The following is a 576716-nucleotide window of genomic DNA, read 5'->3' as shown; positions in this document are numbered from 1 at the left end:
TGTTAGGTTTCCTTTTGGTTTTCATTTCATTTGGGGCGCTTGGAAAATGCCCCACCTTTTTCTATATAGTTGTTCATTAGGTAGGGTTTTTGTAGGTTTCCTTTCAATGGTTGGGCTCATGGACCCTGGATTTGTACTTTGTATATAGTTCTACACTGGATTTCACTTCATTTAAGTTTCTTTTTTACCATGGATCAATGGATGTGTCTTATTTTTACACTTTGGATTTGGTTGGACGGACAGACTCTTTGGACCCATTTGCTTTTGGATTGATTTGGATTCTGCTTTCACACATTTTTTTGAATATTTTGGACATGCAGCTTTTTCTTCATTATTTCCATTATTGTGTGTTTTTTTAAATTCATTTGGTTACTTATTGAATACACATTTATTATATACTTTACTGATGGGTCTTATCTCTTTTGTTTTGTGCATGTCACAATGTTGATCTTTTCACAGTCATGTGTCACCATTGCATGGGTCTGAGGGACATTGATTCATGGCCATGCTGGTTATGTATTTTCTATTATGACTTTGGGAATTCAATGTGGGGTGTTTGGACTGGGGTGGGATTTGGGTGGCCATGAGGGGCATGGGTCTGGAGTGTGATGACCTGTCGGGGAGAACATGAGTGGGGGCCTGCTGGCAGGTGCCCCTGACTGCTGGGGGGTGGGGGTGCAGGAGGACATGTGTGGGGGCCTGCTGGCAGCTGCCCCTGACTGCTGGGGGGTGGGGGTACAGGGGGACATGTGTGGGACATGAGTGGGGGCCTGCTGGCAGGTGCCCCTGACTGCTGGGGGGTGGGGGTGCTGGGGGACATGAGTGGGGGCCTGTTGGCAGGTGCCCCTCACTGCTGGGGGGTGAGGAGGAGGTGGACATGTGTGGGACATGAGTGGGGGCCTGCTGGCAGGTGCCCCTGACTGCTGGGGGGTGGGGGTGCTGGGTGACATGTGTGGGGGCCTGCTGGCAGGTGCCCCTGACTGCTGGGGGTGGGGGTGCTGGGGGACATGAGTGGGGGCCTGCTGGCAGGTGCCTGTCAATGATGGGGGGTGGGGATGCTGGGGGACATGTGTGGGGGCCTACTGGCAGGTGCACCTGACTGCTGGGGGGTGGGGGTGCTGGGGGACATGAGTGGAGGCCTGCTGGCAGGTGCCCCTGACTGCTGGGGGGTGGGGGTGCAGGGGGACATGTGTGGGACATGAGTGGGGGCCTGCTGGCAGGTGCCCCTGACTGCTGGGGGGTGGGGGTGCTGGGGGACATGTGTGGGGGCCTGCTGGCAGGTGCCCCTGACTGCTGGGGGTGGGGGTGCAGGGAGACATGTATGGGACATGTGTGGGGGCCTGCTGGCAGGTGCCCCTGACTGCTGGGTGGTGGGTGTGCAGGTAGACATGTGTGGGACATGAGTGGGGGCCTGCTGGCAGGTGCCCCTGACTGCTGGGGGGTGGGGGTGCAGGGGGACATGTGTGGGACATGAGTGGGGGCCTGCTGTCAGGTGCCCCTCACTGCTGGAGGGTGGGGGTGCTGGGAGACATGAGCTGGTGATCATATTGCAACGTGACATGTGGCTTGGCTGGGGGGCATGCCCATGGTGGATGGGCTGCCTGCGGGATATGACCAGGGGTGCAGGGTAGTCCCCTCTGGTGTGGGCTGCCTGCAGGGGCCGTGGAGGGGGTAGAGGGGACACCTGGGAGGACCCACACTGCCAATTCACGTGTAGGACTCCCTGCGCACCCCCGAAATACGCGTTCCCCGCTCTGACAGCAAAATCGCGTGTGAAACATCATGCGCAGCCCAGTAATACACGTACCCTACTCCAATCGCGTGTGAAACTTCCTGTGCACCCCTGAAATACACGTACCCAGCCCAATCGCGTGTGAAACTTCCCGCGCACCCCTGAAATACACGTACCCAGGCCAATCACGTGTGAAACTTCCCGCGCACCCCCGAAATACATGTACCCAGGCCAATCGCGTGTGAAACTTCCCGCGCACCCCTGAAATACACGTACCCAGGCCAATCGCATGTGAAAGTTCCCGCGAACCCCGTAATACACGTACCCTGCTGAAATCGCATGTGAAACTTCCCGCGAACCCCAGCAATACACGTACCCCACTCACACAGGCCCTTCCGCGTGTGAAACTTCACACGCACCCCAGTAATTCCCCGCCTGGCGTTTGCTGTTTGGCAGCCCTGTAAACTGGTCCAGGGTTAGCGCAGCCCTTTGCGCTGAATTGGGAATTTTGATGGCTTTTCCTTGCGCGAGGGCGTTCTTGGGGGCGTAACTGGCACTGCTGCAGGGTCGCTGCGCCACTCTGCGCCACGGCTGGTTTTGGAGGCTGAAATCCATGAATACGCTGTGCGCGGAAATCGATTTTAGCGCATGCGGCTGGCGCAGACATTCGCACGTGCACACTGTGCGCCAGCCACGTGCACCACTTTTGTGCGAAATTCTATGAATTACCCTGATATTATGTACATTTAAATGACCTGCACATAGCCAATGCAGTCACAACCCCACACTTATCGAGGAGAGCAGATTAGAATGGATGTTTGTTTTTCCATGTTAGTTGTTCAAGTATAATTTCTCGGATAGCATATTTTTTTTTGATACTGGAAAAAATCAAGTGCTTTTGAATTTAATTCCTATCAGTCAGTACATTCATGGCCAAAAATCAGCAATGTTATCAGTGAACACAATTGTATAGCCTAGCTAGAAGCAATAGAAATGTTTAGAATGCCTACTAGAATTTAGAATATATATTCATTTACATGGTGTTATTAGGCCCTGTGGCATTTCTGACAATGGACTTTGCACTAGCATCAAAAATGCTAATTCTACCTTATTACAAATTGAAATACCCCCAGATTACCATCAGAAATCGGTGGTAATTCCACCAAAAGCACAGTGCAGTTACCACCACCTGAAAGTTGAAGGTAAATGCAAAAAGGTGATTGAAATGAAGACACAGGTTCGCCCAATGAACTCTGAAAGGACATGTAAGGGCCAAAATTTCAACAAACACTTCCAACACCATGCTGACACTAACTGTTGCAAACCTGGAGATCCAAAACATTCTGCTCTACCGATGGTTTTTGCATGCTCCTGTGCACTCATAATGTGGCAGTAATTCTGAGGGACACTACAGCAGCAATGGTAATTCCGTCCGCTGTACTTACTGCCAAACTCTTAGAAGAGCAAAATGGAAATGTTATGTAAACATCTTAATCACACAAAATCAGAGATTGAACGCCTGAAGAAAGAGTTAACTAACTGACAGAAGTCATGAGTCAGTAGAAGAAACAAACATTTATCGAAAGAAAAATACTCATTACAGAAGGAATTACAAAATATGAATGAAGCACTGGCTTTCGAAATGAGGGCATTTAACACTAGCCTGGCTAGTCTGAATGAGTCTTGGGAAGAGCTAGTACAGTGTAAAGAGCACATCATATTTGAAATAGATAATAATACTAGATTGAGAAATGAAATTGAAGATGTTCAAGCAAATTCAGAATCACAGTCTAAAACTAGTAGACCAATACATTTCACGGAAGTAGGGAGATTATCCCCAATCATTGCGGTTGCCAAATTTCTCCCAGTGTCGTGCTGGTGGTTTTCTTCTTCCCAAACTCACCCAGATACAAAGGAAGATTTGATTTCCCTGTCTTATACAGAGGAATACAAGGAAACCAAGGTGAGAGGGCAGTGGCACACTTAGCATGACGGGTTGACAGGAAAGGGAGTGAGAGGACACCCAAACAGAGGATGAGTGAGTCAGGACTGAAAATGCAACCTAGAAAGATCATTTAAAAAAACACCTATCTAAGCCAGGGACTATGGTTATGCTCCTGATCCCCTTGGTACATAGTGAAACACTGAGTTTGAGCGACCATATGATGACATGCCATATATCCAGCCCCTCAGAAAAGGTTTGAAGCCTATTTCCCAGATGACCAATGGGAAAGGAATATGAAGAAGGGCCCCAAGTACCATGCACACTGGAAACCTCCTCCTTACAGTCGTAGTGACAAGGGGGGAGGGTATGCAAGGAGGGAAGGGGATTTGAGTAGTGTCTCTGATTCTAACAAAGAAAGCTGGATTCAAGGAAAGAGACATATAAAAAGAAAACTACAAATACAATGGGCCTCATTACGGCCCAGGCGCTAATGGGTTAAAAGCGCCGTAAAAGGCTGCAGCGCCGTTAACCTATTAGCGCCTAATTACGAGGTCCCTTTGCGGGACCCGACCTTAACGGCTGATTTTACCAGCCGTTAAAGTAGGGACCCGCAAAGGGACCTTGGTGCTAAGTACGGTGCTGCAATTTGCGGCACCGTACTTAGCGCCTTCCCCAATCCCATTGAGCCCTATGGGGCAAAAATGGGAATGGGGAAGGGCCATGCAGGAAGGAGGAATTACCTCCCCACCAACCTTGTAATGGGGTGGTCATTCCCCCTTTCTCCATGGCGGAGTCAGTAACTTACCGGCATGGACCATGGTGCTAATAGCACCATGGTCTTCCGCCAGGGTCGTAATGAGGCCCAATGTGTGAAAGACCCAATCAAACAGATAAAGGCCATAAAAATGTTTTGACCTCTTACCATAAAAATGCTAAATATCCTGTTTGGAAACATATTGAATGGTAGGAACAGATGATGGCATCATTTTTATTGAAGAATTATCAAAAAAACAGATTTTGTAAAAATGTACGTTCTCTCCAGAGTTTTCTAGTTTTTGTGCTGGGGGTGGAAGAACAAAACCACTACAAATGGTTCTCTTACAAGGTAATAATTTTGAAATATTTTTCCAGTTACATAAATCCCCAAGCATCACGCAATGCAGCCTACAACTTAATGAGTTTCCACAACAACTCAAGCGCTCATTTGCCCAGATTTCTCAGCGTGTCGATTCCGAATGTAGAGACTTCAAAACCACTTTCTTCCATGCCCTTACAAAATTCGTAGTGTCACTTAGTGTGATTTTTAGGACTCGAGAACTTCTGAATGGATAATCATGTATGCTACGAGGATCTATGAAGTACAGATGCCTACAATTCACAAACACAAAGAGATGAACCACAAACAAAGGCCTGCTTCAGCCACCATTAAGGTAGCTCATGTGAAGAGTACTCCTCATGTGGACTTAAGAGACAAGGGGGCCAAAGAGCTATTCCTCTGTTAAGGAACCTAACAGACCGAGAATACTCTCTGTTCAAAGTCAGCCAAAAGGTTCAAAATAATTATCCAAAAAAAACAGAGACTTACATAATTCCTCGGTATTTAGGATCAAAGCCAATCCTAGGCTACAAATATGTTCATCCGATAGAGATAAATACTCAGAACCCAGGAGTAGGTTCCTAGAGAAATTCAAATCAGGGAGAGAAGCCACTCATTACCTCCTAAGACAAATTACCAAGAACATTTCCTGCCTCCTCCTGGGTTCCAGGATAACAGACCCCAGTAGCAGGGTGAGTGGAGATGCAACAATACATATAACAATAGCTCTCAGAACTAATCCCCTAGAATAGACAGTTACCCTTCTAGAGGAGAACAGAGATATGGCCAAAGAAGACCATGCAGTCCAGAAAATGAAGAGAGATTCTCACAACTGCAGTGACCAGTCAAGCAATTGGCATAGAGCTTTGGTCAATTCATGAGCTGCCAACAGGGAAATCCTAATTCTAATGTTTATAGAAACCTCAGCCAGAATGAATCAACAGGTCAGTGTGGAAAATGGCAACAGTAAATTCTTCCAATCAAAAACAAACAAGGAGAAGAGGAAAAGGGGAAGGTGACAAAAGATATCCCAGAGCTAATAGGAAGCTTATTTTACTGCACATGAAAATACCACTAAGTTTGCTGAAAAACTGTCAAATGCCAATAGCGAACCCCTTTTATTCCTTGAAATAATTCCAGAGAAAAATAAAAAGTGAAGTTTAGTGAGGAGAAAAATGCAACCATTACATTTAATAAAGAAGAGAACTCTGTGGAGGAGAACCCCAGCATTGCTTCTTTCCCAAATGTAATGCCCCCATTCCAAAGAACAGAGAATCAAAGCTAAAAGAAGTCCAACAAAGAATTTGAATGAAAAGACAGCGAGTAAAGAAGAAACCCCTAGACGTGTTACCCAAGATGAACAAAATCCAATCATTTCTACAGAAACCCCAAAACAAAAGGTTACTCTTCCGTCTTTGGGTTTTTCTAGGCCTCACAATCCAAGCTGTAGCAGTAATCTGGAACCCACAGAAAAAAGGGACATTCCCATCCCATATAAAATACTGAAGTGTGTTTTCATTCCTGCAGCGTCATTGGCCAACCCACATGAACTTGAGCCTGAGGAGAATGCCCCATAGGGGACTGCCCAAAGTCAACCATATGAAGTTCAAAACATCAACCAAATGCGGTCTGAATTATCCACTAACTCACACTTTCTCTGTTGGAGATGAGAGATGAAAGTTTTTTCACACCTGTTCAAGTTCAGAGACAGCGTGGCTTAACAGATCTTATATATACAGGGCTCCAAGCAAGGAAGGGCAAAAGTCATTGGATTTCCCTCAAACCGCTCAGTGGAGAAGCTGCACAACTTGGACAGGAAGCAAATCCCAGTAGATGGGGTTATTGAAATCAAAATCATAACTGGGTGACATGGACTCACCCGTCCGGTAATTAACATGGCTCCTTAGGCAACATCTGTTTTACTGGAAAATTATTTACGTTGGAGGTGTTTGCCCTGGATAGATTGTATGAACCGTGTCCTCTCGCTGCATGATCAAACTAACAAGAAGTGCCAACTATGTCATTCTGAATGGCACTGATCATTTCATGAATGTCATACTGACTGAGTAGAGATTCACTTCCAAAACACTCAAGTCCCACACATGACTGTCATGTCAGTGAAAGAACAAGAATAAATAAAGAGACATCCACAGAAACTTTGAGAATAAATCTTCCTTCAAACATTGAGTGGTTCTCACTTTATAGAGAAACATACTGAAAGTGTACCCACAGCAGACCTCCAGTGAGGACTAAGGTCAACCGGAGGATAACTTGGGAAATAGAATCGGCAGTTCAACCTCACTTCAAAGAAAAGGAGACCTCATATTATTCCCTATTTTACTCAATGAAGGTGAGGAAATAGTTCTCTCCAAAGTTTGCTTAACTCAATAAAGAAGTTTCATTAGCAAAAGATTCCTCTGGAAATTACAAAAGGATTAGAAGATTGCCACGTTTAATCTGAATGATAAATGGGAATCTGGACTTGATGCAATGGATTCAAAACATATGGTGACCAGCAGGTGCATGCTGGAGATCCAAATTGGAAATAACAAGGTCATCCATAATTGTTGGGTTGTGAGAGATGTCATTTCTGATATTTATATTGGCAATGGCATGCATAATTGATTTACAACTAATGTAGATCTTATTAATACCAAAGTGTGGTCCAGAATTGGAGCAAACTTGATGGACTTCAATGATCTAGAAAAGGCATTTCAGTCAGCCCAATTGCTGCCTTATGCTGTGGAAGTTTAAATCAAAGAAGAAGTCCTTATTCCAGGAAATACACGACAATACATATTGCCACTTAAAATGAGAAAAAGACAGGCCTTGTTTAATGGAGAGGCATTTATTAGCTTAAATGATATTCTTCAGCACCAAGGCTTGTCGCAAATACTGGTTGATAATCATGATCCTGAAAGCATCATTTTATCGCTGGATACTTTAATTTGAATGCATGTTGATTATAAACACTTTTCTATGGATTTAGCCAACCTTATCATTGATCCTTCTATGACAATTCTGATGGTCACTGACATGAAACTCATTATACTCAACAAGGGGGGAATTTGATGGTTACCTGTGAAACCCTGGAAGATGAGATAGTATTCAAAGTCACAAGTAACTACCTTGATACTGTAAGGAAGGCATGGTATCAAACAGTGAAGACAGACACAAGTGATCACAGTTCAAAGGTGTTTATTGAACTTCAATGGGTTGGCAGAACGCCTATCTAAAGCTAAATCTAAAGATGGGAGCAAGCTACTAGGTGTTCAAGATATGATATGTCTGCATAGTTGAGCAGTTGATTTCCATTCCCCACATTTTCTGCAAGGGGCAACGCGGCATGTGCGGGCTTTGCGCACACTCTGGCTTCTTGGCCACAAGGTAACAGTTCATTACCTAGGCATCAGGGCCTTCTGCCAAAGTCTCTCTCGCTATGACAATCTCTTATTGCAGAGGGTCTGATATAACAAACAAAACACCGAAGTTCCTTTCCTTTGTCAAGGTTTTCACTTTCATAAGTTCAAGACTGGTCGCCCTCGTCCGGGCTCAGACCACTTATCTACATTGTTCACAATTTGGTCTCCCTCGTTGGGGCTCAGACCCCTTTTGATTCCAGAATTTAAGACTTTCGAATGTGCAATGGGTTTTGCTTAAACCGTCGCAGGACCACTTCGATTCACTTTACACAATTTACACTTCACATTAATCTTCTATTTTAATTTCTTTTGTCAGGATACCATACAGAGACCTTCGACTGAGCAGTGCCAGACCACTCTGTCAACAGTATTGTATCTTTCCTTTTAATGTTCGAATATTCACCAGAAATTTAGCTTCACTCACGTTTTTCATCACAGGCGTTTAACAATGTTTGTTCCAACGTTCATTTTACAATGTTGCTGCTTGCCACCTTGACTTCAACACAGACGGGTCTGGCATTGGTCTCCCCAACTCACCAGCTGTGTTGTTCTCTGTCGCTTCTTTGTTCTTGGAGCTAAGGACGATGCCACAGCATCTGCTGCTGCTCCCCACTTTGGTCAGTTGCGCAGGAGGACCCTTGGTACACAGCTCAGGTGTGAGTCTGTTTCTCCCAGTGCAGGCTGTCTGTGTAAAACTGCTTGTGCAGGAAAGGGAGGGGGGAGTTTCTAAATATCCCATTGATTAGGATGGGATAAAGGTGTTACAGGGAATAGAGGGATACTGTGTCTCACCATCTGGTGTCCCACTCCCACTCCCCGAGGACCCCTCACCCAAGTGATCCTCCTGCACTGGTCCACCACAAGGAACTGGATCCAAAAGCGATGGCCATGTCCTGGCCACCTGAATGACAGAGACCCGGGGACTAGTGGGCGAGACACCTTCTGGTTTGTCACAATACTAAGGAGTCAACCGCCCAGGTAGATAACATAAGCAAAGACCTCTCTAGCCAACCAGAAGATACCTTAGAAATAGACATCCCAGAAATATTTTCAGGCTTCCGTCAAATATTAGAAGAACAGATCAGCATGGCTGATGCCTGTGAGACAGAAGAGCAGAAACAAAAATAATACAAATATTTATGGATTTCTGTAGGTTCATACCTTTCTTCACTATACAACTATACCTACTGACCCTAATATGGTGCCAGTATGTGTAATACCGGTTACCTTTAGCATCCATGGAATCACACAGAGATTATCAGGAACGTGGAGTCACGTGCGATTATTCAACCAATCCACAGTACTTTTAATAACCCAGTACTAAGAATATTGAAAACCCAGTAGACAACAGAGACTCTGTGCAGGCCTCTGGGCATTGAATAAGAGGGTACACATGCCACAGTGGCCTCTTCCTTACATTGATCAGGGCCTTGTACAGATCCATTGTTCGAAAGTATATACTGCCCTCGACTTGACTTATGGATACTGGACTGTCTCAGTACTCTGTGAACACCAATTTAAATGTGCCTTTACCTTTGGGAGACAACATTAAGCATGGACAAGAACTCCCTTTGGGTATATTAACAGTAGAAATGAGTCCACTATATTCCTCCAAAAGACTATGCCGCTATTAGCGGCATGGCTACCCCCATACCGGGTTCGGGTTCCTGGAATGTCAAAGTACCGGGCCATTCGGACCTTGGAGGGCCCGGTAATTCCCCTTCCCGGGAACCCGGACCCGGTACATCCCCATTCCTATTCGAGCCCACATAGGGCTCAATGGGAATGGGGAGGATGCAAACAACGGGCCCGTTAATGACGGGCCCGTTGTTTGCATCCTGGTCTGCTCGTAAAACCAGGCATCCTTAGCGGGTCCCATGAGGAGACCTCATAATGGGGCAGTAGAGGGATAACGGTGCCGGCATCTCTACCGGCCCTGTTATCCCTCTACCGCATACCTCGTAATGAGGCCATATGTCTCACCTTGTAGAAAGATGGAATTGGGCTGATGTGAATTACCTATTAATCAAAAGTAAAACTATTGAAAAAAACTTTTAAGGCCATGAATTCACAGCTGAGGGTCTAAACCCTAAAAAGAAGATGGCTGAGGCTCTACTGAAATTGAACAATGCCACAAATCTGTGTGAATTGCATAGCCTTTTAGGATTGACTAGCTACAGAAATTGAAAGAGGATTATGCAAATATCACTTAACCCCAGCCCATCTTTTGAAGGCAGGGGATCAAGTAGGAGTGGGGGCAATCCCAAACAGACAGTGTAAAACAACTGAAAAGCATGTATCCCAAGCTGAATGCTTGACGTATCACATCCAAAATATGGAATGCTTCAGGGAAACAGGATTTTCCAATACCTGTTTAACCACTGTCTTGTATCAGAAGCATGACCATGTAAATAAAGTGATTTATTATCCAAGCAAATATTTATCACCAGTGGAGATCAGATCTAATGAATGCGAGAAGTCACTCTAGCAATGGCAGGGACATTGAAAAACTACTCTCTATCGATCCATGGAGAACATATAATAGTTGCAACAACCCCCAACCTCTACAATGCTTACAGAGTGACCAGATTTGAACTGGGAATGTCTGTAACTCAAGGAGTACTACCTGGATTCTTCCAATGCAGTTATCCTGTAGAAATTAGATATGCTAAAAATAACAACAAAAAAGAGTGTAATGCCACAAGGATTATCTGATCTACATGATTGTGTCCAAAACAACTGTGTAGAAGATTAGGAGTTAAAGATTACAAAAAAATTGAGGCATATCTAACTTATCCTCATAAGGTACATGACGAGAAAACCTGCCGGAGAATACGGATATGGGTGGGTGTTCCTACCATATTAAAGAAAGTGATAAGGAAAGAATTACTAGCTGGCCTGAACCTGAACTGCGGCCCGAACCCGCAGCCAGTTATACAATTGGTCACCAGAGTAATCAGGTCGCAGAACTAATGGCAATATTTAAAGCAGTCTTTACTGCCGTAAATTAACACCTCAAGGAACTAGTAATCATAACTGGTTCAGACTATTTCTGAAATGGATTTGTTGAGCATTAAAAAACTGGAAAGCCAGATATATGCTTTGTACATACAAACTCCTGAAAGATGGGAAGCTAGTCCAAACGATAGATTATTTAGTGACATCAAGCAACATGACCCTATTTTGGAAGGAAATTAAGGGTGACTAAAAGTTGAAGGTCCTGATAAAACAAGAAACAATTTGGCTGATCCACTCACCAAAACTGGAGCAGTCCAAGGTGAGTACATTGACATGGAACATCTTCTTGCAGAAATAGAAGCAACAGCAGTGACTTGGTCACAAACTCAAGCTGAAAGTAAGCTTTCTATTCTGCAAAGGAGTAGAGATGCTCCAGACAAATATGTACGTACCGCACAGAAAGAAGATCCAATCATAGGGTGATTCTATTGATATCAGAAGACCCAGAAAACATTACTTTATGTGAAGCAGATTAGCATGAAAAAGGAAGATTTTGAGTTTTAATGAGATTCCAGAAGATGTTCAAAATTCAATACAGATTTTTAGTTAGTAAATCCCAATCTGGTTATCATCAGTGGGTGGTACCTACCTCATTCTGAAGTATAACATTAAATAATGCCCATGATGCAGTAACAGTTGGTTATCAAGGTATTCAAAAGACAATGAAGATCCTACATGACGTCACTTGTGAATGCTCAGTTCCAACCGAGTACTCCTACTCACCGACTCCTCTACAAAAGACAGCAATGCCCTTACTGTGGTCTGATCTTCAGAGCGACTTCATTAGTCCATTGACTTGTTCTGCACATGGCTGCAAATACATGTTGACCATTACATGTCTTTTTACCAAGTGGGTCAAATGTCTTCCCACTCCAAATTGCAAGGCGGAGACAGCATCTTTGTTATTAATGAAACAGACATTTCTGCATTTCAGACTTCCTCAAAAGATTGAGTCCAACTGAGGGAGTCATTTCACAAGTGAAGTAAAAACTAAAAAGTGGGAAATTCTCAGGGTGGAGATAAAACTGCATATCGCCTATCACCCGCCATTCAGCAGGGGTGTAGGGGTTGAGCGATATAACAAGACCATAGTAGCAATCCTAAAGAAGTTTGTCATAGATTCTGGACCCAGTTGAGACTTACGATTACCACTAATCTTGATGGCTCTGATGTCTACACCCACTTTTGCAACAAAAAGGTTCCCTTTTGAATTCATGGCTGGTAGGAAACATGGCTGGTTGCCTCAACATGTTATATCGAACAGAGGAACAGACGTTGATCAACGCCTACACCACTCATGAATATGTGAAGATCTATAAAAGCACCTCGAACATGCTTATGCATATGCACAAAGGAATCTTGAAAAAGCTGTTAAGTAACAAAAAACCTACCATGACCTCCACACATCCAAGGTATGAGGTAGGTGATAGAGTTTCTCTTTAGAATTTCCAAAGGGATCAGTTAAGGAACACAATGAGATCACTGATAAGCTCTCTCCTGTTGCATACAAAATATGCTTTCCCAAAGGGAACCAGCTGAAAGCCTGCCAACCTCGAAATGCTCTTCATCATATTGAGGAACCAGTTCCTCGCCCTGATCAAATTAATTCTGACCAGTCAGAGGAATCTGAGTAAAGAGGCCAGTTTGTTTTGGTTGTAAGGTCTGTAAACAGAATGTTAAAGATTGAACATAATGGATTCATTATATGTGAACCTTTGATGTAAATAATTTATTTTGTAGTAATATAGAATAGGGTAGTATAGGGACATATAAAATATGTAAAAATAAAATGTTGTTATGCTATTATACTAAACTAGCCTTTCTGTGCATCTCTTCTAGTAACTACTGGTCTTTCTTCCAACCTCCCGAACCAAAGGAGGCAAATGGGGAACACGCCGTGGAAAGGGTGTTGAGCGTCTGCCCCAATGAAGGAGAAACAGGGCAAGGTAGGAGGAGCCATATCCGAAGAACAAAAGATGTATCCTAAGTCTCGATGTTGATGCAACAACGCCACAAGTCAAATTCCATTTTAGTGAGGCCTACCTGAACCCTATGTTGTTAATAAATAAGCATTATTTTCAAGAATCCAGGGTCCCTGAACATTTTGGTCGCTCTCTTGGAAACATTGGTAGCTCAAATATATTGCTGGATGTAGCTTGGGGGGACTTGAAACTGTCTGAGTGCTTATCTCACTCGCCCCACATTAGGAATTCAGCCATGAGACTTCAGATCACAATCTAAGCCCTATTATTGTGTTTATGGAAGATTTGTCTATTTACATCCTGATTCAACCAGTGACCAGCTATTGAAACTCACAATACAAAACCATGTTACACTGCATTCATAATTACAGTATTTCAACTTTTAATATAAGTAAAATGGAAAAGAGCCCATTTCCCATGTACCAACAGTACAATCTATTGCCCAAAGTCAGCAACGTTACACTTGTAACATCTATGCATATATAAAATGCTTAGATATGTTTCCATACTCAGATGATGCAATTTGTCAGTGTTAGGTTACCCTCTGCTGTCCAAATGGCAAAGTGCACCCACTTCAACAACAGCTATCATTTCAACAAACAGAATAAGCATGGTTCTACACAGTCACCTTCATCTTCCACTATCCCAAACATTCGGAATTATTTCAAGTTACTTCTTTCCACCTGCACTTCTCCACACAAAGGGCACAGTGGTTCCAATGACAATGAAGAGTTAATTACCGGCTCAACTTTTCAGTCTCTAAAGAGCAAAACGCAGTAGGAAGAGTGCCTCCTCACGAGCTAAGACTGAAAGTAGGTACTGTAATTACGCTACTATGCAAACTTATGGCATCACAAGGACTCTGCAATGGAACAAGATTGACTATTACGCATTTACAAAGACACATCATAGAGGCCCATGTGATCGATAGAACTTAAGATACTGTTCTTAAACTAGGCATACCTCTCATTCCATCTGATACATTTCACCTTTTCAATTACCATTTTATAAGTCACAGGAACCTATGCCCCCTTCCTGAAAGCGACAAGTGGTAATTCTGATATTTAAGGGACAGAAGTGACCCTATGAATTACTGACCGATATTGACCTTTAACATATTGTCATGATTCCTGCCCTCATGTCCCCAGCCCTCCAAGATGTCAGGCTGGAGCCAGGCCACAATCACCTGCATGGCCCTCAAGGGTCTCTCAATCCCTCCAAAGACCCACTTGGATTCAGACTTGGCGCTTGTGACACCAGACTCACTCACTCCCATAGGATAACTTTGGGGATTGGACTTGTAGTGCATTGATAGGGACAAGATGGATGCCCCCACATATTTCGGTTCCCAGAACTGCATGTGCAGTCTAGTCTTTTGGGTGTGGTTCAGCCCAGAGACACCTGGGATACCTAGAGACTATTTAAGCCACGCCAAGGCTGAGAAACATGCTTTGTGTTTTCTGCACCTGCAGTGTCAGGAATCTGAGGAAAGCTTCAGGTCGGCACTTCTTGCTTTGCAAGAGGCGATAAACTACATTTCCCATGAGACGTGGGAGAGGTGTAGTTCTTCTATCGCGCGCTACAACAGCTGCTCATTAGCAGCAACGGTTAAAACTTGCCGCCGCCCGTGCCTCGGTGCAGGTAATTAATGATTTTCAGCACGGGCGACGGCAGCTTAGGAGCAGGCATGCAGAAATTCTCAGACGCCGAAGGACTCTTGGAGTTTCCCCGGGCCGCGACGGTGACGAACAGCTGAATAACCACGGGCCGCGGCGGTGAAGTGGGCTCCCATAAGCTTCGGGCATCGCTCTTCAGGGTCCGGATGTCCTTGTGAGGCATCCGGACCATCAGTTAAGTGTTTTCATATTCTGGAGTTGCTATATGCTTACTTGTTTATTAATTGACTACTTCAACGCTGTAGTGGGTGTGTGAGGAAACACGCCCTAAGATACATGCCATGCATTAGACACGCCATGTGTAGAAACATGCTATTAAACTCTGAACGGATAAAACTGGGCACTGGAAGGATATAAAGACTATGTAAAGAACACGCATGGGTCCACACCGTACAAGGGCATGTTTGTGTGTGTCTTTTTTCCTAAATCGTTGTTTATGGCTTCATTGTGCCCGACGGGCCATGTGTCTCGTGTCTTCATAAAAAGGGACACCCTTTTGTTTGTGCCATTTAGCTTGTAAGCAAATCTATGTGTGTTCAAGAAATGACTGTCCAAGTCCTACGTTATGTTCAATCCATATGTTATGTTCAAAGTCTATGTTCTAGGTTATCCGCTTGTATTCTATGAGGTGCAAAGTGAAGTTTAAGAGCTCTTATGATTCATATGTAACAAGTTCATTACAGGTATAGGAGGTCAGGTTAGGCGTTCAGGAAATAGAGGTTCAGGTTCAGGAATATCGCTGTATTGTATGTATTTGCTTGCGTATGTTCCCCTCCTTTCCTTTGTCACTCCATCCCCTTTTCCCTAACTCCATCTTCCCCCCATTGGCTGCCACGTGGCTTCCTGTGATATCAGTCTTCAGGCGCCTGTGCCAACCACGGTGGGAGGGGTCAATCTATTTGGCTTCTGTGGTTTGGAAGAGGGGATTGAGACCCCTATTCCCTTATAAGCTTGACATGCAGCGTGACACTCACCGTGTTCGGATCGGTCTCCAGTAGGCCTGCATCTTTCTTCTGCACTCAGCTCCTGCAAGAACAAGAACACCGTTAGGAACAGCCTTACCTTGCGGCGCTTCTGCCCATCATTCATCGCTTCTTCTGTTCTGCGGGCATCTTCGACGGTGTCATTCCCATCCTGGCACGCCGCTTCCTAAGGAAAAGGGAAAAGAACAGAAAAAAGGCATTAGTAAGCATTCAGCAAATCTTCGCTTATTTTTAAAGACTGTACGAGCTTCAAACGCTTACCTTCTTGCCAGTGAAGTAACTAGGCAGCAACAAGCCTGCATCAATCAACGTGCCCCTGCGCTGAAAGCAGGACGGAGAGCACACTTTCCAAGAAAACAAGGTGAGCTGTGGATCAAAGGGAAGGGTTGGAACCTGGGGAGGAAGGGGTTCAAGCACACAGAGACAATAGGGAGTTAAACTCTACTAATCCTGTGTTTCAGGCCCAGTCTCCAGTCGAGTAGACTCCAGGGAAGGGTTCGAGGTCGTAAGAGGTCAGAACAGGCTGAGTGATGTCCCCGTGGATACCAGGTGAGCGTTACACATATGCTAGAACAGCGTACGTTAATAGATAGTAACATGTGTGCAATTTTAAATCACAAATTTAACTATGAAAACAAAACCCACGGACCCTTGCCTAAAAGACAAACTTTGGTGCACGAACATCCAAAATGCCCTCACAAATAAAATTGCTAGTCTACAGACCAAAATAGCGGACAAACGTAGACCCCCACTGAAGCACAAAACCACTCACCATCTACCTCACAGCCTCCCGGCTTTAAATTCTCAAATGTATTAGCCCCTGAAATACAGAAAAATCATAGCCTCCCTGAAACCATCTAATTGCCAGGGCGACAGTTGCCCAGCTCAGATTATTAAAGATGCGTCCAGAGATCTGGCTCCATTCATAACCAAACTTATCAACACATCATTCTCCAGTGGCAAAGTACCTAGCAATCTGAAGGAATCTTGGGTGCTTCCACTACTTAAAAAACAAACTTTAGACACCCCCATCCCCACGAACTATAGACCGATCACCACCGTCCCATTTCTGTTAAAGATCCTGGACAGGGTTGCATATTTGCAAATCCAGGACTATCTTGAAGCCAACACCTCTTGGGATCTCGGCAATCTGGCTTTAGATCGCAGCATGGGACAGAAACTGCCCTGTTGATCTTAAAAGCCAGATTGACGAGCTCAAAGACAAAGGCATGCTTGCCATCTTGCTCCTTCTAGATCTGTCAGCAGCGTTTGACTTGGTTGATCATAAGGTACTATGCAATCACCTGGAGACAGCTACCCATTTCTCCAAGTCAGCCATCACATGGATACAATCTAGACAATAGGACCATGCGAGTCTTCTCGCCTACCGCAGCAGCTGACCCCATACCCATCACCTGCGGTGTGCCTCAAGGCTCCTGCATCTCGCCCACTTTGTACAACTTCTTTACAAAGCCCCTATTCAATGTACTGGACCGCCTCAGTGTTACCTACACCAACTATGCAGATGACACCCAGATACTCCTACCCCTTACAGGCATCTACGATACAGATGCACAACGTGTGAATGATATTTACACCATCATTCAGGCATGGGTGGCCGTCCATGGCCTATGCCTGAATGATGATAAAACAGAACTGTTACTAGTAGGCTCCACAGCCAACTTAAACAAATTAAGCCCCAACTACAACACATTCAACATTGATGGAAAAAACATCATTATTGCCAAAGCAGTAAAAACACTTGGCTACTACTTCGATGCCAACTCCAACCTTAGCAAACAAGTAATATGACCGCCTCAGCCACTGCCTACACATGCAAACTAATAAAAGCCGGCAGACCCATGCTGTCTTCAGAAAGCTGCCTCACACTAACCAGAGCTCTTATAGGCTCTAAATTGGACCATTGTAATGGGCTTAACATAGGTGCTAACAAAACAATAATAAACAACTTCAGACTCTCCAGAACAATGCACTCAGAGCTGCCTTAAACATTCCCAGAAATGAGCATATCTCAGCAACAAGGAAACAGCAAAAATGGCTCTCTATAAATGAAAAGATCGAACTCAAAACCCTATGTCTCACTTTCAAAGCACTGAACCATACAGCACCCCACCCCCCACCTCACTGCAAAATTCACACGGAGATCCTCCACACAAATTACCAGATCCACTGATACCTCTTGCCTGACGGTCCCAAGGTACAATCTAAAAAAATTTGGCAGATCCAGTTTTCCGGTACTGGCCTCCCAATTATGGAACTCCCTCACATCTGACATCAGAGTCATACAAGTATTTTCAATTTCAGGAGTAGTGTTATCAAAACCTAACTAACTGCTGCGTAGCTCACAACCTCCAACTGCTCTACCCACTCACTAGACTGGAACTCATTCCCCTTACTGCAACCTCTTCACAAAGCTTCTATTGCAACTGCTATCTACCGTATTTAGTTCAATTCCTTGTTGTACCCCACCTGTTTGCATTCAGCCTTTTTCTTTTCCTTCAAGGATGTAAGTACTATATCGTCTGCCTAACTGCACTCTGTATTATTCCTTCTCTTTTTCTCAAGGATGTATGTACCACATCTTCTGCCTAAATGTAACCATTTTTCAAAATGCCCAGATACCTCTGGGTCAGGCGTGCTATATAAATAAAATAAACAAACAAGTCCGTGATCCAAGATCCTATCAATGTGGGACCAGCTGCACAAGACAGATAGAAAATAAGCCTTTTAAATAATCTAAAATCTGCCTGGGTTGTAATTGAAAAATGTAGCGATAATTGAAAAAATAGAATCTTTTTACTGATATGCAACGCACTGAGATAGGAGGTGCACGTAATTATGTGCACTGATCACAGTAATATAATCTCACACATTCACATCAGAAGTTAAGGTATACAAACAATTAGTACAATATGAGTAAGCTTGGCCCCTCTCTTTCCAGATCATGGGGTTGAGAAAGACACACTTCTGTCACAAACTCAATGGAGAAGTCAAAAGATTCATGGCATTCACACAGAGTGGGATGATTATTATCATTAATTAATATGGGGAGATTAACATTGAGAATTATCTGGACACAACTTGAAATCGCAGGTGAAAGCTAAAAACCTTTGAAAACTAGCTTGCATGAAAGTAGGCCAGAGTTAAAAGCCCTTACAGAGAGAGAGATGTGCAGACTGGGGTTCCAAGCTGTCAGCAGAGTGATGACCTTGCTGAGGCCAACAGTTCCAGGGAAAGGTCTATGTTGATTTTTCACAAATAAGAAGCTACATTTAAAAAAGGTAAATAAAACCCAAATGTAAATCCAAATTAACCAGATTGTTTTCAATGGGAAAATCCCAGGAATAGAGAATGGGAGGAAAAAGGAATCCTAAAGTGACACAGATACAGGTGCAGTATTAAACATGGGGCATTGATCTATCATGTATGTTGAGTACCAGTAAGAAATAGTTTCCCTAAAGCTGAAAGCATTTTGTATATAGAGGTTAGATTTAAAATTGAATGCACGGTTGGTGCCACTTAAATGCATATAGCTTCTGTAAACTTAAGCATGACTAATTTGAATCCTTCACTCATGCCGACAGAGATTTACACAGCTCATAGTGTATTCACCACACACTATCACCTAATGTGATATCATGCACACCTTTGAATGTCAGGGTGAGTCTAGTTTTAAATGATATGTTTGCCAAAACTGAAATTAGCCCAGAAATTTCCTCCTATTGTTAGAGAATTGTGAAAAATATCCCTGCACGCTCTCATCTTTGAATGCACCGGCAGACTAATGTGTAATGTGAAAGGGCAAAGTGGGGTGGAGCGTTTAACCAGGTACCGGTTACTGGGGAATAGTATATCTCCCGTCCAAAACACATGTAGACTGACAGCTACACACACAGGCACATTGACAGCTGTGCAAGCATATATACATTGACAGTTGCACACATATGTAGACAGAAAACAATACACATGTTTAGGGAAAAGCTGTACACACAAGTGTATTTAAAGCTGCACACACATATAGTGAAACATTCCTGAGACCATTATTTCCTGAATTCAAACCTGTGCAATAATGGCTGGCCATTATATACTTTTAAATACATGCACATAGCCAATACATTCACAACCCTACACTTATGCAGGGGAGCTGAATAAAATAGATGTTTGTTTCTAAATGTTGATTGTTTAATTAATTTACCCAATACCATACTTTTTTTGATACTGGAGAAAATCAAGTGCTTTTGAATTTAATTCAAATCAGTCAATACATGCGCAAGTCGAAAAGGGGCAATGCTATCTGCAAAGTCAATTGTATATCCTAGATAGAAGCAATAGAAATATTTTGAATGTCTAGTATATTTTAGAATATATATGTACGCATTGCTTAGTGAGGTTCATACAGGCAGGGAAAACTTACTTGATTGACTAATTGTATTTGAGCCTTTAAAACTATTGTAATTTTTCTGGCATACAGCTGGAGACCATTTTATTTTAAATACATTTTGAGTTTTATGAATCACACTGTCTGTTTCCTTGCCAAAAATTATGGGGGTCGGGTGGGCAGATGTATATCAGGGGGCATGAGATTAGACATGTCGCACTAGGCAAACCTATAATTAAACCTATGCATTGAAACTTCTACACTATAGTGATAGTGCATTTTCAAAGTGTGGGGGGGCTTGATGATTGTCCCCAACAGAGCTAGCAAGACCAAACTCACACAAGGGGGGCGGAAGAGGCAAATTATATAGCCCCCCAGAATGTCATATCCCAGGTCCCACTTCCCACTACAAGGATGATAAGTAGTGTGGCAGCCTTGAATGAGGAGTCTGACCAAACGGTGGCATAGTGGTTGTTATAGACTTTATTTATTGAATAAACAAACCCATCTATCCCTAACTAGAGGTGGTTTCCTTACCTCCAACAAACTAAAATGCAGGCAGTCGATGTCTGTGTAGTCCAAATAAAAAAATCACTGTCCTAGTCCAAACTTCTTTATTATCCCTACCACTTAAACACATATCCTAATCTAAGAAAAAGAGTGTTTCTAAAACCCAGGAGAATCACTCCCTTCTCCTGATACGAGACTCTCAAGGTACAGCATATTCAAGCTCAGGAAATATTCCAAGGAGAGCTTCCCAAGTTCACAACAAAAAGAAACAAAGTTCCACGATTTCCAGGTGGAGCTAGAAGAATGACTGTTCTCCTAGTGTGCTCCCCAGTTCCTTGTAAGCCTCTTCCAGGCTATCTTATCTTCAACTTATTTAACAAATCTTGTAGTTCCCTCCAAGGGCTTCTTCTGCTCTCTACTTTCTCTACTTTCTTTAACTTTCCCCCACTGGGATAATGAAGTGGCTCCCGAGACCTTCTTGACTCTCCAGTACCACACTCTTGTGGAACTGGCCAGGGAATTTCCTCACAATGTGCTTTACTACTTTCTCTTCTTCTGCTTCTCGACTCACAGTCTCACACTTTCCCTGCCCCCTCCCGGACTTACTCTTATTCAGGTTACCTTCTCTTGGGGAATGCTTCACCAGTTTTTCTAGGAGACGCAGGTTTCTTCTTCCGCCTTTACTTCTACTTCTCTTAGTGGAGCCTGCTCATCTTCACGACCAGGTACTGCTGGCGGTCTCCGCACCAGACGGTCCACCCTTTCCAGGTCAAGCCACCACCACAGTTTCTCGTGCTCCTCATACATTCACCTACGTGGCTCTACGCTAGGCCAGAGTAGGCAATTCTGGCCTGGTCCACCCACAACAGGTCATGCCACCACCTCCCAGTTTCCCTACTTCAAGTGCGCCGGCTCCCAGCCGACTCACAAGATGCAGTCTGGGCATCCCGCTGCTCACCTCTGCTACACTGGAGAGCTGCCTAGCTGCAGTCCCCCAAAGCCTAGTTTCAACCTTGCAGGCTTCTCAATGGCATAGCGCTGCCCGGGAGCTGGCCTTCTTGCCTCGTATACCGCTGAGTGGAGGAGGGGCAGACATGCGGCTGAGCATTGAAGGAGAGCCAAGCTCGGCTACACACAGCGCCATCGATCAGTTTGACTGCAGGGCCAGCCACGGGTTGTCTCACCTTGCTTCTTCATTTTAGCTTCAGCAGCAGAAATGCCCACTGCACAACTTATGGGGTGCCGCATGACTTCTCATTCTGATCCCAGCCAGAATCTACCGAAGGTGCTGGCAAGTGCTCCTGCCATAACAAGGGACTACTTTGCACCCTACAGACACTGAATGTGCCTCCCTCTGCCTAATGAAGTCATAGCGCTATACACTCTTGGCAGGCTGTGGGCTCCCACCCTACTCTGTTTTATCACCCCTTGCTTGGGGTGGTCTTTATTAGGTGATCAACCAAGTTCTGACTGTTTATTTTGCACAGATCCACCTTGCCTGGGAGCTTGCAGCATAGGCTGCAGCAGCTGCTTTCTTGGGGCGATGGCTGCTGACTACACTGTTAATAATGTATGTGGTGACGACTGTGGCCTGCACTGGCAGGTGTGGGTCCCTTCTCCCCACTCCAGGATTTCAGTATGGCATCCGCCAAGTCGAGGAAAGCCAAATCTCCGATATTAATGAGTTCTTGACTGCGACTGGCAAGTCTTTGCAGGGAACTACTCCTGTTGTCTCCTAGGACATGTTTTACGAGGAGGAAACACTTGCACTAGCTACGAAGGAGGACATTGCTCTTCTTCTTCCTAAAGACTAAGATGTTGACAGAGCTCAAGCAGGACATCTCAGCGTGTAAAGCATACTCCACCTGGGCCATGTCCATGATCGAAGAACGTGGAATGAATGGGAGAAAGGCTGAGGGACATGAAAGCTGTGTTATGGAAATATCTAATAATCGTCAGATATGGAGCAGCATCTGACTTCCCTTGAAGAACAGCAGGTGCTCATGCTAACGAGAATTGAAGATGGGGAGGACAGATCGAGGCGAAACACCCGGGTCTCGCCTTGCATTCAATGCACAATGAAATATTTATTGTGTCTATAGGTTCAATATTCTGAGTGATATACCACTCATATCACACCCTTCTCAAAATACCCCCCCCCCCCCAGGTCACAGTGAACCAGGAATCAGGCTGGCTGGTAAAGGTGTAATTTATTTATTTATTTAAATTCAAATCAAATACACATTTATATATATGGGGCAGCAATCGCCAAGTGGTGACAAAACAATTCAGAAAGTAAGGCAATTGGATTCACTTATGGCAATATAGAAGATAAAACACAGGGAAAAGAATAGTTTTGGTTTGTTGAAAAATAGCGCTTAGGTTAAGATTTCCCCCTGCAAAGTTCTTAATTCACAAATTAGCAATTCTACACAGATGTAAGTAAGCAGCAGGTATTCAGCAATGTAGAACCGAGTACAGTGTTTGAATATAATCTTCCCTCCCCAAACAAGAGAGAAAACAGTTTTTGGGAAATTTACACTTTTTTAAAATGACAGTTGAAAATGGCTTTGTGAAACAATGAAAATTGTGCAAGAATCCTTAAATTGATATAAATTCCTATGGGAGCAATACTGAACAGGCTCCAATAAACATAAACTACAATATGAGCAACAGAACGCACTTTAACTCTGAACGGGAGTTTGGAAATACTTTCAATGGGGAAAACACACATGTAAAACTTTTGCAAAATTGCGAATTTCCGACTAAATTTCACTATGCGATTGTTAATAAAAACCGGCACAAATACATGATGCGGGTTTTGGTTGTGGATGTAGCTACAGGTCTTAGGTTTAACTCAGAGTTGAAATTATGGGGGTAATTCATGCATTATTTGCGCCGGAAAAAACAGGATTTGTGCGCCATTCTGCACGCAAATCCCCGTTTAACAAATGGGGATTTGCGGGCAGAAAGGCGCACAAATCCCGTTTTTTTCAGTGCAAATAATCCATGAATTACCCCCTAAGTATCTAGCTATAAAATTGGAGACGTTATGTATGTTTGAATGAGAGGCGTTTTTGAAAATAAAGGCACGAAAATGAAAAGAGAAATCAGTTTTTACAATGACAATTATGCTCTAAACTAGGGTATTCATGTTGGTTACCAGTTTGAAACACAGTAAGCTCCAGAGTGGTCCACAGAAACCAACCCCAGCACGTCTGTGTCTGCCTTGGAGGACTCAGTCGGACTACCCGTGGGATGATTTTAAGGGTTTGGGATTTCACAAGACAAAAGGATTTTAAAGAAATGATCACTAGCACAAGAAATCAAAGCAAGGTTTCAAGACTGGAGTGACACTATTACAGGTTCTTAATTTAAAGAGAGGATGGGTTGAGATTGGGATAGGACAAGGCATATATATTATGGGTTACTATGATTCCTGTTTATACTTACAGTCCACTGTAATTAAGATTGGCCGTCAGGTTCTGGTCATCACGGATCAGGTCTACAGGCAGCAGGGCACTTCTGGTTGGATGGTCAGCTGGACGGTTCTGGTCAATTGTACTGCACCTCAGATCAGGACATGATGAAGAATTCTGGAAGAGGGTGTCACACGGAAATCAGGATGTAGTCTGGAATCAGTATGTGCATGTGGTGAAGTTCCCTTATTTATCCTGCCAAGTGAATCACTCAGTTTATGGTAGGGGCAGAATTACAATCCACTCCCACATGGCTGTGATTGGTCAAAGGCACCTTCCTTGTTCTGGTTGCAAGCCAGAAAGAGATGTCATATTTTATGATGTGACTTGAGAACTCCCACAGTTATTTAGACCAAAATTGAACTTTCCCACAAATACACATTTCTATAATTATGCCCTCTAATAAAATCGGACACATACATTACATATTTTGTGGGTTACCTTTACATCCAATTCCCACGTCAGTGAGAGCTGGCTTTGTCTTTCTCTGGAATTTTGTTAATTGTAATCCTAAAGATTTGGCCTAACAATTCCTAATTCGGTACATACCTGTGCCATCACCCCTAGAACATGGGTATACAATATTAGATTTGCAACATCAATAGTCTTGGTGCAATTAGTGTTTCAGTATAACTTTTGTTCCTTATGTAGTACAGAGTTCAAACACGTCTTGAAAGAAAGAGCATAACATTAGATTTACACCTACCAACTTTTAGATTTGTCCTCCTTCATGTGGCATAGTTACAGATTTTTAAAACTTAATCACAAATAGGCATTTAACCACCAAAAATCCTTAGCAATTTTTTTTTACTTTTCTTTCAATTGGCAACAGCTGTCAAATTCCTTTGATCAGGGTGGGTGTCCTCCTCCTTGAGTTGGAAGTTTCCTGCCCCTCACCTATAGGGATGAGTGTTCAAGCCTGCCATTGGGCCTCATTACGACTCAGGCGGTAAGGGTTTTACGGCGGCGTAAACAGCGCCGACCCTTACCGCCTGAGTACGAGGTCCCTTAGCGCCATGGAGGTTTTAACACCTGCTTTTAGCAGGTGTTAAAATCCATGGCGCTAAGGGACCATGGAGTTAATTACGCCACCGTAATTTACGGTGGCGTAATTAACGCCTTCCCCACTCCCATTATGCCCTATGGGGCAAAAATGGGAATGGGGAAGGGTAAATGGGGATTGGGGACTTACCGCTACGCCAACCTCGGAATGGGGCGGTAAGTCCGCCAACCACCATGGCGTAAACGTAGTTTACGCCATGGTGGTAAAGTCACGGCCCAGGCGGTAACTTACCGCCTGGGTCGTAATGAGGCCCATTGTCTTTAGCTGAGTCCCAGTCAAAAGTCTGATGGGTTCTTTGTCATGAGTATGCGAAAACCTTGCAGCGGCCATTAGTCCTTTCCTGCCAGGAGTGAGGTGTCAATTATTCCTAGGCTGAGGCTGTCAGCTCAGAATTAAATATTGAATTAACTCAAGACTGGGTTTTGACTTTAAGTTACCTACATCTTTCATTAACACATATAAATGAACACAGTTTATAGGTGGAGTTTGACATTTAAAGAATTAGGCCTTTCACAAAAACATGCTTTTAAACAGGCGATTTTGCACTTCCTTCCTGAAAAAGCACATAAAACTGAGTCCTTTACATCAGATTTTCCTCTGCAGCACATACATTTTATTCAACACCAGTCCTTCCCTTGAGTGCTGGGATTTGTTTGAAGTCTGGATGTATGTATCCAGCCTTTGCTTGGAGTTCTCTCTGCACAGCTGAAATTGTTACATGTTGCCATTTTTAGCCTCATTTTTCCTGTGCAACTGAAAACAAATTTTGTTGGGCTGGTTTTTCATGAGATACATTTCTTAGCTGCTGTCAGTCAATGAGGCCCGGCTCCTCTGAGCCACCTGGATGATCTGTAATTTCAGTACCCTTTTAATTTCAATGGTTCACTGGAAAGTGAATGGATCTAGCACCAAAACAGGATTCTAAGTGATCCGACAGCGGCTGATTTTGCCGCGGCCGGAATGTTCACATGAGAAAGGTGCAAACTACCAAAAGTTTGCACCTTTCTCATGCGAACACACTTACATACTACGGGGGAGGCAGGGGTGTCCCCCGCAATATCCCGCTCACTATGCCACACAGTATAGTGAGCAGGGAGTTGCGGGAGACACCCCCGCAGCCCCCACAGTCTTTTTTTTTTACTTACCTGCAATGCTACCACCAAAGGTTCTAACTTTTGGTGTTTGAACCTTTGGTGGGAGCATTTTTTGGTTGTTTTGTACGGTCAGACCTTTTTTTTCAGTCCGATCGTACAAAACACCAAACCAGCACTCTGAAGGTTGCAAAGCTGTATTTTAAAAGGCATTTTCGGTGTTTAGCTCAATTCTGCTGCCTTTCTTCATGTTAAATGTAACAGCACCCACTGTCATGCTCCTGCAGGGAGAATTCTGCTTTCACCCCCACTTTGACTGTGTGTGGCAGGGGTGTGCAGCCTTTTGTGATTGTGACCCCCAAATGGTTTTGAAGATTTATTTTTGCACGCACAGGAGTTAGCGCATGCATTTTTGGCTGTTTCTTTCCCCGTTTCTAAAGTGGTGCAGTGGGGCATATCAGAATGGGTCAAAATATCCCACAGAAGCCCCCCCCCGACTTTGGCTTGACTTCCAGTTGCGAGGAAGCCGGGCACGTGGGATTTTTCTTTCTGTCCACGTGAAGAACACAGGTTTCTTCAGGTGTAGGTTCTTCTCCCGTCAGCTCTGGTTGGAATAGGAACGATACCCCCGTCTTCTCTCATGCTTTCTTTTCCAGTGTGGAGTGACTCTCCGGTACTCTTTGGTTTTTCCTCCCAGGTCCCCGAGGAGGTCCTCCTTGGTGATTAGGTACGCTTAGTGCCAATACTAGAAAACAGAACATAACCCAGTTATGGACATTTTCCCACTACTGCTCCAATGGGGATTTCAGAAGTGCGATAGACGCATGCATTCAGTGACAATTTACAATATTCCCTGCATATATTTAATGACAATTTAAAATATTCCTTGCATGTAATTCAATGACAATTTAACAATTTCCTAGATTTCCGGATTCTCTCCCTCTGGGTTTTCTGCAGGCTCTTCTATTTGCCGCAAAGTATGCCTGGGATGGCAACTCTTTAGCTGCTTTATGTGGAGCCACTTGTCTTCCCCTTATGTCACATTTCCCTTGGGGATGCAGATTCTGTAGGCGTCTGGTGAGATTTTGTCCACAATTTCAAAAGGTCCCCACTAGCTGGGCAAAAATGTGTGCTCCTTGGCTTGGTTCCTCTGGAAATTGTACAAGTATATGCTGTCTCCTACTTGATATTCCGTTTTGGTTGTCTTAAGGTCATAGTGGGTCTTCATACTGTCTGCAGATCTTTCTAGATTTCGCTGAGCATACGCAAAAGCATGTTGAAGGTGTTTTCTCAGATTCCCAACATACACATGAGTTGTGGAGGTCTTTATCAATGTCTGCTCTTGGGTTCTATAGAGCAGATGCTGGGGTAACACCATCCTTCGTCCAGTCATCAGCTCAAATGGAGACATTTTAGTTGCAGAAGAAGGGGTAGATCTGATGGCCATCAGGACAAGGGGTAATCGAATATCCCAACTTGGCCCAGAGTCTACCACACACTTTTTTAATATGCTCACAATGGTTTTATTGTACCTCTCAACTCCACTACTAGAGGACAGTCGTATGCAATGTGTAGTTTCCTTTTTAGGCCAAGTATCTCCCACATCTTTGTCATCACTTCGCTGGTGAAGTGACTACCTTGGTCTGACTCAATCCTTTAGGGTTGTCCAAAACGTGAGAAGATGTGATTGATCATCAGGGCAGCTGCTGTTTCTGCCTTGCAGTTTGGGGCCGGGAGACATTCCACCCACTTAGTAAACAAGCATGTTACGGTTAACATGTACTTGTACCCCCTACAAGAGCGAATCACGAGCCCAATGAAATCTACTTGTAAATCTGACCAAGGCAGTGTCATTCCCCTCTTTTGGAGGGGAGCACGGTGTGTGAGTGATGTTGGCTGAAATTGTGCACACACAAGACACCCCTTCAAGTCTTGGTTGAGGTCCTGCCCAATGTGTGGCCAGTATGCAACCTCTCGCAAGATTTCTAATGTAGTATGTGGCTGCATCATGGGTGTGACTTAGTATCAGCCTACGGAATGAGGTAGGGACCACCCACTGGTCACAGCCAGATATGGATCTCCTCACCAATAAACTGTCTTGGATTCGGAACATTTGTGGACATTTCATCAACACTTTGAAGTCCTCTTCAACAATGCAATCTGTATCCGTCAGGGGAAAGTTCTCAGAGTCCTCAATGTGTTGATAAAACTTACCAATGATTGGATCCCCTTTTTGAGCCATGATTAAATCAGCATCTGGGGTCTCTTTACTCCACTGGGCAGTTGAAAGTTCATTGTGAGCATTCGTCTGGGACCTAGTGATAGCAGTAACCTGGATTTCCCCCAAAAGGGACTCAATATCAAGGAGATCCCCTTGGATGGCTCCATTTTTGGCCAACTGATCAGCTAAGTATTTTCCAGTTTTGTCTGGTCCCTCTACTTTGGAATGACCCTTGATCTTTTTCCAGTAGATGGTCATCCCGCTCAAGGTGACCAGATCATCAATATTTTGTATTAGTTTTCCATGTTTTAGTGGTTTGTTGTTAGCACATAGCATACCTCTGGTTTTCCAATTAACCATGTGCTCCACAAACCAGTTCCGGACATAATCTGAATCAGTGATTATGACCAGTTTGTGGAGTTGGTGTTGGACGGCATTGAGGATGGTTTGGTGCACTGCCATCGGCTCTGCCACCTGACTACTATGGGGACCAATTTTGTACCCAGCGGAGGGTTCTGGGGCATCATTCACCCAGGCATTCCCCATGCCGGCCACTAGTACCTTTTCCCCATTGTTGTCAACATGGTGGGAGCACCCATCCACGTAAACAATGGGCATTGCCTCACACTTGTCTTCTTCATAAACTTTGTGTGGGGAATTGAGGTACGCCTCCATGTTGTCCTTGATTTTAAGACTTTCGTCCTCGAGACAGTTTTCTCTTGCACAATCATGCAAGTCAGCCAGACCTTGTTTTGGCCATATCTGACCTCCACAGGAAAGCCTTGCATTGCCAGAATCCAGGAAGTAATTCGGGAACTACTCACCTTTCCGGCCCAGATTCTGTCACTTTGAAGATATTGCAGAGGCTGGTGTGGAGTTTCCACTATGATGTGTTATCCCTGGATGACCGGGTGGTAATTCTTCAATGCCCACACCGTTGCCAGGAGTGCCTTCTCACAATCGTTGAATTTTTCCTCCACAGAGGATAAAGTCTTACTTGCATAGGAGATGACTTTATTGACCTTGTCATGCTTTTGGTATAATACTGCGGTCAAGCATATATTTGACAATCCGGTCTCCAAGAAGAACATCTTGTTTTTGACAGGGTAAGCTAGACAAGGCGCTTGTGAGAGGCTTCTTTTGAGTTGCTTTACTGCCTCGACTTGTTCTGGACCCCACTCCCACTTGACCCCCCCCTTCAACAGATGGATCAGGGGTCTTGTGATCTCTGCGTAATCCTCAATGAACTTTCTGCTGCAATTAGTCAGTCCAAAGAGGCTCCTTAGCTCACGCAGAGTCGTGGGGTCTTTTAGTTTCAGGAGTGCTTCCACTTTCTTTTTCTGGGGACAGAGACCCTAGTTATCTCATGCCCCAATAAATTGACATGGGTCATGCACCACTGTACCTTTTGGAACGATAGTTTTGCTCCAGCAGCCCTCAACTGTTTCAGAACATAACGGATCTCCAAAATGTGTTCCTCCACAGTTGAGCTTTTGATCAGAACATAATCTACATAGGCCAGGTTACCCCTTTCACCCAAGTCGGGCATGGCCTTGTGTGTGAAGATATTAAATTAATTTCCGGAGTTGATATATCCGAAGGGAGTCCGGGTCCATGTGTACTGCTGCCCCAAACGTAAAGGCCAGCTTGTATTGGTCCTCCCTACTGACAGGTACGGTCCAGTACCCATTGGTCAGGTTATTGGCAGTGTATACTTTTGACCCCTGGATCCGGGCCAGCCCTTGTTCAATGTAGGGAAGAGGCCTTCGGGACATGTGGACTCGTTTGTTTAGCTCCCTTAGGTCAGCACAGAGTTTCCACTGGCCGTTCGATTTTAAAATCCCCAGCACCAGATTATTAAAGGTGCTGTGGACTGGTCAAGGTTTTTAATTATTTCTGTGAGGGACTCCATGGATGCGAGAGGCAAGCGGTATTGCTTCACAAACACTGGAGTCATACCAGGGTCTGTGGGAATTGTTGTTGTATGGATTTCGGTGCAACCACAGTCATATGAGTCATTTGAGTCCACTGCAAAGAAATCCTGAAAATCTAAGAAAACTTGTTTCAACTTTTGCTCCTGCTCCAGAGTCTCACAGGCATCAGCTAGGTTGACTCACTCTTCAACCATCTGCCTGAAGCCCAGAAAGACTTGTGGTGTGGCTATCTCAGGTGCCTCCTCCAGCTGGGTGGAGAAGTCCCTGGTTAAAGTATTGACCTGGACTGAGGGTTAAAGGCAGGGAGGGCAGTCCTTGTGGACTTGGAAGATCACCTCATCCCTCCTGAAGTCACAGGTCACCTCTTCCTTACCATAAGGGCAGGAAGAGTACACCAGGAAATTCCCCCCTTGCCAGGCGAAGATCCTGTCTGGTGTTGTGTCATTGTCGCTATCACTGTCAAAACAGCCATTGGGGATCGGTCCTATCAGTTCATTACCTAAATCTATGGAAAAATGTTGGTCATCAACTGCCATTCCAATAATGGTGCCTGCGCCCAGAGTGATACTCCTAAGGTCGCTGTTATCCACCAGTATTGGAATGGTGTTGTGTTCTGTATTGACTAGTGGTGTTGGGTTTAACGCAATCCTTCCTGTTGGAGATGGGCGTTGAGGTGAACATATGCGTCAGGATTTCGCAGTTTCTGTCCTCTTTTAATTTTTACTTTAAGTGGGAATAGTCGGGTCTGTTCTGGGATGGTGACTTCCTCTCCAATTTGAACTTCAACTGCATACGGCAGCAATTGAGCTGACCGAAATGCTTTTTCTGTATCATCAAAGTCCATTGGATGACCCCCTAATCGGGACCAGGCTTTGAAGTTTATCAGGTCCAAACTAATGGCAAAGCGATTGAGAATGTCACTGCCTAAATAGAATGCAGCAGGGAAATCTCGCACAACTCAGCAATTATGCACTATGCTTTTGTTACCTATGGACATTTTGAGCATACACCTTGGAATTGGCAGTTTCCAGGTCCATTTCCCATTTGTCGATCAATTTAAATGTGGGAATGGCTGGATCTTTTGGGAGTTTTCGGAACATGGCTTCGCTGATGAAGCTCTTACCATTGTTCACACACACTCGGGCAAGAACAGATTCCTTCCCCTCATTTAACTGAATAGGGATGTATAACTGTTCTCTAATCTTCTGAATGTCAGCTAAGCTTTGAGCTGGTTTCTCATCATTATGGACTATGGAAGTGGGATTTTCTGATTGTGAATTGGTATAGAATTTCAGAGTATTTCCTTCCAGTGTGGAATGCCACTTGAAACTGGAAGGAAGGTTGATTTTCAAAAATAGAGAGGAATTCCCATCACCAGTTTGTTGTCCTACTGCAATTACTGTCACATCACAGATTTAGTTGTTTTGAAAATGGAACTCAATGTGATCCTGTTTTTGTTCAACCATGTGGCATGTGCCATTTAAACTAACAAGGTTGACAATATGTTTTAATTTTATTGGTCGGTTAGTCTGGGTCCAGAGGACCTTGATTATACAGTCTATTAGGGGAGACAACCTACGGAGGATGTAATTCCCCAGTAAACATGGTGTGCCCTCCGGAGCCATGACTATGACCGGGTGTTTCACCTCGTGTCGCCCAATTTTAATTTCTAAACCCGCAGTCCCCTCGACAGGAATTTCCTTCCCATCTAAGTTCTGAAGTTGTCCAGGAAGAGGGGTGAGAGGGATCTGGTATCTCTCCCCCCTTCCTGAATTCAGCTGATCAAAGGTTCTCTTTGACAGGAGAGTGGCTTGGGATCCAGTGTCCACCAGTACCAAAAATGTACATTGCCCTTGTACTTGGACCGGGGCATAAAATCCTCCCTCCTTCTCCTCAAAGGGGCAAAGATAATGTGCATTTTGGGCCAATTGGTGGGTTAGTTTCCTGATACCTGATTCCGACACAGGGGTAGTTTGGGCAGGATTCTGTGTGGGAGCTTGTGGATCTGTAAGAAAAATTTGGCAGTTGGATATTGGGGGAGTTTTGGGCTCCCCTGGTTCTGATTCTGCCCCCCCCCTTTTTGGAGGCAGTCACCAGAATAGGTTTAGAAAATGTGAATTTTTGGATTATCATTCTGGGGTTCAATGATGGCCGATCCTAACTCAGTCCCCACATTCACCTAGTCTTGATCAGGATCTATCGGGACCCATTTTTCTTTGGGAGGAGTTCCCCCTTCCCTGAAGGAGAAGATCTTTTTCCCAGAGTCCTCTGAGGACCCCTCTCCTTCAAATTGAAGGACACTAACCTCCTCCACAGATGGGTCTTTTTAGGTCCTTTATTCCTCCTACCCACCCTCTGTTCTTTTTGGATCCGGTTCCTGGGTTCCCAGGGGCTTTTCACAAGTGGGGAAGGAAGCTTCCACTAAGGTTTTACACCCACTTCCCCCCCCCCCGTGCCTCCTCCTTTGGAACCGGTGAGTTGTCGGGCTTCTCTGCCCGTCATTGTTCTGGAGTACCAGACCCTTGGTTTGCAGAGTTCTGAGCCGCCATGTTCATCTGAGGGCTCTGCTGAGCCCTCAACATGCGACCCAGATCCTAGGACAAGTTCTGGACCTGGCGCTCCAGTTGGGACACTCGCTCTGGCTGGTACGGGGGTCTCTGGTCCATCCTAGGTGGATCACGGGAAGGGTAACTGTCCCTTCTCCCATAATACCTTGGGTTTGGATAGTTTGAGTAACCCTCTACCCTTGGCCTGCCCTCTCCCGGATTGGGCTGTCTGGGCTCAGGAAAGTGGGGAAAGAAAGGAGGGTTGTTTTGTGGGTTAAAATTTTGCAGGTACCAGGGAAAGAAGCTCAACCCGGCATTTGGGGGATTACTGCCCTGGGGAAAGTTAGGAGGGAAGTTTCCTGGGTTGATACCTACCTGGTTGGACCACCCCCTTGGGCTGGAGGAGTCCACACATTCCCCAGGATGGGTTTGTTGCCCTTGTAACGGGGGCAAATGTAATCAGGGAAGTTAGGGGTCCCATTTGTGGGATTACCTCCCTGGCTACCTGTCTGGGATTGGCCCGAGGTATATTATTAGGCTCCCCCATCTCCAGATCTAAAATGGGGGCAACCGTCACCTCCGCCACCTTAGCAGCTGCAGGGGTGTTAGCTGGTTTGGGGTTTTTATTGGTGTTTTCGTTCTCTACAGGTTTCGGTACTTCATAAATACGGGTCGCCTGTTCAATGACCCAGTCCAGTGATCTCTTCTCGTGAAAGTCCCTCACCAGCTGAGTCATGATGTATTTGGGGAGTGCATGGAAAAGGTGTTAATGAACTCCCTACTGTCGGTGGGCACCCACCTGGTGGTCTGCGCAAAGGAATGTTTAAGTTATTGCACAAATTCTTATGGTGCCTGATCTTCCCCACACTGCAGATTGTAGGCCGCCTTGCGGGCCTCTTGGGGATTTCTGTGGACAGAGAAGTGTTTTAAGATGACCACCCTATAGGTGGACCATCTTGAGTGGTTCTGATCCTCCAGCCCCGCAAAGAAGCTGGAGTACTCAGGAGAGAATGTCCATTTTACATATTGGATGGAACTGTAACTATCTATCAGATGAAAAGTATCCATCATCTGTTCGTATAATTCAAGGTTTTCCCCGACTGAATACTTGGCATTTTTGTGATAGGGAGTTATAACACTCCTAATGGCTTTGATCTGCTTCAGGGGATCTTTTTGTATAGCTTTTTTGATTTTGTTGGGCTTTTTGGTCTTAGTCACCCGAGTCCACTCATCCTCTGACTCAGAAGCACTACTACTGGAGGTTGCTATCTGATCCTCTAGGCTCTCCCTGATTCTGCTAGCTTGCGAATGGCTTGCAGAATGTGGGGACCTAGTTTCTTTTTTTTTTTAAATAACATATTTTATTGGTTATTTTAAAACATACCAACATTTTCCCCCCCACCCTCCATCCCCTAGTCACCGGGTTGGTTCATCAATCTGCTTGTGTCCTGCCTGTAAAGTGTTACTTGCCGAGTTCCGTGTTGCGCTCCTGCGCTTTCTCCTCCCCCCCACTTTTCTTCTTCCTCCCCCAATGCTGGCAGTCCTCAGGTCACACGTGCTTCCCATTTTCCCCAAATTTTTGTGGCCTTTGCTGGGCACCCCCGTGCTGTGTATATTCTGTGTTCTTTCGTCGCCTAGATGTCCATTTTGTTTGACCATTGAGCCACTGTTGGGCATTCCGGGGCTCCCCATTTCTGCGCTATGTCACGCTTTATCAGGCCCATTGCTATGGAGAGAAAAATACCCTCCCATTTGTTTGCAGTGTTCTCATCTGGCGCCCCCAGTAACATTATTGCAGGCTGCAATGCTATCGTGCGACCCAGCATCCTTCCTAATATTTGAGAGCATTGTGTCCAGAAGGTCTTGATTTTAGGGCATTCCCAGAGGAGATGGATGAATGTGCCTTCCTCCCCCCGCAATCGCAAGCAGTTGGGATCCGTTGCCTTCCCCAACCGAAAAGGGCCACTCGGGGGTAGCATACCCTATGGAGTATCTTGAGCTGAATCAGTCTTATTCTGGAGTCTATTGCAATTTCGCGTGGGTGCATGAGAACCTGGATCCAGTCCTCAGGTTCAATGGCCCCAACATCCCGTTCCCATCTGGCTTTGAGGCTGACCAGTTCCGGGGTAGCAAATGCATTAATGGCCTCATATAGGATAGTTGTTACCTTGGTGGGGATGTGTTGTGTGAGTAGGTTGTGTTCCAGGGGTGTGCAATCTGGTGCATCGGTAAGTGCTTGCCTATAACCATTGAGGGTGTGCGTTAGTTGTGTATAATGGTAGTGTTCTGCTGCTGGGATTCCAAACTTCTGCTGGAATGTTTCAAAGGGGCGGATGGAGCCATCGGTAACGATATCTCCTATCGTGGTTATCCCCGGCCTCACCCACCGGGTACATGCGTTCAGTTTTCGTACCTCCGACAACATGTGGTTGTTCCACAGCGGTTGTGCGGTAGTGATCTTGTTCCCCCAATCTATGTGCATGTGGGCCTGCCCCCAAATGATCGCGATGTGGGTCGACATCGTTTGTGCTGGAGGCCTGGATAGACTCTGATATAATGTTTTGAGTGGTGGGGTGTACTGAATAATCGGTAGTTCCACTCTAATATGTGGAAGTTTGGGATCCCCGTGGAGGAGGTCATTGACTACATTTAATTGGCTGGCCCAGTAGTAGGACCTAAGGTGTGGGACTCCTATACCCCCTCCCAGATAGATCGTTGCAACGTGGTCAGCGCAATTCGGGGCTGCCCTCCCTTCCATATCAGCTTCCTAAGGAGACGCTCCACTCGGAAGAATTCCGAATTTGGTATAGCTAGTGGTGCGTTTTGCAGTATGTAAAGGAAACGTGGAAGTGCCATCATCTTAAAGAGGGCCGCTCTGCTCATAAGCGTAAGGGGTAGGAGCATCCAGTGTTGTACATCCCTGGCAAAGTGGTCAATTATTGGGTGCAGGTTGTGAAGCACATAGTCCGATAGAGCCCCCGAGACCCATATGCCCAGGTAGCAGAAGCCCTCCCTTTCTACTCGGTACGGGGTGTCCCGAGGAATTGCTAGGTCGCCACCTCTTACTAGGAAGAGGATCGACTTTCCCCAGTTTACTCTGAGGCCACTGAAGTCCCCATAGGCCTTTAGCATTTGGGTTATGATTGGACATGCGTGGACTGGGTTGCTTAGATAGAGTAATAGGTCATCTGCGTAAAGGGAGAGCTTGTCCTCTCGCCCTTCTGGCCAGTGGAATCCGGACCATGTGGTGACCTGTCGGAGCCATCGGGCCAGTGGTTCTATTGCTAGGGTGAAAAGAAGGGGGGGCAGAGGACAGCCCTGTCGGGTGCCTCTGCCCAGCGGGAAGGTCCCGGAGGTCCAGCCGTTCACTCTGACTGCAGCTAATGGGACCTTGTATAAAAGTTGGATCCAGCTAAGGAAGGCTTCACCGATGCCCATGCGCCTCATTATTGCCCAGAGACTTGCCCATACCACCAAATGGAACGCTTTCTCGAAATCGATTGCGTGTAGCGCAAGCAGTGTATTGAGAGTTGGGGCTCTTTCCAATAGCAGATGTAATCGGCGTAAGTTCATTCTAGTCGATCTTTGCGCATGAAGCCATATTGATCTTGATGAACCAGTGAGGATATGACCGGTTGGAGCCTATTGGCAAGTACTTTAGCCAGGATTTTGGCTTCGCTATTAATAAGCGATATCGGCCTATATGATGTGCACTGGTCGGGGGGTTTGCCTTGTTTGGGAATGACCACAATGTTGGACGTTTGTAGATCTAATGGAAGGGTGCTCTGCTCCCTGGCTGCAAGGAACAGGACGCGGAGGGGGGCGGCCATCTTGTTGCTACCCAGGTCTCGCACGGAAAATCATTTGGGCCCGGTGTTTTCCCGGACTGTAGCTGGGTCATAGCCTCCGCTATTTCAGCTTTGTCCAGTTTCTCTACACTTCCGACAAGTGCAGGAGCACAATCTCATCTAGGAGGGATGAGTCTATAGGGGCTGTTGTGGTGGCAAAGAGCGTGGCATAAAAGTTGGCAAATGCCTCCGCTATCTCTGGGTCTGTTTGGGCAAGCTCATTTTGGCTGTCAGTAACCTGTCTGATGTGTCTGTGCCCTTCCTCACGTCGTTCCAGCCACGCCAATAGTTTGCCCGCTTTGTCGCCCTGCTCATAGATTCTGGTCTTTGACTCCCTATGCGCCTGTCTTGCGTTGTCTAACTCCGTGTTATGGAGGGCTGCTCTCGCTTTCAAGAGGGAGCGATGTGCTTCAGGGGTAGCGTCGGAGATGTATCTGATTTCCCATTTCTCAACCTCATCCTCAGCCTCCATCACTTTCCTATTGTGTTCTCTCCTTTTATTGCACGTCCAGGCCGTCATTTACTGCCTTATGTGCCTCCCATATTGTCACTGGGTCCTCTACCGAGCCCGTGTTTAATTCGAAGAATTCATTAGATTTTTCCGTGATGTGTTCCATGAATGACTACCTGGGAGGCCAAGGTAGTCATTATTTAGCCGCCATGTTTTAGGCGGTAGGGGACGTTCCATACGGAGCGTCACCTCCAAGGGAGAGTGATCTGATATGCCACTGGGAAGGAGTTCAGCCGTTCTTACCCTATATACTTCGTGGGTTGGGAGGAAGAAGTAATCTAGTCTGGATAAGGATGCGTGGGCCCCAGAGTGAAAGGAGAATCCTCGGTCTGTAGGGTGTAGTTCTCTCCACACATCACTCAAACCAAGCGCTGATGCAAAGGTCGCCAGCCTCGTGGGCCGGTTTGGGTTCCGGTTGCGAAAGTGGGACCGGTCTAATGTGTTGCACATAACATCGTTAAAATCCCCTCCCAAGATCCATACATCCGATTGTTGTTGCGCCATCAAGGCCGTCGCCTCCCTCAGGAGACCCTCCCCCAACCTGGGTGGGGAATATATCGCTAAAATGGCCACTGTCTCCCCCCAGAGTATGCCCCAGAGCATCACGAAATGGCCACAAGGGTCCTGCGCCACAGCGGATAGTTCAAAAGGGAGTCGCTTATGTAAGAGGATCAGGACGCCCCGGGAACCCATTGTGTACCCCGCGTGGTAAGCTAGTCGATAGTTAGTTCTGCAGAAGAATTGGCATGTGGAGCCTGCTAAGTGGGTCTCGGTTAGGAGGGCTATGTCAGGAGAGCGTCTATTAAGGAATTGCATGATCAGCCATCGTTTTATACGTGTGCCCATGCCATTAAGTTCCAGGTAAGGATTTTAAGGGACCTGTTGCGTTCGTTGGGTATCATTGGGGCTTGTGTATTCCCTTTAATGGAATCTACATGGTGCTGTGAGGCCATTGCTGTTTTAAGAATCTGGGATGTTGTGCCTGGTAGGTGCGTGGTACATTTGGCCGTGGGGACACAGCGTTCGCACTTAGTGTGGGCATGGGCGGCGAGCACGGTATGTCTGGTGGCGTCTTGATAGACATTGACATGGTGTGGCCTCCTGGAAAATAACTAACATGAAACACTTCCCCCTCCATCCCCAGACTCCTCCCCAACATGAAGTATCTGTCGCCCAAACTCTACTGGCGTTTAAAACTATATTGTCAGATTATCTAATATGAACTGTTTCCCCCTTTCCCACTGACTTACTACTCCTTTGTGGGTTTGGTGTCTCTTGGGATGTGGCATCCGCCGATGGCATGGTGTGTTAATGGCAACTGCATATGGCTCATATGATCCCTTATACAGGGGTGACGGCAACTCACTGCTACTGTCGCTTCAGGAGGAGTGTTGCATTACAGGTGGTTGCCAGGAGAAGGGTTCGTTCTTGAGCCATTAGTGGTCAGTTTGCTCCCTTATCTGGCTGTTATTTCCAGTTTAGGCCCTGCTAGGGATTGGGGTCTCCGTCTGGCTCAATTGGGATCTCAGGTATAGGTTGCTGGGCTGGTCTTTCTCTCAGTGGTCGGGGTATTGATCTACCACTGCGGTGTTGGTCCTGTCAGGTCCAGTCGCCGCCGATGTGGGTCTCCGCCCATTTCCAGGCTTCCTGTGGGTCAGTGAAGTGTACAGTTCTGCCTTCATGTTGGATTTTTAACTGGGCTGGGAACAGCAGCCCATATCTCACGTTCATAGAGTGAAGCTTCCTTTTTAGGTGCTCAAAGGATTGTCTGGCTTTCTGGACCTCGCGAGTATAATCTGGAAAGAAAGAAATTCTGGCTCCATTAAATGTCATTGACCCTTTTGTTTGGGCCATTTGTAGGATGGCGTCTCTGTCACGATAATTAAGAAGCCTCGCAATGATTGTTCTCGGGGGTTCATCCAGGGCCGGGTGACCCGCAGGGATGCGGTGTGCACGTTACACTGAGAAAAAGTACGAGAAGGTCTTTGGCACAAAGAGGTCCGCCAGCCCTTCTTCCAGAAAGAGTTCCACACTGGGTCCCTCCGTGCATTCCGGCAGTCTCAGAATGCAAATATTATTGCAGCGGGACCTGCCTTCTCCCTCGTCAACTCGGGCTTCCAGGGTTTTCAGTCGGGTTAATGCTTGTGTAAGCTGTTAGTGCACCCCCCCGAGGTCATCCTCCACACCAGAAATTCGTTGTTCCACCTCCCTGGTCCGAGACTAGAGTTTCTGGAGGTCATGGCGGACGAAGGAGACCTCCGTGGAGATAGTGTCCATTTTCCGGTCGTCGGGAGTGGAGATATGGCACCCACAGGAGGAGTCCGCTCTCTGTCCTAGTCCAGAGCTGCTCCCTTATTTGCAGGCGACATCGCGCTCCTGCCGGTGGAGATCTGGCGGTCAAGGGTCGCTATCCATCTCCGCTCGTCCCTGCCGCAGTTCAGCGCGCCTCGATGGCGGCCATCTTGTTTGGCCCGGGCTAAGTTTCCGCCAGTTTTTCAACACAGATAATTTGTGTTCCCCTTCACGGATTCGGCTCCTTTCACCGCGAGGCGTTGCCCCGAGGTTCCGCCATCCAGGGATGTCGTTTTTAAGCGTTTTCGTTTCCCATACCACAGGATACTGCAGGATATTTCAGGCGGCCGCGGGAGCGCCGAAGAATCATGTCTCCATTGCACGCTCGCTGGCAATGCCCCCCTGGGGGGGGCCTAGTTTCTTGATGCCTGTGGTGCTCATAAGAGTCTTCTGACTCTCCTCTGCTCCCAGGATTGGCAGAGTACCCCTCCACCCCCCACTGCCCTAGCTGGGAAGAGGTCTTTAGGATACTCTTTTTGGCTTCATTTCCTGGAGTTCCCCACCAAGTTTTACAAACTGATCCTTTGGTAGGCAGTGTTTTTGAGGATCCAATTCCCTGACTCTTCCCCTCACAGGAGTCTTCCTGATCAGAGAGGTTAGCCCTAACATTTGGGGATCTGTACAGAGACGCCCGTCCATCAATTTATGGGAGGCACTGATCTGTCAGTCCCATTTTATCAATTCTGCTGAAGTCTACCATCCCCATGGCCCTTGGTTCAGATGAGCCAGGGGACATGAAGCTGGCAGAGTCCATGGTACTGAAGGTGTTAGAGTCCCTGATTATAGGGATCCTAACGTTGTGCTCCGGGGTTTCTCTGTCCCTCCCTACCTCTTCTCTTTCAGCCCCTATTCCCTGGTGATATGCCAAAATCTAAGTCTTTTGCTCCTCTATCAGGGCCTTACTGGTCTCAATAATTCGCTCTTGCATCGCTATCTGTTTGTGGAGCACATCATTCTTTTCACAGAGAGCCTCATTGTCTCTCTGTTCTTCCTGCCTGGTTTGGAAATACTGGGCCACTTTCTGCTGCAGGAGACTCACCTCCTGAGCTTTATCATTATTGGTCTCGGTGTTCTTTTCCAGAGCATCCTCCACCCGCCTGGTCTACTCTAGTAGCTTCTCATATTCTGTTTTTGCTTCATGGAGCTCCTGGAGGGCCAGCTTGCTTTCCTCTAGCTTGGTTTTTAATTGGCTCACTTCCTGGCCTAAGGTATCCCTCTCCTGATTTAGGGTGCCCCTCTGTTCAGCCAAGTCATCCCTTTGTTTTTTAAATGCACTGGATTTCTGGCGCTCCTCATCAAATTCCTCTTGAGAGTGGATGTCTTTAATGATTTATTTATTATTTTCCTCTTTCAAGGATTCTATGTGGTTTTGTAGGGTGACTACCTGCTCTGCGCAGGCTATATTAAAATGTAATTGTTGCGCCAGCTTCTGTCTCTGATTCGTGGCTCTTCAGTAGCCTTTGATCTGCAGAGTCTAGATCAGTTTGGATTTTCTTGTTTGCCAGAACTATGTTTTCTGCATGCTTTTCCTGCATTACTCCTATATGGAGGTACAGGTAGGCCGCTATTTTGGCAATTTTACTCTGCTCCTCTTTAGCTTTTGGGGCCATGTACCGTTCACTAAGAGCTTGGTGTAATGGGCCCTTGTTCTGCCATGTATCCAGATCCATGGCAGTGACCTGTTCTTTGATTTCCTGCAGTCAGATCTGCTCATTCTGTTCTGGCCACTCACCCCTGACAAACAGTTTGTGCATGAGGTGTTCCCTAGCCATATTGATTTCTACTGGGATCGCCATTTTGGAAAGATCAATTTCCTTTATGACTTATTTTAGGGTTAATTTACTTTTACTTTTACAAACAGGCCTGATTTTGGAGTATTTATTTTGAGAGGTGCTTGTACAGTGTAGCACAGTACACCAACCGAGCAAGGTGTCTGTACCCTGCAGGCTAGTCTGCTGTGTTAGACTGTCACAGGTGGTAACTCAAACTCAAAATCCCGGACGAGCCCCCAAATCTGTTAAGGATTTCAATCAGGCAATACACCCGGGTCTCGCTTAGCATGCAATGCACAAATTAAATACTTATTTCTTGTGTCTATAGGTTCAATATTCTGAGTGATATACCACTCATATCACACCCTTCTCAAAATACTCCCCAGGTCACAGTGGCTTTGGAGTTTGGGGTTCCTGGTCACATAGTGGCACTTATAGCCCTACTACAATCCAATACATCCTATATCATAAGGATTAAACAGGATGGTACCACCACAGAGCCTATAGAAACACAGATAGAGGTCAAGCAGGGATGCCAGCTGGCAGCTATCTTGTTTAATCTTTACATATGTGATATAGATAAGTGGTGGGACAAATTAGTGGTTTTTCCTGTGAAATTGGGTGATTCTCGCATTAATTGGTAGGCCTTTGCGGAGGATATCATTCTTTGTGATTGAACTCCATATGAGCTACAGACCAATCTAAATGCGTTTCAAACTTATACAAAAAGTAATAATCTTGCAATCAATGCAAATAGATCAAATATAGTGGTATTTGCCAACAGGAAGAATGTATGTAGATATACTTGGAGATTGAATAACATGGTTATTGAGCGTGTGACAAAAACTAGGTACCCAGGCTATAACTTGTGTGACTCGAATTCCTTGTCGATGTGGAATAATACTTTGAACCAGAAAGCTACTCCACTTATAGCACAAATGAAAATCATATTATAAATATGCAAGGTTTTCTCTCAAACCTATGTTTGAATTTTACACCTTAAAAGTGGAAGCTATCTTATTGTATGGTCTGGACTTATGTATCTTGGATCTAACTACGATTCTTAATAGACTACAAGGAAAAATATGGAAAGCCATGTTGGGTTTACGAAATCAGTTCCAAATTCAATTAAATTGCATGAACTTGGTTTGAATTCGTTGGCTTCCAAATTTTGGTGGCGAAAGTTAACAAATTATTGTAAAATGTTTTATCCTCCTCCTTATTCATTATACCAAGACTTTTGCAGCATGGTCAGTAAACAATATCCCTCATTGATTCAATGCTATGTCACGAATATGGAATCAATACTGCAATCCATAGCCATGGATCATAAGGAGCTAAATCAAAGACCAAATGTGGTAAAAAGGAAATTCTTTCAGATGGACTGGACTAACATTATCAAACTCAGTGCTAAATATAAATCATAAAAAGACCAATTTAGTTTCTTTCACAAACAATCACCAAGATTGCAATATCTACAGATTTTTCCATGTTCAAAAGCAAGAAATGTGTATTTGAGATTTATATTAAATCTTATACAGACAACAGTAAGAACCAAGCATTGGGCCAAACCAGGTATGCCCAAAGATGATGTATGCTGTAGATTATGTAGGATGAACACACCTGAGTCGTTAAAACATCTGGTGGTATACTGCAGTCAGCTTGAAAACATCCGGAAACACCATATGGGCAAATTCTATAGCACTGACATGGTATTCTCCAGAGAGTTGCTATGGTCTCAATGCATGTGGGGTAAATCCCAGATGCTGATATTAGCATTAACTCGTTTTATTGCTGTCTTGAGAAAAGTCTCATCGAGTTCGAAACACAGCTAAATAATGTCTCTATGAATGAGGCAACGATATAAAATGTTAACCTTGTGATGGTTTTAAGTTCGAAGAGATTTTGAGTTCATGTAAAGTCAAATAATAATACATGATTATGAAGTATATGTTTTATGAATACTTTTATTGTTGTTTTATGTATGAATATAAATATTTGTAAAGGTGCATTGTACCAAAACCAAATAATTTAAAAAAAAAAATCCCCAAGTCACAGTGGACCAGGATCAGGCTGGTTGGTAAATGTATTATTTATTTATTTCAATCCAAATCAAACACACATTAATATATATGGGGCAGCAATCACCAATGTGGTGACAAAACAATTCAGAAAGTAAGTAAGGCAATTGGATTCACTTATAGCAATACAGAAGATAAAACACAGGGAAAAGAACAGGTTTGGTTTGTTGAAAAATAGTGCTTAGGTTAGGATTTCCCCCTGCAAAGTTCTTAATTCACAAATGAGCAATTCTACATAGATGTAAGTAAGCAGCAGGTGTTCAGAAATGTAGAACCAAGTACACTGTTTGAATGTAATCTTCCCTCCCCAAACAAGAGAGAAAAAAGTTTTTGGGAAATTTACGCTTTTTAAAATGACAGTTGAAAATGGCTTTGTGAAACAATGAAAAGTATGCAAGAATCCTTAAATTGATATATATTCCTATGGGAGCAATACTGAACAGGTTCTAACAAACATAAACTAAAATATGAGCAACAGAACACACTAACTCAGAATGGGAGTTTGGAAATACCTTGAATGGGAAAACACACATGTAAAACTTTTGCAAAATTCCAAATTCCCGCCTAAATTTCACTATGCGATTTTAATAAAAACAGCTCAAATACATGATGCGGTTTTTGGTTGAGGATGTAGCTACAGGTCTTAGGTTTAACTCAGAGTTGAAATTAAGTCTCTAGCTATAAAATTGAAGACGTTATGTATGTTTGCATGAGAGGCGTTTTTGAAAATAAAGGTGCAAAAATTAACACAGAAATCAGTTTTTACAATGACAATTATGCTCTACTCTAGGGTATTCAGGCTGGTTACCAGTTTGAAACACAGTAAGCTCCAGAGTTGTCCACGGAAACCAACCCCAGCACCTCTGTGTCTGCCTTGGAGGATGCAGTCAGATTACCCGAGGGATGATTTTAAGGGTTTGGGATTTCACAAGACAAAAGGTTTTGAAAGAAATTATCACTAGCACAAGAAATCAAAGCAAGGTTTCAAGACTGGAGTAACACTATTACAGGTTCTTAATTTAAGGAGAGGATGGGTTGAGATTGAGATAGGACAAGGCAAATATACTATGGGTTAGTATGATTCCTGTTTATACTTACAGTCCACTGTAATTAAGATTGGACCGTCAGGTTCTGGTCATCACAGATCAGGTCTACAGGCAGCAGGGCACTTCTGGCAGGATGGTCAGCTGGGCGGTTCTGGTCAATTGGACTGCACCTCAGATTGGATTGTATTGGCCCTTCCGATCACTGGACACTGTAGATTAGCGAGATGGCGAGTTTCAGCAGGCATGCATGAATGGTAGTAAGTCAGACTGCATCAGAATTATTTCCCTGACGTTTTTTGGGATGGTTTCAGGATTTGGGCATAGCTGAAAAAAATTCAGCAAATGCTGATGGCCTTGGTTTTGCAAATTAGTCTGGATCAGGACAAGATGAAGAATTCTGGAACAGGGTGTCACGCGGAAATTTTTTTGTAGTCAGGAATCAGTGTGTGTGTGTGTGTGTGGTGAAGTTGCCTTATTTATCCTGCCAAGTGACATCACTCAGTTTATGGTAGGTGCAGAATTACAAACCATACCCACACGTCTGTGATTGGTCAAAGGCACTGGCCTTTTTCTGGTTGGAAGCCAGAAAGAGCTGTCATATTTTATGATGTTACTTGGGAACTCCCACAGTTATTTAGACCAAAATTGAACTTTCCCACAAATATACATTTCTATAATTATGCCCTCTAATAAAATCAGACAAATATATTAAATATTTTTTGGGTTACCTTTACATCCATTTTCCACGTCAGTGAGAGCTGGCTTTGTCTTCCAGTGGAATTTTGTTAATTTTAATCTTAAAGATTTGGCCTAACAATTCCTAATTTGCTACATATCTGTGCAATCACCCCTAGAACACGGGTACACAATATTAGATTTGCAATATCAATAGTCTTGGAGCAATTAGTGTTTCGGTATAACATTTGTTCCTTATGTAGTACAGGGTTCAATCACATCTTCAAAGAAAGAGCATAACATTAAGAGGGAAGTTTCCTTCCCTTCCCCTGTAGGGATGAGTAGGGATGAGTGTTCAAGCCTGCCATTATCTTTAGATGAGTCCCAGACAAAAGTCTGATGGGTTCTTGAGTATGAGTATGAGTATGATTTGTCATGAGCGGCCATTAGTCCTTTCCTGCCAGGTGTGAGGTGTCAACCATTCCCAGGCTGAGGCTGTCAGTCCAGAATTAAATATTTAACAAACTCAAGACTGGGTTTTGACTTTAAGTTACCTACATCTTTCATTAACACATATAAATGAACACAGTTTATAGGTGGATTTTTACATTTAAAGAAGTAGGCCTTTCACAAAAACATGCTTTTAAACATGCGATTTTGCACTTCCTTCCTGAAAAAGCACATAAAACTGAATCCTTTACATCAGATTTTCCTCTGCAGCACATACATTTTGTTCAGCACCAGTCCTTCCCTTGAGTGCTGGGATTTGTTTAGAGTCTGGATGTATGTATCCAGCCTTTGCTTGGAGTTCTCTCTGCACAGCTGAAATTGTTACATGTTGCCATTTTTAGCCACATTTTTCCCGTGGAACTGAAAACAAATGTTGTTGGGCTGGTTTTTCATGAGATACATTTCTTAGCTGCTGTCACTTAATGAGGCCCAGATCCTCGGAGCCACCTGGAAGATCTGTAATTTCAGTACCCTTTTAATTTCAATGGTTCACAGGAAACTGAATGGATATAGTGCCAAAACAGCACTTTGAAAGTTGCAAAGCTGCATTTTAAAAGGCATTTTCAGTTTTTAGCCCAATTCTGCGGACTTGCTTCATGTTAAATGTAACACCACCCACTGTCATGCTCCTGCAGTGAGAATTCTGTTTTCACCCCCACCTTGACTGTGTGTGGCAGGGGTGTGCAGCCTTTTGTGATTGTGACCCCTATGCAGTTTTGCAGATTAACACATCAATTTTTGGCTGTTTCTTTCTCCATTTGTAAAGTGATGCAGTGCGGCATATCGGAATGGGTCAAAATATCCCACAGAAGGTACAGCTTCAGGGCATTCCCCAGTCTGTTCCTGATGCTCAACTTAAGTCTTATGTGCAGGACCTCTTCCGGGAGATCCTTGGCCTCTCAGATAGTGCTGACATGATCCTCGACCGGACACATTTGGTGTTCTCATCGTACCAGAAAAGCAAAGGGTTCTTACCAGACACTCCTACTAGGGTCTATTTGTTCTGCATATAGGATATCATGAATAAATAAATGAATCATGAAGAGGGCAAGAGGGTTCCAGGATTACACCTTTCGTGGCGCAAAAATCTCCATCTTCCAAGACCTTGCATATCTTACTCTACAGAAGCGGCGAGTGCTGTGTCCTGTTACCACTTGCTCTGCGATCAATCATTTGCGTCCAGGTGGGGTTTTCCTTTTAAGCTTCTATTTGACTATCAGGATGCTCCATGCCAGGTGTCTTATTTAGAGGATGCATCCGTTTTGCTTGGAACCACTTTCTCTGCTGACGGCAGTCCGGGCTGCTCCGGGGGTGCGATGGACTGCACACAGTGGACACGCAAACCAAAGAGCCTGGACAGGTGGAGGCAGAAGTAAAGGAGATGCCTTAAAAGGCACCAGGAGGAGGACCCATCGCTTATGCTTGTTTGATCGGGATTCTCATCATGGCTTTGCTTGGTCACGCTCATTAGCTCTAGGGTTCTGGAGATACCGGACATTCTGTCAATCCATGAACCCTCCCCCCACCTCACATTGATTTTCTATTGCCACCAGGTCTTTTTCCCCTTAGTCCAGGAGCGACATCCCCCCTCTATAGGTTGTATCCTTTATATTGGCTAAGGTCACCTATGTTTTCCAGGTCCCTTTCTGTGGCCATTTTGGCCATGATGTCTTTTTTTCATGCATTTGTCATGGTTTTTTGTTTTGCATGTTATAAGGTTGCATTTTCTGTTCGATTGGAAGAGATGTGCACGTGTGGCATTGTGGTTAAACATTATTTTCTGTGGAATGTTGTCTGAGTCCGAGATTGGGGTCCCACTCTATTATTCCCTAGACTGGTGCTCCAATTTTCATGTTTCCTTTTTCAAAATATGCTGTGAAAAGGTTACCGGTTTACATATTCCACTGGGGCTGTATGGACTCACATAGTAACTTGTGTCTGTTGTGATGCACACTATCCCATTACACAAGTCATTGTAAATTAAAATCATTTCCTTGAATGTGCAAGGGGTTAACGCCCCATTTACGAGGAAATCGCTGCTTCATCGACTAGCTTACTGTGACCCAGATGTGGTTCTCCTTCAGGAAACTCACTTGAAGCAGTCTGATGAATGGCGTTTGGTTTCCCGGAAATTCCTTTTGCCACTGGAGATACTAAGAAAAGGGGTATTGCGATATTGCTCAACGCAAAAACACCCTTCATTAAAAAACAGGTGCTTACTGATAAAGAGGGATGGCATATAGGATTGGTGGGTATTTTAGGTGAGACTCCTGTTACTTTTTTCTCCATATATGGCCCTAATGACCACCAATCTTCCTTTGACCGTCTCTTTCCGTCCATGTCTCAGTTCGCAGAAGGAGAGCTGTTTTTAGGGGGCAATTTTAATGCCTTAATGGATCCGGTAAAGGATCGCTCCTCTGTGGCCTCTTCGGCATGTGTTCGTTCTTTGGCTTCACTTTCTCTGTGGGTTCGGGATCTGGGCCTGGGGGATACATGGCGACACCTTTATTCAGCTGATAGAGATTTTACTTTCTACGTCCACAGCTATTACTCCAAGATCAATATGTGTTTTTCTCCTCTTACTACATTAGACACTGAGGCCACTTTTGGGAATAAAATCCATTCAGACCATGCCTTGCTTATGCTTACTGTTTCTTTGGGGCAGGGTCAACAACCTAGATACCCCTTTTGGCGTATCAATAATGTCTTACTGCGGGACCCTCTTATAGGGGACAAAATTAAAGATCACATCGTGAGTACTTTCAACTTAATGACACTGGAGATGTACTGTAGATTCTCTATGGGAAGTAGGTAAAGCAGTGATTAGGGGTGAGTTTATTAGCCTAACAGCTGCGCATCGTAGATTACTGCAGACACAATCTCTACCCTTGAGGCTCATGTTCAGGCTTTAGAGCAGGAATAGAAATGGACGGGTTTGCAGAGAACCTATCGTCAATTAAGAACTGCTAGAGGGAAGCTGGAAACTCAGCGACTAAATCTCTCTTATTCACTAACCAATTTTATTAGTCTAATAAAGTGAACAGGATATTGGCTTGGAAGTTGCATTGCCTCCGGACTAGGAACCATATTAGTTGTTTTAGGGCCCCCAATGGTGAACTTCGTTCTGATAAACCAACGAAATTGAACTTTCTCACAGACTATTACACTTCTTTATTTCAGGCTGTAGATTTAGATATTGAACAACAGTGATGCTGTATCCAGCTTTTACCCATTCCAGTTCTCTCGGCAGAGGACAGGTTGCACCTTGAGCACCCTATTGATGAGCATATTTTACAGGCCATTAATTCACTTCCCTCAGGCAAATCACCAGGCCCGGATGGGTTTTCTATAGCCTTTGATATATAATTTGCTGCCCAAATGGTGCCGCCACTTACGAAGATGTTTAACAATTTTCTGGTGACTGGCATTGTGACTTCCCCTATGGGAAAGCCTGGGAAGGACACACAGGACTGCTCGGCGTACAGACCCATAGCTGTCCTGAATTATGATGCACGCATTTACTTTAAGGTCATGACCAAACAGATTGGTCCGTATCAGTCAGGGTTCCATGTCATTTCATCGCAGGATGTTTTTTCGCTGGGTTTTTTGCCGTGAATTATTTTTCAAAAAAACCCATCGAATGTTTTCAGGGGGGTTAGTAAATTATATATACGGGGTGTGGGTATTTGGGAATAAATACACATGAAAGAAAATGAGGGGTTGGTGGGGGAACTCCCCCAAAAATAATGTAAAAATAATTTGATGGGTTTTTTCGTAAAAGAAATTGCAGTAAAAACCCTGCGAAAAAACATCCCGCGATGAAAGGATGTCGTACCTCAGTCAGGCGTTATCCTTAATCGCAGAACGCATGATAATATCTGCGTAGTGATTAAAGCAGTAAACTGGTGTAATAAAAATAAGCTCCCAATGGCTCTTTTGTTACTCGACACAATGAAAGCCTTTGATAGCATAAGCTGGTCATACTTGGCAGAAGTTTTAACAGCTTTCGGCTTTGGGCCCAATTTTGTGGAATTTGGTTATCGCAAACTTTACCTGCCTACATGCATCAATTAAAATGAATCACAGGCTCTCTAACCTGATTACCATTCACCGGGGTCCACGCTATGGTTGCCCCTGTCCCCTCTTGTATTCGCTCTAGCCCTTGAACCCATGGCCATAAGAGTACAAGGTAACCCCTTGCTCACAGAGATTGACACAGGTGGGTCTACACATAAATTGGCCCTCTATGCCGATAATATTATTTTGATGATGACCAGTCCTGTGCCTACCCTTCCAGCAATTACTATGGAACTGGATTTGTTTCTGCGAATATCAGGATATGGTTTTAATCACGTTGATCGGCAGCCCTTATTGTCTCTATGCCCCCGGGCGGATCTACAATATCTACAATGAATTCATCCATTTAGGTGGGAGGAGGACAAGCTTAAGTATTTAGGGATTTACCACACCCACCCCCATGATACTCTGTATCGCCATGACTACCCGACTCTTCTCTGCAAACTTTATCAGGACCTCGATCTGTGAAAACACACAGATATCTTGGTTCGGCAGATGCACCGCCATTAAGTTGAACCCCTTGCTCACTGTGCCTTAGAGAGGCTCCCCTTCACCTCACTGAGGAGGCCCAACAAGGCTGAAACATGTTTCTGGGGTTGCTGATGGTACTCTTGTTCAGAGGAGAATTGCCTAGCATTGTGGTGCTGGCAGGTGCAAATGGATATTTCTCCTCTGTGAAGGGGGCAGTGAGCTAAAACATGGTTGTAGACCCTCCTGAGTGGAAGAAATTACATAGTTTAGTTTAGTTTGTTTATTTATAAAGCGCATCCGAACCCTCAGGTAACTGGGCGCATAATCATGTGTACAGCAGAGTTACATATCGTTACACGAGCATCATAGTACAACAGACAGTACGTACATTAGTCCAGGCTCTGAATGTTACATACAAGAGTAGAATATACCAAGAAAAGTATGTACAGAGAATATGCAAAAAGGAAAAAAAGTTACAGTGGCTAAAGTGGACCGGGTTACAGGTTGGTCCTGAGTAGGCTGTAGGTGGAGTGAACATTACTACAGGTAGAGAGCGGCGGCTAGCTAGTCATGTCGGTGAGAGTCTGGCTGTTTAGGCTAGTAGCCATGATTTTACCATGGCTCTGAATGGCCAGAGTGCGGCTTCAGATCTAATTGTAGTGGGGAGGGTGTTCCAACATTGTGCTACAAGCACTGGAAAACTGGAGCCCCCTGCTGTTTTTAGGTTATAATTAGGGATCTTTAGTTGGTGTAGGTAAGGTGTTCTGGTGGGTCTAGTGGGGCAGTGTCTAGCGAATTTGTCAGAAAGGTATCGTGGGGCAGTATGTGATAGGCACTTGTGGGTGATGACCAGTGTTCTTAGCTTAATTCTGTCACGGATCGGGAGCCAGTGGACTTCTTTTCTAACCGTGGATATGTGCGACTTGCGCGGGAGGTTGAGGGCACATCTTAGTGCATTATTTTGCAGGATCTGGAGTCTGTTCAAATTTTTAGTGGTAGTGCCTAAGTAGAGTGTGTTGCAATAGTCTAATTTAGACAATATCAGCGCTCTAGATAGGGTGAGGCAGCTAGAGGTGGAGAGAAAAGGCCTACAGGCATTGATCAATTTATTGGTGTATGAGGTAGCTGAGATGGTAGAGTTTATTTGTTTCTTTAATGATAGGGTAGAATCGAGGTATACACCTAATGTTTTAACCTCTTTGGAGACTTTTATGATGTTGCCATCAATGGTAAAGGATTGGTACCTTTGGTCCAGTTTGTTGAGGAGAGCCTGGGAGCCTACGATAAGCAATTCTGTCTTATCGTCGTTAAGGCAAAGACTGTGTGTGGCCATCCAAACTTGGATTTCTAAATAGATATCATTAAGCTTTGCAGCATCTTCTTCATAGCTGCCAGTGAGTGTGATGAGGACCTGGGTGTCATCTGCATAATTAGTGTAGCTGACACCCAGATCGTCAAGACGGTCAAATAGGAGCTTCGTGAAGATGTTGTAAAGTGTGGGAGAAATGCAGGAGCCTTGCGGCACTCCACATGTGATTGGGATAGGGTCCGCAGCCGCCGTGGGGGGGCGAAGACTCTAGTCGTCCTGTCAGACAGGAATGACTGGATCCACTTAGTGGCATTCTGAGAGAATGCAGCAGCCGAGGAGAGGTGTTGAGTGAGGATCTGGTGGTCAACCAGATCAAAGGCAGCAGAGAGATCCAACAAGAGCAAGATGACCAGTTTGCCCTTGTATTTGGCGTCATCCATTTGGATTTTTAGATCCAAGAGGGCAGTTTCAGTCCCGTGCCTTGGTCTGAAGCCGGATTGTCGCAAGCCTAGGAGGTTATTTTCTTCCAAATGTTGTTGTATTTGGAGATAGGCTACCCTGTCCAAGATTTTGAGAAGAAATGGGACTGTGGTGATGGGCCTGTAATTTGTGGGGATGTTGGGATCTAGGTTAGGTTTTTTTAGCAGGGGTAGGACCCACGCTTCTTTAAGGTTGTTGGGGACCACTGAGTTTTTGAAGGAGGAGTTGATCAGAGAGGTGATGAGAGGGGCTAACTCATTAACACCATCTTTGATGACGGATGCTGGGCAAATGTCACTTTTGCAGTTGGATGGTTTGAGGCTGGCGATTATCTTGATTACTTCCTCTTCTGTGACTGGTGAAAAGTGGAAAGATGGGCAGATAGGGGTAGTGTAGTTAGTTTTGCTGCTGGGGTTCTGCTTGAAGGCAATGCTAGCTTTTTTTGCTTCTATCTTGGTTTGTAGGAGGGCAATTTTGTTAGCAAGGGCGAGCTGGATATTGTTACACCAGGCCTTGTCTTTGATGCAGTCCTCTGTAGGGGGCAGTGGTGATTCAAGTTCTCTTAGTATAGCGAAGAGTTCTTTGGTGCCAGATTTGGCATTTTGTATTCTCAAGTTGTAGGTCTCTTTCTTAGCATTTAAGATGGCGGATTTGTAGGTGGAGGCAGCTGAAGCAAATTTGTCTTTAGTGGAGAGAGAAGGGGCTTTTCTCCAGCTAGTTTCTGCAGTTCTTTTAATATTACGGAGAGCTTTTAATTCTGCTGAGAACCATTTGTTGGAGTGGGCAATAGGTTTGGCTTTTCGTTGTTTGAGAGGAGCTATCTGGTTGAGGGCTAGTTCTAAAGTATTGTTATATAGGTCTACTATGGCTGCTGGGTTGTTTTTTTGCGTGGGTACATTAGCTTTACTGATAGGCTCGAGAAAAGGTTTGAAGTTCTCTATAGTGATGTTGCGGTTGTTTCTGGAAATTATTTGAGGTAACTTTGTAGGTCGTGTGGTAGATGGTAAGGATCTAGGTAAAGAGAAGGTAATAAGATGATGGTCAGTCCAAGCACAGGGAGTGATGTCAGTCAGTGAGAGGTTGCAATTGGCATCTGCAAGCCAATCCAAGGATCTTCCTTTTGTATGTGTAGGTTGATTAATGTGTTGGGTGAAGCCTAGATGAGTAATCGTGTCATTAAGGGAACTGGCTTGGTTGTCATTGGGGTCATTGAGTCCCAAGTTGAAATCTCCCAGAATGATGATTTGGGATTTCGGTTTCAAATTGGTGGTGAGTAGGAGAGAGATATCCTCTTCAAAGGTGGAGGGGGGTCCTGGGGGTCTGTATATAATATGGAGCAGTATGGTTTGTGTGTCAGATAATGGGAGTTTGACGGATAGAAGTTCGGCAGAAGGTAGGGTTGTGCTGGTTACTTCTCTGATGTTTAGGGTGGATTTTGCAATAATTGCTATACCTCCGCCTATTCCATTTTTCCTGTCAGCGCGGATGATGTTGTAGTTGTCTGGAGTGGCTAGAGCTATTGTGGGACCGCAGCTGGATGGAGCCACGTCTCCGTGATGGCGATGGAGCCACGTCTCCGTGATGGCGATAAAGTCTAGGTGGTTAGTGGAAATAATGTCGGCAATATCAGTAGCGTGGGCAACCAATGAGCGAGCGTTGATGAGGGCTCCCTTGATAGAGGTCTGTAGAGGGTTAGTTTTCATGTGAGGTGGCGAGTGCGGTATAGTAGTGTTGTGGCTAGGTGAGAGTTCAGAAAGTGAGATAGGCTGCTTGGGGTTCGTAGTCTGATTGGTGAGTATTCTAGTGAGCTTTGTGACAAGATTAGTACGATAGCTGAGTCTATTGTTTCTAGTCATGGTGAGTGGGGCTGCGTTCAGGCATGTGGTAGTGGGTACCACAAGGCGGGAACCTAGTCTTGTATTCCTAAGGGGTGTGGGACAGGGTATGCATGGTGAAGATGGGCGGGCAAATCTGTTTATTCATTCTATTGGAGATAGTAAGTCTGGGTAAAGTGGTGTGGTTGTGTGGGCGCGGAGCAACGGGAGGAGGGTAGCCATAGTTAGAGTGGCGCCTCTAAATGTGGCCATTGTAGGTGGCTTGGCTCTGATGATGGGGGCAGTGAGGTTCATAGGTTGTTAGCAAGGGTGCAGTAGTAACTACAGGTAAGGCACAACACAAATCAACTGAGGTCTATTTGCGACCAAGGTGCACAATGCAAATCAAGTGAAGTCTATTTGTGACCAAATGGCACGACACAAATCAAAAGGGTCTATTAGCGGCCATAAGGCACAACACAAATCAGGTGAGGTCTATTCGCGACCAAAGGGCCCAACACAAATCAAAAGAGGTCTATTCGCGACCATAAGGCACAACACAAATCAAGTGCAACGCATGATGCAGTGTGGCAGCATCTAGGTCCAGAATAGTACATCGGCTGCATTGGGTGACGCCTAGGTTTGGGCCAAGTAAGGTCATGGATGCAGGTGGGGCAAAAATGCAGGACATACATCAAAATATCAGGCATGTGGAAGGCCTTCAGCAATGACAAAGCAACGAGGGGCAGGGTAGTACCATGACCAGGGTTTCGGAATTAGGGGATGACTGCCTGATGGTGCGGGGTGCAGTTTCAGGGAGCTGATGCCTGTGCAGAATGCAGATTGAGAAAGACAAGGGTTTGTTTGAGCTACTTATAGAAGAGCATACATACAGTAGTACGGGTTTTAAGCTCATGTATTCACAGTTATGCAGAGTCTTACTGGTGACGGGCTCATATGCAGGAAGGCAGAGGCGTCAGTATCAGGCGAGGGGGGACTCCTAATCTGCTCCTTGACGCTCCATGTCGCGGACAGGGTGCAAACAGGGGCCTTTGTATGGGCCTTCGTGTGGCCGGCGCTTCCGCCTGCCGGCGGATGCGTGGAGAAGAAGTTGGTGCTAGTATCCTAGCAACGAGGCCTCAGCCTCGCTTTCATGCCGCACGGCGCCCGGCATAGTAAGGTCAGGCAGGAGGGTCAGGCAGTGCAGGATCGAGGGAGTTCTGCCCGTTGGCACAAAATTTCGGTGTTGCAGGTGGAGGGAGGGTGAGGTTGGGGGGTTTAGGCCTTACCCCAAACAGAGCAGGCCTTCCGTGGCTGTCGATGCGCGGAGCCGTAGATGAGGAGGCCAAAGCACGTGGTGTGCTGGAGCTGCTTCCTGGATGCGGATGCTGCTGCGCATGAGGAGGGGCTCCTGCCCTCTCCTCCACTGAGCTCCTGGCGAGGTGACTGGGCTCCAGGGATAAACAGGGGCCTTTGTATGGGCCTTCGTGTGGCCGGCGCTTCCACCTGCCGGCGGATGCGTGGCGAAGAAGTTGGTGCTAGTATCCTAGCAACGAGGCCTCAGCCTCGCTTTCATGCCGCACGGCGCCCGGCATAGTAAGGTCAGGCAGGAGGGTCAGGCAGTGCAGGATCGAGGGAGTTCTGCCGGTTGGAAGCAAAATTTCGGTGTTGCAGGTGGAGGGAGGGTGAGGTTGGGGGGTTTAGGCCTTACCCCAAACAGAGCAGGCCTTCCGTGGCTGTCGATGCGTGGAGCCGTAGATGAGGAGGCCAAAGCACGTGGTGTGCTGGAGCTGCTTCCTGGATGCGGATGCTGCTGCGCATGAGGAGGGGCTCCTGCCCTCTCCTCGAGTGAGCTCCTGGCGAGGGTATTTGATCCATGTTCGTTCTCAGTACAGGGGCTCCCACACTGCTTTTCAAGTGTACTTCTGCAGTTGCTCTACGCCTTCCAGGCCCTTCCAGTGCTGCTCCCACCCCCCATTCTTAAAACTCTGTGAACTAAAATCTGAGACTTCATTTGGCAAGGGAAATCTCCCCGAATATCTAGGAAGATTTTGGTCAGCCCGAAACGGCAGAGAGGCATGGCAATGCCTTATATGCACCAATCTGCTTGCAGCTCAGGTGTTCATACTTAATTTTTCAGACATACAGCTTAATAATTGCTGGACGGAATTTGAGCAGGCATCTCTGGGAGTTCCTTTGGCTTATCTGCCTTGGCTGCCGTGACCCTGCTGTCCTCCCAGGCATACCCTTTTGTCCGCCATTCTGACTAGTTTAACCTATTGGGATCGGGCGAATCGCAGATATTGTCTTACCACTCACCCCTCTCCGATGACACCAGTTTTTCACAACCCGACTTTCCACTGGATTGACTAGTGGGGACTTTGGTAAATGGGGGGAGAGTGGGCTGCGCGATTTAGGTCAACTGTATGACAAGGGGACCCCTCTCACCTTTGAGCAATGTAAGACAACATTCACATTGCCAGAATCAAGAGATATTTCACTACATACTACTCAGACATTGGGTGTCCCATCCTGAGACCAGAAGGGGTGGGGAAAGGGACCTGATCCCTTATAAGAAGCTGGTATCGTTTAACCTCTCTTGTCACAAGGTTTCTAACGTGTCCAAACCTTTAGGGCATGCACCGGGAGGAGATAGAGGCTTATATGAGGAGCTGGGAGAAGGCTTGGATTGCATAATTTCAATTACATCATGGGAAACTATGTGGAGGGGCACTTCGAGAGTATCGATATGTACCACAATATTAGAGAACTCTTACACAATTCTTCAGTGTTGGTATCTTACATCACCTTGTTTCTCCTCATTGTTGGAGGGAGTGTGCGAAGGTTGGATCCATGACTCCCATTATGGAGGCACTGCCCAGTAATTAAACACTGTTGGGCAGCTGTTGCCACTTTAATTCAAGAAATTGTGGGTATTTGACTTCCCTTAGATCCTTTGATGTTCCTGCTGGGAGATATAGACCAAGATGTTTTTACCATTGGGGCCCCTCACTCAGTTTTATCCAACTATATGCTCACTGTAGCTACACTTACCATTGCTCAGGATTGGAAAAAGGTGGATGTTCCTTCGTTTCATATGTGGTGGGCCAAAATTTGGTATCTTTGCGCAATGGAGAAAATCACTGCTACCCTCTCTGACTCTGACCAAATATAGGTATATATGGGATCCCTTTATCAATTGTGTTACTTCTAATGACTAAAGCCATCTGATTCCACAACAATGGAAATCATTTTTGCTATTGTAAATAAGAGACACGGTGGTACATTGACGCTATGCTGGGGGTTTGCCCTGTAACCTTTATTTATGTATTGCAGGTCCTTGTGCTGAATTCTTCTCAACAGCCACAGATGATCCCAGTGCTCCCGCTTTTTGTTTGTGTTGTCTTATCCCTTTAATTGCACGTATACTGAAAAGCGATTATGTATGCAATGTGTGCCTCCCAACATATCTCTTTCTTGTTGTTTGATTTAATTTGTTGATCTTGCTTTTCTTTTCTCTTTTCTAATGTATTTGAAAATCCAATAAACATACTTTTTAAAAAAAAAATGCAGGATTTCAAAAAGAGTGAATTCAATGTAGTACAAAACACAAGGGTATTAAAAACAAGGTGCAAAAAACAAAATGGGAAATACACGTCAGGATATTAATGGAAGAAATCAATAGATGTAGGAAATCACAGTCCAGGGACCTATTGTTGAATGCTCCCAGACCTTTTTTATACTATCAGTTGAGGGCCGCATTTGATGTTGGTCTAAAAGTTGAGAAAGTTCCCAAATGTGTTGTAAAATGGATATAATAGTTACTTGGGAGTAGTATATGTTCTTTACAGTTTGTTTTATTAATCCTCTTGAGTTGACTGTGGTAATAGTAATCTTGTATCGCTTCAAGCAAACACGTTTTTCCTATCTATGCTCTTCCTCAGGGCTTAAACTAGTCATGCTGTCTCGTCTGCTGGTTTTCCATTTACTTACTCCTGAAAAATGCTTCTTTATTCAAAATAAAAGTGTATCAGCATCAACATCTCATATGATTATGGGTGTCTCTTCCACCAATTGCCTTTCTTGTTTGCATTAGGCGAATCTGTCGCTGGTTCCCCCTCATTATTCAAGGTATCACAGTGATGTTTTGGTGATGCTGCAAACCGCGCCTGACCCTTTATGTTATAAAATGGCTTATCATTGGTTTCATAATATCTGGCTGATTCGGGTTTCCAGTTGTCCAAAAACTACAGCAGTTCGTTTTTGCAGCCCTTTAAGTCTTTAGCATTCCATTTCTAACTGTTGGAGGTTTTAGCTCCCTTAGTAACTTTCACATTTTCTAAAATAAATAGATTTGGATTCCAGACTGCAACCTTTTGGTAGTTCGTAAAGCAGACTGTGGCACTGCCAGAACCTGAATGTTAAATATTTCTTTAAATGCTGAATTTATTTATATACAGGAGGAACAATGCTCTTTTGATCAGACAAGAATGTACAATAGATGAGAAATCAGATTTGACGGGAAGCAGTGAGCGTCTTACAATGAGATGAATGTGAGGGACATTCTGACCTGGTTGTGAAGGGGAGTAAATGGAATAGTCACTTGGGACAATACAAAAGTGGATATACACAGATTAAAGACAACCAACATTGAACATTTTTAAGTGCAGGTAAGCGGTACAGCCAGCTGAGCTCGGGATGTGACCATGATGAGTGAGGTGCTAGAATAGAGGCAGAGGCAGGTTAGAGGCAAGGGAAAATGTTAGCTATGAGGCAGATTTGAGGTATGTTAGGAGGGTAAGTCAGAGGCGAGGAGGTGGGCTTTTAGTTTGGTTTTGGATACATCAGTGGGGACTGTTTCTCGGACGTCCAGGGGAAGAGAATTCCATGCAAGTGGAGCAAGAAGAGAGAGAGTGGAAGCGAGAGGAAACACATGGATGGTGAGGAGCCACAGGGGTAGTCGAGGAGGCAGAGCAGAGATTACGATAAGGCTTATAGAGTTGGATAGAGGAGGATAGATACAGTGGTGCCTTACTGTGGTTAGAATTGTGAAACAGGAGATGACATTCTAATCTGGGCATGTTTTGCATCATCAGCCATCCAGCCTGGAAACGTACGAGCAAGTAGGTGTGAAGTGAGGGACTTTGAGGAGAGAGGCAGTGGTAGCGAAGTTAATGATCTTGTTAAGAGGACAGAAAGCATAGTTAGGGAGATCAAAGAGGATGCTGGCACAAATGTTAAGTTTAGAGAAGACAAGAGTGGTTAAGAGATGCTCGGCAGTTTTAAAAGGAAAGAGGTGCCTGATTTTCCTAATATTTAGGAGGTTGAGGCGAGCTGCTGTTCCAGTTTTGGAGATGAAAGTAGAGAAAGTGTGAGAAGGGTCATAGATGATGCTGAGAGCTGAAGAAGAGTAGGGGCGAGTGACAGGTGGGAACTGGATAGGCAGAGGAAGAGATGAGCGAGAGCTTTTGGCAGAGAAGAAGAGTACCTCTGTTATGTTAGATTTTAACATCAGAGAGTGCAAAGCCATCCAATATTTAATTCTGATAGAGCGTTCATGAAAAAAGAAGAAGATTTGGGTGTTGTTCGCGAAGAGTTGGTACGAGAACCCAAAGGAGGAGATTAGGGTCCCAATAGTAGTTGCAACTTAGTGGGAGGGTCATGTGATTGTCAGGATCTTTTTTGTAACATATGTGTGCATTTGGTTAAGATGTTTCTACATCTTATTCAATGCCAACACCATCAGAATAGGATAAACATCAGGAGTTGTTTTTCCATCTCATTTAAGCATCTATTCCTGTGCATATGAGGCTGTGCATGACATTAGCTCCCAGCATCAGTGATGTTGTTGCTTTTTTAGGCCTTGACTACTCAGTTACAATATATTTGCACACATTATGGCAGATCCTGATATACACAGGAATTGTAGGAAAATGGCAGCAGAGAAAAAGAAGGCAGTGGCACTTTTGTCACTGATTTGGAGAGAGTGGACAAGCAACTGAAACATCTGGGAATTGAAGCCTCTGGACTAATATTGTGAAATCAAAACGGTACTGATAGGCCTTAGAATGTAACATTCCCCATCACACAGCGATGCAAAAGTCAATCTGTACAATCAGTGGCAGGAATACAGAAATTATCTGAACATTAATTATATTGATTATGATGAATATAAAAGCGGCGAGATACCATTCCGAGACATTTTGGTAAACTACAAGCCTTATTTGATGGCAAGAAGAATAGTGAAGAAGTAGTAACCTGGAATAGTCTTCATAGAGTCCATTGGGACACTGAATCTTTCTCAGGTTTCAAGGCAAAGCTCAAACTTCTACTCTTCCAGTAGGCTGAGCAAGACCCAATTCCAAGAGAACGCTACATAAATGTATCCTACAATACAATACAAAACAGATTAGGCTAAATCATTGTGACTTTCAAGGTGAGATCTTTGCTAGAAAGGCCAGGATATTTTCTAAGGATCAGAAAGATTATTCTGAATTACTTAGTTAAATGTTTGCTAAACAATGAGATTACATGTACCATGATTTAAGCAAATAAATCGGCAGTCAGAAAATTGCAGCTACTCCCGTTCCTTCGAAGAGAGTCAGGTGAGAAAGACACAGACCTGATATAAAAAAGAAAATTAAGATTTTGGGAGACTCCAATTTAATAGGATTTGGGGCTTGATTAGAGAAAACTCTCCAAAGAGGCAGCAGACAAGGAGGAAGAGCAGGAAGAAGAAATATTACAAACACTGTCCCGCATGATATCAGGGTTCTAAAAGAAGCAACAGAAGCACGCTCAGATAATACACCCATAATCAGCCTGGCATCAAGAGCTTTAAATTTTGAATGTAGGTCTGTAATCTGAAAGGGACCCACATTTCTGCCTGCACACACCTTTTAGATACTACAATTTGCCTGTTAAAATTGTACATATATTTTATACATCTCATAAAAGGTTTTCTGCTAGAAATCAATTCTTTAACATGCATACTTGTTTGCTGTCAAACATTAAAGAAGATTCTTTGTTTAATTAAACTGAATAGGTATAAGCAGCCTGCAACTCTGCAGCTGTTTTGACCTACTACTCCCCTTGCCCTTCCCAGTATACTGAAATGTGATGCTAAAGAAACATCTTCAGTGCCACAGGGGTTCCCACTCATCGGATAGCGTAACATGATCTGCCAAAAGAGTACTGAAGTATGGAATTAATCTTAGTTTGTTTGAATCCAGTGGTCAAAAAACAACGTCTTGTTTCATACCCTCAATATTAGAGGATAGGTCTATCTTTCTTTTTAAGGAAGCAATTAGATGACCTCTTAACGTAACTGTTTTCTCTGCAGTAACTTCAAATATGAAAAATACTCTTAAAGAGCAAAATTGTCTTTGGAACAATTGAAAAATGAATAGCCTATTGTAATAAAGCCATCAGTCGACAGGGGGGAGAGCGGGAAGGGGGAGGGTCTGTAATTTACGGTACTCACGAGTGAACACAACACCCCATGGAGCCTTATTGTTTCTGTTAAAAGTTCTATTCCTGCTCTGCTTTCTTGAGGTGCCGATTGGTTTTCTTTTTCCCACTTCATCAGAAACCTGAAATCCTACCCGAAGGGTTCACTAGCTTTCTTACTGGTTTGGATTAAAGAATATTATCAAGATGAGTTTGCCCAAATGCCTGATTTGCAAGCTGCGACGCAAACGGCAAGGCCTCAACCCACATGGCAGAAGCCTTGCGAGTGGGGGCTCAGCTCACAAATCATACATTTGTACTAGTTTAACCTTTATAATATGGCCAGACAATGCATTTCAGTCTTGTAGAATTTAGAATGGAAAACTTAATGGATATTTGCGTCCTTAGTTGTTCAAGCTTTATACACATTGTGACAGGGCCAGTGCTATGGTTCTGTTAGGGAAGGGAGCCCACCCCAACCTGACAAGGGGACCTGAATGCCGGCAGGCACCCTGCTGACGCTGCCTTGCCTGCAGTGATGGCGGGCTCCAGGCTGCAGAGGAAGCAACACCACAGAGCAGCCAGATGCCAGAGACCGTGCAATGGCAGTCAGCATCCCTGCAAGGAGGGTCATGTAGCGCAGCAAAACCAGACGCGGCAATGCAGTGTGTGGCACCAAGAGATGGAGTGTCAAAGACAACACCGGCAGGCTCCACCCAGGTAGAGATGCTAAAAGTAAGACAGGTGGTTAGAGAATGTGAATGCTGTTACTCATCAATTTTAAATTAGGTGATGTTACGTGAAACTGTAGAGGTTAGTCAGATTGGTCAAGAATTGTCTTTACGGAGAGCAAAACAAACTTGTTTTAGATGTGGACATGTGGGTCATATTCTCAGGAGAAGTCTGCCCATCAGCAAAATCTGTGCGTCACTGATGTAATAAGAGAATTAATTCCACTAGGGTGTGTAAAGTGGTGAATAAACCAGATGTAGAAAGAAACATCAGGGAGCACAGAACAAATGACAAGGGCGTTCAAGTGATCCTTTACGTTGAGGGTGTCTATGGCTGAGATTTATATATGTGATGTACATCCCAAGTAGCTGACAGAAGTATGGCCACTATTTGCTCTTGTCGTGTTGGACGTTGAAGATGAGTAATCCATGGCAGGTAAAAGTGGGATCTCAAGAGCAAGACATGGGTACCAGCACATATAGGATTCCCATGGGTTATTGGTTGCATAGTGAAATAGCAGGAAACCAATGCATGTCAGAATGTGGTAAATGTTTACTGGGGTAAAGACATCCAGCAGAATTAAGGATCGAATTGAAACCTGGGTCCTGAGAACAAATAAGCATGAAACAGGGTATCAATATTCAGAACATTGTTAATAAATATTCCAGAGTGTTCACAATAGGACCTGGAAAGTTAAATGGCCTTCAACATAGTTTTGTCAATTAATTGACAAACCGATTGCATAAGGTCTGGACATGAAGAAAGGCTGTGTTCAGACAAGGTATTAAACTCCTAAAGCTAGCGAATGGTTAGCCCCAGTAGTAGTTACTTTAAAAATTAATCATTTTTTTTTTATTGTGTATGGTTTACATAAGAAACCTTTACAATTAAATTCAATAGGAAAGGAAAAGTAAGTATATATATATATATATATATATATGCATATATATATATATATATATATATATATATACATACATTACAATAAATTGAAAATACAATACAACCCTAAGTTCCTTTTTTAAAAGTAGGAAACATAAAACAAGCCAATAAAATCAGTGCATAGTTAAGACCAAATACAAATTCCAAGTCATACTTCCCTCCGCATGGCAAAAGATCAAAACATTTAAAATATATATATGTATACATTACATTCCTAAAGCAAATAGTTGATATAAAAAGATTAAAAAATTCATCATACACGTAATTCATCAGGAATGTGCATATAGATCTAATGATTTAATGAAGCCTGCAACCGCAAGTCCGTCTGTAGTTTTGTAAATAGAGAGACAGTTGGACCAAATAAAGTTTTCTACCCCCAGAAGTCCCAGAGTATTGAATCTGCCTAAATAGAGTGCCCTACAACCTTTCAATGCTACAGTCTAGAAGAAAATGATGGGCCTATTCAATCACCCCAGGATTGTGACAGAAACGACATGAAAGATCCAAGTCACTAATCTCCTTCCTTCTATATAAAACCTCCTTGGTAGGCAGAATATTCCATCTAAGTTTCAGGAGTAGCGAACGGTAATAGCGGTTAGGGAATTGTGTCAGGATAAAAGACAAGCAGCCTTTCTTCTTGTGATCAAATTGTAAGTCGCAAAGAGATGGGTAAGACTGAAATTTCTCCAAGGTATCATTCTAGTCACAACAGAAGAGGAGCTCTTTCACTTTGTTCGTTTTGGTCAACAAAGTATCCCTATCAGTAGACAGATCTAATAGGGTGTTGTCACAGAGGTCCCTAAATTTTAGAAGAAATAAATTTTGATCTAGGGATCCCTGTGAGAAGAGAGTCTTACCCACATCATCATAGAGTGTGTCAAATTTAGGACAGAACAGAGAAGGGTGCAAGTGCCCTCCAAAGGATTCTGGCTCGCAAAGAAACTAAACTCAGTTCAAACCTTATAGCCGCTATCGGGACACAATTGGGAAGTTTCATGACCTTTCTCCAAAAGATACCCTCAAGGATATCCCAAAAGGTCATGAGAACCAAATAGTGGAGTTCCATTCCATATAGTAGTTTCGGAATCACCTTTCCCTTAAAGAAATCTACCACTGGCTTAAAAGAGAACCTGCCATATTTGTTATCTAACTTGATAGACTGTGAGATAAGCGGGAGTGCTTTATGTCTGAGTGAGCGTCTTAATTCAGCGGCCGATGGTTGGGCCAAAATAAGGAATCCCAGATAGACAATTTTATGTGCTCTCATAATGTTTTCACTGCCAATTTTCCACACTTGTTTATTCCCTTTTTTCCCCTTAGAAAAGACCATTGTGCGGGTTTTACTCTGGTTGATTTTTAGCCCATTCAGTGTATTTTATTCTTCAAACTTGCATGTAAGTCTTTGCAAGCCCACTTTGGTCTGATCAAAGAGAAGGAAATCATCAGCATATGCCAACCAAGAGAGCCTGAGATCCCCCAATTTTGCGTTCACCAAACCTGCATCTCCGAGAAACTCCCCTACATCTGCCAAATAGAGAATAAAAAGGCATGGAGCTAAAGAGCAGCCCTGTCTAACCCCAATACGTGTCATTATTCTTCTAGAGAGGGTTCCCTCTAAATCAATCCTAATATGGACCCCTGAGTTCTCATACATTGCCATAATTAGGTTGAGAAGACCTGCCCGGATCCCTCACCTTGATAATTTTGCCCAAAGTCGAGACCTGATAACCAAATCGAATGCATTTGACAAATCGATTGAGGCGACATAGAGAGTACCACCAAATTTTCCCCATGTTGAGCTTTGTAAGGCAGTTAGAATAAAGCCGTTAAGGTTAGTTGAATGGCCAACCCTAAAGCCTGTTTGTTGTTTCGGAAGGATATGGTTCTCCTTGATCCAAACATTGAGATGAGAAAGAAGCATGGAAGCAAAAAGCTTACAGTCTGCATCAATAAGAAAGATTGGTCTGTAATTCTTGACCAGAGTCTGTTGACCTCTCTTAAATATGGGAACAATGTGGGCAGTCTGCCAGCTAGTTGGAACATTGCCAGTATTTACTATATCTTGGAATAGCAAGAAACAAAAACAGAAGTTTTGCCCAGATTTCTGGTTCTGCTTTCAGTGTATTGTTCGTAAGGATTTCTTAGCTATGGCGATTAACTCTACTATTGTCTCGTGATCAATGGCGGGCTCCCACCCAACATGAGCTGTGTCCTCCCCAGTTGCACAGAGTTCTAGCCCCTCTTCCCCTCTACCAAAGATACACTTTGTATTTCCTTAAACAGTTTTTATTAAATAACTTCTTTATAACCTTCTTATCAGATAAAACCAGAAGTATTCATTAGCATTGAGGAAAATCTTCTGAACTCGGACTGTCTCTGGGCCCTTTTCTATTTGCTTGCATAAAAACAAAACCAGTTCATTAGGCCAGTCCTTCTGTACATAGAGACTCTCTTCCTTACTTAGGTGCTCCTCAAGCACTCCGAATGTAGATGTGACTTCAATGTCTCTTGACTGTTTCACTCATGAATCTCATCTCTAGTGTTGTAATGTTGGGGCCATCGTTGGGAAGGAAGTCTAAACGTTCATTTCCGTGCACTGGCCCCTTCCGGTAGTTCTATCTCTAAGGATTCTGGTTTTTGGGCCCTTTTCTCCACAAACTGCTGTTCTGCGGTTAAATTATATTCAGGCGGTCAAATCCCCTCCAGTACTATGAGTTCGCTTCTTCTCACCTTTACTATTAGACCGCAAGAACAACACTGCTGCTCCTCTTTTTGTTGGGGGCCGTCTGGCTCTTTCGTAGCACTTCGTTACAGCGGGTCCTGCAGACCTTTCTGACGGCTCTCGGGCTCTGCAGGGCTCTCTGTTGCTCGTCTGCTCACTCGGTAGCCCCGCCCCCGCAACGGTGGGGGCTATAGTCGCTCGCAGCTTCCAGCTGATCGAGGAGCCGTGGCTGCAGCTCACTTGTCAAATCTCCTTCCAGCACGTCAGTTTCAACTTCGCCTTAACTTGCCTCCCCTCTCAGCTGTTCGTTCGACTCGATGGGCGTATCACTGCTCGACGGTATCGGGGCCCGCTCAGCTTCTGGTCTCAGCGCCCCTAAGGCAGTCACTCTTCCTCCGCCCAATAGGTCAGCTGTTCCGATCGGCTGGAATAGGTAGCTTCTATTATAATACGCTTCACGCTTTCTCACTCCATAACGGTAATTTTCTATGGCAAACTTCATGAGGTGCTCAACGGGAGCAGACCTCGTCTTAACTATGAACTGCAGAACTTTTCAATAGGCTCACTCATAAACTATTTCTCCGTCTGTAGAGCCGCTTTCCTCTTCCCCTTTTTCGGTCTCCTGCTCAAAAACTAAAACAAAACACCATCAACCACCAGAAGTCCAGTATTAAAGCAAAGCACCTCACGCCTTGACCCATTGGAGCATTTGCTTGTCTGTCACACGGGATGGTCCTCCCTCCGAGCCCTTTATGACATCAGCCATGCAGTCCACTCTCTGAGGAAGGACAAGGATTTAATAGCTTTTCACTGTTCAATTGGCCCTGATGTGCCTTAGTTCCCTCTGACTCATCACATATCCTCCCCCTTAAGCCCTTACATTCGGGAAGGGCATGTATTCTAGACAGAAAGTCCACTTGTGCCATTTTCTTGCCTGGTTGGTGCACAGCCTGGAACGAGTATGGCTGTAATGACAGGAACCACCTTAACACTCTGGATTTGTTTCTTTATTACGTGATAACCACACCAACGGAGCTTGATCGGTAACTAGTGTAAACCTCCTTCCCAAGAGGTAATATCTCAGGGAGTCTATCACCCACTTCACTGCCAAACATTCCTTTTCTATAGTCGCATAGGCCATTTCATGAGGCAGTAGCTTCCTACTAATAAATAGAATGGGTCTCTCCTCGTTTCCCTTACTTTGGAAAAGAATAGCCCCCAGTCCACATCCTGAAGCATCTGTGTGCAGAAAGAAGGGCATCGAAAATTCAGGACAATGAAGGATAGCTTGCTCTGACAGTGCAGCCTTGAGGGCCGAAAACGCTCCCTCAGTTTGTGAATTTCTCCACTCAGATTTCGGAGGAGCATTTGACTTCAACAGATTCGTCAGTGGAGTTGCAATAGTCGAAAAATGGGGTATGAAACAGCAGTAATAGCCCACAAAACCGAGGAAAGCCCTAATTTGTCTTGTTGTTGTTGGGAACTGTACTTGACGAATGGCCTCTAGTTTTTCTTGCTGTGGTCTGATAGTTCCCTGGCCAACATAATATCCTAGATACCTTGAATACGAGTTTGCCACATTTGTCGTCTTAGGGTTTACGTGCAACCCAGCCTTTTCTAAGGTCTGAAGAATCGCTCTTAAATGCTTCAAGTGGTCGGACCAGCTTTGGCTAAACACCACAATGTCATCCAGGTAGGCTCCTACGTAACCTTCATGGCCTTGTATTATATAATTAACCAGTCTCTGAAAAGTGGCAGGAGCACCATGCAGACCAAAGGGTAGAACCGTGAACTGGTACAATCCACCTGGTGACAAAAAAGCAGTTTTCTCCTTATATTGCAGAAACAAATGTACCTGAAATTCCCCTTTAGTTAAATCAATTGTTGTTAGAAACTTAGCCTTACCCAATCTTTCCAAAAGATCATCGATCCTAGGCATTGGGTACGCATCAAACTTCGACACCTCATTAAACTTTCTGAAATCCATGCAGAAGCGAATGCTCCCGTCCGGTTTAGGTACCATCACCAGAGGCGAACACCAGTCACTATGTGACAGTTCAATGACGCCCAGACGAAGCATCTCTTGAATCTCTTTCTCTGCCGCTTGCAGCCTGGATTCTGGGATTCTGAACGGTCGAACCCTCACTTTCACTCCTGGGTCGGTCTGTATGTGATGCCATGTTAGAGAAGTCTTCCCTAGTAATGAAGAGAATACGCTCGCGTACTGTTCTAGTAATCTGGATAGTTCTACCTTCTGTACCGGACTTAACTCTGGATTAACATTCAGGGCTTCTTTCCCAACTGGAGTTTCTGCTTTCGGGAGATATTCAGCCGATCCCTCATCTAAATTAATCATAGCCATGGTCACTTCAGGTTCTATCCATTTTTTTTTAACAAATTCACATGATATGTCTGAAGTGGAACTTTATTTCCTGGTTGGCAAACTCTATATGTTACTGGCCCTAATACTTCTTCAATTGTATAAGGCCCTTTCCATGACGCCAACATTTTATTTTCCGTCGTGGGCAGGAGTACGAGTACCCGATCTCCCACTTGAAACTTCCTCAGATGTGATCCTTGGTTATAGTACTTTTCTTGTTTACCGACAGCTTGCTGAAGGTGTGTCTGCGCAATTGACTGCAGTTTCTCAACTCTCGACTTGAGCTGAGAAGCATATTCCGTTAATGTGATTTCAGGATTCGCCTCCTCCTCCCAGCTCTCTTTTAAAATGTCCAAAAGCGTTCTCACTGGTCTTCCGAATAATAATTCGAATGGGGCAAACCCCGTAGACGATTGTGGAGTATTTCTCAAGGTCATAAGGATCCATGGCAACACTCTGTTCCAATTTCGCTCTCCTGGCTGGATGCTTTTCCTTATCATCTGTTTAATAGTTTGGTTGTACCTCTCAACCAGCCCATCTGTCTGGGGATGATAAACTGCAGTTCTGAGCTGGAAGATGTGTAAGGCCTCGCATACTTGTTTTAAGACAGCTGACATGAAATTGGTTCCTCTGTCGGTGACTAGCTCCTTAGGAATACCCACTCTTACAATGAAAGGGACTAAAGCATCACAAATTTGCTGAGCATTCGTTGATCGTAAGGGAAAGGCTTTGGGGTACCTGGTTGCGTAGTCTACAATCACTAGCATAGTACTTGTGTCCCCTACTTGATGGATCCAATGGACCTATGATGTCCATTCCTATTCTTTGGAAAGGTTCCAATATCAAGGGCATCGACTGGAGAGGAGCTTTGGTGATCATTGACCTATTCTTTTTTTGGCACTCGGCACACCGCTGACAAAAATGATCACTTGCCCATATACACCTGGCCAATAGAATCTTGCAAGGATCTTTTGTGTGGTCTTTTCAACGCCAAGGTGCCCCTCTCCTACTTGCATATGGGCCACCTCAAGGACCGGACGACAATACTTGCCAGGTACCAACAGTTGTCGCACGGCCTCCTTATCTGGCCCAACACTCAATCGATAATACAGCCCTTTATCCTTAATGAAGTAGGGAGTTTTCTCCTTTGGGTCATCAGTCACGGTTTCTCTTGCATATTTCAACAAGGGGTCAATTTCCTGGGCCATACAGAAGCTATCTCCTCCTTCATCTATTCTCCAGTCCACAGCCACAGGGCACATATTCTGCTCAAGCCATGTCTTTTTCTCCAACCTCCTTACACTCTTTGTCTTCCTCTCCTTACTGATCAGAGAAGGTAGTTCTTGTTCCGAGTAGGGAGCTTCTTTCAGCCATTGGTCCTCCACCTTCTGAATAAGTTGTAGAAGACTAGGGACATCAGAGCCAATCAACAGTGGTTCAGGCAAGGTCGGCATTACTGCCGCTCTTACGTTCAATTGCTCTCCCGCTACTTTTATTTCGATCTTTATGATGGGGTATTCTTTCACATCACAATGCACACATCGGATGGGTATTCTTTCACTCACTTCCTTCATATCACCTACCAGTTCTGGATTCACCGCTGTCTGTAAGCTCCCGGTATCCAGCATTGCTCTGGTCGTACGTCCTTCCACCTCGGCTTCACAGATATAGGGATATGTATTTCTAGCGGTTGAGTAGGTACCCGTCTGGTGGACTTCTTTTGCTGCTCCTTCACTATTAGGGTAAAATCTTGCTCATTCCCACTCTGGTCTCCTTATCATTGAGTTAGGCCACCGTGGAGGTAGACCCACTCGACTCCCGGTAGTAGCAGAGCTTCCGCCTGTTTTGGGGAAAGGCAGATATGAGGTTAACTTCGCCTGACCTGCCTTTTGATACGCCGAGGCGATATCTACCGCTTCAATCAAGGTGGGTTTATGGTGTTGTCTGACCCACCTTTGCATGGGTACTGGCAAAGCCTCCACAAACTGTTCCAATATTACTTTCTCAGCCATCTCGTAGGTAGTCGCTGAGGCAGTTTGTAGCCCTTTTTCCCCTAGCTCTTTTATTCGGTAGAAGAGTTGTCTGGGTGTTTCTTCTGTCATTAATTTAGTCTCTCTAAATTGAATCCTATAGGCTTCTTCGTCGTTTCCCAATCGTTCCAGCACAACCCGCTTCATGTCCTGATAGCTGGTGTCTACCCGCTGGGTTGGCTGCCTGATAGGCACTTTGCATCTCGCCGGTCATGAGTGGTGCAATGTAGTGGCACCACCTCTCGGCTGGCCATTGGGCATTCCTGGCTACCCTTTCAAAATTAACGAAGAAATGTGCAGGGTTCTCTCCGGTGGTAAACTTCTGAAGGACTGAGGCTGGAACTGAGTTGTGGTTTCTCAGGTTTGTGGCTTCTAACAGCTGCGCCTGCTGATGTTGTAGGGCCTGCTAGAAAGCTTGCCTGTCTGCTTGGGCCTGCTGGCTTTGAAGCTGTAAAGCTTGTTGGAGTTACTGTTGTCCCTAACTTAGGGTCTTTATCAATTCCTCCATCGTGTTCCGCTCTATCCCACCGCTGCCACCAAATGTGATAGAGCAGATAGATAAGAGACGGATACACTTGTATTTCCTTAAACTGTTTTTATTAAATAACTCCTTTATAACCTTCTTATCAGATAAAAACAGAAGTATTCATTTGCATTGAGGAAAATCTTCTGAACTCGGACTGTCTCTGGACCCTTTTCTATTTGCTTCCGTAAAAGCAAAACCAGTTCATTAGGCCAGTCCTTCTGTACATAGAGACTCTCTTCCTTACTTAGGTGCTTCTCAACACTCCGAATGTAAATGTGACTTCAATGTCTCTTGACTGTTTCACTCATGAATCTCATCTCTAGTGTTGTAATGTTGGGGCCATCGTTGGGAAGGAAGTCTAAACGTTCATTTCCTTGCACTGGCCCCTTCCGGTAGTTCTATCTCTAAGGATTCTGGCTTTCGGGCCCTTTTCCCCACAAACTGCTATTCTGCGGTTAAATTATATTCAGGCGGTCAAATCCCCTCAGGTACTACGAGTTTGCTTCTTCTCACCTTTACTATTAGACCGCAAGAACACCATCGCTGCTCCTCTTTCTGCTGGGGCCGTCTGGCTCTTTCGTAGCACCTCGTTACAGCGGGTCCTGCAGACCTTTCTGACAGCTCTCGGGCTCTGCAGGGCTCTCTGTTGCTCGTCTGCTCACTCGGTAGCCTCGCCCCCGCAATGGTGGGGGCTAGAGTCGCTTGCAGCTTCCAGCTGATCGAGGAGCCGCGGCTGCGGCTCACTTGTCAAATCTCCTTCCAGCACGTCAGTTTCAACTTCGCCTTAACTTGCCTCCCCTCTCAGCTGTTCATTCGACTCGATGGGCGTATCACCGTTCGACGGTATCGGGGCCCGCTCAGCTTCTGGTCTCAGCGCCCCTAAGGCTGTCACTCTTCCTCCGCCCCAGAGGTCAGCTGTTCCAATCGGCTGGAATAGGTAGCTTCTATTATAATACGCTTCACGCTTTCTCACTCCATAACGGTCATTTTCTATGGCGAACTTCACGTGGTGCTCAACGGGAGCAGACCTTGTCTTAACTATGAACTGCAGAACTTTTCAATAGGCCCACTCAAACTATTTCTCCGTCTGTAGGGTCGCTTTCCTCTTCCCCTTTTTCGGTCTCCTGCTCAAAAACCAAAACAAAACACCATCAACCACCAGAAGTCCAGTATTAAAGCAAAGCACCTCACGCCTTCACCCATTGGAGCATTTGCTTGTCTGTCACACAGGATGGTCCTCCCTCCGAGCCCTTTATGACATCAGCCATGCAGTCCACTCTCTGAGGAAGGACAAGGATTTAATAGCTTTTCACTGTTCAATTGGCCCTGATGTGCCTTAGTTCCCTCTGACTCATCACACCAACCCTAAAGCCTGTTTGTTGTTTCGGAAGGATATGGTTCTCCTTGATCCAAACATTGAGATGAGAAAGAAGCATGGAAGCAAAAAGCTTACAGTCTGCATGAATAAGAGAGATTGGTCTGTATTTCTTGACCAGAGTCTGTTGACCTCTCTTAAAGATGGGAACAATGTGGGCAGTCTGCCAGCTAGTTGGAACATTGCCAGCATTTACTATATCTTGGAATAGCAAGCACAGAAGTTTTGCCCAGATTTCTGGTTCCGCTTTCAGTGTATTGTTCGTAAGGATTTCTTAGCTTTGGCGATTAACCCTACTATTGTCTCGTGATCAATGGCGGGCTCCCACCCAACATGAGGTGCGTCCTCCCCAGTTGCACAGAGTTCTAGCCCCTCTTCCCCTCTACCAAACAGTTTGGTGTAGTGATCTACCCATTGGACCTCCGGGATGGCATTCAGTTGGTCAATAACCGCATCATAGTCTTGAGCTGAGAAAATAGCCCAAAACGCCCTAAGATCCCTTTTAATCAGGACTCTTAACATAAGCTCTGCATCTCTTTGCAGAAAACTAGATTTTCTTGGTTTTCAAAAGTTTTTATAATTTTGACGAATGGATTTAATTTGTGCTTTTTTGTTAACCCAATCAGTGTCAAGCAATTGGACTTCTCTAATAGGTTTGCGAGTGTCAAATGGATCATTAGATTTGTATGCAACTGATTTCATGGACGTGAATACATTTATATGGATTAACTTATATCCTATACCAAATATAAATGAATTACTCGTGATGATGGAGAGAATTAAGGGGTTCTCAACTGTGACGAGTTCCTGCCAATAACTAGATCTTAACTCAATTAATATAATAAATTACATTTATTTTATGGGTTACAACACAGTGTGCTTTTTATATCACTTCCTTCTTGATACAAGAGGTCCCTTTGGCCTCCCTCTGTCTTCCATCATTGTTTCATTATGAGGGCTCCACGTTTGTTAAGGATCTCTCTGTCTTAGCTTTACATTCTTATTTCATTGGGCAAACTCTTAATTCCTCTTGTACTGCATATAGGTTATTAGTGCTTGCTTCCAATGGGCTTTGGTTTTGACATTGATTTGTGTCCTTTGGTAAGACTTTCATTTTCCAATGTATGATACACTGGTTGATCACAATTCGTTCTGCTCTTTGGAATGACTGTTTACAACAAACAACAATGACTTTTTGTTCTTAACAAGACTTCTTCTCACAACTTGCATTATATTAGATTTGAGTATCACTAGGCTCTTAGTCTTTCATCAAATGACATTTCGAGTAACAAGTTCTCCTAGTCTTAAGGAAAACTCTTTCCAACAATGATTATCTGCCTTTAATAAGACTTTGATTCCCCATAATTCACAATTGTTTTTTCACAATTGCCTCTTGGTCTTTGGTAAAACTTAGTTCTATCAACAATAATGTGTACTCTTTGGAAAAAAGGTGTTACCCAACGTGCATTAGCTTTGATTATCACACTTGACTCTTGGGCTTTGTAAATACTTAGTTCAAACAATGTGATTTTTGTTAAGATAAGTTCCAACAATGATTCTTCATCTTTGACAATATTTATTTTGTCAAAATACAGTAATTCTACCCTTGTATCTTTACCAGACTCTACTTGGGGAATATGACTGTACCAGCTTGTAATAGCTGTTCAAGTATTTCAGTATGCTTTTTTTCACTGTGGCACTGGATGTTAGGCTACGTGACCCATTTTTTTTATTGCTTACCCTTCCACCTTCTTCTCAATCGCCATCAGTATTCTTTTTTTCATTTATTGTGATGTGATTTTCAAATAGAACCTTACACAAACGACATTATACATATCTAATATGATTAAAAAAACATAAAAAATACATATAATAAAACACATCAATGATTACATGTATCTAAATATATAAAAGTGAAAATGTGTGGGTTTGTGGCTCCGTGTAGGTTCCCTATACAATTCCAAACCATTTCACCAATCTGCACCAAATTGTGCACAGTTAGTTACCTGTTAGGACCCTCCAGACATTACTGGCTACATGACATTCAGACACCTCACCCCTTTCCATGGATTTCAGCAAAAGTGGAAATGTGTGTGTGGGTTTGTGGCTTTGGGTATGTTCCTGACACAATTCCACACAGTTTGACCGATCTGCATCAAATATTTCACAGTCACCTGTTAGGACCCTCCAGACATTACTGGCTACATGACCTTTGGACACCACACCTCTTTCCCCAGATTTCAGCAAAAGTCAAAATTTGTTTGTGGGCTTGTGACTTGACAAAGCGTTGTTTCTTATAGAATTCCACACCGTTTCACCAATATGCAGCAAATTCTGCATATTTACCTGTTAGGGCCCTCTGGACATTACTGGCTACATGACATTTGGACACCCCACCCATTCCCCGGATTTCAGCACAAGTCAAAATGTGTGCGTTTGTGGCTTGGCGAAGCATTGTTCCTTATACAATTCCACACTGTTTCACCAATCTGCACAAAACCTTACATAGTTATCTATTAGGACCCTCCAGACATTACTAGTTACATGGCATTTAGACACCCCAACCATTTCCTTGGAGTTTAGCACCTTCACACATGAGACGGTTGACTGAAATTGCTGAAACATCAATTTGGTCGTAGAAGGACCAGTCCTGACATGAGGAAGAAAACTTGAGGTCCAGGCCATAGGATCAGATTCAGGATATGCTTCCGCGCACAGTTACTGAGTACAACTCAATCGATACGGTGGTGGATGCAGATGGAGCCGTAAACTATCCAATAAAATTCCTCAACTCACTCGACCGCCCAAGAATGCCACCACATCACCTTTGACTGAAAGATGGGTCATTCATCATGCTGCTTTGCAATATTGACCCACCCAGGCTGTGTAATGGCCCAAGGCTATGCGTAATCGAATTGCTGCCCAACGTTATTGAAGCGACAGTGTTCACCGGGAAGGGAAACAAAACCTTTTGTTTATAAACAAGCCTTACAATGAACATGTACTTTAGTAATATTGATCTTTAGGTCCATAGTTGTTGGCACCGTCGGCATCATGTAATCTATCATGCTGCTCAGAAATCTCCATGTTGTTCTCACGTTCACCTATATGTTTCAGAATGAGTTTTTAAGAAGAACAATAAATTGTGCTGTGTAGTCTTTATGAGAAAACATTTTTAAAATGAAAAATAATCAAACAATGTAGTGAATTTTTCTTTTCACCTTTCTTATGGAACCTTTCTGAAAAGTTTAAAGCTAATTAAGGTATTTCTAACAAATAGTACCTGTGAGAAAATAAAATCCCGGGCAACGGCGGGTATATCACCTAGAACATATTAAATTGTTACCTATTCTCAAGAGTTTAGTTGTTTTTACCTTCATACAAAAAGAATTATTAAAAACGTATGACGTGCTATTAACCAAGGAAATGTTCTCTCCCAGCATCAACCTAGCCCACAGTCTGTCACCTGCATGAATAAAAGTGGATTGTAAAAATCTTTCAAGACATTGTTCCCTCGAGAGACTGGTTTGTGGACAATAAATTAATAAATGCTTTAATGTCTCAGATTCCTTTTCTACACCACACAACCTAGACGCTCCTTCTTCTCTATTGAGACCAATCATAGGCCCGAGACATTCAAGCGGCGGTACCTGATTCAACTGGAATCTAATGTAGCAAGACCTTATTTTGTTGCATGGGAAAAGATAAATGTACTTCGATAGGGAAGTCAATTTCCCTAATACATTTTGAGTATTCATAATAATAGGAGTAAAGCGTTAAGTGCCAATCTCTATCGCACAGTCTCTTTTTAGTTTTAATGTGAGTATTGACCAATTCTTCCACATCAGCGCCCATCTACTTCAATAAGTTATCAAGAGGACTTCTAAATTTGAGTAGTGACAAAACAGAATTATCATTGAGATTTTTATGAAAATCTAAAAATAAGTGGTTTGGGGAATGTTACAAATTGAGGGAATTTATCCATTCTCAACAAGGGGGAACACCCCTCTGTGAGGCTAGTGAGGTGATCCTGCTCAGCAACACCTTCCCTTGGATTTGAGGCAAATGGGATCTCAGCTGGGGAGACTCACCCTTTGGGGACAAGGACTCTTGTTCCTGTGAGGTACCCCCTAAACCATTGAACATGATGGCATAAATGGGACTATCTAATGTATCAAATGGTTTCAAGTCCCAAGACTTGACTGAAGAAAAAACTAACTTATACTATTATAAAGAAGAAAAAAGAACAAAAAAAAAAAGAAATTGCCCCTTTAAATAAAGACCTCCAATTAACTGGGACGAGTACATTGAAGAAGGAGTGCACGCTGAACAAAGAAGAGAGTGTTACTCACCGAACCGGAAGGAGTACTTGATTCCAACCTGGATCGAGATGTGAGGCGAGCCGTGGAAGTCTTCAGAAAACCCAGGTACCCTGATTTCAAAAGAATCAGGCTTCCTCTTAGAGAGGGGATCTTTTTCACGACGTACCACTCTGCTATTATGTAAAACAAGACACAGTAGTCTATAATGCAAAAGAGCGGAATTGAGTGCACCACCAAGCAATGCTGCAAAAAATACAAAAACTGTTTTGAGTATAACGCCAACCTGGTGTGAAGGGTATACAATTATTGAACACAATAGAATCACTGGTACCTGAGGTAGTGGAAATGAAGGCCTTGAGAGGAAGTCCCGTATCAGTTCAGATGACTGTTCAGAGTTCCAAATGAGGGATGACAACGAAAGGATAAAATAACAAATGGTATGGTTAGTATAGGTAGGATAACCCGAACGGCACGAGGGACGCACTAGGACCGGGTTGGTGCAAAACTGGAAAGCGTTCGTACTGCACTTAAGTGGAAAATACACAGCATCTTCACAGGATGTAACACAGTCAAATAAGTAGGTGAGGTAGAAGTAAATCCTCAATTTAGTAAGCAGGGCTGGAAATAGGACTAAACTGATAGAAGACTGAATTCCGCTGGAAGCAAGGCTCTTGCTGTAAGAAGAAAACTGAAGACTGGAAATCCGTTCTCAGCGGGGAATGATGTGCTGAAAACCTGGCAGAAGAACAGGCTGAGCGGGGAGCTCAACAGGAGCTCGGCAGTGTAAGGAGACTGCGAGCGGATTCAAAACCAAGGCAATATATACCGAAGGACAAATCCAGGAATCAAAACAGGAGACAGAAGCCAAGGTCTGGTAACGGTAGATCAAATACAAAGCAGGATACTCAGAGAGTGATCCGAATGGAACAAGCCGTAGGAAGGCTACGAAAAGGAACGCCGTAACGATCAATTAGCAGCAACGAAGCTCCCGCGGCTGACTGCTTTTAAGGAACAAGGAGGCGTGGCTTCCGTGAAAGCGAGGCACGTCTGGTCAGCTGACTAGGAGATCTACGTGACCAAAACAGTTTCCAAGGCAACTTGTAACGCTGCCAGAGCGAATTCCCTGATTGCGAGATACTCCGTGGGAATGATCTTTTTGGTAATGTTCGTAGCGTAACAGAGAGAGAGGCCCCTTAGACGCGCAGCACCTGACAGAGGCGGAGCGAAAAAGCGCTGTGGAGCCTGCGACGAGCAGGCTGGCACAGAATGGCAGAAGGAGGTGCTTGAAGCTCAGGGTGTGCGAGAAGGGAGAAACAGGGGCAACGGAAGCCCAAAGCCTGGTGGTGGCGCGACCACAAGGAGGTCAGGGTGGGTAGTTTACTCATTCAACTACAACACCACCACCATGCGAAAACAGCAGCTAGCGGTCCAGTTACCTGTGGAGGTATCGAGACGCTGTGAAGGAGGACGATAACCACAAGAAGAGGATATCAGCGAGAACAAACCGACCCTGCAGACGAACGAAAGAAAAGGTCCCAAGTCAGTTTTGGCCCCGCAGATGTTCTCCTGGAGCAGTGAAAGTGGGAAGACCGGGAGGCCAAAAGGGAATTGTAATGTAATCAGAGATACTCGTCCCAATATAAGAGACAACAACATGAAGCAAAAGGCAATGAACTCAAACTGTATTAATGTACAAGAGGAATACCCAGAGGACCCTGAGAGGGAAACTAATAGTGCTTGGGAATCACTACCCTGGGAACATGGGAAACTATTCCCTCATACAGCAAGGAAAGAAGGCAATATAACAGACAAAGATACAGAACACCCTGAGAGGGAATCCAATAGTGCTTTGGTACTATTACCCTGGGAAGAGGGGGAAACGATCTCATTGTTCAAAAGAAGAGTGAAATATAAGAGAGAGAACAATATGAACTAAAAGTCAAAGAAATCCCTAAGATAAATAATATACAAAAGAGACTGCTGGAAAGTGCTGAACTATAATTGTACAGAAATAAAGGCCCACAGAGAAAAATATACTTTCTATGGTTACTTAAAACCGACTAACCCGGAACCAAAGTTTCAAGAAAGGTTAAAGAAGAACAATTCTAAAGAGGATGAAAAGCCAACAATATCTTGAGAGAACTACCTGAATTGGTAAAGAAAGAAAATAAAGCTCACACAGGAAAATATACTTTTCACGGTTGCTTAAAGCCCATTAATCCAGATCCAAAGACTCAAAAAATGCTAAAGAAAGACAATTCTAAAGTGGAGAGAAAAGCCAACAATATCTTGGTTGTTTGTGTCGCTAACCCTTTTTTTTTTTTTAAACTTGACTTTTGGCATTGGATGTGAACATACAGGTGGATACATATTATGCTTTAGGAGTTATTTCACGAAATTGTTCCAGTCCACCATAACAATATTTAACAACATTAACGTTCATTGTTCCAATAAGAAGAAAATAAGAGCCCCGCCCCCTCCCCCCACCATCCCTCCCGGTTCTCAAGTCTCATTCTTCCGAGGCATTGCTACTTTGATTCGTGGTATGCTACGTGTCCTTCATCTTCAATCATCTCTATGTCATCGATCTCCAGTATAGTCTGTCACAGGCATGGGTTGTTGGCCATGGGTCATTCAGCGTTCCGGCATTGTTGGCCTGGGTTGGGTACTAGTTTCTTTGCTGTGTTGGGTCATCCGTGGTTGAGCGTGAAATATATTGTGCAGTGAAGTCGCACCAGGCTTCCTCTTGTCGTGCGGCTTTGTCATGTAGTATTGCCGTTATCTTTTCCATTGTGTAAATGTTTGTGGCAATCTGTATCCAGTCTGTTTTTATCAGGTAGGTGTGAGCATTTCCATTTTATCACTAGGGCTGCTCTCGCCGCGAGTAACAGGGGGGATATTAGACCTTTTACCCTGAGTTTGTCATCTTCTTCCTCGAGGCCAAAAAGAATCAGGAGGGGTGACAGTTCCCGCTCTATGCCGTCCAGCTGCTTGATCCATCCCAGGACTTCTTGCCAGTAGATGCGGACCTTGGGGCAGGTTCACCACATGTGCCAGTAGTCGGCATTCATACCACATTGTCGCCAGCATCCTGGGCTGGAGGTCTAGAACATTTTGGACAGCCTGTATGGATCGTACTGCCATCTGTGGAGCAATTTCATTGCATGTAATTTATACTGGGCTGCGATTGATATTTTGGATGGCGTTTCACACATTTTGTCCCAGGCCTTTTGGTCAAACTCTCTGCCGAAGTCTCTTTCCCATCTTGCCTTGAGACAGCTGTTTGGCGCGTCGTCTTTAGTAATTAGAGCCTTGTACATTTGTGCTATGAGGCCTTTGGAGGCGGCAGTCATGTCTAGGATCGTCTCACAGGGCATTAGTTCTCTCTGTGTGGTAGCCTTCCATTCCCTTCTGGATAAAACGTTTTTCAATCGCAGATACAGGAAGACTGGTATTGGGTGAATTTGGAGGGCTTCCTCTAGTTCCGTTATTGAGATGAATTTCCCTTTTCTCCACAGCTGACCGACTCTCTCGAGGCCGGCATCGAACCACGATTGGTATCTAGCGTGTTCCGGGATTTCTTCTCTGATCCCGGGGGACCAGAGATGGCTTAGGGGCGAAGGCCACGTGGTGACTCCCAACATCACTTTCCCCTTCTTCTATATGTTCCACATTGTGCCCAGTATCGGGTGATTGCGCAGTCTTCTCGTAGGTTTTCGGTCTGGGGGCCCAGAGCCATTCTGCCAGAGTTACGTTGGCTAAAATGTTGTTGTTCAGTTGTAGGTCCTTCCTATCTCGCAGGTGTGGGATTAAAATTCTGAGCTGTGTGGCTTGATAATAGCGTTCTATGTCTGGTAAGCCCACCCCTCCAAGGTTCTTTAGTAATATTAAATCATCGTAGGGGATTCTTGATTTCTTCCCATTCCACAGAAATTCTAGTATGGCCTTTCTGACTTGTCTAAAGAAATGCTCTGGGATTGTGATGGGCAAGACATGAAAGGGATAAAGGAACCGTGGGAGGGTCACCATTTTGATTGCGTTTAGGCGCCCCATCCAGGAGATTGTCAGCGGTTTCCATTTCTTAAGATCAGCCTTGAGAGCTTCGAGAAGTGGGGGGAAATTGGCTTCGTAAAGGTTGTCGAGGTGTCGCGTTAAGTTAATACTGAAGTATCTCATTGATGGGCCTCTGATGATCAACCCAGGTTGCTCGAGAGCGATTTGGTGTTCCGGAGATGGATCATGCAGTGGAAAAAGAATGGATTTGGATTTGTTGATCTTGAATCCTGAGAGTGTGCCGTATTCCTCTATCAGATGGATCGCTCGTGGAATGGAAGATGTTGGGTTTGACACATGGAGCAGAATGTCTTCCGCATACAAGGCCAGCTTATATTCTTTGCCATTCACCCGAATCCCCTCCACTGCAGGATCTGCTCGCAGTATTACGGCAAGGGGCTCCAGGGACAGCGCGAAAAGTATTGCCGAGAGGGAGCAACCCTGTCTCGTACCCCTACTGAGGGGGAACCAACGGGAGAATTGGGCGTTCACCGCGACCGATGCTCTTGGGGATGTATAGATAGCTTTGATCCCTCGACGGAGCGTGGGGCCTAGGCCTATCTTCTTTAGCGTGGCCTCCAGGAAATGCCATTCGACTCTGTCGAACGCCTTCTCTGCATCAATTGAGAGTAGTGCTGGCTTGCTCAATGATGTTTGGGCCTCGTGGATTAAGTGCAGGGTTTTCCGGGTGGAGTCTGCGCCTTGTCTGCCTAGGAGGAAACCCACCTGGTCATTGTGGATTATTGATGACATGTGTGACTCCAGCCTTGCAGTAAGGATTCTCGTATAAATTTTGGCATCGATATTTAGATGGGATATTGGACGCTAGGAGGCACACAGCTTTGGGTCCTTACCCTCCTTGGGGATGACTGTTATCAGTGCTTCAGAGAAGGATTTGGGTGCCACACCGGATTGAAGGATGTTGTTAAATAGGTCAACCATGAATAAGAGGAGAGCATCTTTAAAAGTCTTATAGAACCCCGCCGTGTACCCATAGTTTCCGGGGGCTTTCCCTCTTGTAAGTCTTTTGATTGCTTCTTCAATTTCTTCCCCCGTGATGGGGCCTTCCAAGGTATGTGCTGTATCGGACGGGAGGGTAGGCAAGGGTATTTTGTCCATATACTCAATTATCGCTTCTGGATGCGAAGCAGCGCGTGACGTGTATAGCTCCTCATAGAAGTCGGCAAAGGCTTCTGGGACATTGGGGGGAAATGGTTCGCAGGAATTCCCTTCTGTTTGGATCGTGGGCACCCACCTCTCTTGGTGTTGACCGCGAAGTCTTGCGGCTAGTAAGGCGCCTGCTTTGTCCCCATGTTCGTAGTGTTTCTGCTTCAGGCGTTGAAGATTGCGCGCAATGCTGCCCGCCTCCAGTTTTCGTAGTTCCTCTCTCTTGTCATTGGCCTCCTTAATCTTTTGTAGTCTATCTTGGTCGGCTGACTGTGCCATGAGCCCAAGCTGAGTAATTTTGTTTCAGAGCCTATTTTCTATCAGTTGTCTTTCTCTTTTTTTCGCTGCTCCCTCTTTAATAAGTAGCCCTCTCCAAGTCGCCTTGCCAGCTTCCCAAATTGTGTTCATGGAAGTTTCGCCTGTGTTGTTAATCTCAAAGTATTGGGTGATATCCTGCTCTAGTTGTTCCCGGAAAAATGGGTCGTTAAAGAGAGTCTCGTTGCACCGCCATTTGGAGCATCTTCGAGGAAGGGCCATTTGATCAAGGGTAACCATGACCATATCGTGGTCTGACCATGAGACCGGGATTATAATGGCATCAGTCATTGCCGTGATGAGGTCCGCAGTTAGGCATATATAGTCTATTCTGGAAAAGGTCATATGCGGTGCTGAGAAGAAAGTAAAGTCAGTACGGTTGGGATTGGTATGTCTCCACGCATCGGTGAGACTGTAGGCATCCATCATATCTGCGACCGGTGGGCGTCCGTCGCCCACTTGAGGGGGCGTAGAGGTGCGACCTGATTGTCTATCCTGTTCCGGATCCATCCATGTGTTCAGATCACCCCTGAGTATTACCTCGCCTTCTGCTTCGCTCATGACTTTCGGGATTATCCTCTGCAGGAATCTGGTTTGTCCTGTATTGGGGGCGTATACACGAAGGCCATACTAAGGCCTGTTGGGTGCCCCAGAGACCCCACTCCGACGCACTCGCCAAGGGAAGAGGGCAGGAGCCCTCTCCCCCTCCCAGAAGCGGCATCCATATCCACAGCCGCAGCATACAGGGGCCTGCCTGACCCTGTCTCACTACCCTGCCTGACCCTGATATGCCGGGCGCAACGCGGTATGAAAACGAGGCTCAGCCTCGATAAGCAGCATTAAGGCGAATTCTGCATCCGCCGGCAGGCGGACGCCGGCGGCCACACGAAGGCCATACTAAGGCCTGTTGGGTGCCCCAGAGACCCCACTCCGACGCACTCGCCAAGGGAAGAGGGCAGGAGCCCTCTCCCCCTCCCAGAAGCGGCATCCATATCCACAGCCGCAGCATACAGGGGCCTGCCTGACCCTGTCTCACTACCCTGCCTGACCCTGATATGCCGGGCGCAATGCGGCATGAAAACGAGGCTCAGCCTCGATAATCAGCATTAAGGCGAATTCTGCATCCGCCGGCAGGCGGACGCCGGCGGCCACACGAAGGCCATACTAAGGCCTGTTGGGTGCCCCAGAGACCCCACTCTGACGCACTCGCCAAGGGAAGAGGGCAGGAGCCCTCTCCCCCTCCCAGAAGCGGCATCCATATCCACAGCCGCAGCATACAGGGGCCTGCCTGACCCTGTCTCACTACCCTGCCTGACCCTGATATGCCGGGCGCAACGCGGCATGAAAACGAGGCTCAGCCTCGATAAGCAGCATTAAGGCGAATTCTGCATCCGCCGGCAGGCGGACGCCGGCGGCCACACGAAGGCCATACTAAGGCCTGTTGGGTGCCCCAGAGACCCCACTCCGACGCACTCGCCAAGGGAAGAGGGCAGGAGCCCTCTCCCCCTCCCAGAAGCGGCATCCATATCCACAGCCGCAGCATACAGGGGCCTGCCTGACCCTGTCTCACTACCCTGCCTGACCCTGATATGCCGGGCGCAACGCGGCATGAAAACGAGGCTCAGCCTCGATAAGCAGCATTAAGGCGAATTCTGCATCCGCCGGCAGGCGGACGCCGGCGGCCACACGAAGGCCATACTAAGGCCTGTTGGGAGCCGTAGGAGCCAGGAACTCTGCCCTTTCCACTCCAGGTTCTTCACAATTAGAAGGTAATGCCAATTCAAATTAGTTTTTATGGACTGCAGATATATACGAACTTTGGGATTAGATTATGAAGTTGTCCCCTGAAGCTGCCTCTTACATTGCTTGCTTACATTACACAAATAGACCTCAACTGATTGTGTTTGCCCTGATTTATGTTGCGCCTTTAGTCTCTGTGCCTTATGGTCGCAAATAGACCACAACTGATTGTGTTTGCCCTGATTTATGTTGCGCCTTTAGTCTCTGTGCCTTATGGTCGCAAATAGACCACAACTGATTGTGTTTGCCCTGATTTATGTTGCGCCTTTAGTCTCTGTGCCTTATGGTCGCAAATAGACCACAACTGATTGTGTTTGCCCTGATTTATGTTGCGCCTTTAGTCTCTGTGCCTTATGGTCGCAAATAGACCACAACTGATTGTGTTCTGCCCTGATTTATGTTGCGCCTTTAGTCTCTGTGCCTTATGGTCGCAAATAGACCACAACTGATTGTGTTTGCCCTGATTTATGTTGCGCCTTTAGTCTCTGTGCCTTATGGTCGCAAATAGACCACAACTGATTGTGTTCTGCCCTGATTTATGTTGCGCCTTTAGTCTCTGTGCCTTATGGTCGCAAATAGACCACAACTGATTGTGTTCGCCCTGATTTATGTTGCGCCTTTAGTCTCTGTGCATTATGGTCGCAAATAGACCACAACTGATTGTGTTCGCCCTGATTTATGTTGCGCCTTTAGTCTTTGGCCCTTGCCTCTCACTGCCAATCTGATCTTAGGTGGCCCCTGTCTATGTACATGGTTGTTGTGCCACCCAGCTCTTATCTTTCACCTTGGTAACCAGGACGTTCATCATGCACATCAGTGTACTCCTCCCATTACTGTACACACTATCCCTTCGACTTGCCCAAGCTCTCCAGCTACCTACAGTAACAACCTCCACACTCTGGATTAAAATGGACCAGCCTTCCACCAGCACGTCATCCCCACGACCTCTCGCATCACCTAGAATAAGCCCAGCAGCACCCACTGTAGGCCAAACCAACCAATACCTCAACAACCCTGCTTTATGGCTGGATCACTTTGCTAGGAAACCTACACCTAACCAACCCTGCCCCCTTTCTCTTAGAAATAAGAGACTAGGCACCAGATTCCGCCTACGCCTACGCCACACCCGCCACACCACCAGGAAACAAACCCCCCTCTCTCCTGGATCTCTGTCAATTGCCACCACATGCAAACCCACCACCACCGAGGTTAAACTGCCCATGTTCAAAGGCGCCCTCATTAATGCCAGATCCCTCACTGCACACGCACTTGACATAGCTGACCTCATCACCACGTCCGACCTTGACTTCTTAGCTATCTCCGAAACATGGCTTCATGCCGCATCTGGCCCCTTACTAGCGTTAGCCCTACCGCCAAACTACGGCATCACACGATGTGACCGCTCCACCGCCTCTTCCAAAGGCGGCGGTGTGGCCTTCATCCATAAAAATTCTCTTGACCTAAGAGTGTTACCTGATTCCAAACTCACATCAGCCGAATTGCTGTCTGTTAAACTAGCACTCACACCTAACCAAACAGCCACCATGCACCTAATCTATAGACCCCCAGGACCCGCACCAACCTTTGTCAGTGAAATCTCCACTCTCCTCCTCAACAATACAAAGATCAACTCGCAAACAATCATCCTAGGCGACCTTAACTTAGGTCTTGGTGACTCAAAAGATCCTGTGGCCTCTGACCTGGAGATTGCACTATCTGACCTCGGCCTTACCTTATACATCCAAGAGCCTACCCATATTAAAGGTAGAACACTTGACTGGGTAGCTGGCTCCAATTGCAATATCAAGGTCCTTAACAATACCCCCTGTCTATGGTCTGACCATCACATTATAACTTTCAACATTGAAGCCACACCACGAATCCCCTCACCATTAGCCCCAGCTCTCCCAACTCGAAGCAAAAAAGATATAACCAAGGAGAAACTCCTCCCATTGTTACTCCCGTCCCTTAACACAGCCACCAACTCTTACTCTGATCCAACCTCACTAGCACACACCTACAACCAAACAATGCGAACTGCCATTGACTGTATAGCACCTCTCAAACTTAGAAAGGCTAAACCTCAAGCTTATCTTAACTCATGGTTCACACCACAGTTAAGATTGCTCCGCAAAGCCAAACGCTGTGCCGAAAATCGATGGAAAAGCCACCCCTCAGACGAGCATAAAGACAGTTTCCTTCTAGCCTCACTCTCCTACAAAGATGCCATCATCACGGCTAAAAAGGAATCTTTCAACAACCGCATTATTCAAGCCGACTCGAACACCAAGGAACTCTTTAAAATCCTAAGAGAGCTTGAAACTCCAGTCGCCCCCCCTGTCACATGCGTGAAAGATAGTAAATGGTGTGCCAACATCCAAGCAGCCTTACTAAATAAAATCTCCACACTACAAGACAAAATCAAAGATAAACAGGACAGCCTGAAGCGCGACAACCACGTTCATTCCCTCACTAAGGCCCCCTTGCCAGACTCTACCAATATCACACCATTCGCATTCTCTCCACTTACCGTGGCAGAGGTAGAAAATATAATTCTTAGAATTAAGCCAACTAACTGCCAAGGTGACCCGTGCCCAGCCCCTACTATCAAGGACTCAGCGCATGAGTTGGCCCCATTCATCACGGCCTTCATCAACTCCTCCTTTCAAACAGGTATTGTCCCAGACAATCTGAAGGACGCTTGGGTTATCCCACTGCTTAAAAAACCTTCCCTAGACCCTAACATTCCCACTAACTTCCGACCTATCAACACTGTACCATTTCTGCTCAAGATCCTAGACCGTGCCGCATACTTTCAGATCCAAAATTACTTGGAAACTAATAACTTGCTAGGTCTACGACAATCTGGTTTCCGCCCCAGACACGGGACAGAGACCGCATTATTAGACCTTAAAACTCAAATCGAGGTTCTAAAGGATCAAGGCAAACTAGCATTGCTACTACTTCTCGACCTTTCAGCCGCATTCGATCTGGTCAACCATCAGATCCTGTGCGAGCACCTCCATTCAGCTGCCAACTTCTCTTCCTCAGCTGTGGCTTGGATCAAATCTTTCCTGAGCAACAGATCCATGAGAGTCTTTGCCCCATCCGCAGCCGCGGACCCTTCCCCGATTCACTGCGGCGTTCCTCAGGGATCTTGTGTGTCACCTACACTTTATAACATATTCACGAAACCACTCTTTGATGTGCTTGACTATCTGGGTGTCTCCTATACCAACTATGCGGACGACACCCAGATACTCATCCCCATCACTGGTGATTATCTAGGTGACACCAAGGCCCTTAACGACGTCTACTTGGTCATCCAAGCCTGGATGGCCCAACATCAGTTGTGCTTGAATGATGACAAGACGGAGCTCCTGATCTTGGGCACTGCACAACGCCTGAGCAGACTAGAGCCGTCCTATCAGTCATTCAACATAGATGGTAATATCATTTGTGTCTCAAAAGATACCAAAACGCTAGGTTTCTACCTTGATGCCACACTCTCATTAACCCGACAAACTAATGCTGTCAGATCTGCGTCTGCATACACATGCAAACTTATCGCAGCTTGCAGACCATTCCTCACTACGTCTAACAGCGTTACGCTAGCGAGAACCCTCATTATGGCTAAAATTGATTATTGCAGTGCTCTTTATCTTGGCACCAGCCAAGAGAACCTGAACAGACTTCAAACGACACAAAACAACGCCATTCGTGCTGCTTTAAACATTCCCCGACACCACCACATCACAGAAACCAGAAGTAAGTTAAATTGGCTACCTGTCAAACAGAGAATCTCACTCAAAACACTCGCCCTTACGCACAAATGCCTAGCCAACAAAGCCCCGATCTACCTTGGTAGTCGACTATCGCGCCACTCTACCTCACGACCTCTAAGAACAGCCCAATCCCACTGTCTAGCGATCCCCAGATTTAAATTGCAAAAAGCAGGGGGCTGAAGTTTCCCCGTCTTAGCTTCCAAGTTATGGAACTCCCTCCCTGTTTCAATTAGAGCGGAAGACTCTTTCAATACCTTCAAAGCCAATACTAGATCTTGGCTTTTCAACCAGCTTTAAGGCCGGCTTCGCGCCTCTTCCCGACCTACCCTGACTTGCCGACCGCTACTATCACCTATCGGCACTGAAACTACTGTACATATGTATATAATATCCTCTTGCAAATGTATATAATGATTCTTTGTTAGACTTGCATATCGGAACCCATGTGTAATGATTCTCTGTTATACCTGCATATCTGTAACCTTGTACAAATTGCGCCCTGATGCCTCCAGGCCTGTTGGTTCGCGCGTTATAAATAAATAAAATACAAATACAAATATTGACACCAGGGTAATGACGGTGCCTTGTATCCTGCCGACTAGGTCTAGTGCTCTGCCACTGACGTCCCTCCATGACTTCAAGAGTTCAGATTGGATCATTTTGTTGACTAATATGCCGACTCCCGCTTTCTTAAGCAGGCCAGAGCCCCAATATTCAGCGCCTAACTTAGCATATAAGACCTTCCTCTCTTCTCCCTTGCTGTGTCGGGTTTCTTGTAGAAAGAGTATATCTAGTTTGGCCCTCTTGAACTCTCTCGTTACCAGTGATCTCTTGGTGGGGGAGTTAAGTCCCTTAACATTCAGCGTGCCAATTTTAAGTGTGCCCTGCCTGTCACTTGATTCGTTATGTCTGTGGGACATCAATATGTTTGTGGAGATCGGTCGCAACGTCACACTGCCCATTGCAGGAAATTGCTATGCTGGAGATAATGTAGTAGCTGCCTCTATATATGACAGAGACTTTACCTGAGGGTGTGCCATTCCCTGTCTCACTCCCCCCACCTGCCCCTGTAGGGTATTGAACATCATACCCTTTGCCCTCTGTTCTCTCACGTTGCTCTTTGGTTCTTCGATGAGGGTCTGTGTCTGTTTGTGATGGCGTCCGAGTTGGACTGGATGTGAACAACCGGTCTACTCTCGGACCACCAGCAAGGGTCGTAACTGCACGGCCCCATCAACTAATAACATCAACATATCATTTTTGAGCCCCCGCCCCCCTCTTTTATAAAATTCTGTAACAAACGAGAATATTACAAACAACAGCAACTTTAACTGTGTGCTAGTATATAATATGATACATGCACTTTCCGGAGTCTTCATTCCTCGGCAGTTCGCGTTTGCAGTTCAAGCAGTTCACCTGGCATCTGATGGAATCAGTGATACAGGAGTGCTGTGATCTGGGATGTGGTTAGGTTCACTGCAGGGACCTCGGAAGCAAAGATTGCTGGGATATAGAGCTTGGGCACGCGTTGTCATTTGTTATTGTCTGGTGTGTCTTTGGGTCGCCTGTACTTTCTGGATCCCTTTACTCGTTTCCTTCTCGGGCCCCGAAGTTCCCATCCTGGTCTGTCTTTTGTAGGGGTGTCCTGAGTTCCCTCCCTCGAGGTTGATCCGAGGAGGTCGGCGATGCGTTCTCGGATTTATTCTTCAGAACGAAGTAAAAACTTCCTGCTCCCATGTTCAAACGCGAGGGAGAAGGGGTATCCCCATCTGTATCTCGTGCCTTGATCTTTTAGCCATCTTGTGAGGGGACCACAGAGGCGGCTTAGGGCCAGTGTCAGCGATGAAAGATCCTGGAAAATGGTAATCTGGGCCTCTCCAAGGGTAAGGGTGCCTCCGGACCTGGCTTTATCAAGTATCCTTGTTCTGTCCTGATATCTGTGGAATCTGGCAAGGACCGATCTCGGGCCACCTGGGGGGACGCCGGCTCTATGAATTATTTCGGTCTTGAGTTCATCAATGTCCTCGTCCGCCGTCAGGATTTTGACAATATCGTGTATTGTTTGTTTTAGGTCTTCCTCTGTCTCCCCTTCTCTCTCAGGAATTCCGAAAAACCGCAGGTTATTCCTTCTCTCTCTGTTTTCCAAATCTATCTTGAGGCGAATCTCGTCCTCCTTCTTCTCTATATTTCGTATTCTAAGCTCCAATTGGGCATCTAGGGTGTCGATCGAGGCCTGGTTGTTCTCGACTCCCTCCAGTCTCTCCTCGATGTTGTCTACTCTCTGTGTCATATTATCCATTATACCGCTGAGGTTGGCACCCATGTTTTCGAATTTCACTTAGGAGGTCGGCGATGTCTCCTTTGGTAGCAGCAGCACCCGTTTCAGAGGCTTCTAGTGACATTATTGGCCTTGGGTCGGGAACCTGCGGCAGCGGGGTGTAGGCGTATTTGGCAAGCTTACTTGGAATGTTCATGGGGCACTTGCATGCGAGGAGGCACACGCCCCGGATTCGGGGGCCTTACCCTCGGTCCTGGTGTGTTGAGAGGCACGTAGGCAGTGTTGGGGGGCACTGAGGCGATGACCCTCTGGGCGGGGATTCTTTGGTGGGAGGAGGCACACGCCCTGTCCCCAGGGGCTCTACCCTCTGTTCCGGTCAATTCCCTTCAGTGGGTCCAATGTCGTGTCAGGGGGGTCTCAGTATCGATGCCGGCCCGTAATAGGGCTACGGGGAGAGTCTGTGAGGGGAGGCCCCAAGGAGAGGGATTTGAATGCAGACGAAGTGGGGGGGTGAACACCTCTAGGTATTCCGCTGCTGTCGATTACTGGGCCACTTGTCCGTGTCCTGATCAGGCAGTGGGCTGAGGCCTTGCCAGAGGAGGGCACACGCCCCACGAATGGGGGCCCAACCCTCTGCTTAGCCTCACTGCACTGTCGAGTTTGTTGCCGTATGATGAGAGGCCTCGGGTGGCGGAGTCCGGAGGGATTGCGTGGGTAGTTCCGTCTAGAAGCAGTGGAGGCTGGGGCGTAAGTGGCGCTTTGGTTACTTTATGGCCCAATGGGGTTAGTGCTGTGAATCGCGGGGGCCTGCGTCGCAGGCGGTGTATGGCACCCCCTGCTTGGCTGTTCAAGTCCGGGCCCCAGGCGGGGCACGTTCCGGGGAGGAGAAGAGGAGAAGTGGGCCCCAGTCGAGGCGAGGTGCCACGGAGCACCCCAGGGGGGATGGGCACTCACCTCCACAGATTGGTTCTGCTCGTCGCGGTGCCGGTGTCTGGGGATGCGGAGGCAGCTGCGGTCGATCGGCCCCCGACGTACGTCGGGCTGTTGGGTGTCCGCGGCTTTCCCAGGAGTTACTGCGCAGATCCTCTGCCGGGAGAGCTGAGGGATGAGTCGGGTGCTGCGGTCCGCGTGGCCACGCGGCCTCCTTTCCAAGTGGTGTCCTCGTGGGTGAGGGGGAGGCAGGTTCCGACGAACTTTTCTCTGCGACTGAAGGTCCGATTTTTGTCGAGATTTCGCTCGATAGGTGGGGGGGCGCTTCGGATGGCTCAAACTGCTGCTGTTGCGCACGGGGGGCAAAAGCGGGGGCTCAGGTCACTTTTGGGGCCCGTGGGTCGAGAGCTCACACGGAGGCGGTCATCGTCCGTGCACCCCCTGGTGGCCAGTATCGTCACTAACTCTTTTAAATCAACAAAGGAGGTAATTACATTTTGGGAAGGGACTCTTTATCAGACCTATTTGAAAGAAAAAAGCTTATTTGATTTGCATGGTTGAAGTTTAAAACATCAAAACCCATCACCCTGAAATCATCTGCTTGTTCCTGGACCGAACGAAACGAGCCACAATTTTAGAGACTAAATGTACCACTAGTCTGTCTCCTCCCATCTCAGTATTTTCACCCAATCAATGCCATATGTGTGGATGAGTCAAAGGGCAGGAATCAAGGAGAATATATGAATCAGTCTTGACCGGTTAGGTTGAATATTATCGTTACTTTGCCCTATATTCTCAAAACCTGTTCTTTTGTCTCTTGCTGTTTGGCCATTGGGCAGAGTAAAAAGACATTTCTGTCTCACCAGTTCGACATTACCTGCCGGACTAATGATGTTTGAGTTGTCCTGATGTTAAACACTAACCAGATTAACCTCGTCTGTACTGAGGGTGGATATCATATGTGGAACCTTGTCCGATTCCTGTAGCTCAACTTCAGTGCCTGTACTCCCAGATAACGGCCTCTGGTCTCTTGGTAAAAGGAACATAATGATTTTATCTTGGGAACTTGTATTGATTGTTTCCCCTTGTTCTTCTTTTTTGAGTTTTTTTGTTTTGACATGCAGAATCATTGACTATCAAAGAGGATGGAATGAAATCGCCATTGCTCTTAAAAGTTTCAGAATGAGAATGTAAGTCAATAACCTGGCCCTTCAGGAGTATAGCCCTGAGAAAGTTCCTTGATGACCTTTTTTACTGAGATTGATGTTAGGAAGATTCTTATTTTTGTAAATGTTTTGTTTAGTAGATTTTGCTTTCTTAGTTGTTGGTAAAAGTAGTAAAGAAGAGTCATGAATTTCAATTGAGCCCTCAACACTGCTCGAAGGGGCCTCAGAATTTCGATTCATTGGCTATGGAAAAAGTTCAGGAGAAACACTCCACCTCGCTTGCAGATATACTTGCCACTGGCAATCGGATTATGCAAGCTCCTGGGAGCCTTGCTAACATCAGACACCTCCAAGTTAAATTCATTTATAGCTGGATCGGACTCATGTCTCCTGTGGATGTAGGTGTTTTCATTATTTAACTTTCTCGTAATCAATGATAATTGGAAGGAATCAAATGGAACCATGTCCTTTATATTGTCATACAACCGGACGATTGATTGTAAAGCTAAGTGCAATGCCAGGATAGAAGACGGTTCAAGTGTATCTAAAGGATAGGCTTCAGTGGAGCTTTGCCCTTGATTGATGTTACGTGGGGTTTTGAACGGGTCCTCTTGATTTTACTTCACACCAGCAGGATTAAAGGTTACACATGAATGAAAAGCAGGTAGGTTAGTCAGTCAAGTGGCCGTCTTTCTGTGAAATTGCAGAGGAGTCATCATAGAGGTCTTGACACATTCTTAAAGACGTATGCAGGACTATAGATGCAGGTGTATTAGCTCCCACTGATTCTGATTTTTCGTTTTGTATAGGATGATAACATTTGGTGATCTTGACCTAAGGAGTGGTCCCCAATTTTACAGGTCTTTAATCGAGTGTTGAGGAGGCTATAGGTTCCCTCATTTCAGTATAGACCGGAGTACAATTAGATGCATTGGGCTGTCCCTCTGATAAATCTGTGGGTAATATATCTATGGGCTCGAGCATGCTTGTATTATTTAAAGTGTTAGTGTTGCTCCTCAGATTGTATTTGGGAGCTGTGGATGTACAATAACCAGCACTTAAGCCACGGCTACCGTCCAGTCCTGAGAATTAATGCAGTACTCGACCCTCTTCCTCACAACCTCTCCTCATTCTGCTGTGATATGCACATGGACTTGGACATGTGAGGACCCAAATGAAAAACAGATGTCTTCTCAGAGATGGCTGCCTTGGCATTCTACCCTTGAGCTTTCCTCAACCTACCATCTAATAGATATTCATTTTAACCACTGATTAACTTCATTCCTAACGCTATTGGAAGTGTACAGATTAATTGTCATACACCTAGATGAAGTCTCTTAACATTCACGTGAATGAAGTCAACACATGTTTAAGGCCATCTACCCCTGGTCAAGACTTCTAAAATTGAACACAATACAAAATAGAACAAAATAAAATTAATAGTTTCATAGCTTCTCCCAAACAAAATTAAACTATAACAACTTTGCTTAATTATTATTATGTAGTGTATCAAAGAATAGGTACAACCTTAATTCACTCCAAACACAGCAAACAATATTCATGATACAGAAAAAGAGATTAATAATCAAACTCATGCTGGATTTCTTTCAGATTTAGAAAGTTTGCAGAGGTCTTGACAAGGGACAGATGTCAATGAATCTTTGAAAATACAAAGTAATTTCGATGAAATTCGCAAATGATTGGAAAAAATTTGACAGATATTGAGGACTTTCATGTTTTATTGGGCATATCAACAAAACTATTCAATCTCATTAAACATTTGGGATTATCATGCAGATTTAATATGATGAATTTTGCAAACATTAAAGGGCTCCTTATTGGAAGTTGGAAGTTGGAAGGGGCACTCAAGAGCCTGACCAAGATGGCGCTTCCCGTGTGAGCTCCGACATCAGCCCGTGAAATTCTTCATATATCGTCTCCATATCCTTTGTGACCCAAGTATCTGGACGATTATAGTCACTGGTGACAAGGAATATTTGTGGAATTCCCGATGTTGCAAAGCGTAATGTTTTTGCAACCTCTTAATGGAGGATGAAGCACCTTTGCTAGAGCGAGGGGTGCAGGTCGACCAGGGGCAAGTCTGAGAAGTGAGCTGCAGAGAAATCCGGATGAAGCTCCATCTTCAGAGTCTCGTTGCCATGCTGTATAGGGGAGAATGGGCCCCCTGCAAAGGACGCCGGCGACCAACAGGAGTTGGGGTTAGTGACACCAGCAGTGGAAGGGATTTCTGGGCAGAGCGGAGTGAACCAAGTGCAAGTCCCAATTGAGTTGGACAACTCCTGCCTTACGGTGGAACCAGAGGGCGGCAGTGATGCTCGCTCCAGCCCATGAGTTTTATGGCAGGAGTGCCATTCAGATGGCTCGGGAGGCTGTCAGCTCCAGGGACAGTGCAGTGACCGCCTGGATCGGCTGGGCAAGGAGAGGCCTGAATGAAAGTGAGGTGCAAGGGGCTGCGCAACGATCCTGGAGGATCCAACATATGACAATTGAACACACTGCTCATCCCCTAATCATCTCTGGTTGCACCTTCTGCCGGGAGGGCTCACAGGATGGGTCATTGCTATGACAAATGGCAGTGAAACCAAGGGGAAACCTGAGAAATAGCAGAGCAAGCTCTCCTTAGATAAGAATCACACCAGAAAGATATCAAATGGCACAGAACATAGTATGGATCCTTCCTGTGTCCGTACTGAACAGTATGACACCAACCAGACAGAGATCAAAGAAATGTTTCTTCAGCTAAAGGCGGGCATTGGCCGCTTGAATGCTAAACTTGACACTTTGACTTGTAAGGTCCACCACTTAAAAGATTGAGCTGATATACATGGAAACACGCTCGACACTGCAGAAGAAAGGATTTCCCCTGTAGAAAGCCCACGATTTTTATGAGTGGATGCAGGGTCTGAGGGAGATCTAAATACTGTGCTGCTCGATTCCATGCTCGATAGGCTGTCAACGCCTCCCCGAGCTCACTCTAAATCGGCCAATGCAATTCTCCAGCTATGTGAGTTAAATGGTCTTTCAGATGTTTCAAAAGGTTTGCCTTCACAGAAAAGGTAATTTACATTATACTCCCCCAGCCACAACTCCTCTTTGCAAATTGATTAGTTACGTATTCCCAACACTCGAATGGGGTGGGTTGAAGACTGTCATTCCTTCCTGAGCTCTGGCCGATCACGCCCCTGTCAAGATGGCTATTGTGTCTTCCATCAATTGCGCCCGGGGTAGGTGGTGGCGATTCAAGCCGGAATCTCTGTCTGACAGTATTCAGGTCAGAATTGTGGTACGAGATAAAGAAATTCTTTGATGTCAATGATCCCTCTGTTAAATCTCAAATATTATGGGAGACTTTTAAGTGTTATATTCGAGGAATCTGTATTTCTTAAGAGTCAGGAGTACTTCGCACCATTAGAGGAACTGAATCACCTCAAAAGGAAGCTTAAGGAGTTGGAAGCTAAACTCTCTGGCAGAAAGAATGGTGATATTGTAGCCCAGACCCACTTGAATGACCAACAATTTCATAAAACTGCAGATAGGGAGGAACCGTTTGTGGGACGGCAGCATTAGGCGAGGCGATATGGCAAGGGAGATAAGCCCAGCAGGCTCCTACCCAGGCTCCCCAGCATCACAGCCATAGCTGATGAACAATGGAATACCCATAGTAGGAACGGGGACATTCTCAATGTTTTTGTCAGGATGTACACTAACTTATGCATTTCCTCTATCAATAGGACTGAGGATCAAATGCTGCATTATCTAGATGCGATAGATCTAAGCAGGATTGATGGGGTGAAATAGCAACCACTAATGGTCTGAAAACCCTAGGAGGGTCGCAGGGCTATAAAGGACCTTCCTGGGGGGAAAGCGCCTGGGAGACGGATTGAATATCATCAAATTTTACAAGTCCTTTGAGGAAACAGTATGCCCATCTCTCCTTAAAGTTTATCATGAAGGTATCATGAGCGTGAATTGCTAAGGTCAATAAATTAATCTGCTACTACTCTCCTCCTAAAGCCAGGGAAAGACCCAGATGACTCATCCTCTTACCGGCCTATTACTCTTATCAACACTGACAAAAGAATCTTGTCCAAAATAACATCCAATAGAATACAGCCCTTTATATCGAGTTGGGTAAAACCTGATCAGTCTGGGTTTAAACCAGGGAGTTCAACCTTATTTGTGCTGAGAAGATGGTTTGGTATTTTGTACTTAATAAAACTAGAGGTACCAGCTGTAGCTGTGCTTCTGGATAACGAGAAGGCATCCGATTCCCTAGAGTGGACATTTCTTTTTGCAGTGCTCCAGAAAATCGGAATGGGGGCCCATCTGCTTTCGATAATATCCCTGCTGTAGAAGTGTCCTACTGCTAAACTATGCATCAATAATTGTTTATCCCTTGAAATCCTGCTGAAAATGGTCGAGGGAGGACTGCCGGCCAATCTCCCCCTTGCTTTTCGCCTTAGCGGTGGAGCCTTTGGCCACCCTCCTGAGGGACATGCATTTACACAAAGGCATTCAGCTCCATTATATTTCCGTTAACGACAGGCACAAAATAATATAAAGATGCCTTAGGCTCTGCTTGAGAAACTAGTACCATGCGTTACCTCTAGACCCTACAGATGTTAAAACCCTGTATATGGAGACTTTTGTAAGAGCAATGGATACATTTAAATTAGTTAACAAGGTGGAGATGATTCCCCGTCACTGATAAGCAGATTCATTTGCCCCAAATTCACATTCCTGTATATCTTTCTTGATGCGCCCCTGACCCTAACAAAAACTTTTTTTGCACATCTGAGTATTGGGATACTTGACTATTTGGGCTGGGAAACCTGCAAGAGTTAGTTGGGACATACTTATCACACCCTTGGATCGTGGTGCGGCTGCTCTCCTTACCTTTGAAAAGTACTATTTGGTTGTGCAAGCACACTACCTATTGTTTTGGTGTAGAACTGTCCCAGACCGTCAACATGTCCCGATAGAGCGTGGTAGCAGCACCTGCCCTCTTTAGAACCGTGGTTCTGTGTGGAGTCTGCCCATGTAGAGTTGAAGTAATCACTGTGTCCTGGGCCTGAGTTGCCTGGAAACTGACAGCATCTAAACTTGGCCTACAATGCTCATTTTCCCTTATGATACCTGCAATTTATGCGCCTGGGATACCAATCACCTCAGAGAATATTATTTGTTAATACTGTGTGGAAGCTTGTGATGGAAACCCTAGCCAACTTGTTTCAAGATGATCAGTTTATATCATTAGAGGGCTGGAAATTAGCAGGAGGGACTTCCCTTTTGCAAATATGTTCTACATATAAAAAAGGCTAATTCTAAGGAGCTCTTCACCATCCTCTGTGAAATGGAAAACCCTATTACACCAGCAGACAATGTCCCAAAAGATAAACAATAGTGTACAAGTATCCAAAATGCCCTAGCTAACAAAATAGCAACTCTGCAGACTACAATAGCCAACAAAAAAGCATCCCTGTGCCCCACAGATACGCCTACTACCCCACGGGTCAATACACCTTGCATCGACAAACCCTGTAACTTCACCAATATTTCCATACTGGAAACAGAAAAGGTTATCCTTTCTCTGAAACCTTCCAACTGCCAGGGTGACAGTTGCCCCACACAAATTATCAAGGACGCTGCCAGAGATGTATCACCTTTTATCTCAAAGCTAATTAATGTCTCCTTTAATATGAGCACTGTCCCCATGAATCTTAAAGAATCCTGGGTGTTACCACTCCTTAAAAAACAAACCCTATATCCAGCCATACTTACCGATTATAGACCTATTACTACAGTCCCCTTTCTCCTCAAAATCCTCGACAGAGTAGCCTACCTCCAAATCCAAAAGTACTAGGAGGCGAACCAACTTCTAGGATCTCGCCAATCCGGTTTCAGAACACAACACAGTACTGAAACAGCCCTAATCGACCTCAAAACACAAATCGACGAGCTGAAGGATAAAGGGAAAGCAGCTTTGCTACTCCTCCTTGACCTATCTGCAGCCTTTGATCTGGTGGACCATGCAGTATTATGCAAACACCTAGTGTCAGCTGCCCATTTCTCGAGTGAAGCCATAGCCTGGATTCAATCCTTCCTAGAAAACCGTATGAGTGTTCTCCCCATCAGCATCAGCATACCCAATGCATATTACCTGTGGTGTTCCACAAGGTTCCTGTGTCTCTCCAACAATGTATAACATCTTTACTAAGCCACTCTTCAACAAACTTGACAGGCTAGGTGTCACATATACGAACTACGCTGATGACACCCAGATCCTTATACCCCTTTTGGGCAACTTTGTCGAAGACACAGACCTAGTAAATAAGATATACTCCCTCATTTAGGCATGGATGGCCTCACATGGCCTCTGCCTAAATGACGACAAAACGTAGATCTTGATCCTGGGCTCTGACTCCACCCTTAAAAAGCTTACACTAGCTATGCTGCCTTTAACATTGACGGTAATGTTATCAAAGTAGTCACCGAGGTCAAAACACTGGGTTTCTACCTTGACTCAACATAATCTCTCAAAAAGCAAGTCAGCTCCATGGCCTCCTCCACAGTTTATACTTGTAAATTGATTCGGGCCTGCAGACCCTGTCTCTCCAAAACTAATTGCATCACGCTCGCCAATGCACTTATAATGTCCAAGCTTGATTACTGCAATTCCCTCTATGCGGGCACGAACAAAAACACTGCAAATAAAATGCAAATACTGCAAAATAATGCCCTAAGAGCAGCTCTCATTATACCTCGCAGAGAGCATATCTCTAACATCAGGAAAGATAACCACTGGCTAAAAATTTGAGACAGGATATTTCTTAAAACAGTATTCCTTACATTCAAAGGCCTTAATAATGCTGCGCCCCCCTTATATCTCCGCTAGATTTTCCAAAAGAATTTCCACTTACCACACGAGAGAATCCAATGACCTTTGCCTAGAAGTTCCTAGGTTTAAACTGTCCAAAGCTGGAGGAGCCAGCTTCCCGGTCAAAGCTGCTATTGCCTGGAATACACTACCTACTGCCTTTAGAGATGGCCAGCCCTACTCTAGATTCAGACGTAAAATTCAAAACTGTCCCCGCACGAAGGACAGTTCACAAACCTAGACCTCTCACTGAATGACACCCATCGCTGACATCTTGTTTATATGACTCTGTTTATACATGTGCCCTGTATTATACCCTCTTTGTTTCCTTGTACCTATATCTTGTTAAAGTATGTATTGTAATAACCATCTGTTGTAACTAAGCTCTAAATATTCTTGTAACTGTTGCGCCCTGTTACCTGAGGGTTTGGTGTGCATTATCAAATAAATAAATAAACAAACATATAACAGAATAAAGCATGCATTGAGGATAGTGATTCCTTCATTTCCCGTCCAGCCAGAGACGGCAGATTTGTTAGGACACTATGGGCATCATTATGATACGGGCGGTAGCCGTGCCGGTAGAACTGACACGGCTGCCCCGGTATCATTTTGTTTTCCGGCGCCCGCGAATGGGCAAATACTGGGTCATTACGACCTTTGACGGACCCGGTATTTGTCCATTTGCGGGCACTGAAAAATATTCTTCCCAATTTACATTTGAGCCCCATAGGGCTCAATGGGAATGGGGAGGTCGGATGCACCGGCACCATTCAGGAATGGTGCCGATGCATCCGACGAGTTGTGCTCGCGGGTGCCGCTCTGCTCGCCAGGTCAGACCTAGCGGACAGAAAGGCACCTGCGAGCACAACTCATAGTTTGCCAGTCTGGTAGTAATGGCGCCGGTAGCTAACCGGCACCGTTACTACTAGACCGGCAAACTTATAATGAGGCAAGGCCCTATAGCTACATATGAAGGTTGGTTTCCTATCTGTACACTAAATTATCTGCAAAATGTGTTAATGATATGGCACAAGCTAAACGTAAATAGGAACGGCAATATTTTGGATGATGTTTGTTCCTATATGTGCCATCAAGCTAGTACCCGGCGAGGGACAATGAGATTGTAACATGTGATCTCATTGGCCCTCGCTGGGTAGTTACCAGCCCGGCAAAGCCTTACCTGCCCTTCTTCCGCTACCCTTGATGTTCGCGTCTCGCCGCCATGCAAAGGGAGAAGAAACTACATGTAGTCCCTTCTCCCTGGTGGGCATTTTCAGTGTTTACTTTTTTTTAATTACTTTTTAATGGCCACCATGGAAAGAGAGGAGTTCCTTCTCCCAGTTCCATGGCAGCCATCTTTTTCTTTTCAGTTGTGAAAATATTCTATTAGTACCCTAGTCCAACGGCTGGGGGCATTAGTGTTTCAGGTAATGCCCCGAGGCCTGCGTTAACCATGGGCTGTTAGTAATTCTCCTTCTGCTAGGGACGGCCACACACTAGCCTCAGGTCTGCCACACCTGAGAACTGCCTTTAAGTTTGTGATCCTGGCATGTCAAGTTTTTTGTTTGTTTAATTTTTCATGGAAGGGGATGTGTTGTGACTAGGTATGTATGCATTTGTGCTGAGTCTGTGAATAGAAAGGCATATTGGAATGTGATGATGTAGGTGGAACCTGGAAGGAAACGTATAGCCTGTGCTCCTGTTTCACACTTTTAACTGAAACTAAGAATAAAGTAGCTTTCTTTTTCCATACGCACCTGGGTCAGTCTGGTTCCTGCTTCATGGTACATCATTTTGGCGAGGTTGTTTTAAAATGAACCAGGAGGAGATGGGGATCCTGAAGAGGTTGCAGCAAAGCAAAATCCGAGATGAAAGCCTGTCAGTAGATGCAGTCCTGAGACGTGCAGTGGTGCCAGCATTGGGACCCAAAGATGAAGCAAAGCATCCTGTTAGGAAGAGGGAGTCCAGCAGCAAGTTGGTCCCCGCTGCCGTGGAGACTGGGAGCATAAAGGCCCCCTCTAGTCAGTGCTGCTGGAAGAGGTCGCAGCACATTGACAGTGATGGGGGATGTCCCTGCTGCATGATATAGGACAAATGGATGGATGTGGTTTGATGCCCTGCTACAAGAATCAGGACAAGATCATGAGGTCCTTGGCCAGCAGTTTCAGGGGCTGAGAGCCTCTGTTCAGGAGGAACAGTGTCACGCTCAGGAAGATGAGTCTCTTGATGTCCCACTTGAAACAGCTGTGCACGCCTATGAGGCCGTCAGCAAAAAACGAAAGTTGGAGATAATACAACTCAGAGGTTTTTTGAGGGTAAGCGCAGCCCATTTGCAGCGCGCGCCTGGCCGTTGCCCCTGTGTTCCAGCTTTGCCGTTGCTGGAAAGCACAGGGGCCGACGCCATTGTTGTTTCTCGATCATTCGAGGAAAGGGGATATGGGTGCGCTGCGCGTGGTAAAGTGCACGGAAGTTCGGTACTCCGCGATCAAGCTTGACTGAGCAGCCCATGGTCAATTAAGGAGAAGCCACATGTTTGCAGCAATTAACGTGCATGGAAGAAACGTCGGTGACTAAAGATGGATGCACTTAAATGTGCTGCAGATGAGGGGTTTGTGACATTTGGCAGCATCGTCAGTAAGACATCTTTCCAGACATGGGGTACTGGGGAGAGTGTGAGCAGTTTCAAGACACTGTTTTACTTAGAGCGGCTGCATTAGGCAGAAGAGGTGCGCAGTCAAGCAGAATTCATTTTGATGTAATGCTGTCCGTTTGGGAGAGGGTATTAGCGCCCCTGAGACAAGTTAGCCGAGACACGTTTGACTTCTTCTTTGTGAGATGAAATATTGGGTATGCGCTGCAGAGACATGTTTATTTGTCAAATGTAAATTAATTTGTCAGAGCTTTAGTAAACTGTCTCTGGCATGTGTATATTAAGGTTGCAACTGGGATGTTAGGTTAATGTCGAATATGAAATGAAGATGAACATTTTAAGCCAGAGTTCGGAGGTTAAAGGTATATGTATGCTGGAAGTCTTTAGCGTCGTAAGTTGTATTGGGAGACAGTTATTTAAGGTGGTGGTGAATTTGAAAGATGCCTTTAGGATGATAAATTACTCATGGCGATGTCATGGGAAATGAGTGCTTCACAAGTGTGAGCTCTGAATGGATGATTAATGTGGTATATTGTTAGTTCAGAACAAGTGTATTAATGATGTTAGAGTTTTGTGACAGGAATTCTATTAATGATGGTTAAAGTAGTGAAATGCATTATGGTGGTGCACACAAGAAATGGAGGAGGATGATGAGAGAATAATGATGAGATGTATAAAAAGTAATGTTATGTTAAAGGGGCACACTCTGGCCAAGAGTGCTGCCTAGCGATAATGAGAACTTGATTTTTTTAAATGATTAGATGTTCGATATAGAATGGGAGCATGAGACACAATTTGTGGTGAGTGTCCATAAGTGTTAAATAATTAATAGGTTTTTATGAGACTCATATTGTGGGAGTCCATAATGGATAGTGTATGGTGAAATGTGTTGTGAGCACAATTTTGTGAGGAGTGTCTATAAAAGGCATTGTATTGGTAAAGTGTGACGTGAGACACGTATTGCGGTGAGTGCCCACTATAGGAGTAGAACTATAGGAGTAGCACTATAGGAGTACTACTATAGGAGTAGCACTATAGGAGTAGTATTGAGGTACACATTGGGGTGAGTGTCCAAAAGAGATATAATGTTGACCTGGTAATGTGGATTCTGAAGCAAGATGGAGGTAGTGTTCATGAAAGTTGGGTAGAATGAGGTGTAGTGAGACACATGGTGAATATGTAGTGTCCACATAAAGTGACAGAGAGAATTGTGAGACACAAGGAGGAAGTGTCCACACTAAGGTTTGCCTCATGTTAGGTTTGCCTGACAGTTTGGAAGTCATAAGGTGATGTACGTGTTGACACACCAGTAGGAATTAGCCAGTGTTTTGGTGTATGTGTTCAGTGATGTCAACAAGAGTTTTGTGAAGTTGCTGTGAGGTTTTATAGTTGACACGCTGCAAGATCCTGCTTTATAGTTGACAAAGGAGTTTTGGAGTGACTCTGGATGTTTGGGGTCACATGTTTGACACTGGCAATATCCATACTTAAATGTTTCTTTACTCACATTGGCCCTCATTACGATACTGGCGCTAAACCATGGCGCTATTAGCACCATGGTTGGTGCCGGTATCGTAACGAGTCCGCCAATGTTCAATGGGGAATTACCACCCCATTCCAAGGGTGGCGGGGCGGTAATTCCCCATTGAATATTGGCCCTTCCCCATTCTCATTTTTGCCCCATAGGGCTCAATGGGACTGGGGAAGGCGCTAAGTACGGTACCGCAAATCTAGACCAGCCATTCAGGTCGGGTCCCGCAAAGGGACCTCGTAGTAATGCGCTAAGTGTTTAACGGCGCCGCAGCCTTTTACAGCGCTGTTAAACACTTAGCACCAGGGTCTTAATGAGGGCCATTGTTCAACATTTACTCATCAGCATGTGGGTTCAGACCTGCTGTGCTTGTGTATTGCTTTTCGCGCTAAGCCGTTTGTAGTTGCGCGTTGCTGTATGTGCTCTTTGTGTTGTAGGTCTCTTTTCTATTAACCTCTATTCTTTTATGTGTTTTCTTTTAGGAGAAGGGATGGCCATTCGTTTGACACATTGGTCTTTAAGGCCTGAAGTTTTTGTTTTCTAGTGTTTTGAGATGTGCCATAGGATTATGTTTTGGCCAGTGAGAATGCTCCTAATTGTGGAGCGAGGAATTCTCGTGTGTGGAAGACCTGAGGCTAGGGAGTGGAAAAAGGCGTATTAGTTCTCTATGTTCTGTGGTGGCTGTGAGAGTTGGGTTGTTCTTTTGCTCAGCTTTGTGCAAGCTTGTACTCTGGAGTGGCAGTCCTGAGACCCTGGAGTGGGAGTCCCGGGTAGGAGATTCAGTTTATTTTAGTGCTCTGTATCCTGGCATGCTTAGGTTTGGAGTATTGGTCAGACTTTTGTTTGTTTATTTAAGGGAAGATGTGTTGTAGCTTAGGTGTCTATGTAAGATGAGTGCATGAGATCGCAGGCTGTGTGGAATGTGATGATGTATATGGAAACTGGGATGCTCCAGGTGTGTGGCAGTTGGGGACTGGGAGCTAGAGAAGGAACCTGGAAGGACGTGTATACCCTGTGCTCTGTTTCATACCTGTAACTGAAATTAAGAAAAAAGAAGCTGTCCTTTTCCAGAAGAACACGGGTCGTCTGGTTCCTGCTTCAAGTTCATTCTTACCTGCCCCAGGTACATCAGTATTCATGTAATGTTGCATATATAGAGGCCATGCACTCTAATGGCACACGGAATCCTTCTGTACTTGTAATATGAGAGCAGTCTGCTGCATACGATATACAAGTAGGTGGGAAATTGCAAAGGCAGAGCACCTTGTTGAGAAATCAGGCACATTCACTGACAAGTCATTGCGTCTCCATGGCTGAAAGGGTCGGGGCAGAGTCTGTCCCAGGGTTGCCTTTCTGGGCCTCCAGATAAAGGCTCATTAGGAACTTCCAAATGTCTCTATATGCAGAGAACTTCCATAAAGGGACACTTTCAACACAAATAGGCTTTAGTGAACCTGGTTTTGCAGCCTGGCCCAGCCCCTCACGTGCACCTTTCAATGGTTGTTTTTGGATCTTCCACCACGGCGTGTGCCACTGAGCTGGTGCACAGGGCCTTTCCGCAGAGCAGTGCCTGCCAGTGATAAACAACTATCTATAAATTAGCTGCTGGCCATGAAGTGGCACAGGTGCGGTACTCTGTAAACTGCAGACAGGAAAAGCTAAATAAATTATATCTGGTTGCATGAAGAACACACCATTGCTAACAAATCATATACTTTATTACATTGATTTAACTGACCAAACTAAACAACTGCCATGGGATTTTTATGAACATTTCTGACTTTTGCTTAAGTCCATTTTTCGCAAAAAGAAAAGTAGACAGAACGCCCACCGAGGTTCGTTTCCTGAGCGGGTTGTGTGTTTAGTATGCACATTCAAGCAAGGAAAGACTCATGTTATAGTATGGTAAGCGGAGAATGAAACGTGCCGGTCACGTGTTCTCTGCAGACCCGTGGCCTTCTTCCGCACGCCTCACGACACGTCGTCACTCCATCTCTTCGGAGTCGTATTTGAAGTCCTGAAGCGCTTCGCTGATTGCCGCAATGGTTTTAATTATCCTAGAAGAAAGGATGGAAACTATAAATAAGATACACATGGGCCGGATCGGCTGGAATGTATAACTTTAGGTATTGTTTATAAAACACCCCATGAGAGGGCTGCATTACACCACACATCTCTTCAGCACCGCAGATTTGGCATCTGTAAACAAACGGCATTACAGGGCGCCTGGGGGCTGTGGCTTTTTTTTGGTCTACATTACTGAAAGGGCAGACAGGCGGGGCATTTTATTTCCCACTGTTTTTGTAATGAAGTCACCATGCACACTGTAAAACGTGGAAGCACATGTATCAATATGGCGGGGTGGGACCCCTGTCCAAATCTTCACCTGCAGAATACCAACTTACTTGCGCTGTTTGCTGTTTCAAATAGGAGGATCCCCAATATCGGCGGTGTACTCCACGCCCCCAGACCCACTACAAGCAAGAGTGTCATACACCCTTCCTTCCGACCCGTCCCCAGGATGATCAGGACAACTAACCTAAAAGTAGGACTAACTCTTCAAAGTGGCTCTCTACAGTTCAGTAGCTGCTGGAAGAGAAGAAGGTGCAAGTGTTACTAATTCATTACAAACTACCATCTTAATACGTAAAATGCAGCATTTCCTCTGGGTGAGATTGTGCATTCCTGCCTGCAAGCTATGAAGACCTACCAAAAACCAGGCCCACTGCATTTTCCAATGGAAAAATTATCTTGAGAAAGGGGGACAGAGCACCCAATTACGGGGCAGTCCCAGCAACACTGGGACGTCTGGTCTCCCTAGCCGTATCCCCTGTCATTAAGGGCAAGGTAGAGATGTTTCCCAAATGTGAATTAAGGAGATGCTGTCAGAATACTGCACATTTTCCTAAGCTGGGGAAACTGCAGAATCCTTGCCTGGTGTAACGCCATATTTCACACGGATTTACCAGCTTCCAATTCAAGATGATGAGGCTAGGGAAACACTACTGGGGCAAAGTAGTGCAACCAGCCTGCGTTATGAATATTCATGCAATGAACGTTGTGCTTTCCACAGGGGTCTGCAGAAGCATCCTTGTGTGTACAGCCGCCTGCATGCACAAGGCGGCCTCCAGGCTAGGAGAGTGAAGTGCTCTGACCACAAACGCTCCGATTCTTATTGGTAATCTTTATTACATGAAATCCTACTCTTCCTCATCACAAGAAGATGTCATGCCTACAAAACAGGCAACAGTCAAGCACCTTAAATTTGACAAAGCTAGATGTTCAACACCTCCCACCACACCCAGTGCTGTCATGGGTATGCAATACATGACGAATCCTCCATAATCCTGTTAGTTTACTCATGCAATTGTAGAAAACATAGGTCACGCAGATTTGTGCTAGGGAGAAAATCAAGGATTGTGGCAAGGAAGAGTAGGAGTCTGAGCCATGAAGATTTCCAGTAAGCAATCAGAGCACTACCACTGTATTCCCCTTCCTAATCATATTCCTTATTACACTAATGTAATGTAAAGTGGTCTTGTATAGGGCACTTCTACCATTTTGGCGCCCTCAATGCTCATGGCCCTGCAAAAAAGGAAGGGGCGGGGGAGGGAGGGGTTGATAATAGAAGAAGAGGCAGATTCAAATTGTGTGGTGTCGATTCTTACAAGCCTGGAGTACCCGAGTCGTGAGTGCCAGTGTGGTTCTAGGTGGGTACTGGCAGAGAGAGCATTGAGTGAGGGCGTTTTATCCAGAAGGGGGAGCCCAAGGTTGATCACCTTGGATCAGTGCTGTAGGACCTTGAAATCCGCCACTGCAAAAAGGAAAGGACCAGAAAACAAGCCTTCTCTGCCTACACCCCAACACTATGGAATCTCTTCCCCATCGGCATCAGACTTGCTCCCACGCTCGCCACCACGCTCCTACAATTCTGAAGAGAACTCAAGACCCACCTCTTCAAGGAATCTCGCCTCAACAACTAGGCCATCACATCGCCGCTCGTGCCACCACCCCTCTCCTCCCCACCACCCGGTACAGCTGTACCCCTCCTCTGTGCCCCTCTCTATCCTACCCCACACGGTATATCTGTTCTGTTACTGCTGAAAAGAACCCTGTTATGCATCTGTATTGTTGGACACCGCTGTAAAGCACTCCGTTGGTTCTCAAAGCTAGGGCCGCTCTCGATAAATACCATAACAATAATAATAACCGAGTTAGCTGCAGGTGTGTGGGGTTGTGAAAGTGCTGGAAAAGTAAGAAGTTGTGATACTCAGTACGCCGTATTTGTAGAGAATCGCTGCCATGTGAGATGGTTGATTGTATGAGTAGTGTAAGGTGGATATAGATGAAGATGACATTTCCTTAGGGTCTGGCAATAGCTAATCAAGATGAATCTTATTGGATCAGTACTGGTGTTCTGGCCCATATGGAATGTTTGGTTCTTGCTGTTCCAGTTTGGTTTAAAGGGCGAGGGGAGATGGACCTGGCAGAGTGAGTGTCATCGCCTGTACTTCTCTCCTGGCCTCTTGTGTGCTGGACCATTGCATGAGAACATAACAAGCAGAGCCCAGCCTGCAACATCCCCACTGGGTAGCTGAGCAAGGCTCATGCAACAAGCCTGGTCCACAGAGTACAGCACTTCGAAAGACAACAGGAAGAAAAATAAACTGACATAACTACCAGCAATCAATCAAGGGTTAAAGAACAATTGCTCACTTGAACTGTAACGGTATAAACATGGCACTGTTGCCCTTAATGGGACATGTGTAAACTAAGGTAAGGCCTCCCAGCCAGGAAATACCCAAACGAATCCTGGTGGGTGTGTAATGACACACAGGGCCCTACAAGCTATATAGGCTGCCACCACACCCCTCTGGCAGCGGGTAGAGATGGGATGAGTTTAGCAAAGTAGTGAGATTTGGCAGAGGTGACACCCAACATAAATACTTTGTAGGAAATAGGAAGATCAGAAGAGTTAAACTGCCATCAGTGGATGTGAAGACATGGTGTTCTTCGGGTTCCCAGTGAGGCTTCAACGGGTAAGGCAGCGAGGAGAAGATTGAGTGCAGTAAAGAAAGTTGCTTGTCCCTTGTAGGGTGAGACATCATAAGGGGTTATCAGCTTGGGCAGTGCTGTGCTCCGAGGAAGGGAACAATCAGAAGGTGGCAGAGGGAGTGTAGGTCCACAGGGCTGCCCCCCTTCACCTTTTTGCAGATTCGAGGAAGTGTGCAAAGGTAGCATAGTCCGTAAGGAGAGCATCAAGCGTGGCAGAGTGATCCAGGTTTTGGTGATTGTTATGAGTACAAGGCTAGGGCAATAACTGTTGAATTACTCTTTGATGAATGAGGGCTAATTTCAGAGACTGTGCTTTCTAGTGCCCAGCAGTGAGGTTAGAGGTGGGCTTGGGGCTGAGATGCTCGAAGAGGGAGCTGGGGGACAGATGACACTTGGTGTTGGCACCAATGAAGTATCTGTGGTGCTTTTTTGTACAATATAAATGACAGGAATATGGTGGGCGAGGGGAGCTCAGGTGGGATAATGACAGGGTAGGCATGAAAAGGCCGGGAGAGGGTGAGGGAGAGGCTGGTGAATATAAAGATTAGGTTGGCAAGTGGAGTTACCGCCTGAAGGGGGAGCCGAGGTGGTTGAGTTGATGTAATAATGGTATTTAACCAGCAGAGACCAGCACATAGCACCAGAGATCACCATAGTGCTTAAGTATGCATCCACTTGCTTTTAGCCTCAACTATCATACACAGCAGCACTCTTTATTGTTGAAATTTGCGAGCAATCAACAAAATCCTATATTTCTCTCTCACTTCCATTCAGGAGATTACTCAGGGGTATACATCATAGACCTATCATAGACCTACGACAACACACAATCTTAAAAAACTAAAAAAATACAAAATAACCAATGCATATTAAAAGCGAACATGTTCCACTGTATTTTTCCACACTCAATTCCAGTTGTTGCAAGACTGCCAGACACATTGATCCGTTAGCAAGTGTTATTTATGGTACCCCTATCTTAGCAAACGTGTCTACTACAGGAATGTCTACTTCCTCGGTACCATGCTTGCTGCAGAAATGCTTCCTCAAATTCTGGAAGCAGAGCCTTCATGCACTACACATTAATCAGTCACTTGTCAAGATAATACCACTAGAGGACCTACTTTTATAAAGCATAGTAGGCGTATCTGTTTTGATTTCTAATTTTCTTCTGCTAGCACAATCAGTCACTGTTACATGTTTATTCTATACTGGAAGTTTAGGATAGCTAGGAATTGAATACATAGTTAAAGCATTGCCCGCTTCCATATGTAGAATCGAAGGGCATATGCTTTTCTGAATTACTACGAGATTAGGAGAGCATCAGTGAATACCACAAAATGAAACGTATATTAAAAAGGTTCTTAAGAATATAATACATAGGGCGCTCGAGAGCTGACAAGATAGCAACTTAAATTCGAAGCTCTCCTGAGAAGAGGAGATCCGCAGTGGAAAAAGCAGCTTTTAATTAATGCTCACACACTTGACTTCATCTTGGGTAAAAGGTGGTGGAGGGGTCGTCATCCAGCAGCTGCGAGAATACTGCCCTTCTGAGCCTAGTGAGACCCATAGCGGGGACGGTGGCCGCAATCCACTTGTGCACGCGTTGCCCCCTAAGAATGGGTAAGGCTGGAAAACCTGTGCCGTCGGTAAGGACCACTGTGGGCGTCCTGGCGGACCCGGTAACTGCACCCCATCGGCCATGCGGGGGAGAGTCACAGGACTCACAGAACAGCACCCTTTGAAAGTGGAGAGGCCGCTCACTCCGGTGATACGCCCTCCCTCGCTGGGGGGCTGAACAACTCTGGGCGTCCTCCTGAGAAGGCAACTCTACCATTAGAGACTGCAGTGCATGCGATCCTCAGAGGAATGAGAGCGTAGTCCTTCTGACACAGGGGCACCCCCCACTGTCATCCCATAAGAACTGAATTGCACCCTGTTCCTGGTTTGAAGCGACCGCTGACTTGTGAAGGGTCTTTAAAGGCCATGGACATGGTGCCTGAAATGTAGTGCTTCTTCTATACGTCTCAACTTTTGCCTGATTTGATCCCAAGATTCCTAATTAAGTACCTTTTCTTAGGGCAGATACTTTGTCGGGTTGTTCTCCACAAGTTGAAACTGCCTTTTTTCGTCTGCACCCTCTTGCTAAATGGTTCAAGTGCATTCTATCCCAGTTTCTATTGCTTTGAGACTGTGTTGATACCTTGCCCACATGCCCAAAGACAATAAGAAGTGGGGTCAATTGAAATTCACTAGCACCCCTCTCCCCTTCCAGATGCAAATCTAAATCTTCCTCCACCAACATGGCTACATCCACGAGTGCACAAACAAAGTGGATCCAATACCTCGACCCTTGTTGACACCAGATTGTAGCCCACCTGAGAAATCTTCTTTGCAACTTGTCATCAAATTATCACACATGAAGTCTGGCTTTGAATCCGTTAATTGCAAACTTGACAATCTGGTCTTCAATGTTGACAGGGTACAAGCCAAAACGAAGACTTGGAGGCGAAATTCAGAAGGAAGAATGTTAGGGGGCAAGGATGTCCAGAATGTTGGAGATAGAAAGATGCAGGCTAGAGAGGGCTGTGTCAGACTGCGAGTTAGCCGAGTAGGAGGAGCAGAGAAAGCAGATGAAAAGTCATCCACTGACACTCGCTCCATTTGCCGAATGACAGAGAAGGAGGGTGGCAGTGCTGGGGTAGGCTTTGCTTGAGGGGCATGAAGTTTTAGATGAGAGGAGAGCAGAAAGTGGTCAGTCCAAGTCAGAGGAGTGGTGAGAGGGTTTAGAGAGGGGGATGTTTGAGGCGATTAGAACATTCAAGATGTGCCTGGGAGAGTATGTCGGACAAGAGGGTAGAATGGAAAGGGATTGAGAGTCGCAAAGGTTGTGGAGGACCCCAGAGGAGGGCTTATAGGTTGAGGCAAGGAGAGAAGAATAGAGGTCAGCCTAGTCTGAGTGGAAGAGGGTGACCTGGCCAGATGGCATGCAGATGGTGGCCACAGTCAGAGAGAGATCAGGAGAGATAAGGAGCCTACAGACTAAGCATTCAAAGGAGGAGTAGGCCTGCGTAGGAATTACAGAAGCAGAGAGCCACTCTGGAAAGATGAGGGCCACTCCACCTCCGGGCAGGTTGGTTCTGGGCTTAGAGAGTATCCTGTAGCCCTCAGGGAGGAGTGTGTCAACACTTGTGACAGAGCTAGCCGTGAAACATGTCTCAGTGAGAGCGTGGACATCAAGGTTAAGGTCTTTGAGGAGGTGGCAGATGACAGAGGAGTGTTTGACAGCAGAGCGAGAGTTGAGAGTAGCTACGTGGAGCAAGTTGCTACATTTGAAATACTTCCGGGGTGGGGTACAGGAGTGAGGTACACCAAGCGGATGCAGTAAAAATGAAGAGAGGGGGCAGAGGCAGTAGACTGAGTTGGCATAGGGGCCAGAGCGGAGGAGGAGGTGGGTGCCACAGAGGCGGCAGAGGAGGAAGGAGGTGGCAGAGGAGCCAGAGAGGTGTGAGAAGGAGTGGCAGGAGAAGGGAGGAAGTTGATAAGACGCGAGCGACACCTATCAAGAAGATAGACATTGATGATGGTCTTGGAGGACTGGAAGGGGACCAAGAGGACCTCCCACCAGGCGCCACTATTAATGGAGAGGAGGAGAAAGGAGAGGGAGCAGAGACCATACGAGGGATCTATAGGTCTGGAGAGGGAACAACAAAGAGGATGTCTGTGAGAGTATGTCTGGAGGAAGTGCCTATGTAGGTATCAGCGATAGGGAGGCCTGGGTTGGAGGCCAGGATATCCCTCTTGAACATTTTCCTTCGAGACTTAGTGAGAGGGATAGGATAGGAGATAGAGGAGCAGTTTGAGAAGATGGGAGAGATTGAGAGCACAAAAGAGGGTGCAAGGAGGAAAGAGTGGAGAGTGCGGGTGGAAAAGAAGCACAGCCCAGAGCCGCGCACCACAGGAAACACCGGAGGGGGAGGGTTCACACAGAATGAGGCACACAGGAGGCACACCAGGTAACACACCGGAGCCGGTATGAGGGTCGAAATACACTCATCCCTCGAGGCAGGCCACGGAATGAATGTGCACCGAGTTCACTGCGCACACCAAGCACCGGAGCCCAAGAGAAGGGCACAGAAACCAATCATGGGTCAGGGGAAGGCTGAAAGGGGGGCAGGGGAGGAGTGAAGGGAATAAGGGCTCACAGAGGCACCAGGCTGTGAAACGCCGCACACAATGGAACGTTGACAATATTTCAAACCCTAATACAGATGAAAAGGCTTGGGGGAGCCGGAATGAGTGTTGGAACACACTCACCCCCTCGAGGCAGTCCACGGAATGAATTTTGTAGCCATGGTTTGTTTAATGTTGGTCAACATACACATATGAAATTTAGGATTGTGATATATGTATGTGTTTTATCTGCACAATGTATTTGCGTAAATATGAAATTTGAGGAACATGTCGTCTGTAGGAGTGGAGGAGGTGTAAGGTTGCAAGATTTTAGTAGTGAGGAGTTAGTTATGGGATGGTGGGGGTCAGGATGTCGTCACTTCTTGGCTCTTGGGTGTATATTTCACTGAACTTAAAGGTGAAGACCAGTGCCACAGAGGAGAGGTTTCCTGGGTCACATTGGTTTCCCGCAGAGGGTAGTGCCAAGAGTTTCGAAAAATGTTTGTCGTAAATTAGCCCACGTTTCTGGTGCACAGTTTTTAGTCAGTTGCTATTATTTTTCTTTTCTATCAAAGTGATTGGTTAAAAAGACAAGTCTTGAGCGGTTTCATCAAAGTAAGGTGGTTCTCTTCCAAACAGAGAGGTTTCGGGAGAGTGTTCAGAATCCTCCTTGCTGTTTCTTGTTGAAGTTGGGGCCAGTACTAGTGCAGCATTGCTGGACCGAAGTATTCTGGAAGAAGTGTAGTGTTGAAACTTATTTCTGAAGGAGGAAGGGCCCTCATCGTATGAAGGATGGGCGGTGCACAAGGTTTTGAAATGAACCCTTATTTTTGATGGGTAGCTAGCAGGGAGTACGTAATGCTGGCGTGATATGTTCAAATCGATTCATTCTGAGAAATAGTCTTGCCATTGCGTTTTGAACTCTTTGAAATTTCCTCATTAGGTAGTCTGGGAGTCAGAGATAGAAGCTATTTGCATAGTTTAGTTTGAATAGTATTAGAGGAATTATGGCCATGGCCCTGTTAGTGAATGTTAAGTAAAGTAAAATGCGGTGTAGCAATGGAAGCTGGGAGAAACAGCGTCTGACCATGGCTTTGACCTGTGTAGCAAGAGTGAGGGTTTTGTCCATTATTGTTACAAGATTTCCAACTTTGGTTGACAGGGTTTGGGCAAGGTCCCATCTCGACAGGGCACGGAATTCTGGTGGAGTTAGAACCTGTAGTATTACAGAGCACCAACACTGTTTTACTAGGTTTGAGCTTTAGTATGTTTGCTGTCATCCATGCGTCCACCAGTGCAAAGCAGTTTTTAATGTCTTGGACTTTTGATGATGGGAGGTTCACAAATGTGTAGATTATTTGTGTGTCATTCACGTATTTGTAGCAGGAGATACCAGATTTAGTGATGATGTCATGTAGATTTTGAAAATTAGAGGCGAGAGCGTGGATCCGTGGGACACTCCATAGGTAAGTGAGCAAGGCCGGGAATTGTAGGGGCACAAAATTGTGGATTCTGATCTACCAATGAGGAAGGGGGTGATCTAATGTATAACTGATTTTTTAATACCAATATATTTGAGTCTCTCATGACTAATGGTGTCAAAGGTTGCTGAGATGTCTAGCGGGATGAGTCCCTCTTGATGGACAACACCCTAACCTTAGAACCGCAAATAAACGCAACAGTCAAGAAATGCTTCTTCCTCCTCCACACGGCAAGAAAAATACTACCTTTCCTCTCCTTCACACACAAAACACTCACCATCGTCGGCCTCATCATGTCAAGTATCGACTATGCAAACAGCCTCTACCTCGGTATACCGGAATACCTACTGAAGAAGCTACAACGGATCCAAAACACTGCAGCTAGACTACTCCTCAAACTATCCAGAAGAGACCACATCACCCCGGCCCTAAAAACACTACACTGGCTCCCAGTAAAACAGCGTATCATCTTCAAAACAATGTGCATAACGCACAGGGCAATCAGCGGACAAGGAGCAGAATTCCTACAAAAAAAATAACAATCTACAAGCCAACGAGACCGCTCAGGTCAACCAACAAAATCCGACTGGAACAAAAACCTTACATCAAGAAGAAACTCGGAGGCACCGCTTTCTACCACTTAGCCGCGAAAACCTGGAACAACATCCCAAAAGTAATAAGGAACACCAAAGACCACCTTAAATTCAGAAAATTACTAAAAACCTGCCTCTTCAACACCGGAGACTAAAACCGAAACAACAATAAGACAAACGACTCATCAAAAAAGGACATTGACAAACCCCTAGAACCGACAGACGTACCCTGGGCACCAGTAGGGCTGACGCTGGACACAGGGGTCCACCCTCGAGACCCAGAGAAACGGATACAACTACTCCAGCCAACCCTTACCATCCCCCACCGTCCGTACAGCCACAACTAGGTTCCACGAGGCTGTGGAACGGACAAGATACCACCAATCAGCACACAACCGGGTGTATGGACATTAGCAGCGGCGCTAGTCATGTGGAGGGGGTGAGGAGCATGCATGGTTATTAAGGGAGCGGGCGGAGGGGACAGCTAGATCCTCAAACGGCCTCAAATGGAAAACGGGCACGTACCTCCTGAGGCTCAGGGTGTACAAGCATCCCGATGGGTAAGATTACACGAGCCCAACCGGTTCAGTCCAGGATAGAGATGACTAACGAATACCATTAACAATTTCCTTCTCTGCATACACCTCTCAAACTCCAAACCAAACACAACCACAAACCTCTAGTGCAGAAAACCGCACAAACTTCACTACACTGCAACAACAAAACAAAAAAACACAGACTCGCACATCAGCACACGACGACTACCGGCCGCATACACCCCAGGCCCAGCCGACGGAACCACCGGGCTGAGGCTGCCAACAGCACATCACTGCAATCTTGCACTTTTCCAGCCTCCACCCACTAACCCACCCTCCCCCCCTCTTTCAGAGCCGCCAGAGCGCCAGGGGACCACTCCGGTGGTGATAGTGCGCGGTACAAATGCCCTTTAACATTAACATTAACATTAACTCTCTGAGTTTTTATTTGCATTATTAGTTTGGGCTATTAGGTGGTACTTGCACCACCTATAAACCAGAACTATTGCACTAGAGTACGGTTAGTGAGAAATGGCATATTAGGAGGGACACACAGCTTGTAGATGTGGTTTGGTTATTTGCCCACCCATTGACTGCCCCTGGTCACGCTAATCCCTATGGCCATTCCCATTCAGTGCCTGCCTCTCCCTGTGGAAAACACCTCCGCATGGGAAATCTTTGAGCTCACTCTGATGAAGCCTTACCATCAAATTTTGCACTCAAAGTACCTGTCAGTGTTGTATTAGGGACTATCAAAAAGTGTGCGTACTCCGCACGGATTCTGTAGACAGACATGTCAATGCTCATCAATTGTAGAAAATCAATGATCCTGTAGGTCGCTGTTCCGGGTCGCTTATCGCTCGATGTGCTTTGCAATCTGAAGTAAACTGGCCTTCTTTGCGCTCTCCCAACCGGTCGCCTCGCCCTGGCGCGTGCAGTGTATTGCAGTGAAAATATCTCGGAAACGGTGCGACCTTGGGCCTTGAAATGTGGTTTTCAAGGAGTTTTGTTCCTTGCATTGAGACGCTTAAAATGAGTTTCGTCTGGTCCTTCTACGACCACATTGATCGTTTCACCAATTTCAGGCAACCATCTCATGTGTGAAGGGGCTGAAACCCGGCAAAACGGGTGGGGTGTCCAAATGCCATGCAGTCAGTAATGTCTGGAGGCTCCTAACAGGTAACTATGCAAAACGTGGTGCAGACTGGTGTAACAGTGTGGAATTGTATAAGGAACAAACTAACAGATTTTCTGCTTTATATAAATAGATAGATTTGCCAGGCACTGCTATTAGATGCCAGATACTCGCACCATTTTACACCTGCTACTATCAATGGCCCATTAACAACACTACAGCAGTGCCTGCCAAGGTCTAAAACCATGTTGTCCCTCAGTTTGTTTGTTTATTTTATGTGTAAGGCGCACCAACCCCAAAGGTAACTGGGCGCAACAAATACAAGATTACTTTAGGCTTATGTTACAGTTAGTTTGTTTACAAAAAAAGTCCTGGAGGTGACGATATATTAATTTTTCCAGATGTTTCCTGATGAAAGGCGTGATTAAGATTGAGCGATAGCTGGCTGGTCCTATGGGTCTGCTCTAGGCTTTTTGAGCAAAGGTCTGATGTATGCAGATTTCAACTGAGCTGGGACTCTTCCGGTGCTGATAAGAGTCGTTGAGGAGGAATAGGAAGTGTATGGGAGGACTGGTCCAGGAGACCCCCCTCCCATGCCTCTTCTCCCCCGGTGAGGTTCATGGCTCATCAGTTGTCCTTCCTGCCACCAGGGCCCAGGTGGTGGGTGGGGCACTGGCTGAAGACATTGACCAAACCTGCTCAATTTAGCTAGGCCCTGGAAACCATTTTGTCTAATAAAAATGACTTGAGCCCTGTGCACCGCAGCGCGGCCCCCACCCTTGGAGAGTGTCACTTATCCCTGTGGCCACAGCTCCCTGGCAGATCCGCTAAGAGCCCGTTCCCACGAACAGACGGACATGAGCTAGTGTTAGATACCAACACTGTAACATTTCACCTTCCGCAGTGTATCGCTGTTTCCAGCATGACCCGGCCGGCAGGGACTGGGTGGAAAAGAACTGTACAAAGGTCCCCTGACAAAAGCAGAGTCCCCAAATACTAATGAGCAAACCACCTGTGATGAAAGCGTTCTCTCCACAACCTCTCTGACTAAAAAACCTGTAAATACATGAAAATGGCAGAATGGGTGCTCATATGACATTAGGGATGAAGCACCCACATCCATGTAGCTAGGCGCAAAAGGTACAAGCGTCCCGGGAGGTTTTTCATGTTATGTGTGTTATCGAGAAGACTGCACCCCACGGTCCCGCGCCAAAACTGAACGAATGCTGCTAGAGTGCAAAGGAAGACAAATGCGACCATATTGAGGGCTCATGTAAGGGCTGCACGAAAATGCACCATATGTGTGTCCAAGCCCACTATGTGCCACTGCCGTCAGTTTCATTGGTGGGTTGTTCCTGCGTGCTCCACCAACCTTACTACTACCTCACTTACCGCGCATGTATAAGCATATAACAAAATGTTGTAGTTGTTAAAAACGTAGTGTACAAGTAATGTGCTCAAATTGGCCATATGGATGGCACTAGCAATGTCAAAAACGTGAGCTTTGGAAAGACTCAATGAGTATTGTATATTATATGAATGTTTATGTCTCTTCCACCTAAAGTCTGCAACACACGAGGAAAATACCTTTGTGAGCACACGCAAGGCCATTCCCCCTTCCTCCCAGTGAAGCCGGCCAGACGAAAAAGCAGAGGCCTGTGCTGCCCTGCTCACCTCCCCCAACTCGGCTGGAGCCGCTTCAAGCATTCGCATTCCCCCGCAGCACCCAAGGCCACGGCCTGCCACCTGAATTATTTACAACCCAGCAGTAAACCCCGGCCTTAAAACACAGATCCAAAGGCGCCCTTTCTTAGACTCCACGACCCGCAGGCTCACCTTAGGGTAATGGCCCCTGTAAAATTAGGACACCCAATATTATGACAACATTACAAGAACACATCCATAATGACTACTAACAAGACATGATAACACGGACCGCCTGTCCCATGCCCCGAGACCCAACCCCACGACCTCTGATACCCGGTCAACAGGACGATGGTAACCATGTATTGATGAATCGCCAACAGACCCCACTCTAGGTGCATTCCTCCTGTGTTGCATTAAACTGTAGAATAACCTATTAGAAGATTTACCAGGGAAGATAATATTGCAAGGTTGAATGATTGCGGTGTGCGTGGCCCTAGGGCAGAAAGTCAGGAAAGACATTCATCTCTGACACAGATCACGGTTGGCACAACAACACCGCCCGGATGAGCCCAGCTGACCTGCCAGGCCCAGCCCAACCCACGAGGGTAACCAGTGACGTCCTCCAGCAGCGGCAAACCACATCGCAGCAGCACCTATAGCTAGTCGTCACCACCCAATCCCCACAAACTTGTGCCCCCTATAGCATGTAGGTTCTTATGATGTTTTTTGTAAATATATACGCCTGTCTTTGCTATTGTCAGACAGTGCGCTCTCAGAGTTTTCAGAGTTCTTTGCATGCCCTATTTTGATTGATAAACTCCCATTTAAGCTCACCCGCACTTTGTCCTGGGCTTATTCCCATCCTGGGAGAGTCCATTATTGTCTCTCACTGTGGGGAGGATCGTGCTACCTGGGGACGCTTGCCGTCAGTGGTGACCCCGAAAGCGTGATTTTAATCTCTCTCCTAATATATATATATATATATATATATATATATATATATATATATATATATATATATATATATATATATATATATATATATATATATATATCCCTACTGTCCCCTTTGGCACGAAAATCTCTGGTCGAAAAGGGATACGCACGGTGCGCCGGCTCCGGGAGGCTGCCTGCCAACGGCGACCGGTACGCTCAGAAGTGCGCACTCACCAGAGAGAGGGTACGGGATCCCGGTTGAAAAATCCCCTTTGAGTACCGCTCACCGAAGCCGGGGCTGACCGTTGAGCAAACAGCAACACTGCCTGGACGGACCCAGTTTCGGAGACTCTCGGTTCAAGACGGGCACGTGAGTATTGAGTGCGAGCGACCATAAAGGGAGTAGGGGAGGAAATATAGGACAGGGAACGAGGCTGGTTGAAAGGGGGGCACTTTGGGTCTACTAAGGACCATCCTAAACTTTCTTTGCTTTTTCTTTGCATATGGCCATTAGGATTAAGAGGTGAACAGAGATAAAGAGACGGGAACCTAGCTCCGCAAGGGGGTGGAAGGCGGCGCTGCATAGTGCTATCTTGACTAGTACTGGGAATATATGAAGAAGTGGAATATGAGATAAAGGTGTCTGGTAAAGGAAGACACGTAAAATACATTAGTGACTGCTACTATTTCTATTTCTCTCTCTGGGTTTACGGGAAAATAAAAGCGGGTTAGTACAAACAAAGATACAATGTGAGTAGAAAAATAATTTTGCATCAAAATTAGGAGAAGAATATATATATATATCAGATTAAAATGGATAGGGACAGTTGGCAAGGGAGGAAAGGGAGGACAAACTGGGCTGTGAATAGAGTGCTGCTTATGAGTGTGTGTGCATCGTATATGTCAGAACATATTTTATATAATAAGTGTGTAAAGGTGGTCAGAAATACGTAATTGTGGTATGGTTACGGTAAGTGTGACCAGGAGCAATATCAGAAAGAAGAGTGTAATGTGGTAAAGTGAGTGTTCATTTCATTGATCTGCTGGGTTCAATTGTCACAGTTATTGATGGTTTGCTCTTGTACGTGCCCCCTAAAGAGTATAGAATAGAGGCTGTGTGCAGCCATTTTCATACTGTACAGGTGGCGGGAAAACACACCCAGGCTCAATAAGACATAAAGTACATGAATTCTTATGGTGATACGTCCATATTAAGAGACGGACATACATAGAGAGGTACACTAGTATCCAGTAGGTACGAAGTATGGGGGCAGAAACACCCTTATCACATATTTGTAAGAGCCTACCTGGGTACGCAGAACGGATTAAGAAATATCATGACCAGTGGATCACAGAGTTGAAGGGAGAAGGATTACCTCAGATATGGCCCGAAGGGGGATCATTTGACAAGGGCGTCTTAGATATGGTAGCCACATGCATTTGTTTGAAATATAAGGGGAAGCAACTACACAATAGGAGATAAATATTAGACCTATGGAGACTGTTTGAAGAAATACCCCCACCTAAAAAAAGGGAATTAGATACTGACCTACCATCTAGTACTGACAACCCATTGCTGATACCAAAAGATGACAAGGTATTTCCAGAAGAGAAGCCACCGATAGAGGTACCTAGGCTGTACCCAATACTAAATAAGCCAGTGCCCGCAGAGGGATATAGTGACCCAACTTATGTACCCCCAACGACGACCACTACCACTCAAGGGCCAACTGCACCCCCACCATATGAGAGTCATAGGGAACGAGAGCAGGTAAGTACACCAAGGGTGGATATAGAGAAATTAACAGGAGATCTAGAATCCAGACTATCTATAGCTAAAGACGAGGTCTTGAGAATAAAAAGTATATGTGAGCGGACTGCAATCAGTGCCGCTAGATCAGAGCCTACATCAGGAGCGCAGAGTGAGAATAGGACATTTGGAGAAGGATGGAAAAAAGGAGAGATACTGTTTAGGATAGAAGAAGAACCAACACAGATAATTGAACTAGAGGGAAGAGAGGGGTGTACTGGTGATGAGGTAAGGACCACAGGAGGCAGAGAGGAGCTATTGTGTGATATAGGGGATGACTTAGAAGAAGGTGAAAGGCCAATTTTGGCAATGGGAAGGGGAAGTGAGGAGTTGGATGGCGCATGCTCAATGAGAACGATGGATGAGGAGTGGACAGGACGACTAAGGGACAGGTAGGGAAAAATGGCACCATTAGGAAAATCAGGAGTAAAGGTGAGTGCAGATACAACGACAAAGGGGAAGTTACAACTCCCATTAATACATAGAGGAGGAGGGAGGCCGAATTACATACCCTGGGCTCAGATGGATAAGGCCAATTTGTTAAAATTATTGCCCCCGTTATCAGGAGGGGCAAGCAAGTGGATATATGCCTTTGAGAAACACACAGCTGGGGTACCTCTAGCAAAAGGCGACGTGAAGAGTTTGCTAGTATCAGCAGTTGGGGATCAAGCTGACAGAGTATGGGTAAAAGCTTGCTTCCCGGGAGTAACGTTAGACTGCGATCGCCATGATGGTGCCTCTTTCAATACAGTACGTGCCAGGGTGTGGGATGCCTTGCGGGAAACGTTTCCAGATACCCCAGATTTGCAGTCAGTAATGCAATGTACAATGAATGACGGGGAAGATGCTATGGATTACATTTTTCGAGTCCAAGAGATGTGGAGAGCCGAAACTGGCACGCCCTGGTATCAATCAACATCATTATTCTACTTTATAATAAAGAGGGGGCTCCCAAAAGAGGTGCAAAAAGCACTTGACAAAATAGCAGGTATTGAAGCAAAAGGTTGGCCCGAAATTCAGAGCATAATAGTTCACCACTGCAAACGAATAAAAGAAGGGAAAAGGAGGTGGCGCAGAGAAGATTGGCAGACGAAGCGAAACTAGTACAAACAAAGCTGGTGAAGGTCGCCGCAGCAGTAGCCGCGCTCCCACACAGTAGGGAGGGAGATGAAGAGGAGGAGGGGCTGGTAGCAATACAGGGGAGGATGGCAACAAATTGGGCAGGAGTAGGGCCACAGCAGTGGAACGAACAGGAGCACAGTGGAGGTCTGCAGTGGCAAGATTGGGCCCGAGGGGGACGAGGTGGGTACAGGGGCCGAAGAGGGGCCGGACAAGGGTATGAGGGAATGGGAGGAAACGGATGGCAGGGTCCCAGAGGTGCGCAAGGAAGTTGTTGGAACTGCGGGAGGTGGGGACACGTTTCCAGAGAGTGCAGGAGTAGACCAAACAACGGGTTTCCAGAGGTAGAACACTATGGCCATCCTCATCCGGGGAGCCCATATGGTCTCCCAATGGGACAACAACAAAGGGACCCAGGGCAGGGGTACCCTGAACAACGGCAGGGACACCAATACAGAACACAGAATCACCCGCAGAACAATGACACTATGCACTACACCCCAGGCAACCCTTTCGCAACAACAGCAAATGGAGCCCCAGCACCAGCCCCCTATAGTGGTGTATCAGTAGTTTCAGGGAGTGTGTTCAACCAGGGGGGGGGCTATGAGACACCCTGCATAGGACAGCCCACAGAGAACACTTGCGTGTCCTGTCTTATCTACAACCTACGATGCAGCAGAGGAACCATTGGTAGGGGTGCAGATAGGAGACAAGCAGTTCATATTCATGGTGGATTCGGGAGCGGAGAAATCATGTATTAGGGAGGGCCGGTTTCCGTTATCTAACCGGAAGTTAGAGACGCAGGGGTTCTCTGGGGCTGTAATTGAAGTTCCTTACACAGAAGCTTTGGATGTGACAGTGGGGGGTAAAACTGTAAAAACACCCTTACTGTATTACGAACAATCGCCAATAAACTTGTTAGGGAGGGACCTTCTTAGCAAGCTTAACATGACAATATCATTCACAGAAAGGGGAATAGTGTGTTCAACACCAGGAATATGCCCATTACGTGTAATGTTGGTAGTACAGGCTCAAACAACTGCTCCGGAAATACGTGGCCTGCCAGTGGACGAAAGAATGTTTATTGAAGGTTTGAAAACACTGGCCCAAGTAGTTCCTGAGCTAAAAAAGCTGGATTGGAGAATACCCGGGGAATTCATCTTCCGCCCAATAGTGCGCCCAGACATAGCACTAGGGTCAGTGGTATCATTAGACTTGCATGCTGTGCAGGTATCAGCAAAAAGGATTGCAGTAATTGGGATGGACATAGATGGATGTGAATGGCGCAGTGTACTGGCCCCCATGATGTGGGGTTGTTGCATGGAGTGACGCCAGTAGTCATAAAACTCAAACAAGGGGCATTCCTGCCCCGAGTAAAGCAATATCCATTGTCCCGTGAAGCGGAGGAAGGGATAAAAGAGACAATAAATGCATTATTAGCTCAGGGAATAATAGTGCCTTCAAACTCACCATGCAACACCTGTATCTACCCGATTAAAAAAGCAAAGGGAGGGGCTTGGAGGATGATCCAGGATTTACGCCCCTTAAATGACGTCATACAGAAAGAGTTCCCTTTGGTCCCGAACCCTGCTTCAATATTATGCAGTATCCCAAAAACGGCATCACATTTCACAGTGGTCGATTTGAAAAACGCATTCTTTTCCATCCCCTTGGCAGAAGAAAGCAGATACCTGACAGCATTCATATTAGGGGGAAAGAGATACGAACATTGCAGACTACCACAGGGATACTGTGAGAGCCCAAGCATCTTCAACCGCATTCTAAACGAAGACCTGGGTAATTTAGCAGTTGAAAGCACCATCATTCAGTATGTAGACGATCTGCTCGTCTGTGCACAGAATGAAGAAAAATGCAGAAAAGACTCAGTAACACTCCTGTCACTGCTGGCAAACAAGGGGTACAAAGTGGACCAGGAAAAGCTACAATACTGTCAGGAAGAGGTCTTATACTTAGGGCAGCTGATATCAAAAGACGGAAAGAGAATAATCCCTGACAGGGTAGAAGCAATAAGATCAGTAAGAGAACCCACAACAGTGAAGGAGATGCAGAAATTCTTGGGAATGTGCAATTATTGCAGAGCATGGATATTAGATTATGCAGCCTACACAAGACCATTACTGCAAGCACTCAAGGAGGCACAACAAGAGAACAGGAAAATAGAATGGTCAGAAGAGATGAGTGACTCATTCAAGTCACTAAAAGAATTGATTTTGAGTGCTCCAGTACTCGCCAACCCTGATTATGAACGCAAGTTTTTCCTATTTTCACATTGTAAGGGAACACTCATGACAGCTGTACAGACACAAAAGACTTCTCTAGGACACAAACCGCTGGCTTACTATAGTGGCACCTTGGATGCGGTGATGCAAGGACACTTCGCGTGTGAGCAATCTCTCGCCGCCGCCGAGTTCGCCATTGAGAAAAGTGCCACAATAGTAATGGGATGCCCTGTCACATTGTTTGTGGAACACTCATTATTTGCAATACTTGAGAGATCAAAAAGTACACTGACCACACAGCGAGCAACTGCCTATGAGATAATATTGTCGAGCGCCAATATCAATGTGGTACGATGCAGGACAGTGAATCCGGCAACATTCATTACAGAAGCATGCACACTGGAGGACATGCAGGAACACGATTGTGCGACTTACACAGGGGAAAGAGGAGAGGACACAGTGGTGTGCGAGAATGCCCTGAGCGAGGGGGAGGTGTAGTTTGTGGATGGGTCGGCATCAATTGACATGGACACGGGAGAGAAACATATGGGGCTGGCAGTGGTGAGGTTAGAGAAAGGTGAGTATGAGACACTAGTGCAGTATCGCCTTCCATCCCATTTCTCAGCACAGGCAGCGGGACTCATTGCATTAATAGAAGCACTACATGCAGCTAAAGGTTGTGCAGTAATACACAGATTCAGCTTACATGACGACAACAGTACATGGAGGTCTGGCAAGATGGGGGCGGAGGGGGTTTCGAAGAGCAGATGGGACTCCAGTGCAACATGCAGAATTGCTGAAGGAGTTAATTGAGGCCCTACGAGATCCAACAGTGGTAGCAATAGTAAAGTGCCAAGCACATACGTCCAACACAGACGTGTCTTTGGGGAACGCGGCAGCGGACCCTGCTGCCAAGGAAGCCTCATACTTTGAAAAACATGAAACAGGTGAGTACATGCTGCAGCACAGGACAAACGAATGCGATGCCCATATCACAAATACTAGAGCTACAGGAAGGAGCAAGTGGCGATGAAAAGATGATGTGGGTAAAACGAGGGTGCAGCCAATCAGCAACAGACTTACTATGGCGACAAACTAATTCAGGGAAAGTGGTAATGCCAGTCAAGCTATTAGAAATAGCGTTTCAGCAATTACACTTTCCAGCACACAACACCAAACAACACATTGCCGCAGAAATACAAGAAGACTGGTTGGTGCCATGTCTCCAGGAACACGTATCAAGATTGACAATGGAGTGCACAACGTGCCAGATATACAATTCTGAAATGACGTTACGTAGACTCAGGGGAACAATTCCAAAACCAGAAGGACCCTTCAGGGAGTTGCATATTGACTACACAGATATGGGAGAAAGGTGTAATGGGGCACGCTACATGATTGTGGTTGTATGCCCATTCTCGAGGTGGGTGGAAGCAGGCCCATGTGCACAACCTGATGCTAAAATCGCTGCAAAGTTTCTAGTAAGGGAAGTATTCCGCGCTGGGGAATTTGCGACGTAATTCGCTCAGACAACGGCACTTACTTCGTGAACGAACTCTTCAAAGAAGTGACGACATTATTGGGAATAAAACATAAATTTTGCTCGATTTATCATCCTCAAAGTAATGGCGTGGTAGAAAAGATGAACAGACTGTTAAAAGGGAGATTGTCCAAAAAGGGAGATTGTCCAAATTGTGCTTCTCATTAAAGAAAAGTTGGATTTACTGTTTGCCCCTTGCGCTGTTTGAGCTAAGGAATCAGCCAAGCAAGGACCACCATTTGTCCCCGCACGAAATCGTGACAGGGAGACGAATGCACACAGCACACTCCCAACTGCGCCAACACTCAGACGCGCACAGAAGCGCTGCGATATTGGGAGATGAGTTCACAGAATACCTGAAAAAGCTAACTAGGGCAGCGCGCGCAATATCAAAGCAGCTCTCACCACCATTCACAAGGGAAGACGGGAACACAACGGAGTCCCTTACGGAACCTGAAACACTGGTACAACTGATGCCGTGAGAGTTCATTTATGTTCGGAGCTTTGTGCGCCGGTAGAATGGACCACGGTTCCACGGACCATATGAAGTGGTATTTTGCACCCCTACGGCGGTAAAAGTTAAGGGCCTAAAGTACTGGATACATTTGACGGATGTACGAAAAGCGTATAATAGTGTGTAGGAAGAGGTGGATGAGGAGGCACAGACAACAGCAAACAATGCTAATGAAAATGATGAGTGAATACAAAAATGTGTGTGGATGAAGTATACATGCCAGAGAAAATTGTTAACGAAAAACATTATATTATAGGTTATCTATAATGATGAAGGATTGCAAAAAAAAAAAAAAAAGAATATTAATAATGGGTTTATGTGTAAAATAATAATGTGAAGATTACGTATGTTGTATGCTCCCTTCTCTGTACATCCCAACCCCCCTCCCCTACCCAATCCTATTCCCCTTCCATGATATCTTGGCACTGGTAGTGTCAACAAAATGTTTACATGCATGCACTTAATGCACTTTTATATCTCAAACAGGAACTACCATGGCAACTAACGGGCAGCCTGCAACGGATAGATTTATTAGATATAGAGAATTTTTAGCTGAGAGATGTAGATATTCATATGAGTGTGGACTGTCCATATGCATTACATTATTTTTTACAATTATGTTTGGCCTAGTTACGTATTGGTTCATAGTGTTCATCTCTATCGAGATGAACGAGGGGGGGGGGGGATTAACGGGACTAATGTGACAAATGAAACAGGAATTGTAAATACTAAAGAAGGTGATTTTTTGGTATGGGATGGAACTAAACTGGTATGGGGATATTACACGACACCATCTAATGTTGCTATCAAGCAAAATGAAGATTTGAAGGAAAAAAGGCAAAACAGCACAACTCCCCTGCCAAAAGTGTCCAATTACAATGCCCGCAGTCTGAATGATCGTAACCCCTCTGCTATATCCTGGTTATATAACACACCCACTAGCCGGCCAGCTCCCGTAACCAAAAACACACTGCTAGATAGCATAAAGAAAGAGAATGAAAAAAATAACAGCGAGATATGAAATATTATATGATAATTGGGCAAAGGGGGGCGAGAGGGAGAAAGGGGGGCCCACACTGCCCATCGCCCATGAAGCTGGGAAATACCTTAGGAAAAGAAATAACAGACGGAAAAGGGAGGCGGGGAGGAGAAAGTATGATGAGTATTATGGGTTAGGATTAGACAAAATGGAAGACCCACGACACCCCCACCAGACAAATAAATGGTATGCGGACATGAGTGCAACGGCTAAGCAAACAACGAACGAGAGCTGTTATGTCTGCTCCCTCATTCCCCATGCTTCAGGTAAACCCAAAGTATTGTTACCCAAAGAGTTGCCTATTGTCGATGCCCAGTGTCTCCTTCATCTCACGTTGTGCAGAATTAAGAACACCTTCCAGGCACATGAGGTAACTTTTAGGATGCTGCAGAACGAGAAGACCTGTTACCCAAAGGCAGTAGGAGTGGTATGTTTGGAGGAGCCATTTCTTATAATACAAGGGACACTTTTTTCGGACAACAAGTGGAAGGACGAAGAAATAATGTGCAAGGCTGAAGCACTGCGGGGTGTGGCACCAGAGAAACTGCAATGGATAGAAGAGACATGCACACCCATATGGAAGGACCACATCTCAAAATTGACTTGGGTAACGGCCATCGAAAAACCCTTCAAGCTGCAGAAAGAAATAAACTATGAACTGTGTTTCAAGGGAGACGGGAGAACCACCATGGGGGCAAACAAGAACTGTAACAAGACCCTCACCATCCCAGACATGAGAAAAGGGACAGCGGCCCTAATGGATACCTATTGGGTATGTGGCAACCAGGCATACCTACACCTCCCACAATCCTGGGGTGGCAGCTGTTCATTGGCCACCCTGCACTCCGCACTAATGGTAATCCCGGAAAGCCACATTGATGGGGGCAAGGAGACACGAGAAAAATCTCAACAGAGTGGAGCCCAACCAACTGCAGAATCACAAGTATATGTCCTGTCCTCCGGAAACAAGGAAGGGGCGCTGTCCCGAAACAGACGATCATCGAACTACATATCAAAAGCATCATCAGAACTGCTGGCACAGATCCCGGATAAATATTGATTATTCAGCTCTGCAGAAACGTTCTTCGCCTCACTCGTCCCAAGCATCCTGGTGCGAGCAAATGCAAAGTGGCTCCAAATCACACGTTGGGAACTGATCCAACTGGCAAATGATACTGAAGGAGGGTTTAACATAATAAAAGTTGAACTGCGAGCACTACGGCTAATGACCATGCAGAACAGGTATGTCTTGGACCTGTTGACAGCAATGGACGGAGGTGTTTGCCGAAAAATTGGAAGTGCCTGCTGCACATTCGTACCTTCTGAAGACGCAGATAACGGCTCCCGGTCCCATGTGATCGAAGCAATACATAACCTAGGAGAAAGAATGAGAATGGAAGGTGGAGCAGAAGAAAGTACATGGTTCGACAATATCTTCTCCTGGGTCCCATCATGGCTGGGAATGACTGTCAAGTTTTTGATGCCGGCTGTAGTGTTCCTCCTTTTCATTTTTTGTCTATGCCAGGTGGGTCTTCGATGTTGTGCCAACGCAGTGCCGAATGGTGCAATGATGATGGTGACAATGGGCAACGCCCGCGGTACAATACAAACTATGCAGGAAGCACAGGTACAAACGGGAACAAATTACGTCAAGATTCCAGATGGTGCCCATATACCACGACAAGGATATAGTAGATAAGTTATGGTACACTACAATTAAAGAGCCCCGGGTACTTGAATGGTATGAGGAAGTGTGGGTGGACCTAGAAGGGGAGAGCGGTTGTATATACCTGACCTTAACCCAGATGAATATGCTAGGAGAGGTGAAAGCCTGCGAGGGGTGTGCAGGGCATGGATGCCCATAAAAGGTACCCCTGCATGGGATGACGCTATAGCTGACGAGGAAGAGTGCAGGAGGTTGGAGGATTTAAAGTATTCATTACTTAAGTAACGAAAGGGGGGAAATGTATGGGAGGACTGGTCCAGGAGACCCCCCCACCCATGCCTCTTCTCCCCTGGTGAGGTTCATGGCTCATCAGTTGTCCTTCCTGCCACCAGGGCCCAGGTGGTGGGTGGGGCACTGGCTGAAGACATTGACCAAACCTGCTCAATTTAGCTAGGCCCTGGAAACCATTTTGTCTAATAAAAATGACTTGAGCTAATGCCTGAACTAATGCTGCTAGAGTGCAAAGGAAGACAAATGCAACCATATTGAGGGCTCATGTAAGGGCTGCACGAAAATGCACCATATGTGTGTCCAAGCCCACTATGTGCCACTGCCGTCAGTTTCATTGGCGGGTTGTTCCTGCGTGCTCCACCAACCTTACTACTACCTCACTTACCGCGCATGTATAAGCATATAACAAAATGTTGTAGTTGTTAAAAATGTAGTGTACAAGTAATGTGCTCAAATTGGCCAAATGGATGGCACTAGCAATGTCAAAAACGTGAGCTTTGGAAAGACTCAATGAGTATTGTATATTATATGAATGTTTATGTCTCTTCCACCTAAAGTCTGCAACACACGAGGAAAATACCTTTGTGAGCACACGCAAGGCCATTCCCCCTTCCTCCCAGTGAAGCCGGCCAGACGAAAAAGCAGAGGCCTGTGCTGCGCTGCTCCACCTCCCCCAACTCAGCTGGAGCCGCTTCAAGCATTCACATTCCCCCGCAGCACCCAAGGCCACGGCCTGCCACCTGAATTATTTACAACCAAGCAGTAAACCCCGGCCTTAAAACACAGATCCAAAGGCGCCCTTTCTTCGACTCCACGACCCGCCGGCTCACCTTAGGTTAATGGCCCCTGTAAAATTAGGACACCCAATATTATGACAACATTACAAGAACACATCCATAATGACTACTAACAAGACATGATAACACGGACCGCCTGTCCCATGCCCCGAGACCCAACCCCACGACCTCTGATACCCGGTCAACAGGACGATGGTAACCATGTATTGATGAATCGCCAACAGACCCCACTCTAGGTGCATTCCTCCTGTGTTGCATTAACCTGGAGAGTAACCTATTAGAAGATTTACCAGGGAAGATAATATTGCAAGGTTGAATGATTGCGGTGTGCGTGGCCCTAGGGCAGAAAGTCAGGAAAGACATTCATCTCTGACACAGATCACGGTTGGCACAACAACACCGCCCGGATGAGCCCAGCTGACCTGCCAGGCCCAGCCCAACCCACGAGGGTAACCAGTGACGTCCTCCAGCAGCGGCAAACCACATCGCAGCAGCACCTATAGCTAGTCGTCGCCACCCAATCCCCACAAACTTGTGCCCCCTATAGTATGTAGGTTCTTATGACGTTTTTTGTAAATATATACGCCTGTCTTTGCTATTGTCAGACAGAGCGCTCTCGGAGTTTGCAGAGTCCTTTGCATGCCCTATTTTGATTGATAAACTCCCATTTAAGCTCACCCGCACTTTGTCCTGGCCTTATTCCCATCCTGGGAGAGTCCATTATTGTCTCTCACTGTGGGGAGGATCGTGCTACCTGGGGACGCTTGCCTTCAGAAGGTGGGTGATAAGCGTGGAGATTTCATTATTGATTTATAAAGATTGGGGGGACTCAGGAGATTCAGATGGATTATATGAGTAAATGGTAGCGTATAGATCCTCTGCAGACAGAAGGCTGAAAGCCCTGTAACAGTGTAATTGTAGGTGGCAGGCGAATCTGCTAGTGTGTAGATTGTTTTTCCTCCAGATTTTCTCCAGTTTCCTATTTTCCATTCTTAAGTTATTTAGTCTTGGGATGAAACTTTTGGCTTCTTTATTATTATTTTTTTAAAGTTTTTCTTTTAGTTATTTTTTTTAGGGCAGTGCAGTCCAATGCAAAAATAATCTAGTTGTGAATGTGGTGGAGTTTTGCATCCAATGTGGTTGTTGTTCCAACTGCATGTGCATTAGATCTGGTTGCTTCAGGTTTTTCCAGTATGGGGTTAGTGTGTATTTCTTTACATGGTCTGGTCATGGCCGATGATTATGTTCCAGCGAGCCATGGTGTCTCTGTGAATATTGTGAACGCGATAGATAAGTGATCTCCCAGGGGAGGTGTACTGGGGAGCAGACAGTGATTATGTTTCTATTCCAAAAAAGACCATACAGAGTGTGTACAGCTATCAGAGCAAGACCCTTACCTGCTTTTTTGAGGTGTAATGCAGCAAGGTTCGCTCCAAGTGACTTTGTATTAGCATTGGCTTCTTTCGCGTGCCAGATGTTTAAATCTTCAAGTATAGTTAGCAGTTGGCGATCTACGAACAGGATGGCATCATCGAGATTGTCAGCAAAGTGCGGGCTGCAGGATGGAGGTCTAGAGCGTGCAGCTGTGGCAGAGAATAAGCAGGTCAGAGCACACGATTCACAGTCCAGGATGATGTCAATAGAGGGTTTTGATATTACGAAGGAGTCTCTTTGTACCAGAGCTAGCCACCTCCTTTCCTATTGTTGCGATTAGCACCGATGATCTTAAAAACTGATGAGATACCATCGTGGATAACCAGGGATTGATCATCTAAGAGCTATGTTTCTGTGTGAAGAGCAAGTCTATCTGGTCTTTGGAGAGAAGGTCAAACATTTCTGAGAATTGCTTGGAGTCGGAACGTGCATTGATCAGGAGACATCTTGTGCCTGTCATTTCTGGGTTGATTCGGCTGTTTGGGCCTGTGATGTTGGGTTGCTTTCGATTTGTTCTCCAGGGCTGAATTACAAGACTTTTAGATTCAAAGACACTAAGCAGGTTCTTTTTGGTGTCCTTCACATCTTTTAGGGCCTACTGTGTGGTTGTGGTGGATGATGCAGGGTATCTAGTAATGAATGGCTAACAAGTAGAGTCCCGTCTTATGGTTGGTTGAATGGCGGTTGGGGGAAATGCAGGCAAGGATGTTAGGTCATTGTTGAGTCCCATTTCTCGGATCACTGCTAGGTCATAGTAATGTGGTTTAGCTGGATGCTTCAGGAAGTATCTGGATATAAAAGCAGTCAATGCTCCCTTGAGGTGAGGTACTGGGAAGCCTGTATGAGTCTAGACATCTTTCTGCCCTGTAGTTGTTGACGATGGGCAAGTCAGGGAAATAAGGTAGGGAGAGATGGGAGATGGAAGGGGTGATATTTACCTTTTGATTTTGGGCCTGCGTTTCTGTTTGGTTGTTTTAATGATTTCCTTATCGCTCTGAGACTAGGTTTCATTGGGGAATTATGGATCGGCTCCGAGCATGTTGTAGCTCAGTTGCCTTGTAGAATATACAGGTGGGATTAAGGGTCAGGTTATGAAAAGGGTTCCGTCAGAGTAGCAGTGTATGCATTTATGGTTATAATGATTCCAGAATTTATGCGGAATTGTTTGTGTTGGATACTCTGTGTGAGGGCCTAGTTTCAGTGAGATAGAACTGAATTGTTAATATGGGTGTGTTGACTTAACTTAATGCTGGTTGCTCAAACAGATATGGTAGGTCCAACCAGTTATGCATTGGGGGTGTAGTTGAAATACCACAAGCTGCACAGTTATTATGGGGATAGTATCTTGAGTTAAGGTTTATAGGTGCTTTTGCGATTAGACTCGTTGTGCAATGATTTTTACTAAAAGCAGATCATCATGTATAAAATGCGTTGGATTTAATTCCATTTGAAGAATGAAATTTGATTAATCTCATGTGTTAAATTCTAGGTTTTCTTTGTGTTCACACCTGCCACGGTAAAGGCAAGATTATATCGTACAGTTATGTGGGTCTAGGTTTGCAGTCATTCAATACCTAAAATAAAACTCAAATACCAAGAAGGACAAGATGGAAGAAACAGGATGTGACAATAAAAGGTGTGAATCTAGGGTGCGGAGAGTCTCACCACACCCTTCTGAATCTGCTCACACCACTAAAAGGTACAGATAATTTGCTCAGCTCCTTCTACCCTCAACTAGCCCTGCTCTCACTCTTAGAGGACCCAACGGACCAAGAGAGCATGCAAATAGAACAGAAGATGTGCTATGTAATACCCAAACCCGTAATATGCCATAGCAGCTGGGCCTTTCGTTGCCCATCCTATATATAAATCAGAATCATCATGGCCAAGATTTTCAATATGTATGTGTAGTGCTTAAAGGGAACCTGGTCCAACCTGGCGTGCTCTGTGAAATTGTGAACCCATTACACGTGATCAACAGTAGTTTTAATATGTGCACCAAAAAGCAGAACTCATGGTTTCTTTAATTCCAGTTACATAGGTCTACCTACTTGTGTTTCAGTTCCTGCACCTCTTCTTGGTACGTATCATTCCCTGGGTGGTCCAACACGTTCTGTTTTGCAATCTGTAGGCTGGCAGTCTGAAAGAAAAAGAACATCTCAGCTTCCGAATGAGTGCGAACCAGACCCCACCCAGAGGCAGCGCCATAATATACCAGTACACCACCAACAGCAACATTATGGATGGAGAGAGAGAGCGAGAGATCATGCCACCAGTGGCTTGTCATTCACAATTATTATTTATGATACGTGTTTCGGTCCCTTATAGGACCTTCTTCAAATCAGGGCTACTTATTTTCACCTACTGCCCCTTAATGGGTTAAACCATATAGTGGTCGCTCATCAAGTCTCGGGTTAGATCCTTGAACACAGTATTCTCGCGTCTAATCGCGTACCGCCGATTGTCCCCCTCTGGATTGAAAAATGTGAAGGTAAAGGTGCACTGAAAATAAACATCACAGAGCTGACACAACATTGTTAGCAATTGCCTACAGTACCGTTCCAAGATTGTGCCCATGAAAATACAGTACTGCTTTAGTCAAGATTCAAATGGCCAATGCAGGTACTCTCAGGTGAACAGTAAAATATCAAAAAACGCTACAACATGGAAGTGGCATTATCTTGGAGAAAATCCCTTCTGTGAACGAAAATATCCCTACTTATACAATGCTGCGATTCATTAGCTACAAGACATTGGGCTTCTTTTTTATAGGTCGGTGGCCCGGGAAGTCAGACGCCGTCAAAAATTGTAAGTCTATAGGACTCTATGGGAGTGGGGACACGGAAGCACCGGTGCTCCGTGAACAGTCTGCCTAGCATAGCCGCAGCGACTGGCAGGGTCAGACCTGTCGGGCACAACGGCCATGGCAGGCAGACTCAGAGTTTGCTGATCCAGAAACAAGGGTGCCGGTGAGCTTACCGGCACCCTTGTTTCCGGACCGGCAAAATCGTAATGAAGCCCACTTTATTATATGTCACAACTCAAGGTTGTCACACAAGAAAAATGCACAGTGAATATAGACATGTTCTCGTAGCTGACACACACAGGTGAACTGTAAAATTGTCATGCAAGTCTTACCATTCTAAAATGGCGCCCAGAAAACTGGCACCTTAGAAAAATAAAACAGCGGAATGTTATGGACTGGGAGCCTTGCTTCTGTGGTTTTTAGCCACACTGTAATACAGCACTAAATTGGTACCATGCCATTCTATATATTGTTGGAAAAGCTCAGCCTCTCTCATGCCAGACCAAAGAAAGGGCTCACTAGTAGGTTGGGGAAGTGTGGAGGGGCCTCTAGGAAGGATGGAGTTTTGTTGCAGCTACAAACTGACTAACATGCAATAGTCTGATGTGCCCTTTTCATTGTAGTCAAACGGTCCCCTTCTGAGTACCAGGCACACATGCCCTGAATCTACAAAATGTATGATCAAAATGACTCAGCGAGTTTTAAACAAAAAAGAAAGTAATACAAGTTGCTATGTGTGGAGGAGAGATTTTTTTTCCGACAGCTTGGTCAATGGTGTTCGGCTTCATTATTCTTTTTTTTAACAAACACATTATTTTCCTCAAAATACTGACTAAAATCAGTATTGATTTCAGCTCTAGAAAATCATTCCCACATAAGTATTCATTATTTAACACATTTTCAGCACTTAGGCGTATGAATGCTACCAATTATAGGATTATAAACTGCAGGTTTTGTACACACATGTGGATCGTCTGCCACGTGAAATTGATCCACGAGTGGTGGCATGTGCCATCAATGCTTATCACTTCATCTTTTCCCTGTCGAGTTTAATGCGTCTGTACTTGAATGTTATTGGTTGATATATTTCAAAAGAGCATACCGCTAGGATTATGAGGTTTGATCCATTCCAGTTATTTAGAGCAAAGGGATTCCTAAAGTGTGGTCCAGCAGTTTTGTTCATTGCTTTGCTAGTCTTTCCTTCTGCATTAGCCAGCCTTTGAAGACTAGGTGCATCGTGATTAACATGTAAACTTAGTGCACAGCTCTTGTTGTCATATCTAAGTGTTGGCGCATGGCTAAGCATCTTCTGGAAAAGTCGAGGGCAATGTCTGGCCCAATAAAAATAGAATGGCTGACGTTTTCTAGTGTACCGCATACTGTGTAATAAAGGGATTAGTAATCGGGCTATTTATCAAAATACCCTGCGTTTAAAAGTGCCAGTAGTGGCATAATGCAAGAGATTCTTACAGTTCAGTTCTATAGGATGTGTGGACCAGAATTTAGGGATGGCACGCTTTCATGGTGGTATGTTTGCTAGTGTAAGATTGTGATTTGACGCAAAGTTAAGCATTGGAGAGTGCACATGTTCAATAAAAAACGACACCACCCATACATACACAGCACAAATATAACACAAGCAGTGACCAGGTCATAGCCAGTGTTGGAAATGTGCCGGAACAAGATGGAGCGGAGCAGCGGCAAGACAAACAGCATTTGTCTTGCAGGAGCGCTGCTGGAGCTCTGCTCTGACCAGAGGCCCAGGGAATAGCCCATGAAACTTGCAGATCTGTTCAGCTCGCAGGCACAAGCAGCCCCGTGGTTCTGAAGACTCGGTGCGCAATCCTTAATGCAGAAACATTCAAAGCCTCACATTCTCTTCAGAAGCTGTCCAAATTGGTATGTATGTCTTGTAATTTATTGAGTTTTTTTGGTTAGGGTGAACATTGAGACCAATAAAAAATAGCAGTGTTCAACATTTATTACATACTTAAAAGTAAGGGTGAACCGGATAGCTTTAAGTATCCGGCCCAATACCGAATAGTTGGACAAGTATTCGGCCAGAGCTGAATACGGAGCCGAATAGTAGACTTTTTTCTAAAAGAAAGTTATTTGGACAAAACAAACACTATGTAAATTAAAAACATATTTTAAAATATGTATATCCATTCTTTATTGCATTTCTTTTCCTTGTCAACGGAAGATGTTTGTGCAAACCATGAAGCGATTAAATTATCAGAAACGAAAGTGTTCAATAACAGCACAGTTTGTATTTATGTCTATTCATAGGTGTTGCTTGTTGGGCAATGCCCAAGTAACTAAGACTATCTCAAAAGTATAGTATGCACGTATTCAATGACTGTGAGGGAAGGCTGGGATGTGTCTACTTGTACTTTTAAATATTCTTTTTGGGCTTGCCTACTTTTAGCCTTTTAGCTTCAGCTAAGCACTGAAACACAATAAGAGTGACTACATCAATTAGCACCCTCCAGAAGTGCTACTGAATCCATGCCTTGGTGATGCTAAAGCCATGCTGTCTACCTGTGGTACTGAGTGGGATTGAGTCATTTGAAAGAAATTCTTTCCATTAATAGATCGTTTTTGTCTTTCTTAATCGGGTGGAGAAAGTTGTTGGTGTTTTGGGGCATAGTAAAAGACACCAGACAAAAATATATAGGGAATGCCGAGTCCTCCATAGTTCCTGGCTGAGACTATATGGTGATTTTGAGATCTTTAATTGGCATGTGCCTTTTAATTTTACTTATTTTTTTCATTTGTACATCCATTTGGACCAATGTTTCTAAATTGTACATTTGTATCTTCTTGTCTTTATAACATAAATATCCCTCTTTTTTAACTCTCAAATGTTGCGAGGAATTACCCATAGACTGGGGCATTTTGTTTAAAAAATGTAGCCACGTTCTTTAGTAATATCTTTCACTTTCACACAATTGAAAGGGACTCATTTCGGCAATATGAGAAAGTTGGAGGGCAGGAATTGTGTATGTATGTTTCAATATTACAAGCACATCTCTGCCACAGGCACACTTCCCACCGAGCCATCTTACTTTCTTTATAACCTTGGCATGCAGGCTGAATACAGTTCTTTGCTGCAGGCACACTACCACCTGAGCTCTTTTACTCAGATTTTGGAATTTACTGGGATCTCTGCAACAGCTACATTAATCTACTAAATTATATTATTTGGATTGGAAATTGGTGGGATTGGAACCTGCAACTACGAGTTCTCACACAGGTCATCCGAAAATCAATAAGCGCCTAAAGAAAAAAACATTTCCAAATAGCGACTACACAAACTATTGTTCCAGCTCCATTGTTTCAACTGAAAAATACAAGGGAGACCAGATATACATCCAAAATATTGAGAGTTTGGCTTCAACTCACCCCTCCCCAGCAAACCACCAGATGAAAGTCTGTCCAGCATATGAAGAGCAGGGGCTTTTTTGCACTTTCTAACCTCTGCTCTGCATGAACTCAATCAGAAAAGTAATAGCGGCATGTGTTTAATTATCCTTTTAAAGGATAAACATGACACGGCTGACTGATTCCAGGCACCAGTCAAAGCAGTGTTTAATGTATTTTGTAGGGGTAACTATTCGGCTTCGAGTAATAATTATTTGCCCGAAGCCGAAGATCTCATTTTCTGGATGAATTCGGCCGAATATGTATTCTAAGACAAATTTCGATACACCGCTACTTAAAACGGATTCTTGCTGAATTACTATCACAAATATGGTTCAAATATATACATATTTATAATTGTTGCCATTCTTATGTTCCCAGAATACTCTTTGCTTTTATGCAATTTGCTAGGCTTGGGTTCCACGAAGAGATACTGTGGTGCATGAGTGAACTAGCCTGGGCACGTCCCTCGCACCCGCCTTTTCCGCACCCCAGCACCGCCACAGAAGGAGGACAAGGTTACCGCAGTCATATTTTCCCATTTCCAGCACTGGCTATAGCTCTGAATCCAATATAAATGCAAACGATTGCACTTATCCGAGACAGAGACTCAGCTGTGCCACCTACAGCACCTAACAGCCATCCTTAAGCTACAGTGACACGCACACTAGTGACCATTGCTCCTAGGACAGGTAACCAGGTTAAGTTGGATTGTGTCCATAGCTTCCAATTGTTTTTCTATCGCAATGGCTATCCTTGCCCGGTCAGAATTACCTCCAGGATGTGATCTTTTGTAACAATTTCTTCCGGAACAACGAACACGAACCCTTACTTTCAGTTCAGGACATACATTATACAATGGATGAAGGACCATGACAAATAATACTCCCTGGTGGCTCCTCATGCCATTATCAGTGCCATCACTAATTGTATTATTGTTTAGTGTACCCCCGCTACCTCCTGCTACTATATAAACTGCACTAGATAAAATGTCTTTGATATCTGTTTACCCATGTTACCACTGTATCCCTATTGTAACTCCACGGGACGTTATTTAATTTGCTGTATGTAACTAAGCTATACAACCCTCTTACTATGCTCGCGCCTTGTTATCCTTGTGGTTATGTGCGCATTATAAATAATAAAACAAACAAACATACACTCCCGCTATTATTTGTGATTTTATTGCTTTATTGTTTGGCTAGAGATGGAAACTGCAGTGTTTTACCTCATCCTGATGGGTGGTATGGAAATGTTGTTATTCATAGTCAACATTAGTCTGGGTGCAAAGTAATCATTGAATTTTTATTTGAGGTCCTGAAATGTTCTTATTTCTTCATTGGTTAGTTCATATATTATGTCTTGAACTTGTGGGCTTGCTAACAATGTTAAAAACGTTTTAATCCTCTATCTTCCAGTGGTTCTATGGCCTCCTCATAAACTTTAAAATCTCTCATCCATCTGGACCCCAGATTACACTGACATCAGTGGCCCAGATCAAATTATTTGAGCCTGACTGGCGCATGTCGGAGCTGGAATCGACGCTCGGTTTCGCTCATGTTGGTCAGGCACGGGCTGGATGCTGCAGTTTGCTGGCTAGGGTCTTCTGCCTCGCTGCTGGTGCCGAGCTCGGGCTGTAGTTAGTATTTCACCTGTGCAGATGATCAAGGGGCTTCTACCCACAGGGACCCCTTTTTAAATAATGCAAGTTTCCGGTGACAGATCCTTACCTTTTGTCGACAGTTAAGAAGGCCCCTTAGTGGTGCTTAATGGTCAGAGGGGTGTGAGAAACCTTAAGGGGTCTCAATCCGCTAGTCCCCAGAGATCTGTCATCCAGGTGGCCAGGACACAGCCATCGCTATTGGATCCTGTTCCTGGGGGTGGGGGTGGACCAGTGGGGCAGAATCACCTCGATGGGGGTTGTTGGGCAGAATTACATGCAGTAACCTTTGGGAACACTACACACAATTAAGACTACAGGTGTAAGCACAATCTTACCTTTGGTAGCAGCCAGACTTATCTCAAGAGGGATGTGAGCAGTACAAGATGTTACACAAAGGACTTGCAATCACAGTAGTTCAAACAAACACTATTCAAGGTTTCTTGGCAAAAGAATATACATTTATTTACACATTTGGTTAGAAAGCATTCCACTAGTAAGAAGCAGGTCAATATCACACTATAATACACTACAGTACACAACCAATAAGTTTCTGAACAAGTTAGGCTCCACTGACGTGGGAGCAAAATGGCACTTCAGTAACTTTCAAAAGGGGTAGAAAGACAAAGTTTAAAAGAATTAAAGCACAGTTACTTTCATAGGCAGGGCAAATAGTTTCAGTTCACTACAAGAGGCAATTCAATTCAATAGGCTTGGGCCAAAGTCAATGATTCAGTGGCTTGGACAGGATAGCATAGTTCTAGTAGTAAATGGTTAAGTCTTTGCCAATGTTCTTAGAAGTAGTTTGCCAGAAAAAGAGTTATATGTCGGATTAGGAGCGAAAAAGACTCCAAAGTTGGGAAAGTTTCACAAACTTTCACCACGGCAGAAAGGATTTCCACACAGCGTTTGCACAATACCTTAAGTATGAAGAAAAGCTGTAGCTGAGGCAGTTGTTCCTGGCAGTTCCTGCAGATCTCGCTGTTTCTGAGCTTCAGTCGTGGGGACAAGGAGGACGTCGGGAGGTTCCTGCACTTCCCAGGGAAGAGTCCACAAGCTTGGCAAAACGTCGGTTTTAAGGTGTGAGTGCCTTAAAGTCCACAAACTGGTATCCTTCTCACTGGCTATCTGGTTTTCAACAGCACTCTGATGAAAATTCGACCAGTATGCAGATGGTGTCCAGGTGGCTTACGAGTTGGTTGTTCCCACCAGCTCAAGGGAAGAAGTCGTCCTTGAAGGAGCCTCTCTGTCGATGGAGTTTCAGGCAATTCGGACCTGCAGCAGGGCTTCACCGGGCAAACCAACGGTCCAGGAGTTGCAGCAGTCGACTTCCTTCAGCTCAGTTCTTTCGTTCCAGTGGTCGACTCTGCCTTCCAAGTCCAAGAGACCTGCTTTTAAACAGTTTTCTCCCATTCATTCCAGCCTATCTGTCACTCACCCAGAAGGGTGGCTGTCCTTGCCAGACATTCAGCCAGCCAATCACACCAGAGTACATTCAGGTCTCCTAGGAGACTAAGAACAAGGAGTTTCAGGCACCTCCCTCACATCCTGTCCAACAAAGACACTCAGGCGCCAGTGCAGGGCTTCAGCAATGAAGCCCGCCAAAGGGCATCGAACAAAGGGACCAAACCTGGTTTGGTGCGCAGAGTTAAACACAAGAAGGACCTTTCCTAAACGAAACGGCGAAAAAAGATGACCGGAGTTTGTTCTTACAGAGGGGTCTTGAGCGGTATATTGAAAAACATGGCTGACCCGATTTTTAGCTACCGGTGTTTGCTGTCGGGAAAAATCATGGTCGTTTGTTCTAATACCACTGCCACCAGCAATTTCAAGAGGAATGGGTAACATTTGACTGTTACATGAGTGTTTAGACAGAGGGGATGCTAGGCAACCCCTCCAGCACTCTATAGGAAGATAGTGTGTGCTGGGTCTATGAATTTAAAAAGACTAGCAAAGTCAATTTAACTTTACATGCTCTGGGAGACAGTAGTCAGTACCAGAGAAGGTATTTAAACCTTGGGAAGTCTGAAAGATACCCCTGTGGCACTGCACTGAAGGTGCTGTGTGACACACAAGAAAAAGATGATGCCTATGGAGTTGTTTTAAAACTCCATATCCAAAGAACACAAAAGTAAAACACACATCAAAATACATGAAAGAGTGGGAAACAAAGGCTCACACTCTTTCCAGGTAAAAATTAAAATCCTAGAAAACCAGCAAAGTTGCTGGGGGTCTCAAAATGTAAGGGAAATTGGCACATTCTTGAGAATTCTCTATTTAGAATCTACCACCCCCCTCTTTCCAACCCAAACACTTTCTTACATAGTGAAAGACAACGGACTAACACCACAGCCGTTCACCTGACATGTCCCAACACAAGGGTCAGACAGAGTCAGGCAATTGACAATAACTTCTCACTGCCAGGGTGATCCCTGTCCGGCCCCAATCATTAAGGATTCGGCACATGATTTGGCCCCATTCATCACATCCTTCATTAACGCCTCTTTTAAAACAGGAACTGTCCCTGACAACCTCAAGGACGCATGGGTGATCCCCCTGCTCAAAAAACCCTCCCTGGACCCGAGAATACCCACCAACTATCGACCCATTACCACTGTCCCGTTCTTGCTAAAAATCCTTGACCGCGCAGCATACCTGCAAATCCAAGAGTACTTGGAAGCCAATAATCTCCTAGGTCTCAGACAATCTGGCTTCTGCCCCAGACACGGAACTGAGACAGCTCTACTAGACTTAAAAACTCAAATTGAAGTTCTAAAGGACATCGGCAAACTGGCCCTGCTACTCCTACTCGACCTCTCTGCGGCATTCGATCTGGTCAATCACCAAATCTTATGCAAGCATCTGCACTCTGCCGCCCATTTCTCCCCGTCAGCTACAGCTTGGATCAAATCTTTTCTGAGCAATAGATCTGTGCGGGTCTTCTCTCAATCTGCAGCTGCTGATCCCTCTCCTATTCACTGTGGCGTCCCCCAAGGCTCCTGCGTGTCGCCAACTCTCTATAACGTCTTTACAAAACCGCTCTTTGATGTACTTGACTATCTGGGTGTCTCCTATACGAATTACGCGGACGATACCCAGATACTCATTCCCATCACCGGAGACTACTTGGCTGACACCAAGGCCCTGAATGATGTCTATTCAGTCATCCAAGCTTGGATGGCACAACACCAACTATGCCTCAACGATGACAAGACTGAGCTCCTCATCCTGGGCACTACGCAACGACTTAGTAAACTTGAACCGTCTTACCAATCGTTCATCATTGATGGCAACACTATCCAAGTCTCAAAAGACACAAAAACCTTAGGCGTTTACCTTGACGCCACCTTATCCCTATCCTGACAAACAAATGCAGTTAGATCGGCCTCAGCATACACCTGCAAAATCATTGCAGCCTGCAGGCCATTTCTAACCACACCAAACGCATTCACACTGGCCAGAACCCTCATCATGGCTAAAATAGACTATGGTAGCGCCCTCTACCTAGGTTGTATACGAATTGATCGTTTTACAACTGCTCGAATGACAATTGACCTTTTCACAATTGACCAAATTGTGAAGGTCAATTGTACCATATATGTGGGGGGAAACCCCCCCACCCAACGCCAAACCCCCCAAAACCCTATATATATATATATATATATATATATATATATATATATATATATATATATGGGATACATTACTCACCGTAATCGTATTTCTGATGCTTGTATCTGCTTAGATTCACATGCTGTGCATAGGCCGACATCTAGTGGAAGCTGCGGAGTATTACAGTTTGTTTTTCGAAACTCGAAAATGGGCGTCGACACAGGCGTGCCAGTAATACTATCCCTAGTGTGACGTCCACTGTACCCAAGATCCCTCACGCGTCTAGGATCCTCAGATTGTATTTTTTCTGACATGAGGAAGCATGAGGAGTAGCTTGAGTACTGATAATCCAAGCAGATAGACAGAAAGGTAAGACTACCAGCAATCATGCGCCTTCTCTCGGAGGGGAGGAAGGGTGGGTCGCATGTGAATCTAAGCAGATACAAGCATCAGAAATACGATTACGGTGAGTAATGTATCCCTTCTGAGGCTTGTGGAATCTGCTTAGATCACATGCTGTGCATAGATTAGCGAGCAATACCAGAAGAAGGAGGTGGGATGTGAGAAGAGTCATGAGCAAACAGGTGTCTCAGAACCGCTTGTCCCACTTGTGTATCTGTCTTGGAATGAGTGTCAATGCAGTAATGCTGAGTAAAAGTGTGAATAGAGCTCCAAGTAGCTGCTTTGCAAATGGTGTCGAGGGGAACATTTGCAATGAAAGCCAGAGTGGCCCCAATGCCTCTAGTAGAGTGGGCTCTTGGCGTAAAAGGCAGAGTTTTTTCAGAAAGAGAGTAACACAGCTGTATACAGTTGATAATCCACTTCGAGATAGCGCCCTTAGAGACGCGATCTCCCTCTCTGCCTGTAGCTACGGAGACAAACAGTTGATCTGTTTTCCTTAGCGGTCTGGTTTTGTTTACATAGTAGAGGACCACCCTACGCACATCTAGGGTGTGTAGTTTCACCTCAGCCGAGCTTTGCGGGTTCTGGAAGAAAGCCGGAAGCTCGATGGACTGGTTTACATGGAATTTAGATATAAATTTAGGTGAGAACCTAGGGTGTGTGCGTAAAACCAGTTTGTCTTTGTGGATAGTAAAGAAAGGATCCTGCACTGACAGAGCCTGAATTTCACTGACCCTTCTTATAGAGGTAATGGCTACTAAGAAGGCCGTTTTATAAGTCAGGTGTTTGAGACTACTTTTATGCATGGGTTCGAAAGGGGGGCCCATGAGCTTAGCTAGCACCACATTGAGGTCCCATCCTGGCGGTGGGTTCGAAATAGGAGGGTGAAGTCTCTTTACTCCTTCCATGAAGGCTTTAACTACTGGTACTTTCCACCACGATACCTTGTTATGGGATGTGGTGTAAGCCGAGAGGGCTGCCAGGTGTACTTTCAGAGAGTTAAAAACCAAACCTGCGTCCAGCAGGTGGAGCATGTATGTTACAACGTTGGAAGGAGTGCAATCAACTGGGTTGATTTTTTTATTCTGGCACCAAATAACGAATCTCTTCCACTTGTCAAAGTAACAGTGCCTTGTGTTTGGTTTCCTGGATTCTTTTAGGATGTCCATACACCTCTGTGGTAAATTGAGATGGCCAAACTCTATGACTTCAGGAGCCATGCTGCCAGGTTCATTGAGTTGGGTTCCTGGTGCACTATTTGACCTTGTTGCTGGGACAGTAGGTTGTACCAGGCTGGGAGTTTGATGGGCTCGCACACCGCCATCCTGCGTAGGTGTGGAAACCATGGTTGTCTCGCCCACATGGGAGCAACTAGGATGAGCGTCATCGATTCCTTGTTCATCTTGTACACCACCTTCCTGATGAGAGGAGTTGGTGGAAAAGCGTACGCAAACATCCCTGACCAGTTCATCCACAGGGCGTTCCCTTGGGAGTCTGGCTGGGGGAACCTGGATGCAAATCCTGGGCATTGTTTGTTTTCGCTTGTGGCGAATAGGTCTATAGTGGGGAAACCCCACTGAGAGAAGAGATCCTCTACGATATCTCTGTGAAGGACCCATTTGTGTTCTTCTGGGAGGGAGTCTCTGCTTAGGGCATCCGCTAGGGAATTGAGCTCCCCTGGAACATGTTGTGATGACAGGAAGATGTTCCGTCTGAGTGCCCATATCCAGATTTTCTGGGCAAGCTTGGACAGATTTGGCGAACGAGTCCCTCCTTGTTTGTTCAGATAGAACATGGCTGTCGTGCTGTCCGTCCGGATCTGCACCGACAAGTTTAGCAGATGGGGCTCGAACGCCCGAAGCGCTCGGAATACTGCCAGAAGTTCCAGCAGGTTGATGTGGTTCTTGGCTACTGAGTGAGACCAGAGACCCTGAGCTGTATGGTGGAGATGGTGAGCTCCCCACCCAGTCAGGCATGCATCTGTAGTCACCACTGCTTGTACTTCGGGATCGTAAAAGGGTTTTCCCCTTGCGAGATTCTCTCTTGTCCACCAGTGCAAGCTCTGTACGAGTGTTGGCGAAACGACCACTAGATCGTCCCACTGACCACTTGCCTGAGACCACTGTTTCGCCAACCATTCCTGCATGGGACGCATGCGCAGACGCGCGTGGGGGACCAGGTAAATGCATGACGCCATCATGCCCAGTAACCGCATTGCTTTGCGTACCGTTATTTGTTGACCTGACTGATAATGTGGAATCTGCAGTAGTATATTCCGAATTCTCTCTTCCGAAGGGAAGGTCAACCCTTTCTGAGTATCTAGGATTGCTCCTAGGAACTGTTTTGAGGTGCTTGGCACCAGACTTGACTTCTTCTCGTTGATAGAGAAGCCTAATTCGTGGAGGAGGTCGATAGTCCTCTGAATGTTTGACCTGCAAATTCCTGGGGTTTCCCCCGTTATGAGCCAGTCGTCCAGATAAGGGTACACTGGGATTGCCTCCCTGCGTAGGTCTGCAGCTGCCACCGCCAGTACCTTGGTGAATACCCTTGGTGCTGAAGCTATCCCGAAGGGCAGTACCTTGAATTGGTAGTGGCGACTGTCTACCTTGAAGCGCAAGTATTTTCTGTGGGCTGGGAGCATGGAAATATGAAAATAAGCATCTTTTATATCCAAGGTTGCCATGTACTCCCCCTTTTTTAGGAGGGGGATTACCTCTTGTAGCGTGGTCATACGGAATTTTTGGGGCTTGACATACTTGTTGGCAGGCCGTAAGTCCAATACTGGGCGCATTGTCAAATCTTTCTTTGGCACAAGGAAGTAAGTTGAATAGATACCCTTGTTTACCTGGTGTCCTGGGACGAGTTCTATCGCGTCCTTTTCTAGCAGAATGGCGATCTCCTCGAGAAGGATCTTCTGATGTTCTAAGGAGTGTATTCTTTGTCGTGGAGGGTGGTTCCGGGGACGCTGCAGTAATTCTATACAATATCCTGTGGACACTGTTGACAGCACCCATCTGTCTGAGGTGATCCCTTCCCAAGCCTGGGTGAAGTTGGAAATGCGTCCCCCTACTGGGGTTGCGTGAGAAGGGACCCTGAACTGAGCGTCACTGCTTTGGTGGAGGCGTGCCCCCTCCCTTGTTGGGGCTGCCTCTGCCTCTTCCACGACCTCTCTTGTTACCCCTGCCGTAACTTTGGGTAGACTGCTGGTTGTTGTTCCATTGTGTACCCTGTCCTTGGGCATAGTTGCCTCTTTGTGAATTTTGGCCGCGTGGGCGACGAAAATTACTATTCCCCCTCTGGTTAGGGGGTTTGTTGGTAAGCTGGCCAAGGGATTTGAGAGTCTCGTACTCGTCCTTGGCATTCTTAAGTGCGTCTTCGACCGCTTTCCCAAACAATAGATCGGGTTCCACCGGCTTGTCTATTAATGAAGCCTGGGTTTCTGTTTTGAACCCTGACTGCCGTAACCACGCATGTCTCTTGATAACAGTACCTTCTGCTATCAATCTTCCTGCGTTGTCCGCGGCGTCGAAAGTTGCTTTTAATATGCAACCAGACACGGCTCTCCCTTCTGCCGAGATCCGAGCCAACTGGCCCTTTAACGGTTCAGGAGCAGAGGCTATGAGCGTCGCGACCTCTTCCCATTGATGACAGTTGTAACTTGCCAACAGGGTGGTGGAGTTTGCGATCCTTGCTTGGTAGGCGGACGTTGAGGCTACCTTCCTGCCAAACCCATACAGTCTTTTGCTCTCCTTGTCGGGAGGAGCTTCTGACGACGATAAGGGTGTCCCAGCCCTCTTCCGAGTGTTGGTAACCACTAGGGAGTCTGGTTTAAGATGTCCTCTTAATAAAGAGGGTCAGACTGGGCTGCCCGAAAGAGTTTTTCGACTCTGGGGTTGACGGCTCTGGTGAGGTTAGGATTCACCAGGGATGGATCTATTCTACGTTGGATGGATTTAAGGATAGGGATGGTCTGAGCGACCGGCCTCCTCTCTCCCACCAACTCTTCTGCGAAGTCCCTTTCCTCCTGTACACCGTGGGTGTCGATGTGAAAATGTTCTGCTGCGCGAGCGAGAACTTCATTAAGGAGGGGCTGGTTATCAACTGGCGAGTCGGTAACTGGGGCTTCACTCTCTACCGGGGAATCTACTCTGTAAATTTCCTGCTCATCTTCTACCTCCTCCAGGTCCTCATCATCCGCATAGTATTCAGTCCCGGTTTGGTCCTCCATAATTGTAAACTCCTGGTCCCCTTCAGGGAAAGGCTGTCCTTGGTATCTGGGGTGTGGAGTAGAGTATGGAGTAGAGTAAGGCTGCACCTCGAAGGGTTCAGGTCTTTCCAACCGGGCCTTTTTACTTAGGGGGATAGGATCAGAGGAGCCTGAGGGTGTGGCCCCTTGAGGGTCATACGAAAGGAAATGTTCTGGGTTTTTGTCATAAAAATCAGCTAAGGAAGACATCCTTGACATGACCCTGTCTATGTCTTCACTGGACCATTCTTTGGAACAGGGTATGACTTTAGTAGGCAACTTAGAGGATTTATCAAGGGTACCCTTGCTGGATGTTGATGTCCCAGTAGATTTATGTGTGTCTGTCTGCTTAGGGTGGAAGGATGGTCTTACAGGAGTGGAAGGCTGTGCTTTCCGCTATTTCCCCCCCTCCCCGTGCGTGGAAAAATGTTTTCCCTGCCCCTTGGAGGCCCCAGAGACTTTCGACGCCTGGCGTCGAGGGTCGGGAGAGGTAACTTGTTTCGAGCGTGGGGCCTCGCTGGTGTTAACTGCGGCCTCGGTCTCCTGGAGCGCGGCCTGGGGGTGGAAGTCGTCTTCGTCTTCCGACGATCGAACTTCCGTTAATCTAGGGAGCGAGGCACTCTTGGCAAGAGTGGATGATTGCCTTGCGTCATGAGGCGATCTCGATCGAGAGCGCCCAGAGGACACCGAGTCGGACCGTTCTATCTGTGCCTCTTTCCGAGAAATCGACGTCGTCGAGGTTCGGTTGGGCTTAGTGTGTTTAGTGTGTGTAGGGTGTGTAGCGCTTGCGTCGCCAGGGGTCTTCCCCATAGCCGCCCTGCCGGACAACCTTCCGAGGTCGGGGACCTGCGCTCAGCAGTCTTTCGACGCCGTAATGCCCTCGCCGTCCGAAAGTACGGCGTCGCTGCCATCGCTGAAGGCGCCCTCCGCTGCCATGGCCGCCTGCCTGGCGTGGTGGGCCCAACGCTTTGTCGAACGGTCCTTAAGTGTCTTAGGCTTAAACCTACTACACGCTCTGCAGTTCGCTTCGGGGTGGTCCCTTGGCAAGCAGAGATTGCACGTGGCGTGCCTGTCGACCCAAGGGTATTTGCGGTTGCACTTGGGGCAGAATTGGAAAGGGGTACCCTCCATACGCACCTTGAGGCAGCGGGCTGGTAAGTGTAGGAAATATATAAGGTGTACCTATATACCAAGAGTGAAGAGTATGTACCACCCCCCACTCTCCCTACTTGCAGGGCCGAGGCCAGCGGCCTACTAGGCCCGGGCCGAGGCCAGAGGCCTTCAGAGGCCCAGATCCGTCGTGCAGCAGCCGACGGTCGATGTCTTCTCCAGCCGTCGTCGAGTGTCGAGGGTCGACGTTGGGGTGGGGAAGGATGTCAATAAATAATTTTAAACTTCAATAATTAGCAAAAGTATGGCTAAGGTCAGGAGACTCCGCAAGATGCTTCCGACCAGTATGGCGGAAAAAAACAATCTGAGGATCCTAGACGCGTGAGGGATCTTGGGTACAGTGGACGTCACACTAGGGATAGTATTACTGGCACGCCTGTGTCGACGCCCATTTTCGAGTTTCGAAAAACAAACTGTAATACTCCGCAGCTTCCACTAGATGTCGGCCTATGCACAGCATGTGATCTAAGCAGATTCCACAAGAATCAGAAATATATATATATATATATAATATTCGGTCAATTGTGAAAAGGTCAATTGTGACCCTTTAAATTCGGTCAATTGTTCATTTGAACAATTGTAAACGACCAATTTGGGTAATACCTCTACCTAGGAACTAGCCAAGAGAATCTGTACAAATTGCAAATCTCTCAGAACAACGCCATTAGAGCAGCTTTAAATATCCCAAGAAACCACCACATCTCGGAATCCAGATCCAATCTACACTGGCTACCTGTCAAACAGAATCTCACTGAAAGCTTTAGGCCTTACCCACAAAAGCGGGCGGATCAAGTTTCCCCGTCCTAGCTTCCAAGCTTTGGAATGCTCTCCCCCTCACCATCAGGTCGGAAGAATGCTTCAGTGCCTTCAAGGCCAAAACAAAAGCTTGGCTCTTCAATCAGCCCTGAAACCTTGACTGTTTAAGTGTCTGTAATGTGCCTGCACTAATCCTTAATCTGTAATTTATGTATATAGCCGTATGTTCTGAATACTTTGCATTGTACCTATAGTTTGAATATATGCATGTTTGCTATGTAACCTGCCCAAGTTGCGCCCTGATGCCTCCGGACCTGAGGGAGCGCGTTACAAATAAAACGAATACAAATACAAATACACCCAACGGCCCTTTTCCTTCGCCACAGGGATAAAAGGCGGAGCACGAGAGCACACTTTGAGCAAGGCAAAACGCACGAAGACACAGCTATTCCAGGACGGCAGTTCAAAAAGAGGAGAAAGGCGGCGAGACCTGAGAGGACGGCAAGGAGGGCAGTGCCCTTGCCCTTTTCGACACAGACCAGCGAAGCCTCGATGAAAGAATCTAAGTCTGGGAACTACAGCTGGTGTGAGGTGTAACAGATGGCAACGGTGAACGGGGCCCTCCAGCACTGATAACCAAGGCAGGGAGACGCGCCTGCTACAGTGGCACCGTCCTTGACACCAGAGACAAGAACGGCCAAGGAGTTCAGCACAGCCAGTGAGTCGGAGGGAGAAACGATAGTAAACCGTACTGTGTTGAGCGAATGTTGCAAACGGCAACACAATATGAATTGAAAGAACTCTGGCTGGTCCCCTTTCGTTGAAACTACAGATATCAGGAGGTCCTAGTAGAGCCCGATGTAAAAGGTCAAAGTGGTCATACAAGGGTCGAGTAAAACTCCTTGTACGATCGAAGGTTTTTGACCAGTAGCAAAGAGGAAAGCTAAGGGAAGTGAATCCTGCATTTGTGATAAAGAAAAGTGAATCGTGTATCGGGGCAATGTGAGCCCAGCTGGCTGAGGGATACCTGCTAGGCGGGGTGAAGCATAATAACCCTGTGAACATTGTGTTGACAAGAGTGAACCTGGCTGAGGGATGTCCACAGTGACAGATTATTTAAAAAGACATTGAGACGCGTGCTGAGTGAAAGGCTGTAGTAAACCCGACAGAGGGAGACTAACATTCAAGAAGAATCGGAGCCCGGTTGAGAGGGGTCCAGGGGTGAAGAGTCATCACCCAACGTAAAAGATTACAGAAAGGAACTTTCGTTTTGTTATCGTTGACGCATCAGGCCCTGGAAGGCTAGAGACTTAATATCAAAGAGACTTGGGCACAGAAGGTCCTGATATTGTTGAAAAGATCTGTAACCTCGTGGTGGAGAAGCCCGTTGTGTGTTGTGGTCAGGAGTCCCACCTTGTCCAGTGCTAAATACGTTGGGAAGGGAGACCCCAGCTATACCATTCCGACTTATCATTTTGTGAACACTTATTTATTTTCTGGTGAATGAACATTATCCCACACTATTATGTAACTTAGCAGTAAGGATTGGCAATAGATTTGTTTTAGTATATGCCTTTTTTAGTTGACAAGACGCCACTAAGACTGCCTTATTATTATTTGATGGTTGTAGCTTGCTCCCATCTTAGATTTAGGTTTAGATAAGCTGTTTTTCTCACCCAGTTATACAGTTTAATAAACCCCCTTGAACTGTGATCACTTGTGTCCGTCTTGACTGTTGCCACCATGAGTTCTTAAATGGATGGCAAATTTGCACAAGGACCGTGACCCCAATTTCCATGTCTGGCTCATAGGCATCACACAAAACACGCGAGCTAACCCACTGAATAGTTTAAATAATAGAGACCACAAAGTGGGGTCAAGTCAGGCAACATAAAAACAACTGGTCTATGCAGATTTGAAAAACAAATCCCAAAAATACTTACAGAATCTTTTCTAAACAGCACATTTATTACAAATTAATATTTAAAAAAACTAATGCTAAGTAAAACTGTCACTCTATCCGTGAGTTAAGAACTATAGATATGACTTCCTAAAACAAACTAGACATATGCACATAAGATAGTAGAATCCAAAGGGAAAGAATTATTAGACCTAAATAATTCTAAAAGAATGTAAAAGACAAAACAGAAAACCAAAGTGCTACCAGCACCAAGAAATATCAGTGGGATGAAATAACACAATGAAGATAACTTGAATACAGCAAATATTGTATAATAACTTGAAACCAATTGTGATCATACATAAAGGGCTGCACTTGTATGTCAGCCCTGCTATACATCAATCTACTATGAGCTGGAACATCTCTACACAGGGTAGGCTTTGCAACTGAATGTGCCCCTATCCCTGTACCAATGCTGCTCTAGGTGTATGATCACAATAACTCTAGGTGGTAGTAGCACTTTTGTTTTCTTGACATTGAGGTGGTGGGTATATCTTTTACATTCTACTATCTTATGGGCATATGCCCAGTTTGTTTTAGGAAGTCCTATCTAGAATTCTTAACTCACAGATAGAGTGTCAGTTTTACCCTGCATGTTTTACATAGCATAAGATCTTCAATATTAATTTGTAATAAATGTGTGGTTTAGAAACCATTCTGTAAGTATTTTTGGATTCGTTTTTCAAATCTGCAGAGACCAGTACTTTGTATGTTTCCTGGCTCACGGGAATGTCCGTTAGTGTCCATTCGGTCGTTGGAGCGTTGTCAATGCTGCTTGATCAAGTGGCCAGGGACACAGGAAGCATGCGTGGGAATCATTGGGTATACATTGCATTTGTTGAGAAGAGCAGCTGGACTGAACCTATTGATGAATGGAATGTTGCGCGATGGTCACATGGGCCTCATCACGAGTTGGGCGGTATCCCGGCTGTAATACCGCCTGACTGTAAAAGCCTTAGCACTCACCGGTCCAGCGGCATTACCACCGGAACACGGGTTGGCGTTAACGGTAAATCCCCATTGGGTCCACTGGATCAAATGTGGCATTTTCGGCGCTAATACTGCGGGCTAATATAGCTGGCTGTAATACTGCCAAAAATAGGGCGCTAAATGGGATTTTCATCTCCAGAAAAAAGCTGAAGGTAAAACAGCCCATTTGGCGCTCAACTTGTGATAGGGTCAGCCCTTAAATGCAGTGGTAATACCGTTAATTACCTCAGCATTTGAGGGCTACAGCCCAACTGGTGATGAGGCTCATAGACATTTGAATACTTCATATTCAATTTCTAGCTAGCTAACAGTTCCGATACGGACTAACTTTTTCAAAGTGCGCACAAAGCGCCCAGCCTTGCCACATGTCTGTGTCCAGAAAGGAGTGATTTTGAAGTGGTGAATGTCTAGGCATAGGAGGTATTCTCCAAACTTACAACCCCAAAAAGTGATCCACTGTTGCCCTTCCATTTGTCTGGGATACCCTATGTTGCCAGGATTTTCTATAACTTTGGAATTATAGCACTGGGGGCTACCAAGTGAGCAACCTCTACCTCAGGTTGCCACAAGTAATCGCCCACGAGGACAAGCAGGTACATGCCATTAGAGAGTGAGCAGAAGGCAGCACTCACTTTGTTCCAGGTTTGAGTGCCTTGTTCCTGCGCTGTAATTGGAAGGGGGGATTATTTCTTCCTGAGTCTTGACAAATGACACATTAATATCAGAGCATTGACTCTTGTCATTCCTGGGAAACCACACTCATTCCCGTAACCTCGCTTTGGTTTTGACAATCTATTGGTAGTCATGAGCCAGCTGCACGGCTCAGTCTGCGAGGGGACCACCACTCTTATACCCTCACAAGTGGAATCCTTCAGATGACTGACCATTTTTGGTGGATCATCATTATGCTAACAGGCACGATTTGAATGTGGGAGTCCGATGGGCATGATCCAGAAGGAGGGTCCACCAGGTCCTGGATTCGGTAACCTGGTATGCTGCATGGAGGCATTAATTCATCTTTTCTGTTGCTAACTAGGAGTTTATCGATGCAGTGGCCTCATGGGATTGGTGGGACAGATAGTCAGCTGGGTTGGTGATGCTGGGCCTGAACTATTGGGTAAAGTTATAGCTCTGTGGCAGTAATAAACATTTCTTGATCCTTTGTAGTGTTCTTGGAGTGGGCCCTTGCAGAATGGGCACAAGTGGCTTTCAGTCTGTGAGTACCTTGAAAGGGGTGTATGAATGAATGGAGGTGGAAGTGTCGGATGCCCCTGATGATGGCAATGGCCTCCTTCTTGATACGAGAGTATCCCTGCTGCATTGGTGTGAGGATGCAGTTAGCATAGGCTATCGTCATCGAACTCCCTGATCCATTGAGCAGTGTCAGCACGGCTTTGAGGTCACATGGATTGGTGACCTCTAGAAGTTCTGGTTCCTCTAGATGTCATAATAGCACGCAGTGGTTTTGTATTAGAGGGCAATATTTCCTTGAGGAAGTGGTAGTGGTAGCGTGACTTGGAGGTGAGTATTAAAAAGAAACAGGCACTGTTCAGCTCCGTTCGAACATCTACTGTTGGTGTGATTTGTAGTTCTTGGCTGATTGCTTTGTTAGGCAGGCATATGTCGGTTCATATTTGGACTTGTCCAAGCTGCTTCAACATGTGGATGATGACGATTAGTGACACATATTGCGTATACCCGGAGACTTTCTCTATGACAACCTTCACTAGTTTGTCCAATTCCTCTTCTACTTTTGGGGACAAAGTGGAAGGGGATGCACCGGTGCCACAGAAAGATGGGCTCCACATCAGGTCCATGTGCACCTTAAATGTCTGCCCTCAGAGGCACCCATTGCCTGTGAAGAGGAACTTTAATTTTGTCAGAAGGTCTTCTAGGTCAGATACGTAAAGCTTGAACATGAAGTGGACTTGGCCTAGTGGCTCTGCGGCCTTACAGCTAAGGAGCATGTCGGTGCTGACTTATGCAACAAAGACAGGTTCATTATTGTGTTACAGGCCTGGGAGATGATGGGTGTGAAGACTCCTTTTAGCGATATCAGAGTCCTATTGCCATAAGCAAAAATTCTTATCTGTTGTAAGCATGGTTGCAGTTTAATAATTTGACGACTGGCAGAAAGTTCGATAGGGCGCGGTAGGGGTCTCTCGCTGCCGAAACTCGTAAACTGAAAATGTGCAGCTTGCCTAGTGAAGCTTTCGTTCTCGGATCTTTCGATCCCGGTTTTATCTTGTACACGAAGAAAACTTTGTCTTTGCTAGATTATTGCCTCCTGCCTTTAGCTTTGTCTTCAATGGTGAATGGTTATATCCTACTTTCAATGGGCTTCCTGGCATTCAGCCTCTGCATGGCAGGCCGATATTTGTATACTTTGGAGAAGTGGTTTCACTTGTTTCGACGAGGATGTCACCTATTGAGCATGCTAGAAAACCTTGGGGATTGGCACCACAGTGGGTGCATGTGCTGCAAGAGTTGGTGAAGTCCAACTTGTGGCCCTGATGGGATTGATGGGGAGTATGAGGGCCGCAAAGCATACTTGGGTGCAGTGATTTGTTGCACAAAATGGCTTGGGCATGGGCCTCATTGTGAACCTGTTCTTTGGGAAGTATGTTAATCGACTTATCCATGGCAGTGACTAATGGGTCTGGTAGCTCATGGTTTCTTGCCATCGCGAGAATCTTCTGCAGAGAGAGTCATGGTTCTCGGAGTACGTTGTGACAATTTTTTACTGGCGCACAGCTTTGGATTACCTGCGCACAAATCTCATTGTTTGCTTCTACCAATTTGCAGGACTTTGTGAGGTGCTGTACCCTTGAATGGAACGCAAGAGAGTTTCAAGACTTTTGTGGTGATTGACATTGTACAAATTGATCATAATCAGGGTTTGTAGTTGAAAATGGTCAAAGAGCTCAGAAATGAAGGCTGTGTAGCAGTCATCCTCATCAGTGTTGGGAAGTGAGGTGAAAGGTTCATGAACATCTTCTCCCATGAAGTGAGGGAGCATGGATATCACAATGCTGACAGGGGTCGGTTTCTATTACAACCTTAAAATAATTGTTGAGGCAATCCAAACTTCTGGTCCACCTAGGCCCTTGGGATGATTCATCCTGGGCCATGTCGAAATGTTGCTAATGTTATGCGTGCCATGGTGTACCCGGGGGTGCCTAAATAACAGGGACACAAACACCAGTCGTTCCGATAACAACTGACGCGCCCATGCCTAGTCTGTCCTTTTTCCCCCATCTATGACGTGGCATGCACCAAGTAGGTGTCGGGCTTGCATCACCACATCCCTTCCCTTCTTAACCATAATACAAAAAAAACACATAAACAACTTTAGTGTTAAGAGCTATTAGTGTAATTACATTCATTCCACTACATAGTCGTGCAATCTTGCCGGTGGCCTCCTTGCAATCCGTACAGGGTACCGTCACCATCTGAAAGGACTCTCTCTTGCTTCGGTGTTGGGGCTCTGCCTGCCTGACCATGTCAGGACCTCTTCTTCTAACTCTGCTCCCACGTCCTAAATGTCGGGCACGCTAATTTTCTGGAACCAGCTGCAGTTTCTCGTTACGCTCTCTGTGCATCTGCTGTAACCATCAAATCTTTTCTTTGTGTCACTGTCCATGGGGAGACCTTGGAAGACTAGACACAACTTGTGTGTGGCATAATGGTTCTTGACAAGCGCTGTCTCTCCCACTTGGATATCTGACACCACCTTCTCATGGCCCAACTTTTGTGCATCCTGGATCTTGTCAGTGTCAACCACAGTGTCTACCACAGGCATAGCTGTGGAGATGTGTTCCGGCATCGTTGAGCGCACCTTGGTTCCCATGAGTGCTTCAGCCAACGACACCCCTGTCGCCAAGTGAGGGGGTTGTACAATATACAATGAGGAATGTCACCAGAGACGCCTTGATCTCCGTGCCCTCTTGCGGTGCAATGCAAAACACCTTGTTAAGGGTACTCATGAAACGTTAAACATGTCCATTCGCTCTCGGCCTGCATGGCACAATCCAGATGTGTTGTATCCCATGAGCTTCAGAAAAATCCCAGAACTACTGACTTGAAACAGCGCTCCATTTTCCGACCAGAGCAATTGCGGGAGGCCGTGTCTTGCGAAGATGTCCTCTAATATCGATATCACACATTTGGCCGCTGTGGACCGTATGAACCGTACATCTGGAAACAAAGAGAACTCAACCAAACCAAGAAGTGTTTGTCCTGCTGGATTGTGCCAAAGTCCACACTCACTGCCTTCCACAGTGTCATTGCCTTCACGGGGGATTTGATGGGCGGTGCCTTTGTGGGCGGGTTAGCCGCTTGGCAGCACGTGCACCTCACCAGCAAATCCTCCATGTGCTTTTCCAACTCTGGGATCTAGACCTTTTCCCTCAGCCAGGTGTTGGTCTTCGTGGCCCCTGGTGGTGTGTATACACTATCTCCAGCACCCTTGGTATCAATGCGGGTGGTATTACAATTCTCAACCCTCACAGAAGCACATGTTCTGCCACTACTGACAAATACACCTTCACTGTCCACAAGCCTGCCATGAATTATTTAGTCTTAGCCATGTGTCAGACCTGGTCACCTGGCAGCAATTTCCACTGTCTGCCATTGGGTTGGTCGATAACATATTGCATATCTCCGAGGACTTCATGGGATCAAAGAACGCCATCTTCATTTCGACAGTCAATGCCGCCTTGGATTGTTCAAATATGTACAGAGCTTCGGTCGACCATGCCCACTCTGCCTCATTTTTTATGGCAGTTTGACTCGAGATGAACCTGCCACAAAAATGTACGGTGCCCAGATAGCTTCTCAGTCCGATGGGTTTGTTGGCGGTTGGAAGCATTGTATTGCTGCTACTTTGCAGGTCTTGAGATATCCCCTCCCCTTGGAACACAAACCCAAAGAACTGGACTCTGGGCTGGATTAAGTTGCATTTTTCTCTGTGCAGCATGAGGCCCTTGTCCCTCCGATGCTGAAATACGTCCGCCAGAAGCTGTGTGTGCTCCATTTTCGGTCTGTGAGTAAATCAGCATGTCATTACATACATTGATCACTCCTCTCTGTCCGGCCAGGATTTCCCTGATGGTATGCTGGAAGACTCCAGCTGCGGAGGAGACCCCAAAGCTTTTCTACAAGAACAGTAGTCAGATATGAGAGGACAACGTTGCAGTGGATTGCAACTCCTCATGTAGTGGGACCTGGTGGTAATCTGCTCTCAGGTCTATAGTCTAGAATGCTGCTGCCCCTTGCAGGTCAGCCAATATATCGTTACGAGTGGGTGCCGTTGCCTCCTGATCGATTTGTTGGGGAAGCGCATGTCCACACAAATCCTCACCGGCCCCGGTTGTTTGGGCATGACCACTATCAGTGCCACCCAGCGAGTGGGTCCTTTCACTCTCTCAATGATGTCCGACTGTTCCATGAGCCCCAGCTCCTCTTCCACCTTCGTCCTTAGATGGAAAGGGAGGCGCTGTGCCGTAGCGCCACTTGCTGGATTGTTTCATCCACATGTAACCACACGTCCAAACCTTAATGCACATTATGCTGTGGAAAAAGCTCCTCATAATCTCCACACAGTCATTCGACGTCTCTAAGGTATACCTGGAATGCAAAGGCTACTCGGCCCAAGATCTCAGCTGTCGTACAACTTAGGAGTGCAGCCGTCGTACAACTTTGGAGTGTGTCCTTCGCTTACCTGGTGATGAAGAATGTCACTGGTATTTGTAGGTCACTGGGAGCCACTGTCGTCTGGAAGGTCCCTTCGACACCCTCCTCTATGTGAATATTCTTATCCTTGGTGGTGCCAGTCGAGGTGCTGGGCGTAGCCAAGTGTACTGGGCAATGGGCATAATGTTCACTGATGCCCCAGTGTCGATTAGTACTGGCACTTGCGTGGATAGGATTGCCACCTCGCAGGGCAGCTGGATTCTCCTCTGTTGGGCGCACGGAGCCAACGCTGAGATGAAGATGGTCTCCTCTATATCACTTTCCTCAATTACATCGATTTCTGCATCTGGGTAGTAGTTTCGCCACTGACGCGGTGTCTGGTTCTTCAGACAGGGCAGCTAGTTTTGCCAACCTGCCCCTCGAGGGTGGTTGAGATTTCAGGGCTGCCCCTATGGCCAAGGGGCTGTACAGATGTTGACAAGTATCCGAACTTAACACACTGGCCGCACTGGCAACCCTTGTTAAGCAGTAGTGTTCCTCCACAGAACTCGCAGGCACGTCTGCGGTCTTCTTTTTTCTGTAGGAGGTAGGGCTGGCCATGGTTTTGTCGTCTTCTATTGGGATTGTTTATGGGGTGACGATCTGACTGCTTGTGCTTCCTCGATCTTGAGGCCATTCGTTGCATCTTCCATTTGATTAGCCCTAGACGTGGCAAGCTCTTGTGCTCTACCCAGGTCCAATATTCCCATCAGCGTAAGCCCAGGTTCTTTGAGAATCTGCTTTTGTAGCTGGTTGAAGCTGTATTTTTTGATGTTATGGCCGCTCAATTCCCCCTTATCTGGTAATGCGCACGTAGCCACCATCTGTCGGAGATAGACTCCATCAAGTGACTAATTTTTCCCCTACGCTACCTGTCATAATCTACATTCACCATCTGGGTGAAGTAGTTGTTCAGGGCCCTTCCTGCATCACGGTATAAACCATCCCCTTGTGGGAGCATCTTAAACAGCTTGGCCATCTTACTCCCTGCATTGAATAAGAGCATCAACCTTTTCCTTGCATCTTCCATCACCCCCAACTCGTCGAAATACATTTCAAGGTGTTCCACCAAGAGCGTCCATTTGGGCCCCAGCGATGCATGCGTACCCTGCATGTGAAATTCAGGAACTGTGGTACTATCGAATTGTGGGCTATGTGGCACTCCTTCTTGGGGTCGTCTATGACGACCCAATATCCTCCTCATCTCCATTCAGGTCGAACTGTCGATTCCGGTACATGGTGGTGCGCCTCTGGTACGTGCAGGGGCAGGGTGTGGCACTCTTCTGCAGTCTCTAGCACACAAGTCTGGTTTGATTTTCCTTGCGCGCCAAAACACGGTGCTGTTGCTGGGTCTGAAGCTGGTGGCCACTAGGTGGGGCTGTGAGATGCTAATCAATATGGCCAGTACCGCGTAATGAGGCACACTTGGAGCTACAGGGCACGGGAGAATAAGGGTGGGGGGGGGGCAACAGAGGGAATATAATAGTGCCTTAAGCAGCACGTATTCTCAGCACTCCCTGCCGTATTCGCCTGCCATCACACAATGTCACCACCACCAGACCGGAAGGGAGACCCACCAGGGTGGTAATGGCATCTGAGTGACAAAGATCTAAGAGCAGGATGAGGCTGGGAGGAAGGGACAACGGCAACAAAAGAAGAAAGGCCTATCACACCAATGTGCGAAGGCCCGTCGGCGCCAGCAGGCCAGGGGTGCATTCAAGCACCCAGACAAATGGCATAGCTTCAGGCTATGTATTGCAAATAAATGGAGAGGCACCTGGAGGGAAACTCCAGTCCTCCTTGGTACTCCGAATGGAGCACCAAAAGTCATCCCACGAATGCGGGAAACTGAATTTCTTTTTCCAGAGCCTACCCACCCAGAAAAAAGAAGAACGAGAAGGGACGAAGCAGAGAAGGAAAGGACAAGTTCGCAAAGTCGTGGGAAGATGTTGGCGGCACGCGCCAGGAGGGCACCCTCTGGCCCATGTGCCCAAAAGTACAACTAGAGATGAGACTTTTTATTATGGGTTTAATTTATAAATACATTACAAATATGTTTTTATAATTTATGTATGTGCAATAAAATCCACTGCCTTTTTATTGCCAACACTAAACCCAATATCTCAGTCATCTGTGGGGCAAACCCAGAGGGTTTCGGTTTGCAGGGAAGAACAAATGACTGCCATCCCTGCTCCCCAGCTTATTGCAAGGCCCGTCCGCAGGAGCACTCTCCAGGGAGAGCCGCAACCAGGATCCTCACCTTGTGGTGTGTGGAGCAGAGAGCTGCCCTCTCTGTGTGCAGGCGTGGAGAACGAGGTTTAGCGGCGGTTCTACCCACAGGCCTCCTCTCTTCCTCCCTGTGCATGGAGGCGGTATGTCGCTGCGTCGCACGTCCAGCACTGGCGACCAGCGGGCGATGCGGGTGCCGTGCCGGTCATCCACTGTGTCGCCCACCTCCTCATCTCTAATGTTAAGCGTGCTACCGGAGGCATAAATAACAGGGTCACGAACACCAGTCACTTCGATACCAACGTCCCCTTTGTTGCTTCTCTATGGTGCAGCACGCACCACGCAGGTGTCATGATTGCGTCACCATAGTAGAGGTGCGAGGTTGACAGGGATTTTTGACACCAGCTGCAGGGGCCGCAGCAGTGAATGCATGGGGCAGATATGATTGGGTGAGACCCGATGCTGGCTCGTTATGCAAAGGATTATACTTCATGGATGGCAGCTTGGTGTGCATGTGCAGAATGACGTGGCCTTTTTTGTGGCATCCTTAGGTCAATCACCACTGTCCGGTGTGGCTGGCAGATGTGCGTATCGCAGCTGTAGACCTTCTTGTCGCCGTTTTTTATGAGTTTACGCCCTGAAACCGAACGGGCAGGCCCAGCCCAAGGACTCACATGATGGCCCATTTCAAGATCAGCCGCCATGCCATTCCCTCTCGCCCATGGTGGTGGAGCGAATATGAACAAGCGTTGATGTCAGACATCATTCGCTCTAGAATTTGAACGTATGTGGGGGGGAGGAGGGGGGTGTTCCAGTGGCAGAATTTAGCACACGCTGTGCTGCAGGTAATACCACCCAGTCTAGCAGGTTTGAAGCGATGCACTTGCATAGTTTAAGAAAAACATCACTGTAAAGTGAATTCTAGAAATTTCCAGTTTACCCTATCAAAGGCTTTTTCAGCATCAAAAAAACCTATGACTTCATTTGTGTCCTTCCCAAATCGGTCATCAACCACATTTAACACGGTTCGAATATTGTCATAACCATATCTCCCTGGAATAAAACCCACCTGTGACCCATCAACCAGATCTCTCATACAAAAACCCAATCTGTTAGCCCAAATTTTTGTGAAAATTTTAAAGTCCACGTTTAGCATTGAGATAGGCCTATAATTCCCACATCTAGTGTGATCTTTATTAGGTTTTGGGATCACCACAATCATTGCCTCTTTCATGGAATCACACATCATACCCGATACTAAAAAATCATTATAAAGGTCACACAACACAGGTGCCAACTGAACATCAAATTTTTTATAAAATTCTGAGACAATACCATCTGGACCCGGCGATTTTCCATCATTCATTTGCGATATAGCCAAACTAACCTCAGCAACCTCGATTGCAGCATCAAGAGAGGTACGTTGTTCCTGAGTCAGGCTTGAGAGTAAAATTTTCTCAAAAAATGTGTCCAGTCTATCAGAAGTCGGGTCACAATCTTCTCCATAAAATGCCTCATAATAACCCTTGAAGTAACTACATATATCGCCATTTCTATTTAAAGTAACCCCCCCATCAGTTTGGATAGAAGAGACACATGAATCAGACACCATCTCCCTAAGCTTATACGCCAATAGTTTGCCATTACGATCACCCGATTCCCAGGACTTCTGTTTCGAATAAAATAAACTCTTACTTGCCAAGTTTTGAATGTGGGTCTCCAATTCCGCCTCCAACTTACGCAATTTCAGTTTGGATTGTCCTGAACCGTTAGTAGCACAGACTCTCTGCAAATTTTTAATCTCTTCCTCCAAATCACCAATCAAATGTTTTTTTTTCTTCACATGGGCAGCTCTACTAATCAATTCACCCCTCAAAACCGCCTTAAAACAGTCCCAAACAGACTTAATACTGGCCGAGTCTAAATTTTCGTTAAAGTAATGACCAATGAAAGCCTCCAAGCCCTCTACAACCAAATTATCTTTCAGCATTTCAGCTTGCATCTTCCACCTCCTCGTCTTAGTACTCTTACTATCCAAAATCAACTGGAGGTCCAACAGGAGCATGATCTGAGATACCTCTCTCTAGTATGTTTGTTGAGATTGTTTGATCACTCAAAGCCATACTAATAAAGAAGTAATCAATTCTGGAGAAAGAATCATGAACAGCCGAATGAAAGGAAAACTCTTCTTCACCACGATGAAGTTCCCTCCATATATCAATAAGATTGTATTTGAACACAAATGTCCCGAGTTCCTCACTAATCCTCTCATTATAATACCTACATTCTGATCTACGATCTATTTTACTATCCATCACTAGATTAAAGTCACCACCCAACACTAATGAATCACCCTCCATACCATCCAACAAAAGGCTCAATTGATCAAGAAAAGATACAGCTGGCGAGCATGGCGCATACACAGATCCAAATGTCATTTTTTTCCCATCAAGGAGCACATCAAGTAACAGGATTCTACCTTCCCCATCCATAACTGTCTTTTCAATCTTAAACAACAAGCCTTTCCTAAACAAGATACTTACCCCTCTAGATTTAGAATCATAACAATTCGAGACCGCTCTAGAATATTTCGAGTTGGCCAAGTATTTTTCAGTTTGTTCGTCCAGATGAGTCTCTTGAAGAAAGACTACATCAGCACCACTCCTCCACAATCTTGCTAGAACCTTGCGTCTTTTCACAACATTCCCAATCCCCTTAACATTCCAAGAAACAAAAGTTAACGCAACCATAACTCCCAAATTAGAACAGTATCATAGGAGCAGTAACCATCAAGATCAGAGGCAGAGTTCCATAAAAATAAAAACAAAGTGCATAGACACAACAACAACAAAACATTTAAATGAACAAACAGATAGAAAGTACAAGCTTTGCACAAAAAACCAGTCCGATAAGCAGCGGCCCTAACACATGTCATATTATATACATCGAGTAAACCATTCTGAACCATACCCACCAGAGACAAATCTCCAACCCAAACCTTATATAAAGTAATTCACAACAATATTCCACCCCCCGAAATCAATCCAGCTCATGTGAATTCCCTTTTTACCACCCACCCCCCCACATCCTAATCAGGTAAAAACACGTTCTCAGAATATTCCCAGAATTAAATACTGCAAGCCCGTCATGACCCCACAACCCAACACACTAATCCCCATCAACTAATCATCACAAACACCTAAGAGATTTAATCCGAACACCGCCTCCCCAAAAAAAAAAAAAACCTCAGTACACCATATATATACAATTCCCCAACCCCAAAATTCAGAGCCCATACAAAGGCAACTACTAATACCCACTAAACCATTCCCCATTGAAACCCCACAGTCAACATGAGTCAAGTGGTCAATGAGATCAATATGTCAGCCTGCAAAACTCTCAGTACCATACCCCCATCCCCCTAGAGACCGGATATGAGGGTGTGAAATGCCAAGTAGACCCATAGAACACATAGAGCATTCAACCCATATTTAATTTGACTCAAGAATCCCTCATAACAGTTTCCGGGCCCCAAAAAAATCAGACTAACCCCCCCCCTATTAACGGAACTAAATATAGAAAGAGAGGGAAGAGGGAATGAGTGTAAGCAGCAGGAAGTAATAGGAACACCTCCATAAAACCATAAAAAGAACCATAGAGCGCTGAAGATGTATGCCTCCAAGAACCTCTTGTATTCAAATGAAGGTTAAGTGCTACCCCTTTCCTGAAAATATCTGCAACCATATAACTCATCCCTCAGGGGTACTGCAGTAGCAATAAAGTCTATAAGGGATGACATTTCAACATTCCCCCCACCCCCTTCAAAAGATCAACATGTACCCCATATACAGCAGCATCCCAGAGATAAAACAGCAGGGAATATCACAACTGTGAATTTTTCATGAAATGTATAACCACTTAAAGAAATGACTCAGGGCCCTTGAACATTCTTGTTCACATTTTTTTCATATATGCCAACCAGAAAAAACAGAAAAACAACCAGATGCTATCATCAGTCCCATATCCAGTCTCCCAGCCGCAGCTCCAGTGCACAGCTCCAAAGTCCCATAACCCAGAACATTCCTCAAATCCAACACGTTCGTATTGGGTGGTGCATTACAGCTCTGCCTGAATGCTAGTTAAATTCCTCCATACCACCTTAAGTCTTGTGAGAGTCTCCCTCCTTCCGATGTGACCCCGGTCCCTGCAATGATGATCAGCAGAAGTCAGGCGTGTGCAATCCTTTCCAGTGAAAGGTGATCCAATGAATCTCCCCTGAGCATCAGATTCTTGTTCCATTATACCCCAGCTCAGCCAAAATAAGACCACATAATAAAGCACTTCCATGAAGCGAGGGCAACGAGGTAATTGATGACAGCATATGCGTACATGCACGCCATGAAGGGGGCTCTCAGGGAATTGCGGTGTATCCATTGTCGTTATAGGCAAGTTACACAGCACGATTAAATGAAGCATTTGAGGGACACGCACGCTCTCAAGTTATGCTATGAGCATGAAGCACAAGTTCGTTCATTGGGAGACAGCCACTGGATGTATGAGCCGACGCAACCCCCCGTAACAATGTTATGGAAATGTCACAGGCTTACCAAGTTGCGGAGAGGTAAACGGGGGCTCCATATAACGTGAGCCGGAAAGAGGTTGCGCAAACTGAAGCATACTAGGCCCGATTTTTATGAGGATGGTAGATTGTATTCATAATGATGTTAAGGCCCAGGTGTTGGTTAATGGGGTGGTTTCAGATCCATTTCAATTGTTAAGGGGCACGAGGCAAGGCTGTCCGTTGTCACCTTTTTTGTTTGATTTGGCGTTGGAACCTCTTGTTACTTATCTCAGACAATGTGAGATTATTAAGGGTATTAATGTTGGGAAGGTTGAAGTGAAAGTTCTATCGTATGCTGATGATATGCTCCTTATGTTATCGAATCCGGAAGTGTGTGGAGATGTAATAAAATCAATGTTTCAAGAAGTGGGTGAATTGTCAGGACACAAGGTGAATTGGGACAAGACTGAGGTTTTTCCTTTGTCTGGTCGGCGTGTGAATACGGTTTTGAACACATGGAATTGTAAATGGTCTCCAGAGGGGGTTAAATATCTAGGAATTCATATTATTGGGGACTTGAAGAAATTACAGCAATATAATCTGAATTTGGTGCATGCGCAAATGTCATTGTTGATTAGGAGATGGGAGAAATTGACTCTGAACCTGTGGGCAAAGATCAATGCAATTAAGATGGTTCTTTTGCCAAAAATCTTGTATGTTATTCAATCCATCCCGTTGTTGTTGTATAAGAAGCAGTTACTTAAGATTGAGAAACTATTTTCTTCTTTCTTGTGGGGTTCTGGTAAGAGGCCTCGGATTCCGAAATACATGCTAGTGCAAAAAGTTGAAGATGGAGGTTTTGGATTCCCTGATTTGATGAAATACTATAAAGCGTTTGTACTTAAAAAAAGCTCATATTACTTTAGGGATAGAGCGGTGAGTGAACCAATTTGGTTGCGTATGGAAAGGGGTGTTTGTGCTCCCTTTGACTTGAGATCCATATATAGTATGGATAAATTGCCGATTAAGAGATTGAAGTTGCGCCCGGTTGTGGCTACTAGACAAGTAATTGGGGAGTGGTTTCGGGATAATGATATGAGTTATGGATTCAGTATAGATGCTTCTATATGGTACAATGCTGCTTTGCAGATTGATAATAAATGTTTGAGTTGGCCTAGTTGGATTAATAAGGGTATCCTGAAATTGGCAGATGTATTGGATGGGGATAGGTTATTGAGTTTTGAGGCATTAGTGAACAGGTATGGTTTGAGGCGAAGTGAATTGAATAGGTACTTGGCTTTTGAAAATTTGATAACTTGCAGATTGGTTTTGGCTGATGGGTCTATTGGAAATAAACCGGAGATTGCTACCTTATTGGAAGGTCCGGAATATGGAGTGCGTACTTATATGCAATTTATGCCTATTAATGAGAAACTTCGGGAGGCATGGTCTAGATTGAGAAATACTTGGTCTGATGATGTTCTGGATGAGATTTCTGAGTTGGATTGGAAATACATTCTAAAGGTTAATTTGCATTTGGGTCCTGATATGGGCTTACGGTTAATTCGACAAAAAATTATTGGGAAGGTGTATTGGACACCTGTTAGGATGTTTAGATTGGGGCTCCGACCGGATGATTTGTGTTGGAGTTGTAACAGGGATAGAGGTACTTTAGTGCATTTACTGTGGGATTGCCCGAGAGTGCTGGACTTTTGGACGGCAGTGATTGATAGAATTGATTTGATTTTTGATGTGATTTTGCGGAGGTCGGCTGTGAATGTCATCTTACTTTCCCGTAAAGATAGGAGTGGTCGAATTGCGAGACATTCTTGCTGGATTGATAGGGCCATTATGGTGGCTATTAAGTTGATTCTCAGGGTTTGGAAATCAAGGAAGAAACCTAATGTTGATGAGTGGCTGACAGAATTACATGTGTTGGCGCAGTATGACAAGGTTTCATTCCATAATAAAGATAAGGATGAAGATTATTTGAGATTGTGGGGTCCTTTTTTGGCCTTGTATGGCTGATGGGGAGATGGCATTGTTTGGCGGTAATAGTATTCGAGGTGTAGAGAGTGGGGTTCCTCCTTTTTTTTTTTTGTCTTGTCTTGTCTGGTGTGGTTGTGATTCTTTTTGATGGTTGTTTCACTATGGTTGGTTTTCAGCTTGAAATGAACTGTTTAAGATACTTTTGTCAGTTTCTATATTTCATGCTTATACTGTCTGTGAAACATTGTTTCTCTTACTATTGTTGTTTATGAGAAAACTAATAAAGTGTTGGGAGAAAAAAAAAAAAAAAAAAAGAAAAACATCACTGGACCACTTTGCACAGGTTCACTGTGGCGGCGATCACTGTGTAATTTAGGGAGTGTTTCCAGAAATAGATCTCTTTGCAACGACGGAATTGTGATGGTGCCCTCATGCACTTGTAAAATAACGTTTTCAGTGCAATCCATTTTTCACTATGAAACGTACACAGTAATCTCCTCCATCGTGCGTCGGTGATCACAATGGGAAGGAAAAGCGGAAACAAACACTTTGCTATGACAGGCAAATGTTTGGTAATCGTTAGTTGGCTTGATTCAAACAGGTGGAATTCATTTGGCCAATATGGGCGAGTTCCCTGCAATCAGAAAATGCATGTTTCTTCCTGCCTTGTTGCATGTTTCACGCCCCAGCTACAGCATTGTTTTGACTACAGTGGGATGACAAGATAAGCCGCTGCCAAGGCCTTGCCGCATCTGCTGTAGCCCTCCCCTGACTGCTGTGTCTTTCATGACCGCGTATGCCCAGCCAACGCTGGAGGGGACATTTCCTTCCGACATGCCAAAACACACGTCAACAAAGCAGTGATTGTGGAGCGCCGCATACCGCCAAGGAGTACATTCCCTTAATTGTGCAAGTGGAAACATGCAAGAGACAATAGAAACAGCACAGTTGGCGAGCCAATCAAATTGCAAGGCGCAGTAGCCAATAGCATCTCCCCTTCTCTGTGTTCTTCATACCGGTTTCGGAATAGAAGAAAAGAAGAGCATCAACCTGAGGCCCCATTATTAATCGGAATAAGTATTTAGAAGTGTGGCCGTTCACTGCAGACGCATGAAAAGACATGCATTCAATAAACTGAATAGGAAGAGACTCCACAACTATTATACCAGAGAATATGAGTACATGTTGCTCCCTTTTCACTACCCGAATCGGCCATCTCGACAACACTCTTGCCACTATTTTCACCGTAATATATCTCATGTTTCCACTAGGGGCCGGATTCAGATGTCGGTGTAAAAATATAAAGGTGTTGTTCCAAGCAGGAACAACACATTTCTTAAACCCACCATATTCTGACAAAGAATGTGCTGCAGCGACATGAAAGCCTAAGCTTTTGAATGTGCCTGATTTATGCCCTGACAACGGACCTGGTAACCATCAGGAATGCAATACAGTAACTGCAGGGGGATTCTCCTGGCAGAGCGCTGCTTTTGCATACGTAAAAAAGGAGATAAATATGGCACCCCGGGTGCCGTTAACATAGACTGCACACATTTCCAGGCATTTCCCAGACTGCAGCACCACTTTTCTAATGTACTAAAGCTTACAGACACTTTCGTAAACTAGAAAAGTGTCAGTCTTTTAATAAATGCGTGCAGTGATACTACTGCACACACTGTCTCCACAAGGGATCTCACTAGCTTTCTCAGAAGGAAAGCACAACATCTCCCCGCCAGTCTTTCCACCCACCTCAGAATGGTGATGCTATAAACTTGAGGGGAGAATGTCAGCTACCCTACTGTTAATCCGAGCTCAGAATCGGACCCTAGGTGTCGCCTTATTCTCCTAATCATTCTGCAGCATTCGGAGCTCAGAATCGAACCCTAGGTGTCGCCTTATTCTCCTAATCATTCTGCAGCATTCGGAGCTCAGAATCGGGCCCTAGGTGTCGCCTTATTCTCCTCATCATTCTGCAGCATTCGGAGCTCAGAATCGGGCCCTAGACATCTCCTTATTCTCCTCATCATTCTGCAGAATAGCTAGGAGTCTGCAGCATTCAGAGTTCATAATCGAGCCCTAGGTGTCTCCTTATTCTCCTCGCCGCCCTAGGTGTACCCTTATTCTCCTCAATATTCTGGAGCATTCAGAGCTCAGAATAGGGTCTTAGGTGTCTCCTTATTCTTCTCATCACTCGCTCATAATCAAGCCCTAGGTGTCTCCTTATTCTCATCACCGCCCTAGATGTACCCTTATTCTGCTCAATATTCTGCAGCATTGGGCGCTCAGAATGGGGCCCTAGATGTCTCCTTATTCTCATCACCGCCCTAGGTGTACCCTTATTCTCTTCATTATTCTGGAGCATTCGGAGCTCAGAATAGGATTTTAGGTGTCTCTTATCATCACTCTGCAGCATTCAGAGCTCATAATCAAGCCCTAGGTGTCTCCTTATTCTCATCACCGCCCTAGATGTACCCTTATTCTCCTCAATATTCTGCAGCATACGGAGCTCAGAATGGGCCCTAGATGTCTCCTTATTCTCCTCGCCGCCCTAGGTGTACCCTTATTCTCCTCACTATTCGGCAGCATTCGAAGCTCAGAATCGGGCCCTAGGTGTCTCTTTATTCTCCTCATCATTCTGCAGAATGGTGAGGCGTCTGCAGAATTGGGAGCTCAGAATCTGGCACTATTGGTGTCTTTTTATTCTTCTCATCATTATGCAGCATTGGACCTATCCGCGGCTTTCAGTACGGTGGATCATCAGATCATGCTCCAACAAATTGAAAAAAATTGGGATGGCTTCGAAAGCAGTGGTGGAATGGTTTGGTTCCTTCCTGAAGGATAGGACCCAACGGGAGACATTGGGAGGTTTCCTTTCAGAGTTATTATGGCTAAAGTGCAGAGTCCCACAGGGCTGGGCACTTTCACCATTGACATTCGCCTGGTACTTAACATACTGAGGAGGCATGGGTTAAGATTTCATTCCCATGCCGACGATACTCAGATTTACATCGAGATGGAGAATTTTGTTGATGCATTTGAGAAGATCAATCAATGCATGGGAGAGATTAAGAAGGGGTTGGCATATAGTCAGTTACAGGTAGATGCAGCGAAAACCGAGGTGATACGATTCGGGCCAGAAGGTAAAATGATGGGTGAAAGACAAAGGGCGCCCCCCAGATTTTGGGTGAGGAACTACAGTTTTCTGGGAAAGTTAAAAATCTTGGGTATATCTGGCAGGAATAAAAGTGAAGGCAGTGTACTATTCACTGCGCATGCTCAGGAACATGCTCCCTTCGGTTGCAACGGAAGACCATGCAGTGGTGGTAGGCGGCCATGACCAACTCACACCTCAACTATTGTAATAGTCTAATGGCACGGATCCCAGCAAATCAGATGGTTATACTGCAGAGGTCCGAGAATGCGGCGATTAGGCTGATTGGCCACCTTGGGAAGATCGACCATGTTTCGGCCCTCCACAGATCTCTACACTGGCTAATGGTGGAAAACCGAGTTAAATTTAAGGTGGCCTGTCTGATGTACAGATGCTTCAATGGTCTTGCACCACAATATATGAGTGCCAGGGTATGTCGCTATCAGCCAACAAGAGATCTCCGTTCCGGAGATAAATTGTTGATGTGCATACCTCGGGCCAAACAGGTTTTTAAGGGCGAAAGGAGGTTTTCTGTGTCCGGTCCCAAACTGTCGAACCAGTTACAAGTTGAAATTCGGGCATGTCAGTCTTTGAAGGTATGCAAAAAGATGTTAAAACCTTCCTATTCAAATGAGCTAATCAGTTATAGCTCATATGTAGTACTTACACACTCTAACCCTGATGTATAGTTATCACCTGTGCCTGAATGCAGTTAAGTCTGTCTGGTGCGTGTAAGAAATGTCCAAAATCAAAATCCGCATTCAGAGCTCAGGTGCCCCCTTATTCTCCTCATCATTCTGCAGCATCTGATTCCAAGCACCTGCGTTCCATGTCCACGACATATATGCGTACCATTCTCATGCACGTAAAAGTTCAGGCTCTCGTTTGACCCATCCTATTGAAAAACCAGAGGTTACAACGCCTGGGAACCAGGAGCTTTCATTTGGATCCACCCCGTTAATGTCGCCCCGCCTCACCAATTAGAGACAATACTGAACATGTTTTGTATGCCAAGTTTCTTTTGACGGGTCAATGAACCGCTTCTGCCCGGATAAAATCATGTCAAGTACTATATTAACAGGGTCGGTAGAGTTTCGTTTATTATTCAAAATGATTTTTCCCACAGATTTGCTATAAGATGCACTGAGTTCCAGAAACTGTGGCAGATATAAACACGGGCCACTGTGAATGCATTTAAGGTAGGCGTTCGAAGACAAGGCGCGGATGCTTTCTATTATGCAATCCCCTTCGCTTTATTTCTACTGACACCAGTAAGAAGTACTTACAAAATAAATACAAATCTTCACAGTTCACAGGGTTGCATTTACCAATCTGGTTTCAGATCTAATCCTAAAATGAAAAAACAATAATCCAGCACAACCTTTTTTCATAAATTATGTCACGCTCTCTTTTGAAGAGGTTTCATGTTTTACCTTTTGTATACACCCTGCTAGCTCCGACGTGTTCAGTGCCTAAGGACGTTGCAGTGTTCTGAGGTAAGCACCTTGCGGGGCGTGTGGAACACGCTGCTAGATGTTCACTAGGTTCAGCAGTGCTGCTCGGGAGGGGAGTTGTTCTTTTCTCTCCCTTCTGAGATTTCCACGAGATTTCCACGAGACTTCCACGAGTTATGGCAATCTATGGTCTGGTCATATGCAGGCGTGTTGTATGCGGAAAGCGTCTGACAAATGATTTGTGGACAATTTAACAGCATTGTTTACAACTTTCTCTGGATAAAGCTGTGCCCATACTTAAATCAGGCAACACAGAGTATAGTACCCCAGTACTGCTGGAGGGGCACAAACCAGCGATGTGGGGTCTTCTCCACTCTTAGCCTTTAAGGCCCCACTCTAAGAAGAATCACACAGGTCAGGATGGGAGCATTACCTCGGGCCACCAAGTCTAGGACTTCAACAGATCCAGGGCCATCTTTCAGTGAGCTTTTGTTGGCTTTTTCCAGACCTTCTGGCCAGGCGTATGATATGGACCTGGCTTAAAGGGGCAGAGCGACTCTAGGTCTATCGCCAGGGGGCACCAGGAAAGGTTCCCCACCCTTCTTTTCTGATATGGACAGTATTTGAGAAGGTTCTGACCTTGGTTTGCTGGGAAGGCTAGGTGGAAATCCCGAATGCTGAACTAGATGCAGAGGAGGATGTCCCACGCTTGCAGGATTCACTTGGTGAGCCCATTTTAAATCCTAGGGATACATCTCATTCAGATTCATTCATGGGAATGATATCCAGTCACTCCAGTAATGGCTTTCCCGGGCCAATTTCTCTGTTCCATCCTTGACACTTCTACCTGTACCACAATGTAGGCGAAGTGCCATTGCTCTACCATTCCTTCAAATCGCTGTGTTACCCCAGTGGTTTATCTTAAAATGAATGGTATTTTTTCATAGTATGGCATGGATTTATCCAAAGGAGTGAGTGAGGCCAAGACAGAATCCTAAATACAGTAGGCCCTTAGCTCCGATTCCTTATTTGACAAAGATGGCTAAAGAGGTAGGGCGGTCCTTGGATTCCATTGTGATTAGTAGTTCGGCCCAGAAGGCCCTTTGCTGTTTGAGGGATGCATGTGACTATCTCTCATGGGAGGCATAAAAGTATTCTCCTCCAGCCTAACCCAAAATTAGAGAGTCTTGGCAATTCCTCAGAGTTGGTTATGGCAGGTTCTCACCTCTCTGGGAATAACTTTGTAAAGAGCTAGGAGAAATATGTCAATACCATCACTGCCATTGACAAAGCATGATCGATGCAATAGGTAGGAAAATAGAAATTAACCTTCAAGGAAGTGTAACTGTAATAAATGTAGTGAAATAACTAAATATCATCAAAAGTGCTGACGGGTTAATTAACTAAGGGCACTAGAATGTTTGCATGACTGAACCCGGTACTATATGAAATGTTTAGGCAAAATATATTTAGTGGTAGATTACCATTGAGCATTATGGCGATTGCATATATGTATAGGATTCGTTTATCCATTTTACGCAAAGAAGCCTATCCCCTGCCGTGGGAAGCTGCATACCCTACCGTACCAGTTCCAATTTCTCTTTTTCATGCTCTTGCATTCTCTCGATGTGCTGGGCCAGATCTGAGCGGCCATGCACTTCTCGGAAGCGGTCCTTAATCTGGATCATCTCTTTGGAAATGCCTCCGAAAGCCAGCGTAATTTCATGGACCAGCTGCCTGTACTGGACAAAACCATAGTGTGGACTAGTTCTCAGGTATGCCTGATGTCCCCTGGAAGAAAGAGGTTTTACAGTCAGAAGCAATTACACATTCATCTACAGATGCTGCTATAATCATTTAAGGCATAACATGTCAGTTCTGATCACTTGAGTAAGGCATTAACGGCTTCCATTAATGTTCAGCTCCATTTTCAATCATTTTAATGACGGCGAGGAGGGGCTGAGTGCCTTTACGTTACCTTCCTTACTCTGTGCCATACAATGCCACTGGCATGGATTTTCAGGCCGGTGTAAATGCTGGAAATGCCCATGAAGCCCGCCAGCTTTAAGCACCAGCATAAAGCAGGAGCACCCCATAGGGATCCATTGTACACGCTGCATGGCAAACAGCGTTTCCAATAAAATGTCGGGTCGCGTTTCATCTTAGTTGTGAATGCTGCTCACCATGCGTGCATGGCAAGCAGCGTTCACAATTACAAGAAAACACTGAATGGCATGCCAGCATGACAAGCAACGTTTACTCACTTTCCACAGTGGAATGCAAAAGTGCAGGACATGCTTGTGTACTCCTGAGTGCAAATGATGAACATTATGCAGCGGGAACCTTGATATGTCCGAGTACAAAACATACCAGGTCCCCGCCATCAAATTACAAAGAGGAGCAACATGAGCTTCCATGTCCTCAAAAAATACAAATAAATCATGCTTTGTCACTACAAGGGTGATGTGGCATCTTCTAGACAGTATTCACTTTGGAGCTATGTGATGGGCAACACAAAATTATACAAATAATGAGATCAATACACACTTTTCTGCGTTAGAGCAGTTAAATAATGAATAAAGTCTCTACCTAGCTCCTTTATAGATGTGTAAATAATTAATCTTTTTTCAAAACAGCATGACAGCAAACAATCACTTTAAAGCCATGTGAACGGCAATATGAATATTCTGCTGAAGAACCTCCACGTGACAGAATAGATGTACTTTATCTCCTGAGAACTTTAGGGCTACATATCATGCAATACCCTCCATCACACCGCACTGCAATACCAAAATAAATATCTTCCGTTTCTGACCACTTTGCGTCAATGTGTGGGCGGATGGGGGACATGTAGCAATGATCCTTCTTTTGATTGGAACATACTCATGGGAATGCCCTGCTTAAAAAGATTGTTTAGCATTGAGTCGACCGACTTTGATCGAATCGGCCAAATGGGGATTGGGAGTGAGGTACGGAGGGGTGCATGTGGGATCCAGCATAACAGGAAAATAATACAGGGGGGTTGGTTGACCAAGGTCGATCAAAATGAGTCAACCATATGTAAAACGACCACATTTCGTTCAGGCTCTAATCTATTCACGGTCATCAATGGGTTACCTAAAAACTGTTCTCAGAATGGGATTCTGTGATATATTTGAAGGTTATCCAACATTTTAGAATTAGATATGACTTGTGCTACATACAGAGGGTCCAGTCAGAAACTAGCACAGACATCATGAGAAACAGTTTATGTGCCTTTGGCTCAAATCTCAACCCAAGAATTAAGTGCTCTTCTGGTTGATGGCACTCCGTGCAAACACATTAAATCCTAGGAGCTGCATGAACTCGACTGTTCAATGACAAGCATCCGGACATTTCAAGGGGCCTATAGTTTAGACAGCCCCCGCACCCCCCCTTACTGCTGCAGTTTGAATTATCTGCTCTCACTACAGCAATAAAAACTGCAGTAAATCTGCAGGACACACCTGTTTTAGAATGAGATGGGAGCCTCTCTAGGCACCGTCACTGTCGAACATCAATTCCTAAGAAAGCATCACCTAAAAGGCATTTTCTTGCTTTTTTTCAATTTGTTTTTTAATGTGTGGTCATAAAAGAATGAGAGATGGTCAGAGTTATTAGTGATAAAAGGCACTGTCCTGGAGCACAGCCCTGGAGTCTATCCTCCTCTCCAACTGATTCCTAATGTCTGCCCCCATTTTCTAGTAATGTTCTCTTGGGGCTGGAATCCCATTCTATTAGATACCCACGGTTCTGTGATGGCAACACCCTTTCGCTACACCACCTCTTTGCACATCTTGGGTTAGTCCATAGTGATCAGGAGGTGGGGGAGGGGGGCTCAGTTTGTCCCATAACGGGAATCTCCAAAGGCAACAACGTATTTTCTCTCTCCGACCACCCACTTAATCTTTCGGGCTCTACAAACTGTTTTCTTTCCCTTTCATTATTCCTATTCACCATCACCACACAAGCATCTTCCTTTTGGCTCTAATACCACTTCCATGCCTTATACCCTTACATTTTGGAACCCTGTACACATTCTTCACGTTATTAGTTTCTAATCACACAGCATTTGCGATAAACATGCATCCCTTTCATTGGTTTGGGATACTTGATCTTTTCCTTCGACACCCTACCCACTTGACTTTTACCTTTTCACCCACGGACAATTTATCATGCTCCTGTATCCCCATCAGTTTAGCATAATACTCTACACTCGTATCTTGCGCTGTAGCAATACGCTCCTTAATTGATGGGTGCACATGAGCCAATCTAGACATGTCTTACTCTGGCATGACATTGTTAAATGGGCATCTATGATAAAGCAAACATGATAAGTGTTATTATATGGCTAGACTGGCATTTTGGTGCAGCTGGTCTAGCTATACTACCGTACAGTGGCATGGCATTTTTTACTGGTTATCTACAATAAAGCAAACTTGATAAGTGTCATTACATGTCTAGACTGTCCTACATTGGTGCAGCCAGTTATTGTGGAATGGCATTTGTAATGGCAATGTTCTTATATTGGAATACTGAGATATATTGGTGCAGTCAGCATGGAAATGTATGGGTATAATTAGCTTGAACATACTTTTTATACTGGCATATGTTGTGCGGAATGTCATCATGAAAATGTGCTCATAAAGGCTCCTATGCAGTGTAGATTAATTGCATCTATTGAGTTGCTTTTCATGAGTTACCCTACAAAACCAATAGCAAACTGCGTGGCTGTTTACCCAATTTTTCAATTTTTTGGGGGGAGATTGGTTCAGCCTTTCCTAGCTACAAATGGACACTCTTGCATATTTGAGGAAAATATGTTTTTTATCCCCCTCCAATTACAAAATTCACCAGACCCCATTGGTTTTCGAATTAATATTTTCTGATTCTAATTTCTGTTTAACACATGCAAGGTTAAGGAAAGTTTTGGTTTCCCTACCACCCATCAATTTGCAAAAGGAATTTAAGGTACACACACCGTGTACAGTTATACTGTTAGCAACAGCTTGCTCGATCATTCCCGCGACCCAGATTAAGTCTCTTTAACATCCGATTACTCTCTTGATGGCAAACTGCTGTATGCTTTCATTTCATGCCTCTGTTTCTGACATATTTCCACATAACTGCACTCTTTAATTGATGCTCATTATCACTTACAATTTCCCCACAAACCCTTCCCGCCTAAAAACTCCTTACAGAAAATCTGTTATGTCTTCACTCGTTACTTTGTATACCATTATAGTGGACAATCATTAATATCGCAAATCTCCATCTCTGTCCAATGACTGAATGTGGAACCAAGATGTCAATACATAGCCCAGGCCCGTCCGCTATGTAATCGGCTACAAAGGTTGTTTGCAAACTTGCAATGATTTATATGCATTCAAGAATTCCCCCAACATTCCCGTACCACTCGCTCTGCCATGGTGTAAATGCCTGGTCACCAATATATGTCCCTAAGTGTTCACTTGGTAGCTGTAATATCTGGCCGAGGTCATGGGTGGCTTCAATAATTTCCAGTATTCGAAACACGGCCAGAGGATTTATCTTTTCCAGATGTTAGAAATCCCTGTTTTTACTCTGGTAAGGATGCAGGCAGGGTATACTAATAGCCTTCTCTCTCTCTCAACCTTCAGTGGGCTACCTCGGCCATAATCAAGGAGACCCTAGTGATCGGTAAAACCTGCTGTGCGTGAGCCTAAAGGCACAAAGGCTTATTTGTCTGGCAACCTCTGGGGATTTTCTCTGGGTGCCCCAACCTAGCATTCCATAGGTTTCTCAATAGGAAATTAGGTTTTTATTTTGAATGTAACAGACACCCATTCCTTCTGCACACTCTTTACTCTCACTCACCTCTCCCTCCTTCTCTCACACCCTTCGGTCTTCTTCTCCCCTCTACCCCCTTCTGTATCCCCGATGTATGCACTCTCTCTTCTCCTCAACCCTTCTCCTCTCTTCTCACTTTTCTCCACAGCCCTGTTCTCACCTCTCTCCTCACCACGCCTCACTTCTTACCCATTCTCACCTCAACTCTCTGCATCACACAATCCTGAATGTATGCTTTTCTCCCCTCAACTTACCACACTCTCTCTGCCCATTTCGTTCAACTACCGCCCAGCTTCTGTTTCGCTCTGTGCATACCACTACGCCCACTACTGCCTTGCACTTTCTCCACACCCTTCTTCAATAGAATTTACCACTCACTCTCTCACTAATTACCACTACACTTCTCCCTCTCCATCTTTCCCAGTCACTTTGTAGACCTCCCTCTCACCACCATGCACTCAACTGGTACCACTCTCTCTCACAACCAAAATCACCTGAACTCTACACTTCAGCACTACGCTCCACTGTCGATCCTCAGCCTGGTCTCTTGCTCCACCCCAACACCTCATGACCTCACCCTTACAACGTACACTCTGTCTCTACTCACTCACCTTTTATACTGTTCTTTTCCTGCGTCTCCCCGTTCCATTGATTCCAGTACTCACCTGACTCTGTGGGTCAATTTGTGGCTATGATTTCCCAGAAATTAAGGTAAACTCCATTTGCAAATCTCCATTTGCAGGGTAGCAACCATATGCGCAGGCTGCTCATTTTGGCTATCTTCGTGTGCTGGCAGGTTTTGCTTCCAATTCGGTTTGAGGATCATTTCTGTGTCTCGCCTGCTCCTCTGAAGCCCCTGCTCACTCTGTTTGTTTTCGGTTGCCTCACCCTCCATTTGCCTGGGGTCTGTCTGGGATTGGAAGGTTAGGTGTCTCATCTGTTTGGCAAGACAAACCTAGTCCATCCCATATTTGTTCTCGATTCCACTCCCCTGTTTCTGGTCTGGAAGCTGTTGTCCGTCTATCCGTTGCAACAAGGGATAGACGGACTAGTGGAGTGCTGGTTTTCCCGGTGTGCTGCAGGCTGCTTTCATGTGTCGTTCGGTAGGTTGTGTGGTGCCCAGCATTTTTCTCTCTCGTGGATCGTTTGGCTCGCTTGCAGCTGCAAAGGATACCGGGCTGGGTAGTCCAGTAGGAGGAAAGAAAGAACTGACCAGATTAGGATGCAGCAGGCATTGGGTGACAGACAGTGGTACCTTGTTAACAAGCATGACCTGTGAGGGGGGTTAAGGACTGAGGCCTGCCCCCCAAAAATCTCTCTCCTCGTTAATGGGATAGGGCTAGCTCTGGTTTACGCCAGGGTAGCTCCTCTGTCCCGGGTCTGGAATGGTCCAGGGTCCCCCTGACAGGGTCATGCCTTTGACCCTGTCACAGTGGCCATCAAGAGCCATACAAATGTTTTTGTTTCTGATGTCTTCTGATGGTATAAATTGAAGTCCCAGTGGCTACAGCCCACCTTTACATGACAACTCGTTTTTCACTTTCCAATAGGCCCAAAGTTTCTCATCAATGTCTTTCATTCCCAGCTACCAGTCTTGTAACTGATAACTGTCCAAGCGCCGAATCTTCGGGAATGCATAATTTGCCACTTTCCCGTGCTTTACACGCAGGCAACTTATGGCAGCACTTTATTTTTATGGGCTCCACTTCAGTTCTAGTGGCTCAGTGTTGGCTGGTGCAGAGGGGCACCAGTAGGACTCTTGAATGGGCAGGACTACCACTTGTTGACAACAATGTGTTGCAAGAGCGAAGAAGCACTCAGGCGACAGGAGATTGGTGCAAGTCGTTTTTTTTAAATTAAAAAGAAAAATCCCTTCCTATCCCTATTGCTAAAAAGGGGGCTCCCCTTCCTACCCAAACTAAACTAAGGTGCTCCTCTAGAGTCCAAAACAAAAATAGTCCTCGGTCCAAACCTATCCACTAAATTGGCCCTACCACCTATCAAAAATGTAACACAAATATGTCTTGCATTCCATCTGTTCTTCATGGAGCCTTCTTAGTGTTTCCAGGACTCCCTCCTGGATCTTGATCCCATAATGTATTCAACCAAAAGTACCTTGCGAGGCAAAAACAGTTCTGGTACTTAAAGATTCCCAAAGAATGTCAAGTTCCTGAAATTACAACAAAAACGATCTTTATGTGGAGGGAAATCTTCTGATTCCCTTCCACCAACTTGTCGGTTTTGTCCACACTTCAACCAGTTTCTGGGATTCCTGCGGCCCCCATGTTATCTGCTCACTCTGTGGCACTTTCCCTGTAAGCTGAATGGGGTCTTATGACCCACTATTCTATTGGGCTCAACAGTGTTTTTGTGATCCTTCTCGGTTTCAGACTCTCTGGTTCTCGAATGTCCCTGTGACCCATCTGGGTAGGGAGCCATTCTGGCTTCTCAGGCTCCCACCACTCCTGGTCTGCTTGGGCTCTCTCTCGCTCTTCAGTTCTCTGCGCACTTCGACCAGTTTCCGGGATTTCTGTTTACCCTGTGTTATTTCCTGCTCACTCTGTGGGTACTTCCGCTGTAAGTCGATTGGGGTCTCATGACCCACTATTCTATTGGGCTCAACAGTGTGTTAGTGACCCTTCTCGGTTTCAGACTCTCTGATTCTCTCGGGTCGCTGTGACCCTTCTGGATGGTGAGTCTCTCAGGCTCCCCAGGCTCCCATCACCCCTTGTCTGCTTGGTCTCTCTCTCACTCTTTGTTTATCTGGAACCCTCTGTTCAGTTTAGGGTCTTATTCCCCTCATTCGCTATGTCTCTACCTTTACACTCCCTCATTCAGCTGAGCAACCTGTGTACATGTGGAGTGATGTTCCTTGCTCCAGGAAGGATCAGCCCCGGTAGCGGGGGTGGCATCTTTCTTTGCTCGCTGCTCCTTGCTCTTGGAAGTAGGCGGTCTTCCCCTTCTGCAGGCCTCACCTTTCTCATGATCCTCTCTGGCTCTCGGCTTGAGAGTGGAGCATTTTATGTTCCTGTTGACTCGGGACTATGTGTCTTTTGACGAGCACCGGGCCCACCACGTCTAATGCGTGGTTGCGTCCCTCAGTCTCCTCGCTTCCTCTGGCCGTGTGCACTGCTTCCAGGGACATATCGCAACCCCTTCTGGTGTTCCTTCGCTTCTGCACTGCCGCAGGCTCTGTAGCTCTGTGCGGCTCTTCCCCTGGCCCATGCTCTCATGTCATGTAGTCATCTTGATTCTGGGATTCTCCTCCTCCATTCCATGATCCTTGGCTGTTTATTCGTCTTCCACTCCTCTGAAATGACATGTCATTCACAACATGTGATCCAACAGGTAGGGAATTCAGCATTACCTTGCGCCAAAGACAGAGGTTTTTCTGCTCTATTAACTCCCATATAGGCAGAAAGGGTTGCCAGACATTTCGTCGAAAAAAATTGGTCGACCAGACAAATGGTCGAACCAATTTGGTCGAAAACCAAATGGTCGAAATTTTTTTTTTTTTATTTTAACCCTTTTTTTTTTTTATTTTGGGGGGGTCCCCCCCCAACCCCCTTTTTTTCTCTAAAAACCCCTTTTTTAACTAAACGAAAACCCGAAAAAATAAATATATAAATAAAAAAAAATATTCGACCATTTGGTTTTCGACCAAATTGCGTCGACCAAATTGCAGTCGACCAGTTTTTTTTCGACGAGTTGACTGGACACCGGCAGAAAGTACATGTTGTATAGAGTTCCCCAAGGGAATGGGCGTCCTTGTCCCCTATAGGGGAGTTTGCTGAGCAGGTTCACCTCCCTAGCCCAAAGTGGTGGCTCCCTTTAGGGAAGTAGGGATGAATTACCCGGATTCATCACAGATGTTTGGATGCAGAAGATTGCAAGTATGCACACATATACTTAAGACAGATTTATTCTGCTCTCCTCTTCTCCAAATGATGCTTAACACTTGCCCTCACATTTTCGAAGGGTTTCCCTGTGATGGATTCCCTCACACTCTATACCTAAAGGTCTATGATAAAACAAATGGAGAAAGGAGGGCCTAAACCCTAATCATTAAACTCAAGAAGCCAGGCTACGCATGCAATAAAATATCGTTCTCACTCCCTCATGCCATCCCTGTGTGGCAGTCACATTCTGCCATCATATTGCCATGTTATCACCTTTAAAATGTTTTCAGTAGAGCAGGGAGGTGATGCCATTCGTTACGACTGCGGCTGTGGGGGCCGTGTATAGCAGTCTGATCAGTTGGATTAAGTAGGGGGGAAACCATATTGCGGTAGGACTTTGAAGATGAAGTCCCATTGTACTTTATCAAAGGCCTTTTCTGTGTCTATTGTCAGTATTAGATCATCCGGACCCCTATCTCCCGCTACCACGTGTAGGAGCCTTCTGATATAATTGCTGGAGTGCCTGTTGCGGATGAACCCCGTTTGGTCTTTGTGAATGATATTCGGGAGGTTGTTTTGTCTGCGCCTGGCTCTGCATTTGGCTAGGATATTGGCATCTGCGTTTATAAGGGATATGGGTCTGTATGATCCGCATAACTCTGGGTCGCGTCCTGCTTTATGGAAGACAACTATGTTGGCGGAAAGCATTGACTGGGGGAGGCTACCGAGGTTGGTAGCTTCGTTGAAAGCCTCTTCCAGCTGGAGTGAAATGTCTCGGTCTAATTTTTTATACAATTCGACTGGTAACTCGTCTGGCCCTGCCGCTTTTCCGGCTGTGAGTGAGGTAATACCGCATGCTATTTCTGCTGCTGTGATACGTGCTTCTAGGGCAGATAAGTGATCTGCAGAGAATTTGGGGATCTGTATGGAATCCAGAAAGGGGTCAATATTCGCATTAGAGAAGTCTTCGGGGGCTGTGTAGAGTTCTTTAATTGGGGCATCTCCCACAAGTGGTTTCCCTGTTTTATCTCGTACTGTGGCTATGGTTTGGGCGGCTTGGCGCTGCTTTAGAGCCATGGCCATGCTGCTCAGGGGTTTATCACTCTCGGCATAATATGCTTGGGACCAGCTAGTGTAGGACTTCTGGACTTTGTCGGTAGTGACATGTTTAATTTTAGAGCAGAGTTTATTCAGTTGGGGTTTTAGTAGCTTGTCTCTGGTTCTCTTGTGGTCCCTCTTGGTTTTGCTCAGTTCGGATGTTAGGCTGGCGATTTCCTCTGCCCACATCTTGTGTTTGTACGCCCATCTCGAGATGCATTGCCCCCTTATGTGGGCTTTGAATGCGTCCCAGCACTTATGGGTCGTGTAGCCCTGTACAAGGTTGGCTTCCCAGAACCGCTCGAAGTCGGCTTTGAGAAGTTCAAGGAGTTCTGGGTAGTGTAGCATGCGGAGGTTCAGTCTCCAGGAGGGAGGCTTGTGTGGTGTGTCTGGGAGGGCTAATCGTAAGAGGACCGCAGCATGGTCTGATATGATTGTCGGGAGGATATTGCAGTCCTCGGCTAAGTGGAGCGTGTTTGCCGGGGTAAGCCAGTAGTCCAGGCTGGAGTATGTGTCGTGCGGGTGGGAGTAGAATGTGTAGTCTTTGCTTTGTTTGTGTTTCTCCCTCCATATGTCCACTAGGTCGAGGTCTTGCATTAGGTTCTTCTCCATATGTCCACTAGGTCGAGGTCTTGCATTAGGGTCTTGTCCGTTTTTACTGAATAACGGGGCCTCCGGAGGTTGTGCCCTGACGGTCCAGTTCGGGGTCTAGGATGATGTTGAGGTCTCCCCCTATGAGCGTGATATTACCTATGTACTGTGCACATGTTGTGAACATCTGGGTGAAGAAGGAAGGGCTGTCTAAGGTGGGAGCATACACATTTAGGAGTGTGATGAGGTGCTGGTGTAAGATTCCCTGGACTAGTGTATATCTACCTTCCTTGTCAGCCATTGTATGTTGGATTTGGAGAGGGACCCGCTTATGGATAAGGATGGATACCCCTCTTTTCCCCTACTGCGAGGAACGATACGTGGTCCCTACCCATCCCTGTTGTAGTTTCCCCGATTCCGTGGTGCCTAGGTGGGTTTCTTGGAGGAAGATTACATCTACCTGTAGATCCCTCATGCTGTTCAGTAGGCGTCTGCGCTTGATGGGGTGGCCCAGGCCTTGCATGTTGACAGTTACCAGGGTGATTGATGGTGTGTGTATGTTCTGCTGTGTACGCAAAGAAGTGAGTGTCCCGGGTTAAGGGCTTGAACGCCATGTCTGCTCGGGCGGCAAGTCTCTGACAGCTTGAGATTCTGGGTATGCAACTCGGTGTGGCTCCAACCTGAGCCATTAACCTTTCTTAACGTAACAACTTGGATAACAAAGTATGAACGTTGGGTAGGACCAACAATTTGTCCTCTTCCAACACATGGCGAGATCGCCAAGACACTGGGTTCAGGGGGGTACAGGGAGCCCTGCACCCCTCGTGCCCAAGTGTTGCACTCCGCTTCCACTGCTTTATTCCTTTCGTTGCCTCTGCCAGGGCTACGGCATGCCCCTCTTCTTCGGGGCAGTGGTGGCTAGGTGTATGAATGGTTCGCGGAAACTGTTTTTTGAGGGGTGCGTTGCTGGTGTCAGATTCAAGATCCAGGGTCCTGTGGTGAGTGTCCAGTGAGGTTCGACTTAGTGTTGCAATACCTTCCTTTCTTTTCTCCTATTTCGGTTTTATGGTTCTTTTTTTCCTTTTCCTTTTTTGTTTAGCGCTTTGGTCCCCAGCCCCAGGGCTTGCGGCTGGCTTTCTGTCATTTGCCGTTAGTGTGTGGTCTGGTTGGGGGGGGTGTTGATGGGGTCATTGGTTCTCCGATGGTGGCCGTTCTAAGGGCCTCATCACGAGTTGGGCGGTAACGCTGGCGCTACTAGTGCCATCGCTAATAGCCCTACCGCCACACCCCCCGGCGCTAGTAGCGCTGGATCACAGGTTTGGCAGAAGGGTTATTGCCCATTCCCAATTGGGCCCATTCGGGAATTCCTCATTCCCCATTGGGCCCAATGGGGAAAATCCACGCTATTACCACCGGCGGATTTCCCGCCGGCGGTAATCGTGCCGAAAATCGGCAATTTTGCAGCGGATTTCCCCCCAGCTAAGAGCTAAGAGCTGGGGGAAATCCGCCAAAGCCATGATCTGGCAGGCCCTTAAATGTAGCAGTAATAGAGCTACCGCCGCATTTAAGGGTTAGCGCCAGACTCATGATGAGGCCCCAAGTCTGTGGAAATTATGTCACGCTGCTGGAGAAATCGCCATGCGGTTTCAGCGTCCTCGAACGTATGCCATTGTTTGTCGATTTGAACGCACCATGTAGCAGGGGATTTCAGGTAGTGGTGGAGGTCTGAGGTCTTCAATGCCTCAAATTGCCTCAGCCTCAAAGGCTGAATTCCTTGAGTCTTCTGGAGACCTCCATTGAGTAGTCATTGAAGAATCTGATATTTTCTGCTCCGACTCTGATTGGGCCCGCTTCTCTGTATGCTTTGAGGATCACCATCTTATGCTGGAAATTGAGCAGGCGCATGGTTATGGTCCTGGGGCACTGCTTGGGTGTTGGTTTAGGGAACGGTGCCCTTTGTATCCTCTCGATCGTGAGTGCCCGCTATCTCCACTCCTATACGCGCTGTCCATAGAACCTATTGCGATCAAACTACGGGTGGACTAACAATGAAAGTGCATAACACAGAGTACGGAAGAACATCAGGTGTGTCTATACGCAGATGACATGCTACTGTATGTCAGCAAAGACCGCACCTCCCTCACATACATCAGGTCGCTCCTGCAAGACATAGGCCCAATGGCAGGCTACAATATCAACTGGAGCAAATCCGAGATCTTGCCACTAAGTCCAGACATCCCTTGGGACCCAGGGGGAATAGCCCCCTTCACCTTGCAAATGGGCCACATAAAGTACCTCAGGATCAATATTATCGCCTCACTGGAGAATATCAGTGACCTGAACTACCCCAGTAAAATAACACGCATCTGCCAAGATCTGAAGAGATGGGACACACTGGCCCTCTCCCTGAACGGGCGGATAAACGCCACTAAAATTAACTCATTCCCAAAACTCACATACATCGCAATGATAATCCCAGTTGGCCCATCCTCTGGCTCCCAAGTTCATATGGAGAGGGAAGAAGGCAAGACTCCGCCTGCCAACCCTTCAAGCTGCCAAACCAAACGGTGGTCTTGCAGCTCCCTCCCTGAAGTCCTATAACAAGGCGGCCTAGGTTTGTTGGGCAAAGCGCTGGCTAGACCACACAGACGACTCCAGTTGGAAGGCAATGGAGGTCGAATCGATGAAACCACTCACTCAATCCAATCGAAATTATGGCCACCCGTCCCAACTTGCTCCCCCCAGCTACAAAGAAGCACCCAATAATCGGCCCCACCTTTAAACAATGGCACAGACTCAGAGCAACACAAGGGATCCAAGCCCGCCTAGCACCACCTTAGTCTAGCATTAGGGTGATTCTCACAGCTAAAAAAAAAAATCCACCATAAACAAGACACGGATTGGGCCAAACTAAGAATAATAGACATAAGCGACGAGGGACGACGTTTCAAGACGCACACCTCAAACTGGGGCTAAACGCTGGCGAATGGCTCACTTACCACACACTCAGCAGCGTCATACGCCAATACAGCACACAGCTACCACAAACACCAACCCCGGCCCCCTGCGAGGCGGAAATGGAGCACCACTTTAATGTTTTCCCCCACCTGCGCACTTTCTACCAAATGGTGATACCAAACAATCTGGGACACAACCAATCCCTAGCGCATGCCTGGACCGAAGACCTGGGCTCCCCGATCGAGATCTCAGATATCCTAGAATGCTACGCTGCCATACCCCTGATATCCGTTAACCTTAAGAACAGAGAGAGCCAATCCAAAATTATACAATGGTTATACTATACCCCCACAACACTATACCAAATGGGAATCATACACACAAACAAATGCTGGAGGGACTGCAGATATCTAGGCACGACAGGTCACATCCTATGGCACTGCCCTAAACTCATCCAGTACTGGAAGGGAGTCCACCATCAGACAGAGAGAATAGAAAGAGCCACAGTCGCATTCACGCCCCAGGAAATGCTACTGGGAGTAGGGGTAGATGATTGGCACGAAGACCCACTAACCCGCAGACTCGTCAGTATAATCCTATTTCCAGCAAGAAAATCACTAATCATCCACTGGAAAGCCAAGACCCCTCCCTCACAATCCGACCGCACAGAACTACTAGCGAAAACATGCAGACTCGAACTGGCGGCCATGGCCAAAAGGCAAACCTCTAACCCCCCCAGAGTCTCTAAATTCAGCGACCTCATAGAGCAGTATGTCTAAGGGGATCACAGATGCCTACACGAACTGGGTCAGTCTAGGACCATACGACCACTAACCCACAACATCAGAACATATTACCCACAAGATGCTAGGTCAACCAGGCAGAGGCACCACAAGCCTATGCCATGAAGCAGGCCCGAAAGAGACTTTCAACACGAAACACTTTGGATGCAACTCACAGTTGCGGGGAGGGGGGATAGGGATAGCATGTTGGGGGTTAAAAAGTTAAAGGCTAAGGGAAAGAAAACATTTCTCCACGAGAGGCAACGGCACCACGGCAAGAGGGGGCAGAAGACTTTACTTCAGCTTCCCTGCTTATAAAGCCGCACAAATCCTACCACAGGGCGGCGCATGAAAATGCAAGCTACAGGGAAGCCCACAACCCCAAGAACCCTATTATTGTTATGTTTTGGTATACAACATTATATCTATCTAAATGCTTCGCTCAACTACTTGCTGCTTACTGCCTACTGTAACAAGTACAATGAAATGGCAATAAAATGTGTTTACAAAAAAATCTTTTCAGTACAGTTTGTCTATTCTATGTGTTATTAATTCATAGCATCATATCCTTAATAGAGTTTACGCTATATACCCCTTCATAAGCTCTGAACCTAAAGAGGCTGGGAAAAGAGGGGTGCTGGTGGCAAGGTAGAAAATAATAAAATGACTAATCTGTCTATTGCTCATAAAAAACATAAAACTCAAAGAGTGTCCCTCATCCCAGAACTGGCCATTAGCAGTCTGCTCCAAAGTAAACAGACTTCCAACAAGCAAACATGTCATGATTATTTACCGAAACTGAGGAACGTACTCCTTCCTATTCTCCCATGGGAAGCTGTTCCATAGTTTAGGTCCAAACACAGAGAATCTGCGGTCGCCTCTATATACACAGGAAGATGACGGAATAGCCAGAAGGAGTTTATCCTGTGATCAAAGTGCCCGTGTTGGCTGATAGCATTTCAATTTTTCTGTCAGATATGCAGGTGCCAGATCGTTATGGTTCTTGTATATCAAACAAAGGATCTTAAATTTTATCCTTTCTTCCACTGCCAGCCAATGGAGAGAGCGACGAAACCCAGGAATAGGTGTGGACTTCCTTACTCCAAACACCAATCTAAACCTGGCGTTCAGAGCCTTTTTGAGCCGCTGAACTTGTTTAGCCAGAATGGCAGTTAAAAGGCTGTTACAATAGTCCAGCTCTGAGTTTACCGATGCTCCAGCCACAGCCGCGTGGTCATCTACAGGGACGAAAGGAAGAGCATGTCTCAGCAGGCGCAAAAAATAGTAGAACACGACCTGCACTTTGGCACAGATTTGGCCTTCACAGCCAAGATCATTCTGCCATATGCAGTCAAGAGACTTTAACCTGGATGCATACTGTAATTCAGTACCCAGCAAGACTGGGGGTGGAGGGCATTTATCCCCTTTAAGGAGATGCTGTGGTCCACATAGGGCGACCTCCGTCTTGTTTGAATTAAGTTGGAGAGAACTGGCAGACATCCGGCGGCTAATTTTGTCCAAACACCTCATGAATGACTCCTCCACATTATCCAAACTAATGAACGCCTGAGTATAGTCTGCATATGACTGGAAACCATCCATAGCGGATCCGATAGCACAGCGAGTAGAGCACTCGCTTTGACATCTGTGCAGAGCCTACTGACGCAGGTTCAAATCCCGGCAGGACCAAACTCAGCATTTCATCCTTCCGAGGTCGATAAATGAGCACCACACACCGTGGGTAGTAATAAGCAGCGCTCAGATATCTGAGGGTTCGTAGCACCATATAAATGCTAAATTATCATTATTATTATAATGGGGACTCTGCAATCCTGCAATAGAGATTCTGAAATATAACCTCTCAACGTCACCTGTTGCTGGCGCTCTTATAAAAAGGAGGTGAACCACCTAATGCTCTAGCTGAGACCGGGACCTACTTCTCTCAGTCGTTTGAGAAGGATGCCATGGTCCACCGAATCAAATGCTGCTGACTGGTCTAGCATGACTAATACAGAAAGATGCTTCTGGTCTGCAACCCATACAAGTTCATCCCAGAATGCTACCAGCGCAGTGTCCGTCACAAATTTAGGTTGCAAACCAGATTGGAGTGGGTCCAAAAGAGACTCTCTTTCTACAAACTCCTGTAGCTGGCTTGTGACAATTTTCTCCGCCATATATCCGGGCCAAAGCGGGCCTGCAACTGAGCAATAATTCTGCAGATTGTCAGTGTCCAAATTAGATTTTTTCAGAAGGGAGGATATGTGAGAAACCTGAAGGTGTCTCACTTACTAGTCCCAGAGGATCTGTCATCCAGGTGGCCAGGACACGGCCATCGCTATTGGATCCAGATCCTGGGGGTGAACTAGTGAGGGAGGATCACCTGGATGAGGGGTCATCGGGGAGTGGAAGTGGGACAACAAAGGGTGAGATGTGGTATCCCCTTTCTTAGGAAACCTTTTCCCCATTCTGCACAGCAGAAACCTTAGAAACTCTACCCCCCCCTTTTCAATACGAACACTTACTCACAGCGTGAACAACAACAGACTAATACACAAGCTGTTTAACTGACATGTCCCAACACAAGGGTCAGGCAGAGTCAGGCAATCACTGACAACTACACAAACCTTACTACCCTTTCCTTTCCCCATTGGGATAAAAGGACGAGCACAAGCACACACTCCGAGCAAGGCAGAACGCACGAGGAACCAGCCATTCCAGGACGGCAGTTCAAACGGAGGAGAAAGAAGGCAAGATCCACAAGGACGTCAAGGAGGGAGTTGCTCTTGCCCTTTTCAACCCCAAACCGCAAAGCCTCCGCTGAAACATACTGGGGGATGCATGCAAACGCATAGTGATGATAGAACTGTGTGAAGCCTGACTGGGTGCTAAGAGAAAGCCTGACTCGGGGCTAAGAGAAAGCCTGACTGGGGGCTTAAGAGAAAGCCTGACTGGGGACTGGAAAACATAGGGAAGTGAATCCCGTATAGTGTTAAAGAAACCCATCAACATTATGACGCCAAATGTGAACCTGACTGAGGGACATCCATAGTGAGTAGTTAGTCTGAGCCCGACTGAGGGAGACTGGCGATTGAGAAAGGATCGGGCCCGACTGAGCGGGATCCAAGGGTGACAGGTATTCACCCCATGTAAAGATTAACAGAAGGAACTTTTGTTTTGTTGTTTTGACCTACCAGGCCCTCTGAAGCAAGAGACTTTGCATGTGAAGAAACTTGAGCACAGAAGGTCCCGATACTTGGAAAAGGAACTGTAACCTTGTGCTGGAGAAGCCCAGGGATGTGCTGTGCTCGAGAGTCCCGCCTTGTCCCGTGCTAAAAACATGGAGAAGGGAGACCTCAGATATAACATCCTGATTTATCATTTTTTTAACACTTCTTTCTTTTCTTGTGAACAATATCCCACTCTTTTTGTAGCATAGCGGTAAGGATTGACGATAGCTGTTTTAGTATAGGCACTTTTTATTTGAATAGACTTCACTAGTACTGTATTATTATTATTATTTGATGGCCTTAGCTTTCTCCCATCTTAGAGTTAGGTTTAGCTTAGGCGTTTATCTCACCTGTTTTACAGTTTAATAAATACCCTTGAACTGTGATCACTTGTGTCTGTCTTACTTTTATGCCTTGCCTTCCTTACATATGGTGTCAGAGGTGGGATATGATTCAACTAATAAAAATTGAAACCCATGCTGATAATTGTATTACCACCAGAAGGAGAAAACGGAATCGTTGAAATCCTTGAATTTGACCGTGTATCCACACTAAAAGAGGTAATGTTCTCCCAACTTTGGATCCCGACTGGCCAACAGGATTTGTTCTTTAAGACTCAGCTATTATTGCACCGCCTTCCTCTCTCCCATGATAATATACAAGGGGATTGAATAGTACTAAAAGTTTGAACCATATTTACTTTCATTAGACCTAGTGCTTTGAACCCTCCACCTCCCTCAAACCTTTTTTTTCGGCACTCAATTGTCATCTGTCGCGGGGTCATCAGGGTTAGAGATTAACCAACCCAACTACCTTCCTTTGGCAGACTCAGAATCGGAAGTATCAGAAGACTTCAAGACCTTATCCGACAGAGTCGAGAGTTGTTTCTATTCTATTTCTGTTTCTATTCTGATTCTGAACCATCCACTGAAGGAACCCTTATGCCCCCGGAAGAAATGGCCGACCAAGCAAATGTCATTGCCCAGTTAGCGGCCCATCAGATACAGACCGAAGCTAGACTCCAAGAAAATGTGACTAAACTGATTGAATTGCAGGCAAGACCCCTATTGCCACAAGGGGTACTTCAACCCTATCTTGAAGACGAAGATTTAGGGATTTTTTTCTTGAACTTTGAACACCTAACTGACCAACTAGGATGGGAAGAGAAACTCAAAAGATGCTACTTGGGCCCTTTGTTGAAAGGAGAACTACAAAACTCCCATCAACTATTTAATCTTGCACAGGCTGCCACATTTCTATCCATCAAAAGTGGGGCAAACTTGCAATTTTTATATGCAGAAACTGAGGGCCATTAGATTAAACCCAGGGGAAACCCCGTGGAAATGGGTGAACATGTCAAAAACACAATGGTCGTGTGGATTAATAACAAATCCCTAGAAGAATTGACAGAGATGTTAACCCTAGAACAATTCACTAATTCCTTACCCCCTTTTTGCAGAAAGCCGTTCTACAGTTAAAGCAACCTACCTTAGCCACAGCCATTGAGACTGCACAAAACCACTCCGATGCAGCTAAACAATTCCACTCAGGCCATCAGTAGGAGGAACGAGGGATCATAAACTTATCCACCGACCTCACCCACAAGGAATGGATAAACAACGGGGGGTTGTATAGAATTAAAGAAGGGATGACCCAAGACAAAATAGAAATTAAAAGAAGGGATCCCAAAACTAAGGATAAAAGCTGAAGGGATGAAATAAAATACAGTAGACCATCTCCTCCCGTCTGTTTTTATTTTAGAGAAACCGGAAATGTTGCTTGGAACTGTCCAAAGAATATCAGGGACTTACCTATAGTTGTTTGACGACCCCAAAGAGGAGCTGTAGAGCTTTAGTATCTGTTTATGTGAAGCCTCCAAAGATTATTCATGTGAAAAAGCCTGGGTAAATGGAAGGCAAGTAAGGGCCTTAATTGATTCTAATACTAAGTGTAGTAGGTGGGGCCCCCTTTCCTCTTCAAGTACATTTTGACAGGTGGGAACGCCCCCTTTGTGTCTTTAGTACCGCCCCATTTCGATAGGCTTTTGATATGAATTTTAATATCAATAATGTTTGATATCAAAAAGATATCAAGATGCTATCAAATGTGTATTTTTATAGGAAGTGTGCTTTGATATGTTTAGTTATCAAAAGGGTATCATTTATATCAGTTTGATATAAAGTTTATATTAAAATGATTTTAATATAAAGTTTATATCAAAATGTTTTAAATATGGGAGAGCGCTTGTGCGCTGTTGCTTGGTCGAGGGCATAGTGAGTTGTTTTAAGATCAAAATAAAAAAAAATGATATCCAAAACGTTTTTTATAGCAAAATTACCATTTTTCTACAAAAATTTTACAAACATGTTTATATCAAAATTTGAAAAAAGATTGGTATCAAAATTATATTGATTTTTTTATATCAAAATAAAAAAATGGTGTCAAAATTATTTTGATAAGCCTTTGAATAATGTTATATAAACTTCATTTTTTTATATAAAGCCCTGAATACATTTTATATAAACTTTATATCATTTTAATATCAAATTTGATTGAAAGGGCCAGCTTAAGGCTAGGGTGACACGGGGTGGGCTTTAGAACCCGGATATATAGCTTTTTGCGATGGGTGGAAGACAACACTTTCTGAGCTAACCAAGGACAATTCAGAAAATGGTGACTATGATCAGCTATAGCTACGACGCAGGGAGAACAACCCTAGGAGCCCCTGTGAATTTTATGGTGTATGAGGGGATGGAAGATGCTCAGGATTTAATGGCCGGTTATGAACCCAAAGAGTTTTGGGACAATGACAATGCGGTTATGGAGCAGCCATTTGCGAGCTCTGAAGACAGACTGTGAACCTATGACGCTGCAGGCGGAGGCGGCAATGACGCCAGAGACGGGTGCCTCCCCCCGTAACCATGATGAAAAACAAGGGCGTGTGTGTGCTGATCCAGGCGGCGGCTGCCACTATTAACACTTATTGTATTGGTTGTTCAAACCAACATGAAAACATAGGTTATTCTGAAAATAGCTTGTGTAAGACCTGTCTGCTGCTGGTGGAGATGGATAGCTTTAAAGACAGCTCTATTGCGCTTTCTGCTCAAAACTACTTGAAAGCCCTTGGGTAACAGTATGTGTAAGGACTGTCTTATGCTAATGAAGACTGACATGGACACAGTGGCCCAGCTTTGCTCTGATATTCGAGCTGTTCAGGGGGTCACGGCCATAGTGGCTGAGGCGTGCTTAAAACAACACTTTTACAGCCAGTGCCACGGACATAAAATGAATGATCTCCAGCAGCATGCTCACGAATGTCTGGAACTATCTTACGCGGATAATTTGCTATGTAAAATATGTTTTGGGTTGAGCCCTAAACACATTGTAGATTTGCTGCGCTTGACGTAGCCATTGACATAGATATGGACCGGTGCTGGGACTGAACGGTGCCTATCTAAAACATTACGGGGTATAGAATCTGCGAATAACCCTCTCATGAAAATTAAGCAGTTTAGAAGCATATGTTCGATGGGGGTTAGAAACATCATCGAAAAAAACAGTTCCCAATTATGCAGGGATAAAATATATATAAATGAGTGCCTACTGGAGTGTAACATGATCGCATGACGAAGCGGCGGCATGCAATGTGTTTGTGCGGTATTCGCATGTATTATGGATTCTATAACTGGGACGATTATTTTAGTATTTTAATATGAATATATTCTGTATAAAAATTGCTGTTTTAAATGCAAATAAAAATCTGCTGTTTCTAAAAATGGACTGTGCCTTTATGTTGAGCTGTTACGGGGTCCTCAAATAGATAGGGCAATCCCAAAAATTTCACTATGGAGATATTGATATCCCTACCCAACTTTCTATAGCAATATAATTCCTAGGTGGATAGATTAGCAACAGTCCGACCAATAGTATGGATGTATGAAAGAAAAAATGTCAATTTTATTCAAACATTATTAAAAACAAAACTGTATTATAAAGTACATACGTAAAAACGTTATAACAATTGTAATAATCTCCTGACAGATTATCCTTATCAATAGGACTCTAAAATACCTTATTTCACCAGTCAGTCTAGAAACAGCATTGGAGTACTAATGTCCATTCCAATGGTAACAGTATTAATATGATTATGATGGCATTCTAATACAACAAATACTAGAAGATAGAACTCAACATATTTTTGGTCTCTGGATTGTTATGGAACATTCTTCAGGAAGGTAGAACAATTGGTCACTATGACTATTATTGACGTGGAACTTTATCGTCTTGTAGTGAAAGCTATTTCAACTCGAATTTGGAGGGGCTGTTGTTAAAATGTACCTTATCCAGTCTGTGGATGCATTATTTGGAACATTTTATGAAAGATTAAATCATTCGTCCAATCTGAACTTCAAATCTGTAAAAATACAAAAATGTATTGTAGGAACTGCATGTTCAATATAGAACCTCTACTCCGAGAACTCTCTCCAGTATCATTAGGTCAAATAAAGATTACCTGGATACCTGTCAGGTTTCTTATGGTTATGATGACAAATCGCTCTACATGCAGTTTGAATCAACATTGGCATGTAGAGTTAGCGTCTGGGCTAGCTGTTAGAAATCTATGGTTTGCCTTGAGGTACCTATCTGCAAAGAAGGTATATTTCACATATTCGTCTGGCAATATAGGTCTCCCGTGATTAAAAAACACGGGAAAACTGTAATGTCGTCGCTATATTAGTATTAAGTTTCTTTAGACATAATCCAATAAATTAGATAAGAATGAAACTCTGGGCGCCAAATTACCTGCTGTGTGTCAGGTGTGCAGGTGCTGAGTAGTAGCCATCTCAAATGGGTAGTAGATTGCGAGTATAAATAAGACAGCGGATTCATCCAGAGCCGCATTTGTAAAGGACATTCAATAGATGTCTTAGTCCGTTGAAACAAAGACTAATCTACAAAGTAAATAAAAGCAGGATTACTGGTGGATTAGCAAAGGGAGGCCATACGTTGGTAGTTAATTAATGTACTACGCGGCGTTCGTAGTTAGTGGCCGCTTGTATTTCTAATCCGTATAGACATCAACTACGTTGTGACTATGGAGGTAAATAGTCAGGTAGTTATTCGCATAGATGAAAGCTTACCTGCTATAAGGTCATTAGTGGCGTCCACAGTGCGCATCCAACGGCGTCTGACTGTGTTTCGAGAGAAACCGGCGATATTCAGTCTGCCATTTATTTTTACTAGATCTAGCTAGATACAGCCATGAAAAGGTTTTTCCGTACACACAGGATGGGTATAAAAACCCAACGCTTCAACAAAATGGCCAAAACAATCGGAACAGACTGATACGTTTCATAACAACCTTGTATAGTATGAGTAATGACAGTAGCGATCTAGACGATCCAGGAGAAGGTTCCTCTCAACCACAACCTTGAATAGAGGGAAAGGTAATCCTAACAATAAACGGGGAATAGGTAATTGCAAAATAAGTCATCCAAGTCTTTTTTATACAAAGGACCCAACAGAGGGAACTGGAACGGCGACCAGAGACAAACCAGCAGCGGGACTTGTTGTTCAATGCTGTTGTAAGGTCGACAAACATTAAATAGAGTGGGTGTTTCCCAACTACAGAGAAACATTTTACTGGTAACAATCCATTTTAGCAGAACACAAACTGGATTATAACTTGGAAGATGATCCAGATGCTGGATCTTGAAGTCCTCTACACTGTTTAACATAACTCACTAAAAAAGTTCAAACTTCACTTTATGACTAAGTGCCCAGAAAAGATTCAAACTTTGTCGTAACTTGTAGCACCTGTAGCCTCATGGTCCAGTTCTAGACACAGGGAGCCTGATAAGGTGCCCTACAAGCTAGGCGGAGCCCTTCATCGGTAAGTAATATTGTTTGGAAGGGGGTTTGAGGCCTAGAGCAGTCAAGGATTCTTCCGGAAAAGAAAAACCTGAGAATTTCTCTCTTCTTCTAAAGAAACGCTGACAATAACAAATTCCATCAGGCTCCAAGAAAGAGAGAGATCTGTGGTGCTGCAGAAAGCAGCCTTTCATCCAACACTCCTTTGTGGAGTTGTATGTGAACAAATCGCAACCAGCAATCGAATCAATTACCTTGAGATATCTTTTCAATCCCCTTTTATATCGTAAAGACATCACAGATGAGTGTCTGGACCTTGTCCTGGTTTCCCAAGAAGCCAGCATTATCCATCCAGCACTAGAAATTTAACAAGCAACTGTAAACAAAAAGCAGTCATCTTGTAGTTGCACCTTTAACAAACATACATTATTATATAATAAAGAAGCACCTTTTCCCCATCAATCAGTCATGTTGATTAAGATGGCTCCTCCACTGGATGCATGTCAGTGATCTCGCCCATATACCTTGGAGTACTGACCAATGTTACATTTCCAATATTCTTTACAATGTAACCTGTCACTAAGCTTTCACAAAACCGATTTGGGCAAAAGCCTGGTTCTTGTATGTTGTCATGTCATGTCATGTGCTGCAGGTTGCACCCATTTCAAAGTCTGGAGCATTTCTCAGCAAGATGGAGCAAGATGCTATGAGAATCTGCAAAGTCTGCAATGGAATGACAACCTCTGACAGGAAAGAACTTTAAATCTTTTCTTCCATGAATCCTATTCCTAGCATCATAGGCTTTCCACCAAGGAGCAGTTCAGCACCCACGAGCCAGTAACAGCGCCATATCAAATATATTTAACAGAACTAGACTACCAACAGATCAGGACGGCGCTTGGTCTATCTTTATAGGCTCTATGGCGCACATGGCATCCCTGTGCCAATCAGGCTAATTTTAAATGTAATATTGGATGACATACACACGTGGAAACGTGAAAGCATTTAAAAAACGAAAGGAGGCGGGTATTCGTGCGGACTCTTGGACCCAGTCCAAACCGATTCTGGCATGTTCCCATCCCCCCGGACTCCTGGAGAGGTTTCATCCATTTTAAAGCATAAGGAGACATGTCAAATTTGTCAGAGATTGATATAATGTAAAGGACATTTGCAGGGGGATATAGGTGTTCGACCAGAAAAACATTTTTGAAAACGAAATAGCAAATAGGGCATTTCAAAGTGACATTGGGAAATTGTATGGGTGACAACTTTCTAATGCATCCATTGATATTTTTGGAATTTTAGTGGCAAACGGGATATCATGTGTCAGAGATAGACTAATGTACAGTCTTATGTGGACCTTGGGGATTTTCCCCAAATAGGTTTTGTGAAAACTTAGTGACACATGTTAAATGTAAAGCATATTGGAGATAGTTAACATATTAGGCCCAGATTCCATGAGCCAGTTAGCACTCCGTTGGTTTCCGCATCATGCCTGGTTGGTACACAAGTGCCAGTTCAAATTATGTCTAGGAAACACATTGTGGCCAGATTCCGTTATGTCCAGTTAGCATAGCATAATTAGAATTCACTAACCCAAGTTATGACAACTTCGCCAGAAAGGTATTTCCAGTAAGCACAAAATGGTCAGGTACCATTATGCCCAGTTAGGATAGCACTGCCAAAGTTCAACATACCAAATCATTATTTAAGGGCCAAATTACAATATGGTCAAATAGCACAACATAGTCTGTTTCCATTAAAGTACATTTGGTAGAACAAGGATGCATTCTATTCTATCCAGTAAGCAAAGATTAGTAAGATTACAGTTGCCACAGGTAGCAAATAATGTCCATGTATGCCTGGTTTCACTCAGCAGCTGTTACCATCTAGTGTAACGCGGGGGAGTTTCTTTCCAGGAGATGGGTGTTTAGCTGATGCAAAGATTAAAATTAGCACAAGTAACAAATAATGTCCATGTATCCCTGGCTTCACTCAGCAGCTGTTACCATCTACTGTAAGGTGGGGGAGTTTCTTTCCAGGAGATGGGTGTTTAGAAGATGCAAAGATTACAATTAGCACAAATTACAAATAATGTCGATGTATCCCTGGCTTCACTCAGCAGCTGTTACCATCTACTGTAACGTGGGGGAGTTTTCTTTCCAGGAGATGGGTGTTTAGCTGATGCAAAGATTAAAATTAGCACAAGTAGCAAATAATGTCCATTATTTGACAGACAGAGCTTGACAGAGCACCTCAGATAAGTTGCGGGCGCCATATGACAACCCCTACCCAGCCCTCCCGCACCCTAGGATTGAGGGTGGGGATGGAAAAATCCAGGTAAACAGGTGAAACAGTCCAACTGTAGTGAACTGCTAATAAGGTGACAGGTCGAAAAAGAGCATAACTTTGATCTCCTAAAATAGATTAATGCAAGCCTAAAGCTGGTTACTTTAGCTTGTGATGCATTTGTTGAAAGAGTCTCTGCCGCTCACTGGCATCATTAAAGGGCAAGAAAAAGAGTGTTACTTGCGAGGCAGACTTCGGCGATCAAAACACTTTTTTGCCTGAAAAACAGTCCCAAATAGTTATGGAATGTTTTTTGAAGTGTAGGCGGATAGCATGACTTCGTCCTTCGTTTGTTTCTAAAACAAAGTCATTTTTTTTTCTTCGAATGTCTATTTTTGTTTGTTTTTGGTTCGAAATGGGGGGGGTTCCCCCAACCCCCTTTTTTGTAATTTTTTATTCGTTTTACCCCTTTTTTGTTACTTGCGGAACCCAAAAAAAACATGTAAATAAAAAAATAAAACATTCAGAAAAAAAATTGTTTTCGACGTTTTCACTGCACACCTTTCATTTGTTACATTAAATATCATGTGTCGCCGCTAAGGGTGGTGGCACAACCCTGCACATTACACATGACACTTTACACAGACAGGGGTGCCTTAATTAACAAGAAGACCGATTGCTTTGCTCAGAGAAGCCAACGTCGCGGGTGCTCATTTTATTACTGTGCATCATTGCATAATATAGGGCATCTCAGCTTCACTATCTGTGTCCTTTATTCCAATAAATACTGCAGATTGAAATGCATATTTTACTGCCATCCATTGTACCCAGTGGTTTGTACATCGCATTGTTAAACTACAAGCCCACTAGTTTCTAACACAGTATCTAGCAGATTTAATACAAACTTTTAAAAAAGGAGTGTATGCATATGAATAATTACGAAGACTCCAGTGATTTTCTAGTGGCACAGCAAACCCTCCCAAAACATAACCAACCAGTGTTATCTTTTTCTATAACGTGGGTTGAATATCTGCAATTCTAACCATGTTGGAAACCCCGGAGTAGGATACTAAGGAACTACCTTAAGTGTAAAATTCAGATGAACCCTTCTCAAATGTATTATTGTATAGAAAATGATTGTAACTTAAATCTATCGATGAAGAAGAGCATTTGACATTGTAATATGTTTTGATGGCCTCATATGAGAAAGAAGGAGAGCGTGACCAATGAAACATCTTCAAACGATAGGTGGACCGATGATGTTAACAGGACACATTCCATGCGACTAGTTACAAATGTAGGTTCTGTAGGCAAAAGTCTGATCGCAGTTCACTATTTGGTGGGTCAACAAGTCCAGCCCTACCACAGACTAGAGAACTACATCTTCCATACCCGGGTTAAATATGGCATAGAAGTGAGACGGTTGATGCTGTGACGAAAATTATTACATTTGGATCACAGCTATGTCGGGCTCTCAAGACTCAAATTGGTGCTTTTATTTTTTAAATTGAGTATTTTACACTTTTGCGCATGATGCAACGCAGCTACAAAACCCATGATAAACCTATATTGGTCAATAGCAAAAGTACCCATTCTCTGAACGGGTTCTGTAGACCGACATGATAACACTCTCTCATTAATTGTTGAAAAGGAATGATCCTGTAGGTCGCTGTGCCGCCTTAACCTAGCGTGGCGCAGTTTGTTGCATTGCAAATATCTTGGAAATCGTGCATCCAAGGGCCTTGAAATGTGGTCTCTTTCCCCTTGTCGGGACAGGTTAAGAAACAAAATGTTTACTTTCCCTTCCCGGTGGACATGGTTTAAGGTTTCGTCGGCAGGCACCATCTCAGAAAAATCCTCTGGGAAAATAATTTCACCTGATGCAACCATTTGGAAACTTCTGGAATGGTACCTGCCTTCAACTTTGTCTCTCAGGTCCATTCGCCTCTCATACATTTATTGTTTCCCTTCCCAGTAAACATGGTTTCCGGTTTCATCAGCAGGCTACAAAGCCACAAACATATTTTTACTTTTGTTAAAATCCGTGCAAAGGGGGGCGTGGCTAACCGCGGGATGTGGTAGACGTGCGTCTGCTCGGCTCCCACGGCCGCATTCAATATCCTGATTAAAAAGCCAGTTTTTTTGACGAAATTAGGGCTGGAAATATCCCTGTGTGACGGCGAACAGCCTTGGGCACACACAGAGTGAAGAACGAAGGAAATCGCGGTCGGATTCACCGGAGACGACCGTGTGAAGTTTGGTGGCGAACAGCATCCAGCCTGCCTTCAAAATGGCTGCGGGCGCACACAACTAAACGGCCTGTGCCTATGCAGCGAGGTCGTGCTGAGGCGGAGCCCAGCCCGCGACAGACCCGTTGATTGCGCCGGAAGAAAGGTGCGGACCTGGTTGGGCTCTGGAGAGGCCACGACTGGCGGGCGCGCTTCCGCAGGCCAACACAGACGAGAGAGTGGCAAGAGATTCTGCCGAAGAGTGGAGTCCGGGCCCCCCCGTGCCGACACCCGTTCCCTGGAAAGCCCAGCGGGAGCATCGGATCAGAACGTCGCCGGCTGGGAAGCCGAGAGGGCCGGCGAGGGGAGTGTACACTGTGTCCCTGTGTGAGCCTGCCCCCGACAACAGCGGCGAGCGGGGCGGCCCCGGAGAAAGGCAGGGAGCCGTGGGAGAGCCGCTGGAATCAGCGCGGCCCTTCTGCCTTCCTGGCCCCACGGGCACTGCTGATCCAGCGACTTACGCGTGGGCCCGTGGGCCGCTGCAGGGACCTGTGTGCCCGCGGCGGAGGCAACACCTTGCCCTGGAGCCGTGCGGCGGCTTGGCAGCAGGCGGCTGCGATGACGAGGAGCACGAACGGAGGCTCCCTGGAGGTGCGGAGCTGCGAGGCCCCAGGAGTAAAGCAAAGCAAGACCATACCTCCGCGGTACGGCAGCAACAAAGGGACTGGCTACCCAACGAGGTACAAGTGACAAGAGGCACGTTGGGTGGCAGTTGGAGCATGGTGGACGGTGGCACCCTCGGTCGCCTGGCCATGCCGAAGTGGGGTATAGTCGAGGGTGAGCTCGGTGAGACAGGACAATTGGCTTACCAGCAGACCCCCCGACAGCAGACATATTGGCTTGCCTTCAGTTGGCCCCGTTGTAGGCGGACTGGACCTGGAGCGCTCCATATTGAGGTACATAACTGCAGCCCCTACGCCCACAGCGTGTGCTGGGGGGGTTGCTCATAAACACATAGTGAAGCACCCCTTACAGAGGGGTCAACACACGGAAATGCAAACACCCAGCGTGATTGGCGTCATGGGGAAGGATAACCCGAGGAGGCATCCCACACAGAGCAGAATGGATCAGTACACCATTCCTCCTCTCCAGCCCACTGACTGCCACCTGCAATCCTCGGATGAGATGGAGACAGTCCAGGAGATTTTGCTGAAAGACATCATGGCTGCCATAGCCGACTCCCGCACGTCCATGGTGCAGAAAATGGACGGTATAAGCATGGATGTCTCCCTCTTCAGGCACGATCTCCAAAAGCTAACGGCACGCACCGGGGAGGCCGAGCAGCGCATATCCAACACGGAGGACAGGATGAACAGCATACAACAGCAGCTCCATAACGCGACATCCAAATTGAAGGTGCTGGAAGATAGAAGAGGGAGAAGGTAGGTCCAGACGCAATTATGTGCGCATCCTTCGTATACCCGAAAAGGCGGAGGGCGCCTGCATGGAACTTTTTCTAGAACAATGGCTCTCTGATCTGTACGAGCCTGACGCCTTCTCCAAGTTTTTCTCCATAGAGAGGGCACACAGAGTACCCACGAGCAGGCCACCACCTGGCGCCCCCCCACGAACTGTGATAGCAAGATTTCTAAATTACAGAGACCGTGACGCCCTACTGCAACATGCGCGTGCCAAAGGAACTGTCACGTTCAATGGCTCCAAAATCGCCTTTTTCCCGGATTACACAAGGGAAGTGCAAAGGGCGAGGCAGAAGTACGGCCTGCTCTTCCCAGCACAACTCAAGATTTACCATAAAAGGCACAACAGTCCATTTTAGTGATCCTAAGGAGGCTTGGCGCTGGGCCGAGCAACACATAGATGGAGATTGGTCGACCCTCCGCGAAAATAGGGGGAGAAATCGGAGACCTCCGCTAGACCAACAGCGAGAACCCCGCCAACCACCAGTGCAGGACCCGCCGGAAGACCCCCGCCATCCACCCCACAGTGCCTGTCAATATCCCGTGGCCATGCAAGACACCCAAGTCGGACTATAGATCTTTCTACAGTACACACACACACACGCAATGATAGGCAGCATACACCCATCTGTAGCGGCCGCGGTATGCCCCGAGCCCTACAGTAAAAGGAGAACCCCCCCGGGAGTGCAACAAATTCCACGTGTATCATACGTGTAGACTCCCACGGGGGCCACCTTTAGAGGAGTACTACCTTCCCCCCTGGGTCCCATTTGAGGGAAGGTCACTTTTACCTGAAATTAAGTTCAGTGCATGTTAGGTGTCCAGTTGATACCATAGAGTCTTTTGTTCGGGCGACCGATGCTTCTAGTTGGGAGGAGTATGGGGTGGGAGGTTAGGGGTTTGTTAAGTACAGCTTCATTGGGGACCAGCCGGACTCATAAGGGAATGGGGCCAGAAAGGATGTTAATACCCCACAGGCATGGCTCCAATGGGCGCATAAGACCGCCGGTGGCAATTAGGGCCACTACCAGCACATGCTTACATGGCAGAGTATTGTAGTAATGTTGACGCTCTCAGAACACTGAGGCTCATGTCTTGGAATGTTAATGGTCTGGGCAATGCAATCAAGCGCCGTCTGGTGCGCCAATTTCTGAACAGACTGGGGCTGATATAGTGTTCCTATCTGAGACACATCTTGCGGGCACAGAATGTACCCTATTCAGACGTACAAACTATAAACTGACATTCCACTCGGGCTTCACGATGGGCTCAAGAGGCGTCACGATCCTGGTACACAAAAACCTCCCCCTCCGCCTCTATACAGTGACCCATGACACAGACGGCAGATACTTATATGTGACAGGAGAGTTGTGGGGGCAATCCATCGCACTAATAGCTATTTATGCACCACCAACACTTCTAGAGCCACTACTCACTGACATCACCCCGCTAATCACTAATGACACTTCCAACCGCATGATACTAGGGGGTGACTTTAGTGAAGTCATGAATGTGACACTGAATAGATCACATATACGTAACAGGAACCCCAACATCCCCACCAGACTTGCCACGTTCGCCAACGCACTCGGACTGTGCGATGTATGGAGGGAACTCCACCCAGACATTAGAGCGTACTCTTTCCATTCGGGGGCTCATGCCTCGCTCTCCAGACTAGATTACTTCTTCACTCCCGCAACTGAGCTGTACAGGGCACAGGAAATACACATGCTGCCTAGAGGCATCTCTGACCACTCTCCGCTAGAAATGTTAATCATAACATCCCGGAAGATCCCACCACCGTGCTGGCGCCTGCATAGTTATTATCTGGTAGACCCTGAGCTGGTGGACAGATTACAGGAGACCACCAGCACATATTTTGAGCTCAACACTCAGACGGCAACGAACCCTGAAATACTGTGGGAAGCCTATAAAACGGTGCTAAGAGGCAAACTAATATCATGGACAGCGGCCAAAAAGAGGCAGCACTTGAGCAAGATTCTTGAAGCAGAGCTTCATGTCAAACAGGCAGAGGAGGGGCACATAAACGAAAACACGCCAGCCTCTAATCGGACGCTGATACTAGCATAAAAAAGACTGCAAAGCATAGCGATGGACAATGCTAAACAAGCGCACATTGCAATGAGAGCAAGGATCTACGAAACAGGCGACAAGGCTGGCAAGATGCTGGCATGGCTGGAAAGGAAGGAGCAGGGTCGCAGTCATGTCCGGAGACTCGAAGCAAAAGGATCAAACGCAGGGGTGATGGATCAGGAGATAACTCAAGGCTTCGCGGAATACTACGCTGAGCTATACAGTGAACCCACAACCCCGATGGACGCTACGATGATGGACCACATTGAAATCCCCACCTTAAATGAGGCACAGCGGCAACAGCTGGAGCGGGAGATCACAGAAGATGAGATCCTAAGCGCCATCTCTGGTCTCCAGACCGGCAAGACCCCTGGTTCGAATGGCTTCCCGATAGAGCTATGGCGAAGGGTGGGCACCAATGTGATAGCCCCCCAATTACTTCAAATGTAACTCCATGCACGAGAAAAGGGCATTATCCCTCCAGACCTCCTAGAAGCAACGATAGTAGTGATACCCAAGCCGGACAAGCCCCCGGAAAGATGCAGCTCGTACAGGCCCATTTCACTTATCAACTCTGAGACTAAAATACTGGCAAAACTGCTAGAGGACCGCCTACAACAGGTAATTTCCTCCCTGATATATCCGGACCAGTGCGGCTTCATGCCACAGAGATCAACCCGCATGAACCTTCGCAGGCTATATTCAGCTCTGGAAAGGGCCAACAGCATACAGGGGCCACTAGCCCTGTTAGAAATTGACTTTGAAAAGGCCTTTGATTAGGTGAGATGGGAGGCTGTCTGGATCATAATGCGCCGCATGGGTTTGGGTGAGAACTTTATGAGCTGGATGCGGCTGCTGTATGAATCCCCGGTTGCTAGGACCAGGGTCAACGGCTGGCGATCAGAACTGTTTAGGCTGGGAAGGGGTACACGGCAGGGCTGCCCATTGTCAGCCATGATCTTCGCCATCGCTATCGAACCCCTGGCAATCCTGCTAAGGAACGCTCCAACCTGGGAGGGCTTCCGGTGGTCCGAGACCTGGGAGGACAGAATATCCCTCTATGCGGACAACCTACTCATCTACCTGAAGGACCCGAACACTTCTTGTCCCAGAATTATGCAACTGCTGGGGCAATATGAGGCATTCTGCGAGTTACATGTGAACTGGTCCAAAACCACTCTCTTCCCTATAGGGGACACCTCGTTGGCGGAGCTGGTGACTGGCCCCTACCGGATCAAGAGGGAGCAGTTCAAATACCTGGGAATATACATCACGACGCATCTCACTGAATACACAACCTTGAACCTCCCCCCCCGGTAGCAAGATTTGCAGATGACACTCGCCACTGGATCTCCTTGCCACTGACGCTGATGGGTAGGGCAGCATTGTTCAAAATGATTGCCCTTCCTAAATTCCTATACGTCCTGCAAAACGCGCCATTGTACATTCATCATCGGGATTTCCACAAAATCGAATGCATCCTCCGGAAACTACTATGGAAAGGAGGACGTCCAAGTATTGCTCTTGCTACTCTTCAGAGGTCCATTTGGGAAGGGGGGATCGGGCTGCCCAAGCTGCAATCCTAATACTGGGCCAGTCAGATGGAGGTGGTGAATGATATGCTTCACGGCGACGGGAGCCTCCCACACATCAAGGGTCTCAACTGTAGCACCACGGCTAAATCAACAGAGCTCCTCTATAGAGACCTGGGTCGCCCCCCCGAATCCTGACATGGCATCACACATAATGAGAGTTTGGAAAGAAGAGCTTCGATATATAGGGTGGGGAGGGAAAATAACACTGGCCCAACCGTTGTGGAACAACTGCAACCTTCCCGAAATACAAAAGCTGCCAAGATGGCCCGAATGGACCCAGCGTGGAATTTCCAACATTGGGGATGTGGTACATGAGGATAACCTGACAACATTCGAGACAATGCAAGAGAGGTTCTCCCTGCCGGACACAGAGAGGTTCCACCACATGCAGTTGAATCATGCCTGGATGGCCCATCGACAGATCACACAAGACCTGCCAGAAAGCTCCCCGCTAGAACGTAACATAGTCCTGGAGCGTGTGGAACAGAAGGTCACCTCTACAATGTACAATGTAATAACTTCCTTCGCGACGCCGGAACTATCCAGTCTGAAATCAAAGTGGGAATGCGACATAGGTCCACTTCTACCAGAGGACTGGGTGGAGGCCCTGATGTACCTGCGAGAAACAACCATCTCCTAAAGGCTCCGACTGGTCCAGTTGAAGATCCTGCATCGCTCCTACTACCCGAGAGTGGCCCTTTTCCGCTGGGGCAGGGCCTCGGACGCAAAATGCCTACGCTGCAAGTGAGAGGAAGGTACCTTTTTTCATATTCTGTGGGAATGTAGTCCTATTCAACTGCTCTGGCAGAAATGCTGTGACAAACTGTCTAGCGTTCTGGTAAACCGATACAGAGGTGCCCGAAACAATTGCTTCTGGGGATCTCCGGTGAATCTGACTTATCCCGCTATGAGAAACTGCTGTGGTCAACTGCGTTGGCGGTTCTCAGGCGGAACACTGCACAGCTGTGGGGCTCAGAGCGTACACCCAGCTACGACCAGTGGGTCACGGACGTGGACATTTGTGCTGTAATGGAGCACCGGGTGTACAAAGCAAGAGGTTGCCTGCACAAAGCCGGGAAAATATGGAGAGGGTGGGAGGAGGATGTCTGAGGGCCAAGGGCGACCCTGTAGCTGCTGAGACTGTGTGAGGCCCGCCGAAAGGGGAATATTGACTCTGTTCAGAACACCCTGTGCCACGAGAGGTCATCCTATGTCAAATCCGTCGGTCTGTTAGACCATGGTCCCTGAAGCTGAGTTTGTTAATGTTATTGTTTCTTAGCTGTTTCGCACTCTCCCCACCATTACCTTCCCCCTAAATTTTTGCCTGCCCTGTTCCCCGCCTCTCCCTCCCTGTCCCCCTCTTCCGCTCCCCCCCATCTTACATCCGCCCCCCCCCCCCCCCCGGAGCATAGAAAGATGAATGTAATGTTGTTTTAACCTTGAAAATCAATAAAATCTTTGATAAAAAAATAAAAATCTGTGCAAAGGGGCGTGGTGTCCAAATGTCACGTAGCCAGTAATGTTACTGGAGGGTCCTGACAGGTAAGTATGCAAAATGTGGTGAAGATTGATGAAACGGTGTGGAATTGTATAAGGAACAATGCTTCGCAAAGCCACAAACCGACAAACAAATTTAGACTTTTGCTGAAATCCAGGAGAAGGGGTGGGGTGTCCAGATGTCATGTAGCCCGTAAATTCCGGAGGGTCCTAACAGGTTAGTATGCACAATTTGGTGCAGATTGGTGAAACAGTGTGGAGTTGTATAAGGAACCATGCTTCGCCAAACAACAAACCCACAAAAAATGTAGACTTTTGCTGAAATCTGGGGAAAGGGGTGTGGTGTCCAGAGGTCATGTAGCCAGTAAAGTCCGGAGGGTCCTAACAGTTAAGTATGCAAAATTTGGTGCAGACTGGTGCAACAGTGTGGACCTGTATAAGGAACAACGCTTCACTAAGCCACAAAATGTTTTTGACTTTTGGTGAAATCCGAGGAAAAGGGTTGGGTGTCCAAATGTCATGTAGCCAGTAATGTCTGGTGGATCCTAACAGGTAACTATGCAAAATTTGGTGAAATGGTGTGTAATTGTATAAGGAACAATGCTTCGTGCCACACACCCACACACAATTTTTGACTTATAGAAACATATATATATATAGAATCTCGATCACCAAACTTGTCCATCACCAGTATCATAATGAGAGTGATTAAATAGATACATAGATAACAGAGTTTTGCCAGAGACTTGAGGAGCATGTGCTAGGTTAGTCACAAGCATCACTGAGCGTGCCCTTAACATCAGGGATGTGGGTTAAATCTCAAATCAAACACCAAAAAGCCTTTGCCTCAGGATCACCACATATCATGACCCTGGTACATAAAACACCATTTGGAAAAGCTCACGGATATATGACTGATCTGATTCAATGGCGTTCCCCATTGATAAACTTGAATGCCAAAAATACGTTTTTGGGCCATTTTTTAAACACTAAATAAACCTGGGCTGTTCGTTTCAAGTTTTAGCTGCTTTGGAATACTTCTCCCCTTGAACTGCGAGGCCTGAACTTCTTGCTAGCATTCGGGAAAAAAATCTTTCTTTTTCAGCAACCTTTTCCTTCTCTCCTTCTTGGTTAAACACCTCTACCACTTAGACACCCCATGGGCTGTGAGCGCAGATTCACACGTCCTACAATTAATCAAACATATACTCCGCTGTTTTCATTTCTGAACAACGTTTCTTTTTGTTGTGTCATCCACTCGCTAGAAGGACTCACATAAATAGTATGGGCATGTGCCTGCAAGATTCTTTGGAAGGAATTGGCACGCGTGGGGAGCAGCCACGCCACCTGGGCTCACACGCCCAGACTGACAGGGTACAAGCCGTGAGAGAAAAGACTCCCGTTTGTAAACAGTTGTTGTCAACAATTAGCGTTGGAATGCGCGCCAACCGCGAACATCTGAAGTATAAATTGATCACGTTTATCCTCCATGGTTCGAGAAGTTGACTGGGTACGAAAAGCTTTGTATCGATGCCATCATACGGACATGTTTAGCGTGTTTCTGTAAAAAAAAGGCAGAAAACAAACTCCAGACCATCCACGGGGACCGGGGCCAAGAGGCTTCGGCATTCAGACTGCTCGCAGGGATACGCAAGCTGCAAACCCCTTCACAAAACGCTGATTAACATTTTTGAAGTGTTTGCAATGTGTGTGGCAGTGTAATCCTTTCTAAGCAAAAATAGGGATTAGTGCGCTTTGAAAAATGAAGCAAATTGCTTTGCTAATCAAGGTAGTGTATATAAAAGCAGGAAGTGCCCCGCCATCGCCGAAGCTCAATATCCTGGTCATGTGGTTGCGATTAGGGCCTTCTTCCTCCAGGCAAATGAGCGTATGAAAAGAAAGACATTGTCGGTCTCGGCAATTCATCCGTTATACGAAAACATATCCCAGGTGGTGATGTGGCTGTACCTTTATTTAGCATATGCCAGGTAAGCATGGCGATGCAGGGGCCCTCATTACGAGTGATATCACTTCGCCCCTGCCCCAGCTTTGCGATTGGCTCAGTCTTGCTTAGTTGTGATCCATCGCGTTTTCTACTCCTGCCAACAAAGTCAGTCCACGAGGCTTGTTCAACTTGCGGCTATTGATGGCCAATCTTGGAGTCCTAGGATTGGCTCATCGTCCCCATGGTAACACTACATAATATCACCAACAAAAATATTGCTGTAGATATGGCCGTTTGGTTCACCATAGGTGATATTTTGGGGGGGGGATATTATGTGGGAGCGGAGGTTGCAGGAGTGTCCCCTGCACATTAAAAAATGATGCCGGGGTTGCGGTGGTATCCCCCGCAGGGTCCATGTGTGAATTTCGACGCAAAAATATGGTGATAATTTAGCATCCCAATATTTTTGCAGTGGAATTAACCCATGGAACCGTCCCCATTCTCCCTGCTAAGCCGGCCTGCTTCTCTGCAAGTATATGCAGGTGAGAAGAAACCTACCTATTTTTTCATTACCTACACGGAAAACCAGGTTCAGGAATAGGTCTCAGTGCTGATCGGTGGTTCTGAGGCACTGGTCGAGACGTCTTGGGTTTCTTTCTGCAACTGCGGCTTGACGGAAGTAACTTGAGGTTTGACAGCGGTCAGTGTTGCAGTCGATTGCGGATAGAGGAACTTGACTGGCTCGAAGAATGCCCTTTAAGGCAGACGGCGCTAGATGCTGGTCGTTGTACTTCTCCCAGCTTCTTCAATGGGCTTGCGTCGTCCTTTAAGACTCCCAGAGCTCGGGAGTGCGTTGCAGGCAGCTGCCTTGTCCTTTGTTTCGGGTTCAGAGACCTTCTGGCACTCCCTTTCCATGAAGCTTGGGCACGCTGATTGCTGACTAGGTACCGGTTCTTAAGCGGCTGGCAGGTCCTCAGAGTTCCTTTCTCCCTCAGTTCCCTCGGAGAAGTTAAGGGGAGGGATCTTGCTTCCCTCTTTGGATGTTCTGGCCTTCCTTCACTGGCAGAATCTGTAAGGCAGACGGTACCTTCAGCCAGAGTCCAAGGATGAGTTCTTCTTTCTTACTTGTTATGAAGTCTTCAGAACCGTCCCCATTCTCCCTGTTAAGCCGGCCTGCTTCTCTGCAAGTATATGCAGGTGAGAAGAAACCTACCTATTTTTTTCATTTTGACAGGAGTATGCGATTTTGCTAGGATTCACCAACCTAAAAGTGGTGTACCCCTGATAAAATGTTCATGTCTGCAATGTGCCTCGATAAAGGGCAGTAGGGATGGCTCGCTAATGGCAGTAGGGTTGGCTCGCTAATGGCAATAGGGATGGGTCGCTAATGGGAAGCTCAATTTTTGACAGCTCTTGCACTTATCTTTCTTTAAAATGTCACCTGGTTGATTTTATTTTGTACCAGAAAGTAGAATTAATGGAAATGGAGCCTTATTTTTCTTTGCACAGAAAATATGTTCTTTTCATGTGCTGGCAAGAAGGGGTCACATCACTTAGAAGGTGATGTAATTGTGATTGAAAAATACCACAAATTTGTGAAAGGGCAGTTATGCCTAGGCAAAATTGAAAACAGAGCTAGATTTCTGCCCCTTTTCCCTCCCATCGTTTGCCTGTTTTCTACTTTGTAAAGCAGAATTATTTTTATAAGGAAGCAAAAGAAATGCGCTTCTCAGAAAATGTTTTCTGGAACCAAAATGTAACTTTTTGCCACTTCTAAGCATGAGACATTTCTATACTTACACTTCCGCTGTGTTAAGTTAAAGAATAAAGCCTACAGTCAAAAATACATCAAAATGAAATATATCCATTTTGCATATAGCACAGTGAGCAATAGATGGTCTCCTTTGTCTTCCAAAATCTATACTTCTGTATTCCCCTTTACAGAGCTTCATGACATCCTTGTGTTTCATTGCACATGACCACCATTTGCTTCCTCTTGCCCCACCAAGACTTTCAAAAGTGGAATTGAACAAACTGATATGGATAGGCTTTAAGATGCATACTAGCAGTGTGATGACAAGCACTTAAAGAAGCAATCTGTGACGAATCAAATTCCGTGGTACCAGACGTCCCGTCGTGACACCAGAATGGATCTGAACAGAAAGGATTAAACAAGCATATAATTACAATTATAAACCTCGTTGTCCAAATTTGGTAACGTGAATGAACGGCAGGCTCATCTTCTCTAAAGGTCGTGGATCGTTGGTTAGTTGCAATAGTGAAAATACAATTATTACCCAATGATGAAAGAGTGTCCAGTCAAGGTTGTATACACATACCTACTTTACTATTATCACAACAATCTAATACTACTACTACTACTACTACTACTACTACTACTACTACTACTACTACCCACCCGGTAAAGGAATGCAGAGAACAGACAGTTTCTACGAAGGAAAGAGGGATGCACTCTGGATATTGACAGGAGTGAGGTTGATGTGGTCAATAACCACAGCAGTTTGTTAAGGCTTCTGGCTTCAGCAGAAAGGACAAGGGGTCTTAAAATGACGCTAGGGGCCTTCTGGGAAGGACCAGGGGGACGGAACCACAATGTACCTTTTGCTGTAGTGCTCAACAGGGTCGAGTCGGCTTCAGGGAGTTTTGAATGCTTCTCTGATAGAGTTCAAGACGAGAGTCACCTGCGGGTATCATGTGGCAAGATGGTGTGAGGAGCAAAGCTTGGCGAACGGCTGCAGGCTGGCCTACACGGAAAACCAGGTTCAGGAATCGGTCTCAATGCTGATCGGTGGTTCTGAGGCACTGGTCGAGACATCTTGGGTTTCCTTCTGCAACTGCGGCTTGACGGAAGTAACTCGAGGCTTGACAGCGATCAGTGTTGCAGTCGATTGCGGATAGAGGAACTTGACTGGCTCGAAGAATGTCCTTTAAGGCAGACGGCGCTAGATGCTGGTCGTTGTACTTCTCCCAGCTTCTTCAATGGGCTTGCGTCATCCTTTAAGACTCCCAGAGCTCGGGAGTGTGTTGCAGGCAGCTGCTTTGTCCCTTGTTTCAGGTTCAGAGACCTTCTGGCACTCCCTATCCAGGAAGCTTGGGCACGCTGATTGCTGACTGGGTACCGGTTCTTAAGCGGCTGGTAGGTCCTCATAGTTCCTTTCTCCCTCAGTTCCCTGGGAGAAGTTAAGGGGAGGGATCTTGCTTCCCTCTTTGGATGTTCTGGCCTTCCTTCACTGGCAGAATCTGTAAGGCAGACGGTACCTTCAGCCAGAGTCCAAGGATGAGTTGCTCTTTCTTACTTGTTATGAAGTCTTCAGATGATCTGCTTAAAGAGGAGGCACAATCCTCTTTTTAAAGCCAAGTGGACCACAGTGATGGGTGTAGGCTAAGCCTACCTTAGTGAACCAATCCTGAGGTCCCTAACAACAGTTTTCTATATGTGTGAGGGCATAACCAGAGTGCTTTACAACAGGTAAAGGTGTGAAACAGGGATATGGGTTGTCCCAGGATCAATATGGCGGAAACCTACTCTAAACAGAAACAGCTATGGGCTCACTCTCTTGTGTTACTAAGTCGCACCCATCTTCCCGTCTGTTGTGATCAAAGAGTCTCTCTGGCTAATGTTCCTCCCTGTGTGGTTTCTGTTAAAGCAGCAGGTCTCCCTTGAAGCTACAGAGAGGCAAAACTTTCTGGCTTCTGCAAACCACATTCTCGTACCTCATGAATGGGGTGCCCCTAGTGGGGTGGCCTACTGCAACAATAAACCTAGACATGTCAGTTCACTGTTTGTTTGTTTATGTTTATTTATTTAGTATAGCGCGCAAAACCCAGAGGTAACAGGGCGCAACAGAGGTCAGGAAGATAGGATTACTTAAAAACTTGGTTACAGAATAAGATAGGCATGAGAAAAAGTGCATTGCATTTACAGTTACATTGTGTGGGATGTGCATATATACATATAATTGAGCGAAGGTTTACAAATTTACATATTAATACTGTGCGTAGGAGCAGTTCGGTTGCATTTACATATTTACAAATTTAAGGCTGTGCATGGTAGTCAGGTTATAGCATTGGCATGATCAGATTAGATGGCAGGGTTAGTCGTGAGGATCATTGGCCCGCAGCCAAGTGAGGGTGTTTCGCCTGAAGCTATAGTAGGATTGGTCTGTCCTAATGTGGAGTGGGAGGGCGTTCCAGTGTTGGGCTGCCAGGACAGGGAAGCTGCTGCCGCCGGTTTTCTTTTGTCTGAAATTGGGTACCTGCAGGCAGTAGGAATTGATCGATCTGGTGGGGCGGGTGGACGTTTTTTTCTTTATTCTGGATGCGAGATAGGGGGGGGCTGCGTTGTTTAAGCATTTGTGGGTGAGTGATGCCGTTTTGAGGGAGATGCGGTCATGGATTTTAAGCCATTTGTGTTCTCTTCTTTTGTTGGAGATGTGTTCCTACTGTCATGGATACTGAGAGGCAAGAAGTGGCTTCAGGTTGACATAGGTACATATGAAAGGTTGTTGGGATTCCGGTCTCATTTGTTATCCTCTGAAGTACCCTCTACTGGTGTGATAATATGCCATCCTCGGGTGTCAAATTCCAACTAAATATGACAGGGGCAGACTGCGCCTATAGGCGGTGTCCAGCCCGGAGTACACAGATCTATGCTTTTGTTGTGAGGTGAGCATATGAAAATGCGTTTGGATTAGCCCCACACATTTTCCTGAGGTCGGCCTACCATCATTCCATTTATTTATACATTTTAAAAGCCCAGGTGAGCGCACCCTCACCATGAAAATGGTCGAAATTCTCACACAATCGATTGAAAATAGACAATTCCAGCCCGCTCTTCCAAATCTGGGACATAAACAACTTCCATCAAGAAGGCTGCAGAATATCCTTTTTGTTGATAATGTCTGGCTGGTTACTTTGACATCACTTGCTAGATGGCTCTTTTACGCAATATTTAGGGTACGCAAATGTTTATGATGGAGCCTTACTCACACTTCATGGAGAAGAAAGCAAATGACCCCTGGAAGGTGTAGGAGAGATTTCATTGCAGAATAATCAAAGACCGAACCCACCCTCACCCCTTCATCCACAGAGAGAGCAAGTCTACTTTTCTGTGTGATGCAGTAAGCTGAATCCACAGTGGTCCAACTAATTTTACTTAGATACGTATTACGTTATTATAGAACACATTTTATTACATTGTCAATAATTGAGCACTCTTAAATCGTAGCCAATCCGCAGATCATCCTCTGAAAAGAATGGCAGCGGATATATATTCAACAACAAGGCAAAAGTACACAATATGTGGTTAGGACAAAAACAGTCTATTGTATGGTAGAAGTAGTATCCCTTCCATACAATTTACAGAAACTATGAAAGAGGTACCACCGTTTAGTTTTGGCAGAAAGGGTGAAGCGAACTTGGAGAAAATATTCCAATGAATCGTGTGATTTCTGATTCATGAAAAGATAGTGTTTTTCAGGTTTTCCATTTCCTTCCTTCATAGCATTTTGCCTGACCCTATGTTGATTGGATGAATTCTCTCGTCACACCATTCAAATCCTAACTCTAGTACATCATGGCCTTGTCAACCCTGTACTTGGAAAGAAAGAGCACATCTACACCAAGAATTCAGAGTTGCCGTAATGGGCCTTTGCACTCTGCACATTTGGGCTATGAATCAAATATTGTGGGCTATTTTACTCTTGCTAGGGAGGTGGTGAAAGGGAAAAGGCAGGCAGTGCAGGTGTATGGTGGGGGAGGTCGCGATGAAAAGGGTGCGATAGCCTGATTGGTCGACAAACAGGACAGGCTGTCCTGTAGCATCACCATTTCCAGGGTTATCTCCTGTTGGTAGCCATTTGAGCAATGTGTTGAAAACTTTCTTTTCTAGGGCAGTGCTCTCATTGGGGAGCCATTCACACTGCTGTGTGTGGAAGGGAATTCATGTCTTTGTTTATAAATGAATATACTGATGAAGTTGGAATGTGCTCTTTTTTTAACAAAGTGGGACTACTGTGTTCCATATATGCAACCACTCCCAAGCCTTAGAAGATGCTTTCTTTCAGAGTATCGGGCATGTGCAAAGTTCTAAAATTGTTCCAGGTCGGATGGATTGGTACATTCAGTCCTGGTTTTCACTTCACTGTCTGGGACATGTAGTGCTTTATTTAGAATTGCCCCAGAATGCACAAAGGGAAGGAGGAATTTAGGGGATACCCGCACCTGATGTGGAGCACCTTTGAGCTCTGCACATGTCATTCCTATGTGATCACTTTAGGAATAAAATGTAGCTACTTGTTTTGAAAAATATGCATGCTGCATTTTACTTTAGCTTCAGAAGTAAGATACTTCATGACCGTGCCATAAATATGGGACAACCGAAAAATAAACACGGACTACAGCAACCAATCGACTCTCATACTACTGGGCACATCAGCCATCTTTGACACAACCAAACACACAAAGCTCACAAAGAATTTGGTGGAATGCAGCATTAAAACCACTGCACTAGGGGAGGCCACCAGGGGGCACACAGGTAATGGCTGCCTGAACGCCGTGCTCCCGCCGAAGCTGGGCCACTAAAGGGGATTGAGCCCCCTGGACTTCCCAGTCGAATTCTCGGGCCGGATCGACTTGGTGACCCCCCCGGGCTTCCCCCGCCCGAAAGAGCGAATCTCGGGGTCCCCGCAGAGAGACGGAGCACGGGCCCTGCGGCCCGCGAAGGCAGAGTGGCGGGAAGATCCATCGACCGCGGCGTCAGTGGAGGAGGCGTTGCCCATCGGGAAAGGAGAGCCTCACCGTCACCGCCGACCCGCTCCCTTCCCCCGCGGGTGGAGTACACAAACGCGGGACGCGGGCTCAAGCCGTCTCCCCCCCCCGAATCAGAGTGAGTTTTACAGCGGAATCAGGCAGACGGACAGAGATCACACGCAGCACCCGGACTCGGCAGCTGGAACTTGGAGGCGCAGGTACTGGGGCCCAACACCCCCCGGGGCCTGCGGGAGCATTTGGGCTGCGGTGGGGCGGGCCTGGAGGCGGAGGCCCCCCACAATACACCCCGCAACAGATCCAGGGTGGCCGCGCCCTCGCGACCATGCTCCCCCCTGAGCGGGCCCAACAGAAAACCTTGCAGGCCTGCCGAGGGCCTCCACAACGCAGCCGGGCCCGCGGCAGGACAGCCCCCACGGAGGGAGTGCGGCCCCTCTCCCCCGAGGGGCCTCAGGGCTACTGCGGCCCACAACTACAGGGAAGACAGGTGAAGGGACAAAAATCAGAGGCGCGAGACTATAGCAGGTGGTGGCCCCTGGGGTCTTTCCCAGGGCGTGTGCCCGCCTGACATCACCCGAGAAGGGGTAAGGAAGCAACAGGCGGGGGCGGTGGAACAGCGCCGGCGGCCCCCCGGCCCAGGGTGAGTGACCCCAGAGGCTTGCCACACGAGCCCCAAAAGAAATGTCCTCCTTCCCCTGTCGCTAAACAGGATTGCACCGCCAACCTCGGGGAGAGATCCAGGTGCGAGACCCCCACCCAGAACCGGTAGGGCGTGTGCCCGCCTGGAAGCTGCCTCACCACAGAGGGGCGCCCTCCCTCAACGAGCTCCCTCGAGATGCCCCAACCTGGACACAGCTGGGAGGGCCCGGGAGGAGACCCCCAACACCACCAGACCGCGGGAGTCTCTGCAGTGGGTACACCGGATCACTGAATGAACTGGCAGGAGGCCCTGCAGGCTTATTGCTATAAGGAGACAGGGAGCAATACCAATGCCCCCACCCACACTGGGGACATGACCCACCCGGAAGCCTCGATGCAGTCCACAACAGAGATGGAAAGGGGCTTTGCCTCTATCCTACAGGAAATCAGGGACATGCGCTCAGACATCGCTCAGAAATCTGAAAAAATGGACCATAGGGTGGACAAGGTCGAGGACAGGCTTCTCCAGGTGGAGACCAACCAGTCGACCCCAGCAACCCAGGAGATGCAAATGGGTATGCAGTTAGCAGCCCTGGAGAAGAGGGACGAAGAAAGGGCCAGGCAGATGGATGACTATGAAAACAGGGAGAGGAGGAACAACCTCAGATTTTTCGGGGTCCCTGAAGCAGAGGGGGAAACAGAGAGAGAGATTTAATCCGAGTGGTGAGAGACATTATCACCCTCCTGTTCGCAGAAGAGATGACTACAGACCTTACATTTGACCGGGTGCACAGGGCGGGGGGCAAGGCTGGGAGACCTTGGTCGGTCCTGGCCCAGTTTCACTACTATACGGAAAAGGCAAAGGTGCTGGAAGAAGCGAGGAAGGCGGGTGTGATCACCTATAACAATGCCCAGGTCATAATTTTTCAGGACCTCTCCGCCTTTACTCTGGCCAAACGCAGAATGTGCCGCTCCCTAACGCAACTCCTAAAGGAGAAGGGTGTGCACTACAGGTGGGGATACCCCTTCTCCCTGGCTTTCGAATTATGGGCCAACGGACAATGCTGGTCACGGAAGAGGACATAAGGGGGGCTATCCAGGACTATGTGACGGAGCCGGCCCCTCGGAGGGGCCCAGTTGGCCCGGCGGCGATCAGTGAGGGCGTTTCTGGCCTGTCGGGTGCCAGGAGAAGGAAAACCAGCTTGAGGAAATACAAAGAAACTGAACACCCCGCCGTCCGCAAGGGAAGGAGAGCGTAACGACTCGGAGGGCTGACGATCGGGTGACCCGACCAACTGCGGATCGGGAATGCCAGTTCTAGGGATTACACCGAGAGCAGAGTCCCCTTGAACAGCAAGTAAAGTAGGGGCAATCGAGGGGTCTTAGCAGTGGGGAGGGGGGGCTCATAGAAATCAGCATTTCACTGAATGCCTGGCCGAGGAGGGCAGGCTGGTGGTCCGGCCAAATGCCAGCAATGGCGGAACTAACTGGCTGGACGCCGGGTAGAGGGAAGGGGGTCACAAAATAGTTGGGGTTGTTCTGTTAGGGATTGGGGGGCAGTTGGGGGAAAGTTTAAGGCCCATTGGAGGGGGGTAAGGGGAAAGGAATGACCAAGAAGTGAGACAGAGGGAGCCGGAAGGGAGCAACGATTTTACGCAGTTGACCAAAAGAGAGGGAAACCTAGATTATGGCTGATAGCCTGCCGGCCCTGGGTGTGGGTACCCTGAATGTGCAGGGCCTGAATACCCCCACCAAAAGGTCTCTGGTTTGTAGAGAATTCAGGAGGGTGAAACTGGACCTGCTTTTCTTGCAGGAGACACACTGGGCGTGGGGGAGTGAACACAAAATGCAGGGGGGAGTGTAAAGACTGGTAGGGGGTGTCTGTACTTCCGCTCTCTATATGGTAGAGGAGAGGCACAGCGGACCCCAGCCAAGATTCTCTATAAGGTAGCAATGGACGAGCAATCAAGGCCTAGCTTCTCAGGAGGTGATGCAGGCTGGTTCTTAAGTACAGTGTAGTCCCCGAACCCCCACAAAGGAATGTCCACACACTGTATTACTGAAAACACAGTCTTTATATAATTAATATTCAAAGGTATGTACACGATCACAATAACGCACTTTGTACTCGGAAGTCAATAATGATAAATATATACAATTCTAAAGTGGTACCATTAATGTTATCGAATCTCATTAAAGTGCATCAACCGTACGGTTAAAATGTCACACAGATTAATAACGAGGAAACCAGCAATAGAGATAGGCAGGAACGTAAGATGGTTGAAACAATAGGCAGAATGCTGACCCCTACCCCTAGGCACAGTTCTGTGTGGAGATCCCCCCACCTGGGCAACCTGTAAAATAAGGATATTTCGCACAAGCCCAGTCCATATGTTCAATAGTCTCACTTCTTCCTATTAAGGTTTTACCCCCCCAATGTACCTGGTGGAGTCGACCGATCCTTCTTGATCCTTCTTGTTCCTTCTTGAGTGCCTCCCTTTCAGGCGGGAGCCACGGATCGTCGAGAGGTGTCGGGGAACTTGGCGTTCGGTGTCGGGGAATCGACGGCCGACGGTGAACAGGGTGAACTACGGCAGGGAAGTGGCAGCTTCGTTCCTAGCGGTGCTCGTCGACGACAGAGCGTTGGCGTCCTGCAAGGAAGAGGCCTGTGGGGCACCTCGGTGACAATAGTTCTGACCCGCAAATAGATGATGAAGAACTGTGGCCCAGCAAGTGCGTCGAATCATCGGCGTCTCTGTGGTCTTTAGGTGGCGGGAAACCCACCGGTGGATACTCCTCGGCGTGTCGACAGTCAGGCCTTCTCCAGCGGGAGACAAGCGGGTGACGATGCAGACGAGAGCGTCCGATGATCAATTGAAGTTCTTAGGCAAATGGGAGCACGGCGGCTCCGGTCGGCGATGGCGGTCGTCGACAGTGGCGGACAACAGTCCGAGTGCTTCTCCTTGGAGTTTCTGCAGCAGTCCCTGTATCGGGTCGGCAGCCTGTCGAAGGTCTGTCTACCAGGGAGCATTGGCAAAGATCAGCTGTGCACGATGGTCCCTCGTAGCTCGGGAAGAGGGCGCCTAACCAGGTCCTCTCTGGGTCAGTCCTTGGAGGCACAGCAGCTTTCAGATTGTGAAGGAGAGCAACAGCAATTCTTCTCGTCCAGCAGGGCTTCAAGGTCAAGCGTCAGTTACTCCAGTTACTTGTCGTAGTGGACTTCAGCTTCTGAACACGATTCCTAGCAGTGCGAGGTCCCCAGATATACTGTTGATCTCCCATTCTTTCCGCTGGGTCACACTGAAGCATCCAATCACGACTACGGCATTCATGCAGGCAGGCAGCCAATCAGGCACACAAGGTATTCAGGCCATTCACTTCTCTCCAGACACTCACAACAAGTTATGTGTATTGGGACAAGTACCGAGCCATTCAACACTCCAAGCTGCATTCATACCTGTTTCGGGCAGGGCTGTCTCAGTCATTGTGTTAACCACCAAATACTAGACATCCACAACACAGAATGCATATTCGTCACACACTCTATTCACCCAGGTCCCACCCACAGGAGGTACCCACAACATATATCACCGGGAAGGCTCCAGCCAGTCTGGCCGGGCCTTCACAACAACACCATATATGGCACTTCCACCCAACAGTCAGTCAGGGGGAAGGGACAGAGTCAGGGCTTCCCAGGACTTTGGGAAAACAAAGTAATGGGGAATAGAAAGCAAGAGGCCACAGGGGCCATCTTGTTTTCCATCAGGAATCAACAGATCCCAATGGCAGGGCCGGGATATCCCAAAATGGAGGATACTTTGCGCACCTGTCAATTTCAGCATGGAGCTGCCACCAGCCCATACCCTGCTCTGCGGGCCACCCACAGGTGCCCAAAAACATACACTAGGGGCACAGGGGTGTACCCCCACCCATGGGTGCCATAAGGGTATCCCACGGGTCCGTTCACCAAACCAAAAGAGAGAGAGCTGCACTGCCAGGAGTCCCACATGAACTCCTGTGCGGAAAACACGACAGAACACACAATAAAAAGCAGTAAAGGACAAGGATACGGAGGCCCTGTCCCTCCAATGTATTTCCAGCATCACAGGGAGGAATTGGAGAGGTTCTCTACGCATCCCATAAAACAAAGAAAAGGGGGGTGGCCATTTTATTAGCAAGAAACGTAGGCTTAAATACAGAGGCCACACTGAAGGACCTCGAGGACCGCTACCTGTTGGTAAGGGGCTCCCTGCACGGCACCCCCCTACCCCTTGCAGTATTATATGGCCCGAAAGAAGGCCAAGCCCAATTGTGGGAAAAAGTGAGAGATAGGCTCAAGCTATTTGTACAAGGCACAGTGGTGGTGGGCGGGGACTTTAACATGGTTCTGGACCCATCCATAGATAGAAAGCGGGTAGGTCCCCAAAGCATTAGACCCACGGACGAAGCCATGGCACGAAACTTCCAGAGGGTGAATACAGAGCTGGGCCTGGTGGATACAATCCCGACCCCCAGGTCCGACAACCCCTCATTTACGTACTATTCTGCCATCCACACATCATACTCTAGGATAGATTACATTCTGGTTGACGAGACCCTCCACCCATATGTCACGGGCCACAGGGTTGACCCTGTCCCCTGGTGGGACCATGACATGGTCCGAGTCATCATAGCGGAGGGATGGCGTAAAGACCGCAGAGGACTCTGGAAATGTAACGATGCCCTATTAAAGGTTGAGGTCCACGCTCAGGAAGTGTTAGATGCCATAACAGAATTTTTTGAGTTAAAGAATAACGGGGAGGTGGGCACACACACATTGTGGGACACCTTCAAGGCAACCCTACGTGGAGTTCTCATCAAGATAGGAGCCCAGAAAAAAAGAGAGAGGGAGGCCAGGAGAAGACCTTGAGGGAGAAAATAGCCTGTCTCCAGCCGGGGGGGCCCCGCGGACCAGCCCCTTGAGCGTGACCGGGTGGCCACCCTGGAGGACTACAGGCTCCAGCTAAAGGATCTACTCCTTCCCAAAACAGAGAGGAGTCTCCAGATGGTTAAGCAGAAATACTACGACAAAGGGGACAAAGCGGATAAGATCCTAGCGTGGAAGCTGAGCGAGGTCTAGAGAAGTAAAATCGTGAAGGTGGTCAGGAATTCCCAGGGGTCCATAGGTTATGATACTCCCCACGTAGGAGAGGCCTTCCACCAATATTATGAAAATTATATTCCTCAGAATATGACGGGGCGATGCCCAGATAGAAGACTTCCTGAGCTCCATCCAAGTCCCGTCCCTGTCAAGGGAGATGGCGGAGGGGTTGGAGGGCCTGGTGACCGAGGATGAGGTAGATAAGGTGATTAGTGGGATGAAGGTGGGAACTTCCCCCGGGGAGGACGGCTTTACAGTGTACTTTTACAAACGGTTCCGCTCTACCCTGGCACCGCACCTGGTGAGGGTTTTCAATTCTGTGCTGGAGGGGGGCATTCTCCCAGAATCCATGATGGGGGCCATAATAGCAGTGCTTCCCCAAGGAGGGTAAGGATTCCGCAGAATGTTCTTCCTACCCGCCCTATATCGTTGTTAAACATAGATGTAAAGATCCTGGCCAAGGTGGTGGGGAGACGGATGGAGGGGATAATGCAGAAGCTGGTCCACGGAGACCAGGTGGGTTTCATTAGGTGAAGGCAGGGGTCAGACAACATTTGCAAAACAATAGATCTGTTCCATTTTTCTCAAAAATCAGAGTCCTCTCCTTAGACTCAGAGAAAGCATTCGACAGGGTCGAATGGAGATACATGGAACTCCTCCTCCAGAAAATGGGCTTTGGGGCACACATTAGGAATTGGGTATCCGCACTCTATAGAGCCCCCACAGCAAGGGTCCAAGTGAACAGGAAGCTGTCAGAGTCATTCCCCCTCTGCTGAGGGACAAGGCAAGGTTGCCCACCCCCCCCCGATATACGTCCTTACGATGGAACCACTAGCCATAGCAGTCAGAGCACACCCGGACATCAGGGGGATCAGTAGAGGTGAGGGTGAATTTAAGCTTTTCCTGTTTGCGGATGACATTTTAGCCTACCTGGTAGAACCTGGCTCCTCGCTCCCCCCTTCCTGTCCCTGGTGGCCGCGTTTGGGCGCTTCTCGGGTCTGAAAATTAAGACGAAATCAGTATTGCTCCCAATGAGATCACGAGACCCGGAGCTAGACCCCCTAGATAGGTTCCATGGAATCGCAGTGGGGAAGGACTCCATCCGATACCTGGGCGTCCTCCTTACTAGGGACATGTCGAAACTTGCCACCACCAATTATGACTCCATAATGGTAGTGTTCACATCAGACTTGAGGAGATGGGGTAAGATGATCTTGTCCTGGTATGGACGGATGACAGCGGTAAAGATGAACATACTGCCACGGCTTCTGTACCTCTTCATGGCGCTCCCAACCAGTGTCCCTGAACAAACTTTCAGGGACCTACAGAACGCAGTACGAGACTTTATATGGCAAGGGAAAACCCAGAGGACCGGGAGGGCCATCCTGACTCTACCACGGGAGGAGGGAGGGTTTGGGTTACCGGATTTTCACCTTTATTTCCGTGCCGCGCAGCTGCACGTCCTGGGGACATACTGGTCATATTTAGAAGACATGGATGCCCACCCCCTAAAGGTTCGCGACCTCCTGTGGGCCCCGCGCAAGACAATCCCGAGGAACCTGAAAACCCACCCGACCTTGGGAGTTCTCTGGGAAATCTGGAGAGAGGGCCCCCAAACTGCTTACCTCACTTCATGGCCGTCCCCGATGACCTCTCTCTGAGGCCACCCCCTCAGACTGTGTAGTAGGGGGTTACAGAACTCTCAGACATGGGAATGGAATGGGCGGGGCAGATGTTCAGAGAGGGCGAATTCTTAACATACGAGGAACTGAGGGATGCTCTCGGACATGGGTCTTTCGCCATCTTTGAATACCTCCGCCTCAAAGGCATCCTCTGCGATCAGTCATGGGGTCAAAATCTGAGGAGACAATTGACCCCCTTTGAGAAGCTCCTGGACACAGCGACTTCAAGGAAGGGGGCGGTGTCTAGAATGTACAAAATTTTGAACACCAACAACCTTCAGGGAAGGAGGAGTTTCTGCTCATTCTGGAATGACCTGGCAGGAGAGGATATTTCAGAGGATGCTTGGTCAAGAATATTCTAAATTGCATTCCATGGGAACTTATTCACCTCGGACACGGAGCATAACTTTAAAATTCTGCAGGGGTGGCACAGAGACCCAGTGAAACTATCAAAGATGTTCCCAGGGGTGTCACCAAGATGCCTAAGTGGATGTGGCCAGGCAGGCACCGGGAGCCACATGTGGTGGCACTGCCCGAAAGTCCAATTCTTCTGGGGGAAAGTGAGGGGCTGGATTGCGGAAGTATCAGACGAACTTCTCCCACTAAATCCTCTAACGATGCTGCTGGGGCTCCCCCCGGAGGAAATGGAGATACATCGGTACCCAAGGATGTGGTAAACAATGTTGAGAGCGGGTAGGGTGGCCCTGGCGCAGAAATGGAAGAGTCCGGAAACCCCCTCCAAGGGAGTCTGGCTGAAAAAGGTGAAGAACATGTTCCTGATGGACAAATTGACTACTATGGTGAATAACGATTCTGGGTAATTCCTTGCAAACTGGCATGGGGTGCAGCAGTCCTGGGGATGGGACGTGCACTGACCCCAAGGCGAGGCCCTGGTGTAAGAGGGGTGGGATGGGACCGGAGATATGTTGCAAATTAACTTGGCGCCCACAACCCGGGGAACGGCGGCCTCAATTCAGCCAGCGACATGGTCATCAGTCACAGCATCTCCTAAGTAAAAGACATAAAGAGAATATTCTAAGTCTCCCTAGACGAAAGCTCCTGTTTGGACACGGGGATGCGGGGAGGGTCGATGTTGGGCGGGGAGATGGGGTATGGGGTTACTGGACTGGTTGATTGTATTAATTTCAGTTCGCATTGATCCTGTTCTGTAACAATAAGAAAATGCGAATAAAACCAAAGTTTTAAAAAAGAAATAACTGCACTAAAATATTTCCTCAACAACCGAACAGAAAGAACACACCTACCACTATTTACACCTAACACTTAAAATAGCACGCGAGGATCAAGCCTTTCCCCTTCTCTTCAACCTCTATATGGACACCCCAAATGAAATTAATTCAAACCAATGGACTGAAAGTCTACCAAAACGCATATGACACCTAACTCACCTTCAAGATAACTTTCGACCGAGAACCCTGACAACACCCTCAACAAATGCCTCACCGATGTAAACACCTTGATGGCAAACAACAACAGCAAGCTAAATCCAACCAAAACAGAAAAGATGATCTCCCCACCGGGAGACAGTACAACACAGGCATACCTAACCTGGCCACCGAGCATGGGAACACAACCGGAGACATCAAGAGTGAAACAAAATCTGGGAATTGTCATGAACAACAGCGCACCACAAGTCAACACACCAGCCGCAAAAAAAAATCTACTTCCTGTGATTAATAAGAGGGATCCTCCCTTACTTAAATTTCCCACACAGAACCCTTGCGATCATCTCCTTGGTATTATCAAGAATAGACTATGCAAATAGTCTCCATCTTGGAATGCCAAAACAACCACAAAAAAACGACAATGCCCAAAAGTATGCAGCAAGACTACTCCTGAGACTAAATAAAAGAGACCACGTCATTACGGCCCTGAGCATTCTACACTGGCTGTCAGTAAAGAAACACATTAACTTCAAAGCCCTCTGCATTGCCCATAAATAATCACACAAAGCCAAATTCCCCCAAGCTAAAATCACCCGTTACCAACCAGCAAGAGACTTAAAATCGAGCAACGACTTCCAAATAGAAACAAGACACTTCAAGAAAAAGAAATTCGCAAGAACCACTTTCTCTTATGTGATCGCGAAACTATGGATACCTAAGGAAATAAGAACAACGTAAGACCACCTAATTTTCAGGAAAAGCTAAAAACCTGCCTATTTATCTTCAAACCATACTCTTGAAACAAAGCAAACATGGGACAATATAGAATGAAAAACCTACAATAAAACTAATCAACATCCAGAGATTACCAGAAGCCAACTAAGCAATCCCACTTCTCTTTTCCACACCCAAAGGGTTAGTGACACAACACATCAAAATACACAAACCACACGCCCTTCTCTGATCATGCTACAAACCCAATATCTGTCAACAGCAAACCACTCAGAAACTGCACACCACCCTTCCGGACACAACAAGCCCAGTGCACATAACAAAGCACACAGAGAAAGCTCACATACACAGACTCCAGTTTCTCCTGGTTCTGGCTACATCAACAGATGACCAAACTTCTATCCTATCCCTCTCTTCCTCACTAACCAACCAAGCACACTTTTCTTACAGAGCCAGATGAGCACCTGGAGATCATGCAAATGGCAGCGATGCACGTTATAAATCAACATAACATACATTAAATGTCATATTTAAATGCGTGCCGTTGTACTACATGTGCTCTATTCATGGGAATAAATGTTACACCTGTAAGGTTGATGCTAATTGATTGACAACCCTGTTCGTAATTGTGCTGTGTAGTTGGGCTGTGTAGTTAAGGAAGCAATGCTGGTAAACAATTTCAAGATCTGTGTTAGATTTGTTCCAGTACACAAACAGGGAATTGTTAAACCCCAATTCTCTTTACTTCTTATTGAGTGTAATCTCCCATGCCCAGCATTTTCCTCACACCTATCCAGTGCCAGTTTAATCAGGTCCTCTTATCTAACTTTGCCCTCACACACATTACATGTGGGTATAGTGGAGGAGCTAGGAGGGGCATACAAGCCAAGATGCCCCATTCCAGTCGTGAGATACTAGTCCTGTTTATAACTTTGCATTCCTGGACTTGTAGTCCTGGGTTTAAGATAGGGAAATTCGAGGCTGTAAGTCCCAGAGTGCAAAGCTAAAACCAGGATCTGATTATCACCTCCGGAGTGGAATGTGGGATTCTGGCATAAATAGGGGGGCTGCCCCCACATACGACCGACTTCACATTCCAGTACGTCCCCCAAACACTGCCCCCAAGCATGGTTTACAAATTATAAATATACAGTTAAAATGGTGCTGGAGCTCTCTCAAGGTGCTGAGTGGCGCCACACAGGCTTCACCCACTGTAGGTAACTGGTTGCTAGTCAGCCAAGATCCGATCGCAGCCTGCACATTTTTACTTGCATCACCAAGCCGCATGTGCCAAGCTTCCTAAATCCGGGTACATTTAAAAAATAAAGTGCTAGTATGCGTGTTTTTAATTGTATGTGTGTAGGTGTGTACCGAGAGAGAGACAGAGAGAGAGCATTTTGTCAGGATTCCAGGTGATGACATGTCTACCTCAAGTCAAGACCACTTATGTCCTTCAGGTGCACCTGCATTGCATACAGGATTTTCTCCCCACTACAAGGCTTTCCACAATAATTCCACTTTGCTTCCTTTCATGAACACACGGTAACAACCTTATTCTGCTTACTTGGAACTCTTTGCCTAATGTTGTGTACTTTGAACCCGACGAACGCCGACTTGGAACGATTCCTGGATTGCCTCTCTTTGTGCGTTTGTCTTCATACCTTGCCTGCTTGTTGCCAACCCACTCTTTGCATGGTTTTCCATTCTGTGGTACATAAACTACCAGCACTTACAACCCACATCCTGCACACGAACTCTAGGACCTCTTGGTGCGCTATTGCAGTGTCAAAAGGCATCCTCGTGCGTTAGGTGGCTCTCCTTGGACTAGAGACTGATTGCCACTCCGTTATTAGGCGTCCTTGGGACAGTCTGTCTGTGGATTGTTATTTTGCATCACATGCTGCACAGAACTCTGGATCATCCTTTCCTTGCTCTCATCTGTGTGTGCATCATACTTCCTTGCCCCTAGGACTCCATACATGGTAAGCCTTGCTAATATTCCTATTCATTCATAGGTCCCCACTCCTCTGATCAGTGTCCCACTCCTCTGATTAGTGTATGAAGTCAATTCTAACTGTGTATTGCAGATACGCCAGGTGTATTCACAAAAAGTACCTTAGAAGGATTTCAAGGCCTCCTAGACTACTAGAACAAGGTTCATCACAGGTTAGAATACACTGTGTGGTTGAGTCTTGTTTACCACTCTGTTACTCATGTTAAACTCTTCCTTTGCAGCCTATAGTGTTTCGTGTTGTGTCCTTTCTTCCCAGTAATAGATCCCTCTGTATGTATTATAAAACATTCAGATGGGTACATTGGTAGGAAGAACTCGTCGCCTACACTACGAGTTCAACTGCCTTGGGAATATCTCTCGGTTAAGGCAAGTTCTGAAACATGTGTGTGTATACATTGGGAAAGCTGGCATCTATTGTGGGCACAGACATCATGAAAATGTTGCAATCTGCTCCTGAATTATGGCTCCTGTGTACTGTTTGTGAACTTACATAAACTGGGTTTTTTCATATTTTACCCTACTGAATCAATTATAAATTACAATATTTCTCATCTAATTTTTCTTAGAAATAGTGCGAAATAGTGCAACAAAATGGCTCATTCAAAACCATTAGCTACGTACATTCTGATGCAGAAACCAACCCTCAAACTCCTTCATTACACAGGGTTTCCTCCCAGCGGTCAGTTATACATGTTAATTCAGGATATATTAATGAACCTCCACGAAAATATGTTTGCTTGCCATCGGTGACCTTGAATATTTAGAATGCTGTTGAGGGGTGCGCTGTGACACGGAGAATTAAATAGACACTCCACACATCGCTCGGCCCCGAAACCACTGGGAAACCCTCCATACTAGCAGATTAGCAAAGCTCTGGCGAGTGATTTTGCTGTGGGAGAAGACGAAAGTACTGCAGCACGATTCCGTGCAGAGTGAGACTCTCGGGGTGACCCAGAACGGGAGATTGGTGCAGTTACCCAAATTCCCGGGCCGCACAGGCAGTCGGAAGATGGCAGCTGCGTGGAGAAGGTGGAAGAGGAGCACCGAGGCGGAGTGTCCTGGGCCCGCCGAGAGAGCAACGGCAGTGGCGAGGTATAAGGCGACCTCTCGCAGAACGGACAGGAGAGCTGGCGGAACCCCGATGATTCCCGCGGGGGCAATGAGACCCAGCAGAGGGAAGTGGCTGAGCCGAGAGCGGGGTCCCGGCCCTTTGGGAGCAATGGTGACAGCGAGCGGTGCTGGGAGCTGCCGTGGCCGACAGATGCTTGGGACGAGCGGGATCATTGAGTCCGGGTGAAAGGATCCGAGGGGCCAGAGCAGGGAGGAATTTATTGGCACCCTCTGAGAGGAAGTAGGACCCGGCAGGCTCTGAATAGATACAGTTGGCATTGACGTGGCGTTACTAAGACAAGACCTCCGAAAGATGTCCACTAGAGTCCAGGAAGCTGAGACTTCATATGGGCAGAGAAGGATGACTTAAAACTGCTGCAAAGGATACGCAACCGCTCCTAAGGCAAACATCACTGCTGGAAAACAGAAAGGAGGACGCAGAGGGGCGATCTCGCCGAAACAATGTACACTTACGTGGGCTGCTTGAGAAGGTGGAGGGTCCCTTGATGGACTTGTTCCTGGAGCAGCTATTCCAGGGCAGGATGGGACCGCAAGGGCTCTTGCGTTTCTTCTCCATCGAGAGTGCACATAGAATCCCGGGAAGAGACCCACCGCCGAGAGCCCCTCCTAGACAGGTAATCGCCAGGCTGTTGAATTACTGAGCTCGAGATGCCTTCAAATGGCAAGGAAGAAGGGGCCCCCCTCATACACAAGCAGTTTACCCTGACTTCACCAAGGCGGTGCAGAAGGCTAGGCAATCATTTGATGCAGTAAAGAGGAAGTTACAGAACAAAGGGATCAAATATGCTATGATATTCCCTGCCACACTGCAGGTTTGTGGTCCAAAGGGGGTGAGCTTCTTTAAAGCACCTGCAGAGGCCTGGTACTGGGCAGAAAAGATTGCAGGGGACAGAGCACAGCGTACTGCTCCGAGCAGGGTCCGATTCTGCCTTACGGGGTTTCAGCACAATGCGGGAAGACCTTGAGTGGAATTGATTTAGGAGCCAGAGGACCCATCAAGAATATGCAAAGTTTAAGGGATGGTGGGGGCACGTAGAAACTGAGATGACTGACGTGGAACGTCAATGGTTTAATGCACAAGATCAAAAGGGGCCTAGTAATGAGATACATTGAATCTCCGGAAGCTGAAATAATCCTGCTCCAGGAAACCCATCTTGTGGGCATGATATGCAAGTATTTTGGGAGGGGGAGGTATGGTGTGGTGGAACACGCGGGGTAAATTGCCTAGGGATAATGGTGGACGGTATGTCGGGATAAAAGGGACCCGGTGGGAGGAATCAGTGCTCATTGTTAGTGTTTACGCCCCTCTGCCGCTACAACCAGATCTCCGGTGGACTTGCAGGGAATATTGGCGACACATGGGGCAGATTTCACACTGGCGAGGGGAGACTTTAACGATGTAGCGGACAGGGGTAAAGATGGGTGGTCCAGGGATGCAATGTGTCAGGGAGGGGAGGTTTGCACCAAACTCGCTTCATTTATGCCGACAGCAGGGTTACAGGATGTATGGCAGGACATAAATCCGGAACAGATCCACTTTTCCTATTACTCTGGGGCCCATGAATCCCGGTCGATATTGGATGACATGTTAGTACCTTGCACAGAGACAGGCACGGTAGTACAGGCCTAGTATCTGCCAAGGGGGCTATCCGACCACGCCCCACTACTCATACACTGTCACGGAAGAGAGAAGATGGGGGAGTGGGAATGGCACTTGAATGCCTACCACCTGGGGGAGGAGGGGAATCAAAGAAGCATTACGGGAAGGAACAGGGAGTACTTTAACCTGAATGCGGGAGGGTGGAAGGTAGCGGCACGCTATGGGAAGCGTAGAAGGCAGTGATAAGGGGATCGGTGCAGTGCGCGATCGGAGCAAAGGAGAGGAAGAGGCGGGCCAAGTTATGGGAAAAAGAGGCAGGCATGGGGGAAGACAGAGGTGCGACTTGCCCTGAGTCCATCAGAGGCAACCATATGGGCTCTCGCCAGGGCGGAACGGAAGTATAAGGCGGTGACAATGGACAAGGCTAGGCAGGCCGATTTGTTTAAAGGTGCCAGGGTATATGAACTGGGGGACTAAAGGCACCGCATGCTTGCGTGTTTGGAGCATAGGGAGGAGTGGACGAGATGGGTTTGGGCCATAACAGATGAGAAAGGGAGGGATCAGGTAGAAGGTGGTGCTATAGCCCAGGTGTTTGCAGCCTACTACCAAAGACTATATGCCGAAATCACGGTCCAATTGACTCCAGAAACAGAGGGGTACTTGGCGGCCATAGAATTAGTCCTTGGAGACTTTAACCTAGGATTTAATGATAGCCTACGCCCCAAAGCAGAAGCCCTACACTCCTCGCTCAAGGACATGAGTTTTACACAACTAGTGAATGCCCCCAGCCACATTAAAGGAAGAACACTAGATTGGATCCTCTCACTCAATACGGCCATAACCATCGATTCCATCAGGGGTGCGTGGCTAACCGCCATGTAAGCAGGACACTTTCCACGCAGCTCTGCATGATGTGCCCTTGATTTTGCTGCGAAATAGCGGTTTTGCCCCACTATTCCTGTGGAAACTTGCCACACTCGTAGCTAAGCGCCCAGAGCACCTGCACAGAAAATCTGGGGCCGCTGCGACCTCCCGGTGCGGAGATATTTGGTGAGTGCCGAAATTCGCTGGCACCAGAAAATGGCGCCTGCCTAGCAGAGGACGTCGTACGCTGGAGCGCGGCCCACGCTACAGACGGCCCTGGGGACCAGCGTGGCGTGCGGCGCCGAGGAGGTGATCTGAGCACCGAGCGGGAGGAGCGGAGACGAGACCACCCTACGCTGCGACACCAAGTGCTCTGGTGCCCCCCCCTGAGCCCAGGGGGAGCCCCTGGCGCCGAGCAGCCAGCGCCGTACCGCTGGACCCCTGAAGACATCGAGCCCACCCACGAAGGAGTCGGCGGAGCGCCGGGGCTGCCGGCGTGAGCGGAGGAGCCTTGGAGGCGACCCGGCCCGAGACACGCCCCGGCGAGAAGGTGGAGAGCGAGCAGCCCCGTCGGGTCTGCTCGCGACCGGGGAACTCGGCGCTTGGGCTGCGGCACATCCAGTAAGCGGAGGTCGGCGAGGAGAGGCCCGCCAGCCCGCCCAACGAACACGGGGTAAGGAGGAGGTGGGAGGGGGGTCCTAGCCGCCAACACCAGCTACACCCAGTAGATAAGCGGCCCCCCCCGCGCTCCCCCTCAATAGCACCCCAGCTTGTGGCACTGCACGCACACAGGGACTGAACCCGGCCCGGTGGGACGCGGGTCCCGGGCTGGCGCCGGCATCCAACCGCGCCCCGTAGTAGCAGCTGAGGACTCGGTCTAGGGGTGCCCACGCCAGAGAGAGGCGCCCATTTTGCACAGTGGCCAGATCTCGGACCAGCTGGCTCGTGGCCAGGAGGGTTCGCAGCCAACACATTCTATTGGCCTAAACCACCATGGAAACATTTACGGCCTGTGGCCCAGCCAGCCTTGACACCAGCACCTCCAATACAGTAGCACAGCAGGAAAAGACCCCAGAACCAGCAAACTCACAGCTTCTGGAGGTCATTAAGGCCCTACAGAAGACCATGGAGGCTAAAATCGACGCTGTAGCAATTGACCTGAACCTGTTGAGACAGGATGTCCGCGCTATTGCTAATCGAACGGAAGCACTGGAGTCCCAGGTCCGCGAGAACACGGAGGCAAAAACCCAGTTACTCAAAGATGTGGATGCTTTGGCGCAAAAGGTTAAAAACCTAGAGGACAGAGCTGATGAAGCTGAAGGGAGGGCGCGCCGAAACAACGTTAGACTCCTTGGACTTCCTGAGGGTATTGAAGGGAACCACCCCACAAATTACGTAGAGAACCTCCTGCTACAGGAAATTGGGGCCGGTAAGCTGTCGCAAGGCTTTACCATTGAGCGTGCACACCGTTCCCTCATCAAGTGGCCGCCCCCGGGGGCCCCACCCAGGCCCATAATAGCCAAAGTGCTCAATTATAGAGACAGGGAGGCGATCCTCGCATTCTCCAGATCGGGTGGCACCATACAACGCGACTCAGCCAAAGTGGCCATATACCCGGACTATACATTCCAAGTCCAGATGGCGAGGGCCCAATTCATCTCCACCAAGGCACGACTAAAAAACGCAGGCCTACGCTACATGCTTCTCTACCCAGCCAGGCTGAAAGTGATACACAATAGTAAAGCGCTACTGTTCGATACACCAGCGGAAGCCAGTGAGTGGTTGGACAGGGAGCAGATCCCTGATATTGAACCCAGAGAACGCAGGCCGCGAAAGCAGCACCCCAAGTGACACAAGTCGCCCAGCTATGGAGCTGGGCCAGTAGGGAATTTGAGAAGCACCGCAGCAGCATTGATCCCCACAGGAGTTGCTCGGGAGTCCGATAACTCCTCACAAGTCAACAACAGAAGAGTTCCTGCTTCAGGACCCCCGAACAAGTTTGGGTGCATTTCACCCACCCGTAGCGCACCTGGAGACCTTAGGTCAAATGGAGCGGAAACGGGAAAGTCAGAACGAGGGGAACCTCGCTGGACGTGTTATGTTAGAGGGAAGTTCAAGTTTTTTGGGAAGGGGAACCCAGACCAGGGGACCCCAGTTGGGAATTAGCGAGTATTCAGACCCAGGTCCACCTAGAGCGCCCAAAGTCGTCGGAACCCTTTATAGACTTACCCTAGGCGCCACCCCGGATCACCAGACCACCAACTACACATGGCAGATAAAATTAGAATCATGACTTGGAATGTCAGAGGGATGAACAGCTACGTCAAACAGCGTAGATTTCACTCATTCTTGAAACAAAGCAAAGTCGGAATCGCCTTCCTGCAGGAAACACACCTGGAAGCTCCTAAATTGGCGGCGCTGGCCCGGATCTGGAAAGGAACGATGATAGGCACCACATTTTCTACATATGCTAGGGGTGTCCTCATATGGATAGCCCCCTCCATCCCTATTCATCTAATTCACACGAAAACAGATGACGAGGGTAGAATGGCCTTTATACATGGCACCATAGAAGGGAGGAAAGTCTGCCTGATCAACTCCTATGCCCCCAACCATGACGCCACAGTCTTTTTCCGTTCTCTATACACTAGGTTGGGCCCGTACAGAGACTGTATCTTGATATGGGGGGGGAAGACCACAATTGCACCCTAGATCCCCGCATGGACAGATCTGACAGCAAGCACTCCCGCCCCTCCCCGCCGGCCAAAATCCTGAAAGATCTGACACAACAGTTTGCACTGGTAGACCTCTGGCGGGAACATCACCCTGAAGCAAGAAGATACTCTTTTTACTCGCCCCCGCATGCAGTGTATACTAGAATAGACTACTTACTAGTGAGCGAAGAACATCAGGCCTCATTTGAAGACACACAATCTCAGGCTAGAGTGCTATCTGATCATTCCCCACTCACAGCCGCTTGGACAGTGCTAGCGCCTCGACCTCCTGCACCCACGTGGAGGCTCAGGAGTGAGGCTCTACTTGATGGAGCCTTCAGTGAACAGATCCGCGGCCGCACGTTGGACTACTGGCAAACTAACGTGAACAGTGTCCAACACGTCCGCACGGCATGGGAGGCGTACAAGGTAGTGATGAGGGGGGAGATGATAGCTGCTAGCGTGGCTCTATAAACGCGAAACCCCTAGGAGGCCCATTTGCCTCATACACAGACCTAATGGAACATCAACGCACACGCAGACCGAGATAAACTCAGTATTCACGAAATACTACCAGGCACTTTACGCCAAGCCCCCATCGGCTGCCGACACCGATATTGAGGACGTACTAGATATTATCAGATTGCCCACACTAGAACAGCAGCATACCGAGGCTCTAGATGACCCCATTACCCCCGAAGAGGTGGTAGCAGCCATCAGATCATTCCCCTCCGGTAAGACACCGGGCTCTGATGGCCTCCCGGGGGAGTTTTACAAAATGTATGAGGACACATTAGCCCCCTTATTAGCCCAAGTTTATCAGGAAGCTTATGACGCAGCTACCCTACCGGACACCATGCGCGAAGCTGTGATTATACCGCTTTTGAAACCGGGCAAAGTGGGGGACGATTGCAGCACATACAGGCCCCTGTCCATGCTAAATGTAGACAACAAGATCTTGACGACACTGCTGGCCAGGAGGTTGAGAAGAGCGATCCCACTGCTGATCCATCAGGACCAGACGGGATATGTACCTGGGCGCTCCATCACAGAGAATATACGCAGACTACACCACGTCATCCATAGCACCGAAGGCAGGTCAAGCGAATGCGCAGTGGCATCCCTAGACGCCACTAAGGCGTTCGATTCCGTTAGGTGGGATTGGCTTCAAGCCACTATGGCCAAAATGGGAATAGGACCAGCCTTCCAAAGATGGGTTAAGCTAATCTATACAGACCCCACAGCCAGAGTGCGCACCAATAGCACCTACTCTGAGAAATGGCATCTTCACAGAGGCACGAGGCAAGGCTGTCCCCTCTCCCCCATGCTATACAATATAGCAGCTGAGCCCATTGCTACATACCTAAGACAAGAATACAGGGATGGGGGTATTGAGATTAACGGGGTAGCCCACTTAGTCTCTCTATGTACGCTGACGATATGCTCCTTTACCTAAATAACCCCGAACACTTACTCCCGTACATTCTCGAAACCTTAGCGGGGTTCCACAAAATCACTGGGATCCAAATCAACCATGACAAATCCTGCCTCTTCCCCCTGGCGGCCTTGAGCGGGGTCGAGGAGGCGAGCCTCCCTAGGCTGGCATTCAAGTGGGAGACATCCTCCTTCAGATATCTAGGTGTATCTATCCACCGAGATCCCAAGACTGAACATGCTCTGAACACAGTAAAAGCCAGAGAGAGCCTAGAAAAAGCAATGATCCTCTGGGGCAGGCTACCGCTCTCAGTGGCCGGTAGAGCGGGACTACTCAAAATGGTAGCACTCCCCCGTCTCCTACATTACTTCACAAATGTCCCATACTACATCCCGCAGCAATTCTTCAGAGAACTGAATAAGCTTTGCAGGAGTTTCCTTTGGCAGGGGGGAAGGCACAGGGTGGCACTGGAGGTAATGCAGAGGCCCTATGACAAGGGGGGCTTGAAAATCCCAAATTTTGAACTATACTATCTGGCAGGCCAATTAAAGCATGTGATCCAATGGATGGCAGACGAAACGACAACAGACACCCGACTCCTGCAGCCAGCGGTCTCCCCGGGGCTCCTTAGAGACCTCCTCTGGACCACACCCAAAACAAAGCAGAACCACCCATACCTAATCAACCTCGGGATCCAGATTTGGAAGCGAGCCTGCAGAGCTGTGAATGCTAAAGACCCCTACTCTCCTCAGATCCCGCTGGCAGCCACAATGACCGCTAGACCTGATGGCCAGATGATAATCAGGAACATATGGGAGCCCTATGGGATTGCCACCCTGGGCGACCTGGCAAGCGATCAAGGCATTCTACCATTTGAGGAGCTGCACGAAACCACGGGACTACCCGCAGGTCAGTTCCTGTTGCACAGAGCCGTAATAAGCACTCTCAAAACCCGATGGCCTGAGGTCGATGACTTTGAAGCTGAGACAGAGGTAGTGGAAAACATGCTGAATGCGGCTGAAGGGGGACATGAAACCTCAAGGATTTACGAGTCGCTGCTCGACGGCACAACCAGACAAGACCTTAAATGTAAAGAAAAATGGGAGCAGGAATTAGGCCTTCAGTTTGGGGACAAAGAATGGCAAGTCATGATAAACTACCACCAGAAACGCCCGACTACAGCTGGTACAATTCTACATCATTAACAGAGCCTACCTTACCCCAGAGGTCATCTCTAAATTTAAAGGTGCAGGAGTCACAGAATGCCCTAAATGCAGAGAACCTCGTGCTGGCATGACCCACATGTTTTGGGGCTGTCCGGCACTTCAAACCTACTGGAAGCAAATAGAGACAAAAGTAATGGAAGCAGGCATAACCTTGGACATACAGTCTCCAAAGGCGTGCATACTGGGCAAATACACAAAAAACAAGAAGAACAGACCACTCAACAAGATGAAAGATCTGATGTACATACTGGCCAAAAGGCGCATCGCAATGGAGTGGAAGAGCCCTAGGATTCCAAGCATAACACAGTGGTGGGAGGACCTCCGCAAATGGTCGACAGCGGAAACAGGGGCCTGGGAGAATGCCCAGCGGGAACAGAAACAGGACATTAGCGAAGACCTGCAACAATGGGTATCGCTGACGGTGACACTATTCCGCCCCCGAGAGGAAACCTCCTCTAACGAAGAAGCAAGCAGCCCACAAGGGCTCTCCAACTAATAGGGAACATGGGTTGGACCTGGGGAAGTGGGAGGGGTGGGTGGGGGGGTTCACGAAAGTTATGTTGTTTTTTCTTTTGTATGTCACGATAAAACAATAAAATAAATTTTAAAAAAAACATCGATTCCATCTCACCCCTAGACTGGACGGACCACCATAATATTAAGTTCACACTTCACTCTGATGATCACTGCCCCCTCAAAACCAAAGTAACTAACACCTACAAAACTAGAAATCCTCGCAAGTTTACACCTGATAATCTTATTCCCATGCTTAGTAAAGCCTCAGACACCATGTCAATCACTAGTGACACCCCCTGTCTCCTAGCAGACACTTACCATAACTGTCTCACCTCTACCATCAATGCAGTAGCACCTCTAACCACCAAAACAAGACGCACAGACAAACGATTGTGCTTTTGGTTCAATGATGACCTAGTGATACTTAGGAGAACCAAACGCACCCTTGAACATGCCCATACAAAACACCCCACTACAGAGTCTGGAAAAGCCTTGCAGGCATCAAACAAAACCTACAAATCAGCCATCATCACTCACAAAGCCAACGCCTATAATACCCGGATCAGTAACACTGCTTCTGATTCCAAAGAACTTTTCTCAATACTGAGAGAACTGGAAAATCCCACCCCAGTCACAACTGCTGTTAACTTTAGTAAAGAATGGTGCACTACCATTCAATATGCCCTTGCCACTAAGATCGCTCTTCTACAAAACAAAATAACTACAAAAAGACAACCATTAGCTGACAAACCTGCCTCTAGCGACCACAACTTGATTACTAAAGCAAATACTAATCCCTTGTTCTACTTCACCCGTCACCCAAGAATTAGTGCTTGCGACTATATCCAAACTCAAAGCCTCAAATTGTAAAGGAGACTCCGTCCCAGCGCAAGTAGTCAAATCTTGCGCCCATACCCTCACACCCATCATAACCAACTTTGTTAATGCCTCCTTCAATTCCAAACTGGTCCCAGCCAGCATAGATCGCACAGTGTTTACAAACTACCGGCCAATAACCACAGTCCCATTTTTACTCAAAATCCTCGACAAAATAGCTTACAACCAAGTCCAAGTGCTTCTGGAACATAGCCAGCTCCTTGGCACCAGACAATCCAGCTTCAGGTCCAATCACAGCACGGAAACAGCCCTTCAGGACTTAAACATCCAGAGGGGCACCATCAGGGACATAGGAAAACTCTGCATTCTCCTCTTGTTGGACCTATCCGTAGTGTTCGACCTTGTGGATCACAATAAACTGTGCTCCACACTAGCTAAAGATTTTAACTTCTCCACTGATGCCACCATGTGGATTAAATCTTTCCTAGCTGAACGGACCTCCAGAGTCTCCATAGGCAAAGAACCTGCAGATCCTATCCCAGTCCCCATTGGAGTACCCCAAGGTTCTTGCCTGTCTCCTACTCTCTATAAAACATACACTAAGCTCCTCTTCTCAGCTCTAGGGGTGTCATCTACACTAATTTTGCAGATGACACCCAGATGAAACCCAGATCCTCATTCCACTCTCAGGGAATTACACCCAAGATACACTGACTATTAATAGAATCTATGTCATAATACAGAACTGGATTGCACTTAATAGTCTCTGCCTCAACGATGAGAAGACAGATTCTCATTGTGGGTTCCCAGATCAAAATAGGCTCTCTCCATCCAGACTACTCCTCCATCAACATTGACGGAACTATAAACCCTGTACTAAATCAAGTACAAACTTGGATGCTAACCTCACAATGGCCAAACACATTAGCACCCTCTCATCTACTACCTCCTACACTATTGCCCTAAGCTGCGATTTCCTAACCCCGACCAACTGCATCACTCTGGCCAGAGCTCTGATTTTATCACAACTTGACTACTGTAATGTGTTGCTACTCGGCATATCCATTACTAATCTTAATAAACTGCAACTAATTGAAAATAAGCCCTTACGGGCCGCCTTAGGAATACAAAAATCTGATCATATCTCCAAGACTAGAAGAGATTCTCATTGGCTACCTATCAAAGCTAGAATCATCTTCAAAACACTATGCATCACCTTCAAATGCCACCATAAAAAAGCCCCCCATCTACTTGAACAATGCTATAGCCAAAAAAGAATCCACCAGAACCCTAAGATCTAACAACCACTTTCTTTTAGCTACGCCCCGTTATAGGAACACTGGAGTAGGGGGGAGAAGCTTCCAATACCTAGCCCCCAAACACTGGAACTCCTTCCCACTCAGCATCAAAAAAGAGGACTCCTTCCTGGGCTTTAAAAAATTGTTAAAACATGGTTATTTAACCAATACTAATAAGCAGTAACCCTAGATTTTGTATATAATGCTGCATATGTGTTGTACTATTGTCTTGTTGTAAATATGTTGTTCATTGTAACTATGCTGAAATTGTCTTTTTCATTAATGTTTAAGTTGTCTGTAACCACGCTGTGATACCCAATAGTCTGGGCATGTAACAAATGCAATAAATAAATAATAAAAAAATAGAACGCATTGGGCTGGAAGCCGATATAACAAGGGAAGAACTCCAGGAGGTGGTCCAGGGGTTGCAGGCAAAGAAAGCTCCAGGCCCTAACAGGCTCCCAGTCAAATTCTGGAAGTGCGTTTGGGAAAGAGTCAGGGATCCCATGGTGGGGATGCTACGGTTAAGTCAGGACAAAGGCGTACTTCCAGGGGATCTCAGACTAGCTAATATCATCATCATCCAGAAAAAGGGCAAACCCCTGAAGGTCTGCTGATCCTATCGCACAATCTCTTTGCTCAATCTCGAAACAAAAATCCTGGCAAAGGTTTCGGCCAATAGGTTTCTACTGCTGATTAAATTGATACACCTGCACCAATGTGGATTCATCACGGGTAGGGCTACCCGGATGAATCTTTGGCCGATCCACAACACTGCAGCACTAGCAAACTTACTGGAGGGGCCCCACGTTGTTATGGCACTGGACTCGGAGAAGGCTTTCGACTCGTTTGGATTGAACTTTATCTGGGCTGTGATGGCCAAGATGGGGGTGGGCCCCCAATACATAAGCTGGGTGAGGTTGCTCTATGCACAACCAATGGCCAGAGTCCGAGTTAACGGAAACAGGTCACAAGCATTTCCCCTGCAGAGGAGCATTCACAGTGATGCCCGCTGTCAGCCCTTCTGTTTCTCATGGCTGTGGAGCCACTGGTGCAACTGCTGCGATCTGACTGTGGGATCAGGTGGCCAGAAGGGGTGGGGGGGGGATAGAATCTCCTCGTATTCAGATGACCTTCCTGTGTACCTAGGGGAACCCGCTACATCATGCCAGAGAACTATGGAAATATTGTAAGAGTTCAGATGGTACTGTGGGCTTAAAATAAACTGGGAGAAATCAGTGATCATGCCGACCAAGAGGGTTGGAGGGAATCCCGAGAGGCTGCCCCCTGCAGGTGGCGACAGAAGGCTTTAAATACTTAGGTATACGCGTACAACGGGACATGGAGATGGTTTTAGAACGTAATCTCAACCCAACAGTAGCCAGGTTGCGGGAAGACGCATGCCAGGGACCCTGCTGGGGAAGGTAGACTTCTTAAAAATGTTGCCACTTCCCCGGCTTCTCTATGTATTACGGAACACTCTGGTAACAAACAAATCCATATTATCAACGCCCTGCTCAGGGAGTTAATATAGGGTGGGCAAAGCCCCCATAAAACATTATGAACCTTAACTAGATCGGTTTGTGAGGGAGGCCTGGAGCTGCCTGACATATCAGGCGGTACTATTGGGCCGCCCTACTTGTAGTGGCAAATTAATGGGTGTTTGGGTACCGATAGCTCCCGGATATAAGACAGGAGCTAACGGCAGTAAAGGGGGGAAACCGGTGGCAAGTATTGTATTGGGGTTCACGTGGGTGGCAGTTACCACCGGCAGGACAAAGGCTAGTGCAAATCTGGGAGGAGGTCACAATGGCAATGAGGTGGAAAGGGAAAGCGACCAAATTCAAGCCTTTATGGGATAACCAGGCACTGGGAAAAATCAGAAGTTGGGGGGGGGGGATCAACCGCGATGATATGATTTGATAGTTTATTTATATAGCGCCTATACACAATGTGTTTCAAAGCGCTTAATGATGATGGGTCAGAACGGGGGATGTACTGGAAGAGAATGCTATGGTGCCCTTTTGGGAATTGAGGAACAAATACGGCCTTGACCCTGGGGAGGCATGTGCATACCTACGCCTTTAGCATGCAATATTCGTGCAGTTCAGGGGTGGAGTAGATCTGCCGGACCACTCCCCCCTGGAGATCAATTTGCTTGCAGAGGCAATACAGAAAAAGGGGATCGTATACCTGTACCAGGTTATCAACAACTTTTCTGTGGCTCTGCTTGATCAATTAAAACCCAAATGGGAGAGGGATCTAGGCACTCTCGAGAACAAAGACTGGGTGGAAGCCAAGATGGCCGCAAACGGAAATCAATATATCATCTTGAATGCGGTTTATCGAGTATAAAATACTTCACAGGGTGTACTACGCTAGAGACTTGCTACACAAGATGGATAGAGCAGACACAACCACTTGCCTTAAATGCAGGGAGGCCGAGGGAACATTTTACCACATGCTGTGTAGTTGTGGAAGGGTGTCTACCCTGTGGGAAGCAGTCCTGAACAAATTGAGGAGGATGTTGGGCGAGTCGATTCCAAGGGACCCTTGAAGGCTGCTGCTGCTACATATTTACGTGGCGATGAAGGGAACAAATGGTATGCCCGACTGATTGAAATTGCAGCCATGGCGTTTAAGAGGGACCTGGCATCGAAATGGGTATGGGCAGATGCCAACGATCTGAACATGGATAAGGGGAATGGAACACTGTAGCTGCATGGAAAAAATAACTTACCGATCCACAGGGATGCTGGCCAAGTATTTGAAGATACGGGGGAAATGGGTGACTGAAGGGAGAGAAGCGCACCAGTGGTGGCATGGACTTGATCATGATGAGAACAATAGGAGCGTGGGACTCAGAGGGGGGGAGGGGACAGGGGAGTGGGGGCTGGGGGAATGGGACATCCGCATTGTGCAAAGGGGACTTGTTATGGAAAGTGCTTATATGTTTAAAAATCCAAATAAGAAGAGTTAATAAAATAGAATCCCGTTGAACCCTCAGTAGCACCCTACATCCCCTGGCAATTTTTGTGAATTTACAGATATCATCCTTGAGCTCGCGACATAAAGTTTGCAGATCAGAGTCATTTCATGTTGGGCATAAGGTCTGGCTTTCATCTTGTCATCTTCCAGCTCGGCTGATAGCTTCCAGCTTCCAACTTATCACGGCTATTATTTTGGCCCATTACGCATCTTGCCGCATGTTAATCCAGTAGCCTACAAGCTCCAGCTACCTCCACCATGGCAAAGAATTCACCCTGTTTTTCATAGATTTCGTTGGAGCTGCTATTCTGCAAATTGCCTCATGGACTACATCCCCCCTACCTACCTCCGTCTGCCCTAAAGAACAGGGATCGGAATTTGAGGTCGCACAGATAGGCTATTTTTGGTACTATTGCGGGCATTTGTAAAACGTACAATTCAGACACCCTTACAAAAGTCTGCAAAGCTAAGATAGTATCACAGGCATTATAAGGGTTGGAGATTTCAGGCCTACAGCTTCCTAAAGATTTGGAAACAACTAAGAACACATTTGTTAAATCATTGCTGGGTGGCAATATCAGGACCTCAGACTTGGTGGGCCATAAAGAGTGTAATCTCCCAAAGGTGATTTTTCTGATTGCTATCAGAACTGCAAAGTACTGGGCTAGAATCTAGTTGCAAAAAGATGCTTCTTCGTTAAAATGATTCATATAGCAGCTCTGGTCCATGGATACTAGATTTTAATCGCATGGTTAGGTGTGATGTGTAGCCTCCGTTGAATTATTGACAGAGAGCTTTGGTTTAATAATCCAGAATTAAGTGGTGAAGAGAATGTTAGATTGGTTAAACTACACGTCCCCTCATTAAGAGACGAATCTCACGTCTGCAAAATGGCTTCTAAACCTACGTTTTAAAATATCTGATGATGGGGAGTGATAATGTGTATCATTTGTACCTGGAACATTCCTAACTGCAAACACAGTAATTTGATGGTCAGTATAGTCTTGATCTCCTTCATTTGAAGGTACATTTGGCAACACGGTCACAAACTAAGCGACCACTGCCAGTATTGCGTCACTGTGGCCTTGAACTGATGGCAACATGGCTCATTTGTGGTCTGACCAACTTAGGAGAAGATGGATACTTAAGAGGGAGTGGTAAAAAGGCAAAACATTACTTTTTCAATCTTTCTATATAGACTAATTTGCAGAAGCTATGCCTCGTTCTCCAAATGGTCTTTAAATCTAGAGAAAGGCGTAGGCAGTGTTGGGAAGGGGGCGACCCCCCAAGCGCTTTAGAGTAAGGCGAGCTGCATTCGAAGCAATATGATGGATCAGGGAGTCGGGGGGGGGCGGTGGTTGGACCCCACCCCACTATAATCAACCCATATAGTGTAGCGCAGGGCGCAAGGAAGACTGCCATTTTGCGTAGATGTTAATAATCGTAGTTAGGAGACAAGGCCTGCACAGCAAATGCAGCATTTCATGCACTAGGCCCTAATTGCGAGACAAGGGAAACTTCCAGCCATGCCCGAGCTCCCATGAGGACAACCCACACCCCCAACCGCCATAAAGCTAATTCATTGTTCTAACAGTGTTGCAATGATGTTTTTCTACCTGAAAGGAATTTGCTTTACAAGGCGATCATAGACCGGCGCCTGGTGTGCATGTTATCTCACACTGGCCAAAGCCTGACCCGGCCCACCCCAGGCGATCACAAGTTATAGCCCATATAATTGACTAAGCCCCAAGACCCCTAAATTCCATGGCACCAGGGGACCTTCGACCGTCAACCCTAAAAGTAACAAGTCTTGAATGTTCAAAGAGAACGGACATTGCATGTCTGTGAGATACAAACATATGATTTGTACTGCGAGGTGCTGGGAGGGATACATTATAGTTCAAAAGAGGGTGGAGACCTTGGAGCGGGATGGTGCAAAAGGGAATGAGTGAAATGTGTGTGTGGAGGTCAGAGTGCCCCAGAACCTCCTTTGTGCCAGTCTTAAAGCCTGCTGGTTCGCAGTCTAATGATGAAGTAGCCTTGTGTTAGGCGTGTAGTTCATTTGTTCTTTGACGTTCGCCAGTGAGAAGATGATCCTCGCAGCACCCATGTGATGGAAGACGGACAGACTGGGCTGGAACTAATGACCTGGCATTCCTTATGGAGCAGGCGGATCCTGTATAGGCGCACGCCAACCACCTGCATGGGTGGTTACTGTATGGTATTGTGTCACGATGACGATGTGTCTCTTTTTAAGCCTGTACCGTTTTTCAGCAGAACGTTCTTGGCAGCAGAGTTCTTTGCTGTTGCTCTCATATTTGTGTGAGATTAAAACTTGTTATCCTTGCAAGATCGACTTTGGCCTTTCTTCCCTAACGGGTTGTATTCTCTCTGGTGTGAGTGTTCAGGGGCGTGCCTTCAGCGATATATAGGAGCCCTGCACCATAATTATATTGGTCAGGTTGATTGACAAATTTATGGTCAGGTTACATATTGTAATAGATTGACTTTGATAATCTTATTTTGTAGGTACGATGCGTTATACAATCTTAATATTCCTTTACTTACCTTTTTAATTAATCATGTATTTAACATATATGGTTTCATTTTATGGGTGCCTGAAACAAACCATTGATAATAACGGCTTAGCAACAAACGTAGCAATATTACTAAGTATATTGAGTTGTTCTTAACATTCATGTGTTTTTTTATTTTTATGGAAGTTGCTTTCTAGCCTATGTATTTTACAGTAAATTTTAACTTTTAAAATGTATTTATAACTTTTCTGGTAGATTTTCAGAAATAAAGTATTCAACGATGATGATGTTTGATTGGAAAGGCTACGCACCCTGCATTACATGTTCATGCTGCTCCATGTTGGGTATACCGTTTTCATCGCCTTCAACCTTGCAAGACTGGTCCTGCCTGGCCTGGGGAAGGTATACTGTCATGATCCTACATCTCTTGTTTTGGTACATGTGGCACTCCTAGATGCTTTTTGCTTTGTCAGCATGACATCTTACGCTTCACCCTGTTGCTTTCTGCTGCCAGAAATGTAGAGTTTATTCATACACAGAACCACTTCCTACTGCGTCTCAACATTTAAGTCCCTGCTCTCGCACATGTTCTACGCTTGTTTGTTCATTGTTTCCTATGTTCCTGCTGCTCCTGCTTGCCTCCAGGCGTCGCTTTCCTGTACTTTGTGAGATTGCCCTCTTGTGCTGCCAGTGGTAAAGATTGATTCTAAATCTTCCAGCCATCACCTCTTTTGTTTTGCTTTGTCACTCTGAATGACACGGGTGTACCCAGACGTGGATTCTGTGCCTGCTGGGCCTAGAGACCCAAGCTACTCCTCACTGATGAGGCCCAACAAGGCTGAAACATGTCTGGGGATGCTTGTGGTCTCGTGCAGAAGGGATGTGACCAAGCAGTTCGTGCTGGACTGCCCCTTTTGGGGTGGGACCAAGCCTGATTTCCTTATGGTCTTTCCCCTTTTGTAATGGCTTAGCAGGCGAAAAGAGATGGTCTGGAGGGTTGCTCAGAGCAATGCCAGAGGTCAAGATTGATTCTTAAGCTTCCAGCCATCACCTCTTTTGTTTTGAGATGGAGGCTCGGCCTTACCTCTTCAGATGATACCATCATTCTCGGAGATAGGTAAGGCAAGCTGCAGACATTTGAGGGATACATTATCAAACACTGCAGCATGGAGTAGCCCACTGATGCAGAATCACCCAAACAGGTTATTTAGCACAGCCCCACTAAACTGTGCTTCAGCTCAAGCTCACAAACATTGTGTAGCATTTACAAAACAGAAGGAGTGGCCAATGTCACTGCTTTGCAGAAGAAATTAAAAGCCACAGATGTCACCACTGCCCTTATAGTCTGTGTATGAATATGCAAAGGAGCCCAAATGCCACACATTGAATAGATATCCTATAGGCAGGACACCACACAGTGAGGAATTGGTGTCTTTATTGCTGCTATATCAAGGGCAGCATCCCGTAGGGAACAAATATTGTGCTAACACTCTAGGTAAAATGTCAGTGTCTGCCACACATTAAGTGCGGGGAGATTGAATTAAATGGTAGAAGCTAAGGCAGGAAGGATGTCTGACAACTGTAGGAAGATCTAGCAAGGATATAAAGCAGGCCAAGTAAGTGATCTTTTATTACCCATTTGTAGTTGCAGGTTGGGGTTGGAAGACTGCCTATAGGAACAAGGGGAATAATTGGAAAATAATAAAGAGTAGATCCATAGAATAGTGTCAAGGATAGGGCAACACATAGTGGGGGTTCTCCAAGTGCTCCCTGTACCTCTAGATGTGGTTTACCCCCAGCAATTCCTAATTGCATAAGTCTCTGTCCATTCAGGGGCACCCTGTTATAATACACTAAGTTCCAAAGTGGTGGCCAAGAAAAAAGTTCAAACCTGCTCTTTACCCTTTAACTCAAGTCCGTTAACCCCCCCACCCCAACGGAAATGTCTTTAAAGCTTGGCCAACAAATGTGTTCAAAACCTACGGACTCTTGAGTCACACACCATCTTGGCAGGCAAAGAACTCCAGGTTGTACAAATATTCACAGTGGCATGGCATTTTCTTTTTTTACTGGGCAACAAGGGGGAAGGCAGTATAATGAGAGTTCGTACTGGTACTGGCTTACTTTGGTGGGGTCAGTACTGACATGTTGCTTTACTATGGGATGGCATTTTTAATTGGGCATCAGGGGTTACATGATAATGGCCTCCACTGGTGGATCCAGTTTGGGCATATTTCTTTACTGGGATGGCATTTTTTACTAGACATCAGGAAGGCAACATGTGTTTTCCTACCTGATACTGGCCCACATGGGTGGGCCAATCTGGACAAACCTTTCTTACTCTGGCATGACATTTGGTACTGGTAAAACCAACAAAATAATGATCCTATACGGTATTACTGGCATATGTTGGTGCAGTCTCCATGGGCATGTATGGGCAGAGATAACTTGACCATGCTTTTTTATACTTGCATATATTGTGTGCAAAGGTATTATGAAAATGAAGTGGAAAATGCTCCTGTGCGATGTTGATGACTTGCATCTATTGTATTTTATCAATGCCCCTACAAAACCCATTGCAAACTGTTGCATTTTTACCCTATTTATTGCAGGAAGTGTTCTGAAAATGCACGGTTTTAAGACAGTAGTTAAAACATGTTCTCTGGGTGGAGTATCCCGTCCCCCACAAACCCTCCTGTTGCTTGGTTGGAGCTCCCTCGCTACACTCAGCCGCTCCCGCCTATTAAAGGGAAATATTTACGCCCTTCCAATTAAAACATTAACGAGCACTGGTGCAGTATTTTTCCCCCTCAATATCCATCCTGGCCAGGCAGTCAATATTCTCACATTTCAGGCTTTTTTGGGAGGATGCATTCCTCCAGTATTCTATCATGCTTTGGGTGTCACTGGCATCCCCTGACTTTGGATACCATGTGCTGTCCACCACAGGTGCCAATGGTCGTGCTTCCGCCTTGTAACTGCCAGAGTTTCTGCTCCAATACACTAGGAGATGGACTACCTCGACCTAGGTTAAGGCTAGGCTAGGAAAGTCTGCCATTTTCCACTCAGAGTTGTGAACAGCACATCAGCTTCTTCTCAGCTTCCCCCTTAATGGTTTTTCCCTGGCCCTTTTTATACACCTACGCCAAGGACGCTATGTGTAACCCGACCTGGGATTGGTCTTTCCTGTGATTGACTCATCTCAGAGCTTTTGATTTCCTCTGTCTCCAGTGATCCATTCATTGGTTTGCAATTCCATTATTTTTACGCTCTTTGTATTGGGCGAATACTATCTATTCTCTGCCGTCCTCAAGTAACTATTCAGAGGCTTTAACTGTGTGGAATGACCTCAGAAAACATACTGAAATCACTTGTGTGCTTTCTCACAGGCACAGTGGTGGTCAGTGCATGCGGGGAAAGGTGGTGTGGTGTTGTCACCGGACTGTGTGACACCGTCAGGATCCTTTCTTATCTCAAAATATGCAGATATTTACGTTTTTGGAAAAATTCAGTTCAGAGTCACCAAGGCTGCTGGGACTTGTAGTTCTCTTTTAACGGTTTAGGGGCCGGCCTGTGCCAAAGGAAATGTAGATACTGCATCTCAGAGGGGATGCCACGTGCAGGAAATCCTGCTCCATCCACCCTCTAGGAGTCGCATCATGTATCAACCAGACAGTTCCAGTTCCCTGTGGCTCGACTCACTCGTTCCAAAGGATGGGGCACAACGAAATGTCACAGTTAAGGTACAAGGCCGAGAACACCTTGTAAACAAAGGAACGATGGGTCCTAAAGACAGCCCCCAGCAAACAGTATACATTTCTTCAGCTGAGAAAGACTGCAGTTCATTTAAGTGGCACAAATTTCAGTGACTGCCAGGAGGAACACAGGTGTCTATGTTACAAGCTTAATGTCAGATTTGGTCATGGGTTTCTTGTATGTCACTTAACAGGTTTAACAAATATAAGCAATGTTTGGGCCCAACCTGTGAGACCAGAATCATGGCACATGTTTGACTAACCCTAAATGAATGCATTGCTTTGGAAACCAATGCAAAAGGGGAAAGGGTGAAGTCGACCAGATTCCCCAAGTGTAGTAAAACTGTATTGCTGAGTGACTTGGGTGCTGCACCATACACAAGTGTAATGCTGGATACTTGGCATTGTCTCTGGAGAGGAACAGATCAACCTAGGGGTGCCCCCATACCTAACACAGAGAGCTAGAGATTGGTTGTGAAGTGAGCAGGCATGCTATTTGAACGTCAGAAGGCTAAATGAATCTGTTATTGTGTTGAGCAACCCTGCCAAAAGACCCACCAAAGAAAGCCCTGATGGGAGAGTAACCATTCACAAAGATCCATCAAGGAAGTGCATAAATAAGTGGAGCAAATGCTCATTCCCCTGTTGCTTGTTTACATAAAGCATGACAGCCGTGTTGTCTTTAAGGAACAGGAGAAGGCCTCTTACCTATCCCTAACTGGATGTCAAAACATCATCTTAAATGAATCTAGATAAACAGAGATTAGGATAATTAGAACTAATATATCCAGGGGCCAAGACACATCTGCCCATAATCCCTAGGTGCATCCCCACAGCTAGCTCAAAACCACTGAAGAACCTTGGCATACGAGTTGACAATGACTTCTGAATGAACTCTTTCATTGCAGCAACAGCGAAGAAGGGATTTTGCTATCTGAAAAAAACAATAGGTTGTTCCCCTTCTTAAACTGTTGTGACAGGGTCTAAGCTATTCCCTCTCGAGTCATGCCCTATCTTGTCTATGCCAACAGGGCCTTTCTGGGACGACTAGAATATCACATTAACCATCTACAGCGCATCCAGAATGCAGCTGCTCATATCTGTTATAAGTTCCAGAATATGTGTGTGTGTGTGTGCATATGGTGCTCTGCACACATTACACTGGTTCGAGTGAAGATGTGAGTTGTTTTTAAGGAAAGCTGCATGGACAAGACCTTGCTTGCTCTCTGATAAATGTCATTTTCATCTTCCACAGTGTACACTGCATTCTGCCCATTAAAGAATGTGTATGTAAAAGTCAGTACCTGTGGCCAACTCCACCACAGAGAAAGTCTGTATCTGGAAGCTGAGGAACCATATGGTACTGTCCGTGACTTTCCAGAAAGGGAACATTTGTGAGAGGAGCAGGTGCGGAGGAAGAATCCCAAGAGTGTGTTTCGCGTTGGGATCTAAAATGGATTTGTAGGCGGGCAGTTCCAAGAATCAGTGAAAATAAGCCAAGATCATGCTCTTAGTATTTAGTCTGAATCAACCAACTCCTACTCGATGGACTACTGAGAGGATGATGAATGAGAATAAAGCATCAGATCCAGAGGCCCAGTACCAAACTTTGTGTCTTTCAAATCTGAATTAAAAAGGCCCTGCCTAAGCTCCCCAACTAGGGGCACCCAGTGTCCATCTAAGCCCATTGCTGTGGCAATGGGAATCTCAATATTTCTTTGGCTTGTCCTGAAGAAGTAAGGTTAGCACTTAGAAGTTGGCTCCACCTGAATTGGGGCGGTATAAGATAAGGATATTTTGGGTGGAGTTGTTGCTTCTTCTTGGGGTCCTACCTTTCTGTCTGCACAGCTGTTATAGAAGGAATGGAGTAGTCAGGGCCCACCAGAGACACTCTCCTAGATGTGCTCAGTGGAGTCTTTCTTCACTTCCTTGTCACTTCAGTCTGTGAGAATTGTGCAAATGCTCCCAAGTAGTGTTCATTTGTGTCATATTTCATCTTACATGCCTTGATCATGCCATCCACCAGATGTGACACTGTGTCCATGCATGCTTAACACTGAAATAGGAAAAGAAATACTATGACATCCCATGCAGTGAAGCCAAGACTTGTCTTGGATAAAGACAAAATGCCTCTCAAGTGTCTATGTATGTGCCATGAATTCTCCCCCGCTAAGGTCTCAATGGAACACCTCGAAACAGAAACCTGAAGAAGACTTTCAATAGGTCCTTAACGTAAAAGACGGATTTAGGCTTGTGTTGTATTTTTGTGTAACACCCACCACCCCCATACCCTCTTAAATTGAGGTCTTCCTGGCGAGGCATGTACATTGTAAATAAAATAAACTATGGTGGTACAGCCCAGAATCCACCCGGGTTGAACCTACAGTGAAGGGTTCCTCAGCGCGCCTGCTGCGCAAGTGACCCTTCAAATGAAAACAATAGGAAACGTTTACTGAGGTGCGAGCAGAGTGCCGTGGAGTCAATGGGAACACAACCCTCACTTTGGATGGCTGATCTGGCGCACCGCGCCACAGCCCCATCTAAAATACCTGCTTGATCCTGCCTGGAATTAGCAGCACTCCATTCCCAAAGGGGGTGCCACAAACACTACCGCAAACCTGCAACTTCAATCTCCAATGTGGCTGCCTGATACCAGGATGGGAACCAGGCAATAATCATCACGAGGCCTGGGCCTACTGTCACAGTGTGAAGCTCCCCACTGTGAAGTAGGAGCACCGAAGGGGCAACTGCTGAGCCTGCCTCCTCTCTCTGGCGGGCCAGCCCTCCATTTCCAGGCCACTCTAGGCAAGCACCCCGGGAATAAGGGCTTTGCCGCTGGCTCCCCGTCAACTGCTCCTGGCATTAGCTGGCCATCTTTAAAGATCTCCCAGTGGCCCCCTGCTGCCACCAATCAACCAGGCCTGCTCCTGAAATACGAACCCAGACCTAAAAAAGTTTCATGGGCCCCAGGCCATCGGAAGCCTGGCCGCTCCGGATAGCCTGGTTCGGGATCTCAGCTGTGGACCCTACTGCTGCTGAAGTCCTGGGCCACCCAGCACACATGACCCAGGCTTTCAAGACGACCTGGTCGCAAGACAGCCATGGACTTCCAGGCAGCCCTGGCTAGGCTCCCTGTCACAAGACAGGACGCTGTGTGAAGCAGTAGTACCATGTATACCTCACAAAGGATGCTATAGTAAGCTGTATGGTACACACAAGTTGCCGTTTGCCTTTCACCAGAGTTTCTTGATGCACTTGAAGGGTTTTCCCATTTTTCACAGGATAATGACTTTCTGTACGGCATCATGACGTGAACCACAATTATAACAATTAGTCCTTTTGCTCTCTCCAAAAACATTAGGTAGAAAAAGACCTGCTGGAAAATATGACACCATCATCCCGCAAGCCCTTTCTTTTGAAGGAAAATGCATTATTCTACACCTAGCTAAACTGGTGCAAATCTTTATTTATTTGTATTTTTAAAGCGCACATCAGCCCAAGGGGATCTAAGTGAAACTTCAGGTCACATGAGTTATTACCAATGACAGTTGATGGAACTGGTTGGCTGACAATACAGATTGTACACTGCAGTGCAATGACAGCATCCGCTGAAATTAATGTTATGACCTTATCAGGTAATTATTCGTATTATAAAGCCCTAGAGGACATGCATTGACTCTTTCTTCAAAATGGAATAAGTTACTTACCTGTCCTGTTCTCCAGCAATGGTATCTTTCTTAGATTCACATTCTGTGAATATTCCCTGTCGTTAGGCTGGGAATCCTCTGTAACATGGAGCAGTGTAAACTTAAACTGAAAACTTCAGTCACTTTTAAGCTCTAGTATAGACATTTCGGGTCATACTGTCCACAGCCAATAGAAAAGCCTCCCTTAGCTAATCCTCTGTCGGCCATCTTGACCCAGAAGGTTTAGACAGAGCCTTCCCTGGTCCAGATGGACCAAATGTCACAACTATTTCATCTATCGAATGGAAGCACTTTGTACGAGCAACATAGTACTTAAGGGCACATACTACGGCCAATGAATGGAATGCCCGTTTGGCCGGTGATGCAGGCGTGCCAAAGATCACTGGTAAGACCACCGTTTCATTAAGGTGGAAGTATGATGGCCCTTTCCGCATAAATGTAGGGTCAGTGCGTAGTACGACTTTAGGCTTGTGAAATGTCAAATAAGGCGCTTTGCAAGAAAATGCTTGGATCTCACCCACTCTCCTGGCCTATGTTATGCTACCAATAAGACGGTCTTCCAAGAGAGAGGGACGCCTTGTACAGCGGCTCAAAGGGTGGTTTTATCATCCTTGACAGGACAATATTCAATTCCCATGCTGGCGCTGGACACTTGGCAGGCGAAAAGGACGTGAACAACCCCTGCTAAAATTATTTCACCAGCTGGTGTTACCAAAGGGAAGGGACACCAGGTGACCAGTTGCTTCTGGAAATCGCAACCAAGTGCACCTTGATCGAAGAGTATGCCAAAACCTGAGTGCGCCAGGGACAGTAAATATGGTCAAATGTCCTGCGGCTAGAGGGTGCGAGGCCGCAGATGTTGGCTTCTACACCATGCCTGAAAACATGCCAAAGTGGACAGGGCCCCAGCACGAGCCAGGACCTCCTGGCAGTCCTCTGGTAGAAAAACAAAAACGTGGGGTTATCGGTGCACACCAATGGTCTACGGCAAATTTTCCATATTTGGATTTCAAGATTTCTAAAATTTTAAGGTGCAGGGGAGAAAAGATGGTCTTGGCACAAGACCAATATTACAAAAAATAGAAAGTCAGAGGTTCCAAATTGGGAACCCTCCCGTCCCCTGCACACTATGTAATGCTGCCAAAAAGACATTCAATAATTCTAACAGTATTTAACATGCAAAACACGTTCAATTGTATTCAATAATGATCTCGATGTAGAAAAATAGAAACATTTAATCAAACAGAACAAAAAATGTTTAAGTTAGCTGTAAGTATGTCGGCATACAATGCAAAGAAAACAGTCTGTAAATTCAATATTCTTGGCTGACGCGTTTCGAGGTAGTTTCCTCTTCTTCTTGAGCCTAATTGAACTAGGGCACATTCAAGACAATTATGGAGAAAGATAGAATACGGGAGAAGGGAGAAAAAAGTAGAACCCATAAGAATGTTTTTCATAATTATAAATGACAGAACTTGCAATGCAGATGATGAGGGATAAAGCCCAGCGGTAATCGTTAAGTACAAAAACTACAGAACACTTAGATTATTGTCATATGACATACTATATATTCTATGAACGGTAATTCAAGTGTCTAATTTCTTACTGTTTTTAGACACTAAGTGTTATAAGGGCACCCGGTGAGCACCAATTTGTCAAGCACAAGTTTAGTAAATTTTTAAATTAGTTCAATAATAGTCCATTATATGCAGGGGTGATGAATGACCAGTGTCATAATATTCATAGAGTCTACATGATGAAACGGCATATGGAGGCCGGTAATTTTTGCCATAAGAAAAAATCTCCTATCAGGCTATTGACAGCATAATTAATAGGGGATTTAATTACTCACATTCAGAACAAGATGGAATCGAAGAGTCTATATCTTGTCGTAAAGTGTATGAATCCTTTGGATATAGAGAATACAGCGTAAATGTATTCTACCGGATTCAGTAAATCTAGCCTTATCTGTGGGTTAAAAAAGGAGAAGAATATGTGTCACCTGGTAAATTACAGTCGGAACTAGTAAGTATGTTGCGTTTAAGAATGATAAGACAACTAAGGTAATTGAGCAAACTCACTCTTGTGGCGAACAGGCGATCACACAAATGTAGAGAAACTTGTAGTTGAAAATGCGTTGCACAGCGTTTCCGAAGACTTCTTTACTTTCTTTTTACTTTTTAATAGAGAATGGAGAAGAGCAAATATATGCTATGTAATAAAAGTCATACTTATAATTATGGCAAAAAATGGTAGTAAAAATGGCTTGTCTAAATAAATGAAAAAATACCTGGTTAAAGCCAAAATGCACTCAGCAAGCGCATCGGCACAGCGCGTGCTGGTTGTTATGGTGATAATCACAGAAGACGCCAGTGGTAGAGACATGGATACAAACTCTAAGAACACTGGAGCAAGGCCATCAGATAGAGTGAGGCCGGGTTGTGGAGAACCACTGCTGCTTGGTTCCTGGATGGCAGAGTCTGGTGTGGTGTCAACCTCAGTGGAGCTGCTGACGAGAGGGCGAGAACTGCCTCAGCCACGCAGGGGGCACTGTGAGAAACCTGAAGGTGTCTCACCCGCTTGTCCCCAGGGATCTGTCCCTGGGGATCTGTCATCCTGGTGGCCAGGACATGGCCATCGCTTTTGGATGCAGTTCCTGGGGGTGGACCAGAGCGGGAGGATCACCTGGATAAAAGGTCTTCGGGGAGTGGAAGTGGGACAACGGACGGCGAGATGCGGTATCCCCTTCCCCGTAACACCTTTTCCCCATCCTACCAGGTAGAATACTTAGGAACTCAACCCCCCATCCCTTTTTCAACACAAACACTTTCTCACGGACAGCTCACTGTGAGAGAAAACTGACTAACACCCGAGCCGTATACCTGACATGTTCCAATACAATGGTCAGGCAAGGTCAGGCAATAACTGATCATTACACACACCTGACTTCCATCACACTTCCCCACACGGATAAAAGACAGAGCACGAAAGCACACTCTGAGCAAGGCAAAGCACACGAGGAAGCAGCAGTTCTGAGATGGCAGTTTAATGCAAGGAGAAAGACGGCAAGACCGAAGAGGGTTGCAAGCAGGGAAGTGTCTTCAGAGGAAGACCGTTACTTTCATGAGCCTTCGAGAATAAGAAACATAAGACCCGGAATCAAAGCTGAAGAAACCAGCATTGTGTGTCGGAGGTACGCGGGACTCTCCTGCGTTGATAGCCAAGGCAGGGAGGATCATTTGCCGCTGTGGTACTGTCCTTGGCTCCTACAACAAAGCAGCGCCAGTAAAGCCAACACAGGCGGTGAGTTGGGGAGACTGATAACAGACAGGTCTATGTTGAAGCCAAGGTTGTAAGCGGCCACATTGTATAGAGAAATTTGCAGAGAACAGTTTGTCAAGCGTATGTGACAAGCGACGCAAATATAATTAAAATAGCAGATGAGGGACTGAATATTTGAAGCCAAGACAGATACCGTAAACCGAGTGGTCCAGTGCCACATGGGTGCTCATTCGAAGGTCTCTGTTAGGCATCCAACTGAAAGGTGGCAATTGTAAAATGGAAATGTCAAATCAAAGTGGTCCTGCAATGGGTCAAGTCAAACCTTGTGCACATTCGACAGTCTTCGATAGTTGATGCTAACTGAAATTGGTTCCGAACCCGGCTGAGGGAGAGTAATTGTATTAAGAAGGGGTTCTGAGCCCGGAAGAGGGCGATCCGGGGTGAACCGTGAGTCATCCGAGAAAGAATATCCTATGAACATTGTGAAAGAGGATCTGAGCCCGGAAGAGGTGGATCGAAAGTGACGATCACTGTATTAAAGGGATTTGAGCCCGGCTGAGGGGGATCCAGGGTGAATAGCGAACCATCTGAATTGAGTACTTGTAAGAGGAAAATAACTTATCGTTTGCTTTGTCGCATCAGGCCCTCTGCATGAAAAGACTTTGATAGGCAAAGAGACATGGGCACAGAAGGCCCCGATGATAATGATTGAACTGTATCCTCATGCTAAAGAAGCCAGAGATTGTGCTACTATTCAGTGAACAGCATTGTCCCGTGCTGAAAACGTGGGGAAGGGACCAACAGCCTTAATATCCTGATATATCATTGTTGTGAACACTTCTTTCGTTTTCATAAACACTACCCCCACACTATTTGTATTTAGAGATAAGGATTGGCAATAGTTTTTTTTAGTATAGGCCCTTTTATTTTGACAAGACACCACAAGGACTGCGTTATTATTATTTGATGGTCGTAGCTTGCTCCCACCTGTAGATTTAGGATTAGATAGGCATTTTTTGTACCCTTTTGAAGTTCAATAAACACCCTTGAACTGTGGTCACGTGTCCCGGGAGATAGCTCAGCGGCATCTTGCATGCCTTGGAAACAAGACCACACGAAGCAGCACAGGTTCGATCCCCAGGTCCGCGCTTAGAAACCTCTGGGTATTACGTGCGTTATAAATACACAACTAAAACTAAACTAAGACTAAGGGCCTCATTACACGTTGTGCGCTAAAAACCGCATATTAGCGGCATGGCGCTATTAACGTGTCCGCCCTCGTAAGAGGGCGCTAATTACGCACCATTACGAGTACGCGGACACGAGCATAGCGCCATGCCGGTAATGACCCTACCGCCATGCCGCAAAAGTCCCAAAAAACTCCCTTACCGGCTTTGTCGAAAGTGCAGATAGCACCTCTGCCCTCACGCTACATGCAAATTGCGGTCACCGCTACTAGCGGTCACCGCTATTAGCGGTCATCGTTATTAGCGGTGACCGTAAAATAGCAGAAGCGGAAATAGCGTCATCGCGCCGGAACGGGAAAGAGCCCGGCGGCCATCTTTAAAAACACAATCCATTGCCATCCTCTGCCCCCTGGACCTGTTTTGAATCGTGAGCCGTGCCAAACAATTGTGGACACCTGCATCATGCCCAAGGCACTCAAGAAATCGACTGACAGGCTGCGCAAAGAAAAATACACCAATGAGGAATTGGTGATGTTGACACAGACCCTTGCGGAGAATGCTGAGGTGGTCTTCACAAATGACATGCGCCGGCCAACCCTGTTGAGGAAGAAAGCCATCTGGGAGGAGGTCGCAGCCAAAGTCAGTGCAGTGGGCACCAGCACGCGCACTGTGCGCGAATGCAGGAAGAGGTGGGACGACCTCAGGCTGCGGGTGAGGGGCATCCTGGCGGAGAACCACCGCATTGCCAGTGCTGGTGGAGATGGATCCCCAATCCTGATGAAGAAATGGGAGGAGACGTGCGCCAACATGATTGCCGTCGAGTCAATAGAGGGAGTAGGCAGCATGGAGCTCGGCGTGGGAACCACTTCTGATGGAGGTGAGTGTACACATGACAGGATGCGATGTGAATGTACTGTACCCCCCATATGCGAGCACAGACTCCTCTCATGCATGGACACACATCCACACATGCATCCATCCCTCAACATGCCTGTGTCAGACCCACACACACACACACACATGCACACAACACCACAGAAACGTCCCAAACACTACCATGCATGGATGAGGCACTGAACTGGCACATCACCTGCATCCACAACCACTAAGTCCCAATTGCCACAACTGCATTATTAATGTAATCTGCATTAAGTAAATTGAAACGCAACCAATGCCATCCCCCGTCTCGCCCCTGACAGGCTCACATACAGATGGGGAGGATGCCGCTGATGCAACACAGGCAACAGCTACATGCAAGAGGCCAAGGGCACAGGAGCCGGCGGATACCCCAACAACATCAAGGGGCAAGGGGGGCAGGCCGCACCAGACGAGTGCCAAACTTCGTCGGAGTGCCACTGCCACGGCAGTAATAGCTGCACCACCAACTGCGGCCCCACCACCGGTGGTGAACCCACCCGCACCGATGCCAGCCACCGAGGGCCCACCATCAGCTGCGGCAAGCTCCACTGGTGAGGCAGCCGCCACTGCCCCCCTATCCGATCTGGAGGACACCCTAGACCACGCCATGGAGATGCACACCCCAAGCCCCCCTGGATCACCAGAGCCAGTGCCATTCCACACCCCTGCGTCTGATACCACAGTTGAGGACACCGTCCCTGCAATCATGCCCCCCATGTTGCCATCACCTGCTGTGGTGGATGCATCCGAGGGCACAGGCTCAAGTGCACACTCACCCAGCACTGCCCACCAATTGACCACCATCCTGCAGCGCCAACAAGAGCTGTCTGTGCTGGTTGGGCAGCATGTTGAGGAGGCTGCCAATCGCAGTGAGAACATCGTGGAGGTGTTGAGGCACTCCACAGAGCGGATGGACGCCAACACCAACAGGCTGTGCGATGAGATAGGGAGGCTCAGGGAGGTCCTGGTACGCATGGCTGACACTATGGACCGCCACATTTCCCAACAAGGCCAGTCTGCCCCATCCTCATCTTCTGGGTCGAGGCAAACAAGCCCCCTCCGGCGCTCATCGCGCACCACCAGGCGCACATCTGCCAACCCTCTGAATCCCCCTGAGGACAATTGAAAATAGGGGGTCGATAGGGATCCCTATGTGTGCATAGGCCAGGGCAAACCTGGCAAACACATGAGGGACTGTTGTGGGGGGTGGTGGGAAGGGTGTTATGGGTCTGTTGTGGGGGGGGGAAGGGTGTTATGGGTCTGTTGTGGGGGGGAGAAGGGTGTCATGGGTCTGTTGTGGGGGGAAGGGTGTTATGGGTCTGTTGTGGGGGGGGAGGGTGTCATGGGTCTGTTGCGGGGGTGGGGGGAAGGGTGGGGGGATGTTTTTTGACTTGCACTTTCACACCTTAATGTTACTCAATACACTGGTTTCTGATCTAAACACTGGCTTGGACAACTTCATTGTGTGTGTGTACTTTATTGGGGACAGGGTCCATTGTGTGCTCGTAAACATACACCAGTGCATGACTCCCCATTACCATGTGACAGTACAAAAACATGTTCCTCAGAATATTTGGTTGATCAGATGCTGTCTCACAGCACGTCCCTCCTGCCCATCCCCTCTTGCAAGACCTGCATCCCCTTCACCTCCGTCCTCATCACCATCATCGTCCTCATCAGGTGCTTCTATTTCAACGTCAGGGGGCAGTGGCACATTCCGTCTGATACACATATTGTGCAGCATGACACATGCCATGGTGATCTTGGCCACCTTCTCATGTCCATACAGGAGAGCACCACCAGACCTGCTAATGCACCTAAAACGTGACTTCAAAAGTCCAAATGTCTGCTCGATCACGATGCGGGTACGGGTATGTGCACGATTGTATTCCTCCTCGTGTCTGTTCTGTGGGTTCCGTACAGGTGTGAGGAGCCAGGTCTTCAGGGGATAGCCCGCATCACCTGTATGGGGGAATGAACAGGGTCCTGTTACTGTTCACCTCATGAGCGGCCTGTTCACATCACACTAATTGACATTGCATTGTGATCCAAGTACTGAATTGACAGCATACATGCAGATGGTCTGTGTGGCAGCAACGTGCAAGGGGGAGGTTGACCCTGCAAGTAGTAATGCAACATTAATGCCTCCAACAGCATTTGACATGTCCTGGGTGAGGCCAGGTCTTAGGTGTCCCTGTCCCAGGCAAATTTGGTACCACACTGCGAGTGTGCTGTCATTCTGACACCAATGTGGACATGCTGTGAGGCATCACTTCAGTGGTGCTATAGGTGTGTGGTTCAGTGCTATGTCTAGGGGTGATCCCTTTGCATGCATTCAAGGGCGCATTGCTGGATTGATGTTGTGCAGCTTCAAATTGCATGTGGGTTCATTCCAAGTACATCGTGGCCTTCCCGGATGCACATTGGTGTACATCTGTATGTCCATTTCTCCTACGGACGACAGTCAACACCCAGTTGCAGTATGTATCTCTCCCCCGCCTTCTCTCCCCCCCCCAATCACTCCCAGTTGCAGTATGTATCTCTCCCCCCATCTCTCCCCCCCCAATCACTCCCAGTTGCAGTATGTATCTCTCCTCCCCATCTCTCCCCCCCAATCACTCCCAGTTGCAGTATGTATCTCTCCCCCCCATCTCTCCCCCCCAATCACTCCCAGTTGCAGTATGTATCTCTCCCCCCATCTCTCCCCCCTCCAATCACTCCCAGTTGCAGTATGTTTCTCTCCCCCCCCCCAATCACGTTGCCATGTGCTTGCCCTGCTACTCACCGAGTAGCCACAAACGTTGTCCAGGGTTTCGCTCCATGTAGCGTGGGAGAGTTGAGTTCCGCAGGACCATGGAATCATGTGTTGATCCTGGAAATCGGGCACAGCAATGTGTGATTATCTTGTTGGCGTCACATACCATTTGGACATTGATAGAGTGGAATTGCTTCCTGTTCCGGTAGACTACTTCATTGTGATGTCCGACCACCAATTCCACATGTGTACAGTCGATGGCCCCAATGCAACTTGGGATGCCTGCCAGTGAATAGAAGCCAACTTTTGTGTTTGCTATCTCCTGGGCAGTCCGTGGCATGGATATGTGTTCAGGTGCATGCTTCAGGAGGGCATCGAGTACCTGGTTCACCGTGCGTGTGAATACTGGTTGTGAGATGCCATGCATCTGTCCCAATGTATGCTGGTAGGTGCCTGTGGCCAGAAAGTGGAGCACACTCACCACCTTCAGTAGCGGGGGGATGGCAGTTCTGATGTCTATGAGGCTCACAATGTCGTCGTGGATCATGTCCACGATGCTGGTGATGGTAACCCTGTCCAGACGGTACAGGGTGTGTATCTGCTCAGGGGTTAGGTTGCATGGACTGGCTCTGACCCTGGGGATTGGTGGGTGCCTCTGTGGTATGAATAGGTGCCGTTGTGGTGCTTGCTGTGCCTGTCTTGCCCTCCTCCTCCTCCTCCTCCTCCTGCGTCTCCTTTGTGCTGCCTGTTGTAGTAGCAGCTGCGCTGCAATGAGGTCCCCCAGGCCATGTACTGCTGCCAGTATTGGAACCATCTTTGTGTGGGAAGGGGTGTGGGAAGGGGTGTGGTGTGCTCCTTTTGAGCTGCCACAGTCTCCATTGCCTCCACCTGTGCTGATTGTGTCCACCTGTGGCAGGTGGGAACACTGCTCATTCCTCTTAACGGGTGCTCCGCGATGCCGGTATTAGCACCATGGCGGTAAGGGGTTTGGGTGGATTTACCATGCCGCTATTAGCATGTCCACTGGCCTTGTGATGCTGTGCTAATAGCGGCATGGCGTAATTTACGGGGTGGAGGGTCGCGCGCACACGGCCTGCCCGCTATTAGTGGCACCGTAATTTGCGATGCCGCTAATAGCGGTGTGCCGGGTCGTGATCCGCATGGGGATTTAACGTTACCGGTATTCCATTACCGGTAACGGTAAATCCCTACCGCCATCCGTGTAATGAGGCCCTAAGACTTGTGTCTGTCTTACTGTTGATACCATGCCTTCCTTACAGCACTAATATCAGTTTGCGTCGCTATAGTATGAAAATGTGGAGAACTTGCGCCACCAATGGGATTAGGGGAAATGCGTACAGGAACTTCCCCTCCCACTGAAAGGCGTCCCCCAGGCTCACCGGATGGGGAAACCTGCTGATGAAGCATTTGCACTGTGCATTGACGTAGGTTGCTAAAAGGTCTATCTCCGCCGTGTCCCAAGTCTGGAATAACTGGTGAAGTTGATCGCTGTAAAGTTCCCACTCGTGGACATAGTGCAACTCCCTGCTGAGAGAGTCCACTAGGGTGTTGTGGACACCGGCAGGTGGAGGGAAAGCAGAAACATGCAGTGCTGCAAAGCCCAACACCACAGGTTCAAGGGCCTCCTTAGAAAGCTGCAGGGATCTCGTTCCCCCCAGCTTGCGGATATAGAACATCGACGTGGTGTTGTCGGGAAATATCTGTACCACCTTACCAGTCAGCAGAGGGAGGAAAGACTTGAGGGCCCAGATAAATCGGCCTCAATGCCAGCAGATTGATATGCGGTAGCTTTTTGTCTTGAGACCATATACCCCTTGATTGTCGAGCCTGACAGTGGGTTCACCAGCCCTATAGTTAAGCATCTGTCATGATGGTGGCCTGGTGGGCGAGCAAACCGAAAAGGAGCACCCTTTACATCAGTAGCCAGTAGCCAGTCGTCTAAGTATGCATAGATGTGGATACCAATATGATGGTGGTGAGCCAGCACTGGAGCGAAGCATTTGGTAAATAATCACGGGCCGAGCGAAGGCCGAAGGGTACCGCCTTGAATTGGTAGTGCACCCCAGCCACTACGAACTGCAGATAGCGGCAGTGAGAGTGGCAAATAGGGATGTGGAAGTATGAGTCTTCGAGGTCGAGGGAAGCCAGGAAGTCTCCCTGCTGTAGTTCAGACAGGACTTGTTGTAATGTCATAATACAAAATGTTTGCACTTTGAGGAATTTGTTGAGTGCTCTTAGATCTACGATTGGCCTCAAAACCCCTGATTCCATGTTTATCGCCTCCTGCTTCTTCTCATCTGGCAAGAACTCAAGGGGAGGGCCCAGCTTGTACCATAGCTTGCAAACATATCTTGCTACAACGTCCATTGCATTTGCAGCTTTGATGGTGGTGGCGGCAGTTGTTATAACTTTCTTCCCAAAAGCGCCCAGGCGTTTGCCCTCTTTGTCTGCAGGGACGGAGCAGTACGAGGACGGAGTAAGAGGTCTTTTCCTGACCGCAGCAGAGACCACCTGTGTGCGGAGACAGACCAGAGCACTGTCAGGGGCTCTATATTTCATGTCAGAACGGTCCTTTTTTGCTGGTGCCGAATAGGGATGCGCCATGGTAACAAAGCCATCCTCCCAGATATCTTCCAGGGAAGAGATGGACATCATATTTCCTCTGATGTTCCCTGCGCTGGTATAGGGTGCTTTCATTACGCTGCTCCTATGGAGCCAGGCCAAACATTGTAAACGCTCTTCCCATGAGTGTGTGGAACTAGCCCACTTCATCTAGGGGAGAATCTCTTGCAGGTACTTCATCTGGCTCATCATCTTCTGGAAAGTATTTCTCAAATTCATCTGTAACAGATGTATGAGTGGACGCCACATCATCCTGCTGGTTTGGATCAGTGTCTGTGTCGGTCAATTGTAGAAGCCTTGCTAGCCGTATTTCCTCGCTCGAGGGGAGTGAAGGGCCTTCTCTCTGGGGGGGCGTGAAGGGCCAGGGGAGCCTCCAGAGCGCCGACAACTATGGTCTGGGGTTGGTGAAGGGCAGCCTGTATTGCAGGGTGGACACTAGTGTAGTGAGGGTGGTAAGAATGTCCATAGAAATAGCCCTTGTAGGAGTTGGGCCCAATGGCAACAACACTGGTAGCCTGATAAGGCTTGATTCCCTTCGTGGAAATGGAGGGTTCAGTAGAGGTGCTGGTACTCTGGCAGGACTCGGTCTCACTTCTGGTGAGACGAGTCTTGAAGGTGGTCTGCAGGGCTCCTGAAGAGGAGAACTGGGGGGCTGAGGGGACACAATACCCTCCTCAGCCCCTACATCAGAGGAAGACAGGACTGGTTCCACCACTATCGCTGGTTGTACTGGCAACCCGGTCCCTGGTAGAGGGTATGAAGGGCGTGGACATGCCGCCAGTGCAGACACTGTGGAGGTCGTAGTCGACGACGAGGTCATACACAGCACTGAAGGCACGATGGACGTGACCAGATTCAGGGTCGTTGCCCGTTTCGTCATCGACGGAGTCGTGTACAACCTTTTCGACGACAATGTTGTTGGTACGGTACCTGTTGTCGACGGTGTCATTATCGATGTGGACGGTGTCGTAGTTGGCTTGTTTGCCATTGTCATCGACAATTTAGTCATCAATGGCGTAATAGAGTACGATTTGGTCGTTGACTGTGTCGTCATCGACAATCTAACAGTAGACGGTCAGGGTTCCAGTGGTCTAGAGCAAGGGGCTGGCATCCCCTTATCCATTGGAACAGCTGGGGAACCGACTTTAGGTGAAGTAGGTCACTCTTTCATCCTGTGAGACTGTCTCAGCCTGTCTCTGGACGCTTCTCTGTGCACCTTTTTCCTACTGCTGGAAGGCTCCTTGTGCGACCTAGACCTCTTTACAGAGGAGGTTCACTGGGTCATCCTACCTTACTGAAGTGAGTCATGACTCCGTACTGAAGTAGAGTCAGAGGCCCCACTGGCTTTGTCGAGCCACACAACAAGTGGATGTCAATCGCGGAGTGTGTTATTGGAAAAAGACTGACAAAGGTTTCCCTCTTTGATGCCATGATGCGAATGCAAGCAGCATAGACAGTCATCGCACAGGTCTTCAATATAGACGTTGTTCAGGCTGCAGTGAGTGCAGCCTTGAAGAGTCTTTTTCTCTTTGTCTTTTCCATGAGGTAGTTCCCAAAATGCAGACGAGTGGATCACAATGGAAAATCATGACGGACGCGAGCCGTCACACTCCGGCACTGGTCCCGTTGATGGCGATGTTGACGACTCGTCGAACAATGGTTTTATCTTTGTTAAAAGATTAAAATAAAGACTAATTATAGTTAATAGTAGAGAGAGATTTTTGAGGACTCCCAACACAAAGGTGCAGTAAAGAATCTGAAGATGGCCGACAAAGGAGGAGCTAATGAAGCCTTTCCTACTGGCCGTGGGAAGTGTAACCCAAAATGACTATTCTAGAGCACAAAAGTGACTGAAGATTTCAGTTTACGTTTACACTGCTCTTGCTACTGAGGATTCCAAGCCGAACGACAAGGAATATTCACTGCATGTGAATTTATGAAATAATAATAATAATAATTTAGCATTTATATAGCACTACTAACCCTCAGGTATCTGAGCACTGCTTATTATTACCCACGGTGTGTGGTGCTCATTTATCGACCTCGGAAGGCTGAGTTTGGCCCTGCCGGGATTCGAACCTGCGTCAGCAGGCTCTGCACAGATGTCAAAGCGAGCGCTCTAATCGCTGTGCTATCCGACCAGCTTAAGATGCAATGCTGGAGAAATGTGACAACTGTGCATGCAATTTGCATTTGTGCATGCTTCTCAATGTTTTTAGATTCTGCATGATAAGTATGGTGGCGCCCCAATGGTAATCAGTTGCCTGTGGGTTTATAAACCAATTGTGAACATCCTGTTCCATCAGCGCTACAACCCATAGAAAACATCTGAGTCCCACGAAAAATGTGGCCCAGCTGTCACATATGCACTGTCATAGGCTAATGACACTACACTGCATGCACAGCTAACATAATATCTTAAAAATGTAATCTATGCTAGCAAGTGAACTGTCGCAGGAACCGTACATACTATTTGCATGCCAGTTATTGCTCGTTTGATTCATATTTGTTTAGGCCATGGTCTGATGAATGGTCACACAGCCTGCAGCACTTTGATGCCACAACAATAGCGATGGGCACTATACAATTACAAGTAACATAACATGCCAAGATCACCTTTTACCCCACCTGATCAAAGTCCTAAACATCCCTGGAAGGCTACTCCTACACTTAGGAACTAGAGAGCACATCTCTCCTGCCCTCCAAGTTCTCCATTGGCGGCCGATTTGTCCTGGCACTACCCACAAAGCAATTGGTATAATTCATCAAGCCTTTTACACTATAGGACCTAAATACCTGCAGAAATAGTTTTCGCATTACAGGTCCAACAGAAACCTCGGATCTGGCTCTGCACTAATAATCCCAGTGACCAAATCGACTAGAATTGGTGGTTCCTCGTTTTCTGCACAAACACCCAAAATGTGGCACTCTCCCTGTAAACATCCTCCACATAAAAGGACCACCTCCTCTTCAAGAAGGCCCTCTAAACACGTCTATCACCCTGCAAAGTTTGCAGGGTGATAGACGTGTTTAGAGGGCCTTCTTGAAGAGGAGGCAGTGCAAAGTCAATCTGATCCCCATACGACAGCTTGAAAACCAACCCAAACACTTCACCCTATCTAGCTAGTCCATGGCTACTCCCCCCTCCCCCCAAAGCAGACCGACCTAATTTAACAACACACACATTTCCAATAGCATCAATTATCCCATAAACACGCACGGCAGACTAGAGCTATTTTGCCGTCAATGACTTATAGCTAAGGACACTACAAACTATTGCCAGACAAGTGAAAACACCTTATTGTATCCTTGACCTACTCGACAATTGTGCAGGACTATTGAAAATGGGAATTTGAATGCAATCACATTTCTGTTCTTTGCACAAGATTGTTGTATGTCGTTGCACTAGACATCTCTGCTAGTAATTGAACTATTTTATGAATGCTACTACCTACCTGCATGCAATTTGTGATGTTTCACTGTTAATGTCTGCTCAGAACAAGGTCTGCCTATGGATCTCTAAACGTACAGCGCTTCGATGCCGTAACACATGGCAGCAGGCGCTATACAAATACCACACATAACGTAGCACATAAAAGTGCAGTTACAGACTTTGTGTATTTTGAAAGACATATTTTGATATTTTCTAATGCAGTTGCTTAGTTCGGGATAGTTTTAAAAGTAGGGATAGGTAGGTTTTAATCTTGTGTGTTCAACCGCGTTTTTATTAAAGCTAAAAGAAATGCTGGTGTACTGGAACGGATTTACTCCATCAGACTCAGGGCAAAGCCAGAGACTGTATAGGAACAGGGTTGCAGACCAGTAAGGAATCTTATGTGCAGGGGGAAGGAGTCACCAACTTCAACACCACTTAAGTCTTAAAGCTTTGGGTGGCTGGATAACTAAAGATACCCGAATAGCAGTGCTATTCTGAAGAGACTGTAAAGAGAAGGAATCGCTTCCAGCAATCCAGCCACAGGTGCTGGGTACCCAGGCACTGAAGGCAAAGTGACTGCAGGTCAGCACCGTAGAGTGAAGCCGGACAGGGTCTACATCAATAAACCCAAACACCAGCTGCATTAACAGAGGGAAAAGAAAGAAAGCGTTGGGCCAGTTGAGGCTGAAATTATCAATCACAGTCCCACATAGGGTGACGCCTGAGCCACAAAACACCACATTGAGCCCCCAAAGTGGAGGAAAGGGGCAGGGAAAAGAAGCCGGTGCGTGCCAAACGAGTTCCATTCTGTAAGTCAACTCCGTGGCGGCTGCGTCCACAGGGGACCAGCACTTTTACAAGCACTGACCACGGACCTGACACAGATGAGCACAATGTGAGACGATCTCCGGCTTCAATGCAGGCGACGTATGATCCGGCAGCCACTTACTGGATCTGACTTTTTCAAAAACCGGCAGCAGCACTTAGCGTGCGGACAGTTGAACGAAGGGCCCTTCAATACATGATTCCTGTGCCTACAACACACGATGCAAGGGACCACTTACCCAGTGATGTAGATTGGAGCGATTCATGGGACATGATACAAGTGCATTTACAGGGACATTGGATTAGCCGACTCCCAGCTTTTTTCTGCCCACGGACCGGTACTATCTAGCTCTACTAGTTCAGAGCTCTCCATGAGAGCAATTACCACAGGGGCAGCCCAAGATGAGAGCAGTTCCCTGGGGGGAGTTGTCTGTATGAAGAACACTTTTAGAATGTCCTTGGGGTCATTCACTTTGCCCTGAAGAAGGCAGCTACTACGAACATTTACAAGTTGCATTTGATGGACTTGAACTAGGTCATATACCTGCCGCCAAAATGCTTCCTGAGCAAGGGGGAATTCACGAGAGAAACTTAAGGTTGACTAGTTTGGATTCTTGGAGACACTGTCAACATTTACCTTTTCCAGCTTTACCCTCTGCAGCTTCGGCAAAGAGTGTCAGTTGGTGAAAATAACCAACAGATACCACCGCTCACTACAGTGCATACAACATAGAATGTCTATGCCAACCGTTTGGTAGGATTATTGCCAGTTGGACTAAATGGTGGCATAGCCCTTACAGGATTTCTATCTTAATGAGTAGATGTAAACCTATATTGCACGCTAGATTCTGTTCATTTTCTCTGTGATTTATGCAACAGTGAACCTTTCTTCCTGGTGAACACCTATGGGTAAACCTAGGGCAATTTGAGATTGATTGTTTGAAAACTCTAATTGTCGTGTTTTCGCAACCATGTTCAATTAGAGAATGATTTTTTTATATGCGTTTGATTTTTTGTTTGGGCTTTACGTGTACTTGCTTATAGCAGTTGTCTGTCATCATGATTTTTTAGGTACACTAGATTCAATTTAGAAGTAACTTCACCTTTATGGCTGCCAATATACATCTTTTGTTGTCATTTGTGGAAATTAACTTTGTGTAGAAGCAATTACACCTTTAGGGAGTTTACATATCTCTTCTCAATCATGTATTGTTATTTGTGAAAATTAACTATATTTTCAAATATAACCATTTGAACCCACTACATAGTCCCTCTCTGTGTGTGTTTCTTTTCGGATAAACTTCTGTTTTTTTTCATTCATTCAATCAGTAATACTGAGGGTCCCGAATTTGGTCTGGACAAAATATGACCATTAAGGGGAAGATGCCCTGGTAGCAGTACTTCTCCCTTTTGTTTGTTCGTTTTTTATGATTGCCCGAGTCTGCTACCTGTCACTTTGAGCAAACCGAATCCCTCGTGTATGAACGAGTTGATGGGGCCTGAGGGCAGCTGGACAGGGCTTGCTCCCCGGCTTTCTTTTGGGCCAGCCTATTTTAAAGCTGCTTAAGGAAAATACTCATGCCGCCGCAGGTGTTGGATTCTGGAGAATGGGGAATCTTTATTGCGCTTTTCCCTCGTGTACTTGATCGGAGTGAAATTTTGATGAAAAGTGAGCTCGGATACATAATGTGGATACGTTTAGAAAAGTATTGAATCCAAACAGGAGGCAGGACCTTTTTCATCATGGGGATAAACATAGTATGACATGCTAACGACATGCACTGTATTTCCTAGAGGCAGTTATGTTACATAGGTTTGTGCAAGTAGGTTTGTGTAATAACTGTTAGGATTAGGGCCTCTGTTTACTTGATGATTCAAAATTGATGCTGGACAAGAAAGGCAAAGATCAGGGGGCGCTGTTGTGTGTTGACAAAAATGACCTCTTGAGCGAGGAGCTCCGCACAAACTAAATCCTGATTTAAATATCCTACGGATTGCCTGGACTTTTCGTTTAAAAAATACAGCCGGCAAGCAACGTAGCGCTCCTGCTGCAACTGTTCGAATCTGGGGTGAAATATTGCTGCGGATCAACCACTTCGAACGCTTTATCAGCCTCCCTGTTCCAAGGCCTCGTGCGGGCTGCGCGCCAATTCCATGGGATCCTTTCTGGGGAGTGTGTGGCACCATGAAGAATACAGTGGACTGCCGCTCCAAGTCCCGACTAGGAAAGGAGACTCGCGCCCCCCCATGCCCCCCACCCACTCCTTTGCTCTGTGATCCGGGCTGTTAACATCACCAAGGCTGCTGCCCTCGCAGCCGTGAAAGGTTGTGCCCGCTGGCCCTCTGCATCAAACACACACAGCACTTGTAATCTTGATAGATCGCCAGCAGAGCATTACGGCGGGTAAATGCTTTCATCATAACACGGGCCCGGCTGAAAACAGAGGGAATTAGAAAAAAATATGGACACATACATGTCAGCACTGTGAATAGCAAACTTAATATAGGCAGCAATATTGTCTCCCATAGGAGCCGACCTGCAGAAGGTAAACACAAGGGTCACAGTGGCAGAAAGCAGGGTGTGTGCTCTGGAGGACACATCGGCCGCACATGGTAAGGACATTGAGGACAAACAGAAGAGTTTAAAAGCTGTGCGCGTCAAATGTGATGATTGGAATCTAGGTCACGAGGTAACAACATCGGGTGGTGGGCATGGCCGAGAGGTCCATAAACGTTCCTATGGAAGTGTTCCTGGAGGAGGCACTTCGCACAATGTTCCCTGAGGTGCAGTTCTCTCTGCAATGTCTCGTGGAGAGGGCTCATAGATCTCTGGCCCCACCACCCAAACCAGGGGCCCCGCCGTGCACTATCATCGCCAGTCTATTGAACTATCGTGACGGACACCTGATACTTCGGATATCGCGTGAAAAGGGCACCCTGACCTACGATTCTGTCAGAGTCCACATATATCCCGACTTCTCCAATGGAGTACAGGCGGGCCGGCGAACCTATGACCATGTCAAGAAAGCGCTCAGAGATAGGAAGATACCCTACGCCATGATGTTCCCAGCTAAACTCTGAGTGCTGCACGCAGGCAGATCTCACTTCTTTGAATCCCGAGAGGAGGCCATGGCAAACATCAAGCAAAACATTCCTGCACAACCTGACAGCAGGTGACATTTGGCTCTACCCACAACAGTCGCACAGCGCTCACAGTTGCTGAGCCCACATGGGCATATTCCCGAGAGGTCCCCCAAGTCTGCTTGAGCCATATTGTGCGGCACACATTGGCTTAAAGAGGTAATGCCACCAGTTGTGGCCACACGCTGCCACCCACTGTTACAGACATGAAAGTTTGGGAATAGGTATACACTGTCCAGTTGGGGGGGTCGGTGAGAGGGAAGGGCAGGGGGCAGTTAGGGAATTGTTATTCAGAAAAACTGACGGCTGGGCTGGAAATAAACTCACAGAGTGTATATTATGGCTGATTGCTCTTCGAATATTGACTTACTGTGGCGATGGCCCAGCTGGACCGTACGATTAGGCTGCTAACATGGAACATTAGAGGGCTAGCCAACCTTATTAAAGCCCGGAAAATTCTAACCTACGCAAAAAGAAATAAGATTCATACTCTGACGTTGCAGGAAACACATGCCCAGCATAAGGTGGTGGACACAATTGCGCGTAACCGGGGCCCATTACGTGTCACTATTTATTCCTCGCAGTCAAGGGGTGTGATGACCCTTATACACCAAAGCACAAGGTTTCAACTTACCAAATCCATGATTGACACATTGGGACGATATGTGATTGTCTGGGGGGTAATGGGCAATCAAGATGTCATACTTGTCAATACATATGGCACAAATGTGGACGAACCTGATTTCTAGCTACATATTACTGAACTGTTATCGCCGTTGGACGACTCCAAAGTTATATGGAGAGGTGATTTCAAAACCATTCTCGACCCACAAAGCGACAGGACTACTAAGACCACCCGGGCACTCGCCAAAGCTGCACACACAATTCCTCAGGGTATGTTTTACTTACCTCTCACTGATGCCTGGAAGGAGATGTACCCCCGAGAAGAGGAGTTCACCTTCCACTCCTCTGTGCATAATTCAAACTCCAACATAGACTTCTGGGTGTGTTTGCTCGAATATGTTCCCCAGGTAAAAGACTGTGCCATCCTTCCGCGTACCCTGTCTGATCAATCACTGGGGCTGTTGGAGGTGGGCATTGCCCACCTCGAGTAGGGCCCCCAACTCTGGTGGATGCCATCGGCTCTGCTACAAGACAATGCTATAATAGAACCCCTTAGGGTCGACATAACTGAGTACTTTGGCCGTAACGAGGGCTCAGTGGGATCCATGGCCACAGTGTGGGAATCATTCAAAATCTGGTTGTGGGGTCATCTACTGTCGCTGGCACACTGAACATTACGGGTGATAAGAAAGGAATACACTGCATTGAACTTCATCTGTGTTCCCTGAAAAACGCACATGCACTATCACCTGGGCAGGATACCCTCGCGCCCTTATAGGCCCAATTAGAGGCATTCAAGAGACTGGCAGACCGGGAAATATTATATATTAGTCACCCGACAAGGCCCAGGAGATACGGGGAGGGGGATAAGGCTAGTAAGACACTTGCCAAACTAATTAAAGCAGAACACAATGTCAAACCCATTACCAGTATTGTTGGAGGGGATGGGACAACTCACAAAGAGGCCCCTCGATCTACAACGTCTTCTGAGAATTTTACTCATCCCTATACACAAACTCAGACCAGGTATACACATGGGAGTTAGATCAATACATGGAATCGATCCCGCTTCCCAAACTTGAACAAGAGGCCAGGGTATTACTGGAAGTGCCCCTAACACTGGAGGAGATTGGGCAGGCGATAAAAGACCTGATGGCATGGAAGGCTCCCGGACCTGACGGTCTCCCATTAGATCTATACAACTGTTATATGTCACAACTGGCCCCCAAATTAATGGCAGTATGGGAGGAGGCATTGTCAACCGGAACACTCCCCCTGGCCATGAGGGAAGCCGTCATCACAGTCCTACTCAAACCGAAAAAAAACCCTGCACGAGCCCACACCCTATCGCCACTTATCGCTGATAAACGCTGACACTAAAGTATTCGCCAAGGCTATTGCAAACAGGCTATTAACCCATATGACTAAACTGGTACATCCCGACCGATCTGGATTGATCCCCACTAGGTCCACTTCATTAAACCTACGCATGCTATTTGCCATAATATCCCAACTAGACCCGAAGTCCAAAGTGATAGCGATCTTCCTCGACGCTGAGAAAGAGTTTGAGTCAGTATCATGGAAGTATATGTACACTGTGCTGGGGTGGCTGGGGTTTGGACCCCAGTTCCTAGGTTTTATATGACTCCTATACAAGGACCCAAGTGCTAGAGTCAAAACAAACCTCACCCTTTCACCCGGCTTCACACTACACAGAGGCACACACCAGGGATGCCAATTATCCACCCTCATTTTCGCTCTCAGTATAGAAGGTATGGCAGCATTAATACGGCACAGGCATACATGTCGTGGTGTCTGGATACGTGGCCCCCCTCAATTGATATCACTATACGCAGACGACACCCTATTATACATTACAGATACAGAAAGTAATCTATCCACGGTTATGTCAGATATAAAGGAATTCTCCAAATATTCCGGGTACAGAGTCAACCCGGCCAAATCTGAAATTATCCCACTAACACAGGGGACTGAACAGACAGACGGCATGACAGATTTACGTCAGTCCCCATGCTCCTCTCGTTACTTAGGAATTATTGTGGCCATTGAAAGGGACACTCTATACACAGCCAACTATGAACCATACATACATCTCGCAGTTGTAAACCAACCTAAAAATCTGGAACAAACTACAGATCTCTGTGTATGGACGTATAGCCTTGCTGAAAATGGTAGTGGTACCAAAACTACTGTACCTTTTTGGTAACATTCCGATTTGGCCTTCTTTGCTAGACTGCGAACGTTAGCATCCAAGTTTGTGTGGGGGGCGGTGAGAATGAGCTGGGCGAAGCTGTGCGAAAGGTATGACACTGGAGGCCTTGCCGCCCCCGATATCGAACTATGTATAATGCTGCACAAGCGCAATTCGCAAGATATTGGTTTCATAACACTGAAAAATACGCCCACATACAGGTGGAGAAGTATGCAGCCTCTGCCACAGACATACGCTCCATGATTTTTACTAAGACATACAGCAAGACTATGGAGGTAGATCCAGTGGCCTGCACGGTGCGAGCATGGTCCAGACTATTTCAGAGGGTGGGGAGCACAGAACCGTAAAGCGCCACCTCCCCCTATGTCATTACCCTGATATTGCCCCCACATTTGACACAACGCTGCAAAAAACCAGGGATCCCCTAATGCATCTGACTGTGGTGGACATGTTTCTGGGCGGTACATTCGTAACACTGGACACGGTACAGGAAAAAATAGGACGCAGTCCCATCATTACACTGCAATACCATTGGCTGAAAGCTGCGTTCAGGCACAGATGGCCCTCATTCCTGTCTGAACCAACTCCCCACCCATTCATACTGGGTATCATAACCCAGGACGGGGTCCAAGGTTACACATTCACATTGTATAGAGTGATACAATCCCACTCCCCATCAGTGAATGTAATGAAAAACAAAATGGGAGAGAGACCTAGACACGACAATAGATGATACGCAATGAGCGCGATATTGCCAACTCACTAAAACTGTCAATCTTAATGCAAACCTCAGACTGATTCAATTCAAAATCCTAAATCACCTGTACTTAAAGCCCAAGAAAATAGCAAAATATGACCAGAAATCAAGGGCACTCTGTCCAAAGTGCAAAGCTCCAGATGCCAACTCATATCACATGTACTGGGACTGTCCAGCCATTTTCCAGTTCTGGGTGGGGGTGGCTGCCTCTCTTAGCTATATACTGGACATTCACATTCCCGCCACTCCACTGAAATATCTCCTAGGCGACATAGGAAAGGTATCCATCAAGGCACATAGGCTGTTCACAGTGGCGAGTGCAGTCTCTAAACGCAATATCCTTAGAAACTGGAAGGCACGGGAAGCACCTACAGTCCAGGCATGGATCAAAGATCTGGCATTTATCAATGAATGTGAGGAGAGCGTCATCTCATATGTTGGGGCAACCAACAGACCCAGAGACATTGGGGCCCCATTCCGCCGCCATCTAGCGAGCAGACATGAGGAGCCTGTGCCAGATGCAGGGCCGATGGGATAAATGTACAGTATGTTGCAACCTAAATGTGTTTTGAGCACATATGTACTATACTCTGTGTGATTGTTAATAAAGTATGCAACATGTTGTAACCGTCAGTGAAAAATAAAGGTAAAAAAAAAAAGAAAGGTAGAGTTCAGTGTACTGGGCATGGACCTTCAGAAGTGATAAGCTAATCCCTCTGTAAACCTTCTACACAAATGGGCACAAACAGAACGGCGTAGAGTGTTATTGGACTTTATTAAAAGTCCCAGGATATTTTGGACTAACAGCCCTTCACTCATGCCCAACGTTCCCTCACACCGCCTTGGCACAAATTTGTTAAAAGACAGATTAATTTGTGGGTTGGTTTATTTGGGGTTGTGTGTAACCACCCCTTAACCAAGCACATAAAGAAATATCTGTCATGCCAATTCCAGGAAGACCTCCTACACTACTGGGTTCTTAAAGCTGTGTGCTCCCTGGAACTAGCACTGCAGAACAAAAACCAGATGAGGAATTGTGTGACCTGTAGTATTTCTCTGCATTTCACTTTCCATGCAACACGAGATATAATTCAGAAGAGTGTTTTGCAGGGTTCAACTAGTCAATCCATCAAATGCTCAAATCCAGTCACGTTTTTCACAGAAGAACCAACAAATATGCAAACCATTTGAGTGAAGTTCATTCTATGTAGATTCTTCTCCTCCTACTTATTTGTGGATATCCAGAAAACCTGGCTGTGCTCTACTTTTCAGTTTGCCAACAAGTCCAGCATCAATGTTCTGTGTGCATACCACTAGATGACAGTGTGGGGGAAATAACACAAAGGTGGATTTGGCAGTACTATGCATGTGGACAGAGACTTGTACACCTGCAGGCTGAAAGAGATGTCGGTTGAAAGAAAGATGACCAATGACACAGCCTTAAGGAGAGATGCTCAATTTTTGCCATGATCACCATTTGTGACCGTTTAATATCCCAAGGCAGCAAATTCCATTTTAGCTCCAATGATGTTTGTGTCCAATGCTCTGGGAGCGTTTGTGCAGAAGGTTGCTTAAGCTCAGAGGACGCACAATGAAAGAAGGGAAACAAAGTAATCGATCATACAAATTAAAGTTACTCACCATAGTGACTAGAATACCGATGAGTGTGACTGGGGGTGGGAGGTCCGGAGGACTGGCTTCCCCATACAAAAGCCTGAACCGGCTGTACAATTTCCTGTTCATCTGGGTGTTGGCCCTGGGCTTCACCCAGACCTTTCTCGACACCTGCAGGACATGTTTTTGGAGGGGAATGCCCAAGTAGCTTGTGTTGCACTTGGCCAAAACCTCTGCTAGAACCCCCATTTCCTGGGTGGCCTCCTCAGGCTGAGGGACCCCCAGGAACTCTGCAGGGCCCTGAAGATGGTCCTGAAAAGCCTTACTGAGGCCAAAGCCTCTTCGTCCTGAGCGTAATCGACGTGGTTCCCATCGTCTCCTCCCCTTTTTTCCAGACGGAGGGGAGTCCAGGTCCTGGGACACCAGATTCTGACCTAAAGATAGCTGTAGATCCGTTTAGGACTGCAGGTGAGGCATTGGTGGTACAGGAGGAGGAGGAGGAGGAGGAGGGGGTTAAGGCGCGCTAGCAAGGCATGGACTGGAGCAGGAACAGGCACTGGCACTCGAAGCACCGGAGGAACCAGAGTAGGACCCAGAGACGGAGACCTGGGAGGCATGACCTATGGGATCACTTCCTTGAAGATACCCACATAAAGAGCCCTGTTATCTGCAGAGAACGCATGCGGAGGAGGAAGTGCTTAAAGAAGAGGTCCTCGCAAGCTGCCGGGTCGCGCAGTGTATGGCCATAAACAGCGCTGTGCCTCCTTTCCTGATCGAAGTGTATAGGCGCCTGGGGTGTCTAGCCCTAAGGCTGCGAGGGGTGGATGTAAGCATGCAGAGACCAACCGCCTGTACCATAAAGTCTGCCGCCGCTCCCCACTACTTGACCCTAGAACCTGAAACAAAAGCGTCAACCTCAAAGATGGCTCAAGTAGATCCAGCGCCCTCAGCCTGCTGGCCGGTAGTCAAATCGTGCTGCACAACTACCTCAGAGGTGGCTGCGGTAGGCTTGGTACCCTCAGCTACAGAGCTGGAAGTCATGTTGGATCATACTACGGACTGACTCTTGGAGGTAGAACACAAAGATCCCTTGCCCACTGGGGTCAAAGAGGAGGACGAACTTGATCGCCCCTCCATGGACCGTTCAGAAGAGCTGCAGGGTCCCTCGGCTTGGGAGCCGGTAGCCTTGCTGGCTTCGGGTCTGTCAGAACCAGAATCCAAGGTACCTTTGCCCGTAGAAATTCCTGGGGTGGAAATCTCTGCGCTGAGGAGCCATACTAAACAAAGGGGCTACCTTGTCATGACGTGAGGTCCTGGAAACTAACTCTTTAAGAGGACCTGGAGGAGAAGAGTGGAAGATCTCACTCCAGCGTGAACACGATTCTTCAAGGCCCGGTGACAGAGTGCTGCAAGCCGCGCACAGATCCCAGTGGTGGTCGGGCCACCGACACTTAAGAGAGCGCATGAGGGTCTGAGGCAGGGAATAAGCAATCGCAGGATGCGCATCTCGTGAAGACTCCTGTAGACAACATGTGCTGGGGGAGGCAAGGCACCAAAGGGAGGTGAACAAAATATCAAAAAAACATAACGGGGTGAAAGCAGAAAGTTAGAAAAGGTCTCTGCACTTAGCTTCCAGGTCGGACACTGTCCGTGCGGAAAAAAGGCATTGGGGTGAGGCGCCGAAGGGCAGGGCCTCAGGGGGCGTACCAACGCCCGGGGCCGCGCCACCGCACGCTATATTAAATTTAATGGGGAAGCTCAATTTTTCACTGCCAAAGGTTCCAGTACTGTCATCATGTTGGGGGACGCCAACAAGGATTGAGAAAGGGGACAGGACATATGAGTATGACCAGAATCACACATTGTGATCATGAAAGGACGTCAGCGGACAATATAACCAGCAGGCCTTTAATCTACTCCTAATCAGATGGTCATTTTACTTTAGTTGATGGGGCGGGTTAGGGCGATTTTATAGAAAACATTTGGTCGAAGGAGAATTCATCGATTTTTTTGACATGTCGATTTTGCTGCATATATATGTGGGGAGAGACCCCCACGCAACTCCCCTTTAGCCCTCCTAAATTAATTATTTCCCTAAACCCAGCCCCATATATATATATAGGCAGTAAAATTTGTCCAAGAAACTGCGACCAATTCTCCTTCCACCAAATATACTGAGCAGTAATCTCCCGAACCCGATGGGGCCATGGGGACAGCCCAACCTTGGTAAACTAATTTCCATGAGACAATCAAACAGGAAGGTCATGACTAAACTTGGATACTTTATGGACTACCCACTCCAACATAAAATAGGTTTATTCTTTATAGGATAGTTTTGGGGTACATGTGTAGTAGTGTGACGAGGTCCCATAGTGTTCCCCTCTTTTTCAGCGCATACCAAGATTGCCTGTCTACTATGTGAGAAGGTGAATTAGGGGGCGGGGGGTTTCCCAGAGTCTCTTGCGCGTGTCTCAGGCCCTCTCTCATGATGACAGCAAAGGTACAGATGCTATGGGAGACCTAACAGGGCTATAATCTGAGGGAAAGTGCTTACTCTTCACATCCAGTGGTGGTAATGTGCCACTTAATTCTATAGCTCTCACCCAGTCCAGGTGTTAAGGTCTTCCCAGGCTTGACTTAAGGAGGATAGTTGGAAGAATGTGCCTGCTGGCACCGACGCTTGCACTTACAAGCATGAGCACCGGTGACAATCTGACACCGGGCAGCCTTGACGAGCGAAAGAACCTCACTGCGGAAGCAGCTAGTCATCTGACTGGTCAGAGACAGCGGGAAGACCGATCACTGAGCCATGCTGCAGCCCAACCACTTCGACCGTACTTCAAAATGGAGGACTAGGTTTTAAGATCCTCAGTCGCCACTGTGCCAGTGCAACAAGTGTCAATTACCAATAGAGAGTAAACGATCAGACACACAAAGAAATAATAACTGCATCAAGGGTAACACCTGGCAGGGAGCTCATACAGAAAAGGATATAACTAACTAATGAGAGAGGTAAGGGAATATGGCAGTATTGGCCAAGCACATGAAACAGGGGTACTATAAAAATACGGACGGCATATGGTCAAGGAGACAGACCAATCTGCGGACCTAAGGGCAGACAGGAGGAAAAAGGAGCCCACGTGGAAGAGTTAGAGCCCGCTGAGGGCTAGATCCCAGACACCGGAAAGGACCAGAGCAGGAAAGAACCCCAAGGAGCAGAGCCTTCGCAGTACTGAATGTATGGCAGCCACTTGGAGAAACGAGAGACATTGAGAGAGATAAGAGGAGATACAGACAAGAGAGAGGGGAGGGAGGGAGACAGGGGGAAACAGCGAGAGGGAGGGAGAGGGAGAGAGGTCCAAAAGAGGCAGGAGAGTCACTCTGATCTGGAGGGTAATAACATCAGAGCCTGACAAAACCCGAACGTAAGGGGGAAGAAATACTTGCTGGTAGGAGCACAGCGGAGTCCAGGTTGGTCTTGTGGTTAGAGGGTGAGACTGTCCCACATGATGCACAGCACACCTTAGTAAGAGGGGGCTTAATACTTGCTGGTAGTCAATATCAAGTAGCTGGCAGGCTGCTATACCCCTGGGTTACAGATTTCCAAAATCGGCTGAGCATTAGGCCCCTGAAACTGAGTCGAACTAAAAGGGACTGTAAAGTAGAGCAGGGAACTCAGGGAAAGGGAAGACTTGAATTGCCATAAAGAGATTTTGGAACTACTTTGAGTCAACACATCATTACACCTTTGACCGGGTATATTTTCTACGTAGTTATAATCACCATACAGAGTTATGAGGGGTGTGAACCTAATGTTTGTATCACCTGTCTTCTGTTTAACCACGGTGGCAAGTAAACAGCTGGGAGAGAGGGAGTGGGAGGAGAAGCGAGAACAATCTCAGGGCTTTATCCATCCGAGTTCATAAAATAAGTATCTCGATTTTGGTAATAAAAAGATTTATGGGCCGAGAGAATGTGTGATGTGCACTTTAAAGTATTCATTATTATTATTTTTGAATACAAGAACATTGGGGGTCTTAAATAATGTCGGGAATCTTGCGTAGAAGCTAAAGGGAAAAGTTTGTCAATGAAAACAACTATCTCGGAATGTCATTTCCCGTACCACGTGTATTGCGGCCGGGAACCAAAAAAGACTTGACTCTGCAATGTACAACTGGTCGTATGCTGCCATCTGCCGTCTATCAGAGAAACGGCATTAATACGAGCTATTGACTGTCTCTTCGTTGATGCACTTTTTGTGAACAGCCAGTCAACCTAAAGCTACTTCCCCACCATGCCATCGAAATAATTCCGTCAAATATCATTCATTGGTTTATGGCCGAGTATGCCAGAATCTACCTGGAATTAAAGTGTAGCATGTAAATAGTGTCTTCAGAAAAAGGGAAGAGGACCAATGGCATCCATCTGCGCGCTAGCCACTTTGAGAAACGGCGTCCTCGTACTCTTGTGCTCCTTGCAATCATGTCCACATTTCATGGACCACATACACCATGATCTTGCTTTGGGCAGTGCATGGAGAGCTCTATTGAGGAGAGCATTGATTTTAGCTTTCATCGAGGACTGCCGCTCCTTTGCTTAGTGCAACCAATCACAGGTGTCTTCAAACACATGAGGTTTGCTATCAAACAAGCCAATACATAAAGTAAAGTAAAAGTCTTACTCCTCAAACAGCCGGTAGGCCTCCACGCGTTCGTTCTGCAGTGCGTAAAAGCGCAGCACTAGTGACTTTAAATCAGCATCACTCTGAAGAAAGAAAAGAGGTTACATTAAGGCCATGCCTCCATTGGTTTTCTCGTTGAATATCTCCCTGTGTTTCTCATGAGTCTCGCAGGCCCACACTCACCTTTTTTTCCACGTCTCGAATTTTCAGTTGTTCTCAAGCTCTGTGGATACCTATGACTTTCGGGTGGTGCCTCACACAGGCACTTTTCCCTCCCCTTTTCCATCACACAATAAACACACCAATTATTCCCCCTGCACTTCGGTCTTACACGTTCAGCCTCAAACTGGCACACTCTTTCTCTGTTTCTCTATTTGTGCTCTTCCCAATGTATCTTACTTTAGATTTGTCTCACTCCCAGATTTCAGCATCTTCGCAAATCCGAAACTGTCCACGAAATCTTGAGCGAACCGTATCCTCGAAAGAGTTCAAGGTTCAGAGACAGAAATGCAAGCCAATCTTTGGAAGTGTGCCCACAAATCAGTAACACTTTTACAGGGACAGTGGGGATATATCCCGCGGGACTGTTAAACTAAGAATATACAGGCATAGTGCAAAATACATTATCCGAGATTCTACAGACAGGGGACATATATCTGGGGTGGAGTTCTAAAGCTCCTGCTTACCGGCTCTGGCGTGAGACATGTTACAAAGGCTCGGTGCTGTAGTAGTACTCAGGTGCACTGTTACTACCTGTACTAGATATGTTTGCACTGTTCTTTGAAGCGTGGTGGAAGCAGCGACTGCAGTACAGGTGAAATGAAAGGAACACGTGACGCAGTGTCTGGCTTATTCTCCCAGCGCCCCTGTCTCTTATTATTACCCTCACTTGTGTTTAGTTTGGGCTATTAGCTTGTGCATGCGCCACCTATAAGCCAAATCTATCTCACTAGAGTACAGATAAAGAGAAATAGCATAGGAGGAGGGACAGAATGCTTGCAGGTGTTGTGAGTTAATTGCCCACCCATTGACTGCCCATGGCCGTGATAATTCCTATTGCCATTCGCACCCATTACCTTCCCCTCCCCATCCAAAACAACTCCTCATGGGAACGCTTTGAGCTCGTTTTATTCAAGCCTTCCCATCAAACGTTGCCCTCGAAGTTCCTGCCATTGGTCTTTCAGAGCAGTCTTCTTAGAGTTAATGGCTTAATTGGAGGTGTAAACGCAAGTCTGGCATAATAAAGATGTAGCTAGAAGGTCTGCCTTCAGCCACTCAATGTATAAGCACTGTGCGTGTCCTTCACTGGAGTCCTTTTAAAAATAAACATTGGCAAAGCCAATTTTGGCTTATGTACAAGTATTAGGCATTTGCCAGGAACTGTTATTAGAGGCCCTGGATGTCGCACCATTTTGCACTTGCTGCCATCGATGGCCAGTTAATGCCACTACGGCAGTGCCTGGCAAGTACCTTTCTCATGCCTACACAAGAGCCCAAACTGTTGGCATTGCCAAAGCTTGTTTTGCTTATGTCTGTGGCAGTATCTAAACACTCAGAAGATATGCTGTTCTTGGATTGGTGTCCGTTACGTTAGTGTTAAAAAAAGCTGAAGGAAACCACACCATTTAATACAACATACCATGTATGCAGCACACCACCACAAGCATTGGCCTTTTATTTCATACTTAAATACCAGGCGCTATAATTGCCCAACTCAAACTAAATATATTACGTTTGGAGTGGAAAAAAGGCTGCGGCAAACAAGCTGCTGTTTGGAGATCTCTGCAGCAGTTGCACTAACCCGCCTCTCTACTTTGCAAACTTAGGAAAGTGGAGTAGATTCTAAACGGGATGAGGAGAGTGGAGGCTGCTGGGCATTGCAGGGCACCGTGGACGCGCTACTGAAAGATGCGAGCACAGCTTGAAAGTAGTCACGCTACACACCCGTTACCTTGGTTTCCACGCAGCCGAAACGAATCCAAAATAAAAATGCATGTTTCGTAGTGCGTCCCTCTAAACGGGGTCTTTCATTATCTTCTGCTCAGTGTCCCCTTATCCTTACCATGTCTCTTAACTTTCAAGTATCTAAGACGTGTTCTCTTACCTTAGAAGGCCAGGCGCTATCCTTATGGACGTTTTGTGGAGTCACTACCAGGTATCAACACAAGACTCGAGACCATGTACACGTTCACATGAAATGTCATAGTGAGGTTCATTGTGTTCACACCCAGTTATCTAGGGTCCTCGTGGTACGGTATTCCGCTGCCCCCTGGCTCCAGTAAACAATCACTCTGACATGTGGAGCACCCTGCACTGTTTTCTTGGCCTCTCTTGGCTGTGGTTACCAGGTACCCCCAGCATGTCAGGAACCTCTCTAGGACCTGGAGTCCGAAGGGTGGCCCACTTGCCATTACTCCTTTCACTTCGCAACCTCCTCACTCAGCGTTAACTTCCTTCTCCCCACCTCCTTTTTGCCTCTTCCCCTCCCTTCATTTTCCTGTCAACCTCTTGCTCTCCACTCTCGCCTCTCCTCATCCTCTTCTTCTACTCTCTTTCTTGTCCGCCTCCTCTCTGCTCTCTCTCGCCTGCTCCTTTCGCACAAACATACTACACCTGCACCTTTGCATGTCAACTACTAACTCCCACACCACCCCTCTGCTGCAGCCTCCATTTATAGGTCAGCGAGGTTGGGGCTAAGTCATGTAACTACCTGGCTGGCATCAGCTGCCTGAGTGGTCTAACTCGGTCATGTGGCTGGGCACCGCGTGGACAGACTACTCATGGCACTGCCGATTTATGCTTGTAATCGGACAGCTCCACGACTCTACTAGATGTGGTTACAAAACATGGGTCAGCCTCCTTGGAAACCCCCTTCCAAGGAACCACGCTCCTGCAACTCTACTTGAAGGATTACTCGTGTCCTACCCCGAGCCTCTCTCTAGAGCATCATTTCACTTCATTCCAACTTCCACAGGTACGCATAGGATCTGCCATACTCCCTGCAAGCGGTTCCATGTGTTAATATCCCTGCAAAAATACTTCTGCAACGATAGTAAGGCATGCAACCTGCAGGGGACACCCCTGCAACTCCTGCATTATTTTTAAAAGGAGCGGGGGACACCCCTGCAACCCCCCTCCCAAAAACCCCAAAAATTACCCCCCCCCCAAAAATATGACCTATGGCCGTTCCAGACGACCATATATATGGTGATATTTTTAGTGGGGATAATATGTAGTGATACCCTGCAAGCAGCAGCCGCAAACATCTGGCTCTCCACCGACCCCGCCCTTTCAAGGGCATCACGCAACTCATGAAGGCATGCTGAAGCCAGTCTGGGAGGGTCTTGGTAGTCATTCCAATTCTCTGTGTTTTTATCACAACAGCTATAGAAATCGCACGGGTGTAGGACTGTTCCTACGCACAAGGCTGTTAGAGGGATGGGGCTATTAAAAGATCCCGCACCTACATCCCGTCCCCTCCAGAAGAGACATCGATGAGCAGCGGATGTCCCTAACCCCTATGGTCACCCTTCCCACATCCCATAGCCTCAAACATGTGCCAGCACAAGGCTACGGTTCATACTTCCGTTTCACGCCTCCCTGGCTGAAGGCTTCCTAGGCGAGGCAACAATTTGCAAACCTCGGCAATGAATGGTATGTGCATTATACGTGCTGGCGCTGTAAAATGTTTCCAGGGGCCCAGCCCAGGACAACATCAGCACAGGCATACCTACCAACAGAAACCGTGCAAACAGGAGTTGTGGAGAAGTAGGGGTCCAGCCTGGCAGCTCAGCTTGGCTAATGTTAATGGGGCAGCATTCATAGATCAAGGTGCATCGAGGGATGTTTAATGCATACATTGCAGTGCTTTGCTAATCTGAATGTAGGGTTTACGTCTATTACTCCTGAAAGGCCCCGACTTGAGAGACCTAGCATCACACGCCTGCAAATCCTACAGTGAGAGCTTTATTCCCACCCAACAACTATCGGTCGTTTCACCCACTAAGGCGGATGAGAGGACGTTTCATATTATTTAATGGCTGGCCTTTGTACTGAAAACCGTGGTTACAGTGTGTGGCAATTGTATTTTTGTTTTATTTATTAACATCATAAAATGAGCAATTCACAGTTTGCCCCCAGAAGCCCGAAAGCCACGTAGGACTCTGAACCTCCTGCACACTGCACATTGACTATATGGATAAAGGGTTCAGGCAGCATATCAACATGCTGCAGCCATCTACTGATAAGTGTCAAAGATGGCCTCAAGAAGGCACCAACTCTAGAAGACGGTTCAAGGGCCTTTCTTCTTAAAATAGTTAAGGGCTTGCGGAGGGACATCTCTCTCTTTCTCGTCTAGAGAAGGGTCTTCTCTCCCCAACCCAGGGATCTCGCTCAACCCCAGGGTTGTCACTAGAAATCGGTAACCTTTAATATCTAAGAAGCTGTCTATCTAGTGGCAATGGCCTACAAGCAAAGCGCCTTCTCAATCTACACTCCCTCGAGGAACAATCAAGGTGGTCCATGACCTAAGTTCCCTAATACAGGATAACGTCAACGTTGGTGCCTTCCAAACACTCAGGCCTCACTTGGTCCTTTCCTTCTACGTCCAGATATTCATCTCCGTGTGACTTCCCGCTGCTCTGTTTTCTTCTACTACTCCACCCACCGTCTCACCCTCACGCTTCCTCCGATGTTCATCTCTTTCCAACTACCTTCACCCTCCGATCTTACTCCTTACCAATCTCCATCTTCCCTCTCTGCACTAGTACTCACCCCTCTCCACACCACCACTTCTCACACCTCTCCACACTATTACTTCTCTCCCCTCGCCAAACTACTACTCTCCCATCTACGCACGACTACTACTCTCACCTCTACACAACCGCTACTGGTCTCACCTCTCCACACCCCTGCTACTCTCTCCTATCTGCAGTGCTACTCTCACTCCCGTCTACTACTGCTCTCTCTTCCACTAACACATTCTGCCCTCAGTCGACCTCCTTTCACTTCCCCAGTCACTTTCTGAAGTGTTCAGGCTTGCGAGACAACACACACGGACAGCGCTGAGCCGGTAAGTACACTAATGAAAGAGGCACTTTATTACTTCAAGGTACAGCAGAAGGTCAGGCAGGGGAATAGGGATAATACATCCTTCAGGTCCAAGCTCCCAAGCTGAAGTCCGCACCAACCGTCAAACCGAGAACCTCCAGCCACCCTACAATCCACATTCCATTAACAGTTCACAACCATACAATACCAACATGCAAGGCACCACACTTTCTCAGTCACTCCCTACACTATCTCTCAGTCGCTCCCTACACTATCTCTCTATTAATCTCACTCACCAACCTGGCAGGCACACGCAAACCAAAGTACCACTTTCTCCCACCAAACGTACCTTACCTTGCACACTCCTTCAGCAATTCTCCTACACACTCCTCTACTCCATCCGTCCTACGCCTGATCTTTTAGTCCACCTTTGACCCCATATTAATAACCGACACCTTCTAGCTTCCTGAGCCCCCCTTTTATCCTCCCCATCCCTCTTCATTGGCTTTCTCCCACAGCATGGTTCCCCGGGCCAACTGCTGCCCGTCCTTTTCCCATGGGAGGTGTTACAGGCAAGTCAACATAAAAAAAGGTGTTAAGCCCTGCCCCCTTTCTCATCCGTTGGTCCACTGGTTTCAGGCAATAGCGGCCCTCTGCATGCAATGTCCCAATTCGTGCACATGCTTCCTGACCGGTTTGAGATGCTGCATGGAGAGGGAACCGGTCTGTGGCCCCTTGGAGGTGAGTACAATGTCTCTTTAGAGGAGCATGAGAACATCTTTGGAGTACTCTGTGTACTCGCTAGTGTTGCATTGTGCTGGTGCACGTCGCATAGCAGCTCTTCTTGTTCAAGCTGCAGCGTGGTTTGCTCTGTGTCCTGTCTACTCTTTGCGGTCTGTTCTTTTCTGTCTCTCAGAGTCAGGCTGTTTGCTGGATGTTCCAACGTTAGTGCTGCTTGGACACGCGGTACTATGCAACAAACAGAAATTGGCCAGCGCAGGTATGGGGCTAGTGACAGTGGTACTTAATTCAAACATGCAGGCACATGAAGGTCGTGACTAGGGCCCTCCCAACTCTGAGGCAGCACTCGCTCTGTGCCACCCCAGGCTAAGAGGAGTCTCCAACCCCTCTTGACAGGGTCAGGCCTCAGAATAAAGGTCTAAATGCATATACAATACAAAAGTAGGATCTTCTAAATATGTCAGTCAGTCAATAAAACGTTATTTGGATATAAATATGCATAAAAGTAACACTCACATAAAATAAAACACAGATGGCTTCAAATCAAACACATACAAATATTAAAACATTAAAAGTTGGCTGACCTCAACAAGTGGGGCCATAACATAGAACTCACAAACTCTAGCCACCTTATTAGCGGGAAGCAACACATAAACTCATTACTAAAAGGCATCTTTTTCCTGTAATATCCTCCGACACATTTTCAAAGCCCTAGATAGAAAAGTCGACAGGGCCCAAGGTGTCAAGGGTGCTTCCGCCTTCAACAAAATGAGAAGCACTTGGACATGCCGAGTAAAACATTTTGCTCTAAAAACAGGGACCAAGTACCACCTCTTTAGCGCAGCATAGCTGGGGCAAAACAGCAGAAAATTTGCCAGGTCCTCCAAAATGACCCGACATACAGGACAAGGATGTATAGTCAGTCCCGTTCTTTTTGCCATTACCTCACCCAGGGGTAAGCAATTAAATTGGGCTCTCGTAATATGACATCTTTGGGATTTCATATGGGACCAGGCCAAATCTTGTGCCAATAACATGAAGCGTCTATTCGAAGGTTTTGCAATCTCCAGTGTTTCCCTATCATCGTGAATCCAAGCTGTCACTCTCTTTTTCAAAACGCGGGACATCGCCCTGCTCAATAGGCTTGGCTCATCAAAATGCTTCCCCAAATGTATGTTCTGCAACATTTGTTTTATATAAGAAAAGCCATTTGTTGTGCACCTTAGAATATTTCTTATTAAATGCCTAGATAAAGAAGCATTGGAATTTGTCCAAACCCTGAGCCATAGTAAAAACGGTTCTCTCGCTATCTCGTCTGCAAGATAGGTCAGACCAACCTCATTATGGGCAGCAAAGTTCAAAGCCGATGATGGTAGGGTCAACAGCTTTTTCAGAAAGGCATTTTCTTCATATGGAATACCCCTTTGGTTCACATATCCCCAAATAGATGCACCATATTTTACTATTCCTTTAGTCCTATCCAGATAGATTGTCCCATTTATCCTTAATGTCTTCTGCCTGTGCTGCCCCATGAAGCAAAGAATACCCCCTGCAGACTGCCTCAAGGCGCACAATTGTTTTTTAAAATGTGCCTCTGGAGAAAAAGCCTCCGAAAAGCAGACCCCCAATCAGTCAAAAGAATCGACATGCTGAATTGGGTCTGCCTTACACCACATGGTCCCAAACTTCCCCTTCCTCCTAGTCGGACCACTATACATAATTTAAGATTTTTTTTAATTGACCTTCCGATCTAGCTCTCCTATCTATTAATCAAGCACTGTAAGGCTCTTGGGGACCGGGCAAATCATCTGCATAAACTAAAACTAGCAATGACATACCCCCTATATTAGAGACGTCCACCTGACAATCTACCAGGGCCTCATACAATTTACTAATATACAAAGAAAACAGGATCGAGGCAAGCACACACCATTGCCTAACCGTCCTGGATTGGAAACCAAGGCATAACATGACCCTCCAACCCTGTTCTTACACATGCCACATTCCTCTTATGTAGAGAAATAAGAAGAGCCAAAATCCCTGATGGAAAGTCGTAAGACCTCAGCACCCGCCATAACTTACTTCTATTAACCTTATCAAAAGCAGTGCTAAGGCCCATAAATGTCAGGCAAACTGGCTATTTATATATAGCGAATGTGCGATTATCAGATAAATATTAAGACATTGGTCCATAGAACCCAAAAATTGAAACCCAAGTTGAATTGGGAAAATAATTGATTTGTAGTACAAAAAGAGGAAATTCCAGGATTCAGTGCCATCAGGTGTATGTATGCTTGATTTTAATGGTCAATCAAACAAAAAGTTAATTAGCCCTTTTAAAGTTGATTTCACGTGTTTCGGCTCGACTGAGCCTTTTTCAAATCTGGGCTATTAATGTGCACAAGAAGATCTAAAATAAGGCATTACACATCATAATCCATGAAAGCAAAAAGAAAGAATAATAACATAATGAAATGACACAATTATACAATCATTGTATGAACATACCCCAAATTACAAAATTGTGATGCAAACCGTATAATATTAGACATATAAATACAGGTTGGTGAAGGGGAGGATTGGATGGGAAAAGGAAACAAGTCCAATGATAATAAATTACAAGATTCAAAGGGGAAAATAAACATAGACAAAAATCCATTAGTTCGATTGTTAATGTACGTGGTTCTCAACTCAAATTCCAGTATAGTATATATTGCAACAGCCCACAGGTATGCTTACCCGCAGATAACGTGAACAATCCATATGACTGTTGTCAGGTCAGTAATAGCGGGGTCGAATCCATGTATCATTTGTGTATGTAACAAGATTTATATTGGGAGCACCAAAAGAGAGTTGAGAGTAAGAATACGTGAACATTTGGCAAACATTGGCATTCAAGATCCATCCTTTCAATTAGCTGATCACTGGCAGAATTCCCACCAAAATGCACAATAAATCTGAGATCAGATTTATAGGCCTTCAACATGTCACTCTCAATAAAAGAGGAGGTGACAGGTTTAAATCATTAAGACAGGCAGATGCACGTGCCATTTGTTTCTTTAATGCAACAATAACAGGTCTCAATAGTGATAATGAGATGTGTCATTCCTGTAGTAGTAGCAATTGTAACATTCATGACTAGTAACACAAAACTGAATTTGTTCAGCAGATTAACTTCCTGGCCGAGTAATCACATAGTAGGGTGCATGCAATCGTGATTACTAACTTTCCTATTTTTTCTTGGGACTTGAACCCATGTAATATGTCTTTATTTATGATCTGATAGTGATTGATACTGCTTTTACTTTAATAAAGGTTATTTGCAATGTGAGCTGTAGATGTAACACAGCTCGACCGAACCTCATTTGCATTTGTGAGTAATGTAGGGTGTGAGCACCTTTCGGGACACTAGGTACTTTTAAATTATATTAATCAGATATTGTATGAGGAAATATTCCTTTCAAATTTAGAAATCTATTTTCGTAATTTCAAGTAAGAGCCGATATTGGTTCACTTACAAATATTTCATGCGTCATTATTGGAGGCTAATTGGAATATATATGTCAACACATATGCGGTCGGACATGGGGTAATGCCTCAGTCAGACCGCAATGCATACATTCTTGCACCGTAATGAATCAGTGGTCAGATAATAAAACCGTTTGGCGATACAAATGGATTTCTGTCAATGGAATCTAAAATATTTATGCGGTCGGGCATGGTGAACTTACTGTGGGCAGACTGCACCGTACTTACCTATGTACAGCAAGCTATGAGTGCGTTAATAAGATTGTTGTGAGGATTTACAAGCAGCTAAGCAGCACAGTATTTCTATAACTGTGGTCAGGCAGCTGTGGCCACCTAAATCAAGAATAGTTTGTGCAGAAGTTATTAAGGGACAATTTAAATACAAAATGTACGTACTTGCTAAAAATGTCCTTATCACCGATGGAAGAGTGACGTTTTTTTTTGGACTAACAGGCACTAAAAGGAGTAACGCTATAAGCCAATACACTCCTGTTGATTCGGATCATTACGAGTAAATATAAGATTTACATGACTGATTCACCATTTAGCAATGGCGGCCATCCTTCCAGTAACTGGGCGATTGGACTTTCGTGCGCACCATGGCAACGCATGACCATGTTGCCATGGTGATCATACACCTACCCAGGTATGTCGGGCAATTTTGGAACGAAAAGGGTAAGTTTGCCAGCATTATTAGTAATCCCAGTATAAACGCTGTCTAGTGATCGGATTTGGGTTTAGTATTTCCGCACCATATGTATTGTTACTTGGGTTCAAGAATACAGGGATCCGTAGCGTTTTGTGATTTAAATGACACACTGATAAGACTTAGTCAGTTCGCTTTTTACTAGAATGCCAAGTGAATACTAGTAGTTCAATAGATCTCGACACCCTACCACACTTTTCTCAGATGAGTATTTTATATGGATATCCGTAGAATGTTTTTTACATTGTGAGAATAGCAGGAGGTACTTAACTTCGAGACATCTACAGATGCCACGTAGATTATTAACATGGCTCATGAGGCATATCTGTTAATTTACAAAATATATTAAGGGCCAGATAGTCCCTTCTTTCAGCCTTATTTCAACTCTTTTACAGCGAACCAATGAAGTACAATTGTTGGTAGTTATTGTTCTCCTTTTGAGGATTTGTTTGCTGGGCTGCAAGTTGGTTTTCTCATGTCTGAGGCTGATCAGACTGAATCATGAAAGAAAAAAATGTCTTTTTTCAAAAAGAAAAAAGGCTTAAAAACTGATTTGCGCCCTCAGCAAGCTTATTGATAGAAAATAAAAAGAGGAATCCAAATTTGTTTGTTTCACATATTTTCTTTAATTCGTTTTTTTGATTATTTCTCATAAATCCTTAATAACAGTTGTTGCCCTCGACACGTGTTTCACGGTCTTTAATAATCTGACAGTTCTTCAGCAGGGGATACAGAGCCTTTTTTATGACTCAAATTAGAAAAAAACCCTTTTATCGGTTTACAACTTATCCAAATACTTTTTAAGAATAGTCAGCAGCTTGATTAAATAAAAATTGGCTTTGCTTAACGTTTTGTCACGAGTTTCCCTCGCTTTCTTTATATATTTTTGTTTGTAATAGTACTTATTCATGCTTTTCCCGCTTTTAAAACGACTTTCCTTTTTGGATGTGAGACCGGCGGGCCTGATAACCTGCTCCTGTTAATTTAGCAATATGCTGAATATTCTGATTTCAGATCTTTGAACTTGTGGATTTGACCCCGCTATTACTGACCCAACAGTCATATGGATTGTTCACGTTATCCACGGGTAAGCATACCTGGGGGCTGTTGCAATATATACTATATTGGAATTTGAGTTGAGAACCACATACATTAACAATCGAACTAATGGATTTTTGTCAATGGTTCTTTTCCCCTTTGTTCCTTGCAATGTATTATTATTGGACTTGTTTTCTTTTCCCATCCAATCCTCCCCTTCACCAACCCGTATTTATCTGTCTAATATTATACGGTTTGCATCACAATTTTGTAATTTGGGGTATGTTTATACAATGATTGTACAATTGATAATTGTGTAATTTAATTATGTTATTATTCTTTCTTTTGCTTTCATGGATTATGATGTGTAATGCCTTATTTTATATCTTCTTGTGCACATTAATAGCCCAGATTTGAAAAAGGCTCAGGCGAGCCGAAACACGTGTAATCAACTTTAAAAGTGCTAATTAACTTTTTGTTTGATTGACCATTAAAATCAAGCATACATACACCTGATGGCGCCAAGACCTCTGGCAAAAATGTTACAACTAGAATTTAAAAGGGAAATAGGGCGATAGGATTGAGGAGAATCTCTACACCCCTTCTTAAATAAGGGGACAATGATTGCCCTCTTCCACTCTTCCGGAACAATGCCCGTCACCATCATTGCGTTAAAAAGCCCAGTTAAAATAGGTCCCCGGATCTCAATAATTGTTACAGACTTGATGGTCGTGCAGAGTAAGGATACGTCCGTCCCCAAGTACCGCACAGACAACACCAGAAATACTGCCCGTGTGGTTTTTGAGGCCACAGGTGAAGTGGTTCGTAGGCCTGGATTCGGGAACAGCCGGAAAAGGACCCCTCGAACGCTGTAAGGCAATAGGTTATAGGATAAGCACAGAGCAGTTGGCAAGAGTAGAACCTCAGGGAAATGATCCTAAATGGCTTACCTAATGTGTTGGCAAAGATGTTCAATGACAGCAGAGAGGCGTTGGGAGTTCCCCAAGTGGTTGAGGGCAGATGTTGGGTATGCAGACAGGCAAGCGCTCAGCATGAAGGCCAGAGGCCAAGAATCCAGGGCAAGAAACGAAATCCGTAAGGCAAACCAGGGACAGTCCAAGGGTCAGGCAGCGAGAAAACAGTTCCAAAACGAGGTAACAAGAGGCAAAGGCACTAGGAATCCAATGTAGCAAAGGTAGTCCGGCAACTGGTGATCCAATGTCAATACTTGGGCAAGGCAAAGGCAATCCGTGGTACCGAAAACGTGGTCGAGAAAATCCGTAGAGTCAGCAATAGAACGAGCGTCACGGAATCCAGGTGGAAACAGTTGTGAATCGACGCTCATTGACTTCCGGACTCTTTTATCCAATGACGGCATATCACGTGATGGGGAATGACAGAAATCACGTGATACGGAAGTATTGCTGCACTGGAGAGTCACGTGACGCGCGGATCCTCCGAGGTCCATTCAGGGCACCCTGGTGACATGGAAGCCTCCAGTGTAGCTGCCAGGAGCGGGAGGGAAGGTAAGTGCCAGGTGTATGAGTAAACCCCCGGGTATGACGACTGAATGGGCGCCTGAACCTGCGTGCAATCGGATGTGTATGTGAGCGAGTGGGACGGCAAGAGGCCGAGGGTGGGGGCGTGGCACCCGCAGATGGGTTGTTAGGTGTAGGAGACGTAACAGAGTCCCCCCTCAACGGCCCACGACCTCGTGGGCAGGCAGGGCAGTCCCTATGAAATCGAGCAACAAGGAGAGGGGCATGGACATCAGAGGAGGGAACCCAGGAGCGATCCTCAGGGCCATAACCCACCCAGTCAACGAGATACTGAAGGCGCCCCCTGTGAAGGCGAGAACCCATGATGGCATTGACCTCGAACTCATCAGGAGTGGACAGTGAAACGGGAGCAGGAGGCGTAGTGATACGGGTAGGAGCAAGGCAGGGCTTGAGGAGGGAAGTATGAAAAACCGGGTGGAGCCGCCAGGCAGAAGGGACCCCAAGGCGAAAAGCAACAGGGTTCAGGACGCGAGTGATTCTGTATGGACCAATAAAGCGAGGCAACAGTTTGCGACAACCGGGGATGCGTAAATGCCGGGTCGACAACCATACCCGATCACCCACGTGATAATCAGGGGCCGCTGTCCGCTTCCTATCAGCCTTTGATTTCATAACTGCCTGTGCCTCATGAAGATGGACAAGGGTTTGAGCATGGACATCGGCCAGATCGCGAACACAGGCATTAGCAGCAGGAGTGGCAGAAGTGAGGTCAGGTAATGGGAGAGTGCGGGGATGCTGACCGTACATAGAATAAAAGGGAGAGAAACCCGTAGCAGAATGTCGGGCATTATTATATGCAAACTCAGCGAGATGGAGTAGGTTAAACCAGGAATCCTGATACTGGAGGGTCAAACAACGCAGGTACTGTTCCAGGGCCTGGTTTACTCTCTCCGTCTGCCCATCGCTTTCTGGGTGATAGGCAGAAGAAAAGTGAGCATCAATGCCTAAGAGCTTGGTGAGGGCACGCCAGAAGCAGGAAGTAAACTGTGACCCACGATCTGATACAATGACCTGCGGAAGACCGAAAAGACAAAAAACAGCCTTAAAGAACAGACGGGCAAGGGTCGGGGCTGAGGGAATGCCGGTACAGGGGATGAAGCGGCCCATTTTGGTGTAGGAATCTACTATAACCCAAATGGTATCATAGCCCTGTCTGCGTGGTAGGTCTGTGATAAGATCCATGGAGATGGTATGCCAAGGCCTGGGGGGAACAGGTAGTGGTTGGAGTAACCCCAAGGGACGTCCTCTACGAGCCTTACATTGAGCACATACTGAGCAGGTGTTAACATAGTTATCTATGTCTCGTCTCATGGATGGCCACCAACACCATCGGTGTAACAACTCATGAGTACATTGCTGCCCTGGGTGGCCGTTGATAGCCGCGTCGTGGGACCAAGCAAGCGCCTGATTGCGGACGTCGCTCGTGGGAAGGTACAATCTACCCTGGACGAATGGCAACCCCTCCTGAAGTACGATATCCCATTCATTGAGTATGTGTGGATGTTGGGAAACCCATTGCTTGATGGCCGTAAGCATGGGTGGGGATGGTGTACATAGACATATGACATGGCCCTTTCCTAAAACTGTGTCTGGGAACAGAGGCAGCGTTTCCCCCCCCAGGGGAGCGAGAAAGAGCGTCAGCTTTGCCATGGACTGAACCCAGCCTGTGCTTAACCACAAAGTCAAAAGCAGCAAAGAACAAGTGCCAACGCACCTGTCTGCTATTTGCGCATTTAAGCGAGGCCAAGTCCTGGAGGTTCTTATGGTCTGTGTACACTATCGTCTGGTGCCTTGCCCCCATGAGGTGGTGCCGCCATACCTGGAGGGCATCCTTTATGGCCAAGAGTTCCTTCTCGGTCACCGTGTAGTGGGATTCGGCTGCGGAGAACTTCCGTGAATGGTAAGCAACCGGATGTAAACAGCCCGTGGCAGGGCATGGTTGGGACAGCACGGCACCTAGGGCAAACGAAGAGGCATCTGCTTCTAGTACATACGGTAGATCTGGGTCGGGGTGCTGCAACACAGGGGCTGAGACAAACCTAGATTTGAGTGTGTCAAACGCCATCTGGTGTATGGAGGTCCAGATAAAGGGGACAAGAGGGCTAGTTAACGCTGTCAAGGGAGATACAATGGAAGAAAACCCAACTATAAATCGTCGGTAAAAATTAGCAAAGCCGATAAAAGATTGTAATTGTTTGGTGTTGCCAGGGATTGGACATTCCGTGACAGCACGGACTTTGGATTGATTCATCGATAGCCCCCCAGGAGAAATGTGGAAACCCAGGAAGTCCACCTCTCTCACATATAACGAGCATTTTCCTCCAAAGAGGAAGAAAAAATCAGGATGTCGTCTAGATAGACCACCACATACGTATCCAAGATATCAGAAAAGATGTCATCGATGAAACGTTGGAACGTTGCAGGTGCATTGCAAAGCCCGAAGGGCATCACGGTGTACTCGAACAACCCCTGTCGGGAACAAAACGCGGTTTTCCATTCGTCACTGCGTCGTATTCGGACCAGGTTATATGCCCCTCTTAGGTCTAGTTTGGTATAGATCGATGCCTTAGTCAGCCTATCCAGGAGCGTGGAAATAAGAGGGATAGGATATCTGTTCTTTATTGTGATGGAATTCAATCGCCTGTAATCCACGCATGGGCGCAAATCACCCTCTTTCTTTGGTACAAAGAATATAGGACTAGCAGCCGGAGAGCAGGACGGCCGGATATGACCCAAACGCAATGCCTGTTGTATATAGTCCTTTAGGGTTTGTTCCTCGGATGGTGATAGCGAGTAAACCCTTCCCTTGGGTATGGGAGCTTCTGGAAGGAGGTCGATAGGGCAATCATAGGGCCTATGTGGAGGTAGGCCTTCCGCTACGGTCTTATCAAAAACCATGTGGTAATCTTGGTATTCCTTGGGAATGCCTGCCATAACGGCTCCCACGGTGTGTGCTGACGTACCGTCAGGTGCCGTGTCGCTGATGTGGGAGGAAGCCATAGCGCCGAGAACAGAGGCAGGAGATGAGGGTGACTCGGGTTCTATGAGACAGAAATGTTGGCATTCTTCTGACTCAAATAGCACGTGTCCCGTACCCCAGTTGATTAACGGGTTATGGTGTTTCAACCAGGGTATTCCCAATATGACCCCGAACTGGGGTGTGGTAATGAGGTCGAACGACAAGTTTTCCTTGTGGGTACCTTGTATGACCACCTCCAAAGGTGCGGTTTGATGCTTAATCGGGCCGGAGGCTAAAGAAGTGCCATCAACAGCCTGTACCGGTTCGGGGTGATCCTTTTGGATCAGAGGTAGGTTAAGACGATGTGCTAGCGCAATGTCCATAAAACAACCCGTGGCTCCGGAGTCTATCACTATCTGAACAGCGTGAATGATGTCTCTAGTGGGTTTCAATAGGGCTTGTACTGTAACAGGTCTGATAGGACCAAATGCAGGGTCAGCGGGGGTCGTGAAAGGGCTCGCCGGTGCCCCCGGTATCATGGGCGAGCCTTCTGAAAACCCGGCCTGTTTCTCGGTCGGCGGGGGCATTCTTTTACATAATGTTCGTTTAGACCACAATAGAAACAAGCATTGTTGGTTCTTCGACGTTCACGTTCTGACTGTGTTATGGGACTGCGGATTCCGCCTATTTGCATGGGCTCGGAACCGCCGGAAGATGGCGCTGGAGATGGCTGCCCAAACGTGGATTCCATCCTTCGTTCGGATTTGCGGGCGTCCACCTGTAGGGCAAGGTCTACAAGGTCTGTGAAAACAGAAGGAAGGGCAGGGACCACTGAAAGGGCGTCCTTCATAGCACCACTGAGTCCTCGGTAGAACACGATCGCCTTCTTTTCCTCAGGCCAAGAGGTTTCAGTGGCGAGTTGGTTATACCGGGTGATGTACTCTATCAATGTTTGTTTACCCTGTGTAAGGTCCAATAGTTCCAGGTCCCTTGCCTGGGCCTTGTAGCGGGTATCAAACACTTTAGCCATCTCCGTGACCAGAAGCTCAAAATCATACAATACAGGATGGTTGCCCTCCAAGAACGGATTTGCCCAAGTGGCCGCTATGCCTGATAGATGAGATAAGAGAAAAGCGGCTTTCGTAACCGAATCAGGGAAGGCCTGAGGTCTGCACAAGAAATGGAGTCTGCATTGATTTATGAAGGTGCGGTAGGTCCGTGGGTCTCCCTGAAAGCGCTCTGGGGCAGCAAGAGGAGAGGAGGTTGGGATCAAATCAGGGGCAGGAGCGGGAGCAGGTGTGGCCTGGACTGGAGGGGTGGCATCCCTAAACTCGATGTCCGCAGACGGGGAATGATGTGCGCTTTGTAGGAGGTCTAGGCGGTGGTGAATGGCGGCTGTGGCTGTGGCCATGTCAGTCCTAAGAGCCGCTACGGCCTGCATTAAAGCGGTCACGGGGTCCCCGGCGGAGGAATCCATACTCCGACGCCAGTGGCTTCACAATCTGTTACAGACTTGATGGTCGTGCAGAGTAAGGATACCTCCGTCCCCAAGTACCGCACAGACAACACCAGAAATACTGCCTGTGTGGTTTTTGAGGCCACAGGTGAAGTGGTTCGTAGGCCTGGATTCGGGAACAGCCGGAAAAAGACCCCTCGAACGCTGTAAAGCAATAGGTTATAGGATAAGCACAGAGCAGTTGGCAAGAGTAGAACCCCAGGGAAATGATCCTAAATGGCTTACCTAATGTGTTGGCAAAGATGTTCAATGACAGCAGAGAGGCGTTGGGAGTTCCCCAAGTGGTGGAGGGCAGATGTTGGGTATGCAGACAGGCAAGCGCTCAGCATGAAGGCCAGAGGCCAAGAATCCAGGGCAAGAAACGAAATCCGTAAGGCAAACCAGGGACAGTCCAAGGGTCAGGCAGCGAGAAAACAGTTCCAAAACGAGGTAACAAGAGGCAAAGGCACTAGGAATCCAATGTAGCAAAGGTAGTCCGGCAACTGGTGATCCAATGTCAATACTTGGGCAAGGCAAAGGCAATCCGTGGTACCGAAAACGTGGTCGAGAAAATCCGTAGAGTCAGCAATAGAACGAGCGTCACGGAATCCAGGTGGAAACAGTTGTGAATCGACGCTCATTGACTTCCGGACTCTTTTATCCAATGACGGCATATCACGTGATGGGGAATGACAGAAATCACGTGATACGGAAGTATTGCTGCACTGGAGAGTCACGTGACGCGCGGATCCTCCGAGGTCCATTCAGGGCACCCTGGTGACATGGAAGCCTCCAGTGTAGCTGCCAGGAGCGGGAGGGAAGGTAAGTGCCAGGTGTATGAGTAAACCCCCTGGTATGACGACTGAATGAGCGCCTGAACCTGCGTGCAATCGGATGTGTATGTGAGCGAGTGGGACGGCAAGAGGCCGAGGGTGGGGGCGTGGCACCCGCAGAGGGGTTGTTAGGTGTAGGAGACGTAACAATAATATCTTAGTAACAGTTAACAGCAATTCCATCCGACCCCAGCGGTCTATTTCTTTCTGACATTTTAATGGCCTTTAGTACCTCCAAGTTAGTCAAAATGTACAGGATTGTTAATCAGTAATCTCTGGATGTTACCCTTGGCAGCCAAAACCTCCCTACCTCCCCCTTCCTCAGACTCCTACATTCATTGCATCATGGTTAAACAGCTTGAAAAAATGTACAACCCAGCTACTATCCAAAATCATGGTTTCTAAACCAGAAAGTTGTGGCTTATACACCAGGATCTTATTCACCGCCACCCAAAAGCTTTTCGAATTCTTGTACAGACTTGCTGTCACCAGCACTTCCCACGCACTGGTATCAATTTGTAGCTTACGATTTTCCAAAGCTCTTTTATAACGGCCTAGCCTGAACAATTTCACACCTCTGCGCATCCTTATCCTTCAATAACGAAAGGAGCACCCTTCTTGTGGATCTACACTGGTCATCAAACCAGCCTCTAGATGCTCCTTTCTCGTTCCGGATGCACATTTTAAATACTCCTGGATCCCACTGGCCTCTCAGACTCATCCAGTAACAACATACATTTCGGAGTATTTAACTTCAAAATGTGCTCACCTATCCAGGATTTATCTGCCAACGCCCAGACGTTTGGTAACGTTACCCTTGCAGGTAAGCCCTTCTAGATGTTTAATTGTGTACCCGCTTGACACCATTACACTTGTCTGGACTAGCAAAACTAAACCATAATGATCGCTAAAAAGGGCTTGCTGTAAAATACGCCAATTCCATAAATTCACTGTCCCATAAAGTAGTCAATAGTAGAACTCCCTCTGGTGCTTCTATCGCTTACTGAACCTGGAGTGTCCTCACCTACCCTACCATCTAGCGTTCCCATACCAATTTTAATTAACCAGTGTCAAAGTTTCAAACTCTCTGCACAAGATTTGCAGGGTAATTCATAGAATTTCGCAGAAAAGTGTCGCAAGCGGCTGGCGCAGTGTCCGCGTGCGATTGACTGCGCCAGGCACGTGCGCTAAAACCGATTTCCGTGCACAGCGTATTCATGGATTTTAGGCTTCCAAACCAGCCGTGGCGCAGAGAATCGCAGCGACCCTGCAGCAGCGCCATTAACGCCCCCAAGAACGCCCTCGCGCAAGGAAAAGCCATCAAAATCGCTAAATCATCGCAAAGGGCTGCGCTAACCCTGGACCAGTTCACCGGGCTGGCAAACAGCAAACGCCAAGCGGGGAACGTGTATTTCAGGGGTGCGCGGGAAGTTCCACACGCGATTGGCCCTGTGCAAGCAGGGTACGTGTATTTCAGGGGTGCGCGGGAAGTTCCACACGCGATTTCAGCAGGGTACGTGTATTTCAGGGGTGCGCGGGAAGTTCCACACGCGATTTCAGCAGGGTACGTGCATTTCAGGGGTGCACGGGAAGTTCCACACGCGAACGGGCCAGTGCGAGCAGGGTAGGTGTATTCCATGGGTGCGCGGGAAGTTCCACACGCGATTTCATCAGGGTACGTGTATTTCTGGGGTGCGCGGGAAGTTCCACACGCGATTGGCCCAGTGCGAGCAGGGTACGTGTATTTCAGGGGTGCGCGGGAAGTTCCACACGCGATTGGCAATGTGCAAGCAGGGTACGTGTATTTCAGGGGTGCGCGGGAAGTTCCACACGCGATTGGCCCCGTGCAAGCAGGGTACGTGTATTTCAGGGGTGCGCGGGAAGTTCCACACGCGATTGGCCCCGTGCAAGCAGGGTACGTGTATTTCAGGGGTGCGCGGGAAGTTCCACACGCGATTTCAGCAGGGTACGTGCATTTCAGGGGTGCGCGGGAAGTTCCACACGCGAACGGGCCAGTGCGAGCAGGGTACGTGTATTCCATGGGTGCGCGGGAAGTTCCACACGCGATTTCATCAGGGTACGTGTATTTCAGGAGTGCGCGGGAAGTTCAACACGCGATTGGCCCAGTGCGAGCAGGGTACGTGTATTTCAGGGGTGCGCGGGAAGTTCCACACGCGATTGGCAATGTGCAAGCAGGGTACGTGTATTTCAGGGGTGCGCGGGAAGTTCCACACGCGATTGGCCCCGTGCAAGCAGGGTACGTGTATTTCAGGGGTGCGCGGGAAGTTCCACACGCGATTGGCCCCGTGCAAGCAGGGTACGTGTATTTCAGGGGTGCGCGGGAAGTTCCACACGCAAATTCAGCAGGGTACGTGTATTCCAGGGGTGCGCGGGAAGTTCCACACGGGAATTCAGCAGGGTACGTGTATTCCAGGGGTGCGCGGGAAGTTCCACACGGGAATTCAGCAGGGTACGTGTATTTCAAGGGTGCGCGGGAAGTTGCACACGCGATTTCAGCAGGGTATGTGTATTTCAGGGGTTCTGGGGAGTACTACACGTGAATTGGCCGTGTGGGTCCTCCCAGGTGTACGCTCCACAACCTCCACGGCCCCTGCAGGCAGCCCACACCACGGGGGACTACTACCCTGCACCCCTGCTCATGTCCCGCAGGCAGCCCATCCACCATGGGCATGCCCCCCAGCCAACCCACATGTCACCTTGCACTACTGATCAACAATGCATGTCTCCCACCACCCCCACCCCCACCCCCCAGCCACCATGGCCAGCCACCACCAGGCCCCCACTCATGTCCCCTATCACCCCCACCCCCCAGCAGTGCAGGGGCAGCCTGCACCAGTCCCCCACTCATGTCTCCCACCACCTCCACCCCCCAGCAGTGCAGGGTCACCCTCCACCAGGCCCCCACCCATGTCTCCCACCATCACCCCCCAGCAGTGCAGGGGCAGCCTCCACCAGGCCCCCACCCATGTCTCCCACCACCCCCACCCCCCAGCCACCAGGGGCACCCTCCACCAGGCCCCCACTCATGTCTCCCACCACCCCCACCCCCCAGCCACCAGGGGCACCCTCCACCAGGCCCCCACTCATGTCTCCCACCACCCCCACCCCCCAGCAGTGCAGGGGCTGCCCCCACCAGGCCCCCACTCATGTCTCCCACCACCCCCACCCCCCAGCAGTGCAGGGGCAGCCCCCACCAGGCCCCCACTCATGTCTCCCACCACCCCCACCCCCCAGCAGTGCAGGGGCAGCCTCCACCAGGCCCCCACTCATGTCTCCCACCACCCCCACCCCCCAGCCACCAGGGGCACCCTCCACCAGGCCCCCACTCATGTCTCCCACCACCCCCACCCCCCAGCCACCAGGGGCACCCTCCACCAGGCCCCCACTCATGTCTCCCACCACCCCCACCCCCTGCCACCGTGGCCAGCCCCCACCAGCCCCCCACTCATGTCTCCCACCACCCCCACCCCCCAGCAGTGCAGGGGCAGCCCCCACCAGGCCCCCACTCATGTCTCCCACCACCCCCACCCCACAGCAGTGCAGGGGCAGCCTCCACCAGGCCCCCACCCATGTCTCCCACCACCCCCACCCCCCAGCAGTGCAGGGGCATCCTCCACCAGGCCCCCACCCATGTCCCCCTGCACCCCCACCCCCCAGCAGTGCAGGGGCAGCCTCCACCAGGCCCCCACTCATGTCTCCCACCACCCCCACCCCCCTGCCACCATGGGCAGCCCCCACCAGGCCCCCACTCATGTCTCCCACCACCCCCACCCCCCAGCAGTGCAGGGGCACCCTCCACCAGGCCCCCACTCATGTCTCCCACCACCCCCACCACCCGGCAGTGCAGGGGCAGCCTCCACCAGGCCCCCACTCATGTTTCCCACCACCCCCACCCCCCAGCAGTGCAGGGGCACCCTCCACCAGGCCCCCACCCATGTCCCCCTGCACCCCCACCCCCCAGCAGTGCAGGGGCAGCCTCCACCAGGCCCCCACTCATGTCTCCCACCACCCCCACCCCCCTGCCACCATGGGCAGCCCCCACCAGGACCCCACTCATGCCTCCCACCACCCCCACCCCCCAGCAGTGCAAGGGCACCCTCCACCAGGCCCCCACTCATGTCTCCCACCACCCCCACCCCCCAGCAGTGCAGGGGCAGCCTCCACCAGGCCCCCACCCATGTCTCCCACCACCCCCACCCCCCAGCCACCAGGGGCACCCTCCACCAGGCCCCCACTCATGTCCCCCTGCACCCCCACCCCCCAGCATCCAGGGTCACCCTCCACCAGGCCCCCACCCATGTCTCCCACCACCCCCACCCCCAGCAGTGCAGGGGCAACCTCCACCAGGCCCCCGCTCATGTCCCCCTGCACCCCCACCCCCCAGCATCCAGGGGCACCCTCCACCTGGCCCCCACTCATGTCTCCCACCACCCCCACCCCCCTGCCACCATGGGCAGCCCCCACCAGGCCCCCACTCATGTCCCCCTGCACCCCAACCCCCCAGCAGTGCAGGGGCAGCCTCCACCAGGCCCCCACTCATGTCTCCCACCACCCCCACCCCCCTGCCACCATGGGCAGCCCCCACCAGGCCCCCACTCATGTCCCCCTGCACCCCAACCCCCCAGCAGTGCAGGGGCAGCCTCCACCAGGCCCCCACCCATGTCTCCCACCACCCCCACCCCCCAGCAGTGCAGGGGCAGCCTCCACCAGGCCCCCACTCATGTCCCCCTGCACCCGCACCCCCCCAGCATCCAGGGGCACCCTCCACCAGGCCCCCACTCATGTCTCCCACCACCCCCACCCCCAGCCACCAGGGGCACCCTCCACCAGGCCCCCACTCATGTCTCCCACCACCCCCACCCCCCAGCAGTGCAGGGGCAGCCTCCACCAGGCCCCCACTCATGTCCCCCTGCACCCCCACCCCCCAGCCACCAGGGGCACCCTCCACCAGGCCCCCAGTCATGTCTCCCACCACCCCCACCCCCCAGCCACCAGGGGCACCCTCCACCAGGCCCCCACTCATGTCTCCCACCACCCCCAGCAGTGCAGGGGCACCCTCCACCAGGCCCCCACTCATGTCTCCCACCACCCCCACCCCCCAGCCACCATGGCCAGCTGCCACCAGGCCCCCACTCATGTCCCCCTGCACCCCCACCCCCCAGCATCCAAGGGCACCCTCCACCAGGCCCCCACCCATGTCTCCCACCACCCCCACCCCCCAGCAGTGCAGGGGCACCCTCCACCAGGCCCCCACTCATGTCTCCCACCACCCCCACCCCCCTGCCACCATGGGCAGCCCCCACCAGGCCCCCACTCATGTCCCCCTGCACCCCCACCCCCCAGCAGTGCAGGGGCAGCCTCCACCAGGCTCCCACCCATGTCTCCCACCACCCCCACCCCCCAGCAGTGCAGGGGCAGCCTCCACCAGGCCCCCACTCATGTCCCCCCGCACCCCTTACCCCCCAGCATCCAGGGGCACCCTCCACCAGGCCCCCACTCATGTCTCCCACCACCCCCAACCCCCAGCCACCAGGGGCACCCTCCACCAGGTCCCCACTCATGTCTCCCACCACCCCCACCCCCCAGCAGTGCAGGGGCAGCCTCCACCAGGCCCCCACCCATGTCTCCCACCACCCCCACCAACCAGCCACCAGGGGCACCCTCCACCAGGCCCCCACTCATGTCTCCCACCACCCCCACCCCCCTGCCACCATGGGCAGTCCCCACCAGGCCCCCACTCATGTCTCCCACCAGCCCCACCCCCCAGCAGTGCAGGGGCACCCTCCACCAGGCCCCCACTCATGTCTCCCACCACCCCCACCCCCCAGCCACCATGGCCAGCCCCCACCAGGCCCCCACTCATGTCTCCCACCACCCCCACCCCCCAGCAGTGCAGAGGCACCCTCCACCAGGCCCCCACTCATGTCTCCCATCACCCCCACCCCCCAGCCACCAGGGGCACCCTCCACCAGGCCCCCACTCATGTCTCCCACCACCCCCACCCCCCAGCCACCAGGGGCACCCTCCACCAGGCCCCCACTCATGTCTCCCACCACCCCCACCCCCCAGCAGTGCAGGGGCAGCCTCCACCAGGCCCCCACTCATGTCTCCCACCACCCCCACCCCCCTGCCACCATGGGCAGCCCCCACCAGGCCCCCACTCATGTCTCCCACCACCCCCACCCCCCAGCAGTGCAGGGGCACCCTCCACCAGGCCCCCACTCATGTCTCCCACCACCCCCACCACCCAGCAGTGCAGGGGCAGCCTCCACCAGGCCCCCACTCATGTCTCCCACCACCCCCACCCCCCTGCCACCAGGGGCACCCTCCACCAGGCCCCCACCCATGTCCCCCTGCACCCCACCCCCCAGCAGTGCAGGGGCAGCCTCCACCAGGCCCCCACTCATGTCTCCCACCACCCCCACCCCCCAGCAGTGCAGGGGCACCCTCCACCAGGTCCCCACTCATGTCTCCCACCACCCCCACCACCCAGCCACCATGGGCAGTCCCCACCAGGCCCCCACTCATGTCTCCCACCACCCCCACCCCCCAGCAGTGCAGGGGCACCCTCCACCAGGCCCCCACTTATGTCTCCCACCACCCCCACCACCCAGCAGTGCAGGGGCAGCCTCCACCAGGCCCCCACTCATTTCTCCCACCACCCCCACCCCCCAGCAGTGCAGGGGCACCCTCCACCAGGCCCCCACCCATGCCCCCCTGCACCCCCACCCCCCAGCAGTGCAGGGGCAGCCTCCACCAGGCCCCCACTCATGTCTCCCACCACCCCCACCCCCCTGCCACCATGGGCAGCCCCCACCAGGCCCCCACTCATGTCTCCCACCACCCCACCCCCCAGCAGTGCAGGGGCACCCTCCACCAGGCCCCCACTCATGTCTCCCACCACCCCCACCACCCAGCAGTGCAGGGGCACCCTCCACCAGGCCCCCACCCATGTCCCCCTGCACCCCCACCCCCCAGCAGTGCAGGGGCAGCCTCCACCAGGCCCCCACTCATGTCTCCCACCACCCCCACCCCCCTGCCACCATGGGCAGCCCCCACCAGGACCCCACTCATGCCTCCCACCACCCCACCCCCCAGCAGTGCAGGGGCACCCTCCACCAGGCCCCCACTCATGTCTCCCACCACCCCCACCACCCAGCAGTGCAGGGGCAGCCTCCACCAGGCCCCCACTCATGTCTCCCACCACCCCCACCCCCCAGCAGTGCAGGGGCAGCCTCCACCAGGCCACCACCCCCACCCCCCAGCCACCAGGGGCACCCTCCACCAGGCCCCCACTCATGTCCCCCTGCACCCCCACCCCCCAGCATCCAGGGGCCCCCTCCACCAGGCCCCCACCCATGTCTCCCACCACCCCCACCCCCCAGCAGTGCAGGGGCAACCTCCACCAGGCCCCCACTCATGTCCCCCTGCACCCCCACCCCCCAGCATCCAGGGGCACCCTCCACCAGGCCCCCACCCATGTCTCCCACCACCCCCAGCCACCAGGGGCACCCTCCACCAGGCCCCCACTCATGTCTCCCACCACCCCCACCCCCCTGCCACCATGGGCAGCCCCCAGCAGGCCCCCACTCATGTCCCCCTGCACCCCCACCCCCCAGCAGTGCAGGGGCAGCCTCCACCAGGCCCCCACCCATGTCTCCCACCACCCCCACCCCCCAGCAGTGCAGGGGCAGCCTCCACCAGGCCCCCACTCATGTCCCCCTGCACCCGCACCCCCCAGCATCCAGGGGCACCCTCCACCAGGCCCCCACTCATGTCTCCAACCACCCCCACCCCCCAGCAGTGCAAGGGCAGCCTCCACCAGGCCCCCACTCATGTCCCCCTGCACCCCCACCCCCCAGCCACCAGGGGCACCCTCCACCAGGCCCCCAGTCATGTCTCCCACCACCCCCACCCCCCAGCCACCAGGAGCACCCTCCACCAGGCCCCCAGTCATGTCTCCCACCACCCCCACCCCCCAGCCACCAGGGGCACCCTCCACCAGGCCCCCACCCATGTCTCCCACCACCCCCACCCCCCAGCCACCAGGGGCACCCTCCACCAGGCCCCCACTCATGTCTCCCACCACCCCCACCCCCCTGCCACCATGGGCAGCCCCCACCAGGCCCCCACTCATGTCCCCCTGCACCCCCACCCCCCAGCAGTGCAGGGGCAGCCTCCACCAGGCTCCCACCACCCCCACCCCCCAGCAGTGCAGGGGCAGCCTCCACCAGGCCCCCACTCATGTCCCCCTGCACCCCCACCCCCCAGCATCCAGGGGCACCCTCCACCAGGCCCCCACTCATGTCTCCCACCACCCCCACCCCCCAGCCACCAGGGGCACCCTCCACCAGGTCCCCACTCATGTCTCCCACCACCCCCACCCCCCAGCAGTGCAGGGGCAGCCTCCACCAGGCCCCCACTCATGTCCCCCCCTGCACCCCCACCCCCCAGCCACCAGGGGCACCCTCCACCAGGCCCCCACTCATGTCTCCCACCACCCCCACCCCCCAGCCACCAGGGGCACCCTCCACCAGGCCCCCACTCATGTCTCCCACCACCCCCACCTCCCAGCAGTGCAGGGGCACCCTCCACCAGGCCCCCACACTCATGTCTCCCACCACCCCCACCCCCCAGCCACCATGGCCAGCCCCCACCAGGCCCCCACTCATGTCTCCCACCACCCCCACCCCCCAGCAGTGCAGAGGCACCCTCCACCAGGCCCCCACTCATGTCTCCCACCACCCCCACCCCCCAGCCACCAGGGGCACCCTCCACCAGGCCCCCACTCATGTCTCCCACCACCCCCACCCCCCAGCCACCAGGGGCACCCTCCACCAGGCCCCCACTCATGTCTCCCACCACCCCCACCCCCCAGCAGTGCAGGGGCAGCCTCCACCAGGCCCCCACTCATGTCTCCCACCACCCCCACCCCCCTGCCACCATGGGCAGCCCCCACCAGGCCCCCACTCATGTCTCCCACCACCCCCACCCCCCAGCAGTGCAGTGGCGCCATCCACCAGGCCCCCACTCATGTCTCCCACCACCCCCACCACCCCCACCACCCAGCAGTGCAGGGGCAGCCTCCACCAGGCCCCCACTCATGTCTCCCACCACCCCCACCCCCCAGCCACCAGGGGCACCCTCCACCAGGCCCCCACCCATGTCCCCCTGCACCCCACCCCCCAGCAGTGCAGGGGCAGTCCCCACCAGGCCACCACTCATGTCTCACACCACCCCCACCCCCCTGCCACCATGGGCAGTCCCCACCAGGCCCCCACTCATGTCTCCCACCACCCCCACCCCCCAGCAGTGCAGGGGCACCCTCCACCAGGCCCCCACCCATGTCCCCCTGCACCCCCACCCCCCAGCAGTGCAGGGGCAGCCTCCACCAGGCCCCCACTCATGTCTCCCACCACCCCCACCCCCCTGCCACCATGGGCAGCCCCCACCAGGCCCCCACTCATGTCTCCCACCACCCCACCCCCCAGCAGTGCAGGGGCACCCTCCACCAGGCCCCCACTCATGTCTCCCACCACCCCCACCACCCAGCAGTGCAGGGGCAGCCCCCACCAGGCCCCCACTCATGTCTCCCACCACCCCCCAGCAGTGCAGGGGCAGCCTCCACCAGGCCCCCGCCCATGTCTCCCACCACCCCCACCCCCCAGCCACCAGGGTCACCCTCCACCAGGCCCCCACTCATGTCCCCCTGCACCCCCACCCCCCAGCATCCAGGGGCACCCTCCACCAGGCCCCCACCCATGTCTCCCACCACCCCCACCCCCCCAGCAGTGCAGGGGCAGCCTCCACCAGGCCCCCACTCATGTCCCCCTGCACCCCCACCCCCCAGCATCCAGGGGCACCCTCCACCAGGCCCCCACCCATGTCTGCCACCACCCCCACCCCCCAGCCACCAGGGGCACCCTCCACCAGGCCCCCACTCATGTCCCCCTGCACCCCCACCCCCCAGCATGTAGGGGCACCCTCCACCAGGCCCCCACCCATGTCTCCCACCACCCCCACCCCCCAGCAGTGCACGGGCAGTCTCCACCAGGCCCCCACTCATGTCCCCCTGCACCCCCACCCCCCAGCAACCAGGGGCGCCCTTCACCAGGCCCCCACCCATGTCTCCCACCAACCCCACCACCCAGCCACCAGGGGCACCCTCCACCAGGCCCCCACTCCAGTCTCCCAACACCCCCACCCCCCAGCAGTGCAGGGGCACCCTCCACCAGGCCCCCACTCATGTCTCCCACCACCCCCACCCCCCAGCCACCATGGCCAGTCCCCACCAGGCCCCCACTCATGTCTCCCACCACCCCACCCCCCAGCAGTGCAGGGGCACCCTCAACCAGGCCCCCACTCATGTCTCCCACCACCCCCACCCCCCAGCCACCAGGGGCACCCTCCACCAGGCCCCCACTCATGTCTCCCACCACCCCCACCCCCCAGCCACCAGGGGCACCCTCCACCAGGCCCGCACTCATGTCTCCCACCACCCCCATCCCCCAGCAGTGCAGGGGCACCCTCCACCAGGCCCCCACTCATGTCTCCCACCACCCCCACCCCCCAGCCACCAGGGGCACCCTCCACCAGGCCCGCACTCATGTCTCCCACCACCCCCACCCCCCAGCAGTGCAGGGGCACCCTCCACCAGGCCCCCACTCATGTCTCCCACCACCCCCACCACCCAGCAGTGCAGGGGCAGCCTCCACCAGGCCCCCACCCATGTCTCCCACCACCCCCACACCCCAGCCAACAGGGGCACCCTCCACCAGGCCCCCACCCATGTCCCCCTGCACCCCCACCCCCCAGCAGTGCAGGGGCAGCCTCCACCAGGCCCCCACTCATGTCTCCCACCACCCCCACCCCCCTGCCACCATGGGCAGCCCCCACCAGGCCACCACTCATGTCTCCCACCACTCCCACCCCCCAGCAGTGCAGGGGCACCCTCCACCAGGCCCCCACTCATGTCTCCCACCACCCCCACCACCCAGCAGTGCAGGGGCAGCCCCCACTAGGCCCCCACTCATGTCTCCCACCACCCCCACCCCCCAGCAGTGCAGAGGCAGCCTCCACCAGGCCCCCACCCATGTCTCCCACCACCCCCACCCCCCAGCCACCAGGGGCACCCTCCACCAGGCCCCCACTCATGTCTCCCACCACCCCCACCCCCCTGCCACCATGGGCAGCCCCCACCAGGCCCCCACTCATGTCTCCCACCACCCCCACCCCCCAGCAGTGCAGGGGCACCCTCCACCAGGCCCCCACTCATGTCTCCCACCACCCCCACCACCCAGCAGTGCAGGGGCAGCCCCCACCAGGCCCCCACTCATGTCTCCCACCACCCCCCAGCAGTGCAGGGGCAGCCTCCACCAGGCCCCCACTCCTGTCCCCCTGCCACCCCACCACCCAGCATCCAGGGGCACCCTCCACCAGGCCCCCTCTCATGTCTCCCACCACCCCCACCCCCCAGCAGTGAAGGGGCACCCTCCACCAGGCCCCCACTCATGTCCCCCTGCACCCCCACCCCCCAGCATCCAGGGGCACCCTCCACCAGGCCCCCACCCATGTCTCCCACCACCCCCACCCCCCAGCCACCAGGGGCACCCTCCACCAGGCCCCCACTCATGTCTCCCACCACCCCCACCCCCCAGCAGTGCAGGGGCACCCTCCACCAGGCCCCCACTCATGTCTCCCACCACCCCACCCCAAAGCCACCATGGCCAGCCCCCACCAGGCCCCCACTCATGTCTCCCACCACCCTCACCCCCGAGCAGTGCAGGGGCACCCTCCACCAGGCCCCCACTCACGTCTCCCACCACCCCCACCCCCCAGCCACCATGGCCAGCCCCCACCAGGCCCCCACTCATGTCTCCCACCACCCCCACCCCCCAGCCACCAGGGGCACCCTCCACCAGGCCCCCACTCATGTCTCCCACCACCCCCACTCCCCAGCAGTGCAGGGGCACCCTCCACCAGGCCCCCACTCATGTCTCCCACCACCCCCACCCCCCAGCATCCAGGGGCACCCTCCACCAGGTCCTCACAATCCCCAATCATGTGCGTTATGGTCAGCCTCCACAGCCAAAAAGCCCTACCAAGTAACCCATTCACCCACATGGAAATGTAAATTACATGTTACACCCCCAATGTTCATGAAGCTAATGAACCCATGTCCGTCACACACAATGGTTGCAATTGAATGGGAAAACACCCAACATGACATGCATGAAACCAATGAGATGATACCACACAGTGAAGTATGAAAACAAAATTGTATTGAAAAAAATAAAGAATGCTAAAGAAATGAAACAAACTACAATGGGAATGAGAAAAAATAAGCTGCATGTCCGTATAAAAAAAAAAAAATAAGCAAATCAGAATCCAAAAAAATGTCGTCCAAAGTCAAATGTAAAAAAATATCTATCCAATCAAGAACTATGTAAAAAACTTCCAAGGGTCCATGAGCCCAACTGAACAAAGGAAACCTACAAAAAAACCTAACTAAAATGCAACTATATACAAAAAGTGGAGCAGTGTCCGTCGACTCCAAATCATAATAAGAAACAAAGGAAACTTAAAACTAAAGAACTATATACAAAGGCGGCGGGCAAGTCCAGCGGTTCACTCCGTGGTGTTCCGGGCCAGGGCATCATCGAACTCCTGTTTGATGTCCCGGAGGCGGTCCAGTTCCATGGCCCCGAGGGTCTGCAGGGACGACGCCGTGTCCTCCTCTAACCCCCTGCGGATTGCCTCGAGGCACTCGACCCGCCTCAGGGCCCTCCGCATGGAGTTCTCCGCCCTGACCATTGTGAGCCGCGCCTCTTCTGCCCGCCGCCGCTCCGCACCTATGGCGTGGCCCAACCGCTGCCACACGGAAGACACTCTCTGTCCTGGGTCCTCCTGCCCTCCGGCCGATGCCTGCCCCTCCGATGTCGAAGGCCCTGAGCCTTCATGGCTCCCACCATGTTGCTGCTGCTGCTCTGCCTCTGCCCGTGCACTGCCTCCTGCTGCCTGCACATCCTCCGCCGGCTGGGGTGCAGTTGTTGATGTGGCCACCCCTGCTGGACCTCCGACTCCCGACTGTGGCAGGGATGCCTCCTCCACCAGCCTGGCCGCACCGTCAGAGGCAGCTCCACAGGGCACCCAGGTGACTGATGGGTGGGAAGGGGGCACAGAGGACGACTGGCGCGTAGGGGGTCCAGTTGAGGAGGGGGTCGGAGCAAGCCCCATCAGACGGAGGAATCAGGCCTGGGTGACCTGTCCCAGCAGGCTGACGTGGTCAACGAGCCATTCGAGATGACGTGCAGTCTCTCCATGAAAAGACTGCAGGTCACCTCGCATGGCCCGTTGACGCAACGCCACACCAGCCAGGACAGGCTCAACCCGGACCTGGATGGCCACGTCCGCAGGCAGAGGAAGGCCAGTTGACGTCAGCTCATCCCCTGCCTGAAAACGGGTCTGGACATAGGCATCCCTGCTGGTGCAAGATGATGCAGGGACAGGATCGGGGACAGGATTGCACACAGGCACCTCCGCGGCGGCCTGTGCTGCCTCCTGTCCCTGGTCCTGCACTGCACCACTAGCACCAGTGGGATCCCCACCTCCAGACCCCGTCTCTGGTGCTTGCACGGCCTCCTCCTCCACCAAACCCCCCACCAACCTGGATGACTCCGTGCCATCTTCCCCTGTTGGGCCCTGTGGGGTCCCAGCTGCCCCTTCTGCTGCCGAGGAGTCCAACTCCAACCTCCGCCTCTTGGACCTCCCCCCGGCAGCTGCGGCCTGGGACGCGGCACCGGACTCCTCACTCCCCGACGAGATGACAACACGGGAGGGGAGCCGGGCCTTGCGTCTCCGGCTGGCGGTCGGATCCCCGCCGCTGTGCTCCACAGCACCTTCTCCGCCCTCTTCATCAGTTGACGCTCCAGACAGGGAGAAACAAAACACAGGCATCAGGGCACTGTACAATGGACACATACACACATGACAGTTGCACATGAGTGGCATTGGCAAACCTCAGACATGTCATCACAATCCCCAACACACGTCATTGCAACTCGCACACATGAGCCATACCACAGCCATATCGCAACTGCCAGCACCATCCCTACACATACAACAGCATGAGCAGCCAAAGGGGAGCCAGACATCACATGCAACACAGGAGGTGCACCACACATGTACACACACCACCACACTTGCATGCATGTGTACACCTCTGCCAAGTGTCGCACTGTTCAGACGGGTATCCATGTCACATCTGCCAATCAGGCTTCCACATACCGCTGTCACATGCATCCATGTTGCATCACTGTTGCACCCTTGTCAAATACACACACATGCACATGTACACAGTGCTCATATATGCAGCCGAAAACAACATACATGCGTGAAATCACGGACATGTCTACTTACATACACATTCATCCAAAAATGTGCGCACGCACAACTGCATTTGGCATGCAAGCCTACACACACAAGCACCATCCATGTCTCACACATTACAGCCCTCGCATGTGTCAGCCCCACGGCCCTGTACACCCCTACCCATACTCGACCCCATACAAACAGATGTGCAACCTGCACACTACCGAATAATCACTACACGCACTGCTCACAATCAGGATGCATGTACACTCACCGCTCGACTCCAGACGGGTCTGCTTCTCCAGGCCCTGGACGTGGAGCGCTGGGGATATGCGTTCCAGGACCCTCATCTGTTCTTCCGACAAGTGGCCCCGGCGCCCCTTGGCATCCGCTGCCTTCAAGAGGCGCCGGGCCTTGTTCAGGGTCCTGGACCTGAAGTCCTCCCAGCGCTTCCTGACATGTTGTAAGTCCCGGACTGCCACCCCCTCCGCGTTGATGGCAGTCACGATGTCAGTCCAGATCCGAGTCCGTCCTTCCTTGTCGGCGCAGGAACTTCCGAAGAGGGCATCATACTGCCCCAGGACTTGCTCCACCAGGACACCAACTTCGGTGGCACTGAAGCTGGTGCCCCTCTGCCTCTCTGGCCGGGGGTTGTCAGTGGTCACAGATGGTGTTTGCCCCGACATGACAACTCCAGAGGCAGGAGTGGGTGGGCAACTGGGTCTTGGGGCTGGGCTGTGGAGCGATGGAATCCCAGTCGGGAGTCTTCGGTTCCAGCAGGGGTGGTCACAGCAACAGCACCCCTGGCTGATGTGCAGGCAGCAAATGGCAGTGCACGTGGGCAGCAGGCAGTCAGGCAGCAGCAGATGGCAGGTGGGAGCGTGCTCGGGGCTCTGGGGGGGCAGTAGTTCGGCCTTCTGGGCAAGAGTGTGGTCTTCCGTGTGCTTACGCGTGGCCAGCTTGGTACGGAGTGATTTGGCACGTGAAAATCCTGCACGTCAGCGTGAAAATCGAGGAAAGGCCCTTAGCGCGTAAGCGCGTCAGCATGCATACGCGATTCTATTGGACCAAAGGCCCTCAGCGCGTAAGCGCGTCTGTGACGTGACCCGCACGGGTGTTTCCCACACAGCACGTGATGACAGAGCACACGTGGAAAGACTGCACGTCAGAGTGTCATCGCGTGTAATTGGACAGCATGTCAGAGTGTCATCGCGTGTAATTGGTGGGAATGGGCCTAGCGCGTACACGCGGCAGTGACAAAGCGTGTGATTGGTGGAAATGGCCCTACACGCAGAAGTGACAAAGCGTGTAATTGGTGGAAATAGCCCTAGCGCGTACACGCCGCGTAAGTGACGCTGGATGTGTGGGCCTGTATAAAAGGTACGTGTAGAACACCATTTCCTTGTACGTGCTTTTCGTGGAGAGCGAGTGGGTGAATTCTGTACTTCTTGTCGTTTCACACGCGATTTACTTCACGGCGTTTCAAGTTCGTATTCCCTGTTACCTCTGACCGCTTTTTCCTCTTTTACTGGTTTACCTGGGCCTGTTCCCTCAAACAGTGTTCCCTTCTACTGTTGTCCTGTCTCCTCAGACAGCGTACAAATCTTCTTTTGGCGGGGGTGTTGCCAACCAAACGCGCTCCTTTTTCACACTCTTTTACCTGGCAGACGGTGAGTCACGCACGTATCTAACATCTGTGCTTGCCCCGTGTGTAGCCTACCCCTTCAGAGGTCATTCTAGGCTGCGTGTGACACGCATACGTTCATTCTTGTGTTACTGGGTGCCACAGCGTAGTGCAGGTTTTTCTTTCTGCATACGTGGTCTAGGAGGGGTTGCGTGCACCTCATCTCCCTTTTTTGGGGCTCCTGTGTGTAGCGTGACCCGTCATCTTTCCCCAGGGGTTACATTCAGCCTTGCAAGAGCACTAGGGTACAATTACCATCTGGTACCCAACCCCTTTGACCCCCAATTGCCCAGGACAATAGTTTACAGCCACTCCCATACGCACATTTACATCAGTGCCATGGCTGGGAGGCGAGGATTCCGTAAGGGTGGCAAAGGTGGAAGAGCCACAAGTGGTGGCCGTGGTGGATCCGGTAGGGGACGTGGTCGTTACTTGCAGGGTGAGCCTGTCCCCCCATGTGTGGAGGACCAGTCAAGGGCACCCATAATCCCCCCCCCGTTGAGGCTGATGTGGCTGACACCATCCATGCTCAGCCCTTGTTGGACCCATTGTGGCACCAGACCTGGCTGACTCCATGGCTGACTTCCAGGTCAGCAGGCCTATGACACGTGCGCTGGTGCACTTTGATGTCACCATGCCACGTGCATCTGGGGCAGCAAGGTCATCTGCTGCCCCAAGTAGGCAGGGCGGAGAGGCTGCAGGGGCAGCTGCGGCTCCATCCACCCCAGCCCTCACACACCCAGCCAGGACAGTGTCGGTCCTAGTCCATCCTGCTGACATTCCCCCTGACACCATCACACTTGAGCCAATGCCTGCACCAACTCCCATGCTGAGTGTGCAATCCCACACTCCTGATACAGAGTCCACCAGGGCTCCTGCCCCTAGTGTCCAGAGCGGCGCAGTACACTCAGGATCACCACCACCTTCCAAGCGGAAGAGGAAGAGTGCTCGTCCGGCACAGGCTGATGCCCCAGACACAGCTACACAGTCCGGCCCGTCCAGGAAGCCCAGCTTCACGGATGACGAACTGAATGCACTTGTCGAGTATGTGTCCGCACATGACAACGAGATGGTCATTGTTGCAGGATCCAAGACCACACCTGCACAACGCCAGGCACACTGGCAGACCGTTGCGGACATCGTAAGTGCCCTTGGAATCGTGAGGCGCACAGCCAATGATTGCTATAAGCGCTGGAATGACCTAAAGCGCAGGGCAAAGAGTAAGCTGGCCTGAAGTCATGCCGCAACTCTAGTGACTGGAGGTGGGTCTCCAGTAGTAGACATGGAACTCACTCCACATGAGTCAGTCGCTGGGATCTACGTCACGGAGGAACAGATCCAAGGCGTGGGAGATCTGGCTGATTACGAGGCATTGTCCGGTGAGTGCACATGCATGTGTGTTTCATCCATGTGCATGGTGTGTGTGAGGGCTTCTGTTTGTGTGCCAGGTGAGAGTGTGTGCGCCTGAGTCGTATGGGTCAGCCATGTGCTTCATGCAATACATCCTGCGCAGCTGCATTTGGCCATAGCAGTATCCCTTCTGCCAACAGTAGACATCTAGCCGAACTGCACGCCAGTTGTCCTTGAAGTGTCACCTTGCCACAACATTGTTGCTTATTTTTCACTGTTAATTCAGTCAGATTGTTTGCATTCCACCACTTTTACTAGGCATGTCGCAGTCCTCTAGTCACATGTCTGACATGGCTATGGTAAAGTGGAGTGACTTTGTTACCTGGATATCATTTGTTCACACATGTCCCTGTGCAATTGGACCATTTCGGAATGGCAGCTCCAGGTGAGAAATCTGACCTGTTTGAATTAGAAAAGCTATTACATGCGGGAACTGGACTGAATGAATAGGTGCTGCCCTCCTCTCCATCTTCACTCAATAGCAATGGTACATGCCATCTGTGTGATGGCATGTGTGTTTCACCTGGCAATCACAGGCCAATGTGTGATGCCACTGCCAGGCAGCATGCAGAAAATGTGTTCATCTTCCATCTTGGTGTCATCAGTGTGTGCCATTTGCCTGCCCTTCATATGCAGTGAGGGTGCATGCATGGGAGGGTTTTAGTCATGTGGGACATGTGTCAATCAAGTACTGGTTCTCTTGCTTCTCAGCCCTCATTGTGTGCCATGGTGCTAATGCCTGTTTCCATTTCTTTGTTTTATGTCTTTGCAGGGGAAGACACACCTGATACTGCTGGGGTTGTGGAGATGGTGCAGACCCAGGAGGGGTCCGAGGGCCGACCAACCACCAGTGAGGAACGTGGTGTGGTGGTGGGTGAGAACCCACAACTGCTGCAGGTCGTGCTCTCAAGGGGTGTCTCTGGCTGCACCTCCCCCGAGCTGTACTCAGGTGTTGATTCGGATGAGACCTACGTGCCGTCGCAGGTGAGTGTTCCAGGGAGGGATTCTGTTCTGTCCCACCCACCTGCACCAGGGTCAGAACCCTCAATGGGGATGTCAGTGTTGGCAGCTACACCTTTGGTGGTTACGGATGCAGGGTTACACTCTGCGACATCTGATCCTGTTCCTGGGCCAGCAGATCAGAGGGGGAATGCAGTCCTGCAGCCTCAAGCAGTGCCGGCACAGCAAGGAGCAGTTCGCCTTGCCACAGACAGGTGTGGTGCCCGCCGACGTGGTGGCCGTACGCCACCTGGCAATACCGCATGGGAGCAATCCATTTACGGTATGGCAACCCAACAGGCAGCATCATCCGAGATGATGGCTCAGGCCATGGATAGGGTGGCCACTTCCATTGTCCCCCCTGAAAGGCTGATGGAGCGACTACAGCAGGCAACCGACTCCATCTGCCAGTCACACAGGGAGGACATGTTGGGGTCCAACAGGGACAGGCGGGCGGCACTGGTGACTCTGCAGGAGGCCATCTCAATTGAGTCCCAGGGCCACAGGGAAGCCCTGAGGCAGGAGCTCCTTCACCTCAGGACGACTCTTGTTGAGCTTGAGGCTTCAACACACCAAAGGACAGAACAGCAGCTGGAGCGTCTCACCCGTACGCTCTCAGCTGAGATGCAGGCAACGAGGGCGGAGGTCCGGGCATCCCGTGAGTTGTTGCATGGGGACCTCCGCACACTCATCTTCCAGAACCAGACCTACCACACCCGCATGCTTGCAGCCATGGAGGAGCAGACTAGGGCCTTGCGTGGGCTGCCTCCCATAGTGCAACCACCTCCGGATGCAGCTGCACAGGGTGATAATAGCGACAGCAGTGATACTCCCACAATAGGGTAGCCGTGTGGGCCATGAGCCCATGGAGGTGTTTTTTTTTCCCAGGATCCACACAGGTGGGTTCTGGTGTGCACCCTGTCCTCGGACCTCCTGGGTGGCCTCCCCAACCCCCCCGGGCCCATCAATGGCCATTTTTAATTTTTTTTTATTTTTATTTTTATTTTTTATTATTTTATTCCCAATTTTTTTGGGACGATTTGTTGGCTTCCGTGGTTCCTGTGGGCATACGCTGCATTGTGGCTGGGCACATGCAGGCTTGTAATGTATTTGGTTCAGATGCTTGGGTTTGAGTCACACACACCCCTCCTGCTTCCCGTTTCCATGGGCTTGCAAAGGGTGTGCCCAAGTGACATTGACGTACATGGTGACATTGGACTCCCACTACATGTGTGGGTAGTCTAGTCAATACTGTGTATACATTCCTAGTGCATATTGCTGTTGTGTTGTACACTGCATGCTGCATTGATGTGTAACTCATCATCTGTGTCTACCTCCCAATTTGCAGGTCCCTTCCTCATGTCTACACAAGTCCCTCTAGTCTGGAGATGGGGTCCATGTTGGCAGCAGTGCACCTACAACTCTACATGGCGCCAACACTGCACAGTTGGTAGTGGTGGGAGTGCAGGCATTTCCAGGTGGTGAGACTACTAATATATAACATTTGTGATGTCATGTTAATGGTAGTACCTGCTCAAGTTTGTTGTTGGTCCTGCATTACTGTGAGCATTTCAGGTGTTGCAAGTTTCAATTAGGGACACTCTACATTGTGACACTAGTGTCATGTTGTGGGGATTACTTTGTTTACCTGCAAATAGCATGACATGGCACGGTGTGTCGTGTGGCGGTGCTGGGGTTGGGTTGGCTGACATGGCATTGTCCTCTTGTTGCATTTTGCAAGTGGGTATTCATTTTAGCTGCTTGAATGTGTTACTTCACAAAACTGCATTGGTGGTGTCTGTGTGGGTAGGGATGCACACATTGTGACACTTCCAGGTGAACAATCTCAGGCTGATATGGTTTTCACGGTTCATTCGCCAGACATTCAGGATCAGTGTCAGGTTGAGTCATCATTGATTGTCAGATGGAATGTGCCAGGGCAGTGTGCACTCCACAGGGGTGTGATTTCTATGTGAAGTAATTAGCCACTAGCTGTGTACGGGCTGCATCCCCCCGTGCCCTTTCCCCTCCCATGCGCAGCGGCTGTGCATGTGGTTGGGGATGTGGGGCCACCACCATGTCCACGGCCAGGCCCCGGCGTGTTGCAACGTTGTGCAGGACACATGCTGCCACTATGATCCTGCACACTACTGGGGGAGCGTACGACAGCTGCCCGCCAGAACGGTCAAGGGAGCGAAAGCGTGACTTTAGCACTCCGAATGTGCGCTCCACTATGCCCCGGGTTGTAATGTGGGCTGTGTTATATCTTACCTCGGGTGGCGTGGTGGGGTTCCGAATTGGCGTCATCATGTGGGGGCTGAGAGGGTAGGCACTGTCCCCTGTGGAGGTGGTGATTGGTATCATTGGTGGGGTTGTGACCTTGCTCAGTATCTGACATGCATGCATGTGCAGTGGCATTCATACTCACCAAGCAGCCATGTATCGCCATGCCGCCCAGCTTCTAGGTCCCGGCTTAGGGTGGACATTCGGTAAATGAAGCTGTCGTGGGTTGACCCGGGATAGTTGGCATATACTGAGGTGATGATTCCCTTGGCATTACATACTACCTGCACGTTGATGGAATGCCAGTGCTTGCGGTTCCTATAGATGTGCTCTGATGCCCTGGGGGGACGTAGAGCCACATGGGTGCAGTCGATGGCACCTAGCACTTTGGGGAATCGTGCCACACCGTAAAAATCCAGGGCGGCAGCATGCCTTTCTGCAGGTGTTCTGGGCAGGTATATGTGCCTGCGGACTGATGGGCGTGCAGTGTTGATGTTCAAGACCTGCTGTAGGCAGCGTGACTGGGTGGCCTGTGATACACCACCCACAATGGCACTTGTCCGCTGAAATGATCCAGTGGCTAAGAACTGCAGTACATTGAGGACCTTCTCCAGGGGGCTGAGTGCTTGGGAGCACAGGGTGGGTGATGTGAGGTCACCCTCCCACTCACTCACCAGGTCCAGTATAATGTGTGGTGGAAACCTGTACCTCCCATGCACCTGGTCATCAGGCATCCCGAAAAGGCTGGTTCTGGGTGTGAATATTCTGGCCCTGACTATCCTCCTCCTCCTCCTTTGGTAGCCCACGCCCACTGCTGCTAGGAACGGTATGTTCATCCTGGGTCTGAGCTTGTTATTTTGTTAGCGCGCAAATTTATGCGTTGCGCGTGTTGTAGGCGAGCGTGTGACCCGCGCACCCCTGAAATCCAGTACCCAGTCCAATAGCGTGTGGAAATTCCTGCGCACCCCGGGATACAGGTGCGCTGACGTACTTGCGTGTGTAAGTGCCCGCGCACCACTGATATACACGTACATAGGCCAATCGCGTGTACGTGCACTTTTGTCCAATTACACGCGATGACACTCTGACGTGCTGTCCAATTACACGCGATGACACTCTGACGTGCAGTCTTTCCACGTGTGCTCTGTCATCACGTGCTGTGTGGGAAACACCCGTGCGGGTCACGTCACAGACGCGCTTACGCGCTGAGGGCCTTTGGTCCAATAGAATCGCGTATGCGTGCTGACGCGTTTACGCGCTGAGGGCCTTTGGTCCAATAGAATCGCGTATGCGTGCTGACGCGCTTACGCGCTAAGGGCCTTTCCTCGATTTTCACGCTGACGTGCAGGATTTTCACGTGCCAAATCACTCCGTACCAAGCTGGCCACGCGTAAGCACACGGAAGACCACGCTCCTGCCCAGAAGGCCGAACTACTGCCCCCCAGAGCCCCGAGCACGCTCCCACCTGCCATCTGCTGCTGCCTGACTGCCTGCTGCCCACGTGCACTGCCATTTGCTGCCTGCACATCAGCCAGGGGTGCTGTTGCTGTGACCACCCCTGCTGGAACCGAAGACTCCCGACTGGGATTCCATCGCTCCACAGCCCAGCCCCAGGACCCAGTTGCCCACCCACTCCTGCCTCTGGGGTTGTCATGTCGGGGCAAACACCATCTGTGACCACTGACAACCCCCGGCCAGAGAGGCAGAGGGGCACCAGCTTCAGTGCCACCGAAGTTGGTGTCCTGGTGGAGCAAGTCCTGGGGCAGTATGATGCCCTCTTCGGAAGTTCCCACGCCGACAAGGAAGGACGGACTCGGATCTGGACTGACATCGTGACTGCCATCAACGCGGAGGGGGTGGCAGTCCGGGACTTACAACATGTCAGGAAGCGCTGGGAAGACTTCAGGTCCAGGACCCTGAACAAGGCCCGGCGCCTCTTGAAGGCAGCGGATGCCAAGGGGCGCCAGGGCCACTTGTCAGAAGAACAGATGAGGGTCCTGGAACGCATATCCCCAGCGCTCCACGTCCAGGTCCTGGAGAAGCAGACCCGTCTGGAGTTGAGCGGTGAGTGGACATGCATCCTGATTGTGAGCAGTGCGTGTGGTGATTATTCGGTAGTGTGCAGGTTGCACATCTGTTTGTATGGGGTCGAGTATGGGTGGGGGTGTACAGGGCCGTGGGGCTGACACATGCAAGGGCTGTAATGTGTGAGACATGGATGGTGCTTGTGTGTGTAGGCTTGCATGCCAAATGCAGTTGTGCGTGCACACATGTTTGGATGAATGTGTATGTAAGTAGACATGTCCGTGATGTCACGCATGTATGTTGTTTTCGGCTGCATGTATGAGAACTGTGTACATGTGCATGTGTGTGTATTTGACAAGGGTGCAACAGTGATGCAACATGGATGCATGTGACAGCGGTATGTGGAAGCCTGATTGGCAGATGTGACATGGATGCCAGTCTGAACAGTGCGACACTTGGCAGAGGTGTACACATGCATGCAAGTGTGGTGTTGTGTGTACATGTGTGGTGCACTTCCTGTGTTGCATGTGATGTCTGGCTCCCCTTTGGCTGCTCATGCTGTTGTATGTGTAGGGATGGTGCTGGCAGTTGCGATATGGCTGTGGTAAGGCTCATGTGTGCGAGTTGCAATGATATGTGTGTTGGGGATTGTGATGACATGTCTGAGGTTTGCCAATGCCACTCATGTGCAACTGTCATGTGTGTATGTGTCCATTGTACAGTGCCCTGATGCCTGTGTTTTGTTTCTCCCTGTCTGCAGCGTCAACTGATGAAGAGGGCGGAGAAGGTGCTGTGGAGCACAGCGGCGGGGATCCGACCGCCAGCCGGAGACGCAAGGCCCGGCTCCCCTCCCGTGTTGTCATCTCGTCGGGGAGTGAGGAGTCCGGTGCCGCGTCCCAGGCCGCAGCTGCCGGGGGGAGGTCCAAAAGGCGGAGGTTGGAGTTGGACTCCTCGGCAGCAGAAGGGGCAGCTGGGACCCCACAGGGCCCAACAGGGGAAGATGGCACGGAGTCATCCAGGTTGGTGGGGGGTTTGGTGGAAGAGGAGGCCGTGCAAGCACCAGAGACGGGGTCTGGAGGTGGGGATCCCACTGGTGCTAGTGGTGCAGTGCAGGACCAGGGACAGGAGGCAGCACAGGCCGCCGCGGAGGTGCCTGTGTGCAATCCTGTCCCCGATCCTGTCCCTGCATCATCTTGCACCAGCAGGGATGCCTACGTCCAGACCAGTTTTCAGGCAGGGGATGAGCTGACGTCAACTGGCCTTCCTCTGCCTGCGGACGTGGCCATCCAGGTCCGGGTTGAGCCTGTCGTGGCTGGTGTGGCGTTGCGTCAACGGGCCATGCGAGTAGACCTGCAGTCTTTTCATGGAGAGACTGCACGTCATCTCGAATGGCTCGTTGACCACGTCAGCCTGCTGGGACAGGTCACCCAGGCCGGATTCCTCCGTATGATGGGGCTTGCTCCGACCCCCTCCTCAACTGGACCCCCTACGCTCCAGTCGTCCTCTGTGCCATCTTCCCCTGAGTGCCATGTGGAGCTGCCTCTGACGGTGCGGCCAGGCTGGTGGAGGAGGCATCCCTGCCACAGTCGGGAGTCGGAGGTCCAGCAGGGGTGGCCACATCAACAACTGCACCCCAGCCGGCGGAGGATGTGCAGGCAGCAGGAGGCAGTGCACGGGCAGAGGCAGAGCAGCAGCAGCAACATGGTGGGAGCCATGAAGGCTCGGGGCCTTCGACATCGGAGGGGCAGGCATCGGCCGGAGGGCAGGAGGACCCAGGACAGAGAGTGTCTTCCATGTGGCAGCGGTTGGGCCACGCCATAAATGCAGAGCGGCAGCGGGCAGAAGAGGCGCGGCTCACAATGGTCAGGGCGGAGAACTCCATGCGGAGGGCCCTGAGGCGGGCCGAGTGCCTCGAGGCAATCCGCAGGGGGTTGGAGGAGGACACGGTGTCGTTCCTGCGGACCCTCTGGGCGATGGAACTGGACCGCCTCCGGGACATCGAACAGGAGTTCGATGATGCCCTGGCCCGGAACACCACGGAGTGAGCCGCTGGACTTGCCCGCCGCCTTTGTATATAGTTCTTTAGTTTTAGGTTTCCTTTGTTTCTTATTATGATTTGGAGTCGACGGACACTGCTCCACTTTTTGTATATAGTTGCATTTTAGTTAGGTTTTTTTCTAGGTTTCTTTTGTTCAGTTGGGCTCATGGACCCTTGGAAGTTTTTTACATAGTTCTTGATTGGATAGATATTTTTTTACATTTGACTTTGGATGACATTTTTTTGGATTCTGATTTGCTTATTTTTTTTTTTTATACAGACATGCAGCTTATTTTTTCTCATTCCCATTGTAGTTTGTTTCATTTCTTTAGCATTCTTTATTTTTTTCAATACAATTTTGTTTTCATACTTCACTGTGTGGTATCATCTCATTGGTTTCATGCATGTCATGTTGGGTGTTTTCCCATTCAATTGCAACCATTGTGTGTGACGGACATGGGTTCATTAGCTTCATGAATATTGGGGGTGTAACATGTAATTTACATTTCCATGTGGGTGAATGGGTTACTTGGTAGGGCTTTTTGGCTGTGGAGGCTGACCATAACGCACATGATTGGGAATTGTGAGGACCTGGTGGAGGGTGCCCCTGGATGCTGGGGGGTGGAGGTGGTGGGAGACATGAGTGGGGGCCTGGTGGAGGGTGCCCCTGCACTGCTGGGGGGTGGGGGTGGTGGGAGACATGAGTGGGGGCCTGGTGGAGGGTGCCCCTGGTGGCTGGGGGGTGGGGGTGGTGGGAGACATGAGTGGGGGCCTGGTGGAGGGTGCCCCTGGTGGCTGGGGGGTGGGGATGGTGGGAGACATGAGTGGGGGCCTGGTGGAGGGTTCCCCTGCACTGCTGGGGGGTGGGGTGGTGGGAGACATGAGTGGGGGCCTGGTGGGGGCTGGCCATGGTGGCTGGGGGGTGGGGGTGGTGGGAGACATGAGTGGGGGCCTGGTGGAGGGTGCCCCTGCACTGCTGGGGGTGGGGGTGGTGGGAGACATGAGTCGGGGCCTGGTGGGGGCTGCCCCTGGTGGCTGGGGGGTGGGGGTGGTGGGAGACATGAGTGGGGGCCTGGTGGAGGCTGCCCCTGCACTGCTGGGGGGTGGGGTGCAGGGGGACATGGGTGGGGGCCTGGTGGAGGCTTCCCTTGCACTGCTGGGGGGTGGGGGTGGTGGGAGACATGAGTGGGGGCCTGGTGGAGGCTGCCCCTGCACTGCTGGGGGGTGGGGGTGGTGGGAGACATGAGTGGGGGCCTGGTGGAGGGTGCCCCTGGTGGCTGGGGGCTGGGGGTGGTGGGAGACATGGGTGGGCGCCTGGTGGAGGCTGCCCCTGCACTGCTGGGGGTGGGGGTGGTGGGAGACATGAGTGGGGGCCTGGTGGAGGGTGCCCCTGCACTGCTGGGGGGTGGGGGTGGTGGGAGACATGAGTGGGGGCCTGGTGGGGGCTGCCCATGGTGGCAGGGGGGTGGGGGTGGTGGGAGATATGGGTAGGGGCCTGGTGGAGGGTGCCCCTGGATGCTGGAGGGTGGGGGTGCAGGGGGACATGAGTGGGGGCCTGGTGGAGGGTGCCCCTTCACTGCTGGGGGGTGGGGGTGGTGGGAGACATGGGTGGGGGCCTGGTCGAGGGTGCCCCTGGATGCTGGGGGGTGGGGGTGCAGGGGGACATGAGTGGGGGCCTGGTGGGGGCTGCCCCTGCACTGCTGGGGGGTGGGGGTGGTGGGTGACATGAGTGGGGGCCTGGTGGAGGCTGCCCCTGCACTGCTGGGGGGTGGGGGTGGTGGGAGACATGAGTGGGGGCCTGGTGGAGGGTGCCCCTGGTGGCTGGGGGGTGGGGGTGGTGGGAGACTTGGGTGGGGGCCTGGTGGAGGCTGCCCCTGCACTGCTGGGGGGTGGGTGTGGTGGGAGACATGAGTGGGGGCCTGGTGGGGGCTGCCCCTGCACTGCTGGGGGGTGGGGGTGGTGGGAGACATGAGTGGGGGCCTGGTGGAGGGTGCCCCTGCACTGCTGGGGGGTGGGGGTGGTGGGAGACATGAGTGGGGGCCTGGTGGGGCCTGCCCATGGTGGCAGGGGGGTGGGGGTGGTGGGAGACATGAGTGGGGGCCTGGTGGAGGCTGCCCCTGCACTGCTGGGGGGTGGGGGTGTAGGGGGACATGGGTGGGGGCCTGGTGGAGGGTGCCCCTGCACTGCTGGGGGGTGGGGGTGGTGGGAGACATGAGTGGGGGCCTGGTGGGGGCTGCCCCTGCACTGCTGGGGGGTGGGGGTGGTGGGAGACATGAGTGGGGGCCTGGTGGAGGCTGCCCCCGCACTGCTGGGGGGTGGGGATGCAGGGGGACATGGGTGGGGGCCTGGTGGAGGGTGCCCCTGCACTGCTGGGGGGTGGGGGTGGTGGGAGACATGAGTGGGGGCCTGGTGGGGGCTGCCCCTGCACTGCTGGGGGGTGGGGGTGGTGGGAGACATGAGTGGGGGCCTGGTGGAGGCTGCCCCTGCACTGGTGGGGGTGCAGGGGGACATGAGTGGGGGCCTGGTGGAGGGTGCCCCTGGTGGCTGGGGGGTGGGGGTGGTGGGAGACATGAGTGGGAGCCTGGTGGGGGCTGCCCCTGGTGGCTGGGGGGTGGGGGTGGTGGGAGACATGAGTGGGGGCCTGGTGGAGGGTGCCCCTGCACTGCTGGGGGGTGGGGGTGGTGGGAGACATGAGTGGGGGCCTGGTGGGGGCTGCCCATGGTGGCAGGGGGGTGGGGGTGGTGGGAGACATGAGTGGGGGCCTGGTGGAGGCTGCCCCTGCACTGCTGGGGGGTGGGAGGGGGGGTGGTGGGAGACATGAGTGGGGGCCTGGTGGAGGGTGCCCCTGGTGGCTGGGGGGTGGGGATGGTGGGAGACATGAGTGGGGGCCTGGTGGAGGGTGCCCCTGGTGGCTGGGGGGTGGGGGTGGTGGGAGACATGAGTGGGGGCCTGGTGGAGGGTTCCCCTGCACTGCTGGGGGGTGGGGGTGGTGGGAGACATGAGTGGGGGCCTGGTGGGGGCTGGCCATGGTGGCTGGGGGGTGGGAGACATGAGTGGGGGCCTGGTGGAGGGTGCCCCTGCACTGCTGGGGGGTGGGGGTGGTGGGAGACATGAGTGGGGGCCTGGTGGGGGCTGCCCCTGGTGGCTGGGGGGTGGGGGTGGTGGGAGACATGAGTGGGGGCCTGGTGGAGGGTGCCCCTGCACTGCTGGGGGTGGTGGGAGACATGAGTGGGGGCCTGGTGGAGGTTGCCCCTGGTGGCTGGGGGGTGGGGGTGGTGGGAGACATGAGTGGGGGCCTGGTGGGGGCTGCCCCTGGTGGCTGGGGGGTGGGGGTGGTGGGAGACATGAGTGGGGGCCTGGTGGAGGCTGCCCCTGCACTGCTGGGGGGTGGGGTGCAGGGGGACATGGGTGGGCGCCTGGTGGAGGCTGCCCCTGCACTGCTGGGGGGTGGGCGTGGTGGGAGACATGAGAGGGGGCCTGGTGGGGGCTGCCCATGGTGGCAGGGGGATGGGGGTGGTGGGAGACATGGGTGGGGGCCTGGTGGAGGGTGCCCCTGGATGCTGGAGGGTGGGGGTGCAGGGGGAAATGAGTGGGGGCCTGGTGGAGGGTGCCCCTTCACTGCTGGGGGGTGGGGGTGGTGGGAGACATGGGTGGGGGCCTGGTCGAGGGTGCCCCTGGATGCTGGGGGGTGGGGGTGCAGGGGTACATGAGTGGGGGCCTGGTGGGGGCTGCCCCTGCACTGCTGGGGGGTAGGGGTGGTGGGAGACATGAGTGGGGGCCTGGTGGAGGCTGCCCCTGCACTGCTGGGGGGTGGGGGTGGTGGGAGACATGAGTGGGGGCCTGGTGGAGGGTGCCCCTGGTGGCTGGGGGGTGGGGGTGGTGGGAGACATGGGTGGGGGCCTGGTGGAGGCTGCCCCTGCACTGCTGGGGGGTGGGTGTGGTGGGAGACATGAGTGGGGGCCTGGTGGAGGCTGCCCCTGCACTGCTGGGGGGTGGGGGTGGTGGGAGACATGAGTGGGGGCCTGGTGGGGGCTGCCAATGGTGGCAGGGGGGAGGGGGTGGTGGGAGACATGAGTGGGGGCCTGGTGGAGGCTGCCCCTGCACTGCTGGGGGGTGGGGGTGCAGGGGGACATGGGTGGGGGCCTGGTGGAGGGTGCCCCTGCACTGCTGGGGGTGGGGGTGGTGGGAGACATGAGTGGGGGCCTGGTGGGGGCTGCCCCTGCACTGCTGGGGGGTGGGGGTGGTGGGAGACATGAGTGGGGGCCTGGTGGAGGCTGCCCCCGCACTGCTGGGGGGTGGGGGTGCAGGGGGACATGGGTGGGGGCCTGGTGGAGGGTGCCCCTGCACTGATGGGGGGTGGGGGTGGTGGGAGACATGAGTGGGGGCCTGGTGGAGGCTGCCCCTGCACTGCTGGGGGGTGGGGGTGCAGGGGGACATGGGTGGGGGCCTGGTGGAGGGTGCCCCTGCACTGCTGGGGGGTGGGGGTGGTGGGAGACATGAGTGGGGGCCTGGTGGAGGGTGCCCCTGCACTGCTGGGGGGTGGGGGTGGTGGGAGACATGAGTGGGGGCCTGGTGGGGGCTGCCCATGGTGGCAGGGGGGTGGGGGTGGTGGGAGACATGAGTGGGGGCCTGGTGGGGGCTGCCCCTGCACTGCTGGGGGGTGGGGGTGGTGGGAGACATGAGTGGGGGCCTGATGGAGGGTGCCCCTGCACTGCTGGGGGGTGGGGGTGGTGGGAGACATGAGTGGGGGCCTGGTGGGGGCTGCCCATGGTGGCAGGGGGGTGGGGTGGTGGGAGACATGAGTGGGGGCCTGGTGGAGGGTGCCCCTGCACTGCTGGGGGGTGGGGGTGGTGGGAGACATGGGTGGGGGCCTGGTGGAGGGTGCCCCTGGATGCTGGGGGTGGGGGTGCAGGGGGACATGAGTGGGGGCCTGGTGGAGGCTGCCCCTGCACTGCTGGGGGGTGGGGGTGGTGGGAGACATGGGTGGGGGCCTGGTGGAGGGTGCCCCTGGATGCTGGGGGGTGGGGGTGCAGGGGGACATGAGTGGGGGCCTGGTGGATGCTGCCCCTGCACTGCTGGGGAGTGGGGGTGGTGGGAGACATGGGTGGGGGCCTGGTGGAGGCTGCCCCTGCACTGCTGGGGGGTGGGGGTGGTGGGAGACATGGGTGGGGGCCTGGTGGAGGCTGCCCCTGCACTGCTGGGAGTGGAGGTGGTGGGAGACATGAGTGGGGGCCTGGTGGGGGCTGCCCATGGTGGCAGGGGGGTGGGGGTGGTGGGAGACATGAGTGGGGGCCTGGTGGGGGCTGCCCCTGCACTGCTGGGGGGTGGGGGTGGTGGGAGACATGAGTGGGGGCCTGGTGGAGGGTGCCTCTGCACTGCTGGGGGGTGGGGTGGTGGGAGACATGAGTGGGGTCCTGGTGGGGGCTGCCCATGGTGGCAGGGGGGTGGGCGTGGTGGGGACATGAGTGGGGGCCTGGTGGAGGGTGCCCCTGGTGGCTGGGGGGTGGGGGTGGTGGGAGACATGAGTGGGGGCCTGGTGGAGGGTGCCCCTGCACTGCTGGGGGGTGGGGGTGGTGGGAGACATGAGTGGGGGCCTGGTGGGGGCTGCCCATGGTGGCAGGGGGGTGGGGGTGGTGGGAGACATGAGTGGGGGCCTGGTGGAGGGTGCCCCTGGTGGCTGGGGGGTGGGGGTGGTGGGAGACATGAGTGGGGGCCTGGTGGAGGGTGCCCCTGCACTGCTGGGGGGTGGGGGTGGTGGGAGACATGAGTGGGGGCCTGGTGGAGGGTGCCCCTGGATGCTGTGGGGTGGGGGTGCAGGGGGTCATGAGTGGGGGCCTGGTGGAGGGTGCCCCTGGTGGCTGGGGGGTGGGGGTGGTGGGAGACATGGGTGGGGGCCTGGTGGAGGCTGCCCCTGCACTGCTGGGGGGTGGGGGTGGTGGGAGACATGAGTGGGGGCCTGGTGGAGGCTGCCCCTGCACTGCTGGGTGGTGGGGGTGGTGGGAGACATGAGTGGGGGCCTGGTGGATGGTGCCCCTGCACTGCTGGGGGGTGGGGGTGGTGGGAGACATGAGTGGGGGCCTGGTGGAGGCTGCCCCTGGATGCTGGGGGGTGGGGGTGCAGGGGGACATGAGTGGGGGCCTGGTGGAGGCTGCCCCTGGATGCTGGGGGGTGGGGGTGGTGGGAGACATGCATTGTTGATCAGTAGTGCAAGGTGACATGTGGGTTGGCTGGGGGGCATGCCCATGGTGGATGGGCTGCCTGCGGGACATGAGCAGGGGGGCAGGGTAGTCCCCCGTGGTGTGGGCTGCCTGCAGGGGCCGTGGAGGTTGTGGAGCGTACACCTGGGAGGACCCACACGGCCAATTCACGTGTAGTACTCCCCAGAACCCCTGAAATACACATACCCTGCTGAAATTGCGTGTGGAACTTCCCGCACACCCCTGAAATACACGTACCCTGCTCGCACTGGGCCAATCGCGTGTGGAACTTCCCGCGCACCCCTGAAATACACGTACCCTGCTCGCACTGGGCCAATCGCGTGTGGAACTTCCCGCGCACCCCTGAAATACACGTACCCTGCCGAAATCGCGTGTGGAACTTCCCGCGCACCCATGGAATACACGTACCCTGCTCGCACTGGGCCAATCGCGTGTGGAACTTCCCGAGCACCCCTGAAATACACGTACCCTGCTGGAATCGCGTGTGGAACTTCCCGCGCACCCCTGGAATACACATACCCTGCTGAAATCGTGTGTGGAACTTCCCGCGCACCCCTGAAATACACGTACCCTGCTCGCACTGGGCCAATCGCGTGTGGAACTTCCCGCGCACCCCTGAAATACACGTACCCTGCCGAAATCGCGTGTGGAACTTCCCGCGCACCCATGGAATACACGTACCCTGCTCGCACTGGGCCAATCGCGTGTGGAACTTCCCGCGCACCCCTGAAATACACGTACCCTCCCGAAATCGCATGTGAGACTTCCCGCGCACCCCGGTATACACGCACACGTATTTTTTGTCAGCGGGTGTCTGTGTTTGTGGGTACCCCTTTGCACGTCATTTGTCCTGGAGGGCCACAGTATAGGACATTCATCATGGCTGTATATAGGTGCTATTTGTTGGCGCACCTTTTGGCGCACAGAGACGCTACCGCCTGCTTTCTTGCGGCGGTCGTGTTTGTGCCTGTGCGCTGGTTTAAGCGTGCGCTTTTTTGCCCTATTCTATTCCATGAATACGTGTTGTAGGCGAGCGTGTGGGCGTTCCGCGCACTTGTACCCTGTACTTCCCCGGTGACACCCACTTTTTGGCAAGTTGTTCCCCATTCCGAGTGTTACGCCCCGTGTTACGCCTACTTTTGTTGCGTGTGCCGCGCTATGTGCGATTTTCGCTGTGGCCTGTGCGATTTTCGCTGTGACCTGGCGCACGCAGTTAGATGGCCTGTGCGCCAACGTGCGCCGCGCACTTTTTTATCGCACATCCGATGGATTTCTCGCGCACGGCCTTCCATGAATCGATGTGCGCTGCTTTTCGTGCGATTTTCGCACTTGCACTGCGATTTTCGCTATTCCACTGCGATTCGCACGTTTTTGCCCACTTGCGCCGCGCTAACTATTCCATGAATCGGCCTGTTGGAGTCCTTCATCCTTGGCATGGGAATATCCAGCACTCTAATTTCTTCAGGCTCATACAACCGTGGGGGGCCCATTTCCCATTTTGAGGTTCCAACCCCCTCCCCGCATTTCAACATTACCTCATTCCCAGGTTGTTTCTTCCAAAGTCCCTCAAGGACCAATAGGATTGCAGGGATGGGGTTTAATACATTAGGAGAGGATACACTGTTATACACGTTGGCAACAAGTATTGAGACACCATCTGTTGTTTCAAGCTCAAAAACCTGAAGGGAAACATCAACATGCCACTCCAATTCCACTATTTTACAACTGAGGGAGCTCAATGTTGCCAGCCCTCCAAAAGGTCTTCCCCTTCTACCTCTCCTAGCTATTATTTGGTAAATATGTCAAAATTTCTGTGTTGCTGCTCCTGAGAGAGTCGAGAAATTAATCACAGACTGAAATAGCAATGACCATGGTTTCAATACGTTTGATGAAACATGTTTTTAACTCGGCTTTATTTTGGTTATTAGTTTGTTAAAATAATGCATAGATGTTTTAAATGCATCACTGTGGACATTCTATGTAAACAATTTTAGATCACAATTGTCATTAATATCAATGTTCAGATATATAAACGGTTTTAAAAATGATGCCATAATAGTGATACATGGTAGACGTGTCCATTTCCTCAGAACTGTGAAATGGGTCCCGTCTTAGTTTTGACTAAAAGTTTGCAAAACCAATTTTGCCAAAGGATTTCTATGTATATGGGCTTTTGGAATGGTGCAAGGATACATTATAATTCGATACGCGGATACATTGTAATTCAGTACCCTTTTACCTTCCTTGTGTGTAAGCATCCAAGTTAAGTGTATGCATCCTATCTTGCTGCTATTGGTCTTTGCACATTTAGGTGGCAACCTGCGACCAATACAATGCTACAGAGATGAGAGAATATGAGAAAGGGTGTGTTAGGAAGCAGGCCTTCTCCTTCATCACAATACTTTGTCACAGTTTTCCTACGTCATAGTCCAGCATCACAACACTTCCACTTTGCCCTATGTCATCTCTATCAATCCTACTTTGTTACAGCCCTTCATCACAGTCCTCTTCCATCAGCACAAACCTTCTTCATTAGGCTCCTTGCTCTTTGTCACAGTTGTGAGACAGGCATGGTATCAAGAGACAACACAGACAAGTGAAACACAGTTTAAAAACCTTTATTCTCAATGGTCAGGATTGTGGAACGCCTAACTTGCCCTAACTCTAAGGTAGGAATGTTCCCTAATGGAAAGAAAACTAGGGGAAGTCCAAGTCTGTCAGTTCAAAACCAAATACTGTCTGTGTCAAAACCTATGCTTGTTCTCACTTCTACAGAATAATATGATTAATGGGATTTGGCCACCTCACTAGTGTTCGAAGTAAAGTTAATGTGACAATGGAGCCTTTCTGCAGCTCCCTTACCCAAGTTTAAGGCACTCAGGATTATAAAGTTCCACAAGTCTCTCAGTTTTCACTTGGCAAAGAAAAGTTCACTTGGCAATAGAAGTTCACTGTACCTTTTCCTGGTAAGTTCTTTAGGCTTCTCTGGGTCTCCTTTCAGCAAATCCAGAAGCCTCTAGTTTACACTATCATGCAGCTCCTTGCTTTCAATTGGGCTCCCCTGATCGTGGCGCAGTCAGACCACACGATCCACCCATTACAGGTCACGCAACCAGGTGCTTTATCCTTAATAGAGTTCTTTTTTCCTTATACTGGGGTCTCTGCGGTCAGCCTGGATCAATCTCCCGCCTGGTGACCACCCTGATTCTTTTCCAACACACTTTGTTTGATGACAACACTTTTCTATCAGTTTTGGGGGTTTGGCTCAATTTCTTGCACAGCTCTCCCTTTTTAGGATCTCTATTTCGCTAAGTTTTCGTGTCCATGCACACCTCTCCTCTTTGCAGACATTTCCTATCTTTACACAGAGTCATTTGAGAATGTGTAATCACACACGCGACCACTCGGCTACTAAGTATCCTTGTAATTCCATTTGTCAATCTCACCCGACGCATTAGGCGTTCGGGCTGCAACTTGGATCTGGCTCGCTTCATTTTACAAGTGTAATAAGGGATCTCCATGCATCCCGGCTCCCTTCTTTGAACTTCTCTTCTTTGCTGGTGTTATGGGTCATTAGCCACACATCTCCCGGATGCTTCCTCAAACAGACCCTCAGCGTCTCGGCGTGCCAGTTTCTTCCAGCTTGCCCTGGGCAACCATGGCGTCTCAGCTCTCCTCCCAACTCGCTCTCTTTGCTGATTGCTAGTGTTCCTTTTATACTCCCCTGAAGACTTGATAGGCTGCAGGTGGGCATGGTTGATTTCAATTGCCTGCCCATGCCTGGCCTTGTTAGTGGCACATGGCCTATAAAGATGTTGATGTGCCTCTCTGCATCTTCTTTGTCCTAGTACCATAGTGGTGTTTCTCATAGGAAATCTGTACTCCTCTTGATTTCCTCTTTGTCACAGTACTTGAGTGATGCTTGGGAAAAAGAAGATTGTGTGTTTTAATACATTCTATGAAGGCTGAGGGGGGGTTGGGGAGGTCAAGAAAGGGGGATACGTGTCACTGGTCTAGGGGTGTTCTTAGGATAGGAAATTGGTATTGGTTCTTTCACTCTGGTACCCTCGGTAAATGAGGTTAACAGGGAAGGAAAAGATTGCTTATCACAGTAGTTTATGATGTTAGAGGGACGGGAGGATAAGTCCGGTTTATAGTTAGAAAAAGGGGTTTTACATTCTGTTGCTTTCCTCCAACTGAGAGTGTTCGACGGAAGAGCCTGAGGTAGGGTAGGACGTGCGTGAGGATATCCTATGACAGTAGAGGGGAGGTAGGGTAGATCAGGATTAGGAAAAGGGGGGTGCCAGATCTCATCTTCGGGCATTCCACTTCTGTACTTCGAAGACCCTCCATCCCAGTAGTACCCCTTCGCAGACTCACCCCTGGGGTCGAGATATGGCAACTTTGCCTTTCCCTTGGTTATCTGAGGGTGGTTATCAAGGAGGCTAAATGTGAGAGAAGAGCTAAATGTGAGTACGCCTTCAGAATTCTCATAAAGAGTACTTCATTTTAGTCCAACTTCATCAATCCTTGGTCACAGTCCTCCATCCCAGAACTTCCTGTTTGTCGTAGTCCTCCATCACAGTCCTTCTTATTTTTAATAGTCCTCCTTTGCCACAGTCCTTCCCTTTGTCACAGTCCTTCTCCTTCATAGACCTCCTTTTCCACAGTCCTCCTTTGTTAGTCGTCCTTTGTCACTGTTTTTCTCTTTCATTACAGTCCTTTTCCTTGGTCTGTACTTCCCCTTCATCACAGTACTTCCCCTTCAAAATACTTTTCCTTCTTAATAGAGGAAAAGGAGTGACAAAGGAAAAGAACCATCACAGTCCTCATCCTTAGCCACAGGCCTTCTTCGCCACAGGCCTTCCCCTTCATCACTTGCCATTTCTTTCTTGAGAAGTCTTCATCACAGTCCTTCCTCTTTTTTACAGCCATTGTCCTTCTCCTTCGTCGAAGTCCTCCTTCACCAGTCTATCATCGCAATCCTTCTCTTTCAACAGTCCTACTCCTTTGTCCCAATCCATCAACGTAGTCCTTATTTATTACAATCCTTCATCAGTCCATCTCTTTCATCGCATTCCTTCTCCATATTCAGTACTTCGTCACAGTCCTTCTCGTTCATCACGGTCCATCATAATCCATCTCCTTCCCCATAGCCCTTTGTCTTTCAGTCAATCACACTCTCTGCCTCCGAATCCCTTAATTTAGCTTTTCTTTTTTCTTTTTCCCCCCTGCAGAGGTCTCCAGGCTAACCTTTTGCTACACAAAAACGTGAGGCATCAATTCATAGTTGTAGAGGCCACTCATTCTAAATTAAGTTTCAAGTTTAAAAGTAAATTTTACCTGTTCATTACTGTCATGCCTCGAGGCGGGTGGCGCTTGTGGAGCAGCTGGCGGTGCGGGAGAGGATCGTCCTCCCGTCGCACCGTGGCTGCCTACCCGTCACGATCTTTCTAATCACCGGTCTAGTTGTTGCACGTAGGCGCGGCCCGTAGTATTTATTCCACCTCTTCCGGGTTGCGGATGCATCGCAACGCTTCCGGTTTGTCCGCTAGTTGCTATCGCTCCCCATGTTTATTGTTCCCCGCTAGCCCGCCGACTCTGCTTTCAGTGCCTTTTCCCTTGTCCCTGCTTTGTTCTGTTTCTTCTACACTTGCCTTCTTTTTTTGTGACCGCGCTGCCTTTCTGTTCCCCTTGCCCCCTTCTATTTTCTTCTGTGTTTTCTTTTTCTTGTGCTTGTCCATCTGCCTCTCTCTTTTTCCCCGTTCTTCGTAGCTTGCCTTCCCTCTCTTCCCGCTTTTTCTCCCCGTCCTCTTCCTTTTTCTGCCTTCGCCCACGTTAGAATCTGCTTCCTGCTTCTCGTGGGTTTCTTTTCTCTGTTACTTCTCACACGTGTACCAGATCCCGGCCTGCCTATTGGATTGTATTATTCTTCACGTTCAACTTGCTGGTTGTCCGTTACCCTGAGTACTGGGTCATAGTTGCCTCTCTGGACTTCACCCCTCCAGGGTCTTAACCGCCATCTCTCCTTGGATTGATGTTCCTTGTCCTGCATTTGTCTCAAGAGTGTCCCGCCTGCGCACCTCTCCAGTTGACACCGAGGTCTCTCAGGGGTTTTTTGTGCCTTCAGGCTTTTTCCCCTCTTGACGCTCCCGGGGGCCCTTGGTCACCTCATCTGGTGGCACGGAGGCTTCCTTCCGTGGTCGTCCTTATCTCCACAAAAAAAAGGAGCGTTCCAGAAGAAAGAAAAGGAAGGGTTTCAGGAAGGAGGACGAAGATGAGGAGCTAGGGGAGGGGGGAGATTCGGAGTCTACTTTTTCCGACGAGGATATCACTGATTCTGGTGACAGTTTGCGACGCCCAACAAAAATCGAGATGGCCCCTCCGCAACAAGTACAAGAACTTGTAGCCGCAGTGCAGAGTTTGAATTTGGAAGTACAGAACCTAAAAACAGCTAATACCACCTTGCAGCAAAGCATGACTGAGAGGGAACGACTCTCTGCAGATCTTCCTCCGCTTCCCCTGGTGTCTGGAAAGTTTGACGGCTCTCCGAAGAGAGTCAAGGAATTCCTGGACGCTTGCAATCTACACTTCTCATTCCGCCCCCAAACCTTTGCCTCCGATCACGCCAAGGTGGGGTTTATGATTACCCATATGACTGGTAATGCCCTGGCATGGGCGACCCCTCTAGTAAACCAGTCAGACCCAGTTTTGCAGGACTATAGCGCGTTCAAGGCCTTGATGCAGAAGACCTTCCTGCATACTGAAAGCACTTTTATGGCATCGGAAGGTCTTCTTGATATTCGACAAGGGAATTCAGATCTCCTGACATACATAACCACCTTTAAACAGGTAGCATCTGAAGCAGGTTGTCAGGAGCTGGCTCATTATGCCATCTTTTGACGTGGATTGAGAGAAGACCTAAAAGATGAACTGGCCAGGATTGAAAGACCTACTGTTACGCTCACCTGACTCCCACAGAGGCGCTGGCCTGGTTCGCGCTGCTGTGACCTCTTCTAAGGTGATGCGCAGGGTTCGGAAGACGGACTGGACCGGGCCCCCAAATCTGGCTTGTCTGGCTCGCAGAAGTATCCTTCTTAGGGTCTGGAAGGACGAGCTCTCCATCCTGCTTCTGATGCAGGGGCGCGTTGGTATCCAGTTACTTCACTGGATTTTCGGATTGGTGAGAACCAAACTTGCTTGGCTTCCAGGTAAGTTTTTTGATAAGAGGTTCCCCTTGTGTCCATGCATTAATGTACTAATGCTAGTGTCTTTTTCCCCATAGGGGCCGGGGTACGGAATGCCGGGGAACAGGCACCGACCCGAGATGAGAGGTGAAATCCTTGTAGAAATCAGGTAAGTCTTTAATGAGCGTTTTTTGGTAATGTGTTTTCATTCGCTCATTAACGCTGATGTCTCTTTTTCCCCTTAGGGGCCGGGGTCCGGAAATGCCAGGATGCGGCGCGGACCCGAAATGAAGAGGGAATGAATAAACAGGTAAGTCTTAAAATGGAGATTTAGCTTTCCTTATTCCCTTCTCTCTCTCACCTTTTGTTCTGGTCTTTTTCTCCCTAGGCGCTGGGGCGTGACTGCGAATCCAGATGATCGCTGCTGAACATGGAGGCGCCCTGTAAAGGTGAGTGGAATGCGGCGCTGCAGCGATCGACGCGATGAGCTTTTAAATAAAAGTTTTCCTTTTCAGGATTGTCGGCGAGATGTCTCCGGGATGCGGATTTAGCAGGTAAGGACTTTTCCTTCTTCTGTTCTCTTCTTCTCTTCCTTTGCAGGTGATCCAGGATGCTGGCAGGCGTGGCAGAAGTCAGGATGCAGGAGCAGACACAGTGAGCGTCCAGCTGCTAGATGCAGAACAACGCGAAGCACGTGTGGCTGTTCGGGTGGGGTTTAAATAGCCTTGGAAGAAGTTCCAGGTATGTATCCTTCCTCCAATCAGGTATGTATCCTTCCCCGACCACGCCCGGATGGTAAATTAGTCCCACAGGTAAAGTAGTTCCTTTCAGGCCTCAAGGAGGCCGGGATCCTGCAGCATGGTCTGCATCAGGTAAGTGCACCCAAGCATTCCCATAATGAGCCTGGCGCCTATGGCGCCAGGACTGATGTCTTTTATGAGCCTGGCGCCATAGGCGCCAGGACACTGTCCAAGGGGCCCCTACATGGGGTTGCTGGGTCCTTCCTTGGGGACTGGATGTCCACTTTCGGGGACGCAGGGTTTGAACCGGCTCCCCGGGAGCGGGCATCATGACACCTACATCCTTTGCCGATCTCCTTACAGCTACACTCCGAATCGACTTCAGAATGACAGAACGACGTATGGAAAAGAAAAAGACCAAGTTCAATGTACCCCCTCCCTTGGAAGCTCACTCGTCCACATCGGTACCCTTCTCACGACAGACTAAGGAAGAACCTATGCAAATTGGCACTACTCGAGCCCCACTCACAGCGGAGGAACGCAAACAGCGTAGGGACGGCTGCCTGTGCATGTATTGCGGGTCATCCACACATTTGCTAAGAGACTGTCCGGAAGTTCCACCCAGAAGATCGGGAAATGATCGCCCTCGGTAAGTGTTGGGACTCACTTCCGAGGGGTTGATTCAAGTCCTTATACTACTTCAACGGTATCCTCATCAGGTTCTTCCGAAGACTCACGTTTGATGGTGCTCACGGTAACCCTCAAGTTAGAGAAGACTGAAGTGACAACCTTAGCTCTACTCGATTGTGGGGCAGCCGGCAACTTCATAGATACCCATTGGGCCGAACAGAAGGGTGTCAAAAGAATAGCCAAACAAGAAGATCAGAAGGTAGAAGGGGTAGACGGCGAACCTTTGAGTTCAGGAATGATCACCCACATCACCGAAGAACTCACCTTGTCGATACAGCAACACTCCGAAAGGATCGTCTTTGACATCATCAGAGCGGCTCACTTCCCCCTCATCTTGGGAATATGTGGCTACGCAAGCACAACCCCAACATCGATTGAACAAATAACTTACTAAGTTTCCCGTCCTCTTTTTGTAAGTCGGAATGTCTACCTGAACCCAAATTTGAAACAGTTAAGACTGCGAGCAGTTGCGACACTAAAGCCGTAAATTGCTTGCCACATTACTGCAAGGAGTTCACTGAGGTAGTGACAGAAAAGTCACCCATCGAGCTACCCCCACACCGACCCGAGGACTGTTGCATCGACCTAACTTCGGGAGCACTGGTGCCCTTTTGCAGGATGTTTTCACTTTCGTTGGAGGAGAAGCAATTTCTGTCACGGATGGCACTCTGTTAAGAGTGGCACAGGACACCCAGGAAGGGTTTGGGTGGTTGTGCCGGAGTAAGATGGACAGATAAGTACACACACAGCTGAAAGTAAAAGAGAACTAAGAGTAGGCAAGTGTAGCAAGGGATTAAGGTACAACAGAATGGATTCCCTCTAGGGGTGTATGCAGATATAGGAAAAGAGTATTCCACAGACCTTAGGAAAAACTCTAGCCTTCTGCACAGTTTGCTATAACAGAGGCCCACGCTGTTTGCTCATGGCTTGGAACAACAGCTATGGGTATCTGTAACGCAGAAACGAGACAAGGGAAGGGGCAGAGGTTGCCTGACGGAAACCAACAGACAAGCTCTGTTCAAAGGGGTCTACAAACAGTACAAGAGAAGACACTAACAGACAAATCCAGGAAAAAGGAAATCGATAAGCAAACTAGCAGAAGGAAATGAAGGGAAAGAAGTATAACTGAATAGGACAGGGATCAAGAACATAGGGTTGAAAACAAGGAAGAAAGCAAGGGAGCAGCAGTCAGGAAACAGGGGGACTGCAATAACTGAAAGTAAATAATGTAGGTAACTGTTATGGATAGCAGAGGACGGTAGGGTACAAGGTTGAGAGCTCAGAGGAGCAGGAAAGCAATGAGCAAGCCCAAAGGAGCAGGGTTGTAAAGAATGGATCCCAGAGGGAAAGGGCTTAGGGCAGCAGAGTGAAGAAGGCTGCACGGCAAGGAGCCCAGAAGGGCCGGGCAGCAAGGAGTGAGCCCAAGGGAGCAGGTCCACTGACTGTAGAAGGCTGCAGAGGACTGCAGAGGGCTGCTAGGCTGAGAACCCAGCAGACAAAGGCTGTAGGTAGCAAGCAGCGGAGCGTGACCGGCTGCAAGGTAGGAAGCCCAGAGGACAAGGGCTGTTGGCAGCGGAGAGAAGCAGGCTGCGCGGCAAGGAGCCAGAAGGACCGGGCAGCAAGGAGTAAGCCCAGAGGAGCAGGGCCGCTGACTGTAGAAGGCTGCAAAGGACTGTAGAGGGCTGCTAGGCTGGAAGCCCAGCGGACGAAGGCTGTAGATTGAAGGCAGCGGAGCGTGATCGGCTGCAAGGCAGGAGCCTGGAAGACAAGGGCGGAAGGTAGCAGTGGAGCGTGATCGGCTACAAGACAGGAGCCCGGAAGGGCAAAGGCGGAGGCTGGGAAGCAGCAGAGCGTGATCGGCTGCAAAGCAGAGAGCCCGGTGGGGCACTGGATCCAAAGCAGGAGTAAGGAGGAACCGCATACAAAGATCCGTAGCTCGAAGCAAAAAGGTGCTGGAAGGCTCTTAATGCAAGAGACTGAGCCCCTGCAGGCAGCAGCTTTTATACCGCCCTGCCCAGCACACAGGCAGGCTAACTGGTTGCACCTGGATCAGCGCACCTGCATACAATCTGCCTCCTCCCTCTCTGTTCCTGAGCTGGTGGAAGCAGAACTGATCCCTAGGGCTTCTGGGGATTGTAGTTCCGATGATGACAAATAGGAATAGCCAGGAATAGATAGTTATAGCCAAGTGCATTGTGGTAAGCGTAGTTTGTTGGGAAAAATAGAAAAGCACCAAAGTCTCGCAAATGGGAAATAAAGTCCAAGGAGTGAATAGCGGTTGATCCAAGAGTTTTCTGTAGATAAATGAATAACCATTAGTCCATATTGATCGCCAATGTATGCGCCCATGGCGCAGGCATGACAATTTCTCAGAGAATATCTAGACAGCAATTTGGCTAATGGTCTCATAAGGCCTTCGAAGTCCCCCACAGGGGCCTCCTTGTTTTTCATTCCAAAGAAGGAAACCAAAGAATTAAGGCCATGCATAGACTATCGGGGCTTAAACAAGGTCACAGTGAAGGATCGGTATCCCATGCCGTTGATAACTGAGATCCTACAAGCAGTCCAAGGAGCCACAGTATTTACCAAACTTGATTTAAGGAATGCATACCATCGTCTCTGCGTGCAGGCAGGAGATGAACGGAAGACTGCCTTCAGGACTCTGTTCGGACTTTTTGAGTATCAAGTAATGCCATTTGGATTAGTTAACGCCCCTTCCGTATTCCAACGTTTTATGGACAGACTATTTTCTGATCTGTTATGTCAAACCACTTTAGTGTATCTCGACGACATCCTTGTGTTCTCCCACAACCCTGAAGAACACGAAGAGCACGTCAAGGAAGTCTTCCGAAGACTTAGAGACAACCGTCTTTCAGTCAAACTCACTAAATGTGTGTTTTTAGCCAAATCAATCCCCTATTTGGGGTATATCCTCTCCAATCAAGGAATCTCGATGGCCCCTCACAAGGTGTCTTCCATACTCGATTGGCCATCACCTACTTCTGTCAAAGAAATCCAAAAGTTCTTGGGTTTGGCAAACTTTTATCGGAGATTCATTCTGAATTTTTCTCAAAAAATCGTGCCCGTAACAACTCTTCTCAAGAAGTCTTCAGAACCGTTCAAATGGTCTGCTGAAGCTGAACACAGTTTTTGTAACCTCAAAGAGGCCTTTTGTGCGGCACCCATTTTATAACAGCCGGATCAAAGCATGCCCTTTATCCTTGAGACTGAAGCCTCGGCAGCTGCCATAGGAGCTGTCCTTTTACAAGAATTTCAAGGAGTAGAACATCCTGTCTCGTAATTTTCAAAAACCCTAAATGTCAGCCAAAGAAACTACTCAGTCATAGAACGTGAATTACTAGCCATGAAATCTGCTTGCTTGGAGTGGCGCCATCTCTTTCAGGGTGGCATATATCCATTTACCATTCGGACCGACCACAAGAATCTGCAGGTCCTTAGGCAATTTGAGTGTTACAACACACGTCAGGCCCGATGGGCTCACTTTTTCGCTCAATTTGATTTCAACATAACATACATACCTGGTAAACTGAATGTGGTGGCAGACTGTCTTTCCCGTTGCTGTGACTATTTGCCAGAATCAGAGCCCCCTCCAGAACGGATGTTTCCCCTGACTAAGAGTATAGGAGTGGTTTCTACGTTTTTGAGGCAGATAAAGGAGGCTTCGGGAGGACGTTTTGAGGTTGATAAACATCCCAAGAACCTGAATTACAATGTCAGAGACGGTCTTTACTTGGTAAAGGGTAGACTATACTTACCCACACCAGCCTTTCGTAAAATGGCATTGACCTGTGTCATGACCTGTGTCATGACTCTAAACTAGCCGGTCATAGAGGCGGAATGGGCACTCTCGAGTACCTACAAAGACATTTTTACTGGCCGGGAATGAGAGAAGATGTTGACCGTTATGTCCGGTCTTGAATTGTCTGCCTTCGTAACAAATCTTCACATCAAAGACCGATTGGATTGCTGGAATCTTGTGCAGTGCCTGATCGCCCCTGGAGCTCTATTTCAACTGACTTCATAGTGGAGCTACCCAAATCTCAGGGATGCACGTGTATAATGGTGATAGCGGATTCGTTCACCAAGATGGCTCACTTCTCCCCTTTGCCCGGCATCCCTTCCAACGAAAATCATTTCAGACAGGGGCAGTCAGTACACTTCCGATTTTGGAAAGCCCTCTGCGAGAGACTGGGAATAGAAAGGGCCCCGGACTTCTGTGTTCCACCCGCAATCCAACAGACAGACAGAACGTCTCAACAGTACCCTTGAACAGTACCTGCGATGTTTTACCAACTCCCAGCAGGACAATTGATACTCATTATTGTCTTTGGCAGAATTCTCTTATAATAACTCGGTACACTCCGCTCTGGGTTTCAGTCCATTTTTCTGCACCTATGGCTACCATCCTCGAACTATCTTACCTGTCTCCGATCTTTCCACTAACCTGCCCTCTATAGATTCCTCACTTTCCCTCCTCAGAGAGATTCGCAAGAAGACTGGGCAAGGTCTTAGGGCAGCTCAAAAGCGTTACAAGATCCAGGCTAATAAACACTGTCAACCAGTCCCCGGGTGGGAAGTGGGTTCTAGAGTAATGCTTTCCACAAGATGTTTACCTCGATGGGCTCACCCCTCCAAGCTGTCCCCTAAGTTTCTAGGGCCCTATAGGATCACCCAGAAGATCAACCCTGTGGCTTTTCGTTTACGACTTCCAAATTGCCTTAGCATCCTGTCTTTCATGCCTCACAATTGAAGACCTTCCATGAAGACGCCTGGTCGCGTCATTCTGGGAGAGTCGCTTTACCACAGGCGTCCACTCAGGATGAATTTGAAGTAGCTCAGATCTGCGACTCTAGGTATCGTAGAGGTAAATTGGAATATTTGGTACGGTGGAAAGGTTTCCCCTCCTCTGAGAACTCCTGGGAACCCATCTCACATATTTCAGCCCCTTTTCTATTGTGCAAGTTTCATTACCTCCATCCGGGTAAACCGGGGGAGGGGACTTTAGGAGGGGGGCATACTGTCATGCCGTGAGGCGGGTGGCGCTTGTGGAGCCGCTGGCGGTGCGGGAGATGATCGTCTTCCTGTCGCACTGTGGCTGCCTACCCGTCACAATCTTTCTAATCACCGGTCTAGTTGTTGCACGTAGGCGCGGCCCGGAGTATTTATTCCACCTCTTCCGGGTTGCGGATGTGTCGCAACGCTTTGGTTTCTCCGCTAGTTGCTATCGCTCCCTGTGTTTATTGTTCCCAGCTAGCCCGCCGACTCTGCTTTCAGTGCCTTTTCCCTTGTCCCTGCTTTGTTCTGTTTCTTCTACACTTGCCTCCTTTTCTTGTGACCGCGCTGCCTTTCTGTTATCCTTGCCCCTTCTATTTTCTTCTGTTTTCTTTTTCTTGTGCTTGTCCATCTGCCTCTCTCTTTTTCCACGTTCTTCGTAGCTTGCCTTCCCTCTCTTCCCGCTTTTTCTCCCCGTCCTCTTCCTTTTTCTGCCTTCGCCCATGTTAGAATCTGCTTCCTGCTTCTCGTGGGTTTATTTTCTCTGTTACTGCTCAAACGTGTAATAGATCCCGGCCTGCCTATTGGATTGTATTATTCTTCACGTTCAACTTGCTGGTTGTCCGTTACCCTGAGTACTGGGTCATAGTTGCCTCTCTGGACTTCACCCCTCTAGGTCTTAACCACCATCCCTCCTTGGACGGATTCTCCTTGTCTTGCATGTGTCTCAAGAGTGTCCCACCTGCGCACCTGTCCAGTTGACACTGAGGACTCTCAGGGGTTTTTTGTGCCTTCATGGTTTTTCCCCTCTTGACGCTCCCGGGGGGTAGTGTGGGCTTGGTCACCTCATCTGGTGGCAGGGTGGCTTCCTTCCGTGGTCGCCCTTAGCTCCACAAAAAAAAGGAGAGTTCCAGAAGAAAGGAAAGGAAGGGTTCCAGGAAGGAGGACGAAGGTGAGGAGCTAGGGGAGGGGGGAGATTCAGAGCCTACTTTTTCCGACGAGGATATCACTGATTCTAGTGACAATTACTAAGACTACCGAAATAATGGCCTGGCTTCCATGTTAAAATATGGAAAATGAGAGCGAAGAACAGAAACTAAATATGCACTCGCAAAAGACATTTTCCTAGAAACAAAAATAACACACATTGGCAAAGCCAATCATTGTGGCGTTTACTGCAGTTCTTTACATTTTGCATTCATATATGCCAGGGTGCAAGGAATAGAGTGCAAAATTTCAAAGGAGGATGTGATAAGGGGCGCAGGTGTGCAACTGAATGAGAAAGAAGGTGAATAGAGCAAGGGAGGAAACGACTCAGAGGGGGTGCCATGGATGATGAGAGATTGGGGAGGGCGGGTGGGGTTAAGAGAGTGGAGGTAGGTAGGGTGGTTGGGGTAGAGAGTGGAGGTAGTATGAGTGGGGTTAGATAGTGTGGGTGGGGCTAAAGAGTGGAGGTTAGGTGAGTGGGGATACAGAATGGAGGTTGGTGGGTCAGGTACAGAGTGTCCAGGTAAGGCAGGTTGGTGTGTCTGGTTCAGAGTGTCCAGGTAAGGCAGGTGGGTGGGGGGGGGGGGAGAGAATGTTGAGGTTTTTAGAGAGTGTCGAGGTAGGGTGGGTGGGTGGTATTAGTGAGTGTCGGGGTAGGGTGGGTGGGTGGGGTTAGAGAGTGTCGAGGTATGGTGGGAGGGTGGATTTAGTTAGAGAGTGTAGAGGTAGGATGGGTGGGTGGGTTTAGTTAGAGAGTGTCGAGGTTGTTAGAGTGTCGAGGTAGGTAGAGAGTGTCGAGGTTTGTAGAGAGTGTCGAGGTAGGGTGGGTGGGGGTAGAGAGTGTCGAGGTAGGGTGGGTGGGTGGGGGTAGAGAGTGTCGAGGTAGGGTGGGTGGGTGGGGGTAGAGAGTGTCGAGGTAGGGTGGGTGGGTGGGGGTATAGAGTGTCGAGGTAGGGTGGGTGGGTGGGGGCAGAGAGTGTCGAGGTAGGGTGGGTGGGTGGGGGCAGAGAGTGTCGAGGTAGGGTGGGTGGGTGGGGGCAGAGAGTGTCGAGGTAGGGTGGGTGGGTGGGGGCAGAGAGTGTCGAGGTAGGGTGGGTGGGTGGGGGCAGAGAGTGTCGAGGTAGGGTGGGTGGGTGGGGGCAGAGAGTGTCGAGGTAGGGTGGGTGGGTGGGGGCAGAGAGTGTCGAGGTAGGGTGGGTGGGTGTCAGTAGAGTGTCGAGGTTCGGTAGAGAGTGTCGAGGTAGGGTGGGTGGTTGGAATGTAGAGCGTGTCACGCTAGGGTGGGTGGGTGTAGAGCGTGTCAAGGTAGGGTGGGTGGGTAGGGGTAGAGCGTGTCCAGGTAGGGTGCGTGGGTGGAGGTAGAGCGTGTCGAGGTATGGTGGGTGGGTGGGGGTAGACAGTGTCGAGGTAGGGTGGGTGGGTGTCTGTAGAGAGTGTCGAGGTAGGGTGGGTGGGTGGGGGTAGAGTGTCGAGGTAGGGTGGGTGGGGGTAGAGAGTGTCAAGGTATGGGGTAGAGAGTATCGAGGTAGGGTGGTTGGGTGGAGGTCGAGAGTGTCGAGGTAGGGTGGGTGGGTGGAGGTCGAGAGTGTCGAGGTAGGGTGGGTGGGTGTTAGTAGAGAGTGTCGAGGTAGGGTGGGTGGGTGGTTGGGGGTAGAGAGTGTCGAGGTAGGGTGGGCGGGTGGGGGTAGAGAGTGTCGAGGTAGGGTGGGCGGGTGGGGGTAGAGAGTGCCGAGGTAGGGTGGGTGGGTGGATGGGGGTAGAGAGTGCCGAGGTAGGGTGGGTGGGTTGGAGGTATGGGGGTAGAGAGTGCCGAGGTAGGGTGGGTGGGTGGGTGGGGGTAGAGTGTCGAGGTAGGGTGGGTGGGTGGGTGGAGGTAGAGAGTGTTGAGGTAGGGTGGGTGGGTGGGTGGGGGTAGAGAGTGTCGAGGTTGGGGGTAGAGAGTGTCGAGGTAGGGTGGGTGGGTGTGTGTTTGGGGGTAGAGAGTGTCGAGGTAGGGTGGGTGGGTGTGGGTAGAGAGTGGCGAGGTAGGGTAGGTGGGGGTAGAGAGTGGCGAGGTATGGTAGAGAGTGGCGAGGTAGGGTGGGTGGGGGTAGGGAGTGTCGCGGTAGGGTGGGAGGGTGCTGGTAGGGAGTGTCGAGGTCAGGTGGGTGGGATTTGGTAGAGAGTGTCGAGGTAGGGTGGGTGGGTGTCGGTAGAAAGTGTCGAGGTAGGGTGGGTGGGTGTAAGTAGAGAGTGTCGAGGTTTTAGAGTGTGTCGAGGTAGGGTGGGTGGGTGTTGGTAGAGTGTGTCGAGGTATTTGTAGAGAGTGTCGAGGTAGGGTGGGGGTAGAGAGTGTCGAGGTAGGGTGGGTGGGGGTAGAGTGTCGTGGTAGGGCGGGTGGGGGTAGAGAGTGTCGAAGTATGGTAGAGAGTGTCGAGATAGGGTGGGGGTAGAGAGTGTCGAGGTAGGGTGGGTGGGTTTTCAGTAGAGAGTGTCGAGGTAGGGTGGGTGACTGGGGTAGAGAGTGTCGAGGTATTTGTAGAGAGTGTCGAGGTAGGGTTGGTGGCTGGTGGTAGAGAGTGTCGAGGCAGGGTGGGTGGGGGTAGAGAGTGTTGAGGTAGGGCGGGTGGGTGGGGGTAGAGAGTGTTGAGGTAGGGCGGGTGGGTGGGGGTAGAGAGTGTTGAGGTAGGGCGGGTGGGTGGGGGTAGAGAGTGTCGAGGTAGGGTGGATGGGTGGGGGTAGAAAGTGGCGAGGTATGGTGGGTGGGTGTTGGTAGAAAGTGTTGAGGTAGGGTGGGTGGGTGTAGGTAGAAAGTGTTGAGGTAGGGTGGGTGGGTGGGGGTAGAAAGTGTTGAGGTAGGGTGGGTGGGTGGGGGTAGAAAGTGTTGAGGTAGGGTGGGAGGGTGGTTTTTCAGTAGAGAGTGTCGAGGCAGGAAGGGTGGGTTGTTTGTAGAGAGTGTCGAGGTATTTGTAGAGTGTGTCGAGGTAGGGTGGGTGGGGGTTGAGAGTGTCGAGGTATGGCAGGCGGGTGGGTGTAGAGAGTGTCGAGGCAGGTTGGGTGGGTGGGGGTAGAGCGTGTCGAGGTATTTGTGTAGAGAGTGTCGAGGTAGGGTGGGTGGGGGTAGAGAGTTTCGAAGTATTTGTAGATAGTGTCGAAGTAGGGTGGGTGGGTGGAGATAGAGAGTGTTGAGGTATGTAGAGAGTGTTGAGGCTTGTAGAGAGTGTTGAGGCAGGTCGGGTGGGTGTGTGGGGGTAGAGAGTGTCGAGGTAGGGTGGGGGTAGAGAGTGTTGAGGTAGGGTGGGTGGGTTTTCAGTAGAGAGTGTCGAGGTAGGGTGGGTGGGTGACTGGGGTAGAGAGTGTCGAGGTATTTGTAGAGAGTGTCGAGGTAGGGTTGGTGGCTGGTGGTAGAGAGTGTCGAGGCAGGGTGGGTGGGGGTAGAGAGTGTTGAGGTAGGGCGGGTGGGTGGGGGTAGAGAGTGTTGAGGTAGGGCGGGTGGGTGGGTGTAGAGAGTGTCGAGGTAGGGCGGGTGGGTGGGTGTAGAGAGTGTCGAGGTAGGGCGGGTGGGTGGGGGTAGAGAGTGTCGAGGTAGGGCGGGTGGGTGGGGGTAGAGAGTGTCGAGGTAGGGTGGATGGGTGGGGGTAGAAAGTGGCGAGGTATGGTGGGTGGGTGTTGGTAGAAAGTGTTGAGGTAGGGTGGGTGGGTGGGGGTAGAAAGTGTTGAGGTAGGGTGGGTGGGTGGGTGGGTGGGGGTAGAAAGTGTTGAGGTAGGGTGGGTGGGGGTAGAAAGTGTTGAGGTAGGGTGGGTGGGTAGGGATAGAAAGTGTTGAGGTAGGGTGGGTGGGTGGGGGTAGAAAGTGTCGAGGTAGGGTGGGATTTCAGTAGAGAGTGTCGAGGCAGGATGGGTGGGTTGTTTGTAGAGAGTGTCGAGGTATTTGTAGTGTGTCGAGGTAAGGTGGGTGGGGGTTGAGAGTGTCGAGGTATGGCAGGTGGGTGGGTGTAGAGAGTGTCGAGGCAGGTTGGGTGGGTGGGGGTAGAGCGTGTCGAGGTATTTGTGTAGAGAGTGTCGAGGTAGGGTGGGTGGGGGTAGAGAGTGTTGAGGTATTTGTAGAGAGTGTTGAGGTATTTGTAGAGAGTGTCGAGGTAGGGTGGGTGGGTGGGGGTAGAGAGTGTTGAGGTATGTAGAGAGTGTTGAGGCTTGTAGAGAGTGTCGAGGCAGGTCGGGTGGGTGTGTGGGGGTAGAGAGTGTCGAGGTATTTGTGTAGAGAGTGTCGAGGTAGGGTGGGTGGGGGTAGAGAGTGTCGAGGTAGGGTGGGTTGGTGGGGGTAGCAAGTGTTGAGGTAGGGTGGGTGGGGGGATAGCAAGTGTTGAGGTAGGGTGGGTGGGGGGCTAGCAAGTGTTTTGTGGGGGTAGAGTGTGTCGAGGTATGGTGGGTTGGTGGGGGTAGAGAGTGTTGAGGTATGGTGGGTGGGGGGGTTAGAGAGTGTTGAGGTAGGGTGGGTGGGGGGGTAGAGAGTGTTGAGGTAGGGTGGATGGGGGGGTAGCAAGTGTTGAGGTAGGGTGAGTGGGGCTAGAGTGTCGAAGTTGGGCGGGTGGGTGGATGGGGGCTAGTGTCGAAGTAGGGCGGGTGGGTGAATGTGTGGGGGCTAGAGTGTCGAAGTAGGGTGGGTGGGTGGATGTGTGTCTGTGTGTGGGGGTAGAGTGTTGAAGTAGGGCGGGCGGGTGGGTGGGGGTAGAGTGTCGAAGTAGGGCGGGCGGGTGGGTGGGGGTAGAGTGTCGAAGTAGGGCGGGCGGGTGGGTGGGGGTAGAGTGTCGAAGTAGGGCGGGCGGGTGGGTTTGTGGTGGTAGTGTCGAAGTATGGCGGGAGGGTGGGTGGGTTGGGTTTAGAGAGTGTCGAGGTTGGGTGTAGAAAGAGTTGTGGTAGGTAGGGTTATCGCTTCATTCACACCCATCAGTATATCCTGCAATTTCCATCCCCCACCCACTTGGCCAAACACATATATCCACACACTGCCGGATTTTATACAAAGAAAAATTAAATATAGAAAAAACACTGCAACACATCTAACAGGAGGGGTGCAGGGTCGAATTGGACCATAAAATTGGCACCAATCAAGTTTTTCTTGTTAAAATGTGTTGCAAATTGTGCATTTTAAAGAAAATCTCTTATTAACACTGGTCAAAACTACCAGCTGCACAGAGAAGTAACTCCTCAAACTAACTCAAATTGGGCAAAAAAAGTGGCCCACTTTGACCAAAGAAACTGGTCCACACTAGCAGGTTGGGCTTCCACTTCTGGAATTGCCCTATGGTCTCAAAAGGACAGTTGGAGCCTGAAGGGGTGGCTGGTCCATTGACGGGTGAAGGTCTCTACTACCCCATGTAATCTCTTCAAGTCCCTCCCAAGTTATGGTACTCTTTAACTCAAGAGAATGGCAACGTAATGTGCATTTGCAAGTAAATTCTTTTTCCAAGACCTAGCTCCTGGAATTTTAGAGAAGGAGATTTGAGGAGGTCGAACTAGAACGATCTGAATGCAAAATCTGCTATGCCTGGTTAGACTGGTTAGAAGGAGTCCGACATATGGCTATTTTGACTGATGTTTAATGAGATAATAACAATAAGGCCTCTCTTTTCTACTGCTATAGAGGTATCCCTGCCTATCTAAATAAACGAAAAGGGGCTTGTCTGTCGTCAGGAAGTCCCAAATGAATATATCCACAGTCCAAACTAACTGGCACTACCACTATGTTAGATAACATAATGCAACCAAGAGAATGTCTCTCTTCTCCTGGTGTCTTTGTATAGGAATGTCTCTTCCTTAATCCAATGTTCTCTTAGTATCTTTTTTTTTTTTAACTTTACTCAGTAAAAACTAAGTTTTGTCAAAACCTTTGCAGCTTCGTCGTCGAGCTAACAAATAAATACATAAATACCTCCCCAGTCGGGGCTGGCCAGGCCTCCGTCAAGGGTGGGAACCATTAGTTCCAAAAGGCAAAGGAAGGGTAGTCAGAGCTAGTGTGCTTCTGAATTCATAATGTTATCGCCCTCTCGCCGAGTGCTGTTAATCTGTGCGAACACTAGTTCTATCAGTTTTGTCAGAGCTTGGGACCATCGTCTATTTTCGCCGGAGATTAATCTGTACCACAGATCATCCGTTTTGAAGATCCACAAGTCTTCAGCCAAAGAGGGGAGGTATAGCTTTCTGCTTTCAATCGTGTTTGGGCAGTCTATCACTAAGTGCTTTAGAGTCTCGAGCATTTGCTCATTCTTACATAAGCGACAGCTTTTCTCGGGACCCGATCTTCTGATTGTTATAATCTCTCTAGTAGGGAGCAGATTGAGTCTTGCTCTCATAACACTATTTCTCAGATTCTTGTTGGGGAACTTAGCGCAGTATTGCAAAGGTTTTTTCCTTTGTTGAAAGTAGGCGGGAGATGCTTTAAAAGTTTGTTCCCCGTTGCTTGTTCTATTGTCAGGATCCAATCATATTGTTCCATTTTTTTTTTTATTCTTTCTGGATTTTCTTTCAGCTCTTTCTCGGAGCATTCAATGTTGTTCAAGTCATCTTTTCTGGCTTTGACCCATTTATTCAAGGCTTCACATTTGCATGCATCAATTTCTTCCCGTACGATGTTGTAGATAGGAAGGGTGTCTGACATGATAATTCGTCTATAAAGACGTAAGGCACTCTGATCGACCTTTGATGCCAAAGATATGAGCCACAGCTCCCTCCTTATCGCCGACATGGCAGTGGATTTGGGAAGACCTAGTACTGATTTCCAGAGCTGTGCTTCAATTTTCCTCCAGATATTACGTTTGAGATATAAGGCGGATTCCATTCCATAGATCAAAGCTGGAATTACTTTAGTATTGTAGAAAGTTATTGCTGGAATGAGGGAAAATTTGCTGCATTTGCGATCCACTGCTCTTGTTTGGGTTGTTAACCTTTTCACCTTTTCCCATATTTGATTGACAAGACTCGTTTCGACTCCAGAGCTATCAATTTGTAGCCCTAGATATTTAAAGCTGGTTACAATTTCGATTTCGGTTTTCTCCAGGTAGATCTTTAGATTCTTCGTGTTTTTGGTAGGGACTTTCTCCAAAACCATAACCTTTGTTTTCGATTTATTGAGTTCGATGTCATCCGCATACAGTAATCGAGGAATCACCATTTTCCCGATTTTGGGGGGAAAAGAGCGGATTTGTTCTTCGGAGTGTTGGTAGTCTCCCAGGAAGGCTGTGAACAGCACGGGGGCCAAAGGGAATCCCTGTTTTACTCCTCGGTTGACATTGATCTCCTTGGAGAGCGCGCCTTGGTGGTTGAGTTTAATTCTGATCTTTGTGTTTGCATGGAGTGCTTTTATGGGTTCCAGTATTTTAATGGGGCATTTCCAAACTTGCAGCTTTCTCCATAGCCTTTGTCTATCGATTTTATCAAACGCCTTTGAGAGATCGACAAAGGCTAGATAGACCTTTGGCCCCCCCTCTTTGACTTTAGCCTTCAAGTTGTTTAGGATTATGAGATTGATGGTAGTACAGCTGTTTTTTTGAAAACCTGTTTGAAGTAGGTCATTCGCTGGGCTGTCTTTTAACCATGTTTGAAAGTGAACCAGAAGACTGGCTGAATAGAGTTTGCCAAGAATGTCCAGGAGAGCAATGGGTCTACAGCTCATAGGTTCTTGTCTCGGTCCCTTTTTATAAATTGGGACAATCACCGCTTTTTGCCATGATTCGGGGATCATATTCGTTCTGCCACATTCCAAGAAGATTTTACTTGTTGTTTTTGCCCACTTTTCGGGATACATTTTTAAATCTGTATTAGTTAGTCCATCGGGACCTGGTGCTCTTGATCTTTTCAAGTTTCGTATGGCTGCTTCGATGTCCGTAGTATTGGACAGATCCACCCACACTGATAGCGGATTCTGCTTCGACAATTGAGGATCGATGGTGGGACACAGAAATTCTTCAGTGAAATATTGAACCCATGTTTCTTCTGCTACTGCATTGGACATAGAAGCCATCTGGGTACCATTTGTCTCCTTGATCAGCTTCCAGAATTCGCTGGATTTTTTAATTTGTAGATTTTGCATCATAGCTTCGGCTTCATTGTATGGCTCGATATTGTTTTCGCCAATTCTTGTAGGTTTTAATTTCCATGCGCCAGTTTTCCCAATCAGGCTCACTGTTTGATTTCTTAGCAATTCTCAGGAGATGACGCCCAGCTTTTCTTTTTTCCACCACCATCTTGTCGTACGTATGTTTGGTTTCCAGGGGCTTCTTCAAATTCCTGGTGGCCTTCACCTGGAAAGTTAGGAGTAGAGGCAGGTAGTTTGGTCTTTCTTTCCTTTCGTTCTTCGTATCATCCCTTGTTCTCTTTTCCCAGGCTTGGGAAATTTTTCCAATGTCTTCTTCGGTTAACCTTAGCCGAGTCTGTTGTAAATGTATCTCAAGCTTCCAGTCATACGTTTTTGATATCATGGTAGAAGTATGCCAAGTGCAACTGAGTAGATTGTGGTCGCTGTGGGTCGTGTTGTGGACCTTAAAGCTTGACAGTCCGAGAGTAAGACCATTGGAGATGAAAATATAGTCCAAAGTTGCTTTGGACCCGTTGCGTTCCCATGTTGGACTGTTCGTTTGATTAGGGAATAATGATGCAACATTTTGCACATTTCTTTTGCAGATTACTTCATTCCAGGCTTAGCATTTAGGTCACCGCATATGATAAGTTCAATTTTTTCAATTTCCGTGTACAGCTGGTCAATGGTTTCCGAGATGTTATCACAGAAGGTTTTGGTCGGCATTCGCTGGGGGTTCCAGTAACAATTAAGTATAGCCACTGTGTTCTGCAAGCCATTTTTCATTATTGCCTTTTCCTTTTGAATAGTCTCTTGCTATCTCCTTTATATGTTCTTGTTATTTATGGAAAACACACTAAGGTTTGGTCTCCTGCATTAAGGACAGTTATCCTTAATGCACTTCTTTATACTTTGCTTTACACTTGCATGCCTTTCTGTTGAACAGTTTTATATTGATTATCTCATTCGTCTCACTGAGACGAGTTCTTCTCATTTCATAACAATGCCCGAGCGTCCTCCCGCGTCTCCTGTTCTCCGTTACCTCTTACTGTGCATGGGAATATGGTGGGGCTCGGCACTCGCTCGGGTACTCGTCTCCTGTTTCGGGTTTTGTGTTTCTCGTGGTTGCCAGCTTCCCGTTCTCAGCCTTCTCTCTCTCCATGCTGCTGTGTACGTGTGCGGTTACAAGGGAGTTTCGTACACTCCTTGGTGGAATGGTTTTGGCGCGGTTCGCTGTGCATACTGCCCACTACAATGTTGTCATGGTCACGCCACCACTGAACATGGGATTCCCTTCCTCGGGTTCCCGATGGCTTCTCCCTCCTCACCAACGCTAGGCCTCCAGCGTTTTGGACTGGCGTCCTTTGCTTGCTTGAAAGTCACAGGCTCCATGGCTTTCCTCCACTCTGCCTCTCCAAGCGTAGTGATGTCAGGGGGCTTCTCCATCTTGCAACACTCTCTCTCCACCTCCACTCATCCGAGGGCTTCCTCTGCTTGCAAGCCTCTCCCACTCATCTCTCCGCTGGCACTCTACTTGTCCCAGTTAAAAACGTGTATATCCCTACAGAGACAGGTTATTTACCTTTTCCCAAATAGTTTGCTTGAACATTGTCTTCAGCCAAACATCTAGATGTCAGAGTGTTCTTCATAGCCGATACTCCCACATATGCTGCTATGGTGGGCGGTCTAGAGAGTTCCTCATAGGAACGAGAGTTCTTGTCTCATAAGGGGGAGTCTCTTCCAGTGAGGTCCCACTTGCCTAGACACTTAGGGAGGGTCTTGCGGAGCGGGCTCACTCCCTAAACTCAAAGGGGGAGGCTCCACCTTGGGGAGAAGGGACGGATAACCTTGATTTGTCACACTGGACTTTGCACCGGTGTCCCCTTTAGGTTTTAAGTGGATAACAGACAAATAACAGCAAGGCCCTCTAAGTGTGCAAGTACTTACTAGAACTCAGAAATATGAAAGAATCAGTACCCTCTCATGCTCAGCAGCTAAAAGAATAACATACTGAAATGAATACCAGAAAGGTCTGCAAAGCGGAAACCTGACAAAGCATCAACACACTCGAGAGACTCGGAGAGGGTAGGCAGAGCAGCGGGAAAAAATTGGTCATGATACTAATACAGCACAACATTCGCTTACAGATCAACTAACTTGACCATGATGTAGAAGGGCACTGGGTCCTTGCTCGAGGTTGGATAGCAGGCCATGATTTCTTATTGATGTCTATATATGGCCCACCAACCGAAGATACATCCTTCTTCCGACTGGTATGCACAATAGCTGAAAAGCCTGCAGGGGATATTGGAACAAGGTCCTGGACCCAACCTTCGATAGTTCTGAGCTGCCTAAACGACTCTTCTGCTTGATTAGAACAGCATTCCAAAGAATGATGACAACCTCCAGGCTAACAGACGCCTGGAGAATATTAAACACCACCAAGAGACTACACTTTCTGCTCATCGCCTCACCTTACTGTCTCAAAAATTGATGCAATAATGCCCTCTAAGGAACACGTCTACAGTCTAACACAAGCCCAAATACTAGTGCCGGCACTTTTCGGATCGTTCCCTGGTATTGATCAAGGTTTCGGGGACAGAGCTGTAGCTTAGACCATCAGGATGAAAATTCAATCCCTCTTTATTGGATTCAAAAACGGGAATAGACCGCCTCCAAAAAAGTACATAGGAATTCATGGAGCTCAATGACAACCCTGAGACTTTGGAATGTGGCAAAGGCAACGTGGCGAACCAGAGCTCAGTTAACTGACTTGGAAACCAAGATAAAACATCTTGAAAATCTCTACAGCACCTCCAACAGCCCCTGTTATTTTTATATCATTGAAGAAATCCAAGCAGAACTGCTATATGATATTTACTAAAAGGGCCCTCTTCCTACACAAAAAAAGACAGGTTGTTTATTCTATGACCATGGAAATAATTCAGGAAAACTATTAGCCCATTACCTCAAGAAGCAGGTGAGGTTGAGCCCCAACCCCAAGGACCTCACCACGTTTGTGACACAAGAGGGAACTTTCAGATTTAGGAGGAAGTATTTTGGATTAGTATTGGCAGCTGCATTCTGCCTTAGAGTGATGCACAATTTGTTGAAAGATGTAAAGGGTGTATCCTATTTGCAAGATGGCACACTGGACATGGGGAAGGACACAAGAGAGAATGATTAGAGTTTGGGCATGGATTTAGGAATACTATTCGAGGTGGGGCTCATGTTTCGGAAAATTAAATGCAAGTTTATAGAATCTTTTATTGATTACAAAGGGCACCATATTAGTGGCTAGAGACAAGGGGTGAATTAGTGAGGGCTATTACGGCAGTAGACGATCAAAGGAACAAGCAGCAGTTCATGTAATTCCTAAGCCTTGTTGAATATTATGCCAAGTTTGTTGTGCATTTTGCAGACATATGCAAAGCAATAAGAGATTTGTGCAAGAAAGGGAGTGTGTTTGTGTGGTGTGCTAAATACCAGGAGGAAACGCAAGATGTAAAAGAGGAAATTGCCTGTGCGCCAGCCTTAGCAAACTTTGATACTATTTGCAAAACGTTGGTCATGACAGATGACAGTGATTCTGGTCTAGGGGCTGTTCTTATGTACGGCTATCTGGAGTGGACAGGGCAGTAGCATTTGCATCACAAGTTTTGAGAGGAGAAGAAACGCAGTACTCAGTCATAGAAAAAGAAGCCCTCAGTGTGGTGTGGACGATCAAGATTTTCACAGCTTTTCTTTGGGAAAGAGTTCACGGTTGGTACGGATCACAAGCCATTAGTATAAAACAGACCCTTTTCTTTGGGGAAGAGAGTTCACAGTAAAGAAGAGTGGTAGACGGTTAGCATAGAGGATAGTGAGTTGAACAGCATCATAGGGTATGTCAGAACGAATTGGAATGAATAGTCATATAGTGAAGGATTGGGAACATTTCACTAAGTCAAGGATGAGCTGATTACAGAGGGCCATCTGTTGTGCAAAGCAGGACACATTGTTCCACCACTGGGAATAAGGTAAAGACCATTAGAACTAGGGCTTGCATAACACTTGGGAATGGCCAAAACCAAATGGAGTCTGTGGGCCGATTATTTGTGTCCAGGGTTGGACGTGCAGTTTCAATAGTTGGTTAAATATTGCAATATGTGTGGCAACTTACCTCTAAGATGATGGAGTCATTTCTAGAGAGTATTGGGGTTTTGCACCACAAAGCATCTTTTTATCACCCAGAAACCAATGGCGCAGTTGAACGTTTTAATCCCACTTTAATGTAAGGGATTAGGATGACTGTGGGGGCCGGGAGCAGTTGGGAAGAGTTGGTGAGGAGAAGGGTATGTGCATACAGGTGGGCCCCACATGTCACCATCTGTTTAATACCATTTTAGGTGCTGAGAAGGAAGGCACACATGGCAGTGTGTCCACCGTGGTTAGGAAGAGCAGGTTTTGTAGAATGGGATCAGGAGAAATTGAAGGAGGTGGTGGGGCATAAGTGTCAACGCATGAAACAAATGTTTGATGGAGTGAGAGTGAGAAAGTGCGACGTTTCAAAAGGAGAGGTTTGTGTGAAAAAGCCTGGTTTGATTCCTAAAGGACAAAGCAGATTCTGGGGTGCACAATGTATCAGGAGAGTGTGGAGTGATAAATGCAAGTGGTATAAACATGTTGTCGATATTATGCAAAACCTTGGTATGCCCCATTTGCTAAAAAAAAAAAAAAGATACAGTGATCTCGGACACAATGGCTGGAGAAATTACAGCCAAGTTGGATGTTTTATGGCTGGAAAAACGTGTTTTGAATGAGCCTCTCACTCCATATTTTCTGGATATATAGTGTTCAAAGGTACCTCTCTCCTGGAATCTTATATGAACAAAATATATCCTACTCTAGCACGAGTACTTTATACAAAGTTCGGGCTAAAATGATATTCCATTGGTCGATTAAACTAGTAAATGGTCCCAATCTAATTGAAACGTTTGTGCCTTTTGCCCACGAGAGGAAAAAACTACAGCCATAGAAGGCCAGACAGAAACTGTGGCAACTGGCAAACGCTAAAAAGTCAATAATAATGCATTAGATTATGCATAATTACGCACTTTTACCCGTCTACTTTTGTGACTGCACAAGTGCACATTAAGGTTTCATGATGTTTCAACTACCCATACGCCTACTGTGCCTTAATTGCATTAGGAGGTTTAAAATTGGTACAGTCTTGATAATTGATGTTTTAGATTTTCTTTATATATGTTTATTGCTCCTTTTGTGATTTTGCACTTCTTTATTGTAAAATATCTGCTTTTTGACTTGATGCACACATAGGGGCTCATTAAGAGTTTGCTGGTGCAGAAAAAAAGTTGAGGTAATACGGTTTACTTCCATTTTTCCTGCACCGCCAAGCTACAAGTTTGCCGTTGTTAACAGCACCGGTATCACCAGATGGTAATACCAGTACTTTTTGAAGGTAACTCCTCCACTTTAGCTACAAAAATTACCAATGGAGCGCTATGGACTCCATTAAATCATTAAATGGGGATTTACACTTGCAAACCCCCACTTGTAATCAGGTGGTATTACCGCCAGGGGCAATACCGTCTGATCAAGTGGCAGTGATTACATTTGTCGGTATTCTGGCAGATTCACCACCAGAATACCGGAAAAATCGTAATGCGCCCTATTGAGTTTTAGCACAATCTATCGATGAATAGATATTTTAATATATGATCCCTTCATTTGTATACAAATATCTTTATATTCTGTTGATGTATTGAAATAGAGTTTTAAATTATGTATTTTGTTGGTGATTGAGGTCTTATTAAATGTTGTATATATTGCTTTATGGCTCCGGACTTATAAAGCTTTTTCAGACTGCTGGTATCCCTTCCGCATAGCCAGACACACCTGTTACTTGGGGGAACACCAATAGCAAGATTTTGGATGAGGGCATCAAGTACAATTACCTCAGTTCTAGACACACTGCTCAAGACATCAAAGTGCCTTGCATTGTTGGGTTTTTCCAGCTCGCATTCGCCCCGTCGCATCAAAACAGAAATGGAGAGATCCAGCTCTAGTGACTCATTATGAGGCAATGGAAAAATACAAAACTAAAGACTGGCTGGAACATATAATACAGGGTGCACCTTTCGAACGTTTGCTGTTAGAGAATGGACCAACTGGGCGAGGGACATGGTTTTAAATCTGATATGATTCTTTTTGGGTAGGGCCTGATTACTGATGTGTGTAAACCTGAAAGAGAATTTTCTGCTGAGTTGTTCATGCAAAAATATCACTTGATACTGTTTTGATTTTAATTATATCTTTTCCTGTCTGAAAAACGTTAAAAAAAAAGTTTTTCCTAAAACAAAAAAAGAAATTCACGCCAGCGTTAGGAACTCACTGTTCCGTTTCTGTCCTAGAAGCAAGGGCTCACCAGCAGAAGGTCGGGTGCCCTGGAAGATAGGCATTCTGCATTTGCGCCGAGGCCATGGAGAAATTAAAACCCTTAGGTCCTTCCCTTTAGATCACAGCCAGCATGCGGTGGATGACCACACAGTTACATGCTTTCCTCTAACCGCTTGGTTACATTTTCTGACACCACCTATCTCTGGTCCCCATCCTTGTGGAGTCCAGCATGAACAGGAAATCAAATATCAACAAATCAAAATTAAAGAAAAAGCACAAGCAGACATGAGTTCAGACAAACACATGGCTAAACTAGACTGGAAGGAAAATAAAAATGGATGTGGATGCAAACAATGTGATATAGGTTATATGATATGAACTATTACAGCATTGTCTTACTGTGGCAAAGTTATGGCCCGAAATATTCAGGTACCATCTTGAATTTATTTTTTTAAATCACAGCAGATCATCCTCAATGGCAGGTGTAATATCAAGCTAAATATAAGAATTAATCTTTTTGGCTGGTAAAGGTCCTGGTGTTTTGAAAATGAATTATCGTAGGATCATGGAAAGGTGGGATCATCCATTCACCACATCAATGACCTACAAAATGTATTAACTGGATAAACGTTTAAAATATATTTTACTTCCAGCAAACAGTTTTAGGATTTTGAGGACTTTCAGGCATATTTTCTAACACTGTATGATTAAGATCTAGGATCACGCAATAACAACTAAAACTTATAAGGGGCTTTAAACAAAGAGGCGATATTAGACCAGATTAAACACAAAGTTAATAATTCAGACTATTTAGTGAGTTGGGAGATCACATTTATTAAATGACTTTAAAATTGGAAGGTTATCTTTAACAACTTTACTTTGCAAAATAGCAATTGAAAAAAACATACTCACCATTCTAGGAGGTGCAGATGAACACAGTAGGCAATCAAGCAGGGACTAAAATAAGATGAGAAATAAAAAAACTTGCATAAAAAAGTGTCAGTTTTCTGATATTCAAACCAGTAAACTTGCATTGTGTACAGGTTTTTCTTTCATGTAGATGTGGAATTCTGAGTTCAGCTCTTTAATACCTGCCCATCTTTTCTTTATTACTACTGTCTTTATTGTGTGAGCATGCATCTAATCGAGGAGATTAGCAAACCGACAGAACCATCAAATGTGAACAAAGAAACTCCCTCTCCCTTCCTTACATACCTTGTGATACTCCTACCACTAGACAAGAATTACACTGCCCATTTGACTGTCTCTCCAACCAAAAGGAATTCTCATAGGACACATATGCATCTCAGGTTTCTTAATTAATGCTTATTTTGTACATGCTAAAATGAATGAAAGAAAACCTCACCTGTTAAAGTCATGCATGGGACACAATATGTAATCCTATAAATTGGGTTTATTGGCCTGTTTTGATGTTCCTGTATTTTCTTTTTTATTTATGAGAGGTTTGTATTGTTCCACATGCAGAGCAGAGTTTCAGAGTGCAAGGGAGGGGACAGGAAGCAAGGCAGGAACTAGCAGGCTGGGGGCGTGGGGGAGGGTGAGCAGCAGTTGAGTATCACAGGGGAGAAAGGTAAGGTAGATTTTCAGTTACCATAAAAACCAATATGTGCATTCAGTAGTGTGTTGCTAATTTAGGCCATTGATACCTAGCACAATTTGTCAAACATATTAATTTGGTGGCATTTATCAAAATTGAGCCTTTGGTACCCCCAGGGCCCTATTCTGAAATAAGCTGACAACTGCAAACTAGATAGGTCTGAAACATCAAAGTGGCAGTTCCAGTCTGAACTAACAGAAATAGTTCCCGGTATGTTTCGGGGTTGACAGAGTTCTCAACATTTCAGAAACCTAGCAGTTTTAACAAAAGTAAAAGGATTAAAAGTTATATCAGAGCCATTGTATTTTAGGAAATCTCCACATTGTAGACGTGGGAACAGGTGGCACATAAGCAAGAAGGTCAGCTACCAACCCCTAAACGGTACACATGCTGCAGTCCTTGATGCTGCTGACCTGCCTTGAACTAAAGTGATTGTGTCTCTGCAGCAAAATCATGGCAGTGTTCAATTATTATCCTTTCTTTGCAAAGGTGAGGATTACAGTGGCAGAGGTGGCAGCAAAGATATTGGAACGGTTTTCCTTGCATTTTTATGCATTTGTCTGCTCAGTTTCAACATCTGTGTGTAATGGTGGAGTTTTGTCTCACACCAGGACATTGGGCCTCATTACGACCCTGGCGTTGGACCATGGTGCTATTAGCACCATGGTCCATGCCGGATTCCGCCATGGTGGATGGTGGAATTACCACCCCATTACAAGGTTGGCGGGGCGGTAATTCCCCATTCACCATGGCCCCTTCCCCATTCCCATTTTTGGCCCATAGGGCACAATGGGAATGGGGAAGGCGCCAATTACGACACCGTAAATTACGGTGCCGTAATTAGCACCAAGGTCGCTTAGCGCCTTGGCCTTTAACGCCTGTAAAAAGCAGGCGTTAAAGTGGGAATCTGGCGTTAAGGGTTTAATGGCGCCGCAGCCTTTTAAGGCGCCGTTAACCCCTTAACACCAGGGTTGTAATGAGGCCCATTATGCCCTACTGGCTAGTGAGGATGGGTGAATGATTGTATGCCTACCTCAAAGAATGTGAGAGACCACAATGGGACAAAAATAGTTATTTAAAACCAATGGATGACCCTACAGAAAGATTTCTATCAAACTTTAAAGAAAAATCATTACATAGATAATTAGAGAATGGGTTTCCAAACAAGAAACTCATTTTTTGATGCAAGATAGACTTAAAGTTCCAACATTCTATATTCATTCAAAGTTTCACAAATGTAGAGTGAATCCCCCAGGTCGTCTTATATTTTCTGGGGGGAAATCTGTTGTGCAACAATTATCAAAATATGCAGATTTGTTTGTTTGTTTGTTTATTCAATTATATTGCGCGCCGGACCCGAGGGTGGGAGGGCGCAGGAGCAGACAAGAATATTCTCAGCTTAGTTACAGTGCTTTACAGTATTTACAGTGAGTACATAGGTTAAGGCAGTTACAATAGAGGCAGTGATATACAGTTTAAGAATATACATATTTACATGGTATACAGTAGCATGATAGGTTAGGCAGTCAATTAGCAGTAATTGCGTTTTAACCACTGGATGTAGTTATGTCTGAAGTGGGTATAGGATTGAGAAATCCTTAAGGAGGGCGGTAGGGCGTTCCAATGTTGGGGTGCTTTCAACTGAAAACTGTTGCCGCCCATTTTGGTTCGTTTGAACCTAGGAACTATGAGCATATTTGCATTTGAGGTTCTGGTGGGTCTGTTAGGTGTGTATCTATGTATTCTGTCGATTAGGTAGCGGGGCAGCATTGTTGAGGCATTTATGGGTTAAGGAGGCTACTTTTAGCAGGATTTTGTCTGTCGTGGTGAGCCAGTTATGAGTTATTTGTACCCAAAACAGTTTACTACAGAAATTACGTCCCATATAAGAGGATACTACTACGGCACTGACCCTGATGGAGGGCTACGAGTTTGATGCTTCAAAAAATAGGCTTGTGGGTTTTGACATTGTAGTACTTTATCCAAAAATCCCCCAAGAAACCACACTATGAGCTATTAAGGAGTTCCTGTACAGCGAGAGAGAAATTAAAGGATAGTTCCGGGACTTTTTTTTTATTGTTCCTATGGTTCGGCCATGTGTTTTTAAGCATAAATCGGTAGATCGTAGAAAACTTTCCTATGGACCTTACCCGACTTTTCGTCCATTAACGCACTCGAAAACATCCGCCATTTTATGATAATCCTATCATTTCCCCCCCATCGCCCTGGCTCACCTGCTTTTGCGGCACTAAATCAAATCCCCCGCCCCTGAGCCTGACATCAGCAGACGCGTACCGCCCATTTCCCGTTTCGTGTCAACAATCGCTGCGCCTCAGCTAATGAAGTGTCGCCATGGAAATGGCAGGACGCCTCTTTCCTCAATAAGTATAAACACACCGTTTCACAACACACAGCAGCAGATTTTCGAATCCATTCCTCTCTCTGTGTTACTTTGAGTATTCTGTGACTCGTTTCTGTGCTCTGGTCAGCTACCTTCGTTGATTGTAGCCCGTGTGAACAGATACCAGTACCACCGCTATAAATTATTTTACTTTCTTTACCACACAATGGCTACAATAATGCCGTATATGTACGAGCCCGAGTACACCGAGGAAGAACTACTGGAAAGGCAAGCACGCGAAAACGATGGGGATTCGGACGGCAGTTGGGAGGACCAGTCAACGGATGAAGAGCCTGGACCATGTCGCATGGACGGCGTCTCCACCTGGTGCACGTGCAATCGGTGCGAGCTAATGCCAACTGAGGAGGAGAACTGCTGCTGCCGTGAAAATTCCGGGTGCTTGGCCTACATTTCGGAAGGCGAGCCAAGTCCGCAATGCATCACCGAGCTGCCAGAGTTCAGGGAAGCCTGCCTCTCACGGACCGTGTTGAGGATGATGATGGTGCTTATGCACGAACTTCGCGGCACTGTTCGTCCGCGTAATCCGAGTAACGAGTAAGTATACTCTGGTTGTGATGTCAGTGATGCCACTACTATGTGATGGTCGTCTCCCACATATAAAATTACATCTACATATCATTCGAATGCATGTAAATTGGTTCCATATTGTGCATTTTCTAGATAGAATTTTTTTCAAAGCAGAATGACATTTTTTACCTGAATCGACAGTGATAAGAAAGTTTTGTCATTTTAATACAGTTTGCATCTTTCATTTTCACAGGTGGTACAGGCTGGTGGCCTATCGTTGCTTCACTTGGTGGCTTCACGGGAGGCTCGGACACCGCGTTCGGAAAGTAATACCTGCCTGTGCGGTACTTGCCATTAGACAACATTTCCCCAGCGACAGTGGACAATACCGCGGATTTTCCCTGGATGTGCTGCAACCGCAACTTTACAATGTGTAATGTTTATTATTTATGTTCAATTGAAATTAAGATCTAAAATAAAACCCAACATATATTTTAACAATGGTTGTTTTGATTTTTTAAATGAATCTAGTGTGTCTCCATTGAATAGTCTTCCTGTGCCTTGTCTTGTCACACCACATGTCTCCGGCCAGCATCCTCCCTCACGCTGGCCGCCCACCTTCAATCCACATAACCGTTGAACCCATATGCAGCAGACATACATATGTTATTTTGCGGGTTGGCATCAAGCCTCCCGGCCTTGCCTCCTCCCCCAAAAATACTTACCACACCACTTTGTTCAAGCGTTGGCAATAAAAGGAAGGCCGTTGGATTTTATTGATACAAAACATGGTTATAGGTAAATAATCAATATGGTTGATCATAATAAATCATCCTTTTGGGCACCGGGTACAGAGATGACCACCTCTGGCCCGTGCCGCCTTGCCACCACAGGCCAGCCTGCTGCTGACTAACTGCCTAGGCATCCAGGGTCTCCAGGGTGAACTGCACCCATATATTCTCCTGGGAGGGTGAGGTATTTATAAACTCACCCCCCTGCCTTCCATGTACTAGATCCTGCAGCCAGCCTCTTACATGCAGTTAGATGGCCTCTCCTTGGTGAGGCCCTGCGGCAAACGAGTCTTGTCTGCACGACCACCGCCCTAATCCACACCCCCCCCCCGCCCTATCAAAGGCACCGGGGTACTTGCGCTGCCAAGTGGAGCTGTCAGGGAGCGATAAAGGCCAAAGACCATGTACACTTCAAAGTGGTCTATAGAGCATGGGTTGTTGTTCCCATGTCTACCTCCAGACCCCGTGTCTCCTGCCAAGCATCCCCCCTCACGCTGGACGCCCCCCTGCAATCCACATAAGTGTGTCTCCATTCACGAGTCTTCCTGTGTCTTGTCTGCACGACCACCGCCCCAATCCACCCCCCGCCCTATCAAAGGCAGTTCGCACCGGGGTACTTGCGCTGGCAAGTGGAGCTGTCAGGGAGCGATAAAGGCCAAGAGGTGCCAAAGACCATGTACACTTCAAAGTGGTCTATAGAGCATGGGTTGTTGTTCCCATGTCTACCTCCAGACCCCGTGTCTCCTGCCAAGCATCCCCCCTCACGCTGGACGGCCCCCTGCAAACCGCATAATGCCACGACTTATACACGTCATTCATTCACAAACACACCCCTGTTTCGAATTCTTTATAACCCACTTCATATTTCTAATGAGCACTTCTTTGCGCTTTGCTAGTCAACCCGTGAAGGTGCTGGCTATCTGCTCTTCGTCTCTGTGAACTTCCGTGACCACTTCGAGGAAACTCCTCAGTTTGCAACCTGTGAACTGCTCCCTGTTCTACGACAAGAAACTACTCTGATCCCTGCATCTAACTGTTTGTTCGTCAAGGTAAGGCCATGTACCATAATCATTTTGCGTCCAATTTCTTTTCGTTCAAGACAGTACATGCAAGGAACTAGTCACATGTTCTGAGTTTACATTGGTATTCATAGAGAATTGTTGATCTTTACTTTTCAGAACTTTCCACAATGCCTGCCTGTTCCATTGGCGGTTGCCCTTCGAAGACCCATAATAAATCTGAAGGTACTATAATGCATGTTTTCCCTAAAACAATAGATCAGATAAGAGAATGGGTCCGATATTGCGGATATCCACCGTTTGAGCTTGAAAGTAGAGTCCTAGAAGTCTTTGCGGACAAGAGGGGTGATCGATACCGCATCTGCAGCAGGCACTTTACCTCTGACATGTACTCCACATCATTGCTAATAAAGAAGAACACACCGCGAGCGAGGCGAAAATTGCTCTCAACCGCTATTCCCACTCTATTCGTCCACATCCCTCCACTGGTGAGTCAAGTTTACGTATTTATCTCTCGGTCTTGCGGTAGTGTGTAGCATTAGCTAACAATCATTTCCCCATTTATGTATCCACTCAATATGAAGGCGGAAGATTCTCCATCCGTGTCGTTATTGCAGTCATCAGCCACTTCAAGCGCCTATCGGGTAATCTTACTTGGCTATTCTGCCACTGACTTGTTTTAGGCATGTAAATCAATAGTTTTAATTTATCGTGTAATTATTTTCCTAATGGTACACCCTTGTACTCGTCCTCTAGTCTTTGTTTTCAGTTATAATTATTGTTATCGAAAATAATGCAAGTACTGTCTTTCAGGGAGATGCTGAGGAGTCCAACGTATTGACGACTACCGTTGATGTCACTCAGATGCTCGAGGTACGTTTCAGGACAGTTCCATCGATGGAGATCATCAGATCTTGCATTCTTGTAGCGTGATTGTTACACAAATGTTTCTTTCGTTTTTAGCCATTGATATGTCCTTCTGTCGTCGCCCTCCTATGTGTCTTCTTTTTTCAATATTGTGTTCATTACTAATGAAAGTCCTATGTTTCAGGGAGTCGATGGAGCATTAGTCCAAGAAGAAGGGGGAGCATGCAGTTACGGGTCGGCGCAACAGCTTGCAGAAGTGTGCACCGCAGTTACATCGTCCCTTGATGTTCTTATGCATTTCGAGGTATGGATACTGACAGTTCGATCAAGCGAAATCATATGACGTGATTACATCCGCTATACTTCCTTCTTTATTAACGCAAGTACTATGTTTCAGGGAGATGACGGAGCTTCTTCTACAAGAACATCACCCCTAGTAGTTGATGCAGATCTCTGGGTGGTGACACTTCCAACGATCGAGCAAATCGAATCATATTTACATATCCATTATTTATTTTAGACAACTGATCATTTGTGCAGGTCTATTTAGATGAGCCGTTCACGCCTGCACAAAGTTTCTGTTCTTTTTATCAAAATAGAAAACCATACTAATGCAATTACTGTGTTTCAGGGAGTCACTGAAGCATCATCTTCAATAATATCATCAATGGAAGTCTATGAGGAGCCCGAGGTATGGATCTTGACAGTTCCATCTAACTAGATCAACAATGCGTGAATAATTGTCGTTTGAATGTTCTACACAAAGCGTTCATTCGTGTTTTGCTATTGAGATGTACGTGGGTATTGGTCCCCAAGTACATTTTGTGTTTTCGATATTATTATACATACTAATGAAAGTTCTATGTTTCAGGGAGCCGATGGAGCGTCAGTGCGTGATGGATGTGCTTATCATGAAAATATAGTCGTTGCAGCGCAAGAGGAAGTGGAGACATGCACACACGAGTCGGAGCAACAGCGTCCTGATGTTGAATTTCGAGGCAAGAAAGTTTCAAAGAAAAGAAAGCAAAAGAAGGTTAGTGTCCTGGTCACTATATTATGTTGTTTTTCACTGTTAATAGTTCAATACTGTAAGTTGTGTTTAAACTGAACATCCCTTTTCCAATCTGTCCTCTAGTTGCGAGTGGGTGTACGAACTAGATCTACACAGACAGTGAAGCGAACAAGAGATGTTGCTTGTCAAACCTTTTGGCAGGGACTTGAGACTGGAGATGCATCGTGCCAATGGGAAGAATATGAAGTGATTGACAACGGAGCTATACCACATCCAGCCATTGATAGTGAATGTCCTCCTGGTAGTTCGGATGCAGTCGGAGATAAATTCACAGAATCCACACCCGCAAAAACTATGACCGCGAGAAAGTTGAAGAAATTGTCCTATTCACCCATTGCCGGAGAAGGAACAGATGTTGCAATGGAAGAGAATGAAGTGGACTACAATGAAACACCTTCAATATCACTGAACATAGCGGAAGACGATATCAGAGATTCTACCTTTCATGTGAGTGACATGTCCTCAACGTTACAGGCCGAACCAGCTGGGATGCAGAGTGACAGTATAAGGAAAGAGGCCAAATTCATTGTATTCGATAGTTGTTTGATTGATATTATTATTCGGTTGAAATGTGGGCATTCGGTAGGTGGGGAAGTATGTGGGGAGCCATTGATTAATGTGACTCGTGCAATTTGAGGCACTAACCTTAAAATACATGCCACCTGTACAAAATATCATCCTTTCTCATGGTCTGCACAACCCATGCTGGGACAACTGCCAGCAGGCAATCTACTTTGTGCAGCGGCTGCACTTTTTAGTGGTTCAAGTTTTAAAAAATTAGAGTCTTTCTTTCAGTTTGTGGGAATCCATTTCATTGCGAAAACTCAGTTCTACAAATACCAAACCGATTATCTATTTCCAGCCATTAGCGAAGCTTGGAGAATGGAAAAAATGTCAATTGATAGTACATTCGCAGGCAAACGGTTCAGGCTAGCCGGTGATGGACAGTGCGACAGCCCAGGATTTTCAGCCAAGTACTGCACCTACCACTTTCAGGACATGGAAAGTAAGAAAATTGTGAGTTCGGTGGTCGTGCAGGTGTCACAAAGTACATCCTCAGTGGCCATGGAGAAAGTTGGCTTTGTAGCATCATTGCAAGAACTACAATCGCGGGGAATGGTGATCGACCTGATAGCCACGGACAGACACGTTTCAATTGCCAAGACAATGAGAGAAGAGTACAAAAATATAAATCACCAATTTGACGTTTGGCATCTTGCAAAAACAATCAATAAAAAATTGTCGGCTGCAGGTAAAAAAAAAGATATGCAAGGTATTTCACAGTGGTCCAAGTCAATCAGCAACCATCTTTGGTGGAGCTCAAAAACATGTGGAGGGTCGTTGGAAATTCTACTGGAAAAATGGCGGTCAGTAATGCTACACTGTACAAACGTTCACCGCTGGAACACGAACCAACATTTCCACAATTGTGAACATGGCCATTTGTCCACAGAGGAGGCACGGAAGAAGAAGTGGTTGATTCCTTCATCACCCACTCACAAAGCCATTGAAAAGATTGTATTTGATAAAACTATAACAAAAGCTTTGAGGGGACTCACGGAATTCTGCCACACAGGAGATTTGGAGGTGTTCCACAATATGTGCCTAAAGTACAGGCCAAAACGATTGCATTTTGGCATGGAGGGCATGATAAATCGGACTCTTTTAGCGGTCTTGGCACATAACCATAATGTTGGCCGTCAACAAAGTAGGACGACCGGAACTTTAGGGACGCTTCGCTACAATAAGGCCTTCACTAAAAGAAGTAAACAATGGGTGATCAAACCAGTGTTTGAGGATATGCAATATGAGTTTATTGAGAGACTTATTGTTGACGTCCTAGATAGGCACATAAATGGAGTTGTGAACGAACCTGTGCAGGGGACAACTGCATTGCCACCCAACATTGCCTCTGTTCCATGTCCACCTAAAGAAGAGCTCATTGAGAAATACACATCACGGTTTAAATGATTGTAATTTGATTGTCTGTTCTCTCGAGTCTCCTCATGTCGCAGGCCCATTGAATATGTGTATCTATCCAACCTTGTTCATTTGCGCATTAAATTAAACCAAACAGTAATATAAATCATTTTTCAAAAAATATAGAATGTCTCCGTATTTATGGTTCTGTGGGGCTGCAAAGCACGCAGACAAAATGCAAAGATGGAGTGTAAATTTCAAGTCCTGTGAGATGGCCTTACACTGAATGTAGCTAACTAGGAATGTGTGTTCGTTCAAAGTGAAGGTCAGCTGCTTTGATTTTTTCTCGGGTGCCAGAATGGCCCACGACTCAGTATAAGGTTCTATTGTTATTTGACCTTGACAGGCCGGGACCACGTAAAAAAACGATAATGAATATAATTTCAGAAACGAAAGCCATTTCATGTTCGTTCATTAGAAGAAATAACGTCGGCATAGAAGGAGTGGTATTTCGGGGCTGCCCTACGCACAGACACAATGGAAAATGCAAATATAATGTAAGTAACTCTTTAGATGAGTTTATACCGCAATTTAATTACTATACAGTAGCTTTAAAGACGGGTTAAGTTGTACTTGTTCATTCTATGTGGCATATTGTTTTGTACCGCGCACTATCTTGGGGAGAACCGTCTCCTTTTACGCAAGCACCTCAAAACCTTCCTCTTTGCTTCTGCTTTCTCTCTCCCTCTCCCCTGCTACAACTGGTCCACTGTCTGCGACCTCGGTCCTGGGCCCTTCCACTCTCCACCTGCACTCCCTGTCAACCCCTGCACTGGGGGACTGTCTCAGTATCCTACAGCCCCCCCTTGACGTATAAAACCCAGTTGCACTGTCCTAGCTATGAAATAATTTCCCGACCTAATATATAAAATGAATAATTTTAATAAAGATCTGATGGTGAGACTAATTTCATTTTTTATGTTTTTCAAATAGGTACATCATCCATTATTGTCTGTGTCACGAGTACCAGACACCGGCGGATGGCTTCTATAATCGCCAATTGCTTCTCCGCGTGAACAACGTTAGCACCCTGACCATTTTGTGGGACGATCGCCAAGTATAAGTATGCCCTTACGCGGTACTAACGGCTAGATGCAACATACAGACCGTTGTGGTGGCCTAGTGCCTCGTTGTTGGAACAGCCATGCGATTATCAGTGCGACCGAAGAGCTTATTTTATCGTAAACCAACACCCTGTGTACTGCACACGAACATCGCTTGCCTCAAGACGAAATATTTTGGATCGAAAAATTCATTGATCTAAGACCCTGTGTACAGCAAAGGAACATCGTGTGCCTCGAAACTAACTTTTTGGAACGTGAGCAAATAAAAATGCAAATCGCTGAATATTCTAAAAACATTTGATGTCCAATAAATGTACTTTGCCAAATGTACAATCTTGCCGTTTGCTTTTAAACCACAGTTTCATATTCCGAATTGTGGCGCTGTATTGTGAGATGATCTAAGACCCTGTGTACAGCAAAGGAACATTGTGTGCCTCGAAACAAACTTTTTGGAACGTGAGCAAATAAAAATGCAAATCGCTGAATATTCTCAAAACATTTGATGTCCAATAAATGTACTTTGCCAAATGTACAATCTTGCCATTTGCTTTTAAACCACAGTTTCATATTCCGAATTGTGGCGCTGTATTGTGAGATGATCTAAGACCCTGTGTACAGCAAAGGAACATCGTGTGCCTCGAAACGAACTTTTTGGAACGTGAGCAAATAAAAATGCAAATCGCTGAATATTCTCAAAACATTTGATGTCAAATAAATGTACTTTACCAAATTTACAATCTTGCAGTTTAATTTAAATGTACAGTTTCATATTCCCAATTGTGGCGCGCTGTGTTGTGTGAGCTCATCTGTGTTGATTTCCTGGTTCTGTGTGGAGTCGCGTAGAAGACGCCTGGGCGCGTTTGCCTACGTAGCACAGTCACGTCACGGATAGAGGCGGGGAATATGAATGTTTTGATCAAGTCTGTTTCAGGGGCGGGGGATTTGATTTAGTGCCGCAAAAGCAGGTGAGCCAGGGCGATGGGGGGAAATGATAGGATTATCATAAAATGGCGGATGTTTTCGAGTGCGTTAATGGACGAAAAGTCGGGTAAGGTCCATAGGAAAGTTTTCTACGATCTACCGATTTATGCTTAAAAACACATGGCCGAACCATAGGAACAATAAAAAAAAAGTCCCAGAACTATCCTTTAACAGCAGTTCCAACTCGGTCATCACGGAATGCATAGAGATGTCATTGATGGAGAATGATAGGCAATGTTTGGCCCAAATCCGTAAACAATTTAGCCCTTCGCCACCTCTGACGGGCGTACCACATTCCTGTACCCCTCCTCGGAAGACCTTGAAAGGTGGCAACCAGCTCCACTTACCTACCCTCAACTCTCGCTCTCCAGTTAAACACTCCTCTGACATCTGCCACCTCCTTGAAGGCTTTGGCCTTGACGTCCTCGCTCTCACTGAGACATGGTTCACTGACAGCTCTGTCCCTACTTTTGACACACTCCTCCATGGGGGCTACAAGATCCCCTCTAAGTCCAGGGCTAAACGGCTTGGGTGTGGAGGGGCACTGATCTTCCCAGAATGAGTCCCTGCTACTACCATACCCACTCAGACCTACTCTTCTTTCGAATGCCTTGTCTGCAGGCTCAGTGTCTCTCCAGTCCTCTCGCTGACTCTTGCCACCATATACAGGACCCCTGGTCCAGTCTTCCTCTTCCTTTCGGAGTGGTCTGACCTCACCTCTTCTCTCCTGGCCTCCACCTCCAAGCTTCTCTTCCTCAGAGACTTGACTATTCACCTGGGCTCCCTGGATGCGGCCTCTGGACTCTCTCTCCCTCACCATTCTTCCCGCCAGTCCGACGCACTCAGACATACCTTGGATGTTCTCATCTTAGCAGACATCCCCATCTCTAACCCTCTCACTTCACCCCTTTCCTAGTCTGACCATGCCCTGCCCTCCTGTCATCTCAACTGGATCTCTTGGGTCCCCCAGCTAAGCCTCTGCATGCACAACCAGTATCATTCTCCATCATTCGACTGATGAAGCGAGTGTCTGTTGCTGCTTTTGCCGCCACTTTTGTTCCCACCCCCATTCTAGCTACGGACTCTCACACTGGCACTGCCCTTGCTAACCTTCACCTCTCTATCTCCAACACTCTGGACATCCTTGCCCCTGTCTTGATCCAGATGAAGCCTGCCTCCAAACGCAACACCTGGTATGATTCCCACCTAGCCTCTCTGAAATACAAGTGCAGAGTTGATGAGCAGAAGTGGCAGTCCTCAAGCACATCCTCTGACAGACTGGCCTGCTGCCTGCTCCAAAGGCAATACAGATTCTCCATCCGATCGAAGAAGAAAGCCTATATCGAAGCTTGCATCTCTGGGGCCACTAACAACATGGCTGAACTGTTCAAAATCTGCAAGGAACTTGCCAATCCTTATACAATCTCCACCCCTCCTCTACCTTCCCAGACCCTCTGCACTGCACTGGCCTCTCACTTCATTACCAAAACTCAGGACATCCGGTCCTCACTCTCCTCTTCACCCCCCTCCCCTTCTCCCTCACCTGCTCTCAGGCATCCCTTGGCCCTGTCCCACATTCCCTTCCTACTCTCCTCTTTTTCGTCCATACCACTGGATGAGATCTCTAGACCAGTCCTCTCTATGAAAGTCTCCTCGAAACAGGTGCTCCCCTGCTACTTCAGAACTATTAAGGACAACATTGCATCCTTGGCTCCAGCCTTGCTGATTTCTGCAATCACTGCCACTTGCTCCTTCCCGCTACCCCTCAAGCACTCCCTTGTACACCCTCTCCTCAAAAAGCCTTCTGCCAACCCTTCCTGCCCTGGCTAACTATCACTCTATCTCCATTAACCCCTTCAGAAGCAAACTCTTGGAGAAGCTGTTCATCTCCCAGCTGACTCACCACAATGAATCTGTTGGTTATCTCCACGACCACCAGTCCGGCTTCAGAGCAGCCAGAAGCACAGAAACTGCACTCTTGAACAACCGTGAAGACTTGCTCTCAAATCTCGATTCCAACTCTCCTTGTATTCTCATCCTTCTTGACCTTTCCTCTGCCTTTGATATGGTCAATCGTGCCACCCTTATAAATCGGCACTGTGTTACCCTTGGCAGCACGGACCTGGCACTGGACTGGTTGACCTCCTTCCTCCTGACTGACCTTCCCAGGTTCAACTGGCCCATTTACTCTCCCCCATCACACTCTCCACCTTCAGCATCCCTCAGGGCTCTATCTTCTCACTGTGGCTCTTCAATATCTACCTTGCCCCTCCACTCCATTTGATCTCCTCCTTCTCTCCTCACTTCCAGTGTTATGCAGACGACACACAGCTCTCCTTCAAGCTTCCCTCCACTTCCTACTCTTCATTTTCTTCTCTCATTCCTGAATGTCTGACTGCTATTCAGGCATGGTGTGCTGCTAACAATTCCTTAATGCCAGTAAGACTAAGACTGACATCCTTCTCATTGGGACCCCTGCTCCCTCCTTCCCGCCTACTCTCTGGCCACCCTCCATGGGCCCCTTTCCCCTCACCCTCCTGTCAGGCAAAAAAATGACTCTCTCTCCTTCTCTCCTCACATTGCGGACCTTGACAAGAAGGCCCCCTTTCAGCTGCACCTCCTCGAAGGCATTCAACCTTTTCTCACCTTCCCACAAAAACTCATTGTATCCAGAGCTCTGGTCCTCTCCAGGCAGGGCAACTGCAAAAGCCTCTTCCTCAATCTGCCTAAATTCTCCCTTCGCCCCCTTTAACTAATCCAGAATAGGACTGCGAGACTGCCTCAAGCCCAGGGACTGCATCTCTCCAGCACTAAAATCTCTCCACTGGCTCCCGGTTGATCAAGTTCAAGACCCTCTGCATCATCCACAAGGCTTTCTGGGGCCTGGGACCCCACTACCTCCAACTCACACCCCCGAAATATCTCCCTGATAGAGCCCTTTTGTTCTAGTTCCAACTCCCTGCAGATCAGTCAGACGCTTTTCCAAGCAGAGAGTGGGATCAGGGGGTAGATCTCTCTCTTCCGCAGGAGCCTCCCTTTGAAATGGCTTCCCTTCCCGTCTCAGGAAAGAGACAGATCTCGTTAAGTTCCACAAGCATCTCAAGAAGATTGGAGAGAAAGAAGGGGGATAATAAGGAAAGAGTTAGAGCTGATTCAGCACTGCACGGAGTCCTGTATAGTGAGAGAGCAAGGGTTCGTACCATGCATATCATGTTGTATTGTGATTGATTGTAATCAAATGAACATAAACCTGCTATTTTTCTAAAAAACCTCGGATGTCAATAATCACCCCATATTGGGCTGGCTAATCACCACAATCCACTGCACATCACTGCCTTAAATGAACTAAACCTTATGAATTGACCATTAATGTGTACATGTCTCCCTATGCTATAAAACCATGTGACCGTCATTCGGCGTATGACTATGCTGTAACCTTCAATTATTGGAATTCTCTCTCCACCACTGCGCCGTTTACTCTCACCCCAAACACATCACCCCCACACCCTTAATAAAGACTACGGTCGAAACGCGCGTCGGCTCTTTGTTTCACCCACATGGCTACCATTGTCACGTGTTACTGAGTACATAATAAACATGTACAGAAACAACCTTTGACTGATGTGTCTACATTCCTCAACCATGCACGCATAACTAGTGCCTAGATAACCGCTCAGGAAGTGGACATCCACAAACTGCCAGCAGCAATTACCAACAAGGCTTGTCAACCCCCCCGAGTATGCATCTCAAGACCCTCCTCTTCTATTTCTTCACTCCCCCCCTCCCGTGCTAATATCCCCCTCTGCCACACATTGACTGGCTGCCTGGTTCCTTCGGAGTCATACAGGGCACAAGTCCCTCCTCCCCTGCCTTTTCGCTGCCCGCTTCATCCCCCTAACATCCCCAACCCCCTTCCTTCCTCCTGCGATACGCGATGGCATTCCCAGTCTCCTCTTTGAAAGTCAGCCTGGAGGCTGCTTCACAGCTGACCCCGGGATCAAGGCCAGTGTGCCGACCGTCACTTGTATTCTGTCATGAGACGCACGCTCAGTGAGGTAGGTACTCCTCTCACCTTGCCCATTCTGAACGACCTTCCAAGGTATAGCCAAGAGTCAATGGCACAAGCCCTGCCATCACCAAAAGCTGAAAATTTCAGCTGTGCACACGCTTGCACTCACCCCCACGACTCATTTGAGGAACCAAAATCTGCGCTCAAGAACGCGCTGATGTCTTTCAGTCCTCCCTCCCTCGTGTGCAGAATGCTCCCCACAATCCTCAGGCATCAAGAACTCTCGCTCCACTGATCCTCAGACCATCACTGTAGTAGGTATAAAACATGTGCCAAAAACACCAGACCCAAGAAGACCTCCCACAATATGTATGTGGTATCCAAAATCAGACCTGGTAAACCAGGCTCCTTTGCTAATATGACTGCCTGTGCTCCTATTTACGATGTAGCTGTGCCAAACTCTGCCAATGTTGCTACTGTACCCTGCAATGCTCCCATCTGCGACCTAACTGTGCCATACGCTGCTAAAATGGTTTCTGTACCCTGTAATACTCCCCATTTATGATTTAACTGTGCCTAACTCCGCCAATGTTGCTACTGTACCCTGCAATTCTGCCATCTGCGATGTAGTTGCACCTTACACTGCTAAACTGTTTTCTGTACACAGCAATGCTCCCATTTGTGATGTAGTTGAGCCCAACTCTGCCAATATTGCTACTGCACACTGCAATGCTCCCATCTGTGATGTAGTTGTGGCCAACTCTGCCAATATTCCTACTGCACCCTGCAATGCGCCCATTTGTGATGTAACTGGGACTAACACTGCTAAAATTGATTTAACCTGTGCTAGCATAGTCTCTGCCACCAACCCGACTTCAAATGTCGGGTGACAACTATAACCTTGCCAACGCCCATACCAGTCTCTCTCCCAATAACACTGCTCCTATTGACTCTGCCTCACCTCATAAAGTCCTCTACTGCGACAATAAATCTATACGCCCACCTATCCTAAATATGATGACAAGCACACTAGACCGTATACCTGCTGCATGTAGCGCCAAGGCAGGCTTCCGCAACCGCCCCGGACCATTTCTCAATCTAGCCTTGGTCAATGCCCGCTCACTACCTGCCCATGCTCTTGACATTAATGACCTCCTAACAGTAGGAAATCGCGATTCCCTCTCCATCACGGAAACCTGGCTGCACGCAGCATAAGGCCCTGCCCTATCCCTTGCCATCCCATTAGGCTAAACCGTGTTCAGGAGCGATAGACTGAATTCCAGGGGGGGTGGAGTCGCCGTCAAAGCAAAAGACTGCCTTAGCATTAGGCCACTCAACACCTCGCTCAACGAGAAATGCGATATCCACTCTCAAAAACTGACCATTTCCCCTACCAACACGATCACTGCCCAAGTCGTCTACCGCCCCCCAGGCCCAATCCTAACATTTGAAGAAGACTTACTTCACACATTAGGAGAGAATATAAAGCTCTCCTCACAAGTGATTCTCCTGGGCGATCTAAACCTAGGCCTTAACGACCAGACTGACCTACAAGCAACCTCTCTAGCAAACTCATTAACTGCCCTTGGCTTCAGTCAGCGCATCTGCAACACCACTCCACCACATTAAAGGGCGTTCCCTTGATTAGCTAGCTGACCTCAATTGCCACATCTCTGTCAAGTCCAATGTTCCCTGCCCGTGGTCCGACCACCGCATCATTGTTTCATTATCTCCCCTTGGCCTGCAAACCAAACCTCCCACTAGGCTGCTAACTGAAGACTGCCTCTTACCATTCCTCGATGCCCTTAAACAGGAGCTCCTGGACACATCAGATCCCAAGGCACTAGTTGATCTTTATACCAAAACACTAACCATCGCAATTGACACCATCGCCCCACGATAGCTCCTAAAAAAGCCAAACCTGCTGCTCATTTCAACTCCTGTACATCCCGGGCCTTTCGGAACATAGAACAATAAATAAAGACTTTTGGAAACCCGTTTAAAGAAAAACCCCTCTGATGCCCTCCAACAGAGGTTCACTAATCTATCCAAACAATACAAACAAGCCAAATCCACTATCTGCAACACAAGAATAGCAAATGCTAAATATGACACCACAGAACTATTCTCCATCCTTAGGGAACTGGAAGCCCCTGACCCCCTAACCTCCACCCTTACCAAAGATTCAGCTTGCTGCGCTAACATACAGAAAGCCATACTGCAAAGAACTGACATGCTTTACAAACAAAATACTCTCCAAACAAGCCAGCTTAAAGCACTTACGCCTGGGTACCAAATCCACCCACATTCCTACCTTTAATATCCCAGGAACCCCACTGTTTCACTTCAGTAAAATCACTGAAAAAGAAAACCTACACATTCTAAAACGTTTGAAACCATGAAGATGCAAAGGGAATGTTTGTACGCCCCCCCCCCTCATCAAAGAACGTGCTGAAGCACTGGCTCGGTTTATCACAGCATTTATCAGACCCTCCAGTTTATAGCGATTTTGCGATCCCGCAAAATGCCGCGAAAACGGCCGTTTTGCGCAAAATGCCGCAAAAACGGCCGTTTTGTGCAAAAACAGCATCTTTTTAAAAAAAAAAAATTAACATTTTTTTTTAAGTAATCTGCAAAAATGACTTTCAAAAAAAATAATACTCAGGATGCCAGGTTCTCAACTTTTTTTTTACACAAGAAATGAAATGCCCTAACACATCTCATCACTTGCGCCTCAAAAAAAGTGCAGCCCAATCCACAAGGGACACATGAATGGGCACATTTTATATGCGCGCCCATTCACCTCCTTGATCAAATAAAGTGGCGTTTCTGTCAATTTAAAAGCGCATCACTCATTTCCAAGCAAGATGCACTTTTAAATGTGCAGAAATTGTAGGCAATCCTACGCGCACGGCATGTGGAGCTGCCACTGCATGACAGGGTCTTTCCTGACACTGTCATGCATTTCTTTTAAGGTATGAACCGCTGCTGTGTCGCTTGCATTTCTGTTCCTCAAACAGGATAAAAATGCCTTTTTTTGGTCGCATTTTACAGCGGCAGGCACCTGGAGGGCCTGACCCTGTGAAAGGCGCTGGAAGCTTGCAGAACACTGTCGGGAGAGCGATACTATTCAAAGTACTGCCCATTTTGATGACAAAAATCTATCGAATGTTACAATTTGACCTATTTCGTCCTGTACTATTCGATCGATTTTTATAAATACTGAACATGTGTTGCGGGGATGTCACCCACTTCCCATGTTCAGTATTTTTGGTCTAGAGTTGTTGCAGAAGTATTTTCCCCTTTTTCCTCAAAATTGGAAGCGGGGACAGAAAAAAAAGAAAATAATGAAAAAGGGACCCTGCGGAGTCGGATCCGACCCACGTTAGAGGGACGGATCTGGCACCGCAGGCTTCCAGGGGAAGTGGCAGCGACCAAGCAGTTAAGTAGGGGAGGTGGTGGGGTGGTGGTGAAAGGTACATTTTGGGTTGTTTGGCTGAAGTGCAAATCAATTTGCAGCGAAATTGACCACGGTCAATTCCGCCGCAAATAATTACACTTCGGTCAAACAACCCAGAACACCATTCAAGGCAGCTGGCCAGCGCACAATTTGCGCTACAGCTCAAGCCTGTGGAAATGCGCTGCTCACCTTTGAGAATAAGGTGACCTGCTCATTTCCAAAAATGGGTTGTCTAAAAATAGCATATCCTCGGCTCTATTTTTAAATGCCCCATTATTTGAGGAACTGGATCAAAATCTACATTTAAAAAAAATAAAAAAATGGTTACACTATGAGAGAGAGGGAGAGTGATGGGTGAGATGTGAAGTGATAGGCAAGTAAGCAGAGGGAGAGCAGTGGGTCAGAGGAGGAAGCGCTGCACAAGAGAGCAGAGGAAGCAGTGAGGCGGTGGGCCAGAAATCTGAGAGCGAGCAGAGGTACAGAAAGTAGAGGGAGTGTGTGGTCAGTGAGCCAGAAAGCAGAGAGGAAGCGGTTGGCCAGAAAGAGGCAGTGAGCTGCAGATTGGGAAAAAGGATGAGGGAAGAGTGTGATAGAATGGGAGAAAGGATGCAAGGTGCAGAAGCAGCACAAAAGAATGAAGGACTGTATATTGCGGGAGGAATTCAGAGTCTAAGGTGTGAGTTGGGAGTATGATTTGGAGTGTGGCAGGGGCTGGGTAGTGCAAATTGTGACTTAACAGTGTGACATAGCACGTGAGTATTTGTATGACAGAGTGAGAGGTTAACGAATGTAAGTTGTGATGGAGAGTTGGTGAGATGTGTGTTGGTGAGAGAGGTGTGTGGGTGTTTGGTGGATTGGACAACATAGAAGGGGCATATTTTCAGCATTACAATTGATAATGATCAATTTAGTTAATACTATTAAATAGGCATGAACATTAAACCAGAAATGTAGCCAAATCAAACACTGTTCTGCCAAGCCAGAGACATCTGGGACTCTTCCAATTAAATTAATACAAAAGATACATAATAATGATACCCTGGCTCTCTTGTAGCATTGCACTCTACCTATTTCATGCAATGTGGCAATCTTACACCCTCCTGTTAATACAAAATGTCCCGCAAAAATGCCGCAATAAATAAAGGTTTGTGCTGCAAAATATGCCATTTCATGCCGCAAAATCCTGGAAGGTCTGATTTATCAACTCCTCCTTCTCGACAGGCACAGTACCGTCCAGCCTCAAAGAAGCCTGGGTCCTACCCCTTTTTAAAAAAACTCTACCCAACAATTACCGGTCCATCAAAACAGTCCACTTCCTACTAAAAATACTTCACAGAGCAGCATATGTACAATGTCACCTAGAAGCAAACCACATCCTAGGAGTTTGTCAGTCGAGCTTCTGCCCAGGCCACGGCACAGAAGCACATCTAGACCTGAAAAACCAGATTGACGAGATCAGGGATGAGGGAAAACCTTACCTGCTTCACCTCCTAGACCTTTCCCACAGCATTTGACTTAGTTGACCCCAATATACTCTGCCACCACCTGAGCCTCCTTCTCCCCGGAAGCGGCATCCGGGATTGCTACCTTCCTAGAAGGTAGAGCAATGAAAGTCTTCTCCGAAAAACGCCAGCGCTGTGCCCTCCCCCCATCAGTTGTCGAGTATCTCAACGGTCATGCATCTCCCCGACTCTACAACATATTCACGAAGCCACTCTTCGACCTCCTGCACTTCATTGGCATAACATACACTAACTATGCCGACGACATGCCAATTCTCCTCCCCCTATCTGGCAATTACACAAACAACACTGCCACGCTGAGCTCAGCATACATAACCATCCATGCTTGGATTGCGACCCATGGCCTCTGTCTCAACGATGAGAAGACCGAACTACTCTGCGTCTGACCCTCACCCGTGCAAAAGAAGAACACTCAGCCTTCAACATCGATAGCACCTTGATCTCAGTCTCACCAGTGGTCAAAACCTTAGACGTTTACATTGATGCAACACTGTCCTTGACCCGTCAAGTAAATGCAATCTCCTCCTCCGCAGCTTACTCAACCAAATTGCTAAATGCTGCCAGACCCTTCCTCTCCATAGACGGCTGCCTAACGATCGCACAAGCAGTGGTAGGCGCTAAATTGGACTATTGTTATGTACTCTTCGCCAGTACCTCTGTTCACAACATTAAAAAAACTTCAGACCATCCAAAATAACGCCTTGCGTGCCACTCTGAACATTCCTAGATCTGAAGACATCTCAGCCGCCCAAAGAGCAGCACACTGGCTCCCCATCTGAGAAAGAATCACCTTGAAGACACTCACAATCACACATAGGTGTATTTCCAAATCTGCCCGCCCTACGTGGCCCAAAGAATTGCTAAGACCCACTCGTCCAGGCCTACTAGAACTCCATAAAACAATAGACCTGTTCAACCCAAGTTTAAAAACGTGCCAAAGCGGCAGGGACAAGATTTCCAGCCATTAAGTAAAACAATGGAATTCTCTCCCAGATTTGCTAAGGGCTGAGGAATTCTTAGGCCTTCCCCAGCGGCCTAAAAACCTGGCTATTTGCCTAAACCTTGCTTACCATGTAATGTGTCCCTTCGGGATCTGATGCTTTGTACACTCTGTATGTAACTGCTTATGCACTTGATAATTCCTGCACACTGCCTCCGGGCACTTTTTACTGGATTTCCTCTAACAGCGTCTAGATGCCTTTGGGTTTGTGTGCGCTATACAAATGAAAAAATAAATAAAGTAGAAGGATTGAACGAAAGAGTTGAATGGCACATGCTACAGTAAGCTCTGCACAAGGATTACAATGTTAAGTGTTGGGTGGTTCTCATGGCTTTTTTTACATAGCATTGTTCTTGCTCCATTATGGTTAATTTGAGCTGGTACAGGTGTCTCTTTGGCACTGGCTCGTGGAGGTAAAAATATATAGCCTGAAGTGGAGTGGTTTATTAATGTCGATTTGAATTGGTTTCAATAAATATGTTTCATTATTACCTTAAAAATATATTAGTAATGTAAAGGGAATATACGTCTCGTAACCTTACGAGGGTTACATAAATGTGCATAAAACATGGTAACGTGGTATCAATATGTGCTTTTAAGAATGAGGCGTCATTAGGATATCTTGCATATCCAGGGTTTTGTTACATTAAGTTCTCACCTTAACGTCCCTGCAACTAAAGGTTTATCCTTGAATTTCAGGGTTTTGTTATTCCATACATAACATTAATAATACAGACCTACTCCTTAGACAAAAGTGTGCAAGACAAAAAAGCATTGGACTTTTAAAAAAAGTAATGAACACCAGGAAAATAACAGAGAGAGGAAATGTTCAAAAAATATGCTGGCAAAGTATAAAACGAGCTCACCTTTAAAACCCAGCAATCTGTCGTGAAGTAATCCCTGGAAAACTAAATCTGAATGCAAACAAGTGCTTGTGGTCTTGCGAGTAAGCTTACCCTGGTAGCCAAATACTTGAGCAGGCTTGCCAACCTAAAATAAAAACGTAAGGGGTTGTGTCCGCCCTCTAAAAAAAAAAGTTATGCTCTTCAGCCACGTGTGCCCTTTATTTGTGCCCTGAAAACCAGCCACAATCAGGGGAATATAACTGCACCAGTGTCCAGGATTGTTAGCTCTCCTGCCACATCGGGTGCTAATACTCATTACTTACTTGCCCTCTCATCATTAACCTTGGTCACCCCCATGTCTGGCTTTTAACAATACTCTGCTTTATAAAGGTAACTTGAAAAGTATACATAACATAGTGTCACTCAAATATACACATCCTTATAGAACTATGTTAGGAAAAAAGTGTTCAATTGTGGCATTAGAACCCCCATCTACAAATACCACAATGCAATTGAGCAAAAGGCAAATAAATTGTCTCTGAGTGCAAAACTTTCAAAGACTGACAGCAGCACGGTTTTAAAAAAAATGATGTGTATGCCGTGTGTTATGGGATATTTAAAACTTTGATAACTCACAATGTTTTTATGCAATGCGCAGTGAGATTACATTAATTGCCATCGAGCACACACTTTGGTTAAGCAGCGTTCTCCAAGCGGTACACCCCTTTTATCCGGTGCCATCATTTTGGCGCTGGCCAATTTGGCACGGCCATTCTGCCGCAGCACCCATTTCGGCGCAAAAGCCATTCCGGCGCCGTTATTTTGGCACAAGGGATGTTTGGATGTGGCTGACATTGCAGCCACATCTAAATGCCCTCATGCTAAATAAGATCACAGGACTGCACTGCTACAAACCTTGCCACCTCCCACTTGTGTTGCTTTTCTTTTAATTAAATTAGTTAAATTTAAAAAAACATACAGCCTTGAACTCTGGTCTGCCGGAGTTCAAGGCCCAGCCTTTAACCACTAGGCCACAATGGCTTCATGAGGCATACATTTCATACTTAGCCTATATTTTAATATGTTCAATGATAAAAGGCTAGCTATGAAACTTGTGAAAATCCAAACAATAACATCATTGTAGCATAATGGTTAAGTGCTGCGTCTCAAACTCCTTGAAGTCAGGGTTCTCTGATAGCAGTGTTCAGCATAAATGTGATTTTCTTTTTTTATTTAATTTTTTCTGTTTTATAAAAATGCGGATTCCGTGTGTTATGATGTATTTAAAACTAAGAAAACTCATAGCATTCAGGACTGTGGACTGTGCCATCCATGCAGTAACCGGGACCGACCCTGCTTAGTTACAAAGCGAGGAAGGATCCAGCCCAGTTAGGTCATGTTTCTCTAAGTGTTCTTCTAAGGGTGGACCCATATATGGTGTCCGGTCAAAGTTTCGACTCAAAAGGGTCGAGTCAATTCGAACGAAAACAAAAGGATCGAAATTTCTTTTAAATGTATTTTTTTTTGTACTTTAATGTAGCTTAAAAAAGGTGTTTTTACACCAAAAATGGGGGTTGAGTCGAAACTTTGACCCATAACTACCATATATTAGTCAACATGGCCTTAGTGGGCTGACCCCTTCCTCACTTTGAAGCTAAGCTGGGTTCGTCCCAGTTACTGCAGGGATGGGAAACCCACTGTTGCTGTAAAAATACCTTTTAAAAATGTTTTATTATTCACTGTGAGACTACAAATACCAGAATACAATTCAGCAAAAGGCAAAAAAGTGTCTCTGAGTGCAAAACCTTCAAGGACTGACAGTAGCACAGTTTAAAAAAAAGTTAATATTTCAGATGCTCATTGGGTCACTCATCCATGCAGTAACCGGGACTGACCCTGCTTAGCTTCAAAGCGGGGCTGGCCCTGCGTAGCTTCAAAAGGGCTGGCCCCTTCCTCTAAGTGGTCTTGTAAGTTTGTCTCATTGATCAGGCAACATGGCCCGAGGAGGCTGGACCTCACTCTGAAGATAAGCAGAGTCTGTCCTGGTTACTGCATGAATGGGAGACCTGAATGGCAATTGAGTCACTGGCCATTAGCCAGTGATTTTTCACCCCCGACGTCACTAAAGTTATAAAAATATCTTTCAAAATAATAATTTTTTAAAAAGTAACTGCAGGTACTAAACTACACATACCCACGGTTATCCGTAGTCCTTTGTAACCTCGGATATAGTCGCGAATATCGGCAAAGCTTCCCAGGCCATCACCAAGTGCCCCCCTCATCTGTGCTAGCTCCACGCACTCCCCAGACAGCCTCCTCCCATGCCTTCTCCCTTTCATCCCAGAGCACACGCTGCTTCTGTGACGCAGTTTGCTTTCAGATGTCGGCTATTTGAGGCTACTGAAAGGTTTGTGTTGCAAACTCGGTCACTGGACCCCTCCAACTCCAAAATTTCAATCAGTTCTTACTAGCCATACCACCACCTCTACCCTGATGGCATTCGGATGTTTTTCACCTGCAAATAGCTTTTTACTGTGTTTCATTTTCCCATAAAATCGGCTATATCCATGAAAATCTCTGGCATCGATAGAAAAACAAGATGGCGGTCGTTTCATTTCTGAAAAACATGATCCTGCAATGCACCATGGGAGATAGAATCATAATTTCTGGAGAAGGGCACCCACTTCTGTGTCAATTTTTAAAATAACTACGGCACGGAATAACCCCAAACCATGCATGGATCGCGAGTAGACGCTTTGTGCCCAAGTTGTTTCAGACCTGGTCCAAATACGTCCAGCGGTTTAGACTGTGTGCTTTTGTAAAAATTCACCTTTTCTGTCTATGGAAAAATGAATGGGAAGTAGGCCGCACTTTTGAAAAAAAATATTTTTTTGCACTCATTAATCTTTTTATTTTGTAACAAATCTATATGAAACTTTGCAGTCTGGGTGGGCCTACAGACCTTTAATCACTTTTGGAATTATGGCCAAATCCGTTACTCAAATCAAAAGTTATTAACAATAGAATTTTGAGGGGTTCCTATTTGTCTCCGATTCACCTTAACTATAGCCGCCCTATAACATATTATTATTCAGGGAAAAAATCTTAGTTGCAGAGACGTTCAGGTGAATATTTAACGCAACAAAACTCCTGAAATTCGGAAGACAATTCAGGCTGCGCAGCATATGACCACAATGATGACATCGGAGATTACATCACTGGTGACATCACTAATCATGTAGGATGTCACTGATTACATCACTGATGGCAAAGCAAAAACAGAGGTGATGGCTGGAAGGTTTAGACTGAATCCTAACCACTGGCATTGCTCGGGGCAACCCTCCAGACCATCGTTCTTCGCCTGCCAAGCCATTACAGAAGGGGAAAGACCATATGCAAATCAGGCTTGGCCCCACCCCAACAGGGGCAGTCCAGCCCGAACTGCTAGGTCACATCCCTTCTGCACGAGACCACAAGCACCCGCAAACATGTTTCGCCCTTGTTGGGGCTCATCAGTGAGGAGTAGCTTGGGTCTCTAGGCCCAGCAGGCACGGGACCCACGTCTGGGCATACCCGTCCCACTCGGGGTGACAAAGCAAAAACAGAGGTGATGGCTGGAAGGTTTAGACTGAATCCTAACCACTGGCATTGCTCGGGGCAACCCTCCAGACCATCGTTCTTCGCCTGCCAAGCCATTACAGAAGGGGAAAGACCATATGCAAATCAGGCTTGGCCCCACCCCAACAGGGGCAGTCCAGCCCGAACTGCTAGGTCACATCCCTTCTGCACGAGACCACAAGCACCCCCAAACATGTTTCGCCCTTGTTGGGGCTCATCAGTGAGGAGTAGCTTGGGTCTCTAGGCCCAGCAGGCACGGGACCCACGTCTGGGCATACCCGTCCCACTCGGGGTGACAAAGCAAAAACAGAGGTGATGGCTGGAAGGTTTAGACTGAATCCTAACCACTGGCATTGCTCGGGGCAACCCTCCAGACCATCGTTCTTCGCCTGCCAAGCCATTACAGAAGGGGAAAGACCATATGCAAATCAGGCTTGGCCCCACCCCAACAGGGGCAGTCCAGCCCGAACTGCTAGGTCACATCCCTTCTGCACGAGACCACAAGCACCCCCAAACATGTTTCGCCCTTGTTGGGGCTCATCAGTGAGGAGTAGCTTGGGTCTCCACTAGTGACATCACTAATTACATAGATTATGACATCACTGATGGCATCATTGATGAGATCACTAATTACATCATATATCACTGTTGGTATCAGACATAAAATGACTCATTAGCTATGTTACAATATTTATACAACCCCTTTATTCATGTGCTTTCAGCATACTCAACAATGAAATAAATGAAATGTCTACACATGCATGACATCAGTATTTGTGAAGCTTTCATTTGTAGCATTTGGTATAAGATGAAATTAAAGTATACATGAGTATTATTTTATAAAAATCTTTACTTTTATTAAATAGCCAGCAAATTTAATTGTCCATTGTATAGAATTTATATAATTATGGCAAATATATGTATGACATTTGTAACATAATATAAAATGTACATACAGTAATAAAAAATATTAATGGAATTAAATAGAAATTGAAACCGGATTGTTTCATACATCTTAAATGTACAAATTTAAATGTGTGGTTGTTCTCATTATAAAAATAGTATGTACAGGTATTGTTTTATAAATGAAAAGAGAAGTGTTATAAAAACAAAGAACATGCATGTATTGAGATATATTATATAAATTCTAAGCATGGGTATTCTTAAAGTATCTTCACAAGACTTTGCAAACAAAAGTATATGGCCCGTCAGATTGATTCTGTGAAGTTTGGTGAGGTTTCGTGCAGGGGAGGCAAAGGTATGAGGGGGTTCCAAAATGTGTGCTTTTTCCCATAGACGCAATTGAAAAAGAATAAGATTTTTGCTCACGCCTACAACCCAAGCCACTGGACGGACTGCTCCAAATTTGCAGCAGGAGGTGTAGCTTGGTCTCGAAAGCGTGCTTTTGTAAATTTGGACTAAATACGTACAGTCTTTTTTTTTTTTAAATGGCCAAAAAGTAGGTAAAACAAAATGAGTGATATCTGAGTTTGGTCCGCGGACTCACTTACCTATTCGGTCCATCAATGGGCCTCCGATTGGTCCAGAGGTCGGCGTGGTCCAGAGGTCGGCGTGATGTCCGCGGAAATCGGACGCGCCCGCTGATTGGATGGTGAAAAGCGTGAGATGCGTCAGATTTTTGGAAACGCCCGCCATGTTGGATTCGCGGACATCGCCCGTTGTCCGCGAACACAGCAGTAAAAACATATTAAAAAAAACAACATTGCACTTGTCAAACTAATGAAACAATTGCTGGGGAGGCGAGGGCTGATGAGGATGGGATAAGATATGGCCTTAAAAAGCAAAAAGAAAAGGTGTTTTTTCAACTCCGATGTCCGCGAACAGTCCAGATGTCCAGGGCAGTGCTGTGATGTTCGCGAACATCTGAGATGTTCAGGGACATCTATGCCTATTTCCGCCTTACAGGGTTGGTGAAAGGCAGTTTTTTGGATGGCTTATAACTTTGGCGCCACTCAATGAAACTGTATGACATTTTGGAATTTCTTTCTAGACCTGACTCTGAATTGTTCTACAAAGTGCGCTGCTGTTTTGTGAAGAGACAACAAAATTAGAGGGGTGTCCCAAACAATTTTAAAGGCTTATAAATATGGTGCCATTTGATGAATCTGCACAAAGGTTTGCAAAAAGATTTTAGACCTAGGTATGAATGCTTTTGGAAGGCTTGGTGGGATTTTGACAAGGGGTGGCAAAATTTAGAGGGGGGGTGTCAACATTTTTAGATGGCTTATAACTTTGTTGCTGTTTGACGAATATGGACAAAGGTTTTCAGAAATATTTTAGACCCAACATTCAATGTTTGTGCAAAGTCTGAATGGATTTTGTCAAGTGGTTGGCAAAGTTATATGACTATTTTATGTACATACATTTTGACATTTAAAACGTGGGCGGGTTTGCAGCAAACTCGTGCAAGGAGCATTGGCACGGACCTGAAAGCATGGTTTTGCAAATGTTTCCGTGTTTTATTTTTTGAAAAGTGTTATAATGTAGTTACAAAAAATAGTTATATACCTTTGGTGACTGATGTATTGCTTGTGGCCATGGGCAGTGGCCAGGTTGTCCGGGTCATGACCCTTTAACAAAAAGTTTTTTGATTGAATTTCATACGTTTTTATTAGTGCAACTTAACCATATACATATGATAACACAGGAAAATGCACACAAGCATGTACAGCAGTGGATGCTATTGCACCACCAAAAATACGTAAAAGTAAGCCATTAGCACATCTGAATTCTCGGTATACCCCCTATCTAAAAAACCTATGGAATGAAAAAGGAAATGTGAAACCGTCTGGAAAAAAACCCACTACAGCCAACAAAGACGCCTTGCTTAAAGCCTCAGCTGTCTATAGGGATGAAATTATATCAGCCAAACGAGACACGTATAATGACAGGATAGGGAAAGCAAGCTCCAGCACTAGAGAACTCTTTACTATCCTAAGAGAACTCAAATCCCCCACCGCCCCCTACAGAGAGTTGGATCAAGGACCAGAACTGGTGCACCAAAATGCAAGAGGCCCTAGCTAATAAAATGACCTTGCTTCAAAAGAGAATTTCCACCAAAAATCTCAATCTGACGCCCAAGGGCACACCGCGCCTCCACAGGAGAACGTCCATGAAAATGTCACACTCCCTAAACCCCTTCATCGATTCAAATTCAGCCCAGTATCTACACAGGAAGTAATAAAAACTATAGCCTCACTCAAACCTTCGAACTGCCAAGGTGACGCCTGCCCAGCATCTGTCATAAAGGAAGCAGGTAATGTACTCGCCCCCTTTATCACCTCACTAATCAATGCTTCCTTCAGCACATACACTGTCCTCACCAACCTAAAGAGTTCATGGGTACTCCCTCGTCTAAAAAAAAAACATCACTGGACCCGAACATTACCACCAACTTTAGACCTATCACAACAGTACCGTTCTTACTAAAAACTATTGACAAAGTAGCTTATAATCAGATACAAAAATACCTGGAAACCAACAAACTACCCAGACTTCGCCAATCTGGCTTTAGACCCCAACAGGGCACAGAAACAGCCCTAATGTCAGGACTATGGGGTGGAGGAGGTGGAAAAGGTGTCAGGGACTCCGGAAAGCTTAGAAAACCTTATACAGGTGGAGAAACTACCTTTCCCAGCAGTCTTTGGGACATCTGGTAGTTCTTGCCGTGCGCGCGTGGCCAGCTGACACTAATTAGCAACAGCTTATCAAGGGCCAACGGCGCACAGCAGGTGTGGCTTATTCTGATTTGTGAGACGAAGTCATGCCGGAGGATTGAGGGAAGCCCCTCGCGCCTGTATTTGTCCTTTTCTAAGCAGGCCATGTGAGCGGACAGCAGCGAAAAAAGGACACGTGCGGTTTCCATGCCAGTACTTTATTTTCCCTGAGCAATCACTTGGAGCTTGCAGCGGCTGAAGAAGGACCCGCGCATCTGCTACGGGCTACACAAGATTACGTCCGGGAAGGCTGCGAGCTTCCCAGACGAAAGATAAGTGCGGGATGGGTTTATGAATTCACATGATTACACGGGCTCAGGCTGGTGCTATGTTTATTGTATTCTCTATTGAACAGGGGCAGTAACTTTTGATGCGCATTGCTTATGGGCTCAGAACTCATTGATTACAATAGTGACCGGAGAGAAAACGTGGTGCTGGCCATATTGGGTTGCAGAGTACTGGTACTTCAATGCCTGTGGTACTAGCACTGGAAGGAAATACCGGCTGCCCCCAAGTCTCAGTGCTGTTAAATAGATTACTCCGAGTGTGTTCAGTAACACAGCACAATGTTTGTGTTTGGTCCAAGTCTATGGCAGTATATGTTTTAAGTTTGTAAGTGTTGCTAATGCTTGCCCATAGGGCCATGTGTTATGTTCTTCATGTTGGGAAAACATTCCATGAGTCTGTTTCATTCTGCTTGCATGTATGTGGTTAATGTACCTGTATGACTACCTGTGCCTGTATCAAGAGGTATAGGGGGTACAAGTGTTCAAGGAAGGTGCATCAGTGGCCTTTATTAAGGGGCACTACTGATGTCCTGAGTTTGTGTTATGGTCTATGGTATTTCACAAGATATTAGACACAGTAGGGTTTTTTCCGTTCCTTCCCCGGTCCTATCCAAACTAGGCACTTCCTAACCCTCTATCCGGTGTTCCTAACATCCCCCATCCCGTCCACAACCTCTCCCTAAACCTCTTCCCCCCACTGGCTGCCACGTGGTATCCTGTGTTTGTATATCAGGTATCTGTGCCAACCACGGGTGGAGGGGTCGACTTCATTCGGCTTCTGTGGTTCGGGGGATAGTGTCAAAACACCTTCCCCCATTATTGTGTACTTGATTGTTGACACAGAAACAGCCCTGATTGATCTAAAGATTCAGATTGACGACCTAAAACATAATGGGAAATTCACCCTCTTGCTCCTGTTGGATCTGTCTGCCGCTTTTGATCTGGTTGATCACAAGGGTCTGTGCAAGCACCTCTCCACAGCGGCATACTTTTCAACAGAAGCAACAGCATGGATACAATCCTTATTAAACAATAGGACCATGAGAGTCTTTTCAGTGTCAGCCGCAGCCGACCCTATTCCCATCTCGTGTGGAGCCCCACAAGGTTCAAGTGTATCACCTACCATGTACAATGTGTTTACCAAACCATTGTTTGATGATCTAGATAATCTGGGTGTCACCTACACTAATTATGCAGAGGACACCCAGATGCTCATCCCTCCGTCAGGCAATTACAACGAAGACTTAGCTCTTCTAAACACAATTTACCTTATCATTCAGGCCTGGAGGGCCGCATACAGCCTCTGCCTGAATGATGAAAAGACCAAACTACTCCTCTTAGCAAACCCTACTCACTTTCAAAAATTGAGCGATCAATACCAAGCTTTCAATATTGAGGGAAACAATATGAAGGTCTCCAAAGAGACAAAAACTCTGGGATTCTATCTTGACTCCTCCTTGAATATGCACAAACACACCAATGCCGTAGCTTCGGCAACAGCATATACCTGCAAACTTATCCATGCTTGCAAACCTTTTCTCTCCAAAAACAACGCTAGCCAGAGCACTAATATTATCTAAAATCGATTATTACAACGCACTGTATCTAGGGGCAAGCAAATATACTATCAGAAAACTCCAGATCCTGCAGGACAATGCACTACGAACTACATTAAGCATACATCGCCGACATTAAGTGGGTCTCTATTAAAGAGAGACTACAATTGAAAACAGCTTCACTGACCTTTAAATGTCTCAATAACATAGCCCCTAAGGACCTAGTTGAAAAATGTACCAAAAATACAACAACTCGACTTACAGGATCTTCTTACTCAGGCCGTCTGCAAGTGCCTAGGTATAAAAGGCTGGCGGCAGTACTTTCCCATTTATGGCTGCCCAACTCTGGAACTCCCTAACCACTTCACGTAGAAACAACCAGTCATTCTTTACATTTAGAAAAGATATGAAAAACTGGATAATTTCCAACAATACTACGTACTAGTCACGGCACAAATTCGCTGAATTATACTTCTGCATAATGTTCACTACCGACAAGACCTCAATGCATAATTCTAACTCTACCAGCCGACTGTATAAATAAATCTTGCCCCTGTAATTATTATAAACGGTATTCCCATGCACTGTATATCTCTGGACTGTACACCAAATATTTATTGTAATAGCATTCCCTGTACTGTATATCTGTATTTGTATATATCGGTACTGCCCACTGTATATGCTACACTGTGTGTAACTAAGCAACTGCACAACCTTGTAAATGCGCCCAGGTACCTCCGGGTTCGGCGCGCACTATAAATAATAATCAAAACAACAGGTCGCACTCTCCTATACCATAAAAAATAATGCTTGACACTCAAATGTACAATAAAAAAGGTAAAAAATATATTCTTGAACAATTTAAAAAGCCCTGGCAACAAGACAGGAGACAAACACGTACTGTGTTTCACGGCCTACCGAGCTCTTGTTCACACTAAAAGCAACTCCAGTGCACATTTAAATGGCCAGAACATGCTTCATTTGCCACTCTAGGGTATGTGAAATCTGACGCCCATCTTTATCTAGTATTCGCATTTGTTAGAAAGCATTAGATTTACCTTCCAAATACTGAAAGGCTGCAAAAATATACACTCGAAGAAAACATCTTAACCTAAGATTATTTGACACATGTATCTTTAAAAAAGGGGTATTTTCCATTGCTCAAATGATATAATTGCCCAAAACAAATATATATATGTATATACATAAACACAAATGTATTAGATAAACACTGACTCTCCATATAAAAACAGTGAACTTGCACGAATAAACGCCAATATATGAGGGTGTTAAGAACAATCCTGGATTCAAAGTAAAGTTAGTGCTGATGAGCACAAATCCAAAAAATGCATACAGTAAAGTGCACAGTGCGAGGTCACTGCTAAGGGCAATATTGCACAGTATAAACTTAACATAATACCATGAGTACATGTAAGCTCTTACTATTGTAACAGTAATACCCAATTCACCATTAATGTGCATACTGCATAGTTATTAAACAATAATATATATTTTTAACAGAGTCTGTGCAAATCGGCAATAATTCATAGAATAAAGTGCATTGTGCAAATGATCAATTTACCCACTGGAATGCATAGCACATAAAATTGTACACAAATCATTATGCAATGCAATGCAAAAAATAACGAAAACCATTTGGACATTAAAGTACATAGTGCATAATGATGTACACAAATTACTATATAATAGTAAACGTCACATTATGATCTGTGCAAATCTGCAACTGTGCAACAACGCATAGGATATAGTGTATAGTGCCTCAACGTATTACACAAATTAGTTTGCAGAAAAAGGTTTTTTTTTATCACATTAGGGTATATGCAAATATCCAATTATACAAGGATATACAAAATAATATGTGTAGTTGCTATACTTGTTTCAATGACATATAGGGATTTGTTTAGTAACTGTTATTGACATTTACTACTAAAGCGCAATGTGCAAGACGAAAAGCTGATGATTATGCAGTACAGAGAAAATTGCAAATAAGCAAGAATAGGTTGACATAACTCATACTGATACATACAGTGCAAGCAAATCAAAAAGGTCAGAAAATGTTCCCCCTTTGATATTCAAGAAAACAATAGTATCAAGAAAACAATAGTTATTTAAGATTTAAAGATCATCATAATCACAGTCAAATATCCAGTTTTACACAGCTCGACTCCAATAAAGTAAAAGGTTCTTCATCAATTGTGCCCTCAAGGGGTTTTAGTTTCAAAATCAATGGTCCTCATTACGAGTCCGGCGGTAACCTGCCGGTTTTTCCAGCTTGGTTACCGCCGTACTCGTATTACCATTCCGCCTCCGTGATTCCGGGAATTACTGGGGCATTACAACCCTGGTGACCCGGGAATTCCACAGGCGGAATACGGTAAAACCCCATTCCCATTGAGTCCCATAGGGAATGGGGACCATGGAAACACCGGCACCCTCTCGTGATGGTGCCGGTGTTTCCACGTCCGCCTGCAGGCATGCGCTGTGAACCCGCCGGGTCAGACCTGGCCGGAATGACACCTCCGCCTGCAGGACTCAAGATCACCCAGTATGGAAACAACGGTGGCAGCGTGTTTAACGCCACCGTTATTTCCATACCGTTGACTCGTAATGAGGCCCAATGTATTTATTTATTGGACATTTGTATGGCGCCTATATACATGTGTTTCCAGACCCCACAAGACAACATGACAGGGTTTGGAGGGGGGAGGGAGAGACATGGGAAATCCTAACAAAACAACAAAGAAACGGTTATATTGGCCTTGTGACAATCCTACCATGCAAGTGCATAACAATGTGATAAGTGCAAGGGGGTGGGGGTCAGAGGGAGAAGTGCAGAATGGGGTACCCACAAGGGTGAGTACAGGCAAGTGCCGGTCAGGCCAAGGGGGCAAGTGCCAGAGGAAAGAGGGGGGGAGGGAGTGTAGTGGACAGGGAGGACTAAGTTGGGATAGTCCTGGAAAGGGAGCCCCAGGGCTAGTGCTGGCAATGGATGCTGTGAGGGACTGGTGGGTGGGTGGTCTGGTCCCTGTATGACTCTGAAGGGACCAGGCCCCAGTCGCAGCAGCAGGTGGCGAGTTTAACAAAGGAGGAGGAGAGGGAAGGAAGGTGAGAAAAGGGAAATCTTGAGAAGTTTCGGGAACTTAAGAAGATCCGGCTCAAATCTGAGGGCGGGGGGCTGTTCTAGAGGGAGGCGCCAGCCGAGGAAAGGGATCTATCTCCCACTCTCTGACTGGAGTAACGTTTGACCTGCAGAGAGTTGAAGCCAGAAGACCGAAGGATTCTGGCTGGGAGATATTTCGGGAAGGAGAGCTGGATGTAGAGAGGCTCCAGGCCCCAGACAGCCTTGTGGATGATGCAAAAGGTTTGATCCTTGCAGTTACCAGGAGCCAGTGGAGAGATTTTAGGGATGTAGCGATGCAGTCCCTGGGCTTGAGGCCAAGGATAGGTCTTGCAGTCCTAGTCTGGATTAGTTGGAGGGGGCGAAGGGAGGAACGCTGATGAAGAGGCTGTTGCAGTAGTTAAGCCTAGAGAGAGCCAGTGCTCTGGAGACATTGAGAAGATGGAGCTGGAAAATTGACTTGTTGGCAAGGTCTGTGATGTGAGGAGAGAAAGAGAGGAGTCAAAGATGGTCAAGTGGGTGAGGGGAGGAGACCGAAGGAGTCTGGCCAGAGAGTGAGGGGGAAACTAGGAGCAGGCGTCCCAATGAGAAGGATCTCGGTCTTGCTAGCATTGAGGCAGAGATCATTTGCAGAGCACCATGCCTGAATAGCAGTCAGGCAGTCAGGTATAAGCGGGGTGGAGGAGGAGGTAGGGGAAGGCAGACGGAAAGAGAGCTGTGTGTCATCTACGTAACACTGGAAATGTGGGGTGTAGGTGGCGATCAGGTGGGCAGGAGAGGCCAGGTAGATGTTGAAGAGCCATGGTGATGGGAAAGATCCCTGGAGGACACCAGAGGTAGAGGGTGAAGTGGAGGAGAGAAAAGGACCCATTTGCACTTGGAAGGGTCTGTTAGCAAGGAAAGAGGTAAGCCACACCAGTGCCCTGTCTGTGATGCCTAGGGTATCACAGAGACTGTTTATGAGGATGGAGTGGTTGACAGTGTCAAAAGCAGAGGAAAGATCTAGGAAGATCAGAACAGAAGGAGTTTTAGAGTCCACATTAGACAGTAGGTCTTCTCCGGTGTTCAGAAAAGCAGTTTCGGTGCCTCTGGCTGCTCTGAGACCAGACTGGTGGTCATGGAGGTAGCCAGCCATTTCGGTGTGGAGGGTCAGTTGGGGGATGACCAGCTTCTCCATGAGTTTGGCCAAGAAAGGGGTGATAGAGATAGGTCGATAATTAGCTGGGCAAGAGAGGTCAGCAGATGGCTTTTTTAGAGGAGAGGAGAGAGGAGGCGAGGTCGGCCCATTCCGAGAGGAAGCGGGAGGAAGGACCGGGGGATCTGTAGCTAGTAGTGAGAGTAACAGACAGAAGGGGGACAGACACCTTGCAGACTAGGCTTTCAACGGAAGAGTATGATTGAGTGGGGATGATGGAGGCAGGAACCTACTCAGGGAAGATCCGAGCCACTCCACCTCCACATCGGGATGGTCTGGGGTTGGATAGAGTGTCAAACGCAGTGACGGAGCTGGCCTTGAACCATATCTCAGTGAGGGCGAGGACGTCAAGGTCTTCAGGGAGGTGACAGATGTCAGAGGATTGTTTAATGGAAGAGTGAGAATTGAGGGTAGATAAGTGAAGCTGGTTACCCCCTTTAAAAGATTTGCGAGGGTGGGTACAGGGGTGCGGTGCTACCCCTTAGGGGGAAATGGGGTGATGAGGGAGGAAGGGGTGGAAGGAGAAAGTGGGAAGTTGAAGAGGGAAGGAAGACGCCTGTCCAGAAGGAGAAGGTTGAGCTGGGAGCCCTGGGCCATGATAGTGCCATTGTGATAGACAGTTATGGTGCAGTTGGAAGATGTGAATTGGGCCAAGAGCACTTCCCATCTAGTGCCGCCAGGAGGAGAAAGGGGAAAGGATAGAGACCATATGGGGGCGGTCCATAGATTAATTGATGGAACAGCAAAGAGGATGTCAGTGATAGTCTGTTTGGAGGACGCATTGATGTAGGTGTCTATGATGGGCAGACCAGGGTTGGATCTTAGGAGTTGCTTTTTTTGTTTCTTCCTCCCAGACTTTGTGAGAGAGGGAGGGCTGGATGATGGAGAAACAATTTGAAATGATAGGGGAGACGGGGAACATCATGGGGGAAGGGAACAAAGAGGGGGTGAAAGGTCAAGGTCAGAGGATAGTGGGGAGAGGGTCAGAGGCACTATGCAACAATAGGATCGCACCAGGCAGCCAAGCAGACAAAAAACAATAGGTGCACTGGAGGTGCCCAGATTTACAGGTCAATGACAAGTTTTTAAACGTACCTAAATTCAAATTATGCAGACAGCACTCTAAAGCATCCAACACTAAATAGCTGCACAGATGGAAAGTACACCTAAATTTGAATTATGCAGAAAGGACCTCTAAAGCATATAAAACTAAATGACTGCACAGATGGAAAGTAAAATGATTCATTTCATTTCTAATTGACGTAATTTTAAGGTTCTGCCCCACCTCTAGGGTGTTTAAGTACATAATTCACTCTGAAAAAGGAAAAGCCTTTTAACATACCACCCTGGTGCTCGTGAAATTGCTTTGCTATTGGGTAAGAAAAGTCAGCGTGCTTGATAGCATGCTTGTGCTGCAAGATCCTGATTTTTTACTTGCAGGTAGTGCTGCCCACATGCCACCTTTTACACAGTTTTTACACAGACACCTTAAAACATATACTATGTAGTCAGTTTTGCATGTGATGTTAAAAGAATGATGTGATGTTAAAAGAATGGTATAAGTAGTCTGTATCACAGGATGTAAACATTTCAATTGTGGCACTGCATATTGGCACACCTTGCACCTTACACCTGACATTTAAAATAACCCGCACGATTTCTAGATAACCAATTTAGTTTCGGAGCCTCCACTGGGGACAGATAGGTTCACACAAGTTTATCTCTTAAAGGAGGGGATCTCCTATGTGTAATACTTGGATGCGTTGGTAGCAATTTGAACAGATCCTTACCAATTTTGAGGACATGCCAGTGTCTGAAAATAATATCCTGCACATTACGCAAGTCAGGACAATATGTTAGAATGAGTCTCCTTACCTGGTTATATTCAACATTTTCCTTTTTTCTCACATTAATTAACAAAGTATATTATTAATAGCCTGTTCAATAACTTTTTTTGAATAACCTCTTGAAATAAAATTAGAGGCAGTAATGGAGCATGCCTCCTTAAATTTAGTTAGATCAGAACCATTACGTCTTCAATTAATAAATTCACCATAGCGGATGCTGTTAATACAAGTGGCCGGATGGTTACAAGAGGCCACCAAAGGAGCATTAGAACCAGTGGGCTTGTGTTACGCTCACCTGGTCTCTGCAGAGGCATTGGGGCACGGTTGCAGCCCTCGCTGGAGTTAGATCTCCCCCTTCTGGTTTCGTCCCCTGCGGATCAGCTATGGGCGGCGACAATTGGTGACACTGCTCCTGCGTGGATATGGGAAAACGGGAATGCACTGATAGGTGACTGTGGTCTCCCAACCCCTTCGACCGAAGGTGCAATTTCTGTGGGCACATACCGGCCCATAAGGCTCACGTGGTAAATGTGAATGATGAGCTCTCTGTCCTGCTACTTCTGGCAGGGGCTCTTGTTGATGTAATCTAGTTCCTTCACTGATTCCTGAGTAATAGTCCAGTCCGGCTGTGACTAATTCCTCTTTGTGCTTTCTCTCAATGTCTTTTGTCTTTTCCCTCTTTCTTTTCCTCTCAATGTCTTGATGTTATTGCTCTCAATGCTGTTGCTTTGCACTGAATAACGTTCCTCTCTGTTTTCTCCCAAATAGGTGGAAATGCGACCTAACAACAACTGTGGAGGCGCGGAACGTGGCTGTGTGGAAAATGGATGTGACCGCGATGTCCAGCAGCAGGTGAGTGATGGCTTTAGGGAAGGAGCAAGGTTTTAATGGCAGCGTGCCCTTAACGTAATGTCTGTTAAGTTTCTAACCTTGTCTTTTGCAGGTGCTGCGAGTTCGGATGGAGTGCGTCGTTCCACGGTGCCTAGATAGTGCTGTATGCGTTCCAAGGTGTTTGCTGGTGAGCTGCGTTGCCAGGAAGAAGATGTCTGCGCTCTGAGATGTTTGCAGGTGGGCCACGATGCCAAGAAGAAGATGTCTACGCTCCGAGATGTTTGCAGGTGAGCCGCGATGCCAAGAGGAAGCGTACAGGTGAGAGCAGGATTCTCCAATGGTACGTACGAATGAAGATGGCAGGATCTCTCCAGGTAAAATGAATCCCAGGCGACGGTGAGCGTTACACTGCACTGAGGTGCAGAATAACGCAAAGCGTGCGCCTTGGGGTTAGGCTGGCTTTTATAGTTGAGCTCTTAAGGCCATGCCCCCTAGCACAGTCCTGCATGCCACACCCTGCCACTCCTAGAAGTTGCACGTGCAAATGCAGATGGAGACCACACCCGGATGAGTGAAACACAAACGAGAGTTCTTGAGAGTATTCCTGCCCATAATGTTCCTGTTCCATTCTAAGCACTTCTGCCCATAATGAAAATGTCTTTTTTAAGTTCTTCCATGAGCCTGGCGCCAAAGGCGCCAGGACTGTGTCCAACCAGCCCCCCCCATGTATAAACGTCCCAAAGGGACGTGCGTGACTCATGATGCCCACTGCTCCCTCCACTTGATGGTGCCACTCCTGTGATCCTGGCCAAGTGGCCATGACAGCTTGTGAAGTACTGATGTGTTAATGCCATCTTTAGTCATACATTCTTGGACATCCAGATAAACTACTTCTGCCTTGCTACAGGTCTCTATGAAGCTCAAATTCAAGTTGTTACAATTTAAAACCTTCACAAAGTCAAGCCATTCACACTCTGTGCCCTTTCAAATGATGAACAATCATCAATAAAATGTAGCCAGCATACCACAATCATTCTGAGGTGACCCCACAATGTTCCGCTCCCACATCCCCCTGGCGAGGTTCAGATATGGGGGGCAAAAGTTGCCCCCATAGCAATTCCCGTCGCATGGTGGTAGAAGGAATCATTGAATAGAAAATCATTGTGAGTCAAACAAAAATAATTTCCAAAATCATGGATGTATAGCACAAATAGATGAGAGATCTGGTGTTCAAAAAGAATTTACAAGCCTCCAAATCAAACTTGTGATCTCTAGTGGTGTATGGAGACACCACATCAAGAGTGGTTAGCAACATATGTCTCCCAGGAGATCTCATTAATTTGTTTCAGAAAATCAGTGATATCACGCACAAAAGATGTTAAAGTGTACACAAATGGGTTGTATCATCAACAAATTTGGCTATATTCTCCAACAGAGAACCACAGAGAGTAACAATGGGCCAACCAGGAGGCTTAGTCATAGACATGTGTATCTTTGGTAAAAAATAGATAATTGGAATAACCGGACTGGAGGAAATTATTTTTTCGCAGTGTCTAGATCTAAAATACCCGTATCTGTCAATTTCTAGAATAAATCATAAAGGTTACTAGTAATACCTGGAAAAGCATCAGCAGCCAATATTTATATATATATATATATATATATATATATATACACACACACACACATAAGAAATAAAGTCAACAAGTGCAATTTTGCAATTTTTACATTTGTATTATTTTCAGTTTTTCTTCTCTAAATTAATTATAACTTAGTATTAAAGTAAAACAGATACACTGCACAAGTAGAAGAATCTCTAAATACTGTCCTTTTTTATATATTCAGTTTTGTACATACTTCAAGCTGCAGAGCATACACTACAATCACAGCATTTCAGCTAAAATGTGCCTTATAATTACAGTTGAAAATAATGTACCTTGGCAATATTTATATGTATTTTATGTGTAATAAAATAGTCCTAAAATTTCAAAATGTTATTTATATAATAAAAGCTTTCATTAGCTAAGTCATATAAGATGTTATGTCGAATGCCATCAGTGATTTCATATATGATGTATTTAGTGATGTCATCAGTGATCATCAGTGAATTCACCAGTGATGCAATCTCTCTTTCATCATTATGGTCATATTACCCACTACCAATGTAGACACCTGGTCAAAAATGTCCTCCAGGCACGTTCCCATCTTGAATGCTGCGGATGCCATGGCACCCCTAACCGAATGTGCTCCAAAATGTCCTACAAAAATGCCTGCTTGGCTCATGCACTATTTTACCCATCTTGCCAGGGTAGCTGATGCTACTGCCCTAAACGGTTTCCTTACCGCTATTAATAATTGCGATTCACCTGCGGGCCTTAATTGTGCTGCAATACTTTCATAAACCTTCAGAAATCTGACCAGATATAATCTGGGTAGGTCTCGGAAAAGCTGCAAAATCAATTGTCCCGATTTCTGTATTAGTTCTTTTCGCTAGATGAAAGGTTACACCAGTAGGCGAAAAGGACTTCCTGTTCACCTCCAAAGCTTTGACATCTGAAACTCTCTTGCATGAAATTAAGCAGAGCAAGGTAGCTAGTTTCGGCCGTAGGGCCCTCCTGGATAGCTGCTTGTTATCAGGCCATGTCTCAAACATTCTCAACACTACCCTCACTTTCCAAAGACGAGAATATTTTGGAGCTGGTGGTCTCATACTCTTTATACCTTTTAATAATCTACATATCAGTGGATTTTCGCCTACAGGGCCACCTTTGACAGCTGAAAGATACATGTTAATGGTTCAGTATGCTTTACCCTGGCCCGCCGGGTTCACTAGAAAGTTCACCACATGGACTACATCCATTCAAGCGGTATGGACCTCACTCTCCATGCACCAATTACTTCATCTATGCCATGCTCCTCTGTAGGCCTTCTTGGTACCCGAAGCCCAGGGTTCTCTGATGAATTCCTTAGCCTCACCCAAAAGGCCTGGCTTGGCCCAGGATCTCCTAAAATCGCCCACGCTACCAGACTCTGATTCACTGTCTCAACCAGTGGGTTGACTTCCCCATCTGACACGATATCCTCTCTCTGAGGCAGCAAGATCATAATATCGTACAACATCTCCAGAAGGTCCAGAAACCAAGCCTGACCTCTCCAGTTGGGAGTCACGAATACCACTCTCGCTCCCCATCTCCTGACCTGTGCAAGCGTTCGTCGTATCATGGCGAACGGAGGGAATGGTTATTCTGTTGCTGGTCCCCAGACCTGCAGAAAGGCATCCGTCGCCGAAGTTTCAGGATCCGGTCTCCAACTGAAAAATCGTGACAGCTTCCTGCTCATTCTCTAGGCAAACAGATCGATCTGACATGACCCGCTCCGACTCATGATTTCCTGGAAGACTGACTCCTTCAGTTGTCAATTGCTGGAGTCCCTCAGGTGTCTCAAATTCCAGTCCACTACCTGGTTCTGGACACCCGGCAGATGTTCCGCCGTCACACTGATTCCCATGCCAAAAGTCCTTTGCTAGCTCTGCTAGCATCTTGTATCTTGTCCCGCCCAGGCGGTTGATGTACCTGACTGCGGACACATTGTCCATCTTGAGAAGAATGGAACACCTTGCCCCTTCCTGTGTCCAGCATTGTACTGCAAAGGATCCTGCTAGCAAGTCGAGGCAGTTGATGTGAAGGACTAGCTCCTCCTCAGACCACCTCCCGCCGGTCGTCACATTGCCACTACAGGCTACACAGCCCCATCAGCGGGTGTCCTACTCTATAATAAGGTCCGGGGAGGAACCAAATATCACCCTGTCATTCCAGGCTTCCATGTAATGGTACCACTATTCTAGTTCCGTCCTCATCTCCTATGACATAGGGACTCTTTGCTCACACGGCAAGCCCTATTTGATACACTTTACCTTTAGGCGTTGTAACGTCTGATAATGAAGGGGGCCTGGAAAAATGGACTGAATTCAAGATGATAGACGGCCTACTAGCTTGGCCAGTCCCCTCAAAGATATTGCATCTTTCAACATCATGGTCTTTATCTCCTTGCTAGAGTTTACTTTCTCAAAGTGTAGCTTGAGGATTCCCTATACTGTGTCTAGAATGAAACCCAGAAATTCCATTGACTGGGTCGGGGTCAGAACTGATTTCTCCCAGTTGATCAGAAACCCTAATTGTTGCAATAAGACGGTTGTGACCTTCACCTCTTCCGAGAGCAGATCCCTGCCCAGGCACATTATGCATATATCATCCAGGTATATAATCAATCTGAAGCCCTGCTCTCTGCGGTGCCGGACTACTGGTTTGATCAGACTGGTAAAGCACTGCGCCGCTAATGCAAGCCTGAATGGGAGACCTACAAACTCCCATCTCTGACCTCTCCAGAGAAATCGCAGCAGCTGCCGTTGACTCTGGTGTATGAGTACCGCCAGATAAGCGTCCCTGAGGTATATTTGTACCAGCCAGTCTCCCTTCTGAAGTATGTTCCTCAGAAGATGGATTCCCTCCATCTTGAAGTGTCTGGATACCAGAAAAGCATTCACTGCTCTGAGGTTAATCACCAGCCAGAACTTGCGTCTGCCCTTTACCAAGAACATGCTGCTCTCTGACCGCTGGTCTGATGGCCTTCTTTAGCTGCAACATTTCTATCTCGCTGTCTAGCAATATTGCCTTTTCACTGCTGACCATGATCGCTCTCTGTGGGTATACCTGCACCAGGTCTTGTAAAAATTCTAAGAAGAACCCCTCTACTAATCTACCATCTGCAAAACCCAGGAGTCTGAATATATCTCTCACCAGCTGTGTATATGCTGTGCTACTGGCGGGATGTTTGCGTTCAGCGTACAAACTTGTGGTGAGCGTTCTCTTATCTGAGTTGCTTTGTTCTTGCTTGCCTCTGGCTCTCCAGCCTCCGCCTCTGATCCTTCCTCTGGATGGAAAGAAGGGGTTGGCTCACCGGTCATCCTGCTCCCTCCATTGGGCCCTGCTCCCAGAGGGCCTGTAGTATGTATACCGGCTAGCCGTGCAGCCCCTGCCTCTACCAGCCCTGCCTAAAATCTTCAGGCGTATGAAAACACTCGATTTTGTTTTTGGCGGGTGAGGGACCATTGAAATGAATGGGCATGCAGGAGGCTTGGCGGGTGAGTCAGCTCTTTACAAGGCGGCTGACACCCGCCAAAAGCTTGTGAGTTGAGAGCTATGGGTAATTGGTTTTTGCTGCTCGAGCAGTAAAGAGTTGCGATGAGCATAATCCGAGCCTCCGGGTCTTGACATAGAATGCGCTCAGCATAAATGAGCCCTGTCTGCAGTGCTCAAGTATGCATTAATCTAATGAGTAGCAAAGGTGACTTTTTGTCCGTTTAGCATTTGTTAAAGATCCCAAGACCTGCGAGGACAATGAGGACACAGGCCAATCCTCCTTACCTCTCTTGTACAATTGAATATATATGTGGTTGAAATACATTATTTGCAGTTTTGTTCCATTTCAACTGTGTATATTGTAAACGTCATCATGAAAGGTTTTACGTTGATATACTCTTTCACTGATTCTTTAACACTTGATAGGACAGATTAAAACATTTGTTCAGGACCCCATTACTTGTGTTGCTAGTGATAGTAGGTTTCGATTCAGATTTCGATTTATTATTTTTATTTTAATATGCAGAAAAGCTCCAATCAAACTAGTTTGGTAAGTGCTATAATAAAAAAAAACATGTAAATTAGAAAACTCACCCGAGATGATCTTACTAGTAATTTCTTCTTACTGAGATCAGCTGTTAGCGGGATGCTAACAGCACAAACGGCAGGGGACACCGAAAGAAAATAACAGAAATGGAAGCAAGGAAAGAGCAAGAGGGCGCATGGATTCCTAGCAGAGCATGTTACGAGGTCTGTGCTTTCTGTACTGTGTGAAGCAATTCCTGGCTTTCAGATGCAAACTGAATGCTGATTGGTCACTAACTGCAATGTTCCCATTGGTCAGCATTCGCTCGTACTGTTTGTGAATAGAATAATAAAAGTGTGATCACAACTGCACGCAGAAACTCCCTGCTTCAGTGACAGGCTCGTGTATTTGTTTGCTCTCAACTGCGCCACCAAGCTCCCATTCAAGCCTTCCTATTCTCTGTTGCACTGATAGCCGGCATGGAAGTGACGTAGCAATGGGCGAGTGCAAAGTACCAGAACTGACATGTTATGTCAGGCGGGATGTTTAAACGTGGGACATCGGTTTGAGCCGAAGCGCCAGTCTCTTTGTTTCGGCGCAGTGATTGGGGGAAAGGAGAGATGAATGGGGTAAAGGAGAAGTTGCTCATGTGCATTAAAGCTGCATTTGAAAACATTAACTTTGATTTATTTATTTAGTTGTCGTGTCCCCCGTTTCTTTCCATGCAGTTTTTGCAGGGCAGCAAAGGAGCGACTATTTGTGTTTTACACGTGAAAGCCAGGGGAGCCGAATTATGAATTTCCGGGCAGGGGCAGTGCTGGTCAGTGGGCCGGCTCTCGGCGGATCCGGATACGGAGCCGGATCTCGGGATCCGGCCAGAGTCAGCCGCCCAAGCCCATAAATCGCGCTGGAATACTTAACAAAAAAAAGCACCCGCGACGGCAGCATTGCCTTTTACCGCCGCTTTGGTATTGGTGTGTAATGCACAATGCTTGCAACATGTACAACTGAAAGGAATCAGTTGCACATGTAGCGAGCATTGTGCATTACACACCAGTGCCAAAGCCGCGGTAAAAGGCAATGCTGCCGTCGCGGGCGTTTTTTTTCTCTGTTATTTAGTTATCCCAGCATTGCTGGATGTACACTACGAGCCCCGCCCCCTCTAGACCATGCTCCCTCTGGCATCGCCCCCCCCAGCACTTGTGTTGTGGGATCCCCCACCACATTTTTTCCATTTCCACCAATGGGGAGGGGGGGCAAATACAGGAAGCAACATCACTGGCAGATAGGACCGCAAATTTGCATGTATTCGCCAACTTGGTGCAAAGGCGCGGCGGGGGGTGGTGGGTGGAGGCGCGCGCAGTACAGAACAGTGGTAACTTTGGCTAGCATGTACTGCACATACTAAAGTCAAGTAAGAAGGAGATTTAAGCCTTCGAGTTGCATTCCAGTAGGCCATCAGTGCCCCTACTCCACCCCTCTATAATAACCCAGGTTGTAGTAGCCCTCAAAAGGCAGAGCAACACAACTAGGATGAGAGAACGAAATGCCGTCCGATCCTGTGAGTGTGTCAAACGTCAGAGCAAAGACTGCGTGTGCCTCCTACCTTGGAGCACAATCTCACTAATTTGGTGCAAATCCCGCAAGTGGGAGCATGGGAATCCCCTGCGTGTTGGGGGCTGCAGACTCCGGATCACATGCTCACTTCTTCAGTGTGAAACTCTGGCCAAGGCTCTTTGGGCAAGCATTCAGGATGGGTCTCACACCTATAAACAGTGTGGTGTGATATATTGAGTGGGGCCCTCGCTCCTTGGAGCATAGTATCAACTGTTGCTGGTAATCTCACAACTGAATGTACAGTTTCACTCTTGGTCATCTCAGTGACCCCATGTATATTGGGTGTACCTCTACAACTGTGCACCCCGGTGCACAGATGTAGAGGTACACCCAACCCAAAACGATTTTTAGAAATTGAGGGACAGATGCAAAGCAAGAGCCTCTTGCTTTGTATCTGTCCCACAATTTCTAAACATCATTTTACCCCGGCTTTTACCCTGGCAGCCAGAGAGAGACACAGTATGGATGGAACAAAGGCCCATCCATACTGCGTCTCTTCTCTCTGGCCCGGGGGGGGGGCTCAACCCCGACTTCATTCTGCCGGGGGTGGGCCCAGGCCCCAAACCCCCCACCCGCACTCGGCGCCCCTGGGGAAAGCAACATGTTGCTTGAGACAATGGCATTTTGTTTTGTAGTGTATTTATTTATTTATTTATTACATTTGTATAGCGCACTGCAGCCCTTGGGCATTGAGGCACTGTTACTTGTGGAGAGCTTAGTAACAGGGAGAGGGCACGTTGGGAGAAGCAGTTGTACATGGAGCAAAAAGAGCAATTATACATTAGGATACGTATAATATACATATGAACATAGGTGAGTAACATCTATGTGGAATCACATTTATGTGGTGAACGGGTAGATTATGGCTGGAGATAGTGGCGTGTTTCAGGTGAAGAGCACTGTTTTCATGGCTTTGCGAAAGGTCATGAGGGAGGCCTCGCCTCGTAAAGAGGGGGGTAGGGCATTCCAATGTGATGGTGCTAGGTAGGGTAAGCTTGAGCCACCTGCTTTAATTCTTCTTACCATCGACACACAGAACATGTTGGCGTAGGGTGTCCTAATTGGCCTTGTGGAGGAGCAGGAGTGAATCCTTTGTGAGAGGTAATCGGGTGCAGAGTGGTAGATGCACTTATGGGTCAGTGTCAGGGTTTTGAATAAGATTCTCTTTTATTGGAAGACAGTGGGCTGCTTTCCTGGCGGCAGTAATATGCTCTCTTTTCGCGATGCTTTGAGCTGCGCGGAGTGTGTTGTTCTGGATGACTTGTAGTATGTCCAGGTTTTTGGTGGAGGTTCCAAGGAAGAGGACGTGCGCAGTAGTCTAGCTTTGAGCCCATGATGGCTCTGGCTATGTTGGTGCAGTTCTCTTAAGAGAGCAATGGCCTAGCTGCGTTGATTAGTTTGGCGTGGTAGGCTGCCGAAGAGGCGATAGCACTAACTTGTTTACACATGGATAGATTGGAGTCTAAGTAGACTCCAAGGGTTTTGACTGAGTCTGATACAAGAATTTTGATGGCGTCAATAGTGAAGTGGCTGAATTGTGAGTCGAGGTTTTTTAATGTGTCAGGCAAACCAACCAGGAGGAGTTCTGTCTTGTCAGAGTTAAGGCACAGTCCGTTTGCTGCCATCCAGGCCTGGATGATGTTCTAAATGTCGTTAAGCATAGCAGAGTCCTTGTCATAGTTGCCCGTGAGGGTGAGGAGGATCTGCGTATCGCCCGCGTAGTTTGTGTAGGAGATACCTATAGCGTCGAGGATGAGAAAGAGTGGGCGAGTAAAGATGTTGTAGAGGGTGGGGGCGAGTAAAGATGTTGTAGAGGGTGGGGGAGAGGCAGGAGCCTTGAGGAACTCCACAGATCATGATGGTGGGTGAGGCGGAGGCTAAGTCAGAGAATACTTTCATGGTTCTGTCTTGTAGGAAAGAGGTGATCCAGGTTGTGGCATCGGGGGAGAATCTGGCTGTAGTTGAAAGGTGATGACATAGGACATGGTGGTCTACAAGGTCAAATGCTACGGAGAGGTTGAGGAGTAGGAGTAGAGATGGTTTGCCTAGGTCTTTGGCATCGTCCATCTGATTCTTTAGATCAAGTAATGCGGTTTCTGTCCCGTTTTTGCTTGCAATCATTTAAGCTGCAGGTTTCCAGACAGTAAAAGGTAAAGTTGATCGTTTTTTCCACTAAAAGCTTATCTTTATTAAAGGAATGAGCATTTTGCTAGTTGCAGTTATTTAAAATGTAATTTTTGGTGGAGTCTAAGAAGCAGCCTCTTTTGGCACGTGAAAGTTGGATTCTTTTAAACAAAATTAGCATTTCTGTGTTTAATATCAGTTAATATTAGGGAAGAAATCTCCTGCTGGTTAGATAACTCAGCAGGTTGATCACTTGCTGCTGTGATCTGAATGTGATCAGCAGGTTGCAGATTTGAATCCCATTATGGCCAACTCAGCCTTGCAACCTTCCAGTGTCAAAAATTGAGTACCAACTTTGGTTGTGTGGTAATTGTATGTAAATATGTTCTCTGTACAGTGCTTTGACGAAAGCTCTATTTTTATTTTATTTTTTAAACTTTTTTATTTGCATTTGTAAACAAACATACAATGTTAGATTTGCACATTTGTTCGGTCATATTTTAGGATACTGTTCGTAGCAATCATATCTAACAAAAGTCAAACATTAAACAACAACCAACAGTGTCTGTTTTCCTGCTGTGGTGCAATGGTGTCAATATTTCACCCTCCGGGTGGTGAGGTGTTCTGGGAGTTGATGTTACTGGTTTGGGGGAGCCCGTTTGGGGTGGGTATTTAGTGTCTTGTTTGTGATTCATAGTGCTTATGTAGAGCTTTTTGTGCATGTTCAGGGGGGCTTGTCGTCTGTTGAGGAGAGCATGTCTTTTATTAAGGCTTTCCATGATTCAAACGTGGCACTTGTGTCACCCTCAGTCCCAATGATCCCTGTGTTCCAGGCGTTGGTTTCCTCAGTTTTCCACCCCTCCATCTCTTTAGTCCATGTCCGTATCTCGGGCCCCCAAGCGATTTCCACGCCATTGCAACCGCTATCTTTGCTAGGATGCACACCATGTCCATTAGTTCCACAATGTGTTTATGCTTGCTCAATCTGGGATATGTACCTAGTAAGCACGCTTTCGGAGTCCATTCGTACCTGTTTGTTCGATTCTGAACCAGAAGCCTCGCACTCTGCGACAGGTCCGGAACATGTGCATCATGTTGGCGTCCTCGCTGCTACACCAGGGGCATTGCGGCCGGGCTTGTTTGTTAAAGCTGGCGACCCTGTTAGGGGTCATCTAAGTTTGTATAGGATGTTAAACTGAATTAGACTAAACATGGCTTTTCTGGACACATCTTTAGGTTAGAGTAGTACCCTTTCCCATTCTTTGTCCCATTTCTCTTTTAATGATGCACTGCGGGGATTGGGCCTGTCCATTATTTGGCTGTATAGTCTGGCTACAGGTTTCCAACCGTCGCTTAAATTATACATTTCCTGCAGCAAGGGGTTTGGTGTTGGCTCTTCTGGCCATATGCCCCATTTCTTTTTTGCAGTGTGTTTGACTCGTTGGTACCTTAAAAACTGACCTTTTGCCAGTCCCTCATGTGCGTGCAGTGAATCGAAGTCCCTGAAGGTTCCTTCATCAAACATGTACCCCCAAGTGTACAGTCCCACCTTTTCCCAGCTTCTCATCGTGGGTAGATCAGTCGGTCATACATGCCAACATTCTGAGGCGCCTAGGAGGGAGATTTCACGAGAGGATTCGGGAGAAATTAATTTCCCCATAGGCATGCATTGGGGCTAGAATTATTTCAGGCGGGAGTAGTGAAAAATAGAAATATTTTGCTATACTTTTACATACGTTTGCCAGTATCGGGATTTCGGGTGAGTAGGGGTGTAGTAAGTGTAGCACCGAGCTAGTCTTGTTCCACAATTGTCTGCCTAGTTTTACTATGATGGGTGTATGCGTGAGTTCGATTGGTGGGTTCCATAGTATTTCTTTGGGGTATGCCGGGGTAATCAATTGTTGCAAGAGGCTGGTTTCAGCTGTTGGTTCATCTGAAAGCCATCTCATTACGTGGCTAAGCTGTGCCGCCAAGTAATATTTCTCGAGGTCAGGTAGTTGTATCCCTCCTTCTTTGTTCAGCAGTGTCAGTATGTTCAGAGGTATTTTGTGCCGGGTCACTCCCCATAAGAATTCTCTGAGCAGTACTTCTAGTCTTCTGAAAAAGGGTGGTCTTATATAGTAGCATACATGTATGAAGTAGTACAAGAATCTGGGGAGGATTATCATTTTAGTGATTGCTGCCCTACCCATCATTGATAGTGGTAACTTGGACCAGAACTTCATGGAATTGCGTAGGCCCCTCATTACAGCCTCCGCATTGCATTGGTGTGTGTTTTACGTTGACCACCTGGTATCTAAACATTTCTGGCTGCCATTTGAGTCCCACCATGGGTAGGTCTACCTCCTTTACCCCTCTTGGCCCGGCAAGTGGAAATGCGCATGATTTTTGTTTGCTGAATTGTATCTCTGAGTAGCGTGCGTAGTTGTCCAATATATCTATTGTTATCCGGGCATTAATGTGCGGGTCTCTCAAGTATAGGAGAACATCGTCAGCATAGAGTGAGATAATATTATATTTCCCACCCACATTTATCCCTGCATCAGAGATCTGCTTCCTAAAGTAGATGGCTATTGGCTCGAGTCCCAGGATATATAACATGGGTGATAGCGGGCAGCCTTATCTGGTGCCCCACTGGATTGCCCAGGCCTTTGACACTGTGTTCCCCGTCTTCACTCTTGCCATAGGGGCATTGTATATTACCTTAACCCATCTCACGAAGCCTTCTCCAAAACCCAAATTCTCTCAGGACCTCAATTAGCCATTCCCAGAATAAAGAGTCAAACGGCTTTATGGAATCCAGTGATAATATTGCCATGAGTTCCCCACTCCCTAGGGTTTGTGCCATGACGTGTTAGAATCGTCATAAGTTGGCTGTTGTGTTGCGGGCTGCTACACATCCATTTTGGTCTTCATGGATGAGGGACCCCACCACTCTTGCAAGCCTTTTGGCTATTATAGTGGTCAGAATCTTACTATCGTAGTTTAGCATCGCCAGTGGGCGGTAAGAGTCGCAATCGTTTGTGGGTTTGTTTGGTTTGAGCATCGGGATTACAAGTGTTTCTCTCATGCTTCCTGGTCGGTCCTCTATCTCATACGCTTCCATAAATACTTTGTGTAGCCATGCAGCAGGGTTGATTCGCAGGCCTTGTAGAACTCCGGTGGGAGGCCATCGCTCCCTGGGGTCTTACATGTGGCGAGAGATCTCATTGCCTCTGTTACGTCTTCCGTGGTGATTGCTTCATCTAGCGCCTCTCTCTGCGCACTGGTTAACTTGGGGATTCCTATCTCTTCTAGCGTGTTCTTGATGTCGTCTTTCGGTACCTGAGTGTCATGGGCATAGAGCTTGGAATAGAACTCGGTGAAAGTGTTGTTGATCGACAGTTGTGTCCTGTGTGTTAGCCCATTTTCGTCTTTAATCTCAGGTGGTAGGTGTCTAGTGGGTGTTCCCGTTTACACAGCCAAGCCAGCAACCTGCTTGGTTTATCTGCTTCTTTATGTGCCCTGGTGGTGCATATTATATAAACTATCGGCCAATTGCCCTATTAGATTGTGTTGGGAAAATCTTTGCCACCCTCCTGTTAAAACAATTGAAAACGTGGATTAAGGATTCTAATATATATGATAAAAGACAATCAGGTTTTGTTGAGAACGTGGGATGCAACTTACATCTGCTAATTCTAGGACTGATGAAAAGAAGAGCCTATACAAATAAACAAAAACTGTACACAGCCAGTATTGATTTAAGGCAAGCATTTGACAGTGTGAAAAGAAGCCGCCTCTGGGAAAAATTGGCCTCGAAAGGCTGCCCGACAGATCTCCTGAAAGCCATCAAAGAACTGTACGCTAAAACCTCAATGAGAGTCAAATTAGATCAAGACGGTAATCTATCTAAGGAGATAAAAACAACAAAAGGCCTTAAACAAGGATGCCCGTTAGCAGCTACTTTGTTTTGCTTTTACATTGAAGACCTACAACACTGCTTTGGAAATAGCAGGACTTTTCCACCGAAATTGAATTGCAGACCAATCAACCATCTTCTCTATGCAGACGACCTGATCATTTTAGATCATACACAAATTGGTCTGCAGAGAGCTTTAAATCAGGTCGAAAAATATATAGAAAACAATGACCTAGAAATAAACGCAGAAAAAAACGAAATACTAATATTCGGTGATAAAAGATGGAAAAAGACAAAAAACGAAGAATGGAAAGTAAACGAAACCTGGATAAAACCATGTGACGAAATGAGATATCTGGGAGCACAAATAAGTGGAATAAAAAACGAAGAGCCCTGGAAAAGGATGTTAAAGGCAAAGACAAAACAGCTAACAGCTCAAGCGACCATTATCAATAAAAGATATGGAAAATTCTCCCTTCGACCAGTGATCACGTTTTACAGATTGAAAGTAATTCCGACATTGATATACGGAGCAGAAACCTGTATGAATATCCCAGAGAAGTTTTGGACCACGCTAGAAGGTTTGTTCTGGAAAAAAATCTTACCGATACCAAAAGCTACTCCAATGACGGTAATTAGACACGAACTGGGACTAACATCGTTATATATACACATTTGTTACAATAAAATAATGTTGTATAGAAAGATAACGAATAATACAATGCCACCCCAATTCGAATTATTTACAAAATTTAACAACTATGAAGAAAAAGTGGTAGAAGATTGGAAACGAGAAAATGAACAAACTCTGACAGAATTTAACCTCAAAGCCCAAACTTTAGCAGAAAACCCGATAGCTATAAAGAGAGCACTTTGGGCTGAGGACTGGTCGAAAACTGAAATGGAAAGAGCTCGGTCAAAAACGCACACACTCCTGAAATCTAACTGTGGGGCGATGACTATCATACCAGATTATCTGAGAAAGTTTCCGAACCCCAAACAAAGAGATCTGTTATTACGCTTCAAGTTAAATACCTTGCGAAACAAAACAACAAAGGCAAGATATACTAGAGAAAAAATATGTACAAAGTGCAGACTGTGCAACAAAGGTGAAGAATCACTACATCACTTAGTGCTATTTTGCACAGAACTGAGAGAACTGCGAAATTTATACTTAACCAGTAACATCACTGACTTATGCGGACTAGATGCAGAAAAATGGTGGAGCAAAATCTATGCCTGCCAATCTTCAAAAATAAATTTCATAACAGTCACATTTCTGGAAAACACACTAAAAAGGCTAGACCTTATTGATGAAGGAAACGCATCACAAAAACTGAACTGAAATGGCTAAAAGGACTCACCGTGCAGTGTTGTAAATATTTTATTGAACATTGTATTGTGAATTAATCCAATTTTTTTTTAACTGCTTGATGTTGACTGGCTATGACAGATCTCTTTGTAAAATGAAATGTTTTATTGATGGTGAAAGGTTTGTAATAAACCAAATACACTTAATAAAAAAATAAAAAAAATAAAAATAATCGAATTTGGATAGCCTCTCCCAAGCTAGTTGGCAGCTGTTTCTAATCTCCTTCAGTTTTTTCTCATCCACTTTGGTGATTTGGGTGTTAGTTTCCAGTTGCTTAATTTCCTCCTCTTTGTTCTCTAGTTCCCTTTTCAGTTGTTTTCGGACATCTCCTGGTCCATGCTATCGTTTTCTCCCCGTGTCACCACTTTCATGGTTTCCCATAGCGTGCCCCATCTGTCTACCATGCCCTTGTTGATTCTCACAAATTCCTCCACTTTGTCCCCAAAGTCTTCTTTGAACGCTCGGTCCGTAAGAGCCCTGGTGGACATTCGCCACATCGGGATGGGGGGGTCTGGGTGCTCTGAGCTTCCATTGCATGAGTAAGGGAGAGTGGTCTGATATCGATCTGCCTAGGTATTGTGCTGATTCTGCTTGCGTTAGTTGTTCTCTATCGATGAAAAGATAATCTATCCTAGTGTATAAGCTGTGGGGGGATGAGTAGTGAGAATAGCATCTTTCCATAGGGTGTAATTCTCTCCAGACGTTGGCCAGATCTAAGTGTTCCACCAGGGCGTTTAATGCCTGCAAGGTTGCGTTTATTGGTTGTTGTGGTGGGTCAGACCTGTCCATAGCCCCATTCTTGACACAATAGAAATCCCCCCCGATATAAAGGATCCATCTCTGTGATGCAATATTTTGGCACATAATTGTTTTAGGTGCGTGGGTATGCCATGGTTGGGGAAGTAGAAAGTAGGAATTTATTATGCATATCTTGATGTGCTCAATTATGCCCCACATTATTAAGTATCTGCCCTCCTTGTCGGCTTCCACTCCAAGCAGATGGAATGGCACCTCTTGCGTAATTGGAGTAGGATGCTCCCTGCCCTTGTCCCCCACCCCCGCAGCATTCTTTTAGTTTGGTCGTGGCTTCCGCCGTGAGGTGGGTTTCTTGGAGTAGGGCTATCAAAACTTTCTTTCTTCATAAGAAGGATTTGATCCAGTTTCTCCGTAAGTATGAGCCCATCGCTCTCACGTTCCATGTCAATATTCTAAATTGTGCAGTCATGGTCTTCTTTGGGCACTCCTCTAGTCTGACCTCGGCTGTCTCCCTTGTGTGGCCTCTGTTTCCAGTGTGTGACCCCCTCCTTCTGAGCTGTTCCCCTTCTTAGCTCTGTTACTTACGGAGCTTGTGTCCATTATCCAACCAGTTATTTGTAGCATGAAGACAGTATAACAAATGTAACATAAAACATAAAGTAAACCATTGCGCCCAGCATCTGCATTTCCTCTGCAGTGCTCAGACGCCCTCGCGCTGTCTGGTCCCATCCTGGGTTTCAAGTGCAAGTACAGTCGTGCCGGCCACAGGCCCGCACTGATCTGTCTGTGGGTTAGTGCTGTGTGCTCGGTTGGGGAGGCCGAGTGAGTTCCATAACCATTTAGCTGTCTCGTGTCAATACGGTGTTCCTTTCGTTTTGGTGTGGTGCTTCGTCGATGGGGCTAAGGGAGAAGGAGTGGTTGTGGTCCTTCCGTCTGCCATGATTTCAGCCCCTAGCCTCTTGGGAGGTCGCCTCTTTTCCTTCCGCTAGGTTGTTGTGCTCCATCCACATGGTGGCGGCTGCTGGCGTTTCCAGAAATATTGCACTTCCTTTGTATATCACCTTCAGCCTGGACAGATAGAGTAACATGTTGATGAAAGCTCTATATAAATAAGTAATCATATGTCACAGGCACACTAATTTAGTATTCAGGCGCACCATGCTGAATGTGTTGTAGAGGAAAGGGTAAAGAGGTGTTATTCCGCGGTTATTTGGATAAAAGAGGCACGGCCTGCCAAAAGGTACCAGTAACACAGTTGATCTGCGTGTGTGTCTTTATTCTGTAGGGTAGCCGACCCTGCTGAGACCCGGCCCGCTACCACATCACACCGGCAACAAGGCAGTTGTGTAGCCCATGCCTACCCAAAACACGCACAGCCCAGCCAACATCTGCTGCGTTTAATGGATTAGTCGGACCCGTGGCCCTGGCGGTGAGAGAGGCGGCGACAGACTATCAACTCTGGCACTGGTGATCACTGCCACGCACTATCGAGACATACACCTCGCCAAGAAGGAAAAAACATACAAAACATCCAGAGCGCCACGGCTTAGGCAACCCACCCGGCGCAGAGTGGGTGAGTCTGTACACAGCCCCTCCCACACCACGTGTAGTTGGGTGCTGCACCCCATCGCCGGAGCAGAGGGGAACGAATTAACAGTAAATTAAACTGTCCCTCAGCGTGGTGGTGTCGGAGAATATAACCTGCCAGCACAAATGTCTTGCCCATTAACAGCATGACACAGGTCACGCCTGCACGTGCGTGCCAACACTAGACTCGTCCACGTAGAAACCTCCCTGCGGCAGGGGGCAACAGGAAACCCCTATGGCCACAACAAAAGACTGTGACTATCGAAGTGGGTGTGCCCATCCTGTACCCCTACAAATACTGCAACAGAGGCTTCCCCGATCTGGGCCCGAGGCTCAGTAAGCCAGAAGGTAGCCTCCACCAATATCTGTGCAGTTCTGACCATGCAAAGCCATAAGCACAGGGGGAAAATGCAGGAGGCACAGACCACCAGCAACCTCCAGCAAGGGCGCACACTGGAGCACCAGTGACCCACATCCAAAAGGTGCATCGCAGCCCGAAGGCAGCATGTCGGATGAGCAGCAGTCACCTCCGCCAAGAATACACGAATTGGCAGCAGGATGCAAATTCACTGACAAAGAGCTCTCTGTGCCACAACAAAGCATACATGGTATCTCGTCTGAAAAACTGAGAGCCATCATATCGGAGAGCGACCTATCCCTTGAATGAATTCTGGAGACAGGACTACAGAGAAAGGATGGACTCTCAGGTAGCGGCTATGGAGGCGGCCATGAGTCGTTTTCCTATTGATACAGACAAGCCACAAGCATTGCCGCAATTGACTTCAGGGGTAAAGCCAGAGCCCCCACTTTACCAAAGCGCCCTCTACGGGCACAGCAGTTGAGCATATGGTGTGGAGTAGCCTGGCACAAAGACCAGCCGCGCTTTGGCGTTTGGAGAAACAAGCTGCAAGTGCAGGAAAATAAATAATTTAGCCCTTGTCTACCTCAGCTCCAAGTTCTGGCGAGAGCCTCGCAGGTCACACTCGAGAGACACCCGGTCATCAAAAATAGGCTACCAAAAGAATCACGAAAGAAAAGCAAGGACGATGAAGAGATATCAAAGTCTGAGTGACGGCGACAGTGAAAACAGTGAACAGTCGGAGGGAGGATCCTCTCCTGAGCAATGCACAAAACACCAGAAGAGACAGAGCGAGAGGGTGCACCTCATATCAGCAGTGGGATCACCCAAGAGCACCAGAAGAACAAGTACTAGTAAACAGCATGCCAACAAGAATGCTCATCGACACCGGGGCTACCGTAAACATTTTGCCTCTGAACAAGTTCAAGACAATAACAGAAAGTCCCCAACTACACCACAAAACGGTTAGGCTCTACGCATATGGCAGCAAAAAGCCTCTCCTTGCAAAGGGGTCTTTCAAAGCTGAGGTGGCCTATAATGGAGAAGCATGCCGCATCAGGATATATGTCGGTGACGCAGGCATAGAGACACTGCTAAGCTGCAGAATAGCAGGACAATTTAAACTCATTCACTACGCTTTTCACTTGCAAAAATTGACAGGTTGCTGGAAAAATATGTGAAACTGTTTAAAGGGATCGGCTGTCTGAAAAACCAGACTGTTACGCTCCACTGTGACGCTCACCTGATATCCACCGGGACGCCACTCAGCCGGTCCGGACTTCCGACCACTTCGAACCCTTCCCTGGACTTGCTCAACCAAGCACTGGGCCTTGTTTTTTGATGTGGGGCGCTCTCCGTCCTGCCTTCGATGCAGGGGTGCATTGGGTGATGCAGGCTGGAGGGTGCCTAGTTGCTTCACTGGCACGGGCCCGGCGGACGGGGCTTGCTGCAGCTTCAGCCCGACCGGTAATTGGAATGAGTCTTACAAAAGTTCTGATGGCTCTAGTCCCTTTAATACTGTGTCTTTCTTTCCTTAGGTGATGAAGGTCTTGAGGACGGTGATGCGCTGCTGAAGTACGTAGGAATGCGGAACCTTATTGGCTTCCTTAGCACTAACCAATGTTCATCTTTTCCGTGTCCTTTTAGGTGCCACAGTAACCCAGCATGGAAGCGAGCTGAGGAGATGAGCTGCGGTGAGAAAGCACGATGTGCTGCGCCTCTTAAATGTTTTGCATTAACCTGATGTGTCTTTTCCCCTTTTTCAGATCGGCGGGATGCTCTGGAGCAGAAGTTGTCCGATCGACGGGAGTTCAGGTAAGGATTAAACTCTATTTGCAAATTCGAGAGAGCTAAGTATTGCAGAATGCTTACTAACGTCTTTTCTTCTATTCTTCTCCCCTTTGGTAGGGCGCGGTGTGCGGAGATGGAGATGACTCTGCTGTAGGAATCCGCAAGAATGGGAAGAGCTGGACAGAAGTTGGATGCTCTTCGAGGTGAGTATTGGCAACAAAGTTCTTATTCTTGCAGGTGCGCTGGCACTGAAGAAAGAAGTGGGCCTCTTCAGGAGATCCGATCATGGTGAGTGTCACGCTGCAGGTGCAGAGAAACGCAAAGCATGTTTCTCAAGCCGGGTGTGGTTTAAACAGTCTGTAGGTATCCCAGGTACCCCTGGGCTGAGCCATACCCGAAAGACTAGACCGCTCATCCAGTTCAAGGAACTGAATTACATGGGGGCATCCATTGCCCCATAATACATTGCAAGTCCAATACTAAGTGGATCTCAGGACTGTGTGTGAGCTTGGTGCCAAAGGTGCCAAGTCTGAGTCCAAGTAGGCGTCTGGGAGAGGCCCTTAGGGGGTGACTAGGTGGCCGTGACCTGGCTCCAGCCTGATATGCTGGAGGGCTGGGGGCAGGAATCGTGACTGCACTCCCCCCCAAGGCCCCTCTCAAGGTGGCATTTCCCTCAGGTCCCGGCTTGTTTGGGTGGTTTTGTTGGAACTTCCTAAGCAGACGAGGTGCGTGGATGTATTCACAGGGTTCCCATGTTCTGTCCTGGGGACCGTACCCTTTCCAGTCCACTGGATAGTATAGTTTGGATCTGACATACTTGGAATCCAGGATGTCCTTGACCTCGAATTCTGGCTCTCCTGCAATCTCTATTGGCTTCGGTGCTGGTGTCACACAGGTCCCAGGTTGAACAGGCTTTAAGAGAGACACGTGGAACATAGGATGAATTAGCATATTAGCTGGTAAGGCTAGTTTGACAGCTACTGGAGTTATCACGGAGGTGATAGTGTATGGGCCTAGGTATCTTGGACGGAAGGTTCGGGTCCCTTTAATGGGTACATGCTTGGATGCCAGCCAGACCTTGTCTCCCACTTGGTAGTTAGGGGCTTTGATTCAGTGTTGGTCTGCAAATTTCTTCTGACGATCCTTAGCTCGGAGTAGGTGTTCTGCTGCCCTTTTGAAGGTTTGTGAAATGGTTGTATGTAAGGTTTTAATTGCTGGCATTTCTAAGGTCGTAGGGGTGTCCAACTCGGAAGTGCGTGGGTGTCGACCATATATGGTATAGAAGGGTGTTTGCCCAGTACTGGTGTGTAGGGAGTCGTTATAGGCATATTCAGCAATCCATAATATATCTGACCAGCTCTCCTCAGCTGTATGGAGCATACAGCGTAGATACTGTTCGAGCGTCTGATTCGTTCGCTCAGTTTGACCATCCGTTTGGGGATGGTGACTGGTGAATAGTCGGATGTCAATGTGAGCCAAAGAGCAGCACTTCCTCCAGAAAATGGACACAAACGGAGTACCACGATCCGAAACCAGTACCGAGGGGAAACCATGGAGCCATACGATGCATTCCAGAAATACTTTTGCTAGAGTGGAAGCGTTTGGGAGCCCGTTTAGAGGGATGAAGTGTGCCATTTTTGAAAACAGGTCCACAACTACTAGAATGGTGTTGAATCCCTGACTGGATGATAGGTCAGCAATAAAGTCGAGGGATAACGTGTGCCAGGGTGCTGGTGGGATATCCAACGGTTGCAAGAGTCCTGCCGGTTTCTGTTTGGATGATTTGTTTTGAGCGCATATTCCACAAGATTGGAAAAATTGAACAATGTCTTTACGCAACGTGGGCCACCAATAATCCGTTGTACTTTGGCTAAAGTTTTTGCGATCCCCGGGTGGCCTTCCATTAAGGAATCATGATAGCTGGACATGACTTGTTCTCGTAGTTCCTGATTTGGTAAGAACACGCGGTTTCTGAAGTAGGGCAACTGGTCCCTTATCGTGTAATGTTCCCCTTGTGTGCACCACTCTTGTGATTGCTTAGGACTCATCAAGTTTTGGATTTTTTTGTGCAGTTCTTTCTGAGTGATGGTTGCTGTAATTCCCAGGAGTTTATCACATGGGATAATAGGTATCGGGTCCGGTGGTTTGCCGCCCTGTTCTTCAATACCCATACGGGAAAGGGCATCGGCCTTCCCGTTTTTGACTCCAGGTCAAAATGTAATCACGTAGTCATATTCAGCGAAGAATAGGGCCCAACGTAACTGTCGTGAAGATTGCGCTTTAGCAGTTTTTAGATACTGGAGATTTCAATGATCTGTTATGACAGTGATGGTGTGTCTTGCACCCAGAAGGTAATGGCACCAGGCCTTAAAGGCAGACTTGATGGCTAGGAGCTCTTTATCTGTGATGGTGTAATTGAGCTCGGGGGGGTGTAAATTTACATGACCAGAAGGCAACCGGGTGTAACTGACCCGTTTCAGGATCCTTTTGTGAGAGGACGGCTCCCATGGCCATGTTTGATGTGTCTGTTTCCACCACGTATGGGAGTTCTGGGAGAGGATGGCGAAGAATTGCTGCCGAAGTGAATCTTAAGTTCCTGGAAAGCTCTTTCTACTTCCTCTGTCGATTGAAATTTTTTATTGCTCTTTTTTAGTAACGATGTGATGGGATGTACTATCTGTGAGAATTCCGAGATGAACCGGCGGTAGAAGTTTGCAAAACCTAACATGCTCTGTACTCCCTTGAACGAGTTTGGTGATGGCCAGTTTAGGATCGCATCAAAGCGATACGGATACCCTTCGAACTAAGAATGAAACCAAGGAACTCCACCTCGGAAACATGGAATGAACACTTTTCAAGCTTGGCATAGAGCTGATGCTGGCGGAGTTTTGCCAGTACGGATCGAACGTGGTTGACGTGGTCTTGTTTTGATGCGGAGTACACTAGGATGTCGTCAATGTATACTAAAGCACAGACATCAATTAATTCCCTTAAAACATCGTTCATGAAATATTGAAATGCAGATGGTGCGTTGCAAAGGCCAAAGGGCATTAGTTGATATTCGTACAGGCCATACTTGGTACGAAATGCGGTTTTCCATTCGTCGCCCTTTTTAACTCGGACAAAGTGATATGCTCCTCTTAGATCTAGTTTTGTGTAGATTTAGGCATCTTTGACTTGGTCAAGCAGTTCAGGAATCAATGGCAGGGCGTAACGGTTTCTGATGGTAATATGGTTCAATGCGCGATAGTTGATGCACGTTCTTAGGTCCCCTTCTTTTTTCGGTACGAAGAACAGAGGACTGGCCACCGGGGACTTGGAGGGACGGATGAACCCGTTTGCCAGGTATTGGTCGAGATAGGACTTCAGGTGCTGGTTTTCTGGTTCTGTGAGTGCGTAGATTCGTCCACAAGGGATCTGGGCGCTGGGTATCAGGTCAATCTGGCAATCGTATGGTTTGTGTGGAGTTAGGGTATTAGCTTGTTCCTTCTGAAACACATCTTGAAAATCCTGGTACTCTCTTGGTAGGGTCCCGGCCGCCACTGTTCCCAGCGTAGAGGTTCTGGCGTCGATTGATTGTTTCTCTTGACGATAACACGTTTGAGCACAGGTCTCGGAGAAGGCCAGCTCCTTTGCTCGCCAATCTATTCGAGGATTATGAGCTACCAACCAGGGCATCCCTAAGATCAGTCGAAACTGAAGTGCCTTGATGAGGTCCAAAGCGATAGATTCTTGATTCCCATCCTGGCACAGAAGGGTTAATGTTGCAGTGCATTGGGATACTGGACCGGAGGGTATTTTCGTGCCATCGACTGTGGTTACAGTGTCTGTGGTTAACTTTGGACATAAAGGAAGTCCCATCTTTGCTGTTCCCAACAGCTCCACTGTCTATGTATGCTTTTGCTGCGTGCATCCGCAATGGTTGTTGGTGATCGATCAGGATCACAGGTGGTGCAAAATGGGAGGTCTGTAGTTCACTTTCTTCGCTTGACAAGTGGACCCCTACACTTGCCCGGCTGGGCAGTTTTCCGACTCTTTGGTGGGGTCTTCCTTGTCCGTAGCTCCTACTATCCTTCTCGGTGGCTTCACTGGGCACTCCTTTAGAAAGTGACCTGATTTTCCACAGTACAAACATAATTGCTGTTGCCTCCTCCTATCTCTTTCCGCCTTAATCAAGGGTGACCTGACGCCTGCAATCTACATTGGTTCCCCTGAGCCTTCTGTTGATCGAGAAACATTGTCCCTTGAACGCACATAAATAGGGCGAGAGTCGGGTCTGAAATGTTTTACGCTAACCTGATGTGTCTTTTCCCTTTTTTCAGATCGGCGGGATGCTCTGGAGCAGAAGTTGTCCGATCGACGGGAGTTCAGGTAAGGATTAAACTCTATTTGCAAATTCGAGAGAGCTAAGTATTGCAGAATGCTTACTAACGCCTTTTCTTCTATTCTTCTCCCCTTTGGTAGGGCGCGGCGTGCCGAGATGGAGATGACTCTGCCGTAGGAATCCGCAAGAATGGGAAGAGTTGGACAGAAGTTGGATGCTCTTCGAGGTGAGTATTGGCAATGAAGTTCTTATTCTTGCAGTTGCGCTGACACTGAAGAAAGAAGTGGGCCTCTTCAGGAGATCCGAGCATGGTGAGTGTCACGCTGCAGGTGCAGAGAAACGCAAAGCATGTTTCTCAGGCCAGGTGTGGTTTAAATAGTCTGTAGGTATCCCAGGTATCCCAGGGCTGAGCCACACCCGAAAGACTAGACCGCTCATCCAGTTCAAGGAACTGAATTACATGGGGGCATCCATTGCCCCATAATACATTGCAAGTCCAATACTAAGTGGATCTCAGGACTGTGTGTGAGCTTGGTGCCAAAGGCGCCAAGTCTGAGTCCAAGTAGGTATCTGGGGAGATGGAGAGGCCCTTAGGGGCCGACTAGGTGGCCGTGACCTGGCTCCAGCCTGATATGCCGGAGGCCTGGGGGCAGGAATCGTGACATCCACATAGACCACGGCATGCGGCCATTGAAGCAGAGCTAAAGAAGTTGCAAGACTTGAACATTATCGAGAAGACGTCAAGGCCCACCCCGTGCGTGTCCTCGATGGTTGTCACCAAGAAACAAAAACAATCATATGTATCGAAATGAGGCTCCCCAACATCGCAATTGGATGTGAACGGTACATCATTCCCACAATAGATCAACTGATTATTGACTTAACAGGAGTCACTGTCTTCAGCAAACTGGATCTCCGGTTCGGCTGTTGGCCAGGGAGGCGAGGTACATCACAACCTTCTCCTCGCACCTGGGGTTCCGAGGTACTGTTGAATCAACTTCAGCATTTCGTCGGTGGCTGAGGTCTTCCAAAACGAGATCCGCAAGTTATTACAGGACCTGCTCGGCACCACGAATGTCAGTGATGATATTTTAGTATACTGTACATTGGAGGAAGCGCATAACTCACGGCTGGTAACCATACTGCAGCTGCTAGAAGAGTCAGATTGACACTACATGCCGAATAATATGAATTCGGAAAAAGGGCATTGGCATTTTTCAGACATGTCTTTAACGCAAACAGTGTATCCCCTGACTCGACCAAAGTTGCGACCACCGCAACAGAAGTCCGCAATTCTTTGGGTATGCCACATACTGCAGCCAGTTCATGCCAGACCTAGTGATGGTCACAGCACCACTACGATATCTTGCCAGGAAAGATAAGCTGTGTACATGGGGGGAAAAGAGCATGTTGCCGCATTTCAGCAAATAAAAAAACTCGCCCACGACCAATACCCAAATGTTGTTCTTCAATACTGCCTGGAAAACAGAATGACTGGTGGATGCCAGTCCGTTGGGCACATTGAGCGTGAGGCCCTTGCCATGTTGTGGGGGTGCCGACATTTTCAAGTGTATCTCCTGGGACATCATGCCATAATCTATACAGATCATAAGCCGCTTGTGCCGATCTTCAAGGGGTCAGCTCCACACCCGCCGGCGAGGATTGAACTCTGGATGCTCCAGCTAAAACCGTTCGATATCAAGGTATTATACCGTATTATACCGATCCGGCGGAGACAACCTGGTGGACTACTTGTTCCCCCCCCTCCAGCACTATCTGAAATGTGGTCAGGCCTAGTACGATAGTCGCTTGTTTTGTTCTTCTCCTCCCTTTCTGCACCCCTCTCCCTCACCTTTTGTTTTCTCCGGCTTTACCAGAAATGTCGTCAGGCCTAGTATGCCATATCATATGGTAGTCGCCTGTTTGTTTTCATTTCCTTCCCACTCTCCCCCTCCCTTCCTTATCTATGTCTTAGCTATTGGTAAGTACAATAGTTAATTTCACATCCCTACTGTTCATCGCCTGTAAGAATGTCATTGTATTTTCCCTTGTTCCCTCCCTTGCCTTGAAGCGCTTTGAAACACATTGTGTATAGGCGCTATATAAATAAACTATTATATCATAACAGGGGTTCTCTTTGGAGGACGGGATATAACCGTTTGTACCCCGTTTCGTGGGTCGGGACCAGCAGGTTTGTGTTCTCTTTTTTCAAGGATTTTACTTGCTCCTGGAGCTTTTCTTGAGAGACTTTTTGTGCCTATGTCTTAGATTCGGTCTGTCTCTTAGTGGCTTTGGCAAACCAATTGCGGTAGCCATCCCATTGGCGTTGGTGTACAGGGGGTGCCTTGCCTTTCATACATTCGTTATCCTGTCTAGATCAAATGTGCCTTTTGTAAGGAAGGCATGGCATCAACAGTAAGACAGACACAAGTGACCACAGCTCAAGGGTGTTTATTGAACTTTAAAAAGGGTATGATAAAGGTCTATGTAAACCTAAATCTACAGATGGGAGCAAGCTTGTCAAAATAAAAGGTCCTATACTAAAAAAAACGATTGCCAATCCTTACCTCTAAATACAAATAGTGTGGGAAATAATTATATGAAAAAGAAAGAAGTGTTCAAAAATGATGTCAGGTTTTCAGGCCATTCTTGCCAGGTCTTGCCTTCCCCACGTTTTCAGCATGGGATAAGGCGATTCACTTGAGCGTAGCACAGTCTCTGGCTTCTTTAGCATGAGGTTACAGTTCACTTATCAGGGCCTTCAGAGCGTAAGTCTCCTTGCTCCTCAAAGGGCCTGAGGCAACCAAATAAGCAACACGTTATTTTACCTTCTAGATTTTCACAAAAGTTCACATCGGGTGAGTCACTATCAACCCCGGATCCCCTTCAGCCGGGCTCATATCCTGTCAACACAATTAGTCTCCCCCATCCAGGCTCGAACCAATGTCAATTTTACATGAAGTATCGAATACTTTCGAATGTGCACAGGGTTTGGCTTGACCCCGATGCAGGACCACTTTGATTTCACAATTCTCTTTCTTTTAATGTTCGCACCCTTTCGGTTGGATACCAAACAGAGAATTCGAATGAGCATCCACGTGATGCCGGACCACTCTGTCTACGGTATCGTATTTTAGCTTCAAAGTTCATTCACTCATCTGCTCTCTTAATAATCTTCTTTTTACAATGTTGACGCTTGCAACCTTGGTTTCCACACAGACCAGTCTGGTATCAGTCCAGTCTGGTATCAGTCTCCCCAACTCATCGGCTGTGCTGAGTTCACTGGTGGTGCTTTGTTGTAGGGGCCAAGGTCAGTACCATTGCAGCAAACGCTTCTCCTCGTTTTGACTATCGACGTGGGAGAGCCCCGCGTGCCTGCGACACACAATGCAGGATTCATTAGCTTTAATTCCAGGTCTTACATTTCCTATTCTTGAAGGCTCATGAAAGATACAGTATTTCAGTGAAAAGGTCAAGGGTACTTCCCTCCAGTTCTCTTCAGTCTTTCTGTTCTCCAAAAGCGATGGCCATGTCCTGGCCACCTGGATGATAGATTCCCAGGGCCCAGCGGGTGAGACACCTTCAGGTTTTCCACAGTTCCTGGGGAAAAAGTCTAGGTGACTCAGTTTGTGTATATACGTGCCATTGTTCCAGATACTTGCATGCTTTTGACGAGTAGTGAGCAAACATTAAATGTGCTGGACTGCCTTTAGGAGGGAGTGGCACTTGTCTAGAATGCCCGGAACCCATTCGCTCAGGGGTAAGCCAAGGTATGGCTTATTTCAGATGCAGGTCCGTTCCCAACGCCATCTGCAGCAGGACACTATTGAGTACTTAACTGCTCTGCCATGTCTATTTCGCTGCTCGGGCATTTCTCCCAAGCCCCGTCCCCCCACCCGTCTGTACTGAAAACCTTAGAGACACCTGCAGGTGTTGGTCAGATTCAGATGACTGCTGTTTCACAGCCTATATCCCCCATTATTCTTCCCACCACGCAGAACAGTATTTAGTTCTTTAGAGGCGTGGGTAGTGTGAGAAAGGCATGGTATCAAGATATGACACAGACACCAAATCTAACAGTTTCAATTATATGATATGATATGGCATTTATAGCGTGCCTATACACAAGTGTTTCAAATGTTTCAGTGTATTAAAATATCAGGATGGGTGTAACGCCTTACTTGCCCTATTACTATGGTGGGAATTACCCTACCTAAAGAAACTAACTAACTATGTCCAAAATTCCAAAACAAAAGTCTGTCTGTGACAAAACCTATGCTTGCCCTCACATTTAATACTTCAATGTAGTGTAGTAGGGATATGCCAACTCAAAATTGTGTTCAAAGTAAACGTTTGGCGCAGTCTCTACTCCCACTCCCAAGTTCAGGATACAGTTCCAAAGGATAATGTTATTTACAGGCTTGGACTCCCTTTCTCCCAGCCTCAAGTCTAGGTTCGCCACACACAACATTTCCAACAAACAATGTCTTTAAGGAATGAGCCCAGGGTTCCTTCCCCAAGCTGTAAATTCTGATGCATAACCAACAAAATTCCAAAGGGACTCGGAGATCTTCCCCAAGCTTCAAACCATAGTACACAAGCACAAATGTTCCTCCCCAGGCTTCAATTCGTAAATTATGAGGCACTAGTTCAAAAGAGCTAAGGGGTTCCCTTCCCCAAACTTCCAGTTTTAATTCACACAAAAATAAATGTATCAAGGTAGCTTAGGGGCTCCCTTCTCCAAGCTGCCAGCCTTCATCTGGATGAGCTGGAACTTCTTCATCTGGCTTAGGCGTAGGTAACGGGATGCACGGCCCACCCATTACAGGTCATGCAACCAGTGTGGTTTGCCACCTCAGCGATTCTTTCAGGCTCACAAATTCACAGTAATTCAAAGGGCCTCATCACAAATTGGGTGGTAGCCCTTACATATGGCAGTCATGCTATTACCGCTGAATCTAAGGGCTGGCCAAATCTCGAGTTGGGTGGTAATTTGGAGTTTTACCTCCAGCAAGAAGCTGGAGGTAAAATATTTCCGCTTACTGCCTTTTTTGGCCATTTTCGGCACTATTACTGCTGGCACAATTACCACCGGCGGTAATAGCACCCTCCAACCCCATTGGAATTTGGGAATGGGCAATAGCCAGCCAACCACTACTCATGATCTGGCACTCATAGCGCCAGACCAAGTAGCAGTAACGCTATTTGCGCTGGCGGTATCCCAGCAGTATTACCGCTGAGATACTGCCAGACTCCTGATGTGGCATAAAGAATTGAGGGCTGTTAGTTGTTTAGTACCTTTTGGGCTTTTCTGTTCCTCTAGTATTCTTCCTTGGCGGTCTACAACATTTTTCCCTCTGCTAGTTTCGTCTAAGAACGTTAAAAGGAGCTTCTTCTGCAATTTGCTCCTATTTCACTAGATCCCCTCGGCTGCCCGTTTACTCTACTCGCATTCTGTTTCCCAGCAACCTTGTTTCTTTAACTATAGTAACGTTCAGAATTTCAAGCCTTTTCATTTGAGTTCCATCAGAGGCTTTCCACAACGTGCTGGCAGCACGCGACCCCTCCGATACAATGTAGTACCTTTAATTTTCTTTGCTTTTATACGCGCCCCAGGTTTCAATACGGTTCTATGAAACTCACTGACTGCCGCATTCTATTATCTGTTCAACAGCGTCTTGATATCAGGGTCTTAACGCCTGCCCCTCAGAGACCCCTGGCCGACGTTTCCTCCCAGGAGAAAAAGCACTTGTTAAGCATGGTGAAGGGGGCGACCACTCTCAACGGCTCCCTTCCTTCTCGCAATCTGGCTCCTTGGAGAACCGGCTCCCTCGCCAAGCATCGACACTCCACCTGTCAATGGGCCTCATTACGGATTTGGCGCAGCCGTGCCTGTAACACAGGCACGGCTTCCTCCAATCCCATGATTTTACCGGCACCAGCGAATGGGCAATTACCAGGTCATGCTGAATTTGGCGGACCCAGTAATTGCCCATTCTCAGGTGCCGGTAATAAGGGACTCCCAATCCCCATTTGGCCCCATAGTGCTGAATAGGAACGGGGAGCTAGGATGCACCGGCACCATTCGTAACGGTGCCGGTGCATCCACGAGTTGTGCTCGCTGGTCGTGCACTACCCGCCAGGTGCGACCTGGCGGACAGAGCAAGACCCGCGAGCACAACTCGTAGTATGGTGGTACAGTAGTACCGGTGCCAGTAGCGCTACCGGCACCGTTGTTGTCTTCCCGCCATACTTATAATGAGGCCCAATGTCTCCCTCCAGCGACACCTGGGGTCAATTAGCAACCTGATGGATATAAAAATGCCTGCCGCTTTGGGAGAGAGGAAACGGGCTGGAGAAAAGGAAGCTGAAGGCAGGAGCCGGGAGCAGTTTTGTGCAGTAGAAGCACGCCGGAGCCGTGGTCGGCTGTGCGAGGGTCCAGAGGTCCTGTTACCCCGCGCAGCGGCTCTACTTCATGGAAGCTGTGGAACTCCCATTGACCCTCGCCGCCATCACGGGAAGCCAGGAGAGCGAGCAGTGCTCTCTTCAGAGGCAGCGAAGGAGAGGCAGAGTCTGGGGAAGCTGAAGAGGACTTGAGAAGCCAGTTCCAAAGGAAGACAAAGAGAAGGACGCTGCCATGTACAACCAGTAAGTATAAAGCAGTTACACACTCATACCGGAGCGCTCCTTTAACGCGCAGGAAAGTCCTTTGCAAATATCGAACGAACTGAAAGGAACTAAAAGTAGTTTTGCATGCAAGAACAAGTACTTTTAAGATACTGGGCCTCATTACAACTCAGGCGTTAAGGGTTAACACCACCATTAACCCTTAACGCCTGATTCTGATTTTAACGCCTGCTTTTAGCAGGCGTTAAAATCCATGGCGCTAACCTGCCATGGTGCTAATTAAGCCGCCGTAATTTACGGTGGCGTAATTAGCGCCTTCCCCACTCCCATTATGCCCTATGGGGCAAAAATGGGAATGGGGAAGGGAAAATGGGAAATGGGGATTTACCGCCCCACTCATCTTGGAATGGGGCGGTAAATCCGCCATCCACCATGGTGTAAACGGAGTTTACACCATGGTGGTAAAGTTGGTGCACTTAGCACCAAGGTTGTAATGAGGCCCACTGAGTGAACTGAAACTGATTGAAAGCACTTTTGAATGCTGCACAAAATACAAAGCACATTGAATACTCATCAGTGGAGTGAAAGCCAAGTATTACATGAGCCAGAAACCAAGGAATGCTTTGTATGAAACAAGTTTTGTCAAAGTCAAGAGAATACTAAGAAGGTTATGAAAGTGAGAAACCAAGTATTGGCCCAAAGTTTACAGGGGCCCATGAAATAAATATTGGCAAAGTCAAGAAAATACCAAGAAGGGTATCAAAAGAAGAACTCAAGTATTGTCCCAAGGCCTAGAAGGGGCCCATGATTTGCAGGCTAAAAGTAACTTGTGTTGACTAGAGCCTGAGGACTACAGAAAAGTATAACATAATGCATATGAGCTAAGCAAGTCACGGTACAGTGTCTGAAGAGGGTGACACTGAACAATCACCTAAACATCAATATTAAGTGGAAACAGTAGCCAATTGTTGATGGAAACAGTAAGAAGGGGGTATCGGTTGCATGTAATGGGTGGACCGGGTGCCCTTCTTGGAAAGAGCCAAAGAAATTAAATATAAAGAAATAAAGAACCTTATGTTTTGCAACAATTGCTTGAGTGATTTTGAACTGAAGAAACAGAACAATCTATGTGAACCAGTGAAAAGCATTGATGACAAAGGATATGCGAAGTGTCCCAATGAACTGTATTATTTTGGAAAACCTGGAAGATTTGAACCGGTCTTGTTTTCTTTGAAAGGTGAAAGATTTGAACTCTTGTGTAAGGGAACCTTAAGACTTTGTGAAATGTGTTGAACTTGGGGGAGGGGAAGCTGATCCTAGGCCAAGAGCTGGAAGGAGCTCTGAGCCTTCTTTTGAACACTATTCTGATGCTGACATCCCTACACTTTGTATACAGTTAGTTTTGAGGGCAAGTATAGGTGTTGGACACAGAGAGAGATTTGATTTGGACATCCTGACACAGGCCATCCTTAGTTTTCTTTCGGTAGTATGAAGGCATCATGAAGCAAGACACAGACAACAGACAAAGTTCAAACAAAAGATGTTTATTAACTTAAAGGAATACTGCGTTCAAAAATATTATTGCCCCGAGGGTTCGGGCATGTGTTTTTAAGCATACGTTGATCGATCGTACAAACATTTCCTATGCACCTTACTGCATTTGTTCTCATTTTTACACATGTGAAATCAGGCAGCAGGGCGTGGCCATCTTGTGCTAATCTTATCTGTTGCCACGTCGCCCTAAGGTGAACTGCCCTGGCGGCACTAAATCATATCCCCCGCCCCGGAGGCTGACATCACTAGATGCGTACCGCCCATTTCACAACGCCAATACATGTCTTGTATCAACATTCTCTGCGCTTCAGCTAATGACGTGTCCCCATGGAAATGGAGGATGCCTCTTTCCTCAATAAGTATAAACATACCACTTCTCATCAGACAACATCAGATTTGCTTTACAATCGTTTCACTGTCTTTTTTTGTGTATCCTGTGCCTCGTTTCTGCTCTGTTTAGCTACCTTCATTGCTCGTAGTCCTTGCGAACAGATAGTAGTACTATCATTACTATCTATTTTTATTTTGTCGCATAATGGCAACAATACAGCCCTACTAGTACGAGCCGGAGTATTCCAAGGCAGAATTACTCGAAAGAGAAAGATGCGGAAAGGGTGGGGCTTCGGATGACAGTTGGGAGGACGAATCACCAGATCAAGAGTACCTGCAATTGGTGCGCGGTAATGCCAACCGAGGAGGAGAACTGCTGCTGCTGAGAAAACTCTGGATGCTTCGCCTACATATCGGAAGACGGGACACGGCCGCAATGCGTTACCAAGCTGCATGACTTCAGGGCATCCTGCCTCACACGGTCCGTGTTGAGGATTATGATGGTGCTTATGCACGAACTTCGCGCAACAGTTCGCCATCGTAATCCAAGTAACAAGTAAGTGTACTCTAGATGTGATGTAACTTAGGCCACTAACATTTCATGGTTGTCTCCTATATTGTCATAACTTTGATCTATCACTGCCAAATGAATCTAGTCTTGCAATTCTATACATCACTCGCAATTTGGGGAAATCATAGTGCTCATCTTATGTTTATTTCATGTACAACCATCCATTCAGCAGTGTTCCAGCCCTTTTCTGAATGCCTCATTCCCATCCATCCCCCCTCCATTATCAACAACAGTTCGCACCAGTGGATGTGCGCTGCCAAAGGGGGCAGGCAGGGGTGGGAACGGCCAAGGTGCCAAACACCATGTACACTACACTTCAAAGGTATTTCTTTACGAGCAGGGGCCATTGTTCACATGGCCTCCCCAGACCCAGTGTCTCCAGGCAGGCTCACCTGAAGCAGGCCGCGCCCCTGCTATCCACATAAGACCACGCCATATACACGTCACTCATTCACATACACACCCACTTTTCTAATTCTTTATATCCCATTGATATTTATCATGAGAAAATCTGTGAGCACTGCAAGTCAACTCGTGAACGTGCTACCTGAGAACATCTGTGACCATTGAAAGTCAGCTCGTCATTGTGCTACCTATGAACATCTCCCTGTTCTCCTGCTACTAACTACCCTGTTTGCTGAATGTAACTTTTCTTTGGTCACGGTAAGGGCAGGTCAGCTAATCATATCTTCTTGATCTGTACATTTCTAGCTATTTTGAACAAATGTAGACAGGAGTGTAATTTTCATTCATCTCATTGTCATTACCGCTGACTTGGGTTTAATTTGTTCTGGTCTCGATATATAGCAATTGTCATCAGTGTCAATTGGGATAGAATTGCATCCTTCGCGGACCGTGTCTATAGGCATGTTTCCTTTTGATGCATGATAGTACATTCAAGGGACGAATAACATGTTACAATTTGCGTCACATCAATCAATTGTGTATGAAAGTTATCCTAGAATACAGTCGGCTACGCTACACAGGTTTTGCTCCTGTGACCAAAACATACATTGCATAGAAAAATGTATGATATAATTCCAACTTTCTCACTCATTCATACAAAATAGTTTTTTAACGATGTGGACCTTTTAACAGAATTTGCAACAATGCCTGCTTGTATGGTTTACGGTTGCTGTGTCATGATGCCTACCCCCGGGGACCCAGACCACGTCCAGCAACCCCGGAAGCAGGCATCAAGTTATTTTGAGCAAGCCCAAAAACCCCTGCTAGGGGCTGTTTGGGTGCGGTCGTGGCGTCTATGGCGCCAGGCTCATATGGAGAGCCAGTCCTGGTGCCATAGGCGCCAGGCTCATAGAGTAGAACTTACCTGATGCAGACCATGCATCAAGCTTACCTGATGCAGACCATGCTCTAAGAGCTCCAAGCCAAATGAGGCTTGGAAGGCACCATTTTACCTACGGACTATTTCTTACTTGGGCGGGGCTGGGGAGGAATACCTACCTGGGACTACTTTGGAGGCTATTTAAACCACGCCCGAAGAGCAGCACACGCTTCGCGTTATTCTACATCCAGCAGCGTAACGCTCACCGTGCCTGCAAGCCTGCATCCAGTCTTCTGCCACGCCCGCCTCGAGTTTGGAGCTCCTAGTAAAAGGGAGAAAGCAAGAGCATCTTCACATTCCACTGCATCCTCCTGCATGTTCCCGTCGCATTCCGGCACCTAAGGAGTAGACAAGAACAGCAAGGTGAGCCAAGGGAATACACAGAGGAATATTAGTTACCCCCCCAGAGACTTACCTGATTTTACCACCGGGGGTACTATTCCTCTTCACGGGTCGGCGCAGCTTCCACTGCATCTTCGCCGAACCCCGGCCCCTAAGGGGAAACAAAAGGAAAGCAAGGTGAAACAAAGTGACTATCAAGGGGAACCCTCCTCACCACAATAGACTTACCTGATTTTACCACCAGAGGTATTATTCCCCGAGACTTCATACTTTCTCACAGCGCCTGAATAAGGGAGAAAGCAACAGGTTACATATTGACATCATTTATCGAACTGTTTTGGAAATACAAATCCTTACCAGAATATTACCGGTTGCCACGAGGAACTCTTCACTAGGGTCAAGCTGCAATCTGCAAGGAATCGGACAATAGTGAAAGTCAGGCATTTGAACTCTTACGAACTACATACTTTTCAGAGTCAATATTGTTCTGGAACTCACCAATTCCTTCAAGCCAGTGAAGCAACTGGTTATCAACGCGCCCCTGCGCTCAATGCAGGATGGAGAGCTCAGCTTTTCAAACTATCAGGTGAGACTATAAGAGGGGACATCTGAGGTGATCTGTGGGGAGACCTGCGGGGGGGAGGGGTTTACACTCAACTCCATGGGTAGTTAATTCCCTTTCTCCATTTGCAGAAGAATATTCCTACGGGCCAAGCAAATGAAGCTAGGTGGGCCAGTCCAGTCCGTCATCTCGGCCCTACACGTCACATTGGTGGAGACCGCAGCTGTCATGTTCAGATCGACGCCTCTGTGGGAGCCAGGTGAGCATAACAGAACGCGAAGCCAACCCACAAATTCCCACCCGGGCGTTATGGATACCTCAGAGACTGACCAACTGGCCCAATTACTAGGGGAACTGAGGGCTGAAGTGCATTCCGCCTGTCAAGAAACCAATGCTCTTAGGAGAGAACTGATTTTATCAAAGGAGCGAACTGATGACCTTGCTAGGCAACTATTGCAAAGCCAGGCTGGACAAGCACCCCTACCTGGTTCCGGGGGAAATCCAGCTCCTGTGTTATCGAGTAACCCTGTGCAAATAAGCCTACCAGGAAATATTCCAATAGCTCCACCCGAGCCCTTTGCCGGAGATCCCAAAAGGTTCGCCGTGTTTATGAACCAATGCCGCTTGCACTTTTTATGCAGACCTGGAGCCTTCCCAAACCATCAAGCCAAGGTAGCCTTTGTATTGTCATATCTCAGTGACAGTGCAGCTGATTGGCCAATTCCACTAGTTACTCAGGATGACCCAATTCTTCGGGATTTTCAGGGCTTTCAAACGAGCATGGAAAGACTATTTGCCCGGCACTCCCAAGGACAGGCCCTGGATAACAAACTTTTGTCCCTACGACAGGGTAACCAGGACCTTCCATCCTACATCGCAACCTTTAATAGGTTGATAGGGGAAACTGGATGGCCTGAGGTAAAACGAATCACGTTATTTCATCGAGGGCTTTGAGGAGAACTCAAGGATGTCTTGGCTCATGTCGTGAACCCACCTCAAGACTGCGCTGAATATATAGACTTAGTGGTCCAGTTAGATCACAGACTTCAGAACAGAAAGGCTGATCGAGCCAAGTTTGAGAATCGGGTGTTGGTCAAAACCCACGCTAACCCCAAAGGAGCAGATGCTTCAGACCCCATGCAAATCGGAGGGGTTAAAGGAGCCTTAACCTAGAAGGAAAGAGAAAGGAGACGGCAAATGCAATTGTGTCTATATTGTGGAACTTCTGGGCATTTTCTACGGGATTGCCCTGTAAAGCCACCCAAGAAGGTGGTAGGAGCTGCTGATAAAAACCATATGGAGTCAGACTCGGGAAACGACCACGCCCGACAAGTGTAGAGGTCCGCTTGCCGAGCTTGAAGAAGGATACTCAGACCTCGCATTTCATCTTACCAATGGTCCTCGTAGATCCAGGTCAGCCATCGCGTATGCACGCAGTAAGGGCGTAGATTGATAGCGGGGCCATAGGAAACTATGTGGACTATGAATTGGCTTCCAGGATGAATCTACCTCTCTGCCGAAAAACCACCTCAGATGTTATCACCTCAGTCAATGGAAATGAAATTGCTCTGGGCCTCTGACTCATTCCACCGCAGAGATGACACTATTGGGTCAGGATGGGCATCGAGAGACTATTGTGTTTGATCTATTCAAAGCCCCACAGTTCCAAATAATACTGGGGATACCTCGGTTGGAAACACATAATCCTTGTATTGATTGGCGAGAGAAGAGAATAACCTTCCCGGATTGTGCACAAACCTGTTACCGAAAGGAAAATCAGAACGCAGGCCTGGCCACAGTAACCACAGCAGCCATGCAACTACCTCCAGAATACCAAGAATTCCAGGATGTCTTCCAAAAAGAACAGGCAAACACCTTACCTCCTCACAGATTGTACGATTGTCAAATCGATTTCATACCCGGTGCACAACCCCCTTGTAGCAGGATCTATGCCCTTACGGAACCTGAGAACCTTCACCTACGACAATACTTAGACCAGTACCTTGCCAATGGCTTTATTCGCCCATCCAAGTCCCCTGCATCTTCAGCTTTGTTCTTCGTGCCCAAAAAGGAAGGTGACCTCAGAACGTGCATAGACTACCGCGCATTGAACCAGATAACTGTTAAGAACCGATACCCATTGCCTCTGATCCCTGAACTACTAGACCAAGTGAAGGACACTTGTATATACACTAAATTAGATCTCCGGGGGGCATACCATCTGGTACGTGTAAAAGAGGGCGACAAATGGACAACTGCTTTTCGCACTAAGTATGGATTATTCGAATACCAGGTGATGTATTTCGGGTTGTGCAATGCACCAGCAGCCTTCCAATACTTCATGAACGATGTCCTTTGTGAACTCATTGATGTTTGTGTTGTCGTATATACCGATGATATTCTAGTATACTCCTCTTCAGAATCTGACCATGTGAAGCACGTCCGAGCAGTCCTTGAGAAATTGCGTCAGCACAAACTATATGCAAAACTAGAAAAATGCGTTTCTCATGCCACAGAAGTTGAATTCCTTGAGTTTATCCTGACCCCAAATGGAGTCCGAATGGACTCACGAAAGGTGGACGCAATCCTTAAGTGGCCATCACCAAGTTCAGTTAAAGGAGTACAAATCATGCTCGGCTTTGCCAATTTCTACTGCAGATTCATCCCAGATTTTTCACATGTCGTACATCCCATCACAGCACTCTTGCGAAAAAATAAACGCTTTGTGTGGACTGAAGAAGCTGAAAATGCCTTCCAAGAGCTGAAAGCGAAATTCACGTCTGCACCTGTATTATAGCACCAGTGCCTTGACCTTCCATACATAGTGGAAACTGATGCATCCAGTCTAGCCATGGGAGCTGTCCTGTCTCAAAAGGACCGTGAAACTGGCCAGCTTCACCCAGTAGCATTTTGGTACGGAAAGTTCTCGGCACCCGAGTTAAACTATGCGGTTACCGACAAGGAGTTATTAGCCATTAAATCTGCCTTCAAGGCTTGGCGGCACTATCTTCTCGGTGCCAGGCATACCATTACTGTGATCACCGATCACCGGAATTTACAGTATTTAAAAACAGCCAAGGCCCAATCGTCACGTCAACTCCGATGGGCATTGTTCTTTGCCGAGTTCGATTTCGTGATAACCTATCGACCAGGTTGTAAGAATGGTAAAGCAGACGCCTTATCCCAAATAGGGATGGGAGAGGCAGAAGTGAACCCAGAACCAGTACCTATAATTTCTGAACAAAGGATTCTTGGCATGACTACTCTACAGACACTAGAGGACATTCAGGTAAAGATCCAGCAACTCTTTGATCCTACAGCCCTGCAGGACTGGGTAAAGAAAGGCCCGGACTACTCTGTCACCAATGAGCTGCCTTATTACTGAGGGCGGCTATTTCTGCCACACAAGGACCTACAAGAGCTAGTCATTTCCCGTTATGATGATACCCTAATGGAGGGGCACCCAGGTATTGCAAAAACTGAAGCTAAAATTAAAAGACAATTCTGGTGGCCCACCTGGCGAAAGGATATTAAATCATTTGTGATGTCTTGTGGCATTTGCGCCCCAAAACAAAAGTAAAAAAAAAAATGAGCTGGACTCTTACAACCTTTAGACATTCCGCCTACACCATGGCACACCTTATCGTTAGACTTTATTACTGATCTACCTCCTTGTAATGGATTTAACACCATTCTAGTTATTGTGGATCTTTTTTCCAAGTTGGCCCACTTTATTCCTTTAAAAGGATTACCTTCAGCCTCAATCCTGGCCAAAGAATTCCTCGAAAACATTGTTCGCATACATGGATTTGCGTCTGTGTTGGTCTCTGACCGGGGCAGTCAATTCATTTCACATTTTTGGAAGAAATGTTGTCAATTGTCGCAAATCGACGTGAGATTATCGACCAGTCACCACCCCCAGACCGATGGTCAAACGGAGAGGACCAACCAGACTCTTGAACAATACCTGCGTTGTATGTTACATCAGACTGAGAGTAATTGGAAGGACATTCTTTGGATCGCCAAATATGCATACAATAATTCAGTACATTCTGGAACTGGACAAAGCCCCTTTTACACCTTATATGGGCACCACCCTCGAACCTCAGACCTTGACTCACCCCAACACTTAGAAATGCCAGCAGTGGACCATCTGCACGCTACGATTACACAAGCTTTTACGGAAGCAACTACACATTTGAAACAAGCGAAAGAAAAATACAATAAAGATGCTGATCGGCATAGAAGTGATACTCCACAATACCAGATAGGGGACCAAGTATGGTTAGCCACAAAACATATACCTCTAAAGGGAACATGGACCTTTAACCCTAGATATTTGGGACCTTACTCTATTAAGGCCATTATCAACCCGGTGGCCGTCAAGTTGGACTTACCTGCTAATATGCAAATTCACCCAGTCTTTCATGTGTCACTTTTGAAGCCAGTGCAACCAGGGACAAGACTAACCAAGCCACCAGACCCCATCCTTATAGACAGGGAACCCGAATTTGCGGTTAAAAACATCCTGGACTCCAAGATGGTGAATTCAAAACTTTTTTATTTAATCGACTGGAAAGGTTACGGACCACAGGAAAGGTCTTGGGAACCTAGTGACCACGTGCATGCACCTCGATTGGTGAAAAGATTCCACCGAAATTTCCCAGACAAACCAAAACCAAGGGGAAGAACTACTTTAGGAGGGGCCTTGGGGGAGGGGGGGAGTGATGTCATGATGCCTACCCCCGGGGACCCAGACCAGGTCCAGCAACCCCGGAAGCAGGCATCAAGTTATTTTGAGCAAGCCCAAAAACCCCTGCTAGGGGCTGTTTGGGTGCGGTCCTGGCGCCTATGGCGCCAGGCTCATATGGAGAGTCAGTCCTGGCGCCATAGGCGCCAGGCTCATAGAGTATAACTTACCTGATGCAGACCATGTTGCAAGCTTACCTGATGCAGACCATGCTGCAAGAGCTCCAAGCCAAGAAATAGTAAGAAATAGTCCCTAGGTAAAATAGTCCCTTCCAAGAAGCTTGGAAGGGACTATTTTACCTAGGGACTATTTCTTACTCGGGCGGGGCTGGGGAGGAATACCTACCTGGGACTACTTTGGAGGCTATTTAAACCACGGCCAAAGAGCAGCACACGCTTTGCATTATTCTGCATCCAGCAGCATAACGCTCACCGTGCCTGTAAGCCTGTATCCAGTCTTCTGCCACGCCTACCTCGAATTTGGAGCTCCTAGAAAAAGGGAGAAAGCAAGAGAAGAGGTTAGAACAAGAGCAATACCTTTGATCCTTACCTGAATTCCCGATTCATTGCGCCTTCGAGCTGGAAGAAAGAAGTTATTTTATGCGCACCGCCTCGCCTGCTGCAGCGCCACGCTGAACTCACCGGCCTTCGCAGCATCTTCACATTCCACCGCATCCTCCTGCATGTTCCCTCCGCATTCCGGCACCTAAGGAGTAGACAAGAACAGCAAGGTGAGCCAAGGGAATACACAGAGGAATATTAGTTACCCCCCATAGACTTACCTGATTTTACCACCGGGGGTACTAGTCCACTTCACGGGTCGGCGCAGCTTCCACTGCATCTTCGCCGAACCCCAGCCCCTAAGGGGAAACAAAAGGACAGCAAGGTGAAACAAAGGGACTATCAAGGGGAACCCTCCTCACCACAATAGACTTACCCGATTTTACCGCCGGAGGTATTATTCCCCGAGACTTCATACTTTCTCACAGCGCCTGAATAAGGGAGAAAGCAACAGGTTACATATTGACATTATTTATCGAACTGCTTTGGAAATACAAATCCTGACCAGAATATTACCGGTTGCCACGAGGAACTCTTCACTAGGGTCAAGCTGCAATCTGCAAGGAATTGGACAAGAGTGAAAGTCAGGCTTTTGAACTCTTACAAACTACATATTTTTCGGAGTCAATATTGTTCTGGAACTCACCAATTCCTTCAAGCCAGTGAAGCAACTGGTTATCAACGCACCCCTGCGCTCAATGCAGGGTGGAGAGCTAATCTTTTCGAACCATCAGGTGAGACTATAAGAGGGGACATCAAAGGTGATCTGTGGGGAGAACAGCGGGGGTGGCGGGATTTACACTCAACTCCACGGGTGGTTAATTTCCTTTCTCCATTTGCAGAAGAATATTCCTACGGGCCAAGCAAACGAAGCTAGGTGGGCCAGTCCAGTCCGTCATCTCGGCCATACACGTCACATTGGTGGAGACCGCAGCTGTCCAGTTCAGATCGACGCCTCTGTGGGAGCCAGGTGAGCGTAACAGCTGTTCTAAGACCCATACCAAACCGAAAGGCACAATAATGCATATATTCCAGAGGAATATAGATCTAACAAGAGAATGGGTCAGATATTGAGGATTGCGCCGGCAGAGCGTGAAAGTAGAGCCCATGATGTCTTTGGGGACTTCAGGGGTGATCGATTTTACCACGAATATGTACGACCAACCGCAGTACACAAAGAAGAATCGACTCAGAACGTCTCATAAATTGCTTCCAAATGCAATTCCAACTCTATTCATGCACAGGCTGCCTCAGGTGAGTCACGGTTCATGATTTAGCTGTAGGCCTTGGGGTAGTGAACAGGTAAGTACATGGATGAATTGGTGTTTTTGGTTTAAATGTTCCTTATAATACTTTGCATATTGACAAGATTGTATTGCTTTATAGCTACACCCCATTTTGCTATACATCTGTCCCTGGTTTTAGGAGCATCATAGAAAACTATTTATGGACACTGTAAACTATGCTATAGTGCCCTTGGAAATAAGCATAATCTTTTGGTAGTTGGTCGCTTTACATGTCAATTTGTTTAGGTTAGCATGTTGACTGAAGCACAGACTATCGGTAGTGACGACATCACCGACACGTCCAGTATTACAATGGTGACCCATACAGACTTGCTTTAAGTTCATAGTGTTCAGAGTTGGATCTTCCCACATTTCTAATTCAAATCTAATTTTCCCTTTTCAACTCCATGACAATGCACTGAAATTGAAGGAGCAAGATGCTGCATCCATTTTTTTCTCAGAGTCAACAACAACTTCGAGCACGTATCAGGTAGTTTTATTTCGCTATTCAATTCCGGAAATGTATTATGCATGGAATTATAGATAATATGAAAAAGTTTACGTATCCTGTCGTTTGTTTACATAATGTTTCATTTATGGGTTTTTATTGATATGTACCATTGTCTGCATCCCATTGTGTGTCTTCAATTTCACTTTTTTCATCCATACTAAAACAAGTACTGTGTTACAGGATGATGCTGGTACTTTGACTACAATTACATCATCCTTTGGAGCTGATCCAGAGTCTAAGGTATGCAAACTGACAGTTCCCTTGAATGAAAGAAAGTATATCCTACATCTGATACTATTAGACAGTGACATTATTGCAAACGAGTATCTTTTGCAAAATGCTTGAGTGCAACATTACTATCAGTGGGTTTCGCACAGTTATCTCTGATCGAGTACATTAGCCGTCAATCAGGTGAAATTCAAAATGTATATTTTGACAAAATGACGTACACGGGTATCTATGTAAGCCATGTGTGCAAGGAAAGAATTTGATTTCAAATACGATTGACTTTTTTTTAATGAATATTCTATTCTAAGGAGGCACGTGGATCCGAGGTGGCGGACCAGCTTGCTGGTGCCGTCGTTACAGTGAAGAACACAGTTTCACAGAAAATCAAGAAAGCAAGGGTAATTAACAAATAATTTCAATTACAAAAACTGTTTTGGGCTGGTGTCTTCATAACATGCTTTAAAAAAAAATCTAAAGTGCTATATACTGTATGTTGGTTTTACATTGAACATGTTTTTGCAACCCATCTCCTAGAGGCCCAGAAGTAAACGAACTATGAAGACACGGACAGCTACTGAAACCAGAGATGCTGCTTGCCGAACTGATTTCACCATGGAGCAACTATTATTTTAGGCGTAGCGTGTTCAAATCAATAAGCAGACTCGAAATGCTTATGCCCAATGGCCAGAAAATGAATTGAATGTGACCGGTGAAGCCAGCAAAGTGTTGTTGCACTATTGCAACAATGCGAGAACTCCACAAGATGAAGATGAAACTGAATATAGTGAAGATGCTTTTGAATTACTCACAGACCACTTGACACAATCGACACCCGCAAAAAAAGGGCCACCAACAAACAATCGACATTGACGGTTTCTCTGATTCGTGTTCAAATAACACAAGCTGAAATAACAGGGACTGAAGCCTCAACACAATTGACCGAGGAACTAGCCAAAGATCTCGACTACAGTTTGTCCTGTTCGGCCGATATGCCCACCACAGTTGAGTCACAATCCACATTCATGCAGGACGATAGTCTAATAAAGGAGCCCAAATACATTGTATTCGACAGCTGCCTGGAAGAGATTATACTGATGCTGAAATGTGTCCATCCAGTGAGGGGGGAAGTATGCGGGAAGCCATTGTTGAATGCGACTTGTGTATCACAATGCACTAACCTGAAAATACAAGCCACCTGTGATCTGCTCCATGCAAAACGTTCATGGTCCGCTCAACCAATGCTGGGGAAAGTGCCAGCTGGAAATCTACTGTGTGCATCTGCTTTACTTTTCAGAAAATCTACTTTTAGTAGGTTGTCCAGTTTCTGTCAATTTGTGGGACTTCAGTTCCTTGCTAAAACGCAGTAATATAAATATCAAAGAGAATTTTTATTCCCCGCTATTAGTGAAGCCTGGAAAATTGAACAAATGTCAATTGAAAGGACATTCTCTGACAAACGGTTCAGGCTAGCTGGCGATGGGCAGTGTGTCAGCAAAGTACTGCACATACCACTTTCAGGAAATGGAAACTAAAAAAAATAATTGTGAGTTTGGTGGTCGTGCAGGTGTCCGAATGTAAATCCTCAGTGGCCATGGAGAAACATGGTTTTATCAAATCCCTGGAAGATCTCAAATCGAGGGGAATGCCAATAGACCTCATAGCCACCGACAGACATGTTTCAATAGCCAAGCCCATGAGAGAGCAGTTTCCAAATATTCGCCATCAATTTGATGTATGGCATGTTGCCAAATCAATCAATAAAAAAATCTCAACTGCTGGAAAAAAAAATGGTTCTGAAAATATTTTACAGTCTTTCAGCAACCATCTTTTGTGGAGCTCCAAAACTTGTGGTGGGTCTGTGGAAATTCTACTCGAAAAATGGAGCTCACTAATGCACCACTGTTCCAATGTTCAATCTTGGACAGAAAAACAACATTTTCACCAATGTGCACATGGACCTTTGTCAGAGGAGCAGGAACACAAGAAGAAGTGGTTGATTCCATCTTTACCTCCACACAAAGCTCTTGAGAACATTGGGCCTCATTACACGGAAGGCGGTGGTCCAGGGTGCTATTAGCACCCTGGACCATGCCGGTAAAATACCGGCACCGCCTTGGCGGAAAGGGGATTTACCGCCCCATTCCAAGGTTGGAGGGGCGGTAAATCCCCTTTCCGCCATTGCCCTTCCCCATTCCCATTTCTGCCCCATAGGGCTCTATGGGACTGGGGAAGGCGCTAATTACCGCACCGCAATTTTGCGGTGCCGTAATTAGCTCCGAGGTCCCTTAGCGGGTTGGTATTTAACGCCTGCAAAAAGCAGGCGTTAAAACTCCAACCCGCTAAGGGACCTCGTAGTACGGCGGTAAGGGTTAACGGTCACCGTTGCCATTAACGGTGACCGTTAACCCTTACCGCCGTCCGTGTAATGAGGCCCATTGTGTTTGATAAAACTCCATCAAGAGATCTGAAGGGACTCAAAGAATTCTGTCACACAGGAGATTTGGAGGTGTTCCACAATATGTGCCTAAAGTACAGGTCCAAGAGATTGCATTTCGGCATAGACGGGATGAAATATAGGACATTACTAGCGGTATTAGAGCATAACGAGAACGTGGGTGTGAACAATCGAGGACGGCAGGAAACTTTGGGATGCTTAGTTACACAATGGCCTTTACGAAAAGAAGGAGAAAATGGGTGGGCAAGCCAATATACTACGAAATGGAATTCGATTTTGTGAAAGATCTAATTTTGAATTTTGACTGTGTTGGACATACATACTCATGGAATCGCAAATGATTTTGTTCCGAGGATACATGTATTGCCACTAAACATTGCAAACGTGCCCTGTCCACCGAAAGCAGACCTCGTAGAACAGTTCACTTCCCGGTATAAATGATTAGCAGCTATTTATTTGTTCAACAATTTTTATATATAAAGTGTCCAAATAAAGCGTCCAATTTGTCTTTTGAAATGGATCCTCTTTGTCAATTTCTTTTGCAAGAAGTGCCTTTTGAAGAATGCCATACAGTGTAACACTGTGCTTTCCCACTTCCCGGTTTCGTCAAGCTCTTGTGGGTCCTTCACTGATCGGGGGAGGGTCAGATGGATAACAGCATGAAAGCAACTTGGGGGTTCTGTAGTTGCCTTACCAAACACTTGCCAAATAGCTGAATAACTGCACATCCCATAAAAGGAATGAGACCTAGGCTAGATAAGATATTTGGCACGCAAGAACTACTGACTAAGCAAAACAGCACCTCAAAGGGGGTTGTTGGTGAGAAATAGTTGCATTCTGACCTATATTTTTATGGGGGTAGGTGTTAGGGGTTGTTGCTAATGTAAGGAAGGAGGGGGTCGGTTGAGCCCCCCCATACATTCTAGGCAAAAGCGACCACTTGCTCTTACACTAGTGGGTGACGCCTCCTTTGCCCTTATGCAGCCATTGGGAATAAGGCCCTGAAATAAGCAGAGGTGGGGCTATTGCAAGACACACTTGGACTCCATTTTGTGTACCCTCGACTCCATCTTTGGACTAGGCCACATTCTGGCATTGCAAAGTCTCCCCTCCCTTCAGCAGCGCAGCACACAGAGAGCACTGACAGCCCCCACCTTTTTCCTCCTGCACCTGTGCCTTCCAAGTCCCTTTCTCATGGATGCGATGCGCTGAGACAAGATGTTGCAATCACACAATATACTAATTTTATTCTTCCTCTGAGATCACTGTCCTGTGTGTGTCCGGGCCGAACCATGACTTGTAGTTCATCCATCTCAACAAACCTGCTCTTGCACCTCTCACCACCGCTGTTGGAAAATTACTGCTTGTTCAACCTTGTGCCCCTCCAAAGCTATTCTTTTGATGTACCAGAAGTATGACCCTCCTTGCTGACCACCCCAGAGTGCCCCCAATAAAACCAGACCCCGTTCACAGTATATTCCGTCCTAAACTAACATGTTGTCACTCCACCTCCTTCTGGCTCTGATGTGCCAGACCTGACAGTTATCAATCCCGACTCCCGCAGGTTACCTGAGGGGCAAGACCCCCACACCCTTCACCTCGCTAGTGACCCAAAGTGGGATAGTACAAACACACGTGTGCAATTTACAAGCCTCTAATATATACTTAAAAGGTTTAGTGATGTTCATTATTTAATGCATGTCTAGGATAAGTGTATAGATCAATTTAGCCAGAACCAGCCACCTGACCTAACCATCACCTCGTACGGACCGGCCCAGCTGAACCACGTGATGTCCAACCTCCTGCCAAGTCATCAACCAATCCTGTGGAAATGGCACTTACAGAACTATATGAGCACCCCCTCCCCAACCAAGGGAACTGTAACTTGAAGACTGTGTAGAACTCGTCACTGATGATACTGTAACCCTTTAAAACCTATTATTTCTGTATTTTTTGCCAGAACGCTCTCAAGGCAGCAGAGTTCTCTGTAAGCTGAATCTTATATAAAACCTTGGCAGAATCTCCATACCAATCTCTTGGTATCATTCCCTACTGGGATGTGTCCTTTATTCTGAGTTTTATTGGTGATGTGAGGAGTGAGCGCCTTCACTATCGGATGCCTTATCACAGGGGCCGATCTTTTATTTGCTGCCCCAAGAGTCTTACGACTTCAAACGCAGTGGGGGTAGGTGTCAGCGTTACCAGAATATATGACCAGTCCAGAATAGGTATATGGGAGGAGAGGTTGAGGTGGTGCGGGGTTAGGGTCTGGCGACCAGATGCGTTCAAAGGGAACTAGGGTCATGGGTTCAGGGGACTGCGGCCTGGCAGGAGGGGGTTGCAGCAGAGCTTGCTCTGACATTCTCGTACAAGCACATTTTGTCAGGCTGGATACTCACTCCTTGCGAAAAATTACGTGATTTGCCGTGTGAACAGGAGACGGGCTGAGCTGACAGGTGGTGTGGGCTGGCTGTGGGTGTCGCTGGGAGAGTGCGAAGTTCTCCAGAGGAACATTATAAATAAGGCATTTGGAAGTAAACTAACTGTAACAGTTTTCTTAAAAAAAGTAAATCGCTAGAAATTTTGCGTGGCATTGGTGGATGGCAGCAAACAATTCATTTGTTTTTCAAAAATATTTCTAATGCCATTATGGTCTGAAGGGCTATTCGCTCCCATTCGGTGTGAAGGCCAGCGCCTTTGAATTTTGCTTGTGAGCTGAGCAAACCCACGCATCGTACACAGTATAAGGTTCAATTGTTTTTTTACCTTGGCAGAAAGGGAGGATTTTGAAAGGAATGAATGAAGGGAGGGGTGTAATACCGTCAAATATGATAAGGTTCACCATTCCAAAACTGGACAAAGGAACATGTAATTGCATTTTATGAAAATTCGTTGATCTGAACGGAGTCTCTGCATTACGCCGAGAGAATGGAAATGCTGAATATTATGTAAGTTTTACTGTAGGCGATTTTATAGACGAATGAGTCAAGGTTTCATTATCCGGCCATTATTGCTGGCTTACATTGTAATGGGTTGTTGTTTGTGGCATATTGCAACGACACGCCAAAACAACCTGTGTGTACTTGTCTTTCTCCCGGGCAAATGGGCAGTCCAGCATCGAAATACATGTAGTTCACATCCGGGTTCCCCCAGGTTCTACAAACGCCAAATTCTGCGCTAATATTTAGTTAAAATGCCGTCTATGTGTTCTTCGAATTGTAGCGTCAGCTCTGCATCCCATTGCGTGCTAAACATACTCCATAGCACTAACCTCTCAAGCGAATTGTAGACTACTTTCCACAATGTTTTCTCTGTGTTCCCATTGTTTCACGTTTGTGTTCATCATTAGTTTTCACACGGTGCAGAATTAATGGGTAAATTGATCAATTATAATAAGGAACGGCTACTGGGACACATTTCTGTTATATTTTCCAAACAGCAACATCCTTTACTTTACTTTATTCCATTTGTAATGCGCATCCATAAACCCCTAGGTGAGAGGGCGCGGACAAGACAGAAAACATAAGGTCTAGATGAAAGAGAGGCGGAGGGAGGTCAACCCCCCCAAGTCAAACTCCAAGCAGAGGGGGGCAGATGAAATCTATCAGAACAACCAGGTCTTAAGCTCTTTTTTGAACAGCCTCAGGGACGGGGAGCTTCTCAACAATGCTGGCAAAGCGTTCTATAATGTAGGAGCAATGCCAAAGAATGCTCCTCCCTGAACTTTCTTTGTTTTGCATCTTGGCAAAAATAAGAAGTTTTGGTGGCTTGATCTCAAACTTCTGTAACTAGGTTTTTCCATAATATACTTTTGTAGATAGGACGGCATGGTCACCATTGGACAAGCTAAAGGTAAAGACCAGTAACCTGAAAGTAATTTGAGCCTCCACTAGGAGCAAGTGAAGTGCCCATCGCAACTTTGTTACATGAGAGCGAGAGGAGAGTCTTGTTAACACTCTCACTGCTCCATTTTGGGCCACTTGGAGTCTGTTAATAGTTGCTTTACTGGCTCCCGTCAGGAGGCTACAACAGTAATCAATTTTTGAGCCTATTGCTCGCGCAATTGCTTGCATATTCTCTTGAGATATATATATGTCTCAAATGAGCAAGCAGCTTGATGTAATATGTTGCTGATGCGACGATTCAACCTACGTAGGCTTTCATATTCAATGTCTGGTCAAGAACCGGTCCTAAGATTTTAACCTTAGGGAGTGTGGAGATTTCCACATCTCGCCACTGAAAGTGTTTATATGCTGGGTCCAGTTTGGCAAGTATGCCAGCTGACCCAACGACCATATGTTCCATTTTGCCAAGGTTGAGCGCCAGGTTGTTCTGCATCATCCAACGCTCAATGATAGAAAATATTCTGTTCAATTCTATTTCATCCTGGCCATGGTGCCCTGAAAGCGAGATGACACATTGCGTGTCATCCGCATAGTTGGAAAATAGAACCCCTTCCTGTTCAAGGTGTGCAAAGAAAGGGGCCATGAAGATGTTATATAAACATGGCGATTCTGCTATTGTCATCGAATTCAGATACCAATTGATGGCTTCTTTAACAGGCAGTTACAGATACACTTAAATGGCTGGATTACAATGACGCTGTTTTGGGACGATTGCCGCAGGCCGATATGCCCTTACACGGTACCAGCGATAAGGAGCAACCTGACATCGTTTACGGTGGCCTAGTGCAAAGCTGATGCCGAAGCCTTCTGATTCACGGTGCGTCCAATGCGCTTCTTATACCCAAAAGGAACACCGTGTGACTCACGATAAACATTGTGGATTGAGAACAAATAAAACAATTACCCATTTGCTTGAATATGGCAATCGTTGGATGTTCTCGGAGCGTTTAGTGTGAAATAAAAGTACATTACAAATTGTAGATTTTTGCTATTTCCTTTAAAAGTATAGTTTTATATTCAAAATTGGGACACACTCTGTTGTGAGATGATGTGTGTTAATATTCCTGGTTCTGCATCAACTGACGTTAGCACGTAGGTGATGACCTGGCGCGTTTGACTACGCTGCCCAGTAACGTCATGGAGAAAGGCAGAGAATATCACTAGGTATGGTGATGTCAGCCTCAGGGGCGGGGGATACGATTTAGTGCCGCCAGGGCAGTTCACCTTATGACAATGCAGCACCGGATAGGATTAGCACAAGATGGCCACGCCCTGCTGTCTGATTTCACATGTGTAAAAATGAGGAAAACTACGGTAAGGTGCATAGGAAATGTTTGTACGATTGATCAACGTATGCTTAAAAACACATGCCCGAACCCTCGGGAGAATAATATTTTTGAGCGCACTATTCCTTCAAATGTCAGGATGGTTGAAGGCCTAACTTGCCCTATACTAAGGTGGGATTTCTCTACCTAAACCAAAGGAAAGTCTGAGTCAAAGAGTTCAACTTAAAAGTCTGTCTGCGTCCAAAACCTATTCTTGCCCACACAACTGAAGCTGACCAATATGTAGGGATGTTGCTAACAAAATAAAAAGTGCTTAACTCAAAATCTGGGCTTCTTCCAGCTCTCAGCTTTCTTTCAGCTCTGCTTCCCCAAGTGCACAAAAGTTTCATAAAAAGTCTCAAGATCACCTTTCTCACGTCAAGACACAACTGTTCCAAATAGTCCTCGATTCCCTTCCCCAAGCTCCAAGCAACACAGTTCAAATAGCAAAGGGGTCCTGAGGCTTTGCCCTCAAGACAACACAAGCAGTTCCTCAAGTCTCGGGGTACCCTTTGCCCAAGACTTTAACTCCAGTTTCAGTCTTTTCCAAAATTAGAACATAACTCGAGGTCAACCTGACCCTCTTTCTGGTTTGCCTCACCAGTTCACTCATAATGCTTCTTCTTGGTTTGTTTTACTAACTGCCTTACCAGGAGTTTGATGGTAACCCTTAAATGCGGTGGTAATGCTGTTACTGCCGCATTTAAGGGTCTGCCAAATCAAAGGCTTGGCAGATTTGCCCCTAGCTCTGAGCTAGGGGCAAATCCACTGTAATTTTGCTGATTTTTGGCACTATTGCCGCCGGCGGTAATAGCCCCGGCGGTAATAGAGCTGAACATTCTATGGGAAATTCCTGAATGGCCCAATGTGGAATGGAGACTTACCGTTCTGCCAAACCCGTGATCTGGTGCTAATAGCACTGGGGATTTGGCTGTAGGGCTAATAGCCCTGGCGGTAATACCACCCTGGTTAGCGCCCAACTCATGATGAGGCCCTAAGTCTTTGACTTTTCCTCATTCAGGGCACACTGGTCTAGGCACATTTCTCAGACCACACGGTCCACCCATCATGGGTCGCACAACCAGGATCCATAGGTTCTGAGGTCACAAAGGTTCTTCAGCCCCTGCCTCTGTGGACCAAGTCACTTTCACTCAATTCCACTTTTTTGGCCTCTTGGCTGCATGTACAAGTTTACACTTATTTGGCTTCTCCTTATCAGCCTCTTGATTCTGCCATCATGTGTCACACACCTCTTTCCAGTCTGTGGCCTTGCCTCATTGCATTCACTCATAAAAGTTCACCTTTGTGCAGTTTCATTCAAACCCTCCTCCCCCTTACTCTGGCACTCTTTCACACTAATTCCTTTTTCAGTAGTTTATTTTCACATGGGCACTTTATTTGTCCTTTGGGATTTGCTTTGCCCATACATTTTTGCGGTGTATTCAGTATACAATATATTTAACTTCAAGGCTTCATTCAGTTCGGTATTCAATATACTTCTGTTATCTTTAATTTCACCTTTTCATTTAGTTCAGTGTTTAAAATGCATTAATTAGGCTTAGTTTTAAATTTCCATTCAGTTTGGTAATTACGATGCATTTGTTATGCTCAATTGTACATTTTCATGCAGTTCGGTATTTATAATGCATTCATCATATGTAGTTTCCAGTTTCTGTTTGGTTCAGTACTAGAAAGGCATTTGTTGCACTTGTTTTCAAAGACTGTTACTTATTCCGGTCTATTAGGAGCGACCCGGTGCCTGCGTTTTTTTCTCCCTGACACTCACTGGCTGATTGCAGCTCCCTCCAACAGCCCCTGCAGCTTCCTCTCTGCTTGCGAAGCCGACGGGCCTTCTGATGCGAGCCCTGCTCTGCTGCTGGGCAGTCTTCTCTGCACGCCGGCAATCAGAGAGTTTTCTCTTCCGACACAGGATCCTGGATGCGCCAGCAGCTCCTCCTTCTTGCGCTCTGTGCTGGAGGCTCCCACACCGGTGTCCACGATATGGCCCACTTGTCTTGGGCCACACAAGTTCCCTTGGGTCCCTGCTGGCGACCTTGGCTCCTGCTATGGTCTCACCTCGGCTGCCTCAATCTGTCTGTGTCTTCATTGTCAAGCTGGTAGGAGGATACACAACTCCTCCCTAACCACAGAAGCCGAATGGAGTACAACCCATTCACTGTGGTTGGCACGGTGCCTGATTTTGGATTTAAGCAGCCACTGGGGGGAAGAGGGTTAGGGAGAAGTTGTGGATAGGGAAGTGGAAGTTAGGGAAACTGGAAAGAGGGTAAGGATACTTGAGTGTCTAGGTAGGGGGAATTAGGGAATGATACAACATACACTGTACCATACACCTGGACTACTCCTTGCACAACCTAATAGCCCCTACAGGGCTACCTCCTGCCTGACTTACTAAATTCCTCCTGAATACATAACATAGCGTGTAACATGTAACACAACCACATGTAATGATGAAATGAGGATCAAAACATAAGCACATGGAAATGAATTCATGAATTGCTGTTGAAACAGCCACAAATTAAAAGCGCATGAGCCACATAAAACACGTTGGACAGTTCTTCCTCCACTAGGGCCTTGGTGCGAGGGACTCCGCGTATAATCTCATGCACTAGCTTCACTTCCCATGCTGCAGTGCCAAACCCAACATAAACGTAGAAGCATTCATGCCCCTCAATGTCCATGCAGAAACTGTTAGCGTTCCAAGACCCTGTTACCCCACAGGAACAGGGATACTTTGTGAGAAAAGGTCCATAATATCAGAATCCCACAAACACATATACAATGCACTTATCTCAAGCTCTGAGTGCCTACTAAACCCCCGAAGCAGTTGTTTGAAAGCCGTGAAGTGGTGCGGCAGCTGCTGAGAAGCGTTCATTTGTCTCAGCTTCCAACAAGGACATAGGTTACCATGCGCTAACCGTGCATGTAGCTGAAGTCCTTAGAGAAGCTCACCACCGCCACCGCCGGTCCTGCAAACCGCCGTCCTGCCAACCGCCGTCCTGCCGTGCCTCATCAAATGGAATTACCAGCACCTGGCACGAGCAGGGCTGGTGATCCTATTCCCGGTCTTGAGTGATTGTGTGCCGGCTGCATGTAGCCACACGCACCCTGGCCTGCTGGGAAATGTGGTTCTAAAGCAGTCTAGGGGCCCAGCACACAACACCTCCAGGTCTTACTAGCCTTCACTTGGTGGATCCAGCCGCAGAGGCCCCCTAGGGCCCCACTTCCCCAACATCCATGATGCCTTCACAAAGGGCAAAGTGCTTTTCTACCTGGGACATGCGCAGCATGTTCCACCATCTCGCCTCAGGCAAGCTAGAGACAGTGGTATAAACATGGCGAGTGGCAAACAGAATATAATGGTGCACAGTGACATGATACAGGGGGGTACATAATTGAGTATACCTCATTACTTATTTTTCCTCTACACCTAATAGTCTGCTGATTGCAGCAATTCGCTACGAACTGGGGCTGTTGTCATTGAACAGTTGAGTTATGCAGAGTGCGTTCTTGTTATTAAGGAAAATCATAACTCCCCCTGAAGGGGCCTTATTTTTGGACTTAAAGTCATTGCTAGTAAGAAACGAGTGTGAATATTTGTCTTCTTCGGCTGTACTTATGATGAGCTTTTGACTGACTTGAACTGTACATCCAGACTCTATGTGGAAAATGTGGACACAGTTAAAAGGCGGGTTTGGGATGCAGACGTGGCAAAAACGTGTGGCACTCTTCCCTAAATATGAGCTGCTCATGGATCTATTGAGCAAAAGCAAAAAGTGGGGAAAACTGCGAATGTATTTGGAAAAAGTTCCTAATTATAAGCTCATAAATCAATTTATGAAGATAAGGTTTAATGTAATATACACAAAAGAAATTGTATACGCCTGGAAAATGGCTGAAGTTTGTGATCCCAGTTGTCATTTTTGTAAAAATATAGAAACAAAAGACACTTTAAAACACTGACTGGTAGAAAGCCCCGCCCTAAGAGTGATTTGTACAATATATCTTGGCAAATTTGTTAATGAGAACATATGTAACAATACTCAAATATTTTGGAGATGTAGCATTTCACTTACAATTAACATTTTGAGATATTTTAAATGTACACGAATGATAAACTATCTTGAATGGTGTGTGAAATGTTATTGGGAGATTACTGCAAAATGTATATGTAATTAGTGTTTTTTTCATCCTTTTGTAAATGTCGCCTCTGTTTATGTGGGAATGGTAATGGTCGTAATATGGAAGATGTATGGTATTCAGTATGTTTTTTTAACTAATGAATTGTATCGTGAAATAATGTAGACAGTTTACGTAATCCAACCAAAGCACAATAAAACAACAAATTAAACATAACCGGTACACTGATCCGTATAGGTCGATATTCGCAAAAACATAACTTTCTCTTTCTCCTGTAGGGTATTTTGTGGAGATTTGGGGCCTGACGTTATTTTCTTACCGCCGAAAAATAACTTAGCAACAATCACTCCTTGTATTCAGATTGGGCCATGTACAACAATAATACAGTGGACATGCATTATTTCAGCACCCAGACATGCATATTTGGTATGCGTGGTTGGTATGCGTGTTTGGTGGTATTTTGGTGAGCATAATTCCATTGTTTTATTTGTGGCCCCAATGTCCAGAATCCCTTATCTTTGCTTAGATTTTTCGTGTAATCACTAGAGAGACATCAGGCCTACATTTCAGGAATACCACATTTTCAGTGTTAGTGTTAGTGTTAGTGTGCCACCATGGGCGATCTCACTGACTTATTTACGACAGAGAGCTGTATGTGGTAATTTTGTGGTAATTCCCACTACCTTATATACGGTAGGGAACTATGTCCAGAGAGTCTCTCTTCCCGTTGGCTCATGTACCTCCAATGAGCTATGCTACAAACAGTCACTCACAACTGTCCATACTGAATATGATCATGCACACATCTGTCTTAAAATGACAATTGCACTGTTTAAAAATCTCCCCACATCATCAGCACTGTATTGGTAAATATAAAACACACCACCCGTCTGCTTTAAAATATTTTTCTGTATTATAAAAGTTGCATTTAAACACGATCTCACTCTTTACAGAAATAAATAAAATAGCATAGTAACAGCATTGTCTGTGATACACTGAAAAGAGAGTGGCGGAGAAAAGAACTCGATTTGCAACATTAACATGTGGTTAAATCACAGGAATCTCCTTTCCTACACTGACTGAATATTCTCGTACACACTCAGCCCCAACACTTATGTAATTACCTTATCTGTTCAGCCCGAGTTTTCTTCAGCTGTTCTCTTTCTGAATGTGGCTCCCTTGAAGATTAACCCCAGTGAAAACTAACGCCTTTCGTTCTCAAACCGGGGTTATTATCTGGAATTCTCAGCTTTTGCAGATAGGAATGATTCAGCCAGGAAACAGGTCCTTCTCCCAGCTCTACCAAATCCCGACTGTTCTCCCTCTCTCTTCAAACTCCCCCCAGCAAAACCCTCATCACTGCCTCTAGCATGATACTTGCTATGATGCTGCTCCAATCAGAAATTAATCATGCCACATCCTCCCTCTCTACACAATGGCTCCTTTTTACAGTAACCATTTGTAACCAACTGATTTCCTGTACCTTCGCCCTTGGCTTCCTGAGTTATGTGGACAGAGCAGCAGAGAAAAAGAAAAAAAAAATGAATGTGCGTTTAAAAGTTCACTTTCAGAATAGGCCTAATTCTGCAGTGGAGACACATTTTTATTAGTGGGTTATGTTAAATGAATTTTTATTAGTCAGGTTGTTTATTAATAATGTTAGTTATTAATTTTCAAATGTGTCTCTTGCACCATAGGCATTTCAGGTGAAAAGTATTGTGCATTTTTGAATGTGCACGTGAAAATAGATTTGCATCTTATATGTAAAAATCGTTTTTGATTGAATAGCCTGACTTTACTTATATGTCCATGTTATCCTGGCAACACATATAGCAATGCACCACACCCATGTGGTGCTGCATCAAAAAAAAATGCTACCTGTGCAGTAGTGCTGTACTCTGTGCTGTAACATGCCAAATATCCTTACATACCCTCCTTTTGTTTTTAGAATTTGGCTACGATCCAAGCCAATTCCTAAAAACAACTTGTTCTTTTTCTTCTTTTCACAATATAGCAATCCAACAAAATGAATATTCATGTGCATCAATGAAAAAGTTGCAATCAACACAGTATTCATCTGAGTTCATTAGTTTACAAAATGTTCTACATTTGCCTTCTCAGTGGAAGTGGCATTACTCTAAGTTTAGATTTTACAAGTCAATTAAAAACAATGAAATAAAACAACTAACCAAAACAAATAATTAATATAACAAATTAAAATAAATAATTAAAATAATAAATACGTGTAACTCCATATGTCAGGACTCTTGTCTGCCTCTGATATGTCCCGAGCAGCGATGTTATTTGGTTCATTCGAGTACACTTTCATCTTGGCAATCTTAGATCCATAGGAGTCATCTTTTTTAGCATTCTGGTTATCTTGTCTTCACTTCCACCTGGAGGCAGGCATCTTTTGGTCTTCATCCAGGGGACTCCAGGACTCCATCGTCTCCCGTGGGCTCTGATCCCGGAACCTCCGACCAAATAATGTTAATTTTCTAAATCAAATAGAAAATAAACAAATTAAGTACATAGCACAATACTAACTTCACCCTTTTGCCATAAATAAAACATGCTTGGTAAAAATATTTCGTTTTTTTTTCTGAAATTAAACACAAGTTAAAAGAAAACAAGCACATATAAAACAGCATTCAATATTTAATACTTTTTCTCTCCGCACACCAACCATGAGCTTCCATTATATATTTTTATTTATTTATTTATTTATTTTATATTATATATTTTTACATATATTACAGTGTTTATGTGCCATTATAACAATCAACTTTTTAACTTCTTTGTCACTGCCTCCTGATTGTACCCATTTATTTTCTCTTTTTGTGTTCAAGGGACTTTATCTGTTTCTACATGCTCAAGCTGCCTGATCTCATGTCTGGGATGGCATGGTTTGATTTGATTTACATGGACAAACTGCTCTATTGCCGTTTCACCTTCATTTTTCAAAATTTTATAAACTACAGGAGAGACCTTATCTATAATTCGAAATGGCCCCTGCCAGGCTGCTAGAAATTTAGAATTTTTCTGTTTACTTTTTCCAAAATGAAACTTGTACCCTCCTTGTGAGTATTTCCTTTTTCTGTCTGTGTTTGGTCATTGTTTTGCTTGCCCAGGGAAGGAGCTATAGCATCCCCACTTACTCCCTGTCCACTGGTATTCCCCATGCACGAGTCATTTTTCTTAAGTCTGTCCCTTTTTTCTTTTGGAATTCCTAATGTTTTTTTTTCATTTGTACAAATCTTTACTGTTTTATTTAGCTCTAGATTAAACCGTACCTCTTTTTTAGAATTATTTGCACTTTCTGTCACAAGTTCATTTACTGGCACTTTCACATTTAATCCATTAGGCATCTCAGAGTCGTTATGCAAAATTATATCAGAGCAATCTGTCATTTTGGCACTGCAGTTATCATGAGTACTGAGTCACTTTTCGGAAGCCCCCCGGTCATTGCTATGGCCATCAGCCCCCTCTTTGGAAGGTTGTTTTTGCGCTGTACAGAGCTTTCCTATTTGCTCAGCTAACATTTTCACTTGGGCCTCAAGGCACTGGAACCTTTCCATCTCTCTAGGATCCTCTTTCTGTGGTCTAGGTCGATATTGGTTGTTTTCCCCCTGATTGGATCTATTCTGATACCTCTCAGGTGAATGATGTTGGTTGGGATGGTTTCTGAACTCTTGATTCATTTATGGAGGGGAGCGGGTTGCACCCATCCTTTGATTATAATCCCCTGGTGGGGCATCATTGTACTGACGTGGATTGTAGTTCACGTTTTGCCTCATGTCCTGTCTCTCAGATTGTGGGTACTGGCCCCTAGGTTGATTTCCATTATCAGTAAATCGATCCACATATCGGGGCCTATCCTGATTACCATATATCATGGTGTTGGGATCAAATCTGCTCTGTGTCCCCAATGACTGGTAGGGACCATCATTTCTTTGATCTTGATTTTGTCTCTGGTTATTGTTCATACCTGCCATATCAGGCCGATATCCTAAATACCTAGGGCTGATGTAGCTCTCTCTATTACTAGGATCATGTGATTGGAACATTGGTCCAGGAAATGGCGATCTTTGTTGATTACCCCTTTGTTCAGGTGTCACATTATTTTTACCTTGGCTTTGAGCAGACTCAAGGGATATTTTGGCTGACCTGATTTCCATTACTGTGGCCGAGGGTTCTTTAGATTAAGTCTAGTATCTTTCATTTTATCACTTTCTCTACCCTGACAATAGAGTACCTCATATAGTTTTGTGCTTTGATGTACAATCCATTCAAGGGACTTGTCACGGTCAAATTCACGGACCAATTGGGATATGATGTCTTTCTGTAGCCCATAGAAGTATGCAGTTTTAAACTCATTGGAATTTGAGTCAAAAGATACATCAAAGCGAGAAAATGCTCTTTTCAAGTCTTGTAAAAATTGGCGAGGGGATGTATTAGGTCCAGCAGTAATTGTGTAAGCGACTTTCTTTGCCTCCTGCAATGACTGAAAAGGAGAAAAATGACGCCTAATTTCTTTTTCAAACTCCAACCATGTCATATTCTGCTGTTCATTTAATCCCCTTATGATGCTGGCCGTCGGGGCATCTAAAGTTAAATGAAAATATTGTCTGTACTGTTCCTTAGGTATCTGGAGTGCTTTAAAAATGTCATACACCGCTTCTAAGTGATCCTCAATGCAGCATTCACCTCCCTTTTTAAATGGTTTGATCAGGGCTTTAATGGGTTTCATTATTTGTATGGGGCTATTTGTTGCAATGCATGGAATTGCACTATTTTCTGATGCAATCCTGTTTTCAGGTGTATGATATTGGTGGCTGCCCCCAATGGGAGTATCAAATCCCCCAAGGGCGCTGCAACCAAGTTCAGTCACCGGCCCAGTCACTGGAGCACTAGCTCTTTGGGCAGAGCTAGAATTCACCTCCACTCCATTGAATGTGGTACCCTGCCGCCTCTCCTGGGACCTGGGAATGCACATTTGCTATTCTAAGTCCTTACACTTTTTAAGGAGTCTGTTGGCTTCATCTTGCAAATAGTTGTTTTCACCATTCATCTTATTAATCACCTCCTGCATGTCGCACATTTGCATTTGGCATTCATTGAACTCTTTATTTCTCTTGTCTCTTTCTTGAATCATTTTAATCATTTCTTGTTCTGCGCTCTGGAGATCACATTCTTTTTCACAATGTTCTTTTTGTAAAATCTGCATCTCTGAAACAACCTCATCTTTATCCTGTCTAATGTGATCCACTAAGGCTTTTAAGTGTGCCAATTCTTGCTCACTATCTTCAAATTGTTTCTTGCTTTTGGATAACTGAGTATCAAAGTCTCTGCATTTTAATTGCATGTCTTTTTGGCATACATCCAATTCTGCTCTCAACATTTCCTGATTTTTACTTGCCCCATCTAATTCAGTCTTTAACCTGTTAATTAGCTGAGTATCATTCTCTTGCATTCGCATGGACTTGTTTAAAATAAACCATATTTTGCCGCATAGCTGTATTAAACAGTCTTTCTCTGCACTTTTATCGGCTGCATTCAATAATCTTGTAAGGCAGACCTGAATTATGCTGCCTTCTGCAAAAATATTGTCTAGTTTTTCTTTCTGCACCTCACCCTGAATGCGGTTACTCCATTCTAACGTGCTATTCAACGACCAATTCCCATGTGCAAACAACTTTGCCTCTAAATATTGCACTAGATCTGAGAATGTGGTTTCCCTTTGTGACATTCTGAAATTCGTTTTTAGTGGCACACTGCTATTATGAAATGGGTTCCCTTAAATGTGCAAATGGCAGTGTGAGACACGCTTGCCACGCCCAGTAGGTACTCTATGATCACTTTCCCGGCCTGCAACGCACCATAAATATGTAGGGTATTTTGTGGAGATTTGGGGCCTGACGGTATTTTCTTACCGCCGAAAAATAACTTAGCAACAATCACTCCTTGTATTCAGATTGGGCCATGTACAACAATAATACAGTGGACATGCATTATTTCAGCACCCAGACATGCATATTTGGTATGCATGGTTGGTATGCGTGGTTGGTGGTATTTTGGTGAGCATAATTCCCTTGTTTTATTTGTGGCCCCAATGTCCAGAATCCCTTATCTTTGCTTAGATTTTTCGTGTAATCACTAGAGAGACCTCAGGCCTACATTTCAGGAATACCACATTTTCAGTGTTAGTGTGCCACCATGGGCGATCTCACTGACTTATTTACGACAGAGAGCTATATGTGGTAATTTTGTGGTAATTCCCACTACCTTATATACGGTAGGGAACTATGTCCAGAGAGTCTCTCTTCCCGTTGGCTCATGTACCTCCAACGAGCTATGCTACAGTCACTCACAACTGTCCATACTGAATATGATCATGCACACATCTGTCTTAAAATGACAATTGCACTGTTTAAAAATCTCCCCACATCATCAGCACTGTATTGGTAAATATAAAACACGCCACCCGTCTGCTTTAAAATATTTTTCTGTATTATAAAAGTTGCATTTAAACACGATCTCACTCTTTACAGAAATAAATAAAATAGCACAGTAACAGCATTGTCTGTGATACACTGAAAAGAGAGTGGCGGAGAAAAGAGCTCGATTTGCAACATTAACATGTGATTAAATCACAGGAATCTCCTTTCCTACACTGACTGAATATTCTCGTACACACTCAGCCCCCACACTTATGTAATTACCTTATCTGTTCAGCCCGAGTTTTCTTCAGCTGTTCTCTTTCTGAATGTGGCTCCCTTGAAGATTAACCCCAGTGAAAACGAGCGCCTTTCGTTCTCAAACTGGGGTTATTATCTGGAATTCTCAGCTTTTGCAGATAGGAATGCTTCAGCCAGGAAACAGGTCCTTCTCCCAGCTCTGCCAAATCTCGACTGTTCTCCCTCTCTGTTCAAACTCCCCCCAGCAAAACCCTCATCACTGCCTCTAGCATGATACTTGCTATGACGCTGCTCCAATCAGAAATGAATCATGCCACATCCTCCCTCTCTACACAATGGCTCCTTTTTACAGTAACCATTTGTAACCAACTGATTTCCTGTACCTTCGCCCTTGGCTTCCTGAGTTATGTGGACAGAGCAGCAGAGAAAAAGAAAAAAAAAATGAATGTGCGTTTAAAAGTTCACTTTCAGAATAGGCCTAATTCTGCAGTGGAGACACATTTTTATTAGTGGGTTATGTTAAATGAATTTTTATTAGTCAGGTTGTTTATTAATAATGTTAGTTATTAATTTTCAAATGTGTCTCTTGCACCATAGGCATTTCAGGTGAAAAGTATTGTGCATTTTTGAATGTGCACGTGAAAATAGATTTGCATCTTATATGTAAAAATCGTTTTTTACTGAATAGCCTGACTTTACTTATATGTCCATGTTATCCTGGCAACACATATAGCAATGCACCACACCCATGTGGTGCTGCATCAACAAAAAAAAAATTGCTACCTGTGCAGTAGTGCTGTACTCTGTGCTGTAACATGCCAAATATCCTTACACTCCCTAGTCGGATATCTCTGTTTTAGTCCTCAGGTAGGCAACCTACCTGCTTATCCCCATTTTGATTGTTGTTTCTCACATCCCCTCCTGGGGTCTTCGAATTATCAGCCTGGTGTGGGCTAAAGACCTGCTTGCCCCTGATTTGGTTGTGGTTTCTCTCACCCGCTCCTGGGGTCTTCGGATGATCAGCCCCACACTGGCTATGGGTCTGCTGTGCCCTACTTTGGTTGTGGTTTCTCTTACCAACTCTTGGGATATCTGGATTATCAGCCCGGCGTGCTTGGGGTTTCTCCAACCCTGCTTGCCCGTTCTGGCTTTGGGTTTTCAACCCTGTGTGGACTATAGGTTTCTCTAGCTCTGCTTTGCTTATCAGTTCTGGCACCCACTCATGGGATATTCTTGTTTGATTCCGTGCACCTTTTTTCCTGCGGCAGTGCTCAGTATGGATACAGTCCCTCTAGCATCGACCTGTGTTCTCAACTAGCTCTAGTCTACGCGGTCTGCTTCTTTGTGTCGGTTCTTCCTTTTGGGGACTTCGGCGGCAGAGAAGCAGGACGCCAGTAGGTCTCTTTTCGTCTGGTTTTGCTTCGTCTCTCAGTGGCCACAGGCTCATCAGGATTTCCACCTTTGGCAGAGCAGTAGCTTTCCCCAGGCTGCTTTGTGTCTCCATCCACCATGTAGACAGCGTGACTCTCCAGTTCTGCTCCTCCTGCAGGGAGAGGGACTCCCTCCTGTCCCTCCTGTGTGGCTGTGCAAGCCGGTGTTTCTCACTCTCTGGCTGATTCTCTATTGACATCCAGGTGTATTTAGGTCCCTCCATGGCATCAAAGGGAAGATTTCATTGGTCCTGGTTTTCACAAAGAGTTGGCAACAAATACAGGGCAGAAACCAAGCCATCTTCTTTTGTACCCAATTGCCTGTTCAGTTTCCATATAAACAACAACACTTGGGACATTGCAACAAGGAGAAGTGAAATTAAATCCTTACTTGTGCATTCCTTGTCCGCATGAGGGTAGGGTCACTCCTCAATGGGATCACACTTTACTTGTCCCCTAGGGAGGTTATTGCATAGCAGGCTCAACTCCCTAGTCCTAAAGGGGGTGGCTCCCCCTTGGGGAGAAGGGACAAATTCCCTGGATCCGTCACATTTCCTTCCATCAATAGTTGCCATTTGTGTAATGCAGGGGTGTGTTGCCTGGATACTTTGGTACAATAACCTTAGGGTCTTGAGGCCCTAGGTTCCTTGCATGAGTAGTTTTTTGTCTTTAGTTCTCTGCATTGTTTGTATGGAAGATTTGTAAGCGGGGTGGAGGGGTCTGGAGTGCTTTGGGCTCTTTAGATCGGTTGCGTTGTGTGGAGGAAAATGATCCCACAGGATAGAATTTTTAAGAGTAATAAAAGGGACAGGTTTATTACATTGCAATGCATTTAAAAATCTGGAAGTATGTCCTCTTCTAAACTTCCAGCAGCAACCTATCCTCCAGCCCCAAATCACACTCTTTAATTAGACAATCCATGCTGGCAAAGGAACTGTTTATCACTACGATGGGATTTCCCTTTGGAGTACTGGGAAGATGTGTTCTCCCCCTTCGGGAGGGAGTTCCATCTAGCCCATTTTTCATTTTCCATTTAGCATTTTCTTTCTCTCTGTCTCGCTCTTTCTTTCTCACACACATACACATACACGTCACCCTCAAGTCCCCAGTCTACTTTGTTGAGAAGGCCTACAATGCATCAGAAGCTAGGCTATGTGCAGATCTGATCTCTGCCAGTGCAGGAAGGAAAGAACCAGAAGGGTTGGGTGAAACAAAATTTCAAGATCATTGGAACGAAGCGAACATGTAAAAGGGGGCCTCTTCAATCTGTTTGATAAATAGGAGGGAGCTTTTCCTGCTAGGAATTTGTGTGTCAATGTCTGGATTTCATGTGATGCTGGAACGTGATCTCCGAGCATGGGGAACATAAGCACTTCTTGCCAGCCAACAGACAACTCTAACTGCACCATTTTGTGCCACCTGTAAGATTTTCAAATAATGTTTTGAGGTGCCTGCAAGAAGACTATTACAATAGTCTGCTCTTGAATTTACTGGAGCCTTAGCTACCTTTGTTTGAAGACAGGTAGGGTTTAATCCGCCTGATGTGCTTTGTCCTGTAAACACACAAGGCTTTAATCTGTTTCGCGTGTTTTTTCATGTTAAGATTACAATCCAGATAGACCCTGACTGTTTTCACCCAAACGCTGACTGGGATTGCACAACCACAACCACTGCCAGTCTATGCCTGTCCGGCCGAGGGCCCACTCACTCTACCGCCTACATCGCTTACTTCGAGCGTATCTCCAGCATTGGACACAGTTCACCAATTCGCACCGTAAGTACTTTCTTACTTCCCCCATGAAGTTTGGTGCTTACAACAAATGACAAGTTCCCCCCACCCCACTCACCCCTGCAAATGACTGTAATCACTGAAGTCTTAGCCATATGTGTCATTAGTAACCTAAGACGCGCGTCGCCGGATACAGAGCTCTAATTCCTCTATCACGGCTCCATAACCACAAGCACCTGCACTGAATGGAATCAACTGCCTGCATACCTGTGCTCTCATAGGCGCTTCACTGGATTGTATTATTAACTGTATGTGTTAACCTAGTGTACGTCAGCCAGCTTTCTAAACGGCGAGCTGATCATTGCAATTGATAGCCTACCATGCTGACCCGCACAGCGCTGCTTATTCTCCTGGGCCCTCTCGCATATTATGTATGCTTCATTCCTCCTACAAGGCTGTATCGCTTACCCATTTGGCACGATTGATTCTCGCACCTAGATATATTCTACCTTGTGCTGTACTCACGGTTGTGGCATTCAGCTGATCACTGCGGTGGCCACTCCTTCTGCTCCTGATTCCAAATGCACAGATTATTTAATTATATGGCTGCAGCCATTAGCTTACCCCTCGCTCGTCTAGGTAATAACTAAATGGCGTATCAGCTGCCTCATACCCAATGCTATCCATACTTCTTCTCTATCTAGCTGCCCGTGCCATTCTGTAGCTATCATTCAATGTTGTTGCATTTATTGATTCCGTATCCAGCTGTTCCTAATACATAGTTATTAGCTGCTCACGTTCGTTGTATGGCAGTAGCCTCTGAATGTTATGCTCTCTAGAGTTATTGCAATGTCTGGACTCACACTGCTGATCACATTCCTAATATTGTGACTATCAACCCTCCCTAACCACCATCTGGAAAAAAACCTCCCACAGTGTGCTCTCCATCCTGCTTTCAGCGCAGGGACGCAGTGATTGATGCAGGCTTGTTGCTGCCTAGTTACTATACTGGCAAGAGTCCGACAGGTAAGTATAATGAGTCTTTTGAACAGTTTTCTAACTTCGTTCCTTTCCTTCCTTAGATGATGGCCGGCGTCCGGGGATGGCGGCCTGCTGCTGAGATGAGTAGCGCCGAAGGTGAGTGAGAGCACGATGCGCGATGCACCCCTTTCGTACTTGCATTGAACTGAGTTCTTTTTCGGTGTCTTTTAGGTGCCGCGACGTTTTCAGCGTGGATTCCGGTTATGAAGAACAAATGTGGTGGGTAAGCGCGGTATGCAGCGCCTCTAGATGTTTCCAACACTAACCTGGAGTGTCTTTTCCCTCTTGCAGATGGATGAGAAGTTCCGGAGACAGAGTTCCCCCAGAGCGGCTGGGATTCAGGTAAGCGTTTGAAGCTCGTACAGTATTTAAAAATAAGTGAAGATTTGCAGAATGCTTACTAATGCCTTTTTTCTGTTCTTTTCCCTTTTCCTTAGGAAACGGCGTGCCGGGATGGGAATGGCACTGCCGAAGATGCCCGCAGAACAGAAGGAGCGATGAATGATGGGCAGAAGCGCTGCAAGGTAAGGCTGTTCCTAACGGTGTTCTTGTTCTTGCAGGAGCTGAGCGCAGAAGAAAGATGCAGGCCTACTGGAGACCGATCCGAACACGGCGAGTGTCACGCTGCAGGTGCAGAAAATGCAAAGCATGTTTCTCAGCCTGGCTGTGGCTTAAATAGTCTCTGGGTATCCCAGTTGACTCTGGGCTGAACCAGACCCAAAATACTAGACCGCACATGCAGTTCTGGCAACCGAAATATGTGGGGGCATCCATCTTGTCCCCATCAATGCACTACAAGTCCAATCCCCAATGTTATCGGAGTGAGTGAGTCTAGTGCCACAAGCGCCAAGTTTGACTCCAAGGGGGTCTTTGGAGGGATGGAGAGGCCCTTGAGGGCCATGTAGGTGATCGTGGCCTGGCTCCAGCCTGACATCTTGGAGGGCTGGGGACATGAGGGGCAGGAATCATGACAGCACTCCCCCCCACCCCCAAGGCCCCTGTCGGGTCCTGGTTCGGTTGGATGGTTTTGATTAAATCGTCTAAGCAAGCGAGGTGCATGGATGTACTCACAAGGCTCCCATGTCCTGTCTTGTGGACCATACCCCTTCCAGTCTACTAAGTAGTATAATTTGGATCTGACGTACTTTGAATCTAGGATGTCCTTGACTTCGAATTCTGGCTCTCCGGCGACTACTACTGGCTGCGGTGGCGTTGTTACCCAGGTCCCAGGTTGAACAGGTTTAAGGAGAGCCACGTGGAACACAGGATGAATCTGCATGTTTGACGGCAAAGCTAGTCTGACTGCCACAGGATTTATCACAGAGGTGATGGTGAATGGACCCAGGTATCCTGGACTGAAAGGTCGGGCTCCTTTAATGGACACGTGTTTAGATGCCAGCCAGACTTTGTCTCCCACTTGGTAGTTGGGGGCCTTTGCTCGGTGTTGATCAGCAAACTTCTTTTGCCGATTCCTAGCTTGAAGTAGGTGTTCAGCTGCCCTTTTAAAGGTTTGAGTAATGGTCGTGAGCAAGGTTTTGACTGCTGGCATTTCCAGGGTTGTAGGAACGTCCAACTCAGAAGTACGTGGGTGCCTGCCATACATGGTATAAAAGGGTGTCTGCCCAGTGCTGGTGTGTAGGGAATTATTATAAGCATATTCAGCTATCCATAATAGGTCGAACCAGCTTCCTTCAGCTTGGTGTAACATGCAACGCAGATACTGCTCGAGCGTCTGATTTGTCCTCTCAGTTTGACCATCCGTATGGGGATGGTGACTGGTGGATAGCCAGATGTCGATCTGGGCCATAGAGCAGCATTTTCTCCAGAAGTTAGATACAAATGGAGTACCTCGGTCTGAGACCAAAACTGAAGGAAACCCATGGAGCCGTACGATGCCTTCAAGAAATATCTTTGCCAGAGTGGAAGCATTTGGGAGCCCCTTAAGAGGAATGAAATGTGCCATTTTTGAAAATAGGTCCACGACCACAAGAATAGTGTTAAACCCTTGACTGGGTGGTAAGTCAGTAATAAAATCGAGGGACAACGTGTGCCAGGGTGCTGGTGGGATTTCCAATGGTTGTAATAGCCCAGCCGGTTTCTGCTTGGATGACTTGTTTTGAGCACACACTCCACAAGATAGGATGAATTGGATAATGTCTTTATGCCACGTGGGCCACCAATAATTTCGTTTTACCTTGGCTAGGGTTTTAGTTATTCCGGGGTGGCCCTCGATCAAGGAATCATGATAACCGGACATGACTTGTTCTCGTAGTTCCCGGTTTGGTAAGAATGAACGATTCCTGAAGTAGGGCAACTGATCTTTTATCATGTAATGTTCTCCTTGTGCACTCCACGCTTGTAATTGCTCCGGACTCATCAGATTTTGGATTTCTTCATGTAATTCTTTCTGTGTTATGGTTGCTGTGATTCCTAGGAGCTTGTCACTCGGGATGATTGCTATTGGGTCCGCGGTCTGATACCCTTGCTCTTCCACCCCCATACGGGAAAGGGCATCAGCCTTCCCGTTTTTCAACCCTGGTCGAAATTTAATCATGTAGTCATATTCAGCAAAAAAAAGAGCCCAACGTAGTTGTCGTGAGGATTGGGCCTTTGCCGTTTTTAGGTACTGGAGGTTCCGGTGGTCATTTATTACAGTGATTGTGTGTCTGGCGCCCAAGAGGTAGTGCTGCCATGCCTTAAAGGCTGACTTAATGGCCAAGAGTTCTTTGTCTGTGATAGCGTAATTGAGTTCAGGGGGTGTGAATTTACGCGACCAGAAGGCAATAGGGTGTAACTGCCCGTTTCGGGGTCCTTTTGTGAGAGGACGGCTCCCATAGCCATGCTTGGGTGTCCGTTTCCACCAGGTATGGCAGATCAGGGCGAGGGTGGCGTAAGATTGGGGCAGATGTGAATCTTGCTTTGAGTTCCTGGAAAGCTTCCTCGGCTTCTGTTGTCCACTGGAACTTTTTGCTGCTTTTCCTTAGCAATGACGTGATGGGATGCACGATTTTACGAAAATCCTGGGATGAACCGGCGGTAGAAATTTGCAAAACCCAGCATACTTTGAACCCCCTTGAATGAATTTGGGGATGGCCATTTCAGGATAGCATCTACCTTATGTACATCCATTCTGATTCCATTTGGGATGAGAATAAAACCCAGGAATTCCACCTCAAAGATGTGGAATGAGCACTTTTCGAGCTTGGCGTAGAGCTGGTGTAGACGGAGTTTCTCCAATACGGATCGGACGAGTTCAACGTGGTCCTGCTTTGATGCGGAATATACTAGGATATTGTCGATGTACACTAGAGCACAGACATCAATCAATTCCCATAGGACATCGTTCATGAAGTATTGAAATGCAGCAGGGCAAAGGCCAAAGGGCATTACTTGATATTCGTACAAGCCGTATTTGGTGCGAAAAGCAGTTTTCCATTCGTCCCCCTGTTTTACGCTAACAAGGTGATATGCCTCCCTCAGGTCTAGGTTTGTGTAGATTTGGGCATCTTTCACTTGATCAAGAATTCAGGGATCAGTGGCAGGGGGGTAACGATTTTTTACGGTAATCTGGTTCAGTGCGCGATAGTCGATTCACGTTCTCAAGTCCCCCTCCTTTTTCGGTACGAGGACTGGCTGCTGGAGACTTCGAGGGACGGATGAACCCGTTGGCCAGGTATTGGTCAAGATAGGCCTTCAGGTGCTGGTTTTCTGGTTCCGTGAGTGCGTAAATTCGCCCACATGGGATTTGTGCGCCAGGTATCAGGTCGATTTGGCAATCGTATGGTCTATGCGGTGGCAGGGTATTAGCCTTTTCTTTTTGAAAGACATCTTGAAAGTCCTGGTATTCACTAGGTAGGGTGCCGATTGCCACAGTCGCAAGCGTGGAGGTTCTGGTGTCTATTGGTTGTTTTTCTTGGCGATAACATCTGTGGGCGCAAGTCTCGGGAAAGGCCAATTCTTTTGCTCGCCAATCGATTTGAGGATTGTGAGCTACCAACCATGGCATTCCCAAAATCAACCTGAACTGTGGTGCCTTAATGAGGTCGAAAACGATAGATTCTTGGTGCCCATCCTGGCACAGAAGGGTTAAAGCTGCAGTGCATTGGGAAACTGGACCAGAAGCTATTTCCGTGCCGTCGACAGTGGTAACAGTGTCGGTGGTTGATTTAGGGCGTAACGGAAGCCCCATCTTTGCCACAAGATCCTGGTCGATGTAATTCCCAACGGCTCCTCTGTCTATGTACGCTTTTACTCCGTGCATCCGAGATGGTTGTTGGTGATTGATCAAGACCACAGATAGTGCAAAATGGGAGATCTGTAGTTCACTTTCTTCGCTCGACAAGTGGACCGCTACACTTGCCGGGTTGGGGAGTTTTCCGATTCCTTGATGGTATCTTCCTTGTCCGTGGCCCCTACCGTCCTCCTCTGGGGCTTCACAGGGCACTCTTTAAGGAAAGGACCTGACCTTCCACAGTACAGACATAACTGCTGCTGTCTCCTTTTATCCCTTTCCGCTTTAGTCAAGGGGGATCTGACCCCCCCAGATTTGCATTGGTTCTCCTGAACCTTCCGTTGTTCGGGCAGTATTGTCCTTTGAACGCACATACATAGGGCGAGGGTCCGGTCTAGTTCGATCTGCTCTTCGGTCCTGCAACCTATGATCCAGTTGAACAACAAGGTCAATGAATTCTGAGCAGTCTTTTGGGGGGTTCACTACTTGTGCGAGAACATCCTTGAGCTCCCCCCGCAACACCGATGAAATAACGTGGTTCTCTTCTCCACTGGCCATTCTGCTTCAACTACGAGTCTATTGAACGTGCCTATGTATGTTAATAGGTCTTGATTCCCTTGGCGTAGGGACAGAAGTTCGTTGTCTAATGCCTGCCCATGAGTACGACGGGCGAACAGCTTTTCCATCTCCTGCTGAAAGCCCCTGAAGTCATGCAGCAAAGGATCGTCTTTGGCCACAAAGTATATAGACCAGTCCGCAGCGCTACCACTCATGTAGGATAGCACAAAAGCGACCCGTGATTGGTCATTCGGAAAGGCCCCGGCCTACAAAGGAAGTGTAGGCGGCACTGGTTCATGAATGTTGCAAACCTCTTGGGATCCCCCATAAATCGTTGGGCGGGGCCAAGGGGACTGCCCCAGGAAGGGTTATCTGAACGGGTTTGGCTGATGGCGCTGGCATCGAGGGCACGCTTCCCTGCAATGGTGCATGCCCTGCTTGTGACTGGAGAAGTTGCTGGCTTAAATCATCAGTGCGTTCTTTGGCTACTATTAGCTCTCTCCTCAGGGTGTTGGTCTCCTGCCTGGCTGCATGAACTTCAGAACGTATCCGCCACCAACATGTGGGCTAACTGGTCGGTTTCTGACGTTTCCATGACGCTCAGGTGGATTTTGATGTGAGGCTTTGCGTTCTGTAACGCTCACCTGGTATCCACGGGGATGTCACTAAGCCTGTTCTGACCTCTTACGACCTAAAACCCTTCCCTGGAGGCTATTCGACTGGAGACTGGGCCTGAAACACAGGATAGGTAGAGTTTAACTCCCTATTGTCTCTGTGTGCTTGAACCCCTTCTTCCCCGGGGACCAACCCTTCCCTTTGATCCACAGCTCACCCTGTTTTCTTGGATAGTGTGCTCTCCGTCCTGCTTTCAGCGCAGGGGCGCGTTGATTGATGCGGGCTCGTTGCTGCCTAGTTACTTCGCTGGCAAGAGTCCGACAGGTAAGTATAATGAGTCTTTTGAACAGTTCTCTAACTTCGTTCCTTTCCTTCCTTAGAGGATGGCCGGCATCCGGGGATGGCAGCGTGCTGCTGAGATGACTAGCGCTGAAGTAGATGAGTAGCGCCGAAGTTGAGTGAGAGCTCGATGCACGATGCACCCCTTTCGTACTTGCATTGAATTGAGTTCTTTTTCTATGTCTTTTAGGTGCTGCGAAGTTTTCAGCGTGGATGCCGGTTATGAAGAACAAATTTGGTGGGTAAGCGCGGTATGCAGCGCCTCCAGATGTTTCCACGCTAACCTGGAGTATATTTTCCCTCTTGCAGATGGATGAGAAGTTTCGGAGACAGAGTTCCCCCTGAGCGGCTGGGATTCAGGTAAACGTTTGAAGCTCATACAGTATTTAAAAATAAGCAAAGCTTTGCAGAATGCTTACTAATGCCTTTTTTCTTTTCTTTTCCCTTGGAAGCGGCGTGCCGGGATGGGAATGACACCGCCGAAGATGCCCGCAGAACAGAAGGAGCGATGAATGATGGGCAGAAGTGCTGCAAGGTAAGGATGTTCCTAACGGTGTTCTTGTTCTTGCAGGAGCTGAGCGCAGAAAAAAGATGCAGGCCTACTGGAGACCGATCCGAACACGGTGAGTGTAACGCCGCAGGTGCAGAAAACACAAAGCATGTTTCTCAGCCTGGGTGTGGCTTAAATAGTCTCCCAGGTCTCTCTGGGCTGAACCACACCCAAAAGACTAGACCGCACATGCAGTTCTGGGAACCGAAATATGTGGGGGCATCCATCTTGTCTCCATCAATGCACTATAAGTCCAATCCCCAATATTATCCTATGGGAGTGAGTGAGTCTGGTGCCACAAGCGCCAAGTCTGACTCCCAGTGGGTCTTTTGAGGGATGGAGAGGCCCTTGAGGGCCATGTAGGTGATTGTGGCCTGGCTCCAGCCTGACATCTTGGAGGGCTGTGGACATGAGGGGCAGGAATCATGACAACCAGAAAGGACATGCCTTGCACTGCAGGTGCCTACATCTTGATAGGAAATAGCCTAGCCCATCTATAGTGTGCCCGTCACCACCCTATCCCATGTCCCACTCCTTTCCTTAACATAACTGCACCATTCCTGGCCACCTCCCCTCTATCTAATAATTCGCCCATTACCAAGGATATGGCAAGGCCATACCTCCATACTAAAGCCTGCCCCCTAGCCTCACTTCCACAAGACGTACCAACAAGATTACACCATCTATCTATGCGGACAACCCAGAGACACGCCTGCGCCTCTACAGCCCACTCACCACATGGCCACTCTCCACAGAGACCCTTGTCATTTGACTGTCAAACCACCACCCCATTACGCATGTTCTCACGTCCTATTGTTGGACTCGCTAGAAGACTTAGACTATCATCACGCACCCACCATTGGCTTAAAAAGCCACAAATGCCAGTCATCCATAACCAACAAGAGCTTAATACTCCCAATCATCCAATTGCAGCGCCAGCTCCACACCTCGACAACAATCCGAGTAAAATAAAAAAAAACACCACCCCTTGCCCAGCTAATGAGACCCTACTAAAAGGCGCAGTCGACAACGCTAGATCCATCACGGCCCATGCCCTGGATAATGCAGATGTCATCAAAATGAACAAACTAGACTTCGATTAACAACAAAAGGAGGTGGAGTACCCTTACTAGCTAAGAAAGCCTTGAACATAAGAATCTCTACTGAACTCCCCTTCTCTGTAGGAGAAATCATCACTCTAAAAATCTCCCTTACACATACCTGCACCCTCACACTGCATACCGTCTATAGGCCCCAAGGCGCTATCTCCACATTTGAAGACATCACATCACTCTTAGCACACAATATGAAACCCCACTCTAAAGCCATCATTATGGGTGACTTCTACTTAGGCCAGTGTGATCCACTGGATACTCAAGCAGGCCTCCTGGCCAACTCCATGAAAGCCCAAGGCTTTACCCAAAGAATCTGCTCCCCTATCCCTGAAAAAGGACATATCCTAGACTGGATAGCTGACACTAATTGCATCACTGACATCCTCTCTAATACCCTTACGCCATTGTTCGATCATTACACTATAATCTTCACTACTACTCTTGTTACTAAAACTGTGTTACATCCCCCACTAGCACTTACGACCCCATCCAGAAGTATGAAACATATCAACCGAGATAAAATGCTACCACTCCATAACCTTTATTGGACCTGATGACAACGACCCATCGACATTGGTCAGTCAATACAATAAAATCATGCTTACGACCATTGAAAAAGTAGCCCCCTTGAAAAGTAAAAATGACAAACTTACCGCACATATTAACTCATGGTTTACCCCCGAACTCCATACCATGCGTGCAGCCAAAAGGGCAGCAGAAAACAACTGGCCAAAATCGCCATCACTGGTGAGCAAAACCTTCTTCCAGTCACTAGCCAAAGATTATAAAAAGGAAATTATTAAAGCAAAGAGTGAAGTCTACAACCAAGGAATCTCGAATGCCCAGTCTAATACCAGATAACTATTTGCCATCCTCTGTGAATTGGAATCACTAGCACCCACCCCAGACGATACTATGAAAGATGAACAATGGTGCTCCAATATTCAAAATGCCTTGGCAGACAAAATGACACTACTACAAAAAAAAAATACTACAAAAAAAATCTAAACTCAACTTCAACTCCACCCGCCCAATGACACCTCCCCCAACGGAATTCTGTAAGGATAATACATTTGCCTTCACGCCACTGTCCATGTCAGACACTATTAATATTACTAAAGGCCTAAAACTCTCTAGATGCAAGGGTGACACATGCCCTGCAACCATGTTAAAAGAATGTGCGACTGAACTCGCACCCTTCATTACCAACCTTATCAATGGTTCATTTGCCACCAACTTAGTCCCAAAATATCTAAAAAAAAAGCTTGGGTTCTACCTTTACTGAAAAAACCCACATTAGACCCCAACATCCCTACTAATTTCCGCCCCATCAACACAGTGGCCCTCATTACGACCCTGGCGGAGATCGTGGTGCAATATGCACCATGGAGCACGGCGGAAAGCTGCCGATACCGCCATGGGGGTTGGCGGATTTACCGCCCCATGCCGACCTTGGCGGGGCGGTAAATCCCCATTCCCCATTTTACCCTTCCCCATTCCCATTTTTGCCCCATAGGGTATAATGGGAGTGTGGAAGGCGTTAATTACGCCACCGTAAAATACGGTGGCGTAATTAACAACAAGGTCCCGTAGCGCCATGGATTTCTCCGCCCGGAAAAACCAGGCGGAAAACGGCTCCATGGCGCTACGGGAACTCGTAGTAGGGCGGACGGGTCCGCCGCGAATACCGCTGGCGTAAACCCACTCCGCCAGGGTCCTAATGAGGGCCAGTAACTTTTTTTATTAAAAATCCTTGATCAGGCAGCCTACCTGCAGATCCAAAAATTCCTGGAATTCAATAACCTCCGGGGCCTCTGACAATCAGGTTTCAGACCTGGCCATGGAACGGAAACAATCCCATTAGACTTAAAAACACAAATGGACCAATATAAAGACAAAGGTGACCTATGTATCCTCCTGCTATTAGACCTCTCGGCAGCTTTTGATTTGGTTAATCACGATATTTTGTGCCAACACCTTGAAACTGCGGCCCACTTTTCTCGGGAAGCCATCAAATTGATCAAATCCTTCTTTTGTAATCGGACCATGAGGGTCTTCACTGATACTGCAGCAGCCCCCCCTGCTCCTGTGTCCTGCGGCGTACTGCAAGGATCCTGTGTGTCGCCTACGCTATACAACACATTCACTAAGCTCCTATTCGTCAAACTTGACAAATTGGGGATCAGGTACTGGATGTTATGACACAGACTCAAAAAACCTAAACAAAACGTACCTTGCAATCCAGGCCTGGATGGCTCTAAATGAACTGTGTCTTAATGACGACAAGACCGAGTTGATCCTAATCGGAAACAAATCTAAACTAAGCAATCTCCCACAAGAGTACAAATCATTCAATATAGACAGCAACACTATCACGGTCGCCAACGAAATGTAGACTATAGGTGTCTACATTGACTGTTCCCTCACCTTAAATAGACAGGACAACACCATAGTCTCCTCTGCAGCCTATACATCTAAATGGATAAGAGCCAGTATACCCTTCCTTTCCACGGACAAACCATCAACCTGGCCAGAGCCCTGAGACTCTCCAGGATGGTTTATTGTAACTCCCCATTTGCTGGAACCAGTATCAGAAATATCGAAAAACTACAAACTGTACAAAATAACGCCATCACAGCAGCACTAAATATCCCTAGCAACGAACACATTTCGACTATTAGATCCACGACAGGATCAAATTTAAAATTCATACTCACTCACAAATGTATCTCAAAGAATGCAGCAGCCTACCTTAGCAACCTAATCAGTAAAACTCAATCTAACAGACACACTCAGTCTTTTTACACCAACCTGCTTATCACCCCTAGGTATAGAAGACAGAATGCGGGAGGCTCTAGCTTTCTGTTGATTGCACCCAAACTCTGGAACGCCCTTCCGACTCAACTTAGAAACGACATATCCTTCTGGTCATTCAGGAAAAACCGAAAAACCATACTGTTTAGGTCTGACCTCTCATAACAGACACCCTGCCTCTCAGCATCTATGCCGATTCCTCCACTGCCACCAGGACAAATACTAAGTATACATTGACATTGTAACTCCAGCTTGTTTCTGTTTTGAAATTCACCATGCAATTTATAAATGTGCAACGGATATTTGTTCCGACTATGTAAATGCATTTCTTGAAGTTCAAAAAACATGCAACCATCTTCTTATGCCTCAGCACCTAGTTGCCTCTGGGCTTTGAGCACTTTACAAATGTACAAATAAATAAATAAACCGGATACTACAAATTAGCTTTATCTATTCTCTAGCTTATCTAGACGTTGACTCGAACCAACCAGGAGGAATTCAGTCTTACTGCTGTTTAAGGCCAAGAAATTGGTATCCATCCATCCTTGGATCAGGTTATATACCCGATTGATAAACTGAGAGTCCCTCTCATAGACACCCGACTGCTCGAAGACCACTTGGGTGTCGTCGGCGTAGTTGGTGTATTTATATATGTTGAAATAGAACCCAAGGGACTTGGTGTAGGTGGCTAGATAGGGTGCAAAGCCCTTGAAGTTCATAGGGGAGAGCTCAGTCAGGGTGTTCAGTGTTGTTGGTCAGCAGTAGGAATTCGGTCTTGGAAGAGATGAGCCTCAGGTAAGCACTGTGCATATCATTGTGCCTCTTGCTGTCGTTAATGGAGGAGATTTGGAGGTAGAGCTACATGTTATCTGTATATTGGTGTGTGCAGCTGTTTTGTGGAGTTGTCATGGAATGCTCCAATGTGCCACTGCGCATCTCACCATTGGGGGTTTGGTGAGCCACGTGAAGAATGCAGGGTTAAAGGGGCTATTACTGCCACAGTCTGCCATGTGCTCTAGCATGCTGTGCGACAGACCATCCAAGTGACATTGAAGCTACGGCCGGGTTCCAACGTGCTGGTGAATGGATAAAGAAGATTCTTTGGGAGACGCTAGTGCTCTGCAAAGACCCTCCAAGGTTTGTTGAGTAGGTTATTTAGAGTTATTGGTTGTTCTGTAATTACCTACTTTTTAAAGAGGTGTCTCGGGTGGGGGTCAGATAGAGAAAAAACAGAGTTCCAAGTAAACTGGAGACCATGAAAAGGCTCCGAGGTACACAATATTTTAGAAGTGAGTGATGAGCACAAGGAGGAATATCCAATGAAATCTGAAAAGAGCTCGCTGAAGGAAGATAATGTGGGCAAGCACAAGCATGGGGGTGTTTCTGTTGCTCCTTTGAATATACATTGAGGTAATAACAAACCAAACAACTAAAATATGGGGGAACAGAAAAGACAAATGCAAGACTGTGAGAAGGGGCCCGGAGTGGAGGGGGTGCCGGGAGGGGTAGCGGGACTCCGCGGGATCGCGGCAATGGGCCGCGAGACAGAAAACGCAGCCCCGTCCCACCCGTTCTCCCCGGGACTCTACAAGATCGCGGCAACGGGCCGCGACATGAAAAGAGCGGCCCCCTCCCGCCCAGCCTTACCTGAACCCGCCAAGGGTAACGCCGCGGCTTGCAGCCCGGGAGACGGGTTGGTGACGGCGAACCCGCGGGAAACACGGGCAGTCACGGAGAGCCGGCCCACACGGCCCGCCAAGCGTCTCTCCCCACCAGGAAGGGAGAGACGGCTTGCTCGGCGTTGCGGTCCGTTCTGGAACGGCCACAGAAACAAACACACATGGCGAGAGGGAGAGACTTCAAAAGGGGGGAGGGACTCACGGGATGGAGTTGCCTGGGAGCGGGACTCTTCTGGCAGGCAGCAGAATCAGCCACTCTGGGAAACCACGGCAGCCTTTAAAGGAGGCGGGACATGGCAATACCAGCCAATGAGAAGTCTGATTGACAGGGAAGCTTTCCATTGGGGGGGAAGCAAGTCACTCACATCATATAAAAGCCCGGGAACTAATCCAGCGTTTGTTGTTGATTTTCCTAGTCATACGAAGAGGACGAGGAGAGAAGGAACAACTGGTGGGCCTATCCGGACAACAAGGAGACTTAGGAGGGTTTAAATCCTGTACCTGGAAGACTGCCTAAGAGTGGAGTAACTCTCAAGGAGTTCATGGACTATATTTTCATTAGTTTAAAATCACATGAATAAAGTATAATTTCAGCAACCCAAACCTGGTCCGGGTCTTGATTCTTACAAAGACACACTTTGTGCAGCAACTGGGATTCAGCTTGAAAATGTGGGGGAGGAATCCAATTCGGGGGGTAGATTCCAGTGGGAGAACGATGGGCGTAAAGAAAAAAAGACTGAAAAATGACAACGAATTCCTACACAGCAGGAAATCAACTAGCAAGGAATCCATCAAAGTCTCCCAAAGCAACCCATCCAGTTCAAAGTTCATGAAGTGACATTTTAGACAAAGGAAACAGAAGAAAGATTGCTTGAAGACCCATCATGTCACAGCAAAAATCGGTGGCAGGAGGAAAATAAAAGTACCAGGAGATCTTCACCTTCCCATGGGCTATCAGCGCATCTGACTGCGGAAACTGTCACCATACACTTGGAATGTGTTGAAACACCTGTCAAAGCAAAGCAAAATGGCAATAAAAGGGGACTGCCAGATAAATAGAGTCTCATCACACAAATCTGAGAAATCCTCAAGGCCCATTTGGCAAGGAAAAAGACCTTGAGAGCTGCCCCAAGACGAAAAGGGGGCCAAGCAGCACTGGAGGCAGGTATGTGACAATATCCCATTTTCCTTCCTGCTCCCCAAGGTCCAGTGAGAGGAATAAAGGTCCAACACATTCCTTAACTTTGGTACGAGGAACGTGGTGGAGTCTATGCCTAACTTCGCAAGTGCCCACTGTCTTGGAGGCATGCTTCTGGCCCCTAGAAACCTTTAATTGATGGGAAGATGTTGCAAAGCACTCCAAGGCCTTTCATGATGGAATTGCCCTGGAGGAGACCACAGAGAAAAGTGGGGTGCTGCCCACAGAAACTGTTTCCTTGAGGCCTCTTTTTTTAAATCATTCATGCCAACCTTTTTTGGTACATGTGACTGAGGGAGATTTTTTCACAGAACGCCGGAGAACTGAATTCTCCCATTTGATTGCATTGGGGGTAGAATTACTTTCGGGGGCAGAAAGTAAAACATTGCATTATTGGGAATCTACTGCCTAAAGGTGGGGAAGAGAGGTTGGCATTATATTTTTAATTTTTTTTATTGCATTTGGTTTATTACTAACCTTTCGGAAATACCAAATACAACGCAAGTAATTTCATATATCAATTAAAAGGGATCAAGAGTAAATGTTGGACACAGTAATCTGTTTGGATACAATTTTGATATTTTATTGATAAGAAAATAATAATAAGGGTTGGGAGAAATCCTATCTGTCCCTAAGTCTATGAGAGGTTCCCTGCCTCAACAAAACGAAGGAACGTCTGTTTCAGGATGTTAAACAAAAGAGTGTCCTGTGTCCAAAAATCCTAATTTGATCCTTACACTCTACACACAATATAATGTGTACAAGGAGGTTCTGGTAAGCTATATATTTGTAGCTTTCTTCAAAAGGTATTAACGTAAAGTTTCAAGGTGCAGAACACAGAAAACATAAAAGTCTAGATGGAAAAAGGGCTCCTTGCTTCCCCTATATTTTCTCCGATAGTACTTTTGGATGAAGGTAAATAATGTTCAATACAAATGTGAAGGTGTTTTGGTCCTCTCCTGCAAATCTTTCCTCTCACCATATTTCACTTCATAGTTCAAGGGCTGTGGGTGGACGACTTCTCCCTTGAGGTTGCCTGTTTCTTACAATTCCACAGTTTCATTGAAATTACTTCTTTTCCTTTGCAGATTTCCCCTTCGGCACTCAACACTAACATCATTCCACTTAACATTGGGGGAATTAATCTTCTCTTTCAGTTCCTTTGCTTATCACTTTTCGTCCAGGGTATAACCTTTCCCTTGAATTCCCTTTATGCACACACTTTTTGTTTATTCCCTTTTTCACATTCTGTCCTCTTTCTACCTCTGGTGTACGTTTATGCCGGGTATTTGCAACTTTCTGTTTGGTTGTTAAAAGAGGTATGAACCTTCACCTTTGGGATCCACAACTTCAGGTTTCTGGTCTTCTCACTCCTTGTTTACTCCCTTGCCAAGATATAGCTTCGCTTCTTACTCTTGATTTACTCTCCTGCCAGGATGCTGCTTCACTTCTTCCTCCTGGTTTACATTCTTGCAAGGATACTGCATCACTTTCCACTTCTGGTTTACTCTCTTGCCAGAATAGGACTTGCTTTCTCTCTTCTGGTTTACTCTCCTGCAAGGATATTGTTTCACTTCCCACTCCTGGTTTACTCTCCTGACAGGATATCACTTTACTTCTTATGTTGTTTGCCTGGTGCACTTACCTGCCTGGGATTTTTCTTTCTTCCTTTCTCTTATCCACATTGCAATAGTATTCCAAAGTTGGGTCACTGACCCATTCTTGTCTTCCATTTTTAAGTGTTGGGTCCTGGACCCTTTCTCAACATTATATATATTTCACTTCATCTTTTCAATGGTTGGGTCTCTAACCATCTTTCAGCATTATTTGTATGCTTGTCAAGTCGTCCTTTCAAACACTGGACTTCTGCCCCACTTCTAACACTGTTCATATGTATATTGCTTTCTCCTTTGTCACACTAAGTCACCAACCCTTCTTTCACAAAGTTCTCATTCACATCCGTTTCTTCAATATCCTCAATTAGTTTCTTGTGCGTTATCAGTGCGATGCTGCAAGTGCTTTCAATCGCTCCCGTAACCTATTCATTCTCCTTGGGCTTACCGGGCAGCTTTAGCTGTCCTTGCATTTCCTCTTTGGTTTCTCTGCTGGTTCGTTGACTAGGTGTTCATCCGGTCAGCTGGTCGACCTTTGCTTTAGCGTCTTTACATCCATGCGCCTCTCACGGTTCGGTCTCTCCTCTCACCGTCCGCTTCAGCCTGCACGCTGCTGCTCGTAGTCTGCTGATTTTTGGCATCTCGTTCGGCATTAGCACAAGCCGCCAACAGCTTCAGACTCTGCCACACTCTCCTCTCTGGATCAGATGTGGCGGTTTAAAACTTTGTGGCATAAACCAGCCTTCTCCAAAGACTATAACGCAGTGTTGGCTTCCCGCATCTAGTCATCTTTCTCTCTTCCTCGTCTCAGTACTAATATAGGAGGAACGGGGGGCAAATGGGGCAATTGGTTGGAAAAACCTGGAACTTATTCCCCCACGCAACAGCAAGCCATGCAGGTATGCTGAAAAGACATATGGGTGTCGTGAAATTTTGACTACCAAAATATCATGGTCTATTAGTGTCCTACTTCTCTGGAGTTTGTCTTCCCCTATGGGGTCCTCCCGCAGATAGCCACCACCAGGGTCACAGTCGAGTAGCTTCTGCCTTTCCCTGGCCACATAAGAGAAGCTTCCCTCCAGAGAATTAGTGACAATATTGTCATATTCTTAACCAATACATATCGTAGATCCTAAAAACTCAGTGAAATAGTACAATCCACATAAGATAAAAGCAATATATTATGCACGTCATTCACTTCAGCTATTAACTGCCTATATGCATATATTCTTCTAGCTCTTCTTTGTAATCCGGTTGAGTGGGAATGCTTGGGAGGGAGAAAAGGGGAGTTCGGGGGCCCCCAAATTATAGGAAAACACAACTGCATGGCAGAGGGTGGGAACAGCTTACCAGGGAGGGGTTTTGGGGGTGAAACGCCCCCAGTAGTGTGATGTTTTCGTTTTTGAAGGCCGCACAAAAACAGCCAAAATCAATCCGTCTTTTTGATGTGCGGCTTTCTAAAAGCAGAAATATCACACAGAACCAATCCATACACCCCAAATGTGTCTGAGACTTTTTTCCCAGCGCTAAACAAGGGGGCCACAAAAAACATTTTGAAATTGGCCCGACATCTTCATCCGGCACTGATTGGACCCTGCAGTGTTCTTGCAACCCCTGCAGAGATTTGTATGTAAGATGCAGGTACAGTAATGGGCACCTGCCACAAACAAGGTGAGGACCTGGCAGTGTGGACAGTGTCAGGAACTGACACGGGTGCACTGGTAGGTGGTATAAGGTGCTCTCAGTGGTTGTGGTTGTGAGCATCTAATGCCTGCACTGGTGGACAGTGTGAGGCGCTGGTAGTAGTAGAACAGTGTGAGGAGGTGACATTGGATATAACAATGCTTTATAGAGCCCATGGAAACACACATTTCCATTACAAAGAGTTAAAATGGTCAAAAAACATACACCAACAAAATAATTCAGGTCGTTTTACTCAAGATGTACGAACGTGAATATTATACAAAAAATATGACAATAGCACCTCTTGACACTAGAGCCTACTTGTATTACTATCACTAATAATGTCTTTTTTTTACCAATAGTACCAGCAAAGCTGAGCCTAGCATACCTGACTAGCATGAGGAAGAAGTTCCATGGATGGCGGAGCTCCAGGCTCAGCTTCGGCTCCCTCACACCAGACTTCACTCAATCTTTGCTGTGCTATTTGCAGGCATCCTTCGTTCTTGGGCTCTTTCACATATGTGTTATTATATATATATATATCTCATCTGGTGAGGGTGTAGGCGGGGCGGGGTGCTGCAATCTTAGCTGGCTATCCCCCCCACTTTCCCTCTTTCACTCTTGCCACCCTCCTTGGGCCCTCTTCCTTTGCCTTCCTGTGAGGCTAAAAACCTTGGTGTCATTTTCGACTCCACTCTCTCTTTCCTCACATCTCGGACGTCGCCAAGAAGTCCCACTACCAGCAGCACCTCCTCATAGGTACTCTTCCCTTTCTCACCTTCCCCCAGAAGCTCACTGCCTCCAGAGCCCTAGTTCTCTCTAGGCTGGACTTCTGCAACAGCCTCTTTCTCAATCTGCCTTCCTCTACTCTCTGCCCTCTGCAACTAATCCAGAACTAATCCGTATCTCTCCAGCCCTGAAATCTCTACACTGGCTCCCGGTGGATGCAAGGATCATGTTCAAGACCATTTGCATTGTCCACAAGGCTTACCGGGGCCCGCACTACTTCCAACGCTCTTTTCCAAAATACCTTCCTTCTAGAGCCCTTCGCTCAGCTACCTCCAACTCTCCCAAAGGGTCAGCCACTACTCCAGGCAGAGAGTGGGGGGTAGATCTCTCTCTGGAATGGCCTCCCTGCCCCTCTCAAATTTGAGCCGGACCACCTGAAGTTCAGGAAGCAGCGCAAAACATTCCTCTTCTCCTCCGCTTTCTCACTCTCCCTCCCCTGCTGACCTACATGTCTGCAGTACCAACTGATTGATTGGCTCCCCTCAGAGTCTCCCTGGGTACCAAGCTTTTTCCTGATCAGTCACTCCTGCATTGCCTCCAAGCCTACCACACACTTAGGGGATGTAACCTCTACAGTCCCTTTGCCTCCTAGCACTTACCGCATAGAGCTGCGCTGCCCTGGCTGCAATTTTTAGTAGAAAAAGAAGGTCAGGCACGCACTTTGGCTCCAAGTCATTTAATCCTGATGCAAGTAATAACAGGGTTGAATCCCAACACAGTTAAAAAAATAACAGAGCTGAATCCCAGATGCAAATAGTCCCAACAATGTTCAAAAATTACCAGGGTTAAATCCCAACTGCTACTCCTCCAAGTACTTTCAAGTCTCAAACTCTCATCAGGGAGGCTGTGTTAGCTGTGTTCCTTTTCAGGTGTTGCTAATTACTTTTTTCAATTTCAGTTTCAAAGGATTCCGGTTATTGTAGTGATGGCACAAGTGTTTCATTCAGGAGACCAGGAACCAACTCCCCTCCAAACACAAATCTTACCCACAATTGGGGGAGGGGGGAAAACCATGAATATGGCTCTCCAAAGTGGGGGCATAATAGGCCCAGTGCTGCTGCCTCTGGAGCCCGGGTCTCCTGTAACATTAAGTAGAAAAAGAAGGTCAGGCACGCACTCTGGTTCCAAGTCATTTAATCCTGATGTAAGTAATAACAGGGTTGAATCCCAACACAGTTCAAAAAATAATAACAGGGCTGAATCCCAGATGAAAATAGTCCCAACAATGTTAAAAAATTACCAGGGTTAAATCCCAACTGCTACAGTTCCAAAGCACAATAGTTAGTTCTACTCCTCCAAGTACTTTCAAGTCTCAAACTCTCATCAGGGAGGCTGTGTTAGCTGTGTTCCTTTTCAGGTGTTGCTAATTACTTTTTTCAATTTCAGTCTCAAAGGATTCTGGTTATTGTAGTGATGGCACAAGTGTTTCATTCAGGAGACCAGGAACCCACTCCCCTCCAAACACAAATCTTACCCACAATGGCTGCAATTACTCAGAGCAATTCTGCCTTTTTCCCCTTCCCTCTCCCTGGCACTCCCCCGTCCCTTTCCTCTTGCACTTTTCGCACTTGCACGATCTGATTGACACATTGCCTAGTAAGATAGCTTGTCTTGTCCTCCCTCGGTTTTCGCTCCCTTGTTGCTCCTAGAAATACTTGTCTACAGGCGCGTTATAAATGATTTATCATATCACACACTTCCAATGTCCAACTACATAAAGACTCCAGTACATGAGTGGCTATTTTATACCAGGATTGGACTGTCTTTGGAGCAATGGTCCCCAAGTAACTAATATGACATGCAAATGCTGTTGCTATATAATTGTGTGATCCCAGTGACCACCATGTCTTAACCAGTCATTGCTTATAATTACAGTTTAAAATACCAACAGGCTGACTAGTGCATACACTTACTAGAGTTTAAACTACCTTTGCATTTTTGAAATTTGTGTTCCAGCAGCTCTCAGGAAGGCACATGTGCCCTTTGACCCTGCTATGCTGTCTGTGCACAGCACTTCCTGAAGAGGTCAAAGGCACAGGTTCACTATAATTTCGGCTTAAAGCATTATGAAAGGGGGTTCGATTAGCAGGCCTCTTTTTTAGAAACAGAATTATCCACACCATTTTATTCCTAAAAATCAAAAAAGTTACATCCTTCTAAGGGCCAAGGTCATCATCCAGGTCAAAGTACCTACTGAAGCCATCTGCATTTGAGTGCTGTGAGCCAGGTTTATGCTAGATATCCATTTTAAAAACCCAGCGCAGAAACTTGGGTTTCTCCCCCTAGCTGGCCATCCACCTGAGAGGCCTATGGTCAGTAGAGATGGTAGAATTAGACCAAAATATGTAGAGTTTCAGCTTGCATACCTCCCGAGTTACTGCAAATACCGCTTTTTTAATGTTGGCCAAATTGTGCTCTCTTTTCATCAGTTGCATGCTTACGTAGGAATTGGTTGTTCAACCCGCTTTGTATATAGCTGTACTAAACCTGCTCTAATCACACATTTTCAAGCGTCTGTCTGGATAATTCCCATCCATAATCTGGGATATTTAGAACTTGAGCCCTGTACAAGCCATCTTTTAAATTCTGGAAAGCGGTTTTGGCTGGCAGGAGTACAAATGATTTTCCTTGGTGTCTTTTAGATATCAAATGATTCAAGGGTGGGACAATGATCCCATACACCTCAATAAAAAACCTCTGGTACTGAGTGAGGCCCACGTAGGCTCTCACCAGAGTCTGTCTGGTAGGAATGTCCCAATCCCGAATTACTTGCACTTTTGCTTGAGGAAACTGTTTATTACCACCACCCACTTGGTGTAAGTAACAGTACCCTGCATTATCTGGCACTTTGAAACCTTGATGTTTAAGCCAGCATTTGCCATGGCTTGAAGCAGCTGCTTCAGATGGGAAAGATGGTGTGGCTAAAAACTGCAACTACACAAAGATAGGCAATGCTGAAGTTCTGTAGGCCACTGAGGATCTTGTTCATCAACCTGTTGAAAGCTGGCAGGGGCATAAACTGATAGCGGCCTTCTGGGCTGGAAAATGCAGTCTGGTATGGGGTGAGCATCGGTCTTGATCACAGAATTGATCCCACTGTAGTTCACACAAAAGTGGACGTCAGTATTCCCATTGCAGGAAGCACCACTGTATGAACCACCACCACAGGACCAGCCAATGGGCTAATGTTTGGCTGCTCCTCCTCCGCTTCCTGGCCTTCATTATTCTGTTCCTTTTCTGCCACCGTTATGCTTTCTCCTAACTCCTTTTCGATGACTCACAATGACCAGCATCTCTTCATCTTTCCTCTTAGTTTCAATCCATTTCTTTCTTCCTACTCTTTCCCTCTCTTAGCCCTCTTTAACCTCTCAATATGTTTGATTTCTTTCAGGTTCTCCTTTCTTTCTTGCTTTCCTTCCACCTTTTTATTCCTGTGCAACATCATGGCCTCATTCAGAGTATGACAGTGTGGAAAAATGTGGTGATAACGTGGCAGTAATTCCATTACTGCAACATTATTACCGCATTCCCGCACCGCCATATGGCATTGGTTGAGAGGTATAGGATTTACCAAAAGGCAAAAATCGGCATAATTACTGCTGACAGTAATTCCAATGAAATCCCCATGGAGTCCTATGCACTCCTATTAATGCGGACTAACACCGCCTACCACCACTTGAAATCCAGTGGTAATTCCCCCTGAGCGAGTGGCGGTAATGGTCATTCCGTTTGGTAGTATCTGAGCAGATTTATGAGATACTGCCAAACTCATAATTAGGCCCCATGTGTCCAACCATCTTAGACCTTGTTCTCTTATTTGTCTACCCCTTTGCCTCTCCTGGTGTTACTGTTTCTCTTGATCTCCTACCTCTCCTTTCTTTCTCTCCTCTTTCCACCACAACACTGCTCTCCCAAGTGCCTCCTCTCATGAAATAACTTTTCTCGCCCTCCTCTTCTCTTGCCTCCCTCTTCTCTTGCCTTCTTCCTCCTCACTCTGTGCTGCTCACCATCTGTCTTTGCATCTCCTTCTCCTCACCTTTGCTTTTTCTCCCGACCTTCCCGCTCCCCACCAACAACTCCTCCCTGCTTCAAATCATCAATGCCTTCCTAGTCTGCCTCCATCCACTCCACTATCACCCTTAATCGACTTTAGACCTGTGTGGATCTGCCCACAGGTCTCGTGGTTGCTGAACCGCGCTCAGCTATGCAGCCCAATGAGCTAAACGTGGGGAATGGTTTGCAAGATTAAAACATGTCATCAAAACTGCTCCCAGTTAATCCCTGTGACTATATGTGGAACTGCTGACTGAGCCCACATAAGCATTGTCCACCACTGTAAAGACTGGTAGGGGGTGTCTATATGTCACGGGATGGCACCCTGTTAAGAGTGGCACAGGACACCCAGGAAGGGTTTGCGTGGTTGTGCCAAAGTAAGGTGGACAGATAAGTACACACACAGCGAAAGTAGTGAGAACGAAGAGTAGGCAAGTGTAGCAAGGAATAAGGTACAACAGAATGGGTTCCCTCGAGGGGTGTATGCAGATATAGGAAAAGAGTATTCCACGGACCTTAGGAAAAACTCTAGCCTTCTGCACAGTTTGCTATAACAGAGGCCCACGCTGTTTGCTCATGGCTTGGAACAGCTATGGGTGTCTGTAACATAGAAACAAGACAAGGGAAAGGGCAGAGGTTGCCTGATGGAAACCAACAGACAAGCTCTGTACAAAAGGGTATACAAACAGTACAAGAGAAGATACGTACAGACGAATCCAGGAAAAGGAAGTTGATAGCAAACTAGCAGAAGGAAATGAAGGGAAAGTTGAATAACAGGATTGGATAGCAGAGGACAGTAGGGAACAAGGTTGAGATCTCAGAGGAGCAGAAAAGCAATGAGCAAGCCCACAGGAGCAGGGCTGTAAGGTAAGGAGCCCAGAGGGAAAGGGCTTAAGGCAGTGGAGTAAAGCAGGCTGCACGGTAAGGAGCCCAGAAGGACCAGGCAGCAAGGAGTGAGCCCAGGAGAGCAGGGCCGCGGACTGTAGAAGGCTGTAGAGGGCTGCTAGGCTGAGAACCCAGTGGACAAAGGCTGTAGGTAGCAAGCAGCGGAGCGTGATCGGCTGCAAGGTAGGAAGGCCCGAGTACAAGGGCTGTTGGCAGCGGAGAGAAGCGGGCTGCGCGGCAAGGAGCCAGAAGGACCGGCTGCAAGGAGAAAGCCCAGAGGAGCAGGGCCGCTGACTGTAGAAGGCTGCAGAGGACTGTAAGATGCAAGGTAGGGAGTCCAGAGGACAAGGGCTGTAGTGAGGCAGGCTGCAGAGCAGGGAGCTCAGAGGACAAGGACTGTAGGCAGCCGGAGTGAGGCAGGCTGCAGAGCAGGGAGCCCAAAGGACAAGGACTGTAGACAGCCGGAGTGAGGCAGGCTGCAGGGCAGGAGCCTGGAAGACCAGGGCGGAAGGTAGCAGCTGAGCGTGATCGGCTGCAAGGCAGAAACCCGGAAGGGCACAGGCGGAGGCTGGAAAGCAGCAGAGTGTGATCGGCTGCAAAGCAGAGAACCCGACAGGGCAAGGGCGGAGGCTGGAAAGCAGCAGAGCGTGATCAGCTGCAATGTAGAGAGCCCGGCAGGGCATTGGATCCAAAGCCAGAGTAAGGAGGAACCGCATACAAGATCCGTAGCTCGAAGCAACAAAGTGCCGGAAAGACTCTTAATGCAAGAGACTGAGCCCATGCAGGCAGCAGCTTTTATACCGCCCTGCCCAGCACAGAGGCAGGCTAATTGGTCGCACCGGATAAGCACACCTGCAGACAATCGGCCTCCTCCCTCTCTGTTCCTGAGCTGGTGGAAGCAGAGGAGATCCCTAGGGCTTCTGGGGATTGTAGTTCCGAAGATGATGAATAGGAATGGCCAGGAATAGATGGTTATAACCAAGTGCATTGTGGTAAGTGTAGTTTGTTGGAAAAAATAGAGAAGCACCAAAGTCTCGCAAATGGAAAATAAAGTCCATATTGATCGTAAATGTATGCGCCCATGGCGCAGGCATGACACTGTACCTCGGCTCTCTATATGGTAGAGGAGACGCACAGAAGACCCCAGCCAAGATTCTCTATTTGGTAGCAATGGACGAGCAATCAAGGCTTAGCTTTTCGGGAGGTGATGCGGGCTGGTTCTTAAGTACAGTGTAGTCCCCGAACCCCCACAAAGGAATGTCCACACACTGTATTACTGAAAACACAGTCTTTATATAATTCATATTCAAAGGTATGTACACGATCACAATAACACATTTTGTACTCGAAAGTCAACAATGATAAATATATACAATTCTAAAGTGGTACCACCAATGTCATCAAATCTCATTAAAGTGCATCAACTGTACGGTTAAAATGTTACACAGATCAATAACGAGGAAACCAGCAATAGAGATAGGAAGGAACGCAAGATGGTTGAAACAATAGGCAGAATTCTGACCCCTACCCTTAGGCACAGTTCTTTGTGGAGATCCCCCCCACCTGGGCAACCTGTAAATAAAGATATATAGCACAAGCCGAGTCCATATATTGTTCAACAGTCTTATTTCCTCCTATTAAGGTTTTACCCACCCAATGTACCTGGTGGAGTAGAGTTCTCCGAAGATGTGTCGACCGATCCTTCTTGAGTGACTCCCTTTAAAGCAGGAGCCACGGATCGTCAAGAGGCGTCGAGGAACTTGCCGTTCGGTGTTGGGGAATCGACGGCCCTTCTTGAGTGCCCTCCCTTTAAGGCAGGAGTCACGGGTCGAACGTCTGACGGCGAACAGGTTGAACTACGGCAGGGAAGTGGCAGCTTCATTCCTAGCGGTGCTCGTCGACGACGGAGCGTTGGCGTCCTGCAAGGAAGAGCCGTGCGGGGCACCTCGGCGACGATAGTTCTGCACCACAAAGAGATGATGATGAACTGTGGCCCAGCAAGGGCGTCGAGTCGTCGGCGTCTCTGTGGTCTTGTAGGTGGCGGGAAACCCACTGGCGGATGCTCGTCGATGGTCAAGCCTTCTCCAGCGGGATAAAGCGGTCGACGATGCAGACGAGAGCGTCCGATGAACAAATGAAGTTCTTAGGCAAACGGGAGCATGGCGGCTCCGGTCGGCGACGGTGGTCGGCGACAGTGGCGGACAACAGTCCGGGCGCTTCTCTTTGAGATTCCGCGGCAGTCCCCGTCTCGGGTCGGCAGCCTGTCGTAGGTCTGTCTACCAGGGAGCTTTGGCAAAGATCAGCTGTGCACGATGTTCCCTCGTAGCTCGGGAAGAGGGCGCCTTACCAGGTCCTCTCTGGGTCAGTCCTTGGAGACACAGCAGCTTTCAGATTGTGAAGGAGAGCAACAGCACTTCTTCTCGTCCAGTGAGGCTTCAAGATCAAGCTTCAGTTACTCCAGTTACTCGTCGTAGTGGACTTCAGCTTCTGAACATGATTCCTAGCAGTGAGAGGTACCCAGATATACTGTTGATCTCGCATTCATTCCGCTGGGTCACACTCAAGCATCCAATCACGACTAAGGGCATTCATGCAGGAAGGCAGCCAATCAGGCACACGAGGTATTCAGGCCATTCACTTCTCTCCAGACACTCACAACAAGTTATGTGTATTGGGACAAGTACCGGGCCATTCAACACTCCAAACTGCATGCATACCGGTTTCGGGCAGGGCTGTCTCAGTCATTGTGTCAACCACCAGATACTAGACATCCACAACACAGAATGCACATTCGTCACACACTCTATTCACCCAGTTCCCACCCACAGGAAGTACCCAAAACATAAATCACTGGGAAGGCTCCAGCTAGTCTGGCTGGGCCTTCACAACAACACCATATATGGCACTTCCACCCAACAGCCAGTCAGGGGGGAAAGGACAGAGTCAGGGCTTCCCAGGACTTTGGGAAAACAAGGTCATAGGTAATAGAAAGCAAGAGGCCACAGGGGCCATCTTGTTTTCCATCAGGAATCAACTGATCCCAATGGCAGGGCCGGGGTATCCCAAAATGGAGGATACTCCGCGCACCTGTCAAATTCAGCATGGAGCTGCCATCAGCCCATACCCTGCTCTGTGGGCCACCCACAGGTGCCCAAAAACATACACTAGGTCACAACATTGCTGAATGTTATCAGGGATCTAAGAATCTATAAGCCCACTGGCATTGGCGAGTAGTTTTTATGAAGAACAAACACCATTTGAACAATACTTGACCTTGCTGGCGAGTATGGGGATGCTAGAAACCTATTTGCATTTACTGTGAACACACTTTGTTTGCAGAAACTGGCAAATGCAAGTTTCACTGCATGCTTGGCAGCATTGCACCAAATATGTAGTGTGCTTATGCAGACATGCACCATTTTACAAAAAGCACTGGTAAATATTTTGTCACCAGTCGCCTTGGGGTGAGCGCATTTTTCTCAGGTCGAATATGTAAACTAAGGAACTTGCCCTGCAGGTCTAGTGGGATTTTTAATAATTTGCAAGGCCTGGTTATGTTTTGTAACTAGGATTTATACTGCTTATTGCTGCTTTTTGCATGGTCTCCTTTAACTCTTACGCATCTGAAAGAGATAGGGTGGGTTTGGTTACTTGTGTTGATGCATACCAACCATCGAGCCATTTCTCTCCAGAAAGGAAACCTTGTATGCCCAAGGTGCTAGGATGTATTGGCCATTGCTGTTATATGTAAGCTGGTTGTGGAGTTGTCATGTTTTGTTATTTGCAGTCTGGTGGGGGAGTAGTAAGAAGCCATATACGAATTGGTTTGTGTAGTGTTTGTGCATGGTACTTAGTTGGTATGGTTAGCAAAGGCAGCAGTGAGGACTTTCAAGAGCAGATATAGTTTTACTTCCCATATTGCATAGGAACCCAGACAGCAGTCACAACTTTGTGTGATAAATGGTGTTGCACTTAGGGTCAAGCCCAATAGAGATACCTAGGCACACTGTGGCACGACTGCCAGTCTGGTATTCAGTTGGACAATCAGGAGTTAAAAGCTAGCTGTGGTATGAACTGCATTGGATAGGAGCAAGAATTATTATTGACATTCTTATAAGTTGCTACATGCCCATGGGCATCAGCAGGCATGAAAGAGACAAGAAGGAAACAGAAGAATACTGAGGTCAAAGACAGGCAGGCAAAATGAAGGAGCCATTCAGCTCAGTCAGCGGAATTAAAAAGGGCGTTTTTGATAGTCCCCTTAAAGACTCTTAGAGTCTTAGAGTCAGTAAAGATCTGACAGTAGGTGACAAAGCATTCTATTCCTGTGGGGCATGGACATCAAAACTTGTATCGCCAAATTTCTTTAAATGTAAAGGAGGTTGGTTCAGAAGATGCTTTTCAGTCGACCACAGCGTCCGAACTGGCTGTCTTCACCTAAGCCTTTTAATAAGGTATTGTGGAGCAGCCGCATACTGATATTTGTAGGCTAGTGATTGGATCTTATGACTTATTCATTGCTTTATAGGCAGCCAGTGTAGCTTTTTCCTGTTGGCCGAAATTTGATCACGCTTGGGGAGTTCAAAAACAGCCCTGACGGCTCCATTCCGAGTGATCTGAAGGCGATGTAGATTTGTCTCTGATGTACCCACAAGGAGGCTATTGCAATAGTCCAGCCATGACATTAACAATGCAGTGGCCAACAGTGATCTGTTCTTTGAGGAGAGATAAGGCCTGATCTGATGGAGTAATTTAATAACATGTTCACATGAAGAATGAACCTGTGAGACGTGTTGTTTCATGGAGAGTTTGGGGTCAAAAATTACACTCAATGTTTTCACCGATTTGCTCACGGGGGCCAGGTTACCAGAGATCAAAAGCTGGGCATACTGTGTTTCTTTAAACGTGGGCCAGAGGCCACGATAAGCAGCTCCGTGTTCTCATTAATTAAGGGCCAACGAATTTAGTGCCATCCACATTTTTATTTAGTTGAAGACTTTGTTGAGCACCAGCACATCATGCAAATATATATCAGTCAGCTCAAATAGGACCTGGGTGTCACAAGCATAATTTTGGTATTGGACATCCAGGAGATCGAGCAAAGGCTTGGAATAAATACTGAAGAGCAGGGGGGACAAACATGAGCCCTGTGGGACTCCACAGGTCAGGGAGATGGATGAGGCTTGAGCGTTCTCTGCAGCCATTCTGGAGGTTCTAGAGCCCAAGAATGGTGTGATCCATAAAGAGGCCTTTTCAGAGCAGTTGGTGAGGGATTTTAGCCCCTCACCGAGCAGATTATGATTCACAAGATCAAATGCTGCAGAGGGGTCCAGCAGGATAAGTACCGCTGGATGACCCTTCTCGATTACCCCTGCGATGTTGGATTTAAGGTCCAGAAGGGCCGCACCGTTCTGTGATTTGTTCTAAAACCCGATTGACAGAGGTTGAGAATATTATTTTCATCCACACATTTTTGTAACTGCAAATATGCTACTCCATCTATAATCTTCAGCAGGTAAGGCACATTGGTGATTGGACGATAGTTCTTTGCTACTGCTGGATCAAGGGTGATCTTTTTTCCAAGAGTGGAGTTACCCAAACGTCCTTCAAGGAGGTGGGAACAATGCTTCCTCAAAGGAGGCATTGACCAACCTAGTGATCCAAGGGATCAGAGTGTCCAGAGAGCCTTTCAGAATGTCAGCAGGACATGAATCACCTAAACAGGAAGTGGACCTAAGTTTCATAACAATCTCAAGAACCTCTGTTTCCGAGCAGCTGTGAAAATCAAACTTAGGGGGTGCGGCAAGATTATCCAGGAAGATGGTGCTATGATTATCTTGACCTGTATTAATAGCAAGGGTGGCTTGATTGTTTGCAATGGTCATCTGGTGCCCAAAGATTTTTCTGGAATTCATCTTGTATAGACTGACACCACACAGAGTATTTAACAATAGGTGCAAATGATGTGTGGCTCGCGGAGAGTATTTGAGAATTTTGAAGAGTTTATTAGGACTAGATTTGGAATTCTCAATGCGTGCGTTATATGTTTTTGCTTCAGCAATTGCATGTTTATAGGCGTGCACAGATTTTTTTATATGTCTCTAAAGTGAGGGGACGGGGGTTATTTTGCCATACTCGTTCCAAGGATGTTTTTACTTTTCTAGCTTCCAGGATATTATCATCAAACCATAATTTATTGATGGTTTCAGTTTTAACTTTCTTTTTCTTTTCGGGGGCTAGCGTGTCGGTAGTGGCCTTAATGGCTGACGAAAGATGAGATGCTAAATCAAAGGCCTTCTTGAAAGTATCTATAGTGTCCAACTTATTTGAGAGTAGAGTGGAGAAAGCATCCGAAGAGATATTCTTGGTGTTCCTGGATGTAATCTCAGTATTGCTGTCCAGTCTAGCAGGGGGAATAGGTAGCAGGACAACAAGTTTGACCAAGTAGTGACAGGCCTGAATATCTATTGCTTTGCTTTGCAGATTATGGGATAGAATCCAGTCTAGAATGTGTCCACTTTGATGTGTTTGACCCTTTACTAACTGGGAGTAACCAACAGCGTCTATTTAGCAGCTCCAGAAGTTGTTCCTCAAAAGCGGATAGGCTTTGAGGTGGTATATATAGAATACGAATTGTGAGTGAAACATTAGGTTTAAGTTTCATTTTTACAAGCAGGTGTTCACAGACATCTAGTTTTATGATATCAAACGAATGACATTCTTTGTATTTTCACTATCAGGGCTACTCTCCCCCTCGCACTTCCATTTGGTCTGTTCTAAACATTTTGTACCCCACTGGCACAGCCTAATCTGCGGCAAATTGAATGGCATCATGCAGCTATGTCTTGGTAACCGCCAGTATATCTGGGCTATACATTGAGATGTAATCGGCAACATCTGCCCCATGTTTAACCAGTGAGCGAGTGTTAAGCAAGGATATGTTTAACACGCTATCAGGGGGTGTTATCTTCTTATCTACTTTAGTGACTATGATAACATTGTTGGAACATGTGGAATTACCTCCGACCCACCTTAAGGACCAACCAATCCTATCTACACTTTAGATCAAATACCATGAACTGGCTTAAAGAAAATGACCTGTAGCACTTGCATAACCTGCTATTCCTTGTGCCAAACCTGTGTAACCCGGACTGAATCCTGTTTTGCTTTGCAGAACTTTACCTGTAACTTAACATGTATCTTACGCTGTACTGCTGTACTACATTGTATCTAGATAACTTTGTATGGTAACACTGTAAATACGCAACTTGTAACATGTAACATTGTAACTATGTAAGTTTAAAGTATACTTGTTCTCGCGCCCTGATACCTTTGGGTCTGGTGTGTGCTATAAATAAATAAACAAACATTAGGTGGCTGGGTGCAATCCCCAGGATGTTCCTCTTGGCTGAGTGAGGTGGTCTGTTTTCTGGCTGATAGCGAGGTGTGTAACCTCTCCTTTTTGTTAACATCAGATACCATAGCACTAGGCTGATTGCCATATAACGGGAGCGGGTCAGCTAAGGAGGCAGTATTAGCGTTCACTTCATGTTTAGTGACACATATCACAGGGGAGGGAGGGCAGATCGATTTTGCTTTTGTCGTCTCCGTTACAGTGTCCCCATCTGGCAGTAGTACTAGCGCTAGATATTTCTCCAGGATTTTGGCTCTCTTTGTTTGGAAACGAGTTGTCAAGATGGATGCGAAAGAATCAGGGCTAGATTATGCTACAAGCAGTGCACCTTACCTAATATTATCTCTGGTTGCTAGAGATGAAGTAGGCAGTACGATTTGTCAGATGGGAGACCGCCCTCAGTGCAACAGATCCCACGCCAGTCCTTCCACCAAGTTTACCCAAACCGGCACTAACCGGCTTCTTGCAGTCACGCCTGCCAGCAAAGAAAAGGAACAGCAAACTACAATACTGCTGGGAAATGTAGTTCCGCAGGAAGTCAGAGCGTGCATAGTTAACAAATAACTACTACTCTAAAAGCACTAGACATAAAATACACAATTCTAAACAGGTTTAAACACGGGCAGGGTCACAAGAGAGCAATTTAAAATAAGAATTCAACAATTATATAAAAATGGTTCAAATAAAAGCACGCTTGTGCACAAAGTAGTTCAATGTAAAGGCATTCTCTGGTATGATCGAGGCTCAAAGTATGAGAATATGCCTGTTACACTCTGAAGAGTTAGAGACACACAAAGGCAGTAGTCAATCAGGAAGAGGACAAAGGGACACTAGAAATCCTTGCCAAATGGAGGTGGGTAAGAAAAGAAAAACGTCATTAGCTTGGTTGAGAAACAAATAGATACGGTTTAGGAATGAGAGCAAGCTCCATTGCGCGATGGCCCACAGACTAGACAAGGAGGAATGAAAAAGGCAAGGAACCGGAACTTGCAAGTAAGAGTTGTCCTTAAAATACCCCTTGGTGGGGAAGAGACATTGCACAGCAACGCTTCCTTTGAAGGATTGTTCTAGTATTTATTCCAGGCCTTGGGAAGTTCTGGGTTCTTGTGGTGCCAATGGTTTGGTCCTTGTTTTGCCTCAGCTTTTGTTGAAGCTCAGTTTCCTTTCCAATGATCCCTCTCTGTGCCTCTTAGATTCAAATTCTCTCCACTTCCTGTGTTCCCGCTTCTTCACTGCATTGGGCTTCCCTGCACTTGCACTCATCCTTGCTCACCTGTTCCCGCAGTGCAGGCTCTTCCAGGATGTCTCCTGCTACAAATTATTCCTATAAAACAAAAAGCAGTGATGGCTGGAAGGTTTGGAATTAAAGGATAGTTCCGGGACTTTTTTTTTATTGTTCCTATGGTTCGGCCATGTGTTTTTAAGCATAAATCGGTAGATCGTAGAAAACTTTCCTATGGACCTTACCCGACTTTTCGTCCATTAACGCACTCGAAAACATCCGCCATTTTATGATAATCCTCTCACTTGCCGCATCGCCCTGGCTCACCTGCTTTTGCGGCACTAAATCAAATCCCCCGCCCCTGAAACAGACTTGATCAAAACATTCATATTCCCCGCCTCTATCCGTGACGTGACTGAGCTGCGTAGGCAAACGCGCCCAGGCGTCTTCTACGCGACTCCACACAGAACCAGGAAATCAACACAGATGAGCTCAAACAACACAGCGCGCCACAATTGGGAATATGAAACTGTGCTTTTAAATTAAACCGCAAGATTGTAAATTTGGTAAAGTACATTTATTTGACATCAAATGTTTTGAGAATATTCAGCGATTAGCATTTTTATTTGCTCACGTTCCAAAAAGTTCGTTTCGAGGCACACGATGTTCCTTTGCTGTACACAGGGTCTTAGATCATCTCACAATACAGCGCCACAATTCGGAATATGAAACAGTGGTTTAAAAGCAAACGGCAAGATTGTACATTTGGCAAAGTACATTTATTTGACATCAAATGTTTTGAGAATATTCAGCGATTTGCATTTTTATTTGCTCACGTTCCAAAAAGTTCGTTTCGAGGCACACGATGTTCCTTTGCTGTACACAGGGTCTTAGATCATCTCACAATACAGTGCCACAATTCGGAATATGAAACAGTGGTTTAAAAGCAAACGGCAAGATTGTACATTTGGCAAAGTACATTTATTTGACATCAAATGTTTTGAGAATATTCAGCGATTTGCATTTTTATTTGCTCACGTTCCAAAAAGTTCGTTTCGAGGCACACGATGTTCCTTTGCTGTACACAGGGTCTTAGATCATCTCACAATACAGTGCCACAATTCGGAATATGAAACAGTGGTTTAAAAGCAAACGGCAAGATTGTACATTTGGCAAAGTACATTTATTTGACATCAAATGTTTTGAGAATATTCAGCGATTTGCATTTTTATTTGCTCTCGATCCAAAATATTTCGTCTTGAGGCAAGCGATGTTCGTGTGCAGTAGACAGGGTGTTGGTTTACGATAAAATAAGCTCTTCGGTCGCACTGATAATCGCATGGCTATTCCAACAACGAGGCACTAGGGCACCACAACGGTCTGTATGTTGCATCTAGCCGCTAGTACCGTGTAAGGGCATACTTGTACTTGGCGATCGTCCCACAAAATGGTCAGGGTGCTAACGTTGTTCACGCGGAGAAGCAACTGGCGGTTGAAAAACCCATCCGCCGGTGTCTGGTACTCGTGACACATGCAGTAATGCATGATGTATCTATTTGAAAAACATAAAAAAAGGAAATTAGTCTCACCATCAGATCTTTATTAAAATTATTCATTTTATATATTAGGTCTGGAAATTATTTCATAGCTAGGACAGTGCAACTGGGTTTTATACGTCAAGGGGGGCTGTAGGATACTGAGACAGTCCCCCAGTGCAGGGGTTGACAGGGAGTGCAGGTGGAGAGTGGAAGGGCCCAGGACCGAGGTCGCAGACAGTGGACAAGTTGTAGCAGGGGAGAGGGAGAGAGAAAGCAGAAGCAAAGAGGAAGGTTTGGAGGTGCTTCCGTAAAAGGAGACGGTTCTCCCCAAGATAGTGCGCGGTACAAAACAATATGCCACATAGAATGAACAAGTACAACTTAACCCGTCTTTAAAGCTACTGTATAGTAATTAAATTGCGGTATAAACTCATCTAAAGAGTTACTTACATTATATTTGCATTTTCCATTATGTCTGTGCGTAGGGCAGCCCCGAAATACCACTCCTTCTATGCCGACGTTTTATTTCTTCTAATGAACGAACATGAAATGGCTTTCGTTTCTGAAATTATATTCATTATCGTTTCTTACGTGGTCCCGGCCTGTCAAGGTCAAATAACAATAGAACCTTATACTGAGTCGTGGGCCATCCTGGCACTCGAGAAAAAATCAAAGCAGCTGACCTTCACTTTGAACGAACACACATTCCTAGTTAGCTACATTCAGTGTACGGCCGTTTTACAGGACTTGAAATTTACACTCCATCTTTGCATTTTGTCTGCTTGCTTTGCTGCCCCACAGAACCATAAATACGGAGACATTCTATATTTTTGGAAAAATAATTTATATTACTGTTTGGTTTAATTTAATGCGCAAATGAACAAGGTTGGATATATAAACATATTCAATGGGCCTGCGACATGAGGAGACTCGAGAGAACAGACACTCAAATTACAATCATTTAAACCGTGATGTGTATTTCTCAATGAGCTCTTCTTTAGGTGGACATGGAACAGAGGCAATGTTGGGTGGCAATGCAGTTGTCACCTGCACAGGTTCGTTCACAACTCCATTTATGTGCCTATCTAGGACGTCAACAATAAGTCTTTCAATAAACTCATATTGCATATCCTCAAACACTGGTTTGATCACCCATTGTTTACTTCTTTTAGTGAAGGCCTTATTGTAGCGAAGCGTCCCTAAAGTTCCGGTCGTCCTACTTTGTTGACGTCCAACGTTATGGTTATGTGCCAAGACCGCTAGAAGAGTCCGATTTATCATGCCCTCCATGCCAAAATGCAATCGTTTTGGCCTGTACTTTAGGCACATATTGTGGAACACCGCCAAATCTCCTGTGTGGCAGAATTCCGTGAGTCCCCTCAAATCTCTTGTTATAGTTTTATCAAATACAATCTTTTCAATGGCTTTGTGAGTGGGTGATGAAGGAATCAACCACTTCTTCTTCCGTGCCTCCTCTGTGGACAAATGGCCATGTTCACAATTGTGGAAATGTTGGTTTGTGTTCCAACGGTGAACGTTTGTGCAGTGTGGCATTACTGACCGCCATTTTTCCAGTAGAATTTCCAACGACCCTCCACATGTTTTTGAGCTCCACCAAAGATGGTTGCTGATTGACTTGGACCACTGTGAAATACCTTGCGTTTCTTTTTTTTTTACCTGCAGCAGACATTTTTTTATTGATTGTTTTTGCAAGATGCCAAACGTCAAATTGGTGATTTATATTTTTGTACTCTTCTCTCATTGTCTTGGCAATTGAAACGTGTCTGTCCGTGGCTATCAGGTCGATCACCATTCCCCGCGATTGTAGTTCTTGCAATGATGCTACAAAGCCAACTTTCTCCATGGCCACTGAGGATGCACTTTGTGACACCTGCACAACCACCGAACTCACAATTTTCTTACTTTCCATGTCCTGAAAGTGGTAGGTGCAGTACTTGGCTGAAAATCCTGGGCTGTCGCACTGTCCATCACCGGCTAGCCTGAACCGTTTGCCCGCGAATGTACTATCAATAGACATTTTTTCCATTCTCCAAGCTTCGCTAATGGCTGGAAATAGATAATCGGTTTGGTATTTGTAGAACTGAGTTTTCGCAATGAAACGGATTCCCACAAACTGAAAGAAAGACTCTAATTTTTTAAAACTTGAACCACTAAAAAGTGCAGCCGCTGCACAAAGTAGATTGCCTGCTGGCAGTTGTCCCAGCATGGGTTGTGCAGACCATGAGAAAGGATGATATTTTGTACAGGTGGCATGTATTTTAAGGTTAGTGCCTCGAATTGCACGAGTCACATTAATCAATGGCTCCCCACATACTTCCCCACCTACCGAATGCCCACATTTCAACCGAATAATAATATCAATCAAACAACTATCGAATACAATGAATTTGGCCTCTTTCCTTATAGTGTCACTCTGCATCCCAGCTGGTTCGGCCTGTAACGTTGAGGACATGTCACTCACATGAAAGGTAGAATCTCTGATATCGTCTTCCGCTATGTTCAGTGATATTGAAGGTGTTTCATTGTAGTCCACTTCATTCTCTTCCATTGCAACATCTGTTCCTTCTCCGGCAATGGGTGAATAGGACAATTTCTTCAACTTTCTCGCGGTCTTAGTTTTTGCGGGTGTGGATTCTGTGAATTTATCTCCAACTGCATCCGAACTACCAGGAGGACATTCACTATCAATGGCTGGTGGTGGTATAGCTCCGTTGTCAATCACTTCATATTCTTCCCATTGGCACGATGCATCTCCAGTCTCAAGTCCCTGCCAAAAGGTTTGACAAGCAACATCTCTCGTTCGCTTCACTGTCTGTGTAGATCTAGTTCGTACACCCACTCGCAACTAGAGGACAGATTGGAAAAGGGATGTTCAGTTTAAACACAACTTACAGTATTGAACTATTAACAGTGAAAAACAACATAATATAGTGACCAGGACACTAACCTTCTTTTGCTTTCTTTTCTTTGAAACTTTCTTGCCTCGAACTTCAACATCAGGACGCTGTTGCTCCGACTCGTGTGTGCATGTCTCCACTTCCTCTTGCGCTGCAACGACTACATTTTCATGATAAGCACATCCATCACGCACTGACGCTCCATCGACTCCCTGAAACATAGAACTTTCATTAGTATGTATAATAATATTGAAAACACAAAATGTACTTGGGGACCAATACCCACGTACATCTCAATAGCAAAACACGAATGAACGCTTTGTGTAGAACATTCAAACGACAATTATTCACGCATTGTTGATCTAGTTAGATGGAACTGTCAAGATCCATACCTCGGGCTCCTCATAGACTTCCATTGATGATATTATTGAAGATGATGCTTCAGTGACTCCCTGAAACACAGTAATTGCATTAGTATGGTTTTCTATTTTGATAAAAAGAACAGAAACTTTGTGCAGGCGTGAACGGCTCATCTAAATAGACCTGCACAAATGATCAGTTGTCTAAAATAAATAATGGATATGTAAATATGATTCGATTTGCTTGATCGTTGGAAGTGTCACCACCCAGAGATCTGCATCAACTACTAGGGGTGATGTTCTTGTAGAAGAAGCTCCGTCATCTCCCTGAAACATAGTACTAGCGTTAATAAAGAAGGAAGTATAGCGGATATAATCACGTCATATGATTTCGCTTGATCGAACTGTCAGTATCCATACCTCGAAATGCATAAGAACATCAAGGGACGATGTAACTGCGGTGCACACTTCTGCAAGCTGTTGCGCCGACCCGTAACTGCATGCTCCCCCTTCTTCTTGGACTAATGCTCCATCGACTCCCTGAAACATAGGACTTTCATTAGTAATGAACACAAAATTGAAAAAAGAAGACACATAGGAGGGCGACGGAACTGTCCTGAAACGTACCTCGAGCATCTGAGTGACATCAACGGTAGTCGTCAATACGTTGGACTCCTCAGCATCTCCCTGAAAGACAGTACTTGCGTTATTTTGGATAACAATAATTATAACTGAAAACAAAGACTAGAGGACGAGTACAAGGGTGTACCATTAGGTAACATAATTACACGAAAAATTAAAACTATTGATTTACATGCCTAAAACAAGTCAGTGGCAGAATAGCCAAGTAACATTACCCGATAGGCGCTTGAAGTGGCTGATGACTGCAATAATGACACGGATGGAGAATCTTCCGCCTACATATTGAGTGGATACATAAATGGGGAAATTATTGTTAGCTAATGCTACACACTACCGCAAGGCCAAGAGATAAATACGTAAACTTGACTCACCAGTGTAGGGATGTGGACGAATAGAGTGGGAATAGCGGTTGAGAGCAATTTTCGCCTCGCTCGCGGTGTGTTCTTCTTTATTAGCAATGATGTGGAGTACATGTCAGAGGTAAAGTGCCTGCTGCAGATGCGGTATCGATCACCCCTCTTGTCCGCAAAGACCTCTAGGACTCTACTTTCAAGCTCAGACGGTGGATATCCGCAATATCGGACCCATTCTCTTATCTGATCTATTGTCTTAGGGAAAACATGCATTATAGTACCTTCTGATTTATTATGGGTCTTCGAAGGACAACCGCCAATGGAACAGGCAGGCATTGTGGAAAGTTCTGAAAAGAAAAGATCAACAATTCTCTATGAATACCAATGTAAACTCAGAACATGTGACTAGTTCCTTGCATGTACTGTCTTGAACGAAAAGAAATTGGACGCAAAATGATTATGGTACATGGCCTTACCTTGACGAACAAACAGTTAGATGCAGGGATCAGAGTAGTTTCTTGTCGTAGAACAGGGAGCAGTTCACAGGTTGCAATCTGACGAGTTTCCTCGAAGTGGTCACGGAAGTTCACAGAGACGAAGAGCAGATAACCAGCACCTTCACGGGTTGACTAGCAAAGCGCAAAGAAGTGCTCATTAGAAATATGAAGTGGGTTATAAAGAATTCGAAACAGGGGTGTGTTTGTGAATGAATGACGTGTATATGTCGTGGCATTATGTGGATTGCAGGGGGCCGTCCAGCGTGAGGGGGGATGCTTGGCAGGAGACACAGGGTCTGGAGGTAGACATGGGAACAACAACCCATGCTCTATAGACCACTTTGAAGTGTACATGGTCTTTGGCACCTCTTGGCCTTTATCGCTCCCTGACTGCTCCAGTTGCCAGCACAAGTACCCCGGTGCGAACTGCCTTTGATAGGGCGGGGGGTGGATTGGGGCGGTGGTCGTGCAGACAAGACACAGGAAGACTCGTGAATGGAGACACACTTATGTGGATTGCAGGGGGCCGTCCAGCGTGAGGGGGGATGCTTGGCAGGAGACACGGGGTCTGGAGGTAGACATGGGAACAACAACCCATGCTCTATAGACCACTTTGAAGTGTACATGGTCTTTGGCACCTCTTGGCCTTTATCGCTCCCTGACTGCTCCAGTTGCCAGCACAAGTACCCCGGTGCGAATTGCCTTTGATAGGGCGGGGGGTGGATTGGGGCGGTGGTCGTGCAGACAAGACTCGTTTGCCGCAGGGCCTCACCAAGGAGAGGCCATCTAACTGCATGTAAGAGGCTGGCTGCAGGATCTAGTACATGGAAGGCAGGGGGGTGAGTTTATAAATACCTCACCCTCCCAGGAGAATATATGGGTGCAGTTCACCCTGGAGACCCTGGATGCCTAGGCAGTTAGTCAGCAGCAGGCTGGCCTGTGGTGGCAAGGCGGCACGGGCCAGAGGGGGTCATCTCTGTACCCGGTGACCAAAAGGATGATTTATTATGATCAACCATATTTACCTATAACCATGTTTTGTATCAATAAAATACAACGGCCTTCCTTTTATTGCCAACGCTTGGACAAATCAAAACAACCATTGTTAAAATATATATTGGGTTTTATTTTGGATCTTAATTTCAATTGAACATAAATAATAAACATTACACATTGTAAATTTGCGGTTGCAGCACATCCAGGGAAAATCCGCGGTATTGTCCACTGTCGCTGGGGAAATGTTGTCTAATGGCAAGTACCGCACAGGCAGGTATTACTCTCCGAACGCGGTGTCCGAGCCTCCCGTGAAGCCACCAAGTGAAGCAACGATAGGCCACCAGCCTGTACCACCTGTGAAAATGAAAGATGCAAACTGTATTAAAATGACAAAACTTTATCACTATCGATTCAGGTAAAAAATGTCATTCTGCTTTGAAAAAAATTCTATCTAGAAAATGCACAATATGGAACCAATTTACATGCATTCGAATGATATGTAGATGTAATTTTATATGTGGGAGACGACCATGACATAGTAGTGGCATCACTGACATCACAACCAGAGTATACTTACTCGTTACTCGGATTACGCGGACGAACAGTGCCGCGAAGTTCGTGCATAAGCACCATCATCATCCTCAACACGGTCCGTGAGAGGCAGGCTTCCCTGAACTCTGGCAGCTCGGTGATGCATTGCGGACTTTGCTCGCCTTCCTGCAGACTTTGCTCGCCTTCCGAAATGTAGGCCAGGCATCCCGAGTTTTCTCGGCAGCAGCAGTTCTCCTCCTCAGTTGGCATTAGCTCGCACCGATTGCACGTGCACCAGGTGGAGACGCCGTCCATGCGACATGGTCCAGGCTCTTCATCCGTTGACTGGTCCTCCCAACTGCCGTCCGAATCCCCATCGTTGACGCGTGCTTGCCTTTCCAGTAGTTCTTCCTCGGTGTACTCGGGCTCGTACATATACGGCATTATTGTAGCCATTATGTGGTAAAGAAAGTAAAATAATTTATAGCGGTGGTACTGGTATCTGTTCACACGGGCTACAATCAACGAAGGTAGCTGACCAGAGCACAGAAACGAGTCACAGAATACTCAAAGTAACACAGAGAGAGGAATGGATTCGAAAATCTGCTGCTGTGTGTTGTGAAACGGTCTGTTTATACTTATTGAGGAAAGAGGCGTCCTGCCATTTCCATGGCGACACTTCATTAGCTGAGGCGCAGCAATTGTTGACACGAAACGGGAAATGGGCGGTACGCGTCTGCTGATGTCAGGCTCAGGGGCGGGGGATTTGATTTAGTGCCGCAAAAGCAGGTGAGCCAGGGCGATGCGGCAAGTGAGAGGATTATCATAAAATGGCAGGTGTTTTCGAGTGCGTTAATGGACGAAAAGTCGGGTAAGGTCCATAGGAAAGTTTTCTACGATCTACCGATTTATGCTTAAAAACACATGGCCGAACCATAGGAACAATAAAAAAAAAGTCCCGGAACTATCCTTTAATCCGAACCTCCGGCAGCATTGCTCTGGGCAACCCTTCGGACCATCGTCCTTCAGCCTGCCAAGCCATTACAGAAGGGAAATACCATATGCAAATAGGGCTTGGTGCCATACCAAAAAGAGGCAATCCAGCCCACACTGCTAGGTCACGTCCCTTCTGCACGAATCCACAAGCATCCCCAGACATGCTTCAGCATCATCAGTGAGGAGTAGCTTGGGTGTCTAGGCCCAGCAGGCTCTTGACTTGCGTCTAGGCATATCCATCCCACTTGGTTTGACGCATGCAAAACAAAAGAGTTAATGGCTGGAACCTTTGGAATTAATCCTAACCTCTGGCATTGCTCTGGGCAACCCTTCAGACCATCGTTCTTTATCCTGCTAAGCCATCAAAGAAGGGGAAAAAAATATGCAAATTAGGCTCAGTCTCCCCCCAAATTATTTCAACAGCACAATGGACAGATATCGTAACAGCAACAATTTTCTGCAGGACTAAAAAGAGTCGTTATTTTTCTATTACTTTGAATAGTGCTGCTAGAAAACTTGTTCCTCGATTGTGCACATCAATTGCCTTATGTTTCGCACCAGGACTTCTGGAATACCATTATCTTTTGTCAATGGGATCATGTCTCTGGGAAATCCAGCCTGCATTCATTATAAATGTTTGCAACCAGTGTACTTCGCTTAGAAAACGTTGCATTGTTCGAGTACTTGGGAAAATTAATATTAAACAGTCATTCTGTGTTTATACATCTTGTGCAAAGGACAGAGCCGAACATTTGCAGTTTCTTAGAGTACTAATGGCTGCTCGAAGAGCGGGGGAGCTCAAGGTCCAGATATCTTCCGGGATAGCCTGTCCAAAGCATGCAATGGAAGGGTAAGCATTGGCCATATTGGGATGGGATGCATACGCTTCCATTGTGGATAGGGTATCCAGGTCTGAGGACAGTCAGTGACAGCTTGGCAAATCTTCTCTTGAAGTATCGTTCTAGGATTTGTTCCAGGCCTTGTGAAGTTTGGGCTTCCGAGAGGCCTATAGTTTGGATCTCATTTTGCCTCAGTTTTCATTCAGTCTCTATTGCCTTCTGGGTCTTCAGTCCCCCAAGTGCTCTCAGTGCCTCCCCCCCTGACCTACCATCCAATTCTTCACGCTTCCTGCATTGGGCTTCACAGTGATCACGCTCACCTTTCCTTGGCTGTTTTCCCACTGCAACATTCTTGCAAGCTGCTTCCCATTTGCAAAAGGTTCGCACATTTCCCACGCGAACACGCATTCAAAACCCCTACATACCCACACCCCCACCCACAACATACCCACAACACTCGCCCACCCACACCCTCAACACACCCCCACCCACAGCCCCAACATAAACAAACCCTACTTACCTGTTTCACATGCTGAGTCCCTGCGGCGCCAGTTCCCTTTCACTTCTGTGATCGGGTACAAGCGCTGCAGGGTCCATTTCTTTTATTTTTTTTTTGGGAGCTGCAGTTGTGTCCCCCGCAGCCCCCGCTCACTATACCACACAGTATAGTGAGCGGGGTGTTGTGGGGGACACCCACACAGTATATATATTTTTTTATATACTGTTTATATACTATACATACTTACTTACAATGCTACCACCAAAGGTGGGTGCATTTTTCAGAATTTTTGTACGGTCGGACCTTTTTTCGGTCCGATCGTACAATTTCTTACAACTTATCTTCAGTGTCAGCTGGTAGCACATTTTGCTTACTTCCTCGTTGACTATAATGGATTCCACTCCCTGCCCCAGTTTCCCTCTCCTTTGTCCTTTCTAGTCACTAATTGCCAAAATGCTAGCTTTCCCCGCATTTCTTTTTTCTTCTATACCATGTTGGCGGTCTCCTGTGATCCGCCTCCGTGAGCCCCCCACCCCTGTGGTAGTGATACACGGAGACAGAGATCTTGTCGGTGTGGGCTCCCCGGTGATCTGTCGTCACCAGGAACCGCCCCGTTTATTTAACAGCGCACGCGACGGAGTATACGTCACTCCGTCGCGTGCGTACCCTTAAAGGGGCAACGCCACACTCCTCCTTTTCCATAACAACAAATTGGAAACAGGAGTACCTAACTAGCACACATCCATAACACATCTAACTCTGTAAATTTCAACAAAACCCCCATTTATTGACAGCCACCCCGGATCCCCCGTGGGTACCTGTCCTGGCCTGACCATTAATCCCCGGTCAGCCTCCCCAGCTCAGTCCGTAACGTAGTCACTGAGACGGGCAGGTTTCCCACGCCCTGATCTCAGGGGGTACCTCCTGCCACCGTCCCTGGCTGGTGTCCCTGGACCGGGTCCGCCTCGAGCCGGAGACTCCACTGCGGAATTTTCTCCCCCACCTTCGTCCAGAGCACCTTCACCTTCTCGGCTGTCCGGGCTGTCCACTCTGGGGTCGCCTATCTTCCTGAAGAATGACGCATTCCTGGTTACCGATGAAGTTCCATCCGAGGCTGTCACCATCGACCCCTTGACGGCCACCACATCTAAGGGAGCGGGTTCATACGTGAGAGACAGTTTTCCATGGGGGTGACGATTTCTCACCAGCACCTCATCTCCCAGCGCGATGTGTGGGGGTCTGAGGCCCCTCCTGATGTTTTCCATCTGTGTCCTGACCTGTCTGTCCTCTTCCACCTGCTCATTGTCGATGACGGCAGGGTCTCTGTCCCCCACCTCCGGTATGACATCTCTCGGGCACCGCTGGAAGAGTGCTTCTGCCGGAGCCACCCCCGTTGACGAGTGAGGGGTGGTTCGGTAACCTCGTAGGAAGACGTACAAAGCCCTCTGTAAACACTCCCCTTTTCCATGGGCAATTCTGAACACCTTGTTGAGAGTGCGCATCATGCGCTCGGCCTCCCCGTTGGCGCGGGGCCACAGTGGGGTGACCCGCCGGTGTTGAATGCCATAACCCTTCATGAGCTCGGCAAAGCTCTCACCCTGGAATGGGGCTCCGTTGTCAGAGCACAGCACAGAGGGGAGGCCATGAGTGGCAAAGATCTTCTCCAGCGCCACCACCACGTTCTCAAACGCCACTGAGTCTATGAACTCAACTTCCGGGTATCTTGACCACTCGTCGACCACCACCAGAAAATGCGTACCTCTGGACGTAGATCCCGAGTCAGCGTGCACCACTTCCCATGGTCGAGTCCCTCGGGGCATTGCTTCAATGGATGGTTCCTTCTGGGCCGGGGCCGCCGCCTGGCACCACACGCAAGAGGCCACAAACGCCTCCACCTTCCGCTCCAGCTCAGGGAACCACACCTTTTGACGGAGGCGAGCTTGATGACCCTGGTGCGCCAGTGCGATGACCTGTGCCACTTTGGTCTGGGGCACCACGATTCGTTCCCCTCTCAGCAGTAGCCCCGACTCCGAGAATGTTAGTTCCTCTCTCACTCTCCACAATTGCTCGAGGGCGATCCGGGCCTCACATGTCCTTCGTTCCACAGCCTCCAGCACTGTCTTCCAGGCTCCTTTCTGCATGGCCTCCTTCAGGATGGCGAAGCATTCGTCGCCTCTCGACGCAGCCTCGAGTTCCTCCACCTGCATGGAGTTGGGTGTCGCAGTCTCCACGACCAGGCAGACGTGCTCGTCGGCTTCCTCTGCCGATGCTGACTCCTGCGAGTCGTTTCTGGGGTGTCCGCCGCATTGTTGGCACCAGGACGATAGATCAGCGACACTCCATACTCCAGCAGGGCGAGCATCCAGCGCTCAATCCTCACCGGCGGGCGAGATGACGAGCCCGCCATGATCGGCACCAGCGGCTTGTGGTCCGTGACTACGGTCACGGGCCGCCCCAGAATATAGAGGCGGAAGTGCCGACAGCCCCACAGCACCGCCAGGGCTTCCCTCTCGATTTGGGAGTATCGTTGCTCAGTGTCAGAAAGGGCCTTACTGGCATAGGCTATTGGTCGGACCTCCTGGTCTTTCCCTACTTGCGTAAGCACCGCCCCAAGCCCATATGGGCTGGCGTCCACCACGATTTCCGTCTGTAGGCTCGGGTCGAAAAACGCCATGGTGTCATGCGCCGCTAAAGCCCCTCTGATATCGTCAAAAGCCGCCTGTTCCAGAGGGCCCCACTGCCAGGTGGTATCCTTCTTGGTGAGCGACCTCAGTGGCTCAGAGCGGGATGCGAGATTCCTGATGAAACGGCCACAGTATGTGACCATCCCCAAAAAACTCCTCACCTCCGCAACACTCTCAGGCGGGCGCGCCTCCTTAATGTCCCTCACTTTGCAAGGATCCGGGGACACCCCATCCGCCTTAAATACGAACCCAAAGAATTCGATCGTCGTCTTCAGGAATTCGCACTTGTCCTTGTGCAGGGTGAGACCCAGCAAGCGTAGCCGTTCAAAGGTCTTGGAGAGGCGTGACAGATGCTCCGTCTCCGATTTGGCGTACACCAAGATATCATCGCTAATATTTAGGACGCCATCAAGATCCGCCAGTGCACCCCTTATTATGTTTTGAAAAACCTCCGCTGCGGAGGACACCCCAAAGCTCAGTCTCTTGTATCGATAGAGACCCCGATGTGTGGTAAAGGTAGTAATGTAGCGGGACTCAGGGTGCAAAACCACCTGATGATAACCCGATCTCAAGTCGAGCTTGGAGAAGAATCTCGCACCCTGCAGTTCCGCAATAATGTCATCGATGGTGGGGGTGAGGTGTCGCTCCCTCTTTATTGCCTTATTGGGGAGCCGCATGTCCACACAGATTCTCACGGCATCTGGCTGCTTGGGTTTGCGAGCGATGACGATGGGCGACACCCAGGGGGTAGGGCCTTCAACCTTTTCAATTATGTCCAGCCCCACAAGGTTGTCAAGTTCGCGATCTACCAGATCCCTGAGATGGAAGGGAACCCGTTGGTGCTTCAGTGCCACTGGTTGTATAGATTCGTCGATATGGAGCCGGACCGGCTCACCCACCAGCTGTCCAATGCCCTCAAACAGGGATCCATGTTTGGCCAGGAGGACCTGGATGTCATCTAGGTACACTGAGTAGGCGAACGTGACGATACCCAGTGCCTCCGCCGCGGCACAGCAGAGCAGGGTGTTGTCGCTCACCGGTGTGACATAGAACCTAGCCCGTATGTGTGAGTCACCATACTGCACATCAGCCACAAACACACCGTCCAAAGGCAAAGGCCGGTCCCCGCCGAAGGCGGATATGCGTGCTTTCGGCGCAGCTAGCGCGGGCGGGGGCTGCATGGTCTTGTAATGCTGGCGGGCCATTACATTTACGGATGCGCCAGTGTCCACTAGCATCGGCACAGAGGCTCCATTAACCAGCACGTTGCACCTGGGCTGTCTTTTGGAGCGGGACTTGAGCACGCTCACACTGGACACGAAAAACACGTTCTCCTCGTCCTCTTCCTCCTCCTCCTCCTCCTCCTGAGGGGCCCCTTTGTCACCTTGGTCCACCTGGGCAACGTTGGAGGTCCTCTGGGGCCGGCAGAAGCCGGCTCGAACTGGTCCCCTCGGCACAATCTTGGGGGTGGCAGACCTACACATTCTGGCGAAATGGTCAGGGCCTCCGCATCTGCCACACTTGACTCCCGTTGCAGGGCATTCCGCGGGGTGCGGGAGATCGTACCCACACTTCGGGCACGAGGCATTCGACCCCTGCGCGCGCTGGCTCTGAGTGTTCATGGGGCGCCTTACCCCGCGGCCTCTTCCGACCGCGCAGACCTCTTCCATCTTGGCTGGGCGAGCACCCGCTTCCATCCTGGTTGCCCGCAGTTCCGAGACCTCGTGGCACCTACCCAGTTCTAGGATGCGAGGGAGGGTGATGCCCGGCTCTCGCAGTATCTGGCGTCTCAGTTTCCCAGAGCTGCACCCCTGAATGAGTTGGTTCCGAATCATAACCTCAGGGTCGTTCCAGGCACAAGGTGCTGCCAATCGCCGCAGCCGCCCAACGAACACATCCAGAGTCTCATCATCTTTTTGTCGAGCCGTTCCCATAAGAAAACGTTCATAGTCTGCATTGGCCATCGGCAGAAAATTATTGTGGAGTGCCTCCTTCGCCGCCGCAAACGATCCGTCCACCGGCTGCAGGGACATAAATACCTCATGCACCGCAGGACCAGCAGAGTATAGGAGAGTGGCCAGCTTGCCGTCGTCCGTTGTCTCCATTGTGGCCCTGAAATACATCTCCAGCCTATCCATCCACATCTTCCACCTCTGTCCCAGGCTAGATGGAGCACCCGAGATATCAAACTCAGGCATTGGCTGTAGGGACCCCGGTGGTTTCGGCAGAGGAGCAGGCGGAGGTACAGGAGCGACAGCAGCAGCAGCAGCAGCAGCAGCTTGATCCATGGTGGAAAGCGCACAGGCACCCCAAAGGATTGAGAAGAAAGGGGCCGCAACTCACCACCAGCCGTGATCTTCGTGGAGGTGTCACACCAGCCGGCATGCAGACAATGAGGTGTCCAAAAATTGAGTAGAGGAAGAGACCCCTAGTGTAACAGCAGGCTTTCCATGGAGTCTCCGTGCCTCTGCTCGATAATAGTGAAAATGTCAAAATTTCCTTTTGGAACTGACATGTGCTGTGTTCAGCGACCATCCGCCGCTGAAATTCCCAAAAATTGTGTCCGGATGGCTCACCGGCGCTTCGTTATGAAGCCGTGAGTCTCCGAGGCCTAATGATCAAAATGGCCGCCGGCCGCGTGCGTCGCTTCCTTCTCTGCGGTCGGAGTTCGTCGGAGCATTCACACGCGATCATCTGCGCTCCCGACGAAACTCCCCGCTTGTCCCAGGAAGCGATCCGGGCCTCGTCGCCACTGTTGGCGGTCTCCTATGATCCGCCTCCGTGAGCACCCCACACGCAATCTGGCTTGGTTTCTGAACTGGCCATCACAAAACCAATAAATTGCTTCATCTTTTTTCAGAGACTATTATAAAAGACACACAACACCAATACGAAGAAGGAGAGAGCAAACAGAAATGCTGCTCACCAGCCTGTGGAACCAAGGCACAGAGGAGGGCTTGTCCCCCTTTGAGGCGGAGTTAGGGAGACATCCCCAGCAGACAGCGTGGAGTGCTCAAAAGCAAGGAAGCCAGCAGAGTGCTACCTCCTACTACCAGATCCAGAGCTGGAGAAACTCAGGTCCACAATCCGAAAATTGACATGACCACCAGAGAGGTGGTCGATAGGCCCCCGCAGAGACTGGTGGGAAAAACCAAAGCCAATGCAAGGACACGGAGGACTGAAGAGAAGAAACTGTGCTGTCACCTCCCCGGAGGAACGTCCCCACCGTGAGACGGGTACGATCGTGGAGCCTGGTGGGCCGGTTCAGAGAGTCCCCAGGCCAGTGTGAGAGAATGAAAGGTGCGAGAAGGACTGATCCATCATACCGCCCAGGCAGGGAGAGAGGCTGCACACTCTAAAATGGGATGAGAGAATGGAAGGTCCCACAAGGGGTTGAGGAATTAGAAACTGTGAAAGGGGCTGAGAGCCTGAAGAACCAGAGAGAGCTCAAGTAAGTAAACAGCCCAAGCGGGATGAGAAAAGTAACCCTACAAGGGACATAAAGCCCAAGATTTCAGGGAGGGGTAGAAACCAAAGAGGTTACACACCAAACGGGGAGAGACCTGGTCACTGAAAGAGAATTTTCCTGTGACAGAACTGAAAATACAGGCCCAAAGGCCTATAGGCATTTAGAGAAATCTGTGTTTCTTTTTCCACAGGCAGGAGCACTGTGAGCCTGTGTTGGACTTGTGAGAGGGCGAAATCCTCAGAAGCCAGCCAATCGGACAGGAAGCCCTTAACCATTTTATTTATAGTTGTGTTACTCTGTAGTGATAGGATTAGTATCTGGTTAGATAGGTTTCTAGACAGAGGACAGCTTTACGTTTTGTACGCCGTCCTGGCGTACACCCTTTTGGACTCTTTTCTTACTTTTAGTAATGAGACTAGAGTGAAAGGTTTAGAGCAGGGTTTTTGTACCAAAATACATCTTTAACTCACACCACAATGAGTTGTCCGCCTCCTGATTTCCACCTAACACAGGTATTTTAAGAGATTTAGGGGGTAATTCATAGAATTCGGCGCACAAGGGGTGCACGCGGCTGGCACACAGAGTGCGCGTGCGACAGTCTGCGCCAGCCGCGTGCGCCAAAACCCATTTCAGTGCACAGCACATTCATGGATTTCAACATCCATAACCAGCCGTGGCGCAGAGTGGCGCAGCGACCCTGCAGCAGCGCCAGTTACGCCTCCAACCCTGCCCCGTGCACCAGAAATATTGCACAAATCCCCTACACGGCGCAAAGGGCAGTGGACCAGCATACGGCCCCCAACCATGAAAACGCGTGGAAAACTCCCTGCGCACCCCTTGGAATACACGTACCCTGCTCAGGCTAGTGAAAACGCGTGTAAAAGTCCACACGCTCCCTCGGAATACACGCACCCCGCTCACGCTAGTGAAAACATGTGTAAAAGTCCACGGGGTACGAGTATTCTGGGGGTGCGTGTGGACTTTTACACACGTTTACGCTAGCGCGAGCGGGGTACATGTATTCTGGGGGTGTGCGTGGACTTTTAAATGCGTTTTCGCTAGCGCAAGCGGGGTGCATGTATTCGGAGGGGTGCGCGTGGACTTTTACACATGTTTTCGCTAGCCTGAGCAGGGTACGTGTATTCCAAGGGGTGCGCAGGGAGTTTTACATGCGTTTTCGCTAGCGGGGTATGTGTATTGTGGGGGTGCACGTGGACTTTTACACGCGTTTTCACTAGCGCGAGCGGGGTATATGTATTCTGAGGGGTGCGCGTGGACTTTTACACATGTTTTCGCTAGCCTGAGCGGGGTACGTGTATTCCGAGGGGTGCGCAGGGAGTTTTACATGCGTTTTGGCAGTGTGGGCCATCCCGGGTGTGCCCTTTCCCCCTCCCCATGCCCTGCAGGCAGCCCACACCTCAGGGGACTACCCTACACCCCCCGACCATGCCCTGCAGGCAGCCCATCCACCCTGGGCATGCCCCGCAGGCAGCCCACACCACAGGGGACTACCCTAAACCTCTGACCATGCCCTGCAGGCAGCCCACATGACACCATGCACGTGAGCCCCAACATATGTCCCCCCCTCCATTGACTGGCACCTGCCAGCAGGCCCCGACTCATGTCCCTCCCACCGCCACCCACCCACCCACCATTGACGGGCACCTGCCAGCAGGCCCCGACTCATGTCCCCCACCCAGCCACCATTGACGGGCACCTGCCAGCAGGCCCCGACACATGGCCCACCAAACAACATGTCCCAACAAAACAGACACATGGCCCTAATGCCAACCCAAATCTCCCCTGACCCCAGTACAAGCACACAACCATCCACAGCACCCACTCCCAAATTACCCATGCTATGAGAGTCTTAAAAGAACCACCATGGCCATGCATAAACGTACAACAGAGCCACACAGTGGCAACACATGACTGAGGCAATGCTCAGAGACATGCACAAAACCAATGAGAGTACAACACACCAATAATGAAAATATATGAAATGTATTAATAAACGTCATGAAAAAACATGAACATTCAAACTTGCAAATTAAGAAATAATGAAGCAAAAATAAAAAAAAATAGAAAAATACAATGTAAAACAAAAATCCACAACAGGAAAAAAGGGAAGTGGTCCATTTCCAATGTCCAACTGCAGTACATATTTGTTTTTTTAAAAACCATTGCTCCATGGGATGTCCAAAGAATGAAAGCATATATAAGTCTGGAACTATGTACAATAGAAGTCCAAAGGGTCCATGATCCCCAAACAAAAGGAAACCTACAAAAAAGTCCTATGAATAAAAAACTATTTATATAAAGTGGAGCGAAGTCCATCAACTCCAAAAATAAAGATAAAACAAAGGAAACCTAACCCTAAAGAACTATGTACAAAGGCGGCTGCTAAATCCTATGGCTCACTCTTTGATGTTCCGGGCCAGGGCATCATCGAACTCCACGCCGATGTTCCGGAGACGGGCCTCTTCCCTGGCATAGAAGTCTCGCAGGGATGCAGCCATGGCCTCCTTCAACTCCCTGCGAGTTGCCTCGAGGCACTCAGCCCGCCTCAATGTCCTGCACATGGAGTTGTCAGCCCTGACCATAGTGAGCCGTGCCTTTTCCGCCCGCCGCCGCTCCGCATCTATTTGCTGGCCCAACTGCTGCCACACGGAAGACATTCCCAATCCAGGGCCCTCCTGCCCTCCGGCCGATGCCTGCCCCTGTGATGTTGATGGTCCCGAGCCATCTTCGTCCCAACCTTGAGCCTGCTGCTACCGTGCATGTGCCCTGCCTGTTGATGCCTGCACGTCCTCCTCCTGCTGGGGTCCAGTTGTTGGGGTGGCCAACCCTGCTGGACCTCAGACTCCCGACTGTGGCAGGGATGTGTCCTCCACCAGCCTGGCCGCTGGGTCAGGGGCAGCTCCACAGGGTGCCCAGGTGATACTTGAGCAGGAAGATGGCACGGAGGACGACTGGAGCATAGGGGGTTCAGTTGAGAAGGAGGTCGCTAGAAGTTCCAGCACACGGAGGAACCCAGCCTTGCTGACCCGTCCTAGTAGGTCAACGCGGTCAATGAAGTATTCAAAATGACGTGCATTGTCCTCACGAGATCCCTGCGCGTCATCCCGAATACCATGTTGACGCAACGCCACCCCAGCTAGGACAGGCTCAACACAGTCCCAGATTGCCACGTCCGCAGGGAGAGGAAGGCCAGTTGTGTGCGCATCCCCTCCATGATAACCGGTCTGGACGAAAGCATCCCTGCTGGTGCCAGATGATGCAGTCACTGGATCGGGGACAGGATTACACACAGGCATCTTCACAGCAGACTGTGCTGCCTCCTGTCCCTGCCCCTGGACTGCACCACTAGCACCAGTGGAATCCCCCCATCCAGGCCCTCTGCGTGGGCCTTCCACAGCCTCCTCCTCAAACGAACCCCCCACCAACCTGGATGACTCTGTGCCATCTACCTCCATAGGCCCCTGTGGGGGCTCAGCTGCCCCTTCTGCTGCAGAGGAGTCCACCAACAACCTCCGCCTCTTGGACCTTCCCTCGGCAGATTTGGCCCCGGACGTGGCTCCAGACTCCTCACTCCCCAAAGAGATGACAACCTGGGAGGGGAGCTGGGCCTTGCGTCTCCGGCTGGCGGTGGGATCCCTGCCGCTGTGCTCCACAGCATCGTCTCTGCCCTCTTCATCAGTTGAAGCTGCAGACAGGGAAAGACAGAACACAGGAATCATGACACTGTACAATGGTCTGATACACACATGACAGTTGCACATGAGTGGCAGTGTCAAACTTCACAGATGGAATCACACTCCCCAACACACATCATTTGAACGCACAAACATGCGCAAATGAACAGGAATGTTGCAGCAGGCAGCAGCATCCATACACATACAACAGCATGAACATCCAAAGGTTAGCCTGGTGTCACATGCAACACGGGGAGTGTCGAACACATGCACACACGCCACCAGACATACATGCATCTGTACATCTCCACCACCTGTCACAGTGAAATCATCGGCAACTAGGTCACATCTGCTAATCAGCCTCCTACATGTCGGTGTCACATGCATCCATGGTGTATCACAGTCGCACACATGTCAAATACACACACACGCACATGTACACTGTGCACGTACATGAAGGTGGAACTAACATCCATGTGTCATGCTGACATGTGTGCGTCTCCACATGCATTTGTGCATCATTCATTGGAACACATACACCATTGATGTGCATCACACATGACTGGACTCACATGCGGCAGGCTCATGTCCCTGCACATACACATCCATACATTCCAGACATATGTCAAAGACACACTCCTGGCACACCTCAACATGCACTGCGTCCAATCAGTACGCATGAACACTTAATGCTCGACTCCGGACGGGTCTGCCTCTCAAGGACCTGGATGTGAAGCGCTGGGCAAATACGTTCCAGGACCCTCATCTGGTCATCGGTTGGGCAGACCCGGCACCCCTCTGCATCCGCTGCCTCCAAGAGGCGCCGGGCCTTCCTGAGGGTCCTGGATTCTACACTGGACACATACAAGGTGAGAGAACTCAACGGACACCAAACACTCTACCTCTCACGCTATCAACCTACAATCTTCTCTACCCAACAGCGGATAGGAGGCCATGAGAAATGGGGCAGGAAAACAACAACGTAAGAAGAATAAATAGAAATCAATAAAGGGCACATCCCTAAACTGAAATTGTGGCAGATACAAGCAAACAGTAGTCTCAGCAAGCCCACCTCCCCAAGAGCAGGAGGAACAAGCTCTCCTACTATGAGACACAAAGATTGCACAGCACTAACAGAAGCATTTGACAAAAACAACCCAACTGCCTAGATTAATTATCAACAAGGCAGCTTCTGGCAAACAACTTCGAGACAAATGAACAGAGCGACGCAACATGTAACCTATTAGAACTATTCAATGAGGAACCACTGTCAATGAAACAACCATTTGCAACTTCGGGCAATCCGGTCCCCACCAACACACTATAAAACTATTTTCTCAGACACTCTTGGCTGCAGCGGTTTGGTCTAACATGGCGACATCAGCTTTGTTGAGATTAGGTGTTTTTCAAACGTGACTAGTTTAATTCAAATGGTCGCGTCTCACCCGATTGTGGGTTTACCCGAGGAAAAACCTCCTTGAATATAAGTATAAAGTATGAATAACCCGGAAGGAGACTGCGCCCAATTATCAAAGAGTTTTCTTTATTTTTAAAGTGCCCTTTAAGTGATGACAAGTGTTTCGGTCTCCCTGAGGCCTTTTTCAAATCAGGGCTATTAGTCAGTCATAGCACCATAGGTCATAACAATATTTTTTTTTCATGTTAAACATATAATATAATCAGACATCCACATAGAAAGAAGGGTTCAAAAAATGTTTTTAAAAATTAAATATGAGAACCAAAAGCAGAGTTTCAAATGAGATTAAATGAACAAAAACATGAAAGTCAAAATAACAATCAAAATAAAAGCCAGACAATAAGTAGGATGGGGAAAAGGGGTTGGTAAAAGAAGGGGTGTTGTTGAGAGAGATAAGTACAAGACACTTGTTAGGTAATGTATTTGATGGTTGTTATAAGTCAACACATGTTTTCATTGAAAATCTCATAGTAAATATAAGGAATATTACCTTGAATTCCTCTAGTGCCCCTATTACATTTGGAATTAATCCTCCACAATAAACGGGTTAGATCCCTACACATGTGAAATTATTGACAATGTCAACCATTACAACAGTAATATTCGGCTTAATCATTCAATTGCAACTTGGTATTAACTCGGTATTGCTTTCGGTGTGAAGTGTTTTATATTAACCTTAAACATTTGTGCTAGTGTTTGCTTATAACTGTCTTGCTTAAGTAGCCTCTAAACAGTATAGTTATATATCAATGGTCCTTCATCGTCTAACACGGGGAATAAAATACACAATAGTGTACCTAGGTGCAGTATAGGATGCAAAAAGATCGAGTAGGTATGCATGCACGTTATTGTGCGCGTAATTAGACGTATTTTAGAGTAAAAGGGGGCTGTGAAATGCCAGACGGTCTCTTACCTCTCGCACCGATACAGCGTTTGATCGCGTGTTGCACAGAATCTCGAGGAAGTACCATTAGGCGTCCTCTGTGTGTGTATATACGTTGCTATGGGGATGAGCACCCTGCTCAGTCCCTTCTCCTTGTTTCGTCCAGTGTTTTCCTGGCGGCCATATTAAAATGTAGTGTGTTCCATAGATATCATAGTAGAATGTTCAGATCCGATATAAGAGCATTCAAAATGGCTGTGTTCAATGTATAATTGAATACTGCATTATTATTTATGTCTTGTGACAAAGTGATATCTCCCCAGTGTAACGTAAAGGAACTGTTACACTCACCTGGCTCCCACAGGGGCGTCGATCTGAACTGGACAGCTGCGTTCTCCACCAATGTAATGCGTAGTGCCAAGATGACGGACTGGACTGGCCCACCTAGCTTCGTTTGCTTGGCCCGTAGAAATATTCTTCTGCAAATGGAGAAAGGGAATTAACCACACGTGGAGTTGAGTGTTAACCCCCCACCCACTCCCGCTGATCACCTTTGATGTCCCCTCTTATAGTCTCATCTGATGGTTTGAAAAGATGAGCTCTCCATCCTGCATTGAGCGCAGGGGCGCGTAGATAACCAGTTGCTTCACTGGTTCGAAGGAATTTGTGAGTTCCAGAACAATATTGACTGTGAGATTCCCGGCAAGACGCCGTAAGTATGTAGTTCGTAAGAGTTCAAATGTCTGACTTTCACTCTGTCCGATTCCTTGCAGGTTGCAGCTTGACCCTAGCGAAGAGTTTCTCGTGGCAACCGGTAATATTCAGGTAAGGATTTGTATTATCCAACACAGTTTGATAAAATAATGTCAATATGTAACCTGTTGCTTTCTCCCTTATTCATGTGCTGAGAGAAAGTATGAAGTCTCGGGGAATAATGCCTCTGCCGGTAAAATCAGGTCAGTCTATTGTGGTGATGAGGTTTCCCCTTGTTTGTCCATTTGTTTCACCTTGCTGTCCTTTTGTTTCCCCTTAAGGGCCGGGGTTCGGCGAGAATGCAGTGGAAGCTGCGCCGACCCGTGAAGAGGAATAGTACCCCCGGTGGTAAAATCAGGTAAGTTTATTGGGGCTAACTAATATTGCCTCTGGGTATTCCCTTGGCTCACTTTGCTGTTCTTGTCTTCCCCTTAGGTGCCGGAGTGCGGCAGGAACATGCAGAAGGATGCGGTGTAATGTGAAGATGCTGCGAAGAACTTCTTTCTTCCAGCTCGAAGGTGCGATGGATCGGGAATTCAGGTAAGGATCAAAGGTATTGCTCTTGTTCTAACCTTTTCTCCTTCTTTCTCCCTTTTTCTAGGAGCTCCGGACTCGCGGCGGGCGTGGCAGAATACTGGATGCAGACTTGCAGGCACGGTGAGTGTTACGCTGCTGGATGCAGAATGAAGCGAAGCGTGTGCTGCTCTTCGAGTGTGGTTTAAATAGCCTCCAAAGTAGTCACAGGTAACTATTCCTCCCCAGCCCCACCCGAGTAAAAAATAGTCCCTAAGTAAAGTAGTCCCTTCCAAGCCTCTTTTGGCTTGGAGCTCTTGCAGCATGGTCTGCATCAGGTAAGTTTGCAGCATGGTCTGCATCAGGTAAGTTGTAATCTATGAGCCTGGCACCTATGGCACCAGCACTAACTCTCCTTATGAGCCTGGCACCGTAGACGCCAGGACTGCACCCAAATAGCCCTTAGCAGGGGTTGTTGGGCTTGCTTGGAATGACTTGATGCCTGCTTCCGGGGTTGGTGGACTTGGTCTGGGTCCCCCGGGGTAGGCATCATGACAGCACTCCCCCCCCCCCCCACAAGCCCCTTCTAAAGTCATTCTTCCCTGTGGTTTCGGTTTGTCTGGGAAAGTGGAATTTTATCACCAATCGGGGTGCATGAACGTGGTGACTAGGTTCCCATGACCTTTGCTGTGGTCCGTAACCTTTCCAGTTGATTAAATAAAAAAGTTTTGACTTTATCAGCTTGGAGTCCAGGATGTTAACTTCAAATTCGGGTTCCCCGTCTACAAGGATGGGGTCTGGTGGCTTGGTTAGTCTTGTCCCTGGTTGCACTGGCTTCAAAAGTGACACATGAAAGACGGGGTGAATTCGCATATTAGCAGGTAAGTCCAACTTGACAGCCACCGGGTTGATAATGCCCTTAATAGAGTAAGGTCCCAAATATCTGAGGTTAAAGGTCTGTGTTCCCTTTAGAGGTATATGTTTTGTGGCTAACCATACTTGGTCCCCTATCTGGTATTGTGGAATATCACTTCTATGCCGATCAGCATCTTCCTTGTATTTTTCTTTCGCCTTTTTTAAATGTGCGGTTGCTTCCTTAAAGGCTTGTGTAATCGTAGCGTGCAGATGGTCCATTGCGGGCATTTCTAAGTGTTGGGGTGAGTCAAGGTCTGAGGTTCGAGGATGGTGCCCATTTAAGGTATAAAAAGAGCTTTGTCCAGTTCCAGAATGTACTGAATTATTGTATGCATATTCAGCGATTCAAAGAATGTCTTTCCAATTACTCTCAGTCTGATGTAACATACAACACATGTATTGTTCGAGAGTCTGGTTGGTCCTCTCTGTTTGATCATTGGTTTGGGGATGATGACTGGTCGAACCTCACATCGATTTGCGCCAATTGACAACATTTTTTCCAAAAATGTGACATGAATTGACTGCCCCGGTCAGAGACCAATACGGATGGAAATCTGTGTATGCGAACAATGTTTGAGGAACTCTTTGGCCAGGATTGAAGCTGAAGGTAATCCCTTTAAAGGAATAAAGTGGGCAATCTTGGAAAAAAGATCCACAATAACTATAATGGTGTTAAATCCATTGCATGGGGGTAGATCAGTAAAAGTCTAACGATAAGGTGTGCCATGGTGTAGGCGGAATGTCTAAAGGTTGTAAGAGTCCAGCTGTTTTTTTCATTTGACTTGTTTTGGGCGCAAATGCCACAAGACATCACAAATCATTTAATATCCTTTCGCCAGGTGGGCCACCAGAATTGTCTTTTAATTTTAGCTTCAATTTTTGCAATACCTGGGTGCCCCTCCATTAGGGTATCATGATAACGGGAAATGACTAGCTCTTGTAGTTCCTTGTGTGGCAGAAATAGCCGCCCTTGGTAATAAGGCAGGTTATTGGTGACAGAGTAGTCCAGGCCTTTCTTTACCCAGTCCTGCAGGGCTGTAGGATCAAAGAGTTGCTGGATCTTTACCTGAATGTCCTCCAGTGTCTGTAGAGTAGTCATGCCAAGGATCCTTTGTTCGGAAATTATAGGTACTGGGTTCACTTCTGCCTCTCACATCCCTATTAGGGATAAAGCGTCTGCTTTACCATTTTTACAACCTGGTTGATAGGTTATCACGAAATCGAACTCGGCAAAGAACAATGCCCATTGGAGTTGGTGTGACGATTGGGCCTTGGCTGGCAGTCTTTAAATACTGTAAGTTCCGGTGATCGGTGATCACAGTAATGGTATGCCTGGCACCGAGAAGATAGTGTTGCCAAGCCTTGAAGGTGGATTTAATGGCTAATAACTCCTTGTCGGTAACCGCCTAGTTTAACTCGGGTGCCGAGAACTTTCTGGACCAAAACGCTACTGGGTGAAGCTGGCCAGTGTCAGGGTCCTTTTGAGACAGGACAGCTCCCATGGCTGGACTGGATGCATCAGTTTCCACTATGTATGGAAGTTCAGGGCGCGGGTGCTTTAATACAGGTGCAGACGTGAATTTCGCTTTCAGCTCTTGGAAGGCATTTTCAGCTTCTTCAGTCCACATAAAGCGTTTATTTTTTCTCAAGAGTGCTGTGATGGGATGTACAACATGTGGAAAATCCGGGATGAATCTGCGGTAGAAATTGGCAAAGCCGAGCATGCTTTGTACTCCTTTAACTGAACTTGGTGATGGCCACTTAAGGATTGCTTCCACCTTTCGTGAGTCCATTCGGACTCCTCTTGGGGTCAGGATAAACCCAAGGAATTCAACTTCTGTAGCATGGAAAACACATTTTTCCAGTTTTGCATATAGTTTGTGCTGGCGCAATTTCTCAAGGACTGCTCGGACGTGCTTCACATAGTCAGATTCTGAAGAGGAGTATACTAGAAAATCATCGATATATACGACAACACAAACGTCAATGAGTTCACGAAGGACATCGTTCATGAAGTATTGGAAGGCTGCTGGTGCATTGCACAACCTGAAAGGCATCACCTGGTATTCGAATATCCCATACTTAGTGCAAAAAGCAGTCTTCCATTCGTCGCCCTCTTTTACACGTACCAGATGCTATGCACCCCGGAGATCTAACAGTGTATATGCAAGCGTCCTTCACTTGGTCTAGTAGTTCAGGGATCAGAGGCAATGGGTATCGGTTCTTAACAGTTATCTGGTTCAATGCGCGGTAGTCTATGCACGTTCTGAGGTCACCTTCCTTTTTGGGCATGAAGAACAAAGCTGAAGATGCAGGAGACTTGGATGGGCGAATGAAGCCATTAGCAGGGTACTGGTGTAAGTATTGTCATAGGTGAAGGTTCTCAGGTTCCGTAAGGGCGTAGATCCTGCTACAAGGGGGTTGTGCACCGTGTATGAGATCGATTTGACAATCGTACGATCTGTGAGGAGTTAAGGTGTTTGCCTGTTCTTTTTGGAGGACATCCTGGAATTCTTGGTATTCTGGAGGTAGTTGCATGACTGCTGTGGTTACTGTGGCCAGGCCTGAGTTCAGATTTTTCTTTGGGTAACAGGTTTGTGCACAATCCGGGAAGGTTATTCTCTTCTCTCGCCAATCAATACAAGGATTATGTGTTTCCAACCAAGGTATCCCCAGTATTATTTGGAACTGTGGGGCTTTGATTAGATCAAACACAATAGTCTCTTGATGCCCATCCTGACCCAATAGTGTCATCTCTGCAGTGGAATGAGTTACAGGCCCAGAGGGAATTCCAGTTCCATCGACTGTGGTGACGACATCTGAGGTAGTTTTTCGGCAGAGAGGTAGATTCATCCTGGAAGCCAATTCATAGTCCACATAGTTTCCTATGGCCCCGCTATCAATGTATGCCCTTACTGCATGCATACGCAATGGCTGCCTTGGATCTACGAGGACCATTGCTATGATGAAATGCGAGGTCTGTGTATCCTTCTTCAACCTCAGCAAGCGGATCTCTACGCTTGTCGGGCGTGGTCGTTTCCCGAGTCTGACTCCATATGGCTTTTATCAGCAGCTCCGACCTCCATCTTGGGTGGTTTTACAGGGCAATCCCGTAGAAAATTCCCAGAAGTTCCACACTATAGACACAATTGCATTTTCCGTCTCCTTTCTCTTTCCTTCTGGGTTAAGGGTCCTTTAACCCCTTCGATTTGCATGGGTTCTGAAGCATCTGCTCCTTTGGGGTTAGCGTGGGTTTGACCAACTCCCGATTCTCAAACTTGGCTCGATCAGCCTTTCTGTTCTGAAGTCTGTGATCTAACTGGACCACTAAATCTATATATTCAGCGCAGTCTTGAGGTGGGTTCACGACTTGAGCCAAGACATCCTTGAGTTCTCCTTGAAGCCCTCAATGAAATAACCTGATTCGTTTTACCTCAGGCCATCCAGTTTCCACTATCAACCTATTAAAGGTCGCGATGTAAGATAGAAGGTCCTGGTTACCCTGTGGTAGGGACAAAAGTTCGTTATCCAGGGCCTGTCCTTGGGAGTGCCGGGCAAATAGTCTTTCTTTGCTCATTTGAAAGCCCTGACAATCCGGAAGAATTGGGTCATCCTGAGTAACTGGTGGAATTGACCAATCAGCTGCACTGCCGCTGAGATATGACAATATGAAGGCTACCTTGGCTTGATCGTTTGGGAAGGCTCCAGGTCTGCATAAAAAGTGCAAGCGGCATTGGTTCATAAACACGGCAAACCTTTTGGGATCTCCGGCAAAGCATTCGGGCAGAGCTAATGGAATATTTCCTGGGAGGTTTATTTGCACAGGGCTACACGATGACACAGGAGCTGGATTTCCCCCGGGACCTGGTAGGGGTGCTTGTCCAGCCTGGCTTTGCAGTAGTTGCCTAGCAAGGTCATCAGTTCGCTCCTTTGACAAAATCAGCTCTCTCCTAAGAGCATTGGTTTCTTGACGGGCGGAATGCACTTCAGCCCTCAGTTCCCCTAGTAATTGTGCCAATTGGTCAGTTTCTGAGGTATCCATAACGCACGGGTGGGAATTTGTGGGTAGGCTTTGCGTTCTGTTATGCTCACCTGGCTCCCACAGGGTCGTCGATCTGAACTGGACAGCTGCGGTCTCCACCAATGTGATGCGTAGTGCCGCGATGACGGACTGGACTGGCCCACCTAGCTTCGTTTGCTTGGCCCGTAGAAATATTCTTCTGCAAATGGAGAAAGGGAATTAACCACCCGTGGAGTTCAGTGTTAACCCCCCACCCCACTCCCGCTGATCTCCCCGCTGATCACCTTTGATGTCCCCTCTTATAGTCTCACCTGATGGTTTGAAAAGATGAGCTCTCCATCCTGCATTGAGCGCAGCGGCGCGTAGATAACCAGTTGCTTCACTGGTTCGAAGGAATTGGTGAGTTCCAGAACAATATTGACTCTGAAGCAATTCATCTACTTAGTTCAATCACAGAGCCAGTGGAGTATGATATTACCAATGTACTAAGAGATCTTAATGTGGAACCGGATTCGTTGCCAATTAAGGAACTAAAACCAACATCAAAATGTGTACCCCAATTTGCAGCAGACATCATCATCGATACCTTTTATAAGGCAGTATCTCAAGACCTTTATCGAATGAACCAAAGACGATCACATTCAAAATGCAAACCTAATCTCACCCTTAAAGAACAAGAAGCCCTACACAAACTGGAAACTGACCACTCAATAGTGATAAAAGAGGGGGATAAGGGATGGAACATTGTCATCATGGACAGGGAAAACTATTTGGAGATGGCTAAAAGACACCTAAACACACCAGGTTGCTATGAAATATTGCCTGCCAATCCAACAAAGGAAATCGTACACAAATTGGAACTCAAAATTCAGGATTGGCACCGCAAAGGTCTTCTCACAGACAATCAGAAGAGTTTTCTTTTAATCAAAGACTCGGTTACACCAATCATGTATTTTTTGCCAAAGGTTCATAAGGAATATGACCTAATACCGGAAGGCCGACCATTCCTAAGCGGAATAGGTTGCTCGACTGAAAACATTTCACAATACTTGGACAATATTCTGAGATCCAGAGCAATGAAATTGAAGGCGTATCTTAAGGATACCACTGATGTAATTATTAAACTGCAATCCTGGAATTGGGAGAATGATTGTTTATTATCAACCTTGGACGTGAAAGCATTGTACACATTGATCCAGCACTCATGGGCTCTGCAAGCAATAGACCAAACTTTCAAGAATGATTCAGCATCCATGTATCATCAGATTGTCAAGATCAAGGAAATGTTAGAACTATCACTGGAATGCAACATTTTCAACTTCAACAATACACACTACAGGAAAACCAAGGGCGTTGCAATGGGCACAAAATACGCCCCAGTCCTAGCTAAAATCTTTATGGGCCTATTTGAGGACACGGTTTTCTATCAGGATAAGGCCTATCAGAAAGAACCTGTTCACTGGTTAAGATATATAGATGACATGTTGGGGGGCGTGGCCTGATGTCCGAGGAGTGAGGACGCAGGCTCCTTGAGCTCCGGCTAAGCCACAGCAGTCCGATCCTTTTCTGGGTGCTTCTGCCCACAGACACCATAGACAGGGTGAGTCATCAACGACCGAGGCGAAGAACTGCGCTTTCCGCCCTACTCCGACAAAAATCGGAGCCCGAGAAGCCTCTGCCGCGATCCGGCCCAGCTCCCCCTCCTCCCCATGCGAGGCGCACAAGATGGCGGCCGCCTCGCGCTGACGGACCCGTGGCGCACATCGGGGCCGGGAACCAGCGACCACAGACCCAGGCAGACCCGGGCTGCTTATGAGTGCCCCCCTGCTGATGTCCCTCCCTGGGAGAACGGGGCGAACCCACGGGCCGACAGCTAGAGCCCACCAGGATGCCATCAAGAACCGGAGGTGGCCCCTCCCCCCACGGCCCGAGCGCCCCAGATAACCGCCGAGGGCCGGCGCCACGGAGGATCACTGTGCAGCTGGAGCACATAAAGACGGCGGAGCCGGCGGCGCCTGAGGTCCGTTTTGGAGGGAGCACGCCGAGGAACAGTGCTGACCCGCACCCGAGAAGCTGCACCCCCCCAACGCACCTGGTGAGTGTCCCCCCGATCCACGACCTGGGAGTCCGGTGTACCCGCTGGGGGGAGACGCCGCTCCGCTCCAGGGTGACGCGTGAACACGCTGACGGACCCGACCGGGACCACTCACCCCACCACCCGACAGACACCCCAACATCGGGGAGCCGCTCCCCGGGACAGAGCTTCCTCCATCGGCGGTGCTGGTGGCCGTCGCTCAGCTCCCTCAACCCACATCATTATAATTCCGGATTCCCGGACGGCCACCTCGACATAGGGGAGCCGGGCGTCCGCTCCCCGAAGGAGATCCTGCTTCACCGACGGGGGCCGGGTCATCACCCAACCACCCAGCCCCACAGCCCTAGAACACCAGAACATCGGAGCCCATCCGCGGCACTCACGGACAGTTCCCCCCTGGGGCCGGCGCGGGTCCCATTGCCAACCTCCTCCACCTGTCAAGTGAGACCACAGCCGTCAAGGACTACGGCGCTCCATAGTGGACGAATCAATCAACCGGACACTGTTGATTCACGCTAGGGAGCCCCCCCCACCGCTCCAACCTCATACCACCCCACTTGAACGGTGCCATCTCAAGAGCCCCCGCAGAGGCCCTTCAACATTATAGACCACCCCAGGGGGGCGTGCCCACGGTCCCTAATGCCACTTCTGCCACCGAGGCAAGACGCTACCACGCCTTAGGGTCCAGACCATCACGGTGAGCGGCAGAACCACACAGTCGCACACTGGGCTGAAACAACCTCTGAGAGTCCACACACGATACTTCCCCCAAGGGGAGCTACAGATACGCTGCATTACCTGGTGAGACCAGGCAAAGGAGAGATGGCCGCCGCCAGGAACAAAGCCAAGAACGCTACCCTAGACCCCTTCATAACACCCAAGCCTCACCCCACTGCCCAATCCACCCCGAAGAGCTCAGCAAATCACGATGGCCCGGAAGAAGAGGCCAGGCATAACCAACTGCTCGAGGCGATCGCACCCCTGAGAACATTTATCGACACGAAAATAGGGGAGGTTAAGGCTGATATCCAACTCATAAGGCAAGACGCCCGCAACTTAACGGAGCGCGTAACCATCATTGAATCCTCCCAAAAAGACATTTCAGACGGGACATCGTCGCTGCAGAAAGAGGTTGCAGACTTAAAACGCAAAGTGAGCTCCCTGGAGGCGAGGTCCGAGGAAGCAGAAGGGCGGGCCAGATGAAATAATATCAGGATTCTGGGCATACCGGAGGGGACAGAGACCATGGACCCGACAGCCTATCTAGAATCCCTAAAACAGCAGGAAATAGGGGCATCAAACCTCTCACAGGGTTTTGCCATAGAGAGAGCCCACAGATCTCTTCAGAAGAGGCCTCCTCCCGGATCTTATCCCCGCCCCATCATCGCTAAGGTTCTCAACTTCTGCGATCGTGAGGTGATTCTGAAATTCTCAAGAGATGGAGGAGAAATAGAGCGGGGCAATTCAAAGATCACCATATACCCTGACTATATCCAATCGGTGCAGAGAGCAAGGAATTCCTTTGTTCCGATCAAGGCCAGGCTGAGGAAACTAAACCTGAAATACATGCTGCTATACCCCTCACGATTGAAAGTAATCCATAAAGGGCGCGCAATATTCTTAGAGTCACCAGAGGCAGCTCCCATGTGGATGGAACACAACAACCTGGCTGAGGTCCCCACAGAACCCACATCTGAGAAACATAACGAAAGCAGCCAAGGTTGATCGCTTAATAACACGGCCGGGGCACCCAAGCCCCTTGCATCGCACCCTAAACCAGAATGAAGCTACACTATCACTGAAGCAAAACTACTAAGTGAGAATGCTAAACGACTGCGGGGCTTGCCTGACCTCCCGCCCATGGACACAGACCACAGACCCACTGATGACCAGTGCAGGCCAGCTGCCTGCACGCACCCACTCGCGCCAGAGACCCGGATTAGGTCAGACAGCGCGAGAGCCCCCGAGTACTGCACTCCGGTGACAGAAGCTGGGTGCGTTAGTTACAGTTACTTTTTTCAAGTTGTTATCGTTTCGACTGTCCTACCTCCGATGAACAATGATTGGCCTGGTCTGGACTCCGAACCAGAGGCTGGGTCTGCCCATCCCACACAAGCAGAACAACATGTATCACACGATGCGACGCATATGACACAGGAGGAAGGGGAGGCGCTCCCCGCAACGAGGAACCCACTCACGCAATGGCAGCAAAACTCAAGTTAATCACATGGAATGTTAGAGGGATGGGAACATACATACGGAGAAACCGAATATATTCATACCTGAAGAGAAAAAGAATATCACTTGCCCTTCTTCAAGAAACACACCTAACCAAGGAGGCCACAGACAAGATGGTGAACTACTGGGGGGGCCAGGGAAACGGCGCATCCTTCTCAAAGTATGCAAGAGGAGTCTACACGTGGGTGAGTCCGGAAATACCGTTCCAACAAATGGGGGCCGAACTGGACAAAGAGGGAAGGTATGTAATAGTGTGGGGCATGCTTGAGAACTCCCCTCTGTGCATAGTAAACTCATACTTTCCTCATCACAACATACCCTCTCACATCAAGGAACTATGTGCCAGATTGCTGCACTACAGAGAATACACATTCATATGGGGGGGGAGACTTCAATTCCGTCATGAATGCTGAACTAGACAGATCAGTAACGCCACGCATACCTAACAGCCCTTCCCCAGGGCCCCTCTCCAAGATGGTGGCAGACCTACACTTAACCGACATTTGGAGAGACCTCCACCCCTTCGACAGATCATACTCATTCTATTCGGCTCCCCATAACCTCCACACCAGGCTAGACTATTTCTTCATCGCCAATGAGCTAACCCCACAAGTAGAATCGGCAGAATACATGGGCAGATCAATATCGGACCACTCCCCTCTACTGCTGCAGCTCTGCTTCAAGGGCCCTCGCCCACCCATCCCGATGTGGCGCATGCCAGTAGATGCCCTGACCGACCCAGCATTCAAGGAAACCTTAGGAGAAAAGCTAGAAGAATACATACTGATAAACAAGGGCTCAGTCGAGAAGTGGAGCACACTCTGGGAGGCGATGAAAGTGGTGACAAGGGGAGAGATAATCGCCGAAGCTGGCGGGATCAGGAGGCAACTACGCAGGGAACTAGAGGCAGTGGAGGAGAAAATCAAACAACTCGAAAGTGACGGTCCATTGACCACTGAAAAGGAATCAGAACTGAAACCGATCAGGGAAGACTGCAGGGCGGCATGGGAGAGACTCTCAAAGTTCGACTTTTCTGTCCGCACTCTGAAGGCCCACAGGGAAGCAGATAAGCCGGGCAGAATACTTGCATGGTTATGCAGAAAGGAACACCCGAGGCAAGCCCTCAAGGAGATCAAAGACAGCAAGGATATGACCCGCAGGACACAACAAGAGATCAATGACACCTTCACGGATTTCTATAATGACCTATACGCTCACAAGAACGAGATCCCCGCGGCAGACATAAGAGACAACCTGGCCGAAGTAGGACTACCCAGTCTGAATCAAGAACAACGGGACAAACTGGGAGAAGCTATCACGATTGAGGACATCACGGATGCGATTAGATCCCTTTCCACAGGCAAGTCCCCCGGGACAGATGGCCTCATCCCAGAATTCTACAAAGCGTACGAGGAGACCTTGTCCCCTGTACTACATGCAGTATACACGGAGGCATATGTGTTGGGCACTCTTCCCAATTCCATGAGAGAAACCCTCATCGTCCCAATGCTCAAGCCAGGCAAACCAGCCGACAGGTGTGATTCGTATCGCCCATTGGTGCTCCTAAACTATGACGGCAAAATACTAACAACCATATTGGCTAAGAGGCTCTCGAGGGTGATCGGATCTCTGGTGCACGAGGATCAGAATGGCTTTGTTCCAGGACGAAACACCACTGCCAACCTCAGGAGGCTCCAACACATAATAGCACAGACGACCGAAAGCGAGGAAGACCTAGCAGTACTCTCACTGGATGCCATAAAAGCCTTCGATTCTATTTATTGGGAATGGCTGATAGAGACTCCGAGGGAATTTGGGCTCGGAGAGCACTTCATCCGCTGGATCAAGGTCCTCTATAGCGACCTAGTAGCAAGAGTAAAAACAGGCGCTGTGGTATCAAGGGCCTGGCCCATCCAGAGGGGCACCAAGCAGGGATGCCCGCTCTCACCAATGCTATATATCCTAGGACTGGAACCAGTGGCAATATACTTTAGGAAGCAGTTCTTCGACGCTGGCATTAGCATTGGTGGGTCGGACAACATTATCTCCCTATACGCAGATGACGTCCTCCTATACCTGCGCGACCCCCTGGAAAACGCCCCGATTGTGCTGGATGTCTTGGATAACTTCGCAAAATATTCGGGGATAAGATTCAGTAGACGGAAGTCATGCTCGTTCCCACTTGCAAGGCTAAAGGGTAAACCTGTGGAGGAGCTTCCTGAGATCGGGATCCGTTGGCAGGTGGACACCTTTCGATACCTAGGCCTGGACATCACACACACGCCAATATACACCCACAATTCCAACACGGAGGCTGCAGTGAGCGGAGTGCGTAGATCCATACAATTCTGGTCAAAGCTCCCGCTCTCCATGATGGGCAGAGCTGCAATATCCAAAATGATAATTCTCCCCAGGTTCCTCTACTACTTCACCAACGTGATATACTACATCCCCCCATCCTTCTTTAAGAAGCTAGAATCCCTGATTAGAGACTTTCTTTGGGGACGAGCTGGGCACAGACTCACGCTAAATGTCCTCACACTCACCTACGCCGAGGGCGGCATCCAACTCCCCGATTTCCAAAGGTACTTCTTGGCGGCTCAATCGACATCTAGCAAAATGGCTTTCAGATGAACATACAGCAGAGCTGAATCTCTTATCCCAATCCTCCTCACCGCTACACCCCAAAGAGTTAATTTGGAACACTCGAGCAGGGCCGCCCAACCCACCCATGATACTAGAGGTGGGGAGACAGGTATGGAGCAGGGTGAGATCCATAGTCGGACTACAACACTCACACACCTGACATTCCCATGCTGGCGGACATCTGCAAAACCCCCAGCAATCTAGCAACGATGAGGAGATGGGAGAGTCACGGCCTTTACACATGGGGGGACATGTTCTGCGAGGGACTCTTCAGGGACTTTGACTCACTCCAAGAAAGGGAAAGACTCCCTCCAGGCCAATTCCTCTGGTACCAAAAAGTGAAACATGCAGCCAAAGAGAACTGGGCCGAATGGCCTGAGGAGCCAGAGACACATCCCCTCCTGAGGGAAATATACGAACTCAGCGACGGATGGAGACTGACATCAAGGATGTACACCCAAATAAACAACAGATCCAATCCAAAGAGCGCAAGGCTGAAAGAAAAATGGGAGACCGACCTGGGGACCGAAATCACAGAGGGCGAGTGGTCGAGAGCCCTGATATACCCAAAGGAGATATCTAGGAATGCCAGGTTTAGACTGATCCAACTGAACATACTCTACAGAACATATATGACCCCACACAGGATATCCACGTTTAACAACACAGCCGACCCAAAATGTCCCTGGTGCTCCTCAGACCTGGCAGACATGATCCACATGTTCTGGACCTGCCCCAAATCTCAGAAACTCTGGCAGGCCGCCGAACAAACCTGCAGGAACGCTGGCCTAGAGACATACGAGTGGACACCCAAGGAGTGCCTACTGGACACTTACCCGAGACTAACTAAAATCAAGCACCTGGCGAAGCTTATGGACATGGCCTGCGTGTTAACCAAGAGGACAATTGCCATGGACTGGAAATCCCCAGCAGGCCCCGGGTATGAGCCCTGGATCAAAGAGATGGAAAGGTGGACCACGGCTGAAACTAGAGCCTGGGAGGAGGGGAACAGACGGGGAGGCGACGACGTGAGCAACACGCTAGAGGCTTGGAGTGCCCTCCTGAGAAACATGATCTTTTCAACGACCTATAAACCTCCTTGAGCCTGTCCCCCCCCCGAACCCCAGAAGACAACAGGCAGCAGAGAACAGCTCATCAAACCTATGCACTCAACTTTGTCGCCGCCCTGAGTGGGCAAATGCAGAGAACTGGCTCCGGACCCATGCCCCTAACCTAGAAACAAGGAATATAAGGCCCTAGTACACGGTGGGACAGTCGATGTTGTTATTTTGTTTATTTATTTGTTGTTACATTCTTGTGACATTAATTGGCACACAATATATGCATCAGACGATACAACCCAGAGTAGTTGCTCAACAGTTCTCTTCTTCTTGTGTATGTATATTTATAAATGCCAATAAAAACATTTAAAAATAAAATAGATGACGTGTTGATACTATACAAAGGCACAAAATTGGAGTTCGCAGATTTTCAGAACAGAATTAACCTTAATGAAATGGGTATCCAATTCACTGGTATTTGTGATGCTAAAAGTATACATTTTCTGGACCTCACAATATACATTGAACTAGATGAAATCAGAACATGCACATATCAGAAACCTACAGAAGTTAATTCGACCTTACACGTGGCAAGTTGCCATCATAGACCGACAATTTTGAATATACCATCAGGAGAATTCTTAAGAGCAAGAAGAAACTGCCAGACCATGGAACACTGCGAAGAAGTGTAACCTTTTGAAATTAAGCTTTCTAGCTAGAGGTTATTCGGAACAATGTATTAGCAAAGCCTGGGACAAAAGTCTGTCGGTAACACAAGAGCAAACGTTAGTAAAAAGGAACAAAACGCTGGAACAACCGACTATTGGTTTTATCAATAAATACAGCAATGACTACAGACATGTGAAAAAAATCCTAGCCAAACACTGGCATTTGTTGAAATTAGATGAGAACATTTCGAACTTTGTGGATGAAAAACCAAGGATTATCTTCAAAAGAGCACAGACCTCGAAAAACAAACTAAGCCCTACAAATCTACCAGACACGATGGAGGAATCATCGAACTGGCTGGAAGCAACTACCAACGGATTCAGGAAATGCGGGACCTGCACGATGTGCAAATATGCACACAAGAAAACAGACTCATTCTCAAGTAGCAATAATAAGATCTTGAAAATCAGACAACCCATCAACTGTAGAACAAAATATGTGGTCTATGCAATCATCTGCGTGTGTAAATTGGTGTATATAGGCAGTACAATTAGAGAACTCAGGACCCGAGTACGAGAACATTTAGCAAAAATCGGCAGCCAAGATCCCAGACTGCCACTTGCAAGCCATTGGCAAGAGAAACATAAAATGAACAATATGGCAGACATACAATTCATTGGTCTCCAAAGAGTGACACTACGAAGACGTGGAGGGGACAAAGAAAAGAAACTTAGACAAATGGAGGCCAAAATAATTTGCAAATTCAATTCTACAGTATTTGGCCTTAACACAGACAATGAAATTGTGTCGTTTTTGTAGGAATCCAATCAGCATTCCTGTCAAGTTTAGTGTGTTATTATCAGATTGATATTTTTATTTTTGTTATTCTTTCCCATGCATATTGTAGTATTTACACTTAATTAGTGATATAGCAAACTCGACATACTCTTGTTCTTTTCATGTGGATGCTCACTGCGACATCACACAACTATCTCAATATGTGTCTAATTAAACAAGGGAATGGACTCATTTCCTCCATATATAGCTATTCTGCATGCCGTTTGACCCATAGATTACGTTTCGACTTATGTACATATACAGCGAGATGTTAACTATAACATTACCTTTTCTGACTGGTTTAGAAACCATGGGACAGTATTAAGTGTGACTGGACATTTTCCTCTTGTTTTAGCGTGGCCAACGCGCACGCTCGCAATACAATGTTCTCTTAATTTAACACTGGTGATATGTTCCTTTAAGTTACACTGGGGAGATATCACTTTGTCACAAGACATAAATAATAATGCAGTATTCAATTATACATTGAACACAGCCATTTTGAATGCTCTTATATCGGATCTGAACATTCTACTATATGATATCTATGGAACACACTACCCTTTAATATGGCCGCCAGGAAAACACTGGACAAAACAAGGAGAAGGGACTGAGCAGGGTGCTCCTCACCATAGCAACGTATATACATACACACAGAGGACGCCTAATGGCGCCCCCTCGAGATTCTGTGCAACACACGATCAAACGCTGTATCGGTACGAGAGGTAAGAGACCGTCTGGCATTTCACGGCCCCCTTTTACTCTAAAATACATCTAATTATGCGCACAATAATGTGCGCGCATACCTGCTAGATCTTTTTGCATCCTATACTGCTCCTAGGTGCACTATTGTGTATTTTATCCCTTGTGTTAGACGATGAAGGACCATTGATATATAACTATACTGTTTAGAGGCTACTTAAGCAAGACAGTTATAAGCAAACGCTAGCACAAACGTTTAAGGTTAATATAAAACACTTCACACCGAAAGCAATACCGAGTTAATACCAAGTTGCAATTGAATGATTAAGCCGAATATTACTGTTGTAACGGTTGACATTGTCAATAATTTCACATTTGTAGGGATCTACCCGTTTATTGTGGAGGATTAATTCCAAATGTAATAGGGGCACTAGAGGAATTCAAGGTAATATTCCTTATATTTACTATGAGATTTTCAATGAAAACATGTGTTGACCTATAACAACCATCAAATACATTACCTAACAAGTGTCTTGTACTTATCTCTCTCAACACCACCCCTTCTTTTACCAACCCCTTTTCCTCATCCTACTTATTGTCTGGCTTTTATTTTGATTGTTATTTTGACTTTCATGTTGTTGTTCATTTAATCTCATTTGAAACTGTTTTTGGTTCTCATATTAAATTTTTTCTTACATTTTTTTGAACCCTTCTTTCTATGTGGATGTCTGATTATATTATATATTTAACATGACATTTGTTTTCTTGTTATGACCTATGGTGGTATGACTGACTAATAGCCCTGATTTGAAAAAGGTCTCAGGGAGACCGAAACACGTATCACTACTTAAAGGGCACTTTAAAAATAAAGAAACCTCTTTGATAATTGGGCGCAGTTTCCTGCCGGGTTATTCATACTTTACACTATAAAACTAAATACAAAGGCTGCAAACAACATAAAAATGGGATGCAGAGGTGGAGAATAATATGCACTACAACCTAATCAGTGCTTGGTCTATGTCTAAACACACTGCTTGGTCTATGTCTAAACACAGACTGAAGATCCACAAGTTGCTAGCCACAAAGGCACTGATGTTCTGTTTATCACAGGAAGTTGGCTATCAGAAGGCAAGGAAACCTGGCAGACAAAACCATCCCAATTTACTTCAGACGCATCCAAGCCAACCAAATAGGCAAAATGAGGGTGAAGGCCATCTATGGCACATGAGGAAATACTCAAAATATCAACAGTACCATCTATAGACATCCCAGACTGTAAAGCTATCCTTACCATGTTATCGTCAACCATCAAACTAACCTTCCCTTCCTGCTCATATACGGACTGCCTTCTTACAATCGCACTTTTGCAGAAAGTCCCCTATTACAGAAGCACATCTTTGAACTCTGTGGTGAGCCAGAGGCACTAACCACCCTTTAGGTGGGCACGGGTGTCGTGGGACTTATTTGGTGGTCTGGCCACTACCCAATTTCTAACCAGAGGGTGGATGAGGAGATTGAGCTGGCTCACTATTCCCACAGAGACATGGTAGTTTATCCTCAAGAACAGCCTATGAAGTCTTGCGTCCCGAAACTCCAATCCCCATAACAAGGCAGCAGATCTGCCCATAGGCCGGGATGCAGAAAAAAAGCAGTGGGGTGCTCTACAACAATGTACTCAAGCCTCTCTACTGGAGGAGATGCTGAACCCAGTAGAAGAGACCACAGAACAACAAGGAACATTCAAACTCAAGAAAGGGAATTCTAAGATGGCGATGCATGCCACAGAGGCTTATGAAAACCTGCGGCTCCTTATATATATATATTTATTTTTGCATTTATTGCAGCGCACAAAACCCTCAGGGTATCTAGGCGCTAGTTACATTGAGGAAATGCATTAGGATGAATGATGAGTCTTCAGAGGAGCGGAGTTAGTTAAAAAACCAGGTCTTTAAGTTTCGGCGGAAGGTCCAGTAGGCCGGTTCTTTTCTCAGTGCTGGATGGAGAGAGTTCCAAAGTTTGGCTGCTGCAAACGGGAAGCTCTTACCCCCTACCGTGAGGCGATTGAAGTTGGGGATCTTGAGGAAATGAGTTTGCAGATCTCAGAGGTGCAGGTGGGGACGGGGGTGTTATTTCTCCATGCAGCGTGAGAGGTAGGTCGGGGCTGAGTTGGAGAGACATCGTGGACCAAGTATAGTGTCTTGAATGTGATCCTTTCTCAGATGGGTAGCCAGTCTGCATTTCTCCTGGCTTCTAAAATGCGGTCAGATTTGAACAGACCTATGGCCGCTCAGAGAACACTGTTCTGAATCGTTTGAAGTTTGTTCAGATTGCGCTCGGAAGTGCAGATAAATAAGGCGTTGCAATGGTCGAGCTTGGCTGCTGTGATGGCTCTTGCAATGGAGAGGTGGTTGGGAGTGGAGAGGAAAGTCTTGCTGGCATGTTGCCGTTTGGCTGTGTAGGCTGCTGATGAAGAGATAGCGTTCACTTGCTGCAAAAGGTCAAGGTTAGACTCCAGGTAGACGCCATGGGTTTTGGCTGCAGCAGAGGTGGGGATTCAGTTTTCGTCATTGGTAAACTCCTTGTAGGCTGGGTCTATGTTAGATAGCGTGGAGTGGGAGCCGACAATGAGTATTTCAGTTTTATCATCATTGAGGCAAAGTAGGTGAGATGCCATCCAGTTTTGTACGACTTCCTACACTGAGTTGGTGGTGGCTGAGTCCTGGGCATATGAACCAGAAATGGGGATAGGGAGCAGCGTGGGCCGGGACTGATCTTGCATTGATTAGTGCACAGTTGATGGACTTAAGCATTGGTCTGGCGAGCGTGCACTTATGTATAGGGCGCAGTGGCTGGGGTGCGTGAAGAGGGAAGCAAGGTCTGCACCGTGTGCGTAGCCTGAGGAACCTATTCCTCATAATGATTGGAGGGGGCGTAGCAATAGCGGTGCAGTAAGCGTCAGGCTGATATGGGCATTGGCGGGGGTGGCCTAGGCATGCGTTGGGGGAGCGGCGAGGTGCAGGGAGGGCGGAGGCACCAAGGTGCTTACCTGTGGTCCATGGGTGGCGGATGTCCCTGGAGGCTGGCTTGACTTGCATGGAGGGTGATGTGGGGACTCTTGGGTTACAGATTGTTACCAGTCTCAGATCTGCCTGAGGTTGTTGCAAGACCATGGTGGCGGACTCTGGTAGAGAATGCAAGGTGAGGTACGTGGCAGTCGTGTTCAGCGGGGCCATTGTGCAGCGCCTAACACCTGCAGCGCTCAACACTGCACCCTTGGCCTGCGCAGGCTTTACCGCTGACGGTTCGGCATGCATGTTTTAAACCAAGCGGAGTCGAACTTCGATACATAGCACGTAGTGGAAGTGGATCAAGCAGCATGCTCTGCGGCCCAGCGGTGCTCAACACTGCGCCCTTGGCCTGCGCAGGTTTTCGCTATGTTAAGTATTCTTCTAAAGTGCATGAACGCCTGAGGCAACTTGGCGCTAAAGATACCAACAGGACGTCAGTCAAAAAGAAACTGCAGATGGTTTTCGGTGGCCCTAAGGGCAAATGGCAAAGAGTTCAAGAGCTTCAGACACAGAGAAGGATCGGCCACTGACTCTGGATTAGCAAAATCGAGGAGTCAGAATCAGACAGGCATTTTCATCCACCACCAGATCGTCCGTCTTATCCCCATTCATCTTTAGCCAGTTGCTGCCATTCCATCCCACGACAGCCGACAAGTACCATGTGTCCGGCTGAGAGCCAACCAGCCGGACGATGGTCTGGGTGTCATCAGCACATGAGTAGCTGTGGAAGCCGCAGGAATGGATAAGGTGCACAAGTGGCTGGATGTAAGCATTGAATAATGTATAGTAGAGGGTAGAGGCCTGAGTAACAGCACAAGAAACAGTTCAGAAAGAAGAGAAGAAGGAAGAAAGATAGGGTTTGGCCCTTCTCAGCCAAGAAGGAAGTAAGCCAGGACACAGCCTGATAGGCTGGCATCAGTGAGGCAGCTGACCAGGAGGGGTTGAACAACCGTCTCCAAAGTTGCTGATAGAACGAGAAGAATCAGTGCCCCTATTCCACCAGGTCCACGAGCCAGGAGAGGTCATCCATCACCAAAGCCAGCACACTCTCAGTACCACTGCCAGTACAAAACCCTGACTGGAATGAGTCAAAGGGACCAGATTCTTCAAGAAAGGTAGTGAGAAAAAGGGAGATCAGAGTTTCCAAGAGTTTCATTAAAAAAAACAGGAGACGAGGGATATAACTAAAGTGTGCAGGGACAGTGGGGTCAGGGACAGTGGGGTCTAGCGAGGGTTTCTTTAGAAAAGGCATTACCAGGGCATGCTTCAGCTCTGCAGGAATAGAGCCATGTGAGCAGAAGAAATTCAATTCATGGGATACCATATGTGCAATGTCTGGCATGATCTCCTTAACTGTTAGTGGAATAGGATCCAGCAGAGATGATGATTTTATGCATCTGGTAAGACTGACCGGAAACCGTATCCAGCGTAGTAGTTGATGAAAGATTCAAGGCTAAACCAAAGCAGGAAATATGATTCCTTTTGACCTGTGATTTCTGAATAAAGAGGTCTGAGAGAGTTGCATAAGGCTTGAGATGGGGTGACACCGGCTGAGGGATTAGTATTAGAAGAGAGAGCGAACCAACGAGAATAGCTCCTTGGGCTGATTACTTTGCATAAAAAGAAGATGTGGCTGTCCAAATAGCTGAATGATACTGTTTAGTGGCCAGTTGAAACCTTTGTCTTGTGGTAGAGGAGTTGTTTGCATGCAATTAGCGTTCCAGGATCCGGGCGAAGGGATTTTAATGTTTCATTAAACCAGTGGTGCAGCAATTGATTCTTTTAGATTTCGAAAGGCACAAAAAAAACAATCAGCTGCGAGGCAAAAGTCTGAGATAGATGAGAAAGGTTAACTGTTTCCATCTGGTCACATTTATCTTGAATAAAAGAAATCATCTCATTTCGAGGCACTAAATGCCAACAGCGTTTAGGAAAAGTTTTGCTGCCGGAGTGGCACGAGTGTCTGTAGTTAAGAGGATAAAAGGCACAGCTAGATGGTCAAACCATGCTAGTTTATAGGGAGGGAAAATAGTGGTCGACGCAGAAAAGACCAGATCCAGGATATTCCCTATTATTTGCGTGGGTTCGGTGACCAGCTGTTTTCATCCCAAATCCGGCATTGCAGCAAAAAATTGAGGAGGTTGAACCAGCAAGAGGAAATGGATTTCAGATTAAAATCTCCCAACAGATCTAGCTGGAAGAATTTAATGTGTAGATTAGCAGCAATTTCTAGATATTGCTTGCAGAAGAGCAGGGGTTGCTGCCAGGAGGGTGACATATAGTTAAGAAGTAAATTGGGAGTGCAGCTGAGATCGCAAACCACACCAGATGTCATGGGAGAGAGGTATAGACATCATAGAAAAATGGAAGCAGAGGATTACGGTGATGCCACCACGAGGGTGTTTGAATTACGGTCTATTCTTTAGGAGGAGCCTGTACCATTACAGGGTTTGAGGACTCAAGTCAGCCAGGTTTGAGTGGTGAAGAGAGAGTCATGACAGGCAGCGGTGTGAGCAGCCAGCGAGCGTGTGTTTAGAAGAAGGCAATTGTATTCTGCCCCAGGCAATAGATAGAAGGGGCTGATCTTGTTGACAAGGCACAGGCCCAGAGTGCAGCCTAATAGAAACCATTACCCCATATAACAATAACAGACGTTCAGTAATTGTCACATAATAAGAGGAATTAAGACAGCTGAAAGGAATAACCAATCCTGAGGAGGGATACAAGAGTAATTGTGGAATAACCAATCAAAGTCAGCCTTATAAAATACCACACAGCCGCATGGGTATAAAAGGGCATTCTTTCAATGCCGTGGATTCAGAAGAAGCCTTTGTACCAGCTGATGCTCCCTAGCTAGAAAGGAAGACTGCTTGAGATGGAGATAATGGGTAATCAATGTCTAGAAGAAGACAGTAGAAGCCTAGCGAAGTTGGGGGACCTGGGTGCTGGGGGTGGGGGTAATGAGCTGCTAAGCTCTGCATGGTAAAGGCTGGCCAGAAGAGCACAACAAGCCTGATCCAGTCCTTGGGGACATTGGAAAAGTCCAAACCATATGTTTTCCATCAGCTAACCCTAGGGAAGAACTGAGGCCGCTGAAAAGAGGGCAAGAGAATATGAGCTACTATGAATTAACCATTAAAGCCAAGGTCCAGGAGGGACCCGTCATGAACCCCGAAACCCAAGGGCCACACGCTGTCATGATCTCTGCTTCCAAAAGGTCAGGACTTACCCAACTCCCTTGGAAGCAGACCCATAACCCAGGTTCTGAGTGCCAACCAGTCCCAATTGGGACCTTTTGGACCCTGTCCTGGCGCCAGTGGCACCAGGCTCATAAATATGCCCAGTCCCAGCGCTGGAAGCACCGGGCTCATAATGCTTGGGTGGACTTACCTGCAGCAGACCATGCTGCTTACTTACCTGCCAGTTGAGCCTCTAATCCTCTTCTGTTTGGGACTACTTTTCCTGTTGGGTGGGGCAGGAGCCACTCCCTAGGTTCAGAACACTGGAACTCTTCTGGAAAGCAGGAACTCTTTTCTTACCTAGGCGAGGCTGTGGAAGGGGACACCTAAGCACTACAGGAGGCTATTTAAACCACACCCGATGGATGAATCTTGCTTTGCGTTATTCTGCATCCTCTGCAGCAGAACGCTCATCGTGTCTTCTGCATCTGATCCTGGGCCTAAGGGCAAAAGGCTTACCATCCTGAATCCAGTCTTCAGCAACACCTATAAAGACAAGAAAGAACAGGTTAGCATTACGGTCTTCAGTGACAGCGCTTCTCTTACCTGGTCCATCGGCTGTCACCAACGCCTCGCGCTGCATTCCGGCATCTGAAAGACAAAGGCTTACCTACTCTTCGCGTGCTCCGGAGGTCTTCGCACTGCATTCCGGCATCTGAAAGACAAAAGCTTACCAACGCTTCGCACGCTCCGGAGGCCTTCGGCGCTACATCCCGCATCTGAAAGACAAAAGAAGGTGCGTTTAAAGACATTGGGTAACTTTATTACTCACGTGCCATTACTCCTTCCCACGTCGAACCAAGTGGGTATTCCGGCACCCTTCAGCAGCTCCGAACTTGTACCTGCAAGATAAAAGGACAGTTAGTGCGCATCGTGAAGCAGGCAACAAGCGCTTACTTACGTGCTTCCAGGCGCTTCTATTTCTCACACGGGTTCCATCCTCAACTCACTTCAGCCCTTCATCCGCCATCGCCGGAACCCTGCAAAACAAGAGACATCATTACAAAGACTTTTAAAGACATTTGAAATACTCGGAACTTACCGTTCGTGCAGTAAACGACGGACAGCAGTCCTCTGAGGTCAAGAGGCCTGCACCCTTATCCTGTGAAGAAACTGGTTACGGCACCCTGCCCCAAGGCAGATGGAGAGCTCGGCGTTCACTTACCTAAGGTGAGAGCATTAACCTTTGGGGTTCTACAGGAGAAGAGAAGGGGAAGAAGAGAGAGACACCCAATAACCCCAGTTCATTAATCCCATATTTTCTATCTGCAGACATCTTACTCTTCGAGTCAGACATACAGTGCACAGAGGTCCAGCCCAAAGAGCCAACCGTGTGCTACACATCACCTTTGAAGATACGGTATTCGCCCAGTCAAGACCGGCGCCTCTGCGGGAATCAGGTGAGTGTTACAGAACGCAAAGCCTACCGCAAAACTCCCGCCCAGGCGCTATGGAAACCTCGGATACCGACCAACTAGCCCAGTTACTTGGGGAACTAAGAGCAGAAGTGCATGCAGCCCGTCAGGAAATGAACGCTCTAAGAAGGGAACTGATTATTTCCAAGGAGCGAACAGACGATCTTGCTAGACAATTGCTACAGTCACAAGCCGGACAGACCCCATTACCCGCATCAGGGGCAAATCTTCCTTCAACATCCTCTATGAATCCAGTGCAAATCAACCTACCTGGGAATGTACCTCTGGCTCCGCCCAAATGATTTTCTGGTGACCCAAAGAGGTTTGCAGTATTATTAATCAGTGCCGGTTGCATTTCTTATGCCGGCCAGCAGCCTTTCCAACTGATCAAGCTAAAGTAGCTTTCGTGCTTTCATACCTTAGTGGCAATGCGGCAGTCTGGTCAATCCCTCTAGTTAATCAAGATGATCCGGTTCTCCATGATTTTCAAGCTTTTCAGCTCAGTATGAAAAAACTGTTCGCAAGACATTCACAGGGGCAGGCCTTGGACAATGAGCTTCTTTCGTTGCGACAGGGTAATCGAGACCTTTTGGCTTATATTGCGTCTTTCAACAGACTGATAGTGGAAACTTAATGGCCTGAGGACAAAAGGATTACGCTGTTTTATAGAGGTCTACGTGGAGAGCTCAAAGATGTGTTAGCCCAAGTAGTGAATCCCCCGCAAGACTGTTCGGACTATATAGACTTAGTCGTTCAAATAGATCACAGACTGCAGAACAGGAAGGCCGATCGTTCCAAGTTTGCTGCTCGAGTATTCTCCAAACCACCAACTCCTTCCAAAGGAGTAGACTCCGGGGAACCCATGCAAATAGGGGGCCTGAAAGGACCACTAACACAAAAGGAGCGGGAAAGGAGAAAACAGTTGCAATTATGCCTCTATTGCGGAAACTCAGGGCACTTTCTTCGAGACTGTCCGGTGAAACCAGCCAAGAAGGCAGTAGGAGCTGCAGTTACCAAGGTCACAAACTCTGAGCAGGGAAACGACCTCGCCCGACAAGAATAGAGGTCCTCTTGCCAAGCGTTAAAACCAGTTCCGTGACCTCGCATTTCGTGATACCTATGGTCCTCATTAGCCCTGATCATCCGGATCGATTACATGCGATTGAAGCTTACGTCGACAGCGGTGCCATCGGCAATTACGTGGATCATGAAATGGTTTTGAGGATGAATCTAACTCTTTGTCCCAAGGCTGTAAAGGACGTCATTACTACAGTGGATGGTACGGAGATAGCCTCCGGACCAGTAACGCATACCACTCAAGAAGTGACGCTAGTAAGTCAAGATGGACACCATGAGAAGATCGTGTTCGACGTGATCAAGGCCCCTCAGTTCCAGATTATTCTAGGAATACCTTGGTTAGAGAAACACAATCCTCAGATCGATTGGCGAGCAAGAACGGTTCAGTTTCCAGAATGTGTCTCTACTTGTCACCCTCCACCTGGTGTTGCACTGGCAGCAATTTCTTCGGAGACTCCCCAGTTACCTCCCGAATACCTAGAATTCCAAGATGTTTTCCGGAAGGATCAGGCTAACTCTCTATCTCCTCATAGGTCTTATGACTGCCAGATAGACCTGATACCTGGATCTACTCCTCCTTGTAGTAGAATTTATGCCCTCACCGAGCCTGAGAACCTTCACCTCCGACAATACCTGGATCAATACCTAGCGAATGGGTTTATTCGTCCTTCCAAGTCCCCTGCTTCTTCAGCTTTGTTCTTCGTTTCAAAAAAAGAAGGAGACCTTAGAACTTGTATAGATTATCGTGCCCTGAACCAGATCACCGTTAAGAATAGATATCCGTTACCTTTGATCCCTGAACTCCTGGACCAAGTCAGAAAAGCATGCATATATACAAAGCTGGATCTTAGAGGAGCCTACCACTTGGTACGAGTAAAAGAGGGCGATGAATGGAAGACGGCCTTCCGCACCAAGTATGGGCTATTTGAATATCAGGTCATGCCCTTCGGACTTTGCAATGCCCCGGCCGCCTTTCAATATTTTATGAACGATGTCCTCAGAGAGCTCATAGATGTGTGTGTTGTTGTTTACATTGACGACATCTTCGTTTATTCTTCATCGGAATCTGAACATCGGAAACAGGTGAAAATGGTCCTGGAGAGATTGCGTCAACACAAACTTTTCGCCAAGTTGGAAAAATGTGTTTTCAACGTGACTGAAGTTGAGTTCTTGGGATTCATATTATCACCTAGCGGAGTGCGTATGGATTCAAAGAAGGTCGATGCAATTCTCAAATGGCCATCACCATCCTCCGTAAAAGGTGTTCAAAGCATGTTAGGCTTCGCTAACTTTTACCGCAGGTTTATCCCCGAATTCTCTCGAATAGTCCAGCCCATCACCGCCTTGTTAAAGAAAACAAACGTTTTGAATGGTCTACCGAGGCGGAGCAAGCTTTCCAGAATTTGAAGACTAAATTTATTTCTGCACCAATTTTAAAACATCCTCGCCCCGAACTCCCCTACATCGTTGAAACTGATGCTTCGAGCCTTGCCATGGGGGCAGTTCTATCACAAAAGGACCCAGTAACCAATCAGTTGCATCCCGTGGCATTTTGGTCCTGCAAATTCTCGCCTCCTGAAATCAATTACACTATTACTGATAAGGAACTTCTGGCTATCAAGTCTGCCTTTAAGGCTTGGCGGCATTATCTTCTGGGGGCCCGACACACCGTTACTGTGATTACGGATCACCGAAACCTGCAATAATTGAAAACCGCAAAAGCCCAATCTTCTAGACAACTCCGCTGGGCACTATTCTTTGCCGAGTTTGACTTCATAATTACCTATCGACCTGGTACAAAAAACGGTAAAGCTGATGCCCTTTCTTGGATGGGAGTGGAAGAACACTTGATCAACCCTAAACCTGTACCTATCATTCCCGAACAAAGAATTCTGGGTGTAATCGCCACACAATCCATAGAAGAAGTTAAGGATGAAGCCAGGCAACTTGTAACTCCAGCAGACATACAGAATTGGCATCTGCAGGGAAAGGACTTTACAGTGAAGGACGACTTATTGTATTTCCAAGAACGATTATACCTGCCCAGCACAGATTTACAGAAAAAGGTAATCTCTTGTTATCACGATTCCTTAATGGAAGGACATCCCGGTATGGCCAAAACCTCAGAAAAGATCAAGTGCTACTTCTGGTGGCCGTCTTGGAAAAAAGATATCAGAGACTTTATAATGTCCTGTGGAGTATGCGCCCAAAACAAGAGTCAAAAAGGAAAAACCAGCCGGCCTCTTACGCCCTATTGGCATCCCACCTCGCCCTTGGCATACGCTTTCTATGGACTTCATCACCGATCTACCTCCATGCTCCGGATACAATACGATCCTAGTAATCGTGGACTTATTCTCCAAGATGGCGCATTTCATTCCACTCAAAGGCTTGCCAACAGCAGCAACTCTGGCCCGAGAATTTCTCGAAAACATCGTTCGACTGCACGGTTTTCCTTCAGTTCTAATTTCGGATCGAGGTAGTCAATTTATTTCTCATTTTTGGCGAAGTTGCTGTCGGTCGGCTCAAATTGATGTGAGACTTTCGACCAGCCACCACCCTCAAACCGACGGACAAACCAATCAAACTCTGGAAAAGTATTTACGCTGCATGCTGCAACAAACTGAAAAAACTTGGAAAGATATCCTTTGGATAGCCGAATATGCCTACAATAACTCTGTCCACTCGGGAACTGGGAAAACCCCGTTTTTTCTTCTATACGGCAGTCACCCTCGAACCTCGGAGTTGGATCCACTCCAAGATCTTGGAACACCAGCAGTAGACTACCTGCATTCTACCATCACCCAAGCCTTTAAGGAAGCCGTTTCTCACCTTCAAAGGGCTAAGGAACAATACAAGAAAGGAGCAGATCAACATCGGAAGGAAGCCCCCAATATCAAGTAGGAGATCAAGTCTGGTTATCCACCAAATATCTACCTCTAAAAAGGACCACGCACATTCAACCCAAGATACCTTGGTCCCTATTCCATCAGTACCATAGTAAACCCAGTAGCGGTCAAGTTGGACTTGCCCCCTCACATGAAGATACATCCGGTCTTCCAAGTCTCTCTATTAAAACCTGTGCAACCTCAAACCCGACTAACTAAATCTCCAAAACCTATCCTAGTTGATGGAGAACTCGAGTTTGAAGTCAAAAGCATCCTGGACTCCAAGATCTCCAAATCTGAACTATTTTGCCTAATTGACTGGAAAGGCTACGGCCCCCAAGAAAGATACTGGGAACCTGCAGAATATGTCCACGCTCCTCGTCTAATCAAAAGATTCCATCGAACATTTCCTGACAAACCCAGAAGCCCGGTTTGGGAGGGGCCTTGAGGGGGGGGTGCTGTCATGATCTCTGCTTCCAAAAGGTCAGGACTTACCCAACTCCCTTGGAAGCAGACCCATAACCCAGGTTCTGAGTGCCAACCAGTCCCAATTGGGACCTTTTGGACCCTGTCCTGGCGCCAGTGGCACCAGGCTCATAAATATGCCCAGTCCCAGCGCTGGAAGCGCCGAGATCATAATGCTTGGGTGGACTTACCTGCAGCAGACCATGCTGCTTACTTACCTGCCAGTTGAGCCTCTAATCCTCTTCTGTTTGGGACTACTTTTCCTGTTGGGTGGGGCAGGAGCCACTCCCCAGGTTCAGAACACTGGAACTCTTCTGGAAAGCAGGAACTCTTTTCTTACTTAGGCGAGGCTGTGGAAGGAGACACCTAAGCACTACAGGAGGCTATTTAAACCACACCCGATGGATGAATCTTGCTTTGCGTTATTCTGCATCCTCTGCAGCAGAACGCTCATCGTGTCTTCTGCATCTGATCCTGGGCCTAAGGGCAAAAGGCTTACCATCCTGAATCCAGTCTTCAGAAACACCTATAAAGACAAGAAAGAACAGGTTAGCATTACGGTCTTCAGTGACAGCGCTTCTCTTACCTGGTCCATCGGCTGTCACCAACGCCTCGCGCTGCATTCCGGCATCTGAAAGACAAAGGCTTACCTACTCTTCGCGTGCTCCGGAGGTCTTCGCACTGCATTCCGGCATCTGAAAGACAAAAGCTTACCAACGCTTCGCACGCTCCGGAGGCCTTCGGCGCTACATCCCGCATCTGAAAGACAAAAGAAGGTGCGTTTAAAGACATTGGGTAACTTTATTACTCACGTGCCATTACTCCTTCCCACGTCGAACCCAGTGGGTATTCCGGCACCCTTCAGCAGCTCCGAACTTGTACCTGCAAGATAAAAGGACAGTTAGTGCGCATCGTGAAGCAGGCAACAAGCGCTTACTTACGTGCTTCCAGGCGCTTCTATTTCTCACACGGGTTCCATCCTCAACTCACTTCAGCCCTTCATCCGCCATCGCCGGAACCCTGCAAAACAAGAGACATCATTACAAAGACTTTTAAAGACATTTGAAATACTCGGAACTTACCGTTCGTGCAGTAAACGACGGACAGCAGTCCTCTGAGGTCAAGAGGCCTGCACCCTTATCCAGTGAAGAAACTGGTTACGGCACCCTGCCCCGAGGCAGATGGAGAGCTCGGCGTTCACTTACCTAAGGTGAGAGCATTAACCTTTGGGGTTCTACAGGAGAAGAGAAGGGGAAGAAGAGAGAGACACCCAATAACCCCAGTTCATTAATCCCATATTTTCTATCTGCAGACATCTTACTCTTCGAGTCAGACATACAGTGCACAGAGGTCCAGCCCAAAGAGCCAACCGTGTGCTACACATCACCTTTGAAGATACGGTATTCGCCCAGTCAAGACCGGCGCCTCTGCGGGAATCAGGTGAGCGTTACACACATGCCCTGTTGTGTATTCTGAGAAATCCAATACCCAGGGACGATCTGCTGCGATTCCTGAACATTTTTGGGAGAGACCTGAAGGATGTGAAAACTGAAGAGACCTCCCCTGAACTCTGATGAGTAGAATGTTGGACAGAGCCTATGAGGGAAAATTGCAAGGCTCTGGAGGGAGCCGAAACAGCTGGTAAAACATGGCTTGTAATGTTTCTCCATTAAATCAGCCCTCCTTACACATTGATGGTCTAACTTCCCAGTTTTGATTCCCGATAATAAAAATATGTTTTTTCGAAGGGTTCAGAAAAGTTCCTCCTCAAGTAAGAGAGCCACACCCTTTCTTGGGTACTGATATTTTTAAAAATCAAAGTGAATAAGCCCTCCTTTTGACCTTTTGCATAAGGCTGACTTGCAGCACATCTCCTGCAATGTAGTGTTTTCAGTAGATGTCACATCAGCTGCAAGGGAGAGGTAAAGGCTTTTTGTGCTCTGTTCACAAACACCACACTGTCTTTCATAGCAGAAAGTGTGATCGCAGAAGGCATTTGAAAATTTCTTCAAGAAGTAATGGTAGAATTTCACATTAACAAAAGCTTCTATCTACACTGATTTTCCCCAATCCATCTTCCCCAGACAAGATATCCTTACAGACGAGTTAGTTACTATTTGAGGAGAGGTACGTAAAATCGGAAAAACAAAACAAAGAGCCAAAATACGATTTTTGGCAGCTAAGCAATGAATTGCAAGTTGGATAGTACCCTGTATCTCGACATGCTAGCCTTTTGATAACAAATCTCTTTCAGGTAAACTGCAGGTATTACCCAAATTGACCTTTTACAATTGACCTTCTGCACAATTGACCTAATTTTAATGGTCCTATTTGACCTTCTGCACAATTGATCTTCTGCGCAATTGACCTTTTGTACCGTATTAACTATACAATTAGATATTTCATTCTTACCTTCTCTTCCACATTCTTTAGATATTGTGATTCTTACCTGTTCTGTTCTTCAATATTCTTTTACTTTCTATTTTTTATGGAATAAAACAGTAAGCATTATGGACAGTGCAATATTTTATTTTGAAATCATCAATGTTATAACTGTATGGTAACTTTTTTTGTTAAAACATATGTACAACTACTCTTAATTCTCTATGGTTCATTTACAACGTTACAAAAGTAATAGCAAAGGGCATACTGGTTAAATAGTCTGACAAGGTTAAATATTCAAATTTCTCAGCAATTTCTTTCACTTTTTTATACTTTGAATGCTCTTAGATGGTTTTTTTTGCATATTTATGCCACTTAGTATTTGAATTATTGTAGTCTCGTGCATTCCTTGTTCGGATTGCAGCACACTTAGGAATTTCCATAAAGTTGGTTTTGCATGCCCCATTGCTACATTTAGGCCATTGTGCCAACCTTCGAGTTTGTTGTTTGTTTTCGGGGATTCATGAAGTATTGCTTCAAAACAATTCCAGTATTCCACTTTGATTTTGGGTACTTTTCGACCAAAACGGGTCTGTGCACGTAGCCATGTATCCTCATAATAATTCAGGAAGTCTTTCAGTTCTTTTTCATGAGTTTTATAATAGGTTTCATTCATTAGCGTTGTGTAGCTAGCTAGTACATCAGTTTTGGGCAAGAAGGCTAGTGCACAGAGCTTTCGCATATTATGCTGAAACTCACTATCTGTGAAATATATTTTGTAAATTGCGCCATAGCGCCTGGTTGTAGTGAAAAGAACACCCTTGAATGTATATTTTGGAGAATACATTTGTGATTGATTTATGGCTGCAATCTCAAAGTCCATGCTGCAGTTTTTGTTTTCTTCTAATGGACTTGTTAACCCCTCTTTAATTTTAGTAAAAATTTATCTGTAGCATTTTTCAGTTTTTTTCATTCATTAGAATATACAGTAGTGGGAAAAAGTCTTTATTGATTTCGCTGTGTATACTATATAGTTGTTTGAACGGTTTTGGGCATGACTTGAAAGTACCGTCCATCATCCAATTTTTGCTTAGTGACAGTCTTGTTAGGTTTTGTTCTGTTGCAAATATCATATATCTGTTTGGTTGGTTCCCACTATCATAGTACAAGAATGTGTGTCCTTGAAGTGTTTTAGTCAGATTTTCTGGTATCTCTATGTCACTCATCATTTTTGGTATTTTTGGCACTTTGCATCCTAAATTTCGTTGGTACAGCACTTGTTTTTTTAATAATTTACTACTTGGCATTTCTCCTGCTAGGTGTGATGGTATTTCTCCTAGCACTTGACATACTAATTGTTGGCTTGTGCCTGCGTCACTTTTTGCTTTTTTTTTTAAATCATGCAGCTTGTTTTTTACTTCAACTCTTGCAATATTTGGTTCATGATTGTGACATTGTGTGTGTTGTATATATTCTTCATCAGTACAGGCTCTGCCTCTACAATTTTTTTTCTGTACTTGATGCACTTCCACCACTTTCGGTCTCCTTTGAATCTTTCCAAATTATATATGTATCCGTTATGTGTTAGTTGGTCATTGCCTCTTTCAGATTTAACATACTCTCCTTTTTCCATCTTTTAAATGTATTCGAATTTCACCCTATTCAATGGTATATTAAATGAATGTTAATTTAATATTTTTTTCCTTTACATTCCTAAATGCATTTTTAAATATGAATTACATTTTCATCACGTTATAATGAACTTACCTGATAAATTGTGTATTCTTTTATTTCAAAAAATAATGTTTTCTTTTTTCTCAAAGGTTTTATTATTTTTCGTTTGATTTCCGGAAAATATACCACATCAAATGAAATGTTTTTGAACCCGTGTTTTATTTTTGCCTCCCTATCAATGTTTACTTTCTCCTCACAAACGGGAAGTGTTTACACAGTAAGAAGTGCTTCTCGCGCGATTTCCCCATTCTATGGAATGATCCATTAGCGCTGGATGTTAGGTGCATTTTTTTAACAGTATGCTGTTTGTTTTACATCGCATACTATCAATCCTTCCATGTACACATTCATTTAATTCCTTTTCAATTCCATTTAGGTTGCATTTACTATGAATGCATGTTTTATTCTTTCATAGCCCTCAACCATTTGTCTCGCAAAGGCGGGTGAAATCACCCGATTTTGTTTTTGGCGGGTGAGACGCCCATTGAAATGAATGGGCGTGCAGGAGGCTTGGCGGGTGAGGCAGCCCTTTGCAAGGCGGGTGACACCCGCCAAAAGCGGGTGAGTTGAGAGCTATGATTCTTTACTTTGCCGTCTTTTCTTTTCAGAACCTTTTGTATTTAATGGTACGATCTACTGACAAAGAAAACATTACATTGCGCGTTCAGGAAGCAGCCTGCACTTCATATTGATTTTACGGTACGACAAGCTAAATATTGTTAAATGAATTTCTTTTTGCAACTGCGTGTGTGTATATATTAAAATGCGTTCAGACATCAAACGATCAATTGTGTTCACGAACAGTTTGCATTCGAACAATTGTTCCACGTGCAATTCTAATACGAACAAATCGTATACAACCAAACCTAAAGCACATTCTATAAAGGGGAAAGCAACAACTGCTTCCATTTCCTGACATTTTCAAAGTGTCAACATGGACGTTCGCATGCACATTTGATATGACATACATTACTTATCATAATTTTATTTCTAGTGCTTGTATCTGCTTAGATTCACATGCTGTACATATAGTCTGAGATCTAGTGGTAATCGCTGAGTATTGCATCTTGTTTTCGAAGTTTAAAAAAGAGATGTTGACATGGGCGTGTCTGTAACACTATCCCTACTGTGACGTGTAGTGTACCCATGAACCCTAATGCGTCATCCTCCCCCCTAATGCGTCATGCTCCCCCATGCCGGTGCTACCGGCGGGATGCTGACGGACCTGTCATTATTTACCAGAAATACGATTACGGTAAGTAATGTATGTCTTCTGATGCTTGTGAATCTGCTTAGAATCGCATGCTGTGCATAGAATAGCAAGCAGTACCAGAATATGGTGGTGGGATGTTCGAAAGAACAGCAGCAAAAAGATGTCTTAACACTGCCTGACTCACCTGAGAATCAGTCTTAGAATGTGTATCTAAGCAGTAATGTTGTGTTAAGGTGTGCATAGAACTGCAGGTGGCTGCTTTACGAATAGCATCTATAGGAATATTTCCAATGAAAGCTATAGTAGCTCCTGTGCCTTGAGTAGAATGTGCTCTAGGCGTAAAAGGTAAGACTCTCTTTGATAGAGAGTAAGACATCTGGATACACTTAACAAAACATTTTGAGATTGCTGACTTAGATACAGGATCCCCTTCTCTACCACTGGTAATTAATTTAGGTGCAAAGCGTGGATGTGTTGAAAAAAAAAACACCTTGTCCTTATGAATGGTAACAAAAAAGGGTCATTGACAAAGAGAGCTTGCAGTTCACTTACCCGTCTAATGGAAGTAACAGTTACCAGAAAAGCAGTCTTATAGATGAGAACCTAAAGACTAGCCTTGTGCACTGGCTCAAAAGAAGGGCCCATATGTTTAGTAAGGACGACATTCAAGCCCCATCCGGGAGTTGGATTAGAAATAGGGGGTGCATCCAGGAAGTGCACCCGAAGTGCACTGTTTGACTGTGACTGTCGGACCGGCTGTCCTTCTGCTCTGCTGTGCCCACGTTAGATTTTGTGAACTGCAGTCGGAATCTACGAGCCGATTCAGTGGCAAACAAATATATCCCTGTTCGAACTTCTAAAAGTGTACAAAGCCCTAAATGCTTTCCAACGACTGCAGGGAAAAAACGTTCTAGTTCTGACAGACTGCACAGCAGCCATGTTTACATAAACAAGCAGGGAGGGACACACTCTCCGGGGCTCTCCAAACTGGACCAAAGCATTTGGAAGTGGGCACTTAAACACAACATGTTCCTCCTGTCACAACACATTCCAGGGGACACACAATCTTCTTGCAGACATGCTGAGCAGAAACTGTCAACTACCCACAAACACGAGGGGCGTTTACATGCACATTTTGCACGTCATCTTTGCAGGATGGAGGCATCTAGACATCAACCTCTTTGCAACACTGGAGAACACACAACACCCAGACTACTTCTCCAGGTATCCCCAGAAAATGTCCAAGGGGAACAGTCTCTGGGTCAAATTGTTGTGGGGAAATTTGCTTATGCTTCCCCCCGGGCCTCCAACTCCTCTCCTCAACAGGATAATTCACAAGATGCACCAGGAACACGTTACATTGATCCTGATAGCACCAATGCAGGCTTGTCAGCCATGGTTCTTGCATCTAATGAAAATTTCACTTTGCCCTCCAGTGAAACTGCCTTGCCCCTGTAATATGCTAGCCCAAGATCAAGTGACAACACTCCACCCATGCCCTCAAACTCTCAATTTGCAGCTTGGCTCCTGAGATCAAAGAGTTCGGGCATCTTCAGCTGCCTGAAAGATGTATGAACATCCTTAAAGAGGCGCATAACCCAAATGCCAGACATTGTTATTTCAATAAATGGAAATGCCTTGTCATTTGGTGTGGTACTTGGAACATCAACCCAATTGACTGCTTGCACACTCACACATGGTCCTGGACCTAACTCACCTCTTGGACTCGGGACTAGTTTTTAACTCACTAAGGGTCCGCCTTGCTACCCTTTCTGCTTACACCACCTCTCAAAGCAAGATTTCCTGATGGAAAGTTCCTGTAATCAAGGCTTTTTTGGAAGGGGTAAAAAGACGTCACCCCCCCTTTTTTTTTTTTAAATTGTTTTTGGTTAATCAATAACCTTTACAACATTACAACCACATATTTCATTTCAATACATATAAGTTATATTACATTACAATTAAGATTCACCAACTCTTTCTTCTAAAATTGCACTTCATATCTCTAAAAGGACATCTTACAACCATATAATTACATAAAACAAAATCAATTAATCATCTTTTCAGTACTACAGAAAATAAATAACACACTTAAGGTTTCTTTATCTCAACAGTCCCTAAAAGGGAAAGAGAAGCATTGCATCCAAGCATCAGGTCTTTTTAAGTATTCCCTTTAAACCATACTGTTATGCCCTAGATCAGCTGTGTACCATTTCCCAATAGGTGCACATGAAGTATCTCAAGAATTTTGGTTAAATTTAGAATCAGGCCAGTACTATTGCCCCACATAAAACTATTCCATTATAGGATTCAGAGTACCAATACTTTCCGAATTCATGAGTTCTAAGATCTTCAAATTTTGTTTGCCACTGATTGTGTCCACATGCCGTGTGTGGTGGACAAGGTGTGCTCCCCACCCTGACAGGGCTGAGGCTGTGGTGATAGTGGTCTCTACTGTGGTGGTGGTGAATGATTTCCTGTTCACAAGGTTCTCCCATGTTCACCACTGCAGTGATAGTACAATGGCTTTCGAAACAACCACTATGCTTGCTTGACACCATTGGCTCGAGAGCCACACTTGCATCGGGCGTATCCGCAGGTGCAGGAAGCCATCATTCCTATCAGTCGCATGGCTTTTCGTACTGTTATCTGACCGGCTACATATCGAGGGATTTGTGACAGCATGTTTTGGATCTCTCGTTGGAGAGGAAGACAAGTCAGTCTTCTGTCCAAATTGGAGCTCCCAGAAATTGTTTTACTTGGCTAGGGAAAAGGCTTGATTATTCCTTGTTGATGGACAACCCCAGTTGAAAGAGTAGGTCTATAGGTTTTTGGTGTTCTTTAGACACAATTGATGTGTGTATCCTGTTATTAGCCAGTCGTCTAGAGAAGGGTACACAGGAATGGACTGTCTGCCACAGGACCTTGACTTGATAACAAGCGTTTCCTATTTTAAACCTTGGGTATTTCCTGTGTGCTGGCAACATTGAAATATGAAAGTATGCATCTTTCATATCTAAGGTTGAAATGTAATCCCTGTGCTTTAGCAGTGGAATTTCTCCAGGCAGAGTTGTCATCCTGAAACTTTGAGGCTTGACATCATTTTTTGCAGGATGCAGATCTAATACAGGGTGCACGTTCAGATCCTTTTTGGGAACAAGGAAATATATTGAATAGATGCCCTAGTTTTCCTGGTGAGCAGGGACGAGCTCTATCGCTTGCCTTTGGAGCAGGGCCTCCACTTCTGCTTGAAGAATAAGGAGATGGTCTTGGGTCATTCTTCTTTTTGGCGGTTGGTACCAAGGTGTTTGGAGGAACTTGATACAGTATCCCTCTGCCATTGTCTTGAGCACCCTCTTGTCTGAAGTAATCCCCCCTCCCGTGCATGGGCGAAGCATGTTATCCAACCTCCTACTAGAGATGCATGGGAGGGGACCCGGACTGAAGAGCCACTTGTTGGCAGGGGTATGAGTCTCTGATGGCTGCATTCCTTCCTCTTCCTTTTCCACATCAAAAACCTCATTGTTCAGTAGTTTGATAAGTGCTAGGCGACCCTTGAGTGGAGTACCAGAGTGAACCTCCTTTGGTGGAGGCAGCCTGTGTAGGTCTGTAAAAGGACTTCCCTCGAAAGGACCAGCGGGTGTTAAAAGCCCTGCGCTGCATTAACAGTTTGTTGGATATTTGATTCAATAATTTTAGAGTCTCATGCTCTTTTTTCATTGTTTTGAGAGCTTTGTTGACTGCCTTCCCAAACAAAGCAGACTCCTCTATTGGTTTGTTAATAAGGGAAGCCTACATCTCTGGTTTGAACCCAGAGTTCCGGAACCATGCGTGATGCTCGAGTTCCTTCAGCTAAGAATCACCCAGCTGTGTCGGCGGAGTGTAAAGTGTTTTTTAAAATATTTTGGTTGACCCGTCTTCTCTCCTGAACAATGGTGAGCAATTGCGACTTGGCTGGCTTGGGAACACTTTCCAGGTCTTCTTGTATAAGACCCCATTGGACATCACTAAAACTGGTAAGCAAAGGAGTGTTGCTTGCAATACGGGTAGTATAAGATGCTGAAGTTATGATGCGTTTGCAATGGGGTTGTAGGCCAAAGCCCCTGGTCATCATTATCAAGCCACGTGTCTGGGCCCTGGGTAAGAAGATCCTGGACATCAAAAATATCATGTTATCTATTATTTATGACCCCCTTATGTTTTAAATGTTGTATAAATGTGTGCTAATGTTTATTTATAGATTGTCCCAAATTCACAGTTAAATTTACATAGGTTGTTTGGCATCATTTGGCTTGGGTAGCCAAAAGGAGCTCTTGGTAGCTGTTGATGTCAAGCTAACCAGGTTCTTTTAGGCTACAAGCAGGCGCTAAATAGCTCCCAGCTCCCCTCAATTGCAAACCCTTGCCCCCATTTAAGGGAAGAGATTTTATTTTTAGGAAATCGGTCAGAGAAATAAAAATTAAGACAATTTCTCCATGGTCTGTTCAATCCCTCCCTGGTCCAAATCCTGAAATTAGGAGTCTCAGAGAGTAGAAAAACTACCTCTTCTACAACAGGACTTTTGTGACTCTAAGGACGGAGACAAAGTGGAAGAGGCCTGTACATATCCTTGTGGTAAAGCAGGAGGGGAAGCCTGGCCCCAGTACTATGGGTACCAGTTTGCGTAAGTGTTTTGGAAAGTTTCTCCTTTAATTTAAGGTGAGTTTTAGCCATTGGCGTACGTTTTGACATGTCCGAAACATCCGTTGAGGATTTAGAGGAAGGAGCACCATGAGAAGTCGAAGACTTCGAACCATGTACTGTACACAGAGGCGGAAGCGCAGCAGGTTGAGAACATGTAGGTTCTCCAGGTTTCATTGTGGATTTCGACATACCTGTAGGTGCAATCTGCTTCTTCAATGGTACCGTCGACGATCGCCAGTGGGATGTGTGCTTAGCCTTCATGTGAGTGGGTGTACCCATGTCGTCAGTGGGTGGGATGCTGGTAACAGTGCATTCGGCATGCCTAATAGAGCTGGGGAAGGGCAAGCAGGAGTCCGAAGCCTGCACAATAATGTATTTGGCATCAAAACTGGAGCCGTGGCTGCTGGATTGTTCCTTGTCCAACGCGTCAGCGGCAGTGGGGGTATGGGATTCTGCCTGCATAGCATAGGCTGCCCACTGCTTAGTGCGCCATTCTTTAATCATTTTAGGCTTAAAGAGTCGACAGGCCTTACAATGCCGTTTGTTGTGGTCACAAGGCAAACAGTTGTTACACTCTTTATGAGTGTCCCTCCAAGGGAACATCCTGTTATAGAAAGGGCAAACGTTCTCTCCATAATCAGATATAAAGAAAAGAGCAGCCAGACAAGGTAAAGTATAGGGAAAGCCAAGAAAAGGCATTCTTTAATGTAGAAGAATGTCGAGAATAAGAACCCCCCTGCTCTCCCTCGAAAAGTACATCGAAAGCTGGACTGTAGTTTGATACTATATTAGCAATAAATCCATAGCACGCTATGAGCTCCGACCAGTATGGCGGGGAAAAACAATCTGCGGGACCTCGACGTGTGAGGGATCATAGGTACACTACATGTCACAGTAGGGATAGTGTTACAGACACGCCAGGGTCGATGTCTTTTTCTGAACTTCGAAAACAAGATGCAATACTCCACAATAACCACTAGATGTTAGACTTCATGCACAGCATGTGATTCTAAGCAGATTCACAGGTATCAGAAATGCATTTATTTTACTGTATTTATAAAACATTTTCTTTTTCCAAACAATGCCTGGGTTTGGCGCTTGAACAAATGCACAAGCAGACCATGCATCCCTGCATACATTTGTAATGCATATTATTTTACCTTCTTCCATATTTTGGAGATAAGCTGGATGTTCTATTCAGTGTTTTTGAATATTAATCAAGATTTCATGAAGGAAAAGAAAAGGTTACTGACTTGTAATCCTGGTTTCTCCTTCATGGGCATTAGCCAACAATGTGAATGGATTTACGGAGGATGGAAAATGGCTTAAAGAGGTTGTTATATGGGAAGAAATCTCACTCAGGAGGCACACTTATCACAATTGCATTATCTGTGCCATATCTGTGAAGAATGTCCTTTATATATCAGTTTGATTCCATCCATATGGGCAGTTCAGCCCAAAACGCCTAAGAAAACAGCACCAATAACAACTCCAGGCACATGCCCTCCTTCAGCTGTGTTAGCTTTCATTCTTATGTAAGGACGTTACACAAATGAGAATGCCAAATGATTCAGGAGCATGTCCGAGTCATATTCTGGTACACTTGCTCACAGAATTAACTGTCATTTTAAGCTGGGTTATCCTTATGGATGGGGGTTCAGCCCACATTGAAAATCTATTGTTCCTTCTCAGTTAAGGACCTCTCAGGGCTTCGTCATGAGTATATCAATTAAATTCATGAACAACATGCCCACTTCCCTGCGAATCAAGGCAAAAGCTGAAAAGGGACAAACAGCAAAGCTTCCTTGTTAATGGAAAATATCGGACACCCACTACAGTGCAGGGTTGGAAACTTGGCAGTCTTAAATTGTCAGTATTTCTGTTCCCGTTGGTCACTGAGTGGTTTTATGCTTCCTTGTTTTCATTTTTTTCTACAGGGGATCTAAATTCAGGCTTCCTTTTTTGCCATGATGCAGAAGATTAACCTAAGTAACTTTTCCATACTGCAGCTCATCAACCCAACCGATATCAGAATGCTGACAATGAAGATGCATGAGAAAAATATACCTACAGTAGATTTCAATAAAGAGAAGTTGCACATTTTTGGCCATTCTGAAAAAGTGCAGTGATTTCACCATTTGGTGAGTTGACAAGCCATGCAGTAATTTAGAAATAGCACATATTTTATTAGGTTTTGCAAAAACAACTATAACTTCTGAATGCTCAACTTTAATAAAACGCAAGGTGTGCTTTCACACACTTCTACCTGTAAGAAAATAGATAATGTATTCCTTATCTCTGAACATTTAAAAATTTCTTTTAAATATTCCAACAGAATAAACACTTTGATCATCTATCGTACAGAGAAGCAGGTTGGAGTTGTAAATAAGGACACATGGTAGATGAGACAAACGTGTTGTTCCAGTAACATGCGTTTTCATATGAAACATTACAATGAGTCCAAATGTGTGAAACTGTATTTATTATTTGAAGGTCAGTGTTGCTTTTGCCACTTGTGCCAGCATATGTTTTGACCAATTTTCACTTCTTCAGGGCAAATCAAAATCCTATTTGGAATATTAACAAGTCTATTATTTATAATGAAATTAACAAAAAGAAATCCCATGAAAAGTCCAGCCGGACCCCATTTGCAAGAAACAATCATCAAACAAAATGATAAAGTTTACATTTACATAAAACAAAAACATTTTTTGGGAGAAAAGAAAAAGTACGAGGAGGAAGAAGAGAAGACAAAAAGACGAGAATCATTGTTGCATGAATTATAAAAAATGTGATACATTGGTTTCTTGTGTCTAGTAGTGTGTCATTTATGGAAATCAAACCCCAAAGGTAACTCAAAGGTTAAATGTAGAAAGCTAATAAATGAGTGATAATGAAAATCCCATCTATGAAACATAACCTAAAATAAGATAAACAAATCTGATAAAGCCAAAATACGAGTTGATATGCTGGTATACTATCATGAAGTTATTGAATACCAACTGGAAACAATATGAGCTTCAATGTGACATAACATAACTGATTTAGTCTTTTGAGAATGGCAAATTGCTATAGAGGATGCTGTAAGGCCAACCGATACATAGGTGAGATTGAAATTGGGGTCGCTCTGTAAGCGTGCTTTGGACCGCATTATAGCTCTCAAACATCAATGTAAAAATAAATTAAGAGTGATGTGTGAAACAAATGTGCCTTGGGACAATTTATGTGACCATAATTAATTACCGTAAGTGTTCATAAATGTTTTGTAACCTCAAGGAGTCTGCTAACTGGGATTCGCCAAAGGAAAAAGATAAAAATAAATGTGTAAGAATATTAATGTAAACTTGATGAGGATTGCTGGCTAGTCAGCACCGTGGGGTGCAAATAAAATGTTATCTTAAATTCAAAAAGAAATACCTTGCATAATCGGGGCAGTCGCCACCTCCGCAGTAAAGCCATACGTTGACAGACTGTCTCAAAAATGTGTGAAACTCTGCATCAATGACGTGTTTTGTGCTGCCGGCAAACGCAAGCAAGCGCATGGAATTAATAATCCATACAATGTAAATGTATCTAATATCAGTAGAGATATCCTAGATTTTCTAGATCTTAAAATCACAATTGATAATAACACCTTACATATCAAAACACACAGGAAGCCAACTGAAGTCAATTCAACTCTTCACGCTACCAGTTGCCATGAAAAAGCAGTTATAGATAACATTCCAGTTGGTGAATTCCATTGAGCTAAGAGAAATTGCAGCTCCCAGCAAGCTTCTGAACAAGAACGTGAACTTTTAGAGCTGAGGTTCAAGCAACGAGGGTACACTTCCAAGTGTATAAAGAATGCTGCAACTAAAATACAGCTTCTGAATTTAGATTTGATTTTGCACAAGAAACCGTCCTGTGAACTACCACCTGCACAAGGGGTCAGTTTTATTACTAAATATGCTAAAGATAGCGATTGCTTATGCAAAATATCACATAAACATTGGCATCTTTTGGAGTTGGTTCTGGATCTAGCACAATATATTACTCAATAACCAAGACTTATTTTTACTAAAAATTTGACTCTTAAGGATAAACTGAGCCCCTCATTCCTTAAACCCAAACCTCTGACAAATACTAATTGGTTGAGTAACACGTTGTCAGGGTTCCACAAGTGTGGAAATTGTCATTTCTGCCAATTTGCTCTGACACCAATTAAGTTCTTCTCATGTCGTTGCAGACTGCAAATTGAATTGATGACTTTATAAACTGCAAATCCAAACAGATTGTATATGCTAGTGTGTGTGTGTGTGTGTGTGTGTGTGTGTGTGTGTGTGTGTGTGTGTGTGTGTGTGTGTGTGTGTGTGTGTGTGTGTGTGTGTGTGTGTGTGTGTGTGTGTGTGTGTGTGTGTGTGTGTGTGTGTGTGTGTGTGTGTGTGTGTGTGTGTGTGTGTGTGTGTGTGTGTGTGTGTGTGTGTGTGTGTGTGTGTGTGTGTGTGTGTGTGTGTGTGTGTGTGTGTGTGTGTGTGTGTGTGTGTGTGTGCGCGCGCAAGAGAATATACATCAGAAGCACTATTCATGAATTACAAATCGGAACACAGGAGCATCTCACCCATTTTAACAGCCAAGATCCCAAATTACTGCTTGCAACGCACTGGCAAAAGGAACATCAGCTTGCAAACAAGAAGGATATCCGGTTTGTAGGATTACAAGCAGCTCGGGTCAACATTAGAGGATGCGATCGCGAACTACAGCTACGCCAAATGGAGGCACGCATGATATGTAAACTAAGATGCAGAACCCTTGGTTTAAACACTGAACACAAACAATGTATTTTTAGAAGGGTTTCTCTCACTTCTGTGAAGTTTGGGTATATCATGTACTTGATTTCGTGAGATTCTCCTTGCTCATTTTGAACACTCACCTCAGTTTCAGCAAGTTATGCTCATCTTTAACATCATCTGGAATCGATTATTTTTCATACTTCTTAGGTCTGGGGCTAGTAGGCAAGGCTACCAATACATTAGCATGAGATGGCATTCCGTTTTACTGAATCTTAATTATTGCTATGTGCACAATGACATTGTCAGGGGATCACAGCAAGGACATTTCACCTATTGTGCTCAATTTGATTTCATTTGGCTATCACAGGCGCCATAGCAATCATACATGGGACCAAAAGCACATGTCCCTCTGTATATTCCACAGGTGATTGCACAATATGCATTATGCGGCATGACATGGTTTAGTAATACAACCACGCCTAATGTCATGAGGCTACATTACCAAACATGTTTTGCACGTCTTATTCTTCATACACTCTAGGAATTGAATTGACGTTAGACATCATAATTCCCATTTCATTTATACCTTCACTATTACATTCATTTTTTACAACAGTATATGAGTATGCATTCCTTACATAATTTCCATCATGTATTTGGCTCTTGATTGCATCATTTCACGTCATAATCCTTTCATCATCCCTCTGAACACCCAAACACGTGACTCCGTTCACGTGCTTGTTTCTTGACTGTTCTCGTTCACTTTTTGAAGTTTCCGCTTGACAGCAGTATTCAGTTTGATGACGTGAATACGATCACGTGTTTGTTATATATGACGGTACAATATCATTATGGGATCTCTCTAAGTGAGGGTAATACCGTACACATAACGCATTTGCAAAAACATCTCACAGAATCAGAAATGGAATCATCTGAGACACACTATAAGTGGGGCAATGATAACATTTAATTGTATTTTGGACAAAAAATGCGTTTCTTCAATGTGATCTTAATATCGGAGTCCGATCCTGTGATAATCGGATCACGATACAATATTTCCTTTGGTCCTCTGACATTACGAATCTTATTCTAACAGGGGCTATGTCCTCAATACCTTTCATCAAACCAATCTTTAAGTGTCAGTTTTTAATTAATTTAGTTTTTCCGGCCTTAGTCACATGATCGTGACAAGATCACCTGACATTCATCAGACTTCTTAACCAATAGTGGTGTAGAGGAGGAGCCAAGTACCCCTACTCCACCTACCCCACCTACATTACCTGAGATGTATGAACCAAAGCATGTGACATATACTACACCAATCAGAAGGCAAGAAGAAGAGCAGCGACTCTGCAGTACCCATAAGAATGCCTCTACCTAAGAGAATATGGGAAGTGAAGTATCCATTAAGGAAACCATACCTACATCCAAGACAATATGATGGCCATTTGAATACGATTCCAGATGAAATAAAGAAACTGAATGACCAGGATGAATGGTGACGTCATACAAAACTGAATCGATTCCATTTATAGAAGATGATCAGACCTGAGAGGCAGACGATTTATAAAGAAGTACTAAGGATAAGTGACATTTTGAGATCAAGATAAAGAGATGCCATAAGCATGATGAAGATGCTCAGTTAGTTTAAACGTGTACGGATGCATGAAACGCAAGCAGCAAAGCAATGTGAAGCTAGCCAAATGCTTATAGTGAATAAATTGCGGCAAGGGCCAACATATACATATATACCTCAGACACATATGGATTAAATAAAGAATGAAGGTTGCACTACGTATATAGCAGTCTTGAACAAACGAGGAAGGCCTCAAATTCAGTGTTGCAGTTACAAAAGCAATTGAATTAAACAGAATATATTTCATCTAAGGAGTTGGATGAGCCAAAGAGCCAAGGTCTTATCAGAACTAAAATTGGATGACATTTGCTACAATTAACGTGAAAGAACAAAAGCTCCTGTTCAAGAAGGTCAAGTGAAAACAACAGACGTCAGAGGACTATTGGGGAATAAAATCAAATAAAACAAAAGGCTCAATTCTCAGTGCCCAGTCACGTGATGGAAGAAAGTTGGACGGATGTGGAGATCACACCTACGCACAGAAGCCAGACAGTACCCATACTCCTTAAAAAAATACCAGAGAACAGTACATACTCATGGCCAACTTCAAACACTAATTGCCACTGATATTGATATTTTATTTATATCGCGCCCATACACAAATGAAACATTGAGGTGATGAAGGAAATGGTCTTTTAATTGGTGGGAAGCTGGTAGCAAGACAAGCTCATCCGCACCTGGTTGTTCAGTCTGCATGCTGCTCACGTAGGTGGAAAGTTATTGACAGGGTTTAGAAGCCAACCAATTGTAGAGGACCACGTAGTTGGGGTCCTATAGTTTGTGTAGCCAATGGGACGTTGTACATACAGTGACATTCATAGTGGCCATCTTGAAGGGAAGGCTTAGTTGTCCCACCTGTTAACTATCCAATTATTTCTCTCTGGTACTCTATACAGATATCACACCTATGCTTAATAGTTCACTTAGGGCCAATCCCGTATCCAGATAGGTTTTAGAAGTTTGTCACGTAGGATGACGTTGGTAATGACGTAGGTCTGCACGTCATTAGTGACACATTTGGTCTATAAAAATATTGTTTTATCTTAAATGAGTTGGTTTTCGAGTGATTGCTGATGTTTGTTGTACTCCCTGCAATTTGTGTCGTCTGAATTATTGATGTTTGATTAAAATCTGCATCCCTATCCATCTCAAGAGTATTACTACTCATCTTAAAGGTCTGGGAGTCCCCAGTTCACTTGGTAGCAGAGGATGGTTTGATAAGATACCATCGGCCACCAACATAAGTAAACTTTAGGGTCTCGCAATATTGCACAACCATTGCCATTCGGCTGACAGGACGTGAAGCGCCCCGTAGATCGTGATTAGAATAAAACCCAAAACTTGCAAGTCGGGTGTGACGGGTCCCCTAGTTTCTATAGGAACCCTTCCCACATCTACGCGAAGCAGATCTAAAAGCAGCTCAAAGAGGCAGTAAAGAAGGCAGTGATCCCGAGGGTCCGAAGACGAAAAACATGCGAACAGTGAGTGAATAGACCAAAGAGTGTGGCAAAAGGGATGCTTACGTAGTAAATAACGGAGGGAGGCGGGATAAAATACAATGCAAGTATATATATGTATATGGGAAAGCTAGTCGTGAGGTGTAGCCACGCTATAATGATACGCCCTGTTCCTAGATTTTAAAGGAATCGTACAAAAATGTCGACCTGTGAATTGCGACGGCCGAAAATGCCAACTTTTTTTTTTTTTTTAATTCCGCCTTACACCACATATATATGTGGGGGGGTTTAGAGTATAATATTAATATGGAGGGCGCTGCAGGGAGGTCTCCCCCGCATATATATGTAGTGTAAAGGGTTAAAAAAAAGTCTGCATTTTCGGCCGTCGCAATAATCACATAGATCCGATTTTAAAGAATGCTAGCAGAATCCTTAATTCAGAGCCCACTTTTGTGAGGGACATATAGGAGTCGAGATAAATTTAAAGCCTTTAAGGGAATTGGCTTATGTTCCAGTTGGAACAAGAATTGTAGAGGGTAAGAAGAGCCCTAAGGAAAGGATTGTGAGGTACACGTACACGTGACCGGTTATGTCTGTCTGTTTTGTTTTATGTAGTTGAAAAGTGTGGTGACGTCATGGTTGAGCAAAAATGTTTTCAGTGATAAAGAAATGTGGAATTAAGACGCGAAAAGTGATTAGTTTAAGATTAAACATTGATGGTTGTTTTTAGCAAGATTAAAGTAAAAAAAATTGCATTATAACAGGATTGGAGCTTGTGACGATTGGTGCTCGCTCATAAGTGTATGTTGAATGAAATATAAAATTGAAAACTGTAACTAGAGCATACGCGAAGTGGTAATAAAAAGAGAAGTAAAGGTTAGAAATGGAAGAGGTTTTACCATTAGTGCATCTTTGCAAACAGCTACCAAAGCACGCGCTTAAACTTAAACAGTACAGTGCAGGATAAGGAGAGAAGTGACAAGCATGCACATCTCTAGACAAAAGGAGAGAAATAAAGAGATGAAAGGAGAAGGATAAAACTGATGAGAGAGCACTCACAAAGAACGAATGGGCGGGAGGTCAGATTTTACTTAAACTTGATGGTAAAGGCATTGAAGATGTAAGACAAAGGGGAGATCAAGACAAGCAAGACAGAAAAGACAAAGAAAGGGATAAACAATTGAGAGCCGAAGGCACAAGAAGAAAAGATAGGCAATGAGGAGAACAGTTATATCAAGATGAGCAAGCTAAAAACAAGAGAGCAGGAGAACAAAGAAAGCGTGATAATACAAGAACAGCCGAGGAAAAAGAAAGGCTAAAAGAGAAAAGAATAGAAGCTGATGAACAGGAAAGGATAAGAGAAAAGAATAAAAAGTCAAAAGGGATGAGGAAAGGCGAAGGGCAAATGGACAAAGGCATATGAAAAAGAAAGAGGATGATAAAATGAGAGAAGAGGCGAGAAAGCGCAGAGAAGTCGATGATGACATGGAACGCAAAAGGAGACAGAAAGCACGCGATCTTGAGTATTTGGAAAGGGAAGTAAGAGATCCCGATCCACGGGTAGCCTGGGAAGACAGAGGAATTCTTTCCCAAGTCTAAGGCATTTCCTAGCACTGCTGGAGTAAATCTGGAAGACGAATTTGATTTGTAAAGCATTGGGGGAAACGATCGATAAAGTATATTACAAAATGCAAGCCCAGAAAGAAGCACAAAGGAAGGGAAAAAATGAGCGTCTTGAGAGTATGCAGTTGTATGACACAGAGGAAGCCTCCTGTAGTATGAGACAGAAGGAGCTGTCTTTAGACAGGTTAACATTAAATAGAGATAACGATGAGGAGTTGCACGAGTTTGGGCACAAGAAGTATCAGACAAAGAAAGGGAAACCTACTCGAGGGAAGTTAGGAGTTTTATATGTGAGCTAGAAGAACATCGGCCTTTGGATAAAGAAGTAAGATGGTGGGATTTAAAATGACCTATGTCTAAGGCATCAGAGCCACTGACACAGTCAGACCGACATAAGGGGCAACCCAATGGTCAGAGGGGGTGTGGGGGGGAAGGTGGGAGACCCACCCTATGAAAGCAAGCTAAGGTCATTGCCAGGTAGATGGCGATGTGGGAATATTACTCCAGCAGTAGATAGACAAATGATGAGAGATGAGAATGAGTTTGGAGGATCGCTGTTCCCCTTGTTATAAAAAGGAGGAGTGAGGCCACAGTATATACCATGGAACCAAATGGACAGGGAAAACTTAAAATGTAAACTCCCGAATTTAACTTCTGGGGCTGGAAAATGGATACATGAGTTAGAAAAAATGACAGGAGGGAATACATTAACTATAGGGGATATTAAAGGTCTTCTAATTGCCATACATTATGACGTATGGACGCGAGCAGGTTAGCCTGGTGCGACTACAGACAACACCGCGCATGATGGAGAGCTGTTTAATAACTATAGAGCAGCGATATGGAAAGCGTTTCGAATACTATATCCAGACACGTCCGATATGGGAGCTATAATGACAAGAATGGTGAAAGAAGGAGAGGATCCGTTGCTTTATATTCAAAGATTTCAAGACGCATGGGTGCTTGAAACACGGGAGACTTGGCGGAAGTCTATACCTGTATATTACCATATATTATGCCAAGGACTACCAGAGAAGTTGCAGAAGCAGCTCAAGAAATTGGTGGGGATAGAAGCAAAACCATGGTCGGAAATTCAGTTGACCATCACACATTATTGCAGACTCCTACAAGATAAGAATCGCAAAAAAGACGATGCACGAAAGGGTGAAGAAGCAAAGTTAGGGAAGAAAAAGTTATCCAAATATGCCATTGAAGGGGCAATGTTAACTAACATGGGCGGATCAAACCCACAGCAAGCAGTACCTATGCTGCAAGTAAATAATCAAAGACAGTTTGATCAGACAAATAATGGATATGCTCCAAGAGGAAGGGGATATCTAGGGAGAGGTTGGCAAGGTAATCAAGAATATTGGCAGAATAATCGAGGATGTTGTCAGAATAACCAACAAGGGTTTCAGAGTTATCAAAATGGTAATCAAAACATGCAAAATGGGCAGATGGGAAAACAACCGCTTGTGTGTTGGATGTGTGGAATGACATGGCACATAGCTCGTATGTGTAGAAGCCAAGGGATGGTGCAGAATGCTCAGTTTTCAAGACAGGGAATGCCAAGTCCTCCTGCATATTCACAGCAGAGCGTAAATTGAGTTGCGCAAGATCAAACAGTGCAGCAGCAAACGCTGAGAATGCAGCAAGGCTTGCAAACACAGCAAGTTACAGGTAATCAACCGCAAGGACAATCGCAGCATTCTCCTATGCAACTTCAGCAAAACACAAACACAGAGCAGCCTATGACAAGTAGAATAGGAGGTGTCACTCTTGACGGAGGAAATCCATTCACGAGTGATGGAGTGAGGCTGCACCCACAATAGGACAGCTCACTGGGGGACCTGATGTGTTCAGTCCTATATATTACGCCGAACTCTCGTGAGGAGCCGAGAATAGACTTAGTTATAGGCGGCAAAGCTTACTCCTTCCTAATGGACATGGGCGCAACACGCTTGTGCATACCTGAGGGCACATTTTTAATATCTGGCGATGCGATGAATACTCAGGGCTTTGCAGGAGCTACGAGTCGTGTTCCTTTTACAGAAGAATTACCAGTCTCCATAGGAGAGTGTGACATGAAGGTGCCACTGATTTATTCAAGGCAAACACCTGTCAACATATTAGGATGAGATTCAATGACAAAAATGAATATGACCATTTCATTTACAGATGATGGCATAGTAAACTCGACACCGGGAATGCATTATTTAAACTTTTGCGAAATGATTAGGGCATAGGCAGGGCAAATGGCGCCTAGAACAATACCATTGGAACCCGAACTGTTACATTATGGAATATGCATTTTGTTAACATGGCTGCCAGGTCTAATAGGCAGAACCATGAGAATACCAGATGAGTTTCTATTTAGACCACAGATATCCATGGATGAAGAAGAGGGGCACATTTTCCCCTTCGACATAGAAGCAGCCATAGTCCGAGGAAATAAAGCTTTGCTTGATGCAACTGATGACAAAGGTAGACAATGGTGCACAGTAATCACCATTGAGGAAGGCCGCAGAGTGACTGACGTCACTGATAAGGATTTGTTTGGAGATGACAAATTTGACAATTTTGTGATATTTAAAAGGTGCATTACTTATTGGGTCAAAACGATTAAGAGAGGTCCCGCAAAGAATGATGCTAGCTAAGAAGCATCCTGAATATTTTAATGAAGTTATGGTGAAAGTGCCAATCTCATTGTGGACTACAGGCCCCTATGACAGATTTACTGAAAGGAGTTGGGGAAGTGAAGATTAAATTGAAACCAGGAGCAATTTTATCTCGAGCACGGCAATATCCCATGTCTCAAGAGGCAGCTGAAGGAATTTTTAAAGACGATTTCCACCATGATGGTCCAAGGTATCTTAGTGACGTCAGAGGCATCATGCATCATGTAATACTTCGGTTTATCCTATTTAAAAAAATCAAGAGTGGGGGGGGTTGTGGCATTTAATAGAAGACCTTTGCCCAATAAGCAAGATTGTAGAGGCCGAGTTCCCTCTAGTCCCGGACCCGTCCACGATTCTATGTAATATACCCGTTGATGAACGATATGTCATGGCGATTGACATGAAAAATGTGTTTTTCTCAATCCAATTGCACAAAGACTCACAAGATTTGACATTGTTCGCTTTTAGACAAGTACGATTAAAAAGCACAAGGCTGCCCCAGGGGTACTTTTAGTCCCCATCGATTTTTAACAGAGTCCTCCAGATGGACTTGAGCAATATTGTTTTAGAAAGCGTTGTGCTGCAATACGTAGATGACATTTCAGTTTGCAGCACCACATAGGAAGAGTGCAGACGCAATTCTGTTCAGCTGATGATTATACTGGCTGACAAAGGATATAAGGTTGACACGGAAAAGTTACAATATTGTCAACAAGAAGTGTTGTACATAGGCCAATTGATTTCACATGAGGGAAAGAAAGTTACTCCTAAAAGAGCTGTGCCCAATATAAAAACAGCCAAGCCACACACAATAAAACTAATGCAGAGTTTTCTAGTATTATGCAATTATGTTTGAGCATGGGTCTTTGACTACAGATCATACACTATGCCGCTTTTTAAGGCCTTAAAGAAAGCACAGGCTACAAAAGAAAAAATCCTGTGGACTGAGGCAATGGAAGAAGGGTTTGACGAACTGAAAAAAGCCATTTGCACAGCTCCAGTTTTAGGGATTCCCAATTATGCAGAGGAATTTTTTTTATTCTCGCGCACAGATGGTACTTTTATGACAGCAGTACTTACACAGAGAACTACATTGGGGTTCAAACCCCTTGCATGTTACAGTGGAATTTTGGACCCAGTAATGAGAGGTCACTTTCCATGCGAACAAAGTTTAGCAGCTGCCGCGTTCGCAAAAGAGAAAGCTACAAACATAGTGATGGGATGCTTCATGACGTCATTTGTTGAAAATGCATTATTTGTAATTTTAGAAAAACCAAAAGGCACGTTGACTACTCAAAGAGCTTCTGCCGATGAGGTAATCATATCGACTCCAGCGATTAAAATAGTTTGATGTAAAATAGTGAATCCAGCTATGTTTATAGCTGAGCCAATCACAGAAGGAGAGCCTATACACGATTGCGCAAACTATGAGAGTTCTGTGATGAGCTTCCTAAAAGAATGCACTTGCAGGGGGAGAGATCGTCTTCATTGACGGTTCTTCAAGAATCGCTCAAAATGATGGGCAAACATATACAGGCGCCGCAGTAGTGAAACATTTGACAAATGGAGAATTTCGAGTGCTCGTGAGTACTCGATTACCATCTTATTATTCAGCGCAAGCTGCAGAATTATTGGCGTTGATACTCTCAGTCGGGAATCAGGCAGACCAGGAAGTAACGGTGTACAGCACTCCACCTAGGTGATGTTGACGGTACATGCAGGATTATAGCGCTGGAAAAGGAAGGGCTACCTCTGAGTGGACGGCACGCCAGTGCAGCACGCAGCCTTATTGGCTAGGCTCATCAAGGCACTACAACTCCCAGTGGGCATAGCAGTCGTTAAATGCGCAGCTCACACTAAGATTTTATCTCGTGCAGACATCAAGCAGCTGAAGCCAAGCGCATAGTCAATACAGATATAGAAATGATGAATGTTCAAACTATTGATGTAAATGAAAAAATGACTATTATTAAACATGGATGAGGAATATAATCACATGCCTAAAACACAGATAGTAGAGCTCCAGGGGCAGGCACCGCAAGAAGAAAATAACTTGTGGAAGCGAAGAGGGTGTTCTTTAAACACCTCTAAAGCATTGTGACGACAAGACAGCACTGGTAAACCAGTAATGCCTATAGCCTTATTAAAAATAGCGCTAGAACAACTACACTATCCAGCACATACAACTAGGGAGAATCTTGCTGTAACCATTGCTGAGGATGGGTTTGTACCAAACCTATTGGAACATGTTGCATTTTATATGGTAAATTGTATTATTTGCCAGCAGTTCACGGCTGGGCATACACTACGCATAGTGAGGGGTGTGATCCTAAGACCCAATGGCCCTTTTCAGCACTTGCATATCGACTATGTCGGCATGATACAAGTTTGTAATCGATACAGCTACCTTTTAGTTGTAGTATGTCCTTTCTCCAGATGGATAGAGGCAGGTTCATGCACGCACCCAGGCTCTACCTGTGCAGCCAGGTTTTTGGTGCGGGAAGCGTTTCCCAGTTGGGGTGTGTGTGAAGTAATGAGATTGGATAATGCACCTAATTTTGTTAATGCAGTTTTCGACCAGATCACTTCGCTGCTCGGAATAAAACATACGTTTTATTCGGCTTATCATCCGCAAGGAACTGGTGTCTGCGAAAAGCTCAACGGCCAGTTCAAGGAAAGAATAGCTAAGTTGAAGCTTACCTTGAAAAAAGGGTGGTTGCACTGCCTACCACTGGCATTGTATGCATTAAGGACCCAACCAGGTTCTGACCACCATCTTACACCGCACAAGATTGTGACGGGCAGGAGAATGAAAACGCCTTTAATGCCTCCATCCCGAGTTAGAAGTGATGCCCAACCAACATCAAAAGTGTTGAATTGCAAAACTACTTGAACTGTTTAACATCTAGTTTTTCTGTGATTTCAGGACAGTTGCAGAGACGAGGGTGTACAGCAGTACAGAACACAGAAGGAGATGCTTCAACAATCCAAACTCCCAAATTTATACGACCAAGAATTTACCCAGGTGACATGATCTTGAATGGTAATCACACAAGTAAAAAGTGTGACGTGCCTCGCTTTCACAGTACTTTCATTGTCGAGGACGTCACACCATCTGCTGTCAAAGTGCAGGGTAGGCAAGCTTGGATCTTCCTGGGTGATACAAAGATCTATGCCGGAGAGACACCTCTGCTTACACCCCACTGCGAAGAAGCTACAAACATCAGGGAAGGACCACAGCACGTGCAGACGAGATCCATGACAAGGAAGAAGGACGCATAACCTGTCAAGTGGAAAGCGTGAAGAAATCTTCAGTGGACTGTGGTTTAATTAGACACTTTAAGCTACAAATAAAGGGGTAAAAGGACACATTTGAACAATCTGTGCATCTTAGTTGCAGGGTAAAGGGAAGATGTGCATTCAAAGCCACAGTAGGTTATTAACTTTGGACTGAGGCACACTTAAGCCTTGATAAAAATAAGGATATGTTATATTATGTTACTTTGCATTTATATAGCGCCTTATATACCATTGGTATGGTCTGAAGGCGCTGGTAGGTTGAACGCCTTTGGGAACCGAAGTTCAGGTCAGTAGAGCGAGTCAAAGGTGCGTGTGAGCACCGCATATGTGTGCAGCTGATGTGGTATTCGTATAATAGCTGCTTCTTAGCGGTAGGTGTGGTGGTTGAGATATCAAGAGTATGTGTTCGTCCTGGCAGGTTTTATCCAGACCGATTGTGGCTGCGTTAGGCCTGAGGAGAACGCCTGGCTGGGGGTGTGTAACCAGCAGTGTTTAGATGGAGCGATGGGGAGTATGTGGCAGATGTTGGTATGAGAACAGTTATACCATACCGAATGGTTTCATAGTATCTCTGTGTTCTAGTTGAATGGTGGTGTAAAGAAGAGAGTAAGCGTGGTGATGGGTTACATGTTCTTCAAAGTTCTAAATTCAATTTAGCACAGAGATGCTTATTTGGCACACTTCTAAATTCAGCCTGGGCACGCCATCAGCGCACCTCCAAATTAAACCATGAACAGAGAGACTATTAGGGACACCAGTCAGTTCAACTAGGGCACGCTATCAGGGACACTTCTAAATTCAACTTTGCACAGTGAGGCTATCAGGGAGACCTCTACATTCAACTTTGTACAGTGAGGCCATCAGGGACACCTCTACATTCAACTTTGTACAGTGAGGCCATCAGGGACATTTCTAAATTCAACTTTGTACAGTGAGGCTATCAGGGACACTTCTAAATTCAACTTTTTACAGAGAGGCTTATTAGGCACACGTCTAAATTCAAGTAGGGCACGCTATTAGGCACACTTCTAAATTCAACTTTACACAGAGGGGATATCAGGCACACTTCTACATTCTAAATTCAACTTTGCACACTTCTAAATTCAACTTTACACAGAGGGGCTATCAGGCACACTTCTAAATTCAACTTTGCACAGTGAGGATACTTGGTACACTTCTAGATTCAACTTTGCACAGTGAGGCTATCAGGAACACTTCTAAATTCAACTTTGTACAGTGAGGCTATTAGGCACACTTCAAATTTCAACTTTGCATAGGGAGGCTACCAGGGACATTTCTAAATTCAACTTTGCACAAACTTTGATCGTGGACACAGCAATTGGAAAAGAATACAGTATCCAGATTCGTTCCACACAGAGGTTTTGTTCGGAGTTACTCATGGTGTTACCCATTGATGACCTTTCTAGGCATATACTTACGTACTTTGAGTTGGTATTACGTACGTATCCGCGACTGGTAGGGAGAACTTGTCAAATACCAGATTTTCTTGGCAATACTGAAAAAATTGTTAGAAGACGGCTAATAATCATTGCTGAATAGTTTCCTCCGAGGGACAGATGGAGGATGTGAAAAAACTTTGTTCATGCTGACAGGGAAGCTACAATGTCATCTGGTCTGAAGCAGATTCGAGATATAGTTTGGGAACTAGTTAATGAAGCAGAGTTCATGCAAGCTCACGATAAAGGAACATTTGCACTGCGATTGGTGAAAAAAGTGGTTCCAGAAAGTAGCTAAGCTAACAGAGGACGAATGCTGCAGAAAACAAGTTCCCAGAAACAAATCTAAAATGCAGTGACATTAAAGATATTTTTCCTTCGTTGGCATCAAATGATCGAGATGGGAAACCAGAGCAGCAATTTTGCGCTGCCCTAAGAGGACTGACGGTCACATTGCCCTAGAAGCAGGTGCTGCCGGCTCACCTATCATTGTATTGTTTACACATGTATTGTATTCATACTAATACTGCTTTCACTGACACTTAAGACTGCTTTATATATATATATATATATATATATATATATATATATATATATATATCTGAGCAGAAGGAAAAAGTAAACGTGGCAACTACAAAACCACCAAGGCCATTTGTAGTCATTCCCGTTTTGAGAAAAAATGGACAGATACCGAAGATTGAAATGGATGTTATTAGCAATACATCACGCATAGCACATGGTTCCAACACTACTTTTGAACGCCTGAGACAGGGTCGTAAAAACAAGCAAAATAAGGGATTGACAAAAGTTGGGCCCACAAAGATAATGCATGCAGATACACCTGATCCAATGACGAACAGCCCAAGCACAAGTCCACAATACAATCACGTGCAGAGATGATAGCAGAATCAATATGGCCATTTATAGCCATTGCCAGAAAGAGACAGAGGGACAAAGAAACACTTACTGAACTTTTTTCTACTCAGGGAACCTCGGATGGATGGTCCTGAAAATCAACCAGCTAGAAGAAGCTATACCGATGTGTTCAGCGATGTTGTTATAGCAAACTACAAAAAGACTTTGAGAATTAAAAGAAGCACCCAAGAAGACAATTATGAATTAAATTATTATTTAGACAGCACAGCACACTTGGGAAACAACACATGGTACCAACACATGAAAGAAGTTGGAAGACAGATTTCAGAAGAAGACTGCTTCATATGTGCACTCTTGCCATACAACATGGGGAAGTCAAAGATCTTCATAGCAATTGAAATAGATGTCCAGACAGCTCATTGCCTATCGCACATAGCACTTTGTAAAACAAGAAGTCAATTTATGGGAAGCGATGCTTCAGATCCAGATGAAGATGACTACATACAAGATATAAAGACAAGAAACTGCTGTTTTTGCTTTGTGCTAAAAAGTCAAATACTGCTGTTTTTGCTTTGTGCTAGAAAGTCCAATCTTACTGCCAATTGCAAAATTCTCTGTATTTTGCTTGTATACTGATGCTTCTCTGTAACATGCCAGCCCAGTGACCTCACCACTCTCTTTTGTTACACACCTACCTGCCTTAGCCGCTCCAGTTTCTCAATCCTCTCCTCACTTCCACCCCCATGGCGCTTTCTGTTTCTCCTATCTTTTCCAACTGCTTCTCCATTGACTATCCTTCCCTTCACATGAAAGTATGGTAGGAAGAAGTTCAAAAAGGATATCTTGGCCTCCAACCCTGGTCTTCCTATCGCCGACACCTCCTCCAATGTTTACTCCAGACAGACCCTCACCGACATCCTCTTTGTCGTTCCTTCGCCAGATATATGGACTCCTCATATGGTCTCTGTGCTCTGTCCTATCTCCTCCTATCCCATTAATGGTGGAACTCGCTGGGAACTTCTCATGGCTTCCTTCAACTTCTCTAAAGTCAACATTATTGTCTACCTAAATGACACTGTCATGGTCCAAGGTCCTCATGCCAATCTCCTCCTCTTTGATAGGCGCTTCCCTCACCTCATCAATTTCCTCTCATCTCCTGCTGTCTCCGCCTCTCCCCTTTGGCTATCTTGCCCCCTCTCTATCCTCCTCCTCTGCACCACCTAGGGCCTCTTTCTCCTCTGCAGGGCGTACCTCTGATCTGTACCCCTCCCCGGAAGGTCTTTAAGGCTAGCAACCTTCTTCATATTGCCACTCTCAACTCTCGCTCTGCTGTCAAACACTTCTCTGACATCTGCCACCTCCTTGAACTACTAGACCTTGATGTCCTTGGTCTTACTGAGACATGGTTCACGGCCAGCTCTGTCACAAGCTTTGACACTCCCCTCCCTGATGGCTACAAGATCCTCTCCGAAGCCAGATCCTCCCAGTCCAGTGGGGGGGGGGAAGGGTGTAGCCCCAATCTTTCCTGAGTGGATTCCTGCCTCAATCAATCCTACTCAGACCTACTCTTTTGAATGCCTTGCCTGTAGGCTCCCTCTCTCGCCTACCCAGTCTCTTACTGTGGCTACCATCTACCGGCCTCCTGGTCAAATCACCTAACTTCTCTGAGTGGGTGGACCTCTCCTCCTCCCTCATGGCCTCTACGAATCAACTCCTCCTCCGCTGTGACCTCAATATACATTTAGACTCTCCTTGTTCCTCCTCTGTACTCTTCTGTGACCTCTGCAACTCCCTCTCCCTGTCCATCCTCTCCTCTGGCCCGACGCACTCTGCAGGGCACACACTCGATGTCTTGATCTCCTCTGACCTCCCCTTCTCCATCTCTCTGACCACTCCTCTCTCCTGGAGCGATCACTCCCTCCTCTCCTCTCATTTCTCCCTCTCCCTCCCTCCCCCCAAGCCAACCCTACCACAACACTGCCACTTACCTCTTGGACATCTGGCCCATGAAGCGTGTATCAGTTGAGGCTTTTGCTGCCACTTTCTCTCCCCACCATCCCCACCTCTGGCTGTCTCACATCCTTGCACAGCCTTGTCTCTGCTCTACTCAATTTCTGATACTCTTGATGCTCTTGCCCCTGTCATGAGGATCCGTTTGAAGTCCAAAGCCAAGTGCAATTCCTGGTATGACTCTGACCTAGCTACACTTAAACGTAAGTGTAGGGCGGCTGAGAGGAAATGGAGGGATTCCTGTTCATCCTCGGACAAACTGGCCTGCTACAAAGGCAATACAGACACTCTGTCCTCACCAAGAAGAGAGTCCACATTCAAGCTTGTGTCTCTACGGCATCTAACAACTCGGCCAAACACTTTAAAATCTGCAAGGGGCTGGCAAACCCTACTGCAGTCTCTACCCCTCCTGTTGCTTCCCGGCTCTTTGCAATGCCCTTGCCTTTCACTTCATTAAAAAAAAACAGGAAATTCTGTCCACTCTCTCCACCCTGACCCCTCACTCCCCTCTCCATCTGTGCTTGCTGACCCTCCTTTAGCCACCCCCCACCATCCTTCTCGTCCTTATCTCTTTTCTCCCCTGACGAGGTCACTAGACAAGTCCGATCTATGAAAGCCTCATCAAGACAGGTTCATCCCTGTTCCTCTAAAACCATCAAGGACCACATTGACACCCTCGCTCCGGCCCTTGCTGATTTTTGCAACTACTCCTTTGCCTCAGAATCCTTCCCCTCCCCTCTGAAGCACTCCCTTGTGCATCCTCTTCTCAAGAATCCCACAGCTGATCCTTCCTGTCCAGCTAACTATCGCCCAATATCCATTACTCCCTTCCTGGGCAAACTCCTGGAAAAGGTGTCCATCTCTCAGCTTAACCTTCATTCCATTTCTGTTGGCTGTCTCCATGACCACCAGTCTGGCTTCAGAGCTGCCAGAAGCATGGGAACTGCTCTCCTGAACATCCGTGAAGATCTGCTCTCCAACCTTGACTCCAACATTCCCTCTGTCCTCATCCTCCTCGATCTCTCTTCTGCCTTCGACACGGTCAATCATACCATCCTGCTCAACCATCTCCGTGAAAACCTGGGTATCACTGATCAGGCTCTGACCTGGCTGACCTCTTTCCTCTCTGATCGACCCTCCCAGGTCCAACTTGCGTCCTTCCTATCATCTATCTTCCTGTCTACCTGTGGTGTTCCCCAGGGGTCTAACCTCTCGCCTTGGCTTTTCAACCAATACCTGGTAACTCTCCCCCACTGCATTGCCATTTTCTGTTCAAATTTCCAGTGCTACGCTAACACTCAACTCATTTTCAGGCTGCCATCGGCCACCTCCTCTCCCTTTATCATCTCTGATTGCCTAACTGCCATTCAAGATTGGTGTGCCGCCAATGATCCTTGTCTGAATGCCGGCAAGAAGGAGAACCTCCTCATCGGCACACCTTCACCATCCTTTCCCTTCACTCTCTGGCAGGCTTACCTTGGCCCTCCTCCTACCCCCACCTGCGAGGCTAAGAACCTTGGGGTCATCTTTGACTCCACCCTTTCCTTCTCCGCCCACATCTCTGAGGTCTCTAAAAAGTCAAACTTCCTACTTCACCTCCTCGGAGGTACTCTGCCTTTCCTCTCCTTCCCCCAGAAGCTCAGGTTTTCCCAAGCTCTGGTTCTCTCTAGGTTGGACTATTTTAACAGCCTCTTTTTAAATCTACCTGCCTCTACTCTCCTCCCTCTGCAACTAATCCAGAACAGGACTGCAAGACTTGACCTTGGCCTCAAGCCCTGGGATCGAATCTCTCCAGCTCTGAAATCTCTCCATTGGCTCCCAGTGGATGCAGGGATTAAATTCAAAACCCTCTGCAATGTCCACAAGGATTTCTGGGGCCTGGATCCAAAATACCTTCAGCTATACCTCTGCAAATACCTCCCCTCTCGAGCTCTTCGCTCCTCTAACTCCTTCAGGGTCAGTTGTTTTTCAAAGAAATGAGCTGGGGGAAGATCTCGGTCTTCGGCTGGGGCATCCCTCTGGAACAGCCTCCCTGCCACTCTAAAACATGAGGAGAAACATTTCCAGTTCTGGAAGCACCTCAAGACCGTCCTCTTTTCTTCTGCCTTCGCTCCCCCTCTCACCTGCTGATCTGTTTTCTTTTGGCACTGTGCACCTGGCCAACCTCTGTCCTCCGGGCCCAGGTACCTGCTCACCCTGCCACCCTCCCGCACTGCCTCCGGGCCACCCCTTGCACTGGGGTCTGTATCTGTACCCATATAGCCTGCCCCCCTTTTTCTTCCTACACTTATCAGACCTACCCTGTCTGCTGCCTTAAACCTAGCACTTGCAAATTGCTGGCTGCACTACCACTGTTTGTTGCCTTTATTATTTATTTATCTGTGTCTCCTCTGCTTCGCACTTTTCACTTCTCCCCCCTTCCATGCACTTTTCCCCTCCCACTCTCCCATTCACTTGCGCATTCTCAATGTCACTGGGCCTTGTAAGATTGCTGTTTTTGTTCCCCCCTGTTCCCCTCCCTTGTCGCGCTCTGAAACACTTCTGTACGAGTGCAATAGAAATAAAATATCAATATCAATGGATCATTATTGGGCTTTTGGATCAAAAGCCTACATCAGACTGCCTAAAGACTGGGGAGGAATTTGCACAATAGTGAATGCCCATGTTCCTGCCTTGGTGATTCCTAAAGTGGACCTAAACATTGACAGTTTTCCATTTTCCAAAAGCAGATGCTCATCTAAGGAAGAGGAGATCTGTGGAGCTGAGAAGTCTAATAAAGAGAGAATTACTTCTCTGCTAAATCAATAGAAGCCTTTGATGCCATTCCGTATGAACACAGGGTGTTCAGCCAGACCTCATCAGTGTTCACGATTATCATAATGCCAAGAATCCAAGTCGGAGCAAATACAAAGTGGTTACAAATCACCAGATGGGAATTACTGCAGACAATTAACACAACTATAAAAGGAGTTAATGCAATCAGAGAAGAACTGAGAGCTGTAAGACCAATGGATCTCCAGAACAGATACATTCTGGCTATGATTAAAGCCATGGATGGAGGTGTTTGTGCAAAAATTGGAGAAACATGTTGCACATTTATACCTTCTCACGATCACGA

The 576716-nt window shown here is 47.1% G+C and overlaps 1 protein-coding gene across 4 annotated transcripts; it reads right to left on the bottom strand.

Moving 5' to 3' along the window:
* Nucleotides 1-104797: 104797 nt before the first annotated feature.
* Nucleotides 104798-403219, bottom strand: REX1BD (required for excision 1-B domain containing). 4 transcript variants are annotated; one of them, XR_011303914.1, is made up of 7 exons: nt 402873-403219; nt 358685-358729; nt 279748-279830; nt 172824-173033; nt 133152-133240; nt 131064-131249; nt 104798-105154 (listed from the first exon to the last, which is right to left on the bottom strand). XR_011303914.1 is itself a non-coding variant. In XM_069649293.1 (6 exons), the coding sequence occupies exons 2-5, from the start codon at nt 358685-358687 to the stop codon at nt 133159-133161; spliced, it is 378 nt and encodes a 125-aa protein (XP_069505394.1). In that variant the 5' UTR covers nt 358688-358729; nt 402873-403210; the 3' UTR covers nt 104798-105154; nt 133152-133158. The 4 variants fall into 4 exon arrangements, 2 of the variants coding, with proteins under 2 accessions (XP_069505394.1, XP_069505393.1); XR_011303913.1 differs by having other exon boundaries at nt 172829-173033; nt 402873-403196; XM_069649293.1 differs by lacking the exon at nt 131064-131249 and having other exon boundaries at nt 402873-403210.
* Nucleotides 403220-576716: the final 173497 nt, after the last annotated feature.

The sequence above is a fragment of the Ambystoma mexicanum genome, chromosome 1p, assembly GCF_040938575.1.
Source record: "Ambystoma mexicanum isolate Mex_15411 chromosome 1p, UKY_AmexF1_1, whole genome shotgun sequence".
In the NCBI taxonomy this organism is placed as follows: Eukaryota; Metazoa; Chordata; class Amphibia; order Caudata; family Ambystomatidae; genus Ambystoma; species Ambystoma mexicanum.
This window is presented reverse-complemented; position numbering and strand designations above follow the sequence as displayed.

Coding starts and splice junctions, on each gene's coding strand:
- REX1BD (XM_069649292.1), bottom strand. Junction 133,241..172,828: donor AAAAAGAGAAATTGGAACTG/GTACGGTAGGGT, acceptor TTTTTCTTTCAG/ACTGCCAGCCTACAGATTGC. Junction 105,155..133,151: donor GTGCAGGAACTGAAACACAA/GTAGGTAGACCT, acceptor CCTTTCTTCTAG/GATAATTAAAACCATTGCGG.